Here is a 576,716-nt window from a genome sequence, read left to right on the forward strand (position 1 = left end):
TATATATATATATATATATATATATATATATATATATATATATATATATATATATACGCCTTTTGCTCTTTGCAAAGCCAAACATTTTGACTATCTTTTTATTCCAGTGTGAGCCCACTGTGGCTCTGACGTCTGACCTCATTTTGCTTCACTGCTTGACCTTTGACCTTGTCAGACAGTGATGCAAGTAATACAAATGTTTGCACATGCTATAAACACACCCAGCAGTCATCTTACTGCTCTGTCTCTGCTATGACTACAATATCTCTGTATTAAAGGATCATTGCGAGGCTTTATTTTGTTTTTGTTTGTATTTCATGTGCTCAAAGTGCTACTTGACATCAGCAGGTTAGCCTTTGATAAAGCGTCCTCTCAGACAAGTTATGGCTAGAACAATGGGCATGTCATCCAAGGAAGACTGCTCCAGATCTATTGGTATGCACTCAGGCAATTACTCTTTTATACATGAACTACTCCCTGTTTATAATGGGCAAGCCTGTACTTTCCCAATGAACAATTTCATTTCCATTGTTTTGACAGCATCAGTATTTTGCTGGAATATGGCTGCACATCATTTGGCTTTTTTTCCTGACAGCTCAGGCTGCAGCTTGTGCAAATAACTTCTGATGCTTGTAGGGAGGTTTGAAGTAAAAATCACTGTGACACACAAAATTAAAAGTTTGTCCTTATCTTCAAAATTCAAGGACGTAGGTGGGAAGGTTAAAAATGTGTGGAAACAGTTCGATCAGGGTGTCATTTAGAAGGCTTCTATAGAGTACTACAAAACACTCTCGCAAATGTGGGCCATTGATGTAAAATGACCAAATATGAACACCCCAAAATCTAATATTTTGCATACAATAGTTTGATGGTATGTTAATATTTTAAAAAACAACACCCAATTAATCAAACTTTGATTTATTTGGCTTCATTCAAAAAGCAACAGAAAGTGCATCACAAAACAAATTAAAAGACTCAAAGATTTGCCTCCCATCCAACTACAGTCTGTGAACTCTAAAGATCCTTCACCTATGAGTTATAATAGGTGAAGTTTAAAAGATAGTTCAACTCATAGCATAGCAGCCGAGGCAGACTATAGATCAATGAACATCTAGAAAGAATAATTCACAAGAATTCAGCCACAGTTGAGTCTAATCATCATCAAAACTGTGAAGTGTTCTTGTGTTCCCTCAGAGCAGACACCGACATTACGTTTTTGGTGCTCACTGAATGACCGAACGGCATTTTTGAAGAACACTGAGTTTCCAAACAGTCAAGACTGTGCGCTCGGAGCATTTTTTCAAACGTGCCGTATTTTAACGCCATGCAGGCTAGATTTTATGGAGTTCCTCTGGTGCCAGTATATGAGAAAATTTATATTAATTGATAATCCATACCTTCAATTTACTAATTTGTACCCTCAATTTAATAATCTCTCACCCTACTTTAGTAATCTGTACATTAAAAACAAATCTTGATATCTGCTATTATGCAGTTATTAAGTAAAAAAAAATGGATTGTGATTGTTTTTTTCCTTAAAGGTGAACAAATTAAATCGGAAGAAAATGTAGAAGAACGTGAAAGGTTCTTCTTTATATAAAGTAAAATAGTCTACCCAATAAAATGGCATGTTTTCTCTCTTGCTATAATTTATAAACACACATCATTCCTGTGGTTGTCTTCTCGGAATATTCTATTAGTCAGAAAGTAATTACTTTAGCATTTATTTAGTGTTCATTAAACACCCTTCGGAGAAATATGTACTTCGTATTTCTAAACAGCAGCAATTTGGTGGAACTGGCTTGTCAGCAAACAATGAAACTGTGGCCACAAGGCCATGCAGCTCAGCAGGTTCCTGAAAAAGAAAAATAACTCCTGGTTAAACGGAAAGTGAACGGAAGCTGACATTGAACAAACACTGCAGCACCACTTAAAATGAAATACATGTCTTTCTATAAGCAGTCCTCCAGTTGAATTATGAGAAATTCCCTATCTTTTTTGCAATTCAACTTTTTGTCTTTTGTCAGTTCTTGATTGAAGATGTATGTCTGCATAAGTGTAAAAAAAATGTTGATTAAACCTGTTGCATCATGTACAATGTCCTAGTTCAGTGTCTCGGCCTGGTAATACCAACTAAACGCTATTTTGCGCGTGCTTATGTTTGCAATTATACCCATTAATGTGTGCGTGTGTCTTTAGTAGGTTTCAAATTCAGCATCAGTAGTACATGGACCAGACAATTGGCCATTGTTAATGCAGGACCAAGGGGAACAAAGGCGCCTGCTGGCTCCCACCCTCTTGCAACTTCTTCCGGTCACCACTAGACGACTCTTCTGCTCGTGATGTTCAAGTCCGGATCTCAAGTCCCACCTCCTGCAGGTTAGGAGGCGGGTCTTGTCCCGGCAAAGGAGAGTCAGCACAGTACCGCACAGCGATTCCTCTCACAGCTGAGCAAGAGTTCCTGTCCTTGTGCTTTCTGATCTCTTTGATATGCCTAAACGGCTCAAAGGTACAAAGAGACGGAGAGACATGCGGTAGATAGAGGCAGAGCATGAGAGCGGCGGGGGCAGTGGAGAGACACGACGAGGTTTACCCGGACTACCGTTTCATCCGCGCACAGATATTGTGGAGCTCACCGACCGGGCTCCGCCGATGTGCTCGTCGGTTGTAACCTACCAAAGACCACCGAGACCCGAGTGACTTTGTCGCACAGGTAGGGGTGAGAGAGAGAGAGAGAGGGGGGGGGGGGTATTTTTCTTTCTTTTTCTCGGGGTGGGGGGTGGACCCAGGACGTTGAAGGTCTTAGACGTGATGCCGATGTTATTTAGGAATATACGTAGGCCGTAAAGAAGCCTCGTTCCAAACGAAGAAACGTTTCTTAAAAGATGCGGGCAAGCTAACGAGCAAGGTGGGTGAAAGAAGGCACCCAGCGGTTGGTGCTCTGGTGTGGAGTGGTCTTTGTCGCTGTTCCGCCGCAGTGGATATGGTCCCTGTGTGCGTGCGTGTGTGCGTGTGCGCGGTGCGCTACGTGCAAAGTTGCTCGGGGGCAACGGTGTGTGCACGGCACGGCACGTAGCCGACCCGGAGCTGCGTATCGGACTCTCGTGATCAAAAATACCACGTCCCGGGAGGGAGAAAGAAAAGGGGGGTTGGGGGTAGTTCAGTGCCACAGTTGTGATTTTATCTTTCTTGGAGCAATACCGATTTTTCTAAGTCACCTAGAACGTTCCAATAAAAGCGGCTTTAGACAATTATCACAAGATAAGGGAAAGAAGACGAAACGAAGTGAATTGTCTCCCCCCCCCCCCCCCCTCCACCACTTGGATGAAGTCATATATTTTCCGCTTCACGTGCTGCTTGCAAATAGCTCGTTTTTTTCCCCCAATTTATTGCTCGTACGTGCCCGACGCAGTTGTATTGACGTTCTTGTCCAAGTGCGATCCAATCTGTTATTTCATCGTCGGGTCGCAGCCGCAGGTGTTAAATGCAGTTCATGTTTCGTTTCAGCGCACAGACGGTGCGGGCTCTCTTTCCAGGAAAGGAAAGGAAAGGCGAGTTTTGAGTTAACAGCGAAGAAAACTATTCATCACTGACTTCACATTGGAAAAAAGACTTCAAACGTTATAGACATGAATGACCTTTGATGACTACCTTATTTATCTTCTGTTTCCACCCAGGACAGCCGAGGTGTGCAACATGGATAAAACTTTGCACATTCTCCAGAAATCCGCAGAGGGTGTACCGACTGGGATCTCGCTGGATGTGAGCTTAAATGTGGACGAAGGGGAAGACTTTACGGAACAATCGATCGTGGGACTGGCGGACAAAATACCTTTGGTGAAACCTTATTTCAAAAAGAAGCAAAGGAAAATCGACACCAAATGCCTACACCGCGCCTTGGAAGAGCCCATTCTGACGTCTCTGCTCAGCGGCGACATGCCGGGGGATGGTGTTTTTGTGCCGCGGAGTCAGGCGGGGCGCACGCCGGGGAACCTTTGCGCGGCTGTCGCGGCCAAACAGAACTGCATCGGCCCAGTATGTGGCCTCAAAGACCCGCCGCCGGTCGCTGATGCCGCCGCAGCGGGGACTGGCGATGTGGAGATGGCCGATACTACTGCGGAGCTGGAGGAGACGGAGCGGCGGGGGGAGCGACCCAAGGCAGCCCTCAGGGCTGCGGGAAGCACAGGGACAATAACCTCAGCCAGCAGGGATGTGCCTCCCATAGTTGCACCCCAAGCTTCACACCAGGAGGGAGCCATCAAAAGTAAAGAGCGCTCAACTCACCCAAATCCCCCGCCTGTTAAAGACTACACTGCCCTCCAGGACTCCCACCCCCTACTCCTGCCAGCCCAACTACCTGACAAAGGAGTGCTTTTTCAGGATAAAAGTGAAGAGGCCTCCTTGGACCTGGTGTTTGAACTGCTCACTCAACTTCAGTATCACACACACCAGTCGGACTCGGTGGACATTTGTGTGGATTTTCTCCAAGGACAGTGCGTTTACGGCAGTGATTGCGCCCATCACCACACGGTCCTGCCCTACCACTGGCAGATCCGCAGGAGCGACACTCAGACGTGGCAAAGCATAGCCGATGAAGCCCAGGAACAGATGGAGAGACTCTACTGCAACCCGGACAATGACCAAGTCAGACTCAAGTATCAGTAAGTGTCCCACTTTCATTGTGATTTCCTCTAACTGCCCTTGCATTGCCCGTGCTTGTGTTGTCACTCGGTACAAGTCGTTGTGTTTTTGTTGTTTTACAATGCCTCTATATTCACTGAGAAGCTTTTGTTGACAACCCACAACTATTAGGAACAGACGATACCCTGTCTGAAAATATTGTTTCATCTCATTTTGATCCTTTTTTAAGTTCAAAAGCTGTAATATCAAACTTATGTTTTCTTCAGATCTCAACCGTAATTTATGACAATTTCGCTTCTTGTTGTTGGACTCTCATCTTAGTCCCTTTCAGTCCGGGTCGTCACACAGTGTTACTGGCATGATGTGTTTACTCCGGATGCTTGGGCATGTCAATGAAAATGAGAGTTGAAATACATTATGTTAGGCGCATATACAATTTTCATCCATGTCAAAACCTGGCAGCTCAAGTCATGGAATGTAAATGGTGCTTATTTCGAATCCAAATAGCTTAACGTTTAATCCGTATCCCGTTTCTTCTCAAGATAAAACAGAGTTTCCTCAACTTAGTTGTCAGAAAGAAATGCAGGTGCACACTCTCATGCCAAAAGGCTCTTTGGATTGTTTTTACAAATTAGTAATATCTTTTGTCTTCTAATAATTTATGTCGACGTTATGCCACTGAAACACGATATACTACTGCAGCTTCATAAGTTCGGGTAGATGCATCACAATAGAGGTCTATAACACATTTCGAGTGCCAGATACTGTCATGTTGCAAGTATTTCCAAAGGATACCGCATGGTAAATGGATAGGTGCCAATGTCATGGCGACAATGCTGCAGTAAGCCGATATGCTGCTTGTAGTTGATAAGCAACGTCTCATTCATTGTGTTGGAAACACTGCACGCTTTCCTCTTTGCTCTCACCAGTGCTGACAAACTGGGGGGGGGGCTGCTATGCACAAGTGCAAGTGGATGTAAATCTGGCTTTTATTTGATCCATGCATATGAAAAGAAAAAAAAAAGACTTCTTTTCTATCATTTTAAGCCTCTAATTATATGCACAGGGTTGTTTTTCTATTATTGTGTACAAAGGTAATCTATTGGCTCCTCACCATATGACTTCCCCTCTCCCTGCTGTGATATTTGTGATTCATTTCCTGTAAGTCAGCCCTCTGCTTGGCTGCAGCTCTGTCCTAAGCAGACTTTAGAGCACTCATGGCAGAGCGTGGTGAACTTCTATGACCCCCCTGTGCGGTCACTGACACAGCCGCACTTGGCAGCTTCTATCCCTCCCTCGGTCATAGACATGCACACAATGGAGCATGCACGCGCACATACGCATGCACACACACACACGAGCACACACACTCTCTCTCTCTCTCTCTCTCGCCCCCCCCCCCTCACTCTTTCTCCCTGCTCGGCACGCAGATGCTCACACGAACGAGAAGAGGGAAGCTCAGTGGTTCGCAGTGCTCGCACGCATACCGTTTAGCAGACAGAGATAAACCTCTCTTTCACTCTCCTCTCACACGCCCACAAAGTTAGGCGCACACATATACGAGCACTTAGCAAAGCAATGTTACGGTGACATAAAGGAGCATGCCGTTTACTGCGGAACTGTACAGTATGCATGCATAGTCACACACAATGAGAACATGCACGCTGACCTTGTTCTAAATGGAAAAAGTACTTCTAAGAAGCTGTTTACAAGAGTTTTGCCCGTTTAGTTAATATTCCTTTGTGTGCTGTATGCAGCAGGGACAGTACCAGATCTCTGACAACATGAATATTAAAAAATAATTATAATATTGTCAAACTAAATATGATGTTTTATCGGGATCTGGCTGATCCCCAGCCTAATTCAAGGTATCAGTGCAATGATGCAACAATAAATGCAAATCCACTGGTTTTCTTTCTTTGTTTATTTCTTCACTAAGGTCGAATGCCCCTTTAACCTTAGCGATTCACATTGCCAAGGCATTTCACTTTGTTATCATCGTACTCAGTTTGTCCTCTACATCACTTGGGACCAGTTTCACAAAGATGGATTTGAGGATTAAGGGAAGATCCTTAGGTTCAACCCTGGGTTTGCAGTATTAGGCAGAATGTGCAGTTGTGTGAAATTAGTTGTGAATATATAAACAGGTTACTGTACTCTCTCCACTATAGTCAATTTTACTCATCAATCACAATCCTTTGAAGATGTTAAGTGTCCTATAGAAATTCCAGATCCTTTTGGTCTCCCTACGGCCTGCCAAAGTGGCTAACTACAATTTAATTTGACAAAAAAATGACTTGGCATTTTTGATTGAATGTTACTTCTTAGACATTGCGACAGTTCACCAGCAATCAAGCCAGTGGCCCACTGTCGTCCATTGATGAAAACTAGTTGCCGAACTGCACACCCTGGCAGTTCAGTCGGATTTGGCCATGTCGATTGGTGCGCTATGAGCCAAAAGAGCTGTTCAAGAGTGCTTCATCATCTGAACCCCCTGAAACTTTGATCCATTGTGTTCATTTTTAGCTCTGCTTGTATGCACAAAGATTTATGTCAGAGTTGTTGGCTTCAACCAAAGCTTTATGCAAAGTGCTCTTCAAACAGGATACGCACCTGCTGATGTCAAACCGACTTGGGCTGTGAGTGTTTTCCGCCCTCATTCTCCCAGACAGGCTCAGCTGGCTCCTGTGACAGAAACTGCACATGACACAAAGATTGGAGCATGCAAGCTCGTTTAAATTTACACTTTTATATGGTTCACAGTCATCACAGTCTGGTTTGGGTTTTGTTCAGACGGGAAGTAGAAAAAATTACCTCACTTCATAAAGCAAGTTTGACTCTGTAGCGTGAAAACGGAACGCTCAGTCGAAACACATTCATTCCACATTCACGTGACCCCCTCACCTAAGCATGACAAATACCTCTTCCAAGTCCAACAATTGAGCAAGTCTGGCTTGTTTAGGCAGTTATTTTCAGGTAGTAAATTTGTGATTTTCAGGGGATAAAGGAAAGGTTGGTCGGAAAATAAAATTCCATCCCCCCCCCCACACACACACAAAGATCCCAATAATTAGGGATACATTAGATTTTTTTTTTTCTACCGATATTTGACAAGTAACTTCCTGCCTCTCCAAACTGATACCCATGACCAATATCAGTAAAAGAGACACACACAAGTAGAAACAGATGCACAGCTACACGTGAAAAATCAATTTTCCATGTAATAATCGATGGGGACACAGCTGTGCGACATCCGGCCATGGAAATGCCATCACTCTTCTTTTTTTGTTATCATTTTTATGTTAATGGAATGTCTGGAACACTGGCACTTAATATAAACATTTAAAAGTAAAAAAAGACAAAAAAGTGATTTCAACACATTGATGAATAAAATGATTTGCATCAAACGGGTACTACATCTTTAGTAATGTTCAGTGGGTTTGACTTTGTGTTTTTCTTCCACTTCTTCCTGTTCAATGCCAGCGTTTTAGTGAGCATATTATTGCTCCTCCGAGGACTTGCATGGCAAATGTCTTCGTTAATGTAGCTCAAATTGTGTTTTACACTTTGTAGCCAAGTATCACATTCAATTTTGCCTCATTTGCTTTAAGCTCATCAATTATCCACACAATCATCAAAACTGTGAACTGCCTAATTGAGTATTACTCATTTTGCCCATCCCTGGTTGGAGAGTTCAAGTGACCCTCGTTGTCATGATAAGCACATGTTCATGCAAGAACCAAGCTCATTCACAATGCCCGTTTGTTTGCCCACAGTAACTTCACACCCCCCAAAAAGCAAATTTCAGCCACTTTGGTGCACATGACTCAGGCGAGTGTATGCCTACACCATCAGCGAGTCTTCCTAAAAACAGATGGGTCGAAAATGGACCTACTTGGGTCAATTTGACCTGAAGTTATTGTTTGATTTATTGTATCTTAATTTAAAGTCTTTGTAATCAACTTGGGTCAATTTGACCCGGCTTTTGGGGTTGTTTGATAACCTAGATCGTAGAAAGTTAGATCAAGCTGCCCCAAGTAGCGGGTCGGTCAATTTTTGACCCAGATTATTGTTGCTGCTATTATTTTTAACCCAGCTGTTAAGATTTGCTGTGTAGGAGTATAAAGTTTAATTATGTGGTGTTTATTTTCTCAGTGGTCAATAAATTCTTATCGTCAGCTGTCAATAAATTCTTATTGTCCATTGTAGTAAAACAAGTCATTTGTTGTTCATCTCTATCATGCGGTTATAGCGACTTTTGACATTTGTTTGAAATGGATAAAAGTGTAGTATTTATTATCAGGACTGACCTTTGACTGGTGGTAAATTGCATCTTATGATCATGTGCTTATTGTGGCTTTGCGATTTTAAAAGTTGATCCTGTGACTTCATTAAAGTTCTGGTGAATTCAGCGCTTGGTTCTGTCAAAGCTTTATGCTGCGCTAGCCGGGTGCCGCATCTCTTTGATGATGTTCTATAAAGGCTCAATTTGACTGGTCTATTCATTAGACCATGCACGTATGCACGCCCTGGACGGTCACTGTGGTTACCTCAGTCAAATGATAAGACCAAGAGGCAGGTCAAGAGCACTAGTTGACTTAATAAGCTTGACCGTTGTTATAGCAACATCTTGTCAGCTGTACTTTTGTTTCGGATTCTTATTATGTGTCGCAAAGCGAGTCTGAGTTCTTTGCTACTCCGTTCCCATGTTTGAATTATCCGCAGGAAAGCTTAATCCCAGCCATATGACAAACAGGAAGGAAGGGTTTGCTTATTCCACCGTGAAGTCAGCAGTGAGCGGGAATGTTGACGTCATCACTTCTAGTTGGACAAGTTACACTGTAATAATCCCAGCAGGCCAGTTGTTAGTTAACAACACTATACTGCTGAACATGTGAATTTTTATACAGTCTGTACTTTCTGTAATTCTAGCCATGATTAGAACACAGCATGTGATGTTAGATCTAGAAAACAGAATGTCTCAAGACCATTTCCTGTAGTATGCGTGTGTGTAATAAGGGCATATTTTCAGACTTGAAAGACAGCCTGCTAATTCTCGCATGACCTCGTGACAAAGCGTGTGTGTGTCTGCGTGCGTGTGTGCGTTTGCCGGCGAATGAGAGCTCGAGATAGGGCTCTTTTGTTAGCCAGGTAATAAAAGGCTCGGTTGTCATTAACTGACATTAAGAGTCGCAGAGGACTAGGGGCAAAGTGACCTGACACCACACACTGTGCGTGCGTGTGTGTCCGAGTGCATGCGTGCAATTTTGATGTCAAGGCACATTGATTTATGTCATAAAGTTTCTATGAAACTAGATTGTTTTGTCTTTTGCGTTTATGCTGTTGCAAATGTGCAAACATGAGGTGTGTGTGCGTGTGTGTACATGCACACCGTGAATCAGCAGGGTGAGGTCAGGTGTAGCTCAGCCTCTCTGTTAGTCTTAATGTCCTTGATGGATATCCAAAAGACAACAATTATTTATTAATGTTAACTGAAACAAACTGTGATGTCCCATGTTTTGATTCTATCTGTCAGATAAACAATGTTTGGACTGAACAACAATGAAAACAGTCAGTATTAAAAATAATGACACATTTAAAAATGCGGGTCAGCTATGCTGAGTCAAAATTTCGTCGAAATATTATAGACACTTTGAACTAGTGTTAGTCAAAACATCCTCACTATATGAATAAAATGTCACCCTGAAAAAAAAGAGGCAGTTCTAACCATCAAAATCAACATGAAAACATTGCAGATTGTTGCTCATTGTCCAAGCCCTCTCAAAATTTTGTCGACAACTAGATGCCATTTACACACTCTGCCTTGTAGGTAGAGGTTCTAAAAATGTGTCCCATTTTAAAATTGAAAAGCATGACATAAGTCTGTGTGTGTGTGTGTGCGCGTGTACTTATGTGTCACAGGCGTATTGTGTGTATATTTGTGTGAAAGAAGCATTTGTCAGCAGATCTTAACTGTTTTATCGGGGCATGTCAGGATGAAGACTTGCATGTGTGTACATGAATCTGTCTAAAGAATGCATGTGAGTGAATGCTTTTTTTTTGCTTGTCTGTGACGTTCACACTGGCATGACTGATGCTGGTATGCAGGTTCTTGTGTGGGTTTGGTTGTCTGTGTGAGTAGCTGTGAGAAAATTAGAAAGCATATATGCTCATGCAGGGGTGGGAATGGGGATTAACAGCTCCCCCACCCCAATACTGTCATTTTGCTTGAATTTTTTATTTTTCACACGGGGAGAAGGCTTGTTCTTTTTCCAGCAACAGTATCGCCTCGCCCGTCGCAGTACAAACTATTAACATTCAGCTGCTTGGGAAGAGAGCAGGTTTGGCCGTTTTTTTTGTTGTTGTTCTTCAAAGCTTGCCTCCACACCTTTAGCACACCTCGCTTCAAGTCAGCAGATGTTTTATTTGGTGTAACTCATCAAGCTGCTCTTGCCAGAGTGAGTGCCAAAAAAAAGTCCCGCTCCAACATTAGATTAGCCTTCGTGTCCAAAGCACCTCGTTTGAGTGCACTTAATTTAACCGGCGGAATTTTATTTTTGGAACATTACAAAGCAGTTAGGAGCAAGGGAGGGCAGCTAGAGCTCAGCGAAACGTCGATGAAAATCACTGAGTGTCCTGACTGCTGTCCAAATATTTGTCTGTTAGGGCCACACGGTGGGAGACACAAAGGGAATGTGGGAGGCGGGAAGGCTGCCTGTAAAGTGCACTCTGTATACTGATAATAACATTTGAAAATATGGTTGTTCAACACAACAACTGTGCTGTGTGTATGTGTTCAGAGGTGGGAACGTGCAGCTGCATCCGGAGGGCTTCCATACAAAACAAAAGGAAAGAAGCAGTCAATCAAAACACAGAAACAATTACGAATGTGCTTTTATCTGAATCCACTCGCCTGTGCTGTGCATGTTCCCGCATTTCTTGTTTTTCACCCAGCTGCATCCTTCTTCTTCCTCTTTCTCAGTCCGCGATTACAGTCACAATTCACTTTCGATGTCATCGTCAAACATTTTGAAATTACTGGAACATAGTTTCAAAATTTGCATGAAGCTCTTCCTGACTGACACATTCTTAGTGTAATAATTCCAGTTTTACTTCCTCTTGCAAACATTGATTCAGTCACATGACGGCCAAGTAGAAACATTGAGAATATGCAGTTTTTGCAGTGCATACAGTCGATCGAGAAGTGTGTGGAGGCATGACTCGACAGCTTGTTTTGTCATGCTGTTGTGCAGTGGCTGCTAAATGAACCCATTGGACCACAACACTCATACATGCAATGTTATAAACAAGTCCTTGCTTCATAATTGATGATAATTGATTGGATGATTACATTTTACAGCTTATGAAAACCCTAAATTTACCTGCTCGAGAAATTTAAATAAGTCTGGTGTGAGGTTTACCTGTTTTGCTGAGTATGAGAATTGCTTGGGCAGATACCGCATTTACCAGGAATGCAGTTTGTGAAGTCGGCCCACTGGACACGATCCAGTGAATTTGCACATGAATGGAGAAGGTGTGTTGTTTGAAAAAGCTGTTTCAACTGTTTTTTAGTGAGAAGATGGCTGAGCGCCTTCATCCTCTCACATGCATTTAGAGTCGACCAGACAGTTTTTGCTTTTAACTTGACAGACCTACATCATTGTCAATCAATGGACATTTAGTGTGATTGTTTTCTTGATGCTTTCGTGTGTATGTCTGGGTTCGCACATGCGCACGTCATGACTGTCTGTGACTTAGCGTGCCAGTATGTACATACTGCCCATATTTATGCAAGTGTTATGTCTGACCCAGAAGCGCTGTTTGCCAGAGGCCATATGGCAGACTAGTGTAGATAGACTGCCCCCCCCCCCTCACACACACCCACCCAATATGAGGTGATGACCCGCACTTCGTGAGACAGAGCGAGCTTAAAAGAGGTTATGCGTAAGCTACAGTATTTTTTTTCCAATATCCACGAGGCTAAATGCATTTTTGAGCAACGACTCTATCGAACTGGAAATGACTTTTGTTTGTCGTTCCAAAAGCAACGCTGGATCCAATTAAGCCACATATTATACCGTTATCATACAACACATGTTAGCAATTAGGATGCATAGCTAAACAAATTACTAAAGAAAACGTTTGAGTCAATACAGAAGTGTTTTAAATTCCGAACACCTTTTTCTTCACCGAAATTAAGGCTAAAGAAAGATTATCAATCACACCATGTGATTCATTGTGTATAAACACTTTACATGCTGTGCATATTTTGTGTTTTATTTATGGCACTCATGAGTTTCTATTTGTTCACTCCCAGAGAATGCACGAGTCATGTTTGTTCAGACTGACTCACTGTCACAGTCATGTTGCTCTTAAACACCGTGTTAAGCCTACTTTGTGAATTGCGACCATGCCCCATGAATTCAAATGATCGAGATTTGTCTCCATGAACATCTTTCCTTTTTCTGTGTGTTTCAGGGGCTCTGTGTTTTCCCTGGACTTTGGAGCCATGCGGGTTTGTGACCTAAAGTTTGATCGCGTCCGCCGACTGTCCACTCCCGTCAATCCTCTCGCCATGCCCGCGACAAACCCAAGCCCCACCCCTAGCTGTCACACAGTGTGGAAGTACTACTGCAGAGACAACTTTGGCTGGAGGGAATACTCAGAGGTGAGGCACGCTCATGACCACGAGGGCAGACACATTAACTCTGCCTCGATCAATCAGTTCGCCAGCGGCCGTGGTGGAATCAATACATGCTGATCCCAATACATGACAATAAAACTTGTTACACAGCCATTATCAGCCATTTTTTCCCAACCAAATCAACCTCGTGTGAGGTTATAATGACTCCCCCCCACTCCTTTCCTCTATTGACTTGTGCAAAGAAAAACACTCTTACTGATCTTCTTTTCCATATCCATCTCGTCTTCCTTTCCAATAGCCTGTGGTGAAGCTTATAGAGAAGGCCACTCTAAGAGGTCTCAAGGAGGTGCGATTCATTACGCTCCAGAACCAGTATATCCTAAACATCAGGGAGGGCTTCCAGCAGAACGCCATGTTTGGCTTCAGACGGCAGATCAAGAAGCGACCTATGTTCATGTCTTCAGTGATGCTCGCACCCCACCTAGAGTAAGTAAAAGATTGAACTTTTGTTGTGTTTACCATGCAAATAATGCCATGTCACAGACACCATATTGAGACTCAAAACGTACGCTGTTAAAAAATTTCTATTAAGGGTTTTTTATCAGGTCACCAAATTTTCTTGTGCAACGCTGTTTTCCGAGTGCAAAGGTGGAACTGACTGAGTGAGACGGGAACAGAAAAATATCTGAAACAAAATCTTCATTGGAAAAAAAACAAAACAGGAAACCAAGGATAGAAATAAGCTGATTTGAGAGCTCCCACTTCTCTTCGCAGCCATTTTCTCACGTAGCGGGATGACTCCCACCTCTCGCTGCAGTGATAGTCCAGAAGAATGTGATACCAAATTCAAAACAAGTGTCATCTCACCTCATTTGCAGAGTTTTTCACGTCCTCGGCAGCACGCCAGTCATCTGTTCTCGTCCCACACTGAGCGAATTAGAACGAGCTGTTCGTTCAGGACCTGGCAGCTATGAAAAGGGAAAATGTAGGAGTGTCAGAGATGGAGGAAAGAAGATGAGATGGTGGGTGCAGAAGACGCGCAGAGGCAGCAAGTGAGAAAGCGAGGCGTACGGCCAAGAAAGTGAAAGATGGAGGGCGCTAAATGGTTTCCAGACCGGTTGAATGGAGTGTGAAACGTGACTGTGAGCTGGAATTTGGACTGAGGGATTTTGTTCCTGAGACTTTCCAGTGAATGCAGTGTCCCAAGGGTTTAGTGTCCAAAACAAGTTTGTGTGTGTTTGTTTGTGTGTGTGAGTGCGCATGCGTATTAGTCTGTGTAAGGCTTAAAGGTTGAGGTCATTTGTTTGAGTGACACTCTCCCTCCTTTCCACTCGACCGGTCCCTTGTTATTGTTTCATTTCACAATGGCTTCGTGTCTATTCTTCAAAGCCCCGTGGGGATCGAGACGTCGATCGCGGCGCGAGATCGAGACCAGACAGACAGGACGAAGAAAACTGTCAGTGTGATTTAGAGTCAAATTGATCAAAATCTTTTGACAGCACAACCCAGCTCACGTTCTTATGGCTGATGGCTCCGGCTGCATTTTCAGTGGTTGAGCAGAAAGTTGACAGACAAATCGGCGATAGTGACCCACATGACAGACAAAATGTTTTTTTTTCTGACTCCATGACCGTGCCGCAATCTGTAATTTGTGTCGCTTTCTCGTCTGCCGTTTGGCTTTCTCGGCTCAGTTCCACACTGGCGTCGGTGTTGACAGCCGGAGGGATATTGCGGAAGGCCGAGGCTTGAATGATCGTTTGTAAACATAAGCAGCATGGCGTCGATGACGCTTTCAATTCGTATATAGAAGGTCATAAAATATACCCTAGTCGTTATGATGTACGTAATATAATTAAATACAAAACAAACTATATCTTCTGTTTTAGGACTTTGGGTGGCATCTCTTCATCTCCACTGTCTAGTTCTTCCTCCTCTTCTTCATTCGCCTCAATAATGGATCTCCCGGCGTCGCAGCCACTCTCCCCGACGACCACCAACCCGCCAAGCCTTTTCCCTGAGACGTGGTTGCCCATGGCAGTGAGCCAAGACTTCCTACAGGTGCCCGTGTCCCGCGACGACCGCAGCTATAGGACCGTGTACAGCTTGTTCCACAAAACGGTGGCGGAGACCAAGTTCAGGATCATTAAGATACTCCGGGTACAAAACCCCTTCCTCTGGGAGAAGTACAAAAGGTGAGTTGTGGATTTCGCCATCAGTCCTTTTCACTCTGCTGTTCCCATTTAATTTCTTGCCGGGTTAAGGATGAATATAAATGTGTTTCACTGCTGAACTCTTATCAATCAAGCAAAGCGAAAAATATGACATTATGGTTTCTCAAATTTAAGTTTGAGACCATGAATGGGCATTTTTATTGGGTAGCTGAAGCACTATGTTGTTGATTTATTTGCAGTATATATCAGTGAATTATGAGTTGCGAAAGTTTGGATTGAAAGAAAGACTTGAATTGAGAGCAATTTAGAAAATGCTGCAACAATATACAGATCCAACAAAATGCTTTGTCATTGACCTGTGCAGGATGATAATGACGCAGTCTTGAATTTAATTCCATCTTTTGCTGCGACCAGAAAAATCAAATGCGTCAGCCCTTTCATCCACATATTTGTTGCTGTGCTCAACGAGCGTTTCACACTCAACTGGATTCTCACAGAGACGTGATTACATAGCGCGGGCTTTGAAACGCTGCAAAGGGGGGAAGAGGAAGAATTGCGCCGGTTGGGCTTCGTGAGAGCAAGCTGGAGTTGCGAATAAAGCGGATGGGGTGATGTTTGGGTGACTGTGATGTTCCGTTTGTGAGCGCAGTGGGCAAGTCGCTGCGGTGGTAGGGCGGGTCCTATCAACGGTGACACACACACTCAGACTGGTACTGCGAGGGTTTCATAATAACTGACGTTGTGTCATTCTGAGAGTGAGGCCCCATTCTGAACATGGCTTGATTACATCCCCTGTTTTGTTTTGACAGAAAAATCCTTCATGGCGTGTGTGTTTAATTGTATGTGCATTTGCAGTCGGGTAGGCGTGAAGGCTCAATCTGGAATGCACAGTGCGCTATAAAATTTAATGGTAGCAAACTATAGGGTGTGTGTGTGTGTGTGTGTTTTGTGTGAGTGTGCACGCCCGGCTGTTTGGATGCATGCCGTGGCCATCTGTGTCAGGTCCCAAGCTGCGGGATCACAGCAGGTCATGCCAGGGTCACCGCCGAGCTGGCTTTCCCCTGCGCATGCCCGATTGATCCCCTTGCATCAAACGAGTTGTGTGCGTGTGTTGCTCAAGAAACGGATTAGGCCGAATGTTCTTACTAGTTTTAGAGCAAACACGGTGGTGATGACAACTTTGGGATTCAAGCTTTATCACCTGCTTTTGTCTATCAGCATGTGACGTTTAACACAAATGATTTAATGTCAGTGTGTGACCCAGATTCTTTGTCCACTCCAACAGGAAGAAGGAGTATATGTCCAGGCGTATGTCCGAGATGGACCGGCTGCTGAGCGAGCGTCACCTCTTCCACGGCACCTCGACAGACGTGGTGGAAGGCATCTGCAAGCACAACTTTGACCCTCGGGTCTGCGGCAAACACGCCACCATGTTCGGTCAGGGCTCCTACTTCGCCCGGAAGGCCGTTTACTCGCACAACTTCTCCAAGCGCTCTGCCAAAGGAGTCCACTGCATGTTCCTGGCCAAAGTGCTCACTGGCAGGTGTGTGTTGGACCATCAAATCCAAATCGTGGATTTTTTTTTTTCTTTGGTGTTAGGTGTAGGGGACAATCACCTATAACTTAATTTAAAAATGCAAACTATATTTGTAGTATAACGTAATGCATATCAATGCCGTCGTGCGGAATTCTCATATCGCCGTCACATTTTCCACACTTTAGATTGATCAGTAATTTAAAGAATTGCAGATGCACATGGAGACTGACCCAAAACTATCAATAAGTAGAAAATATTAAATTGACATATTGTTGACATAGGAGGTTTCCTGCCTGTGAAAAGAACCACCACCAACCACAAAGTCAAGTCATTCAAGTCAAGTGAACTGTACACTGACATTCTCTCTAATGCTTTGAAGGTGCACGGCGGTAAATATCCTCAATGTAATCTATTTTATTTATAACCCCAGAGAGCGCCGCCAAGATTTCTGGTTTACGGCTCCTTAGGGCCTACACAAACAAATAGTGTAGTAGCATGGACTCAATTCATATACGTTCACCGCATAAGATTCATGCTCTGATGCTTGTATTATTCAAGCTTCCTTAGGCACACAAAAGAGCGGCAGCCGTGTCGTCATTAAATTTAGACGAATCTCCTTCTAGATGTTGAATTATTCCGCAACTCTCCAGACAGCGGTTCGTCTGAAAACCACGTAATGCTCTTAATTGTCGACATGCACTCCACATGCCCTCGTCTCTGTGCAGGTTCATTGTAGGAAATCCTTCGATGCGGCGACCGCCGCCCATCAACCCCCGCGACGCCTCCAGTGACTTGTACGACTCCTGCGTGGACAACTGGGTTGACCCTCAGATCTATGTCATCTTCAACGACGACCAGAGCTACCCGTACTTCATCATTCATTATGAGGAGGTACCCAGCACGGTAGCCCTCTAAGGATACTTTCTTTTCGGCCGCTCAGGTGGTTAGCCTCCTTTAACTTCACCTAACGGCTTAAAGCAAAAACACTTTCAAGCTAAGTTCTCAAGTGGATTCAACGGGACTGGGCTCTGTTGTCAAGAACCACAGGCAAGTCAAAACCGGACTTAACTGGATACAACTGGACCGTTGAGGAGCAACAGTTTGTCATTCACTCAGTGCGTTGTCACATTGACATATACGAGATAACACCCTTATTAATTACAAGTAAACATTGGATTTGGATTGAAACCCCTATAACTCCTTTTCCAATTCACTCTACCCAAAACTGGATCACATCAAATTCACAAGAGTCTACATCCAGTACACGGAGAGCAGAACTTACTACTTGATGAATGTGTGCATGTAAACGTACTGAGCATTCAAAGGTGGATGGCAGCTGGCAACAGCCGTGCTTGGGCTGAAGTCTTAAACCACGTAAACTTAACTAGATCATTCAAGAAAATCAAATGTTATCCCCCTTAATCTTTTATCCCTTAGTCGTTTGGCTGTAAATGAACACAATTGCATCGCAAGTCACACCGTAGTAGACGGTTGGCATTTTTGAGTTGAGTATTTCAAGGGAGCAGCAAGCAACCAACTCAAGCTTCCAATAACTCGGACCACACCGTTTGTTCAAACAAAACAAATTAAAAAACAAAAAAACCAAGAAAAAAAAAACCTTGTGTGTTTTCCCAGAAGCTGGCCTCTACGTTTTTGTTTTTTTTCAAGTTTCAAGTCGACGTGTTGCGTGTTTCTATTTAGTGGACATAAATCTCGGGGCCTGTTCAACCCGGTCAGTGGACGAGTGTTTTGAGAATGACTTTTTCCAAATGGACATCGACGTACTGTAAACCTCCAGGCGGAGGACTCATACGAAGTTGCAACTGTTCCTGGTTGGCGTTGTTGCCTTGGCGCCCACCGCTTTAGTTTCCGAAAGGGGGAATTGAAGTGTAAAGTTTTCATGCTGAGGCCGCAGCAATGAAACCTCTCTCTCTCTCTCTCTCTCTCTCTCTCTCTCTCTCTCTCTCTCTCTCTCTCTCTCTCTCTCTCTCTCTCTCTCTCTCTCTCTCTCTCTCTCTCTCTCTCTCTCTCTCTCTCTTTCTCTTTCTCTTTCTCTTTCTCTTTCTCTTTCTCTTTCCCTTTCTCTCTCTCTCTCTCTCCCACACACACTATCTCTCTTTCTCACTCTCTTTCGCTCTCTCCTTCTCTGTCTCTCTCTCACTCTTTCCCACTTTCTCTCACACACACACTATCGTGTGTTCAGAGACTGTAGACAAGTTTGATTGAGACAAATTGTACAAACGTTCTTTGTTTATATTTGAACTTGTGTGCCTTTTGTTCATAAAAAATGTTTATTTATGTTAGTTTAATGTAACATTGATTGAATAAAAAATGTAAAAGCAATTATGCTGTCATGTGTGTCATTTTAATGTGACATGTTGGTGATGAAAATCTTATTCATTTTTTTTTTTTTAGATATTCTACTGAACACACAATGTTTTGGCAGATTCATATAAACCACCTTAATTCAAGCCTACCAGTAAACCCCAAAACTTTTTTTTTCTGATAAGAAATTGAAGTATACAACTAGAATTTGATTTCTCAAAAAGGTTTTCTTTTTTTAACAAATATTTAGCTGTCGCTAAACTTTATGTTTCCAACAGAACATGAACTTGATTGCATCAAGAATGCCTCAAAGAAATTACCACTCAACATATTGCGTGCCTTTGCACATTGACAAACAAACTAAGAAAGTATTTGGATATTTTTGGAGGCAAACACACGAACTTCCCATCCTGTTCCTCTTCACGGTCCTATATTATTTATGATAAGCTATGCAGCTGTCATGTTAACTATTTAAAATCCTTTCAAATATTCTCACCGTGACACTACTCCCAGAGCTTGCCGAGAGAATTCATGGTGTGATTATTGGGTCCTTTCTGTCAGTAGAGAACCCTTCTCCACCCCATCACACACCCTTTTAGGCTACCCACCCAAAGCCGTACCCAGTGGGGTATGACGTGAGTGCCGTGTCTAATGCGGTTGGGCGGGGGGGTTGGGGGGGGCTTTGCCGTCTGTCCCAACACAACAGTACATCTTGTTGACGTGGTGGACTTTTGCGGACTTGCAAAAAGTCAAAACCAATCAAGAGAATATAAAATGTAGAAAATGGAATATAGAATGATTTTGTACAGACCCTGGGGTAGCATTCCCAGTGTTTTGGTTATTTAATGGAATTAGAACTGGTACTTTATCTAAATGTTTCTTTATTTATTTTCTAACTCAATATTTAATGGAATATTTTGACAATTTCAATTAGCGACTGTATTAAAAATCTACTCACAATTTATGCTATATTGGAGGTTTTCACTGACATTATGTTTGTCATTTTATATATATATATATATATATATATATATATATATATATATATATATATATATATATATATATATATATATATATATATATATATATATATATATATATATATATATATATATATATATATATATGAATGAGGGAATGAAGTGGTGGGGGTTATGTTGCTCTCTTCGTGCCTCCTCGCAGGGCTGCGTGCTTGTCTGCTCCTCTCGTGTGCATGCAAGCTTGCGCAGGTTGCCCTCTGTTTGCCCCCATCTCCTTCTCTCCTTTGCTCTCTCATCCCCTAGTCTCTCTTGCCTCACCCCTCCCTCTGTTAATCTCTTATCCCGCCCTTCCTTCTCTTCACCCTTCGAACTCCCTACCCAACCTGCCCCCTCTCATCGGCTCTTAACGGCTTAAAACTCCGCTTTGCCCTCGTATTAAAAATTCTACCCCCTTCCCTCTCTCTCTCTCTCTCTCTCTCTCTGCCTCTCTGTGTCTCTCTCTCGCTTGCTGTCTTAGTAGCTGCCTCTCATGAGTCATACAGCGGGCACTGGCTGGGTTTGTTTGCCTGAATGCCCTCCAGGAATTGCTGGCGGCGCACAGAAAGCACTTCTTTGTAAACCTGCTGGTTGAGGTTAGCAGAGCAAAGCAGGAGACGATGTGCAAGAAGCGAAGGAGGGATACGTGCGCTGAGAAGTGTGTATGTGTGTGTTCCACGTTATCTTCCATGTTCAGTTGCTGCCGACCAGATGTCTCAATACTTTTGGCCAAAGTGTGATTTTGACATCTGCCATTGTGCCATACTCATCTTAAATGAATGAAGACTGCTAATCCAAATCATTTCAGGTGGATTTAGAATGGATTTCCATCTCACTCTGTGACTCCGCTTATCACTCTCTTCAATCTAAATGATTCCATGTTCTTTTTCGTGGAAATGAGAACGACAAACACTTTTAGTGATTACAGACTGCAGAAAAGGCTTCCGCTGACCCAATCAGAATAACAACGTTCGTTGGCCTTTCTAGTTTTGCCACTATTTTCCCAGATTGTACATTTGACCCTGAGTCTGCTGCACATATGAGATCAAATGCACTGGTTTTTTTTAAGGTTTTAATATGTTTTCTGAAAACAATTATTTTATACTAACGCAATAGAAATAACCTTTCGTAATGTATCACAATCGAGTGTTCCTGTATTCGATGGACTCTGTTTTGTCGTAATTGTACTTTGATTAGAGTCTACAAAGTACATTTGTGAGTGTGGATGGTTGTTTGTCTATGATCTTTAGACACTTGGACAATATCCAACAGTACTTCTGTATTTAGTGGCCTTGTAAATGCCTCGTGACAAACTGACAACATAGGAAATGTGTTAAAATACTCAATATAGGGGCAAACCGCCGTATTGACTGGAGGAGCCATTTCCTCGTCTTTCTAAAGTACGGTAAAAAACTTTTGATGCCACCTCAATAAGTATCAGAACCAAACTATTGAAAACTATTGAATAGACAACCTCTGGTTTTCAAATATTTAGCAACTGAGGTTATTTTTCAATCAGATGGCGCCCCAGTAGCTTGTCACATATTGATACTAGCAAACACAATAAAGTGGTCCCAATGTCAAGTTCCTGTTTCCTCATACGCATCCATATTTCACACACATGCGAGCCCAGGTCCTCCACACTGCTCCAACAATGCCCAGCTGCAACCAATGAACATTCCAGATGCTGTTTTTTCTTCTTTCTCCTTTCCCTCTATCATTTCAAATTTCAGCTCTAAGCCTTTAAGAGAAGCAGCAGCAGCCAAGTATGGTCAGGCCCGTGTCATGAACTTTGAGCGACCTTCAAAAGCGACATAGATTGTGACCTTGAAGACCCAGCTTGGGGGCTGAGCTTTAGGCCCCATTCTGAACGAGCCCGGAAAAAAGGATCTCGGTACGATGTGTGAGCCTTATGTTGTACTCGTACGAGAGCCAGGGAACCGTCCGCTCTGACCATTACATTCATTTTACGATTTGGACATCCTCAAAAGAACTTCCTAATTATTTCCAACACATTTTTTTTATGTTTTCAGTTTGCCCTGTGCTCTTTTAATACTTCCTCTAAGTACAATAAAGGAAACCATAGGAAAGTGAGTACTTGGGCATCCAGTTTGTTCCCTCCAGTCAGCTGTTTTTTAATCTCCAAACAGGTGCAACCTGACAGTTAACAGTGAACAGACATGGACATTGCAGACAAAGTATTGGGACATTAGGCTATTAAACAAAAGTGAAGAGAATCTCTAAGGTCGTATATAATCTGTTCTGGGATGATTGGATTCGGAAGCAATTTATCCCACAGGAAATAACGGAAAGTAAATGAATCAGTTCCATCAAAAAATAAACTGTACATGTAGGTACAATCCTTAATGAGGAGACATATTGTGGCATTTTATCACAAATGAAAACAGTTCCCAGAAGTCTTGTGTGTGTGTGTGACATGATTTGCTTGAAAATACCCCATTTATCAAGAATTAAAGCAAAGTTAACACCAACAGCCGTGTTTAGAGCAGCAATTTTTGGAGCGTTGGTGGGAGGGTATGGAATTGCTGTCTACTGTGGGCTGTGTCAACACAAATGAGACTGAGGGAACTTTTTTGCATAGCGGCGTAAGACTTGGGCTCATGGGGCATAATACGTCTTTCACACGGTTTCAGGATTTACATTTGGTTCCCGATGTGCTTGTTTTACATTTACACGTCAAGGCGACTCATTGTGCTTCACATGAGCAAAGACAACATCTATAGGCATAGCAGTTTCATTAGGACTTTGCGTAGGACATTCAAAAGGAAATCAGAAAAAAGTATCTTACAAAATATTCTAAAATGTACTTTGACAGCATTAAACATCAACAGAAAAATTTGAAAACATTTTAAAGTAAAGTAAAACGTATAAGTGGGTTTCTAAAATAATAAATTGTGGATATGAATCATAAGTATGGGGGAAAAAAAATTCTGATTTTGTATGACGCATTTCCAAAAAGCTTTAAGTTTGACTAGGAACGACCATGTCTTGCTTTTGTCCCTTGCGACATCTTCTAATCAAAGTCAAAGCTAACCTGAGCTGGATAGACACTTGCGTCCTGTACGTTCACTGTGCCACACTTGAGAACTCCCAATGATGATCAAATGACTCATTCACTTGTTCACACAAACACTTATCTGTGCAGATACAAACGCAGGCCTATCTAATTCTTCCACAGTTTGTATGGCTCCTCTCACCGTCACCTCTCTGCTCCACCGGCCCTACTGTCATCTCCGGTTTCCATAATTGGAGTTCACGGGATGCGGAGGAGGCAGGGAGAGCGACGTGAGTGACAAAGAGACTTGAGGAGCAGGGCTACTAGGAGGCCAACAGGCGGAAAGATTCTAATCAAATTGAGGTAATGTGTTTAGAGTGGTCTGCACTGTGGAGTTAGTCAAATAAACTCACGATGAGATTGTTTGTAAGATAATGTTTTGGTGAGGTTACTTTGGGACATAAGACCACTGGAAGACTGGTTAGGTGTCATCTGCAGGACAGAGTTTGATCAAACTAAGAGCTGGGATCAGATTTTTGTTTTATTGAAGCTGAAACAGTTGGGGAATAGTTTTTTGATATGTTTTGAAGATTGCTTATTTTTGAAGAAATTAACAATGCACATTTTATGTTTTTTTTTTTTCTGGTTTGTTGAAATAGACAGCATAGCAGTCAAAAATGCATCAAAACACAATGTGCAAGTTTTGAAATGTGCATTTCTCTGAGTAAAATGACTATTTGATCCCATAGATCATATTTTTCGCGGGCCGCATTGTAGTCATAGCTCCTTTCGGAGGGCCATGACGACTGTCAACCCAAATAAATATATGAGCACCTCATATTATATTGAGTAAAAGCAACAAAATAAACTGACAAATAACTCATTTTCAAATCAGACGAGTAAAAACTTGTCAAATATATATATAAAAAAAAAGACATTATTAAAAGTGAAGACAATTTGCAATTCTAGTAATGACACACGGATTTGATGCACAATTTGTCTTCGCGGGCCACATAAAATGATGTGGCGGGCCGTATCTGGCCCCCAGGCCTGGAGTTTGACACCTGTGCCATAGATGAACATACGTAAAATCTTGTTGGCAAGCAAAACAATGCAACTTTTTTAGTTGTTCACAGCTCAGGAAAGATTTTGGACAATTCCTCTTTACTGAAACTCAATCCTTCAAGATTATTTGCTGCTGATCGGTAACTTGAAGCTTTTCTCTTTGTTGAGGTCTGGAGTCTGACTAGGTCACACTCAATTTACTCAAAAACAACAACCTCATAGTCTTTCCACGACCAAGGTTGTCTTTGCAGATGCATTTTTTTGCGCTATCTTTAGATTTAATTATTTCCTTCAAACATGACAAGTCGAGTTGATGCCAAATAGGTCAATGTAGGTCAACTTTGGTTTTGTCTGACCATTGCACTTTTCCCCAAGCCGTCATTTGGATGGTAACTGGGAAATTTAAGACACTTTTGTACATGCCTTTTTGAACTGGGGGGACTTTGTGAGCACTGTGAGATTCCAGCCTGTTACAGCATAACGTACTACCACATTTTCTCGTAGTTTCTGAAGTGCCAGTTGATTTCAGATTAGTTCTTGCCGGTACCTTAGCTTCCTTGGAATCATTGTCACTCCACAAAGCAGATCTGGCGCTCCAGACTGAGGTCAGTTGATACTCATTTTGTGTTTTGGACTTTAGAATCACCAGGCAACTTGTCACCACTCCACCTCAAACATTTTTGCAGATGGTTTTATTACATCTACCCTGCTTGACATCTTGGGACAGCTCATGTGCATGGTGGTTTTGAGAAGCGAGGGGAACAAATGGATTCGTACAAGTGTGGTTTCTTCACATGACCGATTGATCTCAGCTCATTAGAAATCAGTATGCTGTATGGCACATGGGCACCAGCCAGCATGCGGATCCAATAAAATGCACAGCATACAACTTTTATATTGTGTGTTTTACATGCATTTTAAATAAATATATTTTTCTAATTAAGGACCATAAAAGTTAGAGGCTACAAATGCAAATCTACAGTCGTCAATGTTCTAATATGACAATTTTATTGCATTCTGCTCTTTGTTTGTCTTTGATGAAATAGTCCTAATCTTTAAAATATCCAGTTGGAGGCAATTGATCTTTTTCTTTTTTTTTGCCCCTCCCATGCTTGCAGCTGTTCTTTTTCGTGAGAGTCCCGACGCTTCCGCTCTCACCCATCAAAGCTTTTGTGTCATGTGGCGTTTTAAGGAGGTTTCCGATCAAGGGGTTATTTGACAGTCTTTAACATAAGCATGCAGCGTTGTATATTTAAGTCTAAGCATGTGCGTCTCTGTATGTTCATGCGTGCGCGCTTCAGACTGTGTGTCTGCCTGAAGTTCAAAAGGTTAATTGTGCCATATGGAGCGTGCGTGCATGCAGGCGCATGTATGCCAGTATGCATGCAAACCCTGCTCGTCTGTGCCGAGTTGAAAAGGTCAGTCGTGCTGCAGCGCTGTGTGGATCCTGACTCAATAATTGAGGCTTAACAAGCACATGTTAAAACATCATGATCCTCTCTCTCTCTCTCTCTCCGCCGCCGACGGGCTCAGTCATGAGAGCAGCAGAAACTGCCAAAGTAACTTTTTTCACTTAGTCATTCAAGTGCTTGACTTTATGCTGTCGTCCAAATTGGCAACAATATTGGGGAAATCTACACAATCTCTTTTAATCGCTGGAAGAAGAATTGTGTCTTCACAGAAAAAAAAATTGAGTTCAATTCTGATTGTCACTGTCACAATGTGTGTTGCCAACCCGAAAACTTAACAGAACATCTTAATAAAAACAAATCCTTTTATATAACTCATCGTAAACAAATTAATCTGACTCAACATAACATTTTGCAGTATTATTTCGGTTGTTTCATACAATTAAATTTCAAAGCATTTTAATGAAGTAGATAATCCAAATAATATTTTTGGTCCCAACCACAATGTTGTCGGTTTGATCCTATAAGTATTAAGTATATTAAGTATTAAGTATACATGTGTACTTAAGCAATGTCACAAGTTGATCATGTGTCATCAGTAAATCAATGAGAAGACGTTGTGAAAGCAGTACGTCAAAGGTAGAAACACGCTCTACAAAGTAATGTGAACTAATTTTCTTGTGTAACTAAAATGATAATCAGCACTTATTTGTTCACATAGTTGTTATCATCTTCAAATATTTTCTCGTGTAATTCCGACGTCATACTTGTAATGGTACAAGTTTGAGCTTGCAAAAATAATTTCTTTTTAATCAGGCCTTTTCTCATAAAATTGGTTGACTCAAAACATTGACTAAAATACTGCTTTGCTCTCGTAAAACTATATCCATCCATCCATCCATCCATATTCAGGCACGCTTCTCCTCATGAGGTGATATGTGATTTTTGTTTCTGCAAGTCACATCTTGATAAAGCTAACTTTGCATAACACTGAGTCATAACAAGAAAGACAAGGGTGGCATTCATGAGGATTTACAAGTGAGCAATGACATTAAAAATAAATGTTAAATATGAGCCTACTTCTTGAGCATGACCATTTTATCTTCTGTCTTTGCTGCTTGGTATTACCCGTAATACATTGAGGCTTTTCTGCATGACACATCTCTTAGAAGAATGCAATGGAAAACCAGTCGACTGATTTTGAAGTTATCGCACATGACTTCTTTGTTGTTGTTTCTTTGGGCTGACTTAGTATTTTATTATTATTAAGCTATCATTACTGCATGAGTCACTGATGGTGTAGGGGTTCATTTGCCTGACTTCCATGGAGGCAGCGTGGGCTCACTTGCCATTCAGTGATAATGAGAAGAAAAGTGCTTCCCATACGTTTCCATCCAGCCAGCCATTTTCCATAGTGCTTGACCTCATTAGCGTGATGGGTGAGCGGAGAGATAAGCATATGAACAGGATGAACACAATAGAAAATGTACAGATTTAATAAAGCACACCACATTTATTTTGTGCCAGTTAAATCATAAAAGGCAACACATTCCTTCAGAATATGAATTAATATGATGGATCTGGGTCAAAGGTCAGTCCCTTATCCCAAGACATGTCTGCTCCCACGTGATAGAGGAAGTAACTCTGTGGGAAAGAGAAAATAGGCGGCCATTTGAGTATCGCATTCAATTGTGGTCGTCAAGAAACGTTTGCGTGTACGACGGCTTCGTTTTATTCTCTGCAGAAAGAACAGCTTCCAGTTGTTGAAGTACGTCTGTGGGAAAACAACACATTTTTTTAATGTCACATGTGGAAAATGTATGACAGCTTGTAGTTGGTTTGTCTTTGACAGTTACAATTTGCCATGACATTGGACTTTGTATGCTCCAAAAGGCCTGCAATGGATGAGGAAAAGCTGAGTAAAGACAGATTTGTCCCCAGACCTCAACCTTGAGGGAGCACAAGAAGTGCTTGGAGCCTGTGATTATTATCAAAAGCCTCTTTAGTTGGACTATGTCCCTCCAAATTTGTACTGTGATCGTAGGGAGTGGTAAACATGTAAAGGTCGGACCCCTAACGTGGCTTATGTCACTTAAGGAGGAAAACACTTGGTCCATAAAAGTTCTACAATATATTGTTTTAGACTTTTAAAGGTGGCCGTGTAAATACAACTTTTCCTTTCCAAATATGTTGATATGTTTTATCATGAATGAGTTCAGAATGGCCAAAGTGATAAGAACACTCGTACTGGGCGGAGCAGAAAAAAAAATGGATCAAAGGAAGTACACCAGAGGAAAAGTGGGCACAGTTTTGGGCGGAGGGTTTGAGACGTGTGTACGTGCGGCATGATGTGTGAGCCTTGGAGGTTGGAAGGGGCTGAAAGAACAGGATGCACAGCCCCTGAGGAATGTGTAGAAGCTTATTGCACTGATGTGAAACTCATCCCACCCTCCCCTGTCTCACTTGCGTTTCTCGGTCTTTTCCTTCAGTGCCCTCTGCTCCTTTCCCCCCCAAACCGCTCGTGTGGTACGAGGCAGCGGTCACATAGGCAGCACGATGTTGATTTGTAAACTGAGATAGTGCAGCAAATAGTAGAATGAAAGCGACTGAAGCGGGTGCGAGAGGGAGCTTGCGGGATTTGGAGTATTCCATAAAATTCCATTTTTTTACACAACACATATATAGTATGTTGCGGTTCCTTTGCAGCAGGCACTATTTCTTTTCTAGCGACATGGCCTTGGGCATGTTCCTCGCCATTTATTTCAAACACATTCTTTTCTAAACTGGGCTTCCTATGTTTGACTTTAGACCCCAAACAGCTGCTCTCCATTCATTCTTATTATCGTAGAGAACAGAGCCTTTAAGAGAACAGCATGCAGCTTAGCCCAGCACTGCTAAACTAGCCTCAGCAGATATGCATTCCAGCCCCGTGCAGTCAGCCTGTAAACTTTTGTAGCATACTTGACAATTTGTGACTCACTTTTCATGCACTCCACCTTGTATTGGAGAGGATCAGGGATGATTTGCTTTTAGCTTATATGAATTCACAACCAAAAGTTCAACAAACACAAAGATTTAAACCTCTCGCTCTCTTTGGAGAAATATGGATTGCGTCATTTACACCTTTTTAAAATTAGCGATGCTCCCAATCCAGAAATTGGACTTTGGTGTCCTTAAAAGAATGTTTCTTATTCTTGAGATGCTAATGAGCAGCAGACTCTGAGCCTGAAGAAGCTGCTCACTGTTTGTCTGAGGGTGTTAGTGGGTTTGAAAGGGATCGGTTGGTTATGTTTGAAGAAAATCCTTCTGGGTTTCTCTGAAAAACCAATATCCTGTTTTTTGTCATCAGGTTTAGGAGAAACGTCTCATTTTTTGGCAGATTAAACAAAGCCCCACTTTGGATACCCACAATTAGTAGGATGATGTGAGTCTGCTCCTTGTCGGTGGAAGGGATGTTCTCTGCTTTGTCCTTTACGATTCTGTTCACCCTTAGCTTGTTTTCCAGTGTGTGATGGGAGTCTATACCGGTTTGGGTAGATTTTCAGAAGACCTCAACATTGACATCTGAACTGGTGAACCCATTGCACCGCCGTGTTTTTGCATGTAGAAAAAGTTTCTTGTATTGGAAGTAAGTAGTGCAATGGCTAAATTGAAGTCGATCACATACCTGACCTGGAATGAGCTTGGTCATTGGCCAGTCCAACTTGATTCAAATGAATGACTGAGAATGTACACTATACAAACCTTTTGTTGAACATTATTCTCTTATATAATATATATTGATTACTGATATATCATTCTTAACTTTGTATTGGGCAAAAATACCAGTTTCATTCATTCTTCAACTGTCTAAAAGTCCATAATCACCCTTTATCATCTGTCCTAACATCCCATTTCATGCCTCTGACATTGGAAACATTTATGCTCAATGATTTTAGCATAACAAATCAATGGAAAGAGGCTGATTTAGGGGACATTACACACAATGTAGGTCAACTCTCTCTGTTCAATCCAACGCTTGTTAACTCTCATGACGCATTGTGGATTTTTTATTTGTCTGAACTCAGTGTTTGTTGCCGTTATTGTTTCTCTCATATCCTTGGCAACTGGCCTTGGGGGCATGCGTGCACATGCTGTTCTTTTACAGGATGCAAAAGGTGCTGGGAGTGGGAGGGGGTTACAGGATATTGGTGGGCTCACCGCTGTGATGCCTACTAAATATCCTACACACACCCTAAACACGGGAGATGATGAAGGACAAAGAGAACTAGCAGAACTGAAGCAACAGACCCTTAAAATTAAGAGGGGGGGGGAGTACCTGCTCAGCTTGGAGCTGTTTGTATTGCAAACTGCTATGGAGGTCATATTTCCCGACACAGTCTGAAAAGCTTTTTGTACTTATCCACCAATTAATGTTTACTGCCAAACACAGCTGCTCACTAAGACGTTGTTTTTGTTTTTCTTTTTCTTTTTCTTTTTTTGTTCTTTGTTTTCAGGTCAGAAGAGATTTAAGCTAAGATAAACCACTTTTTTTTTCCCACATTACAGAACAAGGAGCAGCAAGAGTTGTCAAGAGAAGAAATCTGTACCAAGTAAAACAGTAAGCCATTTACACACACATATTAACATAAGCTGCCATTAGTGAGCTTGATTCCTCAGTCACTTAAATGCTTATTATCCTTTGTTGTGTGCTGAGTTAAGAATTATTTTATTTGTATTTCTCCCCCTTAATATGTTCCAATTTGGTTTGAGCCAATAATGAGGGTAAGTGTGAAACGCTTTCAAGAGTAACAATCACAAATCTTTTTATTCGTGTGGGAATTGGGGGGTTTGATCACCAAATGATTCCCGAGCCTGGCACCGCTGCTGCTCACTGCTTCCCTCTCCCCCAGGGGATGGATCGAAATCACACGGGGATGGGTTAAATGCAGAGGACAAATTTCACCTCATCCATCTAGATGTGTGTGTGACGATCATTCGGACTTTAACTTTTTTTTTTTTTTTTTTTTTTTTTTTTTAACACTCTGGATGGTTGAGCCACCCATGCTGTGATTGGGACGTGAAATGGAACGATAGCCATACCTGAAGCTAGCTGATAATGTTCAAGTGTGACTGACACCGTCAGATGTGTTTCTGACATTTTTTCATTGTGTAACTCGGTACAATTATTTCACTTCTGTTCACATAGTTTTGCTTGGTAAATACTGAAAGACTGTAAATCGGGACTGTAAATTAGGTAATTCTGCTATTTTTTTAGATTGGAACATACTCTTTTCACGACTGGACATATAGTCCTTATCTCACTGCGTGGAATTGAGGAAGGAACTGCCAACACTGATACAAAGGGTGGGCCTCACGAGGGTGAGCTCATGCCAGTTTCCATAAGCTGTAAAGTTTAGAAGCAAAGTTGCAGTTTTTTGCAAATACATACTGTACAAAGAAGCTGGCATGTGAAGGTTATTTTTAGTTTCCACAGTGTATTTGCAAAATTGGTTACATGTGCACAATCTAACAAGATGCAGGAAGGGAGTTACATAAATTTACACAATTTTGCTTGACACCAGCAGGTGTACACTACTCGACAATATACGTTCAGGTCTCGCTGAATGGCAAAGGTTTGCGAGTATTTGCGATGTTAGTGAACGTTGACAAAAAAAATAAAAATAACAACTATGACGAGTGTCTTTCGAACATTTCTGCGACTGTGTGCGACCTTGAAGAAACTTCAACAAAAAAAAAATCAAAGTTAATTAGATTTGCAAACAATAGAAAAGCAGATTAGGCAGGTGCAGCTACTACCTTATTGTGTGGAAAGTGAGCCTATTGTCAACAACACACCAAATGAAATAAAATAAAACTTTTTTGGAAGAATTCAGAGTAGGTAGTGGGCCACTGCTCCCCTTGGGTTCATACAAATTTATACAATTTCACAGATTAGATTCTTCCAACTTTACTGTTTTGCAACCACTTTTTGCTCTCTTCACTGCCATGATAGAAAAAAAACTGTATTTCACAAATCCTCTAAACACCAAACTATTAATATGACACTTGAGGAAACACTTGTATTTGCTTTCTGGCTGAGAGTGTATTTAGGGGGGGGTGGGGTGACACTACTGCCATGATTAAAGCGTAATTCAGCCAAGGGACAGTTTAGTTATCTTGGCATTGGTACAAAAGACAGCTGGTGAATCCAAATCAGTTTCTCAAGTAAAGCATCAAATCAAACTAATACTCTATACTTGAAAAGATAATACAGTTCACATGTGATTGACAGTGTTAGTTTTGAAATATGGTTATTATTGTAGTTATATTTGAAATGAAAATAGCCCAAAAAAAAAAACAAAGGTAAAAAATAAAACACGAAGATGATCATCAAGAGTACACTACATTGTACATAAGGGATGACGGCCAAATGAATGCTGATGAATGACAGATAAAACAAAGACATGAGTGAGTGTCGGCGGACATGCACTGCTGTGGTGCACTCCTTTGCTTCAGCCAGGGTGGTCCACTGGTGAGATAACCTCAGCCAGACAGCCCTGGGTGATAAAGATCAGATTGAGATGACAGACTGGAAGTGCTGCTTGCCCACACACGCATGCACACACACACACACGCATGCACACACACACACACGCACTCACGTACGCACAGAAGCACACACACTCTGGAAAATTCTGCAATATTTAAATTCCTCTGTCAAGACGTGGCTGCATTTTAAAGGTTGTTTTTTTAACAGTTCACTATACAAATATGTGCACTTTCGAATATAATATGTATTATTTAATTAATCAATATCATCTATTGCCACATCTGTACATGTTAAAAGTGGTTGGCACTCACAATTAAGCATCAATCAAATATCTATCTATCTACTGACCTACCTACTGACCTACCTACTGACCTACCTACCTACCTACCTACCTACCTACCTACCTACCTACCTACCTACCTACCTACCTACCTACCTACCTACCTACCTACCTACCTATCTACCTACCTATCTCTCCCTCTCTCTCATTCTATCTAATGCAAAACTCGGTTTATTAATCAACAGCTATAAGTCAAAGACGACTTTACTTATACCTACTACTTTATATTGCATTTAATGTATATCGCATCTGGTTCACTCAAGTGAATTGACAGCATTCTGGAAGCAGACCACCATCGATCTCCAGTTAATAACTAAGTGTGTCCATTCACATTGTGTTAACATCAACAAAAAAAGGATAAGGGTATTGATATATTAAGATCCGGTTACCTTGTATATCACATTTCTATCAAATTACCAAGTACTTTTGTTTATTGTGCTCCTGTGCAAACAAGGCCTTTATTCTTGCAGGCACCCACAGGAAGTGGTGCCCCTTCATTTCCTTTGTCTGCTTGAGCTCATGGCCATGGCTCCTGGATAGCTGTGTGTAGCTAGACTTGTTTAGCAGCACCAATAAATGTGCCCAGAGAGGAGAATTAAGAAAGCACCTAAGAGCATTGTTTAGTTTGCAGTACAAAAGGCCATTTCCTTGACTTGCACGCCTCAACACAGGTCCTGTTGCATCAAATAGGCAGGGCTGGTATTTAGATTTGACAAGGTTATGGTTGAGTTGATGTTGAGTTTAAACAAACATCATGCCAGTTGTTTTTAGATACAAGTTTACCACCAAAGCAGGCCTTCATCCTGTGTGGAATGTGACTGTCGATAACATAACTTTGATTACTGCGCCGGTCATTACGTCCTGTCATCGTTTCCTCTCGTCCATTCATCATATTGACGTTTCTGGTACCTCATGGGATTCATGGAGTGCTGACAGACTGAAAACATACTACTCATATTGGAATTTACGAGCAAAGGGTATGCAGTCACCGGATATGTATGTTTTTCCACTTCACCATGTCTCAGTGAATATTGTGTGTGTGTGAGTTGAGGTGTGATCCAAGAGATCATTGTCTGTGGGTCCAGACGGCACCGACTCAGGTTCTCAGTGTGGCTTCACTAATCTGCCATAATTATGTCTCACAGCCAGCTCACTCCCAGCCATGCACATACAACATGGTCTCTCTCTCGCTCTCTACAGTCTTCCCTCCCTCCCTCTCTCTGTCTGGCTGTGAGTTGTAGCTGCTTTGGGCGGCTAGCTTTGTGTCCGTGTGTCCGTGTGTGTGCATGCGTGCATGGGCAACATTGTATCATGCAAGTGACCTTGCCAAAAGAATACTTCCCCCCCACACCTCCAGGGTGGAAGACACGAGTCAAAAATACCTTGTGGGAGTCAACGTATAGTAAAATGTGTCCAGCGTAAGATTCATGCACGCGCCCATCGCATGCCACTTCCCTTGTCCCGCCTCTGTGACGCACATTTTGTTTGTTGTTTATCAGTCGTTGTGCCTCAGGCTGTATGGTGACTCACAGGCAATGTGGACTTCCTAATTCCAGACTACCTGACTGAGTTCACGGGAGCACCACTTTTACGGACCGCAATATTGTAAAACCTATAAAGATGATTATGCTGCATTACATTAATTCATTGGCAGAGAATTCTTGTTGCTTATGATGGAGAGTGGAAAATAACTTTTGTGAATAAATCACATAAGTTACTTTTATCTATCTGTTGTGTTTTTTCTTGTACTCATCATAGAGGGAGTACGCCCTCGATTTGTCACAGGTCAATCACAGGGCACATACAGCCAAAAAGACATTCACATCTACGGACAGATTAGAGTATTTAATAATTTCAAATACAAAAGAAGTACTTTATGAGAGAACGGGTGAACTCTGGGCCCAGATTGAAACCCAAAGGTAGGTTTGTAAACAAAACAAAAAAAAAGACTCTCCCACATTCTCATGAACCATTGTTCCTTTCAACTTTTAATGTCAACCACAACTATATGTGCTATGAACCCAACCCATGTGTCCTATTTGACAAGTACAGAGCCTAAAAATAGTCAACTCAATTATATTTGCAGAATGTTCTCTTAGTACATGTGTGAAAGACTTCCCAGGCAAGATAACCAAGCCAAAAGTGTCGGTCATTGTTGTGGTCTGTGCTCATTCATATTGCAGCGATGTGCAAGTGAACTCTGTTTAACCCCATGACAGCATTCATTTATTCAAAAGGCTGCTTGGTCTCACCGAGCAAACCTGTTCCTTCTGCTCTTTTGGATGCTTTAACTTGACTGACATTTTGCGTGTGTGTGTTTGGGTGTGCGTGTTGGGAGTCAATGTCGACGAGCTCATTAAACTGTTAATATCGCTCTCTTCCTCTTTACCAAACCTCCCAAAGATATTGCATGCTTACTGGTTGAACACACACAGAGGCACACTCAGGCACACACAAAGCCTCATAAAGCTTTTTGGACTAAATGCGTGCCTGACTGCTTGCTTTAACGCACTCACCAAAAACACACACACACACACGCGCACACACACACACACGGCTGCAGCACGGCACTCTTATTTAAACTGATGTGAGTGCTGTCACGACATCCGACTAGTCCTATTTGTTCCTCAGAAGCCTTGGCGTGAGAGAGCAGGGTCACCCCACTGGCTCTCATGCAAATTCATTCAGTGCGCGCACACACACACACACACACACACACACACACACACACACACACACACACACACACACACACACACACACGCACACTTAATAGTCCTGCAGATAAGCAAAAAGACAGAGAAAGACAGACAGGCAGTCATGCGGGCAGGAAGGCAGCCGTGTAGAGAGTCATGAAACCTGTCAGCAGTCAAGCAAATTGAGCAAACCAATCGAGTCAGACATGAAAATAGATTTTCATAAAGTGTATAAATGAAAAAAATCAGACCACAAGTCCTGATAGTCTCACGTGGCAGCATGAGGCAACTCGTGCTAAAATCTGTAATCACTATGCGGCTTTCGGTGAACCGTGCACGCCAATAATTGTCTTGTGCTTATTGGCAGGTTGGGTAAATGTTCAGCCAGTGATGATCAGCCCAAGTCCAGCTTGCTCCAACAATATGACCAGATCAGTATGTCTGGAGGTAAGTTACTTGTAAACTTCTTTTACTCTTCGTTGATATGTAGGTGTTCTAAAAATAGTTATATCAGCACAGGGCAATGGCTACATTTGTCTCATTGTGTTGTGAAATAGAATATCCCTCGAGACCACTCCAACTATTTTTTTGAAGTGGATAATGTTTCTAGATCAGAAAAGCATGCACTTGTATGAATCAGTATCGGTCCGTTGGAGAAACAAGGTTGTTGATCACTGAGCGAGGCGATGCCATATTGCGCAATAAAATTGTTTTCTGTACAGAGCATGGCAGCAAATTTCGGAGCGGATTATTTCCTATGGTAATAAAAAAAAAAAAAAAAAAAAAATTCGGATTAAGAAAAAAATGATTCCTCAACAGATTGTTGAAGATGAAAACAGAGAGAAGGGTCTGATGTGTAGCTTGCTGAACACTATGGAGGATTTAAACACAATGCCGAGTATAAAAGTGAAAAAGAAACCATTTTTGTTTGGATTTTGAACTGCACATCCTTCAGGGCATTCACATTTTTGGTCTCAGCTGTATTTCAAGGTCTTGCATCCTGAAATACATTGGCTTTGTATCTTTGATGATTTTTGTTTTTGAAAACAAACGTTGAATTTGAATTTCAAATTATTTGACCAGTGAGCTGTTCAAGTTTTGAGTAACCCATGTTTGATCAGTACATCATTTGACCAAATTTTAATGCTGGGATTTATTTATGGCAAAGATGTCAATGCATTTGGTCATTTTTATTGTGCCAAAACCCTATAAAGCCTACCCCTAAGAAGATTGCTGATTATGACATTCTGTAATATTTAATACAAAACAAAAACACATCTGTTGTCCACTAGAAAATCACAGATGGGTTGAGGCATTTTCATTGATGATGATTAAACATTTGGGAGATTTATTGTAGATTGGCTTTTGGTTCAATTGTGTCTTATGGATAAACCTTCAGTATTTATTGTTTGGCAGCGACACGCTAAATGATACTCTACTTAAAAAAAACATATATGATATATAATGCCATTTAAATTTTCTATCCATCCATTTGGTATACTGCTTCTCTTGTTGGGTCACAGTGGGTGAGGGATTCTCTGAGTTCACACAGGGTGAAACACCCTGGAGCTACCAGGCAATCCCAGGTCGATATTGAAGGTTCAGTATGCTAACTGCTACATATGGCCTCCTTCAACAAATCTGAACAGTTGAAAGCTCCTGAGGTCACCCAATCTGGAATTTCTAACAAAACTTGAGGGAAAATGTGCCTCAGAATGACATCATGCGTTACGCCTCACAAGTGTGCATTTGTATTACCAGTGGACTTTGCTACTTTTTTTTTTTTTTTGCAATAAAAGATAGACCACCCTCAGCAAGGGATGTTGAGCTACAACTCAAATGCTGTTAAACTGTATAGAAAAGACAATTTTTAGACTTTTATAGACTTCTATGACAATTCACAAACATTGCCTATACAGTTAATCGACTTTTAATGGTGTTTAAAATTTGACCCTGAATTGGTCAGTTTCCATTTTTTTCCTATGGGAAAAATAGTTTTGGATTCCAAAGAAGTCCCAAACCAGCTTGAGTTTGACCTCATGGGTTATATAAATTGTGGAACAGCAAGGATGAAAGCAGACCGCATGAGCTCTGCTGAGTCGCTGCTTAAACACAATCAAGTACAAAAACACAATGAGACAATGTAACAGGAAAGTCACTGTGTCACAGACAATGACGTAAAGTTGTATTTGGATCTCTGACAATGAGGGAGTTCTTATAGTAAATGTGCAGTCAAGTCAGTAAAATTATGAGTGGGGTTGCAGTTCATTTTGAATTTGCGGGTTTGAAGAACTTCAGGAGTCTGAGCCTTTGAGGGAACTGATCCCGCTACATACCCGTGATAGTTTGATGCCATCGACCTCTGATTTGTCCCACATACTGTCGCCTAGCCCCAGCACAAATATGTCAAGCGTGATAATATTAGGCATTTCATGCCAAAAAAAAAAGAATTAGAATTGTGGGTCATATTCACCCCCCCCATCATAAATCCATGCATGCACACAGATACTTTTCCCTGTCACCCCCTCCTCCTCCTCCTCCCCTCCCTCCCTACACACACACTCACACACACACACACGCTTCATTATACACTTGCCCACATAGCGTGCCGGAAACAGACTCAATAGATGCCAAGTCCCTGCAGGCACAGTGCCCCTAAAACACTGGATGCACCTTCCCTAAATTAGGTTAATTTGTTTTTGAGACTGATCAAAACAAAACACTGTCAAATATTTGTCATCATAAAACTTTATTATTCTAATTAAAATATAGAATTCAAATAAACATAGATGAACTAAATCGAAATAATGGTAACACCAATGGAAGATATGTACCAGGGCACGCCATACAACATTTAGTTAGAATAAACTAAAAAGGTTTTTTTGTTGTTGTACAAAATGGATACAGGATCCATTTTTAATGCCTTCTAAAACTACAGTAGCTTCTGTGTGCAACTCCTTGTGTGCCCTTGCTGCAGGGGCATTTGATGTTATTACAGTTTCCAAAGGGCCAAGAGAAACATAGAGAAAAAGAGTTCAAAGTCGTCCCCTTTAACCCTCTTTACCGTGGCAGGGTGTGAGGTCTGATTGCTGTCTGCCTGACTTGCAGCATTTCGCCCCCTCAGTCACATTCAGCTGTCCCTTCCTCCTGCGGGTGAAGATAAACAAGCACGGAAGGTAGGCTAGACTTGAGTGTGCGTGTGTGTGCGTGTGTGTGCAACATGCATCCCAGTCTGCACGATTCATTGGCGGCTCCATAAATAGCATGACATGCAACCCGAATGAAATCATTTCAAATGGCTCGCTCTTTCCCTTCTCTCGTTCTTCTGTTACAAAAGGTGACATTAACCCAGATTTGGACACAGGTTTGGGTTGGTCAGCCACAAAGAATTGAGGGCATTGATATCACAGCAAAAAGGCAGAAAAAAAAAAAAAAATCTGTCTGAAGACATTTGTAGTTCGTCTAATACCATGAGATGATTGGCCCTCTAAAAGCCCCCGCAGGAATGTCTGGCCGTAATTCCACATTACTTCTGAGACAATACATTAAATGCACACGACCCAAACAGTGCATGTAGCGAGCGACACATGCAAGCATAATCGGCGGATCTCAACAAATGAGATTGGAGCTGCTTCTAAACACTCATGTAGTTAATCGTCACACTATTGATTGTTTGTTAGTTACAAGGATTATCCATGACTATTCAAATAATTCAGATAAATCATGAAACGTCTGTTTTACACGACTGTATTCTGAAATCTGGATGCTAACTATCTATTTTGAATGTATTATAGGGTACAATATTTTATGACTGAAAGATGTAGGATATTTGAAATTTGATAATCCCTCATGCTCAAGACATAAATGATTGATTTGACAATTAATTCCATATGGATGGTCCCAGCGTGTGCGTGTTTGTGCTGAATGTTCTCATCCATGTTCATCGTGAAGTAATTACATTTACGACCATTTCTTAACAAGGCATAAAAGAGGCATCATTTTGTGTCAACATTTCTTTTTTTTTTGCCAAAACAAATGTGTCCTGAAGCTGTTGCATCTAAATTCAGTTTGTTCCGCACAGGTTATTCGATTGTGCTGACATGCTCTATGGTGTGCTCTCCTGTCACGACTCGGGCATGCGGCCCATGCAGAATAGATGAATTCATAAACAGCTTGCCATCTCTCACATTAGAGTGATTAATAGTTCAATCAGGGCTAAAACGGACAAAATGTCACGGGAGGGATAGTTGTCATGCAAAATCAGGCTTTTTATATCCACGTCCATCTAAAGGGATAGGCCTGCTTATCGTTGTCACAGAGAGTTACTAATTTATCTGTGGTGTGTGAGCCGCTGATTGAGGATCTCTGTTCTACTGTTTAAATGTAGAGCCCAGAGACAGTAGGGGGGCATTGGAGCTATTAGTGTGCGTGAGCATGAAACCTGCTTTTTGATTGAGCTGACTATATGTGTGAGTGCAAAAGCACACGTGGCTGTTGACATGACAAACTCTTTAATATCAAATAAATCCTTGCCGTGTCTGCGAGATGTCTTAGTCTTATTATCTCTGTGTGTTTTTGTCTCCTGCGTGTCCTCTCACTCCATTTCCCTCTGATGGCCTGAGAGGGCATTTCATGTCTGGCATACAGTCGGACCATCTGATAGGAGTGACCGCTGGCCCCAAGTTAGCCAGAGGTCTTTAATGTGGGGGTCAAGTGTTGGCTTGGCGTGATGCTTTCCCTTCACTAATGGTGAGCTGATAGATAAATACCCTGAAAGCGTGCACAGACACATACCAAACAGAAGCTGGGTTAGGCTTGTATTACTGCTCTTCTCACACAATCCTGCCACGTTTTCTGACTGATGCGACATAATGTCTTCAACCGATACAATGCAGGCGATTAACTGAGTGTAAACACTACTTGGCAACTTCATTATGGTATGGCTGCTAGTCAGAGGAAATCACCATCATGTATAGTCTATAGGCTTAATACCATAAGCTTGACTGATTAATCTATTGAACAGTGTCTCCATCAAATGGGTTTAATATGGTGCACATCACGCTAAGGGATTTAGCCTTACATTAACCTCCGAGGATAAGAGCTATTAATCAGTTTAACACCCACCTTAAATCCTGAAAAGTTTACTTGATATTTTGAGCCAATAGGACGGAGGACACGGCATCTAAAGACTTCAATCCGAGGACGTGAGTGTACAGCTTCAAAGGTCAAACACGTTTGTTTAGATTTCACAACAGTTCTTTTCTACAGGAAATAATAGAACAAAAAAAAAAGTCTCCAACTGTCACTATCATAGAACCTTTAATAAAGTCCAGGGAACACTCTTTCATACCGTTGTAATATTAATACTTTCTTAATACTTGATGACAGTTAACGAAAGTACAATGAGCTTTTTCGTCTCATTTTTATGATTTCTTACCCCCCCGGTGACACAAAAGTTAAAGGTTAATCACAACAAAACATCAAAAGTACAAAACAGTCTGATAAAAGTGACTATTCACATCGTGGCGTTGGTGTCTTGTCACTTTGAATCTAGTTGACTTACAGATGCTTTACTTTTTCTTCTCTTCTTCTGAGTCTTCTCTTAACAATGATGGCTGGTCGTTCTTATGGAACTGTGATCATTTGATTGACTGATAAAATGATATTTTGATCATTTACTCCAAGAAGTACAATACAGATAAGGCCAACTATATATAGACATCGAGAATACCTACCTGGCTACCTCAGAGTTGGGTTTCTTGTTTGATGTGTTGACAAAGAAGCCACTTTTTGTTTTCAACTGAACGGTTTACATTGTTGCTATTTCTACTTCTCTGCATGTTTCCAGGAGATCTGCATGGAGGCACAGGAGGAGATGAAGGTAGGGATGTTTTTGATATATCCTCATTGTTCTCCCATCCACCCACGGCCCCATTAGATAAAAGAGGTAGGCAGTCATTTCAGAATCATGGTTTGGAACTATATTTTTATTTGAAGGCTTTTTCTTTTTTTGTACACATACAAACAAACAAACTTTGCTAGATAGATAGACAGAGGTGGCATCCATTTAACAGCACACATTCTTTGTGACTACCTTTGAACACAACATAACTGAAGCAACACAAGCGATAGCACATACAATTACTCATTGAATCTGTTTCACTTTATTTCCTTCCTTATGCTGCACGGGTACACAAGACAATAAGTCAACGCTGTCAGGTTTACTATGCACCCATCTGTTTTAAGATAGAGTAGGCAGACGTAAAAGGGCAATGATGGTGTGCTGCTTTATATCCTTGTCAATGTCAGGTGGCACTCCCATGTCCCCATATGATGCACCATATGCTAAGAATATGAATTAGCGCCAGAGTTCTTACACAGGAAGAAGAGCTACCCCAGGAGATTGTGTGGGGAAAAAAAATTCACCCTCACTCATAACTTTTTTGACACCATGACATGATTATTTTAAATTATTCTACCTGCAGTGTTTGATTTTTATGTCTTTGCTCATGTCATCTGTTCCAAGTAAATGAGCATATGAAATATCCCCAAAACTATATATATGTACATACATCTATAGTGTGTAGTTTTAAAACAAAACTATTGGTCAGTGATATCAGTATGGAGAAGCAGGAGGGTATCGCTTATCATATCAGTGGACCAAAAAAACATTATCGAGCATCTCTGTTATTTATAGCTCTCCTAAGTCAACTTTGTTTATTCCCCTCCAACTTCTTTTGTCTTTTTCTTGAAATTGCTCTAATTTTGCATCGTGTCCTGTTGATGGATGGTGAACAACGCACGCCAACGTTATTCATTATGTGCCCGTACACAGACTGTCCCCACTTCCCTCCTCCCACAAGGTCTCACCATCCATTTATGTCTCACATTGAGCTAACTCGGATAGAACTCAATGTTATTTATTGATTTTTGAGATGGACATCTTTCGCTCTGCGGTGGTCTGTTTAAGCTTCACAAGAGCAAAATCAGTCAAATTTGAACCCCAGCCCAACCCCCGTTCATCTCTATTCTTCACTTGGCTTGGATTCCTATAGGTCAAAACAAAATAGAGGATGTTCTCTGCTAAATCTCTACTAAGAATACTTCAACGTCATTTATGGGAGGAGGTTTAGGGTGGGGGGTAGGGAAGGGGGGAGGTATGGTTGGAGAACAAAAAACAACAGAGCCAGTGTGCGATGCGAGTGTAAAGCTGTGGGCAGCTCCACATGCGCTAGTTGGTGTGGGAGGCAAAGACGAGGCGGCGTACTAACAGGCCCATTTAAGTGCTGTTCATCCCGGTGTGCTGGGAGATCACTGGCACCAAGGTTTAATGGTGGGCTGCTGAGATGGACACACACACAAAAAGCATAGTTCAAAGCAATATATCCCTTGTTTGCCTTTCACTTCTGCCATCATGTTTAGCACAACTTTCCATGATATCTCCAAAATTGGGCCAAAAGGAAACCAATAGATTGGTGTTGACCAGCAAGTATTTGCACCAACTAACTTGTGACCCTGGCATTTATCGTGTCTCCCCCATCAATCCAGTATTGACCCTTTAGGGTCACCAGTGTTCTATGATGTATGAACAGCTCAGACTAAGCCATTTGATCTGATAAAATGCCAAAGCGGGCAGCTCGGTGACGCATTGGTACAGTTCTGAGGGTGCGGGTTCGATTCCACCGCCGGCCCTCCCTGTGTGGAGTTTACATGTTCTCTCTGTGCTTGCGTGGGTTTCCTCCGGGAACTCTGGTTTTCTCCCACATCCCAAAAACATGCATGGTTGGCTGATTGAGCATTCCAAATTGCCCCTAGGTGTGAGTGCGAGTATGGATGGTTGATCGTCTCTGTGTGCCCTGCGATTGGCTGGCAACCAGTTCAGGGTGTCCCGCGTCTACTGCCCGATGATTGCTGGGATAGGCTTCAGCACGCCCATGACCCCCGTGGGGACAAGCGGTACAGAAGATAGATGGATGGATGGAAAATGCCAAAGCTTTTCACACAGAGTAAAGTGACAATTGCCCCGAACAGATGATTATATCCATGACATAGTCAGCGCCAACGTCTAATGTGCCATGTAAAATACGCTTTGGTTTCAGCAAAGTAGGGTCGTGTGCTGTCAGGATTGAGACTGAAACATCTGTTCCCGTATTGTAGGCACCCTTCGTCTTCGGGTTTCGATTCTACCTATGAAAGCGGATTATAGTCTGGACCGTTGCCATAATAGGCCAAAAAGTTGTTCACAATCAAGCATGGGTTGAGGTTCACCACTTGGTCAAGAACTGTGTGAACAAATGGTGCAACAGTTTCGGAACATTTCTCAAGATATATTTGCACGGCATTTAGGGATTTCTACGATCCATAAAGTCATCGAAAGATTCAAAGGATCTGGAGAAATCTCTGCATGTAGGCAACAAGGCCAAAAACCACCATTGCGATAACTTTTGATCCTTCCGGCAGTGCATTAAAAAAATGGTATCATTATGTCAAGGATATTTGTAAGGGCTATGTAGCAGATTTACATACAAAAGTGTTGATATGATTCACAGTGTTCTCTTATTGTATTGCGTCAAAACTTCAACCAAGTGGTACAAGTTGTTTTTTTTTTTTTACTATTGATCTCATGGTATAAACTTCCCCCCAAGTGCCTCCTTCAAAATTCCAAGCAAGGTGAGTTTGCTCTTATCATAGTGAATATTCAACTTTTGATATGTTCCCAGCTTGTTAGCATCGTGTTCCAGTGCAATTGTAGCTGAGGGATTAGTTGTTTTCAGCAGCGCCTGAGCACCTCTTGTTCTGCGCCAGGTGCTGATACTACCCCCATTCTCCTGTCAAGTGCCACAGAGGACCTGAAACACACACAGTAAGCGTAACAGAACAAGACGTCCACCTCCAGCTGAGAGAGAAATACAGTCAGAGGGTAGTCGGGCTAGAACCAACAGAGGAGAGACAAGAGGGGTATTACGCCTACCTCTTTTGCCGTGTGTGTGTGTGTGTGTGTGTGCGTGTTCGAGTAGACACAATGTAACGGGACAAGACGTATACTTTAAGGATGATTGGTGAGCATGTGGAGAGCAAAATGGAAGAGAATAAAGCACATCCTGCTGTGTGCAAAAATGAAGGGTTTTCCACACTGAGACGCTTTTCCCCTGTGTCACATAAATAGACACGCATGCAAGTCGCTTTTGTGTACTTAGCTCTTTCCTTTTTCAGACAGCTATCACTCCTGTTTGCTCACATCACAGCAAACATGCGCATGACAAATCCAAGAGGACAATTGAGACAATGACTTTAAATTGCCTGCGTTTACATGCACTTTTGTGTACACATGCTCAAAGGCTACAGCACGCCACAGCATGTATCCATATCCTTTCATTTCATTCATTAGTGAAGAGAAGCTGCATTTTGTTTGCCATAACATATTCACGCACTGTCTCCTGTATTCTGTCTTAGTTGTTTTCAATATACAATATATAAAATTTTTAGGCCTTTCTTTCTTTTATCGGAAATTGTTTTATTTATTATTCCTTCTTCCATACATTGATTCATTCATTGCCATTTTAATTACTATTTAATCATTCCCGCTGCCCCAGAAAATAAATAATAGAATTCTCTCCTTGGAATTAAAACATCCCAAGTCATTCTCATTAAATCGTAACCGAAGAGTAAAATTAATTCAAGGAAATAAATGTCTACAAAATCTGGGATTGGATAAATTACATGGATATTTATTTATTTATTTATTTATTTATTTATTTATTTATTATCTAAAAGTGGGGAAAAAAAACACACATTACATACGGGCAACCTTGTGTTGTATGTGCAATAGTACGTGTTCTTTTCAATGCCATTGAGCAGACAAGAGTTACGTTATTGACAGTCTTTGTTTGCAACAACTTTGTTTGCTCAGTTATTTCTCTGTAAGAGACCAGTGACGAGTGCTTCATTTACATATACAAATCCACCATTCTTATTTTCAGGAAGGATGATGAGCATCTGTTGGGAGGAGTCATTTGTTCTTCCAAACTTCTGACTACCCAACAATGGGGGCAAAACCACTTTTGACCTCCTTCTCCCTCCCTCCATGAATTCATTTTGAATTGGAGCATGGCAAAGTCTTCCAAGAGAGACCACATGTCCCATTGAGCACTACTCATTTTACTCTCGCTTTCACTCCCTCACTTCTCGCCTCCTTGAATAATGGATGGCTGCTAGCCAGACACACTCCTCCCTTTTTTATGATCCTCCTCCTCAGTAAAACCTCAGCAGGCCACTGAATGAGGCTGCCACATGTGTTGTCTCTTTTTACTCGAGTCAGTATTAATGGGAGTTGCTTCCTTCTTCATTCTACAGTTCCTCCTCCATGTTTCCTGCCTCTTTTCTAAAATGAAGGGCAGAGACAGATTATTTGAGGGAGATGGGTGGGGGGTGTTTCATCAGGTGAATGATAATCTGCAGTAATGACTGAAAGACCGCATAGGGATTACTGTGCAATATTGGCACGGGTGTTGTCTGGGGCCTGCTAAAGTGACGATATTACATTATAATGCAGAGGTCATTTCAAGGTCAGCGGCAGTTGCTTTCCCACGTGTGTCATATTTATGTGAAATATGTCAAGTAAAACAAAAACAAGCTTATCATTAAATGTTTGATAACATTGCAGCATTTGACGATCTACAATTTGTATGTTTTTCCAACAAAATAAAGTTGAATTATGTGAGCAGCTTTGACAATCTTGTTTTTGTTGTGTCTGACTCCAATTATACGGATCTAACGAGTTTTCATCCACGTACAAAGAGAAGTGCAGTTGAAAGATATTGTTGGGAAGCTTCAATTAATTGGCTGCAGTAAAAGTGAGTGAGTGTTGAGAAGAGAAATACAGCCTCTCATGTGTTCTGTATTTGTCTCCTAGATCTTTAGTTCATTTTCGGTAGGGTAGGTAGGTAGGTCAGTAGGTCAGTAGGTAAGTAGGTAGATATTGAAATATAGTTGTTCTGTCAAAAAGGGTCCACACAAAGATGTACCTTTGATTTAGTTTTACTTTAGAATTATTTGTGTGTGTGGGTGGGTGCGCGTGTGGGTGTCTGCACGTGCGTGCGTGTGTGTGTGTGTGTGTGTGTGTGTGACTATTTCAGGACGAGGAAGTGATGAGAACAAGCACAGAAAAAGCATTCCAGCTCCACAGCACACAAAAAGGCCTCTGCGTAGGACTGATGGTGTCAAGCGCTATCCTAGAGAGACCTTTCAATAAACTTGAAAGTTTGCTTGCAGATTAGATCCACCACAAAGTAAAAAAAAAAACTCCTCGTGAGAGCATTTGTTTTCTTCTCGTTCAAGAGCTCAAGTCAAATGAGGGCTGTTGTTTGCGATGCCTCGCCGGTTGCCATCTAGTCAGATATAATGACGTCTAATTCCAACTGGCTGCGGCGGCTGCAAATGAAGGTCACAAAAGCAGGATCACTTTTAAGAAGCGTATGGGCTCCTGCACAAATTGGACAGCGGCAGAGAAAGAGAACGTGCAGAGACAAGCAGGCACGCACAGTTGAGCCAGTGTTACCTCCTCTGGCCTCTCTTGGCTGACTGTGCCATGCCATGTCGTGCCGATCCGTGTGTTGTGATGCGTGCTCGAGTGGGGCTAACGGAAGCACATGTGCTGTCTGTTAACTCTGATTAATGTAACAGACTCTCCCCTTCACTCTCTACCTTTTTTTTTTTTTTTTTTTTTTTTTCTTAACTGGCTGCCCTGCTGTCCTGCCTTTACCCCGCCTGTCTACAAACAGTCTGCGGTACAGAGCTGCAGCAAAACCATTGGAGACTTTATTGTTTATTTTACTGAACTATTGTTCAGTTGTCAGTCTTTACTTGAGGAGAAAATCTCGTTTCTGGAAACATTGAATTTTATTAGTTTGAGTACGGACTGAACTTATTTTGGGAAAACATTTTTTCAGAATTTGAACCAGTATCATTTTTGTTGTTGTTGCTTGCATCTTAACATTCACCATTAGCGTCACATTGAGGTTGCACAAGTGTACTGTAGACCTCAGATTCTCTTGAACCCTTCTTCTCTTTTTCTTTGTACTTAACCAAAGTTTGCACTTTCCTCCTCATTGCAGCAAGCTGCAGTCAAGAAACTCACTCATCAATACTATAACTTACTGCACCCACATGTCATATGATGTGTATTGTGCTGTAGGATCCAGATGAGTGGAATCTCAGTGTTGGCTCTCGCTACACTGAGCACCACAGGAGGTCTTTATCGTTGCAAAAAAATCAACAAAGCCGCTGTCACGAAGTGCCATCTCGATCACACATACATGCACATCTAAGACCGCACATGCGCCCTGGCATCCAAGCACACACCCACCCCTACACGCAGAAAGGCGAAAAGGACAAAGAAAAAAAAATCCTAAAGTGGTGCTCAGGCGCGCACGCAAAGTGACAAAAATGCTCTAGTTTTGACACGCAAAGACAAGTGCACAGCTGGAAAACAAAGAGGACAAACTTGATAAGTACTTAGACGCAGCCATAGATCGAAAAGGAAAATGAGTTAAGAAAATTAGGGGAAAAAAACAAGGATAAGTCCCTTAACGACTTAATCCCATCTTAAACGCTCGCGTGATCTATCGTGTCTGTGATTTTGCCGACAGCGAGGAGAGGGATAAAGTGGCGGTTAAGCAGATAGAGAGAAATCATTTGATAGATTGAATCACGGGAGCACAGTTTGAAAGAGTTTCAAAGGATCCAGATATGATTTGTAGCTTTTTTTTTTTTTTTCTCCCAGATTTTTGTTTTTGTCCACATTCTCTAAATCCACCACCCGTCATTATTGATTAAATTTAATCCTAATGTCTGTAATTCTCCAGGCACAAAATGTGCCTTGTTTGCTTCCGTCACATCTCCAAACACATTTCATTGTACACTCAGTTTTGCTTCACTGGCTATGTGAGTCACTGTAGCTGTCGGCACGCCTTCTCTTCTTTATTAAAAGCCTTCATCTTTTACTTATCTGAAGCGTGCATTAAATAGATAACCACAAATGGTGTTTATTTACCGCACCAGGCGGTCGGTTATAAGCACTGGGAATTCAAGCAAAAGAAGCACAATGAAGGGAATTGATCATAATGCTGTTCATGAAAGTGAAAAACAATCATTTGTTGAGTGCTTGCAAATGATAAGCGACGGATAAAGACGATCACGTTTCCTCTTTGCCTCCATAAGTGGTGGTGGCATCCTAAAAAGACAAATAAAAGCAAAATGAAGTTGTTGATATTCACGCGCTGGAATTGAAACTGTTATTTGTATGCAGCCACTAAAACCAAATCTCAATTTGTCAGACTGACTTTGTTTGCGTGCGCTGAGCTTGATTGTGTGCGAGTGCTTGCACGCATATTTGGTCAGTTTTTGGTCAGACAGTTTGGTCACGGAATGCATGTTTGGGTGAACTGTATTTGGCTGGGGCGAGTGGGGGCGAGTGGGGGGGGGAATGTGTATTCATGTGTGTGTCTGGTGTCTGAGCATATATGTGCTCATGACAGTGACCCACTTCTGGTGTTTTGATGAACCAGATGGATCACGGCATCTGTAGGCAAGGAGGCGGAGGTGGACAACAACGGGGAAGCAGGAAGAAGAGGCGATAAGGGAATAGACAAAAGGAAGTGAAGAAGAGGACAAAGAGGGATGCAATGGGGAGATGAATGATTACGTGTGGAGAGTGCTATTCGCTTTTCTGTCGCGTGTTCTTTAAATTCGCTACATGAGACAATAAGCGCAGACTTTCCAGACAGACGCACACAGACAGTCAGGGAGTTAAAAAGGCATCATGTAAATTAATGATGTGTTTCATCCTGGCAATATAGCAACCGACGACAGAAAGCACCCATTCCGTGTCCCACGCCCATCTGCACCCCATGTGTGCCCCCACACACCCCGCCTAAATGTCTCACATCAGGCGAGAGGTAATATCAACATGTTTAATTGATGGAGCAAGGAGGCATTGTGGCGATAACATGGATTCAGGAATGGGTGCCAGCACCTAAGCACGCACATGTACAGTGCACACACGCATGCACAAACATAAGCACGCGTACAGCACGTACATACATGTCATAGATACAATCTCACAATTACAATATACCTTAAGGCTGTTATAAGATTTGACTTGTAGAATGGATGAGACACTTTGTCCAAATTTAAAATTGGATTAGCAAGCATGTTGAACAAGAACAAAAGTGCCTTTCAGTTTGCTTAAGGAAATGTTTGAAGCTTTCTTTGGTATAATATACATTTTTGCAAAACTGTGAATGTAGATCAAAGTTCAACTATTTTAGAATATGGTAACTGTCAAATCATTTGTAAAAATGTTCAACATGTGTGAGAGTGTAAGACCTCCATCAATCATTTCATTCATATCTGGGTCTTTGGTTACATATTTGCCACTTATAGTAAAACTGTGGATTCTCGAGTGTAAGTTAACCAAGTTCATTTTGGCTCGGACGCTTGAACAATGTGTTCCAATCTCACAGGGATGGACTTAAAACTTAAAATAGATTTATTGTAAAATTAGGGGCAAGACAATTTTGTGTAGATCTACTTATTATTTTTGTGCGCTAAACTGACTTACTCTACTTTTAAATCAGTCCACAGGTATGGTCCCTCTTTTGTTTGCTTGTCTGTTGCCTAGTTACCTGGACCTTTAGCATGTACTTTGAACTGTTTTTTTTTTCTCTCTCAGAGTTCATCTTTAAAAGTAAGCTCTGGACTACATTCAGAAATATCGATTGTAAAAAACACAATTTCAGCCATCTGTCAACAGGGAGTGAACCAGATTGTTAACCACAGTCAACTAATATGAAAAGCTGGCCATCAATATAGGTGACATGGGGTGTGATGCAGATTTCAATACTGTATGTGTTTTGACCTTCAGTTTTTGAGTGCTTTATGGCAACTCTCCAGCGTTTTAATGGAGTCTGTAAAAAGAGAGAATGATAGAGATAAGAGGAGAGCACAAGGGGGGCCATTGACGTAACGTGCAGGAGAGGACAAAGAGAAATAGTGTGCAGGTGTCATGCATCAATTGGCTGCTGCATGTGTCACTGAACAAGAGTTTTTTTTTTTTCCTCATTCCTTCCGAGTACTAATTTTGTTTTCTTTCACTTCCTTGATTACCTTATTGATGTTTCTTGCAGGTGTTTATGAAAGTGTGTGTGCATGCGCTCCATGTCGTGTGGAATGGTTAGATTAGTGGTTTGAGTGCTAAGTGACTGTGTCAGTGAACAGAGCAGGGGGTCTCCTTGTGGGGCCAAATTCAGTCACGGGAGCACACAACCTCCTGGTGGCACAGACATTTTGTCCTCAGGGTCCGGTGCACGAGTGCCTTTGTGTCGCATGCGAGTGACTGTGGAGCTCTCCTCATTCGTCCGCAGATGTTTATGTGATGAAAAGTTGTCTTTAGTTTGCATGTGTCTCTTGTTTGTGTCCTTCTGGTGCACTGCCAGTGTATGAGTGTGTTTGTGTCTGTGGCATATCCCTCAGGTCACTTGAATGTTGTCCCCTTCATAACGACATCACTTGCATGAAGCATCGTCCCACCACACGGATTTACGTGCATAAGCATTTTCAGAGGGCTTCATTCACCACTTATAAACACGGTTTATACATTAACACAAATAGACGCACAGTTTTTGCTGTATCTATGCCTGCAGGAACTGTGAGGACATCTGCACAATAAACACTAACCCCCCCGACGACTCTTAAATTTTCCTCGCGCTCGCACGTACTCACTCTCTTTCGCTGTTGCTCACTCTCTCGACCCATTACACACTTTCACTCAACCCATACAAATATTTTCTATTCTACAGCGTTTACTGGCAACAAATTGTTATACCTAGTGGCAAATTGGATTACCACAAACATTCTTTCTTCAAATGCTTGCTCTTCGTGGGACTGGCAGTCCATGATAAAAGATTTCATCCATTCAGCCATCCATCAATTTTCTATTGCTTGTCTTTCATAGCGTCACTGATGATCTGGAGCCTATCTCAGCTGAATCAAGAGGCAGCGTCCACCCTTTACTGTTCACAGGGTACATCTATACAAAGTTCAGTCAAGATTCAGGCCAATAATCTTTGACTGTCCAGAATACTTGTAAAGAAAGCGCACCTACATAGTGCTTCTTTAACATTCTGAACAGCCATACAAAAAGAAATGAATTATTGTTACATTTATTTTGTTATTAATTAACCAAGAATGCCTCTCAATAATTATTTTAGATTGAATCTTTGAATGAGTTATTTTTAACTTAACTTCTGGTTTATACTTTTGTGTTTTTCTCAATCCCTTTTGTTGAGGGGAAGTGATGCAAAAAAGACAAAGTCAAATGAAAACATATGATATTATTTGATGCTCATTTAAAGTTTTATGAGTTATACTGAAGTTTTGTGTGCTGTGTTGCATGTTTTACTCTTCAGCAATTGGTTAAGATCAGAATTTTCAACCCATTGTCTGTTTGTCATTAGAGATTCCACTGTATCTGCGGGGCAGTTAATCTTTCAAACAAACAAAACCAACCAGTGTTTTTATGTCTAAAAATCATTATGCAAAAAGATAGAAAGAGGAAGCAAAAATCTCTGTGGATAGTCTATTTTCAGTCAAATAGATTTGCTGCATCAAGTGTTCAAAAGTGTCTGCTACTATTTATTGATCCATCATTGTCACACAAGGCAGTCCGCTACTGTCTCAAATATGCGAGGCAGATGCGCTTTGCCACTTGACCTGATATGAAGAGACAAGATGCTAACACAAACTGGGCGACATGAATGCGTCTCCTGTCAATCATTTGTCAGGTTAATAAGACTTTGGAAAGATGCTTGTGTGTTTCTTCTGTCCTTACACTTCATTGTCTTGTCATTCATTTCTCTCTTGATTTTTTACCAATGAATTTTTAGAGCTATGCAAGAAGAGGGGATGAAGAGAGGAATATTTGAAATGATGGCTTGCTCTTTTTGCAAGCAATTTAATTTTTCATCGAGTGTAAAATTAGAGAAGTGCATAATCGAAGAGAAGTCAAGAACATTCAGTAAATGACTCTCCCCATCTTTTTATAGATAAATATTGACTCAATGTTAAATTCACAAATATTTGTTGAAGTACTAAAAATGCTTTGACTGGGACTTGTACTTTCTGTTTTCTATTTCCAAATAATAGTTCATTTTTTTCCCCTCAGATGGCACATCGTGAGACAGTGTGCAGTTAGTGTAAGTTACCTCATTTTCCACATGTTCCATCAGCTAGTAACACACTTTTCAAAACTAGAGGATGAGTTCAAAGAAATGGAAGAAATGGCTAGGAAAGAAAAGGCAATGGAAGTGGGCAGACTGGAGTGGGAACGAGACCCAGAAACAGACTAAAGCAGAGGAGAAAAGTCTTGTAGAGGAGTATTAACAGATAATAATAGGATGAAGAAGGAACTAGAAGTGGCATATCAGAAAATGTGTGAAGTGAAAGAGTAACAACTTAGAAATGAGCTTACTTGCAGATGAAGCATGTGAGGAAGCAGCACAAAGAGCTGCACAGGGAAAGCTAAAAAAAATGGGGAAGTTTTATGTGATAAGCTGAGAAATGCCTCAGCCAGCAGGAAGACAGGTGAGGTTTATGTGTTTGTCTTTATTTTCCATTCCTGGTGCGAAATAATCTCCAGTACCAGGCTTTTTGTGGGCAATTATGTAAGTCATGCTGTTATCAGGAAAACATGCAAACACCACCTCAAACTTATCAGATGCATGTGATGACAGCACTGACACACAATTAAACATCTTCAAGATAAAAACTTTTGCCCTTTTTTTCCATGCAGGCAGCATAGTATGTACGTACTTGTGTGCGGTATGATTCCAATGTTCTTTTTCTGTTTTTAAAACTTTATTTTTGTAACCTTGATTAGAAAGAAATCACTTACCAGTGAGCTTTCTCTGCTTTGTGTTTATTGATCTTTAAATTATCACAAAATCTGATGGAATACTTGATTAATGTCTTTTGTGATATTGAATATCAAAAAATTTAGAACTATGAAAAATTCATAGGATCATTTTGATTGTAAATCTTGTTAGTTTTTACCCATCAAATATGGAAATTGCAAGAAATGTCAATTTGTGTTATAAACAAGGAGGCTAAAATCTTTTTTGGAGACTGCTTTGATCACTTTGACACTGGATATTTTGAATTTGTACAATGAAATGTCAAAACTATCAAGGCATTTTGGGGCAAAATGTGCTGTACTGTGTCAGAAAGTTTTGTCTCAGCCGCAGGTAGGTCATGTCTCCGACAAGATAATGACCCAAATTGCACTTCTAAAATCACAGCAGAATGGCTTAGAATGCAACATTGGACTATTGTACCTCTGGCCTTTTGTTGAGCATCTGGAGAAGGCATTTTTTTTTTTTCCACAAATTTCATCGTTTTGCCGTCATTATAATTCTGCACCTCACACTTTGTTCGAAGGATTTTGAAATCTATTCATGTTGGATTCCCTTGCCTTCATTGTTCATATGGTCTGTAGTTAGAAAGCTTATGTGATTGTCTATTGTATATGTTTAGGCTGCTGTCGTGTGTATGCTAGTCTGTCTGAGCCAATCCACAATGTGCTGTAATGTAAGCTGATTACTTCTCTTGTACACTCGCTGACTCTTCATTGAGCCCAGAGCACATGCAAACGCCCAAACAAACACATGGTGTGTGCACTTGTGCTTTGGGGCCATGGGGCCAAGCACAGGTCAACATGTTAAAGTTCACGCAGAGATAATGATGCATGCCACAGTGATGTGTAGAAGAGCAGCATGGGGTGACTCTAGTAGTTGTTCTCTATATGATTTGTTCAAAGCCACAAATATAAACCAGTCCTGGGATACAGGGTGTCTAGGCTCTGAGATGTTATAGTTGTTAAAATATCATCATATCATATTGTGAATTACTCTGCAATGCCCATGCCAAGTGAAAAGATGCTGTCCCTATAAGTGTTGGGTGACAACGATTAATAGTAGCACCTCCTGGAGGCTAACAGCATGAACAGAGGGTGACGATGTGCTCTATACTGGGCGTGTGGCAAACGTAAGAGGCAATTTATTGGTGTGGTGGATACGGCAATATGAAATTGCCATGAATTGATGTTCCCTCTGACACCCACACCTCCACCTGTTTGCCGCTGAATGCCGTCAGTCATGTTGGTAGAAATAGACAATGAACAAAGTGACTAGCAAGCAAGGGAAGGGAAGGTGTCAGCGTGCATTTGGGTGATAATGAGGATGCTCCAAATAGCTGCCTGCAGAGCAGAAGCATGACTCTTGTTATGGGAGATGTGCTTATGGCAGTCCCTTTCCCCTTTTGAGATTACATTTTGAGAGGTGATGTCATTGCACGCCACCAAGGAAACCCGTTGACTATAGCCGTGCACCTCCATGGCAGTTTTATTTGGAGCATGTTTAATTTGATGTCTTTTGTAACAATACTTGAGCTGTCATCATGAGCTAAAAATGGCATCTCTTTATCTTTGGCCCTTTTTTCTACAAGAGGGGCATAATTTTACAGCACACAATAAAAGCATATTACTAAATGAATACCTCTATGGCAGTTAATTAAATCAAAATTGAGCATTATCATTGCCATTATCGTTCTAGTCTGCATTTAGTTCTTGGTTTATTATTATTGTAAACAAAAGCATGTTGTCCTTAGCAGCTAGGACATGGGCCCCTGTATCTGATTTCTTCGTTCTAAGTCCTTTCACGGTTGTAGGTGTCACGTGACAGGATGCATGAAGACACTTTGGACTGGAGTTTTTTTTTTTTTTTATCCTTTTATGTAGGTGTATCCCGTAAGTCTGCAATAAAACTGCAGGGTCAGTGTTATTGCCACTTTGCCGTGTTCCTGTGCCCTGCATGTCAATGTATGGGACAGAATATAGTGTGCTTTTTTTTTTTTTTTTTTTTAAATGTTTTTAATTTGATTTGTACATTAAGAAAAAAAAAGGAATTAGTGGGTATTTTGACCATTTCTACATGAACTCATCAATAGAAAACGGACAGCTAGACAGAGCTTATCTAACAGGAGATAGACATGTTGAAACATACTTAGTTTATGTGTGTGGTTTTTATGCTGAAGCAGTAATTCACCCTTCCAGTTTCCCTTTTGACGGTTGGTTTTTGTCTTTATCCAAACTGTTTGTCAAAGTGTGTTTCAGTTTGCGTTATTTGACTGCGATTGTCTGCGTGTGTTTGGGAAGGGTGTGTGTACTCCGCATGCTCCGCACACACGTACACCTGCCTCGGATAGATTAATCACTATCGCACACAACAAACATCGGACTTGGCAGTTATGAAGGATGAATCATAAAAATGTGTGAGAGCATGTACAAACACACATGCGCACACACACACACACACACACACACACATATGCATGAGCAAACACATGCACACACCTTGGGGTGGATTGATGACATGCTTGCAGGTGTGAGAGGCAGACAAGTGATGGATGACAAATAGAAAAGTATTTCTATGTAACCGCTAAGGACAGCAAATTATAAACACACTCGTTTGATTTCATTTTCTGGTTTCCACGAGCAACTGCAGAAACAGCACACAACTGTCAGTACAGTCTCCGCCTTTGTTTGAGAGCATGTTAGGTATTAGGTATCAAATACTCATGCCGGGAGTGTGTGTCTTGGATATTGGGCTTTAAACCAACATTGACACAGGGAAACCAAGTGAATCAATATGGTTGGATGGCCTTTATTTTCCATGCAGGTCGTCAACGTCCCTCAACAGCAAGCGAAGCAGCGGCTTGAGCACCCGCTTTTTTTATTGGACGGTGTCGTTTGTGGGGCTCTTGCTGCCTCCTCGGTAATGGTTGCTCAACGTTGCTGTGGGGAGCATGACAACAAGATAAACACAACAGTGTAATCTGTGTGTGCTGTTGACATACACACAATTGACAATATCACGTCGGAACATAGCAACGGATCCATACAAATGAAACACAGACTGATCACGTCTTTGGATTTTAATCCAAGTTGACCTTCTGTAGGACAAGCAGGTTACAAAATCACTGGCAATCAAAACATCCGACCTACATTTCAGCTCGAATGAAAATATTGAATCTGTTTGAAATTTTTACAGGAGTAACGTGGGTAAGCGTGGGTGTTAATTTGTGTGCTGCTGATCAAAACAGGCTTAAATCTTCTGCACATGCACATCTGCACTGGTGTAAAAGGGGACACTTTGATATGTGGAAGTGGGGATGTTTTTATCTCTCTTTTTAATGGCGCTAGAAAATGCCAACAGACACACACAGACATACTTTATCATCACTAAAGCAATACCCAAGAGATTTATTGGAACCATTGTCACCGTTTGGCCAATTCTCAACCATGCACTATACACGGCCCTCAACTTAGTCTGACCTAAAAACAAACAAAAGTTGAGTGCTCAATATTTGTTATTCTATAATGTGGCTCCATTTTTATTTTGTTGAGTATTGCTGTTTTGCATTGAAGCGGTTTGAACTTTTTTCTTTTAATCTAATTCACTATTGTATGGCCTTTCGAGTGTTTTGATTTATAGCTTCCATTATTGTAAAACAATAAATTCCTATATAATACTTCCCTAAACAAAGGTACTTTCAGAAACTGACACAAATGATGAGGAGAAGATTTACTGCTCAACAATGGCTTGTAGCAAATAGATTTTTTTATGATAAATGACACTAAGAAAATTTTTAGTCAAATGCAATTAGTGTTAACGGCTTTAAACTTTTCATTTAGCTGTTGATGTATTTGCCTAATCGGAAAAGGAGCAGATGGGTGCGCCAAAATTTCAGGGTTGACCAAATTACAATGACGTTTAGGGTTAGTGTAATTTAGCGCAGATGTAAAATGATAATAACCAGATGTCATGACACACATTTGGGCTTTGTGCTGTAGATAAGCCTTCCAAAGGATTTATTCTTTGTAGTTTTTTTACATTCAGCGCAAAACTTAAAACATACACACACACAAAACTTCCTGCACTCTCTCAAGAAAAACAAAAATGTCACTCGGCTGGCCGCATTAATTGTAAGACTTGTCATGCCGGCGTTGTTGTTGTGTAAGCATGACTTTGTGCGTGCACATGACATTTCTTGTCTAAGTGTGTGTGAGCGTGTTTGCGCTTGACATGTCCCGATGAGGCAGTTGATTTGGGCTGCTGGTAGGGGGTACTCTAATCCGGCACGCACTCACTGGCACTGTGCTACCTAGTTATTCCGCAGACTGCCACTGCCCTGGGAACAGGAGTTCAAACTCACAAAGCACACTGATTTTCTGACAAATACACGCACATGCATTCATGCAAATAGACACACACACACACACACACACACACACACACACACACACACACACACACACACACACACACTCTTCTCGAGGCAGTGTTCTTTCTGATCTTGCGTTTGGACTGGTGGGGACAGATGGGTGAACAGTGGGAGTCTAGGCAACCATCACTTGAAAAGCAAAGGCATGCACGCACAAATACACACGTTTTACACAATCACAGGGCAAACTTGGTCAGAAAGTGGCAACCATACAAATAGACAGGCTGCGATGCTCACGCAGAGTATAACTTGCTCAGCCTCGATGGTTTTTTCCACATATTCAACTCACATAGGGACACGGCATCAGTTAAGCCTTTGTTGCACGCATACTTATTTTGTTGTAAACACGCGCACAGACTCCAACATGGCCTCTAATTCACACGGCTTCACACACGCACACAAACACGGGATTACTAGAAACACGCACAAGCCATTCTCACCCCTTACTGCACCCTCGCGTGATGCATTCGCCTCTCCAACGTGTGGAGCTGGAACATTTGGTGACAGAATATACTTTGGTGATAACCTTCTCCAAATAAAAGGGGAGACAATTTAAATGATGACTTCACATTGATATCTAGATACTGACAAATGATAAAGACAGGAAAGGAAACGTCGACAAAGGTGGAGGTAATTTGCGAGATGGGGATCAAATTGTTGGCCCTTAAAACTACTAAATAGTTATAAACCATCAATTTTGCAAGCAGGTCAATTTTTTTTTTCCTCTGTCTGGGTTCCGGCCCATATTTGCTCCTCCATTTGGTACTGTCAAGCCTCGTGATTTATGTCGTCTGACATCATAAAACTGGCTCTCGTGATGAGATGTGCCCGTGTTCTCCTCCAGTCCACACGCACTCACACAAATTCATGCCCACTTTTGGTTTGATCTGAAACGGCCTTCATTTTTCATCACCTGAAACCACAAGCCCTGAATAAGAAAGAACCACTCAACCTTGCTGAGGTCTCCAAAACAGTTGCCTCACCTGGCACGTGAGACTCAGCCATGTTCCAAATATTCACGACTATAGAGCCCTCTGGGTATTTGAGCAAGTGTGTACACTTATGTGACTTGTGTGGGCGCTTCAACACATTAATGCCTGCGTGTGCGCGTGGGAGTGCATGTGAATGATCGAAACTGTGCAGTATGCTCTTAGCTGTGTGTTCCTTCAAATGGGACCTCAGAATAACTGAATGTTCTCTTCCAGTACGAGCTTTCGCAACCTTGACTTATGAATGTGAATGCATGCGTGCTCGTGTGTGCGCATGGGTGTCTGTGTGTCTAAAGTATGTGCGATCTTTCCTGTTTCACAGGCAGCATTTTGTCAGTCTAGTCATGAATAACAATGTGAGAAAATGTAAGTTTATTTGAAGAATATTCTTCATATTACATTAAATTGCTGGCTTCAAGCTGTCAGGATCCTGAATTCTCTCCACCCTCGACTGCATGACGTCCTGTTCGTCCATTTTGCGCTTTATTCTGGCTGTCTGCTGTATGCACGCTTGCTCCATTTTGCTCCTCTTATTTATCTATTTATTTATTTATTGTTTATTTATTTGGGTTATTTGCTTATTACTTATTCATCACTCTTGTCTATTCGTTTTTACTCTTTGTGCTATTTGCTTGTATGTGTTGTGTAATGTGTCTAGTCACCGTGGGACGGTGGGAAACGTAATTTCGATCTCTTTGTGTGTCTTAACGTGTGAAGAAATTGACAATAAAGCGGACTTTCACTTTGACTTTCAGTTTAAATGCAACCAGGAGATATTTTTGAGACATTCAATGTCTTTAAATTGTTTTATTTGCTAGTGAAGGGCTAAAACCTCCTATGTCACAGTTTGGTATTTTTTTCACAGATCTATACTAATGGTTAATTTTAAGTGTCGGAAATGGCTTTTTCTCTTGGTGTAATGTTATGTTAGTGGTTGAAGAAACATGCCAGTTCTGTGTGAAATCCCGCTATCTTCATCAGTGATGGATGACGGGGGTTCAATTAAAATATTTTTAAGATAATGATTATAATTTGTCAAATGAAATGATTTCTACAGTAATCCAGGGGGATTGTCCCACGTTGGTGTCGTAATTGAGAATGAAATCCGATGACATCCACCACAACTCCTTTGCATTTTGCCCATCACAGTTGCAGAGAGAGCACCTGTTAGTGGCACACACACATTAGAGCAAGAAAGTAAGTAAGTACCCAGAAAGCAGTTTGCAGTATTTTGCTGAAGTACACTACAGCCGTGGGTTCGGGGGATATTGTTATAATAATAATAATAAGAAGAAGAAGAAGAAGAAAGTTGCCACAACCTCTCAAGCTCAGTTTTTTTCATTTATTTTATTATTATTTTTTTTTATGACCACATTCTTCTTCCAGTCAGCAACTTGAACTGGGGAATCCACAGTGGCAGGCAATGATCTTAACCACTTGGCCAAAAATACTAACTAAATGACTTTAAATTAAAAATGTCGTTAACATATTAAGATAAAATATAAACACGACTAACAAGCAGGTGAGTCAGGAATTGTGGGCCACCCTGTATAATACATAACAAATGTGTCTTTGAACTATTTACTTAATTAAAAAAAAAAAAAAAAAGAACTTGGCATGAACAACATAAATGCACACTGTCTTTTTGTTGCTGACAGCTCAAAGTGGAGTTATCCTCTAGCTGACCTCATGGGTGTGTTTTTTTTCTCTGCTGCATGTTCTAAACAGCTGCCAAGTGTGTGTGTTTGCATGTGTGAGTGGGTTTGGCAGACCGAAAGAAAAGTTTGCTAGGGTAAGATTATGTTTTCTGTGGCATATCCTATTATGTAATTAAACATTCCTGTTGTAGCTTCCCACACAGTCAGCATAATTATGGTCCGTAAAGGCATTGTTGGGTGAGTTTGGTGTGGAAGAACTTGACTAGAACACACACACACACTTGATCTCATTCCCATCAAACACATTTGGGATCAACTAAAACAGAGGCTGTGGGCCAAGCCCTGTCATCCAACATCTAGAATCTCATAAATGTTCTTTCTGTGAATGGATAAGAATTTCCAAAGACTCTTTTGCTGTAGCAAGTCCATTGTGAAATATGGAAGCTCTTAAAACTGCATAATTGCCACCTACTTCATGTTTCTTTCATTTAGATATGTTATGACTGGGTTTCCTTTTGTTTATGTTGAATTGGTGCTAATTTTAAGCAGTAATTTATAGCAGTGTGGAGATTTTTTTTTCCCAACGATCAATTCGTGTTGCTATGTAATTTTTGTTTTCAATTCAAAAATATAATTCTGCAGTAGCTGTTTTTCACGAGTGTTAACCATTGGCTTGAATGGCCTGATGATAATCCATAATGCATACACCCTTGTCAGCCACACGTATATGGGTGTTTATTGCAACCATCAGCTTTGTGATGTGGCATCAGAAGAAAATGAGCTGAGACACTTCATAGGGTATGGAATTTAAAAAAAAAAAGTAATGCAAACATAATCTAATTTTAATCAACAGACGACTAGCACATCTCAAATTAAAAGTGATGAACGGAGTGTTCATACTGTCATTTTTGGCTTATTTTTGGAGCGAGGACAGATGGATGATGTTGAAAGCCCATGGCTGTAGCGTGACTAAGGGTGTATGAATCCATGCTTGTGTCTATCTGTGCGTGACCTATCCTTGAACTGTAGCCATCTGCCAACACTTTGGCATAACCTTAAACGACTGCATATATATGGTGTCTATGTTTGTGGGGTAATAGCGGCAACAGCATCTCAAAACATTTTTTATGTTGCCAGAAAACTTAAGGGAGCGTATCATATACTTTGACTTCCACCCTCACTGTTAGTCGGTTTCTGCTCATATTTTGTTGTCCATCTGGGTGGCTTGATAGCCCACAATAAAAACTTATGAAAGGAGCCAGCAATATTATATCTGACCATCAGTGGTCCTACTCCAGGTGTCTGAAATTTGTTTCTGCTGGGACTTCCCTGATGAGTCTGCAATTCAGGCGCTAACTGATGCCCAAATGCTATTTGTGATGACAATTTGCTGGTTTAATGGAAATTAACTGTAAAGATAAAAGTAGTGCAATCAAAATATAAACACCGATTTGTATAACGTTGGGCCGAGAGAAGCTCGTGATGTTTCTGAGTCATATTCATACAGTATTTGTACGTATATGTGAACATTGTTGTTGTTTTTTTTAGACTTTTTAAATCCAATGTTCTTGTTCGTGGTTTGACACATCATCGACGTATTAAGGAGAAAACCAGACTGGCTGGTTTGCTGTTAATGTAGCGCCTTAAAGCATTACACACTGAATTATGTTAGGAGTTGTCTGTTTCTGTGGGGATTAATGAGTATTTCTAAGGGTGTTTTGTCCTGCTTGTATGCGTGTGTGTGTATGTGTGTGTCAGTCAGTGCGTGTTTGTGTGTGTGTTGCTTTACCCTCAAGAACCCTGTCATGTCACAGTGACCAGAAAGCAATTATCATTGCTGCTGTGAGGAGGGCCTTGTTGGCTCTCTATTCCTGCAGGGAAGGTGAACAAGCCACAATGAAAGAAACAAGAGTTAAAAAAACAAAAAACTATGTTATGGTGATGTTTGAAAGGGAAGAGGGAAATAATTGCAAGACATGGTGAGATTAGGAACCATTGAGAGCAAAGGAGTAGAAGGGATGGCGGGGGGGAAACGCAATAGAAGAGAGAATGTCAGTCTGACATGAAGGGCTTTAAAAAGCCAATGTGCCCTTACCTCGTTGATGGACCCTCACACACAATGCTCAGAGTAGACACACACACTCACACTGGCTTGGGAAACAAATACACAGTGTCAAGTCAAGTCAACAACGTGGGTAGTCAAAAAAAGACTTGTTTGGATATATTTGTCTAAATGCAAAGTGGGCCAAGCCTTGAACCAAATTAATTGTTGGTATGACAAAGAATAAAAAAACCTAACTATAATCCACTGGCACAGTCACTTTCCAAGCTGGTTCTAAGCTCAACACGATTGAAAGCCAACTGTGATGCTGTGTTTGCAGCTCTATTGACATGCAACAAGATCGGAGTGAGAAGCAACACGATGTCTTTGCAATGTGACCGGACTCAGAACTGAATGTTCTGGTCCGGCTGGCTGAACACACAGTGTACTACTATGCAAGGACGAGGTTTTCCGGCATGTTGGCAGGGTTGAAGTTTCTCCCAAAAGTGCTGTTTTGAATGACACAAGAGTTTTTTTGTGGTAGCCTCCGAAAGAGTTCCACTTAATCCTCCTAAGGGAGGAGGGATCTTGATTTTGTCCATTTTCGCGAAATATCAAAATGTTCCTGAGGCAATGTTTATGTTTTTCATGCTGCTGCTAACATAACAACTGAAAAAACATCTTTTGCTGTGGAAATTATTATATAATCCCAGTGCCATTTATTTCGTAATGACAACTATTGCTTTTGTATAAAATGCACCCGCCTCCACACACTTGTGGGATAACTTCCAATTCAAACTAAAGTTGCAGTTTTACACCTCTGCAATCGCAATCAATCATTTGGACACTGCCAGTCAAAACTTTGTTTTAGTATCAGCAAAATGTTACAAAATGTTAGCTACAATTCACGAGTGATATCAGTATCAGAGTGAGAGAAGTGTTCTTGGCTTCAGGCTGTTCATTTATTCTCCCAGTTTGTTTAGTTCATCTTTATTTAATACCCAGAGGTATGTATTTTTTTCGACCATGCCAAAAACAGGATTAAAATTGCGCTTAAGTTGCAATGCTCTTTTTGTTTCATGATGAAATGTACTCTAATATTTGTAAAATTGACGGATGTACGTATTATACTGCCCCCTAACGGCCAAGTGCACCCACCAGAATGAGCAACACATGTCCATTGAATTCAAGCAAAAACTCATCTAAATTTTTTACAGTCTCTGTAAAATATTACTGTATGATTTTTTTATACGGTATAAAATGAAAAATGATCTATCAAGGCAAATGACTGAAAAGAAGAAAGAAAGTCACTTCTGGCAATGCTCTTCACTTGTACTTGAAGACAGAGAGCCCTGCCTGTATGCAAATATGTCTGTTTAGTGCAGGAAATATTGCCGTGCCTTGTTCACTGTTCAGACTTGGAATTTGAGTGCTTTCTGCTTATCCACTTCTGCCTGAAGCTGCAGTTAGTCCAGTGTAGGCTGACAAGTTGTTGGCCTCACACAAGGCCCAAATGTTCCCATAAAGCATTTCACTCAGATCTGCTTTTTAATAAATTTATTCAGTGGACTGGAAACCTGTTACATAAAATGCAATGTCAGAGAGGGGGGGGGGGGTAATTTACAACAGAAGATTAGCTTTTTAAAAATATTATAAACGGACCCCGTATAAGCATGACATTAATTCACTTGGCATCATGCCTATCAAACAGGTAGTTGCAGTATTTCTGTTTGCGGTGACAAATTGGGATGTCAGCAGCAGGAGGAAACAGTAGCAAGCACAGCAGCTACCCGACAACAAAGCTTGCCAGACTAGAGGTGTTGTGTTTCAGGTACTCCCTCACACTTCCCTGTTCTCTGGATGCTCTCTTACTTTCAGCAAGTTCTCCTCAGCCTCTTCTGCCCTGCTGCTTTCCTTTACTCCTCTTTCTCACCTTTTGTTTGCTGCGCTTTCATGTTCCTATCTGAAACCTCAGTCTGTCTATTGTATGCTGCCTTCCCCCACGCTTCATGTTTGTCTTCGCCTGCCGATTTCGTGCTTCTATTGCAAACGGTTTCTTTTGGTGTCGGCTTTCGCAAGTGTGAAGTAACAATGCTACTGAAAAATCTGCTCTCTGTACCTGTCAGTTTCCTTTTTTTTTTTTTTTTTTTTTATGCGGTCCTCTGTCATTTTGTAAATCATGTGGTATAACAGCCTCTGGTGACAAGTTTATTTTCCAGCCAGTGTAACTTATATGTGTGCGTGTGTTTGAAAACAGTGCTGAGAGATGAGTTGGAGCATTCCAGTTTTGAATTTCAGAAGAGAGAAAAGTAGGAGCACCTTACTAAGCAGCTGATGTACAAGAATGTGTTGACGCACACACTCTCATGCACATGAAAAAACATGCACACTTACACAGTTGGAAGCACAGGTGGATTGCGGTATGCGGAATGCTCCGGGTGAAAAGCAGGTCAGCCCTTTGTATACATGTCCTAAACCAATCACATTTTTTTGTACTGCCTCTCAACTTGCCCCGCCCAAGCAGGAAATATTCCCAGTACTGCAATGATGCAGCACCTTGGAGCCCTCACACAAAGATCTAACTGAGGTTTTGGTATCTTGTGAAAGTGGTCACTGTGTTGTGTTCAGTCCGTGTAGATCATATCTAGAAATTAATGGAAGCCCTCAATTTATAAATGTTCCCATTTGGTACAAAAACAAGCAACTCTTTCTACATGGAAAAAAAATGGCGTGTAAGGCCACAAAGCTCTTTGAAACAAGTTAACACTTTTTTTTTTAGTCTTTTAGGATAACATTCCATAGTTTCATATAAAATATTTGGCTGAAATTTGGAAACACCCTGATACATTAAAAAAAATGAAATAAATACTTAAAAAATTAACTTATTTGTGTATATGCCACATGGTAACCATTACTCCAACTAGTTTCAATCTTGTCGACCACTTCAAATGTGCACTCACTGGCCAACAGCCACGATGGGAGATACTCACTCACACAAACTTCCTCCTACGTATTAGGGGAGTAAATGTAAAACGTTACCTCTATCTGCTTATCAAAGCATTAAAGGACTACTTGACCTGACTGACTACAGATGAAGCACTCATTTGGTCACTAATGTTTCCTCCCTCTCCCACTTTAAGTTCACCATCACCTCCTTCTTCTCTCTTACAATTTGTGGATTGCCAGAAAGGTTTTCTGAATTTTTTTATCCTGTTTATTTTCAGTCATCAACAGGACATCAAACAGGATTTATGTTTGGAGTACTCGCATACAAGCTACATATTATTTACGTGTTGTATTGACTGTTAAAGTGAGAAATAGCCAATTACATTTATCGTTTAATTCAAAAACAATTTTGGGCTTGGATAATAGCACAACATTATTCTTGTTTCAGTGTACTATTAACTCTCTAACATCTAATACAAATGCACTATACAGTGGAACTAGATGTGTCTGTGTGTGGAATGTGCACACATGTACATCAAGAGAGGGATCAGAGTCCCAGACTGAGAGGATGGTGGGGAGGTTTGCAGCCACACGCGACCCACCCAGACATATGCTATAGGGAGAATCAGCCTTAAGGTCTTGTTACATCTTGCGGTCTATGTAGAGGAGGATAAGGACGAGTGGGTGTGCTCAAATCTGAGACTTAATTGCTTGATAAGAAATGCATGCGCATGAGAGTGTGAGGACAAGGCCAGCCGGGTTCGTCTCAGCAGCTCAGCAACCTAATCTCAACATAACAGCTCTGTGTATAATATTGAATTTGTGGATGTGTTGACTCCTATAGACCATATGTGGATTACATTAGAACAACACTACTGTTCTGAGATACTTTAAAGTCATATTTTAAAATATTGATATTGATTATAGGAGGTTTTCATTTTAGAGGTTCTACTTCATTGCAAGCTGGTAATGTTTTACTTTTAAGACTGGCAACACAATATGAACACTATCTCATATCGGGACGACAGCATCTGGAGCAAAATTATATTGATTGGTTCTTCTTTAGCTGACGCGCCACCACGACATGAAACATTGCAGATCCAAGTATGCAATTATTCCTTGATCAGACCCATGTGTGGCAGCCAGTCATGCGAAGCCTGAACTGAAGTCGAGATGGGATGACTGAGTCGATCGGCTCGCTTTTGCTTTCACTTCATTTAATAGTGATTGCATGCCTGTTTGCCCACCCATCAACCTATGACTGCGTGTGCGCGGTTTTGGAGCCTTCCAGCCACTAAAATCCATCATATCAGTCTCACAGACTCCGAAACCTTTGAATCACTGTCAAGATCTCAAAATGAGGGGCCAGATTGTTTGTGTGTAGGATGTGTTACCGCGACAACTGCCCGCCCTTTGACTGCCATCTCCATCAAACATGGGTTTTCCCCACCTGTTGTGTTTTTGTGGCGGCAGCCCATTGCCTTGGAAACGCATGCATACATATCTGAGGGGCAGTCTAAGGACAGCAAGCAGCAGCTGTGGAATCTCTCTGATCCTGCATGCAATCTGATCAGCGTGCCAGCGAGCCACTCAAGGGCAATTTGTTTTGTCGTGACCACATATACCGTGCTTCCTCTTCCCTCGCGCTCGGTGACTCTAATCTGTCAAACTCAGAGACACACGACCATCCTTTTCTTTAATTTTATTTTGGTTTGTATTTGCAGTATGCGTTCAGGTAGTGCTAGTCTAGACCTCATGTAATTTGATGATCATCTTCTAACGCAAGTAATACTACTCACCACAAAAGAGCTTTCAAAGGTAATGAATGGGTGCAAATCTTATTGATAAAGGGGATTTTATTTTCAAGCATTAGTCAACAGATGGGTGTGTCATTAGCAACGCTCTTCTAAGGCCTGGGTGACATTTTTGTTAGGGAACATATACATGATCGGCCGGAGACCATGAGCTCATTGTTTCATCAGAAGATGAAGAAAGATCATTCAACTTAGAAGAAGACCAGATTGAATTGATGGATTAGAGGGGGCAGAGGGATGGATTCTCATAGAGCAAGGCAGGAGATGAAAGAGGAGATGATGAATGAGGGAAGGTCAAGAGAGCAAGAGCAAAGGATTGAAGTGATTGATGTCATACAGCTTGTTTTCATAAGGACAATGCACACTGACTATCTGCTCTCTGCTTGGCCATGTGCATATAACACCTTAAGCGTCAGATGCACTACATGATTAAAGCAATATTACCTTCAAAGCTGAGCATCCGTCCATTTTCTCCTGTTTAGCCCATCCAGGGTAACAACTCACAAGGACAAAGAACCCCGCGACCCACATGGGGACAAGTGGTGCGGAAAATGAATGGATGGATGAAAGGACAAAGAAGCATTTACACACATTTTGGCAATGCTCCTGACATACATGTTTTTGTGATGTTGGAGGAAACTGTTAGACCCAGATAATACCCATAGGAGGGAAACTCTTCACTCGAAGACCAGAGTTGAGATTTTGGACTGAGGCAGATGGGCTAGTCATACACTCCAGCATGTCACCAACACAAAAAAATATTTTTCTTGTGGAACCTCTGAGGTCAAACTAAATCTGTTCCAAGGTGCTGGTGGTCCAGGAACAGTATTATATCAAAGAGAATACAGTAATGGAATTACAAATGATCCGATCCAATATGAAAATCGGCACCTCAACTTGTCGTACGATTGAAGTAAAACCTTGAGCTACTGATAATATTATGAGCTAAATACACAAACAATCCAAACCACATGCACTTGTCAACAACAGTCTGCACACCTGCATGTCTCATTTTTATGGGAAATTCTTCAACTGGATCTAATGACATGGATATTTTCTTCCTCTTCTCTGATTACTGCAAAGACGACAGTGTGAAGATGAATGTTTGATTCCTGCGTGCGTATGTCATCCACAACAGCTGATTAACTGTTTTTACAGACAGCTGACAGTTGCAGGTATGCACCCTTCTGCAGGCTATAATTTGAGTGATATGTGTTGTCGTGCTGCCATCGTGCATGTTAGATTTATTGTGGCCCTCGGTTCATTTTGGCACCACCATCAAATCTTTTTACTGAGACTGGTGGTTTCATTTTTTTTTTGGGACACAATCTATTCCGTGCAAGTCATCATGTGGACTACACAAGATGACTTCCACACTTGTGCGCTAGACAATATGATGTCCTAAGCAAAGGTGGGTAGTAATGAGATCCAAGGACCCAGGCTAAATTCTGAACAATGTTCCCTAGCGTGATCTTGAAAGATGCTTGCCTCCTCCTCAGGCAAGTCAGAAATGAACACACAGTGTACTCTGTACTGAACACCTACTAGGACTACCTTTTACTTTTAGTTTAGGAATAGTATTCTAAAGTAACAGTACTCATACTTGAGTGCCATTTTGGGCTACTCTACCAACCTATGGTCCGAAGACTAAGAATTCCGTTTAAAGTTTCTCTGATCATGAACGGGTATTTTTGTGAAGAACCAGTTTGGCCTCATTGTAATGCAGAGCAGACTTGAAGAATATTAATAGCCCTTTTTGTATTCACCTTGAATTTTCCCTTAAATGAATTTTCCTTTTTATTGCTCTCTCAGGACATTTGCTTTTCAAAACTAAAAGAGGTGAGCGTTGGAAAGGGGCCCAGATGTTTCTTGTCATTCATCAAAAGTAAAACACCTTGATTTTGACAGTCAAATAGAATTTGTTGTTATTGGAACAAATTTGGATATTGTGTTCCTTAGTTTAAGTCACTGCCAGGACATGTCCTGTTGGCTGAAGATGAGACATTGGAACAGGAAACTCATGTTTGTTTTCATTTGTTACTGAGGCAACCGAGTATTTCCCCCATTGCCTAATAAAAAATAAAAAATGAAGGAACAAATTAGCACTCTACCCTATGAGATTATATAGAAGTGTGTCATAAATATGTCGAACATTTGACTAATCTAAATAAACAGGAGCTGGATATGACAAATGAGAACTTTTTTCCAAGGGAGATGCAAATAGACACGAGAACAAAGCAAGGAAGAGGAAGACAGATAGCCGGTGCCAGGCAGCTGTGAGTATCTCTGTGATTGCCAATTGTCATACACCACGGGTGTCAAACTCAAGGCCCGGGGGCCAGATACGGCCCGCCACACCATTTTATGTGGCCCGCGAAGACAAAATATGCATCAAATTTGTGTCATTACTAGAATTGCAAATTGTCTTCACTTATAATAATATATATATATTTTTAAATATTTGATCAGTTTTTACTCGTGAAAACGAGTTGTCAGTTTGTTTTGTAGCTTTTACTGTGTATATGAGGTGCTCATACATTTATTTGGGTTGACAGTCAGAATGGCCCTCCGAAAGAAGCTATGACTACAATGCGGCCCGCGAAAAAAATGAGTTTGACACCCCTGTCATACACGATTACAACTCAAGCTACGTATATAAATTATAGAATGAAAAGAAATGACGCAACTTGAGCAGAGTAAAATGTACAAATCACTGCATGATGGACCGTTAAAAACAGGCTGTGTGTTTGTGACATCAGCCATGCAAGCGCTCTCACTTCGCATGCTCATTGCGTGTGCTTGCAAGGTCATAGGGCTAGACATCCAGCGACGCACTAACCCACCCACACAACAAACACATTAAGTGATCATGTCGCCCGAGAGGGGATTAAAGTGGGGAAGCCAACATTGTTAGAGGGTAAGGTTGAAGTCCCTCTACTCCACATATTGTCATGGCATGCAGAGTTTGAGTTAAAACCGATTTCCAATTTACTTTCTCAAGAGCGAGACAACAGCTGCACATAAAAGAAAAACGCGGGCCCGCACATGCGCGCAGCACATTCACTTTGCATTTTCACCACTAAGCGGATCTTAAAATCACTCACGTAAATTGCTTTGCACGGAACTCATCCATCATAGATGTTCATTGTAAAAACAGAAGAACTATTTTCATATGCAGAATGATTTTTGGAACTTTTTGTTGATCCCTGTAGGGGGATTCAAAGTGGCGTTTGATTTATTCCACACTGAAATATAGGAGTGGTTACAGAAAGTCTACCTCAAGTTTTTTTTCAATGACCCATACTAAATTCTGAACAATGTTCCCCTGCCAATCAGAGCCTGAAAGATACATGCCTCCTCTTCAGGCAAGTTGGAAATGAACAGACAGTGGAACTTGTCATTGTAAAAGAAATAGAAATGTTAACAAAATAAAATCAAGCTCAACCTCAACTTTAATGATGATACTCGATGTGTTCATGCTGGAGTTCTGCTTGCTGTGTATATTAAGTTTTGAAAGCCTTCTTTTACTCTCTCTTATGTTAAGAGGTGTTCCACATTTTTGGAACCAAATTCTGAATGATTTGACTTTGAAGATTATTTATATTGATGCAGACCCTTATCTTGCTGACTGAACTAACAAAAGGCTCAGATGAAAACAGTGAGGCTCAGACTGCGCAATATTGTGCACTGTTTCCCCAGGGGCAGACATGACAGCGAGAGGAGCAGCTGTAGCAGAAAAGGAGTCCAAGAGGGACTACAAAGAAAAGCTGATCAGGTACATATTTGTCTTCTCCTGTCTTATTTCTCCCCCCTAATTTCCTAAAAACTAATTAGATTCCTGTCATTTCCTTACAAATCATCCGCTTCCTTTACTCCACCACTCCTCTTCATCTCCTTCCTTCCCAGACTGATGGGGGGAGGAAGGATGGTGCTGGGTGCGGAGATAGGGGAGGGGTCGGTTAAAGTCAGCTGAGATCTGCTCTTGGATCACTGAAGGAGATCATAGTCTCTACGAAGTGCCAGTGAGAAGAGAGTCCGCTGTGAGGCGTGTGCAACAGATGGAAGCACTTCTTCGTTGGCGTAGAGTCATGTTTCTCACACTCCACTGTGCACAGATGCGTGCACGTCAATAAGCAGCGGAGAGCGCCACGCCGGTATGCGAGGAGACACACATCCACCCGCATGTGTGCACCCACTCTGAAGCTCTCATCTTTCCCTACAGGCGTTGGAGGGATGTGGGCTGTTGTATTTGTTCACATGGTATCTGCTGCTATTCTTTTTCTAAGCCACTGGAAGCCTGGTGTGTTCAATTATACTGATTTATATATCCACTCAGCGGTCCAGGATCTCCCGCCCTCTCTGGCATCCTATGCCGAGCAAGCACCATGTGATGATACTCTCGAGGGGTGGCACAAAGGCTTCGGAACAGTCCCCTATAGTTGAACTAATTTAAAGCTGCACTGTACTGTTCACCAAATGTAGATTAGAGAGTCTTAAATGATTTTGGGTACAAAACATCAGCATAATCAGTATGCCCTGATAAACCCACTTTTTTAAAGTGGCTAAATTAGATGTGAACATCTTCAAAGCAATAACCCACAATGTCCATTCATTTACCAAAACCAAACAAGTTTAGTTTCATGAAGATTGGGTGCTCCCCAGCCCAAAAATACACTAGTTTTTAGGAGTAGGCCTATTTGCTAGTTTTCAGCCCCTGAACAGGAATATTCTTTGCTTATGCTTGCTGTAATGATAAAACGTGATCATTTTGTGTTAAAGAAAAATTATATTTAAAATCTAAACTGTCTCGGTGTGTGTTTGTCAGGTTAATAGGGCAAGCACAGAGGAATCTCGGGAAGTGGTTGTCATGTCAACAAAGGTGTGACACTCTTCAGAAGCAGCTGTTGGCGTAGCAACACAAAGAGGCACAAATGAACCAGGAGAGAAGCGCTGATAAAGAGAGCGTGACAAGTCTGAGGAAGGCTCTGGAGCATCTGGTCGGTCTGACATGAAGCAGACGAGTTGAAGGTGAATTTTTTTTTTTTTGCTTTCATTCTCCTAAAAATGCTTTCAGTATCTTAATTTTCCTCCAATTATGTGTCTCACCTGTTTCGTGGCTTCACAGTAAAGAAGGGTCAAGGGTTTGACTATGTTGTCTTGGACCATTTTGTGTAGAATGCACATGTGCTCCCCCCCATTCCAGCCCTCAAATCTGCTATTTCAGTTTTCCAACTTCCTCCCCACCACTGGCAAAGTCAATTATCTGGTCTAAAACTTGGGGGGAAGCAATCCCCCATCTGGCGCCACCACTGCTCCCCATAGTCCAAAAACATGATTCACTGAAGATGCCATATTGTCTGTAAACGGGAATATTGTCCTAACCAGTTCTGTGATTGACAAGTGATTAAGCCATCATGTACCAAAGTCAACAGGGATCAGATTCAACTTCTCCACGTAGAAATGTCTTATCGTTTACTATTTTGAAGAACTGAAAATGTCATCCACACTCAGTTTACTGAAGCACAATTTGATTACTTTCATCATTTTATTTATGAAATATACTGTAAAACCACAAGCACAGATTAGTGGCAGCTGGAAATAGCTTGTTCTGATATAAAGTATTTTCAATGCTTTCATGTCTGAGAAGACATAAAAAGGAAAGCATAAGCAGTCACTCTTCAGACATACCATCTATGTGGATATAGAAGCTCTATAGTATCCTATGGCCACAAAATTCCATAATTGTTCCAACTCAACCAGATGCATATCTGGAAACTGGAAAGATCAAACGATTTGGTCAGAAAACCTGCTGCGATCAAAATAAATATTTATATCACAAACTGGTGCCATTAAATAAATGATAAAAAAAACACACCGATTAAAATAATGCATATTGAATTACATCACACGTGAGTTAATTAATATAATCATCGCGCTGTATCAAATTGCAGTATCCGAGGAATGGCTCCTAATTGGCTGGCTCATTTACACTCAATTTACACAACTTCTTTGTGCTCACCAGACCTTTAAGTGTGCTGCATCTCATTGTTAAATTGGTAATTTGCAACTGTTACCAGTTTATTTTATTCTCAGGGGTGAGAGGAAGAGGCGGACTGCCTGAAGACTGTTAGCGGTTGCTGCCTGTGACTGCACACGATCAATACACATTCATTTCCACACCATTCACTGATACGGTGCACATTGCACAAAAGCTGAAAACACACCGCATTGAAATGTGAAAGGACAAGAATAATGGAACATCAACGTTGACGTTTTTAAATGTGGGTAAGGAAAAGGTCAGGAATGTGCGCACTGATCCTTTGCTGCTCTGATGTGTTCTAATCATTGAAGACTCGCAAATGCTCAGAGGTACAATATGAATGTGTGTGAATGATTTTGTGTCAGTCACTTGATAGACTGCTTGAATAGACTTTGCCTTTCCCTTGACCCTTAACAGTTCGGTGGTGTCGAATGGAAATACAAACATGGTTTTATTTGGAGTGGTTTCAAGCAGTGGATGTTTTTCAAAATACTTTTCACACTTATTATTTGTTTATTCTACTGAAGGTGAATTTGTGTCCTAACTACCAAATCAGCAACTATGACACAACCACAAAGGAATTGCATGCCTAGTTTAAACTCAAATACTTTGCCAGTAATTACTCCATTTTGAGCAAAGTATACAAACCTTAGGAAATGAACAAGTAAATTGTCTGACATGTGGAGTTTTATTTTCATGCTCAGCATAAGTCTAGGGCAAAATGCAGTCTAATTGTGAGTGTGGGTGGAGTGACTCCACCCATGCTTACAATTAGATTCCACTGGAATCTTTGCTTTTGGAATTTTTGTGGACACGAGCAGTTAAAACCAGGAATGTGTGCTGTTGTAGGTGTGAACACAGGTGGCTAACCTACAGGCCAATGGAAGCAGTTCTTCTCATTCCCATTAAAATCTGGCACGGGCACAAAACAGTCTTTGACGTTGTGGAAGATCAAAGCATGCAAAGTACATTTACAAAGAATTGCAAGCAGATCTCCCTCGATGGATGGACAATAGAAAGTTGGCCCGTGCTAGATCATCGCTGAGTCGTAGGCACTTGGAGACCACCTTCCAACCTAATTGTTTTGATTTATGTGTACCCCCCCCCCCCCCCCATACACACACACAAAGCTGTGGAGAGGGTAATTTTAAACATAATAAAGATAATAATACATCCAATGAATTAATTTCTATAATGATTCAGGGGGGGTCGATGCATGCTCTTGTCATTCGAATGAAATACGACGGCATTCGCATACACTCACAATTTGTCTGCATGCGCCTCAGTCAGATTGACCAGAATTGCCTTACATCATCTACGCCACAACTTAGACCTGTTTACAGCTGGTCTAAAGTTGAGTCTATTTTCAGCCACCAAATCTTCAGGTGAGTAAAAGAAAACGCCCTCACTCTGCTGGAATTCCTAGCATGGCACAGCATGGTATATTAAATTCCCCAACATTCTAAACCAGGCTTGCACTGACATGAAAATCAAGATTTAGTCCAAGGAATGTCATATTATATCATTTCTGCTCAAAATGGAAGCTGGTAAGAGAATTTTGACTCAAATCTTAATTATCTTCCTTGTCTGCATCACGTCTGGATGGCAAGCCTTTGAGATGAGTCACAGAGTGTGAGATGATGTCAGTGGTAATTCTTGTTAATTGTTGATTCATAACCAATTAAAGCTATTCAGATTTGGCCTTTGGAGTTTTGTGGTTAAAGCATGGACATGGTTTTCATTGCAGTCATACCTCTTTGTTTGGCCGCATAACACAAAGATTGAATCAGCATAAAGCAGTAAAAAGGATTGTGCCTCTTGATGAGGTGGCCACCACACACACACTACACACTTGCCTGCCCTTAAAAGCAGCATGTCGTGTGAGCAAATGAGAGAGTGCTCCTAGATTTTCCCATCCTTCCTCCGTGTAATCCCCCCAGACCTCCTTCTGAGGGCTGAATTTGCACGATCGCACTCCTCGGGGGTCAAGTACACGCACAGACCCACATGCGAACACAAACACATGCATGCTTGCAGGCTTAATAGTTTGTTTTGTATATTGCTCTTCCTAAGGTCTACTATATAAAAAAAAAAACAGTTGTATCATTATGTATTATATCAATTCATGTTATGATGCACACAAAAATACACAACCATGGTGTGCAGCACTCACTTATGAGGATTTAACAGCAAAGGCCCTGAAACCTCGGCTTCCGTTGCATAGAAACAAGAGTGTGATGGTCTTAGTAATGTCGAAAAGAGTTTTACATTTACTTGAGTAATTTTTGGTATAAATTGTACTTCAAGTCCGTAGTTTTAATGCAGCATAAGTTTTACTTTGAGTATTTTGGCTAAGAAAAAATGCTTCTGTGAATGTGATAGATTGAGCTACATTCCACTAGTTACTTTATTTTGAATTTATTCTTGCTTGCTTGACGTATTTTTTTTTTTTTTTTCTCGAGAGACTTGTGCCACAAATGCTGTCACATGGCTGTTTCACCGATCCAATGTAGCCACCAGAGAGTTGACTCCATTTCGCCAATCAAACGGAGCCAGGCAAAAAAAAAAAAAGCTAGTAACATATACATTTTTTAAAAGTGAAGACAATTTGCAGTTGTAGTATTGACACGAAGTTGATGCACAATTTGTCTTTGCGGGCCAAACCTACTTATACAGTGGGGCAAATTTGGCCCACGAGCCAGAGTTTGACATCTGGTCAACATTTTAGGTCCACCTCGACTTTGAGAACATGAGTAGAAGTTTTCTGTTATATCTGCCTGGTGAGCCTTGTAGTGTTTCCTCGTGTATATATATATTTTTTTTAAACTTCATTGAAAGTTAAGTGTGCACACCACCTCATTAGCTCTCAGACACATCAACAACACATTTTGTGTCATCTATATAGATTCATTGGCTGCTCTTTTGAAAGAATCTTTTTTTAACTGCCACTTTCCTCATCTCTCAGCAAGTCTGGAAGACATTTAAATGAGCTTTAGGACTCAAAATTGCAACTCTTGCAAGTGCATTCATGCATATACGTATTTTATACACACTTAATACAAGTGTGTGTGTGTGTGTGTGTGTGTGTGTGTGTGTGTGTGTGTGTGTGTGTGTGTGTGTGTGTGTGTGTGTGTGTGTGTGTGTGTGTGTGTGTGTGTGTGTGTGTGTGTGTGTGTGTGTGTGTGTGTGCATGCGTAAGTGTGTGTGTGTGTGCGTGCGTCCGTGCAGTGAGTAGGCTGATGTGATTAGCCAGAGCCAGTAGAGTGAATAATATGTCTGGCCCGACTTGGATGCATACGAATGTTGCGCTTTGTTATGCTATGTTATGAAGTTTTCTACGAGACACACACACACTTTCACACGTTCACACACACGCATGCACACACACAATATCCAAATGTAATATAAACCAAATCAAGGCAATTGTATAATTATGACGCTGACATGCATTCACAGCACACGCCGACTTTACGCATCTCAAGTGAACTGAGATGTTCCTACCGTATAATAAATTTTTCGTTTAGACGTTTATGTGAATCAATCAGATTTATGTAACTTTATCTCATCCTCATCTGTGACTTTGTTTTTGATTTTCCCTCAGCTGTTTTGTTTTAAGATTCCACTTCTTTCCAAGACTAAGAGTTGGCTTTATTTTCCTATTGTTTTGTGCAAAATTGACTTTCTGAAAAGAACATCGAAAATAAGAGTTGCGGTATGTTTGAATATTCTCACGTTCGTGAAATGGCTTGCTGAAGCCCGTTGCAGTGAAGATGAATGTAGCTACATGTTGTTTGGTCTCATGTGGGTTTCTTAAGGCATTTCGTGTGGATCAGTGATGGTTTTAAAAACAGATGGAAGTCGTATCAAGCGAGGGAATTGGTTATTTACTCCTGGGGCAGTTGCTGTTTGAGCTTGTTTTCAAATGTTGTTCACCGACCTGATGGCGCGTTCGTCCATCACAGCACAAATGACCTCGTAAGGTTTCTCTTAGTTCAATTGTTATCTATGATTCATCAGTCGATTTTAAGTCAATAATTGACAGGACACAATGTTTTAAGAGTAGGACATGTTATATGTTATTTTCAGGAAATTATTGACAACATTGCCTTCCATTATTTGAACAGAGTAGCTGCTTTTCTTTCACTGCCAAAAATAGTTTTATACACCCACTTTGAGTGAAAATTTAACCCACATCGAAAACGAGAATAAACCCGAGCGGATCTGCGAGTCGCGGAACCGTAATTAGCGTGCTTCTGCATAAAATAGCAAAACGTGTGCTACTCTCACTTGACTTCCAAATGACCTTGATTCAGCTGCGCAAACACATTTCACTCCACAGACAGCTCTGTCATCAAATATTTCAATCAAGATGACCAAAGGGAAACTAAACTGAGTTGTCAGATAAATAACATTGGCACAGTCCTAGTATTTCATCATCTCTAACATCAATAGCACATAAAGTGTATGCCAGGGCGGGCCATTTATTGTGTCAAGTTATTGTTCAATTTGGGATTCCTGACCTACACCCGTCCAACAGGAAGTGGGTACCCTGTTTAAACACACCCAGCAGCTGTGCACACACACACGCACACACACACACACTTACAAGCGAGAGAGAGGGAGTGTATAAACACACAGCCCAACTGTGCTGCTCACACGCACATTCTCCCTATAAAGAGGAAGTGTTGTTTTCTCATTTGATGCGACTCACGCGAACGAGCCACTTTTAACGGTGGCACAAAACCGCAAGCATAACACACGCATATGCGCGTGCAAATACTCACACGCTAATTTGTCTTTTACTTTCTTGTTTGAAACCCACTCCTGCCATTCTTTTTGTCACACTTGCATGCATAGTGGAAATGTGCAAACGAAGGTGAACAAATGCATCAAGCATCCCCAGCTAAAACGAAAGCTCGGTTTTGCTTTTGACTCACTTTTTAAGAAGAGGGCTGTATTTTGATAATAATGCTCAATTTAGATTGGCACAGTCAAAAGTCACCCAATAAGTAGATGAAGATTGTTCTAAAACATTTTACCAAAGACAGTCCACTCAGTTTTTTTTTTATTAATTTTTTTATAAGAGACCATAAAAGTTTGGCCTCTGTCCTGCCTTGTTTGTTTATCCTGTTTTTACTCCCACAAAGCCAAGAGGGACAGTTGTAGCTGTGTCAAAGCTTCTTTTTTTTTGCTAAACACAATGAAAACATCTCAGCAAATGTGAATGCCCATAAAGTAAAACACACTGCCGGCTTGCCATTCATCTGTGTGGACACACCAATGCCAGCAGTTATGCTTTTATGATTGTGTATTCGACTGCAGCCCTGGAAAGGATGCCAGCCCAGAATGCACTACATCTGCAGGGAGATGGAGCAGCTTGACAAGAAGGCAGAGCTACAGCTGACAATCCACAAGGGGGGAAAAACAAAACAGCTGTTACTCAGACAGGACCAGCAGGACAGCAAACAACTTCAGGGCAAGATTAAATTCAATCAGTCAAAATCAATCTCATATCCCTGTAAATGGACGAATCTGAATCTAATATTGTCAGTTACTTTCTCATGTTAATCACCAATTACAACTTCATTTTGAGAGAGGAATCATTGTTATTTCTTTAACACATTTTGCAGTCAGATTACATTCAAACAGATAGTTCTCATGTTGTGGTCACAACTTCACTGATTAGTAATGTCCATGTGATGGACGTTTCTGCAATAAATGTTCCACTACGTCAATAGAATGCCCACATTAAAGGCACACCGCCATTGTGTTTGCACCGAGGGAGTAACCAAGAAGAATGATGCAGGAAAAAACAGAAGGTTGAGCCACAAACAGAAAACAAAATGAAACCTTGAACAGTGGAATGAAAGCTAAGAACAATGAAGCAAAACACGTAAAAAAAATGGCTGGGAAATATGTGGCTACCTTGGCATTCATTTGAAGTACATCGGAAATACTGACGTAAAATATTACACTGAATAGTCTCAACAGAGAAGGATTCCATTCTTGCGACAGTCTCGCACAAAACAGAATATATACGAGTCATTCTTTCTACGGGACATTTTGACTCTGTGTGTGATTTCGTCAACACATAACGTAAACATTCTTTCTATGTCCAGCTCGATGAGGAAGAGGGGGAAGTGCGTGCGTTGCAGATAGAGCTGCAGGAGGAAAAGCGCAAGGACACTTGGTGAGGAGAGGAGGAGGCGATGCATCAGGAGTTACAGCTTGCTTTACAAACAGCAGGTGGCACTACAGCTGCGTCACGCTCATACAGACTTGCGGCAGATGGCGGTGAGAAACGCCAAACTACTTGATGGGGTTGTGTTAAAAAGTCACTTAAAACAGAAACATTGACTCCGGTTGTCCAAAGTGTAGTCTGAGTGTCTGTAAATTGTCAATGACTCTCCTCCCCCATTGTCATATTTCTCAGTCTGGCTGCCCCAAAAGGTCAGTCCGTCTACCGAGACAATCCCTGACCTTTAACCTCATACTGAAGTCACATGACATGCTTTGGGTGTTCTGTGCGTGTATGATGTTAGCATCTGTACACGTGAGCTGATTAGGTTGTACGAAAGCGGTTTGACACGTGTTTGTGTATTGCCACTGGAATGTGTTTTACAGCATTGGATGAAAAACAGTCTGCGTGTGACTTCTATCTAATAGCCTTGTAATCCTGCTCTCACTGAGATGCCTATAATGATGGCTGTCTCTCCATACAGCTCGACTGGCGTGCACAAGATCACACGCACAACACATGCATGGCTCGCTATTCAACTCAGGCAGGAAGAAGCCGACGCCCCGCAGCCAAGTGTGCGAAATGACGCATGTGCACCTTTGCAATAACTCCCTGGAATGGTTTAAAAGAGTGACACGTGGCTTTTGTGGCATAAAAGCTTCACATAGCAACACATGCACATATGTGGAGAATTATAGGCCTATTAAATAAACCACGCAAAGAGAATGAGAGTCATATATACTACCGTATAGTGTTACAATGCATCATTGGGATTCCCCATAAACCAAGGAGCAGATGTCGACGGACAAATCCATATGCTTTATACACACCAACATACACAAACTGACTGATTGACAAGTAAGCCACATTGTCATGGGTGGATCATGTGAGGTCTGTGATTTATGTGAAAGTTTGTTTGAAAAAAAAAAAAAGATAGTTCTGAATCAGTCGGTAAAATTAGTACAACATGACATAGAGCAATTAGCAGTACTCAAAATAATAGTGTTACCAAAATTATTGACCACTCAATATGTTAACGTGCGGTTGCCATAGCAATAAGACCCTCTTCACCATATTACAAGCCAAAGCCAGTGTAAGGTACAATTATAAAATCCTTGACTTAAGCATATGTACAGTACATTGTACTTATTGTCAAGAGCATTCAAAAGTCACGTGTTTGTAATTAAATAAGCTAGTGAGCGAGCAGTGTTCATGGCTATGATCCATATTGGTTTGAAACAGGAGGCATTGCCAGAAAAAAAGAAGTGCCGTAAAACATTTTTATCTCTGACAAGCTGTCACATGATGAATTTTAGTTTGTAATCACACTTGATTTAGTGAGAGTGACTCCCACTTTTAAGATGTAAACAAAATGGTGTTTATTCCAACTTCATTCCTCGTTGCCAACCCACTGTAATTGTGGCAAGAGTTGGTTGTATACATAGACGCTTCGCTTGTGACCTTTTGAAAGGTTTCCACAAAATCATGGAGTGTGTTAACAATATGTTTGACAAACATTTTGAAGTGCCTCACATTGATGGTGTCTAATGTGCATAGTACATTTTTACAATAACTAGGCCAAAGTCTTTTTTTTTATCCAGTTAGATAATAACGCTCATTTTGAATTGATCGCAACTGGAAACTCGAGTGTAGTCTTGCTCTTAGGCACCCAGAAAACAAAAACATTCTCTTCTATCATGAATGACACATTTCTCTTACGACAAAGGCATTTCCTTTCCTTTGTGTCATTTATGTAGTTTCTTACATCAAAACATACACGGTTAAAAGAAACAGCTCCGTTCAGTGAGTGTTCATTTGAGAAATGCTCATTTCTAGACGCTACTTCAGGGATTTGCACGAATAAAGACACAGTACAGTTATATTTGAAATAAAAAAAAAATTTGACTGACATACGTCCAGCCTGTCTCCTTCATGCTGACAAAAGTTCAGTTCAAGGTTACTCAAAGTTATTTTTTGTTTCAGTGTATAATCTTTTGACACAAAAAAATCGAGATGTAATTTGTTTTTTGAGTTTTGTCAAATCGCATCTGATTTTGTTTTTAAATCTTTTGGCTAGTGATGGGTAAATGAACCTTCAAATTTGCTTTATGAAACAGTTGCATTTTTTGACCTCCGGCACTCTCCATTTCTAGACCACTTTCATTAAAACGATGCCATACAGAGAAATCTCAAAAATACAATTGTTTCATGAAGCAACTCTGAATCATCATTTTCCCATCACTAATATTAGGATCCTCAAATGCCTCTTTTATTTTCCAAATGACAAATATTTTCTTTCTTCCTCCCACTGGGTGATGATGCTCCAGGAAACACTCAGACGAGAATGTCAGGAGAGTGAAATTTGGACTGCTGCCTTCTCTTAAGCTCAGCAGGAACTTCTTGGGTTGCGGACACTTGCATCTCAACTCTCCATCTGGGTCTCCTCCTTCACAAACTGCTGCCCAGGCTGAAAGTGAGCACCACTGTAAGAGGCATCAAGCACAAGGTGCCTTTGGGAAAGGGCGAGTCACAATGCAGCATTGCGACTGATTGACATTTTCTTCGTGTTTGGCCCTTTCAGTCACACACATCCACAAAAAAACATCATTAGGGCTGGAGTGGAGGAGCATGATGTCCCTCACTGTCTGTGGGCACAAACAATGTCTGTTGTTGACATTGTATGTTGTTGACATCATTCACACTGAGAGACAGGCGTAAAGAAAGGAACTAATTTCCTTTCTGAAGGGCACACATGGAAGCCTTTTGGTTTTCACTCCCTGCGATCCCACTTTTCCACTCCAGCTGGGAGACAATGTATAGATGTACTGTCCTCACAGAGAGAAGGGACCATCATGATTTTGTCCACTCAATGCCTCCTCTGTGTGGTAGTGTATTGATCCACCCGCACCATATTGATGACAGGGTGGGGGAGGTTTTGTTCCATTTAAAATGGTTTTTAAGGTAGTGAAAAGAATCAAAGTATCAGTTTTTACACATGGAAATAGCTTTACAGTGTCCACTCTTGATTTATTATTTTATTTGGTTTGATTTTTTTACTTTGTACTATTTTGTTTATATTTTCATGATTACTACAGCTCTCCTCCACAATGCTGCATCGTTTCTAAAAAGCTACTTGAGGTTGCAAAGTTTGTTTTGATACATGACTTGGACTAGCTGTTAGCTGATAAAATTCTACTCAAAGTTTACACAGTCATTTCCGAGTTAGTTTTTAAAATAGGGTTTATGTACCTTAATAATAATTCCCAGCCTTTATGTTGACTGGGAATTTATAAAAGAGTGTTCAGCTGTTTTAAGGGATTCTGCAGTGTCATGGGAGAGCACAGAGGCTTCTATCTAAAAAAAACAACACCATTTTATTCTTGACACTCCCTGGAAATGGGTCAATATGTTTGGAATTTATTTGGTTCATCATTCCTCCGGTACTGTTGTTAAAAGGCATTTTCACTGGAAACACTTTTATGATCTGTTCTCGCTTAGCACTGAGTGGCTGAGTTGAAATTGCGTAAATTGCTTCTCCTAGCAGAAATATTTCTCTGCACTGCACCAGGCACAGTTTTCAAGTATTTATTAAGATTAGAAAAACGATTGCTCTTTGATAAAGAAGACTAGTGATTCCTAATCAATCTCAAATGGCTTTTTCCTTTTGGAATGGCCTTTTTTTTGTACCCTTGAACAATATATTTTGTAAAAATACACACTACATAAAGTTCCTCCTGCATTGCATGCAGTATGTTTGAATCACCTTGGAATTCATCTTTATCAATTTGAAGAAATCCTAAACGTTGAATATGATCTACTTGGTGTAATTACCATAGCAGGGCAAGCATGCACGCATGTCCCTGGAGAATTTGCGCAAGATGCTTGTAAACACACACACACCACAGGGAGTGGTGTGCGTGTGTATGTATAACTAAGCTCTTGTTCGTCACTGGGTATCCCTTAACGCTTTCCTCCTGCGTCGTTATGGTCATGCCGGAATTCTACCATCCCGTAAGTCCTCCCACACCCTATAATTAAAGTCACCCGGGCAACGGGAGAAAGAATGCCCAGTATTCTTGTTGTCGTGGTAACTGCTTGAGTGCGAGAGCGGGGAGGTGCTGGTCGTAGGTGTTGGTTAATGATGGAGACAATGAGGCCTCAGTCTGCCACCTCATGTGGTGTGCTAATGAAACAGATAAAACGTGTGCGGGTCTGAGTGTGCATTATTCCATGTTTTCCCTGTAGTGAGTGATTAGGGCTTATCTTACAATTGCCTCAAACAGACCGAATATTTTTCACATTACGATGAGGTCCAAATGGTAGTTCTATTAAAACTGCCCACCATGTTACCTCTATTGTCTACTGGTTGTTTTAAGCGTACACGGTCACATCACTGCGATTATATTTGGCAACATGCAAATAATAGCTTCAACTAGATGGTGTGATGTTTTATCTGGATTGTTTTGTTTAACAAGAAATGTGCACTGAATGTTTTGATTCAACTTGACATGGGGGGGAAAAAAAAGAATGTAACTGTATTTTCTATAGCATTTCTCCTCAATAGTGACTCGGGTGGGATAAAATCTAACCCAGTTGATTTTGGGCAAGAGACAGGGCCCACCCTGGACTGGTCGCCAGTCAATCACACAGGGATGCATGTAGACATTTCTGGACAAGATATGGGGTCTATGAATAACCACACGTGGAAAAACTGACCCCAACATAGTAAGCACAAAGGAAATCGAGATTCGAACACAGAACTGCCTGCTAACGGCCGAGCCGCGTCTGTATTCAATGTTGACAATTCAAAAGCTGTCCACTTTTGCAATATACGAAATGTCGGGTCGCTGGTTCCCTCTGCTGGCTGTTTAGAAGCACTGCATCACCTCGGGCCACACGGTGTTCAGTACATTTTGTACTGCATTGATCAGCTAAACTCATAATGGTTTAAATGTTATTAGATAATTAGTTAATACTAACAATAGTATAATACATTATGACGAAGATGCAATAATACAGGTATTAAATAACGCATTAAGCATAAAGTTATGAAATTAATGACGATTGTCACGGAGTAGAGCGGATGGATATATACCAGAGGTGAGAGTAAAAAGTCTTAAACTTCCCGTAACATACGTCATTTGAGCAATTGGGACTTCCGCTTCCCTCAAGTTAGTTAACTTTTTTAAATTGCGCAATTTCCCTGTACAAACATTTAAGGCAAACATTGTCATCGAACTTTTCTAGTGGAAACAAAGTTGAAACAGCAACAAGAAAGAAGAAACAAATATAACAAAAGAGAAAATAATATTATAGAAACTAAATAAAGAATTATATTGTGGGGATCTCATACAAAAAGAGTATAAAAATCCATTAAGGAAAGTAGTCTCTGGGCATTTTTGTCAGTCATGTAATTTTTGTATCATTGTTCCTACTGTTCATGTGGGGCTTTGTTTTGAGGTATTTTGCACGTGAATAAAATGTTTCACAATAAATTAAATTATTGACCAAAAAGACTAATTTCTCTTAGTTTAACTGAACTCCCAATTCAACAAACACCCGGGCAGTTTAAAGGGTGAAGAAGGGATGGGAGTAATTTAAAAATATTTTAAAAGTGTTTTTGGCTTTATGTTTGAATTGTCAAATAATGTTTCATGATTCATGCGTCAACAAGACTGTACGGAAGAGTACGGAGAATTCCCACTTTCGTCAGAATTCTGAGAAAAAAAAAGGCAAAATCCTGTTCCCACCCTTTTTTTTTTCCAGCACTGGCCCTAATCCTCTTCCGTAGTTCTGTAATCAGTAATCACGTAACAATATTTTATTTTAGTCGGGAAGGACAGTATAGTTTGATTAAAACACTCCTAATAAATTTACTAAAGAATTGATAACTATCAAAGTTGAATGCTTCCCCCACAGTGACCTCATTTCTAAAACAATAGAATGCCCCACCAATTGTTGTCATTGCCAAACATACAGACTAAAAAAAAAAAAATCAAAAATTATTTTTAGAAATTAAACACGTATACATTTACAAATTTGAGTCGCATTGGAAAATCCTTTATTCTACAATTAAACACAAGCTGCGTTTTATACTAACGTTGCGAAACTACTTTTCGCCTCGGATGTACACCAACGTCTGCGCCCCAGCAGCTTTGTGACGTCACCGTTCTAATTCGGCAGCCTGTTCCGTCTTGTGCCTGCCTGATCACCCCGGCTAAAGACGTTTTTTTCCCCCGAATGAACATGGCCGCAGGTCCACTTTCTGTGTCTTCAACCACGTCAACAAACAACGATGGCATCCTCATTGGTGATAAAGTTTATTCCGAAGTGTACCTTACGATCGACAACTCGCTCATTCCCGAGGAAAGGCTCTCTCCGACTCCGTCAATGCTTGACGGCCTCGACCTACACACGGAGACCGACCTTCGCATTTTGGGATGTGAGCTGATTCAATCGGCGGGCATTCTTCTCCGTTTACCACAGGTTAATCGCCTCAATTCTTTTGATAGCAGTCTTATGTTTTGAAGTCGCGGTGTCGAAAAAAAATCACGGCCTGTTAGCCGTTAGCTTGCTATGTCGCTGGCGTGGTGGAGTCAAAATGGCGTCTCTCCATTGTGCTATTTCGACGGAACCCCCTATAAAAAACTTGTTTGTCTTTATGTTTTTAACAGGTGGCGATGGCAACGGGGCAAGTGCTGTTTCATCGTTTCTTTTACTCCAAGTCTTTCGTCAAACATAGTTTTGAGGTAAGTCGTGTTGTTAGGCTGTCGGGCCGCTGGTGCCGTCTCATGCTAGCGTATCGTTGGTGTAACGTTGGCGGGCGCCATGTTGGACACGTTCAAACGCGGCTTAATTCTTCCTTGGGCTGTTTTCTAAATATTTCCGCAATGCGCTTGAACCGAAATATCAAAATAACTGTTTTTAAAAACAAACAACACTGTTGTGCTGTTTATACACGTGGTTATTTTTCCGATGTTATTGTCTGGTTCTCTACCACCCTTTTCTTGCAACCTTGTGCTTCATCTTGTATTTAGATTGTTGCAATGGCTTGTATTAACTTGGCCTCCAAGATTGAAGAAGCACCCAGGCGAATAAGAGACGTTATCAACGTTTTTCATCACTTGAAGCAGATTAGAGTAAAAAAGTAAGTATCAGATTTTTATACTGGGGGCATCCTGTAAAGATGTTCCATTGTATTAATTTTGCTTTTTTTTGTTAAAGTGCCCTTCTGTTTATCATTGGACTCTTAATCTATGTTTATACTTTGCAGTATTTCACCCCACAAGTGTACATTTGCAGATGTAACACTTACATTTTGAGTACCACTTAAATTTGTGTCTCCCCAAAACTCAAGAGCATCTTATAACTACTGCTTTTGCAGTATGAATGATTTGTTTGAATAAGAAGTGTGTTCTTGGCAGTACTGTAAGACCTCGGCATTAACTTGGCTTCTTTTTTCCCTTGCAACCAACTAACAGCGACCAGCTACATTTACCAAAGCCTGGGTGATGTGGAATGGTACGTAAGATGAAGCAGTCGGCATGACAACCATGATCCAAGGGGGCCTATCTCCTCGCCCAGGCCCCTTCCTGTGGGAGACGCCCGTGGTCTGCGCCACCTCGGGGCACTGGGATTGGGGATGACGGGCTGGCCGAAGGTCCTTGGCCCCCTGGGCACCTTGAAGACTTCTGTGGTTCAGTCTTAAGCTTTGGGTATCTGTGCATCAATCTCCAGACTGTTGGGTAATGTAGTTCTCTTTTGACTACTGCCTACCATACATTTATTTTATGTGCAATTAGCTCAAAATCCCTTTCACAAGCTGTCGTTTACGGCTATTTTTGGAATATCACCTTGTTCGTTGCCAAAATGAGCCAATTTCATGCAGATTAGCCACTAACTGATTGCATAAGTCATTGCGAATGCATTAGATTTAGCTTCATTGTGATGAGTTTGGTCGTCACAATTTTAGATGTGTAATTGGTGAATTTTAGTATGAGTTCTTTGAATGCCTGTAATTCACGCATCTCTTTCAGTTCATTAAGTAATTCATTCCTATTTTTAAGTCAGTTCATTCCTATTTTTGTTGCAAGTAATTAATATCACTAATAATTATACATTTTTTGCTTTAGTTGGAGTAGAAATACCAGTCTAATTGAGTGGTTACATACATACAGTATACTGTCTTGACTCAGTTTGCTTTTGAAATCACTCAGAAAACATTTCAATGGCTCATTGACTCATTTGTTATCTATCTAAATAAGCATATGTTGTATGCTTTGGCTCGCTCAAAAGTTAGGTAAATTAAATGAGGTGATTTTAAATTGTTAGCTATCAAGAGGACTGCATGTTTTAAGTGTTGTGTGCAACGACCATGGATGATATTTCAATGCTGTGACAGGCTGTGATTGAGGTCGACAGCGACAGATCCTAAAAGCTTTCAGAACCACAGGAGTCCTCAAACCCCAGCAGACTGTCAGGCATGCAGTTAACTAAACAAAACTGCTGAGAGTTGGTTGGAATTGGAAAAAAAAAAAAAAAAAAAGAAGAACCGAGAGTACTTTTAAACAGAAGGGCTTTTTCTTTTGGGTGGGTTTGAGATTCTCAATGGAAGGGGAAGCTTTTATTTTGATTCCATTTTAAACCAGGACTCCAAGTTCATTGATACTTGATCAGAACTACATAAACACCAAAAATCAAGTCATCAAGGCTGAACGGCGTATTCTCAAGGAACTGGGCTTCTGTGTGCATGTCAAGCATCCGCACAAGGTGAGGTTACACCCAACACAAGATAGCAAAACTTACCAGTCTAGTTTTGCAGGCATTATTTTCCCCATGACAGCAATTTATAAAACTTGTTTCTCTCCTTTTGTCTGTCTAGATAATTGTCATGTACCTGCAAGTCCTGGAGTGTGAAAAGAACCAAACGCTGGTCCAGACTGCCTGGTAAGTTTCATTTTTGTTTTCCACCTCACCTTAAGCTACTTCCTCTCTTGTATCAGAGACAAGTTTCAGCAGACTGACACAGACCTGGGCTAAAGATGAACCGTTGAAACGTTTAAAAGGCCACCTGATTTTGTCCTAGGACATCATTGTAAGCATATATTGGTGGAAAGTGCCATTTAGGAATCCTTGATGTTTTAAGGCACATTGAAACCTTTTGCCCAGGTTTACTCCCATTTGCTCCAGTTCACGTATTGCTGCAATTTGTATTTTTGCACCCCTGTGACGTTTCACACGTGCTGTAAATTGTTGATGGTGTCAGGGAGTGTGATTTAACTTTGTCCTTTCTCTCTACTCTTTGATTAAAGGGTAGTCCGTGCTGGTAAGTCACATAAAGAACCTCTGAACTCTGCCTCCTCCAACCACATGACCTCAGGAAGCCTCCCCCCTTTGGCTGGCTGCCCCTCTCCGCACAGCCAGTCCCAATGCTGAGACTCGTTGAAGGGGGCGTGCTCGCTGGGGCCTTTCCCAACAGCCTACATCGTCTTATTTTCTCTTGGCTCTCCACAAGGATTTGTATTTTTCTTTGTGCCAAGGCTCTTAGGATCACATTGTTACCATCTTTTTATTACATTCTAGTTTACTCTTACTGAGTATTGACCAAAGTTAGTTTTTGGAGCAGGTAAAAACTTAATAGTATAGCATGTCATGTCCCAAACTGACGTGTTGTCCAGACATGTCTGTTTTGCAGGCGGATCCAGTTCTCAGGTTTTGCCTCCGGGGACCCTTCTTGCTCTGCACCAGTCTTAATTCAACACAGTTAGCATGTTGTTGGCATAGTTTTAATGCTGAGCCATTGAAGTAGCTTATGGCTCCTTAATTGGACAGTAACATCTAAGTGTGCTGAACATCAGCGTCTTTTAGATGAAGGAAAACATGTTGAATGGAGGAGGAACATAGCAAAGATTTTTATTTTATTTTTTTGCCAGGCTAGTTATTACATTTTTGTGAGGGTCGGTTTTCAGGTTTGTTCAGTTGCATTTTACCATTTTGCTCCTCATAGACTGTTTGGTTTTAATCCTTTTTTGTCTGTCTCCCAATGACGTTGATTACTCATGTTTTTGCCCAATATACATCCCATTTTTTGAATGCCACCACTTTTTGTTTATCCTCTGAAATATCAAGTGTGCGTATTTTTTTTTATATTTTTTTGGCACAGCAATTTCATCCAAGACAGCAATCCTCTGATCATGGTCTTGTCTCCAAGTCTGATTTGGATAATGCATTACGATGACAAAGTTTAGCCTCGTAAGCTTGCACACCGCTGGCTTCCCCAGAACTAGCTTCTGTGCATGTCGACCGACCTTCAATGCTTTTGCTTCCTGGTCCCTTCAGATCTAACAATCTGAATGTGGCAACTGTGGCGTCGATACATTTGAGACATCTAAAACGTGTGCATGTTCCCATGGCATGTGTCATCGCCTCATCTGCTCATGGCAAGGTGTCGTGTAAGGCTGGCAGGTCTTCAGATGGAAGTTATGTGACAAACACCACTGCCGTGAACACCCCAGAGAGAAATGGGCAAAGTTAAACATTACAGACCCCAAGTTTAACTTAAACTCGAGCTATTCGGGGATCTTAGCAGCTCGACATTACAGCTACTGCTATACAGTGGTACAGCAAATTTGACATTCCAAGTTGTATTTCTAATCAAGATCTCGTATGGAATCAGTTATTCCAGAGTTACCACCATTAAAACCTTAACCAAAGTTAAATTGGTAAACTGATCTGATTCTGGTAAAAGTATAAAAAGTCACAGCACATGTTCCAATCACAAGTAACAAGTGTAGCTGGCATGAAAAAATTAAATATGGGTCATCCAAATCTGCAGTGGGCGCTTGTCACTATAGTCATAATATCCGAATTTATTATTTTTGTTTGGTAAAGTTTGATGATTTTAGGGAGCCAGTGGAAGCAAAACTCGGACGTAAAAAGATGAAAACAAGCAATCGTGCCAAACATTAACACAACTTATTTGTGATCAGTCGTCCATGGCTGATGGTGGTGGTCTCCAAATATGACACCTAACTACTAATTGACTCAATTTGAGTCTGCTGTAGATGTAGACAAATCCAGGAAAAAATCAAAAACTGCCAACAAAAGTCCAGTTCCTTGCTGCAAATCTGGAGTTAGTCCTTATTCATGCAAAATGAATGCCCTCAATTTCTAGTATTAAAAGTAAATTTTGCAAGGGCATGTAAACTGGCTTTAGTTCCCCTTTTGAGGTACCACTGCATTCTGCAATAGCTGGATTTATGTCGAGGGAGTGGCCATCTAGAAAATGACTAACATAGTGGCTTTGTTTAGAGAAGATGCTATGTTTTTGTTTGCTCTTCTTTGTCTTTAAAGGAATTACATGAATGACAGTTTGAGGACCAACGTCTTTGTAAGGTTCCAAGCAGAGACCATTGCATGTGCCTGCATATTCCTTGCTGCCCGAGCTCTGCAGGTGAGGATCAAAAAATCTATACAAAAATAATAAATAATGAGGTGTTTTGAAATTGTATGTGGCCCTTCTGGTAACACGAGAAAATATTCTTTGCTAATCTGTACTCTTGATTTACCTGTTAGTTCTGCTTAATCTCTACTTTGTTTACATGTCAGTGAATGAAAAACAGTACGCATGAGGAAGAAAATAACCAGACTGATGTCATGTTGGACTGGTTTCTCCAGGCCGTCGAAGCACAAAAGGAAGTTAAACAGACTACTGCACACTTTTGCAGGTCTGGCAGATTCTAAAGTACTATACTGCTCGCGTGCGAGATAAATTTGCAGCTGCCATAGAATTGTCACTGTGTCTGGGTTACCTTGGGGCTTCCTATTCCGAGTCTTCTGGTTTGGTCGGTGTGGCATACTTAAGAATTCACCTTTTTGTTTTTTTCACTTTTATTGACACTTTACCACAGAGATTTAACAGGGTCCAATCAGCATGGAATCACTCACCTTTTAGTCCATGTTAAGAGTACAGATAAGCAAAAGTATTTTTTCCCCCTCATACGCTGGCATGCATGGCTTCTGTAGAATTTGAGGTAACTCTATTTTCTCTCCAGATCCCCCTGCCCAACAAACCTCAATGGTACATGCTGTTTGGAGCAAGCGATGATGACATTAAGGAGGTCTGCATCACCACCCTTAAACTCTACACAAGGAAGAAGGTAAAATATTTGTCTCGCTTTCATGCATTAACGCCCCAAAAAAGTGACGCAGTAGAACATTTAGTGGGTCCAAAATGTACTGGTCCTATTCAATGCTCAGTGTGTTGACTGACAGACTAACTTGTTTCACAGCCCAACTATGAGCAGCTGGAAAAAGAGGTGGACCGCAGGAAGGTTTGCTTGGCTGAAGCCAAGTTGAAGGCCAAAGGGTTGAATCCAGATGGCACCCCAGCATTGACCACTCTTGGGAGTTTCTCGCCCTCCTCAAAACCTTGTTCTCCAGTGGTCAAAGTGGAAGAGAAGTCCCCCAACAGCCAAACAGTCAAAGCTGTTAAGAAGGAGACAGACAATCGCGCACAGACGACAAAAAGTCCGCACAATGGGTAAGAAATGCTGCTGTGACACAATGATAGTGATTTAATTTAATCCACTCCAAGATGAATGTCTCTAGTTAAAACACTTATTCCTTTCGTTACAAATCATCTGTGGTGTCTAGATTGAATTTCCCTGAATTCTTTTCCCCACCATCTTCATAGGATGCGGAAGGAGGCAAAGATTGGGAGGAACAGTCGGAGTGGCAGCCGTTCGCGATCCAGAACGCGTTCACGTTCCAGATCGCATTCTCCTCGCAGGCAGTAAGTTAAAACGCACGCACATACAGACACACGTCTTGTTGTGACACTCCATTCCCCTCTCGATTTCTTGCAGCTACAACAGCCGGCGCAGTCGCTCAGGGACGTACAGTTCTCGCTCACGCTCGCGATCCCACAGCCGGAGTCCCTCGCCCCGGAGACACCCCCCCTCGCCCTTCCTCCCCCACCTCAAAGCCAAGGCTGCCCACCATGGCAACAGTGACTCCGCGAAGAGCGGCGGCCGCCACAACGGCGGGGGCCACAAGAGGAAACGCTCGCGTTCTCGGTCCCGCTCCCGCACGCCCCTCAAAGCCGACAGGGAGCGGGATCGAGAGAGGGAAAGAGACCGGGACAGAGATCGCGGCGGTGCCTTCGACGCGTCTTCAAAGAAACACAAACACGAGCGCAGCGGCGGACATCGAGGAGACAGGAGAGACGGGGAGAGATCGCGCTCTTACGACAGGGACAGGGAGCGCGAGCGTGGTCACAAAGGCAAACATCACAGCAGTAGCGGTGGACATTCAGGACACGGACGACACAGACGCTGACACTCGCATCGGCAACTAAACTTTTCCAAATTGTAAATAATTTCAGCAGGAGTGTCAAAGCCAGCGTTGACGTTTGGGGTGTCTCAAACGCATTCTTTATTTGACTCAAAAGATGTCTTTCTTTGAATGGAATGTTCATTTTGATACATTTGTGTTGACATGTCGAAAATAGTCAAATTTGTTCCCAGAAGCCAACATGCTGTGTGTCGAGTCCTCTGTTCATGTCACACACCAGCTAACATTTAGCTTCAACGCCTGACTGGCCAGACAAAATGTCCCACATCAGATTCAATGTACAGTAGCAAAGCATCTATTTACAGTGTAAAGTTGGAGTGATGTCCACGGGCGGAATGTCAATGCTTTAATTTTTTAAAGCGATCTGCACAGTGGATAGCAAGGATGAATAATGTCAAATAAAACAATTCAGGAAAGCAAAATGCTGTAGGCAGGTCTTTGTCCCCAAGGTTTACATTTTTTTAAATAATTTCCAAAGAACAGTTTTGCTGTTGACCAGTTATTCATATTCTTTACGTTATGTAATTACATTTAATTTAAATGTTTTGGGCTGTCAACTGGTTTCACTGGTTTTAGTCTACACATATTGATGTCCTATTTTTATTCAATAAATGAGTTACAGCACTGTATTGTGTTTGGACTTTTTTTTTTTTCTCTACTACCTGAAAGTCTGAGTAAACATGTGCCGCTACTTGAAAGGCAAATAGTCTTTCTCTTTTCTAGTAAAATAGAAGAGTTTATATGCCAGTGTGGATAATTTTGTCACCTTGGAAAAATGGTTATGTAAGTACTCGCTAGAGGGCACTGTTGCTTCTTGTTTGTGATAGGGTGTCTATAGTTTGTTTCCCAAATGCTCAATTACTGGTTTATGCAAAAAATATATACATGGTCTGTATCTCCTGGTTTAGAACTACCTACATTAAAAAGTGACCACGATTGGATTGCATCTTTAAATTTATGTCTCAGCTTTGACGTAATGAGGGGGGACCCTAACCACATTCTTGCATCCTGAGTACATATTGTGCACTAATAAAATGCTTCATGCATCATTGATTGCACCATCACAGATTTATTGATGAACTCTGCTAAGAAAAGGCAACGTGCACACAATCCATGATAATTCACAATCCTCAAGATTCAAATCAAGAGAAGAACTGGAAGACAATTTCATTCAGTAGTCTTTATACACATGATTGATTCATTTATACAAAATAAATAGCACACTTTGACCTATTAAAATAACGTGTAGTGCCAAAAAAGACATTTGATGTTAAAATGGCAAAGGTGGTTAGGAAGTTTGCCTCACAGCTATAAAGCTTGGAGGTTTGAATGTCAGTTCAGACCTTCCTGTGTGGACTTGTTTAGGTTTCTTCTAACATGCATGTTGGGGTAACTGATCAATTTGGTGATGGGAAAATGAAGCTTCAAACTTGCTTTATGAAGCAACTGTATTTAAAAATTAAATATCTAGATGGCACTGTTGAGGTAAAGAAAGAAAGAAAAGGTAAATCAGTGCTTTTAGCCCAACATCTGGATTTTGGTTTGTATTATTGCCCCCCCCCCCCTGACACACCTGCTCTATGGAAAATTGATCAATCAGCCTATCTAAAGTGTTCCACAAAGTCATCCTTGAATGAGTTTGGTTGTTGTGGAAGAACTTGATGAAGCCCTTGGGATGAACTACAAGAGAACTTTTCCAACAACAGTGGAATCTGACATTACAAAATGTTTTTCTGATCCAAAAAATCCCAGTCCATTTCTTTTTTCATCCCACCTCCCACCCCCACCATCTCACTGAACTTAGATTGCATCTAAATGGTGTAACGTTTCTACCAAAATGATGGTACTGATTGAACACTGATTTTGATTTTAGGAGGTGATGAGGTGAAATGGGGAAACAGAATGCAACATGGGTAATTTGAGCCGACGTTATGTCTGCAGTTAGCTGGCTTCCAGATTTGAAGTGAAGATATTTAAGTGCAATGGAACCTAAATGCCCTAAAAGTGATCAAGTTCAATCTATCACGTAGAAGGAGGTCATATCAACTCCACACAAAAAGGCCAGCGGCAAGAGTCGAACCCAGAACCTCAGATATGTGAGACAGATGCGCAAACCACTAGGCGCCTAACCTAAAAAATATAAAACACAGTTGATCGGTTTTATGAAGGTGACAGTTTGAGATGTGTTATGTAAAAAAAAAAAAACTCTCGAAAGCTTGAAAATGTGAAGCAGGCACAAGGTAAAAAAAAACTCACGTGTGCTACAAGACAGGCCGAAACCTGGGAAATGTGAAGCAGGCACAATCTTAAAACAAGATTTTAACTTGACGTTAACACTTTTGAAGGTGATTGTTGCAATCAATCAATAGCACAATCAATAATCAATTTCTTGCAATTTTGTTTGCACATAGTCCCTCAACTATGAGGCAAGAGCTTTGAGTTTGCCGCAAAACATCAAGACGCCCCAAAATATCCCGCTCCAGACTTGACCACTGCACCGACCCTCGTGGGAATTTTCAAAATAGATGACTATTTATGAGAAAGTAATATGAACTGCTCTCTTTGAAACAAATAGAAATATCAAATGTGTCACTTGCACACCTCATATTACATACACATTTTTGACATTTGAAATAATCGCTTTGCCTTCCAAGAATATGAAATAAAACTCAAACTATGGGGTTTTACAAGTCCACATCAGGGGTTTGCAAAGTACGGCCCTTGGGCCACATACAGTCATCTCTGCTTTGAATCTGGCTCATCAAGAATCCTATAATATTTCATCCATTCATTTTGTTGTTTGTCCCTAAAATTGGTAAGTTAAACTTAATCATAAATCATCTTATTAAATAATTGGTTAATTGACAACTATTAAAATGCAAGGAATTTTACATGTAGGGTTCACACACACACACACACACACACACACACACACACACACACACACACACACACACACACACACACACACACACACACACACACACACACACACACACACACACACACACACACACTTGCACTTATTTTGGTTATTACTACAGGACACTATCATATCAGCTCATTTGGTTTGCTTCGTTTCAATCAAGATCGATTTGAAAATAGAGACATGATTAAAAAGAAAACAATTCTGGTATATTATCAATATCATGGATTTCTAGAATGTAATACTGCATACTTAATGAAAGTGTCAGTTGGCCAGCCCTGTTTCCAAAATGAGTAATCCTGTTTTTTTTATTATTATTTTTTTTTATACTGAGCGCTGCTTTCTGTTGCACTTTGCTTCCATTAACTATAGATTGCTTCTGATGAGTTTGTGCTCTTAAACAACATGAACACATTTCAACATATTGAATAATATGCTTCCATAAAAGCTCAGGTGAGTTGTGAAAGCTGGTCAGGTCACAGGTAGGTTGTGGCCTCTCTGTTTTCCCGCTCTCTGGCCTGAGCCACGGCCACGTTGATGCACTGCAGCCATTCCTCAGCGTGCTTCTCATCCTGGGCCTTCAGCACATAGGTTTTATTGTCTGTGAAGATCTCAAAAGCTCGCGGTAGACCCCGATCCCGCCGCTTCTTGGCCACCACCTGACAAACAAATGAGTCAGTCTAAAGAGAACCGGATTTGAGGCGTACCCTGATTTAACAGAAGAGCGCCGGGTATTGCTCAGGCTTACCTTGACGCTTTGTACTTTGCTCAGTTCGATGGGAATGTCATCCAGCTCATCCTTCTGCAGGGAGTGGGAGTTAAAAAAATAAAAAAAAAAGTCTTTGTGTGTCACCAACAATGGCATGTGCGTCATTTCCTTGTAACACTGATGCATCACTGACTGCTTCCAGTATGTTTAACCGCAAAATGATTTTACAGATTGAATGTTGAAATTTGTTGTTTTGCAGAGTCTCTGGGGCTCTAAACACAATGTCACAAATGGTTGTCTGTAATTGTTGAGGGTGAGGCAGGGATATTGCGCACTCACTTTATTCAAGTAGCCCAAAGTTATGTGGTGGTAACCACATAACTAGAGAATGTGTTTGATGATGAGTACTGTTGTTACCACACTGGTGGTCTTGTTGCTATTTACGAAAAGGGCACACTCATGTCCGTATTTATTATTGACTTCATGGAACATACAGTACAGTGAATCATCAACAATTACTCATTGGCCACATCATTAGGTACATCAACTCACGGAACGAACGTGTGCCCAAATTAAGCTTCAGTTATGCAAAATTGGTGGATTTTTAGATTAACAAATGTCTTGAATGGTTAAAATGACATAATGACAAAATGACATGAGGGCTATAATTTTGTCTGCTGTTGAAAGTCAATAAAATGTCAGAAGTGGGTTTTATATTTTCTGAGGTGAGCATGTTTCTTGCTGGAAAAATAAAACCTGACATTTAAAAAAAACAAAAAAAAGCTTTTCTGTAACCAACGAGACCCCCCTGAGCCACTGTGGACCTTACTGTGGAAAGATGCCGATGGAAATGAAGCATCATAAAATAACACTTTGTGGAATCTTATTCTTCGTGTGGGAATAGGTTTCTCAACATACCAGCAAGCGCTGACAACGAGAACAAAGACCAAAAACCTATTCCCATTTATGGCTGTTGAAAAACAAAGATGGTGTTGCTGATTTGGAATCAAAACAAAAAAGCTTCACTCTTGGATATTTTTAGAGAATGGGACAGAAATTCCAACTCAGCGTGAGGAACGAAGACATTCCCTCTCAACTAGGATAACAATTGTGTTCTATTTAATTCATCTTAAAACACACCAGTATGAATCAATGAAAAATGAAATGAAAAAGTAAAACCAAAGGTCAAGAACAGGCTGAAGGAACTTGCCATCAGGTGATTAGCTCCCAGTGGTTTTCCATGCAAAATTGTTACTTAAAACGTGACCTATTTGGTCGTGATGGCAAAACAAAGCTTCAACTAAGCTTCATGAACCAGTTGTTGTATTTTTTGACTCATCTAGATGGCAGTTTCTGTTCAACATTGGGCTGAAAGCACAGTGACTTACCATTTCATAAATTAGTTTCTTTAACCAACAGTGCCACCTGGACGAGTAAAAAATAAAATAAAATAAAACACACCAAGTGGTTTTAGAAACAAATGTGAAGCTTTATTTTCCCATCACTATGAATGGCTAAGACCACACCAGCGGGCGCTGTTGAAATTCAGCTTACAATCCAGTAAGGCTCTGTAACTAAAATAAATCATGACATTAAAAGGGATGCTTATTTTCCTTCCGATAAAAACTATTCTGGCTCTTCGCTACTTGGTCATGATGATATCTGCTTGCAGTTACACTGGATGTGAGTGACTCACATTGTTGCATCATTGCACCTTGGCTGCTGGAGTTCCCCCAGGAGCGAGTCCCAAGGCCAAGATGTGCTACAGTTGACTTCAGCAGCCTTCCCCAAGAGGATAGCTAAGCTGATCACAAACTGAAATTTCCACTCTTGCATACAATTTGGCTATGAATCATATGGATTGAGAACACTGAACAGTGTGTGTTTGCGTGCCCGCGTCATTTTCATCATGAGGGTACCGATTTGCCTCTCCGGAAGAGGAGCTGGTTTCCTGCCAAGGTGAAGTATCGAGTCTTCCAGCGCTTGATAAACCTCCAGCGGACCTGCTTCTCCTTCAGCTTTCCTTCAATGAGAGGCTGACCTTCCTGGTTCACACCTGCGGAAGACACAAAACACGACAGGAAGACACGAGCTTGCGGTCGTGGCATGATTTACTAGGAACAAAGAACATAAAAAGAGAATTAAGTACTACATTCAAAGCTAAAGACGTCAATGTTATTATCACTTTTTATTTAAAAAAAGTAAAAGCTTGTTTTCATTAGGGTCACACTTTTGTGCCCCCTGGACTCCCCTTCACCTTGGCTTGATACTCAGCATGAGACTTTGCCCTTGTTTGACTTGGATTGTCGTATTGTTATTCTCTCAATCTTTTTCAAAAGACGAATTGTTTCTTTTTATATGTTCAAATTTTATTTACTTACAGCACTGTGTTGAGGTGTTTTTTTATGAAGTGCTCTATAAATAAAGAAACCCAAATTGCATAAAAACAAGCAACAATTCACACTGATGAAGGATTTACTGTCTCCAATTAAACTAATGAGCATGTTTTGGGGATGTGGGAGGAAGCCAGTGTACGCTGAGAAGATCCACACCCAAACCTAAGGAGGACATGCAGACCCCAAAGAAGAAGGCTAGAGCTGAAATTTAAACAGCAAACCTCAGAGCTCTGAGGCAAACATATGAATCACTTTCTCTTCTTTTTCTCCTCAGGTTTTGAACTGGATCAATATTGTCTAGGGATTGGACATAACTGATGTTCTTTGTGGCAAAAATATAGATGACAATCACGTTGGCGGTCATTTTTCCTGTCAGGCCGCTAGACAAGAACAGCGTTTTGTAGGACAGGACATGCTGCAACACTCTGCTTCATCCGAGAAAGTTCCATCCAAGTTCTTGTGCAAAGAAATAAACGTCCCTGACACATAAATCTTTGGTGCTATGTCTATCCCTTGCTTTGAAGGAGATACCTGGAAAATGGTCCCAGGATTAGTTGTGAGCCTCAGGCTAGGATTGCGCTTCACATCCTCTTGTATAAGACACACTGACATCAAATGATGAGACAAAAAAGACAGTTCATCTTGAGTCACAAATGATGTGCATTCAAGTTATCTTATCACCATCAGTCAAATCCGTCAGGTCAGCAAATGAATCACTTCCAGAGGTGTCTAAATCAATCAGCAGGTAAGCAAGCTTGCAGGAGCTCGTTTACCTGCTGGCTCTGTTGTGTAGAAGCACTTCAAGCCAAACTGTGGCTGGGTTTCTACTTATTGGGCCTGAATTTGACAATTCATGACTAAAAACACATTTAGCATGATAATATGGTGTATATGTGGTCACGTGTAGCGTTATGTTAGTTTAGGGAGTTGATAATTATAAAATCTACTTTTACTATATAAACTTAAATACATGAAAAAATTGGTAGAAACAGAACTATAAAAGAAGGACAGTGATGACATTCTTTTGCTGTACCGTACTTTTGATGTTAAAGCTGGCAAGATGTATAAGAAACCTTGTCTGATTTTATAACCCGTGGTGCAGCCTTAAATGTTGTCCATGACATGCAAAGGTCTCATTTGAACTTTGTCATGCGGTCATAAATTGCTTTGACTTAAGTTGTCACATCTATCCATCCATCTATTCATCCATCCATCTGTCTGTCATCCATCCATCCTCCATACTGCTTAGCCTGTTCAAGGTCACAGGGAGCTAGAGCTGCGCCCTTCTGACTTTATGAAAGACAAAGAAAAATGAATGATTTCACAAATTTATCAGTTTTGCACTAGGGCTGTGTGGAAAAAAAAAGGTAAGCATCAACACATTGTCATAAGTTGTGTGGCAGATAAAATTTGACAGCCAATCTGTATTTTCAACAGGCATGTGGAACTGATAATAAAGGCGTGACGAAAGTAGCTGACCCTTCTGGAGTAAATTTGGCTACATTTTAGATTTGTCAAGTAAACAATAAAAAGAAAAAAAATTATGATGATGCTTACTAGACATATTTTGGCACTTTTGGCTCCTGCTTTTTATTATTATAACATCTGTTGAGGCTTATGTGTTGCAAAAAAGCAAAACAAGTTCATCCTTTGATGTTCATTGACAGCACTTGATAAGCAGGCGTTTTTAGCAACTGATTCATATTTTTCACTTTTTTTTCTGTTGATAGGAACTTCATTTATGCTGCTTCATGAGTCATAATTAAAAATACATCAGAGAGAGAGAGAGAGAGAGAGAGAGAGAGAGAGAGAGAGAGAGAGAGAGAGAGAGAGAGAGAGAGAGAGAGAGAGAAAGACTGATGGTGTCAACACAGCTAATGAAATAAAACAAGGTTTACTTTACTGCAATATTTACTGCATGTGTCTTTATTGGAAGCCAGAAGACTTCACCAAACCACAGACTTTACCTCTCATTCTGGCTGGAGGAGGAACAAAAAAAACAAAAACTGACCATAACATCAACAGAGACACCCCATTTCTTCTAAACTGCCTCAAACCTTCTAATGAGAAGATGCTTTTAGGTGATGATCTATTTTTCCACTAAACCGAGTCAAGCCAAAAGCTGAGTTGGTCAATTAGTCATCAGCCTACCAATGAGCCTGGTTGCTAAGGTAAAATAGCAGCACTAAAAATAACTGTATACAAAGGACTAGGACTACAACTGTCTTTTTCTACTGTTACACGCACAAAGTCCACATTACGTGTATTTCCTTAGAAGCTTTAATTAAAACAAACGTCCACTGATAACTGAAAGATACATTTGCATTCCTAATTCTGTCAAATAACAGTCTTTAATGTTAAGTTTTAAAAAGAATCCATGGAAGACTGTCCTTTGTATGGTCGGAGATGGGAATGTGGTTTTTTTTTTTCATTTTGTATTGATCCTTTACCGACCAAGTCTTCCTTTTTTGGTAATGCCCAACTCCCACTGTAAAAACTATCATTTGAATACAAAAATGAGTAAAAGCTGTTGACAGAACCACCACTGCTTGAAACATGTCACAAACTTATACGGGAAGACAAGAAATATGAAAAATCATCTCCAATATAAGCATCCTGGTAACAATGCTTCGCAGACATGAGTTGAGATATTTGAAAAGTGTCTATTCAGCAGACCTTTCAACAGACCTACTGTGCCAGTTCCCATAAACAAGAAAATCACCCACCCACCCACGGGAAGCATTTATTGGCAAATATTTCAAGAGTCAGAAATGTGACGTTTGTTCACTAACTGAAAACACACAAGACTTGTGCCCTGTACTCAACATTTCATCAACATTGTCATTTCCAAACTTTGATGGTGAAATTCCACAGGAAGATTTTCCAATGGATTGGTAATTTACTGTGAAATGTCAAAGTAACCATTTCTTGATTGCATTTAATCAAACTGTAGCTTTTTTTATCTTTTTGCATTTGATTGACTACAACAGTGGTCAATAGAGACAACTGTTATGTAGCATGTCATTTTGTTTTATAGTATTAGCGCAATTCATGCCAAAGCCGTTTAGGAACAAAATGCCTCAAACAATCTTCCTCATGTGCGGCATCGTGCGAGACTTAAACTTCACTTCAAAAGTCTTGTCTTTATTTGTTATTGCAACATATAGCAAAGCAGTGCATATTTCTCAATGTAAGTTGGCAGCATTATACAAATGCGTCAATGTTATTCTTAAAAGAAGTCAGTTGTTTATCCAGAGAACCGTAACAAAAAGTCATCTCAGGGACACACAAATGATCTCCATTTACTTAATTGTATTATACAGTGATTGTATTCTTTTTTTTTTTTTTTTACTTGCTTGACACTCAATGATCTTTAAAGATGTTGAACGGTTTACTGCTAAATTGATTATTTGACTCCAGTTTGACAAAAATGTTTTTAAAAATACATCATCAATTGAGGATTTTTATCAAATTGATTTGACGCTTAGTGTTATGCTTTTCTGTGATCCTCCAGATGGATTTCTGTGGAACAGAATAAGAAAGAAAGATGTTTTAAAATTTCTTTTTGAATCATGATTTGACATAAGTAAGCTCTGTCTAGCAATAATATGAATACGCCACCGTCACGTAGAAAGTTGGACACAGTTCACTTGGATCAATGTTTCCGCTTTTCCAGAATGACGAGACTTATTTTACGGACATGTTGATGTTTCACATATTTATAAGATGGACTTTTGGTTATGGTTAAATTGTGAATCGACTCCAGTATCTTCTGGCATGAAAAGAGGTGCTTTAAGTTTGCATCAGCATTAAAAAAAGAAATCATCATTATCATTAAATATACTTGTTTTGGGGACAGAATTTAGAAGTTACTGTTTGTTGGGGACTAGCAAAAAGAGAATGTTTGAAGGCCAATCATTGAGTCATCAAGATCCATCTGAAATTTGACTGAAATGAAAATGCCCAGCCTGAGGTTGGGGACAAATGTCATGGAGGGGCAACAAAACACTGATTGCATACTACGACTGCTGCTCCAAGTACTCCCAAAATTCACCTTCCAAATGAAAACATGAATAAATCTCAGTGAAACTCAATCATCTCCTGCCTGTTTGCAACATTCCCCCAGCCAAGATCACATGGAGTACTTCCAGATTGGAAATTTGACATGAATACAATCTGTATGTGAAAAACATTTATGACTTTGACATTGCTTGCATGTGTACCATCTGCTCTCACTTTTCATACAAAGGCCTTTTGGTTAGACTGAGTCAATCGAGGACACCATTTGTACACGCATGTGCACGCATGTGCACGCACACACCGGCAGATAAACTATTGCAGAAGCTCCTCTAAGCCTCACTAATGTAGAGATAGAAACATTAAACTATCAATGAGTCTTTAGATTTAGACAATGTTGCATAAGACTTATATTTGCCCAGCAAGACTTAATTGCAACCCCACTTGCCGAGTTATTGTACTTCTCGCCTGGATCTTCCTTTTATTTCAACCAAATGTTCTGATTTGGAAAAATAGCGCATATGGCACGCTACTGGAAAGCAATTCACAGCACTTGAATTTCTCCATTTCTACATTATGAACCATAAAACCTTTTCACCATCCAGTTCCAAAAATAAGCTCATCTCATTTGGAAAGATACTTTTAAATGACAGTAAATCTAGGAGAAAAAAAAATGTCATAAGTACTAAAATACAAAATGTGAATATGTTACAAATTTGACTCTAACCTTGGTCTCATATACACTCTCACACTTGCACCGATCCTAATGCGATTCAGGGACGGAGACACTCATACAAACATGACATCATCGGGGCTACATGCTCTTCGAAAATGGGTCACTGGTCCAATGTCACCTAATCAGAGCTGATTGACCTACTACAAAGAACATTCCCAGTGAACGCTCCAAGCGGTTTTGTTACCTGGAGTAGTCAGGGAATACATTATTATCCCTCAAGAGATTCAGGGTCACCACCACATGGATCATTGGAATAGTTTCAATGGTGCATTCCAAAGAAACTAACTGCAACTGAGATGGCGAGGAGAGATCTCTGCAGGAAATTACCTGTATGTGTGTGTGTGTGTGTGTGTGTGTGTGTGTGTGTGTGTGTGTGTGTGTGTGTGTGTGTATACCTGTGGCCTTCTCAGGGTTGTTGCACATGAAGCATAACCACCCTCCCTCTTCTTCACTGTAGCCAAACAGGTCAAAGAAGCGAACCTCCTCTAGTTGCATCTGGAGACTCTCCAGATCCTGAAGAAACACGGAAGCGCAAATTGACATCTAAATTGAGATCGAAATTGACACCAACTCTATTTTAATTCCAACATCCTATTCAGTGAAATACTTCATTTAATGGAGGCAAGCTTCTGAAATCTAAAGTAAATATATTACTGGAGTGAAGCCTTCTATTTGAGGTAAGGATGTATTCTGAATGTCATTCGAAAATGCGGCCATGTCCAAAGACAATAAAAATTCAAGAAAACAAATGCGGGAACCAAGAACTTACTTTGCATAATGAGAACTAAATAGTCACCAATTAACCACATGTGTTTTTGTTTCAACATTGCATTGATGTCAGTGTGTGTGTGTGTGTGTGTGTGTGTGTGCCACACACAGTGAGATGGCCTTGAGAAAGGTCCTCTAAGCAGACTTGAATGACGATTTCAGACGAGAGAATCATATTTACAATTAGACAACAGGATGTGGCCAAGAAGATTGTTTGGCTGCTGGATATTCTCACTTCACCCTATTTGGCATCTCAAGATCACTCCTGCTTTTTGCTGCACCTCCGCCCTGTTTTACTAGTTTTTGCTTTCGCGTTCTATATAGACTACGTATATGCACTCACATTCACATGGGAAATTTCAAGTCTTCAATTAACCCGGCAATTTGGAATGCGGGTGGAAACCGGAGCGCTCACAAGCACAGAGAAAACATGCAAACTTCATGCAGTAAGATGAGAGGCATGACTTGAACCTAAGACCTTTGGCTACAAGGCAGACATGCAAAGCACTCTCTTTTTTTTTTTTTTTTTTGACAAAACATTGTTATCTCAAGTGTGGCTCCATTCTTCCTTGTGTTCCATCCTGTCTCCTGTCTTCAGTCTTCCTCGCACCTCCTCCTCCTCCGTCAAACTTTATCAACCGAGCAGCTATATCAACAAAAGTTTCCACTCAGGACACAAGAAGGGGAAAGGTGAAACAATAATCATTAATTATCTCTTCCATCCCAGACTTCCACTCACTTTAACTTCCCTTCATATCTGCCGTCATGCCTCTTTTCCTCTTCTTCAACTCTCCCTTTGAAAAGTTTTAAGGGCCTGTTTTGGAAAATAACCTCCACTCGCTCAGACCGTTTCCTCATTTGGAATAACCATGTATCCCCTTTTGCTTTCCCTGACAAGTTTCTATTTTTGGCACAAGTTATTCCTTTATTTGTCACACACCGGGAAACTTCTGAGCTGAGTCATAAAAGGTGGAACTCTAATTTCAATTGAAATGTTTTAAACATCCCAAAAGTCGCTGCTTTAAATCTTGCTATTAGTAATAATATTATTCTGGCCTCACAGGATGCTGCTCCACCCTCTCCTCCCTCTCTCTCGTAATATGTTATTATTATTTTTTTTAAACATCTTAAGATCTATTTTTCACACCCTACACACAGATAGGAACACTTCCCACCACACATGCAACAAACATCCAAGTTCCCCACTCGCTTTTTTGGACACACAGTACTTTCCTTGAGTACATGAAGAAAAACAATGTGTTGTATCATGAACATTTGGAAGGAAATTGGACAAAAGGTTCAGGAAAAATGAGCATCACAAGTCGCATATGGGAAAATCCCCGTGGCACAATCCAAAACGAATTCAAGTCTTCCTTTCATACACTTCAAATATAATAAAAACAAAAATATGTTGGACTTGGTAATAAGCAAAAAATAAATGCAAATAACCACATACCAAATGGGCGGAATAAAAACTATTCTCATTTTATCTGGATTTGCACTCAAATTCGAATGGATTCTTCTTTTGACAAATTTCCCAAGCCCTCTAATTTTGCATAAATTAGCTGTGTAGCTTTTGTGCAATCATGGGAATGAACAAGCAAACCAACTGACCAAAAAAATAAAATAAAAAATAGACTACTCCCAGCACATGCTTGCTTCGGCATGCAAAAATTAATTTGATGGTGTTCTGAGCGTCTTATTAAACTGAGAGCCTTAAATATAATCCGTCCACCTCAATGGAAGATCCTCTTTGGTATGAGAATAAAAGACTAGACACAAGTCAGTTGTTTCTATAAAGTTAAAATAAGAACCGTACAAAAGTCATTTTTTGCTCATCCAATTGAATTAAGGCAAATGCTAAGTGAATAAATCATGTTATGTTTAGAAGTATGTACTGTCCATGACTTGTTGACATTATCCCCAATATTTTGGCTGATATATGTGTTTATATGTGAGTGGATACATGGAATTGAATTTTTGCGGTAGTATACGAGCATGTTTAGGCTCCATATGGTAACCACAGCAGCCAAGAAGAAAATAACCGCTGTAATCTTTTCCGATGAACCGCTCGTCACTTCAGGAGGGCACAGGACGGCGCCTACACACTTGAAACTTGTGTCCACACTTGCAAGACACGTGTTGAATGATGAATGGGAATTTTGCAACTGACCTCATCACCGCTGTTGGGACCACCAGAATTGAGCATGATTTATTACAACGAAAAACTATAAATAGCATAAAACTCACCCTCAAAAAAGTGTTGTTGTTTTTTTAATTGCAAAAAAGTCTTTCCAAAGAGGAATTTGTGCAAATTGGGGAGTAATTGTGGTTTGTGTTGCAGCCAGACTTCCCATAAATCGTACTGAATTACCTTTCTGTGTGGAGTGGCGTGTTGTGTCATTGCCATGTGGAAGCTGTGAGCTCCTTTAAGTTGAGTCTTCCCCCAAAGAGAAGCTAACCTCTGAACACACTCATCTCCAGAACATAGTGGAACTTTGGACTTACTCTACAAAAGAGAAAAATGACAACAAATAAAGTGAAGCATTGTCTCGGGAGGAGGATTTGCGACCAAACTGAGGACGCATGTGGAGATTTGTAGTTTGAAGAACGCGTTGTTATTGATAGCCAAGTGATTGTGTGCACCTGAAGATGGAGCAGCATAATGTGTATCCAAAGATGAGGCCGGCGACTGCTCAGGTTGAAAGTAGACTTTGCGTACAGGCAGTAATGACCCTTCAGGGGACACGAGAAGGACAGCTTAGCCACGCAGCCTCTGTTTGATTCTGTAATGGAATACGATGACATTATTTTGTGTCTTACTGATGCTTGTACATAAAAAGTGCATTATTGTTAAATTGTTGAATCAAACTACCTTTACCAGGCTTTTTTTATGCACTTCACTTTAGTTCAGAGTCTGAGTACTATTGACAACATTTTTTTTTATTGAGCGATAGGATTGTTTTTCAAGACTAGTATACGTATGCTTTATGATGCATTTCCATTATGAAAGAATATTAACTGTGACTGGGGCATCTGAGAGAACAAAAACATGGATATGATATAATGCTCAACAAGGCTGCCAAAAAAGGCTGTGGAGCTAATACTGCTGAAAATTGCACTAAATCCTTTGAAACGGGGGGGAAAAAAAAGATGACTCTAAAGAACAGACAAAGAAAAGACGTTGCATCTGACCTAACTGGAAGACACCAAAAGCGAATCAAGATAGTTTTTCATCTCAGCATTTTTTCACATGAACTGTTGACCGCTTGCTTCTAAACAAGTTAACCTGCCAGGATCAGTTTAAAGGCCCACTCACATATCCTTTTTATTGTAACATTGAGTCATGTCAACTTTTCTTATACACACGCAACACAATTTTTTTTCTGCCCGTTGTTTATTACTTAACAGCGACAATTTGATATAACACAAGAGATAAACCTGTGAATTTAACTGTGGATTTTTTTGTGAATTTAAGTCCCATTAGAATGAAATCTATGCTTCAAATAAAACTTTATTTTACCTCACATTTCTCACATGGGAGCTTGTCATAAAAACTGGGCCATTAATCAGGCATGAAAACATGACCTTTGCTGGTTCACTGCTTAGATTGGAGGCCAGTAATTTAATATTTACTGAGTGCAAGTGTCTCAGACCCCTAGTTAAACGCACACATGTTTAAATTAAATTAAATCTAAAATGGGATGAAATCACACATTTATGTCCTCTTGATGGGATTAACATTACTTTGAAATAATTTATTCTTTGGATTAGTCCTAAATCCATGTCTGCTTGAATCTTAAAATCCAAGAATGGATTGCTGAGTCCTAAATACTGCTGTGTTTTTAAAGTGAGCATGGCGCATGTATTCCATTTTGGGGACAAATGCAGTAGGCAAACATGGTCAAACCAAAATAGAGACCTCGGCCAAATCTTAAGAAACCGGTGAATTGCTCTGAATGAGTTATTAAAATTTCCTGCATAGGGCTTAATGGGTGAAAGTCAATGAATGAACTCCAAAGTGATGCATGTGTATGCTAATGTTAACTCATTGATCATCTTACCTTCTATTACACATTGTTCCGGTATGGGGATCTGTTGTACCATGCCCTTACAAAATTCTCGGATCATTTCCAGATTGTCTCTTAAGTGGATGAAGAGTCTGTCTGCTACCTCAGCCTCTTCCTCTTTGTTCTTCTGCTCGATGTGTGCTCTCTCTTCCTCTTTGACCCCAATGTCTGGGGCAGGGGCAGCGGTGGATGTAGACGCATTGTCTGTCAGTTTTTTGGCTGGAGGTTTCTCTTCCTGGTGTTCTGCTGAATGCCGGCAAGGCAAAGTGCTGGTGAATGTGATGTTGTCTGGACTCAGCTCCACTCCTCCGTCATCCCCGCCGTCTGAGTTGATGGAACGCAAGCGCACAACGTGAAGAGCCAGGCTTTTGGATCTAAGAGAGACACCACAGTGTCACCATGGTAAAATGCAAGTTTGATTCCAAAACATCTATCAACAATCTTCCAGTTGATGCCTGCTGCAAATAAATAAGACACCACTGTATTATGCTGTATAGTTCTGCTCTTGTTCAATGGATGCTAACAATCGGTGGGTGCAAGGCGGTCTCCAACTGCCTGTTACGAGCGCCACCAACTACATCAAGAGAACTTGAGGTTCCTCTCTCGAGTGAATTGAACTGCATTAAGGAGTGGAGGATCTCCCATTGGTCGGGAGTCAAGCGAAATACCAAAAAAAACAAAAAAAAACACCCTTGCGGACAGTTAAACTGCTGTGGGACAGGTAACTTCAATCATGGCGGCCTTCTTTATTCCCATTAAATGCAGCATTCTCGTCAGGCGCCGACAGTCTTAATGTGGCAGATAATCAGGTTTTAACATGGGCAAGCACATGAACATCCAAAACATCTACACAGTGAGGTGGGCACTTGGAAACCACCTTCCTAACCTCTATTGTTCCAATTCCACACAGGAAGGCTTCATCATGGAACCTTGTGGCCGTGATGCAGGTGTAACCATGTGATGTCCTTTGAATCAAAACTAAAACACTTTCAAAGTCAATGTGTGCTGATAACAATTCCCCTTACCTGTTGAATCTCATCTCTCGTTGCTCCTCCCTCACTGCTTGGTTTAGGCTGTATCGCCGCTGGGGGGCGGGAGAGTCCTCTTGTACCTCCGGCTCACCCCCTACCTTCACCAACTTCCTCGATTCAGAAATCTCACCTCCAACTCCTTCGCATTGAAGCGATGTGCAGGGAGATGGCGAACAATGCCCATTCTCGCTGTAACACACACGCATAAATTTAGGAAACAAGATGAAACTGTTTGCATGTTCTTCCTGTGCTTGCGGTGGTTTTCTCAGAGCTCCCCGGCTTCCTTCCAAATCCTCAAAATGCAATGCACGTTAGGTTAATCAAAGACAAAATTGTCCACAGATGTACATGAATGGTAGACAAATACTCTATATGTGCCCTGCAATTGGTTGGCAACCAGTCGAGGTTGTCTCACCTAACGTCAACGGTAATAATACATCAAACAATGCCATCGTGCTTTCATATTTGACAGAGGTACGAATAACACGTTTTTCTTTGCTTTTTCTTACCACCCAGTTTCACTATCGTGAGAGGACAGGACCCCAAGCAAAGCCCTCAATCCTGCACAAAATGCTTTTTATCCTCCCACACGCACAAACACATGCTGACCTGTCATGCATCCATGCTTTTATTATGTAACCCTGTGTGTGTGTGTTTGGCGCTGGGGGGGGGGCTAACATTCAGATCTGAATGTTTTCAATAATTCCGAAATTTTCCCTCGATACAAATAAACAATTGATAAACACAAACACACAAAAGATATTGTCCTCAGTATTGTTAGGGAGGAGGCTTAACTATTTTGTCTAAACTACAAACAGACGCAAATGTTTAGTCATCGTAAACAGATAAGTGACTAAAACCAGATCACTAGTATTAGAAAATCAACAGTAGAAACTGACCTAAAAAGTCTCATGGAACAGATATCATTCAAGGGCTTATGGTTTTTGCTAAAATTACGAAAGAAAATTGCAATGGACAAACAGGTCACTAAGATTCCAGAATGACTTAATATGTCATCAGCAGATTGTATGATGATTTGGCTGTAGAATAACTATTCAGCTCTCTTGCACTTATCTTGTTCAGGGTGATGGGTGAGTTGGAGCCTATCCCATCTGACTTTGACCAAGAATCAGCATATATGCTAAACTGACAATTAAATGCAGTACACATCACTCATTCTCACCTGCTGACAATTTAAACATAATCCACACAGACACTGATTTGTAACATATCAAATGATTTTTGAATCAAGATGACCGAAATTGCACATTAGACACATAAAGTTATCTATCCACCATAAATTATGATTCCTCTCCCCAGACTAGTCTGTCATAGTACCATGACATCCAGACTGTGGTGAATACAAATAATAAGAAAGAGTAGTACAAAACATCAATTGAAGATAGAATAATAATGGTTCGGCCAGGCTAACTAGATCTCAGTGGCAATCGTTTTCTTTCGTCATTTTTATTGTGATAAATGTCATAATGTCTTATTAGCACATCCCGCACAAGAAGGTAATTGCTCGGGTGAAGTCAAGTCATTGAATTTTTTTTCATTTATTTTGTTCTATGTAGTCACACTTGTCTAAACACGGTTTTTCCAATAATTACATTTGTAGAATGTGAAAAAGAATATATAATTGCACAGAAAATGTTTGCAATTGACTTCTTCTTCAAAGACAACTGAATATCTGGTTAAGAAGATCAAAGGATGACCTCTGACCTGCAGCGTGCGGTGGCACTCTCTTCCAGCCGTCTCCCGAGCATTCTGGCTATGGCTGTGAATGAGTTGCTCAGCCTGTAGAGATCTTTACCGAGGCCTCCCAGCACAGACGGGTAACGGTCCGTCAGGGCTCGGATCTCCAGCAGCAGCGTGTGGTGAAAAGTGTGCTCCATGTCACCCAGAAGAGACACCAGGTAAACCAACGAATTGCGTGCGTGCACCTGAGGAAAATAAAGAAAACATTGACGATTATAGAATTATTTTCTTCAAATTCAAATTACATTGTGAAACCTTTGAGCACAGAGTCAACTTTTTCTCAGCAGACACAAAGTCTGCATGGATGATCCTGGTATTGAAGCAGAGGGGAATCTTTAATGATGACTTTAGATTTGAACAATTACATGTCTATTTTTTATTATTTTTTTAGGGGGGATATAGTATTTGAGGGGTGTCAAGCATTTTTGTTACGGGTCACGTTGTGCTTTCCCTCAGAGGGCCACTGTGCTGTATGATCACCTATTCTGGCAGTAGGAAAATCTCATGTGTGCTGGCAGTCACGCAGCATGATTACCCCCCTGGGCTGGATCTAATAACATGATGTGAGTAGAGCAAAGGTGATAGGATTGAATATCAGCTCTTTTGCAATTTTGAATCCAAATAACCCCCCCCACCCCATTTATTGATAAAAAGCTAACCAAAGACCAAAAACCACAGACGTTTTTAAGATTGCTCCCTGGGAGTATAAATTGTTTCATAAAGCATCATCAGTCTTCACAAGAAAATATTTTAATATACTGACAATAAAAAATGGGACATCATTTCACAGCAGTGGAGAAAATTGGTACTTGTACATTGCTGGCAACATTGACTGATATGACCTTTGAATCCAGCTGGTGCAAACATCTTGTGTTGGAAATCTTCAGTATGAGACACAAAAATGTGATTGATGGGGAAAATGCTCTTTCTGTATAGTTTGGGCATGTTTTACAAGCTCATTCTGTTGGATAATAACCTCTTGTGTGGATACTAAACCCAACTGTAAGACTAGAAGTCAGCGGGTTTTCACACAACGGGCCAAGGAGGTATTTAGCAGTCTCGAAGGTGCAGTTCAAGAATGGAACAGAAGCTTGTTGGGGTGCAGATTACAGATGTGGTATGTTATTATTACACCTCAGTGCTGGCTTTATTGATTTAATATTTTGTATTCTAAAAGGCTATGGCGCTTACAAGCATTACACCCAAAGCAGGTCTTATGATGTTCATTACAGAACAAGAATGTGAACCCTTTTCAGATCATGCAAAAATCATGGGAATAGTTCCTGGAGAAAAGAAAATCCAAAGGAATGAACTTTAGAACTTTCTTTATTTTTCAAGTTGAAAGGAAAAGTAACTGAATTTAATTATTCGTTTCATCCATTCATTTTCTATACCGCTCTTTGGTCTTGCAGCAAAACTGGAGCTTATCCCAGATGACTTTGGCAAGAGCTGTGGTTCACCCTGCGTTGGTTGCTAGCCAATCGCACTATTAGTTTTATGTTCTCCCCAAAAATTATCCTGGACTGATAAAAGATAAAGTTCTGATTCCATGGAGAGATTCAGACTGTGCCTAAAAGCACAAAATAACATTGCAACTAATAAATAACACACAGTCACATAGTCAATAACAAACTCTTTTTTGTAACTAGTGAAAAGTCCACGTGTTAGTAATTTTGCATACTTATGCAAGTAGAGGTATTTAAAAAAAAAAGGTGGTTTGCACCATGATCAGAGCCAACTTGATTTAAAACCTTTCAGAAGTGGTAGACTGACAGTGTCAGATTTAGAAATGAGATATGATGACATGTTCTCGCAGGTCAGAATATATTTCTCTATGCGTAGTGTAGTAAACTTTCATCCACCACGTTGTCAGGTGCAATGACACACCTTCGCTATGCTCGAACACCCAGCATGGCCCACAACGGTCTCCCTAATTTCCAAACTCACACAGCGAGACTTGCTCCTTCACAAAAACACTGGATACGGGTATGCGATAAAAGGTTACTCCAGAATTTCTACATGCACAATCTAAAAAAAAAAAATAGAGCCCCAGGACACTTGTGCTTTCTTCTGTACAATGCAGTGTTTTATATTTTTGAGGTCTCACTGAGATAATTGATTATTTTGATATGTTTGGACCAAACAAAACAATAAAGACAATCAATACAAATGAAGTCCTTCTGGAGCTAAAGGAAGAAAGAGAAGGTTGTGCAACCAGTAAGTTTGTGCGTGGGGGGCAACACTAACTTACAGGAGGCACTGCCATCACTAGGAGGTCTCTGCTGCATCATTTCCCAGAAAACCAGGCCTTAGTTTCCAAATAGTTCCAATGTTGAAGATATACAGGACATTAACAAATGATCACAAACTACGTGTTTGTGTGTACTAAAATTGGGTTTTGTTTTGAAAAGTGGTGCTGCCATCTATCTTTATAAAGTATCAATTATTTCCATTTGCTACAGTGAGAATGAAAAGTGGTGCTTCCATCTATCTTTATAAGGGTGTCAGTCATTTCCATTTGCTACAGTGAGATTAATAAAACAAAACAAATTAAATGCACATATATTGTACATTTTTTGTTCTGAGTCTTTATTCTTTCTTTCATCTTGATTATTGTTTATTCTTCACTCAGTCATTGTCTGCAACTACTGGCGATCAGTCCAGAATGTAGTTTGCCTTTCAGTCAGTCAGTTGGGCTAGGCACCAGCTCTCTGCGACCTCAGCAAAGAAGATGGATGGATGGACAGATGGCCGGAGAGATGAACGAATGGACGGATGGATGGGATTCTTTGTTGACTTATTTAGTCTAGTCACGATTTTTAATGAGTTGGTTAAATTGAATCATTGCAACTCACTATGCAAGAATGCAGCCAGGCCTTCAACTCAGTTCACTAGTTGGTACCTCCAAACACTTTCCCCATGAATCAGTTGTTTATTGTGTGTGCTACAAGTATAATTGCGTGCGTGTGTATTCGTACCTCATTGATGATGCCCACAGCACCGTGGATTTTGGCCACGTGCCCCAAAAGAGCAGGCCATTGTTGTCCCACAGTCCTGAGCTTTGGCAGACAGCTGACCAACGAGGAGGGGCTGGCTTGAGCCACATCCACCAGAGTGCCTAGAATGGCCTCAATTAGAGACTGGTTGCCTAGGTAACTGACAAGGGCAGGCACCTGGGGGCTCAACATCTGAAAACAAAGTTGGATTCGTACTTTTACCATGAGTCGAGGAACACAAGGTATCGGTAGTGTGCAGATTGAGCAAGCAGAAGGGTGAATATGTTTCTTTCAGAGGTGAGCAGAATGAGATGAACAGTATGGTGACTGATGATAAACAAAGACATGACTGTAGGACCGTCTGGAAACACTCTGGCAGTGAACTGTTCCTCCTCATTATCCACAATGAGACAGCACTGGATCAGACGATTGCAGAACACTCCTGCTGCTTCAGTTTAAGTCACTTCAACTGAATAATCACATTTGCGTCACATTGAAACTCAGAACATTCTAAACGGTCGTTTTAAGATGGCAGTGATGAATGAGACATTCTTTAGGGACAATTCATTCAGTCAACCATGTGGACACGGCTGGCATATGAATTTTTTTTTACTATTATTAACAGATGGCATAGTTTTGGTTGAGAACTGAACAATTAGTCACCTAAAAATATGACATGACCTACTCTTTAACATTGCAAGATCTGCTAGGTAGCAAACATTTTATTTTGATCATAAAGTGTTGAGTGGTGTTGTTGTCTGTGCTTTAGAGCACTGTTGAAGTTCTTTTTTTTCTTCCACACCCTCTTTAGACCTGACATTCCGTCAAGCAACACACACAAGATAAATACAACCTCACCAGCGGATGCTGCTCAGCCACCATTTGAAGCAGTTTGATCAGGTGTTGCTGTTCTGCGGAATCCAGCTGTGACATTATAGCAGTGAGCTTGCCAAGGTGACGGTGTATGACATTAGGTTGTCTGGGGTAGACTGAGGGGAGCACACGGAGGAGCATGTGGTTGCCTGCCGACAGACAGGAAGAGACACTGAACACGGGTCATATTTTTATTTGGATCATGTTCAGCAAAAAAAGAAAAAGAAACCACAGGTCATATTTTTATTTGGATAATGTTCAGCTGTTCTACATCTGTAGCATATAGTACATATCCATCCATCCATTTTCAAAAACCGCTTTGTCCCCACAGGGGTCATGGGCTTCCTGGAGCCTATCCCCAGCCGTCATCGGGCAGTAGGTGAGAGACACCCTGAACTGGTTGCCAGCCAATCGCAAGGCACACAGAGACGAACAACCATCCACACCAGCACTCATACCTAGGGGCAATTTAGAGTCTTCAATCGGGCTACCAAGGTTGTTTTTGGGATGTGGGAGGAAACCGTAGTGCCCGGAGAGAACCCACGCGGGCTCGGGGAGAACATGCAAACTCCACACAGGGAGGGCCGGAGGTGGAATCGAACCCGCACCCGCCTAACTGTGAGGCGGACGTGCTACCCAGTGCACCACCGAACCACCATATATATATATATATATATATATATATATATATATATATATATATATATATATATATATATATATATATATATATATATATATATATATATATATATATATATATATATATATATATATATATATATATATATATATATATATATATATATATATATATATATATATATATATATATATATATATACACACATGCACACACACGCAGACACGCACAGACCAAAAATATATATAGTAATATATTGCCCACTTGCTTCAGGTTTTACAACAAGATGATCCATAGTTATAACTCATCTTAACGAACTGCTTTTGTCAGATGTATAAAAGCTGTGGGAAGGTCACCAATAAATATCGAAAAGATGCATCAATCATCAATCTTGTTATGTCCACTTCCTGTTGCAGCACACTTAAGACTTGGCTCTTCATAAAACTAGACACATACTGTCGAGGGCATGTATAAAAACAAAGCTTTTTAAAGACTGAAGCTGAGCTTTTATGGGATTCTTCTGAGGAATTTCAAGGGTCCGCATAGGAATACTCTGTGGGGGATTTCGGAGTTATACTATAGGACCCTCAGGCATGTGCATGTCTAAACACATGGAGCGCATGTGGGAAAATAATATATACAGTGTGAAAACTTCCAGCATTTCCTTTTAAGCTCTGCATACACTGGTTGATTTCTGCCGTGTTGTTTTTAAATCCCAACTCACCCCGAAAGACTAAATCTCCTGTGATGGGAAATCTTTAAGACCGCATTGTATGCTGCACCTGGTGCTGGTCTATTTATTTCCTACATAAGATGCTAGTGTGCTGTTTCATGCAAGAATCATATCGGGGCTAAACCGGTATAGTTAAATCATGTCTCCCGACTACAATCATCTAATATTTGTCTGCCGATGACAAAAGGGTCCCCAAAAGACGGACAGAGGACAAATGTCGGAGAGGGAAAATTTGCTGAATTGCTTACTTTTGATAACAAGTAACAAAATGTTACTCATCATTTGCAGTGAAAATGAATAAAAACACAAATGTTCATCCTTCATGCCAAAGCTGGATTGATTGGATGTTCATTTATTTAGCTCAAGTACACTGAAGGGAAATGTGAAATCATTAAACTCCATCTGGACAAGATCTTGGTTGAACACAATTTTGACACACTCAAAATTCACCAAATAATACTTCCAGTCACTTGTTCCCAATTCCTTCTTGCTCCCTTAGATATTGATCAGCTAACAGTCACTCACAGCACCTGAAATGGGTACTGATTCACAAGTGAGTCAACCCAAAGTGTGGAATTTGACCTTCCCAGCCCCAACTGACACGACACAACCCAGCATCTTGAAAGACCAACATCATTTCTATAAGGCTTGTTGTCATTAGGGTGCCTTAGGGACCCAGGTGAACTGGAGCGTATTCCAGTTGACTTTGGGTGAGATGTAGGATACACCCTAGGCTGGTTGCCGGCCAAACTCAAACAAAGGTGACATATTTAGGTAATTACATAATGGGAAGGAAAACACTGAAAATTACTGTGGTAACAGAACTTCTAAAATGACATAATCATTAAGTTAAAATTGTGCATACAAACCATTACAGCTACCTCAAAAGTTGGATTTATGAAGACATGCGCTGTACGTGAACACCACAGCTGTTCTTCACTCCAACCACAGCTGTATTTTTGCTCTCGCTGCATACTTTTGAAATATTAAAAAGAAACACTGTCTGGCATTTAATATATGACCCCTTTTCCAGCGTGTCTCGAGATTGCTTGACATGGGGTATAAATTACGATCGTTTGCTCTTTCTCTGCCATTCCGCAGAAATGTCTTACGTGATATATCACCTTTAAATTTGACCCGTCCTCGTTGGTTAGTTGTGCAAGACAAACTAAGTTATGTAACAAAGTTGTATTTGTTCCAATGTTAAGTATGGCGAAACTTTGTAAACATCAAAATGACATCACATCAACACCGCAAATTGAAGTGGAACTTCTTAGTCCAATTCGCATTTCCAGCCAATAAGGATGTCTCCTTATTAATCATACAATATCATAACCTGTCATCTGTGCGCAGTTCATGTAGCACACAGAATTAACTGTTTAGTTTTCTTTCTAAACTTTTCTTGGATTGATTCACTGTTTATCTACCGGGGTCAATTAGCTCAATAAATCTTGGTGGTAGGTGTTACATGAGTACACAAAAGAGATCTGTGAGCAAGTGTTTGTTAGCTTGTATCTCACGTGGGTATGCTTTACCTGTCTATTCCTAAAGTCACACTTGAACATCTCAAATATGTGAAGGGGGAAGTGACGGTCACATTAAGGCACAGGAAAAAACTTCTCTCAGGGAGACCATCATTTTTGAAATACTGGTCAAGAGTTCATTATATCCATTTAAATGTATTGCTCCATCAAAATAAGTGGACACACATTACGGTCTAAACCACTGGCAACAAAAGTGAATGCACCCCAAAGTGAAAATGTTCAAACTGTCAACATTTTATGTGACCACCAATTTTTTCCAGGAGAGTTTTTTTCAAACCAAGGATTCCCAGGTTGACCCTGGAATCCTCTTCCACTCCAAGACAACATTACAGAGTTGGTGGGTTTGAGTTTATGTCTGTGGTGACTGTTTGTGGGGTCGTTATATTGTTGGAAGAGCGCCTCGTGGTCCGGTTTCCCAAGGAAGGGGGATCGTGCTCTGCATCAGTATCTCGCAGTAAATTCTGGCATTCATAATTACTTCTGTAGCTTCAATGCCAAGAGCTTCCACCTACCATGCTTGGCTATGGGCAATACTTCTTGTTTTTAAGTTCTTATTAAGAAGTTACCTCTTCCGTATGAAGTTATGGAACAATCTGCGATATAGCACAATGAGTCGAACACGGTCAGCATTTCATACTGCTGAGTCAGTAGTGACTGAACATGAAAACAGTTTTTCTATTTGAATGCCACTTTACATGATTTAAGTGTGAGTCAGGATTGTCAGGAAGTAAATGGTATTTCTCAAGCTTGAGTTAGGTTTCCAACATCTAATTTACACATTCGTAAAAAGGGTGACATGCTGTGACTTGTTTCTATTACTGTTTATGAGGGTGCAACAGTGCTACGGCCACAAAATATGCACAAGAAAAATAAAGTCAAGAATCTTAACTTTCTGGGAGTATAAATTCAAGTCATAAATTTTGGATCAACTACATTTTAAATACCCAAACCTGTCAATCATTGCTTCCAAGAAATGGGATTATGCGATGGGATTATATTTTGTTGGATATCATACTAGATTACATTAGATTAGATTCAGTTTTTATGTAAATTCTAAAGTAACACAACACTAAAATTGAACAGCAATAATTTCAACAAAATTAAAATGTACCACACAAAACCACACGTCTACCCATTTAACAACCAGGTAAAATACACGACAAAGCAAAAAGATACAAAAAAGACACACAACAAAGAGTAGCCAAATCCTCAAATACCATGAGGAAGGGATTAGATCCATCGGCATAACCAAACAGACAAAAGCACACATAGTCCCACACAAGGAAACATATGTGTGATCTTCACACATAACCCCACAGCATCAAAAGATTTTCTGAGTCACAAATAATAGTGTAGAAAACAGTGAAGCCATTTAAAAATCTTTTCGAAAACTGCCTCTTATTCACACAGGCACATGCAAACTCTGCATGGGGCAAAAATCAATCTCTCTGTTTCTTCTTCCATTACCTGTATCTCCCTCTCCCTGTGTGAGTCGCTGCAGCGGCAGTAAAGTCTGATTACGACATACAGGCTACCTCCGACGACGCATTACTCATTGCTTTGCCGTATTCGCTCTCAGGCTGAGGCTCGGCTCAAATTTCATTGGCACAAAGAGCGCTTTCAAAACGTTTGGAAGTAAGGACGATGGTCTGGTTTTATTTGAATGTGACCATTATAAAATGCAGCATCACCATATAGTCACAGAAGAATATTTCGAAGCAGGCTAAACAAGAGGAGGTTAAAAGATGATTGGAAGATTTATCACAAATTGTGTAACATTGGGGTAAAAATATTACACAATAGAAACTTAACAGAAAATTACCTTTGACCCAGAGTACACCGTGCAAAACCTGCAGAACATTTAACTCATGAATTCCAATATTGAATAATACATATTTGTAAAATGCTTACATCATATTTTTTTATATAAAATTTCTATGGCCGTTGCATGACTTTATAAAAAGTTCTCTACCCCTTCTGCATGACCAGACGAGAGAAAAAATAGCTGACTTCAAACATTGCTCTGTGGGACGCTCATTGACTTTCAGTTTGTTTGTAATATAGCCAGTTTTCTAATGTGGACGTGAATATACAAATATAGTAAAATTAAACGAGTGTCTCCCCTGAAAATGTGCTGTTAACTAATGGGAAACATGAATTGAATCCACCAAGCCCCCTTCTGTATCTCCATATCTGGCTGGGATAGACAACACCGCTCGGCTTGGTGCCGAGGATTGCTCAGCATTTAACAAGAAAGAATGGGAGCGTTAGAGAGGAAGAAGGGGAGGATGTGGAGGGGGAGGAACAAATGTTGCATGAGGTATCAGGGAGGGAGAGCTTGAAAAAGAGAGCCGTGGAGCGGAGAAAGTGAGAGACCAGAGGGGACCACGGTGACTGATAGAGAATTTCCAAACACAGAGGAGGCCAGCCATTTTCCTCACACATCTGTTTTGTTCTGCCACCTGTGAACACTCACTCACACATAGGCATACGCACACAGAAGATCATCATGTTGTACTGGAAGCTCCCCCTGGCAGTGGGTGCGTGGTCAATATGTATATGTCTGACTCTGAACTATGAGGACGATATCGAAGTCAACTATGCCGACACCTACTACAACGAAATCACAGAAGATGAAACGCCAGAACGTAAGTGTTACACTTGACCAATTCACTCCAGATTTGAATGCTTCACTTTTCTTGGCAGTTAGGAGTGGTAAAATTTTACTTGAAAAAAAAAAAAAGTCTAAACATTTAAACAAACTAACAAGATAAAAACTAACTAAACATAGGCTGTAAATAAGAATAACTTGGAAGTCTAACAAATATTTCACAACTTTGGGGCTTCTACTGTAATGTGTCAGGCGTGACAAAGCTGGAAATTATATTTGTTGGAAGCTTATGGACATTTCATCATCTCAGGCCAAACTAAATGAACAAAGTGCACGCCTAACAGCACACAGCTTGCATTTTACAAGTTTGTTGATTTAAACCTAGCAGGAGGTCTCTTAAACAGCAGCAAATGTCGCTCGGGCAACATCCCAGTTTTTATAAAGCTGACTGAGCATCCTTTAGACGACTAGTACTGTGTGTAATGACAACAACATTGGTCACACTAATAGAAAAGAGTGACATAAAGAAATGAAAGTGAAGAAAGTGAGGTAGCCCAAATGAAGACACTGACAGTTTAACCCTTAACGGAATTTGAATATGTGTCGATGAATTTGAGAGAGGGTCCATGGCACAGTTTATTTAACTTTTTGTAGTCCTTCCAACATTTTTTTCCCATAATAAATAATGGAAAAAATTCTTTTTAGGGTTAACTTGAATTTGATGCTCACTGAATTGAGGTCACATGACAAGGTTGACCCGTAAGAATATCCATATATATATTTTTCCCTGATTGGTTGGGGGAAATTTTACCGTCACATCATGAGAGAGGATTTCTATCAAAAAGAAAAAAAATCAAACATTTAATGTTGAAGTTACTCTTGTTTCTGATTGTTTAAATCAGTTTGCATTAAGTCTCCAGATTGTGTTTTTTTGATTTGGAAATTCTAACCAAAAACACGAAAGCCACTCTGGGGAACATGAAGTGTTTAAAACACACCCAGCAAGGTTTACTGTCTCATCCCCATGATTCTAAGTCATGTAATGAGGTGAAGATCAAAATTATGCAAGTTCATTTACAGACCCACTGAAATCCCCTAGAAATGTTTCTCTGACCTACTTTTGTGAGTCATTGGCAGGGCAAAAAGCCTCACAGTATTTTTTCTTGTAGGAATTCACCAACCTGAACCTTTGTCTCAGGGACCAAATTCTTTCATGGTTGATCTGGCACTAGTAATGAATGGTGCTTTTAGAGTGGGCCCCGCCAAATGGCACGATGTTAATTAGCTGCAACTCCCAAAAGGTTACCATGGGGGTGTAGTTTTACACTTGACAGTTGGGCAGACACCTCTGTGACTGTTACAGCTGTGTGGCTTCCAAATGCTTTCCGTAATCATGTTGACACTGCTCCATGTAGCGCTCATAGTTCTGCTCAATGGTCCTGAACCACACCAGAGTTTGTTTGCAAGACCACCTCTTAAAGCTGCCTGGGTCCATTTGTTTGGTGTGCCCCAGGGTTTGGATGATCAAGAGAATATCCAAACAAATCTCGTCGACGGTTAATGGACAATGTACTTGTCATTCTCAACATTAGAGTGCTTGCTTTGGTACCCTGCAGTAGAAAAATGATTCACACTTTTATTCCACTTTACAAGCCATATTTGTATTTCACACTTGATGTTGAACAAAGACAAAATAAACTTCAATTGAAAACTAGCAGGAGGAATTTGTCATGTTAACTAAGTTGTTCTTTCTCCTTTTTCCATCTGTAGCCACACCGAGTGCAACTCCCTGTAATTCTCCAGACCTCACAAAGTGGGACAAAATTTTCTCAATGCTGGAGAATAGCCAGATGCGGGAGAACATGCTTCTGCAGTATGCTGATGACATTGTCAAAGTGGAGATGGGGTCTCTACGTGGGGAAATCCTCAGGTCAGTTGGACCACTGAATGGGATGTTTATGCAAAAATGACAAAAAGCATCTGGGTCCCGTTGAGTAACATTTGATATTTTACAATTACCAAAAACGGATGATCACAAGTCACAGTATTTAGTCATAATAGATTGCAGTAACTCCGTTTTAATCATTGATGTTGCTTCCGTTGGCTAGATTTGTGGCCCAGTATGGTGGTTCATGTGGGGTTGCAGTGGAGACAGCGGGAAAGAGGTTGGCCTTGCAGTTGGAAGGCCGACTAAGAGAATCCCTTGAACGATTAAAATTTGGAGATTACATTACCACCGCTGATGGAAATTCTGTTGGGAATTCAAAGCACCTGGAGGCAATGATGCAACAGCTTCTCTCTGCCACACGGAGTCAGACGACCCGACTTGGTAAGCTAGAAACCAGCTGCTTCAGCCACCAGGGAGGTGCGAAAGAAACATCGCAACTTCCACAGGGTGGAAGAGTTGGCCACAGAGAGCAGGAAGTTACAACACAGGAAGTAGCTTTGGAGGCAGCCTTGGCTATGCTGCAGCAGACGAGAATGGAGATCCAGGAGGTACTAAGTTCATCACGGCGCAGACACCTGCCTGCAGGTAAACTGTGGACTCTCTTTGGATTTGTCTTCATTTTTTCCCAACGTGTCATCCTAATTGAAATCAACTTTGTTAATTGTCAAAAAGTACATGACTCAATCTTTGGTGAACTTTCTTTTCACACAGGTAATGAGATGGCCATCCTCTTCCCCATGCGTTCACGTCGCATCTACACTTCAGTTATACCCGATATCCCTCTTTCACTGTCCTCCTTCACTGTCTGCCTGTGGGTGAAGCCAGTCACAGTCTCCAACAAGACTGTTCTGTTCTCTTATGGCAACCGTCGCAACCCATATGAGATCCAACTCTTGCTCAGCCAAACATCAGCCCTATTCACAATTGGAGGAGAGACTCATCTGGTGGAGGCACGAGGTGTAGTCAAGGGAAAAGAGTGGCTTCACCTATGCGGGTCTTGGTCCTCTGAGCAGGGCCTGGCAACCTTGTGGGCAGGTGGGGAAAAGGTTGCTTCCACATCGGGAGTGGCAGAAGGACACATCCTGCCAGATGGAGGTTCACTCCAGTTGGGTCAGGAAAGGAACGGTTGCTGCCTTCTGACCCCAAGCAGCAGTGGGAACGGGGTGCCAGGCTTTGAGGCAGGGTTCGATCCCAAGCTGGCATTTGCGGGCAAAATGACGGGAGTGAACATGTGGGACAAAGTGCTGCCGGAGGAGAAGATTTCCCAGATGGCTTTGAAAGAGGGCCAGGGCTGGGAGGAAAGAGGGAACATAGTGGCATGGGGTGTGACAGAAATGGTGCCACATGGAGGCGCTCTATTTATCAACTAAAATAAATTCCCAGATATTCATAAGCCTCGACCTTACCTATCACAAACATTTAAATCACTTTCATACTAAAACTGAGGAAATATCATCTTTATGAAAAGATTTCAAGGTTTATTTTTGCACCACAATCACTTTTACTGAGGCTACATGTCACACTCGTTCCTCATTGCAACACACAAACATTGTCAAGCATTCATCTCGGAAAGCGTGTGTTGTAGCGGGAAGCGTGCTGCGAGCGATGTTTACCAAAGACCTAATTAGGGTGAAAGAAAGAGTCCATTGTGAAAGTGAGCAACTTCTGAGCCAATAAATAAAAACTCAGTAGACACAAGAGGGGAACCAGAGGACAAAAATAATAAAAATGTTTTAGTTGTAGCGCCATTTTTCAACTTTTATTGATACATTTAAGTCATTATTATATGTCTAGTTTTGTCATACACGGCTAAAATCCATCTTTTGGCATGTCCAACTTGGTCTTTGCTTTTCTAAACTAAGGACCATCCACAGTTTAGTCTCCTGTTGGACTAAATAAAAAAGGTACCATGTAAAAAAACTTTGCAGTGTAATGACCCATGCATCATGTGATCCAGGCAATACTTGTGACTAAAACCTGCTGTGCATATTTCCTGCTAAGCTCAGCCGACTCTAGAAATAACTTTTAACATTGCAGCTGTACGCAATGTCGTATTTTTTTTTCCACTTTTAGCCTCATCAAGTTAAGTTCGTTGCATTGCTTTGTACTCATCATGTTTACATTTACGTATATTAGTCATTCTATGTCTGCGTAGTCAGCTGTTCAGTACTTTTTACACATAGTGTAATATATATTTTTTTGCATTACAGTTACATTGTAAATTTGTTATATTTGAGTTTCATTGTTTTTATATACGTGAGGGGAATGTTTACAAGGTCTGTTTTTTTGTGAGTTAAATTGTTTTGTAGAATACTGTACAGAGGTATTAACTGAATTTGGTTTCCCTGGTAATGTCAACGGGTGAAAATGAATGTATTTGCACAGAAATATATTTTGAACGAAGAATGTGGGATGAATAAACATATAATAGTGTATTTTTTTTGCCAAAGTTTTTGATTTCTGAGAGAACCATTTCCCATTGTGGCTAAAGGATGGTTATATTTATTGTATACCTTACATATACAAATACAATAACATAATATGAGAATAATTACTGCAAAAAAATTCAAGCAGTGGGGATGGGCAGTATTCAAATTATGACACCAATTTGTCAGCTCCTTGTTACACCAGGGTGTACAATAATACTAATTTCATACATATTTTGTAGCTCGTGCTGACAACCTTGAGTCCGTCTAATATAGGCTGGGCTTGCAGACCAAATCCGTAATTTATGTTTGCTTACGTTTTCACCGAATGGAATGGGTTACAAATTGCACTTTTGCCCAAAAAAATAAAAATAAAACCCACATCATGGTCTGAAAAATATGAAACATCCAATTTTGTCATGACAGTACATTTTCTCGACACCATATATTGTTAATTTTAATGTGCTAATGGCAAAGCAGCATCAACGTTTACAGTAGTTTGTACACTGTTGAATAGGAGGGAGTTCTTCCAACTATCCATTCATTTATTTTCTGAGCCGCTTATCCCTTTTGTGAATTGCTTCTTTTAGCGTGATGTGTTGGTCGTGGCACGGTTCAACTGGCTTCAATATTAGCTAGCTCCTGATTCCAACATTTTCTGTTAGGGTAATGTCAGTCCATTAATTTTGTGTTTCCTGGCTGCACAAGCAACTTACACGCACATGCACACACTGACTCACACTCTTCTCATATTTAAACTACAGTATGTATGCATACTGAAAGGAATCTTACTATCACCAATTTGGACTGAGCAAACATTTGATACTTTCTTTAAATAATTTAAGTGAAGACAGTATGAACATTCACCAAAGAAAAGAACATTGAAAAGTTAAATACATTAATATTATTAGCATTATTAATAATAATAATAAAGATGAGATGACGTAATAGAACAGTTTAAAGCAGAGTTGCTGAGTTGCTGTTCTCTGATCTACAGGAAGACTAATCCTAAAAGTTTCATAAAAGCTGTTCATTCAATTTGAACTTCAATTTTAGGAATTAATAAAGGACCTCTATCACAAGAGCTAAGAATTCTGGGTGACTCATAAGTTCAAAGCAAATAGGATGGATAAAGACCATTAGGAGCTTTATAGCCAATAAAAAATACAATAAAATGAACACTCCAATGGCTTTCGGCCCCTCAAGACAAAGTAGAATAGATCTATGCTGCTCAGTGGAAGATGTACTGCTTGATAGCTCACATTTTAAAATCTTGAACTTGAGTGTCAGTCATGCTCATATAACCACAATATCAGCAACTTATCACATTATTCACCTCACCCATGCATTACATCAGCGTAGTTTCCTTCACACAGCGACACATGAGTGAAGAGGTCATCTGTTTTTGTTTATATGAGCTGCATGTGTTGGCGCATGTTTTCCGTGTTTACGTTACACTGTTTACATTCACATCCACCCATGGTTGGCAGGAGTGAAATATCAGAGCTCGGTTTTATGTGCCGAAACACCACAAAAAGAAAAATATAATTGGGAGTTGTTACTTTCGAGGCCTCAAACTTCATCATCCGTCTACTGTTTGGTTGTGTCATCGTCTGGCTTTAAAAAGGACCACCGACAGTTTGTCATCCCCGGCGAGCTGCACCAGCGGGTTTTGTGCAATTGTAACGATAAGATCTTTTTGGCATCGTTATCGGTTTCCTCGCTTTCTCGCAGCTTCAAGTGTTATCACGGAGTCAACAATTTCTGCAGTGCCACATCGCAGCTGACAATGCATGCTATATCAGTATAATTCTGTGAGTATTGTCCAACCTGCAAGCACGCTGAGCGTTATGGCCTCCGTATGCTCAGCCAGTAGATCGATCTCAACTATAGCAGCCAGCGAGAGATAACTGGACATGTTCCTGCTCAGCTCTCTGTTCCCTGTATCCAAGAAGCGCACCGCCACCGGGACAGCCAACACCATGACTGACGGACAACTGTAATTCTGTGAAAAAAGAATGAGAAGGATAAGGGAACAAGCAACAAGATGATCACCATTGAGAACAGTAGAAAACTTTGCCAAAACATTATTTCAACTGTGGAAAAAAACGACAGGTATTTTTACAGGTATTAGTTGTGAGCAAGATCTGTTTGACAGTAATGTAATGCACTAATTACAGGAATCTGAGGAAATAGTAATAATACAAGATATACAGAAAGGGGGAGCACAACTCCCACAAAAGCAAGCAGCAGGTGGACAGAGACGCACTAGCGCCCTCAATTGGTGAATGGCTATATGAGTGCATGGAGTATGTGAAGATGAGGACAGCAAAGGGAGATTTCTGCTAATCTGCCACTTAATGGCATGATGTAAAAAATTGTATATGTGACAACTATTCTTGCATGTTGGTGCTATGCTATTATTCCCTGACTAAATGTTCACTCCATACTTGTTTGCCTCTTAGCGGACTAAACAGTTGGAGCATCTGTGGATCAAACAACAGGAAGTCAAAGTGAGAACAGAAGCACAAAGCAGACATATGGCTAGAGGGTAAAGGAAATGAAAGGGCAGCTGGAGTTGAAAAGAGACCGTCATAACTGCTGGGAGTTTGAGCAACAAAACCGGGTGCTTTTGTCAAATGTGTGTGCGTATGCGTGTGTGGCGGTGTGTGCATGCGTGCGCTAAGACACCACATGATTACAGGGGTATTAAGCACATTCCTATTTCCACAGCGAGTACGTGGAGGAAGAACAGAGGAGAAATAATCTGACATTATTTACATCATGTAGCTGTGGAGATCTGCTGTGGGAATACACAGGCCCAGCAGTAACTCTATTTTGGTATAGCCCACAAGATGGCGCTATTTATTCTATCTCTCATTCTATGAGTAGTTTCTCAAACCAACTCCTCCATACTACTTTCCTGTTCAATACTGATTAAACCCTTGACTTATAGTTCTGGACTTAAAAATGATGACTGTAGAAAACAAAAATCCTCCCCAGTAGTGATTTTAGGCTTGTTTTCTGATCTTTTTTTAAAGATCCCTAAAGAAATGCCCACTTTTACATTCAAAATTTGCGGGCTTGATATTTAGACTGGAGTTTGGAATGAAACTCTAACCAAGATGGATGGCAATCACCCAAGGGACCAATGACTTCTTTCCTAATTTAATTCTGGTGCTACCTTGACAATCCATGCGGCTATTCAGGCTCGGCTATTGGACGACCAATAAGGCACCTGCTAACTGACCACAGGTGTCAAAAAGTTGGATATTACCTAATGTCCCCAAAACGTGACCAATCATCCCCATAATTAATGTGCACATCACTACTAATGCCAACTTCAATCGCTGAAGATATCAAAACAATCTGTGGCTACTGCAGTTTTCTGTTAAGTATGCCTAAGGAGCAATGGACGATGCATGCTTAATCTCAGATAATTACTGATGAAAGCACATCATTTTATCCTGTCAGCAAGAATACGCTAAACTGATTTTGTTGAGCGAGCAAGATTGAACACATTGCATAGTTAACTGTGCAGGTGCATGACTGTGTGTGTGTGTGTGTGTGTGCATGTGTGTACCTGCAGGATGCAGCTGGTAATGTCGGAGGCTATCTTGGTGTGCGGCGTGTCCTCGGAATTGTCACCTTGAGGCGTGAGGTTGTGTTCTAGACACGACTCCCAAAGCCCTACCAGGGCTGTGCTGTGCCTCTCGATGGAGCTCGTCTCCCTGATGGCAGTGGTGATGCGAGTGATACAAATCTCTACAACCGCCTGGTCATTGTCGTTGGTCAAATAATCCTGCGTGAAACACATACTGTATTTAAATTACGAGGGCCATTTTAAAGACAGGAATATACCGTATTTTCCAGACTATAAGTCATTGTTTTTTTCATAGATTGGGTTGGGACTTATATGTGAAATTATTAACACATTATTTCTTCATTAAGAAATTACTTACTCACAAGTATATCATTTCACATGTTATTTTCACACTAAACCGCATAAGGGCGCTCTAGGCCTGTGGAATAATTGAAACCGCAACTGACGACGAGTCTGATGTTTAATTCCGGAGTCAGCGGAGTTGTTTATGAGTGACACAGTGGACAAAGATTTCGATGGATTTAAGGATTTGGAGTGACACAGATGGCTCGATAAACTTATTTATGCTATAGTTATTTGAATAACTCTTATTATGTTACGTCAGGCACATTTTCAGTTCCTCTTTTATGTGTTTATATAACATTAGCATATCCTACCGTTCAGCCTGTTGCCTATTAATGTCTGTTCTTGGTGTTGGATTTTGTCAAATAAATTGTGACTTCTACTCAGGTGCGATTTAGATATCTTTTTGCCCCCTTTATTATGCATTTTATGGCTGGTGTGACTTATTCTCCGGTACGACTTATACTCCGGAAAATACGGTATATTAAAAACAGGCGACAAAAGTCACTATGAGGAGAGCTTTGTAATTAATACGTTTCCATGATGTCACAGGACCAGAGACTATCCATGGATGTTCTTTGGATCAGTGAATTTTACTTAGACTAGCAATATCTGAGACATCTTTTGGTCATGTTCCCAACGTCTACTATTTGGCCTACTAACTGGTGAGCAGGAGATGGACTTGATCTGGTTCAGAGCCTGTGACAAGCAGTCTTCGATCGCAGCATCCTCCAGTGAAAACAGATCGCCCGCTCTGGACAAATCCCTCTGGCCCAGCACCTGACTGAAGAGTTGGTGCATCCTGGTCCTGGTAGACAATGCTTTTGTGACCCAATGGTCAGCAAAATTTTAAAATCCCCTACAATATAATGAGTATAACTCCAACATGATGGTTGAGAGTTGACTCAATTCTGATGAAATTCTATTCTGCAGCTTTTTTAAACTCTTGGTTTCAAGGGACCATTGAAACAGTTCCAGCAAGATCCCAAGACAAAAGAGTACATCCACTTTGAAAAGTCACTTTTGTGTTTTTGCCATTATTCAGGCTAGTGGAAACCTCAGCGATATTTAGTTGTTTCCATTCAAATTTTCATCCCCTGTGTCCCAGATCAAGGTATGTTGGAAAAAGGATCAACTTGGCCCGATGTTTTTCTGGGTCTGCACGAAGCCTGTTACCATGGAGACAGCATATTCCAGAGAATGTAGTCGTGTCACACCCGAATCCTGATAGACAAAGAGAGAGAGGGAGGAGGGGGGGAGCAATCACTAGCTGCAAATTCTGGGACGTTAAGTTTGTATGTTTTCTTGTAGGCATTCATTTGCATAAAAAAAGCATGCTATAATAAGACAAACTGGGTCACTCACTTCAGTTAGGAGCAGAACAATGCTGTATTAAATACCGACCACATCAAATGACATGCAGAAACTACAGTGGTGATGGGAAAACGAAGCTCCAAATTTGCTTCATGAATCAGTTCCTGTATTTTTGATGACACTGTTCAACATTGGGAAACTGAAACAAGACTGACGTGCCCTTTCTTCAAGCTAATATTGCCATTGAGGTGTCAAAAAATACAACTGATTTATGAAGACAAATTTTCAACTTCATGATGGAAATCAGTGTACACCATGTTGACAAATGTTCTCTTGGATTCCAATGACTAAATATTAAGAAAAAAACTCCTCGGCTGTCACTTTTGCTCATTCTTCATCACTGATCATCGGATTCAATCATCAAGTTCAAGTCGGAAGGCTATCTGGTGTTACTACAATCCTCCTCCAATATGCTACAAAGCCACAGTATTTAAGACTTTTGCAGACTTTGCAAATCTCCACCAAGTCAAAGCAATTTCATTTGTGTCAAAACCACAAGACACACCCTCATTGATTGTTGCACTGCGGACCTGTGGGGGTAGGGACCGGGCCGGCCTACGAATCTGAAAGTCCATATCCATTGATGCCCATTGAAATGCTTTCATGGGCTATTTTTTAAAATATTAAAAAAGTCCATAAAGAGGTAAATCCAAAGGTGCCAGACTACAGTATGCAGGATCCACTTTGTATGTCTTCATTTGTCAAAATGTTACAAATATGAAAAACAAATTCTGTATCAGCAGCACCCACATTTAATACATTTAACTTTATCCACCTATTGAGGAAATATGTATATTATAATGGTACAATTTACAAGCAAACAATAACATGCCAAAGGACACACTAATTTCTTATTGCTGATACTAAACAGACTATATTTTGCAGAGTCTTGTGATGGAGAGATGGAATCGCGCTCGCACACAAACACTTTGACTCTTTCTTAAAACAAGCAATCCAGTGTGTTTGCTGTTTTTTCATAAATTAGTTTGCTTAGAACACAACTCCACAGCCATAAGCATATGTATCTGTGTCACAGCCAGCAATCTTCACTTGGTTCCCTCTACAGCAGAACCAACTCATACCCTTCATCCAGTCATGTTGGCAAAAGACCAAATAGACCAAAGAAAGGCACAAAGAAGAGCACTTTGGATAACTTTGGCTGTGGAAACCCGCCCATGTTTCCTGGGTAACCACATCAGGAATCCTTGCTGGTCAGAACACTTACACAGAAGTAGTCTAACCATGTAAGGAGAGTTATCTATCACTAAAAGATATGTGAGTGAGTGAGTGAGTGAGTGAGTGAGTGAGTGAGTGAGTGAGTGAGTGAGTGAGTGAGTGAGTGAGTGAGTGAGTGAGTGAGTGAGTGAGTGAGTGAGTGAGTGAGTGAGTGAGTGAGTGAGTGAGTGAGTGAGTGAGTGAGTGAGTGGATGTGTATATAGTTTACTCGCCAGCTCATCACTTCCTGTCTCATCTGTGAGCTTTGATGGGTTTCAAGTTGGAAAGTAATTACAGTAAGAAAACTATATGATCTGGCTTAAGGATAGAATCTCATTCAATTGTGCAAGCCAAGTGGTCAGTGAGTGCGCATTTAAAAAAAACATGTGGAAAAGTGTTCATTTTAAAACTATTTAACCTATCTGCTTGGTACTACTAATCACCCAGCTCCAGCTGAGCGAGCGCAGGAATGCAACCTTTAAACACACACTTAAATTCCAGTTGGACACTCACCATTTGAGTTCACAAATAACTTGACTACTACCTTACATTTGTTGTATTTTCTGTGGTAGGTGGAGGATGTTACAACTGGTCATGTTTTAGCATTGGATGAATGAATGTTAAACTGAGAAGCAATGAATGGGGCACTAGTTGAGGGGTGACTGTGATGGGTGGTACACGCTGGGGGGGCCTTGGAAAAGTGCCGGGGTATATGGGGACAATTCCACTTGAGGGTCTGCTCTCTTTCTGTTCATGTGGCCCACTGGCTTTCCTACTGTCTTCACTTAGCACACAGCGAGACGGAGAACACTGGCTCTTTTGTACCACCTATAAGACAGACCCCTCCCTCCTTCACCACTGCATGTCTGCACGTCCCTCTATTCATTCAGCCTTATCCAACTGTATAATGTGCACCTGCGTTGCATGTGAGACGTACATACAAAATATTTTAAGAGTGAGGTGTGTACAAATAATGATCATGTTAGACAAACAACTCCATTCATATCACATTTACAAAGAAGTAAACAGTTCACATTTTCATGACACATTCAATCTCTGGGTGGATGAGTTTGCAGTTCGTCTAACCTTGTTGAAATGGCTCTTTATATAAAATCATTCCAACCAGTTTATACTGTCCCAGGTCACGTAAGACACATGTAAGGAGAGACAACCATTAACTCACTCACTGAACAAGGCAGGCAATTTCATCACTACAACATCAATGTCTTCATCTGTAAGCAGATAATGGCGTCGCAGTGGATGACTGATAAATACGTTGCACATTTTTGCTATGCCTGTTTGGGTACGTCAATTCATCCCACATTCCAAAACATGCTTGGTAAATTAAAGACTCCGAATTCTAGGTGTGAATGTTTATCTATATGTGCCCTGGCGTCAAGTTCTAGGTGTACACTGTTTCTTGTCTGCCCAATGTCAACTGGGATAGGCTCCAGCACACCCTTGACCCACGTCAGGATAAGCTGCATAGAGAACGGATGGATATGGCACATTGTTTTTTCACACTGGCGCTCTGCCAAATGTACATACTGAAGTATGGTCACCTGAAGTCAAACATTATAACACTTGTTGTTGATTATTGGAAAGTTGGAGGCCAACTTGAGAAATATGCAGCAACCCTGGTTAATAAAAACGTGAATCTGTTAAAGGGCCACTTCCTTTGCTTCTTGTGCAATTTTCCACAAAAGCATGTATTTTTAACACAAGTCACAACATGGAAAAAAAACTGTTTCCAACAGAAGTGTAAAGGCAAAAGTAATACTACAAATCCTATATATTCTTGTTGAAACATTCAAATGTCAAGCATGTTTAACACTACACTGCCACTTTTTCATTGCTAAGCCCACTTAGGTCCTTTATAACCAGAACATACAGTGCATATTTTATTCCATGACATCCCAAAGACACTTTTTATAATTCCAGCTCTATAGTAAATAATACGACCATGGGCTAGTGCTAAAATGTTCCCTAACTGAGACTGATGCAATAGATTACAAGAAGAGACACAAGGAAAAATTGTACGCCTACAACAGCTGCAGAAAAACTGCTTTAATAAAACTAGGCTGAGCATAAGGGATGTAAATTGGTGAATAATTATCTTTCTCGCCTAAAACCACAATAAAGACTTGTTCTAACAGTCCAACAATTACTAGTAACAATAATACTATGTTCTATGCATGCTTACCTGACATTTTACAAATGCAACAGCTCAATTTCGAATTTTCAAAAATAAAATTATAATAAAAATAAAAATACTGGTTACTAGGCTGACATTGTACCCCAAATTATTACAGAAAGCATTTGCTGTTTTTTTCTTTCTAGTTAATGCATTGCTTGTATTTATTTTGCACATTTTTGGGTGATCGTCCTTAAATTTGGGCTAACCTGAGAAAATAATTACAGGGCAGTCTATGTGGCTGGCTGCTGTCCAGTTTGGTTGTGTTCCCCACCTTCCACTAAAAAGACTGCTGGGATAGGCTCCAGCATGTTTGCGGCCCTCGTGAGGATAGAGCGCTTCGGAAAATGGATGGATGGATGTAGAAGAGGCTGTATCAGAGAATGTCCCCTTGGTCCTTGGAGTCCATGGAGAACATGTTATATCATTTCCTTGACATTTAATATACATTACTAATCAAAAAGTCAAGTTTTATTAGCTGCACTTCTATTTTTAAGTTCTTACCTGCCAGCTATAACAAAGTGAGCCTAATCATCTAATGGATTTAAGTCACCTGACTTGCTCTGCACACTATATCCAGTATATGGCCTTTGGCTTCATTGTCTTCATATTCGGTTTGATATCTGGCCTTTAATGCACCACTGGGCTCAATTCAATCATGCATATTCAATTCAAATGTGGCCGTGCATGAATCAAAGTGTGGGATTGGAGTTTCTCCTTGTACATTTCACACTGAGAGGATTTCCACAGTAGAGAGGGAAAGCTCTGGTGGAACAGTGTCTCACGTTCACATGCATTTCTGAAACATTCATTATTCATCAGCTCCCAGCTTACTTTCACAGCCAAAACTCACAGTCTCGCACTGTGGAGCGCAACATAAGCATGTTCACAGTTCATCAAAGTTTGAGTAGGCAAAAGTAAAGTAAAGCTATTTTCAAGTATATAACAATATATATTTTATGTGTTTGTAAGATAACCAACATTTACATAATATATGTATGAACGTTCTTCTTTCTGTGATACTCTGATGGCTTATAGCTCAAACTTGGTACGAGTTATTCAGTGCATCGTAGCAAAATGACTGCAGGCATTCAGTAGAGCTACATAGTGTGTATGTATTAAGGGCAGATCAGTTAAGCAGTAGAACGGTTGTTTGACCAAAACATCATTGACACTTGTTAACACAAACAAATAATAATATCCAACACAATTACACATAACTCAGACAGAGCGGGATCTGAACAACTGACTCTTTAGTTAATGATCGACCCACTCTATCACCTGAGCTACGTACGCCACAAGATTGGTATACCCGAAAAAATGTATGCCAATGTGAGTGCAACGGAAACTACACGCAATACAAACCTCATCAAAATACATTGATTGGTGATGAATACACACGCGTGGCGAAATAACTCAAATAAGAATAATTGTAGAATGCAGCCAGAGATGTATTGCCCAGGTTAACTACATGTGATGTTATGTTTTACATTTGTATCATTTATGCACTATTGTTGACATTTGTATTGTCACTGACCACTGTTGTCGCTTGTGGATGTAAATAGACAATTTGAGCAAAATTGGGCACAAATTAGGCATTCAATCAGAATTGGGCTCCTGAAAGTGATAATAGAGAGAAATCTACCATCTGCATGATAGTCGGGCCGATACTCCAGTCTATTGTCGTATCTTGATCCTGCTCTTGTATTGTATCTTATTTGGTCATGCTGGTGTATCTAATAAGGTGAATGATGTGAGAAGTCAATGAAGGATTTTACTCCGAATTGCAAGTTGAGGCTGAAGAAGGATTTGTAGTACAGGCATTGCATCGGAGTGGTGAATTACTCTACGAGATAGAAAGGCAACAAAACAAGTAAAGTTGTTTACAGGTGAAGGTGCTTGACAAGTCTTTGACCTTGAAAAATGTCCCCCTCTATTCCTTGTTACCTCCACACAATATTATTATTGTCATTAGCACGGGAGGCAAATCTAAAAAATGTGAGTAATGCGACTCAACTCGCCTCTAAACTCAAAACACATTCCAATGGATTTAGGCGCCAAGGGGGAGACAACTGGATGGAGGCAAAGCAGGTGTAGCACAGCAAAATACAGTCGGGTTTTTTTTTTTTATCAGCACAGATTAATAATTAAATTACTCTCATTGCCTCTTGACTATGTAGGAATTCTTCAAATTGCATGATGCGCCGCTGCCAACAAATACCTCCGTCTGCAGTCAACTTTCAAGGAATGTAGGCGACGTTTACGCATTTGCACCGAATGACTCGAATGACAGCAAGCTGCGTAACGTGACAACCCGATTCCCCCTTTACTAACCCCAACAGCGTCGTGCCGCTTACCTGGGAAGAAAAAACAGCCCGTGGATGAAAAAGCAATTGAGCGCAGCAGCTTCCAAGCGAGATAGAAAGCAACACACACACAAAAAAAACATTTATATCCCGATGAGCCTCCGTACAAGCTTCAAGTTCCTCTATAGAGAAGCCCATTCTGTGCGTCTCCACCGGGTACTACTGGAAAGTGCGCCATCATGTGGTGAAGATATGTGCAGCCAGCAACAGGTGGGCCAATGGAGGGGGGGGGGGGGGGGGCGGTTTTGGTTGCTTAAAGAGCGCCATGTATTTGTATTTAAACAATTCAAAAGTCCCTTTTCCATGCTGCAGGCATGTTCCTTTTAAGAGATACATTGCGTGTTGATGGACAGGTTTGGGTATAGTGCCTTCAATTGTTATAACAAATCTGAGTGACAGGCACACAAAAAACAACAACAGTGATTCATGTCACAGTAAACCCAACATTTATTTGAGAATCACACTTACATATAAGCCACTGGACCATTTGTTACCACATAACAACATACGTATATGTATATAGCTGCTCTATTTCTTAGATAAATAATTTATGCTCGACACCAGTGGATGGCAGTGTTTCCCCAAGTATTTTTGTTTCACACTACTGACGCTGATATATCATAAGTAGTCAGTTTCTGATTTCAAATTAAGACAATTAATGGCACTTTCTAAAAAATAAAAAAAATAAACTTAAAAAAAACTTTACTTGCTCTAACGATAAATGAATACGTCAACAAAAACAGTATATTTAGTTGGTAAAATAAACCTAATCCAAACACGGTTTTTTTAAGAATAGGCATTATGACACCGTGTAAAAAAAGAGTACATTGATTTTTTTTCAATATAATCTTCATCATCATGCGAATTTTGTTCACTTTGTTCTGAAAATGTAACCGGATGTTGTTCTGGCTATGTTAAGCTCCTTGACGCATTTTGGTACCCACCAGTGATGGACGCCAGCAGAAATGCTGCTGCTGACGGGACGAGATGATCATTTCACTGTTTGTTCAACATTGGCGAGTATTTCTTAGAAAATCGTGCAAGTATGTAGGGGAAGTTAGTAAATGACAGTAAACAATCTGTAGTCTCCATCGTGTTTATTTGGTTCTGGTGAGTGGAATTCTCTCTATCTTGGCTAGGAAGCGGTATTTAATCAGTAAACAGTAAGCCTCTCAAAACAATAAGCATATGGCCAACCGGGATTCGAAATAGAATTTGCAAAAGCAGGTAGCCCCCCCACCCCATGACTGACCTATAAAGCGCACTTTTTAGGGACATCAGTGGTGAAACAAGAAGGTAAGGTAGCTGCAAACCCGCACAAATCAAGATCAAGTCAGTTGCACCTTTAATTTCCTCTCATTTCAAATTTTTGTTTTTGCATATATGATTTCATTTTGTGGGCAAAGGACAGCAGGTTGAGGGGATCTCATGGCCACTGCACGTTTTCCCGGCAAGAGCGTAAACGCTAGCTGGAACTCCCCGACGCTGGACAGACTTGTGTGCGTAAACGGAACCCCGTGGATCTTTTACCTGCTGGAGGAGTGTGTGGATAACATGTGGCAGTACAGCAGCGTGGTGATCGGCCTTCTTTCCATGTTTTGCTTTCTGCTGTCCACTCTTCCGTGAGTAGATTATCTATCCATCTCAATAGTGTATGGTTCTCAAACACGCTATTTTTTGTAGAAAGTGATAAACGTTTTTTTGGTTGTTGTTGTAAGTACAGTGGAGCCTCGGTTTTCGAACACAATCCGTTCCAAAAGGCTGTTCGAGAAGTGAATCGTACGAATTCCGAATCATGTTTTCCCATTACAAATAAGCCCAAAAAAAAAAGTCATTTTTTTCATTTGCGCATTTTTGTCCGATCGCGCGACTGCAGCGCACCGCCGAACGCGCAACCTTAGCGGGTCACCGACCGCGCAACTGTGTCGCGCTAGTTGCATTATTGTGACAGAGCGGCCGCTGACATTTAGAAAATATTTTTAAAGTTCTGATGTACTTTCCCAAATTTAAGTGGACCTCAGTGCGCAGGAAGTTTAATTTTGTCCGATTGCGCAACTGCAGCTCACTGCCGAACGCGCAACCGTAGTGCCGTCACCGACCGGACCGCGCAACTGGACCGCGCTGGTCGCATTATTGTGACAGAGCCGTCGCTGAAATTTAGAAAATATTTTTAAAGTCCTGATGTACTTTCTGAAATTTAAGTGGACCTCAGTGCGCAGGGAGCTTAATTTTTTTCCGATCGTGCAACTGCAGCGCACCACCCAACGCGCAACCGTAGCGCGCCGCCGACCGCGCAACTGCACCGCGCTGGTCGCATTATTGTGACAGAGCGGTCCCTAAAATTTAGAAAATATTTTGAAAGTCCTCATGGACTTTACGAAATTTAAGTGGACCTCAGTGCCCAGGGAGCTTAATTTGGTCCGATCGCACAACCGCAGCGCGCCGGCTGGGCGCTCACTGTCGCATTGCTTTTGGAGCGTCTTTGTGTTTTAGGATGTTTTTACTGCTCCCACTTGCTTCATTTGGAGGCATGATTAGAGTTGATGCAATCCTCAGAGTAACGAGAATGTAATAACGAACGGAGTCAGTTGGCATGCGGGTCCTTTCGGCTCATGTCGCAAGGTTCGACAACCGAATTTCGTCCAACATCCGAAGCAAAATAATGTCGAATTTGTTGTTCTAATACCGAATTGTTCAAGAACCAGGACGTTCGAAAACCGAGGCTCCACTGTATTACATTTTAAACATTTTAAATTGATTTGCCTTCAACACGTTCCCTAAAAAGCTGTGGTCAGGGACAAGAAACTTGATGAATGTGAAAAAAAATAAAAAATAAATACAACTTAGCTGTACTCGGTGATTCTTTACATTCCACTAAACGGAGCCTGATCTTCAGTATATTATCTATTTAGATTTACAATGCTAAAGTATTTGTCTGCCTAGCCTGGTTTCCATATCAGCTTGTCTCTTTACTACTAGTCAGGTCCATGAATCCTATAAGAATGGTAAAGTGGATGAGGCCATGTCCTTTGGCTTCCTCCTCTTCCTGTTCAGCGGTGATGTCACCAGCTTTGTGGGCTGCTACCTCACCAGACAGTTGCCAATTCAGGTCAACACGCACACGCACACGCACACACACGGTGCATCCGTCGTTTTTTTATTTTATTTCCCATACTTTTGTTCGTACCACACTTTAAATGGCGCAGGTGACAAGTTGGAACGAAGCAGAAGCTTTTCCTTTCAATTTCCACATTTGACCGAACATGGTTTCTTATGGTGTCTTCACAGGTGGTCACAGTGGTTTTCTACATCTTTACAGACCTTATTCTCATCTCACAGTTTATTTACTACAAGATAAAGAACAACTTGAGCAGAAGTAAGTGTGCTGTTGTTTGGATTGAAATTGAGCTGGTAAGTAATCAATTGGAAGACCTTAAAAATAATAGGGCAAGTTACAGCCCATTTGATACACAAGTTAGCACAATATGCTTTAAATAACCTGACTCTACTATCTTGGACATTATTTGAGTATTTGCACGTAACCGAACTATACTTCGAATTTCTACAAGCATTTGCAGGTTTACTACTGATGGCATCTGCCTCAATCTTATTCAAATGTGACAGTAAATAACTTCACTGATTAAGTCTCAATTAATAGTAATGTACTGTTTACGGTTTGTTCCTCATTTACCTTTTATGTATTTTTCTACTCTCTGATATGTGCATTGTATTTTTGTGTGTCTATGTTGTAGAAAGCCCTGTGTTGAAATGGCTGTGCTTCCTCTGGTGTTTCACTGCAACACTTCTCCTGTTGGTTTTACCCAAACTCATCATAGACAATTTAAAAAACAAAGAATCTCTCGTAGGTTCATATTTCAGGAAATGGTTTAAAATTGTTGCTGTCCAATAAAACTCTTTCATTAATCAATAGTTGGATTTGTTTATAGTGATCATCAGCTAAAAACCATCTGATTCATAATCTAATGTTGTTGGCACTTTATTAGAACAAGTTTATGGCTATTATTCTAAATCTTGACCATTTTGTTAAATTCTCCTTAAAACAAAGTAACCGATAATAGGAAGATCTATAGAAAAAAAAGTGTTTGATTAACACTTCTACCAACGAAATTAAAATAATAGAAAATGTTTTATTTGTTGAGATTTGATGGTATGGATATGAACACAGATTCCACAAAGAAGAGCTGCAACGAATGATTATTTTGATGATTGTTCAATTAATGGATTAACTGGATTCACAAAAACAACATTTTCCATCCGTTTAGTCAAAAAATGTGATTTCAAATTGGCAGTGCATTGAAACAAATTAATGAAGGTTCACTTACTGTTTTGGACTTCAACGTGTCAGCAAAAGGGCAAAAACAATGTTTTTCTCAAAGTAAAAGCAGATGTTAGTTCACTTTTTTTTTTTTAATTAAACACAAAAGTAACATTCTACTTTCATTAAGGACTACAAATATCCATTTAGGGGAAGAAATTCCAAGAATTAATAGGTCAAATTTAAGGTCTCAAAAAGATTAATCAATTCACAAAATAGTTGGCAATGAAATAGGAAATACAGTCATCCCTCCTACTTCGCGGCTTCAACTATCGCGGCTTCGCTGTATCGCGGGTTTTCAAAAATAAATTAATGATTTTATCGCAGAAATTTCATCATTTCACGAGGTTTCGCGGCCACTTGAGTTTCTTCATTTTCCTTTAATAATGATAGCTTATGTTTAAAAGTCGTTTTCTTGTTTTGAAATGAATAAATTAAAGAGTCAGTACAGTATACTTTATCGTCACATGTGACTTCAGGGCGTTCTCTCTGTTGTATATTTTGGACTAACTCATGTTCCGTAGTGGGAAAACCCCGGATGTGGGAGGGGGAGCTTCGGGGACGTTCAGTGTTGCGATGTACGGCCAGTGAACTGACTGTGATGAAAGGAATAAAGCAGTATCCATCACGTCGTTGTCCGAACCATGCTTGCTACATCAGAACCTGGAAAATAGTAAAGATATAACACTCTCCACCGGCGGTGGCCTTCATCTGGACATAGCAATACACTGTTAGTCTCGTCGCTAAGGCATGAATGCGGAGCGCACAGTCCATTGATATGAAAGTCCCCTAGCAGCGAGCTGGTTGATGTCAGCGATAAAAATAGAATATCTTCCAAGAATAGCTCAAAAAAATCTAGTTTCTATTTCGCGGAAATTCCTATTTCGCGGGTGGGTCTGGAACGTAACCCCCGCGAAGTAGGAGGGATTACTGTAGATTTTTTCCCAATTAATTGTTGCACTTCTTGTCCAGTTAAACATCATCAAACCTGTCATAGGGGACTGACAGAGTTTTCATTGGACAGCATTATTATGCTGTTTTTGTCAACTAATATAAGTGAAATATATGACACAGTGACAGGTGTGAGAGGAGTTTGTACAATAAATTCCCCCCTTTTCTGTTTCATCTCAGGGACCAAGTTCATCTAAAACATTGGAAGTTTCAGGCTATGTATGTGGATACCTGGCCACCGTCTTTTACCTCTCATCGCGCTTCCCACAGCTCTTTAAAAATGTAAGTGACATTTTCTTGGCGTCAGCAATCTGGGTGTGTTTTCCACGAGAGACCTTGGTTTAGCCAACTCTCCCCAGATGTATTCTCCAGACTTGCCTATTCATACATGTGACCAATGAGTAAGAATTTGTGTCCAATTGAGAAGCAGTCATTGGGAGACAATACTGTTGTTGTTCTGAAGAATCATGCCGACTTAACCCCGTGCGTCTGCTAATAATTTGAGTCATCATCGTGCAATTCCAGAATAACCTTGATCCCTGCAAGTTGATATATACTTTATGGACAAAGGTATCGGGTCACACTGGATTTCTTTGCATAAACCACTTCTGTTCTAGTTCCAAAGGAAGTCGACCGAGGGCACCTCTTACCTGCTTTTTGCGCTGGCCATGATGGGCAATGGGACGTATGGGTTGAGCGTCATAATGGTTCTACCAACGCTAAAGGATTCCAAACAGAAGTTCATCATAAAACATCTGGCCTGGCTCATCGGCAGTCAGGGAGTCCTGGTTCTAGACTTTTTCGTATCCTTAGAATCTCAAATTGCAGTTTGTGTCATCTGTTGACATTCTAATCTTGTTAAGCCCATCTTCCATCTGTCAGGCAGTCATTGACACAGCATGATGTCGGAATGATTAACTTAGAGAGGGGTAAATGTGTTGTTTGTTCCTAAATTGAACATTGAATGCATCTTAATAAATTACTGAAAGGACCTTGACCTTGATGACCAGGTAACGATCCAGTTTGTTTTGTACAGGAAGAATAAATCAACCAAAAGGTATACAACACTTGTTTCACTGGAAGTGGAGCCTCTCCTGTGTGAGGAAGAAGAAATTTCAGTCTTATAGCACACCTGAGCTTACCCACCACCTTTCGTCTGCACTTTTGTTGTAGTATCTTGTTAGCCACAATTCTAATAGTACAGCACTAAACAAATCTTGTTTGAGTTCTGGCTGCACATCAACATTGGAAGACAACATTTTCATTTTCAACCAGCTTTGTCATTTCTCAATTGAGTTTATTATTATTGAAAGTGGCTCCTTATGTTCACAGCCTGCCAAAACATGAGCAGAGGAAATATTAATATTCAGATTTCATCATTCACAGATGCATTTTCGGCAGATCGCAGATTTATTTGCTCGATTCATTTCAAATTTAAAGCAGGGGCTCTACAGACATAGCTATACAAGCAGTTTTTCATATGTCCCCTTTAATTGTCCAATCACTGCCCTACAGAGACAATGTTGCATAATGATGTGATGTTGTTCTCAATGTATTCTAGCATCAACTTTTAGGAGAATTGAAATACCTATTTTCCATTATTATTATTATTATTATCATTATTATTATTATTATTATTATTATTATTATTACAGTGCAGTGTTCCTTCAGTGACATTATACCCAATATCTCTTCATAGTTTTTAAGTTGTGCCCTGAAATACAAGACTTACAAACACAAGTTGACCAGGATGTCATGCTGCCCCATCATGGATATTTAATATAAGTATTACTTATATACTTATTGCTATTAAAAACTAACACACATATTGTCATTGGTAATAGGTTTATGATGCTACTGTGTGGAGTTAATTTAGATGGGAAGTATATTTTCAGTTTATTTCCCATGTGCACAGTACAAACAACTACAGCCCCGTGTAATGAAATTCTTACTTTGGTCATTTATGCAATCATAATTAATATAATTTATACTTTACACAAGTGTTTTCATAAGTATTGTATGCTTTTACTATTTTTTTGTGTATTTTGTAAAACTGTAAAAAGTATTTTGTGCACTGTACTTACACTACCCTCAGCGTCTGGCTGATATTGACTGAATAAGCAATAAAATCATCTGTTAAAATATTTGCTTTAGCTGCTCCTTGTGACTTTATCAAAACATGTCTAACTTGTCTAATTTGTACAAGAGTGAAAGTCTTTACACCTACCACTCTCATCATTAATTATGATAGCGATGAAAGTCAGTAAACAGATGGTCAAGCTTTTGATATCACTGATTTAACTACTTACTACTACTACAAGTACTACTTCAGGTATTGCTTTCAAGTACTACCACCGTGTATGTTATTTTATGCACGATTGAATCGACATCTCTTACGACCAATAGATGAACGGTATATCTCTAGGGGCGGGAGTATGTAAATCTTGTTTCCTCGGGGGGCGGGACTTCCTCTTGATTTGCGGTTGGATGTCAGGGATCTATCGAGGTGACACGTAACGCAAGTTAAAGGTGCTATGCAGGCCTCTTTGGCCATTTCGGTCCAAACTTTTTCGCACAACTTTTGTAGGATTGCATCGGAGAAAAGCCACGGCGTAACAAAGAGGACGGGCTGACTTTAGTTTTTCGCTCCTCTGCAGACTCAGAACCTCGAGTTGTTTGGTAAAAATCTGCGCGATCACTTTTGAAGCGAAAACGACTGCGGCGGGTGTTAGCGTATGAAAGTAATGTTTACCTTAACCCGTCTGACCTGCGTGGAAATGTCTCTTGACTTGGAGTGACAGCTGAGGTTGGAAGTCGAGTCTGGAAGTTTCCAGCAGTAAAAACGGCGCTTACCCGCTCAAGCGGCGGGGAGGGGCGCGGGTCCAACATGGGAAACGGTGTGTGCTCGCGGAGGCAACGGAGGATTTTTCAGGTTCTCCTACTCGTCACCGTGGTCTGCGGAATGATGTACGGCGGCATGGTGTCGTACGAGATGCACAAGGAGCTAAAGCGGACGCAAGCCATGGCACTAAAGTACCAGCAGCACCAAGAGTCTCTGTCGGCTCAGCTCCAAGGTAAACACAGTGACTATGTCCTGATTGACTCCACTTTGCGCGTGACATGTTGCATGCACTGCGCTCGTTTCAACACACTTTTCGATTTTGTTGTTTGGAACTTTGTAAGACCAAACTCCAGTTCAATTCGGCGTGAAGCATGACAAAACTCCAAAAAGCAGTAGTAGGTGTTGGGAAGTTGCAGCAACTCAATTGTGAGTACAGTAAACTGATGGTCGTTCTCTGAAAGACAGGTCATGACCTTTATCCCAGGGTGCTGTTTAATCTTCTGACCAGGTTACGTTTTAGCAAAGAGCTCAACTCCCAGCTAAGTGGATTCTCTGTCTTTTTGCCCTCAGAGGTGGTGGGGTCTAATGCTTAATACAGGACCCCCCCCCCCCCCCCCCCCTCCACATACACGCACACACCCAAATATACTTGGGTGTAGTCTGTAGTCCTCAGACTACAGTTGCTACCAAAACAATCTCTACTATTTGCCTTAAAGCACTAGGAGAGCATGGATTAATGGCGACATTGTGCATTTTTTTTTTACATTTCTAAACAGTTTCCAGGCGTCTTGCATATATGCCTTCGTTCATCGATTGTAAATAATAATTATTGTAAACTTTGTATTCCACATAACTTGTCTTGATGTAATTAACTCGTTTTAGATACCTTCTTTTTCACTGAAATCGGCCAATCACGACTGGTGACAATCAATTGATGTTTTACCCGTGCAGGCACTCAGACTACTTGTAGACAGACATTAAAAAGTCTGTTTTCCTTACTATGGAGGCCTGTACCTTTAAAGCCGATGGTTGTTTTGGTAAATGTCCAACTTTTTTTTTTTTTTTTAAACATCAAACCCTGGATCAACTCATTCATGCTGCCTTGATCCTCTATGACTAGACCTGTTCATAACATTTGTCAACAATAGAAGCCAGGGTAATTCCAGTGACGTAAAATAATTAATGAATATGGTTGACTTGAACAAAAACCGATGACTAAAGCTTAAAGTTGCATTGGAAAATACTGATCATTTCATGTTGAAAAGAAAAAAAAAACCAGTATGCCAAATAATGGTTGGTAATCAGACTTTCCTAGCCTGTATTTAGCAATTCTGAATTGTTTTGCACTTCATACATCTGGAACTGAAGTGTTTGAGTTTAATTATTTGCCAACAGTATTTTCTTCACCTGACCCATAACATTGAAACACGTACCCAAAATGTTTCCCTTAATGTGTATGCAATGAAAATATTACTACTATGTTTCTTTTCTTCTATATATATTTTTTAAAACAACAGCCTTGTTTTTGTCAGTTTCCATTTCAAGACAAAAGCCCATTTCATAGACTCTTTATGTTCTGGCACTGTGCCACAAGTTCTCCAAGTCAGGAAGGGCCTAATAGAACGCTATGCCCATTAGACCAACTCCAACGGCAGCACCATTTCATTGATGGTGTGTGTGTAAATGGGGCAGCTGGAGCTAAGGGGCACTATTCACTATTATTGACACTTGTGTTCCATTACAGAATGCTGAAGGGCTTTAAAGAAAACGTGCAAGTCATTTTAAAATGTTGGTATGATGACAAACCTATTTTGCAAAGATGTGTTTTGAAGTGATGAGGTGAGAATCTGACTTTATTGTCCAAATATTTAACAAGATACTTCATACCTGTGTTTCATGTTTGCTTCCCGAGTACACGTCAGTACAAGATGGCACTTTAAATAGGCCCTTTTCCTGTGTAACTAGTTTGACTTCACATTGTGGTGTTGGACACTCAGCATTTATACAGTTGGTGTAACTTGATACCAATGGATGAGTGTTGATTGTTTCCTGTTCCTTCTATTCTACATTTCTGAATGAGGGTAATCATTATAGACCAGGGGTGTCAAACTCCTTTTTTTCGCAGGCCGCGTTGTAGTCATAGCTTCTTTCGGAGGGCCATGACGACTGTCAACCCAAATAAATGTATGAGCACCTCATATTATATACAGTAAAAGCGACTAAACAAAGTGACAAATAACTCGTTTTCAAATCAGATGAGTAAGAACTGGTCAAATAAAATAAATAAATAAATAAATAAATAAATAAATAGATAAATAAATAAATAAATAAATACATTTGCAATTTTAGTCATGACACACGAATTTGATGCACAATTTGTCTTCGCGGGCCACATAAAATGATGTGGCGGGCCGTATCTGGCCCCGAGGCCTTGACTTTGACACATGACAATAGGAGGAGTTTCAAAACATTACAAAAATGGGCCCATTTCGTGTTTATGAACATGCTAACCTCAAATTATACTCACACAATTAACCAGTGCTGCCCTCTTTATATATATATATATATATATATATATATATATATATATATATATATATATATATATATATATATATATATATATATATATATATATATATTTTTTTTTTTTTTTTTTTTTTTTATGCGCTGCCGTGAGCGTCTGTTGTTATTTGGACCTTTTCTCAGCAAGCATTTCTTTTCAGTTATTTGTTTCCTTTGTTTTGGCATTTTGTCTTATTGCTTTGCTGACTTATAGCTTGTCGCATTTACTGGTTTCCTGTGATGGCGCCATTGTGAGCGGCAGCGTTTTCTTGGGGCCTATTAAGTTTCCGCTCATGTCATCTGTGTGTCTTTATATACCCACTCTGCGGTATGAATGCTGCTGGACCAGAATTTCTAAGGGAGCAATCCAAGGGATGAATAAAGTTAAGTCTCTGTCATCAGGCTGTATTGGAAATTGGCTTGAAACCGAGACAATGGTTGCTAATTCTTCCACAACAGAGAAAAAGACTGCTGTGTACTGCGCACGTTTTAGAAGACCTTTTATTATCGTAATGTGTCACTCAATGTCAAAATCTTATAGCGTAACGGTGATAAGGCCACAGTAGGCATGGTAATATTGTGATAATATTGAGAGAAACAAAAAAAAATACTTTAGGAACAATGTTACACTGTGAAAAATTAAGTGTCAGGAACGATAACTTTTTTAAAAAGAAGGCAAATAAACAGTCATGACATGACACATGATTGGCTTATTCAAACTATGGATAAGATGATCTCTTTAACACTTTAGTTTGTACTGACATTGATCAGTCAAAAATGCTCATTTCAAATTAAACTCCTGCCTTGTCGCCATATCACAATGTTTCCCCTCCTTTCTTCATCTTCACATTTGCAGTGGTGTATGAGCATCGATCAAGACTAGAGAAGTCGCTTCAGAAGGAGAGGTTAGAGCACAAAAAGGCCAAAGAAGGTGAGATGATAAATAGGAACATTCAGATGCTTCGTGCAAAATGACCAATGCTGATGTTAAAATTTACACATTTTAAACAAGTTTAATGTTTTTTTTTTTTGTTTTTTTTTTTTAAACCAACCTTTTTTTTATTCTTTTCCAGATTACCTGGTGTATAAACTGGAATCACAACAGTCACTGAATAAAGAAAAGGTACTTTATTTCTCATTAAGCATCTTAACCTTATCTTTTATTTGAAATGATCATTCAAATATTCAATTTTATTTCGATTTTGTCTTTGTCAGCTTTCCATTGTTCAATGTGTGTGGTGTGTCTCCCACGAGCTGTTTGACTAGTAAGACTGAACATTAAAGAGAAGTGTGTTTTTACAACATTTTGTTTGTGCTCTCACACAGCAAGAGTCCAGCAGCAAACTGAGCTCGCTACACGTGCAACATCAGATGCTCAAGGTTCGGAGTCGCTTTGTCCCAGCAAATATAAATACCGTAATGTTCGTCTTGTAAAATGACGACCGCAATGACCTCCGAGTTGTCTCTCAGAACCAACACGAGGATCTGAAGAAGCAGTTTTTTGATATGCAAGAGCAGCATCAGATGCAGGGAAATGATCACAACCGGCTGCTAGAAGAGCACAGAGAGCGCTATGAAAAACTGCAGCAAGTCAAAGAAAGTGAGGTGGCCCATCTGAAAGGTGCTGATTTCATTTTATTGAATAATTATGAGTATGTCTAGTTCTATTTGCCATATGCTGTTGTTGAGCCACAACCATCACACTTTCAATATTCCTGCTTTGTCGCCACCTTGTGACATAACTAGTAACTACATGTTATCTGTGGTTAGCACATCTGTCTCACAGTTTGACATTCCGGGTCAGAACATTTCTATGTGGATTTTGGATTTTCTCTCCATATTTGTGTGTGTTTACTCCTGGTACGCTGGTTTCCTCCCTCACGCCCAAAGCATGCATGTTGAGTTAATCAAAGAATTGACATTTCTTGACCTTAGATAGGTGTGTGTGTGTGCTTGTGTATGATTGTTTGCGTCTGTGCTCTGCTATTGACTGCACAGTGCAGACCAGAGGCCTCTCACTCAATGTCAGCTATGATACATTTCACTTACCCACAGTGTAGATGGAAGGTTCTACATAAAGGGTATTACTTTTTTTTTCAGGATAAGATTGTAATGTAGATAATGGAATTTTCAAGCCTCCCTTTTCTATCTGCAGACAATGTATTTAACCTCAGAGAAGAAAATAAGCAGCTAAGAAAAGCCCATCATGACATTCACCTCCAACTACAGGATACTCAGGTGAGACTTTTTAATCTACTTAACAGACTTGTTGCTTCCTTCTTTGTAATCAGTTGCTGGCCTGTTAAGGTGTATGTTCTGTTGTATAATAGGTTTTAGGCACTGGGATCTCCAAAGAATTGAGGGGAAAATGCAGAGAATGAGTCCTATTTCATGTTGCTTTGAATAATGTTGTTATCTTTGTGTTCAGTTGAGGCATCAAGACCTGAAGAAGACACACGATCAGATCACGCTGTCACTAGAAGACCACAAGAATGCGCTAGCGGCAGCTCAGGTAGGCAAACAGTTCATACAAACAGTATGGTATGAAAATAAGACTTAAGAAGACTCTCAGAAGACTTAAGATCTAGCCACTGTGTTGATATTAATATAACAATATAACACTATTGTTAATATTAAATACTAGTCTAAGTCAAATAACAGAAGAGCAGATTTGTCTGGCTCTCCTTAATAGTATTTATATATTTATAAATAGTGACAAACTGACTAAAAGGAAACGTTAGTATGACTTAATACTTAAAAGTTTAATCTCACTGCGATGTACTGAAGCCGCATTTATCGAACCACGATGTAGCAAGGGATTACTGTCATGCATTTTACAGTTCAGAGACATTTCTAAGATCACATCAAGTTCTTCTCTCCTGATATGTTTGTTTAAACCCTGTGGTGCTGCTATTGTAGGTACAAGTTAATGAATACAAAGAGCTGAAGGAGTCCCTTAACAAGGCACCAAACTTGAGACAGCCTGAGCAAAACTCTGTGCTCCAGCAACCAGATCCAAAGTCTCAGCAGGCCTTTGTATTGAGGCAGCCAAATGAGGAGGTGCCTGTACTGAAAGAGGATCACCATGATACTGCGTCCAGGGTAATGTGATAGTATTCCCCCCCCCCCCCCCTAGACTTAACCAACAAGATATTTGTGTTCACATCAAAATTTTGTTTCAGTTGGATCAGCAAGAGCCCAAAGTCCAATCTCACCCCACCACGTCAGAGAAAGACGAGGAGGGAGATGCAGAGAGGAAGAGGGAGCTGGCTGAGGAAGAAATGGCCCAAGCAGGACAGCCTCAAAAGCTAGAGGAGGATCAACAGCGGGAGGAGCAACAGGAAGAGGATGAAAGCGAGCAAGAACTGGAACAGCCAGATGAGAACGCCTTGGACAGCCAGAAACATCCGCTACTTGTCAGAATCTGTTTATTTATCTGAACTTCATAATTCTGAGCATGTTTCACAGTCAATAACTGCATTTTTTTTTTAAAGACAAACCCACCACGCAACTCAATTAGCTTCTACCCCCAAAATAAGTTGTTAAAAAGTAATTTCCTCCACTTGTTGTTTCATTTTAAAATTTCCCTTAGGAGGTATGATGCACCTTTGTCTCACATAATTATAAGATGAAAATAAATCTGTATTTCAGAAGCCACAGCAAGGGGCGCACAGTCAGGTGAAGGGCGCCAAATCCGCTTACGAGCAGCAGCAGGAGCAGCAGCGCCTGGAAGCTCAGAAGGCCGAAGAGCGCCGCTTGATCCAAATGCGACAGGACTCCCTGCAGGCCCAGAGAGAGAAGGTGTTGAGGGAGAGGGAGGAAAAGCTGAAGGAAGAACAGGAGAGGGAGAAGCAGCAACATCAGGAGGCTGACCGACAGGAGCAGCTGCTAAGAGAGGAGCAACAAAGGTCAGATGAACTCACAGACAGCTGCATGCAGCGAGTGACAATGTGATCAATACAAGCATGTTTGGACCGAAAATGAACACATTTGAAGTCAAAAAGTGCCATTCCTAAGACATTTTAGGAGTTCTGGGATGAGCTGTGTATTATGTTTTTGTTCTCAGGAAGAAGGCCGAGTACGAAGACATGGACCATGATCTAGACCAACGAGAAATGCATCACACTGACAGTAAAGAAGGTAAAACGTAATATTCACATCTAGTATGTTTTTGAAACCTTGTCAGAGGAGTTTATTTATTTTTTATTTTTTTGTTTTTCCCCCACAGAGAAACATTCTGTCTTGTTACACGGTGGAATGAAGGTGCCACATCAGCAGGTGATTTCTTTGTCCTTGTTATATCAAGCTCGTCAGGCCTAACTTTGTTTTACATGCACACACCAGGTTGAAAGTTTCCAACAAGAAATTGGAAAACCAAAACAGATTCCAACAGCAAAAGTGAAACAATTGTTTTGTGTGTTTAGTTCCCCTCTGCCTTTTACTCTACCTCAGGGTGCCATCGTCGGCGGTGAACTAGACCCCGAGGATGATCCTAACAACCAGGGAGAGGATGAATTTGAAGAAGCAGAGGAAGACCAGTCACATCATCGTGTTAAGAAGGATGACGTTCTGAAGGAAGAAGAAGAGGAGGAGGAGCCGGCAAAAGCCAAGCACGTAGACTCACATGAAGGCCCCGAGAATCCTGCTATGGAGGATGAGCTGGTGGTGAGTGGATGCGCTGAGAAGAATTGGAATATAGCCAAAGGGAGATGGTATCGCTTGAAAGGGTAACAATCCAAGCGGACATATGACATCATGTGAGCCCACGTGCGTGTCTCTCTCCAGATTGCCGGAAACCCGGATCAGCAGGAGGACAATCCAGATGACCAGTATCAGGAGGATGCTGAGGAGGAGGTGATAACTAACACCATTTGTTAGTTATGGTTATATGAGACTGGCATAATAGGATTTTTTTTTTTTCTTCTAAAGAACATTACTATTTACTAGTTGAGTGAGTGGTGGGCCATCAGTTAATTAAACAATAAAACTTTAATTGTACTTGATCCGATAGTTTGAATGCTCATATGAACCTGACCAAATTTGCACGCCATTTATCTGATAGTACATTTTCTGTTTAGGCAAATGTCCTCCGCCCTTTATAGTGTCAAGAAAGGCATCCCCCCCCATATCTTACTTCCAATGTATTTTTTGTAAAATGGTTGATCTTTTTTTTTAATTGCCACTACATGAGTCACTTATGTCATGCCTCTGATCTAAAAGGCTCAGGAGGACATTGCTGGTGAGAAGGAGAGGGAGGACAAACTGGAGGAGGATGAGGAGGAGACATACATTGAGGAGAACACAGAACAGGTCTGTTACTTGGTATATCATTTTTCTATGTTGTTGGTTGGGTAGTCTCGTTTGAACATCACAGCCTGCAAAAGGTTATGTCGTATTTGCTCTGTACATCCAAATACTTATTGAAATCCACAGAGGATTGTATTTTGCAGCGGACTCAATCAAAATCAATCAATTCCTTTAACTGGAAAATAAAAATCCACTAAGACAAAGGTCTCTTTTTCAAGTCTGATCTGGCCAAGTTAAAGAGTTTATGGATTTTGCTGTGTGCACTGAGAAAGTCATGCACCTCTGTGCCCCTAATTAATTGCTGGATATATCATCTGCTTGAATAAGCAAGTACTTGACCTCAAGGTGCTTCCATTTTTTCCTCATAAGGATAAAAAAAAAATACAGGTGATGAAACTAGGTGTTGTGATTTCCCTTGCTTGTCTCACACCACATGCAGAGCAGCCATGATATAACCAAGGTGTAGAGTAGAAAATCATAGGGGGGGGGGAAACTGCAGAACGTTTTTTTGTGGATGATAAGAATATGTTACAAAAAGTTGTATGTTGACATTGTCAGCCTCAGTTTTATGCCAAATGGTTTTAAAATGTCATTTGCTTGTTATGACATAAGTGGCAGTGAGATGCACTCGTATGCAGGGAGCACACAAGAGAGAGCCTCACGGCAAAGACCCTGAGGAAGAGAATTACGAGGAAGAGGAAGCTGAGGAAGAGGGACCCGGTCGAGACAAGGGAACCGTTCGACGGGCGGAAATGTAAATCTGAAAGAAACACTGAGAAGTTCGTCGTCCTCATTCCCAAAAATGAAGCTAACAGCCATTCACTCAAGACTCCAAGAAGGACGATTGGGATCGAACTCCTGGAGATGGCCAAGGCTTTTGTTGGAACCGATCCGCTTTCACTGTGCAATTGAACGGAATGTAATTGGCGAGGATGGTTTTACATGCTGTACAATGTGGTTTTTTTTTGTTTTTGTTTTTTATATTCATACTTTCTACACATGCAAAGAATGTACTTTCAGCAAGATTGCTGTAAAGTCAAAAAGATAAGTTAATCTTTGTTTAAAAAGGTCACAGTAAAATGTTCATCTGGTATTCCAATCAATCACTTGTTCTTTTATTTATTGATTGATTGTGACGCCTTTGACAATCAAGCAAGGTGCAATTTCAAGCCAAGTTTGTCACACGGACATGTGCCTTTCCATTCAGATTTCTCATTTTGCATTTTCAAACGTATAGTATATGGAAAGATGGCATGCGAACAAGAAATTTCTGCCTTATCATGTCCACTTTTTTAAAAGTTTTTCGTTAACAAATCCGATGCAATTTTCATTACAATGTACAATGAAATAATGCTGTCTTTTTGTATATTTTTCAACTGTATTTGAAGCAAAAGTGGCATTTTAATGACCGATATTTTATCAACTGAATGTTTTGTGTGGAATAAAGATTTCAATTGTATTTTGTTTGCCCTGGTTATTGATTTCACTACTTGTTAATGTTATTTTGAAACTTCATTATATTGAATGTTAGTATTTTGTCTGACAATATCTTAATATTGTCACATAACTATTCACAACATAATGTATATAAGACAGTGTCATGACATTTCAAAGGGTCAGAGGATGAGGTTTATGATATATTGCCTAATATAAGAGTTAAGCAATGCAAAACATGCCAATTTCCTTTTTATTACTCACTGTACAAAATATTAATTCGGTTGTGACGAGACTGCAGCTCTAAGTGGTGATATTTTGCCTGCCCATAATACTAGGGGGGAAATGATCATAAAACAACTTCCGATGATTACATTTTAACACTACTCCCTGCTGGTCGCAAAGCCCCTGACTTAAACCTTGTCTTCTGCATTTAATTTCCCCACTGCAGTGTTAATGAGCTCTCCCATACCACATGAAGATTTCATTGAAATACAGTACAGTCCACTACAGGTTTAGATGAAAATCTGGTTCTGAAGCCCAAAGTTGGGTCGACCATGACCCTAAATAGGATGAGCAGTGGAAAACTGAGGTTCGGATGAAACAATTCCAAAACACATTTTTATCAAATCACTTTTGTTTTTGTTTATTCCTGTCATCATCCTAAAACGTTTACATATCTATGTTAAAACAACCATGTAAACAGGCATAGCTAATGACAGGTAATGTAGTCGATTAGCCTTGTTATCTCCTGAAGGCCTATCAACATGTTTCAATTGCTCGAACCTCCAACAAAAATGCCTGCACGTGTATTCTAGTTATGTTGGTTTTGGCAACAGTTGTGGCATACTTAAGGTAAAAAACGTTTTTTTCCCCCTCTTCTGAGTAAATGTAAAGTCTGCAGAGCACAAATGTCACAAAATGTTGCACATCCTCGTGATTTGTGGGAAGTGATATCCAGTGTGCAGCTGGTCTTCTGGCAGCATCGGAACTCCATCCAGGATTTCAAGATTTGGCAAGAAGGAGAACACTCTGGAGGCAGAAAACTGAGTAGGAGAGGGCCTGATTGGAGCATGCAGCTCCTTTACATCAAAAAGCAGGACAGTAGATTCACTGTAATAAATGTGCCCAAATTTTCATTTTATATTGAAATTTTGGGGGTATTTATTTCAGTAACTTCTGCTAAAAATGTGTTTAATGAGCTGTCCTACAGTATTTGATTTGGAATTGACTGGCAACCAATTATGTAAAGTTCCTCACCGTGCACGGTAGTCCTGAAAGAAGGTCACTGGATTGAGGGTCAAGTTTAGAGATCGCAGAGGACTGTTTCTCAATGCATTCAATCCTTCCAGGGAGCTGATGGCATTCTCGGACAAGCAAAGTTGCTCCACGGCCGGAAGCTTTGGCAACTGGTGTAAAGACACCAGATGGTTCCGGTGCAGATTGAGTATCCTGCACCTGAAAATAGCCGAAAGGAAAGTGTATTTGTTTTATTTTGCACGAGGTTATTACTGAGGAAGGAAGTGATGCTCCTCTTTGCTGTACCTTGGCAGACAGACAGAACTCAGGTTGCTGAGAGAGTTGTTAACCAGCTGTAGTTGCTCCACCCGTATCAACCTACGCAGAATGCGGAGGAAGTTTTGCTCCTGGAAATCGTCGCCCAAATCCTGGTAGGAGAGATTCAGCTCCTTTGGAGAGGAGACAGCAATTAGAGGGGTAGAATTTATCTTTAGTCATGTCACACAGGACACAAAATGTCATGACTCACCAGACAGTTTTCCCAGTTTTCTTGTCTTCTTTCTTCCCAACTCTGCCCTTCTTCCTCTCTCCTCCGCTTCCTCCTCCTTCTATCCACACAGGCCTCTCTTTGGATGAGCTCGTCATCGGATGGCCCTTTGGGTGACAGCAAAATAACTTTTTATATGCCAACCTGATTCTAAAACGGTGATGCCATGTCAGCGTCTAACTAAGCTAACTTTGATGATATTTAATGAGCGTTAGATGACAAAATATAACCCTCCCTGGTCACATGTATGCACAACATTTGAAGTATTTTTATTTGATAAAGACACATAGGAACTATTACACAAAAATTGCATATTTATATTATCTTATTATTTTTATTTTATTTTGGCCACTGTTCAAAAGGGGACTGTGACAAAAATATTTACCAGCCACAAATGATACACCTTTAAAATAATAATGATTTCAATATCATGCAATCCACTGTTATGTCATATTGAGGCACACCTTCTCGAACCCTGGGGCAGGTCAGCTGATCTCCGGTGAGGTCACACTGCGGCAGGTGATGCCACGAGGCAAACCGGAAGCGGTTGGCTGGAAGCTTTGTGCAAAAAAAAAAAAAAGAAACTCGGGTTGGGGTTGAGGCATGAAATCACTCAACATAACTGTCCTCAAATTGCAGATTGTGATTCCTCATCAAACTGTATATTTTTTTGTGTGTGGTTTAATGCAGCCTTATTATATATAAAGCTTCCACCTAAAACAAACATGTACTGTATGCTAATGAAATAATGTAGAGACCCAATCATTGGTAACGAAGCAAATAATGAACAAAGACTAAAAGGAATGAAAAACTGCCAAGTATCAGAAGTATGTATATCCCCCAGAAAGAAGGTCGATTCACATTTGATAAGAAAATATAATCAAAGCCCATTCATTGTTTTGATGTCATTTCAGCTGGGACGGAATGGTGGAAAGAAGGCCGAGCAGTAAGAAAATGGCGGGACTGATGGCACCAAGCAGTTTAATGAACCATAAAGGCCTATTAGAGCAGCAATGTGCTTGTTACCTGATGTTACCTCAGTAGAAATGTTCACTCAGAGTGACTTTATGCACAAGACTACCAATTTAAGTGCATAATAGACCCTTTTTAGGCATTCTCAACTGGGCAGCACAGTGATTCAGTGGTTAGCACACATGCCTCACTGCGGAGCGATCCCAAGTTCACATATCAACTGCCTCAGCACCCCTGAAATATAACTGGCCCTCATGATGAATATATATATATATATATTTTTATTAACAATGGGAGTCGAATAAAATGTTATTCCCTCAATGTCAACACTGGCCAGTGAGTGTGAACCGATGCATGTTTTAGAATTTGTTGGTTCCCACATAGGTACTCCACTCTCTTCATTTGCAATCCAAATGAGTTTGGGTTAAGATTCCCAGAGGCCCTGGAGTAAGGAGGCCTTTAACACTTTTGACCAAACTCTTTCTTGTAAAAGTTATTATGAGGCTGTAAACCCTCAGTAATTGTGCTATCATGTCTAGTAAATATTAATATAGTAGTTCTATTCATGCAGTGCTATAAAATATGGGATTATTTGGCTTGGTGGTTAATGGAGTGCTTTGTCACTCCCTCGCTGACCTTTTCAACCTCCTCATGTAACTCTAGACTATCCTCTATCGCTGCCCACACAAGAATAGGACTGCTCCCTTTTGACGCTGCTTCACACCAAGATGAGGCATGACAAAATATTGCAGATGTAGAATAAACACACTCCATTTTTAAAACACAGCATACAAAATTTGTGATTCATAAAGGAGTCATACTGTAATGCATTTTTCCGCGATGTGAAACAGTTCTTGGTTGTTTTAACATGTCAGTGACACTCTTATCAAAATACCCCAACGTTCAAGAAGCATAAACATTCATTACATTTACTGAGTATATCTTGCCATGATGAAATTAAAGCAAGTTGGTGCCTGCTCCAGACTCTTTCTGCTCGACATATCACATATTTTCAACAAGGGTGGGGATTAATAATTATTAAATAATTCCTAATTACATTTTATTTCAACAAAATTAACAATTATCTACTTTTGAGCTTCTTCAAAATGGAGTGGACCAGTCATCATGACAAAAAAAAAAAAAAACATCAAACAAAACATAAATTACTGTATTGAGAATACTTTTTTGGATGAAAGAGCAAATAGAAGGCCGGAAGAAAAGGGGATCTGTAAATAGTAAATATTGTCAAATAAATATCGTATATGGGAAGGAAGTATATCAGAAAATATTGACAATTCCCATATCTGTGTTTCTGTCAGTGACTCACAGGTGTGGATCCAAGTCCAGAATCAGGACTCCGGTGCACGGAGGCGGGCAAGTGTGCCACACCGAGCTCAGAGTAATGGGACAAGTGAGATTTGGGGAGGCTGTCGCTGAGAGTGTTCACACCAGAAGAACTGAAAGGAGAAGGAGAAGTGCATGTGCTGTCATGGAAGCTCTGGAGTCAGAACCTGACCACCAGGCGGGTGGTTGAGTTACAGCCTGCGATACCTGAGGAGGTCTGTCACTGGTTTATAATAGTCTGTGTGCCCTTTTATAATTTATTACATTGATTTCAAAGTGCAAAATAAACTAGTTTGAGCCTTAGTTATCTACTGACTTTATGCCCTCCTCAAATATTTGATGAGGCTTAATTAATCAGGCAGGTTTACTCATTTAAATAAATCAATACTTTAAAATTTGTAGTTTTTTTTAAAAGAAATAAACAAAACTGGTATTGTTATAAATTCTACATTACAAACTACATTACAAATTCCAAACTTAATTTGTGGTTTAATTGCGTTGTTTAAATGCCTGGTTCCAATCTTAAACTTGTTTCAATGCCAAAATATAAAATCATAACTTTGCTATTATGCAGACTTATAGTAAATAATATAAAAAGAAAACGATTAAAAGTTTAAGTATTAACAGAATTTTGGCGTCAAACAATATTAGCGTGGGCTTACCTTTCCGACATGTCCCAATCGTGTGCTGGTGAACTCTGCCAGCCTTTAACAACACATTGCGAGTCATACCATTGGGCCGTGCGAAGGTGCAGTCGTGACCCATGAAGGCAAAATCTTGTGTTGGCGTTCTCTGCCACTAACTTTCCTCCTACTCCTGAAGTGCCTCGGTCAGGTGAGACGGCGCTCCTGGTGCTACAGGACTGGTGCTCCTGTGTTGCCTAGCAACCGTGCTCAAGTGAGGAAGGTGGAAAATATTACAAGGTTGCTATAACAGATTGTCAAAGTGAAAAATAATCAAATTTGACATTTTGATTACCTTAACTAGCAAGAGATGAGAGGAAGTTATTAGACGTGAGAAATGTTTTCTTTGCCCTGAGTTGCCTTCTTTGTTATATAATGGCTGCTGCTGCTACCTCATATCTCATGTTACTGGAGGCTTCCTTAGCTCGGAATTTGTGTCATCAATACTGTTTCAACATTTTAATGTGTTTTGAGACCCTCATTTATTGGGCGTTTGCATAATAGTTAAAATGTATAACAAGATCTTCATCCACCCTTTATGGTCATGTCTGCTTCACACCTACCATCCTTCATGTGTGGAGTTTGCATGTTCGTCCCGTGTGGGTACACCAGCTTCTAACACATTCCAAAAACCTAAAAATTAGCTCAACTGAAGACATGAACTGTCCATCGGTGCCAATGTGAATGCTTCCTTGTCCATATCAGATGTGCCTTACAACTGACTGGTGAGCAGTCCAAGGTCCAGCCAGCCAGCTGACATATGACCCTTTTGGGGAAAAGTGCTATCAAAAAAAAAAAATTTGGATTGACACAAGGTAAGAAAGATAAAATCAGAAATATTATATCAGATTATCATTTTATTGTGTGCATTTCCACTACACTACTTAGAATGCGTACTCGAGCAGTGAAAATAGATCACGAAAGGTGTTATTCTTTTATATTATACATAAAACCGTACATCACAAAAAGACAAAGTTAAGCATAATATCATTCATCTTTTTTATTGATTATAAGAGTGTATACAGCTGGTGTTATTGTCTCCTTAAATATGTACAGCCCAAAAATTGGTGCAGTGGACTTTTTTTGCAGTGTGCTAAGCAAGCCGCAGTTGGTCTCTATGGCAACTCTGCAGTCTCCTCAGCTTACCTGTGAGATGCCCAGCAAGGCTTGATTAACCACTTGCATGTGATAAGGCATATTATAGGCATTTTAATCGTGTGTGCCTACAGTGTATAAAACAATACGATCATGTTCTGCTGGATGTTCATTACTAAAACTGAAGATTGCGTGTTTTGGCCACAATAAATACGGAGCATATTCAAATACATTAAAGGGTAACACAAGGTACAGATGTTATCGTTTTAATATGTTTGAAAAGAAGAGAATCAAACGTTCTTTGTGGATTGTGCGTGCGTGAGAATAAAGCGGATAAACTAAAACGTGATTGTGCATGAATATCATGTGTACTCGTATACGATACTCTCCATGACTTAACTAGAGAATATTTACAATTTAACCCTCTGTGTGTCTACATCCCTTGAGGTTTCTGTATCAAAACACACTCATGTCTTTTTGCAATATACGAATAACATAATCAATACTTGATACATTTTGATAAAATACAGGTGATGCAGGTGTCGATAGAAGAGGTGGGATTAATCTGATTGGCTGAGAATGAGTGACACCAGAGATTACATGGAGTCAAAGTCATGGTCATTAGGATCGATGACTTCAGGGGTCAGGACCCTGCCCATGAAGAGGATAGACCCTGAAGGGACACAAATGCGTTTTTACACAAAGCAACACGATGTGTCCAGTTACAAACTTACACAGGCACGCAGGCGTACTCAAGTACCTGTTCTCCGATTTCTGATGATGAAAAAGAATGGGTGATCAGCCATGACTTGGGGGTACAGCACTAGAGCCTTGGTCTGGGCAATAATTCCTGTGTGATAGACAATGAGCGAAAACATCATTTACCACCAGAAGAGGGCAGTGTTTACAGTTCAACATTTTGGGAAACCAGCAATTGTTTGTTTCATTTAAAATCTCAGACTGAATTACGTATGCATACTGATGAACAATTTGATGAACCGATGAATAAAAAAACATAAACAATCCAAATGGCTCAACACTGGATTTTAGAATCCGGGGTCCGACTCGTCATACTTAGACGACGCAGTTATCACCTTGCTCATAAATACAAACCAGATCAGCATGTACCATTCTTAATCGTACCAGTGTGGCCTGAACTGGAATATCAAAATCTACCTGATACGACAGCTCCCTCGGCTCCTTCCTCAGTCACCTTCAGGTAGGCTTTCTGCACTGCCCTGCCAATATAAAGCTCCTTCCGGCCTGAAACAATCGCACAGAGAAAAAGCGAAGATCGTTACTTGGATTTGGATTTGCATCCATCAGAGACGTTAAAATAATGTGTGCTACGGGTGAGTGGCACTATAGGGATCTACCCCCCCCCCCCAATTCGCATGTGATAATTTCCCCATATATAGCTAGCTACATGCTGTACTTGTGTTTCTCTCACTGAATCTATTTTTGCAAAGGCATGCGACAGTTTCAACCTGCCCACTCAATGGCAGTTACCTTGGTTACCTCAGCAAGTACTGGAGGCTACTTCATTGCAGCAAATCAACACAAATAATGAACCAAGTTTGAATCCAGACTTACTTTGCAGCTCTAGCAACCAGACTGATTTGATTTAAAGATCATTATATTGGTCCGACATGGCTGATGATTCATAAAGCCAAGTGCCTCACCGGTCATTCCAGAGAGATCAGCGTCCTTAGAGAAGATGCTCTTTATTCCGAGCTCTTGCAGAGTTTCTTTCAGGTCCATTTTCTGCTCAACTTTGAACCTAGATGAAGTTAGTCACAAGGTAAGGAAAAGGGAACCCCTCAGTTCAATGCATTGCAGTTCTACGTAACTGTAAACTACCACTAGCACAGTAATGTATGCATTCTTGAAACCAGTGGCGGGTGGTGCATTTCATTCTTGGGCTTTAAATGGGGATTTACTCGATTTAATCCAACTCTTAATACCACACCTATCATGTGGCAAGTATAGAAATCATTAATAATTCACAAAACCAAAATATATGTACAGTAACAGCTTGCAGCTGTGCTATGAACATTGACTGGAGTAGTTTAGAGGCAATATTTGGCACATAACATGACAAAAATGTAAAACATTCTTATAAAATAGTAGATCACATCACCAATGATCCAAATTATGAAATTTATGAATTTGTGCAAATTGCTACATATGCATTTTGTTAGTCCAACTTGCTGTAAAAGTGTGGAAAGAAAATTCTGAGATCAACGAGGGACAGTTCACTGGCCTTGGCAGGATGAATTGGGACATTTATAATATGATTGGTTAAAGAAACACTCCAACAGCGTGAATTCCAGCCGCTATCTTTTTCACACATTTGAATGCTGGATTTTTTTTTAATAAGCATTATTAAACAATAACCAGTTACATGTTTGGTAAAAGAGCTTCTTACCGAGGCAGATAGACTTCCACCTTCTGTCGTTTAACATTATTGGCCCACTCCTCCAGCAGTGGTGCCTTAATGATAGGCTCCAGAGTAGCCAATGGCACTTCCTGCCGAGGCAGGACGATCAACATGGACATGTCCTCCCCCTCGTACGGCATCTCTAAGACCTGATAAACACCGCCAGCTTCCTGGGAGCCATCGCTGAACTCACCTGGGAGGAGAATAGGTGTTTAAATAAACAAGCTTAGACACACACACTCAAAGTTATGCTCACTGTGTGTCCCGCTTAATTCGGCTTGCGAGTTCCCCGAGGAGAAACTCGCGCAGATGAACACCTCTCTGGGCACATTGAATGACACTATTGATTAAAGCTTGTGAGGATGCTTAAACCCTAATTAAAAACCATTCATGCGGCACTTTTAGGAGTCAAACTGAATTTGCTCTTAAAAAGTGCTTCCAGCATGAGTTGCTTACCCTCAGCGAATGAGTAAACAGATGCACCAAGTTTGTATCCTGTAAAGTTATTCATTTACCTTTAACAAACAAACATAACTCATACACAAATAAATACCAAATTAACATTATGCTTAAATGTGTCACATTAAAAGATGTTCAATTATGTGGGAACGCTTACTGGTGAGATAAGATTTCACCAGAGGGAGAAATAAATAAAAAAGAATCAAAACTAAAATGAAGTTTTGTCTTTGAACGCCCACGCTTCATTCAACTTGCTGAGATGAGGCAACATCTCTGCAGAGATTAGGGGGGGGGGGGGTGTTTGACTTTGCCACACCACAATCTTCCTACAAATAATGAAAATGAAAGCACAGCCTTTTCTCCATGGACCTGTCCCTCTATTCTTCAAATCTCACACACATTCACAGTCAACTCTCTACAAACAAACAGGCACGTACGCATATATCAGTATGTGAGCAGCCTGCGAACGTTGGCGTTCACAAGTGTGCAAGCTCACTGCACCAAAATAGCGCAGATGCGACAACTTTAGAAGCCATGCGGTGAAAGGTTGATGATTTCCTTTGGGCGGCACATCAGATTACAAAATAATAGGCTGGAGGCGCATACTCGCCGTTTCACTCAAACACATTCACCCAATAGTAAAGATTGGCAAATATCATTTTAAAAAAGACCCAAAATACGTTGCACTTTCATAAATATTATTTATATAATTTTTTTTGCCTTCCTTGAGTCACAAACTTATTAAAAATGTGCAGTACCATTTTCGATTCTATGGTTCCGTGTAAAAAAATTAAAAAAAAAGAATAAATAAATCTTTGTGTTTGTTTAATTATTTTAGATTACTTAAATTGGTTCTTTCTCCACAAACTGTTGTCGTTTCTTGTTCAGCTAACTAACAAAGCAAACAGACATCAAAACACTTTCTCTTGTGCTTGGCTGGAGGTGACGAGCACAACATCTAACATAGAAATGTATCTTCAGTCACATAGGTCAGGAGTGATGATCAGCTAATGTTCTTACCATAGTAGAAGTCACTCAGTTGGTACATCATCAGCGTCAGGACTTCGGAACCATCATCTCTGCTGAAGGAGAAGGTTCTGGTGTTTTCTGGTCTGAACTGATTTTTCCAGGAGCCTCTAAAGTAGATGGCGTTGACCATGGTCAGACGAGTCACCTGGCTAAAATCCTCGGCAGATAGAAGGTTTCGGATCTTACCTGCAAAAAAGTTGATTGTGGCGCGCATGCTAAGTCAAATGAAACAAGTCTAATGGTTTGTTTTTCTTACTCACTCTCGGTATGATTCTCCACCCAGCTGTTGATCTGTTCGGCGACAGCTGCTGATTCGCTGAAGTCAACTGACTGAATATTGGCTCCCAAAAATTTCTTCATCAGGTGTAGGAACTCGGGGTTGAAGGCGATACCTTCTTGTACGAAGAGACCGTTGGCTAAGCGGACTGTATACTGGTTGACGTCCTCGGATAACGCTGCTGTTAGGTTCTGGAGCAAAGAGAATTCCACACCTGGAGGGCACGAGCAAGTTCATATCGTAAAGGAATGAGGATGCAAAGAGAAAAATGAAAAATTTGTTCGAGAATTATCGGTTCGTCTCGCTATGCCAGCACCGTATCGTGACAGGCAGAAAATGATTCAATGTTCCAACAGAGTTGAACTGCCTTATAGGAAGGACTTTCAATCCTAGTAAGGATAAGTGGTATAGAAAATGGATGGATGGATGAGTTAAAGCAGCCTTGTCTCCTGACATAAAACTGTCAAGTTGTATAAATGTGTTTGTTACCTGGCAGCAGGTTGTCAAATCCTATGGCCTGTCGGATTTCCTCCAGCGACTCCCCCCTGGCTCCGAGTTCCACCATTCCCAAGGCGAAGGCTACGCTCAAGGGGGAGAAAACAATGTTGTCTTGACCCCCTGTCGCCTGCAGCTGATGGTACAGTCTGACAGAGAATTCGGATGTCGTGTCCTCTGGAATGTCCGCCGCTCGGCAACTGTAGCCCAGCAACAGGATGGAGAGGATCAGGAGGAGAGGGGATGAAGAGTCCGGGATCCACATTGCTGCAATGACAGCTGAAGGGGAAGAAGGATGCCATGTGAAATGAAGGTCCAGAAGAGAGAAAGGGATCCAAAAATAAAGACCAAACACCAAATGGGGGAAGATAGGAGAAAGGAGAACGATAACGGGATACATGACGAGTGGATTAGAGAGATAATGGGATTGGGAGGCCAAAGAGGTGGGGACAGAAGGATGGAGTGATGACAAGATTATTTATTAAAAAGGTAGGAATTACAAAATTGTGAGATGGTGAGAGATAAATGTGGGAAGAAGGATATTGTACATAATAACCAGGAAGGCCAGGGAGAGGATGGATGAGAGGAGACAGCAATGAAGAAAGAGAGCCAGCAAAAGAGGTTACACTAGACTTTTTATGGCCAATTTGGCAGTTAATCTCCCAGCATGCCGGCTGTGTAGGACAACTACCGCCAATTTGTTGTAAGTAGCAGTAAACTAGCCCAAATTAAAGCAGGAATAAAACACAGTTTATTGGAACAGATGCATTTTTATCTGTAAAATCTTTGTAGGTCTTCTGCAGTGAGAAACAAAATAAAACCATAAAACAAATTGCTCAATGCTCATGAGTGATTAGCCCACATTAGCCATGTCATGTTTATCACATTTTAAGTCGGTAACACTCAATATGCATACAATAAAAATATCAAAAAACAGTTCACTGGCCAAAATGCACTTCTGTGATCATTTGTGGGATGATTAATCAACCGTGCATAGATTTATAGCATCTCTAATGACACAAGAGGTTGCCATACATATTTATGACAATAGAAATGGTAAGTCTTGGTAGAGGATGTGAAAAGTCCAGGCAATGTTTTGGACACTGACGCACAGTCATGCTGCGACGGAAAAAGGCTTTCCCAAAATGTTCCCACAAAGGTGGGCGCTAACCATTTGCCAGACTGGAATCTGCTGGCTGTTACTATATGTGCAGGCGACAAACAAAGCATCAGCAACAACAATCGGCAGCATCTACACGAGCGCCCCTGCCAGTTTTTTTCCTTACTTTCCTTTCCTTTCATGCCCATTAGATGGTCAGAATTGGGCCAGCTCTTTTTGCATCCAATCACTGACAAACAACTGACTGACTAGAGAGTAGTGCTTGCCAAAGGCAAATATTTAATTTTCAATCTGGAATGATACCACAGTCTTCAGAGATTCAAACAGGGAATGGGGTGGAGTTGGGGGCGTCACAAACTGTGGGCAGTGGGTGGATAGATTCATAACAGTGATTTGTGCCAAGATTTAGTAGAGTTGACAGAGGAAACAAACTACTGATAATAATAGACCCCGATCTATGAAAAAAAAGCAACAGAATTGTTTTTTTCTTTGGATTAAGTAGCGCAATTTATCTGAAGTCATCAGGGGCAGGACAAACTATCAACATTGTGATGTCTGGTTTCCTCTTACAGTCCAAACTAATACACAGGCATCAAATATCACTATCTTGCTTGTTTGATGTCCAAGTATGCACACTTTAATGATTTTGACCTTTCTTACTATGATGTAATCACAAATGTCCTAGTTAAAAGCTCATTAACATTTGGATTTATCAAGGTGGTGAGCTCCAGGGGCAGATTGACCTTTAAGCAAAAACAAGCCATTTTCTGTGGTAGCCTAGAAATTGAGAGTTGCATTTGTGAAGATTTTTAATCACAAATGAAATGGTTAGCAATATTAAATGTTGATTAATACAGTACAGTAAAAGTGTCCAGATGAGTCACCTAGATTTGATTGACTATCTTGAGAAATAACAAAATTTTCTCAAATTCACAATTGGTGTCAGATAAAAGATTTGAAAAGACCCTGGCCTGTACTAAGGTGAAAATAAAACTTGTCAGTATTGTAGAGAGATGTGGAGGGCTGGCATATGACTCAACCAGACGGCTGCCAGAACAGGATTAGAGTCAAAAAGACAACCTTAAATTCTTGACCTTATGAGAGGAGAGATGAGCGATTGTGTGTAGCGCAATTTATCTGAAGTCATCAGGGGCAGGACAAACTATCAACATTGTGATGTCTGGTTTCCTCTTACAGTCCAAACTAATACACAGGCATCAAATATCACAATCTTGCTTGTTTGATGTCCAAGTATGCACACTTTAATGATTTTGACCTTTCTTACTATGATGTAATCACAAATGTCCTAGTTAAAAGCTCATTAACATTTGGATTTATCAAGGTGGTGAGCTCCAGGGGCAGATTGACCTTTAAGCAAAAACAAGCAATTTTCTGTGGTAGCCTAGAAATTGAGAGTTGCATTTGTGAAGATTTTTAATCACAAATGAAATGGTTATCAATATTAAATGTTGATTAATACAGTACAGTAAAAGTGTCCAGATGAGTCACCTAGATTTGATTGACTATCTTGAGAAATAACAAAATTTTCTCAAATTCACAATTGGTGTCAGATAAAAGATTTGAAAAGACCCTTGCCTGTACTAAGGTGAAAATAAAACTTGTCAGTATTGTAGAGAGATGTGGAGGGCTGGCATATGACTCAACCAGACGGCTGCCAGAACAGGATTAGAGTCAAAAAGACAACCTTAAATTCTTGACCTTATGAAAGGAGAGATGAGCGATTGTGTGTGGCTCCTTTAGCACATTCTGACCTTTTGAGTTGCGGCACATTGTCTCCCAAAAAATTCCTTCCGACAATTAGTTGAGCTTTTTCTTTACGGGAGCTACTCGTGTAGGGTTCCCCGCAGATCTTGTAGATAAGGAAGAAAACCAAACACCCCATCTGTTAAACGTCTCTCACTCTCGTGACTAAATCAACAAAATCACCATGAAAATCCCCTAATCTTGACCATTTGGTTCATGCCATGCAATTAAACTGACTGGCATTTAAAAGTAGTTCCTAATCCCTCCTATGTAATCCGATGGTTGACATTTACGCAATTAAAAAGTGACGTCAGCCAGCAGCGTAATCCTTCCTGCCATTTAAACACGACACCTTGAGAGGCCATGGAACTTACTTTAAGGATGAACATGGTTACGACTGAATCATACCTGCAGATGCATACACATTTACTATGACCTACACGTTTGCTTCAGAATCTAAGGTTACCTAGGCAACAGCGAGTGATGGATGGAGATGTACTGAGGTGTCAACTTCACCAGCACAAGACCTCTCTCTCCTTTCTAACACATCTCAGTTGCGCATCTTTTAAAAAAGATAAAATGAACGACAATACCCAGACATACATTTTTTTTTTGTATCAACAGCAGCAAAGTCAAGCACCTTACACTTTGGTCATGCAAGCCTTTTTCCCGCCGTTCTACTAGCTCACTAACCGGTGTGCAAATTACTTATAGGAGATGGCAATTTGCATTGAAAGCAGTTGTCGTGCTGAAGTCACCACACTATTATATTGACATGTGAATACATAAAGGCAGAGCACACAGTTCTACGTGAAAGAAAGAAGTAAATAAATCTGCTATTATGCCTCTCGTGTGCCGATTCACTGGGAAGGCAGTGCAAACATGCCTTAAATTGATTTAAATGCCTCGCGCTATCTACTGGTTACTATCAACTGCCTCCAAAGTGGAAAAGTAGCGTCAAACCACAGTTTTGGGACCAATATATCCCAGTACTGTATGTTTGAACCACAGCCATGCATGACAATATGCAGTATTTGGGCATTAAAAACAAATATTATAACAATAGCAATGCTATGACTCAAAGACGCACACAAAAATTAAACAGTATTAAAACAGAAAGTGCTTTTTTTTGGTAGTGGTTAGCACATTTGTCTCACAACCATGAGGTCCTTAACTTCAAAAACAGCAAAGACACACAACACCTCTGCTCCTAAGCAGTTAGCACAGTGTTTCATTAAAAAACTCAATTTCAGTCATGCTGTAGGACTGTCTACTTCAATTATCTCTGTACGTGGAGCAGGTGATTGCTGCTGCAACATCAGAGTAATTTCCCCATCCGCAGCCCATCCTCATTACAGTGACTTGACTGATTGCCTCCCTTGTTAGAAAATGACATAATGGCCGGCGGAATCTACCTTAAGTCCCGGGATACTCACTGTACGCTTAACAGAGGGTGAAGAGAGAGGTTAACAACCCTTTATTAATCCCCACTAACAGAAGCCAGCAGAGAGAGGAAGAGGCAGGATATTCGATGGAGCGACATCGATTTGGGGGAAGGATGAGCAAATTCATGGGGGGAAAAAAAAAAAGCACAAACATTTTGACTGACAGGAGGAAAATACAGCAAGAGAAGCTCAAGGAATGAAACATCAGTCAGCCAGATTTAAAGATTTTGGACGTCGTTCACAATTTGAAATGTCAAATTTAATTGAGCCTCAAATGTCAAACGCAATCTGTTCTAAAACACCAATGGACTATGCATATTGCCTTGTCTCCGCCCAGAATATGTATGAAGTGAGGGTATACGATGAGCATGACGATGAGAAAGATATAAGACAGCATGATGCATGTTGATGAGGAAGAATTAACGGATGAAAAAGAATCTACCAAAGAGGACCCACTGAACAGAACACTTTCAATTAAAAGAACTGGTCTTCACAAATTGAGGAAGTTCAAAGAAAGTTTGTTTCCCAAGCAAACCCTCCAAAGCACAGTAAAATGTATCTATGGATCTCTTAAATCTCAGTGTGTTTACTTTTGTCAGGGGCGGAGACAGGGTGACCAAATGCGGCTTGGATCAAAAAAGCGGTTTATTGGAGGGAAAGGGGTAGTGGAGAACAGGGTGACAGGGGGCGACAAGGATATCAACAGACATGCAGAGTAACGGGCAGAGTAACGGGCAGAGTAACGGGCAGAGTAACAGACCAGGCTGCGAAGGCTCCAGATAGGGCTACAGATAAGGCGACGGAACGGGCGACAGAATAGGCGACGGAATGGGCGACAGAACGGGCGACGGGACGGGCGATGGAACGGGCGACGGAACGGGCGACCGACAGGTAGAACAGTAGAACAAACTGACACAGAGGGGCAGGTGCGGAAAAGGCCGCAGGTACGGGAAACCAGCGTAAATGCTGCTGTCAGGACAAGAGGGGGCAGGAGGGATGAGCTGTCCAGAGTCCGGGTCACGTAGATGCGTGACAACTTCGTTTTATGATACAAAAGAATATCTATGTCATTGTGTTTGGATTCCATTGTGTTTTTCATGCAAATTCCCACGGGCCCAAGTTCTACGTTTTTAGAACAATGCAAATTCAGCAGCTGCCAGAATGAAGGTAATTGAGGACAAACCTAGATTTAAAAGCTTGTTTTATTTTATGCAGCGATGCACAGAGGATTTGGTAACAGCATGAGAAGATATGTGGTATGTTTGTGACAATGTGGCTTTGAAGCAAAGCGTGTTGGACGCACGCACGCCATACGCACACACACACGCACGCACGCACACACTTGGTAGCTGATGGTTGCTGTGTGCACTGAGCAAGCAACCCTGCATCGCTTGTCTGTTTTGGTTTTGCAAGGCTGATTTGAAAGACATTTAATTATTGAAATGCAATTAGAGCAGTGCTTGGAAGAAATAGGCAGGACACACATAAACACACACACACGCACACACTTACGCACGCACGCACGCACAGGCACAGATGGGCAACGTATATAACGTATATGTTATATACGTACTAAAGGAGGGCAGAAGGGGGCAGACAACATATCAAGAGATTAACATAAATTGCAATGCATTTCGGATTTTTAAAAACTGAGATTATGACTGAAATAAATGTAGTTTGTTTGAATGTGATGAGAATTTTGTCAACATTACACAACATATCAAAATATAACATGGTGTATGTCAAATGCAGAATATAAAGCCGACTGAATTTAAATATGTATCTTTTGTGACAAACAATTTATATAAATCACAAATAGATGTATGATTTTTAATCCCCTCATAATACTGGATGGATTGTATGAATAGCATTGAATCTAATGTTCATGTTTTGAGTTGTAAATCTTAAATTAGGAAAACAAGAAAATGTTAGATTTATACCTGCAGAAAGAATTAACACATTATGCATGTGTATCAGTGTGCGTGTGTGCGCGCGTGCGTGTGAGGGGTGGGGACAGGATAGGACTAGGCAATTCCAACCTGTTTCGTAAATTCACATTTACAATGTCTTTGCCATATAATTCAAGGACAAGAATCTTCACGAATGCAATGACTAAAATATACATAAGGGAAAGCACGGTAGGGAATAAAGGCAATTGTAGCCCATAACAACAACTAACAAGGCAAACAGCTATATAAAATGAATTTTAAAAAAAAATAATTCACTTCGTCTCCACCTGCTCCCTTATCGAACTTCCACATATGACCAATATAAAATCAACCCCTTCAGAAATTCCCATAATCACAGGAGCACAGTCACATCCTAACAAATTCAGATTGTATCGTAAAAGCAGCTTCCTAATGATTTGACGAGTTCATCTTTTATTCTAAGAATTTTTCCAGGTTGATCATTACTGAGATTGTTTGTTAATTAGTGTCTAAAACTGCTTACCGATGTACAGCGATCAAGGGAAATTGCTGAGATGATGCGTTGACTGGGCAAGATCTCTGCTACTCCTCTCCTTTTCAACGCCGCAGATCACTGCACGCTGCTCTGCCGCAGGCCCCGCCTTCCTGCACGCCAATTGGTCCAAAGAACGAGAACAAAGAGTATCAAATTGGACAAAAAATAAATGCATTTCTGCAACATGTTGGTTGTGTGCGCTCAGTTTTTGTATTTTTTTCACGTTTCATTGAGAGGTATATTGTTAATCTGTGCTTGATTTTGATTAGTAAAGAGGAGGGTGAGGATGGGAGGAATTTAACTGTGGAATTTCACAGTAATAGACAAAAAGTTACAAATTATGTTTCACCCTTGTACCTTACAGTGGATGACTGCCGGGATAGGCTCCCGCACGGCCGCGACTCCCGTCTTTATTTATTTATTTATTTATTTATTTATTTATTTATTTATTTATTTATGTATGTATTTATGTATTTTTTTATTTTTTTATTTATTTTTTTATTTTTTTATTTATTGACTTTGAGAACGTAGATATTTTAGCTGTTAAAGCGCAGCCTGACAGAGTGAGGATATATATATAGTCACTACTGGGCAGGTTTCGGCGACAGCAATAGTTAGGAGGAGCGGGAACTGTCTTGACCTAATAGTGCGACCTACGAATATCTTCGGTGCTAATAAATAGCCTGTTATAACCGAGTTTATTGTTACTTGTTTTCATTTTTTCTCTTTTTTACCATAAACCACTAAAAAAAAGTGTCTTTGCGTTTATGTTCTTGAATATACGGTTACCACTCTCACTCGGCAGTATAGCATTTCCGCTTTTAGCCACTATCTGGGACTTGTAGTCCTAATGACGGTTGTGCTGAAGAGGCGACGCCGACTTAGAAAACTACAACTAGTCGCACTTTCGATTAGCACAACCCTAACCCTCACCAGCTCTTCAGATTTCGGAACAAGCAAACTTTCCGACCAAGAAGACAGCAAGGAGGTGCGGCATAGTTGGTTAGAGCTTCCAAAGGTTTGAGTCTTGTCTGATTGTCCCGGTTCCTGTCAAGTTTGCCTGTTACTCGTTGGTGGAGCCTAAGCCGTCATAGTACTGACTTTAAATCACCTTCTAAATAGCTAATGTTTTGACAGCAGACCAAATGTTATACAACGTTGTTATTAATCCCCCCTTTTGGTCTTCTAATCTTAAGTGTTAATTAAACATGTAGAGACGTGTAATACTTTATTTGAAAAAGTACTGAATGTTTCTCAATGGACAAACCAGACGTCAAACCAGAGTCCAAAAGTAAACAATGGAAACTGGTTTTATGACAACACGAACGAGCAATTTTTCACTTGTTTTTGTGAACACTTCATTATTTCTCCATATGATTTCATCTTTGGCTGTGCTCCCAAGTCATGTGTCACTCTAGGTGTGCCGTTTTGTCCTCAACCACACCCAAGTGAAACGTTTCAGGCTATATACTTTGATGACCAGCCAATAACGTAGAGAACGTATACGATGTGCTCCCCACAGTATTAGAAAGTGTGCATTTTGAAGACGAAACAACCCACATCATAAAAAGTGTTGTTAATTTGAATCACTGCTAACTAGAGAGGCTTAATTCATTTTTTGGTCATTTTTGCACGAGAATGCTTTAAAATTTTATGGTTGCAATAATGTCTGGGTGGATTGATATCATTATTTCTTGTGGGAAATTATGGTTTTCCCCATATTTTAGTTCACTCTAAACATCAATAAAATCTAATAATATTTTAAGAAAGATTTTAAAATTCATTTAGAGTAAGATGCCCTGGCATCCAATCTAAATCACTTTCTGAGATGTTTTTGTTTGCTTTCATGGGCGCTGCCATCATGGAAATAGCAGTTATTGCACTGATGAATCAGGATAAGTGCCGAGTGGAATTATGGACTGCAACCAATAAGTTGAAACTGGAGCTAAACCTTGCTTTACACTCGTAATCATCTGCAAGATATGCCCTGTCTCTCTTCAGTTCTGCAATGAACTAAAAATGACGGCTGAGGCTTTCTGATTTGATCACACCCAGGGTGTAGCTTGCTTCTCGCTCCAAGTCAGCTAGAATACCAGCTCACCTGCAATCTTTAGGACAGTCAATGCTTAAAACTGCATTCTGTTTCTCATATTTTCTTTACATTATGTTGCAGCATGAGAAAGAAAATAATCTTAAAGACGTGTCATCATTTACAGCAGTTATACTTTGCCGCAGACTACTGTTCTAACATGTATCCATCCGTTTTCTACTTTTCAGTGTTGCCAACGATTTGAAACTACCTCAGCTGACATCAGGTTGAAAAGCTGATAATACACCCCAGACTGGCCATGCAGTCAATTATGAGCCACATATAGAGGTAGACAATCATTCACATTCTACCACTGCTACACAGCTCAACCCACACCGCCTGCACAGATGTCAGATGAGAACACTATTAAGCGTCAACACAAAATGTTTTCTTAAATGACCACTTCTCATTAATTCCCTCCACTTTGAGCTAAAGGTGTGAGCCTAGAGACTTAGGAGCGGTTTGTCAAGAAGTAGTACATAATCATTTTGAATAAAACAAACGGGCATGGAAGCATCAGGTATTGCAAAGTACAAAAAAAAAATTCCAGTCAAAAGGCTGAAGTCTTTCCTCCACTGAGTACTTTACAAGTCAACTATTGCAAGACAACTTTTCAGATTAGTCTTTTACTCTGAGACTATACAACTAACACAATCAATTGACATCTCTCCCTTCTTGTTTTTCTTTTTTTTTTTTACTTCTTTACTTTTGGATGTTTTTCTGTTCCCATGCTATCAGTCAGTGGAAGGGATTGAACACGGGGAAGGTGGCAGTGGTGGCTTGGCACGTACCCGAAGGTCCATTAATTAGTCCACAATGACCATGGAGGACTTCAGGAAAGAAACGAGTCCCACTTCAGTCATGGCTTTGTACACAGTGATGTACCCTGTCTTTGACCAGGTATGGAGGGACAGAACCTCTTTTCATGATTGATAGAAAGTCTACATAGAAAAACTAAAGGAATAGAAAGTAATAAGAAAATAATAACAAAGGCAGAGATATGACCTTCCACTTGAGTCGGATAAAATTGTCAAATTACACAAGACCAAAATATTCAAATGTCTGGTTATTGTGGTTATAGAGGAAGGACACCAAGTCCAGTATTGTTACAGCCTGAACTAGTGCTAAACCTAATTGTGACCCTTTGATCTAATCTAATTTATGAAATTAAATTTCAACTTTAAATAGCAAAGTCAAATGTGCATTTTTTGTGATGTATTGCAGTTGGAGAAAGTCACCCTGTCAGCAGCACAGATACTGCGTGCAGCCTTTATAAAGGTGATCTTCAAACATGTTGTTACAATCGTCACATTTGATGGTCTTGATTGACATACCTAAGGTACAATGCTTTTCTTTACAATCAACGTCTTAAGGCAGAGGAGGAGAACCCTGGCGTGACCGAGGAATTTGTGCTGAAACTACTTGAAAAGAAGAACCTGAAAATCAATTATAATGAGTGTCTACTTCGCATGGCCGCTGCCGATGTGAAAGGTAAGCGAAAGTCTGTGCATCACGAACACCACAAGCAGGGAATACTTGCTCAGCGTCCAAATTGCCTGTTGGAGAGTACGGAGACTAGTACTTAAAATGTCCACTGGGGAGCGCTGTTTCTCCACAAATCAACTCCAACACACCTTCCTTCCCTTCTTGCCTGTAATTCAGTCCTTTGTGTAAATTCACAGTGATTGATTTTTGCAATGCATACACTCACATACACACACTTATTATTCATTTAAAAAAGGCTCTTTTATTAGTCTTTTCAAGGTATATATGTTTTTATTATTTAACCACTATTATTTTTTTTATGTGGCTGTTTTGTACATGCCAACACTCAAAACTTGAACATGTGCTACTAAGCCCATCATCGTGCAATCGAGGGGAGTAATTTGTTGTTTTTATACCAATGTGTTTTGGCAGAGTTTCGAATTGAGAGGAAGGACCTGGGGTTCCAGGAGCTAAATGAGAGGGCCCATGCTCTGAAACACACCCTCAGCACCATACCTGATGCGATTAATGACAGAGTGGGCTTCTTGCAGATCATCAAGTGAGAGAGATAAATGCTTGTCTGTTACTTTGTGATTAACTGTAGAACTTTTAAGTCCACATGTTTCTTTCTAATTGATTTTTTTTTCCCCATACGAATTTGAAACTGATAAGTCCAGATGCCTGTATCAATAGTTTCAATTTGAAAATTTACCACAAACCTTGATTCTAAAACAGTTTATCATTTTAAACTCATCTTTCAATGTGACCACTACACCGGAGCTCTAATGTACTACGTACGTTCATGTCAGCTAGGCCAATTTGGAGCATCTTGGTACATTTCAGAAAGAGCACAAAACATGAACAGGTATTTTTTGTGTGCGGTTTTAGTGTCATCTGACACAGTATTGTCAAAAACTAATTTAGAGTGGAATAGCAAGTATTGTCAAAAACTAATTTAGAGTGGAATAGCAAATATCCCTGTCCAAATTAGTTTTGAAGTAATTAAACTTTTTTTGGTCATAAATGCATCTGTGAAGTAGCACAAATTTTTTTGCTGCTTTTTTCATCCATGGTGTCTTCAGTTTATGAGAGAGCTCTCTAGTGATGCCCGTGTGTGCCGCAGGAAATTACCCATTTAGCTTAATTGTCAGAAAATTATCACGCGCTGTCACTTCTTGTCAAAGGATTCATCACAGTTTACTCTGGTTAACGTCTTTATCATCTGTACAGATAATACAGAGTCCATGAACATGACAGTTTGGAATGAATGAATTCTAATTCTTTCCTATTGAATAAAAACATTTGAAGAAATAGGAGGTCTACCAGGATCATGAAAGAGAATTTTTTCAAACCGTTCCATCTCAGAGGTTTCCACTAGTAGTTGTATCTTTTGTTCTCATATGCAAGAGGCAATATCGTTTCAATTTGGTCAGAACCACTTTGTCTCTCCACAAAATTTACAATTCATGTGTGCATTCAGCTTTGTTTCAGCAAGTCAATGTGTATATTTTTTTATGCAAATTAGCTCATTGCACATTCTAATTCTAATTCCAAAAGCAACGTATCCAGAGGGCGTTTGTCACACAGCATCATTATTTTCCCTCCTGCAGGTTGGATGGTTGAGTAAAATTATTATTTATTTCAGAGTTTGACATTGGATGCAGACATTTTCCTGTTAAAATGATCTATGCACCATATTACACATACGTTTGCAGTGTTTTTTAGGACCTGTTATTTTGATGGAATTGAACACTTACTGACTCATTTCTTAACTTACTTACCCATTAAAGGGCTTAAGAGTAAAATCAATTCAAAGCTAGTGGTTGTTAAAAAAAAAAAAAAATCATAGTTCTGGGTTCAGTTTTATGTGTGTGTGTGTGTGGGGAGGCGAGAGGCAAGAAAACCAAACAGTGATCTGGATGAAAGAAGAGTAATTTTGGCTTGAGAACAAAGAGATTTTTAAATGTATTGTTATCACTTCTTTACATGCGGGTGTTTGTGTGTCCTCCAGAGACATTGCCAGTGCCATAAAAGAGTTGCTAGACATCGTTAATACCATCTTCAGAAGGTACCACTATCAAAACAGACAGGTAAGTATAGATAAAATGATGGAGCGGGTTGGGGGGGGGGGGGGATTTTTCCCAGTTGCCTCCTTTGAGACAAGTAGAGCTGAAAAGGTTGTGTGTGTTAGGTTCTGGAACAGCGGAAGAAAGACTTTGTGAAATACTCCAAGAGTTTCAGCGACGCTCTCAAAACCTTCTTCAAAGATGGAAAGTAAGACGGCGCTTCGTGTCTATTTGCTGTGTTAGGACTTTTAACAATTGTTCTTTCTCATTGGGCCTCCTCGATCCTCACCGTCCGAGCGTGCCCCCCCCCCACGTCATTTAAGAGTTGCATTTGTCAGTACGTACACGCAAGCTGTCGCCGCCGCGCAAAATGCTTGTCGTTTGATCGCAGTCTCGCTTTCTATTCAACCCGCCCTTCTTGAATAATTCCTTTGACCCATTTCCAGTGGATTCACGCTGGCTTGTTTTCTCTGATGCCTGACATTCTCCCTTCCAGGCAGATCAAAGTGTTTCTTGGATCAATATTGTTGCCATGGTTTCTTTGCACGTTGACAGACACGCGTGTCCTTGTCTTTCTGTCATGGTCGCTCCCAGAGTGCTCAACGTATTTGTCAGCGCCAACCGGCTCACCCACCAAACCAACATGATACTCGAGGCCTTCAAGACGGCATCATAGAAGACCGAGACGAAGCAGCCACAACATAGCCCCGCTATTGCGAGATAGTTTGAAGCAAAACATCGCTGATACCACAATTTTATTTAGGTCTTTTTATTGTTATTGTACTTCGCTGCTTAGCATTTTATACCTCCTGCAATCTTGAGGGCTCTTTTCTCTTGATGGGTTTCTTGCAAAGAACAATGCAAAAAAAAAAAAAAGTGATAGTCAATTGAGTTGGAGCCAAGAAAAAGTCAAGAACACATCCCTTGGATGTTATTCCCTCACACCTACATAAAGTGCTGGACACTGCTGGGCCTTGTCTTTCATCTATAATTCATAGCGCCGTGGTAACTGGTTTTGACCACACAGACATTTCCTATTAAGGACCAAATCTCAAAGCTCCGCTCTCGTTGCCTGAAAGAGAAATTCTCTCGTCGCCTTTTTTGAAGGAAATTCTGCACACTGGATTCATTTTTTAAAGATGGTATATGATTTGTCTGCTTCCTCAGTTTTGTTATTGTGATTCATAGCCTTGTATTATATATATATATTTTTTTTTTCATTCATTCACTGTCTGATCATGTTAAAAGTACTCTGATTGAATCTCTCTCAAAAGCACTTTGGTCATATTCTTTTCTTCAATGAATAAAATGACTTGACCTTGACCTTTGCTGTCGCATCCTAATTGGAGCACCGTGTTGTTGTGAAATGAGATCTTGAATGATGCAATAATGAATGATAAATGATGCCCGTGATACAGTACTGAACTAGTCTATGGCCACTGTTGTTATAATGGTTATAATATGTTTTATGTTACTGTCACACAAAAACAGTAGGTGCAACCAAAACCTTTGTTTACAGTGATGCATTGCATGCCCTAACCAAGCAACGGCTGCTGCAATAAGAAGCAAGGTTAAATTTAATACTGTACTATACTCAACATTCGATTATTTAGTCATTGTGGAGTAGTACATATCAATATCTGACATGGGGCACGATGATTTTTCTCTAGAATTTTAACTATGTATAGATAAAGAGCACAGACTAATGACAAGTTAACAGAAAAAAGTGCTTATTATTAGCTTTTGGCCAGGGTGAATAAATGTATGCTAAAAATATTTCTTTAGGAACCTTCTATATTAGTGACACAAACCTTAGAAGCACAACTATTCTACAAACTGTCATTTAAGAGTTCAAAGAGTCGGAGAAAGATTTTCCAAAGTAAATCTTTGTGTGTCATGAAAGTACTCGACTTCCTCTCCGCTGCCCTTCCGTTCTCCTTTCCACCGTACAGTAGCAGGATCTGAACGTATTTTCCCCTATTGCTACACCTTCATTCTTCTCCCAGTATAATAGTGGATTTTCCATGGTGGATTTGTGCGGGGCTATTTTGAGCCGTACGCTGGCTCCTACATGCAGTGCTGTAATCCAATTGTGATAGCGTTAATTTTGAAAGCTTTTTTTTTATTGAAATTGCTGAGACCTAATTTTCTGATCCTGTCACCGTTGACGACCGCTGTAATCGGCTAATTCAAGTTATTCTAGGCCATTAAGTTGCAGAGAGGAACTGATTGTGGTTACTGAGGCAGAAGGGAAGGAGGGACGAGATCATATCGGTGTTGAATGAGCCGTTACTGGTGTTCTGGAAATAAGTTTTTTCCTTTACCAGTCCCCAAAAAACGTTCTCGCTCTTGACCGCAGAAAGTCTCCTGCAGGCATTCGAATGGCACCAATAAAACTCTTAACTATTTACGTGTGTGTGTGTGTGAGAGGCCCGGTGATGCCCGTGTTCTTGCTATTATTTTCAATATTCGAAATATGTTGAGACCATGTTTTGTGCTGTAACTACTGTACACTTGGTGTGTGTGTTGATGTTGCTCTGTACTGCCTAATCCGTGAATGAACACTCATTGTCTTGAAACTAAATGGACTAACAAATGCAATTCTTTTTGACTCCTTGGTTGCCAGGAAACTTGCATGGGTCTTTGGCAAGAAGGCCTAATAAAAGAACAGAGTTGTGTGTGTGTGTGTGTGTGTGTGTGTGTGTGTGTGTGTGTGTGTGTGTGTGTGTGTGTGTGTGTGTCGCCATGTCTGCCCAGTTAACACTTTGTGAGTGTGTTTGTGCCACATTCTGGGTTGATGGTGTTGATTCTCGCTAGGGTCCAAGCACGTACTTCTGGAATAGGAACTGAACTCTCGGGCGTTTGATGATTTGGTAAGTCGGAATTAGTCCCATCTTTTCCTTTTAAATGTAACGAGTAAAAACAACTTGGCTGATTTTGGTTTAGTTAGGTTACTGTTGACTTGCCAGGGCCTGTTCAAAGTTTTACAAACTAAACTGTGTTTCAAATAGTTATGCAAATGAGGGGCTTTTCTGATTTTCATAACTTGTTCATTTAAACGGAATGCTAGAATTTTCAAGTCATCAACTGTTACAGAATAATTGGAATGTTTCATACAACCTCTTTGTGATAACAGTTTTTTGTTTCCCAAAAATAAAAATTGACTTTTTGTTAATGCACTATTCCAAATGATTGTGCTCAACAGTGTTTTGAGACATTTTAAAGGTTGTAAAGAACTGTAAAGAATTATTGTTGCATTTGGAGTCCAGTTTCCTTGATTCAATCTTTGCTTATTAATGACTGAGAATATACACAGACATAAATAGGAACATATTTTTTAGCAAACACATTTCCAATATGCAAACTAGAAACTTGTGACTTTTTTTTTTTACATTGTGACAGTAATTAGTTCGTTTTTCTCTTGGGCCAGTGCCTCTTAGTTATTCTATTTTATTCTCCCCCAGGAAGAAGAAAATATTTTACTCAATCTCAACTCTACTCTTGTGAGTAAATCATATGATTTGAATATAAAATTGTCATAAGTACACTTCAGCATTGTATCTTAACATGCTCCCTGAGGTCACACGCCTCTTCCCTACCTTTAAAATATCAAGAAATGGCTTTCATTGTAATGAAGTGCAATTTTGATCTGCATACCCCCCCCCCCACCCACACACACAGACACACACATGCAGCGTTTTCCTCCTCCAGTAGCTAGCAAAGTTATTGCACCTACTGTATAGCCACAATATTAGCAACTGTGCCTTTCTAATCTCTTATTGATGAATGTGAGTCGCTTCCCACAAAACAGCATAATATCATGCAGTAGTTTATGCATGCTTCAGCAAGGGATCGCTTTAGCTTTCATTACAAGGCCTGTCATCTAAATCTCTGCTCAGTTTGATGCCACTTGTGCTGAATTTGCCTCGTAAAATGTTTCTGTCAACCTGTTTTTACCACCCTTTGAAGAGCTTATTAGATAAAGGAATATTTCCATCATGTCTCCTATGCTTCAGGCTCCAGCAGTGCTTTTAAATCATTACACAGGCAAACCATTATATGTTGTGTAATTCCTGCTGCTTATCTATTCTGCTTCAATTCCACATACCTGCTATTCAAGCAACGTGAACAGCAAGCCTCAGCTGCTTCAAGAAAAGGGACCCAAGCGTTGACACCGAGCAGCTATTCAACATAGACCGCGAGAGCAGCTAACAAAGGTGCTCCTCTGTGATGCTTCTCTTTCCCGTCATTATGTTGACGTGACAACCAACTGTGGAGCATGGGAATAGTTATTATTGTCTGACTCTGAAACTATGTAATTGTCTTCGTCGAGTTCACCGGGCCTTTTATGACTTGTCTCCAGTGTTGAAACACGTGTCAGTATGCTGTTGATGGAATGACAGGGCTTATGCGTAACCATGGCAGCCAGGATGGAGGTGACACTGCACGAGAGCAGGATGAGCATGGAAGACTACAAGAAGCTACAGAATCTGTTCTTTGTGAGTCTTTTTCAATGTACTAATAGTCTCTCATTACTGCGCCAAAGGAGGCGAAAAAAGGAATTGATGCCCTACTGTGGCATCCCATAGTAACCCTTTGAGCTTTTCTAAGAAATGCCTTAAAATCCAAAGCACAGTCTACTACAGGACTTGGAAAGTGAGAACGCAGGCATCACACAACACTGTTACAAGTTTTTCCTTTTTCGATTAATTGATTACCGCTGTCTATTAAATATCATATATAATCCTCGAGGTGATATTTGGCTTTTGGGTGATATATTAGGCATAAACTCAAACATTTAAAAAGTATAATAATAATAATAATAATAATAATGTGTTGGAAGAAACAAAACCAGGTACTCGGTTGGATAAGAATTTCCAATTGGTTACCATTACTTGCTTAAAATTGGATCGATCTCAAATACAAAATACAGAAAACACTTTGACAGAATTATGCAAAGTAGACAGTATTGATATCCGTGTTGTTTCTGATCAACCAGATGTAAAGTGTTTAATGTCTTACAATGCTGTTGATTTTAAACCAGGTCTCCCCGGGGGTGTCTCGCTCTTTGTCCAGAAGTGAATTCATCCGTCTGGCCTGCTCAACAGTTGGCCATGGTTCCAAAGAGGAGTACGGCCTGTTGTTTGACCGCGTTGCTGTCAGTCAGGGGCACCACGACCTTTTCCCTGACAGCGATTCTGAGAAGGAAGGAGGTCGGATGAACTCGGATGGGCTATGCTCTTTTCTTCAGCAGGATCTATCTGAAAAGCTGAAGCACAGCAGAGTGAAACGCGTGCCTTACTGGAAGCCGCCTCGCACTCTGACCTGTCCCCATAGAGACCCGGTCCAAAAGGTAAAAGGCGGCTGTCCTCCTGGATGCCCTGAAGGCAGTTTGGTGTGAGTGAGCCAGCATGTTCATTTGCAGACCCGATGCTTTGCAGCTGTTATGTGCAGCACTTTGACATTGACATGATGGAGATTCCAGTCTGCTGACTGAATAGCATTTTTAAGAATTAGTGTCTCTCATCTAAATGTCTCTGCTCATTTAAGATAAGTGGCTTTGGACTCCCAAAAGTTTAACATCTATCAATTAGTATGCAAATGAACCGGCCGCTCCAAAGTGCCGACAGCTGTGAATAAAGCCATGGTTCGCTGCTTCAGTGTTTTGAACCTGAGAATGTCAAAATGTTACTTGGTTTTCACCAAATGGCTGATTCGGTCTGACTTAAAGGGTCAAACACAGTCATTGTGTAACTAAGTGTGATTCCCAGTTCCCCAGAGTGGGTCTCAGAAAGCTAGTAAAAAATATTACAGCAGGTCTTCTGTTCACGCAACATGACAAGGTTTACAAATGGTATCCAATGAACTACTTTGCGCAACCTCCGTAAAAATACTTCACGTGGCACAAAGCAGGAAACCTCGCTCACCACATTGTTTTTCATTTGATTGTTTTATATTAATGGCCCTAACCTGCTTTTCATACAAAGATTTACAGTAATCCTAATTTTACCACTGCTTTAGAGCTGCTTCGGGGTAGACCATGACACGTTCAAATTTTTGGGTATGACTGTAGGTATGGAACTTAGATGCAAAATGAGTCAAATATGGTGTTTAAGACACATCCCAGGTTAGACTTGCTTTTTTTTGGAAAATAAGATGGTAAAACAAGCATGCATGGTAAAAGTTATTATGGTATGTCGTGTACAGTATCCATATTCGCTATAAATCAGTTCCCAAGACAATTTACAGGAGTAATTGCTCTGTACTCAAACCATATGAAAACTCATTAAACAAAGACAGTAATGCTCAGTCTCTGATATGAAAGTCCTTGCCAGCAATATGCTTTTGGCACTACGTCAAACTCATTTGATTATTAGTGCAGATTAAACACAAACTAACGCCGTGTAATCACAAATTTCAGCAGCATTTAAACATAACAAATGCCATTGGTGTTTTTATAGCATCATTCTTCCATCTATTAATCATGCCCCTGTACCGATATTGCATTTCCCGAAATGGAAGAGATAAGTGTTTGGTTCTAAATGAAAATCTGTGGCCTGTTTGAATCCAAGGGCAATATTTAATTCCATTATATACAATTCCTGAATACGGTTGTCATGCTCATCCTCAGTTTTTATTCACATGCTTTGAAAGGCACTTGGATCATATAAGCGTGTGTAGTAAGATAAGTTTGAACAATATATTGTCTTTTGTTCTTTATTTCTATAAAAGTCAGCGGAGACTTAAAAGGCAGATCCCTGGGTGTCAACAGTTGAGAACCACCAATATAATTCACTTTGGGGTGCTACCATGTTTGCCCAGAACAACATTTTTTTGCACAGCTCACTATTTACATATACATTTTTTCTTTCTTGTCCCAAAATACAAGTTAAAAGAAAAAATAAATAAATAAATAAATAAATAAATAAATAAATAAATAAATAAATGACTAATGGAAATGATGCCATCTGCACTACTCAGGTGTTGTACCTGCCAAGTTGGGGTCAGTACATGACTGTGAGTAAAAGAGGATCTGTGGGGCTGCGGGACCGCAGAGACATGTCTCTTCTGAGTACCCAACGACTGCCTAACTGTACAGTCCGACCCAAAGACCTGTGGGTGACGGACATGGTGCTGTTGCAAAACATACACAAGGTGATCGCACAACAACCACTCGAGCGTTCACTGAAGTCAGTCACCTTCGGTATTTGAAATGAAACAATTAGGCAGAATGTTCTGGATGTGACTGCGCTATTGTTGTACATTCAAATCCCATATATATATTTTGGGCCACTGATGTGATCAACCTTTTTATTCCCAATGACAAGACAAGCACATAATTTACATTACTTAGATTGTTAACGAGTTTTTTTTTATATCAAGTGATTTAATTCAGCACCATCTCAGAAAATTCAAGCTGATCCCCTATGGATAATTGTATTATTATGTTTAGTGATATTTTGGATACAGTATTAATAGATTTTCCGGAAATTAATTATTGTTTTTTTTTTTGGGCCATGATCTTTTATTATTCATTTTGATTGTATAAGCAATAATATATCAAATTATAATAATTCCTATAAATAATTTCTTTCATTCCCATTACTCGTAAAGCTTTGTCTGTGTTCAAGATTTTGGTGCCTTGGAAAGCATGGCATAAAAATATGTATAATTTTTATTATTCTATCGTGATTATTTATTTCATTCCCTTTCCTTGCCCCACAGATAGCTGTGTCATATACAAGTAAGGAGGTATGCTTTTATGACATATTATTGAAAAACAACTTCAGCTGCCAATATAAAGTCCAGGTAAAAAGCACAAATAATTTATCTGAAGACATTGTGTCATCACAAATTGATAGAATTAAAAATGCGGTTGAAAACACTTAAACTTTTGTGTTCTAAAATGTATCCCGTCCCAAAATCTTCAAATATGCAAATTGTTTGTTTTTCTCTTTTTTCTAGGGTTTAAGGTTTACCCCATGGTGTCTGGACTATTGGTCCAATGCCGCCAAGCCAGATCAGGCTATCCTCGCTATAGGTGACATTGGTGGACAGGTGACACACTGTGCACAAAACTGGATAACACGATTCACCTTATTCTTACGCCCCATGATTCTTTTGCATGAACTTTAGCCAAACTAGCATTATATTTCTGAGAACTCTTGGTTCTTCTCTGGTTTTGCAAGCGCCAAGTTCAAAGCGAGTGTTAAGTCGTGCTGCGTCTATTCAATAAAAAGCAGCAAATTGATCACGTCATGGTGGTATTTAACAACTCAGACTAATTTGTCTGCGTTCCTCATTCTCCGGTAGAAGCTGGAATATCTGGAGGCTCTAAGCAGCATGCTTTCCTCGTTCGGCAAGGCCAGTTAAAAACAATGTTCATGACGTCCCACTTCTTCCATTTGTCAATACAACTGCCAGCAGCGCAACAAGGCATTCAAGACATTGTTTGATGTAATGACGACTAATGATCGATTAGAAAAGGGGTTTGTCTCCTCACAAAAGAAATAAGGTGGATAAAACATGTAGGGTCTAAGGATGAATGCCAAAATGTCATTGTTACATGGCTCACACAATGGGCACTAGGGTTGGGAAGATTCACCGATATGCATCGGAAAATCGATACGACCTGTAAGATGCAGTTGCATCGTATCGTATCGCACTGGATCGCATTGTTTTAAAATTAAATTGTACTCTATCGCACTGTATCGCAGGAGATGGGAGAATCGTATTGCATCTTATCATTGCCATGAATCGTGAATGCATCGAATCGTTGGCAGTGTATCGAGATGTGTATCGTATCGCTCTGATGGTAAAGATTCCCATCCCTAATGGGCACGTGTGTGTCTTTTCTCCAGGTCAGCATTTTACATTTTACATCAGTCCAGATGTATTTGTTTGAGCGACGTAGTCTGTGGACAGACTCGGATTCTGCCGTCATCGTCCAATGGGATGATGTGCTCAAAGGAAAGCATCACTGCTGTCACATTGTCCAACATCAGGCACACAAGCCAGCCTGGGTGAGGAAAGGTACTGTACAAGCAAACACATTATAGCTTTAATAATGATCACATTGTCAAAAATAATGACTCGTGTTAATATTTTGGTACATTGTCATGATGTCAGCACTATACGTAGTAAGTAACCCAAAAAGTTCCAAATGTTACATTATTCATTCCACATTCACCAATAGCCTGAACTGTTCATACGAGGGATGTAAATCCATCAGTTTTCTATTTTACAGTTTTAGTGAGTCCTTGGAAAATTATTCTTATTGATATGACAACCAACTGAAGAAATAAACCCTTTTTACTGATCAATGACATGCAGGTAAATATGGAATAAAATGCATGACAAATTTAAGTCCAGTATATCGGGTCTTTGCCTGATCTATATGTTTGAGACCTTTTTGTTTTTACACCACATGTTGGGTCAACACTCAGTCAAAGATCTAAGTATAAGTTCCTGTTAACACAATGTTATTCAGACTGTAGCCCTTTTGAAATTGTATTTCATACAGCACAGCTGAAATTCGATAACAATTGATTCCAACAGCTCCCAACATCTCACAAACGCACGGAAATAGCGAAATTGTAGCATGGCGGTATTGGAACCCTTGCTAACACGGCATTGATATTTTGGTATCGATCCTCAACATCACTACCGAGCAATCAGTTTGGCACCCTGTGTGGTCTTCTGTTGGTCCAGGCAAGCTGCATTTTCATTTTGTGTACTCAGACATGTTGTGCAACATAACTGAAATTTCAGTTGCTATTACCTGTTGATGAACTTGTATCATCTGCCCTTTGCACCCACAATGTATATTTGCTTTGAGAAAAATGCCGTCCACCAATTATTGAAATATTTTCCCTGTGACCGCTAATGACTTTTAAATTCATTGGTGGCAGATGACAAGATCAAGAAGTCAGTAATTATGTATGCAAATAAGGCTAGGCAAGAAGACTAAGAAAGCAACCCTTACTTCCTCTTAGGGTAGTCTTAAGCATTATGCATGAATACTAGTCAGTTCCTGTTAGTGAACTGTTTGTGGATTGATGTGTGGAACTTTCAATTTGCTGGCTCTAGAGTGGCTGTTTTGTACTTTTAGGTTAGATTAAAAGATTCTGCCTCAGTCTTGACATTTACATTCACTCTGTAACACATGCACATACTGCATCACCAGGCATCTCTCCAGTATCCCTACAGATGGCCGCTCAACAAAGGAGGGGGCAAGTTCATCATGCAAAGCGGCAATGATTAACAGGTCGAGCGGCAATAGAAAAACAATTCACGCACATGCCACAAATTCCAACTGGCTACAAAGTTTCATATCATTACATAATCACCTAGTCACCGTGGGACGGTGGGAAAAGTAATTTTGATCTCTTTGTGTGTCTTACCGTGAAGAAATTGACAATAAAGCAGACTTTGACCTTTGACTTCATTGACATGATGGAGAGCGGTGAAGTAACACAACCATGCAACATGCAACAAAAGTTGCATCATTTTATGCTACAACTTTGTATGGTGCACAGTCGGAAATGATAATGTATTTGTTATTCTTCTGTTGCAGCACATATTTGTGAATCATTAAAATTTTTGTTTCCCTTCCAAAGAAATTCACATTTTGTGCCACATATAAAAAACGAAGAATCATTTACATTCTTGCAAACGTCTGAGAAAAAATGCAAATGAAATAAAATAAAAAAACAAAATATGGCAAGGACATAGTAAGTATTCGGAATCTGTTGTGATGTCTCACCTTGACACAAGCACACCAGTGTCAACACTGACACTTATTCAGTATTACTACAATAACAGTAAATGCAGCAGGGGTTGTGGGGTTGTGTGTGTGTGTGTGTGGGGGGGGGGGGGTGAGTCATGAGTCATCTAATTCCTCAGCCAGACTTTTGACTGCTGGCATGAAGTTTGAGCTGGAGGTCTGTCCTCATGGGACTCTTCAGCTCATCCCGGGTGACAAAGAGGTCGCTTTATTGTATCATTGATCGCTTGCATCATTCAGCTCCATCTCTCCTTTCGAGTCATTGGGCTGTTTAATGATGAGTCAGCAGTTGCATCGTTCTGAGACCAACTTGGGAGAGAGAGATGGATCCCAATGAGGGGGGAGAAAGAAGAATAAACTCATAAATAAGCACAACCAATGGGAAAACAAAGGCGACAAAGCCGACGCATTGAAAGTGGTTGCTAATTGCGATTTTTCAGGCAGTGTGTGTGGATTGAGAGTGTGAAAAACCATGGGGGAGTTTTGTTTGTGTGTGCCTCAGTGGAGTGTGTGTGTTTGCATACCTCTGGGTGCTGGTTCTGTTCTTTTTGAAGTTGCACACCCTGCGGTACCAGTGGGAGTCTTACCATTAGCTATGGTTGGGCCACTAGAGTGAGTTGGGTGGGATATGTTGGGGCTCAATTGTGAGGGAATTAGGAAGAAATTGGGATTGTCACACACCCAGGGGGGCATGGAAGCTGTCTCGGAGGAAGTATCGCGTTTGCGGTTGAGAGATGCCCCAATGCACTCTGATGAATGTTGAGACCCGAGTGTTCGTTATAATTTGCCCTCAGAACAAGAGGGTTGATTTAATCCCTTGCGCTTCCTCATTCGATTCCAAATTCCGAGAAATGAAAGTAAAATGACATGTGCTTATTAATCAGGCTGAAGCAGATGTTGTGGGTCACAAAGACCATGATTTGTATGTCAGTCAAAGAGGGAAGAAGTCATTAATCAGTGATGAGTCACACGTCTCACTGAGAAATCTACCCATATTTTGACTCACAAAGTAGAAAAGAAATGTTAAGATGAATAGAAAATAATCAGACGTAAATCATTTTGGCGGTAACCTTTGACCCGTGACTGTCACATGCAATCTCGGCACGTCAATGTTATTTGTCAGCCGAGCTGTCTCTGATGGAGGTGTTTGCATTCCAATTCAGATGTTCTCAATCAACGTGTTTATTGAGATGGATGATGACGCAAGGTCCATTAGTTTTTCTGTAATACCAACGAGCAAATGAAAGCCGCTAATTTTCCTCTGTGGATGTTGTTTTTCTCTATGGTAGATTTGTGGTCAACACATTAAGTAGAGTGGATGTATTTTTAAAATATAGCAACTAAACCATCTGGGGGGGCGGGGGGGGATATCTAATCCGAATAAAAGCAATGGCCACAATGTCATCATCATGAACTATAGCAGAGATGTTTTATATTTAGTTTTTGGCTGGGTTTCTACTTTCTGGATCTGGATTTGACACCTCTTGTTTGTTGCAGTGAAAATAATTCGCTGAGCCTCGGTTGAAGCAACTTCCATCTCAATCGATTGAAAATTTGTCTTTAGTCTCAATGGCAAATAATAAATACATGGAACCCATTAGCCACTGCACAAGTCTTGTAGCCATTGTAATATTCAGTGTCATAAACTAAGTATACGTAAAAGGGAGGTGAGGGGCGTGTCAGGGGAGCAGTGGCCCATAAAATGCCAATGTTTTTCTATCTAATATTCTGTACTTAATATAAGGCAATATTTCAGTTTGTTCCTTACATTTGACCTCATCCTTCTGTCCTGCTGGCGTCAGTCCGCTGACCTTCTTTATCATAGTAATTTGGCATTGTCTAAGACATTTGATTTATTGTTGTAGTCTAAGTCACACAGCATTGGACTACATAACTGCACATGACCTTTTTGTGGTATAACCAGCACATCACTGGTTCAATACCAGTCTCCTCTCTATGAAAATGTCTTTTTTCTGAGAGTTATCTGGCATTGATCTTCATCATACTTACTCTGTTATATCCCACAGTGCTTTACTTGGACTCACTGGAAGCCGTTGTGTCGTGTAGCACCGAGCCGCAAAGCAGCATAGTGATTGGCTGGAAGGCAAAGGACAGCAAGCGCCTACAAGTGACCTCTTTGTTTACAAAGAGCGGAGTCTGGGACATAGACTACCACCATGAACTTAAGATGATTGGTAAGTAAATTAATACAGTTATGAGGGGCTGTAGTTATGAGCCCATCTGCAACTTGGGATTTATTTACAATTTCTACTTAAACTACAAAACATAATGCAATCATTTGTGCTTATCTATCACCATCTGTTCCACTACTAAAACTTAAGCATAGAAAATAATGTTGAATTTATTGCATATGATGTTTGTGTACTGGCTTGCCATATGGTTTGGCTCACAAATCTGTCTCTCAAAGGTATGCTTTAATAGTGCAAGTGGAAAAAGACATTGGACGAATGCTTTGTCGTCAAACCCATGAGGGGACAACTGCCGAGATCAACATCGAATACAGTTATACTATTTGGCAAAGATAAAAAAAATGTTTTCTCTGTCCAGTTCTGATCAAATTACTGCTATCACACCATCCATGCCCATCATCTTTTTGTTTGGTTTCCCCTTTTGCCCCTTTGAGATCCCCATTTACATATAACAGACTATCTCAATTTTTGCCCAATCAGCTATTTTGAAACTTGACAGAAATTGTTACATATTCCACAAACCACCGCCTTAAAGGGAAACATTATGTTGTCACATGACAACATTCCAGTGAAACTTTCTATTGCTTCCATAAACTCGTGTGTGTGTGTGTGTGTGTGTGTGTGTGTGTGTATGTGTGTGTGTGTGTGTGTGTGTGTGTAGGGAAAACATTTGAAGATAATCTTTACATTCTCTCATTGGTATTGCATGTAGCCACTGCAGGTTTGGATCATCAGGTTCTGTTGTGGAACTCCTACATGAGCGCCAAGCCAGTGTACATACTCAATGGACACGTAGCCCCAGTTACGGCGGTTTGCTTCCTGCAGAAGAAAAAACATCTACTAAGCTACTCCCGAGATAAGGTATAAGTATGTGTATTTGTGTGTGTGTGTGTGTGTGTGTTGCGCACAGTAAAGAAAAATGGCTACTGAGAATCCTTGTATTATTAATTTTGATACCTTACTGCAGAGGAATAAGAAGATTTGTTTCACACTGCTGCCTCCATTTATTAAAATTATGACCACATTTTCTTCTCAGTCTGCTTTCTTTCTGTTGCACAAATGATGATGTTGCCACTCTTTCTCCCTCCTGTTGCAACACTGTGCATGTTTGCCTGCTCTTTTGGATTTTCTGAGGGGAATAAATATTTTAGAGGTGATTTATGTTCCATCTGCCTTCTTCTTAAACACCATCTGCCACTGCAAGAAGCTTTGAAAGCTTTACCACACTTTCCTCTGGAAGTGTTCCTGCACCAGAGACATTCATCTTGTTTGGTGCCGTAAACCAATATGGCAGACTTCTCATTAAGAGGCACTCTGAGGCATGCAGTGCAGAAACTGGGGTTGAGCGGTCATCCATCTTTGGCCATTTTCCATTACACTGATCATTTGGAGATTAGTGTCAAAATATTATTGCAGTTTATTTGTGTAAATGTAGTCAAATTTGCACAGTAGTATAAACCCCCAGCCTCCATTTTGTGTGTTTTCAGGTTCTGTGTTTATGGGATGTTTCAAGTCAGCTCTGTATTCATCGCCTGGATGGCGTTTTCCCAGCGACGCAGGACGACACGCGCACACTCCTGCTCCTGATCGAAGAGCGCCAACTCCTGCTGCTCACCTTCAATAGCGTGCTTGTCTTGCTGGAGAGCACGAAGGAAGAGATGAGGCCTGGCAGTCATGAGCACCCTGTCACCTGTGTGCTTTACAACAGCCTTTTCAGACATGTACGGGTTTGGTGTGCAGTGAAAAGGAAGAACGTGTGGATGAATGGTTGGACTTCAAATTGATGAAGAAAATGTAGTAACTGAGCATTAACTAGGTTAGTACAGTAGAAACTGTACAGTATCCCGCAGAAGCAGATCAATCATTTGAAGCAGAACTCAGGACTGTAGACAGACAGGCTGCCGAGATGGAGTCACTGACAGACAGTTGGGGTGAGAACTTTATGAACTGACTGTTGGACTGATTGGCTGACAGAATAATCGACTCCCAGATAGATTGCCTGACGGACAGATTTACAGGAGAAAGGACAGTTGAATAGACTGATGGACTGAAACAACTGATAAATAAAATCCCAAATGGATGATTGTAGATTATGTACAGAATTCCATAATAGGCATTTAATAATGTGAAGCAGAATATAGTTCAATGGAGTTGACAAACTGATTGACAAGTTGAATTACTAACCAATTGAATGATGGACTGACAAGCTTGATTGACGGACTGACAGATTGATGGATACGTGGGTGGATGGATTACCTGACAGACTGATGGACGGACGGAAGGAGGGACTGCTTAGTAGACCGATGTATCAGCTTACGTAGCAACGTTCAAATGATTGACTGACTGGTGAACTGACAGATGCATTGATGACTGGACCGATGCATGGACTGATAAACTGAAAAATTTATGACTAATCAATGGATGGACAGACTAACTGACAGACAGACTGTTGCGTTGACTGATAGCCTTACCGGCTTACATGCTGATCGTCGGACCGATGGACGGCTTGATTGACAATCTGACGCATGGATGGACTGACTTACTGACTGACAGATGTTTCAGTGAATCGACTGATAAACCGAACAACTGACCGACTGACCAATGCTAGCCGACGGACTAATTGCAAACAAAACACGATGATTTTTGTGCTTCACCAAGGCCAACTTGACAATATAAGGTTAGGTGTAAGTTGGAAATATTTAAAAAATATAGACTGATTATGTCTTAAATGCAACGAAGATAAAAGGTACAAAATGCCATTTTGATCCATTGGCATTTGACAGCAGCAACATTACTTTATAATTTACCTCTGATTTAGCATGGCAGAAGATGTGATGCATGCATGATGCATCAAAATCATTAAAAATCCTCATTTCTCAGCACCGAGCACAATCATTAATAGTCATCATTTTTCACCACATAGCACAGAGCAAACTGCTTTCAATGATTGATATCCTCTGACTTTCTCTCTCTCGCTGCAGGTAATAAGCAGCGACACTGGCTCCTCTGTGATCTGCTGGCTGGCTGACACGGGCCAAAAGGTTAAGCAAATCCACCGTTGCCATGGCAATGCCGACATCTCCACCATGGCTTTGGATGGCACACAGACACGGCTGTTCACTGCAGGCAGTGATGGAGAGGTTAAAGTTAGTGAACATGCACACACTTTATCACAGTGTCTCGAACTTAGTTATGTATTTGATGTACTCCCCTCCATAAAAATCTATTTTTAGCTCTATCATGCAGATCCGATCCATAATGCACTTGGCTCTTCCAAATAACCCAACAGTGGGAAAACACAAACAATTCATTGATGGGAGTGATAATTATGCATGTACGAAGTAACTAATAATAATCTGCCATGTCAGCTGTGCACTTTAAATCACCCGCCTGACAAGTAGATTTCATCAACATGCATCCTGTGGTTATAGGGTCCGATTACCGTATTTTCCGGACTATAAGGCGCACCGCACTGTAAGGCGCACCTTCAATGAATGGCCCATTTTAAAACTTTGTCCGAATATAAGGCGCACCATTAATGCATCATGTCAGATTTTTAATCCAAATCAAACCATTCTCCATTTTATCTTTTTCAGATGCAACAAATTACTTTAGAATCACAAAATAATGATCCATAGTCTTTTTGAGTCATGATTCATAGTCTTCAGCGGGCCACTTATGATTGATTTCATTACACAATGCTTCAGGCCAGTTTAAATTTAGGAATTTGGTCCATATATAAGGAGTATAAGGCGCACTGTCGGCTTTTGAGAACATTTTGGGTTTTTAGGCGCGCCTTATAGTCCGGAAAATACGGTATTATTAAAGGCAAAACAGATTCAAAAGTGTGTTTCCACTTTACTCAACTTTCTCTTGTCTCTCGCAGGTGTGGGATTTCAATGGCTGCTGCCTCCACAGAATGAACGTTGCCCTGGGCAAGGCTGCGGCCATCTCGCAAATGCTGCTGCTGAGGACAAGCCTCCTGGTCATGGGTTGGGAGAGGTATTTCAGAAGTGCCATTCTGAGCAGTTGTTTACACAGCAATAGTGTCTCAGAGCCTGAAAACATTTGAAAAGTGTCTGAAGTTATCAACAACAACAAAAAGGACGGTTTCTGTCTCAAAGAAGAAAATGGGAGACAGGGACATGCGTTTTATTTTTCAGCATGTTTAAGTCACATGATGAGTTTGTTCATCTAATCCAGACACATTATTAAGTAGATGTATAGTCAATTTAAAAAAAGTATCTGATCCATCTGATTTTTTCTGTGCTATCGCTTGACAAAATAAAATTGAGTAAATTCAACAAAAACATTAAGTGCAGCGTGGATAAATATAATTTATTGTTCAGAAAAACATAATTAAAGATCATTTGAGCGTTGAATGTTATATATTTGTTGTATCAAATTGGCATTCCTTTCGAATAATCAGTACCCAGGCAGTAGGTAACTTTCAAAACCTTGTTTTCAATGAATGTGCTTTCTGCAATCTGAGCGTGGTTTTCCTTGTCTAACATCCACATCCCACCGGAGCGTGGTTTTCCTTGTGTAACATCCACATCCCACCCATCCACATTTCATCCGTTATCAGTCTTTTGAGTGTGTTGTTTTTCCACGCCTCACTGGCCCTCTTGCCGTTTCCTGCTGTAGGATGCTGACAGTATTCCGCCGGCATTCCTTCTCCAAGTCTCACGTTGACCCATCGGAGTGGAAGGGCGGTGTTCATCATCACGCTGAAGTGCTCTGTGCTGCCTTCCAACCTCCACAGACTCTAGTCACAGGTGTGTTTTTTTGTTTGTTAAAAAAACAACAAACCTAAAGTGTATTTATTTGATCAGTTTTTTTTTCAAACAATGTATCACATTTATTTTTGTCAACTCACAAGATGTTTTATGTCAATAATAAACTGACTTTCTTGTGTGAATATGTGATTTGTCAGCCAAAACTAGTTAATACATATTTTTTGTTAATTAATCTTTCACATGACACATCGAAGGTATTATATCTTGACATTCTACTTCCGATTCTAAAGGTGAGATCCGAGAATCGCCATGGTCTGTTGCATATGATGAATTTGAATGCCACAATCTATTGGCACTAATCTAATAAAGTACTTTCATAACTTCCTCCCAAGTTACTTGCCCAAAGTAGACTTTCATTTAAAAGTATGCATATGCATTGTCATAAAAGTGCTTGTCTAACTATGTATCATCCTTCTCTTTTCTTTGTAAGTTAAACTTTAATGACTTGAATTAATAATGGGTCTGTGGGGGTGGGCATTATGGAGAGGAATGTGGAGATGAAAAGAGAAGGAGAAGATTTAGAAATGAAAATAATTCAGCGAAAAGCACTTAAGTGAAATAACAAGGAGCAATTATGCGCTGATGAAATGAAGTGTGGTTTGTTATGAAAGGAGTCATTCTCTACATACAGTTGCTTTCATGAGTGACTCCATGCATGATTAAACAGACAGACATTATTTTGGGTGCCTGATGGGCGCATACTGTGACACAATAACTTGCATTAAAGGATAAGATTAGGAGTCAAAGTGAACATGTTATGCCACTGTTGCCTTAAACGAAATCACAAAAATGAAGTGAAGATGACTCCATAGAGACACTGGTGCTGCATATTGCGCAACATTTACATCATTTCCAAACATGAATTCATTTTTATGTACATCTCACGCAAATATCAATGCTTGACTTAATGACGGTCGTACATATGCTGCACAGTGGAATGAAATTCTGCCAATGATGTGTATTTTAATATCAATTGTAGTATAAGATGCAAAAAGAACCAAACCCCTTTTGTGTTTGTTAACAAGATTTTGAGTTTGCTTTTAAAAAATGAATGTTTGGGAACATTACTTTAGGCTTCAGTTCCCGTGTCGCAGAGTGCAGGCATACGTTGCACACCTGCTTCATTCGGCCTTAGACACAACAGCTCTTGAGATAAGTAAGGAGAAAGATAAAGTTAGGGCTGCAGGGGGAAACTAAGATAAGAATGGGTGTTCTCAGCGCTGCAGGGAAAGGGCTTTGGAAGTAATTAATGGTTTGTGCTGGAACAAAAGCTCGATTCAGGAGATTCTTAAGTAAGTTTGGAAACTTTGCCCCCCAAATTCCTTTTGGTTTTCCTCAGAGTTTTCTTATTATCAGATTTATGTCATGATTGAAAAATATCATTGGATCTATTAATTAATGTTAAGTTTGAGTTTTTGTTTGATTTTTACATTGAATCTGTGGTTAAGTCGGGGTTCTTATTTTCTTATTTCTTTCCATTCATAACCTGCTCTCACTCAGCCAAGAAGCCTCACTATATTGATAGCTCTTGAGAACTTAATAGCTTGTCAGATGAATGCAAATAATCTATTTCAGGAATACTATTTTCTAAAGTATAAACTCAATTTCCTCACCTTTCTTGACCATTTCTTTGATGTGGCAACTTGGGATGGCCTTTACTGTTGTGGCATAATTATACTGCAGTCCTTTTGGCACAAAGGTAGCGTTTAAGAGCATGCCATTTTGGTTGGCTCCATTACCCTTGAGGGTGAGGAGACATATTTGGTGATTTACAGCCATCAATAGTTAAAATCTATTACCAGTCTATAGAACCCCCTAAAAACGTTCATAATTGCCCAATCGATGCACAAGATAGGTAGTTAATTAAGGAACTACATTTGTCTTCATGAAGCTCATCAACTAACTTTAAAGTAGTTCCTTGGCACTAGCCTACCCCAAGACTGTTGCAATAGGAGGTGGGATTGTAATGTTTCTTTTGAATTATATAATTGAAAAAAAAGTAGACAATCCTTCAAGTAATCACTCAGTAGAAACCAACGATTCAAGTACTGAGTATTTGGTGAGTTAACTTCTGTCATTTTGTAACCACAGCATGATCATCAACCGCACTTAAAAAAACATGTACCTTCCTCTGTCTCCCGACACAATTGTTATGGTAATGCAGCAAATGGATTTGGGCTGTCTGAATAATGCAGGTGAACTGTTGTTTTTGACAATCCCTCTCACCTCCATTAACCACCTGTAAAATAATTATATTGTTGCTTTATTTATGAGCACACATGATGGAGCGTTTGTAGTTGGAGACACATGTCATGTTGTATTTTTAAAGTCATGTTCTTTAAAGTTGTCTTCATACTCAGTTTAATGAATATTTTTCACATGATGATGATGATTGTAGAAAGGCTATTAGGCTGTCTATTTTTGTGCAGGAAGCCGCGATGGAGAGATTATAGTGTGGAACAACAACACAGAAAAAGCTCTGAGGAAACTACAGCTGCCGGCTAAACATGAAGAATTTAGTAAGCAGCTAAGTCTCATGTGCACTCACACACACACATACGCACACACACACACACACACACACACACACACACACACACACACACACACACACACACACACACACACACACACACACACACACACACACACACACACACACACACACACACTCACTCACTCACTCACACACACACACACACACACACACACACACACACACACACACACACACACACACACACACACACACACACACCACTCCCACTACTTGCACTTGTTCAGGTGTTGGTACAAAAGTGTGAGATATATTAGATTTGTAGTGAGACAGCATGGTGGCCTAGAAAACTGATGGATAAATGTGTAGCATTTGTTTAAATAAGAGCCACCTTTGTTGCACGTGTTCCCCAAAATACTCTTGTGTCTTCTACATTCATTTTTTTTCTCTCCCAGAGCAAATGAAGCATTCCCTTGACACCATCTCCACGTTGTCGTTTTTACAAGGTCGTACATCTGCACAAATAGCAAAAGGTAGACTGTGCAAAATGTACTCTGTTATTATTAGTATTTTTGCATGGGTTGTCAATGTACATTTCTTCATTGTGTATACATGTGTTGTAGCAAAGTGCCTGAAACAGATGCAGCTTTAGCATTTATATCAATAATAATAATAATAATAATAATAATAATGTTGTAATATTGAGTGCATGAAATTGAAACTTAAAAAAAGGACATTAGAGCTGCAATTTCTTGTGTTAAAATGAGAAGCGTTGAGGAAATTATTTGAAGTGAACACGGATTGTGCCTCTTTTGTTGCTGTTTTGTTGTTCCTGCCATTAACTAGTAATGTTTTAACAAATATTTAATGACAGTGGCTGCGGAATTTATGGTCTATCTCCAAAGACGGAGGAGGGCGGTTACTGGGCTCAATCTGCTGCATTGCGTTCATATTCATGCATTCACAACTTTATTTTCAAAATAATGACTTTATTGTCATGTTATGACTTTAAGTTATAGCCAAAATAAAATACTTCTCTATTTTTAGATTAAAAAGCATGCAGTGCACAACAACTATAGTCTTTTTCCCCCCAAAAAAGGTTTGTATAAGTTTTTTCTGATATTTGTATTCCCCTAAGGTGGTGCCGACTTGGTGTCATGTGGCAGTTCTAGTCTGGTCAGGCTCTGGAACACCGTCCACGGCCGTCTACTGGGACACTTCATGGCTCACGAGGCACAGCTGGGTTCTGTTGTCATGAATGTCAGTCCCTGTGGAAAGATTTTAGTCACAGCAGATCGGATGGGCACAATTAAGACATGGGACATAGAGGTACAAAACAGAGAATTGTTTCTGATTCTTTAATTAATTAAAAACTGATATGTATCAGCTTTGGGTTACAAGCAGAACAAATTACAAATGGATCTGATAGATTTGATGGAAATCGAAGCATCTGAACTGGAACATTATTTTTCATGTTACATTTAAATTTCTACTAAATGCACAAATCTGGTGCGGGTTCGATTCCACCTCCGGCCTTCCCTGTGTGGAGTTTGCATATTCTCCCCGAGCCCGCGTGGGTTTTCTCCGGGCACTCTGGTTTCCTCCCTCATCCCAAAAACATGCTTGATAGGCCGATTGAGCACTCCAAATTGTCCCTAGGTGTGAGTGCGAATGGTTGTTCGTCTCTGTGTGCCCTTTGATTGGCTGGCAACCAGTTCAGGGTGTCCCCCGCCTACTGCCCGATGACGGCTGGGATAGGCTCCAGCACGCCCGCGACCCCCGTGGGGACTAAGCGGTTCAGAAAATGGATGGATGGATGGATGGATGCACAAATCTGGTTGGACCTTAAACCTGCTGTTTCTGATGCAATTGGCACTTAGTATATTTTGTTCTATCACAAAAGCTACAAGTCGATAACTCACAAAGTGTAGGCAAGTAGGCAAACCATTGTGGAGTAGTGCATGACAAGACCCAAGCAAATTGAATACTAATAGGAGACAATTTGCAAATACAAAAAGTACTGACGAATATTTTGATGGCAGATATAAACATGGGACGAATGTAAGGAGAAAATGGACATGACAGTAAAACTAATCAGTCCAAACTGGAAGGAGAAGACTAAAAAAAACAACATTAAAAACTGAACACTGCCCAACACTCTGAACAGTAGTTTAGTAGTAACGTGAACAGTTGATTAGTAGTAATACTCAAGGGTTAACCTTTGGTTCCAAAAGAATTAGTGTCTGACATGTCAGACAATATTACTGTAAAATGACAGCCTCTCGATTATTATGAATAATTTAGACAATATTCTTGAGTATTTATTAAATATTTGGACCTCAAGTCTTTGAATTCAGATGTCTGAAACTCATTTTAGTCTAAGTTTAATTTATGAAAATGAATGTGTGGAGCAGTGCTGAAGAACTTTGGCAAGCTCAGCTCTCTCCGGTTCAAATCCTGTCCCACGGCAAGTGTGCTTTGGGATCAGCTGGGTGCCTTGAACGTTTGCACGGTGTTGTGCACTCAAGACGCAATGCAGTGCAGTGCAGTTCGCTATTGCCTCTCATTAAAATAACACACAGGTTTTTTTGTCTTATGACATTTTACTTCAATAAATTGATAACCTTAAGCACTCAAACAACCAATTACAATTCATATGTTTGCTTTTCTAAAATAAAACAAGTATTTCCAATAGCCATAGAGGAGCAGTTTACCAGATCTGCTCAGCCAATTTATAGATGGTGCCAATGATTTTTTCCCCTTTTGCCTTAAACCTATACTGAGGGTCTTTGTCGAATACTGCATAGTATATTGATATTGACATTGATATAAATGCTAATTTACATTCCAACCTGTTAGTGCTGCGTGTTATGCCTGACAGGTGGACGGCCGAGTGATTGACACTTCAATCAGACTCAAATTTTAACGCAGGTAACAGCACAGAAGATGACATGCAAACTTAATATTTCAAAATCCCAGATGAACATTTTATTTGTAGGCCCACCCAAAATTGATTCGCAGGCATGTCACGTTTTTTCATTTTCTACAGAAATGAATAATCTTCTTGAGAAGAATCCGAGTGGCTCAGTCCACCAACAAGATAATATTAAGAGGGGGACCCCATGAAAATGAGACATTACACCTCAAGGGGTCTATCCATATTTCAACCTCATCAACTTCTAAGCCAGCTGCACACCAAGCATAGAACGTGCTTGGTTCTGTCCTTCATAGTACCTGGTCGAACCAAAATACATATCTTTATAGATACAAATTGAACAGAATTGTCATTGGAAAATATGAGCATGCAGATGGTAAACTTTAGCAAAGTAATTTCAAAGATGCACATACATGCACGCACCTCCAAAATTTACATTGAACTAACTGACTTCCTCAGTATTACTGCCTGGAGTCAAACGAAGAAATGGTTAGTGAACCTCCACAATTGCTGCGCAGTTTCCGCCCACACCATGATGGGGTCACGCACCTGCATACAAGTTTCCACGGCAATCATTTGCTCCTTCTGTCGGCATCTTCAGACTGTAGTGTGGCCCTCAGCTATCTGCCAGGAGACATCATTGGCTTTTTTGGACAGGTAACACACATATGCACAGGAAAGTAAAGTAGTGCTGCCAAGTATTATTGGTATTTTTTAAATAAATGGACTTAGTGGCAAAGCCATCGACTGTTTAGCACGTTGCCCCCGGGCGAGTGGTGAGTAGTAAGATCCAGATGACATTCTAAGAGGTATTTCTTGTTTTATTCTTATTTATCTAAACGAGGTAAACAAAATATTTTAAATAGTCAAGGAAATTGTACATCACTTTTGCTTGGTAGTTAGAACTCAGTCACTTTCTAGCTGCATTTTTTTTTTTTAAACAAAATCTAGCTTACCGTTGCTGTTTGAATGATGGTATGCAATTCTAAAATTGACTTTTTGCTTCTCCACTGATGTTCTATTAGGAGGAGCAGTGGAGCATCATGAGGTCTGCATGTGTTCACCCACAGCAGGAACCCTGTAATGATAGGCACTCTGACAACACAGCAGAATGCAAGGAGGTGGAAACAGACAAGAAGCACGATTGTGGAACAGAGCACAGCAATTGTCTGGGTGAATTATTTCTAACTTAACTGTGTTTGCGCTTGAAGTTGTTTTTTTGTTGATATTATGGCCTTTTAATTTCACAAGTCTTTGTGATATTTTATAGTGACAGAACACAAGTGAGGTTGCAAAGCGGTGCACAATTTTTTAGGAATTTTTGATTTGATTCAGTAAATGTCACAAACTTTGCACATTATAATTTGAACCAACAATAAAATAAAACATTACCTTTTTATTTTTGGGACTCATCTGGAACTCCCCCAATTTTTGCTTACCATCAAGTAGCGTAAGTGAGATGAATTCCAAGAGAAAATGTCAAACTTCCAAATGTATAATTGTAATTTCCTCTGCTAAAATTATCATGCAAAGGCTCTGGAAATTAGTAGAACTTTTATAGTTTTAATAATGCTTTTATTTTTGTTTTATTCTCATCAATTACCGTTTCAATTACTCGAAAGTACAAACTGTACCAAGCTCATCAGAAATTGACTTTGGGTGTTTGCGTTGTGACACATTGACCCGAAACAACATAAGAGGGATGAAGCTGAAAAAAAAAAAAAAAATCAAGTGCGCACCAGTAAATGATGTGAACTAGGATGTGTTGCTATAATTCCGGAAGGTAAAATTTTGACATTAGTTGGGCACTCAACATAAATGATGGCATCTTAAAGTCAAGTGAAAAGATGTACTCAACTTGCGTCAGCAGTAGCAGTCTGGAGACAGGATAAATCTTGGTACAGGTCACTGTTACTGTACCATTTATCAACTGGAGGTGTAATATTAGATCCTAATGAGATGTAAAATCAAAACTATATGATAGACTTGCTGGGATACTAAAGTACTGGAGAAAATATATTTCATCCTCGATGCTATAAAACACACCCTCCTAAACGATCGGGCCTTGACCATATAACAACCCAGTCATTCGAAGCAATAATTTAATACTTGTACTGCAATATGGAACAAGGTTTAAACTTAGTGGGTAATGATTACTGTAATGAATATTTTGTTTTATGAATGATCAGATACCAATTAACTAATTACAAGACAAGAGTTTTTTTTAACCCTATAAAATTATTATATTTTTGTTTACTACAGTGGCTTTCAATACAATGTAGAATTTTTCTCAATTATATACCTGTAGATATGTTTATTTTATTGCATTTAAATGTTTTTCTTCATGCTGCACGCAAGCATAGCACATAACAAAGCACATCCCTTCTCCCAAAAATATGACATGCATGTCACATTCTGAAAACATACGGTACTCTAATAGGCAATGACAGTGACAGCCCCTTGTGTGTAGTTTTAAGTTGTAATATCACCATTTACCACTAGATCGCAGACATGGCTTAATTGCATTTACACCAAGTCTTATACTGTCCTATAATACAACAAAAGTAAACCTAAAAAATTGTTGCGGAATAGGACTGAAAGGCAGGACCTCAATAAAGTGAGTTAATTTTTGAGAACAATTGACAAAATGAGTTGGTTTGCGCTTCAGCAGTTTTGTGCCATCATAAAATAGTATCGTTTTCAAGCAGCATTGGGGAGGGGTGCGATTTGTGCTTATTTTATAGCTGGCTTCAAACCCTTTGTTGTTGGTTTAGGATTGATTTGTATGATTTTTGTTGTTGTTGTTGATTGGTTGTGAGAAATCATGAGGTAAATCTGGAATGATCAAATATCATTGCTTACAATTTAAATGTAACCTATACTCTTCCTTAAAATGAATTTTGTTTTGTTTGGAGTGTGGTGCTCAGTGAGCTATTCATCATGGGAATGATTGTGAGCACAACAAAGGTTAATTTAGTAGAAATATAAAATATAGTTTGTAGTGGAGTTGAAGGTTTTATTACTTTGGATGTTGTGGAGTCAGTGGTGTGTCTGAAAGTAGCAGTTAATGAATAGATGTACCAGGCGGAATATATTGGCCTGTGTGCAGTTGATTTAATGACATTATTAAGTTGTTGCATTGCTTTAAAATTGGCCTGTTGCATATATTTGTCGCTAGTGCAACTGTAGCTCTTCTTATCGACGCCTTGAAATACAACTTTTCTAAATATTACACAAATGCACACACGGGGAAAATGAAGATTAAATATTTAAATTGCAGTCTTTGCTTTCACATTCCATCTTTATGATCAGAATTTAATTTCCTGTCACTTTAAAGGAAACAGTGTTAATGCTGAGATGTTTTATTTTTATCTTTTTTACTGAGATGTTTCAGTCACTGTTTATGTTCATCACATAAACCAATCAGCCAAAGAAAAAGAAAGAAATCCTAGCACACTTCATCACTGTGTGTGTGTGTGTGTGTGTGTGTGTGTGTGTGTGTGTGTGTGTGTGTGTGTGTCCAATGCACGACTGATATTGATGTGTCTGAGTGGTCAGTGTAGTCCGAACAAGTGCTCTTGTGACCATGAGAGATGAAACTGTGGGTCTCTGTTTCTCCAGAGGCCACTTTTTTGTGTTGCCTGTTAGATCACTTCTAAAACTAGAAAGTGGGAAAGTTGCAAAATTGGGTGCATGAGACATCAGTATATCATGCAAAATTTCAATGTACCTCACAAGGTAATGCTTTTTCTAATACCTTTTACTGGATTAACTGTTGAGTTTTTGACCACTATTTGCATTCCACTGTGGACAGCGGAGACGAAATTATTTTTGTGCTTATCTTATTTGAATTGTCTTCTGTCCTTTCCTTAGTAGTTTAGCAATGAGGCTGAACAATGATCATGTAAATTAGTGAGCTTTTTGGAGGAAGCTAATCTTCCTCATCTGGCTCATCAAGTGGACCATGAATGAAAGCGAATTGAAATGAAGGCGCAGTACAATACAAAACTTTTGGCTAGGTTGTTGTACTATCGATCATCTTAATCTGGAATTTTTTATTTTTTTTTTTCAAAAGTTTTACTCCTCAGTGGGATACAAATATATTTTGGATTGGTGTTGATTTGATTTGCTTGGAGGCTACAGGAAGTGTGCTCACAGAGTAAATGACATTCAACAATTTAACAGACATAAATCTCTATGCACACCCTATTTCCTATATGCACTGTAATAATGTGTGTCTATATTCTATAAGTTATTGTAATTCTAGGTGTTAGATGTAGTGTTTGCAAAAAAATTCGGTTCACTCATTGATGATTTTAATTCATAATAGAGGTGGTAGTTATTAGGTGGTAACAAGGGTTTGCACGTTCCATACATTAAGGGGCTCAGCTTTGTAATATTGCCTCAACCGGTAAAAGGACACATAGATCTCTATTTGTATAGTCTATTTTAAAGATAGCTTCATTTATATGTATGAGTTTTGTAGCAGGTGATTTAGTTGAAGTCTTGAGTTGGCAGCTCAGACTGCCAGGCTGCATCATAATTAACATACATCAAGTTGTCATGTAATTTACTCCTCATCCTGATGTTGATGCATGGTTAATTTTAGCATTCCCAAGATGTAATATTGTGCAAATAAATGAATACACCACTGTAACAAGAGCATGGTTATACAGCATACGAAGAGCTGGTACACTATAACTTATTAAATTCCTTCATTAAAAAAAATAAATGCTGTTCAGAAACACATGAGCTAATGTAATGTTTTTTTGACATTAAAGTTCTTTCACGCAGAGACAACAATTTGAACAGAAAAATGACTAAAATGCTGCAATAGGTGTGCTTGAAGACCAATGAGGAAGGATGACCTGAACCGAAGCACGTTATAGCAAGAATTTAGTTACATAATTTTTGGCAGTCGTAACTGGCATACAACCCTGCTTCCTCCGGTCCATTGAGCATCTCAGTAAAGCTCTCGCATCCTCTGCCAATCTGCACATTCATTACCAAGATGGCACATGACAGAGAATGTTGCTTCAGGGGATATTTGAGTCAAACTGGTGTGCCAACTGAAAAATATACAGACAAATCAGAGATGTTTTCACACATCCTTCAAATCACAAAGTAATCATTAATATGCAAAAAAGGAAGTTTAGTGAAAGCCGGTAGTTTGGCACTGGGTTAATGTATATTTACATATGCATTGCTTTGGTGAGTTTTAATTAGTTCTTTTTTCTTCTTCTTCAATGTTCCAAAGCTGATTGCACAATATACAATAGAGGAAAATTATTTGCGCTCGGCAATGTATTCAAAAAACACAATCTTCTTTCCATTGCATTGACCTGCAACCACCTAGGTTACTTAATTCTATCTTTTATGTGCACATGTGTGTCTGCGTCCCTTTATTTACCGTTTAGCATCGTGAATTAGAGCAGAACCGTGTGAATGATGGCAACACAAAACAACACTGAGATGAAAACCATCCATCAGAAAGAAATGAGAATACTTGCAGCCCAAGTATGGTAGGATGAATATGAGCTGAGGCAGAGTCAGGTAAAGAGGAAGGAGATGCCAATAAGAAAATGAGCAATTGCGAGGTTAGATGAGCGGAGTCAGGATGCTGTGAAGATAAATGAAGAGGTGAATTAGAGTATACACAGACTGTGGAAAGATGGAGACTTGCGTCAGAAAATTGACGGAAAAGAGGCACTGGGATTACTAAAGGACAGTCTAAACAAAGATGATGGCATGCGGCTGTGCGTAATACCTCACCTTATACTCCCTCAAGACTCTGATGACTATAATTTTACATCACAATATCCTTCAATGCTTCCTCTAGAGAAGCAGACCTCACAGCCCACTGACAGTAGAAGCTCTGAAGCCATAGATAGACACACATTATCAACATGGTTTGACCTTTCTAGTCTTAAAAGCTGACAGTCTACAACAAGACTAGACCTTTACATTGACTCAAAGCTTGACTCAAGACACAACACACTATGGATGTGGTAAAAATCACCCAGAAACTCTTTAATACTTTTTCCTGTTGTATTTGTTTGGCCCCTTGCTGCTATACTAAGTTCAAATGGCTCAAGGTATGTTTTTTACATATAGATGAAAACCACACTGACTAGATGAAGGCACTTTGATTTTGAAATCACATGCTTGCACATAAGCTAATGCTCCACACACTGTTTATTTCTCCTACGTCAAAATACTGTCATATCTTTGAAGCAAATTTTGCATTCCGATGCAAATGAGCCTAAATGATTCCTGAAGCCGATGGATTAAAGACAACTTGACTGAACTCTTTTCAGATTGATCTCACAAACATGCTATTGAGTAAGATTAAAATCTGCTCAGAGTTTAAAGGTAAGATGTCGCGTTCACGTACGCAGGCTCCAATATCCTCATTCAGGTCATACTTAAACATTCAAGATTAAAGGTCCCATCTCTTAGAGGGCACGGCATTAAAATTCATGTATTGTTATTATCATTCCAATACCGTAGCGAGCAAGTGCACAGTTCCCCTCAAGGCCACAGAGTTCTCTTTAAAGCAAATGAATAGCTGACTACTTTACCATGTATTGTAAAGCCCTGTATTAAAAAAAAAAAACGTTATGAAAGATTGTCTGTGCACCGATTTAGTGTCTCCTATAGTCCACAATGTCTTTTCTGTATGCTAAAAAGATCTTCAACTGAACCACTTTAGAAGGGAAATATATAATATGTATGCCTGAGACATACACACACACACACACACACACACACACACACACACACACACACACACACACACACACACACACACACACACACACACACACACACACACACACACACGCACTTAAATTGCTCCAGTTAGGTGGCTTTACTCCTTTTTATTTGCAGTTGATGCACACACGCATTCACTTTGTGTTTTCACTTGGAACACATTGTGACAGTTTGCCCCCATGGTCTCATCACCATGGTTGATATCTTCAATAATCTCCCCTTTCAATTCAAGTGCTAACTAAAAAGCCGTCTGTGTGTGCGCGTGTGTCTCTGTGTGTGTGCCTGTGTGCGTGCATGTGTTTCTGTGTGTGTGTCTGTCATTGTGTGTGTGTTTTTGTGCATATGCGCGTGTGTGAGTAGGGATGAGAAGGGAAAGACAGAGACAAATTACGAATACAGCATTCACAGATTTTTAGCTTGAATTTAAATTATTTATGTTTTTGAAATATTGAAGGCCTGCACCTGCTGGCAAGCGTATCCATCTTTTTTTTCCCTCTCCCCTAACCTCCTCTTCAAGGTTTTCTAAATTTCCCACGTCTTCAAATCTTTTTGGCTCTCACCTTTATCTCATCGCCGTCATCTGTGCCCATCACCCGAAATGCTTGTCTATCATCAACACCTTTCGGCATAATTAATATCCCGCCAAACTTGTGTGTTTCATTCTTTTTTTTTTTAAACTATCGAGTCACTGCCCTCCTTCCTTTTTTGCCTCTCCTGTCCATGCATCCGTTACGCTCTCCCCTGCCTCACCTCCCATTTTTTTCTCTGGGCCTCCATAACTCACTGTCTGTTCTTCCATGAAATTAAAAGCACTCTAAGCTGCTGTTTAATCAGAGTCAGTTTGAGAAAGTGCTGTGGTGACAGAAATTGTCCATCTCAAGTGTGTCTATGTAGTGTACAGTATGTATGGAAGTGTGTGCTGAAGAGTAGTTGGGGCGAAAGCTGGAGAATGCGCACTATCTGGGCTACTTCTTAAGGGAGTCTTCATTTGCATTTCTTTGATTTCGACATGTATGTTTATTAAAGTGCAGCAAGTATTTACCAATTTTGTAGCATGTACGTACAGTTGTGCTTTGCCCTTCAACATGCGCATTATTGATTGCAGATCAACACGTAGGCTTGAATATTTGTCAATCGACCATTGGCCCCGCCCTCTGAATGTGCCTGGCTTACAGACAATATTTTTGTAGGTTGCGAGAGACATCGGTGAAATAGAAGGCAGCGGCATGCGATGAACCTATACAAAGTAAAAACCAGACAGCAAGCTCTGATTCACTCATCGAGTGGTATCCACAAATAATTGTGTGTTGTTTAGTCAAACTCAGGCAAAAGTACGAAAAATCATACATACTGGTTTGTGGACTTATAGTGATGTGTTGGATTTGTGAAGCTGTGTAGTCTAGGTTAGATTGTTGTCTCGCCCGGTTCATACTTGATACATACCAGCAATATCTTCCCATCTAGCTGTTGGCACAAAAGCAAATAAGCTTATACACTGATAAAATTGCCCATTTTAAAGAATAATAGCAAGGTATTATCTTACATCTGGCCAGTATGTAGGTCTACTCTGTGCAATGCCTGTGAGGCTTTCTATTTATTTCTTTTTTGTTTGTGTTCATAAATATCCTCCATTGTGCGATATGTACTTTAGCATCTTTGCAAAGTTTTGTTTATAATAAAGCCACGCATTTTCTTCATAGCAGTGAAGCAAATGGCACAGTTCCTACAGTGTCAACACAAAAATAACAGACAGATACTGAACACAATGTCAGATAAGAGACTTATCTAATATTGTACCACATTGCCATTGCTGACACGTGGCAGAATTAAGAGCTCACACACACATTGAAGCTGTATAGCCGTGTCGACATGATATCACAAAAATATCATGCTTCTCATGGCCACATAGCGTAAATCGTTTTTCAAAATGACAACACATGACCACTCCCCCTGTGTCACTTTGGATTTGTTGACGCGTAAATATGACAAATTACATGTCATTTGTGATATATGCTGCATGTCACATTTTCTGAACGGTCTGGCCATGGAGACCCCCCCCCCCCACACACACACACACACACACACACATACGCACACACACACTATCCTTCAACCCATCTGTCTGTGAAAGGGATCATGTTGAAAGCGTTGGAAAGGCAACTGTTATTGTGACGCACGTCATCACTATGATACGTGATCCTGCACAGGGGTCACCCGAAAACTCTAGATGGCAGTAGAGTAGAGCACAACACACATCACTGACAGACTTCATTGTGCGTGTGTGCCTTAGTGTGTGTTCTGTTTCCTTTTCTCCCATGCATTCTTTAACAAAGATTAGAAAGAAGATTGTTGACTTCAAATCATATTTGTGCCGCTTTTTGCCTCCATAGTGCTAGGCAGAATAGTGCCGTTATACACTTTCACCTCTTCTCTTTTATTAAATACCATGTTTGACCTGGAACCCAGCACATGTTTTATGTTCCATTTGCAAACTTTCCTTCAATTACATGGAGTAAAGCAAAAAGTGTCAAGTTCTAACAAAGCAATTAGTGCTAGCCAAATTTGGGATATTAGAGTTTACTTGATTTACTTCATTTGTATGCTTTTTTTTACTAGTTCTGTCACTGCCCTGACCCACCTCATGACTTTTTGCTGCACCGCATGTGTTTTGGGCTTTCTTCCAAGCCCATTTGAAGATTAATCTTTAAACCAATTAAAATATATTTTAATCCAATTGACAGATCCTCTTCTGTGGAACTACGCCACTGTGCTCTTAACAATGTTTGACAATGGAAATGTAAAAGATTACCACTCTGTTTCATATCCCACAAAAGAAGTGTGCCAGGCGGAATGGTACCGATCAATTTAACTTTTATAATGGAAATCTTGTTTGAGAAAAGGAAGAGGTCTTCCCATTTTTTTCTCACCGACTGATGTTTTCTTTGCAGCTTTTTAAACTCTTCGGCAGTGACGTAAAAATGGGCAAGATAATTTACTCAGTTTTGATCTTTAACATTTTTTATTGACTTCTCCATGAAATTACATCAAAAAGCATTTCTCAAAATCCACCATCTGTGGTGCCTTCATCAGGTTTCTTATTTTTCCCTCGATATTTTTTTTTCCCTTGCCCTCCTGGGGTTAAGATCAGGGTATGTTGTCAATATTGTCAATTGTGAGCACGTGAAGCCCTTTGACACATTTTGTGATTGATAAATTTGACTTGATATATAGTAGAAGCACCACTGCACATAAATTATGGCAGGGTTGCTACTTTTTGGACCGGGTTTTGACACCTTTGTTGAGGACAGAGGAGGTTGCAAATGATACATGTTTTTCTCTGGTTTTCCCTTTTTATATCCTCAGGTCAGTTCCTATTTATATATATATACATGTGTGTGTTTGTGTGTGTGTGTGTGTGTGTGTGTGTGTATGTGAAATTGCAGGTTTGGACACATGCATGTTGGAGCCAGCCAGCAGTTGCATCTCATCCAACTAACGCAGCTGTCTCGCCACACAGCCAGAGCGTTAACAGCCTCTGTTGAGTTTGTTGCATCCTGCCATTAAGAATATTTGAGTTTGGGTTCTGAAATCATTTCTCTTCCCTGTTCTACATTCTGTTCCTGCCTTCTTGCATCTCGCTCTTCCCTTGCCCAGCTACTTCAGATCCTGATGCGCCTGCACCCCAATTTTTCTCAACCCTGTCTGACAATGAGCATTTTTCTCCAACCACAGCCATACAATAATTTTTCCTGCTCCTATCCCGATGTTTTACTTGTATTTGCACCTGGGCCCACGTCACAATCAGCACCCTGAATAACGTGCAGAAAAACATTTATTATGTGCTTTCTGATGCCATTGGAAAAGTTTCTTTCTTTCTTTCTTTTTTGGCTTTTATTTCACTTCTCCCTGTGTCCTTCTGTCTATTTTCTTTTTGCAGGTGGTTGTGTGTCATCAGTGCAATCATTGTCTAGCACAAGCTAGTCATCAGCAATCATAGCAGCCTTGACGTATGTACATCTTTACGCCATGTGTCTGTGCGCGTCACGTAGGCCGCCAACTCATACTACTTCACAATGAAGAATGGCTGATGTGTCTTTCCTGCTGCTACTTCCTTTCCTCTTTCACTTCTTGCACTCATCTCCTGCCCCACTTCACCCACACTCAGACCCTTCATTTTTCACTTGGCCTTTTTCATCCAGCTCATTGATCCCCCTTCACCCATAACCAGACCAGAGCTCTTATTACATGTCTGTCTCTTTGTCTCAGTGATGAAGAAGGGATAGTCTTCCCCTCAGATCATGCACCTTCATACCATCAGTCACATTTAATTGGCCTTTCTTTTTCAGGCTACTTATCACGCATTTAATCACATTGAATTTTTCTTAGTTTTTTTCCTTGCAGTCTACTCAGTGTCTCTGTCAGTTCCCATTGTTGACGAAAACAAGTGTTTTGTGTTTTAGTGCTCTCATTGATAATAAAAGTTAAGAAAATGCCTGGACATGCAAGTCGGAGCGCTCTTCACAGGCCATCTTTTTATATATAACTCCATGATTCAATATTATTATCATAACTACTGTATCACAACACATAATAATATGAACTTTTTAAAGTGTTTTTGTTTTTTTTGTGAAATTTAGAGACTGAGATGTAATTTTTGACAAATATTTCCTTTAGCCAAAGGCATCTTTATGGCTGATTTTGTTGTTGTTTATCCTGAAAGTTGATAATAATTCTCATAAAATCTCCCCTCTTTGTGACCTCAAGTCTGAAGTGTTCTTGCCTGTGGCTAATAATGAGATATCATTGATTCTCTTTTTAACTTCTCATCTGCAGTAGCCACCATCACAACTTTTGGTTTCTTTTTCCCTCCAGTATTTCTTCAAAATGGAATATCATTATTTTCAAAAGAAAGGTGCTGGTGTTTGATGAGGCGCAACACTGCAGGAGGTAATTTAAAAACATCTATTAGCATTATTTTATAAGTTAACAACAAATCACTTATAGTTGACTGCAGGCATTCAGTTGACTGCAACGATAAATGTTTCTTTGGAAAAACAGATAAGCCTGAATGTTAAAACAGCTGAAGAAATTGATGTACAATATAACCCAGGAGTGTCAAACCTTTTTTTTTTTTTTTTTGCAAAACAAAGTTGGGTCACATTGTTCCAACTTCCAGGGTTAGTCCAATTTTCAACCCAGCAGTTCTAATGGAGAATGGAAAGCATGACATTGTTAACAATTCCTACCTGATGTGTAGTCTGAGTCTTCTATACTGATGTATTCCTACACATGCTTTCGTTTTCTCCATACAGTCCAAAACATGCAGGTCAGATGAGGTGAAGGATTACCAGAGTGTCCATCCACTTCAACATTCTTGCTTGCTCTTAATCCTGTGATAGACTGCAGCACAAGTGCTTTCATCTAGCGCAGCGCTTTATCATTTTCCTTTAGTGAGCCAAGGCAAATTTTAAAAAAAAATCTCACAATACTTGATTCCACCAAACAAAAACATGACAAAAGGTAAATAAAATGACATCAAATTGAAAATATCAACTTGGTTGTATGAATAGCAACAGGGTTAATGGCACTTTCTGCCATTTATGGAAACTCATTTGTGCTGACTTTCATGATACATTGCTGGCAAAGTATTCGTCATGCATGTAGCATAACGCAGCCAAATGAGGTTAAACCCAGCAGATGACATTCATTACCAACCCATTGTCATTGCCTCCTAATGACACAAATGGCCTTGACATTTCACAGCGGATTGCATGTCCTTTTATGGCAACTGCTCGGCTTTTATAGGCTCGTTGAGCATTCTGTTGCACACTTGTACCTCTTCTTTTGTGTCTATCACTATTTTGTTTGCTGCCAGATTCATAACTGCTTCTTTTCCTGACCACGTATTCTTCATTTTAGTATCGTCCTTCCTTTTCTTTTCCTACACCTTCTCTTCTTCACATATCGGTATGCCTGTGCACGCGCGTCATCCATTACAGGCCAGTCTGAGAGTGAGAGGGAGCAAAAACGAGTGGTGGAGAGTCACTGCTCAGCAATCGAAACAGAATGCAGCAGAAGGGTCACGACCCTAAATGACCATCCACCTACAGCTACGCTCAATAAGTCACACGTGCACACATCCATTGTGGCAAGGGCAAGAGTTCTTACTCCAGCATGTAGAGCAATAGAAAGCTAGAAATAGGTAGACTGACAAAAGGTGGGAAAGAGCAGGGTCTAGTCATGAAGTGAAAGTACTTGAGGATAATGCATTACGTTGACAATAGTAACAGCAAGAGCCTTGACATAATTTTTTTGTCATGATTTGGATGCTGGCAAAATAACTGAACTTTATTTATAGAACACTTCACCAACAATAACAGTAGCTGTAACATAATGCCAGTAAATAAAACACACACAAAGACAATAAATACAATATTAATCCAATAATTTAAAGAAAAATATTATTTTCCACTTAAAATAAACATGAGTTCCATTGCATTAGCATACAGGAGCTGCATAGTTTCATTTCCGCTTGTTATATGTTTTGTTACTGTTACTGTGTAAAGTCTTAATATATTGAAGCAATGAATGAGAGAAGATTTTAAGTGTTCATTTAGTAATTCTGGGACGATCTTGATCATTTAATCGGGTTATTGCATGTTCTGATTGCATTATTAACATAAAAAGGGCATTATAAGAGGATGAAGCTCCATACAGTAAATTTCGTAGAGTATATTTTACTCTAAAATTAGCCCATTATTTTATTTAACAAAACTAATATTTTGTTAGTACCCAAGTAAAACTCAAGGAAAAATTACCTACAATTTCTGAGTGAAAAACATTATTATTTTATAAAGTAAATTTCACTCCAGATACTTAAAATGAGGAAAAGTCAATTAGCACAAAGATTTATTTTCATAAAACTAGAATTTGTAATCTCGTCAATTGCGCAGCAATCTCGTCAATTGCGCAGCAATCGTGGGAAGAAGCGTCGGATCACGTGCTCTGGTAGTCATGGAAACACAAAACAACATTTCTACCTGGACGCGTGCATCCAGTAAACGACAAGTTTATATGACAACGTGAATAAAACGTTTTAATATTGAAGGAGGACTACATCAGTTCTCAACACGTCAGGTGAGTTTAATCCATGTAGTTACCATGACGTTTTTTTTAATCGTTGTATGCACGAAGAAACTTTGTGTGCCATTAGGTTACAATATGTTATAGAGTTACTTAATATTCGTGTGCCAATGATGTAATAATTTATCCTAGCGACTCGGCAGCTTTACTATACCTGTTTGTTTTAATGTAACATTCGGTTTGTTTACTTGGCGTATCTCGGTTTTCCTTCTACAGTTCCGCGCACACTAATAGCCAAGTTATTTATTTAAAGGAGTATTTCAAATTTACAATTTCAGCCCAAGTGAACTATTAGCAATGTGAATATCACAACAAACCAGGGCAATCCAGTTTACAAAGAGTGACAGGTATTATTTTTCTTGATATTTTTCTCTGCTTTTTCTATCAATAGGTGTGTTTTTTTTTTTTTTTTTTGGTATGTTGGATAATCGAGGGATTTAAATCAATCCCGATCAATTGAAATGCACACCTGCAAAGAAATGTTCTTGTGCAATAGAATTTACTGAGCATACTACTGATCCACATGTTTGCATGGAAAGTGGTCCGTCTCCCTCACAGTCTTTGTTCTCGTTTTAGCTTGGACCAACTTTGGTTTCCTCCCATAATCACATTAGGTTTATAGAAGACTTTCTAAATAGTACCCCAACTGACCTCGTACAGTCAGCTGGGATAGGCTCCACTTTACCCACCCCACTCCAATGAAGAAAAGCAATATAGAATATAGGTCAACTGATGTTTTTTTTTTGGTAAGAATAATGTTGGAGAATCAAGGGCGGCTTGGTGACGCACTGGTTAGCACATCCGCCTCACAGTTAGGAGGGTGCCGGTTCGATTCCACCTCCGATCCTCCCTGTGTGGAGTTTGCATGATATCCTCATGCCTGCGTGGGTTTTCTCCAGGCACCACGGTTTCCACCCACATCCCAAAAACATGCTTGGTAGGCCAATTGAGCACTCAAAATTGCCCTTAGGTGTGAGTGCGAGTGCGGATGGTTGCTCGTCTCTGTGTGCACTGCGATTGGCTGGCACCCAGTTCGTGGTGTCCCCCGCCTACTGCCTGATGACTGTTGGGATAGGCTCCAGCACGCCCGCGACCCCCGTGGGGACAAGCGGTATAGAAGATGGATGGATGTTGTAGAATCAGAGGTGAACATTAACTAGTTGCTTTTTTTTTTTTCAATTCCTCGTCCCTTTGAGTGAAACTTAACAACCCTCATTCCAAAGCCATTATGTTTTAGATAGTGTTTTAGATCTATGTTGTTGGCAATTTCCCTGCTCTCGTTATAACAATATACCTAATATGTCTCACTTAACTAATTTCTCAATAGCCCTTTAAACAGTTACTGCCAGTTGTTTTAACTACCTTGCATAGCTTTTGCCAAATCTGTCTGCTCTGGTCACGCTTCCTCAGCAGCATCCGTTTAGTAGTCACTGACAGTGGTGCTGTAGTGAATGTGAGCTAGTTCGAAGTGAGCGTGTTCATATATATATGTTTGATCTTATTGCAGATGTAATCTCCTGGTAAAAAGACGAAGGCCTCCCAGCCCACGAGGAGACATGAATTTAAAAGACTTTGCGATGCTTTCCAAAACAAAATCTTTACAATTCAGTGCGAGGTAAGCTGAGATAACATCAATGTCACAGCAGATGTGACTTTAAAAAATATACATCTGAGTCACTTGTTTGCCATTCTTTACTTGCTTACGTGGATGTACAATTCATTTTGTGGGCATCATTGTAAAAGTTTGCAGTTCAGCGTGTTTGGTCGCTCCATAGTACTTACTTACTGTGAAATGTAGTCCAACGTCCATGTATACTTTTTCATTTGCCAGCCAGTAATTGAGTGAATTGATGCTTGCTACACTCATCCTGTGACTAACTGATGAAAATATTGATCAGCCGTGGCAACAGGGATCTGCGCAGTGGATGGATTGAACATATTGATGAGAGCCTGGTTTGCTAATCTGATTGAGTGCATCATTTGTATGATTGACTATCATTGACTGGCTTCATAAACGCGGGTGTGTGTGTGCGTGTGTGTGTGTATGTGTGTGTGTGTGTTACCCTAGGAACCCACACGGTCTGCAGTTGGAGACAGTGATTCTGGCCCAGCAGAGCAATGAGCTGGAAGAGAAACTGCAAAAGCTGAAAGACAGTATGAGAAGAGAGAAAGGCGAGAGAGGGTGAGTATCATTGGTTCAGCTTTTGCGGTGGAGATGAAAGCGACCTGTAAAAGTCAAGAGAAGTGGGAAAGGACAGTTGGAAATGCAACCAGAGACAAAGAGCAGAAAAATATCGAAAAAAAACCCCAATTGAATTTTCATCAAAGTCTTAGAAATAGCTGTATTTCCTCAAACAGTGGCAGTGTTTGTTTACTTACATAGCATGGGATATCAGATGTCTGGCCAAGCATAGATCCAGACCCCAACCCCATTGAGAATCTGTGGAGTATTTAAAACTAAGGTGAAGCACAAAGTATGTAACATCCACCAGCTCTGGAATATCCTAAAGGAGTGGAGGAGGATTTCAGTGGCAGCCTGTGAAGCTCTAGTGAGCTCTATGCCCAAGCGTGTAAATGCAGTGATGAAAAATAATGGTGGCCAGAGAAAATATTGACACTTTGGGCACAATTCAGTCATTTAGACTCAATATTCTTGCCAGTGTTTTAGACATTAATGCCTGTACACAGAGTGATTTTGACGAGACGATGAATTCCCACTGTTGCACAAGCTGTTTACGTGTTGTTTCTAATACAAAGATAGAAAATATTTTTCTACTCTATATAGATTGGAACTAAGTGAATCATGGCCACCATTTGAGACTACATTCGTTTTTTTCTTCCTGTAATAGGAAAATAACATTATACTGAATCTGACATGTTGATGGGCTATAATTAGAGGGGCTAAAGAGAGGGATCAGAGACTTAAGAGGCTTAAAGTTAAGTGCAGAGAAATTTCCCATTTCACCAGTTGTAACACAAAACAGTCAGTAATGGTTGCAGAGAAAAAAAATCAAGCAGAGGAAGACACATTTGAAGATTGATAGTATAGTGGTTCACGTCACTGACTGTGCCATTGACCTTGAGATCAATTCCCACCCAATGATTTTTTTCCCCCTTCGAAATCTTCTTATTATTGACCGTGACCAGTCTGCTTTTAAACGTAAGTCAGCTGAACGAGGCGGCATAACTGGAGGTCCAACATCCAATTCTAATAAATGAGCTATAAATCAATATGGGGAGAGTGCTGTGTTGCAGCTAAACAGATAACACATGAACATAGCGCTCCATGTCATGTTGAAATACTGCAACATTTACAGCTTCACTGGCTTCATGATGCATGGTGTGGGCACAGCTGCCTGTGTGATTTTGATACAGCACTCCATAAATCACAACATTTAATTTTGGCCTTATGTTCTGTGGTAACTTTGCCGCACTGCCTTGTTCTTCAAATGTAGTGGTTGGCTTATGTTAGCTATATTGTAAACTACTAACACACTGATATAAAGTACCAAACATTTTGGTAAAGAATTTAAATTTCATGAAACGAGACAGCAACATAAAAAAATTCTAGTATTGTGTTTATAATTCACTTGAATAATAGCACCGAGGTTAGCAACTCGTACCTGTTGGGTATAACGTTTCTATGATGACATGCACTGTTGTTCCTGTGCCAACCATCCAGTTTTGAATTAAGATTACCGACTTGATTTCACCAGACCATAACACATTTCACGCACATGCTTTTGGAAATGTCATGTAGTTTCGCACTGTGCCCCAATCATCTCATCTGTCCTTTTCTGATTGGCAATGTATAACTTCGTTTTCTGCTTTATGACATGCAGGCTTCTTAGAATTAAATCCTTTCAGTTCCCTCTCTAAATTGTCCTCAGTACAACCGGAGTGCATCTTTGACAAGCCTTCCCTGCAACTCTTCAAGCTGTGATTTATCCTCAAGCTGTGCGTGTTGTTGTGTATCTGTTATGCACCGCTTTGTTTTTCTCTTTGCTTGTCCCCAAGATCACACTGCTCCCAGAGTAGATGGATGCCTTATCCTTGTATTAGAGGCGGATTCAGTTATTGGGCCCCAACGAATAGATGTACAAATTTAGTTTGCTGAGAGGAGATGTGGTGTAATCGTTTTGTGACGACGACAAAGGCAATAATAAAGTCAGTCCGATGGCTTGGGGCAAATGTAGTACATCCTTCTATGATTGGGCCGCCCGACTTCCAGCTTTAATGTGGCTTTGACTTTCGGCTTCAGATTGTAGATACTATTGGCTCTCTTATCCCTTGTCTTAAACAAAAATCCTATATTATTTAAGGGCACCTTTTTCGGTGCGATCGATATGGTACCAGACTGAACGTTGGTTGGAGATCAAGTCAGAGGCAGCATTGGAAAGTTGAAGAGTGGGCATGTTTTATCATGTAGGAAATGCGGCCTTCTTTGATATTATTTAATCAAACGTAGAAAGCACTGTGATATTTTGAGCCTGAACATCTCTGTATAACTATGCGTTTGTAAGGTAGATAAACAATGAATGTGTCCTTGTTGAATCTGTGAAAGCGACCTACTTGTGCACCTAGATGTAAGTGAATCTGTCTGTGGATTAGATAATGAGATATTTGCTAATGCAAAGTCCACCACGATTCCCAACACCTTATTTCTTTCTCACATGTCCTGAAGCGACAACTTGTCACCCTACCCCAGCATAGGTGTGCCTCAGCTGTCTCCCTTGGCGACAGTCAGTTGCCAGGGAGATGGCGCTGAGGTGATTACCTGACGCCCACCCTCAGTGTCAGCATAACACACCAACAGAGTTCAGGGAGTTGGCAAGTCTGTCGTCACATTTAAACGCACATTCTTTTACACACGTATATTGTTTGACTTTCTGTGACAGGTTGCCAACTCAACCAAAAATAAACAGCCTTCACAGTAGCATAAATAATTCAATACAATGAGCATGAATAACTCCCATCTAAAAGAAAAATCCATTTTTGCATCTTCACAAAACTCTTTATTCGAATTTAGAAGTCCTGCTGCATTATGTTTTTGCCACAGAAACATACTTCTCTGTGGTTTTGAGCAGTTAGTGTTCAATTCAGCTAGTCAAAAAAAATGATACGTTTTAAAGTAATCCAATTCTTTTTCTTAGCAGTAGTTACAAATTCGCAAAAAGGCCAGATGTGCTGAAGGAGAAAAGAGGAATACTGTAGCTACATTACGTTTCCCTTGACGATACTTAATCAAGTACATACATTAATGTACTAATTAATATATTCATATAATTCATACATTGAATATGCTGTTTTCTAGGATTACGTTTTTATTTACGATAACTCTCAAGTCATTTCATTTGTTGTGAACCTTTGTCTTTGAGTGCAATACCTTTCGAATTTCTTTTGAAATTAATCGAATTGAGAATTGAGTTGTGAGGATGTTTCCTCCTTTGACTATATTGCCTTTTGGTACTTTATCTGTCCCTGAAATAACATCACCGACTCTGTGTACTGATGGCAAATGGATCAAATCACAGCATGAAGTTAGAGATCAAAAGAACAAGCACACTTTATTTGTCCAACAATATGCTTCCACCATATGTCCAACTTCAGTGAATTTAACAGTGACAAAAGTGAGATAAAAAATGAACAAGTCTATCTGTGAGTAAATTATACAACTGTAAATACGGAACAAAACTGAGAGACATACATAGGTTGGGAACACAGACTGTGATAGAGTTTCAGTTGGCTAAGATATTGAACAGGAAAAGGCTACCTGAGATGTGATTAAACCAATGAGTAAAGCTAATTTGGGACACGTGAGGGAGTGTTTCAAAAAGGAAGAATTCAAGAATCAAAAATCTTTATAAAAGGATACAGCTCTGATAAAGTACTATTAAATAAATTTAGGTTTGTATGATTGATTATCTAAGCTAAACTACCAAATACCCTCTTGTTGCTTCTCTCCGTTTAGGCAATCAGGAACCTTTTATCGGAAATCAGAACGATTAGCATCAATAAGCAGCAGTGCTGTGACGCAAGGCGCCAAGAAAAACCAAAAGGTACTAATTTTGTTTGCTTGTTGAATCTATGCTCACAAGAATTTAGTCGCTGTATCTATTTAGACACATGAGACTAATGCCACCTGGTAAAAGTACTCATTTTGATTCTGTGGTGACATGCTATTGGGTCAAACCTTAATGCAATATATCTTTGATGGATTTCCAAGATGTTCACTTTTGATTGCTTTAAAGTAACTGACGAATATGCACTCAATTGACCTTGGTTACAATTAACCTATTCTGACGTTTGGAAATGAATGATGAATACGTTTTTTGTTTAAATCCGACTTATATATCTTGACAGGGGAGCCTTTTGTTGCAAGCTTAAACTGTTTGTTCCCTTTTTCCAGCCATTGTCAGCAGGCAAGCTGAAGATCCGAGTGCTGAAGGATGAACCTGTAACTGGTAAGTCATCAGTCATGGCACTGTCTTTCAAAGTGATACTATTTCTTTTTTTTTTCTGAAATTGTAGTTTAGTTTCCAGGCAGTTAAATCCTCTATTGCATACTTAAAAGTTAATATATAAGAACCTCGCAAAAAAAGGAGTACAATTGGCTTCCAAGGAGTACAGTAATCACTCATTTATCGCGGATAATTGGTACCAAGACCACCCCACCTGCGATATGTGAAGTAGTGTCACCCTTTTTTTTTTTTTAACATACACACATTGTTTGTGTATCAATAAGTGTATATTGGACCATATAAGTGCATATGTTATCATTAGAACATTAAATAAGTTTCAAACATGTAAATACTATAATACGTAGTACAAATGACATACAGAAAATATTGTATCAATCATATAAATATAAAATGTGTATTTGTCTGTGTGAGTCCGTAACATGTAGATATAGCCAAAGTATACATACTGTAAATATGTATTTAGAACTCCTTTATTATTGAAACATCTTTTTTTTATAACAAGGTACAAGTGTACATATTGTAAATATGTTTTTAGAACTCTATTATAACAACTTTCCTTTAAAAAAAGGTACAAGTGTATGTACTGCAAATTTCGTGCCATAATTCCTCAATTTAGAAGTTTTATTTTGAATTTTTGATGTTTCTTTAATTTGGGAAAAAATCTGCGATGTACTGAAGCCACAATAAATGAACCGCGATGTAGCGAGGGATTACTGTATACATACAAACTCTGCTCAGAATGTCAGTACTCACCAGAAAGGCTACATTTAATTTTTTTGCCATATACGTTGTTGTTGCATGGATATCCACACATACAAGCAATCCTTTCATTTTGTCTGCTGTACTCAGGGAATTCCTTTTTCGATTAGCTGACCAGGTTCAGCTAAAAATATCCTCAAACAACCTTGTATAGGTCAAAATTCCAAGATGTTTTCCAATTTGACACCTCAAAATTGCAGTGACATTTGTAACTGCACGACATGCCCTTAAAATCCCAACTGTGATAAATATTGACACATGGAGGTACACTATGCACTTAAACATGAAGAATCATCAGATTGAAGGTAACGTGCTATGTTATTTTAGGTGCCTATCTGTTTTGCTATATTACCAAAGTATTCATTAACTAGCATTGACGTGTACCCCATTCTTAATTTGTAGGGTTTAATATGACGGGAGCCCATCCTCTGTAAAAAACAAAGAGGATGGCCTTTTTCTTTTTCAACATGTTTGTGGCCATGTATCACATTTTTAACTCCTGGCCCCAACCCAATAGAAAACCTCTGGGATGCATTAGAGCTAAAACTGAGAACAAGGCCTTTTCTTCCAACCTGTGCAGTACCTCATAAATGGAAGAATGAAAAATAAAAATAAAAAAAATCCCATAAACACACTCCTTAAGTATGTGGAAAGTCTTACCTGGAAAGTCGATGCTGTTATAGCTGCAAAGGGAGGGCCAATGTCATAAAACCCCTACTGATTAAGAATGAGATGAACAGCATTAACTTTACAAACTTGGTAGAAAGGCGCTTTATAAAGTCAAGTCCACTGACTTGATTTATTTTACAGGGCACAAATTACACATTAAAATATGGTGGACATATATCAGCAACGATCGCTAGGCTGTGTGTGCTATATTTGACGATAATGTCTCTGTCTCGCTAGCGCCACCTCATCTCCCTCTGTGTGATACATGCTGTTGTGCCCAGACAACACGGCAAAGTACGACGACAGGGTCAGTTTGTGGACCGAGAGATGTCAGGTCTCATCAGCAGGTATGCAGAAATCCCCAATGTTTTTGGCGGGATTTAAGTTTTTGTATACATTACATAGTTGACGAAAAAACTTGATAGAATGTTTCAAAAACATCTTGAGTACAGGTCACTAAAAATCACCCACAGCCGTCATTTCCATTATCACTGTTCTTTGTGGATTGGTTGAAGTTTTTTTTTTTTTTTTTAAACATTAAACATTTCCCAACATTTTCTGAAGAATTTTTGGGGTTAGGAAAAAAAACCCGAGTGGATTGTAAACACATTTAGAATACAATTGCCCCCCCTCAAATGCCCTCAGCCCCCAAGGAAACATTATAGCTGCGGCTGTGCCGCATCTACATGGAGCATACCCACTATGGTCACTTTCCACTTTAAAGTTTGAGGCCATTGTACCACCAAAACATTTCAGCTCAAGAATTTTCCATAAGGAATACAGAATATTGTTGTTACAACAAAGATTAATAAGAAACCCAACTTGACAAAAAAATATGTGCCTGCATGATGGTCTATGAAATATCTTCTAGGTTTTTTATCTTTGACAAAAGATGGCAGGAACCGTGACCCTTTGTTTGGGAAACCCTGCTATAACTTAATGCTCTCAGTTATATCCTCACACAGACTTTTGGGAGTGTCAGAAGCAAAAAGAGAAATGTGCCCACTTTCCAAATAGTTTTTTACATTCTTTACACACACACACACACGCACGCACGCACGCACGCACGCACGCACGCACACACACACACACACACACACTTTTGCATTTCTTTAATACTGTAGGAACATCGTTCCACCTCATGACCTCTGCCTCTTTTAATTCTAGTTGTTTGTCACTCTCATTCCTATATCACATCTCCCTCCTGTCAAATAAATGTCCCCTCTCTCACATATTTTTTGATATAGGTACTTCACTGTGCCAGATATTAATACCTTTTTTCCCCTCCATCCTCCTCATGCAAAATTGGATTCTATTCCTCCTTCATGTCCCTTGGTGTTTTTCTTACACCGTTTACAGTTTTTAATCTCATTAAATTAATGTTTATGCATAACGTACACATACATTACTCAATATCAAACACATGAAAACCCTTGTGCTAGATTTACCAGAAAGCTAATTTTCCCTGTGACCTCTGTGAACTTTTATTTATAACTCGGTCTCAATTCACAATTGCAGAGGGGATGGTGCTGTTGACTCATCCTCTTGTGTCAACCACAGTGACTTTAAATGTCGCTTGATGTTGTTACCAAATGGCACCTTTATGGGTTATCTATCTGTAATACCCTTTGTGATGGTCACAATGGCAAACATCATAGTCACCAGGAAGAACATAGTTCAAGAAAACACATGGGATTGCCTGTGAATGACACACATGGGACTCACATACTAATTTAACCAATAATGATATCCTTTAGAACTATACTTAATTATTATGGCAAAATGCTTTCCAATTAGTTTCCAACTTCATTTAGTTAAGTTAAATGTAAAAACACCATAAGACAAGTGATTCTTAGGAAAGTACAACCAGACTATTGACCACTCCTCAATTATGTCACAAGAGATAAGAAAGCCGGAAGCCACATATCAGTACTAGCAAGCATTTCAATATTCAATAAATTAATAAACATTCATTCATTCATTCATTCATTCATTCATTCATTCATTCTTTCATTCATTGCTCGACTCAATTGCAGTGAATCACCCGATAATACCAAGGCACTTCTTGCAACACAGAGAAATAAAAATGAAAACATAAATAATTTGTATAATTATGACTACTACTTTGCGCCGTCCGGAATTATGTGCCTAGGGTAACCGGCTCATTGTCATTACCACTTCCCCACAGCCCCACTCCTCATTACTCATGGACTACACTTGAGAAACAACACACACACACACACACACATGCCCATGCATAGGCACACACACTATGCTTAACACTGTGCAGTATTCTAGACCTATTCAGGCAAAAAAAAAAAAAAAAGGAACTAATTTCCTCCAGCATAGCACAGAAGAGTGTCGTGATATGCTGCTTGTTGCCTGATAGTATGCCTGGTCCCAGGAGTGTGGCTCTAATTTATCCCTAGGCGAAAGAAGGGGGATAAGGACCAGCTTTATGGCACCATTAGAAGGCAATGCACACTTGTGTAGTCCAATTTTCTACTTGGTTTTGAAAAAGAAAAAAAAATCCCACACACGCACAGAGGTATGTAAGATAGTTGGTACGTTTACTTGATCTTTAAAAATGTGTTTAATTTGTAATTAAATCTTATGCAACCCTCCCACCCTCAATTTGAGAGTTCTACAAAGAACAGAAGTGTCAATCCTCCTCGCAATCTGCAATGCAAACATGCAAGAATGTACGCATTGCTCTTGACCTTGCGTCTGGGCTCCATCACTGTGGATGCTGATGTAAAAATCTTTCGCTGTTTAAGGAAAGCAGATTTTAAACAGAAGTAATGATCTCAAGATGCACAGACACATGCCAATTAACCCCTGCCTTCTTTGTCTACCTCACACGCAACCTGCTTGACTCGTTTAGCTGAACCTTCTGTCAGTTCATTTAAGTTTACTTTAAAAAGAGAAATCTAGTATTTTCTTTTCCCCTGAGACACTGTAGATTGTTTAACCCTTTCTCACACATTCTCTGAAAATGAAAATAATCCCTCTGTATGCGTGTGTGCTTTTTCTTCTCTGTGTATTTTGTTGGCAACCCTTCATGCAAGCTAATTTTACAAGGTTCGCTTCTGATAGTGAGATCTTGTGTGGAGTCATTTGGATGAGCGATTCCTGAGAAACTAATCAAAAGATCCATTTTTACAAAGCAAACATTTACAGGACTGTGACTGAGGTAGTAATAATGCATTTTGGAAGATAAACTAACATGATAGATTTGTTCAAAGTCCGATTTTATGAATTCAAGAATGATTGATTTTAAAACCATATGACATTCAAACCACCTTCATCGACTCAATTATTACAAAACAGGCTTGTGCCCTATGACCTAAAGCCTGATCATCTGCAACCCTGAATTTTGTATAAACAATTTGAGGACAGGAAAATGACTACAGATATAAAGATGAATCAGTCTTCAAAAGTAGAAGAAAGGCTGATGTTGTAGTCGCGTTGTGTTGCAGAGGTAACCTTGAAAACAGTCCAAATCACGATGAGCTCTTGCAAGATAGCTACTACAAATCGGGTGGCAATCGAGAATTGAATGAGGGGATGTTTTGCTGTGAGACAACAATACTAACCACTCACCCATCTTGATTCAGCATTCTTTTTTTTTCTTTTTAACTCTTGATAAAGGTATTTGAAACATAAGGCATTGTTCTTCTGCATATGCATTACATTCACATCATCATGCTAAGAATTCATACTTGTGAGCGCAGAATAAACATCAGTGTGTAGTACAAATGTGATTTGCAAGAGTTCAACTAAGGGGGGCACTACTGTTCCATATCATTGTTGGCGTTCAGGGTTCCTCTCTGTTCTGATTAGGCAAAACAAGAATAATCACTCCTGCTCAGACTCACACTTAAATGATGGATTGCATTTATAAAAGATAGCCCCTAAATAATATTTGCCTGAAAAGCACTTTGGCAGTTACACTCTTCTGTTTATTACAAAGCTCTTTAACCCAAATTATATTTTTTAATGTTTAAATGTTATCCACACATTTTCAGATTTATTGCTCTGCAAAAAACATTTGTAAACCAATTATTCAGAATGTCAAATATTGCCAAACAAATCTTGATATTTTTGGGCTGATGGGCATGTTTCAGTTTTTTATTGAATACATGTCCAGAAAATCATCTTTATATAGTTTAATGTTCAAATACATACAACTCAACTACAAAGGCTTAGAAGCAATCATAAAATAAGCACATTATATATATTTTTCCTCTTACATAAATATTCCTACTCAAATACTGCAGAAAACAGCAAAGCAGCATTAAGTGCCAGAACTTGTTTTTCATGTTTTCACAAAAATCAACTCACTCAGAGAGCGTTTAATATTACACTACGGTACATTTGTCCTGCATATCATTAAAAATCCCCAAACAAATAGGGTGGCTAACTCAGCTGTGTAAACGCTGCAACATAGGACAGTCAAGTTGGCCCCCTCTGCATTATCGGTGGTGTGCCATTTATCATCAAAGCCGCTTGTCCAATTAAGCCACAATAGGCACTTGTAATACTCCTAACAGTTGACTGTATCCATCTGTTTAGACGACACAAATTGAGTAACTCCCGGTGCACTTCAAAAGAACTGACAACAGTTCTTGTGGGGAAAAACTGTTGTAGTGCTCTAACACAGGGGTTGTCAACCGGTGGTCTGCGGCCCTTTAGTTGCAGGTGGTCCGAAAAATCGGAAATAGAAAATAGCGGTAACATATTTAAAAATGAAGGATTTATTATTTAGACTTGATTTATTTTCCAGCTAATTTTGTGAATCATTTACCCATCAAATCTATGTCAAATGTAGCTGAGCTTCCCAAAATAGACATACAGATGCAAATAAATAACCTGTATAGGTCTATCCTCCTTCAGTGCAAAATAAAGTAGTTTACCAAAGCAGTGGACCACGAGTTGCTTCTTGGTTATAATGTACAAAACAAGTTGAAAACCCCTGCTCTAATTCATCAACTGTAGATGTAAATACCATGGCATAAAAGATGGAATTCTGGAATTATCTTTATAGCTGAAATCCAAATGTATTCAGTACACAACAAAAACAACGGAATTGACGTTGCCGTTCTAATAATTTTGGAGGATTCTCCGTATTTGTTTTCTATTGGCATCACAGTCTGTCTTCCCAGTTTGGCTTGAACCTTTCTTTGGATACTTAAGTATCTGGTGAGCAGTCCGAGGCATAACTGGTTTCTCTCAGAAAGTCATCTGGGAAAGTTTAGCTCACCCATGAATCTGAACACAATCATCTGTAGAAAATCGTTGAATTTTGTGCATATTATATGTAAGTTACCTGCTGCCTAGGTCAACCCATGCTGTTAGTCAGGTCACGTTACAATATGTGACTTGGGCTTCTCATTTGAGTTGGGTTGTTTTGTTGGGTTGGATGCCCATTGCAGTTGGAAGCGCATGAACAAAACAAATTCAGTCACTCTCAGCTGTGTATTTTGGCAGGATGCAAAGACTAGGGGATTAAACACATGCAGCTGATGCATGTATCTCTCGCTTCTCAGCTAATCCTGTGTCATTTGTGTTGGAAAGCATGCAGGAAAAGATGACAGAGAATAGGAGACGGGGTGACAAATTGAATATTAATTTCATTAGAATTGTCTACGAGGCCTCTCTAGTTTTCCACAAACTTGGTTATCTTGTAAAGCTCACACGTGAACATTTAAAGCGTTAATTGATGGATGGACATTTTGTGGGGTTCCATATAACTGCCATCTAGTGGTGAATGGGGATGATACAACTTAAAACTGTACAGTGAACCTCAACTATTTGCAATAAGGACTGAGCAACCCAATAAATAGCGAAAATATCCATATAATTTACACTCTAACTTTTTGGGCAATTTTTCAACTAGGAATCGGTGCACTCCAGTCACTCACCTTGTCCTTTTAAATATTCTGTCCACAAAGGGAGAATCAACCACATTAATTAAAAGAAGCTCATTGATCTTCCTTAAACTGTGGTGGTGCCCGGGACAACCCTTTCAACTGTGCTGCCAGGAGTCGGCTTTCCATATTTAAATTCTCGTGTCCATGGTCTGGGGGGGTTCTTCTTGACACTTTCAAGGACAGGATAACAGTCTTAATATTGGTTAACCTTAGCAGCGCAAGTGGTCAGTTGTTATTAAAGGAAAAGAAAAATGAGTTTAGCCTGTGGTACAGAGAAGTTCAATCAGCATTCATGCAGCGCACGTCCTACTTTTTGACCTCTAAGTATGGCGCTATCTGAGCTGGGTGCAGTAGGCGTAAAAAATGTTTTGTATTTATATTTGTTGCTTTGTAATTACCACGATAGGCAACGTAAAATTCATATTTACATGTTTCATGTTTAATATAATGTGTATTAGCTTTCTAATACTGAATAATGAACTCAAATTAACCAATGTAGCTCCACCATGATATATCAACACTTTGGAGACCTGTCATTGTTTTTAATTTTACATAATGAGACTCCGTTCTGTACGGTTAAACGTCAGAACTGTCATTGAGTTCTGAAAAGCTATGTCACCGTTTGCTTTGTTTAAAAAAAAAAAAAGCAGACTCAAGAAGCTCTTACTGACTTTCTTTCCATAAACCAAGCTGAGACAACGTTGGCCTATGAATATATTGTGTTTAAATGGACAGCAGTTCAATGGATTTTATGCAGACTGGACTGAACTGTCAATCAAATCGAACAGATCAAATAGACTTTAAGCAGACTTATTGATTAATAATAACTGATACACAATACACCATATAATAGGCCTTATATTTTGAAAGTGAACAGTTATTGCAATTACAGTATGTCTACTTCAATGAGGATCTGCCTGATTAATTTCTGATCAAATTATTCTCACCGAAGTTCATTGAGTTTTGAGAAAGTTTTTACTTGTTTTGCCTACACAAATTGGCAATTACATATCCACGGCCTTGAAGAATCTCATTATCTGTCTTTTCCATTTTTCCTTTCAATGTATAATTACTCAGTTATGAAAGGCAATACACAGTATACACACTAGAATAGGTGGATTTTTCATTAGGAAACATGATTTTTGAGACAAATTCAATTTCTATTCATGTTTTACAGTACTTTTATAGTGGGAGATTAAAGAAGATTAGCATGAATTATATATCGACATCCTTCTAATTCAGCGCTTCTCCCCCTTTTTTATTGCAGAGGTTTATTGGGAATTATGGAGAAAAGACAAGAGCAGAAATTACTAAAAAGGAACACTATATGGTTGTTAAAAAGGATTTTGCCAATTCTCTTCTTGGTGGAAAGTTTGATGAAGAAGAGTCAGCGAGATCTTTCCAGGAGGCTCTCAACGACTGGAGAAACCGAAGATGTGATGGTCCTGCCGAACCAGTCACAATTTGGACTCAAACAGGTGTGAAATATTGCAAAATCATCTGCATCAATCACATTTTTTTTTTTATTAACTTCATTGAGGTAATGTGCATTTCCGGCAACCCCCTATCTATCCCTTGCGGCTTTGATATTATGGCAAAACATTTTCAGCAGTCCTCTCATGCCCGTGCTCACGTGACAACCCCCCTCTCCTCCTCCTCTGCCATTTTCACAAATTCCCGAGCGTTCCTGCTTCCCCTTTCCTTGCCTTTACGCTTGTGTGTTAAGGCCTTCCAGAAAGTGCTTACCGCTGCAGTAAGAAAATAATCCATGGTGGTTGCATATTGCGATAATTAGAGAAGTGCTATGGGTGGTTGTACGCCACTCTCCAGCACTCATTTCCCTCAGCCATGCGCATGTGTATGTATTTGTACAAGATGCCTTCCATCTCATATTGGGTCTGCATCTGCAGCAGAGCATATGGCTATGTCTTTATGTATGTGCTATTAGTGGTGTTATTATTATGTTTCTGTGTGTGCTTCCCTCCCCTTGTTTTCTCTGCCTTACCACTTGGACAGACCCCCCCCCCTCCCTCCTCTTCTCTCTCTCTCCGCTCTACTCTGCAAATTACTGCCAGGCCCTTCAGCCCTAATTATTTCTGTCAAGCCACTGGCACACAGGTCCACTTTAAAACTGCCACTGTGGACTTCTAAAGTGTTGAGAGCAATCATAACATTTTTCTTTCTTTCCTCGATCTGTGTTTTTTTCATGTTGTTGCAATGTTCCTGTTCTATTGCATACATTGATTTGTGAGTCTATATGGGCTTCACTGCTGCTGCCTGCTTGTGTTTTCTCACTTATTGTCAGGAGCAATGAAATTTTATTTTCTCATTTCTAGAGAAGTTGTTGTTGCACATCCTACTTTTGTCTGACACATTTTGGGTTTTGTTTTCATCTCTATAATCCAAAATATATTTTTTTATATTCTCCCCCTGTATCAGTGTCAGGTACAGCAACCCAAGCTGACTTCCCTCCAGAAGAAGGCCATAAAGGAAGAAACAGCAACATAGCCGTCGAAGTGGCGTTCCCTGAAAGTAGTCGCTCCTATTTGGACAGATTGCTCCTCATGAAGTGTCGCAGGTACAGATTCGGTCACATCACACGCGACACTTTAGATTGAGATTCAGTATCTTAGTATTCTAGTGTTTGCGATTCATTACATTTTTACTTTAAATTCTACAATCAATATAATGCATAGAAAGGGTGCTTACCTACCTACAAAAAATTAAATACATATATTGGTAATAATGGTGCGATTTGATTCAAGTACGGTTATTTTTAGTCATTCACTCGGTTTGATTCATTAGGATGACGATTCAATTTATTGAGGTATGATTAGTTTAAAGGGGCATGATGGGATACGTTTTTGTTGTCATTTTACAATATAAATGAATTTGTCATACTGTAAATGTGGCCTTCAAAGATATATCTCCCCAATAAAAGATGATTGGATACATATTTCTGTAAGGAGAACGTTTGTATCTTTTAAATCAAAACTGATTTTTCAATTGAGATGGAAATTCTTTTTTTTTTTACACCAAAACAGTGGAGGGTGAGACAACAAGAGCAACAATCTGAATAGTGTTTTCATTGAATGCTTTCCACTTTCCTCCTGTTGTGTTTTGGTTTTATAACCATCAACATTCAAACCTTTGGACACACTTCCTCATGCTATTTAAAATGTTGACTCGTAGTGCTCATTGTTCAATATAAACTTACTTTAATACGTATAGGGTACTGACCATTCGGTTGTGTGCCACTATAAACAGGTAAACTGCATGATCAATGACGTCATCCAAACTGAATTGAGGGATCAATCAAGCAGATAAACGGTTCTGTGCAAGAATAAAGAGGTCATGGAATTCAAGAGGGTTTTCAAAGTCCCAGCTGAAAGCTTTCAATACATCTCAATATGTTCAGTGAAAAGACGACCTCTGATTAGCCAGCATCAACAATGTCATCTGACAAATGAATGTGATTGTATTGTGAAACAAAAATATCTGTTTCGTTATGCAAAATAAATATTACAACAGTTGACTTATTGAATGTCTATGCCTTTATTTTATGTCCCAACCCCTTTTTTCAAGCCCAGCTCTTCATTATATTGTCACTGATCTGTCTCCTTAAAAAGGAGTTTATATCCGATTCGTCTCATTATTTTTTAATGTCTTCTGACAAGTATATTTTAGGTGTGTACTGACTTATCCGAGCTGTTGATTTAGAGGCTGCTGTTTCAATATTGTTGCACTCATGCAGACACATTCACTTTAAAAAAAAAATAAAAAATAATACGCTCTCCTGCCAGTGCCTCCTGCCTACTTTCTGCCTCTTGGTGTACAGATTCTGTGGGTTCACAAAAGAATTCTCTCAGCATAGAATGTGCTGGTGTCTTTCTGAGATCTTGGCTTCAGCAGGTCCCATAATTACATCCCTTTATTTAAGCGGCACCTCTCGGACTGAGTAGCCCACCGGAGACCGGGCCAGAGGGGGATGAGAGGTAGAATGCACTTTTAGGGCCCACTGACCGCCTGAACAGGACCGCTTTAAGTCCCCTGCTGCTGCAGCCTTTAAGTGAGGAACAAAGCAGGGAGCCAATCTAAGTGCAATAAGCCTGCAGCCATGATGGTGGCAGAGCTTAATGAAGAGACAGAGGGACTGGCTGGCTGGCTGGCAGAAAGAGTGAGAGGCTGAATTTTAACAAGTTTCTGAGAGTGAAGGGAGGATGGAGCTGTTTTATAGAACTCACTAAGGGGAGAGGTGTATTAGAGTCGTAAACATCAGCAGCCCTGTGACTTGGGGGGGGGGGGAGGTTGTCAGGCTGATTACCTGAATTCTCAGGGTGTGGTGAGTGAGCGCCTCTTTCCATCAATGCCAAAGTCAAAGTATCTGTGATTAAGGCACTGAACCCCTTGAGAAAATCTGTAAAGCTAAAGGTCTACACTTTTACCTCATTGCAACTATCTTATATTATTATATAAGTAATTTCAAACATACATTCACCAATGACTCATGCCAATGAGGCTATGAATCATCACCTTTTCTTTGTTAGCATATTAAAATGAAATTGTGAAGTCAATTTCTACAGAATACTGTGCTGAACTGGTTCAGGGAAAAGAAAAACGTCAGTAAACCTGCAATCATATATGTTTGTTATTCAGTGCATTATGCACCTCACACAGGTATATAGTACAATGCCACTCTTACAAAGTTTGTTTTGATACAAGCCATTTATCCCAGCTTTCAACTTGTCCCGAGCCAATGATCACCAGATTTTTGTATCCAGTAGACTTGATGAAGAAATGAATCAGACAGTCTCATGTATAATTCTACAATTTAACTGGATCATAAATCAGAGATGACCTTGGAAGGATCCAATTTTTACATGTCCTTCTCTCCCACTGCTGCTTCTTGAAGCTAAGTGCTCTCTCTATATTGCAATTGCAAATGTGCTTCAGTATAAAACCTGGCACATCTTGATCTTCAAAGCTGCATTGTGTAGAAAAGTGATGATCAAAAGTAAATATAACTTTTTTGATTGATTTGGTAATTACATATTTAGAAGGAAAAATTATAGATGTGTTGAGATTTTGCAGAAAAGTGTAAATGCTTAGCAAAATGATTAACATTCCCTGTAGTAGTCAGTTGGTGAACATTTCTTTCTCACTGGCCTTGCACTTTACCCTTCTTAGAGAAATGAAGTTACCTTGGACTTTGAAGAACAGAGCCAAGGAAATTGTCTATCTAGTGAAGGGGAGCAGTACATCTGAATAGAACAGTTTTGTGTGTGTTCATGCATGCATTTGAATGAGGCGGTGAAATAATCAGCTAAAAGACTAAAATTAAAAAAATAAAATCAACTAGTCATTCACCTGTTGTATAATTTTCAGGTAATGACACCTATGTTTTCAGCCCTTTAATGTACAGTAATGACAGTTATGCACTCTTGATACATAAACTGCAGATATGCACATAAATAAACAGTAGAGTTAAATCACAAAGAAGCTTCTCTCTTGTATCGGTTGTATCCATTATGCCTACCTGTCCATTTTGAGTACACTAATGGGTCATCAACGACTTTGTGTGGTAAGAGCGATGTTCAGAGATGACTCATACCTGATAGGTTGCACTCTGGCTGGGTATGGAGATGGACAAGGGCGAGAGAGGCAAGAGAGGCTTTGGATCAGTTCTTCCTGTCCTTAGCTTATGACCTGTCACTCATCAGTCAGGGGAGTGTCTTAGGTGTTTAGCCCTCACCGGTGATTTGGAGACATTTCAATCAAGGTTATCTCAGTGCCTTCGAAACCCATGAACCTTGAAGCTGTCAACTCTCACATATCTGACCCATCAAAATTTGCAGCAATCAGCCAGTCCTCATATACTTTGAGTGTCCATTTCTGAGAGATACAATTGAATTTTTTTTAAGTACTTCATGAAAGTCAAGCAAAGGAATATTTTATATTAACACATTTTAATTCACAAGAATTCAATCACAAGTAAGTCTAATAATCTACCCTCTATTTAGTGATTTGTTTTATACAAAATTATTAATTGTAGTTGTTTTCCAAAATTGACCCATTGGACATTGGGTCCATTTTTGGCCCAATGTTTTTAGAACATAGCTTGTGTTAGAACAAAGCACCCCTAAGAATTAATGTGAGAGAAGTGAAGCTGTGGGTTGTTTCTTCTTTTTTTTTTTCATTCTCCAAATTGCACCCTTTGCAATTTAAAAATTGCATTGTACTGCAAGGAATAACTTTTAGTGTCGACCACTAAGGGAAAATAACACATTGTATGTCATATGATAGATAATACCTCTTTGCTTATTCACATGCACAAATTATGCCTGTGAATTACTGTCTGAGAGGAAGAGATGCTGAATGAGAGGTTCAATTCTTGTAGACCTCATGTTTATGCCTTCCAACTACAAACACATGACAAGGCAACCGGATCACATTTGCCTCAGAATGAGCCATGTCATTATCGTTGTTGTCCACATAGTTAATTATAGTCCATAAATAAGGCTCTATCAATAATAGCAGAGCTAATACTATGTACACTTTGAATCAACTTTTGTCTACTGGGTTTTCTTGTCATACGTCCATAACCCACCACCTCCAATCAAGCATTTTTTGGGGTCAGTGATCATAATTGAACGAGAGTTAATACCAAAGTTCTTTTCCTGGGTTGAGGTCATGGCCATTTCTTTCCCCTAAACATTTCTATCAGAATGTTGCAATTCTCTTGCTGTAGCTCGCCGTTACAAAACTACAGTATTCATAGACGGTTTAAAAAAAAATAAAAATTAAAATGTGAAATTATCAGTGCTTTATTTAAAACTGCAGCACTGTTAATGTCAATGTGATGTTTTGAATTCAAATATCTAGTCTGTGTGAGAGTTTTGGGAAAACAGTTACAACTACAGTCAATAAGCGCACACTAGATTCAGAATTCCACTTACCTTGGAGGCATTAAATGTTTCCCTATTAGTGTTTATTACATTTGGAATGAGCTGCAGTCAATGAGCAGAAGTTATTATAAATACTCCCCAGGGAAGTTTTGCTGTAAACAAACAGACATGTAGTGAAACACATTCTGAATGTCAAATGAGTATTACCCAACACAGAAAATTAAAATTTTCAAATGATTCATATAGAAACAAAATATTGAAAAAGTACAGTCTGTAGAGCCTTTTTATCAGGCACTATTTATCAGGCACTACTATCAGGCTAATAATTGATATAACATTGCTTGGTTGATAATTACAAGACTCCTATGACTTTTATCAGTGTCTCATCTCTTTTCTTGTTTTGAAAGAGTGTGTGGCCATGAATAAATTCAATGTGTTGCCATGACATCCTGTGGGGAACGCTTATTTTTCATTGTCATTTTCCTGAGCTGTCAGGTGGTCCCACACGGTGATGTGATGGAGGGATTGTTAGCAGCAGTCTTTAGTCAATGTCAGCAATGAGGGGTGTGGGACTGATGGGGAAACATGCAGTGACTAAAAAATATAGCTAACATTGTTAGATTTGTACTTCTAGTACACAGTTTAGGTCGGGGTTGTGGTGGCTATCAGGAGTTTGGGAGAACTCCCCTATGGCTGCTGCATTCCAGCCCCGAATTCTCCCGCATCAGTGCCAGTAAATTAGTGGTGTAGCTTCAAGAACCACACCAAAATGCTTAGGTGTACCCCTAAGGATAATAATTATTTGCTTCTAAAATTAGAATGAAATCACCAAAGTCAAACAGAATTTCAACAATTTACATACCTTGTTAAAAGATGTTATGTAGCCTTGTGGACGTTATTCTTATATTCATACAATAATCAAGTTATCATACCTGTAACTAGCAAATTTTCTCAACTTGACACACAGTGGTGGCTAATCAGACACTCCATTGCTGTAAGTCCAAACATTTCAAAATCAGCCTCAAAGCCGCAGCGGTCCTCTTCCTCTCCTGCAATCCACAAATCAAAACCCCACTGTGGTTCCCCACGCATTTTGCACTTGCCATCCTTTCCACATCATCAAACTGAGATCCCAAACATTTCCCAAACTCCTCTTTCATTGTCTCTTCATCTCTCTACTTAAACTGTCAGATCACCATTCCCAGATGTTCATTTCGCAGCCTTTCCACCATCCTCCTCTTTAAGGTCGACTTTCACAGTTTTACTATCAAGTTAAGCCTCACTGCCCAAACACCGCCAATCGAACCCACCTCTCCTATTATAACAGTTGCAATCATCCCAGTTACTCCCAGAACCAATCTCGTCACTGAAGCTTTCAATTTCCCAATCACCACCTAACAATCTACAATCCCCAAACCAATCCCCCCAACAGTCTCTCCTAGTCGATAATTTACTCCAATCTTCTTTATCACTGCTATCTTGCTGTAAAAATCCACCTCCAGGGGCCTTAAAACTGTTACTGTCGAGCTCACCTCAAGAGTGACTTCCCATTAAATAAATGTGTAACAAGCTCATTTATAAAATATGAGCACAATATAGTTTTGATAAGTGTTCCGTCACCTTCACATCTGATAAATATCGAAGATGCTGTGATTGCTGTCAAGATAGAAGACGTATCAGCAGATATGTCAATTGTTTGATATCCTTGCCGCTCATACACATATTTCTACTGTAAATGAAAAAAATAAATAAATAAATAAATAAATAAATAAATAAAGAGTTAAATGTCACGATAGGTCGGATTTGCCCGCATTTGACTAACACTGCTGCCCACCCGAATTCGTTGCTCAACACTAATTACTTGCATTATTCATCAAAAGCTGAGTTACCCAAGGCAGAGGTGTAGAAGGTGCAAGTGCAGTAAGGGAAGAAAAACAAAGTACTTATAGAAAAATTGCTTTCATTTATCCCAAATGACCTATAATGCTTCCTCAGCGCTCAGATCCTCTCAAATTTGTTTATAGAGTACTAACAACAACCACAGGTCGAACAAAGTGCTCTACATGCAAATAACATCAAACAAAACACAAGCTAAAAAATAAATAAACAAATAAACAAATAAACAAATAAACAAATAAATAAATAAATAAATAAATAAATAAATACATAAATACATAAATAAATAAATAAATGAACGAATAAATAAAAATCTGAACATTATGGTTGGTTTAAAAAAAAAAAGGGGTTTAAATGAATTGGAAATTCAGCCTTATGGTGAACAGTCATGAGTGTTTATGAATGGCCGTCAGGGCTGGGTCAAACTGCTGTGTTTGAGGACTACATTTTGTTCCTTTTGGAGTATAAAAACATGAAATACACAACAGAAGGCAAAGTATTCGATGACCAGACCAACTTTGACCAGACAGTTCAGTATAATATTAAAAATAAAAAAATAAAAATGCACAATTGACGCATCTGCTAGCACCATGATGTAACATTTTTCGTCTTTTTTTTCCCCCACTTATGTTGTGTTATTAACCACATCCAAAATGTGCTGTTGGTGTTTTTGTGCTTCGAGAGATTAGATTTTGAAGATTGCCTCCCGTGTCCAACATTCGCCTGAAGATGGTTTCCAATTTGCAAGCATTTCTCATATCACAAAGGCCTCCTAATAGGATTTAGAACAAATATGTAAGAACGCAGAGCTTACAACAGAGATGAAAATGAGTTTTAAACCCAGAGGAGTGCTGCTTGTGTGCTAGAAAATGAGAGAAGAGGGACAATGCTTCTGGATCCTGGGGGATTCTGCAATGGTTTTTATTTTGTCTCTTTTATTCTGAGTATATTTTTGCTTTTCTTCAACTATGTATTGGAAGGTTTTCATCTTGTGGTTGGATGCAAAAATACATAGACCATTGTGTTTAGCAGTGTTCAGTTTATCTACGCATGCTCTTTCCGGCATTTCTATAAATACATCTCATGTACTAAAACACATTTGCCATCGAGTGTTCTAATCAGTTATACCAGGACGGACTTTGTAAGGTAATTTAAACACATGGCGGCACAGGGCATTTTGCTATATGTGACAATGTCCTTCCACTCCTGCATTTCTGGATACAGCTTTATTGCTGTTTAAGAAATTTGATCTTTTATTCAGTGGAGCGATGTGATTCTTAGATATGATTTGAATAAATGAGCTGTCGATTGAAAGTATGCATACGTTACGTGGGCGGTCGGTTATAAGTGATTGCTCTGAACGGCTGTTAGTTTGCCACTCAATGCATGAGAAAGAGGTATGAGATGAATCAAAAAAGGATTTTTTTTCAAACCCATTTAAATGGGTTCTATAGTACGTTAGTCGTACACAAATTCTCGCTATTGGCAGGCAAGCACTGAAGAGTGGGGTTCCACTGTATATTTTTTTACTGGTGTAGACAGGCTTTAAAAATTTACAAGCGCTGAAGCAGGCTTCCCCACAATAAAGAAAAAAACAAAACAAAAACGGGGGAATTGCTGGTGGAATCGGGCTTCCTGCCCAGTAGTTTTTTTTTTTTATTAGCGTATATGGGCCTGCATGGATAATGCTTTTCAATTCACAAGGGGAGAATTTTATTTATATACTTTATTATGCCTATACGGTCTCAATTGTACGTATATGTGCATGTTTTTGTTTTTAGTTGGATACTACTACTGTTATTTGTGGATTACAATTAACTCATAATATTCCGATTAAATCAGGCCATGCATAAACCTTTATTGAGCCACATGATACTCATTATGGTTAATTCGCCTGCTCGAGGCTGTGATATTACCAACATTTTTTTAAATGTGCATACTGTTGCAATTCAATTTTTTTATTAGACTATTTTTTAGTTTCTTACTTAGCTTCCACAGCAAATGTCCTTGTGTGTAAATCATCCCATCAACATTCTGCCATTAAGCTTTTTATTATAAGTGTGTCTGTGTCCAGCTTGTGACATCGGCAGTGAGTTAACCCACAACTAACCGTGTCACAGCGGGAAGTTAGCACTTTGTCAAATATAGCACTGTCTATGTCACAATTGTTAAAGCTCCGAATTTAATGAGAGGTGGAGGGCTCAAGATGGGTAGGAGTGGGGGTTGTGAGGGAGCAGAAGGTTGAAGATGGGATCACCTTGACAACACTTCACACTCATTTAAGTCCTTCTATCCCTCCATCTGCCCTCTTGCTCATTTTTTTTCACGACAAGGCTGTGATCCAACAGGTTTTATGTTCCACCAGGCAGTCAGTCAGAAAATGAGGCTGTTAGTGTGCACTTCATGTCAGCCGTACGTCCACACAGGCACAAAACATCACTTTAAATTTTCCATTTGCTGTCACCTATTTTAAGTGGTGATTGATTTGAACAAATTATTCAAACAGTTAATTAAAATAGAACCACTTGGAAGAAACCAGTATGGTGTGCAACACATGGCTGATGTCCTTGATATGGTACACATACTCTGTGATGATCATTGAAATTCAGTTTTTAGAAATTCAAAGACTAGTCAATTATTTTACCACTTTTGGAACTGTCAGCGATAGAAGAGAAAATATCATTTCAGTATAACATTTAGGTCATGTCCAAATCACACAATACAACGCTGTAAGTATAAAAGTATAAATGTTGACTCATAGGTATTGAGCATATTAAAATGATTGTGTGGGACTATTTCAAATGTTTTCATTCCTCAGGATGATCCACTTTTTTCACTACCCACTTTTGAAAACTTTATAAATAAGACATAGTTCTCTGCGGTTGTCCTTGAAACCTGTTATTTCCACTTTTGAAATTTATGTTCATCTTCCAAATCACACAGGGATGTGCCTAGTTTCTTCCTAATGGAGTCCATCTTAACTCAATTAATAAGCTACTATGAATTCTGCCAACAGCGGGTACCAGAGAGCACATTTTGCAGCCACTGTTGGAATTTCATGAGCCCTGGCGGGCTGTCAGATCACTGAAACCTATTTAAGAAGCAGGTGGGACCAATAACACTTAGCCTGACAAATGTAAACATGAAGTATGCAAGTGACTTTAACTTCTCACTGGCTTAGGCGATAAAAACTGGAGGCCTTTTGGAAAGGTACGATTTGTATCTGGTTTTACACTCTAAATGTGTCACTGAGCTAAATTAGTGGCCAATATCTAGCTCGCCGTGTCCGCTTTGCAACTGATTGAATCTATCTGTATGTGCCAGTGCATTTCCCCATCCCCTGCGTCACTTAGTTTGACTGTGAAAGGTGGTGCTGAAGCACTAAGTGGAGTTTTTTTTTTTTTTTGCCAGTTGACAGGCAGAAACAGGTTCTGGAGGGAATAAAAAGCAGGAAGAATGAACACTGATCTCAATCATCGCAACTACACACCGGCACACACCATTTATTAGAGATAGCCATTTGTGCATTTACAATGGATGTTCAATCTGATACAATGCAATCAGAGGTTTGACAAGATATACTGTCATTGGGATCATTTCTCTAATTCATGTTCTTTCTTTGAACCCCCTTCCCATTTCGACCCTTTTTTTCACACACTGACTCACAGAGAATGATCTACTGCACTGGTGTCAAACTCAAGGCCCGGGAGCCAGATACGGCCCGGCACATCATTTTATGTGGCCCAGCGAAGACAAATTGTGCGTCAAATTCGTGTGTCATTACTAGAATTGCAAATTGTCTTCACTTTTAAAAATATCATTTTTTTTTTAATATTTGACCAGTTTTTACTCGCCTAATTTGAAAACGAATTATTCGTCAGTTTGTTTTGTAGTTTATACTGTATATAATATGAGGTGCTCATACATTTATTTGGGTTGACAGTCATAATGGCCCTCCGAAAGAAACTATGACTACAGTGTGACCCGCAAAAAAAAAAAAGAGTTTGACACCTCCGATCTACTGCTATCGTAAGTACATGAGTGTTGCTGTGCTACCATCGATAATGTTGAACAGAGACTGTGATGTACCGAAGTCAAATTCCTTGTTTGGCATGCTCAAACATGGCGAATAAAAATTCTTGAATCTTGAATAAGAGGAGTATGCCTGCAATTTGGATCACAGTAACTTTTCGGCACATGTTCACAGGCCAATCAGAACCCATGAGATGACAACTGTACAGTATGTTATGAATTTGTACTGCAATTTGTTAATTGTTTCAAACCCCCGTGTGGACTCATTGGGCAAAGTGAAATTAGCGTAAATAAGGTGCTAACAGTATAACAGATGTTCTACAGTTGAATGTTCATTGTTAAATGGCTCAAAAGTGTATTTCTGTAGTAAAGTAAAAATATGTCATCCTTATCTACATGCAGACGCTAACAATATAGTCTGTTGGAGTCATTGTTCTTCAGAAGTTTTATTTTCATCTGCACAAACTATTTTCTATGGACAGCAGACCATATGCATATGAAAGTGGTGATGCTTCATCACAGAGGTGAAGGTTCAAGTTTGCTTCATAAACCGGTGATTTTTTTTTGACTCACTCAGATGGCTCTACTGATTTGAAGAAAATGGGTTTAAGAAATGGCAAGTCAGTGTGCTTTTAGCCCAATGTTGAACAAAGAGTGCTATCTCGAGGTGTCAATAAAACTAATTCATGAAGCAAATTTGAAGCTTCATCTCTCCAGGAATGCACATGTTCATGTGCGCTTTGCCAGAATGTTACAATACAGGTACATCATTGTTACTTGGTGTGCCACCATTTTAGGGTTAGGGGTTAGGGTTAGGGTCAACATACTATCTGTAACTGTGTTTTTTGCCGCACTGCATAGTACGTACATTTACGCCTAGCATAGTTTTCCAATAGCAAAGCGACAAACAAATGTTTGTATTTCAATGTCTTTAAAATTACTGCACAATCCCCACATTTTCTTGAACTTGCTTTCCTCAGTCTGCACTTAAATAACATTTTTCCTTGCTGTGGCCAAGAGCCCCATGCCGTCATGTGATTGCTTTTTATTGTTGTTGTTAGTATTCAGTAAATAGGCAGAGTATGTGTCTCCCTCATGGGGATATAACTGCCACTTTGTTGACGAAATATCCACAACAAAAGCATTTGCTTTGCTCTGACATTTTGTTGCACTTTTATTTTCAGCTTGTTCCTATTTTTCTAACCACAATGAGCGTGTAATCCATTACATCGTCACCCTCACCCATCTCCACACTTCTTTACCATCACAGAAGTCAAGTTTGTGAGGGGAAGGGGGTAACCCTGCTTTGTTGTGCATCATCAATCTCGCTCTTGGTCTGCGCTGTTGATTGTGTAATGGATCATTAGCCACTTGAAGGACGTTTGCTTTGACAGCTTGCTGTTGGCGAGGAGGCCTTAATGTGCTGCTTAAGGTACGTGTATGTGTGTCTGCGTGTTTGTGTGTCTGTGTGGCAGTTGTTGATGTTTTGTGTGCATGCATGCAGCAGGCATAATCCGCGCTGGAGGCCTTAAAATGAGCAGAGTACTGTGAATATCACACTGAGACGTGTAATACCAGATTAACACACACCACACTGAGGGATTCCTAAATAGCTCCTGACATCTTTCAAACACACACACACCCACACGCACGCACACACGCAGGCGCACACACACCCACATACGCACGCACCCACCCACCCACACACCCGCACGCAAAAACACATACACACACTGACACACGTACACACACACTGACACTTATACACACACACTAGATGGCACTCTCTGTTCAGCATAGATGATAACATGATAGCCCACTGGCTTGAGATTTCATAAACCCCTTTCTCTAACAGTGCTGTCAAGAGGAGTCAAAAATTCAACTGGTTCATGAAGCAAATTTGAAGATTCGTTTTTGCATCACCACTGAGACCATGAAACAATATTCTCTTCTTGGCCTCGAACTTGCTAATAGGTATGTCGATTCTGGTCTTTCTGAGAAGTTGCCTTTCTTACTTTGCATTTTACTCATCGCCATGATTTACTCTTCTTTTATATTCACGAGGTGCTTTGCATTGACCACTTATAGTTAAATTTGAGCATACACAGTAGAAGGGAGGACCCATGCAGGCTATTGTCGAGGAAAACTGACTTATGAAGGTAAGATTTAATACACCTGTGCATAGGCATGGTTTGACAGGTCTGTTTTGTCGAACATCATTTTTGGCTTTTGTGCATACTTACACTTTTAGTGAGAATCGTGCACACTCTGATTATTGAGGTGGCTAGTATCCATGCTTTCATCCATACATCATTTCTCTTGCATTTGAATATGAAGAAATTTGATGAACTACCAACTAAGGTGTGACATGAAACGTGTGCAGCGGACAGAAAGATAAAAGCTATACTCCTGGAGACATACATTTTTTTCACATCAATATGAACATTACAACTCATATTTTTTTACTCAAATCTCTTATCCTCTTTCGTGTGATTACTTAGCCACTGCAGCCTGGATGCTCAGGTTGCACTCATCTGATGTGTTAAACATCCCAATTGTCTGTCAAAACACACACAAGATCCTCGAAAATGCCACAAAGGACTGAGACGTACACCGGAAGCCATATTTACTTCTTTATGGTACTGTGTTTTGTGCTCATTCACGGGTGCATTCCATTCACATGAAAACAGATTTTTATAATGGGACCAATTTAAATAAAACTCAAGATTAGGCATCATGTCCTGCAATGTGACAGTAGCTTAAAGTTTAATGCTGTGCGTGTGTGTGTACTGAAATCCAAGTGTGGTGACTTTTGGCTTTGATGCCAATGTCGCAGGAAGAGGGCACTTCTGTCATCAGTTTGTTCGTAATAAGGTTAGGGTAGTACTGGATCAGGACACATTGCTCATCCACACAAATATCCAAAGTGTCACACACATAACACACACACACGTCCCAGAACCGAGGTTACCTTTGCAGATGATAAATTAGTTTAGAGGATAGAAAAAAAGTGCTCGTGCCAATAGCAGCTGCTGCCCCCTCTGTGTAGGTACTTGCAAGAGTGCAGAAAGATAAAGACTAGGAACTGAAACCAGTTTGTCATCTCAGTAGCGAATTATTCATGCACTCTTCTCTTGCTCTTTTTTTTTTTTGATCTCGCTATGTCTGTCTGCGCGTGTTCAAGCATACTTGTGTGTGTGACTTTTTCTCTGCTGTTGAGCATTAGTCCTACAAGTCATTGCTTGTAGGATCTTGGCTATCCCCATGTCCTCAGTTGAGTTCATCATTTACCACCTAATCTCTCACCCATGGTGCATTTGAAAATCACAAAGCAACAAAGCAATTGCCAGGTTGATAAATTATGCTTGCATTTACGTTCACATTTACTTTCACAGCCAAAAGTCAATTGATTTTGAAGATATGATGAAATTCCTCCCTGAATGAAATGCGGGTATCATTGCCAGTTTTAATCACTTACGGCCACTGGAAGTCTTGTAAATCAGCTGCAATCACCACAAATCTGACTGTGAAAAGCCGTCCTCAGACAGACAATAAGGGAGAGATAGCAAAGGAAGATCTTTGTCAGCGCCTACTGAGTTTATGACTTGCAAAGAAAAGCGCAAATATACGAGACATCCATTTTGAAACACTGCTTGGGATGTCAGCATGCACTCCTGTCCACTCATTCACAGCATTTGTGTGTAATTTCATTCAATATGTACTATCAATCAAAAGTTTGGACACACTTTCTCATGCTATTGAATCTGTTCAAACTATGGAGCCATGGTGCATGCATAGATACAAATCAAGAGAGCAAAGATGTCCCGATGTAGGATGAAAAAAGGAATTTTCTATTGGTAAACATTATTTTCTCATGACAAATAGCTTAATACAGTATTTTGCATATTTTTTGGAATGTTTGGTAGCGGGAGCAATCATACAGCTTCCTTTTTGCCTGGACTTGGTCCACTTTGGAGTGTAGTCTGCCTCACACCAACTGATATAGACTTCTTTTTTCCCAGCTTCATGACCTCACACGTCCCGTGCTTGGGAGCTGCACTGAGCTGAGCTGCCTTACTTTGTAGATATATATTCCATTTATCCATCCATTTTCTATATCACTTATTGTCATCCGTGTCACGGCTGGAAACAGAAGAGTGAAAGGCAGATGACTGGACTGGTTAGAAATAGATTGCACACCATCTATGGAAAATCATTTGTGTAAAGTGGCAGCTCTATAATTACATATTAATACAATAACAAAACATTATGCTAATAATAATATGATTTCAGAGGTTGAAAATAATAATTGGATGCAAGTTTGACATAGTATTAGTCCCATCTTTTGTGTGCTGGTATTCTGTCTGTGTTTGTGCATGAGTCAGCAAGAATATTTATGTCCATGCTCTGCCCAGTTTAATTTGTAGAACCTTTAAGCACAGTTTGAGGGAGTCAGGCAAACACCATAAGGTACATAAGGTGCATGCTTTCAACATCACTGAAATGAGAGAAATCCAAATTTGGATGCCACGTTATATGCACACTTCATCGTATTCATATTCAGCAGTCTGTTCCAGGACCAATGCCTCATTACCAGAGGCAGAGAATTTGTTTGCCTCAACTTTGAATGAATATCACCAAGGAAGTTGCAAATAGTAAAAAAACGATAATGAGATGTTGTCTGCCTGCCACATTCTTGAATACAGTACAACACTTAAGACAGGTAGACAGAGCAGACAGAAAAGGACATTATAGTAATATGTCGGTCTGACCGACACAAAATGTTGAACACATCTAACGATGGAGGGGGGAAAATTCTCAAAAAAGGTGACAAGAGGGTGTAAATGCCATTTTATGTACAGCTACAGCAGCAGGTGAGAATGTGATCCAGTTCCAGTGATTTTTTCCCTCTCTGCCTTGTACGTGTACACATTTCTATACATGGCTATCCAGTTCCTCAGCATTTACTGCACTGATTAGCAACTACCGAATTAAATTTCTTTCATCCTCCTTAGTCCTGTGTTTTTTTTTAATGCTCACTCTCCTTATAGTCTCCCCCGTGTTCCCCACTCATTCCTCATTTAATCCCTTCCATGTCCACCCCAGTTTCACGGCACGTCCCAGTGCCCTGGGTAAGCAACCCTGCACAGACTGACAAATCAATACATCACTGTAATCGATTCTGTCGGGTGCTTGAGGTGTTTAATGAAAGCCCCGCCCGCCTCCTGTTTCGCCTTTTCACACTTAGGCTTTAGCAAAGTCCAGTTTAATGCTAATGGAGCAAAGGCATCCATGTGCAACAAAGCGCTACCTTTGGATGGGGCAGGGTTGGGTGGCTAGCTATTGAGGTGAGGTTGATGTGATGAGTGAGAGGACTTTTGGGGAGGGCACGGGTTGAGGTGTTAAGGGTTAATCAGCACAGTTCCCATGGTGATGGATTGCTCCAGCTGGTTAATTTGAAACGGTAAACTTTCAGCGTAAAAATGTATAACCTTGGGTGAAAGAACATCAGCCAGGTGCGACTTAAAATTGTGCGTGTGTGCACTCACAGCTTCTCTTTGACAACATCAGTCTAGTCCTGCTGCTTGCAGTTTGATCAATTGCAATATGTTCCAGGTATGACCCACTCCTGCTGTGGGAGAAGAGGGACACAGAAGGACATCAAAAGAAAGTGAATCATGAATGAAATAGAAATGTTTTGAGGAAACAATGGTTGGCAAAAAGGACAACAAAATGCATCTGCAAGTTGGCTTTTCAACCGAGTGAACCTTCTTTTCAGGTTTGGGTCGCATGAGCAGCAGGCTTGGCAGAGAGCACACATACACACATGATAAAAATCAGGCCACCTGTAAAAAATAGTCCCTCTGTGTATTGTTAGTGTATCCATTAGCTTGAAACAAGCACACAGTGATGCTTTTTGATGAACTGTGAAGAACTGCACAAAGCACCCATAGAGAGGATAGAATAATATGGGATACCGTATTTACCGGACTATAAGGCGCACCCAAAAACCTGAAATTTTCTCAAAAGCCGACAGTGCGCCTTATATATGGACCAAATTCCTAAATTTAAACTGGCTCGAAGCATTGTGTCATGAAATCAATCATAAGTGGCCCGCTGAAGACTATGAATCATGAATCAAAAAGACTATGGATCATTATTTTGTGATTATAAAGTAATTTGTTGTGTCTGAAGTTGAAATAAAAACGATAAAATGGAGAATGATTTGATTTGGATTAAAAATCTGACATGATGCATTATAGTCCGGTGCGCCTTATATAAGGACAGCGTTTTAAAATGGGCCATTTGTTGAAGGTGCGCCTTATAATCCGGTGCGCCTTATAGTCCGTGATATACGGTACTTTATGACAGGCAACAATGTTCCCAAGCAATTTAATACATCAAACTCAGATCAGAACATTACCCTAAATTAAAAATGACTAATACATTTTTGGATTGTGGAAAAAACATTTAGCAGATATAGAATGTAAAAGCAAAAAGTGAATGCAAAATGTTGAGTCATTATGTCCAGCAGCCTGTAAGACATTAATGAATAACATGGGAATATTTGAGCTCATCCCTTTCCTCCCTTTTACTTTTCACTCTCTTCTCACAAGATTCGCTTCGTCCACTTTAATGAGAAACACCTGTTAGAGTTCCTCATTAGGCATCCCTTGTCGAGGCCCCTTTAGTTTCGTGATGCCTTTCACCTGAAAAGTGTGTGTGTGTGTGTGTGTCTGCATCTTAGGTTCAGTAATGAACATGTGAAATTTTTTTTTTTGCAAATTTGAATGCATGTGGATGCCGCTAAATGTTTCACCTACTGCATTATCTGTCCTGCAGGAATGCAAGGAACGAAGCCCATCTGAGCTAAAGTGCCACCATACATCACCCCCAATTTGGAGTCGTATCGTACATAAACATAAAATGCATAAAATGCATTGCTAAAGGGGACTATGTTGTATTCCACGGGGTGCCTTCCTAAGACAGTATGTACGTAACTTTTTGATGTTGATTGATTGAAATATCTTTATTTCAAACATATTTAAAACATGAAAATAGGAAAAACTAAATAAATCAAATAACACTTTCAAGTGCCATATCTAAGTAACTGAAACAAACAAACAAACAAACAAACAAACAAACAAACAAACAAACAAACTGAAAATAAACCAACAACAAAGAATGCTCAATAGACATATATCGATATATATATTTTGCTATACACATATATATATATATATATAATCTATATATGTGTGAATTGTGTAATGTGTATATATATATGTGTATATATATATATATGTATATATATATATATATATAAACTTTTACGTTGTCCAAGTAATGCTGTGTAAGATGACACACTGGCATCTTTTGACATAATTATTGTAATTGTAGAAGTTTAAAAAAATACATGTTCTGTTATTACATCTGATGTTGCCTTATCACACTTCATAGCATTGTGACTGTGTACAGTACTGTTTCCTCTTGCAAAAAAAAAACATTACATATTTTGAGCAGTCCATACACGAGTACCATATTATATTCCATAATCTATCTTCGAAGTGTAATTTTAGGTCAATTTTGTCGAGTTGGTGGACTTCTGAACTACAGTTATTGCCGTCTGACCTCACCAGGACGAAATCACTAGTCACCCGTCACAAAATGAGATACTCTGACAAAAATCCAGTTCACGACTTAAAATGTATGAACATATGAGGCCCAATGAAAGATCTATCGATTTGGCCTTGTTCCACCTGTGTAGCAATCCGAGTGTTTATTACAATGGATTGTCATTGCTGAGGTTTCTTCTTATGCCAATGCATTGGAACAGTTGAATTCATGTCTTTAAATGCCCGTTTGATGATTGTTTTGGGGAAATGTAATAATGAAGCTAACAAACATTCCTGTGAATGTTGGTGAAAAGTATTTTCTAGCTCATGTTTGTGTTTTGAACTACTTGTCCTAATTATCATGCCTGTAATTTGTTCTATCTTTTGTTGTTGTTGTTGCATAATGATTTTCTCTGTAGATTTATTTTGGTTTACATTACCCCCACTGTTCCCAAAACACTACGCAAGCTGCTGTATTTTCGAAATCCACAGCCAACATTTTTGTTTTACTTCCCCCAAACCTATTCACTTTCCCTCTATTTCTCCTGCTTCGGGGGCATCCCTTAGCTGGAGGCATGTTGCTCACAGGACATATTAGTTATTTAACTTTTTGATTTTGTAGTATAAAGTTCTACTCTTTTTTTATATAGTCCCATAACAATGCTGGAAATGGAATGCATCTTGTAAAGCTTCAAGATTAAACAGTCGTGGCCAATAATAGCATGAGCTGAGGTGATACTGTAGGGAAGGCTGCAATTGAGAGCGATTCGCAACAGATTAATCCAAACATAAACTTTCCTCATCTATTTAATAGAACATTACTGGACTTCTGGAGGTTACTTTACTTCTGGAGATTGTGGTGTCAACTTGCTGGTCCAAACCTCTTCATCAGGAGCAAGTGGCACACGCAGGAGAGGAACGTCGTCATTTGGGATGTCATCTAGCTCTGCGACCAGAATGCCCTGCGAGGTCAGTTTTGACTGGGAAGAGTTGTTGCGGTCAAACTGGATCGCAAATTTGTCGTAAGAGATGTGGGTGTACTTGTTGACCAGCATCTTTCCTCATCGCAGCCTGGAAATCCACCGGAATACCAGAAGGCAAGGTGCAGTGGTACGGTAGGGATGTGAGGCAGCTTGTCGTTCTGCTGCCTAACGAGGAACAAGGACTATAACATTGACCTTTGTGCGACCTTCGTTGTGGACTGTGCAATGGAATGCGCAAAGTTCGAGTGGGAGGTGTCGTGCTGATTCTCTGGTCGTTGTCTGTGTAGATTAGGGTGGAACAGTCGGTCAGTTGGCGCACGCCCAAAGCCCTTAAAGTGGCGGACTTCATTCATGTCAAGAAGTATTGAGGAAGCAAGTAATGGTTGCAGAGTGAGTTTGACGCAACGCTCGCCTCAATCGACTTAAAACATCTCCTTCAAGCGTGGGGCGTAGTGAAGATTAGGATATAACACTTGACAATTACTGACAATTACTGTCTTTCCGAGCATTTTATTTTACCTGACAATCCATCTGACGAAGATCCTGAATCTTTTTTAAAGGTTCATGCATTTGTGTCAAATGTGGAACGTGTCCCTCACTATTGGAATTCTTAATAACCAACGTTTATTCATTTTAGGGTGCCTCTGTGCACTAATGGATTATTTTAATCAAGTCCCACCACTACTACTACTTGATGACTGGTTCTGATAATAATAATAATAATAATAATAATAAGGTGCCTCTGTGCACTAATAGAGTATTGTAATCAAGTCCCACTACTACTACTTGACGACTGGTTCTGATAATAATAATAATAATAATAATAATAATAATAATAGGGACATAAATTCACGGGTCAAATTTCTTGTATAAAACCTTTTATTTACAATACAGGCTGTCACTGGTGGTGTAAGGTTCACTTACTTGACTTCTCTGCTGGCAGCGTGGGCTCATTTCCCACTACGTGACATTTTGAATGTGAATGTGCATATGAAAAGTCTGTCTCTACCTTACATATCTGTGTTTGGGCAGTCCGACCATTTGCCCCGAATAAACCACTGAATTATGAAACATAATAATTATTGCATTCAGGTGTGCCTCAACTAATCACAAAGTAACTTTTGTGCAATTTTGAAAGCATATTTTTCCTAAATTCTTCGGACTCTTCCACGGCTGTCTGTTAGTGTGCTTGTGAGTATTTTCTTTCTTTTACTGCACTGTGTTCAGGCTGAGCACACAGCTAGGCAATTGGTGGGTAAAGTTTTATTAAAGCTCCATATAAAAGCTTAAGCTACTTTTATCCTTCAGAGGAAAAAAGGGAGAATGTCAGCACGTAATTAAATTAGATGAAAGGCGAGGAATGAGCGACTTCCTCCTCTTTAAACACAAACGACTTAATCAGAACCTTGGGCTAAATACAAGACAGACGTCTACAAGATCACGGGGAGGATAAACATCCCTTTTGGTGCATCTCTCCATTTTGCCGTTCATCTCTTCACGTCTTCATTATCTGTCTGAACTGGCTGAATATGTCTTATCATATTTTATGTATCCTTTCATCCACCCTTGACTCACATGCTTGTACAACCTATGGACATGATTACTTGTTGGTCTTTGTGATCTCTTCTCCTTTCCTTGCGCCCTTGTTTCCTGATTTCACTGGCCCAGGTCTTCGTAGACCTTGAACGCACCTCCGGCAGCACACGCCTTTGTCAGATAGTCGGCCTCGAATGCATCATTCTGGAATATTAATACATGCTTAATGAGAAGCATGCAGTCATCTCAATATTGCCTGAACTAAAAGGCTGCTACATTCATATTTATAAAATTAGCCAACAACAATTCTTGACCTGAAGTTTTAACTTGTAACAATGCGTTATTGTTTGTGGTAATAATTTCTTGCTATACTTCTGACTGCTTTTTGTCAGGTGGTGTATATGAACAAAACTTGCCTCATAAAGAGTTAATTCACTCGTTCAAGACACGACTTTATTGCACATGGTGTTTCCCGGATGTTGCCTTTGCGTTGTCAATAAAACCTGCTTGCTGAAATAAACGGCTTGTTTTCTGTGAAACTCTGTCGTAAAATACAACAGATCCAATTCGAATCTTGAGTCGCACATTTTAGCTTTTGTGTCGGCCCTATATCACAACTTTTAATAATTGCAGCGCTGTATACTCTTTGTTTGGTTCAATCATGATCAAAATGTGTTAAAATTTAAAACTAATTAAAAACATTTGATCATTTTTGAGGAAACGAGTTGAAAATGACATTTGTTTACCACATTTTATTCATGAAAAACCAGAAATGAAGTAGTCGGTGCTCATTCTTGGGTTGTTCCCCGGTGCCAAACTGATACAATACTGAGCAAAGCTCTGCAAACATCACAAAGACCAGATTTAAAAAAAAAACGAGGCCTAATATAGCTGATAATATTTTTGTTATACTAATAGTCAATGCAGTGGGAGTTCTGTTTGTCTGAATTTTGTGTTGTTTCCACTCTGATTATGTCCCTACATGAGGCAGAGCAAGAACACAGAAATGTCTGCGGCACTCACAAGCAACACACCACAAAATAGCGTGTGTGGGTCACAGTGGGTGATGTATTTTGTATGGAGGTGTCGCTATGTGCAATGCTTGTTCTGTATGTGCATGCCAGCATGGAAACCTGTTGTCCCACCAACTTTGCTACAGACCTGAGGGAAGCCACACGATTGCTAATTAGCAGCACAGAGGGAAGTAACCCCAGCGGGCAATCAAATCTGCTTTTGAAATCGTTTCTCCCCTGAGATGCCATGGAAACAAGGCAGCTGAACTACTAAGGCGATGGGGTATATATGATCCAACCGATCACCAAATTAGAAGGAAAAAGCTACAGGAAATGTCTGACTGTCTCACTCACTTCGTTTTTTCTTTGTTCTGGTTGTACTCGGTGGTAGAGCAGTCGTCTTGTTTGCCTATGTAGTTTTTTCTCCAAGGGTAAATGATGAAGTAGTTCAGAAACAGGCCAGTTCACTTAGAGTACAGGCACGAGAGGCTTTATTGGCGTCACACTGCATTGAAATCTACAGTTCTGCACATGCATCCGTGACGAGCCCACACATACTGTACTGTATATGTTAAGGCAGTTCCTTCCAATCATAACACACTAATGTGACGAAAGAAAAAACACGGGGTGATATTTGATGCACCATTATAAATAAAGGCCCAGATAGATAGCTGGACACGATGGCACACATTAGGATGATGATATGATGCATTGCAATGAATTCACAATGAGCTCAGATAAAAAGGGGCTCATAAAAAAGCAATATAACAATGCAATGAAATACATCAGTGCGGCCTATAACTCTGAAGGGGATCCTATTCATCTCCAAACTGAATCAGAGGGCCCATACGATGCACATACTTTTAAAGTGTGTGCGTGTGTGATGGCAAATTAGCATTTACTTAATGAGAAGAGGCTATAGATTACTTTGAAACATGATTTGAAGGACCACTTCGATCTGCACTCGTATCTATTAGTCATCTCCCTGTCCATCTGTCCCTCACCATAATTATAAAGGTCAAACTGTCCTTTGAGCCGTATTCATGCTGACATACATCTTTGCAATAGGATCAATAAGCATGCATTTATTGCACTGGTTGTTTGTCAAAATTATCTTATATGAATCCAAAATGGGACGGCATGACCCCTCCAATAGTAACAGTGTAAATTCCAACACTCTTCGGGGGTGCGCACCAACCGCTTATCCAGTTCAGGCCCAAGCAATTACCATCTTTGAAAATGTATTAACTAAAACAGTCAATGTTAACATTCTTAGATGTCTTATAAGTTAACCACCAGAAATGTAAAAACAAACAAAAATAAAGTGACAACGTTTGTAACTTAGTGTGTACTGTTGTAAAAAATAAATAAATAAAATAAACATCAAAAAGTCAATGGAAAGCGAAGCACAAGTAGTTAATCCTCTGGTACTCGCTGAACTGAGCCTCATATATGATGCGAGTGTTAAAAAGCTTATTGCTCCCCTTGCACTTTGGTTGATTTGTTGGACCTGTGTGGCTCCAGTATACGACATAGTATTAAGCTGGGTGTGGTGGAGGATAGTAGAACTCATTGCAAGTACAGCAGCGGCTCACCACAGACACAACGGCATTTCCTGGGGCAAGAACTATAAGTATGAAGAGCTATGAATTTTACTTCTAATAACAATGGTACATAAACCTGGTCATTTAACACATTCAGGCTAATCGGAAAGGTGAAACACAGTGGTGTAGAACACAAGGGTAGGCAAGGAGCTAATTGGCTGACCTTAGGTAAAGTTTATTGGCTGACACAGAAGGAAGGCAGGCTTATGTGACCAAATGAAACCGGTGATCGACTGAAAGTGAAGGGTGTTAACGTTCATGGTCGTTGCTATGGAAAAAGTTTATAGGGTCGTAAGCTCAAACTTCTTCAACTACTGAAAATGTCTTCCATACGTTGAAATTTATACACCTTATCATGGAACACTTTATTGTTATTAGTTGCAATGTCCTTGCAGTTACTGCAGCCAGTGCTGTGTCTCATAATAGCACCCATTCAGTAATAAATAGTTTCAGAATTTATTTCAACCTCTGCAAGATGTGCACTTGAGTTACCTTCAGTTTTATTAGTTTAAATGACTGAAGAAATCAGATTACACCAGTTGTTTATCACTTTCGGTACACCTGTCATCTTAATATTTGTGCAAATCTTATATGAGCGATTAATGTCACATCTAATGGGATTACTTGCATCCCTTGTCAGATTTTTTTTTCACATAATTACAGCTGTGATTACAAGCATTTCTTTCTTTCTTTCTTTCTTTCTTTCTTTCTTTCTTTCTTTCTTTCTTTCTTTCTTTCTTTCTTTCTTTCTTTCTTTCTTCCTTTTTTCCTTTTTTCCTTTCTTTCTTCCTTTCTTTCTTTGCAAATGCTTTTGGCGATATACACTTTGAAATTCAATTTAGATTTATTTACCAGGTAGGTCAGTATGTTACTGGATCGAGCATATTTAAACATTTGCTGCTGTGAAGGACATAGTAGGCTTGCTTTTTTGCTTTCTACATTGCAAATTATGGCCCTTCTAAATCATTCAAGGAGAAACACATAAGACGTTAAAACACATAAAACAGGCACTGAGGGTACATACTTGTATACTAATCATCACACATACAGTGATGCCCTCCATGAAAGCTGGGCATTTCTGACATACTATAGGCGTATTAATCACCAAGCCATTTTCTAGAATGTGGGATCCAACATTATGCCTTTCAAGCACATTAAAAACATATATTATAATGGCAGGAATGTCCTTTAGTGGGACGTAAAATAACGAGGGAACAAATCAAAGAGGTTGAAGAAATATGAAATAATAGAACTATTCAAGACGTGAGAAAATTGGAAAACTGTGAACAAATCAAAGAGGTTGGGGAAATATGAAATAATAGATATATTTAAGACGACAACATTGGAAAACTATGTGAAATTTTGACGAGCATTGCATTTTAGCAAGAGGACAAGGAAATAGTAAGATGAAGTGGGAAGAATTAAAGTAATGATATGTAGATTTTACTGAGAAGACGAAGCCTTATGCAGAGAGACCATGATGTACTGTATGGCATGTTATCTCAATTGAATATGTTTCAAATCACTGTGCTACAGTACGTGCAAAAAATATACACTCACTTGTCACATTTTCTGTAGGATGGGCTACACCCAAACTAATGAAATATACATTTGAATTGCACGAGCGTTCTCAAAGCGTCAACCATATCAAAGATAATGATACGCAATCTTGACTGACACAGAGATCATTTGACTGTATCTTTTCGATGAATTGATGGAACATATTTAAATATATAACTGCTTACAAACACAAAAGATCGTGAACTCTGGCAGCATTATGCTGTGAGTCACAAGTAGAAATTGGTAGACAACTCAGGATTGGTAAAAAGATGAATTTTTGCGATGTAAAGGTACACCCTGGAAGAATTGCACAGAGACACCCTTGGAAGAAAACGTTCAGAGTGCTCAGGCTGGAGTGAAGATTCACCTTCCAGCAGAAGGTCGTTGTCCCAAGCACATGCAGCCAAGACAATAAAGTAGTGGCTTCCGGACAACTTTGTGAATATCCTCGAGTGACCCAGCCAGACCCCAGACTTGAATTACATCAAACATCTCTGGAGAGATCTAAAAATGGCTGTGCACCGACACTCCCCTACCAACCTGAATAAGCTTGAGAGGTGATGCAAAGAGGAATGTGGGAAATTGCCCAAAGACAGGTGTGCCAAGCTTGTGCTATCATATTTAAAAAGACTTTAGGCTGTAATTACTGACACAGGTGCATCAACAAAGTATTGCGCAAAGGCAGTAAATATTTATGTACATGATTTGAATTTATTCCATTCTGGGATGAGCCTGTAACATAAATTGTGTAAAATGATGTGACTATTTTCTGCATGCACTGTAAACATCCCAGTAATCTCAGTATGATGCAGTGTAATTCTACACCACAGCAAACCTCAGTATAATATATTTAATAACAACCTTACCCACATGTCAGTCAAAACAAGCTATATAACTCCCCAATTGGATTGTGTTTAATTGTGCAGGTGTACCTTATGGAATGCCTTTTAAATCATATGCCTTAAAATAATAAAAAGGTTGCTTCTTATGGGAATGACAGCGGAGTGTGTTGCTTCAAATGCATGCGTGGATATTTTGCCTCCGTTTGCAGTTGAGAAAGTAACAGTCAACTTTCTGTGACAACTTTCTTAGACTGCCCAGTTTTAGAAGTGTGTGCAGTGAGGGCTTCTAAATGTTCACTAAATGTCCCGATGGGGTGCTTTAATCCTGTGCTTAATTTTAAGAGGCATTTCCCTGTTACTGACTAGTGCACAATCCATGCATTTGTCGCCCTAATCCTTATTTATCCTTCTGTCTTTAATTTACATCAAGGCACCTGAAAGCCAAAGCAAGTCACTTGGGTTCAGAAAGTCACTCTATTCTTCACAAAACAAAATAAATAACACACATTCGATCATGATTTAGTGCAGCCAGTGTGAAACAACAATGGAATAGCTATTAGCAATAACTAGACATGCTGTATCCTCTTTGGAAATGAAAACGATGGAGTGTTTGAACATTGGAGAATAAAACTGATCACTTTCATTCTCATTTAAAAGACGTCAGGCTTTGTTTGAGCCACAGTGATAACACACAAAACTTTGCATTTTCACGTAAAACATTCCTGCCCATGCCAGTGGAGGTGCTCAATTTAATGTGTTTGTGAGCATATGCAAATTTGTGCTGTTGTATATACAGTAGGCCAAGTACAAAAGTACGCAGGTTTATATGAGGCTGAGAATCAGACAACCTACACAGTATGTGCATGATTTTGATACAAAGCATACCTTGTATTGAGAAAAACACAATGCCGGAAAGCATCTTTCTTTAATAATATTACAATTGAGTCCAGTTTGACTTAAGCTTGAAAGGCTAAAATTGATTCGTGTAAAAAAATAAAACCGTCGATGAGTATCACTGCCTCTGAAATTTTATCAGCACACATGTGTGTAAGCAATCTTCTTTCGATTAAACTCATTAAACATACTCACCTTGTACTACACCATAGAGGATATCGACTACATCTCGGTGGATATTTATCAATTTAAATGGGATTGTTGCTCTTCAGACGTCAATACTGGATTAAAAAAAAATTACAATTCAGATTGAATTCAATAGATGCATTGCTTTCAATTTGAAAATAGTTGTCATGCAGTCATCGATGGTGTGGTAGTTTACTTGCCTGACTTCTGTGTAATCACGGAGGGTTCGATTGGTAATCTGTTAGTCTGTGTCAGTGGTTGCTAATCACTATAAATCTCTCCCATGAAGTCGGCAGACTCAGACAAGCTGACAGTGCTGTTACCAAAACATTACATTCTTTGCAGAAGACAGGTTATTTAAGTGGCGTATTTTCCTAGCTAAGAATAAGTGGGACACTGAGAGGACTGATGAGAGGAGAGATTCAACATAAAAGGTAGAAGCAACAAAGGCCAAAAAGGCATACAATGATATGTATGCCTAGCTGGACAGTAGAGAAAGTGAGAAATCCTATTGGCAATAGTAAAGAATAGGCTTAAAGATAAGGTGACACTGAAATCCCCATGGATCATGATGTTGTCAGACGACATTGTCCTATGCAGTGTGAGTCAACAGTCCAGAGGAACAGTGAGTGTGCTAAGGTGAAGAAATGCATCCAAGCAGGTTGACAGGTGGAGAGCAGTGTCAAGTTTGTCCAAGCTGAATACTTGATCACGACATTAAACATTTATGTAGTTTGATTTGAGTGCACGGAGCGATAAACTTTAGAATGGCATATTAAACTTTGTGCTGATTGTAATGTGACTTAATGTATGATATGTAAACAAAGTCTAAAAATCACATTTTTGGTAGATCTTGAAGACATCGTGTGGAACAAAAAAAAAACAATGTAGAACCTGTGTTGTTCCTACGGTTGTCTTGTCCTAGCCGCCTGCCATAGGAATTGAATCGAAACTTCTAGCGTGCAAAATGTCTGAGCTATTTGCATAAACAAAATGTATTCCCTAACTGAAACAGGATTGTCTCTTGACACTTGGCGCTCTTTAATGTTCTGCTGCATTCTTCCATTTCATATGCTGAAATCATACCCAATCTGTTTCTATTTCCCGCATCCAGCCACTATGGCAAATGCTCTGTTGCTTTTCAAAGCACTGAAGAACGGCACCCCTCCTGCCTAATGAATATGGCTTTATGCATGTGTGCTACACCAGAGATTGCTTGGATGGGTACCTGCATATGTCTCAAAGAAACAATGGCAAATACTACGTATATGCACGCACACACATGCACACAAACACACAGGCACGCACAGTTGGTATCCTCTCAAAAGAAACATCCAAAATAATGAAGGCCCTCTCTTTTAATGGCAGTTCAATGAGCCATCTAAGCTGAAGTCACTGAGAGATTCATGAGTGTGAACTTGTTGTGCAAGGATGTGTTTGTTGCAGATGGAAACAGACAGTTTTCCGGCTCTGAGTCTAAGTATCATGAAGGAAATGACTATCGATTACTTAAAGGGTACAGTACAACACCGTCACAGTTCATCCGTAAGACTAATCATGCATCTCATGTAACGTATTAAAAAAAAAAAAAACAGTGTGACAGGTGATCATGCACTTTGCTGGCGGAACACAATAGCATTCATCAGCATTGACTAACCACAGAACACTGGCACTAAGCAACATCTGGCACAACTGTACAGCCCACACTGATCAGGTATAAGAATTTGAGTAGCAAAACAGACAAAATAAAGTTAATAATGGTCAGCTTGTCAAAGAGGCACCGACATCACTTTGGCATATGCATAAATTGGAATCAACATCCGCATAATTGTTTTCACTAATATTCTACCCTTCTACTAATTATTCTGATGGACTCTTAATTGATGTTCAGAAATGTTCATCAAACAGTTACTTTTCGAGCCATTTTCAAACTGCATGTCAGGTTTATCCCAGTTACAAACGTTCATTTGTGAAATTTAAACTACCGCATTGTTTAAGACAGAAAATCTCTTTGCCAGACTCGTATCTCTGCCAAGAGGTTGTGTGTTTCAGTGATTGACCATCCATCAATTTTCTCCAGCATTTATATTGTAATATATTGTACTGCAATATTACATGATATAATATTTCCTATTTTACTACATCCCGGGCTGGATGTCTGCACTCGACTGATTGCTAGTCAATGAACTACATCTTCAAACAGATCACCCAAGAAAAAGAAGACGAAGAAGAACAGCTGTGAGAGCTCCGTGTGATTTAGGGCTGTTGTTCAAGCTTGGTCTTCGCTGTCCTGCTCGTAAAGCAAGCTGCCTGTGAATCCTGATGATTCTCTATTTAAACAACAGCCATCTCCTCTTGAATTAACCGCCGCCTGTCAGCCTTAATGTGCTCTGTAACTTACGGTGCTATTATCAGTCTGGATCACAGCTCACAACCTTTTCTACCACCATGACACACAATTACAACACATTCAATCTACCCTGCAAGTATAGAAAAGGCAAGGAGCATACCCATGTTATCCCTGGACACTAATTGGCACTTTTTACAGTAATGAAGAAATTAAAATCACTGACTTGGCAAACTTGTATACTCAAGGCGATCTGCCTTTTGCTTTCAGTGAAAGTTGTAGTCAGCAGGGCCTAATTTGGACTCAAATAAACAAGGTCCGCATTTTGATTTGGTGTTGATAGAGCAATTAAGTTTAAAATCTGAAAAAAATGTGAATTTTCCTATATATATATATATATATATATATATATATATATATATATATATATATATATATATATATATATGAATAAATATGGTATACACATATTTGTATCCTGTTCTTTCTGCAACCTTCTGTCTTATGAAACAAACCATTGATATAGGCACATTCCCAAGGATGCACAATGCAAATGAAATCCAATTCTCTCTCATTTCGCAAATTTGATACTTGTCATGTATTAGACATGATTAGCTTGTCCGAGTGGTCATAATCCTAAGAAGATAAAACAATTTCATTTTTGTCTTTGGAATCCTGCCTCTTTTATTCAGACAACTGAAGGTTAAACAACCAACTCTTACTCAGTACTATAATCTGGTGTGTGTGATGAATATTTTATGTTTAGAGACTCACTACATCCTCATTTCTCAGATCCCAGTATTATGTCGGGACCAGAGATAGTTTCTACATAATACATGAGGTCAGTTGTTTGTCACATCAAACAAATGCTAATTTTGTTTCTTTGTCATTGTTGTCATGCCATTCTTTATTTTGTCTGCTTTTAATAGTCAGTTTTGGGTTTAGACCGTTTGTCAATTATTGATTAACAATAAATACCACTTTATTGTGTTTTCACACTGGTAGGAATTATATTGGTCACAGATTGTGTCGTGATTTAGATGCCTGCTTAAAGTGATGTGTAAAAGTGACTGTTCTGTCTCCACAAGTGTCCCGTGATTGACTGACCAATTTAGGGTATAGTTTGGCTTTCACCCAAAGTCAGCTGGGATTGACTCCAGCTGCCCGTGACCCTGAACAGGATAAGCGGTTTAGAAAATGGATGCATGGATTTTACTTCAGGACTAATTAAATGGAGGGATAAATGTGAAATTTACGATTGTGAAATGACCAAGATTACGATGATTGCCAAGTGTGGCAGTATACTTAAAAAGAATAAGCTCCTTCTGAAAAAAACGTTCAATACATATTTTTAAACATTTTTAGTATTCTTTGCATCATAAAGATGAGATGTTTTTAGACCTCAGAAAAAAAGAACAATAAGAGCAACATTGATTGCTAGAACCAGTCTGAGTCAAGACACCTAACTGCAACACGGAAATAAACTTGGAATACTAATTATATAAAACATGCTCTGCATGTTCCTGCGTGTGTGCGAGGCACACTGGTTAAAATGACTCCTAATGGGAGCACTTTTCAAAATGGCCCTCCGTACCCAGATCCACTCTCAACAATGTGCAGACAAAGTGCAACAGTGTGCGGAAGAACGAAAAAAGAGAGAGAGAGTGAGGAGGGAGCAATCCAAAGATAGCACGAGTGAGCATCAAACAGTTTGTAGTAACTGGCCCTAATTAAGACCAGAGGGAGAAAATGAGTTATTATCTGTCAAGTTGATCAGACCCAAAGAGGGCATATAGAACTGTGTGTTTGCATGTTTATATACTTGTATATGGGAGTACTGTATTGCATCTTTATGGGGTTGCATGTGAAAGAGGTCTGCAATGATATGGGCAATAAACAGCTATTTCTTCACACGTGTGTGTGTGTTTGTGCATGCGTGCATGTAGCACAACATGGCTTTCACACTCAGACATGTCAACTGTGCTTTCCAAGACTATATGTTGACTCATTTCCTTGAATCACCACCTGCTTGACGCCTCACTTTAACCTTTTTCCACCGTAACCATATCAATGAGTCTTGATCCTAATATGAGTTATAGCTGGGATAGGCTCCAGCACACAGACGGCCTTTCTGATGATGAAGTGGTTTGGATATTGGATGGATGGATGGATGGATGGATGGATGGATGGATGGATGGATGGATGGATGGATGGATGGATGGATGGATCAATCCTAGTGATGGAAAAATTAAGCTTCAAATTTGCTTCATAACTGTAACTGTTGGATTCAAGAAAATGTTTAAGAAAACTGTGTTTCAGGCCAATGTTGAACAGATGCCATGTCGGGAAGGTTCATGGAGCAAATCTGAAGCTACATTTTCCCATCACAACAATATACTGCATCTGCTCAAGTACACACACTGTAAGTCAGGACAAGTGTTATGAGAAGTTCGTGAGAGTTTAAGTGAGGCATAAAAATATTTTAGCTTAACCAAGACAAGGCATTTAGACAGCATAACGACGACATTATTCGGACAGCACTGGAGGCTTCATGGTTAGGCCTGCTGCACTGAACTATTCCAAAATGTGATGAGTTCTGCCATTACTTTTCATGAATGGCCGAGCGCCTGTCACTAGTTGGCTGTCCGCTGGTCACTAGTTTGACTGAAAACGCCTTATCAAATGGCATAGGTTTTTTTGTACAGAATTAATTGTTTAAAAGTAAAAGTATCAAATGAGATCCAAGCCATTCCTGTACAGTAGATAAAACATATAGATTTTAATTTACAATAAACCTTAATTATAGATTACCCCCCATGTTGTTTTTTGTGATTTTATGTCTTTATTGCTGATTTTCATCTCACTGGAGAAAAATTCTTATATTCCTCGCTTTAAGCCTCATGGGGGGTTAAACAGGCTCACTAAGACAACACAATTATGCAGAAATTTGCCTACCCTGACAAATGCCTTGCTGTTTTTCAGCACATCACTCCCACAGTGACTCTTTCCCCCTTGATGTTCTTCTGTTTTTGTGCTGTTTATCTCACCTCTTTAACTCAGTTAATATTTTCCCATTCCTCACATTCACCTCTTGTCTTTTTTTTTTGTCTTCTTCCCATTAGACACATTCGCTTTGCATCTCACTGGCTCATGCACTCCATTGCAGTTCAGCCCCTATTGACTTCCTCTCAGGCTCAAGTGTTATTGATTGCAATACATGCTCAGGCATTAACACTGCAAAAATATAAATGCGCACACATGCACATCAGCTCTTTGTCTTGGTTCTGTTTTCTCTGTGTGTGTTGGAAAATTTTGCAATACTGTATTCCTTTTCTTCAACTTCACTGATGTAGCAGTGTTTGTCAGCAAATTGATTGGCTCAGCGTTCTTTTTCTGCTATTCCTCAACCCTTGATGTGTAAGCAGAGTTTCTACGAAAAGGAGAAAGTCAATTGAAAGCGAGCTGCGAATTAAAGCAGTTTATGTATTGATGCTGACTGCTGGGTGCATTTTTTAATCGAGGCAGGATGATGCATTGTGGAATGTGAAAACTGAAGCGCTAGAAATTGTGTAGCCTGATAGTTAATGAATTTTGCTGATATGAAAAACAGGTGACACGTTTCAAAACGTTTTGCTGTGTATGGCGATTATTGTAATTTTGCAAGATACAATGCTTCCACCTACGGCTCTAGAGTGGAACAGTATCGCCAGGCAGATAATGAGTTTACGATTAAACGTGTTAGATGGACATACTTACAAATCATTGACCGTAGTCTCACTCTTGAACAAAACAAATAGACATGAATTAAGACAAACACATCCTACATTGTACATTGATTTTTAAATGTTATTCTGTGTTAAAATATGAGCCTGTTTAATTTTGATTTTGTTTCTCATGAGTGAGTGACACTCAAGGGTCAAGTGTGGGAACAATGCAGATAGTAGCATGTCAGACCAGGCGGATTAAGAGAAATGACTCAAGACAATAGCCTTGCCAGTGAAGCTCAAAACACTAGCCAACCACTGAATGTGACACATTGGTATCCACGCCGCATCGGTGCATGTAGATGTTGGTTTAAACTGGCAGGAAGATTAATTTGTAATACAGCAAGATATCTACCTTGAATAAGGATGACAAATGTCTAATGGCTTATCATAAAAATGGCAGCTGCACGCTCTGATGAATTCGGATGACACCAATTCTAAAGTTGAGTCACCAAGGACATATCCACACAAGTACAACATGTATTTAGGGTGCTAAAATGGACTAGTGTTACTTTCCCCCTTAATAATACATACCTTCAGGCTTTATTTGCTTACTGCTTATCATGAACTGAATTAAAACAGTAGTTCCCTCTGTCTTTTAGGACATGAATGTTAATATATGGCAAATATAAAGAATGATTGTCAAGCATTAGCACAAATGCTTTAATGATGTGGTGAACACGGATCTGCTCTTTATGAGTAAATCCCGGTCAACGTAATTTTGAGCCCAATTTCCCATTAATTCAGAAAAGGCTTAAGAAGTTAAACAATTATCCTGTTGCGTGTCAAATGATTTTTCAAGTGATACCCCCCCCCCCCCCCATCGACTTGGAAAGGTCAAGAGTTGTAGATGGTAAACCTATTTAATATTTACAATGAAAAATGGTTTTGTGTGGGGGTCAACACTGATTTTGTTGAGTGTTTGCATAACGTGTCTCATAAACCAGTTATCACAGGACAATTTATAAGGAACAGCTCTACAACGACTACAGTGATGTAATGATATTCAAACATCCCAATACAATAATATAACAATATGAACCTCACAATAAAATATTGTATGGGGGTTAGAGAAAAATAAGATATAGATTTTACGCATAGGTGATGATGTGGTGCGAGTACAGCCCACACCAAAGTAAGCACACATATGCCAATCATTTCCTTATAATTTGTTGTTTTTCTTAAACTTTCAAGGTCAGTTAATATTTTAAAAATATTTGTGTGTTTTATGCACCCAGCTTGACCAGCAGCGGTTTTAATACAGCTCCCAGCTGATAAGATCTTACAAATTGGACCTCGTATTACCTCGCTTCTTGTTTTCTTTAAGAGTACTTCTTCTGTTTGTTTTTAAACTGAATGGTTGGTGCCTCTCAAGTGAATGATATGACTCACAGGGCAGCACAATGAATACCTGCGGTGATGGATGCTGTATGCTGATGTGTGTGCTGCCCTCTGACCTGTAATTGAACATACAGGGATCCAACACTTTATCATGATAGGGCCATTTTCTCCACAGGTCATCGGCTGCTAAATGGCTGATAAGTCGCTGCACTTCACACCTGCTGCTCATATGGCTGCTGTCAAATCGCCGCACGGTGCTGACTGATGCATGAGAAGGAAAGAGCATCAGTGTGTGTGTGTGTGTGTGTGTGTGTGTGTGTGTGTGTGTGTGTGTGTGTGTGTGTGTGTGTGTGTGTGTGTGTGTGTGTGTGTGTGTGTGTTGGGGTGGGGGAGTTGAATGAGGTGTGGCTGTGCGAAAACAAGCCCTGTGTCAATGTCACTGTCATCTGCAGAGAGCAAAATCTGATGGTTCTGGGAACAAATGAGTTGGAATGGTGCATCAGCCGTCAGTCTAGTGATTCCTGTCCGGTCCGTGAACCTCTTCACTCCCCTCCAAGATCAGGAATAAGACATGATCTCTCAAATGTAACTTTTTGTTAAGACAAGTGCCACTAGGATGTCTAATTAAAAAGCTGCTTTCAGCTTGCTTTTTGTTGTGTGTTAGTTTTCTAACCGCCAAAAGGCACAGATCCTTTGAAAACTTCACCTAATTCACACAATGTATTCACAGAGGGATACAAATCATAAACATAAAGCACATGGGGATTGAACTCATTAAAGTCCAATTTCATGTTTTGAGTCACATTTCCTGCTTCACTTGTGGGCTCCTATTGAGGAAACTCACAATGCTGCAATAACTTTGGAAATGGGTAATGAGTCCCTATATTAGAGGTATTTCAGACAATAACATCACTCAGCAGGAAGATATGAGAATGCAAACAGGAGGTGTGATAAAAAAAAAAAAAGGAAATTAGGAGCTAAGGAAAACAAATCATGTACATACCCTGACTTTATTTTGCTGCAGTAATTGAATGTTATGCTTCCGATTATGAAAGTCAGCTTTATTGTCAGGTCTTTTCCTCAAGGCAACTGTTCATTCTAGTGTAAAGTAATAGTCAAGAGGGAAATCGTTTTTTTTTTCTGTGTAATTGGGTGGTAATGGTAGTCACCATCATTTTTTAAATGTGTGGGAAAGTGCTTTTTCCAAGATGTCAAGGCTCTAAAGATTTCGCTGATGTTCTAACAGGGGAAAAAAAATCTATATCAATCAATCAATCAATCAATCAATCAATCAATCAATCAATCAATCAATCAATCAATCAATCAATCAATCAATCAATCTATCTGTTTAATCCTTAAATGTGGAATTTGTACAAATTGTAATTTGTATTTTATCTTATACACTTATACGCTAACCTATACACTTTCAATCCTAAAATCTAAAATAAAAATTATACTTTTTAATTGCTCCCCCCGTGTGACATGCCGTTATGGGCCACTTATTATTACTGACTAAACGTAATATTGTGTTTTATTCTTTTTTGTAACTTTCGCAGCAAAGACATATTTCTCCTGAATATTTGAGTGGTTATGGCACCACAGAGGTGAGCGCCCCTTCAGACAAACAACCATTTTGTGTAAGGACATTTGAAATATTCTATGAAATAAGTAAATGTCGATTAAATTTGTGGATCGAAACAACTTGGTTGTCATAAGCATTGTAGCTAGCTAGGAAATGCCATCAGGAGCTGACCAAATGTCCAGTCTTACAGGCTGTTGGTAATTTTCATGGCTAATTAACAAATGTGAATGAACTCAACATTCCAAATGTCATATGCTTGCACGATTACTACAAACGTCGCCTATGTGTCAAAAGACTTTGCCTTTTGCCAATGTTGACAGCTTGTTTCGCAATCAAAATGTCCCTCTCAAGACTCATCCAGAAATTCAATGAATTTTCACCTTTGGATAAGGCAAAAATCACCCATCTTAATCTCTAAAAAGTGCCAACTGAATGAGCCTGTGGCTTTGGGCCATCCCTATTATTGATTTGCCACTAATTGATGCAACATCATTAAATATATCTTCACAAGCTTCCAGAACCAGAGTGAAAATGTATACTAACTAATCGGAGGTGTTGATTTGCATTTTGAATGAGGCAATTTTCTCCATATGTCCGACATAAAAAAGAAAAAAACTTATCTGAGATGGGTAGCTTTGAAGTAACCTTAAGTACTGATTAAGCAGACAGTTTGCTGTGCACAGTGCCCCCCTCCCCTCCAATGTACTGTATTATTCTGAAATATGAAATCTCAGACAGCCCTGGTGACTCCATGAAGGAACATGCCCTTGAGTTTGTATTTATGAGCAAAATAGTCAATAGTATGGATGATCATGTTAGCTAGTGTCCTCTCTGTGGGCTTGTTTGATTATGTGTTAGCCGAAATTGTGCTCTGCTGCCTTCACTGTGGTGTGTTATTTGTGGACACACACCTCATGCACATAACCCCACATGCAAGAATTAGCAGGACATTTGGAGGAGGGTAAACACTGACTATTTCATCAGCTGTGTGAGCAGGCAATATTTGTTCCTGTGGTAACAGCATTACAGTCTATTTGATTCTGTCCGGATGTGTATTTGTATTGTGTCCATTTGAGTCTGTCCCTGGTGATATGGGATGGGGGGCTAATCTGAGTTGGTTTGTTTGGAATAATAAACCTGCGTTCTGCATCTCACATGTAGACAAATACAGTGTGCAGAAACAACTATGGAGGCACATCGGTTTATTATTGTTATGGACCACACCAAACAAATGCTGTTCACTGTATTGTATGTATTTAAAAAGGTGCAGTTTCAGATTGTTCATGTCAAAGTAAAGAAGGGCAATGGGTACCTTATGCTACGTAATGTACTTATGCATTTTTTATTTTTATAATATTTTTAACATTCTGTTAAAGTCCACTGTTATGCAGATTAAACACAACTTCTACATTTATCAATGAGAATTGATTAAGCTAATAAATCCAATCAATCCAATTCAACCCCCAAGATATTGAGGCCAAGTTTCATTTCTTACACTTAACGCTAAATCTTTGTCTCAGCCCCTGTCAAAAATCTTCTTTGAAGTGATGCAGACAAATGGTTAAAAAAAAAAATCCCCCTGGGAATTAGGAACGTACCATCATCACTTCAGACACTGGCTCTGTCATACGTAGACTATTTTACTCTGACACTATTTAAGATAACTTTATTGCGAGCGTTTGCTGCCAACAACTCAGAGCACGTAAGAACCAAATATGGAATGTATAATCCAATCACAGCCATCATTATACTGAGCCAACAAATGTGAAAGCGTACCCTTGGCCAGTATCTTTCATAAGTGACAATTAAATACTCAGTGACTTCCTATTCATTGTTCATCAACACCTCACTGGCTTTACTTGCTCTCACCTTACTCCTTGCATCTCCTTACGAGGGTGCGTAACTGGGTCCCTTGACACATCTCATTGTGTGCGTATGTGTGTTCATATCCTTGTGCTGGTGATGGCCATTAGCAGGACGCACTCCATTTTTAACATCAGCAGTATGGGTCTCTACAGAATTGAGTTTAAGTGTTCGTTTGGTGTTAAGTGTATTCTTCACCATACCTGTGTGTGTTGCCCCCAGCCCGAAGTGTGTGCGAGTAGTTTAGCATGTACATGAGATAATGTGGGGAAAGAGTTGAAGGACAGTGCATGTTCTTGGAACTAAAAAAAAGAAATGAATAAATCCCACACAAGGTTTACAAAGATTAGTCTCCTTATATGTCGCATCATTCACTAACTGTGGAGGGCAGTGTGAGTCTAATAATTTTGTGGAAATGTCCTTCTAAAAAGGCATACCAGGCCTGGATCTAGAATACCATGTTTGTAGGGGGCAATCTGAAAGCTTGGATGAGCATGACCAACGTCTATTGTGGCTAAATCAAAATATCATAGAACTATCACTGCATGCCATGCCTATTTATTTAGCTTTCTAGCACAAAATGAAAACAGGGATTTACATAACAGTGCAGGTAAAAAAAAAAAATTGTTGCAAACCGCCCCATGCCATACCTACAATGCCCAACCAGAATGAACATTTTCAAATGATTGTGAGAGAAGGAATAATATTTAGTAACCTTAATTATTTCATATATCCACAGTGCACGAATACATTTCAATAGTTCCACATTTTATTTATTAGAGGTTATAGAATGGGGAAAAAAAAGATTATGTCTCTGTTTGGGTGATAAAAGGAAGTGATGATCTGCCAGAGGTACAGAACACCAGATTGGTGAACACAGCCTGCGATTCTGGATTGTCAACATTACTTCAATACCTGTGCAGGTTATCAGTGTTCAAGCCTTGTTGGTCATATGTGCTCCGATTGCTTTGGGTTGTTTTGTGACACTGCTGACTCTTACCATAATAGCTCACATGAAGCTGTCCTGGATGTGTCAAACTGGATCCATAGCGAAGACCCCTTATTTACCCCTCAGGTTAAGATCTGTTGTTATTCTCTTAAACTGCAGCTATCCGACCGATCAGGACCTCAGGGCGGAAAAAAAAAAAAAAGAAGACTCTGAGACAACTCTAAGCTTACGTTTGCTATGTTACAGGCAGCAGAAAGAAATAAGCTCATCGTAATTGAACACCCGATAAAGCCGGTAGTGAGCAAAGACTGTCACCCGCTGTTCAAAATGAATTGCTTTGAGAAGATATGTGTGCATAAGTGACCAGACAATGAGACTGAGAAACATTGACAGGCCAATATCATTTTAGCTCTCTCTCTCTGTCATTTGGGGTCCATAGGACAGAGTCATGTGATTGCACAGTTGCTTTAAATCCCCTCTATTAGTGCGTCTGCATTTCAAATGCCAGTCAACAAAGTACACCACTCCTGCAAGCCCTCAAGCCTCGGGGCTAGAAGTATTGCTCGCTAACAGGGGATTATTGGCTTGTAGTTGTCATTTCCACCTTGTTATCGGCCTTCAAGTGAATATCTCCATCGCAATGCATGAGAGCTCACTGAGTGTGTAGGATTGAGCCAAAATAACCCTATGAACAGTGATTTGTTGGGCAGCATACTGAATTATTGATCGGATCCCATGGAAGATGATGACGATGATTAGACTTTGTAGTGCGCTGGGTTAGCTAAGGGGCAGGAGCTGTGATTAACAAGAGTGCCCCTCTTATCTGAGCAAAAGGGAAGAGAGACGTGTGAGATAAGAGATGAGGAAATACAAAATATGATGCATTTATTGGTGCACAACATTTAAGTCATTGCCATACAAAGTGAGAGACAAATAAAAAAAAATGCTAGACAAGTACGCACAAATTGGTGATGTTTTAAGATGAAAAAAAATAAATAAAAGAAAAAGGAAGCGCACAAACAGGATCACCAACTGTCAAAACAGTGAATGTTTTACACACCATGGGCAACTGCTCTGGGCTCAGAGCCCAGACTTAGCTGATTTTTCTTCTCTTTTACTGAAGTAACTATACTGGGTACATGTCATGCAGAATGTTGTCCAATTTTCCATACTTTCTTCCAGGACTAAAACTTGGAATTAAAAGTTTGTGTGTGTGAAGAAGATAAATCTTGGGTGCATCTTTTGTGTGACTCCAGTTTGTTTTCAATGTTGATACGAGAAACAGTATACTGTGCTTTTCTTTGAACTTTATTATTTATACAGCGGTGTGCAAGTAAGGTGCAGCTGCTGCATAAAATCATTTTCCTCTGTGTTGCCAATGTATTGTTAATAGTAAAATAAAATGCAGTCAAAGAACCTTTTCGGCTGGATCCCTCTCTCTTTTTCCTTTGTCTCCACTCTTTTAAATCAGTTGCTTTGTTTTCTTCTACTCAAGTGTCCTCTACAGCTTTACATGCTCTTGTTGTCTCACTCTCTCTGTTCGCTACTCTTTCATACCTTACATTGTCTTAAAGACACTGGGGGCTTCTATCTAAATTGGAGCCCGTCAATAGCAGGAGTGTGCCTTGAGGCAATAAAAGCTGTTGCTGTGTGAATATATGTATATCAGGACAGATTATAAAAAAGAAGTGTGCTTATGCGAATGCCTGACTTTGTGGGCCCATGATTTCATGTTCAGTGTGCAATCAAATTAAACACGCTTGTTAACATAAACCAGCGGTGTGAGCTTTCTGATTATGACTCGACTTTTTTTTGTTGAACACATTTTATGACAAATGACATCATCTCATTTGATGCAACCTGGAAAGACAGCCAAAATAATCTAGTATACCTAACAGTATAGTCGAACAGGAGGAGCTGGTGCGCGCCTCAATAATGCAGTTACATCAGCTCACCTATAAATGCTCCAGACAGTTTAATGGGCCAAAGTTACAAAGACGAAATGTGAACATAAAGCATCCCAAATGTGCTCCCAAAGGCAAGTCATTTTCAACACTACGTGGGGCCACACGTAGTGCCGCATAAAGGGTTTCAATTTGTTATATGCAATGTGATATAACAAATAAAGTATCACAGGAGCCACCCATGCAGCCCAGTACTGTCAAATCTTTGCAAATCCAGGGACTCACCTCTTTCAAAGACCTCTAGGTATAGTATGTGTATTTTGTACACATGTGTATGGTTTTTCCACCATGTAAACAAGTCTGTATCCATGATTTACGGTGCATTCTAAAAGACCTTAATGAATGTGTGACAATCCGTAAAGTATGTATTGGTTTATTGACAGTGTGACCAGGCAAGTTAGTTTACTTTACATTGCTGCCAGAAGACCTAAGGTGGTTGGTGTGGAGGATGCATGGATAGACCCCCAAGGTTGAGTAGACATAGGGGCTGATGAATGGAGGTGCAATGGGGAACAATGCTGACACAGACTAAAATAAGAGGAACTGCCCTTGTGTGAGTTTCAAGTAGGAGCAGTTCTGTAGGGCAGCGACAATGTCAGTGAAAAAGTACTGGCCCCTACGGAAAATAAGGCAGGTATGTATTGGCGCGAAGGAGAAAGGTGTGGATGGATGGCTGTAGGTCAAGGCCATGTTACCATGACTTGGCCAGCATGGCCAATGGGCATCTGTGCAAAGCACCACATGCTTGGAAAACAGTAAAAGCAAGGGCATGACTACAGGACTGTCTGTTTGATCTAACGCCATTTAAAAGTTCTGTGACGGTAAATGTATGCTGTGCCAGCATACTATCAAGGGAAGAAGCTCTATGTGCAATTTTATTGTGTCAGGGACAACTGGAAGAATGCCTCAAATCTAGTGGCTAAAAACTGTCAAGAACAAGTTGCTCAGTTGGATATGACATTGATCTCGTCAAAATTTCTGGAAAACAGAAAGAACAATTTAGATTTTCCAGTTGCGAGTTTGAAAGTCTTTGGCTCAAGTACAAGAGACTCAAATTGAAAATAGGGACTTGTCGGTGACAGTGGAGAAAAGGCAGTGTCCTTCCACCAAGGTAAAATATACGCTACCATAAAAGTGGGTAAGGGTTTAAGAATTAGCCAATCCAACCTCTGAACCTTGTTTGTCTTGTGTACCCCTGAACCTTTTTATCTTCTTATGATTAACCCCCTCACTCATTTGTGTTGATGAATTTCCAAAAGTAAAATGTCATGTGATCAATTATGAAATATATTCTTGTTAAGTCAAATTAAATATAAAAATAAACACGTTGCCTTAAAAAATGAGTACTGAAACCTTTTTACGTGTAGCTGAAAAAAAGAAACTACGGTGCAGTAAGGACAAACCAGACAGAGAAGTCCTCACCATCAAACGAGGAAGAGAAGATTTTATAAATATCATCTTTATAGCTGATGTTATCTGTAGCCATTTCACTCTGTCTTAAAAGTCACCTTTGAAGGCTCGGGCCTTGGGTCACGCTACATGCTTGAACGTGATGGCAATAAAGAGTGAGAGATTCACTGAAGCATGCCCCTCCTGCTTACCCAGACTCCATATTTGAAAAAGGTCTATTACATTACTGCTGAAACTACAGTAAACACATTTTCTGTATCGGCATAATTAACATTATACTGTGCCGTATTTCTTTGTTGTTGCTGACTAATGTTGTCACTTCTGTTTCTAAACTGGCGCATATTTGTTTACCGGCCATTTGGGCACGTGCGCATTACAAGCTGCTTTATGTGTTCAGTAAATATAAGCACAATGATTTCAAAATGGGTCACTTGACAGTAGATATTAATGATTCAGTCATAAAAGTGGTCATAGGCACTAAATCGGAATTGGGCACTAAGGCTCGCAATAGAAATGCAGCCATAAAAGTGTGGTAAATAAAAATGGTAAAATAGCATTACAACAGACCTACATTTAACTATGGGAACAAAAATAATTCCACACTACATGGGAGGAGAATTAAATGATGCTGACGAGAAAACCATTTGGCAATAAGGCTAAGTCAAGAGTAACCCCAAAGAACACATAGGTAAAAAGCCGTTCTCATGAATCATGTAACTACTGTATACATATAGTTACAGTGCATAAACTGAAAATACAAAATTAGCAACCCTGACAATTTTCCTTTTTGACAGAAGTCTTGTAACTCTGCTCTCACACTTTCATAATGTTTCACTTCCTTTAACTTCAGTAAAAACAAACAAGTCCATGCCTAAACATTACATTTGGCACCTTTGTTGCTTACTGATGCATTAAATGCAGTGCCACGATCGTGCTGTCAGAGCAGCTTCAAGTGTTATTTTGCAGAGCCGGCAACTGCAAACAAAGACAAGTATGGTAGATCTGAGCATGTCTGGTACTGGGCAGTGAAATAGGAAAATAACTCAATTTCCTTGAGTTCTGGACTCTGTTGTGACATCAGGACAAAACAATAAATAAATACATGAAAATAAAATAAAATAAATAAATTAATTAATTAAAAAAAATGGAAAGATGTTTGGATTGGTGTTTGGTACAGTGAAGTATGATGCAATACGGATGGAATACACTATACTGCAGATTCATAAAAACCAAACTGATATCAAGATGTAAGTTACATTTACACATAATTTAGGTTAGAAATAAATAATAGTACTACTAATATGATTTGTTTTGGATTGAATCAGCCTTAAATTCATGATCACCTGAGGGCTTCTTCCTACTCCCTAAGAATGTCAACGAGATACGTTGGCACTCTGGAGGAGAAACCTGAGAAAATCATGTTAATTCAGGTGTTCTGCTGGTGTCAATTTGGTGTAGGCTCATTTTTAAAAAGTGAGCAGGCATGAGCCAATATCTATTGTAACAGAGAGACATAACATTGTCAAGGCGAGATGCTCGTTAGGTTCTTCCCTCAAGAGCCGCGAGAGAACACATGCACTGAAATATTGAGAGGAAATGAGAAGAATATTAAACATCTTCACAAAAAGACTGGCATTTTTCAGAGCGTGCGTAAGAGTGTGAAAATCGGCGAGCGTGGATGAATCAGTGGTATTAGCCTCAGCACAAAAAAACGAATAAATGAAAGAAAAAGTTGAGAGAAAAGGCCATGAAACAGAGTGTGTCGTGGTGAATGGACTTAATTACATCTATTGCTCAGCTTGGAAAAGATCTAATTCATGTTTCAAACATGAGGCAGATTAATTAGAAGCAATATCTGAGCTATTGTGCCCTTCCACGGCGTCATTCAGCCTTCATTACAGCCAGTTTGATACAGAAATGAAACCGCCTTCAGTCAGATTGTTGCCATTATACCACTGAGGCTTGCTTCCTTTCAGCCAGAATTACACAGTCAAGTTCCCTTTGGGTTTAGCTTGCCCTGTCTGGAAGCAAGATAGGTTATTGGTCTGCCTATCTGTGTATGTGTGTGGGTGCATACATGCAAGGCAATGTATAAGCTCTTTCTGTGTGCTCAAATGTGCATATTTGTCTAAAGGGAGCCAGAGCCAGACATTTGCCGACTTAAAAGTGTGGAGGGAATGGTGCTCCAAGCAAAGAGAAATTTAAAAAAGCCTAGAAATGACAAAAGCTGTAAAATATGCACTTTGTAGATGGGAAATTCCTACTTATTGACAAATGAAAGAGGATAAACATGCACCATTACATTCTTTTCTAAGGAGCAAATACACAGAAATGACCACCTGCCTCATTGCACCCCCACTGCTTGGATCTTACTCACATCCAAGCGTTCTTTAAATGGACAACTCTTCACAACAATGTACACACGATACACAAAGCATTCAAAATGATGTACAGCATTTACTATACAGGACTGCCATTGTTGTCCACAGTCTCTTTTCCGTTCACTCATAAGTGGTGCTGATGTTTTGTGTGCAAATTTCAAAGATGCCAAAGTAAATTTCAATCATAAATAAAAATGTAATATTGAATTATATGCAGAGGAACAAGTCCTGCACTTCAGTCTTCATTGATGTCCTACGCCCAACGTCACCAATCTTTTTGAAACCGTGAGGTACCTCTTTGGTAATGATTTGTGCAAAGCGTCAATAGATTCATACATACTTCAAAAATAACACATTTACTTAAGGGACTGTATGTGTAGACACTGGCTACGTTTACATTGACAAGGTTTCTTTAATCCGTTTAGAGTTTGGATTAAAATTATGATTGGATGCACTGTTTTCATGGACACAAAACATTGTGTGTTTATGCATTACACTTTCGATTGGAGCAAATTATTTTAACATGTGCGGACTGACCTAATATACTGGAAATAATAAAGGAAGAAGAAACCATAACGACTTGTTGATTCCGTCATTGCAGCTTTAATCAGACTCGGAATAATGAACAGTCTGTATGATACGACTTAAAGAAACAGAACATGTGACATTTCCATTACACAACATAATAAAAAGTAACGTGCAGAATAGTGACACTAATGCTTCTCATTTGGAGATACACAACAGTCTAGCCCTGTGCAACTGCTGCATGTGAGTCATCATTCATGCATCCCAGGCTTTTATTGCTGTTATAAAACGGTTTGTCAAAGTCATCACCGTCAACAGGAGTGCGTATTTCCTAATTGGTAGACTCGAAGCGCGGAACCATTTCTACAGGACTGACAATGTTCATTTACTTTCTTTATCTTTTACACATTATCATTTTCAGACACCTTTACAATTATTCTTCGCTGGCACCATTCATCCTGAAGCCTTCAAGAGAGCAGCAGAGTTTAGTTCCACTCACCATAAAACTGATGGGAATTTTCTATACTAAAGGAAAACATAGAACAACTATGGATTACATTACCATCTTTATGTTCTCCCCATTCTATTGCCAGATGATGCAAAATGTTAATGAACAAAGGATCTCAATGGCACAGCTGGCATAACACCCTTGTCTGCACAATTGTACACATTTTATGTCCAATGTCTTTTACTTTCTTTCCCTTGATCTTAGCCAGGCACAGCAGCAATCATGTTTTGAATATTTCGCACGATGTGATGCAAGGCAGCCTGGGACTTGCCACAAAACTGAACCAATCTTGCAAAGCTAAAGGTAGGAAAAATAATGCATAGCCGTTAAAGGTCCAGCGAAATATGATATGACACAGTAAAATGTATCTGACTGAGACTGAAAAGAACATGAATTAGTTGCACATTGTCCATCCTTTATTCCCAAGCATGTCCCACCACTAGCAATGTATCAATATTCACACTCTCAAATGAAAAGAACGGCATGGTTTAAATTTACAAGCCACATGCTTTTTAAGTTTGAATGGCTGTTGCCTGAAATGGCAGAGGCACATCAAATTCATTACAAGGCCGTAAATCATTCTGAGCTGCCAGCGAAGGGCTTCGTGTTGGCTTAGTTTGGTGGAAATACTGAGCAGAAAGAATCATGCGCTCTGTTTGCTAGTCATTGTTCGTTTATTGGTCTGTGCAATATGAGCGCCAGGTTAGTGCTGTTAGCAGAGGCTTATAAATATATTCAGGCCGTGCCTCGAGAAACAAAGCCACTTTCTGCAGCTCATTAAAACATATTGCTTTTCTTGCCTGTTGCATATTTTGGATCTTGACCTGAAGTTGCGGGCAGCTCCAATACTGACTGAATGTTCAATGAGAGGCAATCTGGGATTAGAGTCTCCTATCTCTTGCTTTCTCATGGTTGTAATGAGGAGTTACACACAGTATTTGGCCAGAGAGATGAATCTCAATATATTCAACACTATCTGCTCCTTGTCCACCATGTTAAGCATGCCTCGAACAACAAGACACAATGTGTTGTTGTTAGCAGCATTGATGATCCTGAAAATGAAAGCAATAACATTGGAAATTCGTACATGTTTTTGAGAAAGACGTACAGTGACTGTCTTCCCTGAACCATTTTTGATCTGACGCTTTCCCAGCCTTGCTTGTTCGACTAGGGTTTTTAACGATTTAAGGTTTATCAATCAGTGATGGATGGGAATATCTGTTTTAAAATAGGAACAAATCAGAGGTCAATCAGTGTCCTGGTTGTGGTCGACTTCAGAGATTCTACTGTATGTGATGAAGGTATTACGTATAATAAAAAAAAAAAAAATTTCCATGCTTAGATAAGGTTATTGTCAGTGGGAGAAACTTTCTAAAAACACAAAAGTAAAACTTTCCTGTTTTTCATGGATCGATGTCATGTAAACGTACTATTAAGCCTCTATCCCCTCTCCTGCTGCGTAATCCCCATCTTTCTTTTCTCTCCCTGCTCTTCAATATGTTTGATTCACACGGCAAACTGTGCAAAATGGGATTATGGTTCCTGACAGTTTCACTGAGAAAAAAAAAAAAAGATGCTCTTCCTCTGCCCTCTGCTTCCGTTCTTTTTTTTACCTTCCGGCTTTTTTTTTTTTCTTCCTCTCTCCACTAACCCCTCTTTTTTCCATTCTCACAAATCTCCCTCCATCCTCCCACTACAAAAGTGACAACAGTGAGAGATTGCATTTTTTTTTGCTCAGCTGTCAGTGCTTGAAAACGATGTCATATGTTCAAGTAGGGGACATTAAACGTCAAAACTGTGTAACAATTCAGTGGGTTTCCTGTTTCCCTCCACCACATCTCGTCAAACTTCATCTCGTTATAAACAGATTGGGGATTGGGCAGGTGGCGAGGTTATCTGTACCTCCTGCTGTATGCAGCATGGAGCGCTATGGGACAAACGCTTGAGGTGGCAATCAGATTGGCTTTGCTCTGATGGTGTTGTGTAAATAATGTCAGGCTGTTGTGGAGTGTGACAGGACAAGACATGTGGTACAGGATGAAATGTGGGAAAACAGTTTAATGACCAAATCTGTTAACTAATAGTCAAACAGATGAGGAGGAGGGAGAAAAAACATTCTCTCTGGGCCGCACTAGAGAATTAAAATCATAACGAAAAGAATATGATAAAAAATGAAAAGTGATCTTGGAATAAATTTCTAAATACATTCTATATCGTTTATCAAATGTATTGCATGTACAAATACACTGCAACTGACGAATGCAGTTTTCAATTTTAATTTTCTGATAGTCCTGTCATTTCAAATATTCTAGAATCTGTAAAATAAGAGTATTCTTTCCAATGGCTACAGTGACATTCTTGTCTCCTCTCCCCATCAAAAGTTCCAGTAAGGTCAAATCCCTGGGTGCTTTTTAATTAAATTAGTCCATATTGTAAAGAGCTGTGGACCTGAATTCACTCGCAAAGAGACTGACAAAGTCACTAAGTAGAATAATGAGAAATGGTTCTTTATCTTTGCGGAATACCCGCAATGGCTATTGTCCTCTAAGTTTAAGTGCAGCTCTGGGATGTTAGAAATCACTGCTGAGCTTCTCGAGAGGGGTCATGGGAATAATTCAATGAAACATCTGTGAAGAGAGGTGCCAACTTGATAACCCCATCAAGCTTGAGCTCCAGTGTGTGACTTGCACACTCAACCCTGTCGGATTCAGATAAGGTGTGTGGTTGAATTGTGCTGCCTGTCTGATGACCTTGTGGGCTTGCGTGTGCCTTGTGTGACATCCTCGAGCATCTCCAGTTGGGAGCCAGGACATATTTCCTTGGACCTGTGTTACGTTTGTACGCCTAAATGATTCATGGATGGTTGTATAAATTTAAGGCCTGTACCAAATACATTTTGGATTTAAATTGCATAACGAACAGAAGGTAAAGATTCCAAAGTTGTTGTGTTTCTAGTACAGTTTATACGAGCAATGTGTCAGTAATAGTACGTCGATTAATCAAACCACCGTGTGTCATTATGCACAAAAAAAAAAATGAATGGGAAGGACATGGGAGCCCCCGAAATAACCCTCTGCCCTCTCCTTAACCCAACTGTTCCTTTATCCCATCTTCTTTGATTCCATGAAAGGTTATCTCTTCTAATTTTTTTTTCATCCTCCGGGCCTACCGCCTCACTTGGGGGTGGTAATATGAGTCACTGCGGGAATGACTACAAGCGCTGTCAGAATCGGAGAGAGATTAGAAAGAAAGCTGTTATGCAGGCGTTGTGAATGACCTTCAATTGCTCTGTTCAAAAATAAATAGATCATGGTAAGCAACGTGCAGTGTGTGACACACATATGCCTAAACTCATCTTGTGATTTTTTTAACACAATCACAGCAGTACCATTGTTCTACCTCAACAGATGGCTGTTAACACGACATCTTACTCTTTGCTAGTGAGCGTGTGTGTATGTGAGTCTCGGGGGGGTGGTGGTCGGGTCATGTGTGGGTGGAGGCATGCTTTTTCTATTTCTTTATTTCCCAGTCATAGATTGTATGGAGTGTATGCTCTAGAGGCCTGTCATCTTCAACATGTCTCATGCCAAGACCTAAAAAAAGAAACTAATGACATCAACAGCCCCTAAGTCCAATACAATCAAGAGATGAGTTCAAAAGTTCAAGGTTAAAAGATTCATGCATTGGTCAAAGCAGATGGGGGTGGGATTGAAAGACCAGAGTGAGTCTTACTGTAGAGAATTTGTTATATAAGATATGTATTAATCCATATTGCGGAATCTATGTGTGCACGCACGAGCGTGTGTGTGAGTGTGAGTATTCTTTAGTCTTTGAATTTTAATTTTTGAAATTGCTGAGGGATTTTAAATGTGCCACTCAACATGACTTTAACTGATCATCAATCTTATTTGTGGAAACGATTTACCTGTGATTATGATGATTTGCATGCTGGTCCATTTGTGTGTTAGTGGGTGTGCAGGCAAGGCTTTTTAGCAGGTAAACAAATCAGGGCAGACTCTGGTCTTTCGTTCGTCGTAAATCATATCCAAAGTGCTTTGTCACACACAAGGGAAAAAAAAAAAAAAAAAAGAAAAACACACACGCAAACACATGCACACACACACACATCTGCTACTCACTAATTGTGATACAAACAAGATGTTTGCCCGTGTTTCCAAATCAACAATCATTTGATGATTTGTGAAATATTAAAATTGTGGGGGGTGACAGTTGTAGAGTGGTTTGCAGGTAGGTATTTTGATAATAGACTGCCAAATGAGGAAAATAGCATCAGTGGCTACCATTTTGACCTACAAAAAACTTCTTTACAGTTGATAGACCATTGAAATACAGTCATCCTCCCTATATCACAGTTTACCTTTCACGGCCTCGCTTCTTATTCTTTTTTTTAAGAAATCAATCATTATTGTCTACTGTTTCAAGAGTGAATTAAATTTAAGGTGAGGTGAATGTAAAAGAAGAGCAAAATATTTCAGCATACAGTTTTACAAACCGTCATTGTATGGAAGTGTTTACCTCTGCGTTTTGCTTCTCTCTAACTTCTCAAAGGTTTGTCAAAAAGCATAAACGGTGCAGGTAAAGATTCAGAAAAATGCAATCATGTAAGTCCTTATACATGAATGTATAATGTATATGTATACTGGTGTATATACTATAACATGTTGGCAAATTAATTGACTAATTGCTCATGAAGTCTAGAAAAGTCTGTCTTGAAATTTGCTTCTGACTCACTTTGAGAATTTGCAATCAAAACTGATGATGATCAAATTGAAACATATGATATTGAAAAGTATTTGTACATACATTATCCCAATTCCTTCAATAGCTAATGTGTTTTTAAGGCCACTAAAAATGATAGTGTTTAACCTCATTCCTAAAAAAACAGCTAACTGCAAACAAAATCCACATCTAAAGAGTTTTCTGCTGGGGATTAAACGGACATTTAAATCGCCTCCCTGTTTTGTTACATTATAATCTGGCTTTTTTACTCCGAGTTACTTTTCCCTAATGAAATCCCCATGGAGAGGTCACTGTATTGCAATGCAATTAGAACACTCCATTTCACTGAATCTTTTGACACTGAGGATTTCTTGACATGACCTATGTATCAGTCAACTCAACTCTGGGCAGCTTTAAAGTTGTTGTCCTAAATGCTCCTCCGCTCATTATAACAGTTTATTGGTACAAAAATCCTGCAAGAATATTTTATTTGACAGGGCTTTGTCTTGAGCACAAAACTGAATCTTTCAGCAAATAATGGAAGCCCCACAGTAACAGAAAAAATTATAAATCTATAAGCAGGCAAATCTGCAGGTATCAAATTCAGAAGATCAACATTTGCTCAAAAATGCTAACTGCCATACATTCTATCCATCTAACCATCCATCCATTCTCTGTAATGAATATACAAAAAAAAGTTCATTTCAAAATTATCTTATTAAAGTTCTGGGTCTGTATGGTAAGAGGTTTTGGTTGGTAGCAGAGTGTACCTTTGAGGTGGCGCTACAGATTTAAATATCAGTATCGTATTGCAGCTGCAAAACATATTATAGCTGTCAACGACATTTGTTTTATCCTGTGAAAAGTGGCACGTAAGTGTTGTCAAGTATGTGCAGAGCGGAACATTAGAAATGATGACAACATGCTGTCAATTTATACCGCACGCTTTGAAATGTTCCACTAAGGACTCTTTGCGGCTCACAGAATCAACTGTTGCAATGATGACTAGATGATGGCAATATGTTCAAGAGGAGCACTTGTGCTGTGAACCTGGAAAAGCGTTGAGATAGATGAGGTTACATGTCAGCAATCATGAGTGTAAGTTAGAGCAAAGCATCTACTCAGGTATAGAAAAGCATGAATAACCGTCAGATGATAAGTAAAGAGGAAGACAAAATATATATGCAAGCGAGAGATGAAGAGGTGAAAAATGAGGACGTGTCAGGGTCTGTGGAGCAGGAAGAGTGGCTCTTGGGCTTTATATGTCAATCAATCCTACATGGAAATCTTCCTAGTCTAGAAGGTGGAAAAACACAGACTACGCCAAATTTACCTGGAAACACCTTGTTGGCTCTATCTTTATGTGAAAATGGTGGCCTGATGAAAGTAATACTGCAGTGTTGGTCTTTGAGTTTTTAATAAGGATGAAGGTGGTAAACACTTTTTAAAACTGACAAAGTGACTTAATTAGCAATATTAGAGGTGCAAAATGTACAAGTTGTGAACACCAGGCTACATTGCACAGTTACAATAATAAGCATATTTTTCAAATTACCGCCAATTTAAAAGTGACAATTCCAATGCTAATTTCATATTCAAGGCGTATTTTTGATAAAAACTAATCTGATCTCATTATAGCCTGTCACAGCGGTAAACTTTTTATACTATGTATGATTTGTCGCTTTGGACTTCCTAAAGTTGATGAGAGTTTATTCTTTCATCATGCAGTGTTTTGATTTATTAGATACTTAAAGTTAGTATTCCCTCTTTTGTGGTCATCTCTTGGTAACACAAACAATGTTGGAATACTCTGATGTATTAATTAAAATTAAAGGGATGGCATATTGCTATGGATTGCACAAGATACAACATTAGAGATTGGAATTCCTCCGTGTGTGTGCTGTGTGTCTATACAAATCGACTTGGCTAATAGGCTAGTTGGCATGGTGCTTATTCATATGAAGCTGCATTTTGGGATTTATAAATATTTGTGGCAGAATAAGACAGGTCTGGGCGTGTGTGTGCATGCATACCGGTGTGTCTGTGTGTGAAAGTACACAGCAGACGCAGTATGATGAGGCTGCCACTCCTACTGTTTATCCCCATTACTGCTACCAAGGAGCTTACCAGCTAAATTGGGCAAATTCTGGGTCCCCAAAAACAATTACCCACTTTATTTGAAAATGGAAAAAACTTTTTAAAACGAATGAGAAGGACTGGTTTTATTGTGTTTCTAGTTCAACAATTAGCAATTTAAAATTAGCTTAGATTTCATCACTGTTCCTGTCAACCAAGTAAACTTGCTTGAATCCTGGCGCAGTTAAATAACATTGCGAAATATACCTCTTGTTCTTGCTTTGGATAACCCGGATCATTAAATTTGCACACAGGGTAAATACGCCTTTGAACATTGAGCAAGTGGCGCAATGACGATGTTTGGAGTTTTTCAACTGACTTTAAACTACACCCTTAAAAAAGCTAAGTTAAAAACAACCAAATTCAAGTTAAAAATTGGACCATCCCAAAACAACCCTTTTTTTTCATACAAAAGAACCCAACAATTTGGTCAAATAGAAATAACTTCCTGGGTTAGTTTAATTTTCAAACCAGCAGTTATAAGGGTGTACATTAACATAAATTTGCTCCCTAACTGGAATTCAAGAATGTTGAACTTTCAGAAAATAACCCCGCAACTTACAAAAATATTTTGGATATTAAAATAAAAGAAGAAAAGGGGATCATTTTAATATACTAAAGGGAAGAAGGTGATGATGGGCATCATTAAAATTGCACACTGGGTGATAGGCCTTAGGATATGGAGCAAATGGAATGCAGAAAAACATTGCCAGAGGATGTGATGAGCAGGGTAAACAAAGAAATGCATAAAAAGCTAAAATGATGGTAAAGTGTTTTTTTTGGGTGATTAATCTGGTGAAAAACTGATCGGATGAAATTGAAGGTATAATTCTTATAAGAAACAATTAGATTACTCCGCTCCATCCATCCTCCAGGCGCGCTACGGTCGGATGCGCGATCGGACCAAATTAAGCTCCCTGCGCACTGAGGTCCACTTAGATTTTGGAAAGTCCGTTAGGACTTTAAAAAATATTTTCTATATTTTAGCGACCGCTCTGTCACAATAATGCGACCAGCGCGGTGCAGTTGCGCGATCGGCGGCGCGCTACAGTTGCGCGTTCAGCGGTGCGCTACAGTTGCGCGATCGGACAAGATTAAGCTCCCTGCGCACTGAGGTCCACTTACATTTTTGAAAGTACATCAGGACTTTAAAAATATTTTCTAAATTTCAGCGACGGCTCTGTCACAATAATGTGACCAGCGCAGTGCAGTTGCGCGGTCGGTGACGCGCCACGGTTGCGCGTTCGGACAAAATTAAACTTCCTGCGCACTCAGGTCCACTATAATTTTGGAAAGTTCATCAGGATTTTAAAAATATTTTCTAAATTTCAGCGGCCGCTCTCTCACGATAATGTGACCAGCGCGGTGCAGTTGCACGGTCGGCGACGCCCTACAAGTTGCGCATTCGGTGGTCTGCTGCAGTTGCGCAATCGGACAAAAATGCGCAAATGAAAAAAATGATTATTTGTAATGGGAAAACATGATACGGAATTCGAACAATTCACTTCTCGAACAGCCTTCTAGAACGGATTGTGTTCGAAAACCGAGGCTCCACTGTATATAAAAAAACACTGGATCACAATGCGAGATTAGATGATTCGAGGATTTGGGAATGGATTCTGAAAGCAAGACAGACAAACAGGAAGAATCAATGGCCCGATGTCATGCATCCTCTCTTTTTTACCCGTTTACATTTAAGCTAACATCTCCAGCTATATCTCTCCCTCCTGTGGCCTCCCATGTTTCCCCCAATGCACTCTCACCTGAGCAAGATTAATCGTTCCAGTCGAATCACATTACCTCCCGGCTGAGTTTGGAGCTGCCTGTGTGCACACATGGAGTGTGGCGAGTAGGGCATTGGGGAGCCTGAATGCATAGATGTTCCGCTCATTAAACTCATCACATTATTTTAGTTCTGTGCTTTACTACCCTTAACTGTGACACCAGACGCTCTGCTAGTCATATAAACACACATATACGGTTATATTTTTCTTCAGCTATGCTGAAATGCAGGCTTGCCGTAATGTGTTTATGACACACTGGATTTAATTTGAAGAAGCAGATGATTCATGGCCCCAGGTAACAATGTTTCAACATCCCACAGCACCTACTGCACAAAGAGCAGGTGTGCAGGGTAGCAACACTGTTGTTCATAGTACTCTATAATCATCTCATAACCAAGAAAATAGGAAACGAGGTAAAACCTTTCACGCGAGTTTATATGTCTCTTAACGTGCATGCTTATCATTCAGTGCATGCAGCTACTACTGTATTGGTATCATGTCAATATTTGTGTGTCCTAGGGAATGTGCATGTAGGTTGACCACTATATTGATCCAGCACTGTGTGCTCCATCACCCCGACAAGCATAATAAGGAAATATGGGGCACTAACTTCCCCCACCTTACCGCGCCTGTTAATTTATAAAACATATGCACTAGAATATACACCTCAATAAATGCATGGGGTTGGGGGAAGAGAGGAAGTTTATCATTTTATAACATTTACGTGATAAAAGAGCAATGCTTTTTTTCAGTTGGTTTTTTTTGTATGTATTCAAACTCATGTTTTTGATTCCCTTCTACATCCGAATTGGGTATATTGCATTATGTAAACTTGCTATTCCTAGCATTCAGCCGTACAAGTCAATAAAACATAAGTGCGATTAGTACCCTATCCTGAGACATGTAACATCTTCGCATTGCACTTTCATCACAAAAACATCTTTGAAAAATATATCATATATCAAGATATATCGATATTAACTAATTTATTTTACTATTTGCATGAGTTGAAATTGTTACATTTCAATGTAAATCAGTGTCAATATTTATAACAAGAGGCTTTTGAATGTGATTGAACAAGTTCTTGCTGTTTTATACGATACTAAACCCGAACAAATTAGAGGTTCACCCTTGGACACATTAACAAACATCAAAGTTGGAATCCCACTGAGTTTGATGGTGTTCTGATCCAAGATGCTTGCATTACCTGAAGTCCCTCTCATCTCACATGATTATCATGTTGTTTGATCAAAGGTAAATCAATTACAAGCCTCCAAACAAAAGATTATTCTTTAACGGCATAAAACCAACCACATCTGAAAAATGATTAAACAAATCAAGAAGGATTTTCACAGTGACTTCAAGAAACACTACTACGCTCTCCGCTAAGTTAAAGCTATCATGCATCAAATTTGAATCGCTTTCTCGACTGTTGTGGCAATGACAGTTGTTGACATTTCCCGTTACAGCAGGAGATAAAAAGGAAATGGTTGAGTCCTAACATGTCACTCACAAGTTTTGTGGAAGAGTTTACGTGTTGAAAAACTTGACTGGAGGTGAGGCTCTCATAGTCCTGGGGCCCAACCATAAATCAGTTTAACATCAGGTCAGATATGAACTGCAAAAGAAGCACCATTGCTGTTGAAGCAGTCCGCAGTACTTGTCTTTAATGCACCTTTGGCCTCTCCGATCCCTCACTTCAGGTTGGCTCTGACAGTGAGGTTGAGCTCCTCTTAACCAGACCTTAAGGTTCTTTTCCCCTGAGAAGGTACTAAACTAGTTTTGGCATCCAGTGGTTTTTGCGGAAATAAAGCTCGATGAGTCTGTCTTGTGTGATGATACCTGTGCAAAAATGTATACAATCCAAAACAGTTGTTGCTACTGCTGCTCCAGATCCTGATGTTCTAAAGCATCCCAATTTGTTGTTTTGAAACAGTCCCAAAGTTGCTAAATCCAACAAGTCAGCCAATTCTTGACAGTTCTGCCCTTTTCCTGAATAAAGCATACCGTCTGCTATTAAGAGGAGCAGCAGTTCAAATGATATAGACATGGTAATGGCTTTTCCCGGTAGCCAGCTACTAGATATTAGAATAAAATGTGTCCAGTGTATTTCCTTTTTAATAAGTGTCATATATAATCCGAACGCTGTGTGCATTAGCATCCTGTTATATGATGATAGTGGCAAACTCCTGAGGAAGATAAAAGGGTCTGCATTTAACAGATATGAAGTGAATATTACCACACTGTAGTTGTTTGCAGAAACCAGCAGTCTCAATCCACCTATTTTGTTAGAGAGGGCTCTCATGTTTGCAAGGCAATCACTGGAAAGCAGTGAGTTGTGTGGGCTGCCACGTAATGTAGCCTCTCAAGCGTGCCGGTTTGGCGTCCACCTCTCCTTGTCTGGTCACTGCAAAACCCGCTGGGGTTATAATCCAGGGAGTGCCGGGGGCTCCTGGTGTCTGCCAGGATGTTATGTGTGATGATATAATCTGTTGTAGCAGCTCGCTTGCTTGCTGGTAGTAGTATTTGTTTTCAAACCAATGCACACATAGCTCACATATAAACAGCCACACAAAACACACAAAAACAAAGCACTTAGTGCACAAGAGCAGTAAAACTGTTTTCTCATGCATAGACATGTCACCAGTCATTAATATAGGACACCTTATTCACGGCAACTCTTCAGGATCAAAGTCAAAGGAGACCTATGGTAAGAAGCCCCCCCCCCCCTTTTTTTTTTTTTTTACACAGAATAGATTTAATATAAATACAGTGGAGCCTCGGTTTTCGAACACAATCAGTTCCAGAAGGCTGTTCGAGAAGTGAATCATTCGAATTCCGAATCATGTTTTCCCAATGCAAATAATGGAAATTTTGTATTAATCCGTTCCGAGCAAAAAAACAACAAAAAAAACGTCATTTCATCATTTGCGCATTTTTGTTCGATCGCGCAACTGCAGCGCACCGCCGAACGCGCAACCGTAGCGCGTCGCCGACCGCACAACTGCACTGCTCTGGTCGCATTATTGTGACAGAGCTGAAATTTAGAAAATATTTTTAAAGTCCTAATGGACTTTCCAAAATTTAAGTGGACCTCAGTCCCCAGGGATCTTAATTTAGTCCGATCGCGCAACCGCAGCGCGCCGGGCGCTCACTGTCGCATCGCTTTAGGAGCGTCTTTGTGTTTTAGAATGGCTTTACTGCTCCCACTCGCTTCATTTGGAGGCATGATTAGAGTTGATGCAATCCTCAGAGTAGCGAGAATGTAATAAACGGAGTCAGTTGGCATGCGGGTCCTCTCGGCTCATCTCGTGAGGTTCGACAACCGAATTTCGTCCGATATCCGAAGCAAAAAAAATCTCGATTTTTTTGTTTGAATATCGAATTGTTCGAGAACCGGGACGTTCAAAAACCGAGGCTCCACTGTATTAAATAAATAAACATTTATTGCAACAGTTCACTATAATTAGATTTTTGAGTCTTTGGTATTACGTTCTGCTACTGTCAATTCTTCTACTGTGAAACAATATTCCCATTGTGGTAGTTAAAAGAAAGGGGAAAAAAACCATTATTCTATTCTTTTGTATTACAAACACGGCCTTCCAACCTCTGAATATCACAGGCGTTCATCTAAAAAAATCTACCAGCATGCAGCAGCAGCTCCTGAGCTGAAGAAAAAACACAGGGAAACAAGACATATCCACAAGTAGGATGAAAGACTGTCTTTTTATGAGAGAAAGGATCTAACGGCCTGATTCAATGAAGCTTTCTGTGCGCAAAAACAGGCAAAGACTTGCTTGCTTATTCAAATGATTGAAATCTTGAGTTTTGCGTTTGTGGTGGTGCTTCCAAATGTTAAGTGGTAAAAAAACAACAACAATCAGATCTATTTCTCTAAAGCACAGAACTCTCTTTAAAAAACAACATGCACTTCCACCTTTAAAGCTTTTGCCATCAATACAATCTGTTAGATTAATTTCGTGCCTGGTATTTGAGATCTTTCAATTGAATTTCATTCTGAGTCAATTATGCTCAACACGTAAAAAAAAAAAAAAATCAACAAACCAAGACACCATGTGTGCAGTCACATGCAATTTAGCACCACTATCTGCTATTTTAGTCAATCAGACCCTAAATTATTATTACACAACTGAACTGTCAGATTATTTCCCCTTTATGCTGACTCGTTCTTCTTGCCAATCAATGGTGTGAATCTTCATTCTCCTCCCTTCAGTAGATGTCACTGCAGTTCTATCGAAAGCAGTTGAAGCTGATTGTGTTGCATCGTCACTCACTACAGGTGATGGTAGGGGTGATGAAAGAAATTGGATGACATGGGAGAGGATTGGGCAAGCTATAACAAGCCAAAAAAAATGAATGGGCATGACCAGAAAGACATTTTAATATAGCTCTGGTGAGTGAATGTGTGTTGAGATTACTAGCTTACACGTGCAAATGCATATCCGCCTGAAACGCAGATATCTGTAAAATTACATGCATACCTATTTTAGACTTGTGGTAAACCACCATGACCCACTCAGAAATTCAGAGATGAACATGTTTCAGGCACCATGAGAAAGAAGTCAGATTCCAGACGGAAGTGACTTAACTAACGGATGAGCAATCATCAAGCTCTCAAATCTCCTACAGCTGCCTCATGAGGACCAAGGGCAATTATCTTCTCTTTGAGAAGGGAACAATATTTCTGCTCATCTACTGATATTTAAGTTTATGAATAGAACTTGGAACTCTTGGCAGGTTTATCTATTCAAGATTCAATAAGCCACTTTGGAGAGCAGGGACCTTCCTCGTGTGACTGAATCATGTAGGAGAATAATGGTCCGCAGTAAAGTGCAAGGAGTAGCCAGGGAATAGGGTGAAGCACCACTAGATCCAGCGGATCTTAGCGGTTCCAAAGACTATTAGATCAGAAGACTGATGCCATAAAATGGCGCCGTGGATGGCCGCATCCGTGACTCGCTCTCTGCTACTTTGTGATATTTTGTGTGTTTTTTCCGTCTTCTATTGCCCATCCCGGATCCCTTTTAGCAGAGAAGAACTGTTAAACATCGGACAGTCTTCTCCTGGCACTTTCTCTCCGATTTTCACTGATCCAGGCAGTTTGACAGAGACTTTAGCCAGAGTGGCGGCGCTCGACAAGTTCTGCCAGAGACGACGGTGTGGCAAGCCCGCTGGAGCCCTCGTGAAGTTGAGGCAGAGAGGGTTCCGTGCTCCCCTACCATCAATTGATCTGGCGAATGTCCGCTCCCTGGCGAACAACATGGACTAACTGCTGCTTCTCATTCCAGGGAACCTGGACGTTAGCAGATCCGCCGGCATGTGCTTCACCAAAACGTGGCTCACTGAACACATCCTCCACCACGCCGTAGAGCTGCCTGGGTTTCAGCTACTACGCGCAGATTGCAGGACGGAGCTCACAGGAAAAACAAAGGGAGGTGGTCTATGTTTCTACATTAATGAAGGTTGGTGTACTGATGTCACAGTGTTGAAAGAGATTTGCAGCCCTCTCCTAGAGACACTTTTCATAAACTGCCGGCCATCTTATTCACCACGGGAGTTCTCCTCTATCGTAATGGCGGCTGTTCCACCACACGCAGGTGCGATCGAAGCCACACAGCTGCTGGCTGACCAGGTAACAGACATGGAGAAAAACCAACATACTGATCACTGATCATTGTTTTAGGTGATTTTAACAGAGCGAACCACACACACGAACTCCCCAAATACAGACAGTACATACCCACTAGAGGGACACAAACACTGGACCACTGCTATGCCGTAATAAAGGACGCATATTGCTCTGTGCCCCGTGCTGCTTTAGGACTCTCAGACCACTGTGTAGTTCATGTGATCCCAACGTACAGGCAGAAATTAAAAACTTCTAAGCCTGTGGTGAGGACTGTGAGGAAATGGACTGTGGAGTCAAAGCAGGACCTCCAAGCCTGCTTTGACTGCACCTATCGTTTTTTTTTTTTTAAGCTGCAACTTCAGACCTGCATGAACTCACTGATACTGTGACACCATACATCAGCTTTTGTGAGGACTAAGACAGGAGCTGCTGGAAACCTACACTGCCATCATCCAGTCTATCCTCTGTACCTCGATCATTGTCTGGTTTGGATCGACCATCAAACAAGATAAGCACAGACTGCAACGGACAATCAGGTCTGCGGAAAAGATAATCGGGACCAACCTCCCATCTATCCAAGACTTGTACCTGTCCAGGACCAGGAAAAGTGCAAGTAACATCTCTGCAGACCCTTCTCACCCAGGTCACAGTCTGTTCAAACTACTCCCCTCTGGACGGCGTTACAGAGCGCTGTACGGCAAAACCAGCAGACACAGACACAGCTTCTTCCCCGAGGCTGTCGCTCTGATGAACTCACACCACTCATAGAGACTCAGAGACATCACTGTGCAACATCCTGCTCTCACCACTTAAATGTTTTTAGTTGCCTGAATGTTGTCAGTCACTTAAATGTTATACAGAGGCTGAGATCAACCAGAGTCAAATTTCCTTTTTGGCATGCACAAACTTGGTCACTAAAGCTGATTCCGATTCTGATGGGTGTAGATGAGAAATGACTACTAGGCCAACAGCTTGCAGTGTTACCTTGGTAAAGCAGTGAAACCACGAAACAGTAGAAACAGAATGGAAACTCGCATGCCAGTTGCTCTGATTGTTCTTTTACGATACTAATTGCAGTGGAGAAATTCTGGATGCAATCAATCAATCAATTGAAAATCAATTTTCTTGCATATCAACACTGTAATAGCATAAATGTGTGTGTGGACAGTGCTTCTTTGTTGATTAGTTAAGAAGCAGACACATTAATTTATCATCCAACATTTGTAAATCGGAACATAAACATCTCTCTACTCAGAAACTATATGCCAGCTAATAAAAAGAGAGAACTATAAGACATACAGGAGAACGGTAAGAGATGACAATGTTGTCAGGACATTGCAAACTGTGACAAAAAGAAATTGCGTGGCAGAGGATAAAAGTATGAAAAGTGGTTCCAAGAAATACTCTTAAGATGTTCGAAACTGTAATAATGATGGGAGATGGAATAGATCCACAAGAGGACATGAAAGAAAAAGATGGATAAAGACAATCATACAGAAACAGAAGGAAAGAGCTCAGAGAAGATTGGATACGTTGATGTATTTTATTTTTTCTGACATATTTGTTTGTTTGGAAGAAAACTGCATAGATGAGTCAGAATTGATCTATCGTCAAAGTCAAAGCCGTATTAGGTAGCATGCCAGTCCTATACACCCACCCAATTTTTTGTGTTTCCTCTGTTCCGACTATAGGGTACTATTATTTTGATTTTTGCGCAGCACTATTATTTCTTGGAACAAAAGAAAAGAAAACAAAGCACTCCGGTTAAGGTAGTGTAAAGAACAAAATTACACAATTACCAAGAAATATACTCATGACAACATTTTTAACGACAGTAGTCAGTAGTCCCTGACTCATGTTCCGTGTGACCTTACAACTTTTGTTATTTACCAAAAAATTGTTGCAGATTTATAAGAGAAATATTATAATTGTTTCTTTTTTGGTGTTTAAATAATTTTCAAACATATGGTACCAGTCATCACTGTTCAGCATTTCACATGTATGGTATATTTCTTTAAAGACACAATTTGTGCAGTGTCATGATGTAGCTCATGTCGGGAAAAAATATTAGACGTGGTGCAGCTAAAAGTCACAAAGGGTTATGTTAGGTCGCAAGGAAATTAATGCAAGTCAATACAATGTGAGACAAACAGTGGATGTGTGTCATCCAGCCATAAATCCTCAGTGTGAGCCGTCAGTCCACAGTGGTATGTGGAGGCTGTTATTTTTCAAATATCCCTCTGACCCCAGCCACTCCATCAAAATGACTGTCTCCATTATACAGTATCTGTCATGGTGTGTGTGTCTCGATGGGAACTTTCATTGCAACAAGGTAAAGTATCAAAAACAGGTTGTCCCCGCTGAACACACAGCCTCGCAACTGCCATAAATCAGTACATGTTGGAGAATTCTTTGCAAACATGTGAAGGGATTGTCGTGTTGATGAGTCGCAATACTATGAAGCATTATACATTCATTTTCTATACTTTCCCTTGTTATGGTCAATATTCTATGAAAATGACAAAAGAAAAGGTGAGTACAAAGCACCTGATCTCCCTTACATAACTTTTCTCTAAAGTCTTATCCACACAGCGTGTAGGTGGTACAAAGTACAAGATTGCTGATTAAATCGTACAAGCAGTCCATACCAGAGGCTTTGTAAGTCATAAAAGAACAATTCACTAACAATTAATGACACCACCCAGGCAGTAAAAGCTTCACATCTTCAAGAGATGAAAGAAACGGCAGCCAATTAGGGAAAGTATGCATAGTGGGTGTTTCGAGGTCATTGTAGGGAGGTTGACGTGTTTGATGGTATGTTGATGTATAATTTGATGTTTTGGATTTGGTAGTTTAAGAACAATTGGCAATCGTGTTTAGTAGGAGGACATATGGGGACATATCGGTCAATGGAGGACATGACTTTTGGAAACTAAGGATCAGGGTTTCGTAATCTATGTTTCCTTGAATAGTGGCGTGGTCATGCCTTCATCATTTTTCCCTGTTGTTTTAATCTACATTAGTGATTTTTGAAGTTATGTGCTGCAGATTGGAATGTGAGAATTTTACACTTACCCATCCCTACTCATTTGACATGCAATGCCCGAGGAACAATGGCTTTCGATTAGAACTGCTTGTGAAGAAGCAGGAATGACATTGATTGGCCAAGGGAATGGGGATTGACATTGATTGGTCCCGGCTTGTTTGTGCAGCCAGGAAGTGATTTGCATAATGCAGACATTCACAGTCTGCTGAGGGTCTGTTCATGGTAAAACCAGGCTTGAATATAAAACTCGAAATCTAACAGTAAAATGGGCATGAAATTGTTTGCATACTCTTTCTAATGCATAAGATCTATATTTCTTTGAATTTGACATTTGCTGCTTCATGCTAAAATGTAAACTTTTCACATACATTTTATGATATACTATAGTATGTAACTAACTTTTATTATTACATCCATTTTCTATACTCCTTGCCCTCACGGGGGTCCCGGGTGTGCTGGAGCCTATCCCAGCAGTTATCGGGCACTTCAGCACAATTGTAAGTCAAACACAGAACTACAATTATTCCAATGTTACTTTACATTTGTTCTAAGTTAAAGACCCAGTCTAAGAGTCCTCATCGAAGCAGTAGTTGCTTGGCGTCTCTGGGGGTCTATGGGGCAGTGGGCTGATAATCGGGCTGAGGCGGAATCCCTCTTTAATTAACAGTAAAATAAGTGAATCAGCAATCTTCAAGTATAAAGTTTTACCGGTGCAAGTTTTTTATTTTGTTGTTTCTGTTGCTTATTTTCTTGAAAAGAAGAAAGAGTAGAATTAACATATAAATCAAAATGAAAAACATTTATGATGTAGGCTGGAAAATATTATTTTCCCCTTCTTGAATGACCAGCAGCCGCCACTGCACTCCACCCCACCAGTCATGCTGAAGCACTCAATGAAAGTCCAATAACAGCATGAAGAAGAAATGCTAGTAGACAGGTTGTGACCAGGAACTAAGATGAGACGCAATGAAATAAAATAAGAAATAATACTATAATGCAGTGGGGAAGACATAAAACAGACACACAAGAAAACGTGAAGGGTGCTGTTTCTCCAAGTTGTCTTTCTTTATTGTGACAGTGGAGCCTGACAGCTGGACCTTTACAGAGTGCCAGTTAAATAAAGAGGGTACCGCAGGATAGAAATGAGCAAAAATAAGAACAAAAGAAAGAGCAAGATTCCAGAGACTAAATGCCAGTCCTCATATGGTTGCCAAAACCTTCTCTTCCCTACATTAATGTCTGTATCCTTTCCCTCTTGCAGATAACCAATAATATTTATAAAAAATAAAAAAAAACAATAGTAGCTTGCGTGATAATCCTGTGACACTGAAAAATGGTAAAGTTGAGAGGAGACAATCCCAATCCTGGCAAAGCCGATTATAAGCTAAAAGAACAAACCAAAGCAACCGGAGAAGCACAAAAAGAAACACGTAATAAAGCAGCAACGCTAAGTCAACCCTGACACAGGTTGCTCGTTATGCCCTATAGACCAAGAAAACAGGAGGGTCGGAGCTGTCGAAAAAAAGATTGCTGCAGGTAGAAGCACCACAGAGACAGGTAGACAGGCGATAAGCAAAGAGGAGTGAGCAAGAGCTTGATAAATCGAGACGAAGGACTGAGGCAAAGAGAAAAAAGAAGATATACAATAAAATGAATACAAGAGAAAAGCAAAGACATGGAAATCCTCATGAAAAATGGAAGCAGGAGATGATGAGAGAAAGACTCACATCACAAGCTGTTGTAAATTCAAGACAAAAAAAGAGAGTCATTGTCATTCTAGATTGCAGTGAAGTAGCTTTCTCAACATTTCTGACTCCGATTTCTGAAAGCCTCATTATATCAGTGTTATAACTAACTCAATAGCCACTATATAGACACAAGCAATGCAACAGATATTGAGGACAAAGGCGGAATTGGGAATGAGAGTTAGAATAGACTCCACTGTGACCCTGCATTGTTTTTCCTGTGAATAAAAAGAACAGCTGGGCTTGATGTTTATTTGCCCAGACCCATCAATTCTCCCCACATCCTTTTTTCTCTCACATCATATTCCTTCACTCAAATGTTTCTCGCTCCTCATCAAAGTCTTTTTTCTGCACCCTCTATTAATCTATCAATCAAATGTGGTCATGGCGGTGCTATTTGCAGAGTTAAGTGATTAGGGCCTTTACTGAATGAGTCTGATGCAGGAGTTGACAATGTGTTGGAATTAAACGTGGAAGAAATACAAATGTGTTGGAATTAAACGTGGAAGAAATACAAATGTGCAACATTGACGGCATATGCTGACAAGTATATATCGTTTTTTGATTAAGTAAAAGATGATGGATTGAAAAAGCTGATAAAAGCTAAAAATGGGGCATGATACAGAAATTGACTTTTTTCAAAGAACATTGCCTCCAGCTTGTTCACTATTGGAATCACCACAAAGTCAGGTGATAACTGGAAAGAAAGTGGCAAGACTGGCTCAGAACTGATCATAGGATCTTGTTTGTTAAGCCAAAACAATTTGCTGATATTTTCCAGTGAAACTTCATGTTCTTAACTGGTTTCAATTGATCTGAGTGTGTACAGGGGTAGAAATAAGTCGGAGAACGCAAGGCCTTGGTAAGGAAAAGGTCACAGCAGTAAACAAATATAGTAGGTCAAGTCACAACATCTATTTATGTGTGCCAAACAGGCTTAAATCTAGCACCTCACTTGTGAACAAGATATTTGACTTCTCCACCCGATTGCAACTGAGGACCATTGCCACATATTTTGATGCGCTTATCCCAAATGGTTTATACTCTCAGTGACCCGGCGGTGAAAACACTGAAGATCATACCTTGAAAAAATATTACAACAGAAGCCAACGTTTACGAAAGTACTTCTTTCCACGGCTGTGACTTATTTGTGTAAGCACTGTAAGGACAGAGAGTTACATGTTAAAACAGCTACTTGAATAAAATCACAGCCTTACAGTACCGATGTGGTTTAGTTGTTCTCGTAGGCTACTAAGTGCGTAGTTGTCAGGGTGAATGTGTCTGTACATGTGCAAAGTGTCTTTTACGAGACAAATGTAGCAGATACAAGCCATTTAATATTGAAAGAGTAGGCCTGTGGGCTCCTACTAAAAAATACGACTTTCATTTGTGTTTTCGAAAGCATAAGGGAGGCGTAAAGGTGTAGGGGCACCATTCCAAACCAATTTTAATTGGCTTTTCTCCTCGGCACATTGAGGCAGGATTATCTTTACAAACTGGGGAAATATAAATGTTAAGTTACTGTCTAATATTGTTTGCCTGTGAAAAGAACACATTTTAGGGGAGATTGAAAAGCTGATCTTTATTGAAGTCTCTTTTCTGCAGCAGGCCCAAAGTGTTTCATTATGTGAATTTATTTTGCGTTGTTTATTATATGAACAGTATGTATTTAGCCAACATCGACTGAGTTAAAAGCTCTTTAAAACCAGCTCAAATAAAGGGAGAAAGGAAAAATAATTGAGATTGGATAGGCCACCAATACAATAACAGTAGCAACATAGTACACAAGGGAAAACGCAAAGCCAGCTGGTGCAAAACATGTTGACCTCATGAAAAAGATAGATTGACAACAGCTGTTGGGAAACAACCCAACTAATAACAATGCCACACACTGCGATTGAATTATTATTTCTATATTTCTGCTTTTAGTATTTCAACTTTTGGATGAACACAGTTACTATGTTATATTGATCAATTTTTGCTCACAATTAGGCTTACTATGAGGTTATTCACACGGACCAGATAAGAAGAAAATGGGGAAATTTGGATTGTGCTGTTCTGGAGGAAAAAAGTTTTAGATTGGCATTATGGAGAAAATAAAACCACAGTCGCGAGAGACAGACACGTCAAAATATTTCTGATAAAAACTGTGATCCCAAAGAGCCCAGAGAGGAAGTTTCAGCTCAATCAGAGGACAGAATTGTTACCAGATGTATGGATTGAGAACATAGCTCTCACCTGCTGTGGGGAAGGAATGGAAGGGATGGAATGATAAAGGGAGGAGATTAGGAGAGGAGCTGACACAGTGGGGCTACAGGAGGAGAGCTGATACTGAATTGTAATGTATAAAATGTATTTTTCATGAGAGCAGAATCAATAGTGATTTGGAGTTTTCTCTTTGTTTCCAGATTGGGTTGAGTCCGGGCGAAAAAAAGGGAGGCTTATCTGAGAATAAGATAAGAGAAAGGGAATAGGGAATTAATGGATAAATGGGCAGATGGATAGATAACTACAAAGATGGATGAATGCAAGTTATTGGAAGAATGGAGATAGATGAGAGTATATGATGAAACAATACTTGAAAAGGAAACTTTTGTAGGCAGATATTTGTAGGTGAGCAGTTTGTGCTTAAAGGTTGCTGACAAATAACTATACAGTATTTTTACCATCGTAAAACATTTATGTGCGGTGTGAAGTCATTTTTCATTTTGTGTACAATCCCGTACTGTCATGTTCAAGTTAGTGGTTCAAGATGTCCTCAGCAACTCATCATATGATTTACACTCAGTACATTCAATCAGAAATCCTGGCATTGCTTTTCCAATTCAATTCAGACGCCAACCTTCTTCAAAATCTTGGCTTTTATTCTCTTTTGAAAGCAAACACACTGTTTATATACAACACAAGGCCAAGGTGCACGGCGTCAAGGGACAAAATCGATCAATGTTTTTCCTTCAGAGATTTTTGTTTTTACAACTGTCAATCAATCTTCAACCTTGTTTTCTTATTTAATGTTCAGTGTCAAATGATTTATAACTCAATAGCTGGATCAAAACTTGATCAGAGCTTAACGGATCGGTTTTCAATTTTGTTGTGACCGCACACAGTGACAAATTTCCATACATTTCAGTATAACGTGGTTATGCAGTCCACTACAATAATCAGAAAACCTGATTCACATATGCTGGCATAAAATTGTTGTAATGCTCCCTGAAGCAGCACATTAGCATTTTCTCCATTACACTGCACTTCACAGGAAAATGTGTGTACACGGAGGAAGACACAGGCAAACCAGCCTGTCTCCTATTCTTTTTATGACAGCACCTGAACTTGGCTTTCAGTCCATATTTCATGGCACATTAGCCCCCGTGGCAGGAAAGAGGAGAAGAAAGCAGGGATCGACAGAGGCTGAGAGATGAAGCGAGGCCATCAAATGCACGCTCCTTCCTCTGCTGACTACTTGTCTGCCTCAACAGCCCCTCCTACCCTTCAGTCTTTACCGCTCGTCACTTATCTTTATCCCCTTGCTTCTACTGGTTTAATATTTTTAATGTTTGGGAATGAGAATAGGTCACAGACACATTTCTGCTGAGTCCCCCCATGACGTGACTGGTGATATGTTTTAATGAACCTGGGACTCAGAGCAAGAAATGAAATTCCTCATTTGGGTCTTACAAGAAAGAGTCTACATCTATCTAGAGGAGTCCAATTCTCCACTCTGTCATTTCAGCACTTCATTTAATGTCCTTCAATTCATTTTCTCCATCTTGCCCTGTTTCAGTTTTTAACTTGTGATTTTTGTCATGCCTAATGAGTACATCTCCTCAGACTAATTAAATGACTGCTTTCACAGTTGTCTCATAGGGAAGATGTTGATTTACAGTGCTTGTGCATTCTGATGGACGACCCAATTTCTAACCATCAACACTACAACTGGACAATACAATGTAGTAGATCCTGGAGAAAATAGAATGTTTTCATGCCATTTAAGGCTACAGATTTTTGGATCTTTTTTTTTTAATGTTGATAGGTCTACAATGTTTAAGCGGTTATTTAAACTGCTGTTGATCTACTGTTCCACCACAAGGCATATAAGAAACTTGAAACTGCACTTTGAAAAATAGTTTTTATTGCTTATATTTTAATTCTTGAAAAACTGCTCCTTATTTAGATTGTACTTTTGTGCAAAGAATAGCTACAGTGCCGTTTTTATTTAGGTTTAATCATTTTACATAGCAGCTCTATTAGATGCGGTTGTCATTTGATACAGGTCTGTTTATGTCACTTCATATCAAAAAGATATAGGTCAAACTAATAATAAAAAAAATAACTGAAAATATAAACATCGTGGAATATTTCTTCCATTTCTAATCAACATCATGCTGGAAAACATCTGTTTCGGTTTGCACCAAAACATACGATTTTAATTATGTTTTTAACACTCACTCTAATGCAGTAATAAAGCTCTTCATAAAAAATATTCCCAACAGTGGTTAAACTAAATTCAAAACATCTTACGGGTGATCTAATACTATGGTGTTAAACTTGATTGATGATAATATGAAACTGCAAATAATTTTACAAAATGTGCAGATGTATATTGTCTTTTACCACCTACAGTAATTTATTACAGCAGATGCAGCACACATTCAATTGCATTAATCATCATGATTAAATAAGATTGAAGGCAAGTAAACTAGTTTGGCAATATTGTGCAATGATCCTTCGTGATGAAGTATCTAGGGCGTCTAGGCTGTAACTCTCTTTTAGCTGGATGGACTGCTTGGGTCTGACTTATTGAAGGGATTGGGAACTGATATGCATGACTGCTCAGGCTTTCTCATAAAACATATAATGAGGCTATAAGCTCGAACCTCGGTAACCTTTACAGTGACCTCGCTCTGTCTGATGAAGCTCATAAAAAGGACCATACGAATCTCCACTGGCCCACAAATATGTGAGCAAGAGAGAGGATGAAACATCCACCACAACTGTGCTTTTACCCCAAAGGTCATTGCAAGAATGCATCATAATTCTCAAAGAAAATGCCATAAGAAGGAGCCATGATGCATTTACCTCCTGTAACTAAATACCATTATGGATTTCAATGTGAAAAAGGCCAAACGTATGGTCATCAGTATTGATTAAGTCATTTTGTCCTGACCTCTAAAGGTGTCTGGTAACTTCAATTAATACTAATGTGTTGCCAGCAAAAATGACAAATGCAGCTGTTGAATAGATAATTCAGTACAGAGAGCACTTCCTAGTAACATTAAATAGTTCAAGAGCTGTCATAAAAAATCTCACACACACACACACACACACACACACACACACACACACACACACACACACACACACACACACACACACACACACACACACGCACAGACACAAATATATATATTCATATATTTGCATCATATATATATATTGATCAAATAACAAATTGGAAGTGCAAGTGGTTTCATCCCAAGTCGACTCAGACTGATTTCCCCATGTGCAAATATATTCATATATTTGCATCATATATATATTTGTGTGTGTGTGTGTGTGTGTATGTATGTATGTATGTATGTATGTATGTATGTATGTATGTATGTATGTATGTATGTATGTATGTATGTATGTATGTATGTATGTATGTATGTATGTATGTATGTATGTATGTATGTATGTATGTATGTATGTATGTATGTATGTATGTATGTATGTATGTATGTATGTATGTATGTATGTATGTATGTATGTATGTATGTATGTATGTATGTATGTATGTAGGTAGGTAGGTAGGTAGGTAGGTAGGTAGGTAGGTAGGTAGGTAGGTAGGTAGGTAGGTAGGTAGGTAGGTAGGTAGGTAGGTAGGTAGGTAGGTAGGTAGGTAGGTAGGTAGGTAGGTAGGTAGGTAGGTAGGTAGGTAGATAGATAGATAGATAGATAGATAGATAGATAGATAGATAGATAGATAGATAGATAGATAGATAGATAGATAGATAGATAGATAGATAGATAGATAGATAGATAGATAGATACGCACGCACGCACGCACGCACGCACGCACGCACGCACGCACGCACGCACGCACGCACGCACACACACACACACACACACACACACACACACACACACACACACACACACACACCACAGGAGACGTCAACATATCACATGGAACGTTATGTTCAGCTCAGTAGACAGTTGATGTTACTTTTACACCATATCATGCACCGTGGGACTTTGAACAGCACATATGGACTCATCTCAACAGACTGGTCACCAGCCAACCGAGGGAACACCAGACAAACAACGATCCACTATCACACTCTTCTATTAAGAAGTGAATGAAGTGTCTGGTCAAAACTGACAAAAGCACAAGGAATACAAAAATGCCACACAGGAGTAAAGATTAAAACCAGATCACCTTGCTGCTTGAACCTGGAACAAATTATTTTAATGAACCTTCTGAGTTATGGAAAATCAAATTACAGGTTCATTAGTGTTTGATCTTGTAGCTTTCACAGTTTAGCGGTTATGCAGAAATACAAGAGCCCACACTCACCATGCACTGACCTTGAACGCATGACACGTCTCTCAACTGCTGCTGCAGGATAAATATGCTGTCTTGTTTGTTATTAGTGTGAGCAGGTTGATGCCATTTAATTTGGCAGCTAGTATGGTCTTGATGATGTTATGGGAGTCTAAATTCCATAAACAATCACTTAATAAACAAGTGGCAGCCTCTGTATGACCTATGCCCTAAAAATTCAGGCGATTATATGTAACGCAGGTTGAATCGAGGACAACATACAGTGGAGCCTCGGTTTTCGAACGTCCCGGTTCTCGAACAATTCGGTATTCGAACAAAAAATTCGGATGTCGGACGATATTCGGTTGTCGAACTTCGCGAGATGAACCGAGAGGACCCGCATGCCAACTGACTCCGTTTGTTATTACATTCTCGTTACTTTGAGGATTGCATCAACTCTAATAACGCTTCCAAATGAAGCAAGTGGGAGTAGTAAAGCCATCCTAAAACACAAAGACGCTCCTAAAGCAATGCGACAGTGAGCGCCCTGCGCGCTGCGGTCGGATGCGCAATCGGACCAAATTAAGCTCTCTGCGCACTGAGGTCCACTTAAATTTTGGAAACCCCATTCGGACATTCTAAATATGTTCTATATTTTAGTGACCACACTGTCAAAATAATGCGACCAGCGCAGTGCAGTTGCGCGGTCGGCGGCGCGCTACGGTTGCGCGGTCCGCTGCGCGCTGCAGTTGCGCGATCGGAGAAGATTAAGTTCTCTGCGCACTAAGGTCCACTTAAATTTTGGAAAGTACATCAGGACTTTAAAAATATTTACTAAATTTCAGCGACGGCTCTGTCACAATAATGCGACCAGCGCGGTGCAGTAGCGCGATCGGTGACGCGCTACGGTTGCGCATTCAGCTGTGCGCTGCAGTTGTGCGATCGGACAAAATTAAACTTCCTGAGCATTGAGGTCCATTTAAATTTTGGAAAGTACATCAGGACTTGAAAAATATTTTCAAAATTTCCTGCCTCGATTCAAAATTTGTGCATTCATAGTATTTTAAAGTGCAGTTTAACTCACTTGTCATGAAGTGTAATGACACTGGTTTTATAAAATGATTCAAAAATCTGAAAGTGTACAGTTTAATGTGGTGGATCTATCTTATCTACCATTAGTTGATAGATATACAGTGTGGATATAACCTTTTATACTATGCTCTGGCTAATTCTGACTGGTTTTACACTGGGATGTTTTTATATATGCCTATATCTTGAGTGTTCATCAAACTGGTGCTGTCCTGTCTAAATAATGAAGAAAAAAAAAGTACACAGGAAATTCCTGCCACAAAACATTATTGCCGGCTGTCTTTACAACACAACATTTTAATATCACCCGGTTATAGTTTTTTTTTTATTTTTTTTTTTAATCATCACAGTTTTTTTTCCCACCATCTGGTCGATACAAATGTTAACAAAGCTGTGGAAGGACTGTTGTCAAGTGGTTCTTCTAGTAGGGTCAAACAATTTGATCATCTCATCTCCCCTTCCTTTTGAATGCAGTGTTGCAAAACAAAAACTAACGAAATAATAAAATAAAATTTAATGTTTAATGTTTTGTATGAACTCTCGCTTTGAATTGCAATAAAGTGCGCAAGTCTATGAAGGGAGTGAATCAATCAAAATATGAACAGGTTCTTTGTGCAAATTTGTCTTATGAAGAGGTTCTTTGTGCAAATGTGTCTTATGAGTGATACTTTGAATATATTTTGGGGATAATGGAAGAAGACAGAAACTGTCTTCTTGTTAAACAAGTTGATTTTATTCCTGCAATTGGCGCATTGCTCAGTTTTCTCATCTTCCGTCATAAATTGACACCCATTTCACAATTTAGTAACAGCTACACATGCCAATCCCATCGTCTTTCCCCATCCCTGCGTCCATGAATATTAGACTCACGGATGTGTCCTGAATTAGATTTCTCAGCGAACACGATTTCGTGACTCATCTGAGAAGAAAAAAAGAAGCAGAATGCTGGTTAATCTGCGCAGATGCCAGGGTAATGATTTTACAGCCTGGATAAAATTTAATAGTGATATGTTGAAATATTATTTCTTGATGTGATGTTCAAAGTCCTCTACAAATATGTCTTATCTAATTTAGTATAATCACGTTGTTTTAACATTCACATAAAAACATTACACGTAGTTATCATGGACACAATGTTAAATTACACCAGGGCAGCTTGGTGGGACATCTACATGATAGTTGTGAGGTTTTAGGTCCCAACTCTTACCCAGAACCAGCTGGTAAAGGGTCCCTCTCAGCCTCAATAATGAGGGCAAGTTGTATGGAAACGATTTGGAGATTATACCAGAGAGGGAGCTCAAAAGCCATATGTAGCGCTTTGAGTGCCTCTGTGCAGCCTGCTGCTCATATATCAGTCAATGTACTGCATATCAAATTTGAACTCCTCAATATACCTCTACTTCGACAAGATTCGCCTTAGAGCATTTGAAATGTCAAAACATTTACATTGTTTTTTTTGTGAAAAAATAATTAAGGTGAAAAAATATGTGGCTGTGGCTAGGTAGCTTGTGTGGGAATCATAATATCGAAGTAAACAGTGTAAAAAACATACCTACTCTAAAAAAATAAAAAGGCAAGCATTTATGATGTTTTATTTTTTACAGTGACATCACAGCTGTACACTTTGGATTTTTGATTTTATAAAAGTACATCTCATCTCTACCTCAGCTTTACACTTTTAAATGTGTATATTTATGACAAATTTCAGGTTTGTAAAAGATTGAAATAGTGCACAAGATGGAAAAGTAAATATGACATAAATAATCAATTTAAGGTTGACTGTTTTGAGAAGCTATTACCATTTGTTTTGATATTTTTCTGATTAATTCACAAGGCAGTCACTCTTAATATTCTCCAGAAAGTACATGAAAGTGTTTCACACTCATACAGGCATGCTTGCGCTAACTTGCTGCTCTTGAGTAACAACAGCAGACCTCGTCTGTTTCATTTATTATTGGCTAGTCTGACTTGCCCTGTATTCTACGAATCCTTGCTCTTGTCTATTCAACTGGGTCTTAATTATGTTTGCTGTTGTGCAGTCTGTCTATCCACTTAAGAATCCTGGCTTTGAGGCATGGTAATACGTTCCTCAAGTCCATTCAGCTGAGACTGCACAAGCCAAAGCCTCACTTCTCTTTCACCTATTTTTATTCTGCACATCTTTAATTAGAACCAGAGAAGACTGTGCTGGATTTTCAAATCTTAACTGTCAGCATGTAAGACTCAAACTGCAGCTGCTCACTTTGGCTAACTTAGATTTCTACCATTAAAACTTACTGATCATATCAATCCCTGTTGTACATATCCGGTGCAGGTTATAAGATGAAACTGAACTGATCAGACTCATTGAGTCACTTTCACTTTTTCTTGTTCTTTCTTCCCTTTTGAAAAAGTGGAATTGGTTCTTTGCAGTAGAAACAATGAGACTGGCTCTTGTTCCTCTCAGTTTCTCGTCTTACCATCAAATAACTCACTTTGCTGCACAGCACAATTATGATTATGCGCCTTTCAGATGGATTCAATACAGAAGTCAGCCTATGTCACTTGCAAGACCGTGTAAAAATTCTAGGAACTCGGAATGTCACATTTACTTTTCAATACTGACAATAAAAGGGTATAAAAAAAGACAAGAGCAGAACCACGTTGAGCAGAAACAGCCAATATACTGCATATAGTAAAAAAAGCTGTTGAGCAGGATGAATAATGCTGAAAGGTGGGATTATTTTACTGCTGTCTGGCGTAATTCTTGTACCCCCAGATAGCGTCACTTTTTAGGAGACTAAAAAAAGGCATGTTTGTTCAACCGATAAAATCACATCGCCAAAGAGCGCTAATGTGAGCGGCAGTAGTAGCTCACTGACAGTACATGAGATACACCACCTCATAACAAGAAGATAATTCAAAAAGACAAATAATTATTTGGACTGTTGACTAAGATACTCTCAAAATAGTCTTGTTTGTTTGGAATGTCTTCCGTACCCGATTTTGATTACCGTGTTCACACCTGACCAAACCTAGGGGGAAGCGCCATTTGATTAAAGCAAACTAAAGGTGGGTATTGTGAAAAAACCCAAAGGGGATAGTTCATTTAGAACAAGTCCCATAGTGGTAACATAATTTGGGCTTGAAAACAATGACATCCTCAGAAGAGATCAGAGTTGAAGCTCCCATAGCAACAGTTTTGTTGGAATTCGCCAACATTTTCTAACTAAAGAGCTGAGAAATGCAGTTTTGTGAAATTATGATATTGGATGCTTGTCAAGATAACACTACCTCATTTGCTTGTTAATCTGGCCTGCATATGGCAGACACCCAACCACTTTTAATACCTCTTCCCAAAAGGCTTCAATTAGATCATTCCGAGATTGACGAGCTCGGGCTTTTGAGAGCAACTGGAATGAAGATTCACCATAGGTTTAAACCATCACTGTACCTAATGAAAGAACAGTTTAGCCAAATGCTCAGTAGGCTGCTGTAGTGTAGTTGATCAGGAAACAGAATATGACCAATTGAGTTTTATTTTTGACAGATGATACTAATGTTAGAATAGGCCGGTTTGGCACATGTGATTTGCTAGGTTGCTTGAGCTATGTTGTTATATCGCTGTAACCCTTCTCTTGCTTCATTACCTTACTCTTCTCTATGACATTCTTTGCACATATGTAGAAGTCGCTCTCAGTTAAGACTACAAGGTCACACATTATCACACAGGCTGGACAGAGTCACCTCCTTGCAGGAAGGCAGCCCAGAGTAGTATAAGAGCAGGAACCTTGGCGGTGGGAGTTAGACATTCTTCCGCATCTCGCATAAAAGGCTCCACAGTTGTGTATCGATCATTCTGGTATCCATTAAATAGTTAAACTGTGAAGGCTGTCTCTTGGTAATTACAGATAGCATAGCGAGCATTAAATATAAAGAACTGGAAACGAACCTTACACTAATAAAACCTGAAACTATGCACAGGTGAATAGCAGAAACATAGATATAAACATGCTCAAGCATGCATGTGTTTATTGGTGACTTATAGCGTGAGCCATTTCATTTGAGTGATAGCCTGCTTATCGTTGTCTCATCTCTTCAACACTTATTTGGCCCATTTTTATTCCCAGCATGAATGACAATCACTTCTTCTTGTAGTGTAGAATACACGAGTTATTTACATGACTCTGAACCGGATCAGCGTTAAAAAAGTGGAACCGATGGAGGGAATGCTGCTACAAGTTAAAGACAGTCTGTTTTTTTGTTGTTTGATATGCGAAAATTTAATTTCCCTGTAATGAAAGGTGGAGATAGAATACATTCATTTTCTTCACATCAGACTCAGTCATATTTTGGATTCATGAAATGTAATTTAAGTGCAAAAATAGCTGTTAATATTAAAATCTCCCACTGATAAAAATGACTGTTTTGGTTCCAATCTTATACTCTCTCTTTGCCTGACCTATTATCATCATTTGATACTGATTTTGAACTATACAAACAAAGCCATAGGACATTTTAAAAAACACTACCCAGTTTTCTACTGTGCTTGGTCTTCATTACAAGTTCTGCTTTGGCACATTTTTTTTTTACTATTGTGAAGACTCACACCAGTTTGTTTTTGACATGTCACTATTGTCCTAAGACCCTCTGCATCCTGAACTAATGAGGAATATTTTTTCATTTTAAATTTGCACACAAAAAAAGCACCACTTTTGCCACGTCTATTGCAAAAAAACATCCATGGTCCTGCACCAAATACTTTTAAACAAGGACTATAACATTATATTGATAGTGATTTTGTCAGAGTTTATTGGTCATTTTAAAAGCCTGGATGAAATGTTGTTCAATTACTGAAAACTCCCTTTTTTTTGGAAACAAAATAGGTATGAAACCACAGTTATAATAAAGGCAATACTGGCATAGAACGTTTTCATTATACAACAAAGAGAATAACAAATGCCTATAATGAGTTGACAAAATTAATTTGGGAGAAAAATGCAATCAAATTGCTTGAGTGCAAATGTGGCATTTAAAAGTGTTTTCTTAGTATAGTAGTGCATTGGGAATATTAGATTGGAGACAGTGGGCCCTATTTTCATGCCTAGCACAAGTACAAAGTGCTGTCTAACTGTGTGCAAGGGTGGAGTTTTCTTTCTTTCTATATTTTGGGAGATTTGTGGAAGTGGACATAGCTAACTTACTTCCCGACCAATAGCCTTTGATTCCTTTAAAATGATCACAGAAGAGGCATACTGTCTTTAACAATGCTGAAGCAGAAATGGACTGCTGCTACGCAGAAGATGGAATCACACACAATACATTTAAAAGAAGTGCAAGCAGAACCTCCATGGGTGGATGATGTAAAATTGGCCAAGGCAATCAGACCACCACTGTGAAGTGTACCCTTGGAGAACACATTCCAACATGATTGTTCATGTCCGTGTTTGACTCCCCCCCCCCTCCACACACACACACATCTACAACTGTGCCATAGCCAAAGAAGAGGGTTTAAAAATATAAGAAATATGATAGTAGTAATAATAATGCATAAATGAATTGAGTTGTACAATGATTCAGAGGTTTCACTGCACACTGTAGTTATATTTATAACCGCAGCACAATGATATCCACGACCCCATTAGCTCCAACCTCAGGATCCAAGGTGAGTTATGGTCACTTGTTGTTTTGCAAGCTATGAGTCATTTAAATCACCTATCCTGTTTGTTCTGGATGATCCTACAAGGGGCAAAAAGGCCCAGATAATAAGTTCAGAACTTTTGCGGTCTTGTTCACAAATAAAGTAAGGGTGGCCAATGATTTTGAGAGATAAATCAGTGAAGCATTCATACTAATGTGGTTGCTTCACTTGTGGTGAAAAGAGCAGAGCAAAAAGGCAAATATCTCAGGTGACCTTTTGATGCACTGCTGGTCGGGATTCTTAAACCTTATGGTTTCAAGCACAGTTATGAATTTCATGGCACACGGATGTTGAAATGTGATAATTAAAGGACTTGAAAAGGAATGTTAGGATTAAAATGTGATTAAGGTTCAAATGTAATTCATGTTAAAACACAGAACACATACAGAAATATGCTGGTGCCTCGTGTTCTGTCTTCTTGCAGAAAAATACAGTCAGACATGACCATGTTTCAGGATTAGTGAGTATGGTTAACAAGGAAACATTCTGGACATTAACATCACTGAACAGGATGAAGCATTTTTGTATTTGTGTGAAAATCTGATTCAAGTGCAATACATTAGTTATGCCGATTTGCGGTGCAAGCCTTTGTTATATAATGACTCAAATCCAATTACATTAGTCATTTACATCTAATCCATCCCATCCTTTTGTGTACGTGTATTAAAACTCCTCCCCATTAGCCAATGCCAAATATTTGTAGAAAATTTTACATACTGCAGAAATTGACTGATAAAAGCATCAAGGCAGGCATGAAGAGAATATCCATTTTGGCCTGTTGATGAGATAATGATCCAGCAGTAAAAAAGTCACCTTACTTTAAGAAATATTTCTTAGACGAAAGGAGATTGTCCATGGATTACAGTGATTGGGTTAAAGTGTTAAAAAAAAGGACAGAGTACAGTCTGACAGAGCAAGAAAGATATGCTTTGGAGTGTAATTGTATGATAAGGATACCACTAGTATTCTTTATCACTTACTCAATTATGTTGGATTGAAAAACTAATCAACTACCCTATTAAAATAAGGGACCCTACAGCGCAAGGTTAAACAAAAGCAAAGTAATTTACCTCATTTTGCACACTTAGATATACACACATCTTTTCCTGGACTTCCTCCCATTCATCTTGATCTCCAAAGAGGTTTTCCAAGGAAGGAGCAAGAGTTTTGCAGCTTTTTTTTCTTGCTCCTTTTGGAACATGCTGTTTTTATTAAAAGTTGGTTGACATGATGTGCAGGTCTGTATTTCATTGTGACTTTTTAATCACCAAGCTTTTGCTGCTCTCATACGTTGGGGGCATTGTACTGTCAGATTCATTCACAAATGTATCTTTCACTTTACCTGTGTCCACAAAGAAGGCTCACAAGCGCCACAACTGCTTGTGGAGATTTGATCACAACATATTTGTTTTCATTTGCATTTAAAGGTGACGCTATTTTGTTATCTACACAACAACTCAAAATCAATTATTGCTATAATTTGTAGTCCAGGTCACAGTCTTTATGGTGAAGTGGTAAGTCTTCCTTTTCAGAGGTCAACATGGACTCTCGGTTTACTCTAAAAATTCATTTCAGCACCTTTTAACATCGTCATCTACCTTAACCTCAGCAACTGTCTCTTCTTTTCTCATCCAACCCCTCTCTGTGACCACTGACCCGATCCTTTGAAAAGTTTTTTTGAGGCTGTGACTCTGCTTCCAATGTCTTGCCCAAGAGAGATGCTTGGTAGAATTTTCTTTTTATCTCTTCATCTCACCCTCTCAGGAAGTACGGTCTATTACCTCCTGACGGATGGGGAGAAGGGTTGGAGAAGTGATTGCGAGAGAAAAGAATTAAGAGCAGTGTGGCTGCACCCAATCAGGCCTCCAGTTTTGTTAACTCTCTCTTAATCTTGTTTGTTGCTCCTATTCAACAAACGAGAGATAGCAGGCAGTTAATTAGACTCCAATTAAACATTTTGTATTTTCTTGACTTATTTTTAGTTTATATTTGCATAACAACGAGGGCTGAAAGGTATGAAAAAAATGATCTGACAGCAAGTAGGAGAGAAAGCGGTGGACGTGATGGACATTCGCTAAGGAACCTGGCCTTTCGGTAATTGTGCTTGCCGTGGAGCAGAGGTCAGAGGTAAATGCCACATGTAGATATGTCCTTCTCTAATGAGTGGGAGGAGCAATGACATATTCCCAAATACACCTTCCTGGATGCATATTGTCACATATACCTACAACAGTTGCATCAATAATGTTCATGTGAAATCTAAGCCTTGTTTTAACACACATACCTTCTTCCATTTGCCTATCACAAATGTAATCATTAATTTCCTCCGACATTGGTTATGTATCTTGATATATATGAAATTACTTTGGGAAATTTCATATTGAACGGCGCAAACTCTAATATGTTGCAGATACTGACTTTAGTATTAAGAAACACCAGTCCAAGAACATAAGTAGATAGATATGTTTCACATAATGTCAGCACACTTGAAGATATACGTACGAATGAATTGATATACTGTGTAATATGATCTTGAAGTCATTAAGAACTGCAGTAAATAATACTTATTCATGCATAAGCAGTTAGCACGTTTACCTCACAGTTGTAAAGTTTGTGTATGAATGTCAACTCTGGCCTTCTTGTCTGGCCTACTTGTTAAGCCCAGTGTCTAAAAAAGTGCACAAAAGCCTCCATTAAGACTGTGGGGATTCTACTTTCACTCGTGGAGTCAGCACTTCATGACCAAGCTGCCAAATTAATGGCAGAGTGGAGCAGTCGAGAGAGGAATGAAAAAGTCAAACATTTCAACAACAATGAAGCCAAATTGTGACACTGTCTACATTGAAGAGAGACCCTCTCGTCAAAAAGCTAAACAGCATCACATTTGGTCCCAGAGGACTGCTGGGTCAGTGTACCCGATTTCCAGTCCAGCCGGGTACATTTGTCACACCTAGTCATAGTCAGGCTACTACTTACACCAAGTCCATAACTAACTAGTTCAAATTGTATGACAATTCCTTTTAATGTGGTGACTTTATTCTTTTTTACCTTTTATCACTGACAGTTGAGTGAGACCAAAAAAATAAAGACAGAGTGATAGGAGAGCAGAGGCATGAAAAAAATTAATGGAAGAAAAATTCCAAAGGGTATAAAGTAATTTCAGCCATTTTTTTCTCCTCCTTTTGTTTTTTTCACTCACATACTGATATGTTGACCACTCGGCAGGCCTATATGGAATTATGGGCAGTTGCGTTCCGATATACGTTTTTAATGTGTCGGTCACCACAACCCACAAAAAAGAATAAAAGAACCATTGTTGCTCAAGGTGCCTCAGTACAGTAGATATTAAATTTACATCAGCTGAAAGAAATTGAAACTCTAATAACAATGTGACCTAGCAGGCCATGCCTCATATTGCTGTGCCAGAATGAATCAAACAAAGAAAACTGAAGGCTATCTCGCACAAAAAGGCTGATGTAAAGGACGAGGCCAGGGTCAAGGAATCTGACCCACTGATTTGGAAGACGAGATTGATTAGGAGAAATTCATTTTGTGCATTGCAAAGAAAAGGCATTCCTGGAATCACTCTGCAGAGATAGTGATAAAGTGTGGATAGTGACTTGTAGAGGATAAACATGCTTGTACAATACTTCTGAGTAGATTACAAAGGATAGTCCAAAAATGTTTTGCTCACAATACTATAAAAAAAAAGTACGGTCCACATTTTAACCATATTGCATGGAACCCCATGTACAATTGGATTTTGAACGCAGTCTTGAAATATCCTTCACTATGTGCAAATCTTGGACCAGCATCAATACGCATTTCGGAGGAGCCTGACAAAAATTATACATCACAAATACATGAACAGTCGTACCTCATATGCCTTGTGTGACATTTGCATTAGTCTATTATTCCGAACTATTCGAGTGTTACTAGCAACATCAGCTAAGACTTCATTTTGCACAGTTTAAACAAATGAAATCTTAAGCGGTTTATCAAATATTATAGTACATAATAAAGAAACTCATAAACTCGAACTGTCGACATGGCCAGAATCTAGGCAGTTTCGGTTGCTGTGAGTATTCAGACGTTATATAGGCTGTTGTGAAAACGCCATATAAATAAAGATGTATTTTATCGTATGTGTAACATTTCGTTCTCACACTGTGACCTTGTGACTATGAGGAGTACATGTTTGCCCTCATCTCACCCAGGGAAATGCATCATTAATACTATTATAACAGCTGCTTCTTGCTCTTAATCCAACATCTCTCCTTGCGCTTGTTGCTCGATTTCTACCTCACACAGAGAGGCGTCCTTGTGTGAGCTTATTTATGGCACAGAGGCTTAACTTTTCCCTTTTTGTCATATCACATTGGGGCATAATTTTTCTCTCTGTGAAACCTCATCCCGAAAAATACATACACTGTTTATCTGGAAATGTAACATTTTAGTTGTGCCTGCATGACAACGCATGATAAGGCTGAAATGATGGTTTGGATATTAACATTTTCTATTCACATTCATCTCGTCATATATACCGGGTGCCTTTAGTCTTTAGAAAGGGTTTCACATTTATTTAAAAAACTAAAACACTCCCTAAATTAATGTAAGGTCACAATGAATGATGAGAGTACACAAGAATAGATGCTAGCATTGGACAATTTAAGTGCTTCACTAAGTCCAGTCAGAATTCTTTTTTATTTTTTATTTTTTTTTATGGCCGCAATCTCACAAGGAAGGGTCTATAAAGCCTTATCTAAGTGTTGTTTATGGCACTGGTGAGACATTGACATACAAGAAGACAATTTTCAGTCATGAAACTGTGACTTTGAAAGATCACCAACACGTCTGGCTCTGGAAAGCATTTAAAGCAGCGTTTGTTTTATGCTCAGTCAACATGATTGACAGCTACCGTATTTTCTGGACTATAAGTCACAGTTTTTTTCAGTTTGGCCAGGTGTGCGACCTATACTGAGGAGCGACTTATGTGTGAAATTATTAACACATAATATCATTTCACATGTTATTTTCACACTAAACCACAAGAGGGTGCGCTAGGCCTGTGAAATAATTGGAATTGCAACTAACTATGAGTCTGACGTAAGCGACGTAAAAGAGGAAGCGCCACATCTTCTATTTCCGGAGTTAGCGGAGTTTAACAGTGACACAGAGGATGAAGATTTCATTGGATTTAGTGATTTTGAGTGACACAGATCGTTTGGTAACCTTATCAGGATGTCATTTATGCTATAGTTATTTGAATAACTCTTAATACGCTATGCTAACGTACCAGGCACATTCTCAGTTCATTGTTTGTGTCATGTGACGTTAGCATCCCGTACAATTATTCAGCCTGTTGTTGCCTCTATTCTATTTTTATTTTAAATTGCCTTTCAAGATGACATTTTATCAAATAAATTTCCCCCAAAATGTGACTTATACTCCATTGCGACTTATATATGTATTTTTCTTTTTTATTATGAATTATATGGCTGGTCTGACTTGTACTCCGGAGCGACTTATAGGCTGAAAAATACGGTACTCGTCATAGAGTTAATACGCAAGAATGTGAAACAGAACACTAAAGATTAATTTTAGCTTGTTGCTCGTCATTCAAAATGATTCTTTTTTTGTGTCAGACTAATTGGACAGAAATTTAAGTGACTGCACAGGATACTGTGCACATGCTGTGCCTTGCCAGTCTAAAGAAAATCCACAAATTCCCTTGGAGGCAGATCAATTAAATACACACTGACCATAGTGCAATTATGACTTCTTGTTTGAGAATAGTGATGTGTGAATTGAAATGTATTTCCCACAATGTTTTTGTCAACTTCAGAGTTATTTGACATTAACAACCAACAAAATAAGTTATTATTTCACTGTGTGTACTTGATGTGAGTGTGTACAATATTAGTACTTCATTTTTTTCTTACTTTATTTCTTTCGGCAATTAGTGAACATGAATTCACGCAAAAACAAGAACAGATATGTCTGAATGTATGTATGAATTTTGGTTTCGAATGTCCAAATCGCCAAAGCAAAAGCCACATATCAATTTTGCCTTGGGAAAATGAACTTTGTTAAGGAGGCATCTCAAGAAGTTTGAAAGAGGCTTTTTCATGCATAATTCATCAAACTGGTGCCGCTGTTCTCTTATCATTACCCTGCAACCTAATGTTATGTGATGTCATTCATAATGCAAAAAGAGCTGAGACAGAGGGCTTTCATTTATTGATATGTATATGTTTCACAACATTGAAATATGCTCAGATATGCCTGACCAAACCCTTAATCAAAACATGAAATATTCATGAAAACATTTATAAAGGCTTTGCAAGTCTGTTTGCAGGCAAATGTTTGGGAACGCATATGAGAGGTGTCTTTGCAAATTTGAAGGTCTACATAACTTAGGACTTGACAAAGAACAATATGGCAAAGAGGTGTTCTGAACGAAAAAGGGATTTCAATGTGGACTGGTAGCTTAGTTGAGTTGAGTTGCATGCGGTTGTGAAAAAATGTGTGTCTAACTGCAGATTGGATACATGCACATATTATACATGTATATACTTTATATACATCTGTGGATTTGTATTTTGATCTTGGATGTGTGTAAACTACAATGAAGATTGCCAGAAGGAATGAAGAGCATGTGATAAAGAACTAAAGTCATTATTATCCTTCCGGAGGGTGAAGAAAATAGTGTGCAGCAGCCTCACTCATTAGCAATCTTCCAAATATTACAAATTGTTCTGGCACTTACAAGATACGACTGTACTTTGACTTGCTGTTTACAAGTCTTTGCATGTGAGTGTGTGTGTGCGTATGTGCTTGTGTGCGTATGTGCCTGCGTGTGAGTGTGTATGTGTCTATATGTGTGGAGTTTGTGCTCTAAGGTCTGGAGATCATGGAAAGGCAATTACAAAAAGAGACATTCGGTTAGAGTCCAGCATCAGAAATCAATCTAATTTTCTGCTCTTTATAAGGCATCTTATACATTACAATATGCATTTTCTTTGTCTAGACAACGAGTAAATAATGGCATGTCTGCTCCCAGGGTTTCAAAGCAATCAAGAAGATTCAGGAGTGTGTAGACATGCTTGATGCCCAGGGGCAGGCGAATTGATGGAAATGACAGACAGCCACTAACCTTTTCACAACGTGATCCTGTGATTGACATATCCGTGGTGAGAAAGTGGCCTGCAGAAGGAGCAGATATCACTGCAGAGGTCAGGGTTGAATGGAGTGTGTAATCATTTCAATCTATATGTGTGTGTGTGTGTGTGTGTGTGTGTGTGTGTGTGTGTGTGTGTGTGTGTGTGTGTGTGTGTGTTTGTGTGTGTGTGTGTGTGTGTGAGAGAGAGAGATAGTGGGAACCGTTAAGCATATTTGTTTGCCCACATCTTACCTTCCCATTGCAATTTCCCTCTTGCGATGATATCAATTTAGGTGAATGATAGTACTTGGTTTTGGGCTGTAGGATAATCATTTGATGCTGTTTGGTACTGGTTTTATCACCCTGTAATTGAAAAACAACATACACAGATTGAATGATAGATAAAAAAGGGAAAAGGTGATGATGATAATTAATTCTTTACAATGTTGACACTTTTGAACAAGTAGATGGAGTGGGGCAATGGTGTTCCACATATTTTGTGATTACGGGCATTGCAACCCCGTTTATGGGAAAACTTGACAGGCCGTGATTGCTGTGGATTTCCGAACAGAATTTTTGAACTCGAAAAATGGCCACGTCAGTCATGGTGTCGATGACTGTCAATGAGAAATTCTCTCGGGCCAAAGTATAATGGGGGAAAGCTAAAAAATCTGACAGTACAGTAATAACCTAAAACGTAGTGAGGGGGGCGTCTCACGTATCTTACGGTTCTTTCAAGTTTTATCACGTGCACATTTTATCTTGTTTTGTCAAGGTTCTCACCGCAAGCTTAGGTGGATAGAAGCTATTTCATCGTATTTAATCATGGTGTCTGAGCATTTACGGGCCTTCACCTTTGAGCCCCCGGCAATCAGCAGCCTTTTCCCCTCAGTGCCTGTCACGGATACCATGATAAACTGTCAGAAGACTTAACAAGACCTAAATATGGAGGAAAAAAATCCCAAAATCCTGTGTTGTACTGCATATCGGGCAAACGGGGCTGCCATGGACAAGTCCAGTTTCCTGTGTGAATGTGTGCGGTTTGGGAATGTGACAATTGCCCGGTGCTTTACGCAATTCACTTTGCTGTCAGCTCATTTGTCTTTATCAGGATGGCCCCACAAGGAGAGACACATTATGGTTATAGCCAGGTTCACTTTCACAAAGACACTCATGCACACACGCACGCACGCACACACGCACGCACGCACGCACGCACGCACGCACACACACACACACACACACACACACACATATACACAGTTAGATTCCTTTTCCAAGCATATTCAGAGAAATACAGACAGCAAAGCTACAAACAGATACACCTTCACTAACTTAAAATAACTCATTATGTAGAAAATTGTGTGCACGCCCAATGTGCAGAAACCCAAGCACAATTTATTTCCAGCAGGTACTAGACAGTCAGTTATAAAGCTGATTCATAATTTATCAGGACTAATAGCCACCTGCCTGTGCCACGAGCTGTTATCTACCACAAATTATAGGCTCAGAAAAGCCTGTTTTGACAGTATGTGTACCTGTAGAGTGACGGGCTGAAAAAGTATGAATTCAAAATGAGAGCTTCTGATTTATGTGCTGCATATTTAGTATGATCTGCATGTGGCTTCATTGACCATCTCCCGGGCTCCATAAGGTGCCCTAAATGTAAACATTGTTTTGTGTGTCTTGATTTTTACCAGGCTTTAAATTTGGATGAAATGTATCTTTCACAGTTATAAAATATGGAAATTGAATTATACATTGTATATGAAATTACAAGAATGATGATTGATGTGGGGTGGACTGTGGGGTGGGGTCTAACATGCTGCTGAGACAAGATTCAGTCACACGACAGGTTAAAAAAACAATTGCCTTTGTGGAGGAAAATATGCACTATGATTATTGTAATTTTAGCAGCAGAAACAGCAGTGGCGAAAGTCACTAGCGGACAGGTTATTCAGGGACTCGGTCACTAAGTCATGGTAGTGGCAGTGAGGAGGTGGTGCTGGTCCTGAAGGAGGAAGATATGGTGGTGGATGGAGAATGGAGCAAGACGAGTGGGTTTTACTTTCTAGACATGAATTTGACACCTCTGGAATGCAGAGTACAGAGTAATGCCATTATTCTTTAGGGTGTTGACTTTAATTTATGTGCAAACTGTTAGAAACTGTTAAGCGGAGCCAAGAGTTTTTGCATGTTTTATACACGTTTCATACAGGATATTTGAAAGTGCTTGACATGACAATAACAATGGCAAAAGATACTTTTGAGAAATATTGAATATTATCATGACTTGACGTGAGAGTGGAGACTTCAGTGCTGAACTGTTCAACTTAGCATAGGTGCTTGAGTTGTAGAAATCTTGACTATAGAATCAGGATTAAAATCAGTCTTGCAGAAGGGATTGAGCTGATAAAGTAAGGAGCGAGGGAAAAACAATACACTTGTGATTTGTTCGCAACAGAACTACCAGGACAAGGTGATGTGATTGTGTGTTGTTTTTAATATCAATGAGTATCTTCCCATGGGACCAACCTACGAGCGATGTCCCCATTAACTTATGTCTCGAACATGAGTCAGCGCCGATTTTGCCAGTGCATGTGTGTTTATTTGTGTTTGGGCAGTGAGTCGAGGTGTATTTCCATTTGGTTGTGTGTGCCTCCATTTACGTGTTTATGCATAAAACATAGCGTGTCTGATTCTCAAGCTTCAAAATAACTTTGTGGCTAGACTCCCATCAGATACTGTAGGTCCCAAGCCTGAGCGGGGTAAATAAGAAACAAGGTGCCAAGACTAAATTCTCAAGTGGCCTCACAGCTTTGGCCTGAGCTGAAACATCTTGCCAGACAACATATCCACAGCATAATGAGTTCGAGTCCCTCAGGTATTGGGATAACTCTAAACACTCACTCGAACCTATCAGCATGTGTACCTTTGTGCGGTTGCGTACGTGTTTGTGAATGAGGTTCCTCTCCCAAGAGCATTCGGATAAATTTAAACGAAGCTCATTGGCATAAGAGGATTTGACTTTTTCCTTGTTGTGGTAATGAGCTGTGATAAACACCAGCGGGTGAGTTTCATGTTTCATACATGCTTGCGATTAATACAAAACACAAGATTTACATTGCCTTGTTCCCATGGAGATTTCCCATGAGTCTTGGTGACACAAAATGTGAAACCTTGTTGACACTAATTCCACGGTCATTGAAAAAAAAGATTTCTTAGGCCAACAGCTCACACAGATCATTACCGCCTATAAGTAAAATATTGTCCTCATCCTTTTATTTGATTCCCTAGAAGGAGCATTTCTTGCCACATAGCCACCGCCGCGATTGTGTTGTTAGTGCTATTCAATTTGCTTTTGTTTAACAAAGCTCAAAGCTTTTGACATTCTAGCTGGTGGCAAGAGGTGCCTGCTGAGTATCAAGTGTGGTTTCAACTGTGACTTGACATTTTGTGAAAAGTCTGAAAAGTTTAGTTGATACAGTTAATATCTTTGTTTTTGGCCAGTGAGAAGAAAATGCAATTTTAAATAAGGACCCATGAAGATGATGTGATAACCACTTGATCCTTTCCCTCTACAACACATTTTTAGGGATGGGCAAGTGCTGATACAAGGTAATGGTAAAAGTGTCAGTATCAGCCTTACTTCAAAGTATCGATATTCGTGGCAGTGGCCGATATTGGTGTCAGGTGTCTCTTGTAGGCGTTTTATGATCGGGTACTAGAAATATGGAAAATTGCCATTAATTTAATGTAATCTTAAATAAAAATGCTAAATTGCTAATTTTGGATGTACACTTTTTTTAAAGTGGATATATGTCTTTTTTAAAGTGAGTCGTCATTGTTTTTGTTTTTTTCTCACAATTTTATGCATCCAAAGTACAAGTGATATTGGTCTTGGTATGAGTGAATACTCAAGAATTGAGGACTTGTTCTGGTATCTATCTGAAAAAAGTGGCATAGATTATTTTTACTATTATACCTTGGCCAAATTTTGAGTAAGTATTATATTTCAAATATTTCAAAGTGGTTACTGTAACTATAATGGGGTTTGGTCTTCATTCGTCACCTTCATCAAATTAATTCGTCATCTTCATTAAATTAATTTGGGGGTAAATCATATAATGTCATCTTAATGCTTCATACAGCATAGTACATGTACGTACACTGTGACGAAATTTTCATTATTTTTTGCCTCTTGAATCCGCTAATTTAGTGAGCAAAACCATATCTACCAAATGACATTTACTTATCTTGGTGAGTGTGTCCGTACGTGTGTGTGCGGAAGTGCAACACATACTGAAAAGAAATGTAACGATACTCAATATTTATGTAGTAAACTCCCAACATTTCTGAATAACCATGTGGTGTAGAATGTGTGTAACGTTGTGATATGTAAAATCTGATCTTAAAAAAAAAACAGCTGCTCAGAAATCCCTAATAGTAGCTACAGTAGCTGCTCGATAAATTTCAGCCCCAAACATTAGGTGAGGCTCAGCAGCAAATTATTATGTAATGTAATGTCCATCCATTTTCTGTACCGCTTTGTCCCCAAGGGGGTTGCAGGCGTGCCTATCCCAGCAGTCATCAAGCAGTAGGCGGGGGACACCCTGAACCGGTTGCCAGCCAATCACGGGGCACACGGAGACGGACAAACATCCGTGCTTGCACTCACACCTATGGACAATTTGGAGTGCTCAATCAATTTACCATGCATGTTTTGGGGATGTGGGAGGAAACCGGAGTGCCCGGAGAAAACCCACACGGGCACGGGGAGAACATGCAAACTCCCCACAGGGAGGTGGAATCGAACCTGCCCCCTTTGAACTGCGGACATGCTAACCTGTACTACACCGAGCCGCCACAATAATATAATATAATAAATATAATATAATATTTAAGAGCTCACTCACACCCTCAATATGCTCCATCTATTTATCTAATTTGATCAACTGAGAATAAGAGTACATTTTTGCACTAGATTTCTTTAATCCACGTGACACTCCCACTGTCACGACATGTGCTGTGTTTGAGAGCTTCCATCAAAGCTTACTCCAAGCATGTAGAATTTACAGATGGCTTTTCTGATGTTTCCCCCATCTTCGTCACCCTTCGCTTGCTATTTGTTCCAGACGAATGGCCTTAGCGGATCTGGGATTAAAATGGCGGATTTCCATGGCAAAGTAATGTGCACTTGAATCAAAGCGATGACATTACCTTGCTACATTGCAACGTTATTGCTGTCTTCATTTCCTATTTTCATGTTCTTTTGTACGTGGGTTATTCTGTAAACTGACAACTTTTGCACAGATCCACACTGTGATTTAAAGCAGACGTTGCTTAATATTGATCATTCAAAAGTATCAGTTAATTCAGCACGACTATTAAGTCGGTGGTTGAATCACATGTCCCAAATTTAGCTCAGGGACTGTGTGCATCTCGTTCTTGACTGGGGTACTCTGGATTCCTTCTGAGTGACTTTAGAGATGAATTGCTATTGATAATGAGTGAGAATGAAACTGATCAAGGATGCGGCACACCAGCAGGATGAAGAGTAAATGAAATGATTTGATCGTTCAATGTGTATTGGCACTTTCATATGGCAACCCTCCCCAAGTAGTTAGTTGTTTAATTTCAAGTCACAATGCTTGAATTTCCTCCTGGCAGAAAAAAAAGGCAGTGTTTGTGATATGTGGTAGTTAGGCTGATGCCAGCAAGAGAGAATGGGTTCCAAAAGCTCACTTGCTGATCGCAGAGTGACTGTCCATTGTGCATGCATGTGTGCATGCACACAAGGCTGTGTGTGCGCTTGTGTAGTCATCCATGGCTTAAATTAAAATACACTGAGCAGTGAGAGGCTGTTTGCAGGCGATTAGTCTGACCACCAGTATTCACTTTTTATTTCCCTTGGTAGCTAAACATATTAGACAACCCTCCAGCCTTTCAGCTACCCCCCCCCCCCCCCACACACACACACACACATTGAAATGCAAAGAAAATGACAGATCGATAGTTCGATAGATACATAGATTGATAGATCTATAAACAACTGAAAAGCTTGCTGGGCACAAGTGTGTTATTTTCGTTCCCAAATGTGCACCCCCTTGGGCATTATGCATAGACCAACTAAAGCAATATTTTATGATGAAGTAATCTCTAGTGACTTGTTGACGGTCATATACTGTACGACTCCAAAGTTTTAATTTGAACTGCTCCCTCCACTTATTTGTGTGTGTTTTGCCTTGTTTTCCAAGGCAGCTGCTTGTGTAGATGCGTGGCATTCCAGTTCACCTGCACTTCTTCGTTTGAAGTCAATAAGCTATGAAGGATGACTCATTTGAAGTACGTGTTGTTGTAATGCATCCCATTTGAATCGAATGGCTTTCAAAGTGTGTGTCCTTTGAAGTAAGTATTTACCCCCCTTGGTGGCCACACTTTTTAAAGGCAGTCTTCTGAAGTCTGAGCATATGCCAATTGGAAGGTAATGCTTTTTAATAGAGAGCAAAGAAGCAATGAATGCATGGATGAATAATAGTATTTTGGTTGCATGCTTATTAAATCGTGATTTGTGAATGTACTTTGCTTTATTAATCTTAAAGGTAAATGACCATAATTATAATGTAATAATTAGACAGGATGAACTATTTAAATTGGTGTTCGGGAAAATATATGAAATTCAAATTTTTAAGCATGTATTTGTATCCTTTTTAATATAATATAACTTGATTCAATATAGTTTCCATGCTTGTAACAAAGTATGTTATCAATTTTATGTAACCTGATTTGACACAGTCTCCATTTCCTCCCAACTGACGCGGTATCAGTGAATATGTCTCATCCAGGTAAGGTGCTGCCTTGAGATATGAATTTAACTTGTTCCCTAATCACATCTTTCTGAAATGAATGGAAATGCTATTCATCGCTTCTGTGATTATCGATCCTAAGTGTTAGCCTACTAATAGCATTTTCCATCAAATCTAGGCTCCATCCTTCTTGTGTGGAGTTTGCCTAGTCTCCCCATGCCTGCGTGGGTTTCCTACAAATACACAGGTTTCCTTCCACATTCCAAAAACATGCATGGTTATTGAATTGAGCACTCTAAGTTACTCTTATGACTGTGAATGTTTGTTTCTGTGTGCCCTGCAATTGGCTGGCAACCAGTTTAAGGTGTACCCACATCTGCACTAGATATAGACATTCTTGTGAGTGATATAATAGCAGTGCAATTTTTTTCCTTATTCAGAATGTTTTGGGTTGGAAAATGTTTTTCACTAGACTGTCAGTACATTTTATCAATTCCCACTTACCATAGTCATTAAATAATTGTGGAACATTCAGTAAAATTTTTTCAGTCATGACACCTTTCTGATAAGCCTAAGACTAGCTTTCTAGAGGAGATAAAATGGAGAAAATAGTCTAATTCTTCCGTCCAGATTTCACTGCACTTGAGTCCGATGACTAACTCAGTCATGGGGGAATCCAAGAACAGATGAATTAAAAGGTAAATACTGCTTTAAATCTTTGGGCTTTTGAAGAATTAATGCAGTTAATTGCTGGTATCTTCAAAATCCTCAAATCTATTTCCACAGTAGTCTAAAAATAAATTATTATTATCAAAATCCTCAAATCTATTTCCACAGTAGTCTAAAAATAGGTTATTACTCTAGCAATAAATCCAATATTTATTTTTACATTTAACAACTCTGCCACATACTGACTACACAAACCAACTTCTTTTAGGATCAGCATTTCATCACACTTCTATTCCTGCACTGTATGTGACAAAGGTCTTAGTGCTTTAATTCGACTGTTGGAATGTGTAGCAGCATTTCTGGAGGTGAGCGTGAGAGCAAATGAGCAGTATGGGTAGCATTGGGTCCAATTGTCCCGCTGAAGGGATGTATCTTTAAATTGCCCATAATTGCATGGCGAAGAGCTTGGTTGTGTGCAAATTGTACAACAAAGGTTTTGCGCTTCACCAAAGCACTTCAAGCATTCACTATCACCTTAATGCAAATACATTGCAGCTATCACAAACACCAAAGGCAATATCAGTGTGAGCCTTTTTTGTACAAGCAAGGCGAGTTTGTCTGGCCAAAAAAGAAGTACTACTCTAGTGCATTGGGAGGTCATTGGGTTTGGACTGCATCTAAACACCATCTGCTTAGAGTGATACCAAGGACCAATTGGGCATGGTATGAAGAAATTCAAAGGCAGATAAAATGTGAAGATGATATATATATATATATATATATATATATATATATATATATATATATATATATATATATATATATATATATATATATATATATATATATATATATATATATATATATATACGATGACTTGGCCCATTTCTCACCAGTGTGTAAGAATGGAAAGGCAGTGTGAGAATCTTAGTCACTGTGAGTAGAGATAGATGTCTTTATCTAAATAGACTTGAGTCGATTGATGCCAGTTGAAAAAAAAGTCGTAGTCCAGTTGGATCACAGTTATCTGATGTTTAAGATGAACTTGCGTCTCCTACGCTGTACTCATTTAAATGTTAGCTGTTATCGACAAGCACACATGATTGGAAAGAAAACAGTTTCCATTAAATCATAGTTTTTCCAAATACAGCACTCTTTCTCTTCTGAAATGTGTAAACTTGAAAACTCATTGTTTCTATCGTGTGTGAATTTGAATGTGTTTGTTTGTATCTGTGTGTTCTGTCTGGTCAGCCAACCAGCAGTTGTTATGCGTAATCCCCATTGTTACTGAAATGCCACTCCTGTTGTTATGGAAGATTTATGTGCTGCGCCCAGGGATGGAGTCCATTTTTTTTGTTGGGTTTGTGTGTGTTTGTGCATGATTAATAAATTATACAAGGGAGTAGAATTCCGATACCAGAATATATCCTTATTTAGGAGTTACTGTCAGACAGAACAAACTTTGTTCTGGTAGTCATTGATAAATAACACTGTATATAGTATCTGGTCAATGTATTCTATATTCTGAGACAACTATCAACAGTCAATAAAGAATATAATTTGAATTTAAGAACCCTCTGAGCCTGAGAAATAATAAGCATCCTTTCAAGTCGAAACGCAATTCACCAATAATTTGTTTGGATTTTAAATACGTTCCAATAGTAGAAGGATTTTTCAACATTATCTAAGATAATAATAATTATTATTATGATGATGATCATATTCATAATAATACCATTCTGCCCTTGGGCCGGAATGCTCAACTCTACGCATTCAAGATTCCAGATTCAAGAAGTTTATTGGCCATGTTTGGGCATGCCAAACAAGGAATTTGACTCCGGTAGATCTCAGCCTCTGTTCAACATTTAAGTGACTAACAACATTCTGGACATGTGCAAAAATTGACACTGGTATGTCATTGGCACAATATCCTTCGTGAATAGGACGTTAAGAAGGAGAAAATTACAGGTGCAAATGGAGAGCAAACCACAAAGGTACTATCAGTGGCCGCAGTTCCTTTTTGTGGATTCGGCCCTCGTTGCGTTATTTTCCCTTCATTTACCAGAAAGTACCTCATGTTCTCAGTCATAAAGTGTTTGTTCCTGGTTTAGGGCCAAGAACAAGACAGAGGTGGGACCCTTCAGATAGTGGTGGTTATCGAAATCACGTCATATCAGGTGAGTCAATAATTTAATCATGTCAACGGGAGATGAAACAAGAGACCATCAAAAGAATCAAGATCTACAAAATAAAGGAAAAGGAGTGCCACTGATGAGAAAGGGCAGGATGGGAAGATGATAAGAAACTGGGAAGAAATCAAATGTAGCAGAAGAGCTGCCAGTGGAAATGCGGAAACAATGATCTCTACGAACAACTGTCCAGAAAGAACACTTCTTTTAGTAGACTCATCTTTGTGTTATGCAGCTGGTTTACCCAAGTGTGGGGAAGCACCGAAGACAAGCCAGGACTGCAGAAGAAACTCAACATATCTAACGGGTAAAAATAAGGGCCTAACCACACAGGAAAAAAAAAAAAAAGAAAAACATCCACAAATATTCTAATTGGAAAAAAAAAAAACCTTGACAATCGACTCAAACTTATCTGTGGGGAAAAAAATATGAAAAAATGTCAAAGCAGTTTATTTAATAATTTGTTATGTTTTAAAATGTTGTCAATCAAAGGTGAAAAAAAATGAATATCCTGGACGACTTGACTACTTGGTGGGGTTGTAGGTTTTTAGAGACTAATGTTTATACTATGTATCCATTTGTCTGGTGATAAGGCACTCGGGAGATGGATTCATATGCCAAAAGGGAGGTCAAGGCACCAGCTCATTTCTCTTTGTAGACACTTGCATTTATCAGTCTCGAGTGCATGCCTCACACAACCTCAAAGTAGAATGCTGTGAGCATGTGTGTTTCTGAATTGGATGGATGAGTTACCAAAAAGGTTGAAGAACATGAATAGATTCAAGCTCATTTTACATTTTTATATCTAATTCTAATTCAAAAAAGGTACCAACTTATACACCCTCTTATCTGATGTAACTTGTTATGATTAAAAGTGGTTTAGATGCCTGACTTTCATGGTCAGAAGCCCAGTTGCAGCATTTTGAATAAGCCGCAGGTGTTTGATTCTCTTTAGAGGGAGTCCAGTCAAAAGCATTCTCTACAAAGTTCAAAACGATTGCATTTAGATGAAATATTCATCACAGAAGTGGGATCTTTAGGGTTATACTGCAGGTCATGCTCAATTCGGATTTTTAGTGGGATCAGGTTTTTTTGGGTAAGCGTTCACAATACATATTAAATGCGACCTCATTTTGTCTGGTGTGTGAACAAAGCCATCCTCAATGTGACCTGCATGCACAGAAGAGACAACATCACTCACAGCATAGTGTTGACAGAAGTAAATGTGGTCTAGTGTGCAGGGGCTCATCTTTTTTTACCATCTCAGATCTACAGAGAAGTGGTTTGGGAGAAGGTAAAACATTTGCTGGAAATGAGGTGAGGAATTTTGAGCTCCGGAGAAGTCTACCAAAGATGACGTCATGTCATTGCGACATTTAATAAAGGAAGCGTCTGTGTGGCTGAATTACTGCTATCATCATACACTTTATGCTTCATGTTTCCAGTAGGATTCAATTAAAGTCAACAAGTAGGATTTAATTAAAGTCCAAACTGTTCCTCAAAACAACCTTATAGATTCATAAACAATTGGCGATCTACCAGCACTCTGTCCTCACCCACGTTGGGCAACTATTGTACATTTGATGACGTATGAGTTGGGTATATGTGACCTGATCATTCAGATTGAGGTTGCACTGCAAAAAAATTGGATACATATCTGAATTATGACCACCTATGAATGTGACGAAAGTCTGATGAGATAGAAATTGGGATTAAACCGTCTAGACGGTCATAAAAAAATCGGATACAGGTCACATATGGGGCAAATTTTGGTTTGGGTTGCCTTTGTCTGCACAATGAATTTTGCCTTAACAATTGCATTCTCCTATACTGGAACAGATGAAAATTGCCTAAAGTAAAAGATGCCAATGGATATATTAAAAGCTTTTAAATCCTTTGAGAAGACATCGGGAGATCCGAAAACAGATCAGCAAGAGATTGCATGTGTGTGCATGTGTGGGGTGTATACCATTTATTTATTTATTTATTTATTTATTTATTTATTTATTTCACATCAGAGTGTGTATGCCACATCAAGGCAGCTGGGCCTGAACCTGTGACAACAGCACAGTTGGTTGAGCACATAAAGCTGCCGAGCTGTCAGTTTGATGTCTGAATTACAGAGCGTGCACATCTGCACAAGTCAACCTGCAGTTAATCTCAACATCTGTACATGAAGCCTCTCCATTGTTGACGGGATAGAAAGACATAATGCTTATGAAGTCCCTGATATTCTGGAAGATTTATTCCAAGACGAGTAAGAATTTAGACTCCATTGCACTGTGGGTAATTGTTATATTATTATCTCCATTCAGACTGACAACTCAAAAGAAGCGCTGTCAGAAACAAATATGTGCAGGGGAACAATGGGCAGCCACAGATACTTAGCACAAATACTCCCACTAAGAGTTTTTTTTTTCTTTTTAATGGCATTATGAAAGGCCGATTGAGCACTTCAAATTGTCCCTAGGTGTGAGTGCGAGTGCAAATGGTTGTTTGTCTCTGTGTGCCCTGCGATTGGCTGGCAACCAGTTCAGGGTGTGCCCCACCTACTGCCCGATGACGGCTGGGATAGGCTCCAGCACACCCGTGACCCCCGTGGGGACTAAGCAGTTCGGAAAATGGATGGATGGATGGATGGATGGATGGATGGATGGATGGATGGATGGATGGATTATGGTAATTTTAAAATAGTGTCTGTCAATGAATTATATAAACTATCAGCAATAACTAAAACTCAATAAATCTGAAGTAGAGCTATCTGTTGTGCACTTTTGAGTATTTGAGGGCTCATCTACACAAGAGACTTTTCAAGAGTGGTAGTGCTCTTCTGGCCACCGGTTAGGATGTATCTGCTCAAAATTCATCATTTGCAATAACACACGGCCATTCTGTTTGATCTGTCAATTTATCTCAGCTTGCTGTCAATCTGGGGCAGCTGTCTTAGTTCCCAGTATACAGAATGACATTCAATACGAGATCATTATGGATGGTACTCAATGCTACTCTATTTTTAAAGTATCCATACCATGATGCTGAATAACTGTTTGAGCTTCTGTCAAACCCCGATATCCACACCATGATGCTGAATAACAGTTTGAGCTTCACTCAAACTCTGATACAACAAAACAACCGAGTTCTTACATTGTGACATCACACTGCCTCTGCAGACTAAACACACATGCAATTTCTCAGAGCAGCTGTCTCTGCAACTTGAGTTGACATGCAGCTCTCCTGATTTTGGTGGATCAAACAAATTATAAAATGTTTCCACATACCCCAGCAGTGTGCTCAAGTACTAGTCATTGCTGTTGGGTGCATTGAATGAATTTTTCCTATGAAGCTATGAGATGCCCTACTTTGTGAGTGGTTGCTAAATTATCATGGTTAAGCGCTCAACTAAGCTAATGGGTGAACTTGTAAATATAGAATCGCAGGTACTCGCCATTTTGCACTGTCAAATGCACACATACCTGTACTGGCAATTGAATGTCAGCCCAAAAGACTCATGTGTCACGTGCCCGTGCCACGCTCCTTCCAGCCGTTAGCCTTCCACTCATTCACAGCCACACCCCTCCTATCAAGACAATCACCTGCCCCTGTCAATACTAGTTAGCCAGTCCCTATTTAAACACCACACAACAGGTAGTCGTTGTCAGTACGTCCCCCTCATGCTGTGATTGGGTGCTAATCCAAGTTGCCGATCTACTGACTGACTGACTGACTGACTGACTACGCCTGGTCGCCGCCTGTCCCAAGCAAATGTCCATTACCGACTACACCCGCTGGCCGCCTACCCCGATCGATCACAACCACGTTCTCGTCTCGCACCTCGAACCACACCGTGCTTTGCTCTCCACCTTCCTCATTCCCCAAAGAGATCTAATAAACACAGTGTTTTGCTTTTGATTGGGGACAAGCAGGACGGACGGACGGATGGATGTCCTGCTCGCTCCTTGTGACATCATGTGAATGCAAACGCACATACTTCACTGACAAGTGCATGTTTACATACTTAATTCTTCTTCCTTTATTTGACATTTTAACAGCTGGGCAACTGTCCCTAGAATGATTTCAATGAGAATACTCATTCTTATGATGTGAGCCCAATAGAGCAGCCTCCTTTGGCCTTCAATTATTGTGGATGGAATATTAACTTAAAAAGGGAGAGTAATAGTAAGACTACCCGAGGACAAGATGCAACTGATATGATAAAACAAGGAGAGATTAAATCTAACCAGAGGATCTGCCAGATAGATATAAACCTTCCTCTGTGAGTCTCTGAACGGAATAGTCACCATCTAAACATTTACCATTCTCAACTGCATCAAATTTGGAAAGCGGTGTGCTTGTAAAGACTCATTTCTGCCTTTTGTCAAACAGCTATAAATTGCCGTGAGATTTTCGTAAATCCATGAAAACATCACGCGGAGGAGAATTGTTTTCTGTTTGTTTTCTCTAGCTATACACTGTAACTTCGCGGAAATTGGTTTGAAAGCAAAACCATGCATCACAAATATCTCTAAAATCGGAAGGAGAGTTTTTTTTTTTTTTTTTAAATACAGACAACAGCATTCTAAAGTAACAAACGTTATATGACCCTGCCTGAAATGCATTGCAATGTGACCCCAATCTTGCGTACGGTGGCAGATTACATTCACTTGGATAAAAAATAATCATAATCATGGATAATCATAACCACAAACATCTACATCACTGCAAGAAAGAGCCTGTTCGACTCAATTTAATTGGGCGGTTTCCGATAGCTATGGGATAGTTGTGTAGTTGAGAGAAGAAATGGCTGTAGCTCAAGCTCACACTGAAAATACCCCAAAGATATTTATAGTCTTATGCATACTAAATGTCCATCCCCTTTCTATGCAGACAATAAAGTTGTCTGTTGCTATTCTTCCTTAATTGTAAAACTTATGAGGTAACTGCCCTTTTCGGAGACCCTGATTATTGGAGCATTTTAGCTTTCTTCTTTTCTTGAGTGGAGGCAGAATCAGTGGTGAAGTGCAGAATAAATGTCACAATTTTTGTAATTTTAATTTTACATCTTTAATTGGATATTGTCACCCCTGGTCCGCCAGAACTCCCAGCGAGCCCTAATCCGGTATGCCAGATTTCTAAACACATTAAGCTAGATCTGCCTTGAGTCGAAAATGAAGATTGCCACAGTTTTTACGCCGAGTGCACGTGCGTCTATCTACAAACATCTTTTTGTTGTTAGACAATATCTATGTTGAGCTTTGCTCTCATTATGTGTTCCATTTGGATAAGTAAGTAATTTTTTTTAGTGTGAAGACAGATACAAATCCATACATTACATCTGCATAATTGAGAGAGAATATACTTCCGTCGTGTTATAACTTCTGCTTCACTTCTTTATGACATTGTCTTAGAAGCAGTTTTCCCAAGTCCTTAAATCCACTTTGACTTTACTTTGAAGGAGAACACATTCACAAAAGTGAATATATTTTGAGTAATCAAAAGCATTCTCATTTTACATGATTTTTTTAAGATCCTTTTGTGTTTTTTTCCCTCCTGTCTTACATTAAATGCCTTTTATTTGTCTTTTCTTTCTTTTACTGTGAATGCTGACATTGCCAAGTTCTCATTGGAGGCACTGTGAAGAAGTTATGGAGCTCTATGGGAGCTCTAAGAGAGTTCATGAAAGTACAACTACAAAGAGAACTTTTATGAAGATAGAAGCTATAACTTTCATAATGTGTTAAGAGAAGCCTTTGCAACAAAAACATTTTGCTTGCTCAGTTTACCTTTTGATGAATAACCACAATGGTGAAGTACACTTAAACGGCAGGTTGACAATTATTTTATTTAATTAAATGATAGTCTTACTGCACTCACTGATCAAACCCTAATACTTTATGGAATTTCATTTAATACATATTAAGTTGAAACGAGAACTTCTGCTATAATCACTATTATGTGAGCGCATGTAGTTTTCAGGTCACAAAAGATTTGGATTTAATACTTTATGTCTGCTGTACGGTGACACACTGGTTAGCACGTCCGCCTCACAGTTAGGAGGGTGCCAATTTGATTCCACCTCTGACGCTCCCTGTGTGGAGTTTGCATGTTCTCCCCGTGCCCGCGTGGGTTTTCTCCGGGCACTCCGGTTTCCTCCCGCATTCCAAAACGATGCTTGGCAGACTGATTAAGCACTCCAAATTGCCCCTAGGTGTGAGTGTGAGTGCGGACGGTTGTTCGTCTCTGTGTTCACTGCGATTGGCTGGCAACCGTTTCAGGGTGTCCCCCGCCTACTGTCCGATGACTGCTGGGATAGGCTCTAGCATGCCCGCGACCCCCGTGGGGAAAAGTGGTATAGAAAATGGATGGATGGATGTTATTCTTTTCATTTTCGGCTATATCTTATTTCCTTTGTACTTCAAGTAATCCGTGGGGTAACTGTCTCCATCTTTTTGTAGGGACACCAGACTGTCAAGAATCAAAGTGGGCAAAGGAGGAAGGACACAGATGTCACATCTGTAATAACCTACATGCATACTTATCATCTTATGTTTAGCCTACTGACCGTGTGTGTCTGTCATTATCAAATTTAATCCTGTCTACCTCTTTTTGTACTTCAAAGAGAGCATTGAGCTTTGAATTTGATTAATCCCAAATGAAGAATGCATGATTAAGAGAAGAAAATGACATTATAATGACCACAGGAATGCTTTGAAAAGTATCATGAATGAAATGGATGAAGAAAGAAATATACCATGATTACCGAGCGTGACCTGGCAGAGAAACATAATAACAATATCGTGATTACCAAGCAGTCCACAAGATTACCGCCCCCTTGAGGACTAGTGGTCTGATTGTGATGGCATGATTATGACTTCAGGGGCTAGTCATGTCCCATCACAGTCATGCAGGAACTGTCTGCAGCGTTTATTATTGCTGCTTCTGACTCTGACTCGCTCTAGAGAGTAATTAAACTAAGGTTTGTCAAATGAGGAGAGCTCATAGTAGCCTGTGCTCCAGTGTTATCGTTACTTTACACGTGATGTTTATGAACATCTGTCTCTAGAGATGTGTGATGAGATGTTATATTAAGAGAAAGTTCATGGCAAAGTCATTTCTTGCCAAAGTTTAGGCATGGTTTTTCAGATCACCAACATATTTTGGATTACAACACTGGACAGCAAAGCCATTATACATAACTGTACTTCGAATAAGCAGCAAGATATGCTGATTTTCTATTACACAGTACAAGCTCGGCTCCTCACTCCTATAGAGACCGATACAGAACGCGGCCTCAAATATATTTTGTTGATATGTTTACAGGGCGGCTCGGTGGAGAACTGGTTATAGGATGTCCGCCTCACAGTTCAAAAACATGCATGGTAGGCTAAGTGAGCACTCCAAACTGCCCGTAGGTGTGAGTGTGAGTGCGGATGGTTGTTCGTCTCTGTGTGCCCTGCGATTGGCTGGCAACCAGTTCAGGGTGTCCCCTGCCTACTGCCTGATGACTGCTGGGATAGGCTCCAGCATGCCTGTGACCCCCGTGGGGACAAGTGGTACAGAAGATGTATGGATGGATATGTTAATATTCAACAAGGGACTTTTTTTTGACACAATTGCCACTGGGAGTTGCCACAAATCCATTTCTACACATCTATTAAACATACATACTTAAACCCTCTATGGCAGGAAAATGTGTGATAGATTTTGTTTGGCAGGTATTCAGTGACCTTGTCATGACCGCAAAAGCCCAGTTGTTTGCCTCTTGAGTCGAATTTGGAAGATATTGCTTTTCCCTCTGCTCCTTCTCAGGTCTGAGAGCAGGGAGTTGAGTCCAGAGGATTGTCAAGGTAGCTACCGAGGCAACAACTGGGTATGCGCATGGATGACATTTGGTCAACACAGATAAAGCCCTGTTTGTGGTGTAGAAAAAAAATGTGCATCACGTCTTCATACTTCTTGATATAATATCGATATGTGTGTGCAACTGTTTCTTTGTAAAAGGCTCCAACTTCAAGCTGCCTATTCCCCAGCCAACTTCGACAAATGGAAATTTAAACCGCCAAGCTAACAAGGCAGTTGACAGGGTTATATGAGGTCTATTTTCATTCTGGCATTTCCTAATGTTAAACACCAGTGTAATCAACAAGCTGCCTGGCTTCCTGTCTGTGTTGCTCGCAAAACCCTTGCTCTTTCTGTCTCTGCTAGAATTCATTTAACACATCCATATTGGATTTCCTAATGTGTGGCCCAACAAGTGGCTTGTACAACTTGCATCTGGGCTGCCTTTCTTATAGACAAGCCCACTTTGTGTTTGTGTCCAAGGCACCTGCCTGCTGGAAGGCAGAAAAGTGTGTGCCTATGTCTTGCGTTTTCAATTCAGAATGTGTCCTTGCCACTGTGTTACATAGAAAGGTTCAATCTGTGGCACAGGGATGAAATTAATTTCAGAGGAAATGGCCTTCAGAAGCAATACAAAAATGTATATGGAAATTTCAGCTGGAATCATTCAGAAGACTGTAAGAAAGCACAGAGATGGAGTCAAAAAATCTGACCGAGGGCGGTGCAATAGACCAATTTTGTGTTGACGTCACACACATATCTGTGATTGTGCACTTATCGAGGTGTGACTAAACTTACAAAAAAAACTGGAAGAAATTTACTTCCCTGATTTTTACTTTAATCTGATCGTGTGCAAATGTGTCATATTATTTTGCCGGACCCTGTATATACTTGTTGCTGGTTCATTTTTGTTGGTTCTATATTCCATCAAAACCAGGAAGAGTGGGCCTTATTTACTTTTGTATTTTTTTTTTCCTTTGGTGCTGTGAAATGTAAAACAAATGTTTATCTGTGTTTTTGAAAAGCAGTGACCTCTGACCTTATATTGATATGCGGTGAGCTCAGTCATTGACAGTTACTAATGTGTTCAAGTTTGTTTTCCTTCACAGCAGAAATTCCAATAATAGTCTCAAAGGCTGAGCTGGAGAGTCTCCCTTGTTACTTGTACTAAAATTAACTTTCTAACTTTCTCTGAAATACTCAACACTTTGACACACATTCAAGCAGAGATGAGCATCAGATATAAAAAGGCATTAAATTAAAACTATGATTACTTCCACATTCAATTTTTTTTTGTATGAGGTCCTTCCGTTGATTGAATGAAGCTGTAATCTATCATTTAGATTTTGTGTGAATGCCTGACGTGATGCACGCAGGTGAATTTTTTGTCCCAGGGTTAATCGTGCAAAAGGCAGACGACAAAAGATGCCGGCATACCATCTATCATGAGCGACACTTTTCCTGCGGCTACCATCGTGATTTGAATTCATACTTTACATTAATGTACTGCCTTGATTGGAAGATAATTGTCAAATTACTTCACCATTGCAAATTTGTGGCACATTTTAACAATATACACATGTGACAAACTTATCAGATTTTAAAGAAGTATGGGTTGTATATGAAAAAAATGCTTGGACCCCATGGAGGATTTTGTGTGTTTTGGGATGTTCTAGGTCTTGAGGGGGGCTGTTATGCGAACCTCGGGATCATTTACAATATTTAGGCCTCTCATCAGCTGGCCTGCTGTTACCTTTTTTTCATTGTTTTTGTCTTTTTTGCTTTGGTGACTTTTAACTTTCATACTTATTGGGTTTCTTTGTGGCGCCGTTTTGACAGTGGCATCTTTTCTAGAAGCCTATTGAGTTGCCCTCATGTCATCGTATGTCTTGTATACCCACTCTGTCTTGAAAAAGACTGAACAAGACCATAAAATGTGATCTCAAACTTAAAATAGGTTTCAAAAAGTACAAGCGTAATAGCTTGATGTCAAAACGTGTGTCCATGGAGCATGTGTGACCACACGTCTTTGTCAAATGTAACTCATTCACAAGCATGACTGCATTTCCGCCTTGATTTCCCTTCTTTCCCGCTCTCCATCATCATCTTATCTCGAGATGTTATCCCATGAAGAGTGAAATCTCCAGTAGTGCAAATCTACCCCAAGGGAGTTACGATATCTCGTTACCATAGCGCACATACAGCAGCCCCATGTAGCATCCTCTCTGTATGACATCCTTTTCCAGAGAGGAAACTGACAAATAGAATACAGAGACAAGAGAATAGGACAAGTGGGAAGACAACATTGTTTAGCGAGATGAAAAGAGAAGAGAAGGTGCTTCAAGCATGTATTTATCACATACACATTTGGACCCTAGAGGGATTTGAAGACCGGGCTTTGCTTTTCTTCTATTTTTATTCAGTGTCTTGTTGTCTTTGTTCATTTAATTTACCAAAATGATTCAACTGTAATTAAATACATAAACATTCATTCATCTTCTGTATCGCAAATCCTGCACCACCATGTCAGTATGTACAAAAATATATAAAAAATATTTAGACTCTCGCTCCCTTTCTATACTACATCCTCATGAGGGTTACCAGTAACTGAAGCATCCCCCAGCGGACTTTTTGTCTGAGAGATGAAGTAAAACCTGGATGAACTGGTCACCAGTCGATTGCATTATTGTCGCATTGGCATGTCAGATTAGTAGCCTTACAATACCTTCAAAAAGTAGATACACAAAATACATTGCATTAAAAAAACCACCTTTCAACATCATTCTAGCATTCAATGTAGTGGATTTTCTTTTCAATATGTTTTCCAATGTAATTACAGTATATTTATTTTCATGCAGATATGATTGCCCATCGATATGTTCATTTTCTATACTGCTGACTTTGGTTGAGAGCCGGGATAAAGCTTGGAGAGAGTCAATCACTCACTTATAGGAAACAACCATTTACATTCACGGTTAAAGACAAGTTAGAATCTTCATTTAATCTTCATTGACATTTCTCAGATGTGATATTAAATTGGAGGATCCAGAGAATAAAATATGCAAGCATGGAAAGAGCCTACAACCTCCACAGATATTTAACTAACTCTGTTAACTGCTCAGGCTAGAATGTGAAGGAGTGCAGAATTAAATGTCTGGTCAAGGACCCAAAATCAAAACAAAGCATTCATTAAATTCACAGAGAAGGAAGAAGATTGTTGTCAAAAGGGTCAAAAGGTGAAAAGCAAGAATCAAATGGGAGAATTATAATGACATTGCAGTCTTCCAAAGGTTTTACTGAGACTGGTTTCGACAAGCCCTGGGCCAAACACGCCTCCCCCCCACTGTTTAAACCGATCATGGATTCTCATAAGCACGGTTTGGGGAGTAAAAAGTGGGAAAGAGGCATGTCAGGGAAAGCAGAGATAAGCAGGCATAGACACACAGTGAAGAAAAAGAGCAGCAGAGCTACAAGATGAGACGAAGGGGAGGTGGGAGCAGGCGAGGGTAAAAGCAGGAAAATAGAAAGGGCATCCCCAATTAATGGCAAAGGCAGTATGCTCCGAATAGACTCAAGTATTGTTTCCATCTCCACTCTGTCATTTTCTGTCTCTTTTCACAGTGCCTGTCATTCTGTCTTTGAGTCACATTCCTTTTAATGTCATCTCCCTTCATTTAATTTCTGCCGAATCGTCGAAGCAAGAGTCCTCTCCCTCCACCAACTACAAAGGCTGTTAGGAACAATCTCCTCATTCCTTGCTACTTTGGTGTTTTCACTGGCTTTCTGTCTGGCTTTTAATGGGGTCAATCAGTAACTCAAAGTAATATCCCAGCAAGAAGTAATTAAGTTGTCAAAATAGGGTTCTTTAAACCTCTGCCCACATCTGATGGTGCAATTCAGTCACTGCCTCCTGCTGACTCATTAGCATATTTTTTATTATCCATCATTAACTCAGAGTTGACACTATGCTCGCTTGGCAGACAGTTGTGTACGAGAGTGTGTGAGTTTGGGTATGTCTGCATAGAAACGTGTCTATCATGATGTTATGTTTTCGTTTTGATTTGTGTATTTGTATTGTTTAAAGTAAAATATTTACCTAGACATGATGCAAACAATGACTGTAGTAATATATATATTTTTTTTTTTTAACTTTTATTAACAGAATTATGTACTTGAAAGTTTCTTGCACATGCACCATTACCATAAGCACAAATTAGGTACTGAAGGGTATTGGGATCTACCAATTGACCTTGTAATGTTTTTTAACACTAACATTTTTTCGCTAAAATGTCTGACTGCAGGGTCGTCAGGCAATATGAGAGTAGGGGGAGGGCGAACAAATGAAGAGAAAATATAGAGTCGACGAGAAAAGATGAGCAGCATTAAACAGTAATCTGGTTAGCTACAGATGGATATAATCTTTCATTATTACATATTCCCAGTCTAATCTACAAACTATCAAAGCAAGTGTGGGGGAATTTTCTACTCCACTGGTTCCGTTTTGCACATTTATGAGCACTGAAGTGTCATTATTGCAGCCATCAAATATCAGACAGTTTGACAGTTTGTCAGACGATGAAGGGGGGGAAAAAAATAAACACATTGGAATTATAATTACAAATACTACAAACCCTCAGATTTCCAAGTGATTAGTTGGGATAAACAAACCGTAGTGGGATGTGTTCTAAGAAATACATCATTTAAAATTGATGCATGCTTGTCACAAAGGACTTCCAAAAAACACATAGAGTGGCTTAGTTAGTTATCTTTAAATCATATTGACCAAAAAATCAGTACAGCCTCTTTTAAACAATGTTTATTTTTCCATTTCAAGTTGCCAACATTTCTCTCTGTATTTGAGTGTAAGTGTATATGATTGGCAGTAGAGAGAGCACTGACATCTTATGTTACATGTTCTCGTGATTATTTAGATACCCATGTGTCCCAAGTGTTGAACCCAAAAAGAAAAGACCCCAAGCCAATAAATTCAAACGGATTCTGTTAGGCTTCAAGGATTCCATCATTGGATATTGAGGCACCTCACATTCATTCACACATTGCACGTTAGCACTCGGTGTCAGGTATAATGTTGATTTTAAGTCAGACCAATGGAAGTCTACACCCCAGTGTACTCCAATGCTCTTTGCAGTGATTCCATGTGCTCCGGAAATGGGCTGTATGACTGTATGAATAAATCCCACTCTATTAGTTCTTCAGGAATAATTCAGTGTGGTAGCTATCGCACAATATAATGTAATGTAATGTATCATATATAAGTATCATATATAAGGATATAGAGTTTATCAGTGGGAATTTGCATCCATTTATCCATTGTTAGTTCAGAAGTCACTGATGTTGGACAAGAGGGACAGTTTTTGTTCGAGTTCATCCCAAAGGTTTTTGATGGGGTTGAGGTTAGTGCTTAAACGTTTTACTACACCATAAATCCAAGCCTTTACAGAGCTTGCTTTGAACACTCAGCCATTCTCTCAGAGGAACAGAAAAGGTCCTCAAATTTAGATGCATAAATTCAACTATATGTCTTGGTAGTATAAATATTTATATTCAGGGGATTTGAAGCAGTCTAATACAATATGTAATTGAGTCATTTTGTCTTTCTGGCCAGCAGAGTAGTCCACAATTCCAACAACGGGATAACCAGAAGAGAAAATGGATGGAAGGGGAGGGGGGTGTCTCAATACTTTTGCTCCTGAAGAAAGATGTGTATGATGCAATATACATCACCATTGGAGAGGGCGCACAAGAACTACCTATATCTGTACTCACTTGTATGTACCTTGCTGGCATTTTTCTGTTCCTCACAGAGACCAAGGTGATTGAAAATAACATGGCAACGGGAAGTTATGAACAGAGAAAAATGAATTGTTAAGATATAACATCATCTCATTGATGTGATTACTTATTTCAGGGCCCATTTTCTGTATAGAAATTGAACAGAGCTTTTGTTCAGATATGCCAATTCTTCAAGCTCAGCCTTACTTACCACCTGCTAAGAAGAATAGAGACCAAGTCAGCCCACATCATCTTGTTGACCCACTTACAGACTTTCCATACCTTGATTTGCCTCAGCTGATTCCCTTCCAAGCAGTCAGCTGGCAAATCTCGCACAGAAAGGGAACAGTTATTTAAGCTGCTTTAGTCTGCCCGAGACTTCCTCCTGCTTCGCCTGGATGTCACTTTGCAGCTCGCCATCACCCTCGCTCCTCGTTTGCATGCTGCGTCTGACTGCATCAGTGTCACTTGTATTGTCATTGGTGCTGACTGCTGTGTAACCTACGGGGTCTTTGCCTGTTTGTCTGCGTGCCAGTGGCTCCCGTTGCATGTACATGGAAGGGCAAACATAGAAGTCCCAGAACAGCGTTTTACAATTATTTACCACACAGTAAGTTGTAGCACAGCTTTCTATCCTCATTTACATATTTACTTTTAATTAAGTTTTAATAGTGATGTTGGAGTCGTGGAATAGCCTGTTCTGTCCTGGGGGAGATATACCGTATTTTCCGGACTATAAGGCGTACTTAGAAACCTAAAAGCCGACAGTGCGCCTTATAGTCTGGTGCGCCTGATATATGGACCAGATTTCTAAATTTAAACTGGCCTGAAGCATTGTGTCGTGAAATCAATCATAAGTGGCCCGCTGAAGACTATGAATCATGAATCAAAAAGACTATGGATCATTATTTTGTGATTATAAAGTAATTTATTGCATCTGAAGTTGGAATAAAAAATAGAGAATGAGAATTTGGATTAAAAATCTGACATGATGCATTAATGGTGCACCTCATAGTCTGGTGCACCTTGTATAAGGACAACATTTTAAAATGGGCCATTCATTTAAGGTGCGCCTTATAGTCTGGTGCGCCTTATAGTCCGGAAAATGCGGTATTAGAAAACTGTTCTCACACCTTTTTTCTAGGTGGCCAGTATAACCACAATGATTCAAAAGAGAATGCAGCCAAAACGTAAATATAAGTGATAAACACAGTATCAATGTATCATTTTCCAAGGTACTTGAAAATATGGTAATGATTTATTTGACATGTGCCCACAAAGGAGGTTTGTCTGTGTTAGTTTGCTCCTAACTGTCATTGTAATGCATTTGCTTGCCTGCATCCTTGCAGTGTGAGTATGTGTCCTGACAGAAGGAACAACAGACACTCCTCATTCATTCAATGTCTTTACAGCACTGAGGGACCTATCCATATTTAATATTGAGTCTTTCATAATTAACAGACCCAATCTCGGTGCTGTACTAGTAAAGCTAGGACATCTCTTTCATTTTTGCACTCGTACTTGCCTGATCAGTCACTGTCATTGCTGGTCTCATTCATACTTGCTATGACATGCTGAATCTAGCTTTTATATTTATTTTAATGCTTTGGGAATTGGTGGTTTCTTAGATTTAGGCTTGGTAAATATTCAATGACGAAGAACAAATTACTCAATTTACACTCAACATGGACAATTTAGATTCTACAGGTAACATACTATTTTGCATGGCTTGGAATGTCAGAGGATGCCAGAATACGTGGAGCAAGACCAAGTGAGCACAGGTAAAACATGCATACTCCAATAAAAAAGGCCCTAGACAGAATCCAAACCCAAAACCTGTCCATCAAACCATAGATTTTGTATTCTGCTTATCCTTAATAGGCACCGGTTGGGGGCCATCAACTTTTTTATGACTAATTTTCCTTGTTATTGTGTACTATTATAAGTGTTATGACACTGTTGCAATTCTTTGATTAATATGACATGTAGCAGGAATGGGCAACTTAAACGATGGAGGGTACCGCAACTACTGATGGGCCACACACTTTCTGACAAGATTTGACAAAAACAATGTTTTGAATATGAACAAAATGGTTTAAACAATCAAAATATAAGCACAGACTTATCTTTTTAGTGCACAAAGACTGTCTTGCATACATACCGTTCAATGATGTCACCAAATTGCTGAACAGTAAATCTACATTAAGTGCAAGAACTCCCTTTTTAAGAGTTCATTAAGTAGAAGAAATCTTTTTTTCACAAATATCAACTCATATTTTAATATTATTCAGGTACAGTTTGATCCTGCATGCCTTTCCCCAAATTATTTCGCCAAATCCTTTAGTGGAAGGAAGTTTAAGACTCGATGCAAGAGCAATTAAAGCAATGTGTGCAGTAGACCCCCAGTCCATGTATGATTGATGACCATTGAAATGCAATAGGATATCTTTTTTTTTTTTGTAAAGCCAAAAAAATATTTAAAATCTCTGATAAATCTCCACTGTTTTTTTTTTTTTCATGAACAGCTGTGGATGCTAAACTTAAAAGAATGATTTCAGAAGGAATTTCAGTTTTTCTGACCATTGTCATATGTTAGGCCTTGGCATGATGGCTCCATCTAAATGCCACCAAATATTCCATGTGGGAATCATGAGGAATTGTCAGTTGCTTGTAGGAATGCTTCGTTGCCCTCCAGCAAGTCGAATGGTAAAAGTTTGCCGTGATTTGATGTATCAAGGGAGATGTCAAAGTCATAACACACAATCCTAATGCATTATAGAGTCATCAACATTAATCAGTGTACTAATTATCTGGTTAAATTATAATTTAAGTAGTACATCTATTGAAGTTTTCCAAGCATATCAGATTGGAAATTGTGTTGCCTTCCCTTCCTCCCTCCTCATTTGCCTCAATCAAGTGATATGCAGCCATTATCTTCCAACATTTTTTTTTAATTTCTGCCCCCACACCTTTAATCTCATCATTATGTCCTACCAATATAGCAAATATCCTATTATGACGAACGATCCTCAAGCTTCCGCCCTCACCTCGTTCTTTGTTCATATCTTTTCCAGCCCACTCTGCCCCCTGGGATTTTGGTTAGTAATTACGGTGGATACGGGACACACTTTCACAACCCTTTTGCCAAGGATGCCTTTACAGAGATGTCAGCAATAGACTGCAAACTAAGTGTGAGACTAAGCAGTAGTTTACTCTGTAAAAAGAAAAAAAACCCACTGAAAACTCAAAAAGGTGCATGCAATTTTCCTGTCATCAGTAAATTCATAATAAATTGTAAAAAATGCTAGCGGACCAAGACATTGAGTGTTGAATTTGGTATTAGGCAAGCTCACAAACTCTCTGATATAAGCACATTTTATTCAATTTAACAAGTTCCCAAATTACTGCATATAATTAGATGCTTAGAGGGATTATCTAATTATTTTTAGTTGAGTACATAGTGTAGTGGAAGCTAAAATGCTATGAATGAGAATGAGTCCAGAATTTACACATTATTATTATCATCATCATCATCATCATCATAATTTGTTGACATATAAGCCGAATGTACTGGACGATAAGACGCAGGTGTTTTAAATGAAATGTCCTATATTACCAAAACAAAATATTTTTACAATCTCATCAAAATCATAAAAAAAAATCATAGATAAGACGCAGGTAGCGGCTTATCGTCCGGAAATAATAATTATTATTGATGCAATAATAATAATATTTCTTATTTCTTTATTGATTTGAACGTTTTTAAATTTATTGGCAATTTTAAATGGCTAAATAGGCTAGTGACCAAGGTGTACACCTCTACCCCAAAGTCAGATACTAGCTAGGATAGGCTCCAGTACACTTGTAACCCTATTGGATAAGTGCTACAGACAATAGATGGATGGCTGGATGGATGATGCCACACACTTGAAGTCAGCCTCACAACAGAATGATTAAATTTTGACCTTGAGCTCCTGAACTTCTATCTACCCGCTAAACTTACAGTATAGGTCTGAACATTATAAAGGTAATGTTTAAAAATAGGTATTTTTGTGATTCACATTTGATTTGACCTTGATAATGTCCTTCAAAATTCTAACAGCAAACAGCTCTTAACTTACTGTGGATCTTGTAAGACAAAAAGATTTTGACAACAAATATCTGGCTGCTTACAAATTGTTTTTCCAGGTTTTTGTTGCAGGGGAACACTGACCATGGAGTATTTGAACATAAAGGTTAACCAGCATTTAAAAGTAATTAGGGGAAAAATTACCAGTGGGTAATGGAGTTAGAAATTGCTCTAATGTACTAGACAGGTATACCTACTAATGACATTCAGTAAGCAAAATGGTAAACACCGTGTGAACGGATTTAAAGCTAATGCACTGAGAAGGCACATAAATGAAATAAGCATGCATATAAATTAAAAATATGCATCAAAAATAAACTGTGAAATTCAAGGCACCAGTCCCCTCACATAAACAGTGTGCACACAATCTAATGGTATCCTCTGACATTCAAATGAGGAGCTTCAAAGGGTTTAGCTCAAAATACTTCTGTTTCTGATACCTTAAACAACTCCCCGAAGCATTGAAATGCTGATGTACACGTACTCATATATTTATGCATGCACGCACACTTGCTTGAACACCTCGCACCTCAGCAAAAACACACTGATTGGTCCCAATGCAGAGACATTGAAACTGAGATTTTTTTTTTTTCCTCCTTGGAGATTCTGCATAATGGCACATTTATTATATTTTTCCCGGTGTGCTTAAGTTGTAAGCCTTGTTTTCATACTGCAGGTGTCCCATGATTTATATATAAGCTCACCAGTTTATGAGCATCACACCTATTCCTCGTGGTAGGTATAAAAGGCATTTGGCATCAGCTGTATATATACGAGTGAAAGAGTGACAGCTTTCAGAGTTTTAAAATGTTCGCCGTTCTAAGGGTGACAATATGTAGCCTCAGTTCAATTTCACACATGCTTTGCCCTAGAGCAAAGCCATCGGGGTTGAAGCCAGATGCTGACACCTCCCAGGCTGCTCTCACTCACCTTCTTTGATTTCACACAATACCGCGCAGAGTCCAACACAAAAACTCACCTCTGATCACATCTGAAAGGCAAGGAGTGTGTTGGTTCCTGGAAAAGAGGATTAAAGTACCCAGCAGGCCTATGTTTGTGCATAGACAGCGTGAGCACACACTTGCATCAATGCGAGAAAAGCAATCTCAGGACACTTACAATGCTTACAATGCCACTTTTGGCAGCACAGATATGCGTGCTGATGAGCAGTTCCAACATGCCCTTCTGCAAACAGCCCAGCTTGAGATGGAGCAATAAAAGTGCACTAGTGCTGGTGATGCCCGTTCAATGCTGGAGCTTCTGCTCTGTTGACCTTGCCGCATTTGAGGTTCAGCTAGTTAAACAAAGGGTGAGATCTGAAAATAAATGCCTTGACCATACCATTATCCAGGTCTACAACAAAGAATATTTTATTTAATGTGTCACCCCTTCCATATTACTTTTCACGTATTTTAAGTTCTTGTTTCTCCAAGGTGACACTCAGTGGCTTCAGATTCCACAAACACATTTTCTTCAAATGACACTCAATATGTCACTTGTTAACCGCCCTCTTCCCGCTGCATATTCTCCATGTCTTGTTCTTTTAGCTGCGGGTCTCTTTTTTTTTTTTTTTTTATCTTTCTCTCAGTCTGCTTCTTGCTCTCCTCTCATTCCTTCTTGGAGACACTGCTTGTGAATTATGTATGAACTGGGCTCTGCTCAATTCTTTGGTGAGGGGATTGTCAATACATGCATCCGAATTGTCACTATTGGGTTTTGACCCAAATTATGATAATATCGCCAACACATCACAATGTTATCCTGGGAGAATCCTAGATGTCTGTGTGTGTTTGTGCACAGAAAATGAACATATTTCTATACAATTCTATTTTATGTATTAAAAAAATTCATGTCAGACTACAAGGGCAGTTGGGGAAGTAATCAGGGTCAGCAGAATCTAAACTGCTGCCTCCACAGTTTGTTGTTTGCTTCCCTTGGCCAGTGTAGCAGTGTGATTGACAGGTGGGCTTATGATGAACCTCATGTCTTGCATAAAAAAGATTGATCATGTTACTGCTCTGCAGAGATAAAATGTGTGTGCTCTGTCGATGAGAGAAAAATAAGAACTGTTACACTGTCTACATGGCATGCTGTTACATTGCATTATACATAACAAATAATGAAAAACATTTTTATGTGTTATGTTATATTGACTCAGTTGTTGTTAAAAAATACCACAAAACAGTTTCAACTATTTCCCTAAATAGAGTTTTCAATAAATTTAACTAAAAACGAGAGTTACATTTACTATAAATGTGATTATATTTTTAACACTTTTGAGTTTAACTTTTAGAAAGAGTGAAAAGGTCAACTATAGGAAATTACACACTTTAAAATATAGAGGTAGGATGTGCACTCAAAAAGAGTTCATTTGCGGTTTTAGAGAGGTTATTCCCAATACTCAAATTTGCAGTTTGTGGTTTAATGCAGTTTTTTCCAACCAGAACGGATACAAATTGAAAACTAAAGTCTCATGACTGGACAATATCGAATGAGATTCTTGCTTCGTCCTGCAGACATATTAGTCATTACCATATTTTATACTGAAGGTGATTTTTTTGTCAGATTCATTTCAGTCGTCTGGCATAGCACACCATGTCTTTCACAGCTCCTGCATATTTAAGTTAAGCTGAAGTACATTTCGTCTCATTTCAAGTCATGTAATTGCCCTCAAAGTTAAAATATTCATCAGACTCAGCACAGTTTTAGCTACGAGTAGTGCAAAAGCCTCCTGCCATTCTTGAAATAGTGCATCTTTAATGGCTTGAATTCACTCTCTGTGACACTTAGTGACTTTTCATGTTTTTGGTAAAACTGTCAAATCATGTCATAAAATTGTGTCTCAAATGTATTTTGTTTTTTATATGAGAGACGAGTTGTACAACTAGTTGACCTAGTCAACTAAAAGTTGTTAGAAAATGTTTGACTTTCAATTAAATTAAAATTTCAGGCAAATATTTATTATGACAAAATATAATTTTACATACCATCATTTCCGGACTATAAACCGCACCGGACTGTAAACTGCACCAGCTAAAATCAGGGGAATATATATATTTTTTCCATATATAAGCCGCACCGGACTTTCAGGCACACGTGCACGCGAGTTATTTATGAAGAATGACAGTACATAACATCACATTTGTGTGGATGCCCTCGCGCTGGGCTGTTGGGGTACATCAGCCGGTCAGCATCGCAAGAGCAAAGTGGAGCCAATACACATTTACACTTTAAAATGTTTAAAAAATACAATGAAGTGTTTAAAAAGTAAAATTATAAAAAAAGTCCAGTGTGGATGCGCTCGCGCTGGGCCACGGGGGCACGTCAATCGGCCAGCACGCACGAGCAGAGAGGGGCCAGACACGTTTACACTTCAAAAAAGGTTCATAAAGGTTTTGTGTGTATATTGTAACAATATATTTACTCATATTTATGTTCTTATTTGTTTAAATAAATAAGAATGTTTCTGCAAGTCAGTCTGACTTTAATTTTTTTTTTAAGTGTTTAAAAACACAACAATTATTTTAAAAAAAATATAGTGTATAGAACTACAATAAAGGTTCATAAAAGTCTTGTGTGGATGTTGTATATATTTACTCTTATTTATTTTCATTATTTCCCTATTTATTTAAATAAAAAATGTTTATGAAAATCAGTTTGACTTTAAAATGTTTACTAAAGTGTTTAAGAATACAAAAAACATTTAAAAGTACAATATACAGTGTTTAAAAATACAATAAAATACAATAAAGGTTCATAAAAGTCTTTTATGGATATTGGAACACTATATTTTCTCTACATTGTGGATTTTCACCTATCGCGGGTGGTCCTGGAACCAATTATCCGTGATAAACGAGGGATTGCTGTCATTTGTTTCGCAGTCTAACTAGATTACAATTTATTGAATTAATTATTCATTATTAATTAATTATTCAAATTCCATAACATGAATCTTTACTTTTCAGAGTGTTATGTTATGGGATGCAGTACCATTGACCATGCTTGTACTTGACTGCACTGTGGCATGCTATGATGGATGACAACTCATAAGTGCACATGGCATTAACATTTTAAGTTGAACTGTAACAGCTAATGCTAAACATTGTCATTCAATAATGTAATGTGTCAAATGGAAAGTGCAAAACCTGGTTGTGTCGAAATCTGATTGTCAGTTTATGTCATGATAGGCATGCATGACTGAAAAGTAGCGATAATGCAAATTGTATATTTTTGTGGAAATATGATATAGAAAAACAAAATCTTAATACATTCTATTATGTACATTCATATAAATGTGTTACTGATCCATTTTTGAAGAAACCTTTCCTATGACGTATTTTTCACATAAATCAAACAAACCGATTTACAACCCAGGTATGTTTGTTGAATAATGAATGTTTAATTGCTGTAGTACACAAAACTTAAGAAATACTACTTTTTAATTTTATTAAAAATTTTCTTTTTATGTGTAAATTGCTATTTCGGAATTGTATTTCTATGAGCAACAAAAGATGTCCTCATTTTTGGTCCAGTAAAAGTGAGAGTATAAAGTATGAAAATAGCTTCATTTATTTTCATACTTTGAAATATATACTTACATGCAACAGAAGTATGGCCACAGAGAAAGAGCGTGTCCCTGCCCTGTCTGTACACTACATGCACATTGGTATATTTTACATGCTTTTAGTTTGGTATTCATCAAATATGTTTGTTTCCATGTATAGCAATGACACAATCTGCTATACTACATTTGTCCAGACAATGCATAAGCGCATGTCAGTCATCCATTGGGTTTTGTGCAGAGTGACAGTCTAATATTGAGCTCAAATTTGCTTGAGGCTCCAAACCAGGCAAGGGTAGACATAAACACATAAATACACACAGCCACACCAACCATCTGCCACCCCCACCCCCAGTGGTGCTGAAACACAGCCATTTTTCAGCAGGGACTCGAATGCAAATAACTGACATCATCTACAGATCTCAGGGATGACACTCTTTCCTCAAACTTCCACAGACGGTGGTGAGCTAAATAATCTGTGCTGATTTCAAACATCTCACAATTTCTATCTGTGCTTTTGGAGAATAATAGGCTGATAGGCAGCTCATGTATACAACATCTAAGTGCAAATCCAGAAGTTATTTTCATCAAGTTGTAAAATCAAACTGTGCATTTAAAATATATATATATATATATATATATATATATATATATATATATATATATATATATATATATATATATATTTTTTTTTTTTTTTTTTTTTTTTGAAAAGTCACACAGTCACAACAAATTCCAGTAATTTAGAAAGGGAACACATATATTATATAATATAATTCTCCTTAGATGAATGCTGCATGAAGTAGGGAACTAAGAAAAGTTGTTTACAATATTTATATGGTGAAGTAATTTTGACTTGAGTCGTCAATAATGTAGTGTCTTGGATTGAGCCTCCAAACTGTCCTTGTCCATATTTAACTACCTCATTGGAGCCAATAAACTGCTCCTGCTAAGACCTTGGTTTGCCTTTAAGGGACCCACATGAATTATAAACCATCCGAAGGGACAAGGTAAGAGTTTCCATCAAGAGAGGGACATGAGGCAAAGTGATTTGAGCCATCATCCAACAATAAAACTAAAGTGGCTATGATGTCTCAAGAGACAAAAATTGCAGCCATGTACCTTTCGTGGGCAATATCTTCAAACTCTGGCCTTTTCTGTTGCACTTAGCTACAGGTCTGTACAGTTTCTGTATATTTACGTTATGAAGGAAAGTGATGTCAGTTCTGCAGTACATTATCAAGAAATTAAGGAAACCTGACCGAACTTTCAATTGTCTGTTTATACTGTACCAACTATTTTGTAAACATTTAAGAGACATCCAGCAGGCCGTAGAAATTTTGCGTTGTGTGTGCTTCTGCTTGTGCATACTACGTGCATGTGTGTGAGAATGAGAAAGAACGAAAAAAGTGATGATAACCACAGAAACCCCATTTGAACAAATTAGAAAGCATCTGGATAACTTATTACAGAATTAGAAATGTACTAATAAAGATTAATTACATGCACAAGCTAAATTTTATATCAAGCAGACGCTAAAATAACCAGTAAAAAACATAATTGTTACTGACTACCATTAATCAGATCTGAAGCGGGCTATCAAATGGCACATTTTTATTGGACTACAAAACATGAAGCTTTGGTATTTCTTACAACCAAACAAGTATAAAACATATTTAGCGCCAAAACAGTAATAAAAAAAGCCCTATAATACCGTAAACTAACAGCCCACTGACAGCTATCTCCTCTCGTAACGCTGTGATATTTAGTTTTGGGCTGGAAAACGAATGACAGCGTGCTAGACATGCAAGCCATACATGAGACTACTTTAGTTTGGAGTTGGTGATCAGCATACAGAAATGAGAAGATGCCAAATTATGAGATACGTATGAGGTTTCTGAGGAGGACGATGATGTTGAGTTTCAACTAGAACACACAGACAAATATTCACTTCTCTCCTGAGTCCAGCTGCTAATGCTCTTTCCCGTATCATATTTTTAAAGATAAAAATGGGAGTTAAGACCAGGGGATCTTGAGAATAATTGTCCCGCTGACATAATCTGCCCCCCAAAAAATATCAAGTATAAGAAACCCATCTCTGCTGAAAATACCTTCAATACAGTATATTGTAAACAACAATAGAAAAATGCATGCGACAACCATAGGAAATGGGGAGGAACAGTGTCATAAGGAGAGCAGGATGGCTTGATCTGTTGAACCTCATCCTTTAAATTAAAGGAGCCACTGAATCCAGTATTGTATGGCAGCGTGAGTGCTACCAAAAGCTGTTCCCAAACCTGTCATTTTTCATAAATATTACTAAATATAATACATAAATAAAGAAAACTGTTATTATAAAAATGTTGTTGCATAAATACCTTTGAGAAATCTCAAGTGGTTAAAGATTACAGAGAATACTAGTACGTCAAATAAAACAATGAGCTGTTTTCACCACTCAATGTTAAAACATTTTGTGTGTAACAGATTATGACTCCAATGTACTATTTCCCAGTTCCCTCAGGTGGAAAAGAATATAACTACTATTTCATGCTGTATTTTTATTGTAATATTGAAAATGTCAGTCATCTTGAACCTTTTTGTGATGGTGGTATATTATTACTTTTGGGCATAATACTCTTCAATAAAAAAATATATCGTATAAGTCGATTATGTCTGGGTCGTCACTATCTACAATGTTAGAGCATCTATCTGAAATGCATCTGAAAGTGTGACTTTTTTTCTGATTACATTTATGTTTTTTGTGAACATGCACTATTGTGTGTGTGTGTGTTTTGTTCAGTAGAAGGTGTATAAATGTCAGCCTGTCACAGTAGACGCATCAGTGAGAGCAGGTGTGTTGTGACAGACAGGACTGACATTTAACTGTAGTTTTTACGCCAGAAACTCCATCCATCTCTGTCTTACACACAAGCACATACCTCTAGGCATTTATCAATACACACATACCTTCAAGTCCTGTCTGTATACTGTCTTAGTCTTCTAGATTAATCGGCGGAATAAGTTGGTGAATAAGTTTCGAACACTTTTTCTTCTCCTGGGTGAGGGCTGAGCTAGTGACGACCACAATATATGCTGGGCTGGGCGAACAGTCAATCAGAGAGCAAACATAGATACGCCATTTCATCTGCCGTGTGTGTCGGAAGAAACTCTGCCATGCGGAAATGATAGATATGCTATAATCTGCGCACTTTGTCTAGATCATTTTAACAAGTCTTGTACATTGGCATGGTACCTTTTTTCTAACGGCCTATACCCAGTAAAATTTTACACAGTGGAACTGAGGAGACGATGTTGTAGAGTAAATGTGATTCTGCAGTGTTTCGTGGTTATTGCTGTTGTTTTTGCAGTTTGAGATATAGTAAATTTAGGTTTTGTGGAACTACACTGGGTTCTAAATTATTAGGCCAGTGCTCATTTCTAAATATGCAGTTTTTATTACTTTATTTAATTTGCCATTTACAGTAAAAATAATTAAAATGTTTAGTTTTATAAGATTGGCAAATCCTCTCATTATCCATACCAATCTGAATTTCGGCTATGTTACATATGCCTACAGAATATTAACATTTGGCTGTTTTTTTTCTCCTCACACACATTGGCAGCACAATGGCAGTGAGTGGTAGTCCCAGCAGCTAAAGCCTCAGCTTGGAACAGGACTACCCTGGGAGAGGAACAGTAAAACAGATTTGGAATGCTGCCATGATGACAGGCTAAGCCATTGAGATCCTTCGTGAACAAACCTGACATGGCCATAAAAGGAATTAAGCGGATACCACACAAAACTTGGCTGCAAAGAAAAGAAAGAGGGAACAGGAAGACAGAGGGTTTGCTACAGCATGCATTTAAATTATTGGAACTGCAACGATTCGGTGATTGATGATTACAACTTGAACCTGCAAGTGAGTCCAGGGTTTAACCTGTCCCCAAAGGTCAGCTGAAACAAGCCTGGGCTCACTCATGCCCGATGAAAGGGAGAAAAATAGGAGTGATAAATGGATTAGATTGAAATTCAAAGCAAAATATGGTTTATGGAATGAGTCGAGACGACAAAACAAAGCAGATTGGCATTTTTTCTTTTAAAATTTCTTTTATGTACAGTAAAAGGTTAATGCACTAGAGTATGAATGATAACTAGACTATGAATTTAGGGATTGGAAGGGGTCGTTTTTTATTAAAGCGCAGAGACGCACCCAGAATACGCATTTGTTCAATCCATGGAAAGATTTACATTTTTGTAAATAAAATGTAAATCTCATTTAGAAACTTAGATTCACTGTGCAATATACAGTACACATAACTCTGCATATTTGTAACTGTTGTTTTCAAATGTGAGACTCAGGGTGGATGCAGTGTTGTAGCGCCAACAATATCAACACTTTTATGGAAATAATCAGTCGAATTGGTTAGTGTGACTAAATGGGAAGAGATGGAGCAGCAGCAGACACAGAGAGGTCAGAAAAAGAGGTAGAAGAAATTATTGTGTGTGTTGAGGTGTGACTGCACTTCACTATTTGACTAATGAGCTGCCGTTAACTCCAATGAAGTCAGTCCTCATTGTAACAACAACTGACCCCAGTGCGAACACTAATGTTGTGTGACAAGTACATATACACTTCAAGCAAAACTTTGGTCACCAACTCTCTTTTTTGTGTTAGTGCACGAGTGTACAGACTTTTAACAATGTCTGCTAGGATGTCTTTATAAATGACTTAACTTTAAAATACAGTACACAAAGAACTTTTATGTATATGAATTCAGAAAAGGGGACAAGCGGTATAGAAAATGGATGGATGGAAATATTTTTGTTCAAAATACCCAAGTGAGCTTTTTTATTCAGTCAATACAGACAGAGACACCACCTGGATATAGGGACTGTTTGAATAGCTGGCTAAAAGGCCCAGCGCCAGGGGCAAACTGCCATCATCGGTGTTAGGAAACCTTCAATCAAATAACCATAGACCAGGTTGACTTAAAGCCCTTTTTCACACTATCTATTAAAACCCTGAAATGTCCACCTGTCACAGTTGTATGTGAAGAGCACAGAGGCATCAGCATACTATCAGAGACTGTGTGAAAAAAAGGAAAAGAGGAAATCCAGGGCCAGGGTGTGAAGTTTAACACAGCCTCACTTCTGCCGCTGACACTTACAAAAGGTAAGTGAAAAAGCAACAACACCAACATACAGTAAGAGCAGTCATGACATTGCTTTCTGTCAAAGGCAAATGGTAGCCTAGTGTGAGTATGACATTCTAAAAGGCACACTTCTAAAACTGTCTATGTACTCTTTAGTGAGTGGCTATTTTAGAGGCATATCTCCAACTCCACTTTCAAGCAATCTAGTGGCCGTGAAAGGTGTTGTAAAGTAGATGCACATGTTTTTTTTTTTTTCTTGAGGCAGTTACCATTGATCTCGTCTTTCATGATATAGGAAGGGTTACCAAAGGCCAGATCAAGTATTTGCTTGCATTTTTTTTTTTTAAAACTGTGATTCTATCTGGAAGACTACAGACAGCCACCATCATAACAATTTAGTCAACTCATACGTTGGCAAGGTGGTCTTACCAGCTTCAGAATCATCTGTATTTGCCAATTATGAAAAAAATAAACCATCTCCAGTAGTTGCAGCCACTCACTAAAATAAAATTAACACATAAACACAAATTACAGAGAGTCATTAGGCAGCAGTCAATAATTGACCCATAGTGAGGTAATACTAATAAAGCAAGTGTGCAAATTATGCAAGGAGTAATTAAGCAATATAAAGGGACCATGTGTGGTCATACTGATGCAATAACAAATAGGGCAATTGTAATATGATGAGGAAAGTATTCTTAGTGGGATGTCTATTAAGAAATAAAAAAAAAAAAATATGGCAGTCTCAATCATGATATTAACAGGTTGTTTGCACAAATGAAGCATGATCATGAAAAGAATCAGATCAATGCTCACTAGACAGAGTTTTATTTCTGTTCTAGTGTTATTCGTTTGGGGTAAAAACTGAGTCAGCAAGGTGGCAGACCAGTTACCACAAATGCCTTAGAGTTCAGAGGTGACGGTTTTGTGTTCGGGCGCCAGCTGTCCTGTGTGGATTTAGTATATTTTCACCGGCAGATTCCCCTTATGAGGATATGCAGTATAGAAAGTGGATAGATGAAAAAAAAGTGACATTGAAAACGTCATTTTTCTTGAATGCAGCCTAAGTTGTTGTTGACCTGCCACATTATACTGCTTATATGATCCATCCCTTTAGCCACATCATCTTATGTAACAGTACTGACAAGCTTAAATTGTTTGACCTCATAAGCTGCATGCAATTGTCCATATGGCAGCTCTTCATTTGCTCTCGCGGGCCGCAAGCATTTTGAGTTGTTGCTTTTCTTCCAGCATTCATGCTAGAATCAGAGTCATGCTGTGGTCTGTCGTGCTGTGCCTCAAATGTATTTGTCATCATACACAGTGTACGGAAGCTCACTGCAGGCGGTAAAATGTTTAAGGGTGAAGAAGACAGAGGAGGACAGAACGTTTGATGGGTTTGCAGAGACGCTTTCATAGATCCGATTAGTTGTTTGATGAGTTGAGTTGTAACTTTTACCATCTGGTATGTTTTGTCTTATTTGAACAGGGGGACAGCTGGAAGGATGCGCTCATGCATACATTTAGACGTTGTTTCTTTTGGATTCCCTCTGTGATATCTAAGCAAATGTTGTAAATGATAATGTCGAAAGATTACCATGGATAAAGGCACAGAAGCAGTTTTATCCAAACATTTTGTCATTTAAATAAACCAAAAAACAAACATGAAAAGCAGCACTGGAGTCTTTCCATGTCAGAAATTATGACTTCAGTCTTCTTTTGAATGTTGAAAGTCACCCTCACCTGTCAATTGTCAACTAAACATTTTTTTTTTTTTTACAAACATGCATTTTTATGAACCTGTAACTCCACATACTTGTAGCCGCACATGACACCAAGTATAAGTGCTGTAGCACAAAGATTACGTTTAACAATGAAAAGCTTCAGTTTTTGTGCCATCGTGATCTTACTTAATGTGTATCTTAGCACAGAAGTGTTCATGTACAGAAGTCTCAATCAATATTTATCATTTCCAACATGGAACAGCATTTGGGAGGAATTAGTAAGTAAAAAGTAGTTTCTAACAAATGGACCATCTGATTTACATCCCTTTACCATTGGATCATACTCATTTAAATAGTACATCAAATTGATGGTATTCAGTTAACTGTAGTTAGCGTCATTTAAGTGATGCCTCTGACTATCGCTCCAACCGCTCACGTATTCACAACTGTTTATCCATGTGTGTTTGATGGAGGGCTGAATCCATCCTTGCATCTGCCACTCGGCGCTCCTTTGTCCCCAAAGCTTCAGTCCTCCTCTCTTACCTGCCCTCACCAGATGGCTCACCACCTGCCTCGACAATCTACAAAAGCTGCAATTACGCTTCATGTCCAACAAAAGGAAACTCATTCTTCAACAAATACGAGATGCCTCAACAAGATTGCTCATACACATGACATACCCAATTAAACAAACAAGGAAACTAGTAATCTGGTATGTATGCACATCTTTACATACAGACCTTTGTAAACGACACAGGTAAAATCTTAAATGTATGCCGCAAATGTCTTGAACATATTCCTCACCTTGGTAAAGCTAGCCTGGAATTATACAACAAAAAACAGAGCTGTTATGATATGCCTTTAGACAAACAATATACAGTTCTTTTATCTGGATCATTTCTTGTCTTGAACACATTATCCAAATTACTTTGTGACTCATAATCTCACATTTGTACTCAAACGAGTGCACAGACACTGGGGTATGTCATCATTTGGATACACATCTAGGAGATAATGATAGGTAGAGAATGTGAGATTTGTTAGATCTCCAAGCCTTTGCACCTTGATGATGCCTATTATCCTGTCAAACTGTGACTCTCCCTGTGTAGAGTTGTTAGTGACTGCAAGATAGTTTTCTTATAACACATTTGATTATATGTATATGTGTGTGTGTGTGTGTGTGTGTGTGTGCAGCCATTTCCTTGTTGCTGTTGCTAATTATAGCTTCTGACTGACAGCTGTAAAATACATAGCCATAGGTGCACCTAACACACAGCAAGGGAAGGGAATCAAGGGGGGGGGGGCTACCTAAATGAGAGACCTCTAAAAATGCCAAGATCATATTTGTTTTCTTTGTAATATCCGCAAGTGATTTTGACTTGAATTCTTAAAAGACCCATCCGTCCATATTCCTTACTGCTCTTTGTAGTCATGGGTGAACTGGAGTCAAGCTGACTCTACTCACACAAAAGGACAATTTGCAGTGTGGACAATTTAACATGCATGTTTATGGCATATGGAGGAAAGCGTTGAAAATCCACACAAGCATCAGAGCCCAAGCAAAATTCACACTGGACGGAGAACGGATTTGACCCTTTGACCACAAATCTGTGAGGCACATGTGCACTGTGCCAACGCTCTTTAGAGGCCCCTCTTAATTTAATAGCCAATTAGTTGATGATCTCTTGGGGGCATATATTTTCCCATGTGCTAAAAACAGAAAAGGCGTGCTGCTGCACACTTTGTTGGTTGTTCAGATTTTCCCATCAAATGAAGTGTGCCACGTACACACTTTCATGACCTTGGAATCAGCGTATGACCCTGAAAAATCTCAGTCCGCACACTCTTCCATAGACTTACGAATCTTTTGCCTTCAGTGCTCCAGACTCCGCACTAACAACTAGCGCCTCTTGGAGGCAGAGCATCATATTGCATGTCATTTCACCTGCCGACTCGACGGCAGGTGCGTGCGGATCGGCACACATATCCCAATATATACTCATCGACTGCTCAATAATTGTATTTCCCAATGATGGCCAAACTTTGATATCCAGGTGAACTTTCACTTGCTTTGCTCAGTCATGAGCACCACCATGAGCACAATATTCAGATTAAATTGCTTGTATTGGATTGATTAAAAAAATGAATCCTCACCACTAGCGAGAATCAGTTTAACTTTTGGATCCATCCACTAGTTAATACCACTTGTGACATATTTTCCAAAAAGATCTTGATAGAATTCACCTGTCTCAGGAAAACGCCACTATGTGGAAAGTACAACCAACTTCCGACTTCATTGATTGACACCTCTTTGGTGGTACTGCACAAATTTGGCAGGTGTGTCATGCCAAGACTGGAGAATCACCATACTTAAAGTCATGTAAGAAACTGACTAAACCACGAATGGGAGAGAATATGCCGCTTAGTCCCTGTTGTGTGTAAAGTATGGATGGATGAATTTGGTGTGAAAGAACTTGAGAGCTCAGACTTCAACCCTCATCAAACACATATGGGATGTATGAGAAGATGGGAACAAAGATTCTTCAACATCAGTGATAACTGGCCTCACAAATATTATTTTTGACTTGCCAAAAGAATGGAAGTTTTACGGCTGCAGAGGACAAACTATATTTTCTCCCATTTTGATTTCTTGTGTGAACATAGTCAATATTTCCATTTAGTCCATTTCAAGTCATAAAAGAAGCTCATCATCCTTCAATAGGGCCTCAAGCACATTGGCGTGTGCACATGTGATGCGATAATTAAACATTAGATGTTTCCCTTAAGTATATTGCCTGAAAGTTATTATGGTGGAAAAGCTTTCAAAAGCTCATACTCCTTTCTCCTTTGTTCATTTCATTTCTAGGTTGACCAGATTTATTTTCTGTAGGCCACGCACCAGCGCTTTTCAATAAGCTTGCTTCTTTAAATTCATACCCAAGAGAACATTGATTTGGTTTTATTGAAAAGAGCATTCCTCATTTGATGCATAGCCTGACGATAGCTTGAGCTGTCAGTGAAATGTCCATAAAAGCCAAGGCAAAGAGGGCAGCAAAAAAAATCTCTTACAAGCAATTCATCACACTGCCATCCAACTATGTAATTATTTAGTTCATGCGTATGATTGATAGATTAAAGATAATGCATTTGCTTTTTACTGTTTACGTTTACTGTTAGGCAATGAATGTGACTACAGGTTATTGTTTTTTGTTGCTTTTAGACTTAGTAGAGTATGCACGCATTTATTTTCTGATTGGAAGAGAACGATCAAAATGAGTGCTATGCAGCTGTGCTTGTATAATAATAAACAAGAACCGACAGACTACTATTACTTGTAATGCGATTTATTCCACACCGATGATGATAAATTAACCCTCCACTTTGAATCCACAGGCATATTTTAACAAATATATATATATATATATATATATATATATATATATATATATATATTACCTTATATTACCTTCATTACCTAATAAACACACACACACACACACACACACACACACACACACACACACACACACACACACACACACACACACACACACACACACACACACACACACACACACACACACACACACACACACACACACACACACACACACAGGTGTTTATTAGGTAATGAAGGTAATTAAGTATAATGCAGTAATTTTTGAGTTTATATATTTTATTTATATATTTTATATTTATTATTGTTATTCCCTATTTAAGTTCACTGTTAGTTCCTAAATACCATTATCCATTGATTTTTTTAAAATCAGTTTCCTGTTGGTCACAGAGCACATCATTGTACATTCCAATACCCATCTTATATATTTGCATTAAGAAATATCACATATCAATCACGTTCTTCGGTTAAAAAGATATTGCTTCATGATATGATCTTTCAGACACCTCAATCATTTCCTCATTGAAAGACTACTAAAAGCCTATTGTCAAGATAATTGTCTTTATCATCTCCAGAGCGCAGAGAACTGCAGGAAGATTAACTGCCCAGTTGCCGCATAACCTGTACCATGGCGTTATTCTTCAATTGTATTCTTTATTCTTAAAAAAATTATAATTTTCCAATTTTACATGACTGATATGTCGATGTGGTTCTTGATACTATTCAAACAAACATTGTGGATTTTGCCATCCCCAGAAGTGTCACTTTAGTTTCTATTATATTCTTACTTCTTAATTTGGTTTATTTTATTTTTAAGAGTTCCATTTTGAAGTAATAAGGGTTCCCATGTTTAAAATCATGTGCACGCATCGGTGCTCAGATCTGCTTTGATGCTGAAAACACAGCATTACTTTAGTTTGCAAGTTGTTAATCCTGGCATTATGACACTATGAGCTCTGTTTTGGCAGACAGGCATCAGTGCGCCCTCCGTAAAAACGGCGCAACTTCATTTTGGTGCTTGGGCAAGTGTTCAGGGCCGCAATGAGCCTCATTGGGCATTCCGCCGCATGGAGCTGCCTCGCCCCCAACAGTTACTAAAGAGACCTCTGTACAAGTCGATGAAATAGATTCAAAGTCACAGTGATCGGATAATGATATTGAAAATATGTTCATGTAAATTTTTGTGACAGGATACTTGAGTGTGTTCCATATATATTCAACTTCGCTGTGGTGTGCGTGTGTCGACTATGTAAGATTAGGTAGTCATCAATCTAAATCAGCTCCAGTTGTTCATCATGTATGTCTGGCATCTATTGTAATGTGAGCGGACGTGTGCATTTCGACGTGCTCCTGTGTATCAGATGCCGAGATGAAAAGATGCCCTGAGAAATCGTGACTCACTGCAGGAGACAACAATGTTTAATGAACCATTTGACAGGACTATATATGCATGTAGGCACGCACACACACACGCATACACACACACACCACCTTCACAATTGTTTACAAAGGAATATAAGGAATATGAAAATGGGTTGATGTGCGCTGCCAGTTAACTTGCGACACACGACAAAAATTTGTTTCCTCCCTGTGGCCAAGACCTTAATGATCTCACAAAACGTAAGACTTCCACAGTGAACAATAATAATTAGGAGTGTGAGGCAGATTGATAAAGGCTTTGTGCGAGTGTGTGTTTTGGAGTTTGCGAGTCAGCTTGTTGCTCGTGCTTTTGTAGGATGCCTTGCCTCTAGGGATATAAATCAATGTGTCACGTAATTGCTTGAGTGACCTTTGCTGATAAGAAACGGTAGCCTTTTGAAATCTCTATCTGTCTCTGTCACTTTGGCCATCTTCACCTCTCAACCGATGTGTTTGCTCTGTCACATGCGCTCACATCATCATACTCGCACACAAACTTTTGACTCACATGCGTCTTCATTAGCAGTCAGTCCACTTAATCTCAAATTTACCTTAGCTGTCTTTGGCAAGGCCAGAAGAGTTTTCTGTGACCTTTAAAATGGTAAGGTACCAAATCTGATGATGCTGTGATATTGTACAAGAATACATTGTATATTCCTGTACGTGATCATTTTATCGTTAGTTTCTTTATGCTGTGTCAGTTACTTGCCACAAACACTGGAAACACCAAATATCACTACTGTGTGTGTGAGTTTTTGAATGTTAAACATCTTCATTTGAAAAGTTAATTCAATATATTAGTCTTGTGGGGTGGCTCGGTGGTGCACATCCCAAAAACATGCTTGGTAGGACAATTGAGCACTCCAAAATTGCCCCTAGGTGTGAGTGCGAGTGTGAATGGTTGTTCCTCTCTGTGTGGCCTGCGATTGGCTGGCAAGCATTTCAGAGTGTCCCCCACCTACTGCCCGATGACTGCAGGCCCGCGACCCCCTGCGGGGACAAGCGGTATAGAAAACGGATGGATGGATCGTCTTGTGGTAATATTTTGTACTGGTTTAGAAGAACAATGTTAAAGTATGCAGTATTAAGTGTATATTTATTGCAAAACATTCATCCTTCCTACTTGAAATAAATACAAATCTAAATATTATGTATTGGAATAACTCATCTGAGATATGTTACATAAGATGATTCGTTTTTCATTGAATGATTCTAAATATAAGTCGATTACACGTGGACACTTTTCATACTTTTGGGAATTGAAAGTCAGTGCACTGCGAATTAAGATTACACCCATTCAGCGGGTGATCAGGATAAAACTCTGTGCACATGTCGGTGACATTGAGACGGTGGGGTAAAGGTAAAAATAAAAGGTCGTGTCATGGTCACAACTGTGTGATCATCTCTGAGCTGTGTTTCTCTCATCATCCATTTTGTTAAACCTCCCTTCCCATCTGTTCTTTCTCCAAGTTTTTGTTCATGCGGCGCTACTTGCGCCATTTTCAGCAGTGTCTCTTGTTGAACCTTTCCCCTGTTGTGTCTGGTCAGTGCCTAAGAAGGAAAATTGGAGGATGTGATAAAAAGGTTGATTTGTCATTGTGGGTACGTGCTCCACTGAGAAATGTAATAGGCAAAGGATCACCAAACGGTCCCCTATCGGCTCTAAGTGCAGATGAACATGAATGAATGTTCAGCACCTGGCCAGAAGCAGATGTGGCAAAGGCGCTGTGAATAATGATTGTTATGTGCACAGCAGCTTGAGTGTGTGATTGTGAGGCCTCAAATTTGAATAGCTTTAAAGGCAAATTGTTAGAAACCATTGGTAGTTTTTGAAGCAACATTTAGTCTAGTCTAGTGTTCGTGGTGGGAATTGTGTCGAAGCCATTACAATAGGATACCGAAGGGAAGTCCAGCATAGAATCACAGAAATACAAATCCATGCAAGTTAGAACCATCTCACACTCACAGTGGGACTCCTGATGGGCAAAGCCGAAAATAATCAACCTGGAACGCATATCCTCTTGTGACACTGTGTTGCTTTCCTCTCTCCAGCTAAAAATAACGTGCAGGAGCTGTCATATCATTTGTTTAATTTTGACAGAAGTGATATATAGAGCCATGTAACTTGAAAGAAAATATCAAGGTGTCAGATTTGATCGTGATTTGAGACTGAATCAAACCCCAGTCTGTCTCTTTCTTGGTAGTATTACACCCGAGGCTGATTTTTGCTACCCCAAAATCAATTTAGCAACAACTTCCTCAGCTGGTCTTTTATGATGAGAATATCTCAAAGGTGGTCTTTTCACTTTTGAATGGCGAGTGACAGTGTGGGTCTTTGGAATAGACTGAATTACAAAACATCCCAAAATAACATCTTATCTTGTACTACCTAGTTCCATCTTTGGAAACCCTTTCGGCATATATGTTTAAATGACTATATACATAAAAAAAAAAAATCTGAATTCAGGGGTTTTGAAATTTGACAGACAAAATATCCCCTCATTCCGCAGTTTTTATTCACAGCTGCATTTGTCCCTTATTATTCCTCCACAGCCCCATTGGTATTCCAAGTGTCTCCTTGTCTTACATTCTTCCGATTTCAATCATTTTATTTTCATACGACTTGCCGTGCAATGTTCTGTACTCTGATTGTACTGTTTCTTGGATAAGAACATTTGCCTTATGCATTTCACTGTTCAACTAGCACTGAAGTAAGAATGCAGCCACACATGACGAACAATTATATGCATAGAAAGATGAGCGAAAACAATCTGTTTTCATCATAGGAGATCATTTGTTTTTAGGCATCTTTTATGAGAAAAATAGATTAAAGAAAAGGTAATGTTTGCTTTGGCTGGAATGGTCTCAATGACGTTTACCCAGATTAAATGTATTTTCACACAATAAAAAACAACTGTGTGGATAGGTTTAATTCATGCATTTTGAGAAAATTAAAGTTGTTCCACTTATTATGGTCCCAATATGGAGTGGTTTTCCTCAAACCTTTGCATACTTAAAAGGAATTAAACCATTAAAGAACATAAAACGCAAACCGACTTACAGTGCAAAAATAATTCATTATAATTCCTGCTGGGTTTTGAGTTGTTTAAACATTAAACGAGTATAATTCCACACTATTACAGCAGTTAACCAATGCAGAGATAAACGTATGGGTAAAGGATTTACTGTAACATACTGTATATAGTAAATACTGCATACATTTTACAAATACTGTACTGGCATTTTATCAACAATACAGTTACAGTTGCACTGTATTCTACTTATATTTTTTGTTTGAATGGTATCCACCGGTCTCTATTACAAAATATTATTGAGTACAACCCAATGCCAAATAGTGGCATAAATATTCTGTAATACAACTTCAATCCTCTGTCTGAATATGTGTGAATACAATAGCTAACATGGATTCTGCAAATCCATCAGAAAAGACTAAAATTCACACATGGTTGCAGACACATCCACAAACATACAAGAGGGCCCCAAGTGCAGGGAAAACACACAACGTCCATTTTGACCAAAAGCCCGCGCACTGGTGGCTTTGTTCTGAGCGACTGCTTTAATCTTTAATGTGTTTTGGTAGCTATTGGCTGCTGATGTTTCGTCCTCTAGATTGCCTCAGACTCTACTGTTGTCACACTACAGAGGTCAGTCCAATAACTTACCTCCCTCGGGCAGAAATACCACATCTGGTTAGTTACACGCACACAAACACATAGAGAAGACACATGAAGGTGCACAGACATGGACATAGCTTAGCAGACACATCCAAGAAATGTCTTCCAATGACATACGTACATTCCACTTGGCGCAATCTCCAATGCAATGTCAATTAGCAATACTTTGTGCAAATATCCTTAACGTTCGAGGAAAAACAAAATGTAATGAACAAATATCAGTGAGGGTTGTCACTGCAACCTAGCTCACACTCTTAAGTGGAACAGAGCCTTTGAAACCAAATTCTGCACATTGCAGCTCTGTAGACATTTTGCCCCCACTGCCCAGATGAGTTTCATTTAGATGAGACATTAGACTAATCAAATGGTGGTGTTGTCAGTGTGCCAACATTCTAAAATAGGACACATCACTATCATTCCATTATAAGGGGAAATTCAAATTTTCTGTCCCACAACATTTAAGTGCAAGAATATTTAACGCCCAAAAGCCACGACTGCGCATATGAAGATTCTATAGACCCGAATGGAGAGTTTCAGGTTCTGTAGCTCATGTTAACACGGCAACTACTTTGGAGAGATACCGTTCAGCTTACGGGCTACTGTCGAGGTACCCTTGAGCAATGCATCATGCCCACCCCCAGCGATGTGCAGGAGTGTGTGGGCACCTCCTTCACTCCTTGCATGCCTGCATGTATGGAAATTGTGTGTGGTGTGCAATGCAAAATATATCCAGCAGAGCATAAATATGATAAACATTTTTTAAGTCTTTCTCTAGGTTATTTGGGAAAAAAGTCTTCATCGACAAAATCAGAAAAAGGATGGACCAAAAGAAAATCATCTATTTGTATTCTTTTTTTAGGGGGGGGGGGGGGGGGGGTTATTCTTTATAGTGTTGACATAGTGCCCGAAAATGTGCCTGGATCAAAAAGCTATCGGCAGGGAAATCCCCTCAACATACTGTGGCCTTTTATAAAAACAGAGTTTAGATTTTATAACCAAAGATATCTGAAACCGTGAAAATGAGTTGCAAAAGTCTGAGCTCTATTATTCTCATAAGTAGACAATGTTTTAACAAAGACAAAAAGCTATATAATGTAATTTTCATTCATCTCATAAATACTGATACACAAGGGTTTTGTAAATAAAAGATGGTGCCCAGCCTCTCATCTTATTCTATGGGGTTTGGTACCTTCCTAAATGCACCTTGACATTAGGATCAAATCATGACCCTATGGCTTGAAAAGCTCAAGCCGTTACGGATGAGCTACACAAACCGTGACAAGGATGCTAAATTTCAAAGTGACTAGAAGATTCTCATGGCGTAAATCATGAGTCTGGTGGTGCAGCGACAGGGAAAGACTGGAAGTACAGTTTGGCCTATGAAGAAAACTTGGACATTTTTAAAAATGTATCAGACAATAACCATTTTGAGTCATACCTCCATTTTATGTTCCTGTTGAAAAGTGGATGAGGACAGATCAAAAAATAAAAAGTAATAAAAACACATTGATGCAAAAACAACCTAATCACTGGACAGGCTGCCTTAAAATCGCAACAAATCTCTACATGATATAATTTTTATTTATGTATTACTATTTTACATTCTACCTCAATCCAAACCTGCTTGTAATAATTGAATGCCAACATGCTCTCACATTTGCAATAAAATGTATAATAAAGGCTGACTGCAGCTCTGGGCCAAATGCACAGCTGTGAGTAAAGTCAGAATTCGTACTACACACAGGACTACAGACACATAAAAGCAGAGACAAGACAATGCTCCAAATCTGAAAGAATGCTCCAACAGTGCATGTGCCGCTCTGTGATGCCTTTCAAACCTCAACATTCAGTTCATGCATGCAATGAACACTTCATGTGGCATATTGATGACATATTGTGCAGTGGTGGTGAAAACAGAGCTTGAAAAGAGTGCCGGACACTAATTTTAAGTCAAGTGTCCTCTTTTCACTTTTCAAGACACACTTTAATTCATAAAGTGAAAGGACAAAGCATTCCCAGAGAACAGAATTCCTATGATGAGCTCTCTTATTGCTAACATCAGCAAGCCTACAGGGAATGACCAAGGGAGAGGAAGTGCAGGAGGTTGAAGGATGGGAAATTAACTAACATATCATGAACTTAATAAAGCTAATGGCAGCTTCATGATGAATACTTGCCAACAGGCAGTGTCTTCACTTAGAACTGGCAGTCTTTTCTCAAAGACTAATTTACTAAGATCCCAGATGCTGTAAGTGTGTTTCTGTACTCAAACATTTTATAGGTGTGTTGCACATGACCTATAATGATGCAATCTGCAAATGTACAATTATAGGTCTGCATTGTTTCAGTATTGTCCATAAAATGAGCTTGACACATTCAAAGGTTCATATACAGCTCTGCCGTGCTCGGGCCAGGTGATTATGGAAAAAATATGATATAATAATCATTATATTTTAAATACATTGAAATCACGAGCAATGAAAACAAATTTACATTTATATTAAGATGTATTTATTCTTCCAAAAGTCAACAATTCATAACTACCATCACTGATACTTCAAACACAAAGTATGTAAAGTATCACACTAACAGTTTGCATGCAGACTGTGTGTATTTATTTCAGCCTGAGACAAAGCTCACTTCTTTCTTAAATATTTTATTCTTAATTTCCCATATCCCAAACATGGAAATTCCGATAGATTTATGTGCATGTTTTTCCCTTGTCTTGTTACCAGCTCTCAATACTTCTCACAGCAAAAGTGTGATTTTTTTTTTTTTGCATGGTGCTTTAGCACTGTAAGATCAGTTAAAAATAGTGCACGTCAACAAACGAAAAGGTTAGCCAATTAAAAGTAATTGCCTGAGCAAGGAGTTGGATGTGATGGCTGTTCTTCTAGGAAAATAAAATAAAGAAATAAATGACATGTTTGCCACTGTCTGATATTGTAATTCATTTTCCCCTGAATTTGAACTCTCTTTTTATCTTGTCATCCATACTTTTTACTGTATGCTTAGCATGAAAATTAATCATTAGAATGTTTTCCCTTTTTAATTAGTTAAATCTTTGGGGTTGTGCACAAGTTAAGTGAAGCATCAATTGTCTTTACACTTGATTTTAGTTCCACTTGACATGGCACTGTGTTTTCTTTCAAATGATGTATTGTAATTTAATCACACACCTGCTGGATTATTTATCTGGTAAATCTGTTACCTACATCAATTTGGCCTTTATTTGAGAACCATAATTACAGAATCCTTGACTTATTTACTCTTAGTGAGTGTCAAAATATTAGATAACACAGAGTCCCACTTCAGCAGTGCAAACAAGTACAAGTAGATCGCTGAAAGTGTTGTAAATTCGTAACTGCATGATTGTTTTAATCTTCATAACGACAGTTTAGACAGTTACTGCACCTCATTACATGTTGCAAGTCGACCTAGTAAATTAAGTCCCATCACATTTACTGTTGGGTTTTATTAGCTCAAAATATTGACTCTTCACTCAAATACAGAGAAGCAGAAAAACAAATGACTGTAGTTATAGTATACAAAATTGTTTTCATCATATACGCAAGTTCGAAAAAAACATAATTGAGAATTGTGCATGTAAGGTGCATGCATTGTAAGGACAACAAAAAAAAGCAATTTATTTTATTAAAATGATCTGGGTTCTGGTCATCAGCAAATTTCAATCGGAATGTGTCGCTGAACCTATTTTTGACACTGATTTCAAATATATTTTTACTTGTAGTAAATCAGATTGTTGGGATATTCTCATCTTTTTGTTGTTTGACATATAAAAGCTTACACAATGTTTTTTATCATGCAATGTAATTTCTAGCAATGTCCAACTGTTGCTGAACAAAATTACACATGCACTAGGGTTTACCCCTAATAAAAAAATATTACAAAATATATTGTATATTATTATTCTGAATATTTGATGTGCTGAAAAAAGGGCAGAGTCACATCAGTACGGAAAAGGATGAGTGCTAGTGAAGAAAAAAATGGGGGGGTGACAGGATTCTGACTTTTTTCTCAGAATTCTGACTTTAAAGTGAGACTTCCTGCTTTCCGACTTTAAAGTCAGAATTCTGACTTAAAAGTCTGAATTTTAAAGTGAGAAATTGGCCTTTTTTCTAAGAATTCTGACTTTTTTTCTCAGAATTCTGACAAAAGTGAAAATTCTGAGGAAAAATAGTCAGAATCCTGTCACCCCCCCTTTTTTTTTTATTTTAATTCTTCACTGGCCCTAATGCTCTTCCCTACATCAGCGCAAAAATTGTTGAGTAGCGTAATCACAACACGCACACACACTACACAGACTACACACACTACACACACCACACACACACACACACCACACGCACACACTACACACACCACACAGACACTACATACACACTACACACACACAGAGTGACAAGATGAGACACACTTCCATATACGTATGTATCACAGGTTGGTTTTGCTTCCCTTGTACTTTTATTTTGCACTTTTTTATTTTGAATTTATCTTTTCTATTTTCCTGGCTTTAATAGACAAAATGAAAGTCTGTGAGCCCAGCTTGGCCACCATCTCACAATCCTGCTCTCTTCCAATTTGCTCACATCTCTATTTCACCTTTTTCTGATTGTCCTTTTTGCATTTTCTTCTGTGCGCATCTCCTAGACTCTCACATTGTTTGCAGCTCTCTTACTCTGGCTCAATCTGTCACTCATCTTTCTGTCTCCACCTGTTTTTACCCACTTCCAGTGGCCTAATACATTATTCACATCCTTTTCTTTCCTTATCCCCGTTTCCTTCAAATTTTGGGTGGCCGCGAGGAAATAATTTGACAGTCCAAGTCTGCCATTTATCCTCATTTGCTGTCAACCATCTGAGTGATTCCTATTGAGAATGATGGAGTGGGGTGGATGGTTTGGAAGGAAGGGGGATGTGTTGGGTCAGAGAGCCGGAGGACACCTCATCTTTATCACTCTCCACCAGATGCCTTTTCACTGGTCTTTCTTTTAAACAGGTGAAATGAAGTGCCATCAACACACCTAAAAAATAAGACTTGCTATGTATTTACAGAGGTGGATAGACGACTTTAAATCCAGCATGAGTTTTTTTCCTTCCGTCTTCCTTCACGTTATAAAGAGCAGAACTCTACCTTGAGTGATTATTTGCATGGCAAACGTGTTTGTGGCTGTTCAAATCGGAATTACGTGTTTGTGGCTGTTCAAGTTGGAATTAACGAACAAACGAACGAGCCAACACACGCACAAACACAAGCTCACACAGCTTGCCTCTTCATCACCATGACCAGTGGCAGCCTCAGCTACACGCCAATGCCAGAGCAGGAGCTTAATTTTCAGCGCCTTGGACAACAACATGTTCAAGGAGACTTTAAGTGTAAATGTTTGTCTATGGGTGTATGAAAACCAACATCCAAAGTTAGTTCTGTACTGCGATTTATGCTGCATTTCACTAAAAACAATTTAGTCAGAGCAAACACATATTTATTTTCTTTTTTTTGTTATTTGCATGCTTCATTTGCACTATAACATCTAGAATGCCCGGGCAGATGGTGGAACATGATGGGTAATATGAAATAGGCTCTGTTGTTGTAAATATGTCACATGTGCTTAACTCTAAGTTGACAAACAGCCTTCATTAAATGTACATTACCCAACTCAATATATGCCTGATGTTCATACATAAGATGTGAAAAGGTCAAATAAAAACGGTTTTATATAAATACCTGGATTGTATTTACAAATGATTGGTTTCTGTTTAAAAAGATGAAATTCTTTTCATCTTGCCTTGCAATGTTTATCAGACCTGTTAGACATTTTCAATCTGTGTTTTCTATGGGAAAACTTACATCTGAGGTTAATTGAAGACTGAACTTTCTACAAGTATGAATGTGAGCGTGAATGTACCCCGCACCTTATGTTTGGAAAAACTATTAATACTCAAAGTCTCACTGTTGAGTGTCGCTAGCTGGTATATTTTGTCCTGGTTCTTTAGCTATAATGCCCGCTATGCAAATAGTAATTACCAGGAAGTTGCCTTCTCAGTTTAACTATTTAATGTATGCCAGAAAAATCGATGCACAGCTGTGGAGCCTTCTCTAACCCTCTTATTGTACTCTGGGCCGCCTTCCTGCAAGGAGGCAACTCTGCCTAGCCTGTGTGATAATGTGTGACCTTGCAGTCTTAACTGAGATCAACTCCTACATATGTGCAAAGTACGTCATAGAGAAGGGAAAGCAAGTGAAAGTAAGCAAAAGGTCACAGCAAGATAAAGGCGTAGCTCAAGCTACCTAGGTAATCACATGTGGCAAAAAGGCCTATTCTAACATCACCACCAAAGTCATGTTTTTTTAAAATATGGGACAGAAAGTTGTGTAACGTATACTATTTGAATAAATGAATGAGACTGAGCAGTAGTGTGTCTACCATAGGTTCATCAGACAAAGAACCAGAGTTCAAGAATCTAAATAAACATGCAATCCTGTGAAATTGGCCTTTTTCCTGTTGGTTTGTGCTCAGTGAAGACCACCATTACATTTAACAGGCGTTTAACTGCGAGAGTGACTTTTTCCCCTCGCCGACACACTCTTGCTTTTATGCAATATGCTCTGCATCGCCACACAAAATTCCTGTTTGCAAGAAAAAATTATGTGCAAAGCAAATTTTGCACCGATGTCAGCATATTTGCCTGGTGGGTAAGATTTGAGATACTATATGGCCACAGAATGTTTTTTAAGATACAATGTTTGTTGAAAAGTGATAGCGTTTGAACAGAATATCATCTTTGGATGCCAGCGTATCATTTTAGATTTTGTCGTGCCTCAAGGTTTATAAAATTGTGGAGAAAACGAGAAGCCATATTTGCTTCAGGTAAGAGACCAATAGAGCATACAAGACCTGAAGGTGAGCTGTTTAACTTCACTGTGTTATTGGGGTGAGATTCTCTTACCCAATTTGTTACAAGTACAGTTGTCGTTCCATGGTCGAAGTTGCAGTCCCCCTCGGTCAGGGCCTTTCGTCCATTGCCAAAGATGGTGGGATAGCCAAACAAACAAAGAGACTGGGGTCACACTGCAGAGACAACTGTAGTCAAGGCACTCATTCCCTGCGCTCATTAAACTCAACTCAAGATGCTTCTCTTTGCTCTCAATTGCTCCTACACAGCCATGCACCACTTCACAAACACACACTTGTGCACTTATCTCCCAGGCAGCCTGTCACTTCCTCATACGTGCACACTCCAACCACAATTGACTGATAAGAAAATTCTGGATGTGAGAGGCCTCCGTGCATTTCATTGGTCCATTGTGATGTGTTTGGTAATTTCATTGGTCGGATGAGACAAGAGTATGGGTAAATCTACTGGTAGGTTGGAATGACCCTCATTAGTAAAGATTCAGAAATAAACCTTGTTATAATAAAAGCCACAGGCTTCAAAATGTGATAAAAATAAGTAGGATTTATAATACGGAAAGTACAGGAAACAGATTTGAAAAATAATCTCATGCAATTTTTCTCTTGAGCAAATTGTTGAGAATTACAGACAGAAGGTGGAATTTTTAAATTGAGTTCTGAGGAAGGCTTACCCATTCATAGAATATGAGAACTGCTTAAGATATCAGTGTTAAAATATCTTGTGGTACAATAACTTACAAACTTCCCACATGGCCACACATATCATGGGTATTTGTGTTCTCATTCCATGGTCATTATGATAAAAAACTAACTTAAGTCTTACCCTAACACATTTAAATACAACCTTCGACTGTGCAAAGCAAACCCTTAGTAAAGCAACATTTCGTCAACATATCTACGATGGCGCCCATCTCAAGGTTAAAACAGGGTCGGCTGCACTCAGTTTAACCCAATGTGATGACTAAAAAAGAATAATTGCAATCAGTAAACAAGAAGCATCCTGTCATTTTCCACAAACGCATGCACACACGCACACACAAATAAAGATGTTTCTGCTTCTGCTCACATGAACAGCCATGCATGAAATCAACCACAAATCTGCAAGTCATCCATTAGATTAGAAAAGGTGACTTTTGTCACAATGTGACATCTAATTACTCAAAAGACCCTTCAAGTGTCTGGGTGAAAAAGTTTTCACAAGTATATATTTCTTTCTATCTATCTGTCTGTCTGTCCGTCTCTGTCCGTCTCCTTCTCACTCTCTTGCTCTCTCTCTCTCTCTCTCTCTCTCTCTCTCTCTCTCTCTCTCTCTCTCTCTCTCTCTCTCTCTTTCTCTCTCTCTCTCTCTCTCTCTCTCTCTCTCTCTCTCTCTCTTTCTATCTCTATCTCTATCTATCTGTCTATCTATCTGTCTATCTATCTATCTATCTATCTAATCTACCAAATAGAGTACAAGTACAATTTGTTAGCTACTACACACAGCACTGTTCTGAGATGTTACAATTGCATTCAAAAAAAGAAGAGCTTGTCGTAGCCCCTTTTCTTCCAGACATTGCTTTCATCAGGGACTGCGACAGAGAGAGTAGATGTGATGAGGATGTTATTAGATGCTTTGTTGGAGGAAATGGTGGTGCAGGACAGAAAATCCCAGAGGGATTGAATCCTGATCATTGCACCGAAGGTAAAGCTAGGTTCTAATACACGGGCAATAAAGAGTGCAAGTGCAATCAGCAGCAAGCTAGCTTTGTTATTGTATTGAAAATGCAATAAAGATTATGTTAATGTTGCACTAATTAACTTATTTTACTGACTAACAGATGATGATTTCTTATATCAATCTAGAAGAAGCAGTAAGGAAGAATAACAGAATATCATTAGAATGAGTTTAATAATCCTGATCTTCGTAGTTATACTTGAGAAATTTGCATCTGCCTACCTATTTTTTTCAAACTCAATAAACTGAGTTTTGAAATAGACTGAATAGGCTAAATGATTATAAATCCAGCTCAGCAATAATTAGGCTGTATGTCTTTTATCACTCATTTAGCAGACTTTTGTTTTCCATTTTTAGTATAATCCACATTGCATACTACAGGAACATGTAAACAAAAACTACTGATTTAAAAAGAGCATTAACCAGTGTGTATTTCATGTGTTTAGTTTTTAGGCACAGAACTTAAGGTGGGATCTTTACTTTTTACATATCGACAACCTCTTCTCCTGAAATGTATTGTTCTTTCTCTTCTTCACTGGTTACGTTTTTTCAACAGGATGCATCTAAAACAAAAACTATTCATAACCAACAGAGACAATGTGATTTATAACAGGATTGAACAGGTCTGTCTGAACGCAGCCTGAGGCAAAATTAGATCTTTAGTGCATCCAGATTCAAACACTATGGCTCTTGTGTAGTCTGAATATTCACAAACCACATGAAATCAGGTTTTTGCGAGAGGGATTGAAACCACATTCGGAAGGAAGTTTCATATCCAATTGGGACACAAAACCCAATGCGCCATTCAAAGTGCGGAGCATGTTAAAAGAAATTGAAAACAGCAATCCCCGAACAGTAGAGGAACGGCATTGCCTTATCGCTATGTAAGAAGTGTTATACAAGTGAAGCTCCATAATATGTATCGCAGCAAGTCCATTAATGAAAACATTTCACGTGTTGCCGGCTTGCCTCTGTTGCAAATATTTGACGTTGATCATTTTGCATGCTGGACGACGCTTCCGTTCTGAAGTTGTTGCTACAGCAACCTGTCAAATGGGTCACTGATGTGGCCCAATCTGAAAAGGGCCAAATCCAATTTGGACACTTGCTAAAAACTGTTCGTCCTAAAAATCAGATTTGAGGAGGAATCTGATTTGAACCACATATGCCTGCAGTCTGAGTGTGAGAAAATGACTGGTAGGCACGACAACATCCCCTCCCTAAGTGTTGTATCATATCTCTTTCCCGTCCTGTTATAATTCTTCCTCTTTTCACACTGTCCCTTCTCTGTGTGATGAGGCCAGCCCTTCCATGGTGATGAGGCAGACAGAGAGTGATTAAAGTGGAAGCTCAACCGGTGGGAAAACTGACCTCAATCAGAGCCATTCTACCAAGAGGACATACGCCTTCTTTTTTTGTCCCTTCATCCATTGCTCCAACTCACTATATCCCGAACTATCATCCTCATTCCTTTATTCTTCCTGACCCGCTCCGTCACCATGTCAGCGCTCCCCATCTCTCATCTCCCCTGTTTCGGTTTCCGCTCTCATTTCTCATCTTTCCATATCCACTCTTGGTGATCACTGGCAATTCATCATCATTGCCTCTATTGTTGTGTGATGCTAATCTGCGCTTCTCTGGAGCTTTTCAGTTTGCTATCAGCTGTGTTACAAATCTTGCACGAGGAAGAAGAAAAGAAAATCAACTTATAAGGAAATGGCACTAACAAGGTCGACTCTGATTCCTAAAATGCTAGCACTTGGAGATAGTAAGAGTAAGGGTGCAAAAGGCAGTTTTAGAGTTTTACATTTTATTTTGTGCTTGTTTTGTTTGTTTTATATATGTTCAATTGCTACGCTCTAATACTTTCCTTCCAATTGGTGCAACCCAAAGGACTGCTGCTTTGTTGTCGATGTAACCAGTTATTTTTTATAGCGCTTACTCTGGTCAAGGTCACGGGGTGCTTCTGGCAAAAACATGACTACAACCTGAATTAATCGCCAGTCACTCACAGAGAGAACATATGTAGACAGAAATAATCAGTTGTGTTGCTTTTCTTGCTTTGTCTTGCAGTTGTTTAGGAAACTGGAAGAGAAATTCCATCAGACAGTACAAACGGTAAGTGGAAATCATGTCATTTTGTAGTCTAGTTTCAAAACACCGGGATGATGATAGGAGACTGGCCGTGAAAATATATTAAATCTTAGTGCATGTCCATGTTTTTTTCTCATAATTAGTCTACTTCTAACTCTTTTGGAGATCAGGCATTTAGTATGAAATACTCTCCGATTGAGGCAATTTATCAGATGCAATAGACTTTGATGATGATGAAGATTAAAATATGAAAAGCAGTCCTACCATGTCCTTAAGATAAATGTCACCCATACCAGGATGTGTTGTAATAACAATGTTAAATGATCATAATTCTGTTTCTGTTTTGCAAATATCGGCGTGTATGACCACTGTCAGCTTTTGCTTTGTTTCTGCAACAGCAATGTGACATATATGTTTTCATTTTATTTTATTCACCAGCCACCACTGTCTATATGAGCCTTTGAGATGTGCAGTTGTGTCTTTTCTGATTGTAATTTCCAATGAAGTTACAAGTGGATAATTAGGCCTCGATTTTTCCATTTAAAATATATTAAACAATAAAGATATATTCAACACTGTTATTTCCCTGGGCCTGTGAATATCCTGACGGGGAATTATTCTTTTGTTTACTGTTATCTTTTGCACTACACTATTTTGTCAGACTGCAATAATCACAAGTCTTTTCTCACAGTGGACAGAGGAGGTGCGATAAAGCTGACCTTCCTTCTACATTATATTTCACTTCATAATTAAGCAGATATGCATAATATAATTATTATGACTGTAAATGCTGTTATGGTCCCACGAGAGCTCTCAATTTCCTGGTGATAACCAGTGCAATGCAATCTTATTATATTTATGCTCATTAGATTATATGAAATATTGAATTACTCAGGCACCAGAGGCATTTTAGTATCTCTGCTGAGCCGGAAGTGATGCAATCACACTGGCCCCATTTCCAATGATATTTAAATCCTTTTCTGCGTGGATGGTCTAGCCAATTGGCAAGAAACTCTTTCTCCATGCGTGATTTTTTTTTTTTTGTTAAGTATGTTTGTGTGAGTGTATAAATAGGTAGGAGATGCCGTTGAGCTATTTGATGTGATTTGAGAAGATGTGTACTGTGTATGTGTGTGGCAACCCTGCAGTGTTTAATCCACAGTCTGCACAGTCTACTGGGTGCCAATAATCTTATTTTCCTCAAACAATCAAGCTATTTTTCTTCCCCAACAATTTCATATGATTGCAGCAAGTTCAAAATACTGACACATAAGTCAATAAAAATATTCCCTAATTTTCATGAATGATAATTGCATTTAACCCTTCGACTTTCACTCATTAACTTATTTTACACAAATTTGCACCTACAAATAATTTCAATGGCTGACTTTATATGAATTATGTGGAGTACACTGCATCTACCTTTTGTTGAGAATGTCCACATGTTTTTCAAATCATACTCTAATGCCTTCAAACCAGGCCAACTATATTCCGTTGCATTGCTGTCAAAAAAGAATCAATTGCTTTTGCAGTGTGTTGTATTTATCTGCATAGTTTCGGGCTCAGCTATCAGTTATGTAGATATGTAGCATCTGTCTGAATCTGAGCAGGGAGTAGATTTTTGGTAGAGATTAAATGGGAGCAGCCCTTGGGCACAGCGGCCACGCCACCATCCCTAAAGGAGGCCAGGCACCACAGGCATGTCAACCCTAATTTAGTGACAAGATCCGCCACGGGTGTAACATGTACTTTCCACGTGGTCACATTTACCATGTGCCAGCTCAACCTTTTGAAAGTGATTCTAGTCTTCTGTTTGTTTCCTGTGGTGCATATGCTAGAGTGCACCTCCAATTTATTTTGAATTGTCTTTCTCCCCACCATGATCCTGTCATGCTTGCTGCCATGATACACCTCTTCAAACCATTGATTCGTCAAAGGGCAGCTTTTGTTTCCTAACACAGCAGACGCAAAGCAGCCACTTAACTGTATCTGATACATCAATCTCTCGGTGAATGCTTTCATTGACTCAATGCTCACACTGCCAAATGCCGAAAATCATTCATTCACTGTACTCTCCACACTATGATCTTCCGCTTGTCGCATTCTCTCAACATCCATGTTGCAATGTGATCCTAAGGAGATTGACTTTGCTCCTTTTGTCTGACTAAACATTTGTCATGCTGCCCAGGGCATTCAAGCACATGGCCATTGTGCATCTGATTTCCTTGCTGTTGGCCCTGTCTTTCGCCAGACATTTCACACTATCCACTCCCTTCGGTGGTGTTCCTCTAACAATAATTTGGTTTTCTTTGTCGTTCGTGGAAACAGTCATGATGTGGTGGTGTGAATACAAGACCATAAACATGCTGTTACTATACAAATATTTCTAGACATAGTAGTGGTGGAAAAAGTACTTGGATAGGAATTTTGTGCATTCTTGTTATACTCTGTTATTAGTTTGAATAGTAATTGAACATATTTTAAAATGGAAATGTCAGGCCTTGATTTTTTTTCCCTTTCTCTATTATGTATTTTTAGCTACACAATTGATCAGTGCATCTAGACACTACAGTTAAAAGTAAAGATTCCTGTCCATTGTCTCACTGAAGGGCTGATCAGAGTGCCAATCAATGGGATGGGCCTACAGCTAAATTTATCTTTCAGCATTTATTGTGAATAATGGATGACCAAATGCAATTGGAAAGGACAAAGCTTACATAGGAAGCTATAATTAACACTCGGATCCTGGCATACATGCTCCCCAAACCCTCCTCCTCATACGCATATACTGGATCAGTGGAAGACCACAGATGCCAGAGCACACTCAGACAACACCCCATAATTCAGAGTTTTTAATGTTTATTATATTATTGTGTTTATGACAATTCCGCTTACGGGGATCAGTTACTGCAGCAGGACTTTCCTAAATCAAAGCTTTTCCACTTATCAAATGCATACCTCTTGAGATATTTTTTCCACAGAGCATTGCTTCCTATTATAATTTTATCATGAACATCTGCTTCCTTGCTTGGCACAGATGAAGATGGTTTTTAAGCATTTCTTTGTGGTGAAAGAAATGTAATTTCAGAGTATTACTCATACATGCAGGTCATGTATTTTTTAATTACTTTTAACTAGATTCACTCTCCTATGCACTATTACACTTATATATTGGAATATTATTTTTTCCTAATCACTCAACCAATCATTACCACCGCTAATCAGAGCATACAAATGGGCACATGTTAATTAATCCACTTGAAGGTAATCATTGTTAATGAGAAAATGTGCCCATTGAAGACCTTTTTTCCCAAAGTCTTGAGCTACATTAGTTTTATTTTAAGTCAAAATTATAAAAGAAAAACAGTACAAACATTGTTTTCATTCAAATACATGTCCAAACACCAAACGTCAAAAGGCAGAAAATTCATTACACATTGAAACTGTAGCATGTACAAAAGTAGAATACTGTGTGCATTAACTTGAATTTTCATTGATATCACTTCGTACCAAACTGTGTGTCTTCCTTGACTTTCCTCTATTGACAGACTTGTTCCTACTCAGTTTAATTTGAGATTTGAAGTAGATACAACGACAGATTGTAATTGTAACTGCTAGTTAGAAACAAATGATACGTTTTAAATTTTAAATTCAGACATTTTGGTAAAATGTGAAACTACATTTCAGCTCTATCGTGTGTGTTAATTTGTTCAAATGATGTCTTTGTCAAGATTTACATGAATCACCTAAGAAGGGAAATTAGATTTCCTAAAAATGTCTAATTGTATAAATTGACATATGTACAGTATGCTAAATATTCACCAACTGCAAAAACAAAACAAAAAGCATACTTAGACACCGGCCCTCCATGTAATGGTAAATCCTTGATCCACACGGACTGAAATTGCAGTTGCATCTACAATCAGCTCCTGTAGATGAAGGACAATTAAAAAACGTGTGTAATTTGACAATAATGGTGCAATTTTAGTTGGTGTAAACCACGTGCTGCAAAACACATGATATTGTTATAACTCACTGTTAAGCATGAATATACTAACATAAAATATAAATTTTGCTGTCATATATCATATTCCATTGACAGCTTGTTTTTTGAACAAATTCCCCTGAAATGCCCTAAACTCATTTGGTAGGAATTCTGATGGTTACTTCATTGACATAAAGCTTAATTGTTCTTTGTCCTTGGAACAAGTTCAAACCCTGTTTTTGGTAAACAAGTGTGCTGGAGCCAAACATTGACCTTGACTTGACACTGGCTGGAACTAACTGGGGGGGGGGGGGGGGGCATGAAAAAACACAGAGCAAAACTGCAGTTCTTATTCACAGTGACTTTGAAAACAAATGCCACCTCCTTCGCGAGTCATGCCTCATGTTTGTCATGTTTGCGCAGATATCAGTAAGCTACTTCCTCTCAAACCAGAGACATGTAAAAGGCTGCAGTGAATGTCTCCCCTTGTGGGTCACTATCTGCACGTCATAACTACGCCAAAAAAAGACAAAAGCAGATTGACGTATTGACAGAAGCATCAGTAACATGCTTATTTGGGTGTCATTGGAAACAGATATTGCTTTTGTGATTTTCCAGCACCATGTGGCATCATGTGTGTGCCCATAAATATTTTAGTTTGAACTGTTCCAACCTCTTCCCAAAGTTGTCCATCCTCGGAAGTAGATGTTTGATTTTTTTCCCTCAGAGTTGCAACTCTGTGGGCTTTCATTTCATATTGAATTTCAAAATGAATGCTTGATGTCCTTCACTGGGTTTGCAGTTCATTTAGCGATATATTCAACACAATCAAAAAAAATCAAGCATAGGAGAGCAATAATGAAATACAAATAACAAGTATAATTATGCACTATGTTCACATAGCTTGCTGTATTGTGTTTGTATAATTCGTAAATATAGTGACTTGGAGGAGAAAAATATGAAACCCTAACAAATTTTTCTTTGCGATGCTAACTTCCTAGAAAAGCCGAATCTTGTGTATGTATGGCTTAATCTGAATTTCTCTTGTAGTCCATTGATGTCAGGAATGACTGGTATTTGCAACTGTCCGATTGGGCAGATGTTGGCGCCCTATCAACACTCACTACATATGAGCTACATCATTTGAACAGCTTGTTATTTTTTTTTTCAAAATTAGATGACTTAAATATTATAATACAAATCTTGCTATGTTTTTTGTCAGAATAATCTAACTGGATTGATGTTTATATTCAGTCAGTCATGACGTTTTTATCCCAATCTGTGCTGTTAGTGTTTTTCCTTTTTATTTCTCTTTGTATTCAATACAATACATTTGGAATGTTACTAAAATATAATATATATAACTAAAAGTGTATTTTAGAAAAATACTCACCTGAGCATCAGCATTATATTGAGGTGTCAGAGGATGTACTGTTTCAGTCACGTCCGTAAGAGTCACCTCCGTGATAGTCGTGCTGATCCCCCAGACTTTCACTATGCCAAGGATCAAATGGTCGGCTTCAAACAAGCCGTTGTGGAGAGTTCTAGCTGACAAAGTGTTCTAAAGTGATAAATAATAACAAAGAAAAAATGAGTATTGTATGTTGTTTAGATGTTAATTAAGAGTTAACCAAGGTTGTTGGAAAGCGTGATTTGCCATTGGACACAAAGTCTGCATGTAGTTCGTTTGTTCAAGTTGTTTGATGGGGTAACACCTGGGACTTTACAGAAGGACAAGACTGATCTTGGCATGCTTGAACATGGCCAATAAAAATTCCTGAATCTTGAAATGAACTCAATTTTTTGTCTATAAAATGCTGCCATTACAAGTGATAATGCAACATAATCATTATGGGCACTTTTTGTAGTGGCTTTTTGCTACAAATAATTGTTAGACAATACTCATTGATATGCTTTGAATCTGATGAACTTTTGAGACTTCCAGTGCACATTCGCACTACTCACAAAATGCTCGTGTCATTCTTTGATCCTTCGGCTATTTGTTACAAGAAACAATTGTGAACTAACTATCTAGTGTGAAAAAAAATGCATGATACTTTTCATTTAAATTATAATTCAATGTTCTATAATCATAAAACATCTGAGGCCAAAACGTATAAAACTATAGGCCAGAGCACAGACGTATAAATGTGGGAATACACACTCACAAACACACAAATGGCATGTGATGTGCTAATCTGCAAGGCAGCTTTGGCCTTGTTGCCCAACTTTCCTCATCTCCTCACATCTGCCCGTTCATGCTCACATGCGCACAAACACATACACACACTCATTCTTTCTTTCGCTTCCTCCTCCCCTTGGCTGACAGTGTGCCTGCTTTATCGCTGTGTGAAATTGCTTTGGAATGAGCCTGATGGTAGGCAGAGGACAGCCACAGATGTTTGGCTCCGGTCGCTGTATGTGAGTGTGTATTCGGTGCGTGCGGGTCTGTATGTTTGTGTACGTCGAGCAGTGAATGTTTGAGATTAAATGTATGCTCATTAATGTGTGTCCGTGTGTGATAGTGTGTCTTTGCTTAGATGAAAAGAGGATGGGGCTGGGTTAGTTGCATAAATCCAAGTGATCAGTGGGTTTGTGACACTTCAAACTTAAAAGGGGTGTGGTGAACACACTTGTATTCATCTAAGCAAGAACATGCACTTCCAACTCACAAAACAAATGTAGGGGGCAAATTTATATCGAACAATACTGGCTTTAATATTTTTTATTCGATGATGATTTATTGCTGTTTTTGCCATGCTGCCTAAAGTAAAGAATAAGTTAATAGAGTCCTGGGGTCATTTTGGTACCAAATTGCTGTCTGCTTCAATAGATTCCCTAAATTAAGAAAGGAGGCAGCAAACATATTTCAGTAACCAATGCAAATAAAACAAAAAAAATATTGTTATGAATGTTAATAAATTAAAATCCCACTAGAGTGGTACCATGACCTATGAGTTTACTGTGTTCCATAACCAAGCTTGTAACCCAATTTATTTTTATTTTAAATCAATACTCCCAATAGAAACAAAGTGAAATATTGTTAACCCCCAAAACTCCAAATTGTATTTTGCTACATGTTTTACTGAAGAAAAAATGAACTGATGAATAAAAGAAAAATCATAGTAATGACAAAAGAGAACGGAGTTACGAAAGTGTTTTTATGAGTGTGGTATGTTGCCTCTTATCACAATCAACCCCATTCAGGACAAGCAGCACACACAACAGATAGGTGAATTTCCTTATAGTAGAAACGAAATCTGACTCCCTATCCCTCTAAAATTGAAAATAATGAACAAATATGCTTTCTAATTTCTTCAGTGGAAAGCAGAACAAACACACGATGGAACTGTTTTTAACATTTTGTTCCCATGATCCTAAATGACTTCTCCGCCAGTACTTTTGGACTGTATACACAGAAAAACATTTTATCCCTGCATCATCATCATTATGTACCACTGCAGTGGTGACAAGTTAATGTAATAAAAGGATCATAACTCAATGCCCATTATAAACAGGCAGCATAAATAAGTTATCCTTCCTGGCATTGGTGCTTCGCAGTATTTTTTAAAGAGGTAAATTATGATAACCTTCAAAGAAATTACACAAATTCTATTCAACTGTTTGGACAAATTATTACCTGCAAAGGTGACCTGAAAACTTTCACATTCACCATCCACTGTTTTCTGGTAAATCAATAATTTTAAAGTATTGCTGCATTAATAACAATAGTGACGATAAAGGAATGAAAAGACGTGGCATTTAGTCAGAGTCTGAACTCACCGATTCCACAGCATATGAGGCCAGTAGATATTGTCTTTTTTCAATCGTGTCTGAGGGGAGAAAAATAATTAAGTATGAATTATTGAAATACAAACCACCCCAAACAAAAGCATGATCCAAAAACATTATAAATGTACTACACATACAGCACTTAATCAGATTCTGAAAAGTTCATTTATTCCCGTGAGACAATTACAGTAAGGGGGGAGATTTACACCTTAAATTGGCCCAAGTTTAAAATATAAATACATAAATAAAGAGTATTAATTGAGTATTAATTACAATTGCTGACCATGATAAACATTTGTGAGTCCATCTGAATGTCAGTTAAATGCATTGCTAATATTGAAACTCAAACAAAACACAGGTAATATGTCACTTCAGTGAGCGGAAAAGCAAACAAGATAAATGATGCCGGACATTGAATGAGGAGAGAGGAAGGAGAGGAACAGACACGGGAAATGAATTCATTATTATCTATTACTCCCCTTTTTTGCAAACCATCTTTTGTCACAGTGTTGTAAAGGCATCGCCTATTTATATATCTGGGAGTGTTCCAGTTCGTGGGAACCATACGCAGCGAAACAACTTGTGGAGTGGCGGGCACTTCCAACAAAGAGGGCTGTTTTATAGTGTGTATTTTTTTCTTCCTCTGTTCCTGGATACAAGGAGTTTATTGAATACCCCAAAATGTATTGTTTTTCAAAATATCTACAGCCTTTAGTATTTGTCAGAACTAAACAGAAAAGTAACTCTAAATGTCATTTGATATACCCCCATTGTAGCTGCCTGTAATTGAACATTTGGAAACAGCAATGTTCTCATAGGTGACCTTTTACTCACCTATTCCATCACCGTCATCCCAGAAGAACAATCCTTGAGCAGTCCCATTGTCACTTAGGGCAACGATCAGTCCCAAAGGATTCTTTCGGCTAAAAGAAAAGTGCTGGTAAGGGTTGCAGCAGTGAAGGGCACCTGCTATATTTATATCATTGCTGGCAGGGACCCACCTGATCTTTACTGCGCTCAATCACACAACACCCTCTCTCTATCTAACTTATTGCATTTCTCAAGCTTGCTTTAACCATACAAGCCGTTCACCCCACCCTGAGTTGGGAATAAGTTGTCAACTATTTTATTGATCATAAAGCAAGCAAGCAATTTCTTGGAAAGGCCTTATTTTATTCTGAATTCTGTGTTCTTGATAACATGCATTCTGATTAATCTATTGTGCATTTTATAGTGTAATCTTGCTATTAACAAAATATCCAGTGGTGATTGACAAAAACGCCTTCACGCTTGCCTGAGGCGTATTGGTGAGCTGTCATTTGTTTTTACCTGTAGTATGTTGTGTTCTCTGGTTTTTGCCAAGGTAAGATGTATCCTCCTCTGATGTGTAGATTGATATGATCCATTGGTGTGTTCATCCAGACCTTTTTGCCACGCACTTTGACATCTTTGGCCTAAATCAAAGGGTGATCATGACAGCTCATTAACTTTGTCAGCTTGACACGTTGTAAAATAATAACTCATAAGACCAAAAAGGCATTGCAACGGAGGTGGCGTCCATATCAGTTTTAGTGGCTAGCAGCAGGAGGAAAACCGGATTTCTTGACTCTTCAGTCTAATATTTTGCACCATACTGTTAAGTGAGCATTACACCTGACCATTAAAGCCGGTTATTCGATTGTTTAGCTGCTTTTGTTTAGTTGCATTCTTTGGCTTCAACTTTTATGGTGTCACTTATTGATGGCGCTTTCTGATAATTATAGCCATGGAATAAATTTGATGATAAAATGATTTCAGTAACAGGCATGTTGAATTGAAGTTGTAATCTGCTGATACCAACAGCTCATAAAAATCAAAATAACACTGAAAGATTTAATTTAAAAGTGCTTTGCTAGAAATGTGTTTTGATTTGTATTTCTGATTAGCTATTATAGTATACTACATATATTTTGCTATTCAGTAACAAATGCTGTAATGTCAATGTGTGATGTCCAAGTGGCTAACTCTGGACTCACCGTATGATAATCATACCAGCGTGCATCCGGAAGATAGGCTTCGACTTGTGTAGCTCCCTGCCAATCACAAAGCCTGGTAAGTATTTGAGAAAATTACACAATAATATCAATGTATGTGCATGCGCACCGGATCAAGGGCCGGAGTGATAAGAAGAGCAGGTCCCCAGAGAAATTGTTTATGAATGTCCCATGTAGTTCTCTCATTCGTAAACCTGTGACAGATCGGCACATTTTGTTAAATAGACAAAAGAAATGACTGTTAAAAATGTCACATCTCTAGGTTCTTTTAGAGTTGAGTAACCAACCGGTTTAACAATGCAAGTGCAGCAGTTGTCTGAGATTTAGAATTCAGATTCATCAATATAAAAGTAATTCAGTTCAAATGTATCCTAGTCATTCATCAGTTTTTATTTTATTTTACTTACTCATGCAAAAGTGGTCTGACAACCGTGTTTCCTTCTGTGTGAGCCTCATACATGAGTGTGTACAGGTATGGCAGAAGTGTGTAACGAATATTCAGGACTTTCCGAGATGCCTCTGCAAAAGTGGAGTTCCAGGAAACAGGATCTTGTCTCTGAAAACAATACGTGCTCAAGAAATAATCATTCACTAACACATTTATGCATGCTCTATTTTTTTCCTTCCATTTTGTACTATGAAAAGAAGAAAGTGAACTAGTATTATCAAAATTCAAATAGTTCAATTAAAACCATCAGAAAAGGGATGTCTGCATGAGAAACCTTAATCCCAGTAAAAAGTTGTGACCTACAGATGAAAAAACTGTCAAGGCACATGACGGATTGTTGAATTCCTAAATTCCCACCGCATAAAAAAAAGCTGTGCCTGATGTTCCTTTTCTCCCTGCCTCTTTTCTAGATGGTGCATAGCCATCTTGGTCTTCTTCCTTAAGTTTTTTATTCCAAGCTAAAAAACACAGACCTGGGTAATCATCCTCTAGATGTTATCCCATTTGCAAGCCATTACAAAACCACTGGAATAATGGGGTTCGTGTTGGGGGAGTAGGTGATGTGCAGTGGTGCTCAGATCACCTTGAGAATTCAATTAAGTCCCCACCCACAATACATACGCACACACACACACACAAACTGTCCCGTCGAGTACTTCAGACTCCATTGCAGAGAAATTTTGTCTCATGGGATCGATCCCTGGACGGGCCTTATTGGATTTCTTAGATGTGTTCCAAAGCTCTTAAAGGTCACTGCAAGAATGACTGCCACCAACACAACACCAAACCAGTGTATCTCTTTGGAGATTTATGTGTGTGTGTGTGTATATGTGTGTGTGTGTGTGTGTGTGTGTGTGTGTGTGTGTGTGTGTGTGTGTGTGTGTGTGTGCGCGTGAATGTGTGCATGTGTACACCTTTGTATTTTTTGCAAAGATTTGCCTCACTCCCAGAGAACAAGTACCTACTACATGCTCTGTGAAGATATTCAGGTACTTGAAGCGATTACAGTATTCAAATTCAGTGGAACGCATATGGTGCACCGCAAACCAGTCAGGGGAGCTGTTCGACTTACAATTTGTTCAGATTTTGAAACACATTATACACAGCAAAACAAACAAATGCTGTGAATTTCGTTCTGAACATAAAGGCGTATTCTTTCATTTCATCATCGAAAATAATTATTACAACCTGAACCTAAGATAGCTCCTCATGTAATATTCCAAAATATGGATGATCCATGTCAAAAAAATGCAAGTTGTGGTTTGAAAGTGGAGTGATATTTCTCCGTCATAGTAAACTAAGCTTTAATCATTCCACTCGAAGTTTACTCACCGGGTTGCCCTTGCCGTTATGGTTTCGTGAATATGGATAGAAAGCACCCAGCTGCATCCAGCGAAGGCACATCTCATATTTAGCTGTATTGAAGAACCCGCATATATCTGCCCCAGTCTGAAAGTGAAGTCCAATGAAAGAAAAGAAGAGACAACAGTGAAAATAGGGTTGCTGGATTAAAATCTCGGCTCAGGCTAAATTTCATTGTTCTCCCAGTGCTTGTGTGAATTTCTTTGGGTATTTTGGCTTCCTTTCACAATTCAAATGTATGCATATTATGCTGCGTTTACACTAAACTCCTGGCGGCCATGACAGCCCACAAAAAGATGAAAATAAGAGAATAGAAGAGGATGGGCAAATGTGATTAATATGGTTGGAAGTGAGACAGTGGACATTCATCGTGCAGATGATGAGTTGGTCCTAATAAGGCACATTTTTCATTTAACAGTTGGATAGAAATTCATCAGATGTTCACAAAAGTTTGCAACCTTTAACAAACCTAGACAAAAAAAAATTTGCTTTAATGCATGTCTTTAGCAGCCTGCTGATGGAAATTACTTTTTGTTTGAAGAATTGACCCATTTTTTTAATGTTGACTGACAGCAACAAGATTCCCGCCTCCTGTTCTAACAGCATGCTGTACAAGATGTCCTCTGATCAAACGGTCCAAAAAAAAATGAAATAACATCACTGTGGCCATGTAATCTACTTAGAGCAGACAAGGTCACATCAATAAGATTATCCTATAAAAAAAAAAAGATTAGATGATGATACTTACATAAGGGATGCCAAACAGACTGAACTCCATCATACCTGTAAGAGAGGAAAATCTTGTGTGACTTCCCGCTTTTCACAAAAGGTATGGGTGTGCAAGCTCATGTTTTTAGAACGTTAAATGTTACGAGTGTGTACAGTACAGTACCTATTATGGATTTATACAACTGGTCCCAACTAGCATTGTTGTCACCCAGCCAATGCCCAGCCCATTTTCCACTGGAGGGATAAGTGGACCTGGTCACCACAATACCTCGTCTACCAGTGACATTCAACAAGGCACTGTATGAAGACAAAATGATGCAGTTATGAATGAAAAACATTATCTGACATGGTAAGTTTTTGGGCTTTCATGCACTATTTCAGTCTAATTGTGAAAAAATACTCAGCTAAATTCTGACAGAAATACATCATGTAGGATCTCACTCATAAGTAGGCTTTGTGTGGGACCAGCCGTAGAGGCTGTGAACATCATAGTGCCTGACTGGTGTTCCGTCACTGAGAATCTGTTCGCTGTTCATGCACAGAGTCTTATGATTTAATCCAAGATGTTTAGATTCCAAGGCTATTTGGACAAAGACACAAAACACATCCAGAGAGAAGAGTTATTGTTGCTTGACAACAAAATGTTAGGCGAAGATGCATAACATGATGTTGTGTAAGTCCTACATGGCATATATAGAGGTTTCTCAAGCAGAGGGTCACCCAGACATTTCCCCCCCACTGTGCCATGCACAAAACTGGCAGGTTCATTCATGTCCTGTGGGTAAGCACAGAGATACATTTGAGTGTAAAAGTCCAAAAGAAAATTGGACACAATTAGGCAGTATCAAAACAAGGTCAATGTTCTGTTCTGTTCATGGTTACTCACAATCCACAGCCCATCAAATTTCATAGTTGTCTGATAGAAATCCATGATCTCTTGATGCCACCACTTTGCCGTTGCATTACGGAAGAAGTCAGGGAAGGCAGTGTAAGCCCTGTAGATCTGAGAAGATGTGATCAGGGAAATAATTGGTGAATGTAAACTGGGTTTATTGCGTCATTGTAACTTTTACAAATGTGCAAATTTTCCATACAAGATCCTGTATATTCATACATCAAAGTAGGACCTCCAAAGTTGAAAACTTCCAAAGTTAAATGATTTGGAATTCAGCCAATGTTTCCTTGAAAAACCTGACTTTTTAAAAAAACAAACATTCATAATTGATATTATTTCCTCTGCGAAACAATGTTTGGGCAATGATATCGAGCATGGGGAGGATTGTGTTTGACTTTGGATGCTTCATTATAAAATATCACATATCTTTATAATTATCTTAAAACTATACCTCTACTTGAGTGTCCCAGTCCAGAGACTCATTTACTGTGACATTTGGGTAATCAGGCCAAACCTGCAAGGCAATAATGCCAATGACATCATTTCATACATTCTGTGTACTGGATAAAAAGTATTCTTGCATTTAATTTTTGTATGGCTATTCAGGCCATCTTACCTTTCCCCACACGATGTCATCGCTAAGTTTTTTCGGCCATTTAATGAAGACATCTAAGGCCTTACCCCTCTCATAGGCAGGATAATGGGTCTCATTGCCTGAAATGGCTGGGTCCTGGTATTAAAAAAAAAAGGCAACAGCATAAATTAAAAAAGCAACACTTTCTAGTTGGTAACATCTATCTGTTGGTAACATTTAGCCGATCAAGCCTGGTATGTTTCCCGTTAGTCTATTTGGCTGTGTTATTCAGAATTCTAGGTTTGTTGATTACCAGAATGAAGATGAACCTCATGCCCTCTTTTCTCATGTCATTAACCAGAGAAGGTAGTCCAGCAAACTCTGGGTCCAGGACAAAGTCAAGCTGCTGTTTCATGTAATCAATATCTGCATACTGCACGTCCTGAAGATTCCATTTAAAAAAACAATTAAACATCATCCACTGTAATATATACTGTATTGGCCTGAATATGAGACGGTGTTTTTTGCATTGAAATAAGACTGAAAAAGTGGCGGTCGTCTTACATTCGGGGTCTAGACATTCTACCCATTCACAAAGCTAGATGGCGCCATTTTTTTCAGATGTACTGTAATTATTTTCTGTATAAAGATTCAATTTGGTGTTAAAAAATTATTTTTTCAAGCTTGAGTCTTAAAAAAGAGGGGGTCGTCTTATAATCAGGGTCGTCTTATATTTGGGCCAATACGGTAACTATTCCATCAATGTCAATGTTAATGGTATCATCTGCAATTATGAAAAACAACTCTAAGAGTCTCACAGAACTTACGTAGGGAATACCTGCTGCTCTCATTTGTGTGTATAGATCTGCTATCTCCTTGTCATTAGCATATCCATAGCGACATAGCTGAAATCCGAGGGACCAATAAGCAGGTAGAACAGGTCTTCCAATCAGCTATTAAGACAAAAAACAAACGAGGGAGTCAAAACACTTCAGCAGAAAAAAAGTTTTGGATATAAATGTGTGTCTATGTGTTTGAGAGTAACATTTTGAATTGTGAGCCTGATGGTGCGCGTGTGTGTTGTGTCTGGCCCTGGGCCTTCGTTGATGGACTGCAGCAGCTGGGAGTTTTTCACTTCATTGCATTCTCTCATTTGGACAGTCTAAACACACTCTCTCTCTCTCTCTCTCTCTCTCTCTCTCTCTCTCTCTCTCTCTCTCTCTCTCTCTCTCTCTCTCTCTCTCTCTCTCTTCACTCACTCACTCACTCACTCACTCACTCACTCACTCACTCACTCACTCACTCACTCACTCACTCACTCACTCACTGACACACACACTCACATTCACACTTATGCATATATACGTAAAAGAAATCATGAAACTAAGAAGACTTACAGCAGTGTACTGCTGTACAACATTCTCAGGTGTAGGTCCTAGGACCATGTAGAAATCTAGGATGCCTCCCACAGTTCGGTAGGTTAAAGCTGGCATAGGCTGAAAAGTCACATCTGTGTACACACGCATAAAAACACGTTTATTTTAACCTATTTAATCATTTTGCTCTGTGTGCAAGTCATGGTTTTCATGGAGAAACGTGGGGAAAGGCAAGAATAAAATAGTACAAGATTTGTATACATTTGCATAGTTCTATTTTATGCATAATTTATGAGTGTGCGTACTCATTAATGTGCCATGTGTATGTACTCATTCTTGTTGTGGGTCGATTTGCTAAAAGACCAGTTGCATTCCAAACATAAAATGTAATGGATTGTTCTGCATTTTTGTAGAAAAACAAGCCTTATTGTTTTATCCAATTTGGAATTGGAGTGTGTATATTATATATCCATCCATTTTCTACACTCCATGTCCAACTGTTGGGTAATGAGTGAACTGGTCTTACATGACTTTGTGTTAGAAGTGGAGTACGCACTGGGCTGGTCGCCAGCCAGTTGAGGGTAGATAGACAAACACTCAGATTCAAAACTTTAGGGCAATTTACTGTGAAATTAAAATACCATGCATGTTATTGGAATATGATAGGGCGCCACATAGACTAAAGGAAACCCCAGTGGGCACAGTCAGAATATGTACACTTCATACAGGCTTGAGTGTTTTGATTTCCTCTCACCCATTGCATTGCTGTTTAGCAGCAGCACACCATGAGCATCAGTAGTGGTCTCGAGGCCCATATAGAATGGGTGAACTCCATAGCAGTTCATCTTGTACTGTAATAAAGAGAGCATGGTCAAGTTTGGGACATTCATTTTTGGTTGCTACGTTTCTTGTATGTTTGCAGAAGAGTGCAAATTATAGTGTGGAGCTTTGAGATTCGCTTACCCAACTGAACATTACAATGAGACTATAAAACAAGATGGACTGGGCAACAGGGGATACAGTGATGTGCTAGAGACAGGAAATCTGCCACTTTGAGATGTCAACATCTATGACGAAAGCTCACGGGCATGTCAGGCTTCATCAGCTTCCTAGTCTACTGGTACCTGAGGAGCTGTTAAAATTGTGTGTGCGCGTGTTTCCGTGCATGTGTGTACGTGGTTGTGTGGGTGCCTACGTGTAGTCCATTGCCTTGCTAACTGTTTGAAATAACTCCAAGGGGAAGACAGGGGTTATGATGTAGTGATGTCAATGTAAGGTACTGGTGCTGACTCATTGTATCCCATGTTGTTATTAGAGGGCAACCTCTTTAGTTGAAAATTATGTAGGAAAAATACTTTGTATTTAAATGACCTAAGTCAACCCCTCTATAAACACATTTGGTGACATGTATAAAAATGTAGAAAATGTTATCATCTTAAAATGATAAATTGCAGGTTCTAAGCACTCCCCAAATATGATTTTATTTGATCAAATAATTAAGCAGAGAAGAAAAACAACTCTTCGTTTTGAAATGTTGCGTTTCAGTAAGATACTTACACCAGGAGGCTGGTCTTTGGCGAACATACCCCAGGTGTGATAGTTCAGGTCATGTTTGTATGTTGAATGTTCTGTCTCACCAAAGCCGTAAACATACTCGGATGAGAGACGTGTTGATACTTGAATAAACATGTCTGTGAAGGTAAAACCTGGCAACGCTGAGTCCCAACTGAGAAAAAAGTGAGAGACTCAGAATCAATCAGAGTAATGATTGTAAAGGGAGTTATCCACGTTACAAAGTTTAACAAGTTTAATTCCAAAGGGAGTAATGGCTCATTTTCAGGGAGACGAATCAGCCACATTTCAAATGATGTAGTCACTCTTCCTCAGAGAGGTCCCAAAGTATGCATATAAGTGCTATTTATTTTTTAGCATTGTAAACATGACTTCAATGTTCTTAGCTGCAAGTTACTGCCATTTCTTTAGCTCATATGTTGTGCAGGTGGTCACACTCATTGACTGAAAGCAAATAACCTCAGCAACTAATTAATTATCTGTTACGCTCAAGGAGAGTTCATATTGACAAATGTGTTGATCACACATAAGGAAATTGATCTAGCTAGAATTGATTTATTATGAATTATATGTGTGTACCTTTACTAAATGGGTTTATTGTGTGTTTGCTAAACCTGCACTAATACAGTATGTTAATTATTGCAATTGTAGAGTGGAGGGGTGTAGAACAGCAGTATGTACCGTACATCATACTGAGAGGAGTTAATGACAAGGCTAAAACTTAGAAATGGCTCTCAGTTTGATGGCATGCAGTTTTACAACACTGTGGTAATATAGTTGGTTAACTGTAACAATTTAGTTTGGATCAAAACTGACCATAAGCATCTTTGTAAAGACATTCATTTTTTCTAATGTCTATATTAGATGTCCTTAAATTGTCTAGAGGCACCCTATTTTGTTGCCAGGAATTGTGTGCAGCAATGTTTTCAAATAACACATAGTGTCCAATTGTAACTTTAACTTCTTGCATGAGTCAAATGTTATATCAACAGCAAACAAAAATGTGACTCAGTCTAATTTTGAAAACATGCAGTCGTTGGTAGCATTCAATGTGAATGCACTGAGCAGATCAGAAAACCAAAATCCAACTATAGTGTCCGTTAACATTTGCACTCACATTGTGGTCCCAGTGCTTTTCCGTATGACTTGGATGCCAAATGGATCACTTTTATAAAGGACTTTGTAAAGCCGTTCGTCCTCATTAGTATCCGGAACAGTTGGGACAGAGAGCGGAACTGGAACCTCATAACGATCACTGGCTGGGTCCCAGATCTGGACAGAAGGGCATATTAGTACTTGCGTGGTGAACACACATGATGGAAACAGCTGGTGGAAACAACAATTCAGCATATGCTATTGACTGATTTACTATATGGGCAAAAATACTGGGACACGAGGGCCTTTTCAAGGAAATTAAGGGATCTACGTATAATCCACAAGGTGATTCTACTCGGCTGTGTTTACAATTTTGTTTGTTTGTTCACAATGAGATATCATGATACGTGGACAAATAAACATACCTTCAACTGCAGCATGCTACTGCTGTGGTAGGTGATTTGAACACGGAGGATGTCAATGTCACGAGACTCCGAGTGGCCCCTGCTCTGGTACCTTTTGTTCCGAATGATTTCCAACCAAAAGCCAGACATGGTTATTTCACTTAATCTGACATGATATCCATAGTCTTTTGGATAGTAGCACCATGGAACCCGTTCAATGTTGCTTGGCTGATAAAGATGTTGCAAGAATAAAGAAGATTTTAGACTAAGAATGAAAAATTTAGTTCTGATAATGTATTTTCTCCTAACCTTCCAGATGCAGCCTCGGTCCTTGCAGTTTGCCTCAGTTGCATGCTCCTCAGGGTAGCAGTCAACGCGCTGGTACTCCTCTTGCATCACCTCCCAACGCACAAGATACGTCTCCCCCAGAGTTAAAGACAACCGTCGTATGAACAGAACCTGCAAGTAGCAATATTGTGCAAAACGTTGCCATTATCTACCCTGGGTTTAGATGGCTACCAGCCAACACTCTCGTCTGCCTTTCAATCACAGTCAGAGGAGATACAGACTCCAGTATTCCCACAAACCTGAAATGGGTAAGTACGGTAATTTCGGGACGACAGGATTATATACTCTTTTCCCAGATGCTCTGAACTCAGTGGCTATAAATGTGACACTGTTCAAATTTATGGATTTTTACTAACGAGGCTCATGCCACCAATAGTCTCGTCACACCTGACCACTGCAATTGACCAACACATCACAGTGGACCAATTAAACTGTCTGAGGTCGGGCTCATACTGAATCTTTGTACTATCATGATGGTGTACATGTTTTTGTATTCCAATTACAATAAAAACTGATGACCAAATAGAAAAAAAAAACACTGTTTACATGTGATTTTTTTTCTATCAGCAAATACATTGATCATACCTGGAGTTGTACAATTGGAGATCAATGTAAAAGATTTATCAGAGTTGATTTGTCTATTTAACACAGCAGTTGATTATTTTAACACTTTTTAAATTAAATCAAATGATTGATAGAAACATGTTAAAAAGTTGTTTAAAACAGATAAAGGACTTTCCTGGAAGGTTTATTTTTGTAAAAATGGTGACAAGGACAATAAAGTAAGTGCATATTCAATTTTTATGGCTAAAATGTAGCTGTTTTGGCTTCAAATTGGGTATCCTCTCTAGCACTGGTTTTACTTTAAAAACCACACCAGACAGGAAAAATATTCAAGTGTTCCTGTTTTTTAGCACACCAAAGGGATTGGTGCATCACATTTCTTTTGTTTTATATACACTGTACAGTAAAACACCACTGAGAACAAATGTGGAGTGGAATGAGGCCAATTCTCCTGCATGGGGAAGCTTTGTACAGACAGGTTTCCTTGAGACTGACTAATGGGTGATGTTTGTACTACCAATTAAGACACATCTGTTAATTTTCAAAGCAGCTTCAACAGCCTCTATGGGGAACTATGACTCACACAATCTTGAGGGAGCTCCACAGTCATAGTACCACCCTAAAGTTTCTGGATCTGTTTGCTAGACATTAGTGATGTTCATCAAAACGTGTCCCTTTCTTTTGAACTCATATTACCGTTATTACAATAAAATAAAATGTCTGATGGGGAACTTCAAAGTGCAGATGTTTAGCTGGGGATTCCTGTGAAGGCATGATTCAAAATTTAAAGCAAGAAACTAGAGCCAAAGACATAAATTGCAGTGAAGGTTCCAAGAGTTGAGTGCAGAGTTATATCATAAGCAAACTAGATAAATACAACAATAAATTACGCTGTCAATTAGTGACTGACAATCATAGAATTAAGCTTTATTCAACTAATGTTGAATGTGTAGGAGCTTGGCTCAGTCCGATGAGAAATGTGGAGAAAGTTAAGAGTGCTTTGTCCTTCACCTTCAGACAATGATGGTGTAAAATTTGATAAATGTACCCTTCTGTGTTTGACCAGAAAAACCTTGAGCATGAAGGAACACTTTTCTATACGAGGAAACAATCTACAATATTGCTTAAATGGATGTTTTCTCATTTTATAGACTCTTGTCTTATAGGCTTTTAACTCATAACCCTGTTTGCACATGAAAGGGTTGTTACCCTTAGTCATTTTTTTTCCTGTCTCTTTTTATATAAATACCCACCCACAGTAAATTGTAACCATTTCTCACACTTAGTGGCTAACCTTGAAATGGTACAGCCAAGACTGTACAGTCATCCTCCTTGCACCTGTCCTGCATAGTTGCAACATGTAGTCAACCAATGAATCATAATTATTTGTATGAAATTGAAAATACTTAACTAAAATCTCAGACAAATATTGTTTTTGCAAAGTACTTAAGTAATTATAGAATGCAGTACCATTTTAATATTTCACTACCATGCAACATTCGTCAGTATCATATGGCTGCTTGAGCGCAAAAAAAACACCTCTATGAAAGTTAATAATAGGATGCAAAACTGTGTGAATGAGGTTGAATATGACTAAACAGTACCTCCTTGGTTGCATCATGCTCTATGCTGGAAGATGGAACAATGGTCGTAGAATTTCCATGTGACCCAGAGCCCACGTGTGTCACAGAGGCAGACACAGGAGGATGGGGAACGCCCAAGATTGTGATGTCTTCAAAATGTAGGTTGTTGGGATCCCTGTAGCCAGCATGCATCACCTGCATGGTGAGTACCCCCTGTGACGCAGAAAAAGCAGTTTGATATTCAATCCAAGTCGGACAGCCATGAACCTGACAGTTTTTAACTACTAGATAAAATCCCACTATAATAACTAACTGACTCAATTATTTTTGCCTTTATGTATTTGTATTTATGTATTATTTATGGAAATTTGACACATTTCCTTTTTTTAACTTTGAAACTGAGCCAAGATCAGATAGAAAGATAGTGCTGAATTTGCAAAAAAAAAGATGTATTTGAGGGAGACTTACATGGAGAACAGTAAATTTGTAGTGGATGTAGTTTCCTTTTTTAACAGTGTCTGCGAAAAAAAAAAAAAGAAAACAGATTTGTCACAGTGATTTGACATAGCCGGTGTACTGTCACACTGTGTGACTGACCTTCATTTGTTCAGCTGTGTGAGCAGAATGTTTAAACAATTTGGTACAAGCATTTTCATTTTGTAAGTTGCGCATTCCTAATGGAAACGCTGTATACGTGCCTCAATCAAAGTTAAATAAAAAAAGTGTACCTGAAAGAGTCATTGTCTCTCATATGCTTTCACATCGATACACGTTGTGTCATCTAGAATTCCTCCACTACTAATAGTATGGTTAATTTGAATAGAAATGATGAACAATGTGATAAAAATGCTCAAATCTGTCAGAAAATGCCTTCCAAAACACAGAACATTTCATGGCTTGCTGTGCTCTTATTTGGAACAACATAAACACTATTTGTGAAACATTACCTCTGGAATCTCCATCATCCCAGAAAAGCTCCCCTGCAGCCTGGGCTTTGTCATCAAGAGCAATAATCAGACCCATTGGATTGCGTCGACTGTAGAGCAAAATAGGACGGAGAAAACGTTCACAAAAATTACTCAAAACAGTCTGGGGATGTCTGGCCATTACATCTACAGTAGCTAAAAATAGAGACATATTTCCCCTTTTGTTGTTTGCATACATGCATGTGACATGCATCCATCCATCCATTTTCTGTCCCACTTTGTCCCCACGGGGGTCGCAGGCGTGCTGGAGCCTATCCCAGCCGTCATCGGGCAGTAGGTGGGGGACACCCTGAACTGGTTGCCAGCCAATCGCAGGGCACACAGAGACGAACAAACATTTGCACTCGCACTCACACCTAGGGGCAATTTGGAGTGCTCAATCGGCCTTCCAAGCATGTTTTGGGGATGTGGGAGGAAACCGGAGAGCCCGGAGAAAACCCACGCGGGCTCGGGGAGAACATGCAAACTCCACACAGGGATGGTCGGAGGTGGAATCGAACCGACACCCTCCTAACTGTGAGGCGGGCGTGCGAACCAGTGCTCCGGCGGGCGTGCGAACCAGTGCTCCACCGAGCCGCCAATGTGACATGCAAGTTGAATAATGAAGATATGTGGCGTACTAATGGGTCATGCAAATCCTTCAGATGATTAAAGTTTGATTCAAATATTATGATTAAGATATTATCCATATTACTAATACATACAGTATTATGTATGTATGATCATGTTTCCAATTTTAACCATCAAGGATACATCTTTATGCCATTGTCACCAAGTGAACAGGCTGATTAGTGCAAAAGCTAGATCCCCCTCTCCCTACTTGGGGACCTCTAGGATCAAGCCGCCCCTCCAGGCATTAGATGATATAAATATGCTGCCTGTTGTATACGCTGTTCAGGGTTGCCAAAGGTATTCTTATACCTGGACATCATCAAGCGCTCATGCTCACAACTGACAATTAATCCTATGGAAATTCCATCTCCAGATTTCAAAGTGTTTGGGAAAACTTCAGTGGTCATTCCAAGATTCTCAAAAGCTAGCCAACCATCATATAAAAATGTCCAATGCTCGAGCAATCTCTAATTATACTATGGTCAACCATCTTTTCCACCTTCAGATAAAATTTACAGTCTAATAGCGATCTCTTAGAGTAAAGAATGGAACCCCAATTGCTCTTATTGGGTACAGATGCATGCAAACCCGCCAACAGTCCAACCATGTTTTTTTTTGTTTGTTTTTTTACTTCAGTTCAAAGTGTTTTTGTAAGTCTGTACCTGTATGTGGTGGTGACAGCTGCTTTCTGCGTGGGGAGAACAGCACCGCCTCTTATGTGTAAACCAAGCTTGTCACCCGGTAGATGTAGCTTAATTTTTTGTCTGCGCTCTGCCAATGGTTTCATCTGATTGGTAAGACAAGAGAATCTGTTTTACAAATTGTCTTAATGCAGGTCTGAGTTTTCATACTACCAGTACACTAGGTTATTTTGCTTAGTATACCAACCCAGCCACCTCTTATTAAAACGCCTTCTGAAGAGTCCTCTACGGTTTCTCTAAATCTCATTGCTGCATTGCTGCTGAGCCCTAGATAGTGCACACTTAATTTCTGATCTCCTGAGGCCTGAACTTTTATGGCAGGCCAAAACAATTTAAAAAAATCTTCTCTCAATCTCATCTAATTCGCCATCCTATTCTAGGTCCTGTTATCCTCTCATGTGATGCTCTAATTTTCTTTTCTCTGCGTTTCCATCGAAGTCTGTGCCATTTTTTTTTTGTAAGTGCAGTGCTATGGGTGTGTGGTATGGTTGTATTTCTTTATTTCTTATGTATTTTCTTGTTTATTTTCACCCTTGAGAGACATTCCATCCTTGTGGTAAAGCTACAATTTGAAAAACTTGAATTTTGTATGATTAAACTGAAAAACGGGAATATAAAATGCTTTTTGTTTTGGTTGTTTAAAGGTTAAAGTGTCTTTTGTTCTTCTAGTTCTAGTTATTCCACTTTTCTTTCTTGCTGTTCCTCCGACATGTTCTTTTTCACTCATATTGATGCTTCTCTTTTCATTCCATATTGACCTTTGCTGTTAGTCCTGCACTTTTTGCTGCAGATCAATAGCCCCAGTTCTCCCGTCCTCCACCCTAGATAACCACTAAGAACCAACCCGGACATAGGAACCAACAGCAACGAGAAATCTAATCGTCCATCTGATCTGCGACCGCTTTACAATGCCACTGTGATGTTCAAACTAAGATCCCAGAGGGACTCAACACCTCTTTTATCCTTTCATATGGGAGATGGTTTCTCGGTTCTCGTCTGCACTCCCGATTTCACTCTATCTTTGTCTCCAGTTGCACTCTGTCTTATCTGCTCTCCCAGTCCCCTACATAGAGGTTCATGCAGAGACTTCCACATGAAACTGTGTTCTTTGTGTGCTAATGCCTCTTAATACTGATAAACCGCCTCTGCAGTCATTCTCTTGAGCATTACATTCACCATTTGATTGCACCTGTAGAACTGAAGGATTGTAGTGCGATAAATTAACCCAGCAGTGATGCAGCAGCAAAGAATACAGTTTAGCCTAATCATGATCTTCTTCCCCGTTGAGCCAGCTTATGATATTTACTTTTTGTTAAGGCTGCATGGAGGAGATGCTAATTTGGTGTTGTTGACATTTGTGAATCACTTGTTTTTGAATTGGATTACCCCATATGTCCGCACAGAGACGTAAATCATGTAATTGGGGTGCCCATGTTCTTAACTAAATGCTGAATAAACATTTTAATATGGCTATGTGTTTGTCTCCTGTCCCTTTGCATCGCTGATATCAATCTCAGACAGGTTTGATTATTAGTCTCCAAGATATAGTTTAAGTAAAACTTATTTTTGCAAAATGATAAAAAAATAATGACTAAGGAGAGTTTATGGGAGGTAAATGAATAAAAACAATCTTTAATACAGCATGTTGCATGTGTATGTTCTTAATAAATAATCCCTGCAAAAATATGTTGAATTGATTTGATCTAAGAAAACTCAAAGTAGTGTAGAATAGAAAATGTGATTCACAATGTCTTACCGTCTCATAGTCATACCACAAAGCGTCTGGGATATATGCATCCAACATAACCACGCCCTGCAAAAAAAAGAAGTGTCAAGACTTGTCATGCATAAGCAGATTTCATTTTCAACGTTCCAACCATATTTTTTTTTCTTCCAGTCACATTTTTTGTGAGTCTGAATCACAGACAACAAAGAGTAATGCCTTAATCTTAAACTTTCAGCACATCAACTCTCAATATATTTAAAATCTGTGATGGTAGAAGCTGAAGTACACCACAAACAAAACATTTTAAAAATATTAACATAATGAGACAATTACCTCAGATTAAGTCATTTTAAAGTATATTGAGTGATCTGAGACTTTTACACAGCTTTTTGCGACATTTAAGTCTGCAGTACTATGATGTAACTGATGGAAAAGACCATATCAAGTGACAACTGGCAACAATTTTTGATGGCTCAAGGTGGCAGACAGACAAGCGCAATCAATAGAAGAGCACCAGCCTTTTGATAGCGCTGTCAGATTATGGCTCTTTCTGACAGGGAGGAAGGCAGCAAAGATAGAGCATTGAATCAAGGAGCCACCCTAACCCTCCTTCTCAAAAAGCACCAATTCTTTCATAACAGTATGTCAGTGGTGTCGAGCCATGGTGCCTATCAAAAGCATGTCACGTGTCATCTCTTTAACAGCATGTTTTTTAAAAGACCAGACAACAACAAAAATATTGTTATATGTGTTTATATATTTATAAAGATGTCTATGTTTGAATTTCAAACGATGAGTGCATGAGCTTTTGGTTTTTGAAGGGTGACATTTAATCCAGAGCACAGGGTTGGGGGATTAATTTACCTTACTGTTACTATTTACTTTACTACTATTGTATGCAGAGCAGTCACCATATTGTCCAATGCGACAAAAAGAGAAAGGGTAAGTATTGCTGCTAGCATTGCGGCTAGCTGTGATTCGGAGACATAGGGCACGAGTCCCGTCTCCATGGTGACATTACCAAAGCAAGCACTTTAAACCACAATGTAGATCAGTTTGATATGCATGCGGCACTATGATCAATAGATAGAGGTGAGATGATAGCAAGTAACAGGGAAAGTGAGCAAGAGTAAGGTGAAAGAGATCCTGCATGAAATGGAAAAAGGATCAGACAAAAGATTTGACAGCAGCTGATTAGGAGGATCAAGATAAGAAACGGAGCTCACATTTGATGTAAGCAAGAAAAAAAATTACTGGAAAAATTGGGTAAAAAGATGGTGTGGATGATGACCAGAGGGGATGAGGTGAAGCAAGTCAATAGATCTACCCTGTTTTCCACAAAGATCAAGGTTAGTGCAGCTACTTGATCTGAAAGGTGGAGCTTGAGCATCATTAAAGCAATGGGTAGGTGAATGGATGGAACGCTGAATCAAGAAAGACAGTGAATTAAAGTTAAAGGTAATACTGTATGGATGAAAATGAAGGGTTAACAGAAAAACATGTGGGATTTAGCATTGAGCAAAGTATTCACATTTGATTGAAAGTCAGAGGTTTAAGACGCTTTAAAGTTACATTTGAAGAATTGGTAAATTTTTTTTATTCCTTTTTGTTTTGTGTGCAAACATTTTGATGGAAAAAAATGTTTCATTGATTTTTTTCGACACCGAGCATTACATTATCTTCAATTATGCTTCACTGTCATTGTGTTTTACCTTGGCATGTTTTTTTTCCTGTTTGAGGAATGCATATTCCCGTATACGAGAATGTTGAAGTAAAATAAGCCCCTGGTCCAGAGGTGGTGATGGAATTATTTGACTGCCACCACCAATGTTGATGTTGGTCAGTACATCTGTCCTGTTCATGACCTTTGAAAACTTGAACTAACAAACCTTTGTTTTTATTCTCATTAGGTTTTAGTGCAAACTTTTATGCTTTTGCCATAATCCCTTGAGAGCAGCACCTTGAAGTATTTTCAACTTTTCCACAATCACACCACTTGAAGTAACTTGATACAGCCTATGAATCCAATTTACTCTCCCCCTGCATAATTAACAAGGGGCCATGCTAAATTGCTCATTAATCAGGCCACTTTGACACGACCGCAATCGTTGAATCTGTGCACATACAGAGATCCATGTACACTCCGGCGCAGTACAGAAAACTTAGCACTTGCACATTAATACGCGCACTCGCACACACACTTCCATCTACACTTCTAATCTGCTTGTAATGAGGTCAGTGCTCTCATTAGAGCTGAGAGAAAAGAGGGTGGGTATGGAAGAGGAAGAAAGAGGGATGAGAGGAGGGGAGGGCAACAAAGCAAATCCCATGTCATGTTTTCCCAGTGGAGGTCAATGTGTGTGTGTGTCAGATGAGCTGGTCTTCCAATCTGTACGGCACATACGGCCTTAAAAATGTCCTAATTCAAATGTCCTGGTCTCGAGGGGTCAGTAGTTTTAGTGAATGGTCCTACGATCCGTGTGGTTGCGCAAATATTGACTAACCGGGTCCAGTACAGGTGTGATGAGCAGGTGTTTCCCCCAGAGAAACTGGCGATCCACATCCCAGGTGGCATCATCAGAGTAAAACCTTAAGAGCAAAAGTAAACAATAAAATACCGTTCATTAACATCCGGAAAAAAAATGCATCATAAATTAAACAGAGTAACTGAGAAAAAAAGTTCATTTCCTGGAAGTAACACTCATGTTGTGGGATCCATAATATTCAAAATGACTTACTCATGCATGAGGGGACGTACTACGGTCTCCCCTGTGGTGCTGGCTTTGAAGAAGAGTGTGTAGAGATACGGAAGCAGTGTGTATCGAATCCTCAGGTAGTGTTTGGAGCTCTCCACCAGAAGTGAGCCTGCCCCATATGCTGCTGGATCCTGAGGCTGCAGACAACATCTATTACTGAGATGGGTTTTGATGAGCAAGAACCTCACTTCCCCTCTGATTTGTTTTAGGGGGAAGCACATTCATGTACTTACAAGTCAGCCTTGCAAGCTGCACTAAATTTCTCACATTTAAATATGAAATGGCTGATTTTCATTTCTTGGCAACATGGGGAGAAAAATAAAAAAATAAAATCTTTCTAAATGATTTGTTTTGACAATCTGAAAACATAATATGATAATGACTGATTATTGGTAATTTTTCTAGGTCATGAGACACTCATCACATTTAGACCTGTTCTATTTTTGTGGCCCTGATAAACATGGAAATGTCACGTCTGCTGCAAGAGCCTTTATTTTCTTGTTGTTCATCAGTAATGGTCTGATCTTTCTACCCAGTCCTTTGTGCTCATCTGCAATAAATAATCAGTGTTGGATGTCAATATGAACACTGCTCTTGGCTCATTGAGTGGCTTCTCTCTCACTGTTAAGTCTCATCTTATTTGCGGCATTCAAGTCACAGGGAGTCAAGTCTCAATCCCTAACTTATTTGTCAAAAGAATGTCATAAATTCTGCATCCACATTGCAATGGTGTGGCACAGGGTGAGGCCAATCTACACTAATGGTTACAAAGTACAAGATCTGTATATTACCTTGCTGTAAAAAACAAGTCAAAGGGTATAACCAAAGCAAATTTATGATGTAGACAATGGTAACTTTCCTTTCTATAAGAGATACGTTTTCAGAATCAATCAATATACTTTATCTGACAGTTTGCAACCAGTTGGTTAGGTCTTTATCAGAGCCAGCATCTTTTGAAATGTACTTGCACTGATTGCATTTGCCATCCTTTGTGATTACTACTGATGTTACATAACATTGTTGACCAACCAATTGAGATGACAACAGCTTCTCTAGAATTGGTTATTTCCAAATTCAATTGTCTACTCGGGTAAAAATAGTTTGAGCTTGTCTGAGTGCAATAAGTTGATTGCTTTTAGGCATAAATGCAATTGTCAGTGAATTACCGACCCCTTCCATTATGCATGTCTCTTGTACTTAATTCTCTTCTACACCAATTTATTTAAGATGGATGGTTTAATACCGCATCGAAAATGCAACATGACCTAAGAGCACACTACCTTGTAGCCCTGAGCATTGTGGTTGCGGCTGAAAGGATAGAAAGCTCCCACTTGCATCCAGCGACGACATAATTCTTCACCTGAGTCGTCAAAAAATCCACAGATGTCAGCTCCAATCTGGAATGCATGAAAGCATTGTATATTTATTATACTTGCTGTCCTCCTGCGAGAAAATGGCATCCGTACAGTAAGGTCTAGAAGTATTTGGACACAGTCCACAACATATGTTTCGCAAACATTAGCAACCTTGAAAGAAACCGGATGAACTATGATGTGGACGCAGTATTCACTGCCTTCAAAAACATTCGCAATTGTTCGCCGCTCAGTGGGAAGGTTTCGCACCTTAAGAAAGAGACTTTATATGTATTCAAGACTGCTTGAGCTCTATTGTTTACTATTGGCCATGGTTTACAACAAACTCAGTTGGTGGAAATCGATCAAAGTCCCATTTGTCTGTCTTATTTTTCTCCCTGTCAATGTTAGAAATGTGTATTGTGTGTGTGAATACAGAAGAACCTTAAAGTCACACCTTGTCGTCAGTGGCATATCAAGACCACACAAATGTTTATTTTGTGTGTATTGTGTGTGTGTGTGTGTGTGTGTGTGTGTGTGTGTGTGTGTGTGTGTGTGTGTGTGTGTGTGTGTGTGTGTGTGTGTGCGTGCGCGTGTGTCTTCAACTCAGCAGTGTGCTTAACACAGTGCATGTGTGAGGTGTGTCAGATGTGCTAATGCTGCAGGAAAATAAATGTTTTTTCATATTCTTTACGGATGTCATTTGAGGTAGACTTGCCCTCTCTGTCTCAGCATTGGGATCAATTAGCAACTAAAAGTGTTCCGAATGCCAGAATTGCATGATAATTAAGAGGAAACTTGAAGGAAGTGTTTTATTGCCTCTGAGTTAACATTCTGACTAACCTTGGCTGCAATTCTGAATTGTGACTTCACAAAACCCTGAGAATTCATCTTGTCCCAAGCTCACTGATTTTCTCCAAGCCAAGTGTGTTTGGGGAAGGGTATGCGTTTGATGTGACAAAAACAAGAAGCGCCGAGGCCAAGAGAAACAAACAAAGCATATACAGTGACACCAGTCAATGAATGCATGGACTGCGAATAATTCTGTTTTCACAGAACTATTCAAAGTTTCCTTTTTGAAAAAACAGTGAGAGGTGTTCTGTTCATTTTTAGCTAGTAAAGATGCTGGTATTGATAGTGTTATCCTGTTTATCATCAAAATGAATGTCTATGTTGGATGTCAAGTGTACTTTATGGGCCAGTGGGTCCCATTGCCCCCCATGTAAGTCCAGCACTGACAAATAAACGTTGATGAGTGTAATTGGTTAATTAAAGTTTTCAAGGAGAGGAAATTGTGGTTGCTGAGATCTGCCATATTGAGGCAGATATTGTGGAAAATAGGGGAATGCTAATGAAGATGAGTGAGAATTGTGAGAGGGAGAGCAATACAACAGCATCGATGTCAAACATTTTTGTAGCTCCTTCATGGCAACTAGTGGTTTCTAGTCATTGTATCCGAGGCCAATGAACAGATCGTAAGAGCAGTTTGATCTTAAATGAAAGTTCAGAACTCACATATGGAATTCCAAACAGACCAAACTCTAGCATGCCGGGGATGGCCCATTTTATGTCATTCCAGTTGGCAGCATTGTCCCCCAGCCAATGACCTGAATATTTCCCTACACCCGGAAAGGAGGAGCGGGTCAGCATCAGAGTACGGTTCCCACCAAACACACGCTGCAGAGCTCTGAGGAACAGAGAGAAAAAGCAAAGTGGTCAAAGATGATTTATATAAATATAGACCCTCAGGACACGTGGTTTGGTTGAATACACAGACAGAGTTTGTGATTATTTATATCTACATACGTAATGCTTTTCCTTGAAGGAAATCTAAGCCGAATTGATTTTCTCAAATATTCAGAACCCACTTATGTTTACACTTCATTAGGTAGCCACTTTAAACATCTATTGCTTTCTCTGAGGCAAACGTGAAAAAAATAGTGATAATAATAAATAAAATGAGAAATTAAAGGTGAACTAGAGTCAAAAAATGATTGTTGTGCCCTCAATAGTCTAAACACAATGTTCTCGTCAATATTGTGGTGATGGAATAAGAATTTAGCAGATTGATCCACCTGCTTAAAACATTCTATCACTTCTGGAGTTTGTGATAACATCAGAGCTCACCTTTTTTCTGGGGTTTGGTTAGAAGTTTAGAGAAAAAAAGCTTGAGAGGGCAGACTTGGACGGTTAGGGACGTGTCTAGAGATAGTAAGCATAATGGTAGCAGGGTGAGAGAAAGAGAATGTTGATAGTTGTAGTTAGGAATGACACGAGGGAAGTTGGTGTTAGGGAGGAAGATGCAGAAGTGCAGTGCATTTTTGTCTCATTAATTCTGGACTATTGTTTGTAACCCACTGAAATTACATAGATTCAGATGCAACTATATTTATAACTCCACTATGTATTTTGTTCTAAATGGTCCTCATTGGTCTAAATGGATTTCAGCCAGTTGGCTTCCAAAGCACAAGTTGGCAAAACACTAATATTGATTTTGCACTCACTTTTCAGTAGCCAGCACCATGGAGTAGCCATAGAGACTGTGAACATCATAGTGGTTCCCCCAGGCCTGCTTGGCATCCATACACAGAGTCTTACTATACATCACCTCATCCAAAATCTCTGTTGGAAAGAAAAATGATGGCAGTGATGGTGAGCCTGTTTACACGATCATACTGATCTGATAACTGTGGGTGATGACAATATGTTATAATCAAGAAACCTTCATTTGTGGTATATGGTCTCAGTCCATTATTAGAGATACGTATTTGCCCGAGTACATACAGGTGTCATGACGTACAACTCAAATTTCCCGTTATTTTCTGTGCGTTTTCTTGTCTCGTTGAATTTCGGATATCAAGAGTCACCCATTAAAATAATACGTTTCACTCAAGTCACTTGTTCCTATTCCACCCAGCCGGAATAGGAACAAATTTTTGCCAGATGTTTTTTTTTTGTCTTTTGCAGCTCAGGCTGTTTGTACAACATTTCCACTTTACCCGTGCAACTGTAAAGAATGAAATCAATCAGATTAACGGGTCCACATGGCAGAAGAAAAAAGCCAGTGCATTGGAAAGTAATGTAGGTGTGTTTGTCCAATTTTGCAAAATTAGATAATGGTGGTTATTTTATAAAGCATACCAGATTACGTTGTTTACATAATGTGATAACTCCAGAAATTGGACAGTGATGGGTAAAGAGTAAAAATGACTCAGGAGACAGGCCTTTGAAATGCTGCGACAGACTGCTGTAGAGAAACTGGATGGGATGGTTGATGGGAGAATGTCTCTTACTTGGAGTGTAAGGAGGATAGTTCAAGTTATTATCGTCACAGCCCTTAGTTGATCCTTTCTTGAAGTTAGCCACTTCATTCATGTCCTGCAACAGGATAAGCCATAATTAGGAACAACATCAACATTGTGTGGATTCTCATACTTGGAAAATATACCTTCCATTATACTTTGTACAAATACTTGCTGATGTTGGACATAAACATTTGGCAAACCCATGCTAAAAAAGACAATCTAATTAGCAGATTGACTTTTTGAGCTCTCATTTTGGAGCTCATTTGACTTATGAATGTCTGGCTTGTTCAAAAAAACAAATCTGAAATTAACTTTGGTAATACAATGTTCAAATCAGACTCACTATCCAGAGGGCATCATGTTTGATCTCCCGGGAGAATCTTTCATACTCATCAACCCACCAGTCGATGCAATTTTGGCTGGTGTAGTCTGGAAACACAGTCACTCCTGGCCACACCTGGAAGGTACGAAGAGCGTTTGGAGTAAACACCAACAGTAGTATTGTATCTCAAACAAAAGGGGAAAATAGTATACAAAGTGTCAAAATGTTTTTAAAAAATGGTAGTCTAGAAACTACCCAAGTGTTAGAATCCGAGAAAGAACGCTGCTGAGAGAGGAAATCGATAAAGTATTAGAGCTCTAGATGTGACCATGTGATCAGAGGCATCCTGTATATCATGCTCAAAGGAAGATGATTGATCCACTAAGAATGAAAGTGATTTCACTTCTTGGTCTCTGTACGCAATTATGGCGTGTGAGGAATAGCCTTGTGGACAGAGTCAATCTCAAGGTCGGTCTACTTTTTTCAGACTTCCTGCAACAATAAAGTAGTTAGAAGCCTTGGCGCATGAATCACGCCATTGCATGAGCTTGGTAAATACACGCACAGAGACACACATATACAAACACAGTTTACTTTTTTTTACTTTCAGGCAGATGTTTCTGGCAGGTGGCGAGAATGCCAGGGTTCTTTGATGCTAGCAACTTTTTCAATTCTGTGCTTTCTCTCTTTTGCTGGATTTTTTTTCCCCCCTTCCAAATCTGTTACCTTTTGTAGCTGTATACTGCCCAGCTGCCTGCTTTCATACTCCTTGTGTATAGTTCAGTACGGTAAAGTACTTCAAAGTATAAATCCCAAGAATAAAGGGTGGATTTATTTTTTAGAAATCAATAGGATGAAGTTTTACGTCTCTCTCTCTCTCTCTCTCTCTCTCTCTCTCTCTCTCTCTCTCTCTCTCTCTCTCTCTCTCTCTCTCTCTCTCTCTCTCTCTCTCTCTCTCTCTCTCTCTCTCTCTCTGTGTGTCTCTCCCTCGCTCTCCATGCTTAATCTGCGATGTGGTGATGTAGAACATTTTAAGATTAAATACTAATGTGGAATCAATGCATATGTTTGACCTGTTATAAGCAGCATGAAAAGGCGATTAGCACTGGGACTGAACCTAATCGTGTGCATAATCAAAACAAGGCTGTAAAAGCATAAGAGCAACGGTAGTTTATCCCTCACACATCCACCCTTCACAGTGGGTATGAGCCTTTTAAAAACAAGCTGTGCATGTGAATGGGCAGAAAATAGCACACTAGGGGTTTGAACTTCCATTAGGGTGTGTTATGGTTTGATGGAAATTAGGACAAACTAGTCACCCAGACATCAGTGTGCACTCAAATACACTTGCTTCATAGATGACCTACTCTATATTACAGAGGATCAAAACAAATTGCTACCGTGGTCCATCTATCCATCTCCTATAGTACTTGGATTACAACATGGACATGGAGCGACCAGTTTAAACTTGCTAGAGGCCAACAGACGCACTTTTTAGATGACTTCCGACTAAATCCTCCAGCGAACTCAGCTACAATCAACAGAGATTCCTTATTTGTTATGCTGATTGCAATGTTAAATGGAAGATTAAGCATAATTACAATTTTGTAATGATCATGTACAGTGTGATACTCATCTTACTCATGTCTAATCTTGTTTAACTTGTGTTTGTGTACAGAACATAGATTACACATTTATTTCATTTGGACAAATGACTTGCTAATTATAAGACATCATTAAAAGAACTAAGCAGTCCATATTAAATGGAGATAAGAACACAATTACTGTCACATAACCAGTATTATTTAATCCCTGTGTATTTTTATCTCACCTCTCCCAATAAAGGTGTATTGCCATCTTTTTCAGTGACCCAGGCTTTCTTTTCAGTCCCACGGTCAAAAGACTCGTATGGCGCACCCCCAACTCTTGTGCTGGTGGCAATAGCGGGATCCTGACAAACACAAATATATAAAGGATACCCGTAAGGGGAAACATGCCATTAAACTGCATGAATTAACTCACAATGAATATAAACAAGGTAATGATGTGAATGAATGTTGGCATATGACACTGGATCATTGGGTAATCAAGTCAGGACTCTGCAGTCAAAATACTTCAATGTTATTATAATTGATATTTAATAGCTAAAACTATTACTACCTTTTCTCAAGGTAATTTGGCCTCTAAAAATAATTGAGTCAACAAAAGGGAACAACATATTTGTTGTGTTAGAAAACTACTATGTGGTGATTTCATGAAACGGCTGTTTACTTCTTTTCAAAGTTTTTTGTTAGATGAAATTGAAAATACGCTTCATTGATGCTGGGGTGTTTCCTACCAGGATGAGGATGTATTTCTGTCCCTTCTCGTGAAGGTAGTCAGCAAACCGAGGCAGCTCACTAAACTTGACTTTATCATAAGTGAAGTCTTTTTTATCCTCCATGTAGTCAATGTCAGTATACTGGATTTCCTGCATAAGGTTGTTTCAGACAAAATGACATACATAAACACAATTTTCCTGTGAGATAAACAGCAAAATAGTATGTAAAAGAAAAGCCTTCAAAAATAATCTAGTATGCATGGAATTATGAAACCATAAACACAAATTAAATACCCAATTGTATCACTGTTCAAAGACAAGAATGTACTGTGTGATTTTTATTTTTGTCTGAAAACCAAATAGCCATTTTTTAAATAAAAACACATTTTTCATTGAACAGTGACACTGGGTATTGCGCTTCAAAAGGCTTGGACTGCTGCATGATGAAGAGGACTTCACATGCTGATCCGCAAGTTGACCTCATGCAAAAACAAGAGAGACTGAGTAAGCGTGGAAAGAAGGGGGGGCTCTTCTGTTCCGACACTGAAGAAGAGGGGCTTTGGTTGGTTTAGTGCGTAGGTGGAGTAAGATGAAGTTGCGATCAATGACTTTGCTGGAAGGCTACTTTGTAACTAGCCATAAAAGAAAAACATTTACTGGTGTTTGAATGAATTAAAATCTATATGTGCGATGTCTGTCTTTGCAAATATCCTATGATGTGATGTGGAGACCCACAGACACTAAAACTAAGTCACTTCGTTCAACCAGACTCTTCTATCAATTGACTTCAGGAGTTCGTTGCATTGGCATCCTGCAATCTTTGGATACACAGTAGATGAAAGATTGAACGACATCAGTGATCTATTTTATTGTATTTAGTCATCAGTTAAGGTGGGGCGCTTTTGATTAGGCGGTGATACTGTGAAATACAACACTGATTTTGTGATAACATTGTCTTAGAATATGAACTATGGAGATTAAGATAAGGAGTTTATTTTGGCAATTAATTTAAAAACAAGTGTCATGCCTCAGTTCTCGTGTCCAGAGTGACTTTTGCCCCATCCAGAAAAAGCCTTTGAGACTCTTCACTCAAAAAAGGTATATATCAATCATCACCGATAGAAGAGAGCACAAGTAGGTTTCATATTTTGATCAGGGTGAATAAGATGATGAAAGGAACCTGTCCGATTGATCTTTGATCAGCATTAACATTCACTTGCACTTGAAAAATAGTGCGCTCACGTTTGAACCTGAATTGAGCCCAGCAGAAGCCCATTATTTCGCAGAAAGCCGAATAACCCCGTCCAAGGTAAAGGCTGTTGCAATCGCTCACACTTTCTATCCAACTGCTGCTTTCACCTCCATATCACGCCTCCGCGGATTGCCTAACATGTCAGGTGTATGGAACCATACACTGACATATAAACTGTTAAAGAATAACACAGGTCAGGTTGCAAAGGTGAGGAATTTATATTATTCACTGAGAGGATTTTACCTGTGCTCCTAAAGAAACCACTGGAAGCACAAATTCTTACTTATGTTTGTTTTTGCATTATTTGACAAAATAACAGGCTACACATTTTATTGTGCTGCTCCTATTTTTGTCCTTTTCTTTGTAAAGAAGGTCAGGGGGAAAAGTTAAATCAGTGAAAGAAGATTCGTGCCATCACAGAGACAACATGCAAATCTACCAGGCCGAAGTACAGATTTGAACGCTCAAATTTATGTATTACATACAGTATTGCAGGGGTCTGAAAATAATATAATCAGAGCAAACAAAATCTTACATATGGAAGGTTCACTTCACGATTCCTTTCCACTGTTTTCTTGACCTCACTCAAACTACCATAGTCCCACCTAGATAGCTGGAATCCCAGTGACCAGTAGGGTGGGATGACAGGCCGGCCAATAAGCTGAAAGCACAGTAGGTCAGGAAAACTCAGCATAAAAATTGTCTGTACCAATATCATGATCATGTAGGTAATCCCAGGTTATCATGAAATTTAGATTACGTCCGTCATTACAGGCAAATGTTTAAGTAAACATTGCTTGAAGTTATCTCATTTATTATACTTACTAGTGGTTGGCAAAACTATGAACTACATTTGAACAAATTGCCCAATACAGCACATTTCTTGAATTGATTTTATTAATTTTCTAGGTGTGTATCACCTCGAGAAACTCCTGCACCACTTGTTCTGGTGTATCTCCAAAAAGAACATAGAAGTCAAGAATTCCTCCAATTGTTCTGTATGTCACTGCAGGTGCAGGTTGCAAAGTCACCTCTGAAAATAGACAGTAATGAAAAGCATTAATGACACTTTAAAAATAACCTTAAATAGTCAGATAAAAACGTTTGATGTGTGCAACATGCTGGACTCAGAAATACGCATGTTGTTTTTTTTGTTTAATATTGTTCTGTTTTTCACCCATCGCATTGCTGTTCATCAGGAAGACCCCAAATGATTTTCCACTCGTGTCTTCCAGACAGAGGAAGAAGGGATAGTGTCCGTAGAGGTTGTGCATTCCCTAGAGAAAGAGGTAATTATGTTTGGTAAACGCGGCAGAACAAGATTGCTTTGTAAACATTACTTGTAACACATACTCAATTGAATTCATTAATCATTAATCAAAATGAGAATCTATTGGGTTCACACCATTGTGTATGTTGGTTGGTTGTAGTGACAGATTACAGTTAAGGAGTAATGAAGATTGAGTTATGAGCCTAATCTAAACTCCTCTCCACATTTGCAGGTGGAATGCGGAACGTTGAAACAAATGGGAAGCAGATGGTTTCCTGCTCTAAAGTCTCTCATGAAAATGTTTTTACTCACAGCTGGAACACCAGATCATACATCAGTTTTCTTTGTTCCACTCTATAGATGTTTTATCAATGAATGAAAGTTCCTAATGCAACACTTGAAATATATATATATATATATATATATATGCTATTTTTTTTCTTGTTTGTTTTTTATTTGCAGTTGCGTTTCATAAAGTGTAACATGTTTTTGTTTGTGACTTTTTTGTTTGTGATGTAATGTGCACTTTAACACTACCGTACATTTACCTTATGTATGTGTTTGTGTACATAAAGGCAAAAGACAAAATAGCATTTACACACTCACTCAATTATGGGATTACTTACCCCATTAGGAAAAGCATCTCTGGTGAAGATGGGCCACGTCTTCCAGTTGATATCATGGCGAAACTGTCTGTGTACATGCTCTCCCAGACCATAAATATTGTCAGATGGAAGTTTAGCAGACAGCTGAAGAAACTGGTCTGCAAAAACCAGTGGTCCCATTCTTGTGTCAAACCTGAATGTAATTTGTGACCAAAATATAAGAAAATTGAAAATTGGAGGTAATGCAAGGTTGTCAGAGAATACAATAGCATTTTTAGTAAACAATTGAGTCTAATCAAATATCAATGCACTGGAAATTGTAAACATCTTGAGATTATTCTGAATGTTAGTAATGCTGAAGATTTTACAGGATAGATTAGACACAAACTGTCATCCAAAACTGAGTCATTGCGGATGTGTCCTAGTGTAGGTGCAATTTAGGGCAGGGAAATCCCAGATAATGGTCAGGGCAAGGTTCTGTGTGCGATTTTATGATCTACTACAGTTTTTACTATGTGAAAGATAAATAATAGTTGATAATAATATGTACGTTGATTTGGTCTGCTGGGACCTTGATTTGCTCTTGACTATGTGAAAGGTAAACAGAGTTAGAACTACAGTAGCTAGATGTAAAGAACTCGAGCAAAACTTGAGTATTCCACATGCACATTGTACTATTGTATACAATACAATACAATACAGTATACGTACTGCATATGCCTGCATTTAGTGTAATGTTTTTTTCTTTGTAATCCGCACTGTGTGACTGAAACAATAGTACATTGTTATATTTACAGAAGAAAATAGTCAATCAGCAGTATAAGAACTTACAGGACTTTTTTGTTCTCCTTCCTGCGCACAACCAGCCCAAAAGGTTTGTGTGTGATCTCCAGAGTGTTGTTAATGGGAGTGCTCGGGTGCTTGCTGAGGCTGTTAACATGTTCATGGGGCACCTCAAACCTTTGCATGTGGGCATCAGATATCTAAATACACAACAACCACGAGGTGAGTAAATCTGAGATTATGTAGAATATTCATGTGACAGTTTGTCTGGTTTTAAGTGTGTGTGTGTGTGTGGGGGGGGGGGGGTTATAGTGTCAACCTTAAAACGAAGTCGATTGCTTGATTGCATTTCAGCTTGAAATGACAGTTCCTGTATATCTGCTCCAAACAAGGAAGGGGATGGCATTCTCTTCAAATGTGCCTTCATTACTGCCATAAAAAATACAATAAAAACAAGGTCCAGGTCATAAAACAGAGGAGATAAAAAAGTAAAGACAAGGTGTAATTTAGAATAACAAAAATAAATAAATACCTTTAAAAGAACTGATATTAATTATTGTACCGCTCCTCTGTCAGTGCCATGTGGCTTTTTATAATGACATTTAATGGTCTACCAACACATAGTGGCCTTTGACAATCAAAATTGATATAGCATTATTTTAAACTACGACAAAAGAATGCAATGTTTAATTCAATAGGTGTGATTTTTTTTACACAGTAGTTTCTTTCATTGTGAATTGAAACATTAAATTTGAATAATAATGCAAATACCAAAATCTACTGTCTGTCTAAGTGTTCGATCCTCATCGTCTTCATTTGCATAGTATTTCAGGAGCAGCACATTGAATGAGCGGTCGGCATATTTTCATGGGTTCTGCGGGTTCTCCAGCCCAAATGATAAATTTTACTTTGACTACCGACTCAAAATTGTCTGAATGTGTGGACAATGTTGTGGGTGCAAAAAGCCTGTTGGGAGAAGTTTCAGCTCATTTGTGGCCCAAATTATTATGGAATTAGTAGTAAATAGTAAAGTCCTGTTTAAAAAGTGCAGCCATACATTTAGCTGTAAGGTCCAGTGGTGTCAATGATATTTTCCAGATGAACTGTGTAAGTCCTTTTAAAGACAATACATTTGCTAGATGATTGCAACAGTAGCATTGAGCAATATCGTAGCATATTTTATCCACATTTGACATCTCATACAGGAAAAAAAAAAAGATTTTTGTCATCAACAATCTTATTCGTTGATCCCTGGCAAAGACTTTACACATTGGATTTGATTAAATTACATCTTGGTCAAAGAGAGGTGCACCAGATGACTTCCCTTGTTCGGCAATGTCAAAGTTACGCAATGGCAAAGATGACCTATCATATTTTGCCCTGTATTTAGTCTTTCACAGTATCAAATATCTCAATACAGCTGAGAAGCTGTATTATGATGATAAACCATCAGTAACAAACTTAAATTAAAGCAAAATGATTCCAAGCAGGAAATTTGTATTTTGCAAATTCAATCAACCTCTCTGAGAGGCTGCACATTATGTTTCACTGACAGACATGCTTGAGGCAAAGTGAGTGATAGAGAGAAAAACAAGATGAGGGCAAGACAGACAGATAGTAGTTATATGCCCACAGTTGGACTCCAAACTAAACTGAAGAGAAAAATAAATAAGGTCAGTCAGTGAGCAAAAGATGAAACACAGGTGAAAGTAGAAATGATTTCCATATTATGTCCACCAACCACACTAAGATTCGCAAGAAATGAAGAGGTATGTCCATCAGTATAGCAAATTCAATTAATCTGTCAAATTTGTGTTTTTGCTACCTTGATAAATAAAAATACTATAATAATGGGAATCGAAAAAATAATATGGAAATAATGATGGAAAGGAAAATAATATAATAATATCAGTTTCAAGTATACAAGGTTGTCATTGGTTTTAAAATTAAAAACGAAAAAATGAACAGCAAGGTCTTATCTGAGATGGTTTAACATAGTAATTGGGAACCAAATTAAAAGTACCGTATTTTACGGACTATAAGTCACAGAGTTTTTCATAGTTAGGCCAGGGGTGCAACTTATACTCAGGAGCGACTTATGTTTGAAATTATTAACACATTATTATATCATTTCAGGTCGGCTCGGCGGTGCAGTGGTTAGCACATCCGCCTCACAATTTTTATTTTAAATTGCCTTTCAAGATGACATGTCTGTTTTTGGTGTTGGATTTAATCAAATAAATTCTCCCCCAAAATACGACTTATACTCCAGGGCAATTTATGTGTATTTTTCTTCTTTATTATGCATTTTATGGTTTGTGCGACTTGTACTCCGGAGCGATCTATAGTCCGGAAAATACGGTAGATTTTCACCCTTCACAATTTAGAGGTTAAGAAATTACGTATTTACCATAAGGATCCGGTTGCTCTACTGATTCAACAATGTATCCATGGTTGGTGGAAAAGAAGCACCAAGGTACGTTTCGCTCATCTAGAGGCTGCCAACAACATCCACGCTGCTGGCATCTTCTCTGTGAGAGCCACATAAAGTTAGTTTTTTCTGGAATTGTATACAGACAGTAACCTGGCCTTGGTATTATTGCAACAATATATAATTTATCCAAATAAAGAGATGGTGCATATTGAACTAAATCTAACACACAGATGGCCTTTAACAAGGCGACAAAGCCCAAACAGCACAATGCTATGATAATAATTTTAATAGGCCTATTGTATATTGAACATTTGTATGAAAACAAACATAAATCAAAACAGAGCAAATCTGATTACCCCCTTAAAACTCCAACATATGAATGCTGTTACTATCACAAGTAATGTTTGCATTCACATAATCATTGTAATTTAGTTGATATGTAAAAAATCTTGATTAGCTGCAATGGCTGTCGAAATATCAAAGAGAACCATGAAGGCACTAAAGTATGTAGAGGAGTCCAAAGTCTATAAATATGTAAACCCTCACATATTGACTGACACACATACCTTGGAGGCTCCAGCGTCAGGGAAACAGTCTACCCTTTCTGCAAGCGCAATATTTGGGCACTGTGGAACAAACACCTCTGTTGTCTCTGCCAAAAGATATGATATTTCCTCATGACAAACACATAAATAACAGTTGTAAATACTAAACGGGATGACCGTATTTTGTGACTTATTCAATAGTCAACTATAAAAACATAATTAGCAAAGTTTAATCAGTCAAAGCGTCTTCTGTGTTCAGTATTTGATTTTGTTTTATTAACAAACTAATTATCTATTCTATCAATAAACATTTGAATGATTAATCACATTTGGTAATCTAATGCAATGCATTTTATTCCAAAGGTTTATGAATTGTAATACTCAGATCCCACAATACACAGAGCACTTGTTCAATCAAATAAGATTCCCTAGCGGTATTGAGCATTAGTGTTGAGTTGTACTGCACCATGCTAAGAGATGATTTGAATATTTTGGTTACCTCATTAGCTGCATAATAAATGGTCAGTAGTCAGTATGATTTAGTTGACTTTTCTCAAATAGAGGGGTGGCATATTTTAATCAGTGTACCTAGTTCACAGGTGTCAAACTCAAGGCCCAGGGGACAGATACGGCCCGCCATATCATTTTATGTGGCCCGCGAAGACAAATTGTGCATCAAATTTGTGTGTCATTACTTTTAATATCTTTTTTTTTTATATTTGACCAGTTTTTATTCGTCTGGTTTGAAAATGAGTTATTTGTCAGTTTGTTTTGTAGCTTTTACTGTATATAATATGAGGTGCTCATACATTTATTTGGGTTGACAGTCATAATGGCCCTCCGAAAGAAGCTATGACTACAATGCGGCCCGCGAAAGAAATGAGTTTGACACCCCTGTTGTAGTCCATGAAAATGAACTGAAGTTGGATTTTCATGCACATGTAGATTCACTCACCATCCTTGATGGTCCCAGGTACGCCGGTAACAAAAAGAACTAATAGAGCAATGGCTATTATCAACATCAATGCGAAAATGACCATTAAGATCACCTCCAAACCCGAGAACCGCCTTCCCCCCATCTGAAAGACACAAAACCAAAGGCATACAAAGATCAACAACTTTAGAACCAATTAATGACACCATGATTCCAAAGGCAAAGTCTCAAAGGTCAATTATAATTTGATGCTTAATGAGGCCCACCAGCACCACACACACTAAAACAAATCATCAACATTCACTCAACTGACATATGACGTGTGCACATTTACCTTCGGAACAATCAGCAACCTTTAACAAAGCCATTTCAGCCACGGACGAATTTACCCAGCTCTATTCTACCCTACTCGCATTTATTAGTACCTAAATAAATAAATAAATAAATAAATAAATAAATAAATAAATAAATAAATAGGAGCCCGGTTCCAAAACGTGACGTTTTTATTTTGGATGCCAGTAATTGGTCCAAGACAATGCTTTACTTGCATTTTGCTTGCAGACACAAACACATACTTTTAAGTTACAGTCTGCAAAGTAAAAGCTACGTAAACTTACACGCTTGCGGCGGATGTCCCATATTTTCAAAAACAAAAAGTCGACCGTGCATCTTCACCATGTTTGCTTTCGCTTTCACAACCGTGCACGCCAGCGACGGTCTGCTGTAACGTGACGTCACCAGTAAGGTGAAGCGGGGCTTCCAGGTTATTGCAGTGGCCGACTGTGAAGTGGAACTGTTTTAGGGTGTCGATCCGAGCAGACCTATGCTCCCACCGTCATTTTCCATTTAACCCGTTCAAACTAATAGCGGCGGCAGGTCACCACGCATTCACAAATGAATAGTGAAAAGAGAATTGAGTGGGAATTACCTCCATGCCAGCAGCGGTAAAATCAGCTGTGTGAACAACTATAGTTACCATACCATCAATAGAAATGCTACTGAAAATGTTTAATCTATTTTCTGTTTCCTGTAATAATCAAATATCCACATATTGTTGCAAAATCTACAGACAGGTAAGAGAAAGTCATTTCAAAGACATTCATCATGTCACTCCATTAAGCTTCAAAGACAGAAACAAGTTGAATGTCAAGCTGCTTGTCTGGGTTTGTGTCTGTTTGGGCGAATTAGACATTTATTGGCATGCTGTTTAATGTGCTGTGAAGATCAAGCGAGGCCATAGAAAGAGACAAATGTGCCCATGGCCCTGTGTGATTCTGAGTCATATGCACATGACAATGAAAAGGGCCTGAAAACATTCAATTTAACAAAGAGACAAGAAAATAATGCAAAACATAAGTGAATATGATTTCAAGCATTGGTTCTCTGCCATTGTCTCACAGGGCCCCAAATTTTCCAGTTGTAACTAAGACGCCAGCTTTAATAGACGTGAAGAACAATTCAGAAAACCCACTGGTCAAAAATAAACTTTAAAAACGAATGTGTATCATATTTTAACTACACATGCTCAGGCTACATATTCAAAATGCCTTTCAGAGGGCCTTATTTAGTACCTTAAAATTAACATGTCAACAATCAATGCAAAATATATTTTACATCTGTAACAATGAAATGTCCTATGTCTGTACCTCTACAACCCGAGGAGCCCCCTGCAAATTTTTACTCCATCCATGACCCACCAGATGACAATCACCTGTATAAACCATACTTAGATCAACTTCCCATTAGCTCATGGTAGAAGCAGAAACAGCCTCCACCCACTGAGTTTTGGTTCACATGCACTCCCCTCCAAAAGTATTGAAATAGTGAAGCCAATCACAAGGCTAATTATTTTGCTGTAGACTGTTTGTTGGGAACAAACATATTAAAGAGTAACAAACGTTAAAAGAAAGTAGAAGAAGAAATGGATGCAGAAGAATTAGTAAATAAAAACTGCAGTAAATGGCAACTCATGTATGACACAGCACTGCTGCAGCTGCTAAAATGCAGCATCCGCCACATCAAGGATTTGACTGGAACGACTTATACTCTGAAGCGATGTATAGTCCGAAGATGCAGAATTTGTGGTTTCTGTGATTGAAAAGTAGTAATTTTTGTAAACTTCAAACAAATTGTTACTCTACAGAGAGCTGTCCATAATAGGCCGCATAATGAAATGTGAATTTCTGCGGCTGCAACAGGTTTGGAAGTGCAGTTGTATTATTCATTTTGTGGTTGCACCTAAAACGACTCCCATGAGCACTTTGTTGTTTGCTGTGAATCATTTAGCAGTCTGACTATAATGAACACAGTTCATTTGTTGTACAAACTAATAATGTAGATTCAGTATAAATGATTAATTCCTTGTTTTAAAGAGGTAGAACTGCTGTTGCTGTTGTCTTACCTTGGCTCTCTCCAATGTGTCCTGGGCAAAGTTCTCTTCGAAGTGCCTGAGCCGAAGCCAGATAGCACCTTATAATACACATGAGCTTTTAGGGCCCAAACACACACACATACACATGCACACACACACACGCACACAAACATGCACATGCACTCACACTCCAGTTGTTTAACACCGTGCTATTTCGGGAAGATGATGCATGACTTGCTCAGTAGAATAATGTACCAGGATGAATGACATAGGCACAATGATTGTTTATCAGAAATGCATTAACAAAATTTTGAAATCAGGGACCATTTTGTCAAAACACTACACACATTTCTCACAACCACACACGAGTAGCAGAACGCCGACAAATCCTTTGCAAAATCAAACCCATATAAAAATAAATGTATTTTTCCATATGAAACACCCACGACTGAATTTTGTTTCAATCATCCACATTATGATGTTGATAACCGTTCAGCGTTTCTATTTCTCAGTGATTATTGTAAGTGAAGTATTTAATTATTCATTTAAATCATTCATTTTATATACAGTGAAGCCTCGGTTTTTGAACGTCCCGGTTCTCAAACAATTCGGTATTCGAACAAAACATTCGAGATTTTTTTGCTTTGGATGTCGGACGAAATTCGGTTGTCGAACCTTGCGAGATGAGCCGAGAGGACCCGCATGCCAACTGACTCATTACACTCTTGTTACTCTGAGGATTGCATCAACTCTAATCATGCCTCCAAATGAAGCAAGTAGGAGCAGTAAAGCCATCCTAAAACACAAAGACGCTCCTAAAGCGATGCGACAGTGAGCGCCCGGCGCGCTGCGGTTGCGCGATCGGACAAAATTAAGATCCCTGGGGACTGAGGTCCACTTAAATTAACGAAAGTCCATTAGGACTTTAAAAATATTTTAGCTCTGTCACAATAATGCGACCAGCGCAGTGCAGTTGCTTGGAACAGATTAAAAATTGGCTCCCATTATTTTGAATGGGAATACATTACTGTATTTTTATTTCTCTCAAAATACTCAATCTAGTCAATATGTCAACAGAATCCCAACAAAAAATGTCCCAGCTTTCATACAACCACATTGTACGTGACACAGTTGAAACTTGTGAAAATCTTTTCCCATTTCTATTCTATTTGCTCGACCTCTGTGCATTCTATATTCAGTCCATGTGTTACAATTACTCTACTGATACTGAGCAGAAACTTCAGAAGGCAGAAGTGTTTCTAATATTATTTACTGAACCGCACGAGAATAGCCATATTATAAGTGGCTCTCACTCTGATGCAGTCTAAATTTAAGCTCTGACTGCTTATGCAAAAATATAACACTTATCAAATATCTTCCTGACCTTGAGTTGAGCTTTCCCCAACAGTGAAGTATTTTGGATGGCAACTGTTTTATACATTAAGGTGTGCTTTTTATTGAAATAAGATGGTGCACAGGGATTTGTTAGCTTTTTTTTTTTAATGAACTACCAGTCTCCATAGAGCTATAGTTTTGTTCATCTCTACACTGCCTTTGTTTCCTGGCTTCTATCTTTGTGCAGGAAAAAAAAAAAAGATTACTGACACTGTTGTTACACAAAAACGCCAAGATTTAGTATGCTCGCTACAAATATACAAAATATTCATCTCCCTTGTTTGCATTGTATATGTTTAGGCAGTTGAGATTTGTTTGTGTCCATGGTTTCCCAAGACTATCCATCCGTCCATCCGTCCGTCCGTCCGTCCGTCCGTCCGTCCGTCCATCCATCCATCCATCCATCCATCCATCCATCCATCCATCTATCCACTTTCTGAACCGTTTAGTCCCCACGGGGGTCGCGGGCGTGCTGGAGCCTATCCCAGCAGTCATCGGGCAGGCGGGGGACACCCTCAACGGGTTGCCAGGGCACAAAGAGACAAACAACCATCTGCACCCCCACTCATACCTACGGGCAATTTGGAGCGCTCAATCAGTCGACCATGCATGTTTTTGGGATGTAGGAGGAAACCAGAGTGCTCGGAAAAAACCCATGCAGGCACAGGGAGCACACGCAAACTCCACACAGGGAGGGACGGAGGAGAATCGAACCCGCACCCTCTGAACTGTGAGGCAGACGTGCAGTAGTGGTTGCTTTTGCCGTAAGATACTGCAAATCCTAAAATGGTTTCAAATGGTAGTGTTCCTTTCATTTTGTTCTAGTTGGTAAGGCACCACCGAGTGATGTAAAAATGAAGCTTCATGACAATACCTCTAAAAGCACACTCACCTATTTTTAAACACTTTTCTTGAAACCAACAGTACCATATAGAGGTGTCAAAAAATACAACTGGTTCATGAAACAAATTTGAAGCTTCATTTTCCCATCACTAGTGGAAATATTTTTCGGTGTTAACCAACACCATGATGCTTATGTTGTGATTTTAGAAAACAAAAAAGAGGCTTAACATTCATCTGCTATTGTACCCGCTTGGTCTATTCAAGTTGTAAAAAAAAAGACACTTAGTGCAAGTGACTGAAATACTCTTCCAATGGTGTTTAAATATATGTACAATGCTTATGTGAGTACAACAAGAACATTAGTACCTCTTGAATAGCGCAATTTTCCTAATCCTTCACTGATCATTCTGCTCACTCATCAGAGCTTCTCTTTTTACAAATCCAATTCCACTCTGCCAGTGCCAATTTCAGGTGCTCTCCCTCTGGATTGCAGCACCGCGCCGATTTCAATAGAACAAACTGAAATTGGCTATTCAGTCCCCTGTATCGATCCTGTCTTGTTAAAAGTAAGCACTCAAGGTTGAGAGCTGCCAACACAGTCAGCCATAGTTTAGGGCTGACTCCGTGATCAAATGTGTGTGGTGTGTGTGTGTGTGTGTGTGTGTGTGCGTGTTGTTTGTTTTGTCAAAAAGCAATGTCAAAGTACTTGATCCGAATGTTAAAGAATCATTAAACACCTATTTATGTATCCATTTAAACTCCAATTTTCATTGATTCAAGTGCAGAAGAAAAAAGCAGTTAAGAAGCACACCAATGAAACGGTACAGGTCAAGGTCGGTCAAGGTTGATTTCTGGGCACCAGATGGCCTCCTTAGTCTTGTAGCATGTCTCATTTCAGTTGTTGATGAGACCCACCACAATCATGTTATCCTTAAACCTGATGAAAATGTTGGAGCTGTGCGTGGATGTGTAGTCATGAGTCAGCAGTGTGAAGAGAAGGGGCCTCAACACATATCCATGGGGTATTCTGTGTTCTAGAAGATGGTGCTGGATGCTTTGATGCCAACCTGTACTGCCCATTAGATCTCCAGCAACCACTTGTACAATGAGATGTTGCGTCTCAGTTTGTAGAACAGCTGTTGGTGTTGAATGCTGAGCTGAGGTTTATCAACAGCTTTCTAAAGTAGGAGAGCTTAGTACTGCCTGGATGAGTTACACCATACCATGAAGCGTGACAACACATTGTTCTTCTCCATGTTGGATATAGAGTATTGTTTGTTGTGAATGAATCAACAGTGCTTAGACAGTAGTGGTTGCAGCCCTGTAGTTCACTTCATTATCTGAGTTATGTCCATTCTCAAATACTGTAATAAACACTCATTAATACAAAAGAGCTCTCTCTACTATATCAGCAAGGATGTGAATATATATAACTGGGCAGTGACCTTGTGAATTGTGCTCATGTATTCATTTGAGTTATAGAACAGATGTGAGAGATAGATACAATGTTCTCCACAAACCTTATGATTTGTTTTGGGATCATTTTAGTATTCCACAATGTATTTAGCATTAAATGCCTGATAGTAAGTTTATTCCTCTTGCTCTCATCATATTGTGCAAGTGGATGCTGTGCCGGTAGCAACAAGGAATTTCCTCGTTGCTATGGTAACTGTGCGCTGAACTTTTGTCAGGTGTCAAGAGCTCACTTGCAGTAGAATTGTGTTGGTTATGTGAGTGTGCATGCGGGCGCATGTGTCTGTGCATGCTACCTCGCTGAGTTTTTCAAGGGTAGAAAGGAAACAGTGTGTATACTTATCTTTGTGAAAGACTGCAATTCCCCTTTTGCTCTCTCATTCTCACTCTGGCAGCAGTCGTCTCTCTCTCTCTCTCTCTCTCTCTCTCTCTCTCTCTCTCTCTCTCTCTCTCTCTCTCTCTCTCTCTCTCTCTCTCTCTCTTTGTTTCTCTGTTTTTCTGTCTCTCTCTCACCTCCTTTCTCTTTCTCTAGTTTGTTTCTGTCTGTCTCTTAATCTGTCTCGCTCTCTACCTCTCTCTCTTAACTATATTTCCTACACTGCTGTTGCATGCTTCACCTTTTCATTAAAAATGACTTAAAGGGACTTCTCATCTTCATCACCTTTCTTCTCCCTTTTCCCCTCATCTCATTTTACCTCCTGCACAAAAAAAAAAAAAGTAAATGAACGTGCACATTGCGTTTACCCTTGCTTTCAGCAACCTTCACCATGAGCTACACATTCTGTGTGTACACTCTGTCTTGATGTTTTAACTGGCTATCAAACGCTGCTCTCTCACTTGATTCTACTTCCATTTCATCTTTTTCTTTCTATCTTTCTTCCTTCACCTGATGATCTTCACAATACATTTGAGGAAATACGTCCTTGAGTGAAAGTGTATTTCTGTTACAATCTAAGTCTGGATCCAAAGAAACAAGTTAAACATTGCAGAAACAGATGAAAATGTTCTTTATTTGACACGTTAGATGGACCCAATGGACTTTTGTGCATGTGTGTGTGTCTGTTATATGGGGTGAATGGCTTGTTGTTAGACTGCGGCTGAGCCTGCCAACACAAAGGCCTTCTCTTAGACTTCAGTTAATCAATATGCAGCTCTTCCCCGCATCACTGTCCTTGTGTTATAAATACGTGTACACACACACGCACACGCTCTAAAGGGAAATGGACACACACACTTCATCAAAATTCTGGTCCAACGTCACTACTGCCCTTGTATAAATAAAACGTACAGAAAGAGTTACCGGATCTTGAACTGGTCTACAATTCCAAACACAGGTGGATATGTTGATATCCACCTCACAAACACATCAGAAAGCAGAAGATACCTCATTAAATGATGTTCCATAGAGCAATACAATCTGCTCGCACCAACTTATAGGGCATTGTATGTATACATACTATATTTTATTTGAACTGGCCTATTTTCATGCAAAATTAGTGCCACTGTGCCTGTATGAGCTCCCTGGGCACAGCCCTGCTGTAATGAGCTTCCCTAAAGTGGCTGCAATACACTTTGTAAAAGTGGCTGACATGCTGCGCCGAAAATCTTGTGTTCAAAATGACTACGACTTGTGATAAGGCTTAAGGCAATTGGTAAGAATTGTAACAGAAGGAGCTAATGTATCAATATCAAATATATATATTTTTAGCTATAGTTGGAATCAGTGAGGACATAATGGAAAGAGCGCAGATATACAAAATATTCTAAATTTGCAGAGTATCCGTGCAGAAACAAAATGGTGCAATAATTAACACCGATACATTGACAAATATTAGCAGAACGTTTTAAGTGTTGCCATCAGTTGAGGTAAGCAATGCATTAAAACAATAAAATAATTAACGCATTTGACGTGACATTGGATGGTCAATTAAAAGGCTTAGTGAAGTTGAAGAGATCCATCTCGTTGAAGATCAAAACAAAAGTATCCTCTAGCTACTTGTAATTTTCTGCTCCTGCTTTGACTCATCGCAGGAACACTGCACCGAGGATGTACTATCAGGTAACTTTTGTGTTTAGGCCTACAGTCAAATTTCCACTTAATGTACATCTCATGCATGAGATTGTGTGTCAGTGGGTTAATTGTTCAAAGTGGAATGCTTTAGGTAAATATTAAAAGGTATATTCCTTAAAAGTAAGGCAGCATAATGCGATTAGGTAATGTACCTTGCATTTAAAAGAGTATGATGTCAAATAGGTTGTATTTCACAATTTAAATGGGCTATTCATAAAAGTATTACAAAGTCCTATGCCAATTAAAATGGAACATTGTGTTCCAAATATAATGATTTTCAAATCCTTTTCAATCTATATTCATGTGAATACACTGAAAAGATAACAATTAACCTTAAGAGTTGCCTTTGTGATCATTTTTAGCTTGGTAGATTTCAATTACTTTTTTTCTTATCTGTTATTTGAATTCTTTGGATTGTGGAATTTCTTTTTTAGGTTAGGGATTCCTTTTCCTTTCCTTTTGTTGGACAGGCTATCAGAAGGACTATATTTAAGTAATTCTTTGTTCGAAGACGTCTGGAGGTAACTGCGCTTGGATGTGGTCAGTGAAATGGAACACCTTTCCAAAAATGTGATTAGCTGCGGGGGGCATTACCTTTTCCTCATAACAAGGTTTAAATACCATTTATGTCATTTAAAATATGAAGTTAATTAAAACTAAACTAACCTTAAAATGTTTGTTGATTTTGTCTAATATTTACTTAGTGTGATGGGCTTTACATACATTTTTTTGCAAATTTAACAAAGAAAAAGAATTCAAGAACGAGATGGTTTTAACGGTACTCTTTTCCCTCGTTACAGGTTGCGATAAAGACAACCTACACTCAACCTGGACAAATAGATGTTTAGATGACCAGGGCAAGCACGAAGAACTAAAGGATTACGGTGGTGTGAGGAAAAGGTGGAAATACAGGAGATGCATGGAGCAGAAGACGAGAATAGCCCTCCATGTCCACGAACTGGCCATGTCTTTCACTTGGTCTGTCTCTTACATCACTTGGCCTGTCAACCCTGCTGACCTGAACAATCCATCAAGTGCTGCTACTGCTGCTCCAAGGGATGGGGAGGAAGATAAGGTTGTAAGGTGAAGGAGAGAAAGAAAAGACTGATTGAGAGACTCCAGTCAGAAAGAGATGACACCCACCCCAGGTTAGCTCAGAACAGCACCGGAACAACGTTCCTGGCTAAAGTTGTGACACTGGACCTCATTCACCAAACATTGGGTAGAACGACATCAATAGCATTGTTACTAATAGGTCTGAAATAATAAAATTAAAACATCAGCAGTGCCACTGTGTTAATTTGGCCATAGTCTCAACAAGTACCACCACCATCCTATAGCATCACTTGCTATTATCTTGAGTGAAAATATGAGGCGTCCATGTAAAGTGCAACGTTTATCTGTTTAAGTGGTTAACACGGCCAATAATTAATTGAGGCTCTGCATCACTGAGATTGGGGGCCACTGTTTGAGGACATAAAGTGTGCCAATTAGGATAAGATGACAAGTGCTAAAACAAAGAATGCACTTCATTTCGAGCAAGCTTTTTATACAATTCCTTTTTTGAATCTCAAGGGGCCCTGCACCCCGAGTTGTTTCTCTGATGGTAAAGTGTTTGCCAATTAAATGAAGCAGCAATCTTTCCTTGTGAATGCTGTGTAACGTGTTTTATTAATATGAAAATAATTTGGAGTAATGACCAGTGAAATTTTTTGATAAATCACTCTGACATTGCTTCGAGTGGCTCAAACGTATTACCCATTTTTGCTTTAATAGGCAAGCAAAGCTATTTGAGGTTTACATTAGGTTCTTCTCATCCACCTGCCCAGTTCCTCCTATCACTGCACAGCCAAAATGGAATCCAAACTCATCACGAACAAGACAAAACATTTACTCAGGTGAATCGGTGGAGCATGCTAGATAGCTATACAGTGCTTGACTTCTTTTTGTCCATTACTTCACTTGATTATGGTGTGTCTCCTCGCCCCTCCATCGAATCTTATCACACCTTTACTTCTCATTGCCTTGCAGGATGGAAAGTGCAAGAGGGGAGAAGACCAGCGGGGATGAGGAGATAGTAGACAGAAGAGTGACAGCAGCTCATAGCTGTAGAGGCTGTGTGTATGCGTGAATGTGTGTGTGTGCTCAGTCTTTTTCTTTTTTTTCGTCTCAATCCAACTGTCTCCCCATCATGCGTTCTCTCTCAAACACACACACAGCAGGGGGCTGTGTTCCTCTCTGTCTAGTTCTGTTTCCCTAAGGGTTCTCCTCACCACTCATACATATTTGAGATCTGGTGCTGCCCTCAGTGCCTGACAACAGAATTCCTTCAAGCACATGCATATGAATAGACATATTTGGACTAATTGTTTGCACGCCAATCAAGTGGAATACCCAGAACATCAGGAATAGTCGGAGGGAACACTATTGCTCACAACTTCATAAGGCACCAGAGACTTAACGACAAAAACAAACGGGTTAAGAGAGAAAATAACACAGTGTAGTCTGTACAAGCAGGCACGAGAATGAATTGATGGATGGATGGATCTTGGTGACCAGCAGTGTTTGTTAATACGGCCGCTGGTTGCCATGGAAAGCCGGTGGCACCGTCCCAGCACGGCATCTGAAAGATACAAAGTGGAGTCGTTAAATTGACGAGTGTGCCGTAGTTAAAGGAGTATAACTATTGTGTGTATTATGTTTACTCCAAAATAATTTCACCGTGGGAATGAAAGCTACTTAATGATGAAAACTCAATTATGAAACTATCAAAATGACAGCTCGGTAGTTCTAGTGTTAAAGCTTGTCGCAAAAGGTCTGGGCCCAGATGTAAATGTATGACTCATACCTTGAGAAAATCGGGAAATGCCAAGCAACACTTTATTACCATGGTAACTATGCACCAAATTCATTTTACATTAGGTCAATCTATCACAGCACTGGCCTCATGCACTCAATCGGGCAGTGTTGAAACAGGTGTTTTGCATGGCCGCTTTCAATATTAATATTACCGCTTACAAGCCATCTTTAAACCCCTCGAGCTTCTTCTAACTAACAACACCAGCATCTATATGAAGAGGCATGTGAGTTGGGGGATGCACGCAAGTGTGGGTGGTTGTGTGCTGATCTTCTAAAAGCAGTCAGGCCTTAATTAAACCGACGCTTGTATTGTTGAGCTAATACTAATGATGCAAGTGATTCACAATCATTAGGCAAAAATCTCCATAAATCTCTCCCTCTCTGCTGCAGTTGCTGGACCAGCAAAATATACACACACACACACACACACACACACACACACACACACACACACACACACACACACACACACACACACACATATATTATATTCATGTACACAGTTCAGAGGTGCAGACTTTGATTCCAGCTCCTTCCACGGTAGGCTGATTGACCTCTCCAAATTGTCCGTAGGTGTGATATTGTGAGTGTGGGTGGTTGTTTGTCTGTGTGCCCTGCAATTGGCTGATGACCAGTTCAGTGTGTACCCCGCCTACCACCCAAACACTACTGGGATAGGCTCCAGCACATCTGCGACCCTTGTGAGGATAAAGAGGTTCAGAAAATGGATGGATGGATAATAATAATAACGTGTTTTATGTTGGATTTTGTACAGCATTCTGTCACAGTTCAAGCAACACATTTATTGAAAAAGGAAAATGCTAAAAGTACTCCATGCTTTTCCTCCAATGAGGAATATTTGAGTGCATGCTCACATGTGCATTATTATATACAGTATACCCTATTTGCATTATACATGAGCAGGGTACAATGTGCTATTTGAACCCAATTGACCTGATAAATTTGATGTTTGCTTCATGCTGACCTTCTAACATGCATAATTTAGTTCTTGTGTAAGTAGCCTCGGCTTTGCTTCAGTATATTGTACTCTGTGTTTGCAGCATCAGTGTGTGTTTCCAACTTGTTTGTATTGATCACACAGCATCCTTTTGACCTCCGCTTTCTTTGCTCACCAGTTTTCATTTATCACCTCTGCTCTGCTTCATTAGATGTATCCATTATTCTTTAGCGCTTATTACCCGATGAATGGTCAAGGGGAACCCAGCCCGATCCCAGCTGACAGTGGGTGTACACCATGGACCGATTGCCAGCCAGTTGCATGGGTGATGCAGTGAAACATGTTGTAGTCACCCAAATGACAAATTGGAGGCTCCAGTGAAGCTGACTTACTTAATTTTTGTCTATGAAAAGATGTCAATGAAAACGGTAAGAGGAAGAACACATTGACAAGATTCTGCTTTCCTCATTTGGCAACATTTTACACTGGATGTTCTTGTGTAAAGTTAATATATTTCTAAATAAACAATACACTTTAGCCACATCAACAAAACTTGAAACGAAATACTCCACAAACTAGCGATACCCTATATGTGTATGTTTTTTAACTCTCAATCCATACCGTTCACACGATTGACTGATTATCCGTCTACTTATGTCTATCAATTCATATTGTTGACAACAATTCAGTATTGCCTTATTTGCCAGCACACAACAATGTGCAAAGCCTTTTAACACAATACTCATTTTAGGAAACACACACATATTGTTATGTAAACAGATTCTTTTGTTCAGACAATAAAAATTTAAGTTGTTACCTGCTGACAGTTTCGACTAATGCTCCAGTCTTCTTCAGAGCCGTCATCCAACGCGCTGCTGACGTGTCATTTATCCATTTATACTGATTGTTATACATCGATCAAAATTTAAAGTAGTCTGGTCTGGCGGTTTGTACAGTGGAACAATAAACAAAAATGGAATAAAAATAATTAAGGATTGAAAAATCCCCTTCCATGTGAATAATGGGGACAAAATGAATTGAAAAAAAATGTAAAACCACATTTGTTGTCAAGTGTCACCTCATTTGTAATAACTGCATGAAAAAATATGCCAATTAAAAATATGCTGCGGTAAGAAATTCAAAACAGGTCATTCTGAAATGTAAAGTAGGCCTCCAACTGTGGAACAAAGACTTATGTATATGGGCTGTTCACAACTAAAGTGAGGGAAATTATGCCACATATTTAAGTCTCCTAAAGAATCCCTTCCCCATTTTCTGAAATAGTGATAACGTTTCACTTTGTGTCCTTAGATATACAAGACTGAAGCAAACTGCTTGCTGTACAAATTTAACAGTTTTTTTTATGTCCAAAATCTCGAAAGTGCCAAAATCTCAGGTGACTCAAATCATTTGGCAAACAAAACCACTTTACAGCTCAAACAAAATTATCTCTTTCTCTGTTCCAACATAGCACGTCAGTAAGTATTGTACTTCAGGCACTGCTGAATTTATGTTTTCATTTTTTAAGGACTGACTTGTCTCTTCATTTTGGTTTTGGTTGATTATTTCCAAGCAGAAGTGATTGAAGGGACAATATTGCCACAATTCTGTTCATAGCAGTGAGGCATTGACAATCTAGAAATGCATAGTCCTATAGATGTTCCAATTCTTTACCATCTGTGCGGCCCAAAGGTTGATCAACACATCCATCCATCCATCCATCCATCCATCCATCCATCCATCCATCCATCCATCCATCCATCCATTTTCTCTACCACTTTGTCTTTTAATACCATGGAACACTAAAGACATCATAACGTCATTCCAACTCAAGAGAGACATATTTGCCCCATTTCCTCCCCAAACCTACAAAATTTAATTGTGATGCAATTTAAATTTATACCATAGATTAAACAACCCATAGAAATATCAAACTTCTAATACACCCAAAGACACATAGAGGCAACACACACACACACGCACGCAGGCACACACGCACACACACACATACACAAATGAGGATTTGGCACATTTGTATGCACCACCTGCACTAAAGTGCAACTTCAGCATTACGTTCAGACAGATTGGCTTCTTCAGCAAACTGGAGCTAATTCCCTGTTTACCCAACAGCATATCACATATCTCACCAACAAACATGCATGCAATGCGTTGCAATGTAAAGATTTTTTTTTACCCTGAAGTCACCGCTTTTTTACACTGCCTGCATGACACGAACGCTCTACTTTGGACTTTTGCTTTACTTAGTAATTGGATGATTTCCACTTTTCTCATTGACAAAAAAGCAGAAGATCACCACTTTCACGACAATGTTGAATGTAGGAGGACTAGTCTGTGTCAGCCACTTTCTGTATGTAGTTCAAGATGTATCCAAATGCGTCACATCAGGGTGAACAGCATCGACGCCAAACAGACTTTATGCACAGGGACTAAAAACTGGGTCCACTGCCACAGGAGAAAAACATAAAATGTTACATTAATCTCTAAATTATTGCAAACAGGAAGAACAAAGCAGACAAAAGGAGCAACACTTTTAGGATAGAAAGAGAAGACCACTAGCAACCGATATACGTACGTACATGCACCATACAAATGTGCACACACAAAATAAGCCTTCAACTTAACTATAGATGACAACAGTTGAAATTACAAGACTGCACCATCAAACTAAACATCAATTCAACACAAGAATGAAAAAGAAATGCAAAACCTAAACTATAACACCAATCCCAAGGGCACGCCTGCAAACATGTTTCAATATTTTAACAATAGTGGCAGTCCAAAAAAAAACCTTTTTATTTTTTTATACTCCAGCTTAATTCCCTATGTATTATGTTGGGAATCCTAAAGTTAACGTGATTGATAGAAACCAGCAAGCCGATCAACAGAAATGGAGCAAGTATTACATGCTCTCACAGGTGCACACTTTTGCTGTTTACCATTCTTCACATAAATAAAAACTACGAGAAAAATCCAAAGACAAGGTTAACTCCCCTCCAAAATTCAATCATGTCTGACAGCACAGGGAACAATTCAAACATATAAAATCTATGCATGTCATTGTTTACATTTTACACAAGAGAACCCATCAGGCAGTCTTAAATGAATCCCTCTGGCTGCTATTATGTAATATTCCAGCATAGTATGAAATCCCTTGGAGATATTAGTGCAGGATAACAAGAGGATTTATATAAAACGACTCAGTATGGTGCAGTGGGCCAAAACAGCAGAGTGTGAAACGTAATAGTGAGTTGCGGTCATGTGGTTGAGAATGGAAGCTTGCCAAGATGTATAGAACCTAGCAACTTCCTCACCCTCAATGAGCCCCAATTCATATGATATTTATTTATTTATTTATTTATTTATTTATTTATTTATTTATTTATTCATAGAGGGGCTGACATTGAAGGTTGGGGTTAACTGATGCAAGATGATGGTTTTAATCAAAGTGAGTGCAGAGCAAAATTGCTGACTGATATTCATGGGAAAGGCGAGGCTGCTCGGCTTTGGGTGTGTCCCTGGAAAAGATCATAAACAGCATTAAACAGTTGCTTTCTTGGTGAAATTGAAACGTTTGATACTAACGGCATTATACAAGCTTGATATTGTAGACAAGCTAATGTCCTTCAAGCCCAAGGGAAAACTTTGCTTGAGGTTCCTTTTTATGTAACATTGAAGTTGTAAAATAATATTATTTTATTGTGGAGCGAAGTCACATGACTGTTTTTATGTGAAAGAAAAATGGTTATCTTCCCTTTGCAAAACAACTCATTTCTGCAAGGAAGAATCAAAATATTAATCAAATATCATTCCCAAATTTTAGAGCATACACTGCAAAATTATTTTAGTCAACGGCAAGTGGTTTTCTTTGATTTTAGCCTGTTAGACATTTTCATTACATTTGGCAGCATTCCAACACATACATAATAGACGAAACAACTTCAACTTGTTTATTCTGCCAATTTTGACCTTACCGGAACATTTTGAATAGACAATATAACAAGCAGGTTTTTTTGGGGGGTTGAAATTTATTATATACTAAAATAACAAGAAAGTAAATAGAATTCGTAATTCTGAATCTGCTCTCGGAGAGACGGAGGGACGGAGGGACGGAGGGACGGAGGGACGGAGGGACAGACAGACAGACAGACAGACAGACAGACAGATAGACAGATAGATAGATAGATAGATAGATAGATAGATAGATAGATAGATAGATAGATAGATAGATAGATAGATAGATAGATAGATAGATAGATAGATAGATAGATAGATAGATAGATAGATAGATAGATAGATAGATAGATAGATAGATAGATAGATAGATAGATAGATAGATAGATAGATAGATAGATAGATAGATAGATAGATAGATAGATAGATAGATAGATAGATAGATAGATAGATAGATAGATAGATAGATAGATAGATAGATAGATAGATAGATAGATAGATAGATAGATAGATAGATAGATAGATAGATAGATAGATAGATAGATAGATAGATAGATAGATAGATAGATAGATAGATAGATTGCATCTTAATACTCCAGCTCACTCATTCTTTGACAGGTTACATCATTAAAAACTGAACACTGCCAATTGCCACGCGTACGTATATTTAGTTTAGTTTAGGCATCATTTTGCTTTTTCCCCAAGAAGATTAAACACGTAGAAAGACCAGTGTAGTATTGAAATAAATGTGATCAACCAACCCCAAAAATATGAAACATTTTTTTCTCCTTCAGTATCTCAGGAGCCTGAATTCTGTAGTATTTTGTGCAAAAATAAACAAGAAGAAAAGTAAAGGTGACTCAGTAATATATTTTTTAAAGATTGTGCATTGACTACCGTTTTGCTAGAAAAGAATCCAATTCAAGTGTAAATTAATTTCTAGTAAATTCTCCTGAACCCAAATCTAGTTTAAGATTCTACTTTGACCACAGGCATGCTTCGTGAACAATAACACAGACCAGTATTCCCCAACGCCCCTCAATGTCTCCTGACATCTGTTTGAAGTTTCTTTTTATTAAGAAGGCTATACCAGACGCATAATCACTGTACATTGATTTAACATTACCTTTACAATTAAAGTCTTCACTGAAATTACAGAATAAATATATGCACATTTTTTTCTTCAAATCTTCGTGTGAGAGAGAAAACATTAAAAGTGCCTCCTACAAAGCTGTTAGTGGGTGATGATGGGGCAAGGACAAGGGGGGGGGGCAAGGGCAGGATCCAGAGACACTTGTGTGGAGAGTGGAGGTTTAACAAAGTGCATGGAAATATCCAGAAAACCTTGAGCGTATTCTGATAATAATATTCACAAATGTTTTACCATCCGAGCCTCATTGGCGCATCCTTTATGAGAAGCACCCTGATAGAGACAGAAGTCATAATTAATGGTAACAACCATAGTCATAAGATATAAAAATTAAATAGAACACTGAACTGTTAATACGTTGCAGTATCTTTGTTCACAATGTGATGAATTGCAACCGCCTCAACGCCACCCCCCACCCCTCATCTTCCTGTACTGCAGCGAGTGCATGCAGCAAACTGCAGTTCGTATTCATATTTGTTTTATCCATCTTCCACTGATTTCCCATAGCCTTAATGTGCATGGCCTCCGGGTCTTTGTACATCCTAGTGAGGGGGTAAAAGAAGCAGAGAATAACCCTTCAATTCAGGGAGACGTCCTGCTCCCGTGTGTCGAGGGAATTCCATAAACAAAGGATTTCAGGATTGTGGTGTATATTTTTTTATTCCCCAGTGCCTCTCTTAGTCCTCTAATGCACTCCTCTCAGCAAGTAGATATATTTATATTATAAAAATAACAGATGCTGACATTGCTGGCTACTCTGAAAAAAAAGGCACTTGATTGAAACATCTGAGAACAACCTCTCCTCTGTAAAGATTTGGGCGGCACTGTAATATGTTTTATTTCATATCATGCTGCCTTGTTCAGATTGACTTTCTTCTAATATTCGTTTTGGGTGGTTGTGTTTTAAGGATAACAAAGTGATCATGTCAGGCCTTTCTCCTCTGAGCTACAAATGTTAAAACCGATACGATTTTTCCAACACTTCGAGGTAATCCGGCTTGGTTTGGAGTTTGGCCCTTAACTCCAGGTAATCGCTTTGGGACGGTTCGGGGTAGCAGCCTTTCCCCGCCGTGAAAAGCAAAGTCTCCTTCAGCCGAGCGTCCTGTTGCAAATCTGGGTACTGCATGCCAGGTGGGTGTGCATGTGCCACGTGCATGTCCTTGATTTTGGAAGCAGTCCCGTAAAGGCAGTCCACAAAACCGACAGTAGGCGTGGGCCTTTGACTGTCAATGACCGTAGGGCAGAGTCCACCGTTCTCATGAAGTCCTGCAAAGTCGGCTGTGGTGTGGTTGACACCGACGATGGTGTTGAGTTGAGAGTTGGAAACAGCCAGGCTCCACTCTCTTTCTTTCTCTAACAAGGTTCGATAGTTGTTGCTGCTACTGCTGCTGCCGTTGCCTTTCTTGGCTGAAAACTGCCCTCTGTCTTCATCTGATGGTGCTGGTATCTCCCCCTCTCGGGGCTTATAGATGGGGTTGTTACACATCTGAGTCACAGGGTGTGGGATGTAATCATAAACATGGCCATGGGAATGTGAGTGACTGGGATGAGTGTGCGTGTGCAAGCTGGAGGTTGGCTTCTCCAGTGTACTCGAGTTGCCGGCGCTGCTCTGCCTTGGCGCGTCCTCAAAAATCCTGCATTGCATCTGAATCCCTGTCAGATCCACCTCAGAACGCTTCCTGAAGGGCAGCTTCTTCCTTCGACGAAGAACAAAGGCAAACAGCCCGGCTGCTACAAACACAGCAGAGATGAAGAGGATGAGGAGGCTGAGGATGAGGACGGAGAGCGGAACTGCGTCTCTTCCACCTGCCTCCTCCATTCCAGTACTCCTGGTGGTGAGGTCATCGCCACCAGGCTGAGCAGGTAAGGAGCCTGAGGAATATTTAAGTTCAGGACAAAGTACCTCAACCTCTAATGAACGCAAATCCTTCCCAAAGGCAAACTCTGGCGTCTTGCAGATGACATCTCCAACCACAATGACAGAGGAGAGTTTTTCCAGCCATTGTTTGAGAGGGATGATATCGCAGGAGCACTCCCAGGGGTTTTGATGAAGGTCAACCTGGACAATAGAGGTCAGGTGCTCCAGGACTCCACGCACAGGCAGGGAAAAGAAATAATTGTTGCGGAGGTTGAGGCGAGCGAGGTTGGTGCCAGCGAAGACGTCATCGGGGAGGGAGCGCAGCAAGTTGTCATTGAGAAAAACCAGCTGCAGGTTGGGCATCAGGGAAAAGGCGTTTGGTTGTATCTCTCGTATAACATTATACTCAAAGTAGAGTAGGCTCAGCATCTGGAGTCCTCGAAACATCCCGGGGGTGAGCCTTTCGATGTCATTGCCATTCAGGTATAAACTTTTTAAGTTTGGCAGGTTGATGAAAGCGCCCTCCTGCACATAAGATATCCGGTTGTTGCCTAAATGCAATAAATCCAAACTCGAGAAGTTCCAGAAATCAGAACGGTAAATTTTCTGTATTAGGTTCCCGCTGAGATATAATTTCTTGGCATTGAGAGGCCTTGGCAAAAGGTCAGAGATGTTGTGAAAGCCTTTCTCTTTACAGTTCACTGTTAGGCCCAAGTCAGTGATGTGAAGGTTGCAAATACATCCGGCGGGACAAATTATCGGGATTGGAGGTCTTGTCTGATAGCCAGCAATGGGGGGCTGGTTGATGCCTGGGTAAATACTACGTGGTGTTGGGGGGTTCTTGGTGGGACGAGGTCGTTTTGTGGGCTTTATTGCAGAGGAAGCGGTGTTGTGAAAGGAGGAGAGCATGGAAGATGGTTTGGTAGGCCACGTGTTGTCATTGTTGAATGGGATGCGTGGAATTCCCAGTTTGGCCTCAATCTCAGAATCGGAGAGCAAAGGGCACAGCTCATTGCGCTTGATTTCCCGAAGGTCTTTTCCATGTAAATGGAACGGGTACTCGCATGTTATTTCGCCTACCAGAGCAGTATAAGGAATTCTCTCCAGCCAAGTCTTTAGCTGGACAATCTCACACACACAGTTCCAAGGATTCTCCTCCAGCTGAATTTCCATCAAGCTCCGCCCAACGTACTCCAACGTCCCTTTATAGGGCAACGTCTTTAGTCTGTTCCCCCTAAGGTCCAAATGTGTAAGCGAAACAGACCGGAAGAGATAATTGGGGAGCAGTGGAATCAGATTGTCATTTAGTATAAGTACTCTCAATTTGTGCAGGTGCCTGAATGCACCACTTTCAATCCTTTTGATAACATTGTAGTCTGCTTGGAGATACTCTAAACTCTCCAGTCCGAGGAATGTGTCATTCCGGAAAATCTCTAGTTTGTTCTCGTGCAAGAAAAGCCGTTTGAGTATTCCCAAGCCGTTGAATGCTCCAGGGTGGATATCTTGCAAGGCGTTATTACCGAGATTTATGGATATGGCGTTGTTTAGATGGAGAAAGCTGTTAAAGTAGAGCTTCCTCATAGAGTTTCTCTGCAGGTTGAGTTTGAATGGCCGGCTCCATATCTGAGCAATCTGGCTAACATTTGTAAATCCTTTGCTGTCACAGTGCACATGGAAGATGCCCTCTTTGACCTCGCAGTAGCAAGGCTCGAAGCACGGCTCATCGATCTCCTCCGAGTCCTCTAGTAATGGGATCGGGGTGGTCCATCCTAAGGCTATGGTGCTCAGCAAGGTAACCCACAGCATCCTCGCTGACACCAGATGGGTGAAGTCTGGACTCCAGGAAGAGAGCCACTTCACAGCACTGCAACAGAGAGAATGAGGGAGAATGAAAAGGCGGGTAGAAAGTAATACACAAACGCACACAAATCTGAAGAAATAAAGTTCGAGGTGAGGGACGTGGCAAGAATAGATTCGTCATGGTGAAATGGAAAAGCACTTGCAAATGAACTCCACCGAATGATACACTAACACAGGAGACTTCTTGATATGTTGCCACGGTACTTCAAACAAAGTGAGCTGAGTAGACTTGGAACGGGGATGCGATATCCATGCGAGAGAAACAAATCTCCCAAGCGTTAGCATCACCGAGCAGACCCAGGTCCATTTATAATACAGAAGATATGCTGCTAAGGTTGTAATAAATCACCTCAGAGATGCTTATCGCTATGAATAAACAATGGCAACAGCAGGTGGGTGAGGTTAGCAGCAAGAGGAGACACCGTCCCCCTGGTGTATTTATTACATAACAGGAGACTCAGTCACCTTCTTAAGTAATGAGAGCAGTGAAAGCTACACTGCAAACCCAAAGTGCTGAACGAACTTAAATAGTCAGAATCAAAAACAGAATAAATCCCAGATATCGTATGACGATCCATGAGTATATAGGAGACATGCATAAAGGCGTAATAATTCAATAAGAAAAATAAAACTAATCTAACAAATAGAATAAAAAAAAATAGAAAATGTAGGATTAAAATTAAGACAAAACTGGAAACAAATAAAAAAATATAATAGAAAAATAAAATGGTTTCACCGTGAATGATCACACTAGAAAATGAATGTGAAATTAACTACATCAATTTGGAGGTTAAAATATAACCTTTCATTGGTTGTTAATGCAAATAATGCCGCGTGCACACGCACACGAACCCACACACGCACACACATACACGCACATGTCCATGCGCGCAGTTTTTCTCTGCCCTCACTGACGGCATTTTCGTTTAGGTGAGAAGTCTTTTCAGGACGACTCATGTTTGAGGAAACAAAAAGATTGGGGGTACATACTGATAATTTGTTCATTATCCAAAATAAAAAGATTATTAATATTTTAATCTGTCGTCTTGGTAACTGGTTTAAAAATCAAAATTCAGCACATAAGTAATGTTCCATTCAATGACGCACACACCGACTCGGGGAACTGTCCGTTCAACCGTGGGTGCTGAAATCCAGTGAAGTCTTTGGCGGAACAAATCCGCTGTCCGCGGTTCTGATTTAAAGAGCAAAAATAAAGAAAAAAGAACGAATGAAGGCAAACGAGGGGAACCTTCAGTGAAAGCAGCGATTGAAGAGAAAATTGTTAGGACGTATTCCGTGGAAAAGCCACCCAAAAATAACCAAATAAAAGTAATCCAATATCATCATTGTGTAATATCTTGTGATTCCTCGATTTCCTTCCTTTTTTAAAAATATTTTTATGTTTATGAAATAAAATTCAATTTATTTATTTGTTAATTTTAAATAATTAAAGTCAATTGGAATTGGTATACATACTTAGTTTAGAGGGATTGCCACTTCTTCATTCTCCTGTGGGGTGTTCTGTTGTGTCCCGCAATGTCCTGCTCACTGTCCGATGCCGGGCTGCGGGGGAAAAAAGAAACAGAACCAGAAGTGGAGGTGAGAAAAGCGTTGGAGAGCAAATAGACGGAGCAGATATGGAATGCAGAGTAGGGATCGACTTGGAGTAGAAGAGAATGTGGCATTGATTGAAAGTAAAACAACACGCACTTCAGTTGAAAATGCTGAATACTTTATATTAGAATGCAACAAAAGGTATTTGCATTAGCCCTGCCAAATCTTCTCTTTAACTGAAAGCACTGAGTTCAATCTAGCAGAGAGCATCGCGCTCGTGGAAAGAGATGCCAAGCATAATGCAGCAACATTTGGCCGTGGTTGACGTGCTGAAAAGAACACAACTATTCCACCATCATGTTAAAGTTAACACAGATGCATGCATGACAAAGACAACTGCAAACACATTTACAGCATACGATCAGCAAACTCACCTTAGGTTTGTGCTGCAGCTGGGAAGCATTGGGGGATATAATAGCAGTACTAATACAAAAAGAAAAAAACGGAGGAACAATACTTTGATTGTTAGTTTTCGCTCTCTTTCTTCCCCATCTCCCACTTTCTATCTCCTTACCCTCTCCCCGTGGCTGAGGCTAAAGGAGACGAGGAAGAGGAAAGATGAAGACGTGAGAGGAATGTGAAATCTCTCCCTCGCTCTCCGATGACTCTGACTCTCTCCCCTTCTTCTTCCCACTCTCCTGTGTGTGCTTAAAATGCAAGTCCTCGAGTCCAGCCCGTCCTGACTCTTCCTCCTCCTCCTCCTCCGCCGCCTCCCGGGTGAGCGCGCTCGACGACTGCGCAGCCGGGTGACAATACTCTCCTCAGGACCGTGCCCTCGTTACGGTTGGAGCAATACGCAGCAGGAATGTGGACGGATTGCTCGGCTGCCTTTATTTAGTTTCATTTGCCCCCCGCAAGCTGCCTCGCTTTCTTTTCCACGCATCCAAAAAATGCCTGCTGTCGTGCGTCACAGGAGTGATGAAGAGGGACTGAGCGAGCCGGAGAGGTGGAGGGAGGGAAAGGGTGAGAGACGCAGAGAAGAGAGATAGGGAGTGAAAGAGAGGAGGAGGAAGAGGAGAAGGTGGGGGAAAGAATGATGGAGACCATTTGGAATCTTGGGTGAGAAGATGTTTTTGTGCGCCACGCCAAAGAAATAAAGATAATGTGATATAGGTGTGAGTGAGACTGGCAGAGCTGTGTATGACATTTGAAGTGCAAAAAGACATTGTTCTGTTTATTTCACTACTGAGAATAGATATTTACTAGTTTGGCATTCCATCCAAAATCGCCCAACTCCTCTGTGATGACGACAGCAGGTGATCACGACTATTTAAAGCAAGAAGGGAGAGGCGTATTCACACTCTGTGCTTCCCCCCTCCTTTCTCGATCTGCTTGCCTTCCCGCGTCTCGCCTGCAGCGGGCAACACGCGTCCGTTCTTTGGTAGCAGCAGCAGCAGCACCAACGGGAGCCAAAGCACAGACTGAGACAACGTCACCTCAACCAGCTCTGCAAAGACAAACGTGGTATCACGTATCCCTCGACATGCAAATTGTGGCGGTCCTCACATTTGTGCTGATGTAGGATTACAGATATTTTGTTTGACAATATAAAAAGACCCTGGTAAAAGTAGAAGTGGTTAGGTTACTGAGTCAACTCATTGACTTTCAGTAAAAAAGATGAGATGCATTAAAGTACAAAAGCAAAAAGTAGAAATTATGTTTTATTGTCAGTTGTATACATTGTCAATATCAATTTTGATAACCTGGCACAACAAAATACAAAACTTATCTGCACACAAAATAGTTTCCCTCTTGTATCATTAAGAAAAAATAAAATCACGATCAAAACTTATATTCATAGCTTGGCAAGTATGTGAACTGAGCAATAAAAAATGTTGAGTTTGTTTATGATACCTACAAAATTACAAATTACCTGATGATCTGTTCTTTCAGACTAGATGGATATTTTTGACCACCAAGAGCTGGTGGCTTTTAGGCTGGCACAGCACAAATCATTGTGTTGCCATAATATCAAAGAATTCTCTCAAACAAGGCCATGGATATGAAATATCTCTCCAATTGTTTTGCCATTGTCATTAATGCTTCCCCTACTCCATATCACTGCTGTTCCGCTTATTTTGCTGTCGTATAAGGTCTCAATCAATCAATATCTAACTGCAAGTAACTCTCTCTCAAGTTACGTCTTTTTTTATGTTGTGTCATTGTCCAAAAAGAGACTGCTCTTTTCCACCTAAGAGCTGGGAAAATCTCTGAAGTCCTTGGAACGAAAAGAGCATAAAATTATATGATCATTGAGGTCAAACATCCAATGAATTTTGGGGCAACACCCAGCTGGTTTGATGGTTCCCTTTAGCCCACCCGAGAAGACGGGCAGCGGACGTGATATTTCAGAGAAGCATTTGTGAGCAGCTGCTGGTCGACAAAAACTGACATTCTTTCTTTATGAAAAGCCATCGTTCACTCCCTCAGTCTGACAGCTAATGTCACACAGAATGACATGGGGTCACTCAAAAGCATTCATTCAACACAGAGAACATGCTGTATATACTGTAGGTTGGCATTTGTCACAATGAAGAACTTGTGACCCGAAATGTTAAAGCTAATTATAAAGACTGGCATTTTGTGATTTTGGCAGCCGTTGCGGAAAATGGACATACGAGTATCAGTTCAAAATGCCAGAAGAAAACAAAATTAAGCAGTTGGACTGTCACAGCCGTTTTGTGATGATATTGTGATGAAAATTAATAACCTGAATGGGCTCTGATGAGCAACCTTCATTGTTGCATCCTTTATCTCATCTTGTTTTTTGATTCCACTTTGATGCTCAGTGGGCTCCACAAAGTGAAAAAATACTGGCTGGAACACTGTTGCGATTTCAGCATGAAACAAGGATCCCACAGAGTACAACTTTTTCAAAACACTGATCTCATTCTTTCACTCACTCCAGCAAACATTTGACCTCATGTAAGCGTTGGAATGTAAATCGACTGGGTTCTTTGCGGGTTTTATCCTTTTTTTCTTCCAGTAGGCATACGCACCCTAACTCCCTATTGAGTGTGTTATGTGTGAAATATTAAGTGTCGACTTGAACAAAGCAGGTGTTAATTGAGCTTTTCAGGGCATCTTAGGTGCAGCAATGTGAAGGCTCATGTTTGTCACCATGGCGACCAAAATACATTGAAAACAACATGGATGGAACCCTAACATGAAATGTAGCACGGTAAAATGTTAACTGTGCTGAAAATCGTCCCTCTGTTATTTCTATGGCAGAGATTGTATTTGTTTGATACAGAGACAGATGTAGAAATTACTGCTAGTTGCAATGCTTGCATAGTTTTGGACTAATAATGAAATTGCTAGAGGAGATAGACTAAAAACCCTTCCATTTAAACTTGTAATGGTCTCCATTAAAAGTTTTCCACTTCTTGTTATCAAGCGGACAGTTAGCTTGACTATATCAGAGTCACAATGTCTGAATGTTCTTGTTTACTTCCTGGTCTGGCTGCCACTCCACAGAAGCAGCTGTCTGCTCTCTCTACCTGATGATCGCCTTACTTTCCTACCTGTCGATGTCGTCAATTCTAACTGAATTTGTTGAAGAAAACCAGGATAATCAGAAGACGATGCTAAAAAGAGTGGAACAGGGAGTGGATTTGTGCACGTCAGTTTCATCGCTGCTTAGTCTGTGGCTAGTCGCTATCTGTTATGAGTCATTAAAAAGCATGACATAATTTCATTAATGAGAAGCATGTGCTTTTTCATTATTCAGTTTGTTATTCAAAGCAAAGAATGTCTGACATTATGACTGACAGCTGCAAGACATGGAAAGCCAGGCCTTCTGGAGCATTGGAAGAAAGCCGAGAATTGTATTTGTTGCTGCATGATCTTTCTAAACCGTCTTTGCATGGCCTGGCCTTGAATTTCTAGCCTGGATCACAATGAAAATACCGATATGCTCTGTGTGAAAAGAACACGAAGGAGAGGGAAAATGTGACAACTAAAGGTAGGACAATAGGGTAAGTCACGATTCAATATTGTGACGATTGTGGCCCACAAACAATTTCATGATACACAATATCTACGATATTGGCAATATTCCGTCAGAATTTTTTGACAAAAATATATCATGACATATGTAACTCAAAGAGAAAAAAAATTAGCCATGAAAATGAAATACCAAACGTTTTCACAATGTACTAAGAAACATGCATCGTGTGTCACTTTGTTTGAGCCTCGTGAATATAAACGCTGCACAGCTGGGAAAATTAAACATTAATTACATGTTTTATGTTCACCAGGACAGTCCAGTGCATTCCGATATTAAAGTCAATAGCAATTTAATTTTGCATAGTACATCACTGGCGTCTTGTAAATGTAAATTTTATGTGCAGGAAAAGAAGTGTTAAGCCAGTTGGTGAATGGGGTCTTGGACAAAAGAGCAACCAAAGATAAGAAATGAGCGAGACGGCACTTTCTTTTATCTATTGACCTCCTGAAAATACACACTGGCATTGAAAATTTGAAAGCCAGATCATTGTCTCAGTAGCACTGCTCTATCACAGTATATTTCCTCTATACCTCAGGAGTGGTCTTTGAGTTAAAAGTATGGAATATGAAAGCAGCTGAAAAAAAAAAAGTTTGCTTTGAGTGTCTTGCATTATTCGAAGCTCGAGTTTAATGATTGAGTTGACACCGGCACAGACAGACACACTTATTATGTTCAAGCAATGTTTTTCATTTAAATAGATATCTTATGTATTAGTTTAATAAGGTCAAAGTCATACAGCAACATTTCAAATGTGTATCATGAGTTCTTTGAACACTGTGCCAGGTCTGATTTTTTTTTTTAGTAGCATAGTAGTTTAGCGTACTTTGCTATGTAGGTAGCGACACTTTAAAACAATAAATTCACACATTTACTCAAACATGTCAGTGCAAACAGTCATTGTTTGCACTGGAGGTATTGCAGCTTGAAATGGTTTCCAATTGATTTGAACAATTGGAAAGGGCCACGGACACTGAACTGCAAAATAAATTAACTTGGACCTTTTTTTTCTATAGTTAATTGAATGGATGAGGACATTAATCTTATATGATTTGTATGTCCTAACCACAAGGACTGTCCTGTTAATACATCATAGTCAATGTGTCTGCACCCTGCATGTGTCCAAGCTTTGTTTATCTCCGGGGCAATCTTGCTGCCAGCGATGATGATCTTGCCAATAGCCCATGTGGAACATGCTCACACACACATGGTCATGTCTATGATTCTAGCCTAAAGCCATTTCTGCTTTCCTAGCCTCAAACTGTCTGAGCAAAAATACCCATGCCACGACTGCTCGGGAACCTCATTTCAACAGACTGTTTTCTTCCCAGGAGACATATGTATGTGTGGCAAGCAGGAACTATAGGTTGCTGGCTCATCTGTTTTTTTTTTTTCATGGCAAAGACGCAACAGAATAAATAGAAAGATGAGGATGACAGGATAAGTATCATGGTGAGGTCTGGAAAACATCAAATATGCTCACATGCACTTACGAGAAGAAAAGAATCGTAATGCTTTGGAAATTTAAAGTGATGTTGTCAACTAATGTCAAAGTGAGACATCTGAGGTTAATGGAGCAATTTTTGTACCGGATAAATAATTTGAAAATGTTTTCGGGGCTTCATATTATATTATTAACTATTTTCAGAACTTTTTCTTTCACTTTTTGCAGCGTTGACAGTTAATCCCCTGAGCTCTAAAATGCAAACAAAAGGCAAGGCACGTGACAAACCTCAAAATATTGCAGTGCAAGTACAGCCTTGATGCATTACAGTTATCTAGGTGAAGTTAGTCACGGACTCTTAAAAACATCATTAATTATCTTTTCCTTAGCTATGAATATAGTTTACAATTTAATGGGGTGATCCTTCAAAGTAACATTAAAAAAAAAAAAACTTGCTTTCTTCTTTTTGAGGGACATTGCCAAACCGCAATAACCAAAAAGTTGCATCCTCAATAGATTGCGGTTAAAGCTTGAATTGATCACACTGGAAGCAGAGGTGTCGAATACAGGTCCAGAAACAGAAACCCTCCACAATTTCAGTTTACTAATAGTGGCAACTGAAGAGTAAATATCAAGGTGAAGGTGAACAAGCTAAATAGAGGTTCCCAAAGTGAACATGATAGTGATATAGCAAAAGGAGCATGAAATAGGCGAGTAATAAGATGAGGGAGAAATGATAAAAAAGACTCTGTTAGGTATAATGATTAACCAGACTTGTCCTGTTCCCACAACATTGTAAACAGAGTGCTAAAGACCCCCTGCTCTGATTTGACCAGATACCTGGGGTTCACCAAACCTGTCCACGCCCACCTCCACTCTGCTTTCTCTCAATAAATATGCCCTTGCAAGAAGTCTGTCAGACTGCTTTCAAGCATCTCTGTACCACACAGGGAGCTGATGGCATCTTCACTTGCAAGCGTAAAATGGCCAAACTGTCTCACGTGTGGTTCTTGCAAAGGACTCCTATCATGAACAGTGAATTCTATGAGTGTGTTAGTGGTGTCTTTTTTAGTCCCTTTATTGTAAAATTCCACTTGGATTCCAGTTTTTCATAAAGGGGAATGAACAGGAAGAACTGGGTCAACTATATGACCTCTATGAGGCAAAAGTAGTTTAGGCTTTGGACATTTTTGGACTGATCTACAAGGATAAAAATAACTCCGTTATAAACATACCAGCAGCAAAATAAACATAAAAAAGCAAACATATCAAATGTCAGTTTGTTTTGAGCTCTGCAAAGAAAAGCCAAACAAGTCCATTGAACAATGCTTCACCCTTAGGACTAATTAAATGTTGCCTACAGTAAATTGTGTCAGGTGTCATTATCCAACAACAGTGACCTCTGACCTCTGACAAACATTTGGAAATATTTTAGAAACGTTTCCCATAAAAATGGAAGTGATTATAACTGTATGGGGCATTGCTATACACGTTCTCTTTCTTTGTCCCAATATTTTGGTTCATGTGGTTTCGTACCGCAGCCCTTCATTTGGCAAGAAGCTGTATATGGAAACTTAATTGGTGTTTTTAAAGAATATTGTCCCTTGAAGTGTGTAATTTCTCTCCAGAACCAACAAACAATTCTCATGTTGAAGTTATATGTCAGCGACTTACATTTGGATTGAATGTGACATTAGTATCAGCAGAATATTGTATAAAAGACTGTATATCAGGGATCAATCAAGCTCACTTGAGGGTTTTGTTGCAAACACTGGATCATCAATACAAGTGAAAAATTATTTGTTGGCTTCACCGACCAGTCATTTTTTTTGGCAGCGAAAATGTGATAGATTTTTGTTGTCACTTTGTAAGATGAGTTGGACGGCCATGTATGATGGACTGACTGGGATGCCTGACGATGCTTACGATAACTTTTGAATTTGTTTTCTGCCTTGCTCAGACAGTAAATAAGAAAGAGACAAGGACTTTTGCTTTATCGAGCATCCCAACGTTTTACAATATTTCACAGTCAACAAACCTTGTAGAGTTTGAATAAGGTCATGGATTGTTGTTTAATTCCAAAGTACAACCACACAGACGTCATAAAGACAACAATTTTCACTTGTGTGCTTGTTGGAGGCAGTGATGTTACATTTCCACTGACGTAGGTAAATCTCTCCATTTGTGCTTTAGTTTAGTGGTAATATGTATTCAAAACCATATTGCAGCTACATCGTAGCACAAATTTTGGCTTTTTGGTGGAAAACAGCCTTCAGTACTCCCTGACCAAACAAAAGTGTTTGGTTTTCTTTCATACACTGACCAGCATGTCCTCTTTATCATCCAGGAAATATGGCTTCCTTAGATACATCATATTAATTTTATTACTTTTTTACCATATATTGGCGAAGCATTACCTACATTTGTGATACACATTTATGACAGAAACTAATTGTTGAAGACTCACATTTCTCTTTTACCGAAATACCTTGAAACATGAATTCAGTCAGAAACACTGTGTTCAGATTAAAATAATTCTAATGGATTTATTTTACATAGAATAGAAAACAATCTATCCTTCAAAGTGTAAGGCATTTTCAAACTGGAAAATGGGCTTTATCTTTTTCAAAGATTGTGATGACATTCACAAGTTATGAGAAAACTCCATGTTCAATGATTTCCACATTTTTTTGACTAGTATAACTTCATGAATAGTTTACATACTATAGGTGTGTCAGGCAGAATTTGTGTGAATGAAAACTTGTCCAGGTGCTTAAAAAAACACTTCTGCACAAACAGGAGAAACAAGCCTTTTCAGAACTTCAACGTTAACACACTGAGCATTTCCAATAGAGTTCAGATGGCAAAACACTTCACCATTCACCGTGTTCACAGTACCATTCACCTTGTTTCTAGCAACTACTGGGACAATATAACTGAGTTCAGTGTGAACTCCACATTTTGCCCAAAGCCAGCCAGTGATAGGCTTCGGCTCAACTCATACTCAAATGAGGACACAATAGCCTTTAGAAATGGATGAAATTGCATCAGTGAATTACTGCTCTCTGCATTCAATATAAAAAAACAAAATACAAAAAAAACAGCCCAAAATGTTCAATTTGACTTGGCACAGTCACATTGCCAGGTTTGACCAGGCTTGGATGGAGTATTACTGCAATGATGTTGAACAAATTGTACAGTTTGTGCAGATCACATGTCAGTTTGTCCCATGGTCGCTGTATGACTCCATATTTGAATTTAACTTAGTAAATTTGCTCTACAAGAACCAGTAGTTGCTTTTCTATTCAAAGCACTCTTCCTGCTCTTGCACTCTTGAACATGAGGCTAAGAATCCAATCTCCAGGGACGAGGAGAGTAAATGGCAATTTGAGCTGCAGCACTTTGCCAGTAGATTGTGTGGATTATGTGTGCTCTTTCGGCTTTGTTGCAGGTCTGCAACAAAGTCAAACAGACAGCGTGATGGACAGAGAAAATAACAAAAATGACACGACGGACAGCAGACTGACAACCCAGAATCGTGGCTTTAAAGGATCTGACGAGGTGCTGGGAGAACTTGTCTAAGACTATACTAAACTTTATTAAGTTGACCAGCAGAGACACTACTGTGTAAGTGTAGAATGACCCGAGTGTTAAACACAGCTTTCATGTAAATATTGCTGGCAGGCTAAAACCTCATCAGTCACATCTTGGTGAAGTTCAAGAGACAGATTTGAAGAATATGCATGTGTTGGAATGGCCCAGTTAAAGTCCATACCTAAATTCTATTGCGGATCTGCGGCACAACTTGAACATTGATCGAAACATCTTCTCAGAAGATAAAAAAAAGTCACATTTTTGTGGTCCAGCTAGCTGGACCTTTGAAAGCTTTGAAACACTCCCATTGCTGATCAAATTTAACATTGACCAGAATTTCTGATTCTGTAGGGTCTAAGCAAATAATATTAATATGATAAATGTAATCGAACAAAAAGATCTACATACCTGAAGTAGAAGCAATGCAGCGAAGAGAAAAGTCACAAAATGAAGCAACTTGATTGTTGAGGATAAATGAATACCATTTCATGGAGCAAATTTTACAATTTAACTTGTCAGTGTTTCTTGTAGTGTTTACCAGAAAAAAAAGCCTTGCTGGCCTTGACCCCACCACTGATAACTGTAAACTGGTTCCCTGTTACTCTTTGTTCTGCCTCAACCAATAACCTGTGGCAGCCGCACAAAATGATCAAGAGGGGTCTGGTTGGTGTTAGACTTGTAGGCTTGGCGACTCACCCGATTCAAGACAGAACAAATTTATTCAGCAAGCTGACAAAGCCTGTAAATTGTGTACTTTGAGCTCAGCTTTCTATTGGCATTGGCACTGATGTCACTTTCAAGCCAGTTTGTTCCCCTACATCCCAAATTATATCATTTATGGTAGCGGGGCGTACCCCCAACTTGGAGCATAAATAGTTGGGTTTTCCACACCAGCTCAGTTTGATCTGTCCTAAACCAAGCCTTGTTATATGAAGTGAAATATGAGTGATTCTCAAACAACCAGAACTAATGTCCTGAGGAAAATAAAACTCTGTTAAAAATGGGCTGCATGCATGCAAATAAACAATGGCACACTCCATGAAAATCTTTTTGAGGCATTGTCATCCTGCAAACTGACTTCACCTGTTGAGAGGCGTGATTAGCACTTGTAGGGGTCTTGTAATTGGACACTGCAGTATCCAGTGCAGAACGGCCATTAGAGCTCCAAGCAGGATTTAGCCATGATGATCCACACAAATCTAATCCGTTATTACACAGACACAGTTTTACACATCAAAAGCCCAGCGTGGCAAAACGTGATCAAAAAGTTATGTCATCGATGGTCACAATCGGATTTTAGGAGTAAATTCAGCCTGAAAATCCCACATATTTTATTTAAGTAGAATCACTTTATTTCAAAGTGTTCACTATTGTTTTATTTTTCCTGTTAAATTTATTATTCCCCCTCCCCCTCATCACCACCCTGACACTTGAGGAGACGCTATCAAGCAAGATGAGTAAGGTATGCAGATGAGAAGAATCATTTTTATATTGTGCTTTTGTGAGTTGTCACCTCAAACTGACTATGTGGGGTGGTGATGTATTTTTCTTTTATATATATTTTTTAAATAATCCTAATTTAGAGAGAGAGGAGGGGTGACATTCAAGTTTGTCATTCACTTTGCTTTGATTCTGCCACACAATAGACATGCCGGTACAAGGACAAAGAGAAAGCAGGGTGAATTCTGTATAGGTGAGCTTGCTGTGTGACATGATAATCAGTATGTCTCATGTTCTTCAAAAGAATGAGAAAATCCCTCTGGGGAAGGGGCTGTACAGCCATGCATGTGTGAGTTCAAGGGTATGACTTTATTAGGGAAATTCATCTGTTCGGGTTATCGCTCTCTTTCATTAAGCCTCTATCATATCAACTTCTGACATCTGCTGACGTGAGTGATGGGAATCCTCGGCATGGCATTGTACAGCAGCACTTTAACGTGTGCATTAACTTTGGTTGAGGCTGAATGTAATCTAATACCATGTAGATTGTTAATTGTTAACTCACCAGATATTTTATTGGATCACCGCTAAGATTGAGTACAAGCTTACAACCTCAACCCAGTTTAAGAACTGTAAAAAAACGTGCTGCATTTACAAAGTTTTAGTAATAATACTTCATTATGCCACATTAGCTGTGTATTCATTTATATACTGAGCAACATGTCTGTTAATTTTGGAATCAAGTTACATGAATACCCATTTCATGTCATTATAATCATTATTAGTCTTAATGAGGCAGGCCAATAGCTAAGGCGTGTAGTGTGCTTTCACTTTTTCACTTCCCAGTTTATTCAGATGTCTCATTCTACATTTAGATAATAATTTGCCTCAATTAGGCTAGTATTTTGAGTTTGTGTGACATAAGACTAATGCAGGAGATTTTTTTTTTCTTGTTAAAGTGTGAAAACACGGTACTGTTCTGTCAGTTTTTATTCAGGGCTTTGTCTTGTCAAAACATTTGCCTAAAAAGTCACTGGTCTTGCAAAGAGGATGAGACACTATCTGGCAGAAAGTGAAAGGGGTTCATTGTCTGCACCATCATTCTGCAGCAGAATAATCCTGTCGTGGTAAAGTCAGTCTCTGACCCATACAAGCACGGGGCAGCTCAGAAACAAGTTCATGATCTGTTTTTCAGTTCAGTTTTCAGTTCATGCATGCCAACCACAGGCCTACTCTATTAGAAACTTCCCCGCTTAAAAAAACAGCTCATATCCTAAGGCTCATTGCAATGTCCAAGAATTAATGGAGCTCAAACCAACAAAAATGTACAGATTGATCAGTATAGGGCGTGTGATACGATTTTCTGCATACAAGAATGTTGGAAATCAATATAGTCTCACAACACTAAATACTGAGCATTCAGACTAATCTCTTTCGTCAAGATTCCTCTCGAGACCGCAGTTATTGGTACTTAGTGAGTCACATGGGTACTACATGTTAAAATAAAATGAATATCCAGCAGTATGATTCATAGAATTTATTCATAAATTGTATCCTACATGGGTGGCTCGGTGGGGCACTGGATAGCACGTCCGCCTCACAGTTAGGAGAGCGTGTGTTCGATTCCACCTCCGGCCCTCCGTGTGTGGAGTTTGAATGTTCTCCCTGTGTCCATGTCTCCGGGGACTCCGGTTTTCTCCCACATCCCCAAAAATCATGCTTGGTAGGCCGATTGAGCACTCCAAATTACCCCGAGGTGTGAGTGCGAGTGCGGATGGTTGTTCGTCTCTGTGTGCACTGCGATTGGCTGGCAATCGGTTCAGGGTGTCCCCTGCCTACTGCCCGTTGACAGCTGGGATAGGCTCCAGCACACCCGCGACCCCCGTGGGGATAAAGTGGTACAGCAAATGGATGGAGGGATGTATCCTACATTGTATGCAAAGAGGTATTTAATGTATTATTATTTTTTTTTTTTACAAGGTTCACAATTGGATAATGTGTCATGGTAGCATAAAGAAAAAAAATGCCAATACATACCTTTCCTCATTAGGATCATGGGTAAGCTGGAGCAGGTCCCAGATGACTTTAGGTGAGAGTTGAGGAACACCCTGAAGTAGTTGCCACTCAATTGCAGGGCAATTATAAACAACAATAATATGCCACAATGTATCACATTAGGATGGAACAATTTGGGAAAATAATCTCATATGTTAACATTTTACTGAGCTCACTGCATCTACAGTATATCATCAACATGACAAATTTCGGCGACTTCCAAAGGTCTGAATATGAATTAATACTGGATTTGTTTTAACAACACATTGGTACAGGACAAAAACAACAACAAATTAACAGCACCTACCACTTGGATTTTGTGTGTCGGTTTACAAACTTTTTCATTCAGTAAAGTGATTCAGAATGACTGAGAAAAATGTAAACAGAAACATATACTAGACAACTAAAAGTGACATACTACAGTTGAATTGGTCCTATATGTGCTCTAATATTGCTCACTTTTTTCCCTAGTAGAAACCTTTGCTTCGGGAAACTAAATCTGTAATCTGCTTAGTCGTGTTGATGCATCCGACATTTTTAATCAGCGGTATTGAAAGGAGAGCAGCTCAACGCTAAGGCGCTTGGCAAAAGCACTGCATTGAGAGGAGTAATGGAGAGTGGGGGTGCTTGGATGTGGGAATGAAAGCAGGAGCGTGCGTTGTATGAATAAGCAACATCCTTTTTCCCCAAGCAGGGTTGTATGTAGTTGCTGACTCTTAAATTAAGATTTTAACAACATCTGAAAACCCGAATAAGATCAACAGTTCACTGTATTTCGTGATCAGAAAACATGGAAGAAGCCATTTGTTGGCACTTTAATTGCTGTAAAAAAAAAAAAATGTTATCGTGAACTGCATTGTATGTGAATTTAAAATGATATGCCAAGATAAAAATGAGAAAGGCATAGTTTGTGTTCTACCAAGAGATAAAGCTCTTCTTTGGGTGAAATAAATTGGTTTTGTACTTGCCATGGAATTCACATTTTGGGTCAGTTAAAGCACTCTCGTAAATCGAATTGTACTTTTCTTTGTTGGGTCATTGTCATTTTTCCTCTGTCCGATGTGCTGCCTGGTCCAAGTCCTGTCCAAATTTATTTTTCTAGTTATTTTGGTACTTTGATGCTCTTAGTTTTGACTTTTTGTTCCTTTAATTTTTCCTAGTGATCACATCCATAGTCCTCAAATACTTGCCTTGCCCTGCTTTGTTGCCACAGCTCATTGTTAGAATCCTTTTTGTTGTTACTTTTTATCACAGTCATCTTTTGTTTGAACTTTGTCAAGAACTCTCCCTTTTGGAGCACTTCATGTTGGAGTTTTGGTTTCATTTAAATTCAATATTTTTGATCGTACAACAGCCCCACTTCCTTGCTTCACCGCATTTGGGTCATCAATCCCCCGTACCAGCTGCACTGCACCATAGACCTCTGCTTAGCGAGTCTAAAATTGAGTCTACTTTTTGTAACAAAATTAGCAAATGCTTCAGAGGAATGGCCACTGAGTGCTCCAAAATAGGGCCCTCTGTCTCCCAGCTGGACTGAGAACACCTCGGGATCTCAGGAAAAAGGCCACACTGTATTTGGTAGCTGACACCTTCCTACTGTATTTAGTCCTCGATGGAAAGAGAAGCTGCTTCAGTGTAAACTATTCTTCTGTGTATTTTATTATGACGTGTCTCAAGGGTGAACATTGATTCTGCTTAAATGTTAAACGACCTCATCCAGTCAGTGGCAGACACCAAATTATATAGTTGCGAAATGGTAATGTGATTGATGAATCAGTAATTCTAAAATGCACTGGCTGTATACATATTTAAAAGGTTAGGGTTAGTTAAATTGATAGTACATCATTGTAAATGGTTTTCACATTCCAGCTCCTTCCAATTGAGATGATGTGAGTGAGAGACAAGGGCATTCATCTTACGACAAGGTCAAAAAACAATGACCTTGAATGGTTATGCTTTACAGCTATCTTGTTAATTAGAAGATATTACTGGAATGGAGCCATAAGTGTGACAAAGATACAGAAGATAGGACCTTGGCATGGGGGACAGTTTTGTTGTTGAGGAGTAATTGGGAAAAACAGATTTGATAACAATGACTTATCGACCTTTGCTCTATACCGTGTCTCCATTAGGCTACCCCATGTAAATTGTAAAGTATATGCAAGGAGATGTTAAATGTTAGCGTGCACCAAACAACCATTCACACTCACAATCAAACCGACAAACAATTTAGGAGTGGTCAATTGCCCTACCGTGCATGTTTTTGGAATGTGGGCAGAAACCGGAGTACCGTATTTTCCGGACTATAAGGCGCATCGGACTACAAGGCGCACCTTCAATGAATGGCCCATTTTAAAACTTGGTCCTTATATAAGGTGCACCAGACTATAAAGCACACCATTAATGCATCATGTCAGATTTTTAATCCAAATCAAACCAGTCTCTATTTTATTATTTTTTATTTAAACTTCAGACGCAACAAATTACATTAAAATCACAAAATAATGATCCATAGTTTTATTGATTCATGATTCATAGTCTTCAGTGGGCCATTTATGATTGATTTCATGACACAAGGCTTCGGTCCAGTTTAAATTTAGAAATTTGGTCCATATATAAGGCGCACCGGACTATGAGGCGCACTGTCGGCTTTTGAGAAAATTTTAGGTTTTTAGGTGCGCCTTGTAGTCCGGAAAACACAGTACTCGGAGGAAACCCGCGCAGGCACGGGAGAACGTGCAGACTCCACAAAGAAAGGCTGGAGCCGGAATCAAAGCCTTGTGAACTGTAAGGCAAACGTGCTAACAGTGCTCCACTGTGTCGGCGTGGAATATTCCTCAACTTGAAAATTGGAATGCCTTCTGCTGTACTAACTGCCGCTGGTCCTAGTTTGACTATTCCATGCACTCCGTCCACTGAACCATTCAATTTGCCCTGTGGAATACTATGATCTTGAAGTTGTGTTTAGTAAAGATGAGGTCCAGTCACTCTCTCCGCACCACCCATATGACTGCGCCATTGAATTAGTTCCCAATGCTCCATTGCTAAATGTGAAACTGTTCAGTGTCGAGACCTGAACAGGAAGCCTGGAGACAGTCTCGTCTCTTATTGGTGCTGGATTCTTCGTCACTGACAAGGAGAAATCTTTTCACCGGTGCGTTGAATACGGTGAACTGAATGACATTATGGCGGCACAGTAGAACACTGGTTAGCACGTCGGTGGGTTTTCTCTGGATACTCCAGTTTTCTCCCACATACCAAAATCATGCATGGTAGGCGGACTGAACTCTCCACATTGCCGGTAGGTGTGAGTGTGAATGGTTGCTCGTCTCTGTGTGCTCTGCGATTGGCTCGCAACCAATTCAGGGTGTCCCCTGCCTACTGCCCAAAGTCAGCTGGGATGGGCTCCAGCATTCCCCCGACCCTCGTGAGGATAAGCGGCATGGATAATGGGTGGAAGGATGAATGACATTACCATTAAGAAAAAGTTTCCACTCCCCCTCATGGACTCAGCATTTGTTCCTTTCTGCTCATCAACTATTTTTACCAAATTCGACTTGCACAACACATACCATTTGGAAGGAATTAAAGAAGATGACGAGTGGGAAATGACGTTCAGGGGCTCTCTGAGTATTTCTCTCTATTTCTGTCTGCTATGTGGTCCATTCTTTGTCTGTTAACAGACCATTATGAGTTTTTTTTAAATTTGCTTTTATATAATGCCATTGTGGAAGCAGCCTTGTTATTGCAATCATCTCAAATTCGTTAAGCATGACATTTGTACTTTCAGATTCAACATTTATCAACAGTGGAGCAGGGCTGGGCATATGGATAATTTTCATAAAATAACATTACAAAAAATAAAAATCAACTAAATAAATTTGCATTTTTGACAGGTCATGTCAAGAATTTTCTGATTAAATGTAAGGTTTAGATGTACTTATGCCAGCAACTACCACATGAGATGTGAGCATGAGTTGGTTTACCAAAATGAAATAAAAGGACACAAAATTCATTGATAACGGGTGTTTTTCCCTTTATTATAGGCTGATTGTACTGAAATGAAAGAGGAAGAAAGCGTGTATTTTGACAGAAAAGCATCGATTCAGTCGCACTGTAATTTCACTTAGTTATAATCCTAACTATAAGAGTATCAACTGGTATTGATGATTGGCAAATTAATGCTGCATTTTATTTGACAATCACACATTTATAACGAACAGAGGAAATTAGCCCTTATCACTCAAGTCAATAATGTAATTGGTGTTATTGCAAGTGCTTAAACATGAGAATAATGAATGGCACTTGCTTTTTGTGAATACTTCTCATTTATCTGCTTGAATGGAACAATGATCTTGGCAATCACTGTTAAAGTCCACTGTCAAGCCGTTGACAACACATCCCACCTTAACTATGCCTCTGTGTTGAAAATGCTCATTTCTGTAGACGTGTGGGAGTGGACTGTAATTAATGAATGTGTCAGAAATGTTGATCACGACTCAGTCTTGACATCTGTCCCCCAGCAGCTGTTTTTTTTACTCAATAGAAATCTCTCTTTCCTTGTTTGGGCATGAAACAAAAGTGTCCATTTTAATTGTTGTATTCAGTTGTCATGCCTGCAGTTTTTCTACGCATGGCCATTCCTTCTTTCTTTAATTAGTCTGTGATGTGGTGTTTTTAAAAAAAAAATATATATATATATATATATATGTTAATGAATATGTTCGTAAATACAATTTTAGCGTGTCCTGTGTGCTGACTTATTCTTTCACGCACAAAAAAATACCTACACCTCATAATTCAAAAATAATTTATTTGACTGTTAACATGGTATGAATAAAACAAAACTCTTAACTCTTATAAAATAAACTTAAATTTTAGGCTAATTTCATACTATAAAACATGTTTCACATGGATTAAGGCTTCTCTTGTAATACAATTTATGCACGTATTGCCAATACTTTATTAATATGCATAGAAACAAATATATTGGTAGAAATACAGACAATCCCTGATGTTAAAAGTAAAATAAAAAACACTTTGGCCAAATGAAACGTAACACAACTTGCTCTATTCCTGTTCCTGGTGCAAGTCTAGCATGAGAGGCAGTGTGTCTGCGCACGGTTGAGCTCGAGTTTTGGTATTTTTGGAGACACACAAAGCCTGGCACGGTTAGAAATGTGCATTTTGCGCCAATGTGGGCATGAATACATCTGATTTAAAATGGCACTCAAGTCCAGTTCTTTGATTTCAGGTCCAGTTCTTTGATTGTTGTCGAAGTATGGTATACACAATTCATTTATTTCAGTCGGGTCTAAACTGTAATAAGAACCTTAGCTATTGTCGCCAAGAAAAGAAAAAGATTTTCCTCCTGTGTACTTTACAAAGAGACTAACATGATGAACAATGAAATCATAAGAAACGTAAAATTGTAGTTGAGCATTATTCCATTTGCAGTCATACAAGCGTCTCGCTCATCTGTGGACAAAGAGACATACTCGTAGGATTTTTTTTTAAAGTAAAGAAGTATATTTTATATATACTGTACATTAACTATAAATATTAACTACTGTGGAATATAACCTGTTTTGTAAACCTAAGTGAGAAAATGTGTAGCCTGATTGATAAATTATCTGTGTTGTAGTTGAACATGTTTTTGTTTTCGCATAAAATTGGAGAAACCTACCTGAAATCTTCTGTATTCCCGGCATCACTTTATTCCACAAGTAACAGTCTTTGGCTCTCATCATACTTAGTTTTTCTGGAAGATTAGAGTTTAGCGTGAAATACTCTTGGCCATCAGGGGTGAACAAGGGCCATTCAACCCCATCAATTCCTGGATTTCTAAATAGAAATGGATACAAAAAGATTTGAGACGCATCCACACAATACCAGAAAAAAAATATTTACATAGACTTTCAGGGCACTTCATTCTAAATATCAATACCCAGTAAAAGTTTAATGAAGAAAGTCAAAGTTCATGCCCCTTGTTGCAGTATAATTTTATGTTGTCTGAATTAGTGCTCTCTCTTGATGATTAGGCAATAACTAAGAAGGAACACATTTTTGAAATCCACCTGTTGCATTGCTGGTGTTGTGTATATTTTTTTGAAAAACCTAATCTTTCACAAATAATTGAATAAAGCAGATGCATGATTAGGGGAATGAAACACTCAGTGATTGATGAATGCCGATAATTTTGCCCATATGTATTTATTATACATACCCCGTCCTTGCAAAGTTGCCCCAGTGTTTCAGAAACTTCATGCTCATGTTCACTTCAGTCTTTGTGTATCCCCATGTTGCGTTCAGTGGCATTCCGAACACAAACTCGATCTCGTAACCATGTAAAACACCCATCCATGCTGGCCAAGGATTTAAGGAAGATTGGTGGTCAAAAAAATATTGGAAAATTTTACCGCCCTGTTGTGAGTACCTGAGGGGAACAGAGAAACTGAATTTGTAGGTCATTAAAGAAATACCATTGCAATATAACAGAGTAATGCTTGCCAGTATTACCAAGGGTAATTTCTTTCTTTTACATCCTTCTCATCAACCAAGCTGGCAGGTAAATGAGCTTCAAGATGGTAGTTCATTTACATACCGGTTGATCAAACTGCCATAAGTAAACCAACATTACTATAATACTATCAACACTCGTGAATTTACCTGTGAGCAAACTCTAACAAAGGACAAACAAAAAATCGGTCTCCAACCAGATCCCCCAGGGAATCACGGTTTTTCATCCTATTATGCTCATCCGTCCAATCGGTGTAGTGGAAAATCGCTCCTGTTTCTGCAACACCGTCTAAGCCTGCCATAGCAAGCCGCACTCCTTCCATGAACTCCATCCTGGTGATGAGACTCTGACTGGTGATGTTAAATCCTGGCATCCCATAAACTAAAAAGTAGGTCCCTTCATTCTTGTTTAATCCAAATAACACTTCTTTCTTTGGAAGTGTATTACTCTGCAGCAACACCTGTAGAAAAAAATGTTTTTTGAGTTATTATTTAGACTTTAAGTCATTTTTATCTTCCATTCATATTATTCTTCTGTGAAGCAGATCGCTGTACACACAGAGTTTACTGAATTATACATTATTATAATATTATGTATTATGTTTGACCTGTCACGCACAAAATAGAGTACACCATTTGCCTGGGAGACCAGACAGCCAATGATCCCGAGAAGGAGCACCTGCGCAACTTTTCAAACTATAATTCAGTGTAAAACTCACAGGCTTAATGGCTATTACACAATATGTATTGTATTGCAGGCGGAATATTTTTTGAGCTATCAGCCATCTGAGTCGCACCAGGTACTCACATTCTCAAATTCCCAAGCTGAATTTGTGTACAAAGGTCAATTTTGGTTAGCTAGTAACTTTGAAGATGAATCCTGTGAGTTTGGTTTACAGATGAAAAGCGAAAGTGGCTGTTTGTGGTTTGTCCGTTTTCTACAGATCATTTATGCAGAAAGTCATTCCACTTCATATGACTATTGTTCATTAATGAGTGTTTTTGTAGCTCCAAATACTTCAAAGCATGAAATCCCTTTTCCCTAGTGGCGCATACGTGCTAGTTTCAGAAGATAAATTCTCCATTTTTTTTAATACTATGCTCATTATTAAATAGCATCAACAGACTCAAATCAAGATATGAGCCTAAAATCGTACAGTCGAAAGTGTAAATCCTGAATCTTAAAGGGGATATGTGCTGATAGACTGATGATGTCTGATAGAGACCTACTTCAATTTCATCAGGTAGGAAGTCCCCATCCACAGTAGGTACAAAGGGAAAGGGCATTACTGTAGGTTCTGTGAGAACATCATATTGCCGTGAGGTTATCACCCAAGGATCAGTCGTTTGTAAACAGATGTCCAGTTGAGCTGGAGAAGATGTGGGGCAGCCGATTAAAGTTGCCAGCATCATGGACCTGGATGATAAAGTAACAATGTGGCTGTTTAACCTTTAAGACACCAGGTTCAAATAGTCACAATGGTATGCTGGCCTGTAAAAATAAGAGTAGTACTTAGGGCCGTGATATATTACTTTAAAAATGAGCAAGGGGTGAAGTCTGTCACAATATATTTGAAAATCAATGTTGGGTTTACAGTTTAAAAAACAAAACACCAGAGATAGAAAAACTTTTCACTACCTTTTATAGGCATCAGTCTTGCCGACTGAGGCCCATGGTGCAGTTGGAGAACCACTCTGCATGACAGCTCTTTGAAAAAGGTCATGACTACCTGGGGAGAGCAGGTGGTAGCCGACAGATGCAGACCCAGCACTTTCCCCAAAAATTGTGACCTGGCCAGAACAGCAAATCAAGAAGAAACAGTGTGTTACCTTGCAAGTTAATTACTGTTACAATCTGAAGAAGAACATTTCAAAATTCTTACCTGTGACGGATCACCCCCAAAAGCAACAATATTATTGGCTACCCATTGGAGAGCGAACCGCTGGTCCAGGAGACCTGCATTGCCCCGGATGTTGTTGTCAGGCAACGCCAAGAAACCAAGTGCACCAAGTCTTAAATACATGAAATCCGGCAAGAAAATTGTGATTGTCAGAGTTTGTTCTGTAGTGATGCACCCAAAAAAAATAATAATTACATAACGTTTAGTTCAGTTGTATTCAACGTTTGAGTGCAATACATTTCAGTTTCACTTTGATTTCATCTTTTTTAATTCAGTGTAATTGATTTAAATAGAATTGTTTTTAAGTGCATGTTTCCCTATATTGGCACTGTTAAAATTCAAACTCAGCATAATGTTACAGTGACTTTCAAGGATACTAAATGTACTTTGTAGAGAATATAAATTTGTCTCAATTTTTTTTATGCCTTCTCTACACTATGGGTACTTTAATGTTGGTCATGGTACTTGGAGAGCTTAGAAATTTTTTGGTGCATGGTGATTGGTGTAAAAACTTAGATTTCTACTGCTCTTGTTAATAACCATTCAACGGTAGATCAATGTTGAATGTCATGGAGAATGATTTGATCCCACACCAGCTGCAACAAAGTCCACTAGTTTGCTAGAAATCGGTCACCAGTACATCATTATCATATCATTGGATTTACACTCAAAGTTCTCACCTATAATTCATTGATACCACAACAACACCTTCAACTTTACTTAGGTAGCGGCCATCATAAATGTCCAGAGAGGATGTCCCTGACTGAAACCCCCCTCCGTAGATCCAGACAAGGACAGGAGCCAGTGGACTCTGACTATCTTGGTTGAAAGGGGTCCAGACATTAAGATATAGACAGTCCTCGCTCAGCTTAGTGTTTGGGTTCCACATCTCGGCACCCATAAAACCTAAAAAAAGAAAAAAAACAAGTTCATCGAGTGAAATGTGAGAGTGAATCAAAGACTGCTACAGGGACTCACACTCTTCTCTTAGATATACGGAGGTGAACTTTATTGTTAGTCATCGGTCCAAGCGCCTCATTTTATGAGCATGGATTATAAAAAGATGGCAAGCGTGGGTTCTGCCAACTGAGTATCTAATTTTGGTTTTCAAATCTATATTTGGAGAATTTCGGGTGGCATTTGTAGTGTACATATGGATAGCAAGATCTGGTTTCCAAACAACCATCCCTGACAGGTGGTTGTGTCTATAAATAGCAATGTATCTGTGACCCAAGCTTGCTCCATCTACAGTAGGCGGGTTGGCTTGTCGATCTAGACACGTACAACAGATATATAAGGGAGAGAGAGAAAAAAAAAAAGTAATTTCAGTTTTTTTTTGTTTTTGTTTTTTTTTACATGTTCCATTGGTCATTTTTTTTAGGTGCGATTTGTTTTACAATATGAAAGGACTTCTTGAGATGTCTTGGTGGGGCTTGTAGTATTACTTTCCAAATCTATTCCAAATGACTTCTACGTTTTGAAATATTAGTACAAACAGTATTTGTCAAAATCCCAGCATGAGCCAAAAAACACATTGGTGGCAAACGATGCAATTCCCACCCATCACATACTCTCCCGCCAAATTTATTTTTGCAGTCTTTCGTTTTGTCCAGTGCAATAGACCAACAAAAGAAGTGACTAAATGAAAAAACTTGAAATGAAAAACTATGACTGTCTGTGTGTCAAGATGTCATACCTGGATAGAATGTATCCGGAACCTGGTAGCAAGAATTTGCATAGTTGGTGGCATCTAACACCCCCTCCCATCTTTCTGCAGGCTCTGGAGCTCTGAATCTCAGTTCGCCAAGAGGTGGTTTTGCATAAGGAATTCCAAGAAAGGTTCGGATACTACCACTGAGCACGGGAAGATATTTTCCTCTAACTTTCCCATTACTAGTATTAACTACAAGGTCATTCTGTGTGGTGAATGACAGGATCGAAAGCAGCACGAGAAGAGCAAAGTTCTTGTGTCCTGAATGTGTCGCCATTGACAATCCTAGCAGAAACAAATACATAGGTGCATAAGGTTTCATATTAGATTCCAGACTAAAATAATCAGAAAAAGTTGCTGCCAAGCCTGATGTGGCATGGACGACGCAATCTTTTAAAAGCTGTCTCTGAAGACAGGGTTACTTCTTTTCTACAGTTGCACTGTAGAATATCAAGTATGCAATTATGGTGTAACATATTTTTGATATGTAGTTGCATTTGATTTATGTTATGTTATTTTCAGTACAATTAATGTAGTTTCTTAAAGTTTATTTCTTTTTTTTAACAAGACATAGATTGATTTTCCCGTGTAAACCAATTTATGAAAATAAACATGTTGAAGTGAATGATTGTAGTCTAAAACAGGCAAATAATAATTCAGACAAATAGTAAAGCATACTTCTGTAAATTGTTAGTAAAACACTCCGAATGCGCGCCAAGAAGCGCACTAACAATAACAAGATTGCGTGCGTGCGCGTGCGTGCAAAGTGAAAGCATCTCACATTGCACTTTGAAACACGTTGTGATAATCCCAATTATCCGGTCACATTCCGCACGCACAAATCTGAACGCAAAAGGTGCAAATGCCGTCCAACAATGACGCGCGTCACTGAGCGCCGGATTTAATAGTTAGTTATCCGCTGCAAGTTATCCTATGACATCTTACCTTGTCAGATGCAGTTTTCATTTAGCGTGGAGTGGACGCTGTGTTTGACATTGGGAAGGCGTGGAATCACGCTTTCTGTCCCGCGTCCGTGGATTTATCCCCTCCCAGCGTTATACAATAGCGGCTCCCCACACTCTAATGTTATTGTATGAATAGAACTACCAGTGATATTGAGAGCAAACTAAAGAGTTGAACCATGTGACCAAGCTTTCCCAAGGCCAATCTGCAGAACACACACCTGAGAGACTGTCCTTTTTCCATTTTATTTATTTATTTTCATTGGTGGCTGTCTACTCTATTCAAGAGAACATGCAGAAGTACTCTATTCATCTTTACCGCAATTGTTTTACAATATAATACATCCTTTTTACTGTAGCTCTTTCACAACTTTTTTTTTATAAGTTTAAAGGTCAGCTACGAAGATCAAACAGACTTGTATGTCTTTCATCCATTGCATTCATTTTGATTCATTTTATTACAGTGTTAGAGCCCTTTATCTAAATTTAGAAACTGCAATACAGAATTTAATAACAAACCAATCAAATCATGAAAAGAAATATGTGGTTTTGAATTAAATACAAATATTCATTTTTTTTTATCTGTTTTAAACTTCGTATTCTAAATAACGTCTTTTTATCTCATGGCCTCATCGATGCACTTCTTTAAGAGCTGTGTTGAGTGAGAAATCATACCGAGTTCCACTTTATTTTCATTACAAGAAATTCCTACTTGTTGATTGCTTCAGTGAACATTCCAAGAATTAACAAACATTTTTTATGGCATCCTTAAGCGGTGATGTATTTTTCTGTCTGTGTGCCAGTCTCACATCTGTGCCGCACTATTTCAACACAGCAGTCCTTTAGAGTGGGATTAAGCATTGTGGCTAGCCTGTGAACAGCAGCGATACAAAAATTTGTTGAATGGGTGTACAAACACAATACAGATAATATGATGATTAATAGCATTGATTGGACCCAGATTTTTTTTTTCCACCCAAATTTTGCTAACTGGGCTCTGGAACATTGCAAAGACAGCTTGACAGGGAGTGACTTGTAGCTGGGCTTAGAAACAATAGGGAGAGCCCAACAATAGGATCCTCCTTCCAGTAACTCACCACCTGTTGGAGGGCTCTTCTAGGAAAAGCACTCCTGGTGGGGATTCCCTGATCAGCTGGGGGATTCAACTGGGGACAGTGAGAGCGTGGAGCTTTTTTTTTTTTTTACTCAGAATGAATGCCTTGTCCTTATGTGCACCACTGGTCATAGTTCAATGAGCAACTTTGTTACAACTGTAACAAAAAACATGTTCATAAAGATATATTAACTTCCCCAAAACAAAGTGACAGCAAAAAAATATGCAAAGACCACTACTGACAATTAAGGAAAAAGCTAAATTTAAAGTATCAACTGAACACAAAGCAAAACTAATACGTAGAAAATCCAGTGCAATAAACAACTATATTTTGTGGACGAGAGACATCAAGCCGTGCCACAAATAATGGCAAAAGGAGTGTGTCCTACTCTAAAAGATGTATGATTGTTGAAAGATGACACAAGGTGGAGTGAGCGAAAAACAAGGTTGTGCAATGATAGACAGTTTTTAGGAAGAACTATTGCAGCTGCGTGTAGAAGACAGAAAACAGCTGCCGAATTACTTCCTCGACTGAGTTTTACTGTATGTGAAATCATGTATTTATGCACACGCACGCACAAACACACACACAGACACACACACACACACACACACACACACACACACACACACACACACACACACACACACACACACACACACACATAATTCGAAATTAACCCATGAGTGGGTCATCTCCATAGGTAATAGAGCACTTGTCCTCCTGTGACAGGAAGTTCCCTAATTGGTGTAAGAGCTAGATTTAGAACAAGGAGGGAGCGAGAGGTTGGAAGATGTTACTTTCAAGCCGGTGAACTGAGAAAAAGGGAGAATGAATGCAAGACAGAGGGTTAAGTGTTTTCAGAATACCGCTTTAATGAGATAAGACGATAAAATAAGTCGTAGATGGAGCTTGACAAGGTTACGTCAAGTGAGGTGAACAAAGAAGTCATATTTGCGATTAATTTGTATGCAGCTTGGATGTTGGTTTTGGCTGGATGTTGACAATGCATAAATACAATGACTAGAGTTTAACTTAAAATTGAAGGTCATACAATTTAGAATGCACCAACATTTGGGGAGAAAAATACATAATGCCTCTAAAGTTCCACAGACACTGGCATCAGCTCGGTCTACTTGTATACAAGCTGTTTGAAAATAAATGTCCTCTATTACATACTTAAAACATTGTTTTGATGCTTTATGATAATTATGATACAAAGATGCCCAAATGATCAATTTTTAATTTAATTTTTAATTTATTTTCTAAACTCCTAAAAACTTGAAGAATAGAATATTTAGGGCAGCCCGTCAGATATAGTTCGCTCTACAGGCGAGGTAGCAGTCCGAGTCCATGGTGACAAGTTTATTTGTTTTGTCTTTTTGCCAGCGCACTTGTGGACCTCATCTTTATTTAGGTCAAGCTTCATTCTCCAGGCAACATGTTCCACATGCAGTCAGTACATGTCACAAACAGATTACAAGGGATTTAATCTTTATGGGTCTGTCTGATGTTGCCTAAAGGTTACAGTACTCTCTGTGAGGGAAGTGTAACTGCAGCAATGCAAGAGTTTTTCTGTGTAGGTTGTGTGTGGGCATGCCGTGCATGAGAGGGATAGCAAAAGGAAGGAACATGACAGATTATATAACTATTCCAGTGGTGTAAAATTTCATTTAAGATCCTACTTTCCATTCAATCTTAATAAAACAATTGCCTTGCGACCCATATAACGCTCTGTTGCACCCACACCTTTCTCAAACTCAATTGTCTTCCTCACTTGCTCATGTGTGCACTTGCACACACAAAAGGTTACCACGTTATATGGCTGCTGTGTGTCTGAAGTGTTGTTTTTATATTGCGGCCATATTTCATTTTGGCCTACTTTCTTTAAATTGCCTGTGGGGTTTTGTATGGGGAGAAGAGCCATCACATTTATATACGAGATTGAAGGAAGGAAAGGTAGCTTGGAGACTTATGTTCTTCTTCATTTTCCATACCTTTTTGCCTGTCTTCAAACTACCATTCCACTATTAGGTTTCATTCCTCTACTCTCACTTTTTTCAACTTCACAAGAGTCGTCGGCATCTATTACCCCCTCCCTGCGTAATTCTGTTCTCCCCAAATACACATTGCACATGCAAGTGGTTCTGATTGCTGTTAGGACTAAAGCTACTGTTGCAGCATGACCTCACCACAATTCAGTATTGCGAAACTTGATATCTGTTCAGCTTGAACAAATCTTAAATTGTTTTGATGCATTTGACACTCTGTACATAATTATAACATTTGGTCTTTCCATTTGACCCTTCTAAAAAGAGAACACAGCACGCCCACATTGGTGCAGTGGCTTAGTTCAGGACACGGAAAACAGGTTTTAGGTTTCTGTGTCTTATCAGAGGTTACGCCAGCTATGAGTGTGAACTGGGATCCCTACCCAATATTTCATATCACATTCAAGCAGATCTGTCCAGAATGCAAGTAATATCACTGTTCTCAGGAAAAAATGCTTTATTGTTGTTTAAGCACAGATTTATAATAGTTCAATATGATTTTTTTTCTCATTCACTGGGACAAAGTCCTATGGAACATGAGGCATATAGTTTACCTCTACGCATGAACGGGCAATATTTCTAAAGTAACAATTGACATTAGTACACACGGACACAACAGGCCCTTACAATGTGTTTGCCCTTTAAGACAGTCGAATCTCATTTACATACAGACTTTCTTGTCTGATGTTTTGTAGTGTTTGCGCTTGTGCATCCTTTCTATGTGTAGAGCAAAATAAAGGTATGTTGAGTCAAATGATGAAACCAATTTAAAACAACATGCATCTCTACTGTATTTGAATAGCTATTAGCAAAATCAGACAGGGGTGAATGGAATTCACAGCGCATGCAGCTACCGTGTATATGCCTATGTGATTTAAATGAAGCTGTACCCATTTTAAATCTTATCAACTACTAATGGAAACCAGCGAAGCCACAAATTGTCCTATGCTCCTAACATACCAAGCATAGTTAGCTTTGTATACGTGTGCAGGCGCAGGAAAGGCAAACACTGTTTGCCTGACAAGATTTTATTCTGCGCAACTCTGCAACTCACTAATGAAAACAACTCATAACTCAAAAGGCTTTTCTATTGTTTAATAGAATTTTAATGTATGGATTTCATGTGTATTGTGGATATTTAGCTGTGTACAGTACTGTATATCATTTTTGTTCAACACAAATATATTTGGAATACCTAATGGCATGATTGTAATTGTTTTTCACCTTTTTGGCACTCGAGTGAGGGCTAATTGAGATACTTGCAATATTTGATGATGTTTATGCAGCGTGAGAAAAAGCATAACAGAGCTTTCTGCAGCCAGACTGTTCCCTGGCCGCTCCCTCAGATGGTGAGCCTATGGGAAGCGGGGTGCACCCGCATCCAGGCATGGGAAAAATGTTGTCCATATATTCGAATTGTCATAAGGGGACTTGAGCTGCAATTTTTCTGGCATAAAGTTCCAGACAATTTAGCTGCAAGGATCATTGCAACTAGCCCTCCTCCAGGATAAGGTGATGGCTCAAGGAGGAGCATGATGCTACTATTTTACGCGCACACACACACACACACACACACACACACACACACACACATTGAATATATATATTGCTTTTAAACTGTACTATTTATGTTGAAACATTATTTGGTCATACATTTTTCAGGCTCAAGATTCATTTGTCATTTATTTTTCTTGTAGGTAAATTGAATGGTTCTGAAACCGGGCCATATGTAATCGGGGATCTCAATAGCAAACCACTCTTCATCATACAACAAGATTTTCTTTTTTGTTTTATTTTGGAATATATTGAACATAGTGTCCAATTTCATTTACAGGGTAGCCTTTGGATCAAAGAACACACATAAAAATGGCATTTTCAGGAAAAGACCATGGGTGGGAGGCAAGAAACAGATAACAGAACACAAAGGGCAAAAATAGAAGAAAGTGGGTGGATCGGCATTTGGTGTTGACGGTGTTAAGCCTTTCAAGTCATTCAAAGTAAAAACAATTCCAATCACATTGAGATGTACAGTACAGTGAGTTATTTAAAGATCAAGCCTACCTAATTGTTGTTTGGATGTTGCCTAGTGTGTCTCCATCGTCTGGTTCTATTAATGCTAACTATTAGTGCCTCACAGAGGAACATTTTTGAATCGGCTCAATGAAACTGCCAGAATTCGTAGCTGTATATCATGTCTTTATTTAAGAGCGAGAACATTTGAAGGATGGAAATACTGTAAGTGATTTGTATAAAAGGCTCCCTTTTGTCTCATTCTGAAAGGAGTGTCCTGTGCATCTGTTTACCATGATTTATGTTTGCATGTATAAATGTCTCATAATCCAAATATAAAACTTTTATTGACTTGTATTTGTGTCAAGGTCAAGCATGAGTTTATTATTTGTACTCAAGCAGATTAATAATTTGAAAATTATATTTGCATCTTTGTGAATCATCACTTCATTTTGGCAAATGGATGTGCAGTGGAATGAGGAAGGAGCAAAGATAAATTCAGATGATGGGCAATAATCCCTAGAAGGCACTCTGAAGGGCAAAGTGGGTAATGTGATGCCAGAAGAACTTGCAAAAATGACAATGCTAATTAGTATATCAATGTTTAAGTCTACACATGGAAGGATGTATTGCATGTCAAATGAAAAATAACGAAGTAATGCAGATCTTAATGCTCAATTCAAAATTATGGTTTATAAAGGAGTGGTATTTTTGGGAATGTCCGACCCTCGCTTTTTATCTTTAAGCACATGTTTTTACACCCTATCTTTAAGATTTCATGCACTCAAGTCAGCTTTTGGTTTCCCTGTCTGCAGTTTTAGCCAGCCAGCACATCACTCATCTCTCTGTCTTCCTTTGTGTATATGGATGAGGGCATTGCCATGCTGAAAGTGACCGCTACCTTTCCAGTATAAATGTTTCATTGTAGGACAGAGGTTATAAATCAGAACGGTTTTGCATTTTTCGCAGTGACTGTTTCCTCTAAGGGGACAAACGAACCAAGCTATATTACCCACCAGAGCATAACAGAGGCACAGTATCTCCTTAAGTCGGGGTCAAGTGTTCAGATGTTTAATGTCCACTTGAAGCGTACCATCCAGTCTGACTCATCCAACTCTACCAGTTATGTAAAAATAGCTTTTGACTTTGTTTCTTCGTGTGTATCTTTTGTGTTTTGATGTAAATGAATGTTAATCAAGATCTGTCACTCTCTGGGTGGGACTACAATGCAGTTGTTTAAACCTTTATTTTACATCTCAATTCACCCCCAAAAAAGAAAAGTTAAAAAAACCCAAACAAACAGTGCCACATTGATAAAGCTAGTATTCAAATCATTCAAATACCAACAGTGACATGATTTAGTTGTGGAACTGCGCAGAGTGATGATGTATTCTTTCAACCACCGGCTTTCTCAATCACTTAGAATGACATTTCTAGAATGAATTTCGTCTCTGACAGTGACACCCAAAAATTACTAGCATCTGTTTTAATTTTGTTTTCACCCCCTTGGCACATTTCATTGGATCAGGTGCAAAAATAGTAATCCAAATTGGCCGTGGACCAAACTAAACTGTGAGACTTTGCGAGCTAGCCATGGTCCCAAATGAAATGCTGTTTGACCTTTGTGGTTCTATCTGTCTGTCTTACCATTGCGATAGAATTAGAATTAAGTTTGAAGCAGTATTATGGACTTCAAATTTGTGTCCTGTTATACTATTTGAATTGTGTATTGGCCGGAATTTTAATATTGCATATTTAACTGATTACAATTAGAAGTAACCACATTGAACCAACAACCTTTTCACGCTCAGAAGAACTGCAATTTGCAGCTCAAAATCACATTGAGTCATAACCTTCAAATCGCAAGCAAGGCCCTAGTTGGTGTGAGAAAAACAATCAAGCATGTCAAGTCGAGTCGCCACTAAATGTCAAGCAAGGCAACTCATTACTTGGCTCAAGTTTGTCGGTGTTGCATGACCGTGCGAACCAAACCGCAACAATGGAAACAAAGGGTTTGGAGACATTTCACAAATCATCACTCCTAGTTACGTTACTTAGCTATATTTAAAAAAATTACAATCACATATTTTTTTTTACCCATCCCAAATTGCTAGCTAAACTGTTACGTAAAAAGGCCAACTTTATTAACATGCAGATTTCAAACTATTAACAAGATGACTGTCGAGTTATAGTGTTCAAGTTCATATCAAGTCGAATGGTTGCACTGTGAACTTTAAAGTGTAAAAGTGAGTTTTCACTTAATTTATCTTATATATCAGAGAAATTCAGAGTGCAAATCACTATCACTGTGCTGCCTTTACTGAAATCTCATTTCAGAGACAATTGAACTGACTGTGTCACCTCCAATGCACACCTATAAAGTTGACTGCATTACCTAGACTACCTGTCCATTTACTGATTAAGACGATGCTATCGTCTAAATAAAACATCCGTTTCATATATATTTGACTTTCTTTTTAACCTCAGCAGCACTTTTGCATCCTTACTCTGTGGACGGAATACGGAATGTCATATCATACCATAGCCTGGAGACTTTCCATTTCTTCATCACAACTTTTTAAAATGTTGACTAACTTGTTCTTATGTGTGTCAATATTCCTACTCTGCCTTCACCTTTCTGTGCCCTCTGACACTTATCTTTGCCTTGGCCTGGCCTCATTGTAACCCCATGGCATGATCCTGTCACTGTAGAAATTATCACAATGCTAAATGGATATTACCCCAAATAAAATCTCATTTCAAAGAGTACAACTATTTTCAGAGCTCTCTGTGGCACTACATTTTTAAAGGGGTGCCCAAGATGTCACATTTAGAGAAAAGTCAATTATTCTAGTGTGGTTGGGATTACAAGAAGGAAAAAAATGGGTACCATCAGTTTGCTCCTGAAGTGAATGTGATGTACAGTAGCTTACTATTTATTTGTGAAGTGTAAAGACATGCAATCTCAAGCATCTACAGCATCAAGCTGCTGCTGTGAGTGAGCAGTCATCACTCGATTCCCTCAACAGATTGGTCAAAGAGTAGTGGGTGAACACCCACATGGTGGGCTAACCCACAGCTTGGCACATACTGTGGGGAACACAGAGATACTCTCTGCTCTCTAATTCTGTCACTGAATCGTGCTTTGGAACATCGAGGTCACATACTCTGCCCTCGTAATCCACATCAGTAGACCAGCTGAGGGGCGTGCCAACATACCTTCAAATAGCACTTGTATAAATACTATACATAAAATAGGTTTTATGATATGAATAAACAACACTGAGTAACCATGGAGGGGGAACATGCACTCTGGGTGTGAACCTCAGCAACCAATTATATCAACTACCAAGAGTCTCTGTCTCTTTGCAATGCAATGCACAAATACAGTATCAGACTTTTTTCTTTTTTGAGAGAATTTGTGATTTTTATTTTTTTGGGGAGGGAAAAATCTGCGATGAACTGAAGCCGTGATAATCGAACCGCGATGTAGCGAGGGATTACTATATATATAGATATACATATAGATATATCTATATATATCTATATATACTACGATTGGCTGGCAACTAGTTCGAGGTGTGCCCCGCCTGCTGCCCGATGACGGCTGGGATAGGCTCTAGCACGCCCGCGACCCCCGTGAGGACAAAGCGGTTCAGAAAATGGATGGATGGATATATCTATATCTATTTATCTATCTATCTATCTATCTATCTATCTATCTATCTATCTATCTATCTATCTATCTATCTATCTATCTATCTATCTATCTATCTATCTACCTATCTACCTATCTACCTATCTACCTATCTACCTACCTACCTACCTACCTACCTACCTACCTACCTACCTACACACACACACACACACACACACACACACACACACACAAAAATACTCACATTTAACATCTGTACATTTATCAAACAAATGGCTTTTGTAAGTTCCTTCTCTCTCACACACGTACTAACACGCACACACACACACGCATGCGCACACGCACGCACACACACACACACACACACACACACACTAAAATGCCGCAATCAGCACACCCCTACCATCTAAATAAACAGACTGCCTAAGCATATGTGCAGCACTGAGCTGATACTATAATTAGCTGCCTAATCATAATCGTTGTTACATTTCTCCCCTTCACTTCCTGTGCAGAGGGAAATCTCAGTCCAATTTACATCATTAAAGTAATTGCCCAACCCTTGCTAATGCACCAGTTAATGCCAACTCACGCCAATCTAGCCTCCCTGCTAGCACTCATTTGCCATGATAAGCCACTGACGCTAACCAAGCCCAACAGTAGAAGACCCATCAAGAGATATATGCTGTCACATACACACAAAATGACACACAAATGCTGTGATTGGCTGGCGACCAGTCCAGGGTGCAGCCTGACTTTTGCCCCAAAGTGAGCTGGGATAGGACACCTGCAACCATAGTGAGGACAAAAGGTATAGATGAGGGACAGAAGGATAGACTGGCATTTTATAGTATAATACTTACAAGGAGGGTTAGTGTGAAGTTTAGTTTTATAGCAGCATTGAGTCACTGAAAACATTTTATTTTCAGTCATCCTGCTTTGAAACACAAAGTTCTAAGTTTTTACATCTTTCTATTTAACTTTTGGCCATGAAAAACTGCAGAAATAATTGTAGTTGCTACATGTAGTGTATACTATCCAATAATTGCATATACTCATGACCCATTACTAATGTGGTGTATATTGACTGACTGACATGTAGACTAGCTGTTGAGAGTTTTTGAAATAAATAACTAGCTCTTTAAATCCATATCTACAGCAGATGATTGTATGCAAACACTTAGGGTCTGATTTAATAAAAAGGTTTGCGTGTGCATAAATGGGTGCAAAATTGATTGTGCATTCAAAATAATGTCAAAGCTGATCTACATACCAGGCGCACCCACGATCGCGACTGCAAATTACTTGAGTTGTTCAATTGGCATGTTGTAGTGAATTATATATATAAAAAAAAAAAACATGAAAATTAAGTACGCACAATCTGATGTATCAAATCCGAGACGGATTGAGCTGCCATGTTTTGCATCATTAGAATACCATCGATTTGAAAGGCAGGTGCACAGTCACAATGCCAACAAAATTTGCTCGCCAATGATGGGACATTGTGAGTTCCGAAGTGTGTGTGAAGTGGTCATTTGAAAATACAACACAATTTTTTATTGTTAAAACTCTTTTGTTCAAGCGTTTACATTTCCAAATGTTCTGCTCTACAACATTCCTTGAAAATCAGAAAGTTGAACTGCACACAAAACAGTGCATATAAGAGATAATAGTTCATATTTGAAATATGTTAAGAAAACACAAGCATGCAATTAACCATCACTACTCAAAATTAAGATAGACGTAGCAAGAAATATACTCAACGTAGACATGTCACATAGCCACTGGCCTTGTGGGACGTTTAGGCACGCCCTTGAAAGAAAAAATCAAGTAATAGCACAATGCAAGCATTCATTCCATTCTTAATAAACTCATCCAGGCGCTTATGTTTGGTAACAAAAAGTGGATGTCTCAAGAAAAAATGATGATTCATAGCACTGGACTAAAAAAATGTCACGCAGGCGATTACAGATTGTACATCACTCTGTCGGAAGAACAAGTTTTTGAGTCAATTGGAGGGCATTGAAGATAGTCGTTTTCTGTTTGAAAAGTCACATGGGATGAGAATGACAGAGAGAACTGATAATGATATCGTGCGTAGGTCAGAGTAGATGGTGCCGTGGGAGACCCAAACTCTGAATGTCAATTTTGGGGAACAAGTGCACTGCTTGTGGTCAATTAACCCTGAGGGCTATTACTGTGTGTGGTTGGTGTGGTCAAACATACATACTCAAGGGAGGTTGAAGGCCCTTGGTACTCAGAAGAGAGCAATTTACAGAAGACGGACATGACCCTTTAGCACTCTTACTGCCATTCACTTTAACTGCAGCAGACTGCAACACAAATGTTCACACACTAATACAAAATCGCTCGCTCATCCTTTTTCTTTTTTGTCCTGTTTGGGAAGTCCCAATTGTTAGTATGAAATAAATTTATCGGGAAAATCCAATGATATAGTCAGTTTCAACAAATTGATCTGGGTCGCTAGGAAATGAGTTGCATAAGAGCTTCTGAATTTTGAATATGAATTCAAACCAATCAGTCTTTCTTCATTTTTTATATTCGTTGGACAAGTGTACCATAGTCCCCCCACCCAACCTCTATCATGATGCTCAAGCTGCCAACATACATACATATCAGAATATCAAAACAGATAAGCATAATAATCATGTAAACCACGATTTCTCAAACTTAGGTCTCAATAAAAAATGAGTCAATGGTCAATATTTATGGTGCTGCTCATTGCTGAGGAAAATGCTGTATTATTGATTAGCAGTCAACATTTCTTGGCAAAAGGCTTTTTGATTCATGTTAGTAGTCTCTTGTGTTACAAATCTCCCACAAATGTTCAGATAAAGCAACACAGAAAATTTATTTGTTTTTCAAGTTTGGGTCACCAGAAGAAACCACGTTTAAAATAGTGTTTCTTGAACTGAAACCATATTCTTAACTACTGAGAAGCATGGTTTGCTGACAACAAATGCCCTCGTCATTCATAACTATATCCCCTGCTGATCTCTGGAGATGTAATTATCATGAAGACTGCATATATTTACCTATACTGCATGTATAGGGCTTATGTTGGTGATAGTCACGTGTTTGTATAAGGTGTAACCTTAAAACTGCAGCGCATCATTGATAAGCATGAATGGCCAATGTGCCACAAGCTACGTACATCCTAACCCCACGTGTGGTCAATTAGAGAGGCCTGCATTGGATATTCAATACAGTAATACCAAGCAAAGCTGTCTTTCACTGATGTGATCTAGTATTGCTATATTTGGTCAACATGTGTTTCCTGGCAACAGATGTCTCCATTAAAAACATCCCTATCTTCCTCTACTGAGTAATTGACTCTTAGGTGATTACAGTCTGCACTAATGAAACAAATACAACAAATTAATCTCCAAACAACTCTCTCGATTCTCTGTGATTGCTTTAAATTGCTTACCAACAAAAAAAAGATAAATAAAATAATACATGTAAAAAAAGGCAGGTATTTATCTGCAGGAGGGTGAAATCTTTTAGGGGCGTAAGATGAATGTCAATTACAATTCTGAGCCTTGGCAAAAAAAATACACAATTTACAGCAAAACAGGTATTATATTCTCAGGTGTCATGGAGAATTTAAACCCACACCAATAAATAGACTTCTTATCAACACTGACACCGATAACCATGCTGCTTGATACAAAACATCTTGGACTGTAACAGAAAACTGTTACAGAAAAAACTAGAAATGATCTATCAAATATAGTATAATGGAATCACAGCTGGTGTTTAGGCTGTCTTTGTTTACGTATATTTGTGTAATCAAATGATGTACATGCATTTAACTTTTGTTAGTCATATATTTTTTTTAAAAGCCAGCTAACCTGATTTTGTGTTTGTCATGTGATCTTTTGCAAATAATGGATATTTTTAACCACTTTTGTTGTCAAGGTTTGACAAATTGTCAAATTTGTGAAAATGTTTTTTTCACACAAACCGACTTTCTACTTTGATGAGCGAAAGCACGGAAGACGCATCGAAGGGACTTTCTTTGTTGACATGGTAATGAGGAAGTTTACATTCATTAGATACAGGACCCCATTTTGGGACAAGGAAATTGTAGGTCATATTTGTTGACATCATTCGGGAACGTCAATGTTGCTGATTTATGAATGTGATCCTGCCAGAATTTGCATATAACATTCATCCAGATCAGACTTAGTGTAGTGAAAATGATTTATTTCTACTACCTCCTCGATGGAGCTCATTTAAAGCAAATTTTAGTGTGAGACTCTTCTACTTTAATCATCACTTGCTCTCTTTTATAGCATTTCTCTTTTCCGCAAGTACATGAAAAATATGATTTAGAATGATCTATTCATTTTTACAGTCCAAATTTTGCCTCGATACTCTTATTCCCTTAATTTGTATTTGTTCATGTTACTATAATTAAACAGATTAACATAATATTATTTGTCATTCTGATCAAATCGTCACAGATTATTGTGTACATTGTTGTAAGTAATGCCTTCACTCTTGCTTGACACTTTGTGGGGCTCCAATTTGACTTTCTTGATTCCCCTAGAGGAATTTAGGATTTGCTTGAAACTTGTAAATTAAGACTTGAGACTTACTTGCAATTTGCACAAATGTGACTTAGTTTTTCTTCTGGGATTAATTAAACAAATCAATTACCTGGTGTGGGCGAGAGAAAGCAAAATATTGGTGTAAAAACAGAGCGAGACCAAGACGTCAATTCTTAGAAATAAAAATCTTTCAATGCAGGGACCAAGGACTTGCATTGTCACTGTCACTAATGACCAAGGAGAGAAATGAATCGTTGGCACGGCATCCTCATCAAAACACATCAATATAACTATCTCATAATACCAAGAGATGAAGCAAAAGTTGCTTATTATAGTCCACATGGACATCCTTTTGTAAAGTAATGAAGGGAGCAGCCTGGGTGAAAGGATAGTATGCAAGGGTACAAAGGATAAAAATCACTGAGCTGTTTGATCCCAACCACATCAAGATTTGTTAAATTGGGCATAGAATGGTGCCAGATTATTATCCTAATTACTAAAGGCTTTGGGGTTAAAGTTATGCAGGAAATGAATGTTTTCAAATGTTTCTAACACAAGCAAAGAAATAGTTTTATCTACTCTCAAGAGACTGCACAGACAAACTGCAACAGAATACAACAGCTACTGTTTTGCAATAACCCAAAGGACACAGGAAGTGCCGCTCATATTTCATGACTAGAGAATTTGAAGGTTCATGGAACAAAAAAACCTCTTCGATATGCCGATTGTCCCAATGGTTGCTCGTTTGGGTTTCTCCAATAAAAGCAACAACAACAATCCGATTTATACGATCGCAGTTTATCATCAGGGTCCAGAATTTTTTTTGCCAAAGGTTTCTCTCATTTGCCTTTACACCAGAATTTCAAACATCCAAAAATATTTGATTATGTTTGTCTATATGTGTCGTGTGATTGGTTCACACCTACTCTGAGGTTTACCGTAGCTCCCACCCAAAGTCACGTAAAATAAGATTCAGCACACTTGCGACCCAAATAAAGAATAAGCGGCAGAGAACATTAGTGGATGGATGATTTAACGATAGCGCTTTACCTGCACTTGGAAATATTTTATTGAAGTGTACATTGAAGGTTGACTTTAAGTTTACACAAATAGTTAATTTACTACTTTTGACTTGGACATTTTACATTTGGTAAGTACATACATTTTCAGAGGTAGGCCTATACCTCTCGTATTTGGATAATTGACTTACAGGAGGTTAATTGGATAGTTCCACTTCATTACCTTGTTGCTTCAAGATAAATGAAGGAGATAAAAGTCAGGAGTTCATATCATATTATATCTGACTTGGCATTGGTAGCTGTTTAATTGGTTCACCAAACTGTTGTTCAAGGAGATCTCAAGTGAAGGACGCAAAAATCATTCTAAATCTATAAAACAGCATTTATGCGGGAAGAACTTCAACTAATAAGTACTGGTAAACTCAATAATCTCAATAGTCTAGAACACCCTCAAAAAAAAAATCTGAAAAAATAAATTATATATATATATTATATATATATATATATATATATATATATATATATATATATATATATATATATATATATATATATATAAAAACACGCACACACACGCACACACACAATAACAACTAAAGCAGAAGATCAGCAGATTACGAGAATTCTCTGAAATAGGTAGCCGTAACATTTTGATGACTAAGACATACAGAGGTTGAAGCCACTGGTGACAGTGAACAACGTGAAGTCCAGAAAACATCTATGAGAGCCCAAATAATAAACATGCCCCACTAGCATCAGAGTTATGGAACAACATAACTTGCACGTCTCTACATTTATTACATTCTTTACAGCGCAGACTTGCCATTTTCGTTCTCAGCAGACGTTTTGCCATATACTGCAGATTGTTATCAGCTACATTATTGTTACGTGTCATGAGTATGGGATTTGGCACAATAACTGAAAAGATCTTTGATGAATGGAAATGTAAGTATAAAAATGGTTATATAAGATGGGGGCAAAAAGGTGAAACCAACTATAATACAAATGTGACTAAATGTGACTTTGCGGTAAGAATTATGTAAGAATTATAATTGCTAAAAGCTGGCATCGGCTGGAGATAGTGAAAATTGTCAATATCCATAAACATGAATATGTTCACTAATCCCACTTGCATACTTTGCGTTATATGTATTTATCCCTAAAATGCTGTCAGATCTTTAAGAAGAGATCTCCATATAGTGCACATGTCCAAGCACACGGAACATAAAAGCTCAGGCTTCTAATATACTGTAAGCATCTGTGTAATTCGGACAATTCTTCTCACTCGCTCCTCACATTAGTTCCCTCCCGCCTGCTTTGTCCTGTCTCGCTTCACAAGCACCTATCACTGCAACTGAGCGACAACAGCAGGCAATTACAACCAGGTGAGAATGTGACACTTCTCACAAATCACTTAGCAGAGAGATTGCTTTTCTACAGCCTGCTTGAGATGGTGTCTAGATGGGGGGGGGAAACACTGCACTCACACACAAGGGGCCCAGCATGTCTGCAAGGTTGAAATGAGGCATATGCTGGCACACACACGTAAACAAACACACACACACACACACACACTCATATGTATATATGCACACACACGTCTGTCGATAATTTAAATATTTATATACTGTTATTAAATGATATGAAGTGGTAAACATCAGCCGTTTCCCTCTTAAACGCAATAAGTTTGGTTAATTGTTGTGTAGATTCCAGACAGCATGAGTAGGATCAGCTACAGATTTCAAAATAATGAGTCACAGTTGTGAATTTCATGCTTGCGTTATTTCATGGTGACATTGGAAAGTTCCCCTTTCATAAACAACATTAACAAAACAGCATCCTTATTCAACTGTTATTGTTCTGCTACTGTAAATTAATGTGTTTCCATTTAATATTTTCACCATCGTTGTTGTTTTCCCATTACAATATGTGAAGGGCTTTGTTAAGGCTGCAGCTGTTGTAATATTCACTGTATAAATAAAAATGTATTGTGTTGTATTTTGCTTTGCTTTGCTTTGCTTTGCTTTGCTTTGCTTTGTTTTGTTTTGTTTTGCACTGCATTGCATTGTATAGAAACATATTATCTTTATGTGTGTATCAGGCTCAACCTTATTTTGTCAAATATCAAAATATATCATCAATATTTAGTGTCTAATAGTAATCTGAGTACAGTTTGTGGAAAAAAAAAAGGGAAAAACAGCATTTTCTGTTAAGAAACAAGTGTACGTTTACTTCATCAGTACTGTTGCAAGCGGACTTACTTTTGCTACCAAATTATTCCTTTGGTATTATTTGTTTTTTAAGATCTATGTGGCTGAGGAACATTTTGACAACAATATCCTTTGTATGCAACGATAATGGAACTAAAGAAAAAACTAAGAGCCTGTTATTGGGTTGTTGCTGTGTAAAGCTACACTTAAATTGCCAGTTCAATGCTGCTCACAAGCCTGTTTGCCAGCCATCCCTTGGCTATCCTTTTCTGACTTTATTGGCTATGCACTTATAATTTCCCTTACCCGCAGTCTAGGCACATTTTACCATGTAGGTCTGAATACAAATGAACTCTAAAATTCCAGGGGCAGTTGCTGTGGCAATATTCCCACCCTTCATGCTTCAATTTTAATTTCACAAACCTTTCACGTGTTGCAAAGCTTTAATGTGTATGAAAATAGGGACCTTCCCGTTTGTGTACCTTAAATATACATTGCCGATAAATATTGAATTATATTGATTAATGCCACAAGAGAACTCTGATCTCATCCCCTTCCAACATCTATCCATCTATTTTCCAATCCACTTCTCCTCACATTTGGGATGAAATAGTTAAAAAAAATCCTGCAGCTTGATTTTTTAATTGTTTTTTTTTTCTATAATGTTTTTGACTCTCAGTTTAAATGACAAGCTCCACTTTTTTGTGTTAGTCCAAGTTATTTTGATTGCCAGTGGCTACAATACTGTTGTCGACATGTTGTAAGAATGGGCTTTGCTACAGTTGTAATGATTAAGACTTTTCTTTTGTTATTATATTATATGATGGCAGTATCCATCTCTATAATCTTTTTGTTCAGAATGATCCACCCACCCCCTTGGTCCATCTCACCCACTTGCAGCTCTGTCCGTTCACCTATTTTTGGCCATGGCTTCATGTTGAAGGTTCCCTGAGGAGCCTTTGCCGAATTTTGGTTGCGACATTTAATCTGAATCAGGGCTCTGAATTACTATCTCTTTCTGTGTAATTTATTCCATCACAATTGAGAAGAATTTTGACATTATCATTCTAGCAGCTTTTTATTCATCATTTGATAGTGTACTGAAGCTGATGTAAACTCGAGACATAGTGGTCCAAGCCAAGGTTTGGACCCACGACTCTGAACTATGAGACAGCCCTGCTAACCACATGCTTCATCATGCTTTCATTTAACATCATACTTGTGGTTCTGGAGATGGGAAACTGTGGTATTCATCAATGATCGAGCATTACACATCCACTGTTTAAACCCCATGTGTAAATGAATCAGACTATATGATGATATAAATAAATAATTTGTTCACGACTTTGCTGATATTTTTGGTTCGATACAAGAACATTCAAAATGATTCAATCTCTGTACCTATGTGGTCGAGTGCGTGCGAGTGTCCGTGCACGCCTATGCATTTGTGTATGTATGTGTGTGTGTGTGTGTGTGTGTGTGTGTGTGTGTGTGTGTGTGTGTGTGTGTGTGTGTGTGTGTGTGTGTGTGTGTGTGTGTGTGTGTGTGTGTGCGCGCGCGCGCGCGAGCGAGTGTGTCTGCGTATGTATGTCTAAGCGTGTGACTCAGCAGGAAGTGGAGGTTATTTCAATGAGTGCTGTTCATTTTTTTTTTTCTACACCACCTCGAGCATATCTGCCCATATTGACTTCACAGATTCATCTATTTTCATTACTGAAATGATGTCAAAACTCCATGGCAACCACTCAGCCAGCAGCCGCGGGCTTGCTAACCAGAAAGACTCTCTCTCTGTCTCTCTCTCTCTCTCTCTCTGTCTCTCTGTCTCTCTGTCTCTCTGTCTCTGTCTGTCTCTCTCTCTCTTTCTCTTTCTCTTTCTCTTTTCTCTCTCTCACTCACTCACTCACTCACTCACTCACTCACTCACTCACTCACTCACTCACTCACTCACTCACTCATCCGCTCACTCACTCATTGGTCAGATAGATTTGCCAGCAATTTATCAACAATGTAACATATGACCATGCACAAACTGACAAAATAAATAAATATATATACTCCTATGGATCTGGCATTCTATCTTTCTGTATCATCAGCAGACCAGCGAGCCATAGGGCCCACCTACCAAGACGCTTGTGCCCCCCCCAAACAAACACACTGGCGGCTCGGATCTCTAAATATAAACCGTGTGTGCGCGCGTGTATGTGTGCATGTGTGTGTGCATGTGTGCGTGCGTGTGTGTGTGTATCACAATGTTAAAAAAAACATGCATAATTTGGAAGTAATGAATCCAAAATATGAACAAATACAAGTGCAATTTAAAATGTAAAAGAGCAACATACGTTTCCGTATATCACCGATCAGATAGCGTAGTTCATTCATATTGTCGGGTGCTGATAGCAGTTAGATATCTGGGGAGGGCGTCAAACAAAACAAGATGAAAATAAAATTAAGGCAATGATACGTTTCCACCTTCCTTTGTCATCCATATAATTAATTCAGCTCCATGCTCTGACCCCTGCCCACTCACCCATAGAGAGTGTTATCGCAGCAGCGCTATGTTCTCACAATTTATTTTACTCTCGTTCAAAGAGAATTGAAAATTAACTGCGGAACACCATTCAAAGAACATCAGACATTCTGCAAAGGATTGACTTTCAATTCTTAACTTCACTTGAGCAAATTTATCTCTTCAGTATATTATATTCACTTTATATGGACCTTTATGCTGCCATTGTTGGATAAGCAAACTCCTTTTTGGGCGGTCAAAGAAGTACTGTACAATCATTTCCCATTAAAATGATTTCCGCTGTAATCGCTCTTGTATTGCTGCATTGGCGAGTTCATCTTGCATTTGTGTAATTTAGTGGAGTACAGAATAGAGAAAATATGAGCATTTTTAATAATTTCATATTTATTTCTGTCGTATTTGTTGAGGATAATATAATATAAATTGGTCATTTTCTGCTGTGAAAGCATTTTTTTGTGTTAATTGACTGGCATCGCAAGCGGATATTGTTGCCAGCAAAGCACCTTGAAATTGAAAAGTGAATTGGAAGAGAATAGAAGGGAGGAATTCTCACACACACTCTTATTCTGCAACTGGTAAAGCAGGATTAGGGTTGGCAGGAAAAGAGACAAAAGGGACCTCGCGCATTTGTGTTGATGTCTGCATATGTTGCTCTGTGTGTATTAGTGTGCCAGCTCCGAGCTGAAGTCAGGGCAGCAAGGTTTTTAGGGGACTCAATTAGTTCAGCCCGGACACAAATCCGGAATCTGTCACATTCAAGGTCTATCTTGGATATGGCAGCGGAAAAAAAAAACAACAACATTAAAGCTTTGCCTGCAATTCACCAAAGCCCAAAGTCCCTCTGCTGCCCCGCTTATCCCTGAGAATCCCTGCACACCGCGGGACTAGTGGGGAGCCGATCACAGCTGGAATCCCACGATCAGCCCCTGCTCTGGGTTTTCGCATGTTACTCTGGCTTGTTTCGGCTTGAAAGACGATTTGGCCTCATGTCTGCCGGTGCCAGTTTTATTTTCAATTATGTTTGCAAAACTGGCTGTTTCTGTTTAACACACATGGCGTGTAGAACACGCGGAAGAGCGACGCTTGACTGGATAGCTGGATGGAACACAAACAAAAACAGATTGCAATGACATAATGGCAATCCCATTTTGACCTATATTCAGAAAATATTCATGACTGGATTCAAAAAGAGCAAACCGCGGCTGCTGATAGCACCTTTAATTGCACTTGATTTGCACACGCAGTTTGCTCAGTCTGAACTTTGCTTTCCACGAAGAACAACATCGCTGAACAATGGCAGGAAGCAATTAGAGAAAGTCGAAATTATCAGAATGCGAGCTTGGGGTCATGAGCAATGTGGTGTGAACGAGAATGTCAGAAAACTGTCAACAGTGGACTGGTTGCGTTGAATTGTGTTTTTATGACATTTCTTCAATCATTGAATTTCATGTCTGATTTTTAATGACAAAATTCAGCCATATGATGGCATGGAGAAAAGTTGTATGAGTCCGTAGCTTCAATGAGTAAACAGCTCAGTGGAATGGGGTCTGCCTGTCTGCATCAGTTTTTTTATTTTTATTTTATTTTTTTTTAGTTTGTGGGCTCAAGAGTTGAGAGAGGAGAAATAGAAAGAGCTAGTGCTGGCTTCGGGTCTTACCTTAATCCTTTCCACACATTTTTCAAAGCATTTCTCTGAGACATCCAAAGAAGCAGAGGGGCATCCTTTTGTCAAAGGCAGATTAACCTTATATAAACAGGTTTCAGAAAGGGAAAAAAGGCCGAAGTGATTTGGAGGGGTTGGGTGATGTTTCCAAGTTACTTTGAAAATAGACTAGAGTGAAATGAAAGAAGTGCAAAATGAATGGGGGTAAAAAAAGCGAAATGATATACAGAGTTTCAAAGCTGGCTGGAGAGGGAAGATTGAAAAGATGGGCCAATTTTGATTGGTGGCATGGAGGAGAGCTTTGGTTTGCTTGGGATTGCAGCCAGTGGAGCAGCTCAGTGGAGTAAGCTGCTTCCAGATGAGTGAAAGGAGTGACACACAAGCCCTCCCATATGCAGGCACAGGCCAGGAGGAGCAGTGAAAGGCCACAATAGCGCCATGTTCCCGTCACACTGCAAATCAAATGTCCAACAGATGACTGAAAGGCACACCAACTACGAGCGTCATGTAACCGAAATAATATGCTGAGTATGACAACAAATGCTGTTGATAAACTTTATATGTACTATTATTAGTAAGCATCTCAGTAAAGAAGTGGTTAGTACGTCTGAGGAGTGGTTTGCACATATGGCAATCACATTGTCAGGAAATGCGGATTAAAATCTTTGCTGGAGCATTTGCATGTCTCCCTCACTTGAGCTCAGTGCGAATATGAATGGTTACTGACTGACCACCATGTAGTCTGCCTTTTGCCCAAGAGAGAAAGAATGGGTGGATGGATGCCAGCACACTTGCTGTAGCCTATACTCCAGGGATTGTCAATGGGTGGTCCGCAGCCCTCCAGTGGTCCGTGGCAGTATTACAGCTGGTCTGTGAAATTTCCATCCATCCATCCATCCATCCATCCATCCATCCATTATACCGCTTGTCCCCAAGGGGGTCGCGGGTGTACTGGATCCTATCCCAGCAGTCATCGGTCAGTTGGCCGGGGACACCCTGAACCGGTTGCCAGCAAATTGCAGGGCACACAGAAACGAACAACCATCCGCACCCGCGCTCACACCTCAATTGGCCTACCAAGCATGTTCTCTGTCTCTCTGTCTCTCTGTCTCTCTGTCTGTCTCTCTCTCTCTCTCTCTCTCTGTCTCTCTGTCGCTCTCTCTCATTCTTATTCTCTCTCTCTGGGATATGCATATTTCTGTCTGATCCCAGAAGGCATTGGCTTTTTTAAAAACGTCTGAACTGAATTTAAGCCGGATGCAGGTAAAGTGAACTGTGGCGAGAGTTTGTTAAGCACTGTTCAATTTCAGTGGGAAAAAAAAGTAACTAAAAGTGAACAGTCCAGTGATCAAAAAGAGAAACCCTAACTAAAGCTATTGCTTTAAAAAATTGCCACGCTGCACTGTGAAGAATGACCAAAACATTTCAAAGATTCTGTTCTAGCATTCTATTTTTTTTATTTTTTTTATACCATTTATCCAACTGGTAGACAAGCAAGTGTGCATGACTCTGTGCCGCTGTCCTCACAAGGGTCTTGATCTCTGGACACACCAAATGTGAGAGTCACTGAACTGGACAAAAGAAGACAATGCTGTTCCCAAGCAGGAACACGCTCACACGTCGCAATGTACACAAAAATGTGTCAGCAATACCACATTTTAAGTCTGTGGAGGGAACGTCAGCATTGAAGTGGAATGAATGGAGATGATATTTTCAAGGAAAAGGTCATGCGCTCATGGATTACAGGAAAATGTGGGAAATGACAGTACACACGCTTGCACATGGACACATACACACAGACACAAAACCACAAACAGTTGTGAAGTCACATACAGGAAAGAAAAATGTGAAGATTGGCATTGCAATCTGTCACGACTCCACATTGTTTTGTTCCATAATTAATTTGAATTGACAAAGGCAATTACTTTAATTCCATCCTTCATGTGCAATGAGAGCTCCAAATACACATTAGTGTTGTCATATATTTACTCTTTAATGACATGTTCATGAAAACAAAGGCGTACATTAATTTTGTGGTGACTAAGTCCCTCACATTTGCACATTATCTTGCACTTGATAATGACACTGCTGTCTTGAACAGACTTCCTCAAGTTCTTATAAGATGAACTCGCTTTTACAGCAGTGATGAATATAGTGTCATTCCACTTGTGTCTTTCATACAGATTTTTTCCAAATGAATTCATACTCACATACATACGCCTATCCTCACATTTCTCTGTAGTATGTCCTACCATGATACAAATGATTCAATTACTGAATGTCTCCTCAAACAATGCCAACAATCTCTAGTACTGTTCCACAGATAAACAAATCCATGTTTGATCCACAAATCATTTCCGGCATCTCGCAACTGCTATTTATTTATTTATTCATTTATTTAGTAAGACAGTTCTCCGTAGTTGGGCAGATTTTAATCAGTTGGATCTTGCACTGTAATTATGCAACAAGATATAGTAAGTGTTTGACCATCCATCTGAGGATATCGGTGTAAAAAGGAAGGATGTGTGTGCTGGGGGTGCATAAATCAAAAGAAACACCTAAAAGCAAAGTCATGACCACCAATTGTTTGTTGTAAAACAAGGACGAGGACAGCATGTCCAATCCCCTGAAGTAAAGCAAAGGGCAATGAGTGTGAGAGGTCTTTGTCCCTTCCTGAAGTATTAATGAAAGCAGCAGATGGTTGAAACTAGAGCAGAAATTCTATTGTGTTGCTTCTCAATAGTAGAACGAACCATTTTTATTTGCCTTTCACATTATTATTAAGGTACAGTTGTAATTTTCGCCATGTCGATCCATGCCAAAATCAAAATCTCAGTAGCATCAACTGTTTCATTGTAGGTGTGTGTGTTTTCGGCACAACTCCCAAGAACGCCTTAGAATTTCGAGCATCCTGCTAATGCTGTTCAGATTATATCCTGAAAAGAAGGTTTATTGAATTGACGAAAAACACAAATAAGACAATGCACACACAATCGTAACATTTAAATGTAATTGAGGTTCTCAATACTTTAATGATGTATTAACCAGAATTTAAAATGACTTTACATAATATACACAAATAGATACCATAAGCAAGAGGGAAGTTCTTAGCAGCACACAGAAATTGAGAAATCAAAATGATTTAGATTTCCTTTGGCACAGGCCAAAATTCTCTCTCATTGGAATTCCAATCACATTTCACACTAAAATGAGAAAATAGGAATTAATTCTTTCCAGGTTGTGATGTCTAGTATTGTAAAACAATGTGTATTGTCGTTGCGATAATTACTGGTTAGCACATCTGGCACACAGAGGAAAATCATTTTGTGTTTTGGTTTGTCTTCCTTATGGTTGCAAGGGTTTTCTCAGAATACTCCCACTTCCTCCCCCCCTAAATATGTGAATGTGAGTGTATATTTAAATTTGAATAGTGGTTCGACCTACTCACCCGCGACCATAATGAGGACAAGTGCTATTGAAAAAAAAAATTATATATATATATATATATATATATATATATATATATATATATATATATATATATATAAAACTGAATTTTATGACTAGATAAATAACCCAAAGATAATAAATACTGGCACTAATGTTTGATAGGTACAGTAGATAAATGTGTCACTTTCTGATTGTTTTCTCCACACTTCTTCATGGTCACAGTTGGTGGGAGGCCTCGTGATTACTTCTGCTGTCCTTACCGGCCACTGCAATCTGTTTTTGGGCCTTGTTTCTGATCACTGGGTCAGCCCTCATGGATGAACACAGAAGTGATTAATGGCTGAATCCGCAGCTCTTATAGCTATCGTACAGTCTCTGCTGGGTCGTTTTGAGGATGGGGTTGACGTTTAGCAGGGAAGAGCAGTCTTTGAAAATTCACCATCATCGCTAGTATCTTGTGAATGTTGAGCTTCATTTTTAAAGGTTGCAAAATGGATTTGACAGCGGTTTTGTCTGCAAATGTTAGCATCTTGTCTTGAGTTGTTACTCATTGGTATGTGTACAACACGTGTTTAATATTCTATTATCAATTGTCCTATTTGATAATTTCTCACTTTGTGACACCTCATCTTCTGTCCTTTTAAATCCCCCCACCCTATTACTTCTCTCAGATCAGCAGTTGTGCAACCCACCTCTGCTTCCTGCCAGCCACTCTCCATTTGGTTCCTGATATCCTTGGAGATCCATTCACACAAGCCACCGCCTCCTCATCACCATCTGTTAGCCTGGTTGTTTCGTATGACCCATCCAGGGGGTTCCATCTGTACCTACTGGCTTTGCTCCACTTGTGTCGCTGTCCCTCTTGCTTAAAACATAATCTGAGAATACTCAAACATTGAAATTGATCAATGAAATTAATGTAATCCAATGATTGTAAAGTTATTCTTTAATTGGCATGATTTGAAAGTGAGACTTGTAGTAAGATTCAAGATTCCGTTCCAATTAATTCCAAACAGTATTTTGTTTCCTGCTGCCTTCAAGGTTGACCTAAACAATCACAACATATGGCATGTTGCAAAATAGAAATGTGAGTGAATGAGTGAGTGAGAGCCTTGCATAGAATCCACACTGCAGTCTGCTATACACAATGAACATTCTTTTGATATGAAAAGATGATGTGCTAAAGAATACATTGCCAGGAAAAACAAGTCATAGATATGTGTGCATGCATGCAAAATGAACATACTAAGTTTTGACAAACAGAGCTACAGGGATCAACAGTAGCAAGCCCGCATTCTTTTTCAAACAAATATTGGAGTAAGGTAGTCATATTTTAACAAGGTAATATGTTTCTCTTTGCTAAAATGCAAATATTACTCTAGCTACAGGTTCACTGAATAAAACAAGCCCCATAAATCCCACCTAATAGGCAATTTTTGTAATACTGTCTTGCCTAAAGTTATTAAAATAATTATTTTAGTGGGGATTAGACAGGAGAACTTCTTGGTTTTGGTAGGGATAAATTTGATGAAAAACAGAAGCAATAGCCAATAGTAGTGTAGAGCAGTAATATGAGATGCAGTCGGGGAAATGTTCTACCCCTACTAACAGATTGACAACAGAGAATGGCTGAGTGCCACTGCCTCTGTCATTTTCACAGGCAGCTTGAGGAAAAAAAAAATATGATGAATATTATATTATTATAATTGCTAAGCAGTCAGAGAAATTCAAGAAAAGATTTGTATTCCTTTAGTGCTCTATATTTGTAGACGGCGGCACAGCTGTGCTCGAGTATAAAAACTGGCATATCTTGATTCTGGTGCCAGTGCAAGACTTTTTTTAAAAGCCTGTTTGGTAATTTGACAGACTGCTCAGAGCCATAGAGTGTGTTCTAGCCCATGGAGGGTGTTTCCTTTGACATGTCCCCAACACTTCTGAAATTTGGAACGCACAAATTCGTCTGGATTTTACGCGTTGCTGGAACCACTGACTTACTTGTCTAACATGATTTGGGTAAATTTGTTGGGGGCAAAGTCAGTTATCCGAACATACGTATTTGGGTTTCGTTACTTTTTTTGTCTGGTTGTACACGAAGAGCTCTTTTCAATATCCATCCTGATTATTCTAAGAAAATGACAATTTTGATATAAAAACAATCCCAAAGCTGCATGTAACAAATATTCATTTCATAATATTTAAGCAATATATTGGCTCACTTCACAATGAACATGTTCAACAAAATATAACAGTCTCGTCACATCAAAATAGCATGACAATATATTTATTTATTTATTTATTTTCACACTTGAAAAGACTTTGAAAAGTAATTTAAATAAAGAAATGATGTGAGCATGTTCTGTTGGTAATGAAAAATATTGTTCGGAATTGTACATGGATTCAGAATTAAATCTCTCTTGGTCGTTTTTAACATCCTCAACATCAGGCATTTTTTTGCAGATGTTGACTTTATATATCCATTTACATTCCACTGCTGTAATCAATGATAACATTGACAATACTGTGAAAAAGAAGGATTCATTTTTTGAAAGAATGATTAAGCAATGGTAAATCTCATTTTTGTGTGTAGAAATCGTGCATGAATCTACACACAAGAAACAAAAAAGTTTTTCTGTCCCTCAAGAAAACTTTCCCAGACCAACGCAGCTTTCCTGACCAGCATGGGAATGTTTCTGATGATGTGTTGAGAGAATTGCTTGTCTTCGCTGACTCATTCAGCCAAATGCACTGACTGATTAAAACAATAATGCTTTTTGACCTCCAAAGATTTGCATATGTGGGTATGGCTTGGATTATGTTTCACATTCAGTCATCACTTCATCCAACTCGTTCTTAACGGCCTGATTTTAAATTATAGTTTGAGCCCTTCCTGTGAATGAAAGGTACATATTATATCACTTTAGGGCATGAAATATACTGCAAGGTTCTGGAGGATAATGCTTATTATGTGGGACAGTTGGAACTGACTTTTTGGTGCAAATAACTGCCACCGACAGGATTGACGACATTGAGATCATTGAACAAACAGATTTAGACCCTCAAAAACGTCTTCCTTTTTCTTTGATGACAGCATGCCACAAAATAAAAAGCTTAACTCTTGATCACCTTTTCATCTAAAAGATCTTTAGATGACTCAAGCCAACGTTTTGATTTTTCTCTTAAATTTTCAAGTGTCCACGCATGACTGCCTCTTGCCTGTAGTGTATGAACAACTTTGAGTTGGGGGCAACTCATCCCTCGACTCAATTTACACTGTTAAGAGTCAAACTGAGTAGAATAATTATGACATAGGCCTGCACCCACACATGCTCTCAACTGCTTCACACACTCACGTAGAGTCGAGGAAACTTCTATTTGAGGTGAAGTAGAGTCTTGTTTCCATAGTAACATCTCAGCAGCAAATCAAGGAGGTGGGCCGTCATATCAAATGAGAACATAGCCCCCCCTTGACAAGAAATAGAAGAATAGTTGGAGCACATGTAATTAATGAAAGACAAATGAGAAGGTGAAACTGTGATGTTTGAGACAATTGGGATGCGGCAGAAAGGGGGTGGGGGAGAGTCATAGCTTGTGAGTTCAGATTTCTCTCTAGTCTCAAGCGCAATTGACAGAAAATATACTAGCCTAGCCTGGATTTGTTGACATCAGAATAAATATTTATCCAGCATTGCAGGAATATTGTGAGGTAGGAACACGTCAAATATAAATGACAGATTTAGATCTAGTGATTTCATAGATATGAAAACATTCAGTTTAAACTACACAAATGTAAACCACTTTGTAGCAAACCCTGTAAAGATTAAAATAATAGTATAAAATATTATCAAATGTTTTGCAATAAAAAAAAGCAAGTAACACTTCAGAGTAGCACCTTTTAAAGCAACATGGAAAGCATATTTCTCAAGGTGTGACAAATGCCGCAGTGTTATGTTAGTGAACTGTCAAACATGCAAGACGGTGTTAACTCTCGAGTCCTCTGTTTTCATTCCCTTGCTATAAATATTCTGCGGAATTAACACGGCACGTTCTATAAATACAGGAGTGAACAACAACTATAAACATATTTGTCTTAAAACACACACACGCAAGCACACACACAACGGGACACTCTAGGAATATGAATAGGCCAAGGATTCTCTTTCAAATAAAGGATATAAAATGTTTTGTTCAGGTCATTGTATTGACTATAATTATTAAAATAGTATCATGAATTTAATGTCCAGATGGATTTTGCATTTATCCACAAAATATGGGAAATATTTTATTGCCTGGTTGAAGTATGTCTATCTTTAGCCTTTTGATATCATTTGTATCCAAACAGGAAGTGACATAGTATACAGTAACAGTACAATAACAGTATCACTCTGTTTTGGTTGTTCACAATATAAAAAAACAGAAAAAGTGCAGACAGTCTCCGTATATCTCAGTGACTGTTTAGAATCTGAATACTGAAAAAATACTGTATTTTTTGGACTATAAGGCGCACCTAAAAACCCAAAATTTTCTCAAAAGCCGACAGTGCACCTTATAGTCCGGTGCGCCTTATATATGGACCAAATTCCTAAATTTAAGGGTAGCCCGAAGCATTGTGTCATGAAATCAATCATAAGTGGCCCGCTGAAGACTATGAATCATGAATCAAAAAGACTATGGATCATTATTTTGTGATTATAAAGTAATTTGTTGCATCTGAAGTTGAAATAAAAAAAGATAAAATGGAGAATGATTTGATTTGGATGAAAAATCTGACATGATGCATTAATGGTGTGCCTTATAGTCCATTGTGCCTTATATAAGGACACAGTTTTAAAATGGGCCGTTCATTGAAGGTGCGCCTCATAGTCCAGTGTGCCTTATAGTCCAGAAAATACGGTATGTTATTTTCCTGTTTCTTACCTAGTCACATGTGATGATGGAAAGCTAGCAAAACAAAGTGGACATAATGCAAAGGCTGCCATAGCTTAATTGTGATAGATGATGCTGCTTGTGATCAAGGGATACATGTCCTATTTTGTTGCTCCAATGAAAAGAGACAAAAACTGATAGACATCATGTCATAGCCAGGCAACACAATATATGACACACACTCAACGTCAGAAAATTGACATTTAGTTTTCCATGAAGAAACCTGCTATGGCAGCCCGGCAACTGTACAAAAACTGTTGGTTAGGATTGTCTGTGCAGAGATTGCTGATGAGCTGGTAAATTGTATCAGGTGTGTTGGAACAGGGTAGCACATAAAAGAAACTGGATAAGGTCTGATGAGGACTGGGCTGGGAGACCCTGCTCTAATATGAGTTTGTCTCACCTGCATCAACAAAAATTCAAAGGAATTATGATCATAGGGCTCATAAAAAGCCACTGTTCTGTAGGAGGACCGATGACCTGCAGCGTGCAACTCAGAGCAAGCTTTCTGATGCTGGGCATTGCATTTCACTTTAAAATGCCTTGACAGTCTTCAGAATACTTAGCACAGACTAAAGACCCCATGTGCCGGATGCAACAAAGATTCCCCAACACCATAACTGAGCAACCTCCGTAATGAAGTAGGTGCAGCTTTTTAAATTCATTTATTTAGTTCAATGTTCACAGACAGGTTTTCTTACCAAAGCCTAATGACACTAATCTAGACTCACATTTATAAAAACAATTAACATTGATAATCAGAATTCAAACATACACAAAAGAACCCATACATACAAAACCAAATAATAAATGGACAAATAAATAAGCCAATCATCAATAAATCCATACAAAACTCTAGAACCTAAATTGAACCTTAATCGATTTGCTGTTTCCATATTAGTTGAATGAAATGCGAAGATTCACTCTTGAAAACAGGAAATACTAAATGAATGATGAGAGACACGGTAAACATGGCCTCGGAGGCAGGGTGGGACAGGAGAGTAATTAGCTGTAGTGATCACTCTTTGGCCTTAATCTCCTTAATTGCTCTGTGCTTAAAGGGGTAGGATATTAATGAGATGTCCTGCTACACAATAACTAATGCATTTTGCTCTTCTGGTCAATAGCCATATGTTAGACTGAAGTCTTTGCAAGACTCTAATTAGGCTTCGGCACGATCCCAACAGGCACAGCTAGCGATATTATCACAAAGTAGAGAATAGCGTAAAGGGGGAGTGTGGCTTATATTGGACAAGAAAGGTAAGAATGCAATTTTAAACTGGGACCCACCTGGATAAATTGGCCATGGATTCATGGCGCAGTTTTATCTTCACTAGTAAAATCATGTCGTAATAATAACAGTAAAGAAGAACAAAATGTAGATGTTGGCTGTATAAAGCAAGAGAATTGAGGCAACCATATAAAGGATAAAAAAAAAAAATAACTTTCATTATTTGGAAGTAGATTAGACGGAAGATGACGCTTCAAATGAAGGTAATGTTGAAATGTATTGCAGTCATCGAATGTCTTTTTGCTTTTCATCAGTCTCTTTTTTTCTCACCTCTAATGTGCAAGAAAATTTCATCATCGTCATTGTGCAATGTATTATACATGCTGGTGTCACGCAAACAACGAAAGTTGAAATTCAATCAAAAGAGACCTAATTTACCAACAATAATGTGTTGGTTGTTTTTGGGGTGCATGATAAACAAAGATATTGACTGACATGGCTGCTGTTGTATGACTGACATAAGGTGAAAATTGATTTTTATGGTAATTTCAGTAGGTTTACATGTGCCTGTGCACTCGCATTTAAATATTGCATGTCACCGCCTCCGCTTTATGAATAACAGTCTCTTGGCCGTGACTGAAAAATGGCCTCAAGACAATGTAAGAAGGTGGCATAGAATTGTGTTAAAAGTTTGGTTTCAGCGTCTTGGCTGCACAGTGTGGATAGCATTGAAATGAATTTGCGTTGAATTTGTCTCAGAACTTTTTTCTTACCCTTGAAACAATTCCAGAGAATCAGGGGCAGAGCAACATGCTGGCCAAGTGTGGCTATGGCAACCGCTTGTCATTCTCTGGCCACCACCAACATTAGTGGACTGAGTCATAATATCTGTACTTTTTTGTCACTTTTACATGGATGCAGTAATTTCAGACCCAATTTTTCTTATATAAACTATAAACTATTTAAACAGTGCAGTTGGTGTGAAAGCAAATTTTAAAAGCATGTCTTGAGTGAAGGACATGCAATTTGTACACTTACCATCAATCAAAATAATTTCTTTCACACGAAAGCAGGGGAAAAGATGTCCGAGAAGTCACTTTAGCATATCATCCGCAGTCATGGTTTTAAGGTAGAAAATGCACACGCATACCGATCTTGTGCAGTACACTCGTAATACAAGCTGGAAGGAACATAAGGAAAACTCAACATGTGATAAAAGAAGCAACAGATAAAGGAGTGAGAAGTTATGTTAGATGAGAACTCAAAGTTGGTGCTGCTGAGAAGTACAAAGTGCAGTGGAGTTGTGCTATTTTATTCAACAGCAACTTTCCAGCTTCACATTTGATGTTTTCAGAGAGGATTTCCTCTTCAAGCATTGCCCGGTTGACAAACTACATTCAGACGTTCTCTTTCTCATTGAAAATATCCTCTTGCCTCTATTGCTCGACATATATCCACTAAAATCAGACCTTGATGTTCCCATGTCCTTTTTAATCAAACTAAGCTACTTTAATAAGTCAGAGACTCTGCAAGCCACGACTATCATACATTATCAGGCAAATTAAATCAGCAATAACAAACACTTGTATATCAGGCAAAGTGGGCACTTGGAGACCTCCTTCAACCTCCGTTTGTGCATCGTGTCTGTGCATGCACGTATTGGAACAAACTAACTCTTCACATAAGACAAACCACAACAGGGAGGATCAAGAGCCACGCATAGGGAGGGCACAAAAAGAATAAAACAAATATTAGCTTCTCAATTCCTGCTACTTTTTTATTTTATTTTTTTAAACAATTGGTGTGGTGACCGCACATTTCAAACGTCTGGCAGAACTCATTCACTTGTTTTTTGTGCTGTTTTGTCACTGAAAACTTGCAAGACGTCTCATCATGATTTATAGTCATCAGCCATGTTGTCCTCATCACTGTCATGTTATTGTGGAAAATAGGGAGATTGACAAAAATGATATTGTCGTTGCCAAAAACAACATTGCTGAGCAGCCTGGGTGCTTGACGTGCATCTCAGATTTCCATTTGAATGAGCGACAATAAATCTCAAAGCTGACTTCATTTCTGATACTCTTAGCTCAGCTTTCTCTTTGGTTGGTGTCCCCTACCCGACCTTGTCATCTCCATCTTGTCACTCCCTTCATGTCTTTTCTTTCTTTTCAGTGCTCCCCTGCTCCATCCTTATCTAGTCAACCTTCTCTTCCCTACCTTCTTCCCCCTCTCACTCCATCAAGCTAGCCTTCCTTCCATTCAGTGCACAGGCAGCAGCAGTCAAATTGATTTAGCCTCTGTGCTTAGGAGCACAATCAAGTCACAGATTGGGTTTCCCGGTTACACACTTCCTCTGGCCCTGTGCATTGCTATATATTTCTTTCACTGTTACTTCCACTTTTTTTTTTAACCATCTTTGTTAGTCACACACACACACACACACACACATAAACACATGCACACACAAACGCAGGCGCGCAGGCACTGTTTTGTTCACCACCATTCTCTTTCGTTTCCTCTTACACTGTATCAATAGCTTATACGACACAGCAAAATTGGAGTAAAGTTGTTCCCAAAGACACATTATTTTAAAGAAAAAACAAACAAACAAAAAAAAAAACATCCAAAGTCACACAAAGCCTTAAACCACAACCATTCATGAGATGTTTGGCAAACCTGGGTATTTGCTACCGTCGACAGTATTGTGAATTATAAGAATAAAAAAACGACACCTTGTTTAAGTTCGAAGTACTTTAATCCAAAATCAAAGTACTTTCAAAGATTAACACATTTTTAGGAGTTCTATGTTCTTACCAACACAGATGGTTTCCAGAAAATATAGCCTCATAACTCTATTACTTAATGAGCACCAGACCTCTTTGCTGCAACCACCTCAACAAAAAACTGAAGGCATTATCACCAGAGGTGTACTAATTTACTGGACGTTTGGCTGACCTCACTGTGTGTGTTGCTGAAAATGTTTGTGGACAAGCGTCTCATCAACTGTTTTGTTTTAATGCAGTAGATCACTGCAAATTATCTTGGTTAATCTTGTAATGTACTAACGGGACAGATTGCTCCAATAACATCCCGTTGCTGCTCCATTATCTACTTTTTGGCTCATATTTCTGTGTGAATCAAAATAAGTCATTTGGACTCAAACAAATCTTGTTTGAGTTTGGTTTAAAATTATAGTTGTCCTTGCATACATACAGTATATCCAGAGTGAAAAAAATAATAATATAATTATCTATTTATACTCCTTGCAGATCAAATGTAGGTAAACAGCTACAGAAAGCTTACAAAAATATAATCTGAGGTTTAAATATCAGTCGGAGTATCTATTAAGAAATATTCACACCTTAAAAAAGTCCTAATTGACAAAATAAGAAGGAGTCTGTTTTAAGACAAATATAACATCATATCTGTCAATTTGGTATTGTTTATTTGATATTGTTTCTTTTTGTATCCAGAATGCTTTGAAATCGACTGGCACCCAATATACCCATATTCTCCCACACTCAGTTAACAATTAACATCCTGCTTACCCGTAATATACTGTATTTTTTTCAACGGCTTGGGTCATAAATAGTAAAGAATAACTCAAACAAAATAGAAATTAAAATTAAATCAACTGATCTTGTTTTGTTATATGTATCTGATATTGATTTGAGCCTCGAGCGTGGTTGCTTCAAGTTATTACAACAGTGTGACTGTAGCAAAACCAATTTTATGTATATTATGTATTTGTGCATCTCTGTGTGAATGTAATAGAGGTACTGTATACAGAATATGGGTGCTTTTGCTTTATTGAATTACTTCTTGCGTCACACTACTATCTGAATACCTGCTCAAAAAACTGTTGGGTGAGGTGCATGTGTCAAGGGAGTTCAAGTAAAGGAAGTCAGAAAACGGACAAATAATGGATTTGGAGGTCAAGGTGATTCTTGCTGAAGATGTAATTTAAATAATTCATTTATTGCTATTTTTTATAATAGACGGTGTATGTAAAAACCTCAGTTTTTCAAAAAGGCAATGCAATGGTATAATGAATACAAACCTATAAATGACCTTTTGAGCGTCATTTCAAGATATAGCCCTCCAGTATGAAATAAATGATAAATATATATAGTATAAATATAGATAGTATAAATGAAAACATCATGCATTCACGTCAGAGATAATAATATGGAGATGAGAAATGAATTTCATACCTCCTTTGTTAGACTCAATAATAGAACTCAATTAGGTTAATGGACAATAGAAACGGATGTGTGATTACATGAATAAACTCAACCCATAATTACCAAAGACTAAAACACGCATGTGGGAAATGTATACTGAATCAATACAGTGTAAAGCTATAATTATGAAAGTAGTTTCAGTTATTCATTTGGGAAGCCATTGTTTTCCCATGTAGACACATTAAGGTTTAAATTGGAGTAATATATAAATTGTATGCAATATACAGTACTTTACCATGTAAAGTGAATTCAGAAATTTATTTCTGAGTACATGATCCAAAGGTAACTGCTGAAAATGTGCACTTACTGCACACTGTGTAGTACTTGTCCTGTTTTTTTGGTGGTCCAACATGAGCATAAAGGAAAAAAAAAAATCACACCACCACTTTCAACGCACCAAAAGTTGTAGTGGAGAAAGCTCATGTATTAAGTGAAAATGTGAACAAAGGTCATTTTTGCAATAATTATAGTTCTAGTTAGTCCTATAAATATTATATATATAAAAAAAATCTTCTTTTCATTCATGTAGACGTTTTTCCATGGGTTATTGCTAACGATAATAACTTTGATTTTCAGTAGACACAGGTGCCTACCCCAGACGCCACCAATATTTGCAGTGAGGTGGCAGCACAAGCACAATGAATGTATTGGGCGACAGCAGGCTGTGCTGTGTTAAGTGTAGTGTGAAAGGGCCTTTGACTCAGTCCATTTGCTGTCATTTGATCATTTCTATTGCAAACAGAATGACATTGGCTCCGTCGCATATGTTCACATATGCAACTAGACAAAGAGAAAGGCGTGAGGAAAACATAATAAAGACCACTTATGTGGCATCAAACCACAAAGATGACCTTTCGTGCAATGGCTGACTCTTTGAAGATTGATGTCTTGTAAAAGACTGAGACAACCATTGATCTTTTAAACACTCAGCAGACAACAGTGTAATCCGCAGGTAGTGGAACCACAGGCAGGGACCATTGATCGGAAGCAAAGAAGGAAAAAACAAACACATACACATAAAAAGACAAGTGAAATACACCAGTCGATAGCTCGTTCAAAAAGAAGCATTTAACCTCAGAATTTTTCTTGCGACATTATACAACAATAATGTGCCAGTAGTTCTTCACCTTCCTTAGGACGTTCAAAGTCTTGTTTTTATGTGTTAATAGAAATACACATTATTACAAATATTAGAACACCTTCCTAAATAAATAAAATTACAATTTAACATGATCTAACTTGACATTCATTTTACTGAAGTGGTTACACAACAAAAAATATATTTGTTGTAAGGACCACGTCCCCTGAACCAAGAAACTTTCCATCAGGCACATTGAGTTTGGGGTCATTCATCAAGAGTTGCAAAAATAAACACAACAGTTTTGTCTTTTAATTAATTCTGCATCACGACCATAGTGTTAGTACATTATTGTAGGTTATGAAACAAACATGTGTTTAAGCAAAACTTCTAATAGTCCCTACTGATAGTGGGCACAGCAGGCTTTCTTTCTTTAATACATCTTTGTCAAATGTTTGAGAGCCTTAGAAACATGTGCAGAGGGTGATAAAACCACTGGAATTAGAAATTCTTCAGATTTAAGACTCTGTAATGACATTGATTAATTTGGATTATTTTAAACCTGTATCGCGGGCACAAACATACACACACACACTCTAAGAAACACAGCGAACAGCAGCATGTGGAGGAATTCGTTGGAGGTCATAAAGTTAAGTTGGAGTCAAAAACTAAGTCAGTACTTAATAATAGTGCCAACACGTTTTCAAATGCGATAAGCGTTGTGCTGGGTAGTACTGTTCCCTTTGAGAAATATTTTTATGAATGAGTTGACACTTGTCAGAGATGTGTGACCTCTACCACCAAATACTCGGAATGAATTTGATGAACATTGATTTACTGACCAAAAAAAATCTGGTTTTGATCCTTCTTTGTGTCCTTTTGTATGTGTTCTCTGGCTTCTTCACTGTCCAAAAACATGTACCTGTACATTGACACTGGATAAACAGCTGTAAATGGAATAGGTGAAAGAACTGTTTATATGCATCTTGAGTTCTGTTTTTTTTTCCCCCCTGCAAAACGTGGCATGTATTGTCACACAGTATTCAGTATTGGTCTTATCTTAAAGGCACATTCCAGAACCGGTGTCACATTATAGTAAATGCATATACTAGAAAATCAGTTTAGGTCAGATAGTATAATCTCCATATTATTTTATTTTTCTTTCCAACAGTTGAAAGCATTTACACAGTTGTCAGAGTTGACCTCAGTTGTCATTTTAACAAAGCAAGCCATAAACTCTTTAAGACTCAGATTTGGCTTTGGGTGTACTGGTGTCTGCTGATGTCACGGGTGTTTCTGGGGGCAAGATTGTGCATTTCCAAATCACTGATTGGACTGCCAGTCACTTTCTAAGGTGCACATTTGACCTTATAAAGGTTTTTTTTTTCTGACAAGCAATGTAATGCATTGGATTTCCTTCTCAGAAAAGTCAAGATTTTTGTTGATTCGAATGACACATACGGTTTGACGTGCCATGTTTCCAGTCCCCTGACGTTTTCTTCTTTTTCTTCTCTGAAGAGTACCGACATTTTCCAATTTTGTTTTTCAGCTCTTCCCTACTGTGATTGTGAAAACAAAAATTGACTGACTTCACAAATCGTCTGAAATAAATCCACCCATTGTTTCCCATCATTCTTTCCATTACGCAAAACTGTCTTGAAACCAGTTTAGATATTGAAGACGCTTTATCGTGGTTTGAAAGTGAGCAAAGATGCAATGCAACACAGGTGTGGCTGAATTAAAATGCAGTAAGCTTGACATGCCCATGATATCGACAAGGTCATTTCGTCCTTTCTAAGAGTGTACTGAATAGTGTTCGTGTGAAGGTGCATGGTATGTGGGGGCTAATGTCAGGGCAACAGAGCACTCTGACTTTAACAGTGTAACAGCTTGCGGAAAGAAGCTGTTTCTCAGCCTGATGGTATTGCTCAAGTTGCTCAGGGCACCATGGTATCTCTCAAGATGTGTTTGCAGAATGTGCCACGGCAACTCCCCTTTAGCCTGAACATGTCATGCACAGTGGGAATTTAGCCCTATTTGCTAGGACTAGAAATTCTGTCTATAAAGGTTACAGACGCAATCTGGGTTGCCTTGGTGGAGTCAAAGCCTCATCTAAAACAAATATGAACTACTGATGGCCATGTGGAGCAAAGTATGGAAATGGTTGAACTATCACAAAAATCCCGTATATCATCCCACAGGATTACGTACATACCTGAACGCCTTCTCAAAGTCCAAAGAGCACACAACAAAAATTACACCGATCCTCCTTTAAACCAAGCCAAGTTTTGGTTTTCTCTATTTTGATGATCTTAATGTATCAGTTTAGAAAATTCATAAAGCGTCAGGAAAAAATCTTTTTACTGAGGAATTCAACAACTTTCAAGGAGTGTGTGATAGCTTTTGTGCTTATTGATATAACTGAAAAGCTCTGACTTTTCACCTCCCTCTTGTTCTTGTGCTGCAATATTTTTGTTTCTCTTCTAGGTTTGTAAAGTTTTGTGTTGAGGGAAAAAAAAGTCCTTGATCTGAAAGTGCACAAATTGCACATGGCACGAACAGAGGGCACACGGATGATATGATTCAGGACGGTGCTATTTTATACAGAACGAAGGCTACTTTTAAGAGGGCCCCTTGCACAAATAGAATGTCAGTAAAAGAGAGCCCAAGGCTGAAGAAATGTGGTTGAATTCATGAGGCCTTGTTAGATTCCACCCTGCGGGGCTGGCCCTTTTTCTAACAGGGAGCGCTTAAGATGGAGAGTCAAACAATTCAAAAACGAGGAAGAGAAGTGTGGAAATTAATGCAAAATTAATTACAGCGGTGTGGACTTAACTACAGAAAGTAGACTCACCACAGTGGCACTTTTTCCAGGCAAATGTACGTATTATTCTCATTATGAAATATTGAATTATTCAGTGACACTTCCATTTAATTTCATGACATTGGAAATAATTTTTTTTTGATAAAACCTTTGTATTGAGGATCTATCTAAATTCTACTTTTCAGTGGCAGTATGACTGTCAGACATGTTGCATTTTAGACCATTTTTAGCCATTTTTACACTCCTAGGATGAACTTCAATATATGCTGTTAGGGTTTACAAATTTGTGAACCCTAACATGTGCTGCAGCAGTGGTCATCAAATAAAATCCCATTTTAACAGTTGCCCCTCGATGGTCTACAGTTTGTTATATAAATTGATTAAAAATGCACCAGTGACTATGTCTAAAAATGGCACTTTGTGACTTGGTGATGGTGATTCAAGAGCTCTTTAAACCTGCAGAATGGCGTGAAAAGCGTCCAGGTAATGTCATTATACACAAATCATGGATATATTTTTTTAAACTCTCTGTTATAGTTTGTGTCATGTTTTTGGTATAAACATGCTTCTCTTTGAATGAAATGTCATCACGACCACATTATCTTTAATATTTTGTTCTCTTGAGTTCATAAACAAGTGTGATGTCGGTGCTTATGAGAACTACGATCTTCCATTTCCTCCCTCGCAATGGTCTGTTGCCCAAAAAGCACCATGCAATTATTGATGAGGTTCATTATCAATAATTCAGCCATACTGTGATTAGCCAAAGGGATTGATGATGGGGCTTTGCGCCGAATCCTCATGTACACATCAATCCTCGACAAAGCCCGAGGCTTGCTGTCTCCCCTCATGTGTTTATTATTTTGTCGTCTGTCTCGTTGTCTGTTCCGTTGCCTTTCTTTCTATCACGCCTTTCTCCTCTATACATCCTGCTGTACCTGACCTTCTCTCCTTATTCATGCAATTTATCTGCATTCCAGACATGTCTTTGTCCTTTGAAATACAACACTTGCATCAACAGGTGGCAAATGTCACACTGCCTGCCAGGAATGAGTGTGTGTCACAGAGAAAACTGGAGGCATGGGATTGACTAATGTAAGCGTATAAATGAATCTTGGAGGGGTTTTCTTCTAGCAATGTTAGGGATAAATAGACCAGCTGACCAAGCTCACAAACTCCATAAGGGCAACTGAGTGCAGACATTATGTGTGAGCGTTTGGATCGGGGCCCAGCCAAATCTTGTCTCGCACGCTTCTGTCAGTCCTGTTGTGTATTTGAGTTGTTGTGCATCCTAGTTATGTTGGCCCCTATTGCGTTTTACAAGGTAACACAAAGACTCACAGCAGCAGAGAAAAGGGGAAGGAAAACTTGCCAGAATAGAGCCAAAGCGTTAATTACTTATCGATTCAATTTGGCAGATGTAGAAGGCAGAGGGCACCTCAGCTCATTTCTAAAGTGGAGGGGAGGGAGAGACAATCTACTGTTCAAAAGTACCACAGTGTCTCATCTCTGCTTGACTAAATGTTTACTACTAATTTTACCTTGAAGCCATGCCTGGCCGCACTGCCTAGTGACTTTTTTTTTTAATCACTTTTCAGCTTGGCGGCTCCCCTGCGACTCTTGTTTTTAACCCTCGTTCCACATTGTCTACTTTCATTCGAACATTCACATCTCAACTTGGCCCTCTTTTCTTTTCTGTGCTAAGGTTTGTTGTCTGCTTGTTTCTAAATATAAAATGCACTTCTGAACTAGAGTATATGTGTAATACGCTGGTAACAATATGAGCAATTAATAAAATCACTGGTAATATTACAGGCTACCCATTAGAAAAACAAGCTTGTACATACTGTATACGCTTCATTTGACACTTCAGACCAAATGACCTCCTTTCTCCAGGCATGTCTTTTATTATGACGTGTAAACGTGGGGAAAGATGTTGGAAAACAGAATGACAACTATTTTATCAAAATGCATGCTTTTGGAGTTGTCCATGACAAATCAATGGGAAGGAAAGTCTTTTTATTTTTAGCGAATGCCTTTCGAGTTTTGTTCATGGTCATTAATCCAGATGGGTATATATTTAGTTTTGTGAAAAAAATCAATGAAGTATACCTTTTCAGATGGTATTTAAAAGAATTTCAGCAGTAAAAAGTTTATATCTTGTCGGTAATTAAATCGATAACGTTTTTTTTTTAATGTGCAATCACCACTTATTAAAAATTGTATGCTGCCACTTGTCGATTGAGAACTACATAAATTGTTCATGACTCTGATTTGTCTTGGAGTACATCTGCTCTATTTTATTCAATTGCCACTGTTTTTCAGTTGTTTCAATATAGTACATTAAATGGCAAAAAACAAAATATGTCGTCCTAGCTAGTATTTGGAGCACATAAAATGAGCACCTAGCAGGTCCAATATATATCCATGACATGCCACCCGCCACTGCTGGTCGTGCTAATTTAGGGAATGTTCAGTGATATGAGAGGTTCAGAACTGAATTGTGAGATTACCTCTGCCAAGCATTGGCCTTTCTTTTGTCCATCTGTCACTTGGTGTGTCTGCTAGTTTTTAAAACTCAGGGGGGCTCAAATTTGTAGGGGGTGTAACACGGCATAAAACTGCACATGGCGCAGTGAGGTTCGCATACTGTGCAGTATTCAAGCTGTTTTATGAAAGCAACCTCTTCGAAGCTCTCTCTCCACTCAATTGTTGGTACAACAATATATGACAAACCGCATACTGGTTCTAACTTAACCTTTTAGCTCATAAAACCTTCTTTTATATGTTTTCTTCCTTTGTATTTGTGCTGATGCTGTGTATTTGTTTGGCTTTTTACTCACCTGTTATTCACGTGCAGCTGTGTGTTTGTGTGCGTGTGTTCTTTGCCAAGTGCATTAACCTGTCAACGTGCAAAGCCGCCTCATATCTTACCTCGAACGGCAAGATAGGAAAACCACTCCGCTTTTGATTTGAGGCGAGAAAAGTGGCTTAGCACACCTCTTTGATATATCTCACCTCCTCCTCCCCCATATTTGTCAATTTCATTTTTATCCCGGTTGGTCTGACAGCCGGACTGGCGCCTGACTTACCTGTAGATGTAGCTTCATTTGGACTTTTATTTGTTTACAAACAAAATATCAAGAACAGATTATTGCTTTTTGCTGTTCTGCTGAAAGTGAAGCATTGTGACAGGTTTTTGGGTCCAGTACTTTGAAAATGTTTTTATTTTTTGCATAAATATTCTATACATCCATTTTCTATACCGCTTGTCCCCACGGGGGTCACGGGCGTGCTGGAGTCTATCCCATTTGTCATCGGGCAGGAGGCGGGGGGGCACCCTGAACCGGTTGCCAGCCAATCACAGGGCACACGGACACGAACAACCATCCGCACTCACACCTAGGGGAAGTTTGGAGTTTTCAATCTGCCTATTAAGCATGTTTTAGGGACATGCGAGGAAATCGGAGTGACCGGAGAAAATCCACGCAGGCACGGGGAGAACATGCAAACTCAACACAGGGAAGACGGGAGGTGGGATCAAACCCACACGCTCTTAACTGTGGGGTGGATGTGCTAACCCAGGGGTGTCCAAAACTTTTGCAAGGAGGGCTAGATTTGATAAAGTGAAGGGGCCCAGGGGCCAATAGTTTTGTCGGACATTTTTTAACTATAAAAATTTCATGCAAATACACACTGTTATAGAACATTGTCACAATTGTTTTTATTTTTCAAATGACAAAATAACCAAATATAAGCCACTCAGGCAGATGTGAACAACTCTAAAAATACAAATTATTCCTTTCATTCATATCTGAAGAGTCAGATAACATTGAACAAACAGTATGAATTTTGCTCGTCATTTATGATATCGCTCAGAAAGTAATAGTTTGTGTCACGTCTACAGGTTCATAACATTAACAATGTTAAGATGGCCACTTCGTAGCTTGCATGGGTCACACTGCAGCCCTAAATTATTTCCCACTCATTTCCCTTTTGCTTCTTTGACTTGACTCAATATTCTCTCCTACATTCTTATCAGCCTTGGAGTCCTAGGACATTATTCATGTCTGGAAACAGAACTATTTTATTAACAATAATCAACGCAAGAGCAAATTGCAGGATTTTGACTCTGGGTGGGGGCGTACATATGACAAACATTGTAGTTGAGCATGTTTTTTATTCTTTGTTTACAAAACTATTTTTGTGCTTTCAAAGTTTATGATTGGTGTCAGTGTGACCTCTGTGATCCAAGCTTTAAAGCAACAAAAAAAGCTATTCTTGATAAATATGTCCCCATTTCCGTTTACCAAAATGCAACTCATCCTGTGCTCATCTTTGTATTGCTTTCTTCTTTCACAATTTGTTTTGATTCCCAGTGTTGAGCAGTTGGCTAATAGCTAGCGGTTACGTGGGGATATTTGAGAAATAAATAAGTTTGTTTTGCTTGGCTAAGTTCTACTAAAATGGCTTTAAAAAAAAAAAATATATATATATATATATATATATATATATATATATATATATATATATATAATAAATAATAAAAAGTAATGGCACCCGCCCCCCCCCCCCCCCCCCAAAGACACACATTTGGCTCAGAGTCCGACTACCTCAGGTGTGTCAGACTTCCGTTCTATAAACTCCGTTCATATCCAGGCAAATAGAAAATAATTTGAAAAGAAATATAACATTGGCTTCTTTTCTTCTTCTCAAGGATGTCAAAGGCTTTGTAGGATCATAGTTGCTCTCACACCCTCTCCCCACTTCTGAAAATACCATATACATATTTCAGTATTATCAGATAATGAAACATCTGTTAACACTCAATCAGCTTGTTTTTTTAGGGTACAAAACGATCCATGCCGGCCAACAGTGGTCACAATAGTGCAACCTTGAGACATTTGATTCTGAATACAATGTGTGTGACGTATGCGACAGACTTGTTATGCGATTGCTATGAATCACTTCCCTGCTTTTGACTCCATCATCAATATAAATATTCATTTTTGCAGTGAATCTGTTCAACTTAAATGGTGCACTGGACTCAAATAGGCATCTTCATTTGTGTTATCAGGGCTTGCCTCCACAAGTCACCTCCTCCCACTACTCTGTGACTCCCATCTCCTGTCACTCAGTGTAAGTTGAAGGACCCAGAAAGAAATGCTTTAATAAAACGTATTATTGAAGAGGTCCCCATGTCTTGGAATATTACAGTGGGATATTTTTCAAAGAAATAATCTATTATTCCCCCGCATTTTTCCTTGGGTTTATACTCTCTCTCTTTTTGTCTCTCTATTTGCCAACTTACATTTTGACATTCAACATTCAAGACTGGAGCAGAGGGCTAAAAGTAAGAAGAACTGGCAAGGAAGAGGATGGAGGGATGGATGGTGGGTGGGGGAATGGGTTGAGATTTGCAAACAAATTTAATAACTGCCCCTGCAGAATCGAATCATTTTGCAGAGTTTGAAATTGCTCACCTCGAAAAAGAATGAGGGGGATGAGAGAAGGGCAAATTGAATACAGAGAGGGTGTGATGGGTCGACGAGAGGGGCTGGTATTTGACACGTTACATCAATTTCAGACACTGCAACTATGTGAACATTTGGCTGCCATCTGAACACTTTGATGATAGGGGCGCGGAAAGCATGAGTGCAAAGACGGGTTGGATGTTAAAGTTTCAACAGGGGAGATGTTAGATATTTTGCAAGGAAGAAATTACTGTAATAGTGGTGTTTATGCCCTTGTTCTGATTATATTTTATTATTTTGGGACAAATAACAAATAATGGATAGATGGATGGTCTTGAAATGGTCTTATTTCAGCTGAACTGAACAAACCATGGTATCTTTGCATTTGCGAAGGACCTCTTGATGGCATTAACTGCTCATCAAACAAACCACATTATAAATACATGAAGAAAAATGATTTAACTAAGCATGTCAAGTGTGAACAAGTCTTTAAACAATACTCTATTAGCCTTGTAAAGTAGCTACATATGTGTGAATGATTATAATATGAACACAAAAACTCGCTGACAAAGATGATTATTGAATATAAGCAAGGCTCCACCACTGAAGTCAAAGTGACAGTCTGCCAGTCTGCCAACCTGTTCTGTTTCCCCATCACTGCTTTCCATAAATTAAGCGTGGTGTAAAATCATCAATCATGTCTCTTCTTTTTGAGTGGGAGCACATTAATTAGTTTTTGTTTTTAAAAACCTGCATAATGTGTTGACGGGGATAAACAAGCTTCTTTGTGTATTTATAGCACACCTACTTCATACTGTAGTTATTTCACTCCATTACGTTGACTTTACCTGATTGAAATTGTTTGTTGTAGCATGCATTGATTTTGTTTCATGAATCGTCTCTATGAATGCAAAATGATCGCCGAGTGCTTAGCACATTGACTTCGTTCTGCAGTTAGTGGTTCGATTCTAGCGCCGATCTTTCCGTGTAACATGTACTTGCATGCTTTCTCCTACAATCAATAATCATGCATGGTAGGTTGAAGAATGAAGGTTTTCCTCACGCTGTGAATGAATGGTTGTATATACCACCACGATCTTGGTTGACTTCAGTTATCAAACACTGCATCATCACTGAAGCTGGTATTATACCTTATATTGCAATCATATGAAACATCACCCAAAACTCACTCATTTAATTTCCTTGAAATATTATTCATTTATTGTACTGCCATTGAGTAAAATGGTACAAACACATTATAGGCGCCAGCTGTCCAAATTGAAGTTGTTGCTTGGAAATACAATACAGGGCAACAAGAAATAAAAGCTTTAATAGTTCACAAATGCTATGCAGATAAACCAGTTATAATGGGAAATGATCTCAATCTGGAATATCGACCTGACTCTTTGAATTATATGTGCATTTACTTTAACTGTATTTGGTTGAAAATGATACAAATTGGGCCTTTAATGATTCTGGAGGATGTGACCATAATGACCTAAAACCCCCACTAATTATTTCCTGGCCAACTTAATAACTCCTCTTTTGTGTAGTGGCCCGGAAAAGTGCTCATTTGATTGGTTAGGGATGGTTTTAGTGTCATCAGTGTGTTTAATTGCTGTTCTGAAAATCATTTTAATAAGAACAAATGGGCTCAAGGATCTCTCTCTGGCTTTCTTTATTGAGGGGGGAAAAAGATCGGAATGATCTCTTAATGAGGTATAAATTATCCCCTTTTTCTAATTATCGTCACTGATTACATGTTACAATCACAGAATTCGAGGGCTAACAAAAAGCTATTTACACGTTAACATATAGAAAAGAGAAAGGCAAAGCGATTGAGAATGCTCAATCTTTTCCTCTGGGGTTTTTGCCAAAGCTTCTGTCACTTTAATGAACAGATAATCCATGGTTGATAAATACATTAAAGATTTAACTGGCAATTTCAGATACACATTAGTTTTTGTAATTAATGACCAATCGATAGCTAGTTTGCAAGACAGATTTTTTTTTGTTTTATAGCCCTCCTGGGATAGAGAAATAGCAGGTGTGTAAGGTTTGTAGAATGCAGGATTTGAAAGCCGATTGTATTTCTCCGATTTAATACGCTTTTTTCAATTCAAATGTTAATTCGTTATTATATTTGAATGAACTAAGTCATCTTTTCAAACCCAAATCCGATATTGTAGGTACACTCGTATAGCCCTAGATCATTTTCTAATAGATTCTTTGCCTAGAGGAAATTTGCTCCAAAGTGCAATGTAAAGCTTCAGGTGAAGGAGCTGATGGTTCAATTCCTGTTTAGTAGTAGATTTTTCTGGTCAGCCGACTAGATGGGGTGCAATGTAGAATCAGAACTGAATGGTCAGACTGGCAAGCACAGTGTGACAGAGTAACGCAAATCTTAAATTGAAAACAGTCTGTGCTTATCTGCTCATTGTCAGAGAACTTTACCCACAGATGAGTGCCTCAAAAAGATTTATATACCATAGCAATGGGTTCTTCAGTGGAATTGGAAACAGCTTCAACCACATTCAATATTTCATGGTTTGGGACGCCATATCCCCAGTTGCAATTTGGTCCAGATTTGGCCTTGGCAGTGGGCAGCATTAACCAGGTGTTCCATTACTTGCATCTTTCTTGCACACTGCCAATAGGACAATCTATGCAATCCATTTTAAAAAATATACGAATACATGTGACAACAATGGCTTTGAAATTTAATTTCAAATAGACAATCATACTATAATATTCCTATACTATTACCCAATGTTTTGAAAAGACTAGATTAGTGCTGTTAATGAAAATATTTATTGTATATATAGATAGATGAACATACTCGCCAAATATTGGTTTAGTTGACACTGGTTGTTCAAATATCAATACAAGTCCAAATCCTTGCGATTTTACAGAGGTAGGAACAAAACAGTTTACTAAATCACTCCTCAGTTATGCGAAATCTGAAATTGTGACTAAAAAAAACAACCTAAAAATGAGAAGGTCCACAAAAAGCCAAAACAGTTAGATTGGAAAGGGAAAAAAAAACTTATAAACAGCAGCGTGGAAAAATGTGAGTCCACAACAAGCATGTGAAACACCTAGACAGCGAAAATGGAATCTATTCACAATACGTAAAAGAGGACATGACAGGCTAGATTGCTAGCCTATTGTCAAGATGTATAGCCGATGACATCTGTAATTTGAAAATTGAAAAATTTAAGGAGAATAAGTAGCTAGTGGTAGAGTGTCCGCCCTGACACTGGAAGGTTGTGCGTTCAAACCTCGGCCGGGTCATACCAAAGACTATAAAAATGGGACCCATTGCCTCCCTGCTTGGCACTCAGCATTAAGGGTTGGATTTGGGGGGTTAGATCACCAAATGGTTCCCGAGCACGGCACCGCTGCTGCTCACTGCTCCCCTCTCCCCCAGGGGATGGATCAAAATCACATGGGGATGGGTTAAATGCAGAGGACAAATTTCACCACACCCAGATGAGTGTGTGACGATCATTGGGACTTTAACTTAACTTTAAATAAATAAAAAAATGACTGACTCATATCCTTGAAGCAAACACAACCCAGTTCCCTGAGGAAGGTTTTTAAAAATGTGAATTTTAATATCTGATTTATGACAAAAAAATTGTTCAAATTGCTGGAGTGACGTCAGTTACTTGTCATGTTAATTAAGTCCTTCTGCATCATCAATGAATATTTCTTTTAACATCCTTGTCGAAACTAGATGAGATAGGTGTGGAGGACAGGAACCAGTTTCCTTTCAGTCACGCTCCCCAGCATTCTGGAGATTGATCGGTTATCAGGCATCCGCCTGACAGCTCGAAGATTAAATCTCATTCAGTAAGCATGGAAATTTGGGACAGATTGAACAAGTAGGGAGAGACGGAAGAGAATGTAAAAAGGTGATGGATGGAGAATGGAGACACTTGAGAATTTTGGATAAAATATCTATTAATTATCAATGATTTTAGTAAAAAAACAGAGTTTAAAAAATGAACAAAAATTTGGGAATTTATGGATTGTTGAATTCTGGTAGAGTTCAATGCTCCTTGGCTTTCCACACTCCCAGGTAACTTGAACATAACCCAGTTAGTGGTTCTCCAAACCTAGTTCTTGACTATTTATGGATCAATCACCTTATCTTTAAACATATGCATGCAGGCAGAGAGAAGAGACTCCTAGTGAGAGGATCTTTCTTACTCTCGGCTATTGTTTCAGTTGACCTTCATTGCAAATGCATGATTGTCATGCACAAATTAATCTACAGTATGCTTTGTGCATTTACGGAGTAAGGGAGATACAATCATATGTTTTAATCAAGCCATTTATTGTTCTTCAAGATAGTCCTTACAAATGGAGCTGCTGGTAATGACACCATAAATAGAATGGAAAGTTGGATTCACCCTTTCTGGTCAATTAGAAACTACATTAATGGAGTGTTTTACAGCATTCACTTAAATACGTACCTACAGCAAATAAACCGCAAATCCTAATGAAATAAAATGCAGCTGAATACATACATATGTTATATACACACTGAGACATTAATAATCCTTTTGGCGAAGTAACTTTTTAATTATGCAACATGTGATCCCATTCCCATACATGTATCATTTAATCCACTGCACACCATTAGAAAATGGAGATAAATATATGAATGAGACTAGTATAGCGCCCCAGAGCAGTTTAGGGTTTGGATGCCTTGCTCAAGAGCACCTTGGCAGTGTTTATAAAAAAAAAAAAAAAGCAAAAATTAAGAACTGATTAAATGGGTCTTTCCTGTTTTATTTTTGGTTTGCTCAAAGTACCCTTAGCACATGATCGCTCTTGGTCAGTTTTCTCTCCACATCCTACCTAAGCTTCCCACCTACCAACCATGAAACGCAACAAAAGTCAAGGTATAGAGACTATAGCTAATGGCAGAGAGAGTTAATCAATGCACTGCACGATGCCTGTTAAGCCCCTCTATCCTATTCTCATGCATTACCGGCACTTCTCCTTCATTACCTATTCAACCTCTCTGGTTCGCCGCATGGCTAATCCTTTCTTTAGCTTGCCGTTCCTCTTTCACTATTCACACTCCACATTAGCTTTCTATCCATTTCACAAATCCTACACTACTATTTTACTGGAATATCCCATTTTACTTAACTGGCTCCCAAAGCCATAGCGACACTGTAATTTGTGTGTGTGTGTGTGCGTGTGTGCGTGCGTGTGTGCGCGTGTATGTTTGTGTGTGTGTGTGTGTGGGGGGGGGGGGGGTAAATTTACAAAATGATGACTGTGGGACCATCAGGTCCTGATTAGAGTTGGAAGCTGAGCTGAAATGCAAAATGTTAAGCTGTTGAATAGAAAAAATCAGCTTCTTATCTTGAAGTCGGTATCGCATGTCTGTGTCTGGCGGCGTATAAGAAGTAATTGATAACACTGGCAGGTGGCTCCGTCGGCAGGAGAGGAACGCTGGAGATTTGTACAGATCTTGACAATCTGACAGAAGCTGGCAACCGAACAGCCTTCTTTTAGCACTTGTGATTACTTTATTCCAGGCATGTGTGGAGAATCCTGATAAGCAACACTGGGAATTTCATCACTTTTATTAGAAAAATAAAGACAACAAATTAACTTAGTTTTTATAGAGTACATTTTGCTAAAGAATGAATTCAATAGCCTATAACTGTTAATATGTAGGACATTTTTTTCCTCCTTTTTATAAATCAGGATGTTTGGCGACCTGTCAGGTTTCTCCATGATGTCTCCCACTATTGGTCTTTTGTTGTCTCTGGTAACGCCATCCATCCATTCATCCATTCATCCATTCATCTTCTTCCACTTATACGGGGTTGGGTAGCGGGGGCAGCAGCTTTAAGAGGGACTCCCAGACTTCCCTCTCCCCAGCCATTTCGTCCAGCTCATCCCGGGGTATCCCAAGGCGCTCCCAGGGCAGCTAAGAGACATAGTCTCTCCAGTGCGTCCTGGCTCGTCCACGGGGCCTCCTGCCGGTGCGACATGCCCGGAACACCTCCCCGGGGAGGCGTCCAGGAGGCATCCTGATGAGATGCCCGAGCCACCTCATCTGGCTCCTCTCAACGTGGAGGAGCAGCGGCTCTACTCCGAGTCTCTCCTGGATGACCAAGCTTCTCACCCTATCTCAAAGGGAGAGCCCGGGCACCCTGTGGAGGAAACTCATTTTGGCCGCTTGTATCCGGGATCTTGTTATTTTGGTAATGACCCATAGCTTGTGACCATAGGTGAGGGTAGAAGCGTAGATCGACCAGTAAATTGAAAGCTTTGCCTTTTGGCTCAGCTCTCTCTTCACCACGATGGACCGGTACAGAGTCCGCATTACAGCCAACGCTGCACCGATCCGCCTGTTGATCTCACGCTCCATCCTGCCCTCGCTCATGAACAAAACCCCAAGATACTTGAACTCCTCCACTTGGGGCAGGATCTCATCCCCGATCTGGAGAGGGCCTTCCACCCTTTTCCGACTGAGAACCATGGCCTCAGATTTGGAGGTGCTGACCCTCATCCCAACCGCTTCACACTCGACTGCGAACCACTCAGTGAGAGCTGGAGATCACGGCTTGAAGAAGCCACCACCACCACGCCGTCTGCAAAAAGCAGAGATGCAATGCTGAGGTCCCCAAACCGGGCCCCCTCAGCCTCGGCTGTGCCTAGAAATTCTGTCCATAAAAGTTATGAACAGAATCGGTGTCAAAGGGCAGCCTTGCCGGAGTCCAACCCTCACTGGGAACAAATCCGACTTACTGCCATTAATGCAGACCAAAGCTTTGTCCAGTCCCCCACCTAGGACCCTTTTGCCATGGGTGACCCTGCCAGGGGCATGAAGCCCCAGACAACATGGCTCTTAGGATCATTGGGACACGCAAACCCCTCCACCACAATATGGTGACGACTCACTGGTAACTGTTAAGTGGATTTTGTTGTGGGTTAGATGTCTGAGAGCCTCATACTGTTTGGAATAAATTAAATCGAAGCAATAACATACATATAATCAATTTCTAATAAATGCTTCATAAAAGTGTCTCACATAAAATTCTGAAAAGGGTCAAACTTCTGCCATATAGTCCAACTGGTGAAACTGAGAGTTTTGCATAAATAATGAGAAAATAATTCAATTAATTTGACTTTTGAAACTGAAATGAAAAATATTTGGAAACAGGACAATGCAAATTTGCATAATAACCTAAATCTATTAGTAGATATCACAAAGAATAAATTATCAATATTCATGACTGATTCAGTTCATACGGAATGACCCATGTGTAATGTCCTCATCTGAGTTTTCACAGGTTTTAACTTGTTCAACTAACCACACAGTATCTGATTCCAGGAGGCCTACTCTGTGAATCAGTAAAAATTAACCAGTCGGCTTAAGAAATAATGTTTATTATTTGAGAAGTGCACTTAAGTGTATGATCAATCGCAAATGATAAATATATATATATATATATATATAATATAGATACCGTACAATGTACTGCATTAAATAGTGCTGAAGAGAATGTGTGTTTTGTACGTCCAATTGCATAACCGTCAAATAGGCAACCATTATGAAGACTCGTTTAGATAGATTAGCCACTGCTCTGCCTTTATACGTTAATGTGATTGCCTGCGTGGGGGGTCTGTTTGTTTCTTAGGGCCTTCATTAAGCTGTCATGACAAAAAGAATAGTTTCAAATAGATATTTAGGCTAAAGACCATCATGATTGTGTGTAGGTTTGTACTATGTATTCAGATATATTATGTGCATCCTGCAGTGCAGGGGGTTGCCCTTTTCAAACCAGATGATCAAATCCTTCCAAAACATGTACATCTTGTGGCAACGATAAGGGCAAAATATGAAAAAAAGATTAAGATTAGTCTCAGTGGCTTTTCTATGTGACAATTACTGTAAAATACAATGCGCTATAGAAGCCCTCAACCACATGCATGTGAAGATATAATATTTTTGGAATATTTATCACATAAAGCTCATACATTGATAATTCCAAAGAAACTTGTGGTTCTCTAATGGTGATGACAATATGCAAAAATAGTCTGCATGTACTATTGACCGTAAAAGTTTAAGAATAATAGTAATGATGATAATAGTAAAAGTATTGATGACAGATTGTCATACGGTCTTAATACAGCTATAGCCCACAGTGTACAAAATACATAAAGGTACATGAGACCTTCCAGAAAAACAAGCAGACAACCAATACGCAAATGTCACGTACTACGTGCTATTTAGGAGGTTTAAGAAAACCTGTTTTTTTTTTATTTAAAAGATGAGTGAATCCAATCAAACTGTTTCATTCCACTTTGAAATATGTCGAGATTCGTAAGATTTTTTTTTCTTTTTACAAGGCAGATGTATTTTTTGAAGGAAATGCCACATTTGCAATAGTATTTGAGAACAATATACATTTACCAACATGAATAAATGGTATTGGGAACTCAAGCATGATTGTGGGTTTTTGCTGTTGTTTGTTTTGTTTTCTAACCCTGGAAACTAAATGTGTTTTGTTTTCTAACCCTGAAAACTAAATGCAGCCGTTTTGTTAGAAGGATTATGCCCGTCAGCGACAATGTAATATAGCAGACATGACCATAAGACCAAACTCAGAGTTTTTACTAAACAGGCCTTGGATGAACACGACTTCCTTTTATTATTAGAGAATACAAAACAAGGGGGCAGAGTGGTATTACTCTGGGTCTTATACTGTAAATGTCTCTAGACACAAGGAATGTATTATCATTTCCATTTTCTGTCATCATCCATTTTATACCCTCGATCTCCTTGTTTCCTTGCCTCATATATTACATAGCTATATGGTTTTATGTTTGTCCCCATGGCCACAAGCATGGATTTCTCCTTTCTTTTCAAGCAGCACACTGTAAGTCCTATTAGATATTTGCGTGGCTCGGCTACCCTTTTCCCCATCTCGGGAGGCACAACCGAGGTGCGGCACTTGGCCTCATGTGAATCCCTATGGTCTTGCAATAATACTGTATATACTGTACCTCCACTCCATCAGCCTAATGCCAGGTTATTATTGAGCACCTGAGAGACGAGAGCTGCTAGATAATTATCTGCATGTATCATAAGCGTGAGTATTTCACTGGCCAAAGGAGAGCTCACAGTACTCCGATAATGAACGAACAAACGATCTGCCAGCAAAAGGCCTTTAATGATACCAGAAATGTAAAGCCAAGTCTGAGGCACAAAGCAGAACATTAAACACGGCCACAATGGGAGAAATACAAAGAGAGATGTGGTCGTTGTTCAAAACAGCAGATGGATAGATTGTGGAAATGAGTCACATTGGCCGGTAGACTGAAGCATCAGAGCCATGATTAGGGTGGCTATTGTTTGCGAAGGCAAGCAAATTGCATCGTACTTCTTCAGCCACTGACAGGTGCAAAGGTGCATACAATAACACACGAATGAGGCAAAAGACAGAGTCGCGGTAAGGCAGACGGATGGGTGGCAAGACACAACGATTCACAAGCCGCCGACATGCCAGCCAGACAGGCGGAGAAAGAGAGAGAGAGAGAAGTATTACTGAGTTTGAGTGGGGTGGATGTAGACAGCGCATCACACGCAGTAAAGCAGCGTTTGTTGTCATGTCCGTAAGTCACAGTCCCTTGAGTTTTTTTTTTTTTTTTTCTCTAAAATGAAAATCGGACGATGTTGTTCCTCCTCCAAGGTGTTGGAGGACAGGGAAAAAAATCCATTCCTCCTCCTACCTCTTCTCAGTCTTTAAATCGTGTCTGGTGTCATCACCGGAAAAAAAAACATGAGCTTGTCACAGGAAAGCATCAGTTTTGTAAAAGAATTGGGAAAAATACAGGGCTCCTGTAACAATTAGTTATTCGTACTCCGTCAAAAGATCAATTGTGAAGTTATCCCGGCTAGCTATCTGGCTGTGTGATTTCATATACCGCATTTTCCAAACTTTCAGGCCCACCGGACTATAAGGCGCATCTTCAATGAATGGCCCATTTTAAAACTTTGTCCTCATATAAGGCGCACTGTTGGCTTTTGAGAAAATTTTAGGTTTTTAGGTGTGCCTTATAGTCCGGAAAATACGCTAGTTGACTAAATATTCTCACGTTGTGTAGGCAGTGAAATTACACTCCTATTCAGACATGACAGTTGTTATACTTAATGTCGATTATGTATCCTTAATGGATACTGGAATTGCCTTGATGGCATATTAGGATACATCACGTTTGAAAGAATGCTCTTTGCCTCTTTGTCTTTATTGCTATCTGTTGTTGCTCCATCATTTGTGGAAAAAAAGTTATCTTCTTCACACATAGTATTCTTTTCTTAACATGAGAAATTAAGTCAAGTCAAGTCAAGTCAAGTTTATTTGTATAGCCCTAAATCACAAGCAGTCTCAAAGGGCTTCACATAGACAATCAATTGACAATAATTCTCAAAGCATCCCCTGATCTTAGGCTCCCAAAAGGGCAAGGAAAAACTCAAAAAACCCCTACAAGGGGAAAAATGAGAAACCTTGAGAAGGGACCACAGCAATGGGTAACGTTCGACTCCATCAATTATGCTCAGTTGGGCTTCTACTTATTTGAATAGTCAGAAATCGAGCCATTTTATGATACATCACCTTTCGCAAATCCTACCTTGTCATCTTTGTAAATGGAGAACTGAGAATGTCCACAGCTGTAATAGCTCTCATGAGGAGTCTGGAAAATGTGGGTGCGAGTCACCCTTGGCCCTTGTAAGATTTTGACAGTTAAGTTCAACTTATTTTTCACAATCTACTTTTCTTCTGCCCACATTACTCTGTATCAAATCCACTCAAATATGACATTTGAAATATAGCTGTTTGCATTTCCATGAAGCTCAATCGTTGCATTAAAGCCTCTCTATCTACCTGTAATGAGTTTACCATGGCGCAAGAATAAGCTCCAAATGCTGTGAGAGTTATTGTCAGTTTTTTACTTGCATCCTATATAGATGCTTTCTTACCATGTAGCTGTCCTTTGCCATATATTTTCAAGTTGCTAAGGGAACATATAGACATTGCAGCTAAAATATAACTAAATGACAGACTCTTTGAGTCCCCATTTATTGACGGTGGCTCAATGCAAATTTTACTCACAGGCCAACACAAATGTGTTTACATATATCAACAATTCAGTGAAGCACCTTGCGTAACTGATCAGTAGTCATATTATTTTATTTTTAATGTCATGGACACCCTCTCTAAAAATCAACATTGGTGATCGGGTTGATTAAAAAATAAATGTCAAAGGCTGGTTGTGCAAGGTTGCCTGTTATTTTTACTGGAGCTAATTTGATCAGTGTTGCAGGACAGTTACAACTACTGGAAAAGACAACTGGATTCTAATGTGACATGCTAATAACATTAAAGGTTATCCTCCGAGCAGCATTCAATTAAGATGCATCACATAAGAGGAAGTGCTCTTACAGTGATTATTTGTACAGCTGTGTATTTTCTTGATTTATTTATCCATCTATTTAGCTTAATTGAGTTGCCAAAAAGTGAAGACACAGAAAACAACCTCCTTAGCTTATTTATTTGGGTCTACATTTTGGCAATGCCAACAGGTGCTTTGTTTGCATAACAAATTGTTAATATGTAGTGACCCTTTAAAAACCTTCCATTTGTTTCAAAGTCCTCTAACGTTTTCATTTTCTGTGATTTGTAACTTGCATCTAGACTGGCTGTTCGCTTACGCTTTGAGAAACTGTGTGTGTGTAGCACTGAACAAAGCACAAATCCCAATCTCTAATGCAGGTCCATAAATCCATGTGCATACAAATATGTAGGCCTGACCTCTATGTAGCATGCGGGGGAAACTTCTCTTGGGAACAAATAAAGGGATTGCGAGTTTTTACATCGAGGTTGCGATTGGTGTAGTGTGCTGTGCGAGTCAGTGACTCTTTGTACTGACTGGAAAATATGTGACAGCTTTGGGAGATCACACTCTCAGGGAGAAGGAGGTTCACCAAATATCTGTCCCTGCTATTAACCTGCTGTTACTCAAGTATTCCTGGGGCAATTGGAACTGGCAAAGAGAGTCTCTCTGGTTTGCACTCGTGCCAGCACAACAGCACAAGATTTCCCACAATTTGGATGAATGATTTATGTTAGAGGCTCTTATTTCAAATTTACCAACTTGGTGTTCACCTTAAGGTGTTGCACTATCTTAAGGTTTTCTTCCACTTGGTGAATTACCCTAATGTACACATCCAATTTAGTACTCTATAAATTGTGTGTAGATGCTCAGAGACACTGGCGCTGAGCTGAAAATGAAAAAAAAGAAAGAAAATGTTTATTACACAGCACATCATAGCAATTCCACATAATATTCATGTTCCATCAGGAAAGGTCTCTTGAAGCTCCAATTTAATAATAAGGACTACCCCTTGAATATGACACACATACTACATGAGTTCAAATGATTGTCTCTCACTATTCAGCGAATTAAGACCTGGCAAATGGAGTGTCCAGGTATTCTAAGCTCTCGAGGAGCACTTGTCTAGTCAGATTACTGTTTAATAATTGATGAGAGAGAGCGAAGGTGAAGCTGAATGATTGCTAATGCCAAGTGTGTTTCTGGCCAATTTCACAGCGCAGTCTTTCTGATTATGGAATATATTTGTTTATTTTGTCGAATGACATATCCGATGATTGTATTAGACTGACTGTCCGACATTTCCACATGCAACTTTTTGATTTTCTTTGTCTTGTCTGTGCATTTGTGTAAAACAAGCCAGTTAGATTCAATAGTCACTTCATAGCCAGATCATATTCACTTGTTAGACAGTCCTGCATCAGCTCAATTGTCCTGTGTGTTCTTGTATTTAATGCTCACATTGATTTTGTCCCCCTTTACATCATGCAGGGATGTGTGCTCAGGGAAGGTGGATCCTCCATGTCCCCTCCCTTGCATTTTTTAATTTTTATTTTTTCCATTTCTACTGAAGACTATAAATAAATCATTCAGATTTTTATGGCACAGGTAATATGTAATAAAACCTCGGAAAACCACAACGCTACAAAATGTTGCACTCCTGACTCTTAATTGATAGTAAAGTGAAATATGATAACCCTAACTATTACTATCAGTTCTACAGATGGTATTTTTTGTACAAGTGTGTTTAAACTGAGCTAAACTGAATTAAAGCTTGATACATTCAAACTGAAAGTCTATTGCATTATAGTTGTATTGCAGCCAGTTTAAGGTAAATAACAATTATAAATAACATATTCGTACTATTAAAAATATAATTTAATAATTAACATTTAATACATTTAACATTTAATAAATGTTTCTTATAATTTGGTCTGGGGGTCACTAGATTTCACGGGCCTCTGCTCCTTATCAAGATCAATTCCATTCAACTTGATACAACTTGAGCCTTTTTATTACCTCAATGAATTTGGATGGCTAATGAGCTGGAAAAAAAAGCAATGCTCTCGCACCTGTGGTTTGCAGTGACCTGAAGCAGGTGCAAAAGTGACAAAATGAAGCAGAGGAAGTGCTCTTCTGGAAACATCTGAGGTTAAAATAACTGACTATGGTTTAGAAAATATTATGTTTGAGAAACATTTGCACTTAAGAGCTGAATATGTATTTCTCATTTTAAATTGTGACTTTGTCATGCTCATACAGGTTTGTGGCATGTTTTTAATCATAGATCGCAATTTCTGCCAAGTATTTTTGCTCACAATGTTTCAGCAATGTGAATATATATAACATTCAGGACCCTACTTTTGTGTGTGGTGTGGTGTTTGGACTTTTTATGGCCACTTTATCTTGGTTAGGTTAGGTGCATAACAGGGGCATGCAAAATTTCAGTCATTGATGATTCTCATGTTTGGTAATACTCTATCCACTTTGCATAAAATGAAATGAAGTTTCCCACTTAACATCCTTGTCAGGTTCAGGGAACCTTCAGGATTAAATGGTTGACATTTGTGTACTTTTTTGTGGTGCTGGCCTGACTTCCTCCTGCCTCAAGTAACTCTGACTGTTGCTTTGGCTTGTCTGCTTTCATGGAGAGCGAAGCACATCACAGGTGAGAAAAAGTTCAACCTGTCACTGAGTCGTAGAGCGCAAGTAGAATTTATTTCTCTCATTTCTCTTTCAATTTCTTCCATCTTTCATTCACTTTCTATAGTTCTCTCATATGCACACGCAGACCAGGGTTAACACTCAGATGCGGTGCAATTCAGAGATCAGGAAGTGGGTTTTCCATGTCTCGTAACTTTTAAAAAATTCAACAACTTGAACATCTGAGAATTGTATTTGAATTTGGCACAGAGGCCTCAGTGTGAGCATGTTAACCTGGGAAAAGACGTTTGCATATTTCAGAAGCAAAATGCTTTCATGCCATTCATGTTCAGCTATAATAAGTGAGAAACAAGATGAGTGTTGATGTTTTTTTAAAAAAAAAATATTTTTAAGCAGAACTAGGAGGAGCCTTGAGGGCAGAAAAACTGTTTTTCAAAACCGTTTCATAGAGAGAACCCTTATTTGATTAGGGTATGCTTAGAGGTGTCAAAATTAATTGACAATGTAGTCATGATAAAACAAATCTCCTTGTATTTGAATAATCATTCTTTCAGAGACATTAGAGACATCTTCTGATTTCAGGCTCTCAAAAGTAATAATTCTCCAATTTCTCTAGTCCTTCATGAAAGCAGACTGATTTAGCTTTTGCATTTAATCAAAAGAAGATATTCACAAACATCTGCTTTTACTTTGGAAAACAATGACCGTCAATCATTTTTTGCTATTGCTTAACTGTTGTTTTGTTGTTGTTTTTTCGTCAATAAATTATACCATCCATCCATTTTACATACTACGTTTCCCCACGGGGGTCGCGAGCTTGCTGGAGCCTATCCCAGCAGTCATCGGGCAGCAGGCGAGCGACTAGTTGCAGCCAATGGCGGGGCACGCAGGCAACCATGTATGGACAATTTGGAGTGCTCAATCGGCCTACCCTGCATGTTTCTGGAATGTGGGAGGAAGAAGAAATACCATGAGAAACCCAACGCAAGCACAGGGAAAAAATGAAAATTTCAGACAGGGAGGACCTTGAACTGTGAGGCGAACGTGCAAACCAGTGATCCACCGCACCACAAAATGAACAAAGATAATTGTAAAAAAAATAGGGGGGAATGAATAAATAAATAAATAAATAAATAAATAATTCACTTAAATGCAAATAAGATTCGATCAGAATTTCCGAATAATCAATAGAATATTCATTGCTTAAGATTTCCGATAGTGACCTAGATAGGGATAGAGCCCTAGTTCAAATGTGTAATTTTAAATATAAAATATAGAACCTGTGTCACAGCATAGGTGTAAGCAATATTCTTAAGTGTTTGATGTAATGAAACACGTAAAAATCATTCCAAATCATTGCAGTTCCTCATTGAATCAGTATGTACCAATATGAGGATTAATGCAGGAAAACCCGCATGGAGAATTCTTCTAGTGAGAGTGTGTTAGTGCATGACTTTCCTTCATGTCGCAGAATAAAAGTTGCCTGCGTTAAATAAGACCTCGAGCAGCACTCCTGAATAAAAATGCAAGACTTCATTAATTAGAACTGCAAAATTGTCACTCTCGTTCCTACACAGGGGGTTAAACCGAAGTGAAGCCAATTGTGGTGCTCATAATGGCAGGGAAATAGCATTTTGGTCAAGGACTCTTCAGAAACATGGTTGTTGTTCGGCTTTGACAAGGTCTTCTGGAATTGTGCTTTGTAAGAACACTTGGGATATGTTTGCGACTGGAGCTTTTTGTTAAGGATTCTTTCTGCTTTCACTCAGGACTTTTTCACCTATCAAGAAAAATGAGTCATCATTCAAGTGTTGTCAATTTATTGTTGAGTTTTACACAGCCAAGCAAAAAAGAAAGTTTATCTTGGTTTCCAAAGTTTCACAATTCCAGTAACTTTTCTAAATGAAAACATTTTAGTTGATCCTTGCAATAAAGACACAAATATACAAGGTAAACAATTGTAATGCCGAATTGGAGATGCCCATTACAAAAACGTATCAGCCTTTTCCAGAGTTACCGTAGTAGTGCAATAGCCAACCCCACGGTGCATTGTTTATATTTGAAGCATTTAAAATTGTCCGTGCGCATGGCATGGATATTAAAGTGGTCTTGGCCTCAAGTAACAGTGGTCGGTTCGAATCTGAAATGATTCTGACCACATCAAAGTATCCTTTAGCAAGATAATGAACTCTCAGTTGCAACATCAGTATGTGAATGAAGAAAGTGTTAAAATGCTTTGCATACCTTGTCAGTGCAAAAGCATGAGACAATGTTCAACTGGGAAAATATTTGATGTGACTTAGGGATAATACGCAAAAATAAAGTAGTGAACAGACGGGGCTTTGTGAAGAATTCAGGTTATTTGGTATGTAAGAAGCAAGTATACATGATGCAAACTCAATACTTTTTTTCTGGGTTGATCTCAGAGTCTGTTTGTGTGTGACCGTGTCCTGAGTAGCGGCTCTTCACATCTGTACACATATGAAGCGGTGCAAATCACAGCTTAACTATGTATGGTCCCTCCTGTGGGAGTCCATGTTTAATTTTGCATGCTGCTAGAGTGTCATAACATATTCACAACTCAACAAGCTCACTGGGTCAGAATAAAGAAGTGCAAAATGTGCATTACTCTGCTGAGCTTGTGAATTTCTGCACAGTTGCTCATTTGCATGTGGAGATAGTATATGTGGACACTCAACTTTTATGAAGTTGCATGGCTAGATTATTCACAAAAATTATTTTCAATAGATATATACACTAACTAATATACAAATCATTGTAATAGATTTAATGAAGGCTTTGTCAAGACCTGCGTTTGCAAAAATCTGAAAAGTTATAAACAATAACACCAGTAAGGATAAACACAAAGCATATTTGAAGTATTTAACACATCAAGGAGAGTTTTTCACATCTGCTTTGTATAATTTATTGGCCTGAACACATCCACCCTGAATGTACAGTGTGTGTAATAGCACACGGAAGCACATACTTTCCATGGCGCAGCACATTAACACCCATACATATGACAGATTGAGGTCACTCTCGTTAAAATTGCTGGAAGATAGTTAACATGTTTTGTTCACACCCTGCATTTACCATGTTGCCGTTGCTTTACTTGGATAGTGATTTGCTTTTAGTGCCGTTAAAAAACGATGATACATAATAACTGACTCATTTGCCTGCTTGACTGGTATACTCTGTGATTTCATCATGTTTTGTCATGCAGTAGAATTTGTTGCAAAATGTCCAGAGAGGCCTCCAAACTTGTTCTTTCTGTCTCCACTTATGATCTTCCCTGCTCTTCAATTCTCCAGCACAACAAAGTCAGCATCAGTTTACTTGACCTAAAATTCTTACCTTCATGATCACAAGTCAACGTTTTACTCTGCGGTGGTTAGGAGGCACTTTATATATGAAAGGCACAAGTAAAAAATACATGATATTTACAGAGACCACTTTCCTTCAAGGTTTTCTCAGGAAAAAATATTCCTATATATCAAAAATACTTCAACACACACAACCAAAAGTGGAAAAAAACATTAAAGACACTAGAGGTCTCACAGGCACACTATTAAATTAGTCAAGGAAACATGCGCCCAGTGCCTCAAAGACTAGAGGCTTTCTCTTTTCAGCTAATCCCAACAAAGGGACACTTTCTCCTTTGTTAGACTCTCCCTCTTGTTTCAATTTGACCAAGCAACAAGGGATCCAGGAAGGGGAGGATTCTTTTCCAAGTCTAGAAAGAACAATCATTCTTTTTTTTTTAGGGGAGGGGGGGTTCCTTGGAGTTAATCTCAACTCTGCTGATTAGCAACTGGCATTGTGCACGATTGGCTTCTCCAAGAGAAAGGGAAGCAGAGGGAAAAAAGGTACAGAATAAAAGAAACAAACAACTTAGATATCCACCAAGAGAGAGAGCGAGACGCACACATCTTACAAACAGACAAATCCAGTTTGCCCGGGAGAATAGATTAAAAAAAAAAAAAAAAAAGGAAAATTAAATGCACGAAGATGAGCAAATATTCAACACCTCAGGAATTTCCTTCACAGCAATCATAATAAAAGTTTAATTAACTTTATCAAGGATGTTTCAGTGAAAACAATGTTTAATGTTGAATAATCTGTAACAAACAAATTTCCCAAAGTAAACTGCTATGCTACAAGAAAATTAGACCCATTGGTGGTGTTTCCATGGTCATGAATGATCATTGATTGTGGATTCGCCATTTGAACTCAATGCAATGTGATTTTGCCATTAGAAGCACTTTAATTTTTGTATATTTTTAGAATTAATTTCCCAACCACTTGCTCGCACCTTAAGCAAATAAGAAGTCTATATTGGTCACATGTCCATCAAGCAGAAAGGTTCAATTCACATCACCATGATTATATTGTCTTCCTATGGGATATTTAGGCAAATTGAACACAAAAGTGATGAGAAGAATCTTGCTGAAGGCAGTTGGCTTTCCGCTCGAAGCTTATTGTGCTTTTTAACATTCCTTATCAGTGCTGGTGCATGCTTCTACTGGGCCCAAAGCAAAATGTATCTGCCAAATGATATTGAACATCAAGATGTTATTCTGAGATGTTTCTTTGAAGGATGGTCATAAGTATAACAAATAAATTAAATCATTGGATAGTGAAAGTGAACAAATAGCATGCACTACTTAGCTTTAACCCATTGAGGGATGAGCCAAGAGAGAATTATTTAGTCTTCTCACTTTTTGTTGTGAATTCCCATTTACTTTATCGATGGTGTCAAATGTATTATCAATTTGTATTGCATTTTTTAAACAAGCTATCTGCATTGTCAGCTTATGTGAAATTTAAAACGACTAAAACTTTAGAACTACAGTGCATTTCAGTACTTTGTATGCAAATGAGTTGCCGGCTCATCAGATTCAGTCAGCAAAAGGATGAGCTCATTGATTGTATTTTTAAATTCATTATCTAACTCTCTGAAAAAAAAAAAAATACCACAAAGATATCCTAGGTAATACAACCACTGTGGGGAGCAATTTATGTTGTTTCAATTTGTGCTGCCTCTCTATGTTCTCAACAGTAACAGTATCAAGAGATTTATGTCCCCACAATGTAGAGATATACCTGCAAAACACACACACACACACACACACACGGGCCTCCAGTCACTTCCACTTCAAAGACCCACTGCTTGATTGGGCCACAAGAGGTTTGGGGTAGAGACGGGACAAAGTTGGTCCTCAGAGGAAAGATTTGCTTGTCTGCGTCGGTACAACCAATCTGTAGAGTAGAGCATGAGGCTTTAGCGATAAATAACAGAAATAATGAGTGAATTAAATCATAAATCTCTAGTTTTTAGTGTAAATGTTAGTCATAGCATTAGACCGTTTGAAATCTTTTTCAACATAGAAAATCTTTGAGATTAATTGATTAATTAATTCATTTATGATAATTAACAAACGTATCCGGGTAACTTGACCTTGTGCAGTTTGAATGTATAATTTTAATGGATGTTTTACTATTTTAAATAATTCTGTCAAAGAGATGTGAGTGAGTGTAATTTGTTTCTAGTAATTTGATGGCAGTCCTCATGAGAACAGAAATGACTTTGTCACAGTCATGCTCCTCATCATTATTGGGACTTTAGACTGCTACAAATAGTCACGGTAGTTGCAGAGGAATTTTGGTGAACTTATGACATCATTGAGAAGCAATTTACTAATTTTGTTGTGCTTTTTTTATTGCATTTAAGTGTTTTATTAAACAAGAAAAATACAACAATATATTTGATGACTAATTGCTTTTATTTTTATAGAATTTCATACAATTTCACATTGTGTTTTGCAGCAAACTCCATTTTATTGTCAAGAATTGATTAAAGAAAACTACTGGAACTTTAAAAGATGTTAAAATTCAAAATCAAAACTGGATCCAAACTAATAACATTAAAGATGAATTAAAAATAGTTCATACTGTATACATACATTTAATCTTAGTGAATATTATTTTCTCTCCAGATTCCAGTCATTTTTTTAATTGTCCTGCTATTTTGCTGTTCAAAGATGGATGTTCTCTGCTTTAATCCAGTTCTAGCCAGACATCTTTGAAAAGTGTAATCAATCACCCAAGCACGTACTTGCGGGTGCCCCTGTCAATTTCAGGTTTATCATAGCATTTAGCATTTTCCATCTTTTTTCATCATCCCTTCTTGAGTATGATTCTTGTCAGAAATGTAACTTATTCACTACTATGCTGACAATGATTTCTCGGGAGCGAGTCCGCTATGTGTTTAGGTGCAATCGTAGCCAGCCAAAGCTGTTGCTGGCTTGCTGCTTTTACATAAATATCACAGGGCTTCCCCTGAAAATCAGACTGAAGCTTCTGAGTGAAGCTTTTTAGGACCATCCCAGTGGTTTTCGCTTTTCATACTCTTACTCGGTGGTTTGTTTTGCGATTTATTTTAATGAGGTGCAAAATGCAAATTTTACCTCAAACAGTGATGTGAAACCTCATCTTTTGAGCCTTGTTATTATAGATTATCATCAGTGTCAGTGAGTGCACAGTAGAGATGAATCCTATGGTTTATTTAGTAGATTTGTGGAATGTGTTAATTTGATCGGGCATGTGCAACTTGATTATCTTCAAATTCAGATGCCCATATCATATGTAAGTTAGATTTCAATCAACATTTTCTGGAAAGGTATGGCCCAAATGGGGGTGGGTGCAAAAGGGGTAATGGTGGCAATATTTTCTTCTTCACACATAAAACAGAGCAAGACTTTTACAGCAAAGTCTGTCTCATTGCAACGGATCACATAAAGGAAGGCTTTTTTTTATTGATTATGGTAGTCACCTCAGTTATTTCATTCTACATGGAAAGGACTGAGTTATATTAGATGTCTTCTTGTTATGTGTTCTTTTCTGCTTGGATACCAGTGGTGCTCTCCAAAGACACTTTTTTTGATTAAGGATCCACTTTGCTGCCTTGCAATGGCACCGGATCCACTTTAACTTTATATTACCTACACACTTAAACACTTGTCCCCCAGTGAATGAACCCTTGTGACCTAAAGAATCATTACAGTCGTAAGTCAGCCAATACGTGTTCTTTTATGTTATTTCTTGAGGTTATTAAAGTAAATGATTTTGAGTATTAAAGCAATGAACGTCCCCCCCCCCTTACTTCTACATTTAATGACATATTGTGTACTACGTGTATACTTGTGAAAACAAAATGATAATGGATTGTTTTTGCATGTAATTCGTTTTTTTTTTCCATAATGGAGATAATTCAAGAAGGGTTTTGTTTTTTGCCCATTATGGGCAAAATGAATCAGAAATCAAATCCGAAAACCACAAAAACTAAACAAATGGCAGTAATATTTTTTTTCTTACTGGCCATTGTAATGTAAAATACTATATAAGCTGTTCAAAAACACTTTACACTGTACAGTACCTTTATAGTGTACACGTTGAAGCCACTAATGCTATGGTACCCAAAGGCTGTATAGAAAGTACTGTAAGTTGCTGAGTGTGTTTTTGTCCACCTTGCTGTGCAGTGGGTTTTAATAGATCCAATATCCCTCTGCATGTTTATTGGCTGATTATGAAAAATGCACTCGCTAAAATTCCCCTAAAGCGACCATTATGGGCAAAGTCCTATACTGTATATGCATACAAATCACCGGTTCTCCTATCCACACTAAAAGTTTAATTTATATGGTTGCTTCCAGACTACGGCAGACCATTTAAATTCAATTTAAACAAGGCCCCAAACTTACTTTTATATTTCCTTGCGCACACACCCTCCCCCTTTTATTTATTTTTTGCTTTATAGTCAATGCCTTCTTCTTTTTTATTTCTCTCTCTAACAATCAGTCAGTTCAATTTACTCTGGGACAGACTGCAGGGTTGAAGCAGCTGAGCTGTCACAATGAATTTGTGTGCTCGAAACAAGATTAACGACTGCTATTTGTATCCCCATATCTCTGAAAGGGTAATCAACGAAGCCGGTTTAGCTTGCTAATTTTCACCATGGTAACCACTTAAAAAAAAGCCCATCATGGCAAATAGATTGGCTTCAAATAGCATTGCTATTATATGCGGGTGTGTTTCACAGAGGTGTGTGTTTCGAGGTGATGCAAGGTTTTTCATGGCTTAGCCTGTATTTATGACGTATTTATGATGAATTCCTATTCACAGGATTGATCAGACAACGAAACATATGTTTGGTTATGAGACTTGACCGGCATTGATTTCAGCACAGTAAGGAGGGAAGGTGTGTGTGTGGGGAATGTGTGCACTGAGATCGCCAACTTTTCTGGGTTGCTCCACCCATAGTGCATAATTAGTGGAACAGACAGAGCTAAATGGATGGGAGAATAGGTACAGCCAAAAAAGTAACACCTTTGTGCCTTTTTAAACTCACTGAAACGAGTGAAAGGAAAAGTGCTATTTGGCTAAGGTTAGGTGACAGGGGGTCGGTTCGGTGGCACACGGGTTAGGACATCCGCCTTACAGTTCGGTTCGATTCCACTTCCGACCCTGGCTGTGTGGAGTTTGCATGTTCTCCCCGTGCCCGCGTGGGTTTTCTCCGGGCACTCCGGTTTCCTCCCACATCCCAAAAACATGCTTGGTAGGCGGATTGAGCACTCCAAATTGTCCCTAGGTGTGAGTGCGAGTGCGGATGGTTGTCTCTGTGTGCCCTGCGATTGGCTGGCAACCAGTTCAGGGCGTCCCCCGCCTACTGCCCGATGACTGCTGGGATAGGCTCCAGCACACCCGTAACCCCCGTGGGGACAAGCGGTATAGAAAATGAATGGTGGGATGGAGGGACGGATAGAAGTATGACAGGAAATGCCTAGATTTCAAGGGAGCTCCACTCAAGAGTGCCTATCTGGCAGGAAGATAGGGAAATTCAAGATTTGAATCAACTCCAAGACAGGAATCTCATTCTGCACTTATCAAAGTTGATGGAGAGTACATAATGTTTTGATAATGTTTTACAGTGACAGTTAACATCGCTTGTATGGCAGTTAAGGATGCTTAAAGCGAATATGCATGAGGTCTTTATTTCACATTTGTCTTGGATCCAACTGTAACAACTATCTTGGGGATATTTTTGTTTCAAATTCAACCACATGGTTGGATTTGGATAAGATAATGATAATTATATTTATAATAATAATGCATTGGATTTATATTGCACTTTTCTATAGAATTCCAACTCCAAGCGTTCAATACTTTAGAGTAAACTAACTTTTTTTTTTTTGAATTATTTACTTCCGCAAGTATACAACACATTTGTTACAGTAATACGAAAGAGGATAAGGGGCAGTGAAGAAAAAAAAAGGGGGGGGGGGGGGGGTGAAAGGATTCTGACTTTTTTTTTCCCTCAGAATTCTGACTTTAAAGTAAGCATTCTCTGGGGATATTTCGTTTCAAATTCAACCACATGGTTGGATTCTGATAAAATAATCCACCCATCCATTTTCTAGACCACTTGTCCCCACGGGGGCCCCAGGCTAGCTGGAGCCTATCCCAGCAGTCATCGGGCAGTAGGCGGGGGACACTCTGAACCGGTTGCCAGAGTCGAGCGACCGTCCGCACTTGCACTCAGACCTAGGGACTTTAAAGTCAAAATTCTAACATAAAAGTGGGAATTCTCACTTTAAAGACGGAATTCTGAGAAAAAAAAAGTCAGAATCCTGTCACCCCGCTTTTTTTTCTTCACTGGCCCTAATCCTCGTCCATACAGTTCCAGTTCACATTTGAAAATGTGGGGGATTTTTTTAACTCAACCACATGTTTGGATTTGGATAAAATACTTTACGCTTTAGGGAGCTGCAGTGTCATTAAAATCAGGCTGTATTGTTTATTTTTGGAAAAGCACATTTGATTTCCCGTTTTGAACTGTTTTGTTTGGCAGGTAAACATGACTACTGTCCCTTTATTTCTCTTTCTCATTGAATTGTTGGTTTTTATAATTAGAAATTCTGATTCTTGCACACGTGAGTTGCACACTGGTATTTAGTCTGTACTAACCATTGGTGCATGAGTAAACACATTTCACATCACATTAGCTCCTTCCAGGTGTTTACAGCAGCAGCACGAAGCTCATGAATATGTTTTACATTTATCATCCTTAAATGATGGGTGGCCCCGAATACAATCAAAGACGATTACTTCGGGGTATTTGTCTCCGATCAGCTGCTGCGTATTTGGGCTTTTCCCTCATTTGCATAGCAACACAGTATGTGTAGCTTGTCGTTGAGGAGGATTAGTCAAATAATGTTGACCTAATGAGCCAATTATGGTATGCATGACCGTGTTTAACTCGTAAATACTCTTGAAGATAGAGTAAACAATTTCATTTTGCTTGTAGGACTGCACAAATGTATCCAAAGATTATTAGTGACTTACTGATGTGAATGGGGGGGGGGGGGGGGGTCATGGAACCCCCACACCCCAAAATATGCTTCAACGCCCCAGGTGCCAGGCCAGGTAACTGACTTTGGGTACAGTATTTTCCAATTTTCTTCTAGGATTTTTTTCCCCCATATCTCCCTTGTCCTCTGTAGGGTACATATATAATGAGTGTTTATCTGCATTTTCTGAGGAATTTATGGGGTTTGTGCTTAAAAAGATTGTGCAGACCCCAAATCCTTGGCCAACCCATGCAATGTAAAAACAATCCGCCAGTGACTAAATTATGTTTGTCCTCTGTGAATACAAAATCTTCACAAATCCTCAGGCATGACACAATAAAGGTGGGCAGTTTGCTTAAATTGTCAAAAGGAAATCTCTGGATTCTCGCACCAATAAGAAGAGATTTGGTGGATTCACAGATTTCAGTCATTGCCTTTTCATATTAGTTTATTTCAAAGCTGCATTGAAGTGCTAACACCAAAGGTCTTCACATATGTCGCCGTCTCTCCAACTGTGATCCTTTTATCCATTTATTTTTAGAAGGATGTTGGATAGGTGACAATGAAAACTACAATCGAATCAGAAGGAAGGGAGACTCACTTTATTGCAGGAAAATAGCAGCCGTCCTTTTTGACCCTTCTATTTAGGCTTGAAGTTCTCACCTTTTCTCACCATCTTTGATCAGCATGCAACACAGAGGCTAAGAAGGAAGAGGTGCGAGAAAGTGAGATACCCCCAAGCGCAACACTTTCAGAGCCTGGATACAGAAATCTATTCATTGACATTTTTTTCAGGGATTTTTTTTCAGGGACTGTCGATTGATTACCTGATAAGGGTTGGACAAGCAGGAGGAAGGTGCGATACCAATTAGGAAGAGTGAAGTGCTTCTAAAAACTCGTCGTACTGACACAGTTGACTGACTTTCATGCTGGTGTCTTGCTGCTTGGAATGAAATAGCACTGCAGATTTTCCCACTGATAAAAATAACCTCTATATCAGGTGTGAGTTGAGCTCATTGTACGGAAGCTAAAACACAGCTGAAAAAAAAATTATGCCTTGTGTTCCTCTGCCACAAAAATATCATTTTGCAAAGCATTACATTTTTTTCATCTGTATGCAAAGTGGAAATTACTGCGCAGTTATGTTTTGTGAGGGGAATCAATAAAACATGGCTCAAGTCCAATTGGAAAATATTAAATGTACAGTGAGTCCTCAGTCTCGGTTTATTCTTTCATGAAAGGTCTTCTGGTTGATTGTGTTTTAACATTCTGTTTGGAGTTTGCACTTTGTAAAACAATATCATATTCACTATTAACTTGTCGAGGCAGAGTTCACAATGGCCCTAAGAGTGTGTTATGGCTTGCACAAGGCAAACGGACTAAAGGAGATAGCTAGCTTGGCTGTCCAGTAAAGAGACGAGATGGGGCTGTGTGAAGAAGAGGTGTGAAAAGAAAGAGCAAAAATGGCATGAGGCTGGTGAAACGAACAGTCAGAGATCATAAGAGCCCCCAGGGTAGAGACAATGGAGGCATAAAAGAGCTTTGGAGATAGGGGGAGTTGATACAAACTTCACATCCACTTTATCCACCTCACAATTTTTTTCTGAACTTGTTAGCTGTCTGCAACGCCCTTCTTTCTCCATTTGACTTAACTTTTCTTTTCTGCTTGTCATTTTGCCACTCATGGATTCTCTTTTGGTTCTGGTGAAGAAAAAAAAAATGACAGCTGACATTTACGTTAATGGACTCTAAAGGTTCCATTGTATTCAGTTCTGAAGTTGAACTTCTCTGAGGTTGTGCAATTATGGATTTGATCGAGATTTCTGCATAACTACATCTCTATTCCTAACATTAAACTGTGCAGGTTTAATGTTAGGAAAATTAAAAAACTTTAAATTATTTAACTTTATTTTGAAATGTAAAAGTACATTTGATCATTTTAAGTCTTCTTTCAGCTGAATCTGAGAATCTATACTGTGACAAAATATAGAATTTTGGTCCATTTTAATCAGCTTCATGACATTGAAAATGTTGTCCTTTTTATTATGATTTTAGGAAGCAATTATTTTGTAAATTGTCCGCAGTAGCTGTATATCTGTTTGGAATAGCAAAGTCAGATGAAAAAAGGCTCCAGCTATTGGTCAAGCATAAACCATTTTATTTGGCTGATTTATTTTTTTGTTAAGTGTTTGGGCTGTCACGCAGCTCTTTGTATATTTGTGGATGTTTGCCTGCTGTTCATTTTTCTGTCTGGACCGGGCATCTTTAATGGTGCGTGATACCAAATAAGCAAATACACTATTCAAATGTATTTGAAGAGAATTTGAGCACACTGTCTTAAATAAGAGTTTGCTTTAATGACCCATGATCATTTACTTACATTTATGAAATTGTGCACTAGCCTAGAAAGTGTTTTTTTTAGCAATAGGATGATGTGTAAACTTCTAATAAAGTCAAGAATGATTTGAATTTTTTTTCTGTGTACACTGAAAACACCTTACCCTCTATATTCATGAGGAATGCAGGTCTCAAATGTTCACCTTTCTTCACTCCTTTTTTACTCTAACGATTCAAGGACATCCTTGAGTTGAGTTGAGAAGCCAGTGGTGAATAAAGCGGGGAAATACGTCATTAGTCTACCTTGCCAGAAAGAGTTTAATGTTTGGGAAAAGCTTCTCTTGCTCTTTTCTTCTCTGACTCTTTTCAATCCTGCCCTCCATCTCTTTCTCGCCATCTTTCCCAAACAACTCAGCTGTCCTCTGGCTGAACCATCGCTGTGTAATACGGGTGCACATGCGTGTGAGTTCGTGCTTCTCTGTGTGAGAGCAGAGTGTGCGCAGCTAATGTGTGTTTGCGTGTGTGTTCATGCTAAGCCATCAATCAATTCTCAGAGTGTAGCTGAGCCTTCTGCCTTGACTCTGCAGCCTCAAAAGTTGATTTACTTCAAACCTCAGACACAATGTGACTGGATAAATGCAACTTTTGCAGACAATTTGATTTTCAGAAAGTACTCTTAAACTAAGTTTATCTAATAACTGCACATTTGATTCTATTTCAGTTTTGAAACATTAGTTATTAAATATAACTGATCACATCAAATGTTCTGCAAAGGAGTGAACGTAGGAGACGAGGAGTATTTGTGTGTTTGCTGCATTGCATGCACAACAGACACAGATCGGCACACAAATTGAAAAGTGTTATTCGTCCGCTTGGTGATAAAGTCCTTTCTCAATCAGTATAGAAAGTACAAACAATGTTAATCCTTGTGTTTTTTTTGTTTTTTTTTTAAATCTCAGGGCTTGTGCGCTAAACCTTTATCTTTTGTGTGTTATCATTAATGAAGACTTGAAACTGATAAGACTGGCTAAAATGAAGCAAAATTAGAGGTTTAACTGCCGCGTGTTTGTATCCATTCAAAACAACTGTGTCCCTCTGTCCATCTAATACCAAGGATTTAATAAGAACTTTCTGCCAATTAAAACCTGATTAAATAATGCTCCTAATAGCTTCCCTGGATTTTGTAATGAACGTATCCTTGTCAGTTTCAATATCGGTGAAACAAAGCAAAATATTCTAAGATAAATCAACAAATTGAGGAAAAGTTACAGAAATTATGTTTATTGGAAGAGCTGGTAAAGAGTTCATTCATTTTACCTATTCATCTCTGTTGTATAATCACCATCGCTACTGACTCTATATACGTTAAATGACTAATAACACACACCAAAAACAAAGTGGTTTTAATTCCAGGAAGGTACCATAAAATGTAGTTTAATGAGTGTGTATATACCACACTACAACACAACACACACACACACACACACACTAAAAATGAACAAAAACTGTGAGACTTAATTGCTCACACTAGCACAAACGCTAGTGTCACAACAACAAATACACAAAACAAATCAGGTCCTGGATTTTGGTATCCCAATTTATTCAGTGATGCCACTAAACTCTTCATTCACCTCAGAGTGAAAAAAAGCAGTGGCATATATGGCATTATGGTATATACTCAGACTTTCACCATATGTACATGGAAGCTCATTGGAGATTGCTGCTTGTTCATCACTTGAATTGTTCTCTGCCCTAGAGCACAGTACAGCCTTGTCAAATCTATTGATCAATTACCAGGGTCGTCATCTTTTAACTTGAAGGCTGCATCATAGACGTGAAGGGTTCCATTTTTGTGGTCAATGTAAGTCAGATGCAAAGCATGCAGTAGAGCTGTACAGGAGCCGGTTAAACTAAGTTTGCTGTTTTTGCAGACCCGTGCAGCGTGACATGGTTTAAAAGGGTAGTTTGCGCCATCATGGGTGTGAACGCAACCACCTTGTTTAGCCACCAATCACTGCTCAATACTTGCCGTGCCTGGAAGCACACTAATAGTTCTTCCCATGGAGGAGAAAGACGCTGAATTGAAGTGCACTACTTGCTATGTTACTGGGTTGAATGTGATATACCAAGCAACATCCTTCATGTCCTTCCGTAGTTTTAGAAACCACTGTGATGTTTTTAGCTGCTGACTGGAAATTCTAATCTTTTCTACTATTTACAAGAGACACACTGATAAATATATTTTATGAATCCCAAAGGGGAAATAAAGTTCTCGTGTTCCTGCCAGAGTGTCAGTTGTATAAGAATCAGCCGGTTAAATGTCCCCGATGATGTTGGACATACTTGGGGATATTTCTGATGTGGGGAAAGCTAGTAATAGATTGTTGAAGTTATATGTGGATGCAGGAATGAATGAAATACTGCCATTTATGGATTGAATTAGACAAAAGGAGTATGCTTCTTCTAAGCAGCAGTCCCATGGAGCACTATTTTAGCCTTCAATGAAGCGATTCACATTCTTGTTTAGGGAACAATTTTGTTCATTTTGTATTTTGCAGATGTACCAGTTGGTCGCCAGCTTTGCCAATGTGCTATTATTAATGTAGATGTACCACTATAACCATCAGGACTTCTGTTTTGGGTTTGACTTTCCCTTATAGTGTACATGTGTCACTTTAGGAAGTTGAACCCTCAAAAAGTAGAAAAATGACACAGAACATTGTGGAATGGTTTTATGAGATATAGATGGACTTGTAAACCTTCAAATATACAATGTACATCTGCTCATACCAAATAGTTCAGTTCAAGATAGAGTATGGAAATTGTCTGTTTAACTAGCTTTTTACACAAGACCAGATGGGCTTTTAGGTCATTCATACGCCTGCAGCAGAGCAAGGGGAATGACGTCACCTCAACCTGTTGGTATCGTCCCCCAGGGTTCTTGAAAAACCTGTTGATTGACCTTTAGAGTAACTACCCACTGTTTTTAAAGGACGCTCATTAAATTGGGGTTATTATTATTAATAATATGACATCTTTTAAATTGCCCCTCAGAGTGTAGAGGTTCACTAGGCTAATTTTATGTCTAAGCAGCAGGAGTTCAGTACACACTTAGTGGCGATGAGAAAGTGAATCTGTTTATAATAGGCCACAGGGACAAAGAATTGCTTCTGGCGCCCTGATGTTAAAACAGAATAATTATTGGAAAATGAAGCTTCAAAATTGCTACATAAACCAGTTGATGTATTTTTTTTTACTCCTCTAGATGGTGGTCTCTGTTCAAGATTGGGCTAAAACGTTATAGTGATGGAAAATCCATAAAACTGTTTCATGAAGCAAATTTGAAGCTTCACTTTCACGTTTGAAAGCAAACTGACTTGCTGTTTCTTAACCCCCTTTCTTTGAACAAATAGTGCATCAAAGACCCGTTATCACACTGCGCCTAGCACAGTGTAAATAGGGTATTTAGTAATCATTGGATTTTCAAATGTGTTAACATTATGCATTTAGATGAAAAAGATCTTTAGTGTAAGTACAGCTATACATAGTCAATGTATGTTGGTCACAAATTCAAACTACAACCTTTGTGGGAATTTTATGTAAGAAGAAACTTGAATTTCTTCCATTGTTAGAAGAAACTTTGAAAGCAAAATATTCAATGTCGCTCAACCATCTGTTGGCATGGCAGTGGGACAGATGTTTTCAGTGAGCTGTTAAAAATAACTGGTTTTCAGTGATCATCGTAATTGGTTTTGAACAAATGCTAATTAGAAAAAAATGAAATATAATGTCACTAAAAGAGATTGAGCAAGCAAACAATATTAATTATCAAAGAAATGAGATTAGGATACAAATGAACAAAACGCTGTCTTAAGTCATTAAAAAGACATTGAGAAAATAAGCTTGTGTTACTTCATGTCTTGTCTCTATCTTAAGACGTCTTAAAGGCCTTCCATAAATAATGTTTATGGCCATCTGTCCTTCAGTGGGTAAGGAACTATTACCTTCATGCTGAGTTGCAGAGCTGTCAACTTGAAATGAAACAGACTGATTTGAAGGTGAGTTGACCTGAGCTGCCCTTGTAAAGGCCCTGCACTTCATGACCTCAACTCATAGAAAATGCATGGAAACTTGCCGAATGACCTTTGACATTTGATTATATCCATCACGTCACTGGCAATAGAATTGATTTGTTTGAAAAATAACAAGATCTGACAATTGACATGACTCAAAATACAAAATCCTGCTTTGTAAAGACAACTCTAAGGGAATATGTAAATTTAGTAGAATCGGGGAGAATATAGTTCAATTCTCCTTTTTAGTAGATAACAGTCAATAGAGGTGAAGACTCTGGACAAATGGTTGCTCTGAAAGAGATTCGAAGAAGCATATGCACAATAAACCATGTGCTGAACCTTTGTTAAAATTTCAAAGGTCTACATGGCGCAAGCCGAAACAGAATGCAGAAGATTGACTCGCAAAGTATTGTACAAGTGATAAGATCGCCACTTCCAAATGATTTGCAGGGTTTGATGTACGCTGGTATTATATTTATGATATAATAGAAGACATCAGCCATACATGTCCCTGGAGCACAGAATCTTTCTGCGTGCACCTTGATCAAAATCACCAAGATCCTGTTTTACCCTCTGCACCACAACATAGACCTTCCTCCCTAGCTATAAAGTATTTTAAATTTTCAGCACTGAAATATTGCACCCAAAGGTGAAATATTTATTAATTTTTGCAGCGCCACAAATCCTTGGATGTCATATTTTAGAATGCTTCCTTCAACAACTTATGAGATCCTTACGATGATCGCAATGTTTGCAGATTTTTTTTTTCACTGTTAATTTCAACCACAGACAAAACCAGTCAGAAAAGCAGAGCAACAAAGTCTCATAAATCGTATAAGTTCATGTATCTATTAAAATATTATATATAAATGTTAAAATATGATGCTTTCGATGTTTACAATTTTTATACAGCATTTATAACACTAACAATTTTAAAGAATAAATTGAACATAACAAATAGCCAAGAATCTTCTGATTGCCCTCTAAACTGAGCACTATTCCAGCAGTTAAAGCACTGCATCAGTATCCTGATTCTCCCACTCGCTCCACTTGTCTCTTTTTGCATAGCACCAGTGCCACCTTCTGTTTGCACATCCTGTCTAACAGAATAGGTTCTTGCAAGCTTTTATTTGAAATGTCAACTTTTAAAAAAAATCTGATTTACACACCTTACATCTCACACCCCCATCCTGTTACCAATCACTCCCCATAAAGTGTGAAGATGTGATCAGCAGAAAAGATGTTCCTTATTTAATTCTAATTATTTATATCTACCCTTAATTACAATTGAATTAATATATTAGTAAATCTTGACGACACAATCTCCTAATACATTTTGAGAATGTATTACCATACTATAACTCAAAATAGGCATACTATATCAAATTTTGACCAAAAAAAAGCAAGTTTTGGTATAAAGATCATGATCTGAAAAGATAAATCCAAGAGCATTCATTTTCTTCTGCAATATTGCATTCAGGGTGTTGCTACACTGTGATACTGGTGTTAAATCTCACAAGTCACAAGATTCACACGGCTCTCTCATCAAAATTTAATAGGTTCGTTGCGATCATAAGTCACTATCAGCTTGTGAGGCCAAAGGCAGAACAACTGTATGAGCTCTCTCCTGTGGATTTTGTAGAGATTTCAAACGGCGAGTAATGGGTTGTAATTAGTCGCTATTACATGGGGGGGGGGGGGGGGTAACTTCAAAAGCTTCCAGAAAAAAATATTATAAAAAGCTATATTAAATATACAAGTGCATTGGTGAAGGTATGGTGATACGCATGTTGTTGGAAAATAGTCCAAGTCATTATGCTATTCATAATACAGTTCTTCTTGGTGCTTGTTTGGCCATGGTGTCTCTAAATCTGTGTGCTGATCAAAAATGGTCTGTTTTCTTGTTCTCATACAACACCAAAATAGAAAACGAAAATAAAAATACAGCTTCCATAAGCTAAGCTGCAAGTAGTTTGTGTGACACTGCTTGTATGTGTGCACGTTCATGAACGATTTGCTATGGTCATGGAAGCAAGGGGGTTGCTGAGAGTCATAAAATGATGATGAATTCAAATCTTTCTAGCAGTTTGCATGCAAACTGGACCTTTAAGCAATTCTGTAGCAGGAACATGCCTCTCTTTTAAAGAAATAGAGCCATACTTAATGTCATTGCTCAACCATGTGTACAGTAGCTCCTACTATTTACTATTATCCCCAAATGACTATAAGTATCTCAATACACAACAACACTGCAGGAGGCCTACAGAACCTTAGCACAGTATTTTTTTTCTTCTTCTTCTATTTCAGTACATTAGATGTTTTAAACCCCCAGAGACATACAGTACTCTGCCTCAAGATACTGGCTACAGCCTTCTTCTATAATGCATTATGTCCACATGCGGCCAAAGATGCACAACTGCAAATGCGTAGGAATCTGCAGACGGAAAATGCATTCATAATGCTTTTCAAATTATCTTCATCAAAACAAAACAAAAACTACCCTGGAGACAATTATGTTCTCCAATTTTGGACAAGACAGGGAGGTGAAAATGCGGCTTCATTTCCACATGGATGTCAGAGTGAAAGTGCAGTTAAATGCAAGGTGAATGGGGAAGAGGGAAGAGAAAGAATTGGATTTTTACGGAGATGGCAGCTAAATGAAGCTGTGGAGTGTGGTACAGATGGAGAATGGCTTCAGACACAAGGTAATTATTTTGTGGCTGGTGGAATGGAAGGAGCAAGGGCTCCATCATTAACTGGCTGTTCATTACTGATGGATCGAGGGACCGACACATTCATATGGGCACACATGCGTGTGCACACACATTTTCAACACAGTGTCACCTAACAGTCTTTAGCAAGAGGTTTAGAATTATGACTATTCTATACTGGGAAAATGCTAAGGCCAGAATGTTAAGTAATTTTCTTTTTCAAAGGTGGACTTTTTTGCCTTGGACTACGTAGAAGTCAAACGAGTATATTTATTGAGTTTCTGAGAAATTCCAGCATTCAACCAATTAGTCGGTTGACTGATGAAATCTGCCAATTTTGGCTCTTCAAACCAATAAATCTATAGCACAACTTTTAATACTTATATATATATATATATCTTGAAATTTGCTGATAAGTTTGTGCTATGGATAAGTCATTCAAAACAAAGCAGATCTTAATTTTTATAATGCTTGGTTGAGCAATGCAAGTCGTGTAAAGAATTGACCCAGATATCATTATTTTACGCCCAAGTTAGTCACACTTTTTAAACTTAAAATAAAAACAGTGCATCAAGAACCAAAGATAAATGTGTTACATACGACTCACACAAACTACTGATAACACTAACACACATATGAGAAGGATTAATATTCTTATAACAACATTAATTAATTGAATTGTGAAGTGCAATGCACACTGGGAAATGAAAGGGGGAGTTTTTTTTTAACTATAACAGCTGGAATAAGCAGCAAGCTTATTGTGAATAGTGAAGATCCACCTATAAATAAATGAAATGCAAACAATGCATATGGTACCTCGCAGGCATTTAGAAAACCGTTGTCACTTGATAATTCAATGTGTTGCGTCATCACCACCAGTATCTCAAATAGCAACAATTAGTTTCAACACAAAGCTTCTTCATGGTGATTCGAAGTTCAGAGTTTCATGATCACTCAGCAGGGTAGAGTAACATTACTGTAAGTTAATTATTTTTAAAAGGAAGTTTTTAGCTTTATGTTGAAAGACTAGTGAAAGAGTTGGGAGGGGCAGTGGTTGCCTTGTTTATGCCTCTCATAAAGAGCTTGTCAGCTCTGTCAGCCCAAAGGAGACAAACCAATTTGCAAGCTGACACCATGTGACGCGTGTGTGTGTATATATACGTGTATGTGTTTGTGATTTGTGTGTGTGTGTGCATTGCAAATGCCCAAAACTATTCAAGCAATATTATTTAAATCACCACCATATATGTTTATACTTACCTAATACGAGATACAAAATGACATACCAACCGCATACCGTTTATACAGCGCAATATATATATATATGCAAGCCTTTCCGCACACAAACACACAAAAAGAGAAGTTATGAGCCTGAATGCAAATGAGTGTCAGGATGAAAGATGCTGCAGGCTGTCCATTTAGGCGAGTCATCACCTCTTTCCCATCTGTAATACCTGGAGACAACAGTCAGTTCTCATCTATTTCATACAAACAGAGGTACATAAATAAACAAGACAAAACAATAATAATCAGAGAAAGCTGATTTGATTTGCATATACAAGCCTGTTTAAAATCTTTTTTAAAATATCAAGAAAAACATTGGAGAATGGTCATCTTGTTTTCTAATTTAATTGTATTTGATCTCTTTTCTACGGAAGCACGGAAAATTTGCCAATGAGTTAAAGTATTTGCAAATATGTTCTAATATACGTACTTTAGATACTTACAAGTATGACTTGTAAAACGCTTGAGCAATATACAATGTCGATAAAAGTACTGTTGCACTCCATTTGCCGTTTGCCATTCCCACACTGTAAAAGAATAAATACATTTTTAAAAAAGAATAATACACTGGCATCTAAAAGAAAAAAATCCGCAAAACATTGAGGTCGCAAAGGGTGAACCTCATAAACAGCAAAGAATGAGTCTTGAAGGGGATCCTTTTTTTTTTTTTTTTTCTCCGGGGCAGCACAGAATGTGCCACGGGCGTTGTGTTGTGGTGTGCATGTTGTCGTCCAATCTCGACAGCATTTTAAGACCTGGCTAGTGAGCATTTGTCTCAAGAGGTTCACTGTCACAGTTCACAGCAATGTCTGCAGTCTGCGCTGATTATTCCAAATGCCGAAAGCCCTTGCGGGAAAAAGAGACTGCAGAAAGGTTCTATCCGTTATTGTTTCAGTGGAATGATTATTCTATTCAACCACCAAAGGTATTTGGGACAATAACCTGACCTGGTCACTGGATATGAGCAACCTGTGAGGTCCTGAAACAAGATACATTGATCTGTCATAAGGACAATGGAATAATGAGCAATGTGACTGTTGAAGTTCACCTTGGTTTGACTTAAAATATTGTCAACAATGTCTGCTCCCCTCACATATTTATTCGCTCTAATATTCTCTTACATCTCCCTCCAGTCCATCGTAGTGTTCTTACCGTCTTCTCCTCTCCAAAATGTTGCAGTTCCACCCTCAGGATGGTGTTCATTAGTATGATAAATCACTCTGGCGCTCCTTAAGATTGCAGTCCCTTTCAAATGAGACAAACATGCAGACCAGAACAAATCTTAAGGCGATGGTGTAATGATCAAAGTTTGGCATCAGCCAGAAAATGCAAGGTACTGAGTACACCCTAAGGACTTGTCATTAAAAAAACATCTACCTTTTAGTCCATCTCAGAAGTTGTCCAATTTGGAGTTCGACCAATAATCAAGTATGAGGCAGACCTACAGTATCTACCTGTTTGTTCGGTTGTGCAAGAAGTTTGTATGAGACTTTCCACTTCTGTGCCCCTCGACAGTCTGCGAAGTGTGACACTTCTTCAAGGGTCATTTCTAATAAAGAAAAGAATCAGAATACCTCTTTCTTCCCCTCCTCCCTTGCCTTCCCTCTATTGCCTCTTTCGACTAGGAGCTTGACCCTTCCCTTCCGGGCCGCACGTATTCACATAACTCTTTATACTGTACGTTACTTCCCTGCCACACACTTTCGCACTCGAAGCGAAGCATCCTTTCCCCCAACTGACCTAGCGCTAAGGGACAGATTATCTGTGACTTTGTGTTGCCCTTTCACAAACTTCTAAAAGTGCAGACACTTAACTGTCTATTTAAATCCAGTTACAAGAAGAGAAGGGGAAAGTGATGGAAGTGTGGAGGCATTGTTTCTTTATGGTGTATATTTTTATCCATAAGCGTGTGTGTGTACAAACTAAAAGCTTGTGATGCTGTGGCTCTGAAAAATTATGATCCATTTTTATCCCTCCCATCACATTGTTATACTCCCTGGTTGTTTCCTTAGCCAATATTTACCATCCATTTCTGTCAGTGTGTGTTTGATTTATAATGCCTGCAGCAAAAGACAAGACCAAGAAAAGTTAAACAGAGTCAACTAATGAGCTTTGAGATTTTTGGTTTCATTTTCCTGATCGCTAGCACCAAATTTAGTGTTTCTGTGAGTTTCAGTGAACTTTAAAAACTTTTCATTACATATTCATGAATATCATGATTGCTTCTTTAATCTGTCTTTTGAAAGTCGTAAAAATCCCTTTTTATCTTATCTTTACACATCTATATCGATTAGTGAATCATAGTTCAGGTATCTTTTATCAAAGGTGTGCAGAGACTTAGATGTAAGCCTTGATGTCACATTTTTCTCCCCAAGGGCCCACAGCAGCCTGATAATCAGCACTATCAGCAATAAGATGACTTTGCCTGGGATATGGTATCACCTTTAATGCTGTTCACATTAAATGAGAATCTTTTGATCTTACAGTTTGTGTAAATTAATATAGGGCAGCCGAGCAAGTTTACGAATACACAGGTTTAAAAGTCCTATACAGAAAATAAAAATGTCTTTCCAAAGAAAATAATGCTCAGTTTTGATTTACACTGAAACCTAAGGATTTAATGTGTTAATATCTTCCATATTTGTTGATTTCGAAAAAATACAAAATGACATCAAAATATAAGATTGTTTTCCCTTTCCGATTTCTTCAATTGACATCAGCATACAACCTTATAATCATTTTGCTCTTCCCCAAGCAGTCAAGTATAAGTTATGTGCAGACAAACACTACCGCTTTTAGAAAAAAGTCTCGTTCTTGCTTTCACAGAGGCAAAAGCATCTTGTAATTCCTCTTATGGATTAAGCCATGCTTGTTGCGCCTGTCTGTCAAGACTAGCAATGTTTGTGTGCAAGTGCAAGCACATTAGCAGATACAGGTCATACAACCAAGACAGGTTTTGTATCCTGGGGACATAATCTGACTTTAATTCCAATCACTCACATGAATAGTCAAACACGCACACGAGCACAGGCAGATCAATTAGGATTTGCTTTTTTCAATTTCCTTTGCCATTCTGTATGGCTTTATTTGAGTTCCTGTATGTTTCTCTTTGTTTTGGTCCAGGATAATGAATTGCTTGTGATAAAATTGTTTAGTAAAAGCCACTCTGGAGAAAATATTTGTTCCAGGTTTGATGCTGAGCTAGGAATTTTGGGTTAGGGTCATGCATACTTCTGTTGTTTATGTACTTCTAAATTCAAGTTGAATACAATGCATTAAAATCACAATTTCATGGCTGAAACTAACATTAAATTGCTCCTCAGTATGTGCCAAACTTTTGAGCAAAATTTGGTGGTTGTCCATTTTGACGTATTGGTTGCTAAGGACAAATGAAAGGTTGTTGTAAAAATGATTTTATTTTCTCCTAATTGTGAATTTCTGAGATGCCTAGACAACTTCAAATGGTATTATTTCTGAGATGAAACAACACAATGGTTGATATATCACATAGCTTAGATCACGGGTATCAAACTCAAGGCCCGTGGGCCAGATACGGCCCGCCACATCATTTTATGTGGCCCGCGAAGACAAATTGTGCATCAAATTCGTGTGGCTTTACTAGAATTGCAAATTGTCTTCACTTTTAATATCTTTGTTTTAAATATTTGACAAGTTTTTACTCGTCTGATTTGAAAAAGAGTTATTTATCAGTTGTTTTGTAGCTTCTACTGTATATAATATGAGGTGCTCATACATTTATTTGGGTTGACAGTTATAATGACGCTCCAAAAGAAGCTATGACTACAATGCGGCCCACGAAAAAAATGAGTTTGACACCCCAGGCTTAGATTGTCAACTTTTTTATTATGCCAAAATATATTTTCTTTAAATTTGAGTCACTGTGACTCATTGTGGCAGGTCAAATGTATGACACCTCGATTATTAAACATCTCGCCAACCTCACCAACACGTTGAGCACAAAGTAATCCAACTTTTTTAATTATCTCAGCAATAGAAGTCACTTAGACAAAATACATCAACAGCTAGGCTCATTAACGACAATTACATTTCAATAAACTCTGATTTACTTTTGTTTTAATTAGCTGGTGGCATGTGTGAACAGCAGCGACCATGTCCTTGTTGCTGACGTTTGTTGTCATCGCTAATGCCGTTGATATTGTTTGTTGGGTTATTGTACTTGGCTGTGGATGGTGTTGTGAAGAGGCCATCAATCTCATCCTCCTCCTCGCCTTAGTGTTGACTCTCAAAGTCCCACAACAGTCATTCATAACAACCCTGACTTTTGAACAACAAGTCGAGTCTTTATTTATGATACTTTGTCCTACAGAGTTGGTGGGTTTTTTCCTTTAGATTTGTGATTGTTAGAAAGTTCTGTAGAAAAACAAGAAAGAATAATTTCTGCCTTGATTGTGAGCAACACAGGTTAAGAGCAGATTCACTGGATTGCACAGTAGCTTTTTCTGTTCTGGACTTTTAGATGGAAAAAGTTAAAGGAACAGGAATTGGATATGTTCAGAAAAGTTGAAATATGGTATGGAGGAATGGACCGTTATAGAAGGCAAGAGTTGAGAAACGGGTATGCTTCTGATCACTTCTCTGTACATTTATAGCCTTACTCATGTCTTCGCTTCGATAACAATTCCAAATTTATCACATGCTTTCCTTGAAAAGACAATCTGTAAAGGTCTCTCAGTTTGATTAAATGTAAAGCTTCTGTGCTCATTTTTACACAGTTTCTTCCATTTTCTGACTTTTTTTTAATAGTACTGTGAAAGTTGTTGAGAATAAATGCTTAAGTACTTTAGGCTATTTTGCACAATTCCTCTATTCCTGCTTGTGCATTCACTTGCCAAGTCTATTAAAATTAAACCAAGCTACCATAATTGGCAGATTAGCTTGTTTTTCACTTTGGTTTCTGGTCTAGACTTGGGTACTTTAAAACTGAAACTGGGAAGTATTTTCTTAAATATATTTTTTTGTATATTGCAATATAAAATTAAATAAATGTAAAACATTATGATTGGTCGCCGACCCAATCATGGTGTACCATGGCTGTGAGCCTAGTGAGGACAAGTGGAATGGATGGATGAATAATACTGTGCAAAATTCATTTTTAAGAAGCTGTTTTTGACATTCTGTTCTGCCCATTTACATATTCCCTCATTCAAATGCAACCGTTTAGACATTGTTTAAATTTTACAAACTTGTTAAGGATGTTTAAATATTTTAAATGTATGTGTAGATTAGTGGAACAATAAGCGTTCGTGTAAATGGGCTGTACTTGTATAGCGTTTTTCTACTTTTGGTATTCAAAATGTTTCACACCACTTCCTCATTCACCTAGTAATGACATACCATCAGGAGTAACTGGGGGTTCCGTGTCTTGTTCAAGGACACTTTGACACAGGCTGGGGATCGAACGCCCACTTTACCATTGAGCCATGCCGCCCCATGGAGGCTGACACATCTCTGTTTCTCAAGATTAATCTAATGAGCTGTGGTGGGATCAGAACATAGAGGGCATTTATTGGAGAGAATCATTAAGTCAATTATGAACAGTACCAATGAGACAGACAAAGACAGAGAAATATGAACTGTTAAATCACAGCAGCTTTATTATTGAATAACTGTCTTACCCACCTCACCTTTATATGTGTTTTTCTTTCCTTGTGTTATTGTATCTGTCCTACAATTTGAAAAGATGAACCCGATGCATAGTTCATGGAGTGTCAAACAGACATAATTGATAACAAATGGGGGGGGAAGGGATAACAAAAAAATAATCTGAAGCTAGCCAATATAACGATGTCATTCTCTCAATGTCATTTATTTATTTAGTTCGAGGGTCACGGGTGTGTTTATTTATTTATTTATTATTATTATTATTATTATTATTATTATTATTTAACTTTTCCTCATTTACAATGACCATGGCATCAAACCGGCCTAAAGACTGCGAGGTTACCAGTCAGTTAAATATTAAGTACAGGTGTGAAACACACATTTATAGCTTGTATAATCTGTGTAGTTTAATTTCAGAGTCGTTTTCTAATATTGATCAAATGTTAAAATTGGTAGCATAGTATGTATGTACTTCAAATGCATTGCGCGTTCTAGTGAAGGAGGAACAAAGGAGACAATTATGCCTGACAACAAATCCAACTCTGAAGTATGGCCTTGTTAATTAATTGCAACTGGTGGACTCTTGAGAAAACTGATCAATGCAATTATCAGCATAATGAAGTGAATTGTGCCAGTATATACATACGGCAGTATAGTCACCGTTCCATCAAGCAGAACAGTTCAGCTCAGTAGAAAATATTTATTATGAATCCTAATCTAGTTTGGGATGTCCACTGTGGCTGTAGGTAGGAGGGCATTCTTTTTCACACACACACACACACACACACACACACACACACACACACACACACACACACACACACACGTGATGATTTTCCAATGATTCTCACAAAATCCACACGAAACTGAGTGGTCTTGAAAATAGAACTCAAAGCTAGCAGACCTCATAAAACGATGAGCCTTTGTCTGGTTTAACATGTTTCACACATTGGACCATAGTTTGTTTCTCAGTCGTCAAACTTAATTGTCTGCCTTTGGGTCTTTCCCCTTGTTACTCCATGCCTACACTAATAATAGTCACGCTACTTGAGGAGAAACAAAATCCCGGAGTGGTACAACACTCTGAGCTCAGTGTGACTAATGATGAATGTCCTGTCAGGTTGAATTAAAATTTAAGTCTTTAACAGCACCACAAAGTATCTGCCTGGAGTACCGCCCAATATGACTAGTCCTGAGAGAGGGGGGTGCGGGATAAAAAAAAAATTGAAAGGACTAAAATAGACAAAGGTTTAATAATCATTCATTTTGTGACACATTTTCTGTATGTGGTCTGTTTCAAAATATCTCACAAGGAAATCTGTAGTCAAACAAAAATATAGCACTTTTTAAACTAAATAGCAAAATCCAATATTGTTATTTTAGCATATAGAGTCTATATTATAGACTGTGGGGGGCACGGTGATTGACTGGTTAGCACGTCTGCCTCACAGTGCAGAGGTTGTGGATTCATTTCCGGGCCCTGGCCTTACCGTGCCTGCATGGGTTTTCTCCATATATTCCGGTTCTTCTCAGGTTTCCCCCAATAAATAAATAATTAAACAAATAAATAAAGAGTGGAAAATTGTTCTTTGTCTATATGCGTCCTGCAATGCTGGCAACCAGTTCAGGGTGTGCTTCACCTACTGCACAGTCATCTGGGGTAGGCTTCAGCATGCCCACGACTCTCATGAGGAAAAGCAGTTCAGAAAATGGGTGGATGGATATATGGAATGAATACGTCTTACTTAGTACTAGTGCATGTGCGAGTGTGTGTGTGCGTCCGTGTGTGTGTGTCTCATTAATGATTGAATGCTTCTTCGATAAAAAATGTAGCTGAATCAACAACTTCAGTGCACAGCTCACATATAGTCCATACAAATACTCGCGTACGTGCACACGCAGAGGCCCGTGTGATGTATAAACTCCTTTCATGTCCATCCCCCAGCAAAACCCAAGACCACTTTTAATGCCACAGTCCAACAGGAAGCACTGATTCAGGAAGCAACTGGTTCAGGGTGTCCCCCGCCTACAGCTGGGAAAGGCTCCAGCACGCCTGTTGTCCCCATGGGGACAAGCGGTACACAAAATGGATGGATAGATTTTATTCTTCTCTAAAATGACTTCATTACAGAAAACGTGCACTATTTGTTGGTGTGATTGATATGTTATGAATGACAGGAAAAAATCAATCTCCTGTTGAGAGAAAGCACCTACTATACTGTTGTTCATAGAATACAAGCATGAAGATAAGCTTAATCTTGTGTGAGGGGGCTCCTCTGTAAAGACTAGGGCTTTGGAGTTCAAGAGTCATGTAGACTAAAGTGTAAAAAAGGCAAGACGTTGTTTGGGATATCCACATCTGCTTACTCGCAACTTCAGCAAAGCATGGTCCCCCACCTCTTTGCAGCACAAGTGGCATATCACTTTCACGCTGATGTCTTTCCTATACATCGGAGTGTTGGGTGACTCCTCCTTGAGAAATTTAATGAGCAAGAAAAGAAAATGACAGCTCGCTCATTTGTCAAAGGTGAAAGAAATGACCTTAAGAACCTCGAACATGAGTTGCGGTAACGGCACAATCAATCGGACTGTTTGAAATACCAAGTGTGACATGTCTACATTGATATGTACGTGTGAGCTGAGTGAGACACAAATGGACTTTGAATTTGTCACAGTTATTGACTCTACATGAGCAGCAGAAAAAAACAGACGAGTAGGCTTATTATTTTGACAGTTACAGAGTGCCCCTTGAGTACACTCCTTTACACACACAAATACTAGACACATGGAAAATGAGCTTCAAAAACAACTTTCCACAATTACGCACCGTGACCTTGATGTAAGATCAACCCCCTTATGACAGCGCAAATAAGTGCACACTAGCATAATTAGCTTCCCAGTTGCCAACTTGAGCTTTATTCAAGACACGAGCATTCTTACACTATTGGGATGTGTACTGCTGTATATTTGTGATGTATTTTGAGACAACGGAATTGGATTTCATTTGCTTGTGACAAACAGAAGTTATGGAGATAAATAGTGAGTGAAGTGAGGAAAACAATCAAGAGGGTTCACAGGGTTCAGATGACAGGGGTAACTGATTTAATAAAAGGGGGGGGAAGATTATCCATAAATGCCAAGAAGGAAATCGGATAAAGAAATATTAAGATGGGCATTTCAGAAGATAAGCAAACGGCAGCATGCAAATGCACAAAGCTGTAGCTACAAATGGTGCAGTATGGGAGCGGAAGGGAGACGACGTGAGATAAATTGTCTCTACAGTCACAAATGATTGCATTCTTAAATTAGATTATCATTATCAACCTCATGAAAGTGTCATAATGGAATACATGCCAGTTGTCTCGTAGCGTGCCGCTTTTGGAATTGTTACCAGATCATATTCTATTTGTAATCAATCTAACCTAATGTTGGGATTCAAAGCATAGAAATGAAAGAAATCGGGCCAGATCAAGTAAAGACACAAATGACCGCAGGACCCATGAAACTTGCTTGAATAGTGAGTCAAAAGCTATCAATCAATCAGCGACTTCTATTTTAGGTTCAGCTCGAGAACCTTAAAGGATTATGAGTTGCCTGGAGTTCTCTGTCTCTAGGCAACAATTCTTTGGAGCCATTATACCATTAAAAAGCTTTTGCGCTCATCACATACCGTGGCTGTGGGAGAATAAATAACAAATAGTGGATAAAGTTCATGCTTTGTTTGTGAAACACAAACGCAACACTTTTCAAAAAATACACTTTACAAAAATATTGAGTCCACCCAAATTCCCTGACGTGATGTTTTATTAATTCAAACTTTTTATTCAGCGTCTATAAATCAAAAAGATGACAAATTTCATTTGTTCATTTGAATTTTATGGCATTTTAGCAATCAAATAGACACAGCAATCTAATGAACTTAATTTTTTGGGTTTTTTAGAAACAAATGGGTGTCACCCATTTGTTTCTATGCATAATATTATTTGTATTCATTTTATGCATTCATTTTAAGTCTATTCATCATTGATCATTCTCTGTATTAAAAATAAAATAGGTGAAAAGCAAGTATGCCCCTCATTTTACATCAATGGGCTTATTACATCATTTTCCATCAATCGGGCTAAAGCTTATTATTGGTGAATGTACATTTTATACAACAAAAAAGGTCTCCATGCTGGAAACAAAAAGTCCATTGTCAAGGGTACAAAAGCAGTACCATTAAAAGCATTAAACTGGCAAAGCATTGAACTACGAAAGAAATTTCCAATAGTACACATACAATACAAGACACAAGCAAGTGCTCTTTATTTCATGCCTGTGGATAATGAGAAAAGAATGAGCAATGCTGTCTAATCTTGCAAGTCACCCCCCACACACACACACACACACACACGCACACAGCCACTTAGCTTTCTCAAACAGAGCAAAAATACTAACTTTGACAGTACAAGCCCAGTAGGATTGTGTTTCGTCACTCCACTGCGTTGGATAGATTGTAGATGAGGAGTTTGAGTCACTTCACATTTGTATGAAGAAGTCCACAGGGAAGCAGCATTGTAAAATGATCCCACTGGCAGTAGATTAGTTCCTGCTTGAGCGATGGGCCCAGCTTCTGCTCGCTCTGCTGTTCTAAATCAATTATACTACCTGCTAAATCAGGCTCAAACGCCACAACGCGCAGGTTTTCAAAGCCATCGTCTTACCCTCAGTCTTTCTCTGTGTCTTTGCTGCTTTCTTTCCGACTGTTTGAAAAGAAAGGATCAAAATAGCAATGGACCAAAGTCTAGCTGTTGTTGCAGTGCCATCCATTGGCGCGCGACCAAGGTTGCTCTCGTGTCAGAGGCGATGAAAAGTTGTCTCCTTAGCTCAAGAGCAGATGTAAGAGGGTGATCATTCACCAACCTGCTTGCAACATGACATTTTTACATTTCTCTGTTTATATTAGTTTCTCCCCAGAGACGGCTCAGGCAAACTTTTCATTCTGTTTGTGCAAAGAACTACATTATGATTGGTGTTCATCCTCTTCTGCAGGTACACTCAGTCATTTATACTCAGTCTAGACTCGCTGTCCCTTTTTTTTTTTTTTTTTTTTTCTCTTCCTCTCACACTGGTTTCATTTTGTGCAATAGAAAAAAAAAAAACAATTCTGTGAATTGGAATCAATTTAACATTTGGCCCTTTCTTAAATATTTTAATGCCATGTTGCCTAATCGCTTGTCTCGGATGCCTTTTAATATACGCATCTACTCCCAAAGCTACCGCATAATGGGTGAAGTAGGGATATTAATGCTAATAGTGTATTAGAAAGTTTAGCATTCCGATCCATCCTATGGCCACTAGTGCGGGTAATTGAGATTGTGTTGTGATGTGTGAACACAACAGTTGCCCGTTTTTGGATCAGTGATCTATATTCAGAGAAAGTGCTGAGATGGTATTCATTTGCTTAACAAATGCAGAAAAGCATGCTCAAACCAAAAGGAAATGTATGCAAGCAAAGATGAAATGATTCTTTTGTTCTTATGATTTAATCACACGTCAACATATTTTGCGCCATTTTGTGTTCATTTATAATTTTACTCATCAGTGTATCTTCTATCAGATAATAATGGCAATTCAAAGAACAAGACAAAGGCAACCAATCAGCCATGCCTATCTGACACACAAGTATAAAGAGAAGTTAACAGTGGCAATCAAATTAAATAACAGTATAAGAAAGTGAAATTACTCATCATTACAATGTTGAGATATGGTTGTAGACATCCCATTAGAAAAAAAAATTGACTGTTCTGAAAGACGATAAAGCCCCGACAAGCTAAAGGTACTGAATTCCCTGGTTGCAATGCCAAGGTCTCAAATGATAATACACAAATCAATCCTGTGATTCACAATGAACACTTTATTTCAAACGGATCCTTTTTTGATACCCCCCCCCAAAAGAATCATCACGGTACTATCAGTCAGTTTACCTTGAGGCCAGTCACTGCGACTGAGGTGCGTAAGGCCCTCAAACTTTTAGATTCCAGGAGATTGGGAGGCTTAGATAACACCAAGACCAATTTTTTTAAAGATAGTCTCTTATTTTATTGCTTTAACCTTCACATATTTTTTTTGTCTTCTGTAGATATCCCCCCTGTGTACTCCCCTAGTTAAAATGGATGGAAAATCTCAGCTTTTTTGGAGTAAAAATAGGAACTTAATGGCATTACTGACTCAAATAGAATATGTGCTCTAATATGTTAACACAATTGTGTGCATCTCATGTAAACACTATGATGTAAAAATGAGAAGTTGATTGTTGTGACATCCCAAGAATTGTATTCTATTCAAAATGACTCACTTGGGTCCCTTAATGGGTGGTTTGACCCTGAAAACACACACACACATGATACACACACACACACACACACACATTTGACACCAACAAGTGTTGAGCTTAACCTTACGAATCAAGTAGCAAAGAATCAATCGTTTAACTCAATTGCACTTCCCCATTTGGATCCACACCACCCTGAGGGTCAGTAGTGACAATAAGACTTGGGCATTAGTGGTTTCCTACATGTAAATTGTCACACGGAAACAAACGTACACACTTTAATGGTGTGAAAATGAGCACACTTAGGCATAAACTGTTAAATACACAACTGTGTCAATTTCACTTTAGTTGCAACAATTGAATTACTCCAACTGTAGGTTATAATTTGTTGTGGTGCTGTTGTACCTACAAAGCACTTTCAGTTTCTCCCTTGTTTTCCAAAACTTCTCACGCCCATAAGCATTTGTGAGCACAAGCATTAACTGACAGGAAAATAGCACCCTGACAACAAACAGAGTTGGCTTCATCAGTTTTGGCCAGTAATCGTGTAAAATCATGGCGAGAGACTGAGCTTCAGGGTTTAGGCAGTGAGAAGGAGCCACTGATAAAGTGTAACACTTAATTGAGTCAAAAGAAAAATGACCTCTTTACTTTTGTGTGTCTCCCTGTCTTTTGTTTATCTCGCTTATTGAGGACTACAGGGTAACATTTTAACCAAATCCCACATAAATAGGTAATGTTTTATCGATTTTTTTTTTATTTTTTTTTTTAGGTCTTTTTGGTGTGGTTTTGGCATTGATTGTCAATACAATAAACAGAATTGAACATTTGCGTTTAGTTTAAAAGTTGGGTTTTGTCTGATGCAAACCAGCAAGAGGAGAAAAGCTATGCTGGAATTTGCCCATCAAAAAATAAAGAAAGGGACGAGCAGGGACAAACATTTCATGGACTGATGAGTCACATATTTACCAAAATACACAACAGAGTTCAAGACGTAGAAGCCTTTAGACTGACTAAGTCAATCAACCCAAACAACAAACAGCAGAAAGAGGCTGCAATTGAATCCTGGAAAATTATCACCAAAGAAGAAAACAAAATTTGGTGCTGAATGGTTTGCAGGCATTATGTAAATATTGCAATCAAACAATTTTTGACTAAATAATGCATGTTTACTTTGTTGTATTGTAAATATATTTGGTCCAACTCGGCTAAAATTTTGTTTGTTTGTCTTGTTACTAATAACGCTATCTTCATTTTCTGTGTCACATTCAGATGGCCTGTAGGTCTTTGTGTCAATTTCCTCGTTTGACGTCATACCCAAATATTTTCAGTCTCCAATAAATATTCAGAAATTCACCTCAGTGTTCCAATACTTTTGAAGGAGTAAAGTAATGTAAACATCTATAACAGCAGGAACAAGAGACTTCATAGCCATCTTTACAGACACTACCCAGACTTTTCTTTTTCGTATTCTTTGCTCCTATTCTTTGAATTTTTATATCCGTGCCTGTCCCGAATTTAATAACCGAGCCAAAGATTTCACAACAAAAAAAAAATGTTTCTCCTAAAGCCACTTGATGTGGGTATTTGTGCGGTTGTATCTGAGAGGGAATGCAGAAGGTAGTATATTATTGGGTTTGGCTCAGCTGTATTGTTTTGCTTTAGAGAGCAGAGTTGTGAGTCAAGCACATCAAGGCTCAAACATGAGCATGCAAAAAAAAAAAAAATAAACACTGAGACCAGCCAGAGTGAAAGAGAAAAATGTAGTTTAGAAAGTCATGTTTCTTGCCTTGGCTTTAGCCTCTATTCCTACTCACTCACTCACACACACACACACACACACGTACGCCACCTGATTCCATTAATGCTTTTGGACCTCAGTCATTGTCCCCCTTTACCGAGCTGCGAGCCAGCAGCTAGAATCGCCAGAGGAAGGCAGCCAGTGCACAGCACGTCTCAGACAGATTGTTAATCAGGATGTGCTACGTGATGTTTTCCACACTGATACAGCTCCCTCCCTCGTGGAGTAATCACCCTAACACTGTTATGCTGATGACGCACAGGGTCAAAGAGACAATCTTCTCAGGGGACGAGACGGACAGAACCATGTGCTTCAATGTAAATTAGGCAGAGTAAAAATTGGTGCAGGAAGGAGTGTTGTGAATGAGAACTATAATGTGATTTTCCTTCATTTGATAATTAAGAACACATCTTATTAAGTAATATTAAGCCACTCAATTACATTATGTTGCTTCACTTCACTTTTCTTTCTTCACAGAAAAAAACGTGATTGCACAAGGCACATGTTTTTTACAGTATCAAGGGGCAGGCAGCAGCAATTAACACCTCACCTTGCTTGTTGAAAGGAATATAGCAAAGGTGTGAAATTTTCAAACATGCAGTTCATCCACGTGCTTCACACCAAACTAGTTTTAGTGTGTGCATCCAGGCTCTGAGCTCTAAATGATATTTAATGTTTTCTCTGTAACAAAAATAGAATGGCATTGTTGTCTTTTGAAAGGCCACCACTGTATTAAAGTTAAATGTCATACTTGTAGAGAAAGTAATAGAAATGCAGAGGCAGAAAGCAATATTGAAACGAACTCCGTTGCTTTTCAATGACAGAAACTATCCATACATCCATTTTAAGAAGTGAGGTCAGGCACAGAATTGAAGTTAGAATAAGGAAAATACTTATTTATTTGTATTCCTTTTTCTTAACAAATAAATAACGAGCATATTCTGGTGTGCGTGTGTGTGTGTGTGTGTGTGTGTGTCCAGCCTGAACATGTTCTTTCACATTGCACCTGCCGCCACTTTAAGTGTCGTGGGAATACGGTAGTCCTTCGAAAACCAAGCCACAAGCAAAGGAGGTCTCACCCTCAAGTTCATGCACAGTTCACCCCGACTCAATAGAGTCGTTTACAATTTTTAACCTTGTCATTCTGGTAGAAATGTGCAGTATGTATTGCTCACTCCAGCACCGTCTTTCAACATGTCTGTGGTGTGTCTAGCATGACAAGCACGTCACCAGATATTCCCATTACATTTTAAACTACAACACATCATACGAGCAAAATCATGACAATGCATCTTTATTAGATGTATTATATTTGAAAATATATCAGTGGAGCGGATAAAGCTTCCTCAGCACAATCACGAGTAAATTGCTTAGCTGTAGCATTTGGAGAGAAAAACTGCACCACTGCATAATACAGTTTCATAAATGGATGCAGCTTACATTTCAATCATTTCCAGTTATTGGATGGTCAGAGAAGACATCTGAGCTTCTCAACAAACTGGACGATGCAGCACCACTGTGTGACTTTGACGCTCCTACATCTGACAAACAGAATGTAGCTTAATTAAATCCTGTGGACATTTGGGACCTCATACTTGCATATGCAAACTTCAAAAAGGATAAGGCTGCAGTCAAACAGTGATAGTACGCACTCAGGGAGAATTGAATCACATTTGGTTTCTTGCTGACTGCCTGGAGTATAATCTGTACAAAAGCACATGGGTGTTGCCTAATAGCTTCTCTGTATGAGAACTCAAAGTAGAGATGACACAAAGTGAAAAGGCCGACTGGGTGAGTGATGCAGGCAAGGGGAAGACTGACAAACTCTAAGAATGACTAAAAAGGGAAGTAGCTACTGATAATGGCTTACTTGGCGATCACACAACTGACTTTGTCCTCTCCACTCAATGTCAGAGGCCCCCGATGACCAGATCCACATGTCAGCCATTAGACGCATTCCCTCGCCTGATTCCTCCCATCCATTGCGTGCCCTTGCATGCAATATTCAGAGCTCTGTCATCATGTCAACCTCTGATATCAAGTCAATATCATACACTTCCTAGAATTTTCCAGTCCTGTGACTACGGTAGACAAACAAAAAAAAAAGATGCATTCATTACAATATAAACTCAGGTCAAACAAAATCCGCCCACAATGGCGCAAACGCCCGATTCAAACTGCATGGCTGCGATTTCACAAGTGACAAGTGACGAATATAATTCTGAATATATTTACATAAATATCTGCACAAACCAAGTGTTTCCTGATCCAACTATATAATTGGATGTATTTTAAAGTAGTTTTAATAGCTGCTATTATTTCTAGACTTTGAGACAATAATTTGAGAGATAAGGGTTTAATCCTTAACCACTAAACTATTTATACATTAATTTGCTATTAAAAATAGATGTGCAGAGGCAATAATAAAATCATAAAATGGCAAAACGCACATTTAGGGAAGACTTATAACGAACCCATTAAAATGAGCTTGACACCACTGTCCTAAAGCGTGTTCTGAGCTGTCTTGTAGAACAGCTCAACTGACTCCAGTCTGCAAATACTGTAGTTTGAACTGACTTGTAAATGGAGGCACAGCAACAGTGTACTCAAGAGATGAGCATGAAGACGATTGCTCCTCCACTTTATTTATCTCTGTAAAACCCCTGGCACTCATTCAAAAGCAGTGCATTTTCAGGGTCACACTCCATGGAGCATGTTCACACACAGGCAAGCACAAGGATGCATTTTCTTAGCCTCCTCATACTTTGTCAAAATTATGGAAGCATGTTAAGGCTAGCATGTCTTTTCTGAATGAATTAAACTACGCCGAAGAGCAATATGACAGCCCATTTATTTTCATTAAAAACTGCTCAAATCCCCCAAGCTTTTATGTGTGTCGCATGCAAGATTAGCATAGTGTTGAGAGACTTCTTATTGACATGTTGCTTGGACAAACCTGCATATAAATGCCAAAGAAAGAAAAAAAAATGTTCTAATCATAACACCTCAGGGTGCTTTTGAACAATTTATAGCTTATTTTGTGCCTTAAGTGTGCAGGGGTGTATAAGGTTTTGGGGGCCTGTGTAAACTGGAGTGAGACAAATGTTTTGTATGTAAAGTTACAATAAGAGTCGGCTTTGGAGTAATATTTCAATATATTTATTTATCCATCACATTGCATATTTTTTGCGTATTTAACTTAATTTGTGCACAACATTGACAATGTACTGTAAATTCCCCTTAAATCCCTTCTCAGGTCTTCCTCCCATTGTATGCTTCCAAAATTGTGGGAACAATTAGCGGAGGGCCATTTTACAAGAACCTAGGTAATTAAAGACTTGCTTGGCTCTGTATCCAAATTGTAACGTCACAATTTCAAAGCAGCAAAGGACATCCATGCTCTTTCTCAAATTCTAACATTTTCCATGTGAACAAATGTATTTTGCAATTAACCATTTAAGAGTCAATAAGTTTGACCTTTAGACCAGAGAAGCAAGAAAAGTCAAACGCATCCTACACCCACCGCTACAAGAAGCATCACCACAAGTACGGTACAACAGCGACCTCTACAGGTCATTTGCGTTAACGATACTGTACTACCAGCTCACACTGCTCCCAAACGCTCAAAGACATCCCCCACTCTGTCATTGTCTCTTTGAGTTTGCCAGGCTGCTTCTTGCTTACTGTTTGTTTTGGGTTGCAAGAATGTGAAAGTCTAGCTGCCATAAAAACAATCACACAATCTAGACTCACAAATAAATGGAAGTCGAGTTTTATATCCATATGAATGCATTTAAGATTGGGGCTAGACTGCAATTGCCCCCTTAAATATCAAAGGTTTAACCTTGCAGAGAGAAGAAATCAATCAAGGACTGTCTGTGTGTAGACAGTTTAAAGGGTTCACATGCTGCTTCCAAGAGTAATCAATGATCTATTAACGTGGAATAGTGCAGACACACTTGTATGCCAAGTCGAATTAGTTGAACCTCTTCCACATCGCCCCAGGCAGCAATAATCGATAAAAGTTATGTTGATTATACCCCTTTGGGGAAAAACTGTACAGTTTAAGGACTTTGTGGCGGCTTCTCGGAATTATGATTCATTGCTTCCAGTCTTTGAGTAGTATTCATGCTATTATTACGTTCATCAGTATAATTCACATGCCACCTGCGAACCTCAAACTGCTCCCAATGAAGTTGTAATAAAGTGCACGATAACTCAAAGTGTCTTTTTTTCAAGGTGTCACGTAAGAGAAGTGACGCATTACAGTCTACATGGATGCATTACCTTTATGTCTAACATTAAATTTGTGCAAATTAATATTTATATGTCTCAACACTGAACATGCTTACATGGAAAACAAAATAGAGGTATCAAAATAGAACCTGCTAGGACCATTTTCAATGTAATAACCGATTATGTTTATGACTCAATTAAGCAGGATAGAAGATATATATATATATATATATATATATATATATATATATATATATATATATATATATATATATATATATATATATATATATATATATATATATATATATATATATAATACTGCTCTATTATTAGTAGCATAGTATCTCACCAGACTTTGAGTGTGTCAAATGCGTTGGTGTCGGTTTTACACAAAGGATGTGTTCTAAAAAAAAAGCTCATGTTGTGCAGAGTTTTTGTTTTTGGCGCTTTTGTTTGTTAGTGTGTTTGTAAGTTAGTTTGTTTCACGTTTTGAAAATGACTCATTGGTAGAGGTAAGGTGAGCTATTAATCTGCATTATTGCAAACCAAAATATTCCCTATGATAGCAATAATTTCAGGCAACTCGTCACCAAGAGGTCATAGCAATTACTCAGTCACATTTGCTAAAAACGTTTTTTAGTATTCATATGCAGTTTTTGAGAGGAATCACAATTTGGACAAAGCTACTCCAGGTCAACAAGATGAATCTATTTTCTTGACCTGGATTTGCCTTCTCTGTTAGGAAATGGCCAGATTTAATGTAGTGCAATCTTATCCAAATACTGCAACAACATTCTGTATATGAAAGAATATGAACTATACATTCAAAAGGAAACAGCATTACCATAATAGGCTACTGTCTGAGATTTGAACAACTTCTAACATTTTCAGTTACTGAAGATCAATTGTAGAATCCCCAAGGTTGTGCAGGTGGAACATGTTGATTTAGATGTATGGAAATTATATTAGCATATGTAAAATTGCACCCACAAAACTGTTTTCTTCTCTTCAATACTTGTTAAGTGATGGTTGTCGCAAAGCATTTTGTGACGGCAAAGCTGTGAAAAGATCTTTCAAGTGTTTGTGAGGAAGAACGCATTACAAAGTCTTGCATCAGTTGTGATGACTTTGTGGAAAAACAAAACAGACCACTTTGATTTGACTCGCCTGTTTTTGCCGTTAACGCTGATTTCATTATTTGTAAAACTGGCAACATCTTACTAGTACAGTATTTATTATCATAATTATTAGTTTGATGAAACTTTTTAAACAATTCATAATACACAAGTGCTATAATTTACTTAATAAGGACAAAAATGTCCATCATTCCAAGCCAGGCTGAATTTGTCATTACAATTTGCATTTGCTTTTGAGCCACTGATGTTGTAGCAGTTTACTTACCTAACTTTGGCACAGGTAGCACTTGTTTAATTCCCTCTCAGTGATGATGTGAATGTGACTTTGACTGACTTTCTAATGCTCTGTACCCTGTCATGGATTGACTAAGTCAGCAAGGATAGGCTATCTTTCCGCAACCCTGAGCAGGATATGGAGGAGGAAAAAACAAATAGCTGAATCTATTTGTTGGCATAGCGTCAAAACCTTGCAAATGTTCATATACTGTATTTTAACAATTGCTCTCTCCACATGAGGGTATGCTATCTTGACAAATTATTGAGAAAATAAGGTTCAGAATTTATTTTACATTGTCCTGCACCCCGGATCCATTAAAGTCTTGGTTTTTAGTGTCTGAGTTGAGGAGAAACAAGCGAAACTTTCTCCCTCATCTCACCAATGACTTCCGTTAACACAGTTAGTTTTAAGATGGTTACAGAAACAACTCATCTGAGAAGCTAAGGAAGACATCAAGGAAGGCTTCTTGAGTCAAATCCATATGACCTATTTAAAATGTTTTTTCTTGGCATTCACAATCAGAATTAACCTTGCAGTAAGTGCCTGACCTCATGTGAAATCTTTTCTTCTTCTTTACTATTTCCACTTATTATGCATTCCTGCCTCTGTGTTCTGAGCCAAGTCGATTCATTGTGATCAAGCAGACCCTCAATCATTTAGCATTAATGAATGGTTTCAATTATCATTTGGGATTATCAGGTACTGTATGCTCCCGTCCCGCTATCAATGGTGTCTGCGAGGATTAGGGAGCCAGGGTTTTCCAATTCTCTTGTCATTCTTCATGCAGAGGAATCCAATTGTGCTTTCCTTCTCAGCGAGCAGCATGTTATGGATCAATATGCAATACAGCACAGTCCACAACCCAGTTAGGAAGTGTTGTATTGATACTGCTATTATCTTTCAGTTCTCCAGTAATGTCTGTGAATGGGTTACTACAGTATGTTTACTAGCGTGTCCAATGTTTTACTATTTTAATCATTTATTACGTTATGATGCAATTTGTGCAGTCTAGCGGAATGTGAAGATTTTATTCGATAGCTAAACAAAAAGGATCATCTTTGATTTATTTAGTCACATCATGTTTTTTCTTCAAATGTCTGACATTGGTGTAGGAGTGATTGCAGTGTTTTCTGATTGCTTCCAGGCTGTTTCAAAATGTATCGCTGATGTGCCACTTATCCTCACTCCAGGTACCGTTGATTATCTCATTCTGAGCACAAATAATAGTTCTTCCCAGTAGGAAGAGTGTTTGTGAATTTGTCTTGATTGGTCTCCTCCTTCCACTCGTGTCTACTATTAAATGCGTCTTTATGGCTCTATTGTTTGAATGCTGTTGTTTTTTTTTTTTTTCCTGCCTAGTTGTCCCCGCAGGCGCAGGGAGAAGATGCAAATCCCACACCTCTGAACTATGGGGCGGATGTTCTAACCAATGCGTCACCGTGGTACTAACAAAGTTTTGGTTATTTGAAAGAATAATTATAAAAAGAGAAAACCTAAAAGGTGGCTGTTCAGAAAGCCATTTTTGAGGTATCAGTATTTTGAAAAGTATTTAGTAAAGTAAATTTGTGATGTGACTAATCAATATGTTTGCCTCATTTGGGACAGGACTCATCTTTCCTCCGACCCTGAATGAGGGAAGCAGTTCAAATAAATGTAATGAAAAACATGGGATTTCATAATGTTTCAACTCTCATAACCAAAGCCTAAAAGACAATGAACAGACACTGATTGAGTCAAAGTTCCTTCGTCTTTTTAATGTGGCTGGGTGAATATATAAAATACTATAATGTAGACATTAACCCCAGATGAAAAGCACATCTCGAGGTGTCAATATCACTTTAACTCTTCACTCTCTTTAACTAACGCAGTCATGAACACACGCTTCGTCTCCTTGTCTAATCACCAAACAAAGCTTTGAATGTTGCCTTCTGAAATCCTTTCCCTTTGAATTTTGTTGAGGGGAGATAAATCCCGGGAGAATAAAAGAAGGACAAAAGAAATGAAGATGAACGCTGGCCAATTCCTGCTGAGACCTCAAGAGTTTTTTAAAAAAAGAAAAGGAGGGAAAGAGTTCAGTTGATTAGCAAGTCTCCACTGATGTGCTATAGGCACTTGGTGTGTATGTATAGATGCTTGCTTTGTTTTTAGCACCATAACTGCAATGTACACAGCGTGCATTTCTTTGTGTAATATGGATCTTCCTGACAATCTTTTGTTCAATTTATTTCAATTGCTTATTTTAGGATACTCCTTATGATCTTATTCCTGGTGTCCTCACTGCATAATCTTGCACGTATTTTTTAAATAGCAGCAGGATTTTCTGCACGTTTTACATTACAGTAAATTAGGCTTAGTGGAATCCAACCACTAATAAGATTAAGATACCCTTTTCATAGTTAAATTGTAAAAAAAAAAAAATTTGATTGCGTCATAAAAAATCTGAAGACTGAATTGAGGATTGGGGTGAATTTCAGCTGTAGTGAGTCTAGTGCCACTAGACACATTTTTCTTCATCCTTCTTTCCTCATTGCATTCCACATTGACATACAACATTCACTACAATGCAATATGAAAAAGAGAGATGAAATAAATATATTTCAAATATAAGATGAGAGTAGAAGTGTCTCACAGTGAGTTCAGAAGGTGGATATTAAACACTGAAGTCCGATAGTATCTCACTGGATTCCTATCAGTTTTCTTACGATACTTGTATCTGCTTTGTGTGCTCAGGTGCCTTCATCGTTGTGTGCAGGTGACTTTCTGATAAAATAAAATTGAAAATCTATTGACAATAGTGAAGAGGTCAATTTGAGTTAGTGCCTGAAAATCAATGAAGTCATTTAGCAATAAATAGTGACATCCAAAATAATGTAGTCATACATTGGGAAAATACAAGTATGTCATAAATAATATAAATACTTGGTATTTTTATATAATTGAAAAGGAGGAGGACTGTTTGTTTCCATGTTGTGTCACTGAAAAGATTAACAAAGGCTATTTCTGCTTGGAAAAGTGGTCGAGAATAAATTTAACAACAACATATGTAGCTATACTTACTTATCTAGACAGCATATATTCTTTGAATGTTGATCGTGAATTTAATGGTGAAGTGACAAATATTTTTTGAGAGTTAAACACTAAAAGATTGTGGTGTTGTGATCGTAGAGGCACAGCGTCATCTTTTGGCTGCACAAAGAACAACAATAAACTGAAGCATGGCACATGCAATACTTTCTCAAAACACAGAATATAATACAGTACCTGTAATATGAAAGAGGACAACTATCGTTCCACCCTCTTTTTTTTGTAGTGCATTTCATCACAAGGTTTGTGGATGAGCTGGAGCCTCTTCCAGCTGACCATGGATGAGAGGCCCGTTGCAGAGCATATGCAGACAAGCAACCATTCACACCTCAATAGCACGTACGAAAAGGTCAGAGTCTTCAATTAACCTGAAAAATATGTTTATATGGAAGACAGCCGGACTAGCAGGAGAAACAGGACATAGGTTACCTCGGCCTACATACAAAGGCCGAGTATTTGAACCAACGATGTTAATATGAATAACCTGTTGCAAACCATCAAGGGATATAAGCATACTGCATCCATTTGAAATTGGCAGAAAAGTCGCAAATTCCCCTGGGTGGCCAAAGGAAGGCCATGGCCCAATGCTGCCCACCATGTGGCTCCACCCCTGTGTTTACCTAGTAGGTGTGTTCGGACTGGTGAATGACAGGCTCCTCCGTGTCATTTTATTCCCTGTTAAATTACTGCAGTCTGATGACAGCCTAATAGCCCACTCATAGTCCATCAAAACACAGATGAGTAAGGTATCTCTGCATTTTCCATCCATTGCAGATAGGAATGAGGAGATGGATTGGGATGGGTTAATTATTTGTTTGGTGTGCACGACTACTTCATTTCTTACAAGCAATTACCAGCAGGTGTCTTTTCCCTTACTATTGTGTTTGTATACCTTCAATTCATTGCCAGTATGAACAACGCTTTTCTAGATGCACACATACAATATCATTTCATCTCATCTGATTCAGGCTACTAAACTGGTCATTGTGGTTGTATTTTCATTTTTTAAATATTGATATTAATTTATCATGTGGCTTAAGCAATATCCTTTTTATTATAATAATAATAATAATAATAATAATAATGGGCCGTGATTCATTTAATTTCTTGGGAATCTGCTTGCGCCCTCCCGCCTCTGTTGCAAACATTACGGCAACCATAAGACCAACCGTTATAAGGCTAAAGACACTGCCAGCCATGTCCTGCCTCTAAACATATGCTGTTTTAACCTTTTTATTCACCCTAAATCATATGTATATATTTTGATCCTTTTTGTATTTATATTATTCTTTTCTAAAGGTGTAAAAACGTGCGTGTTTCCCAAAGCAGCGGTCATGTGTCTCAGTGCGCTGGAAGAAAGAAGATCTGACGTTCGGCTACTGCTGTTGTCGGTGATGATGATGCTCTCGGTCTCCGGTAAGAAGCACGCTGCATTACATTGACAGGAAGGCTTCACTGAAACAAGCACATTGTTGCAACTTGGCACTATATTAATTTGACGTGTCTATGAATTGCAATAATAAATGATGTCGCTCAACATCTTTCATAAACACATGTCTTCGCCATTTTTTTTCTTATTTCTAAGGCCAAATAGAAATACTCATGTCGCTCCCTTTTACGCTATTCCCCATAAAACCAATAATGGAGCCTACAGGGTTCTCTGGTGCCCGAATTACCCTTTGATACCTACCAAGCCACTTAGGTATACCTCAAATCCACAACCTCATCATTGTGGATGGAATGCCTATGGCCTATAAAGATGAAGCAACTATTAAAGCCACATAGTACATTATCTGATGGTGCTGTCAAAATACCATAGTACCACTGTGAATGTACAGTATACATAGTGTTGCTTCAAGCTGCCTTCTTGTCTTTATAAATGAAGCCTTTAACAGCTTTTCAGGCTATACAACACCTCAAAAAGTCAATTTCCTGATATTTATACTTGAATTATTGAGAATCTGTTTCTGAAGATCCCCATTCAAACAAATCTTGCATATGCAAAGCAATAGATGATACACATTTTAATGTTCACGTACAAAAAAGGCCCTTCATTCAAAACAAGAATAGGCCTATACGTTGAAAGTGATCAGATTTAGAATAGAATGCCCCAAATTGAGCAAAATGGTCAATTATCTATAGGACTAGATTTTGCTAAGTCAGTGATGTTTTGGATCAAGTGGTGTGCCACACCCTTTTGTGTCTCCATGACAACAACTCGGAATGTACATTGGTTATGTGGGGATGCTTGTGGTGTAATAGGTTTTGTTTTATGAGATAATCAAATATTTCAGCAACTATTTTATTTTCTCTGTGTTAGCTCAATGTAGATTTTCTTTTCTTTTCTATCCATTTGTATGCGCTACTTAACAGCAGGTCTAAAAATTCAGTTACCAATTGTTGTCACTAGAGGGCAGCATCAGGCCGCTGAATTTAATGAACCCCATCTTCAAGGTCAGTATGCCTATGTTTCAATAGTTAATAATGGACAGTCTTTTGTCATTGCAAGTCCTGATTTGTCATGCATTTATGCCAGCCAATCGCAGGGCACATACAAACAAACATGTACTCACAATCCCAACTGTGGAATTCATCCATCCATTTTCCGAACCTATCCCAGCCGTCATCGGGCAGTAGGCAGGGGACACCCTGAACCGGTTGCCAGCCAATCGCAAGGCACACAGAGACAAACAACCATCCGCATTCGCACTCATACCTAGGGACAATTTAGAGTCTTCAATCGGCCTACCAAGCATGTTTTTGGAATGTGGGAGGAAACCGGAGTGCCCGGAGAAAGCCCACGTGGACACGGGGAGAACATGCAAACTCCACACAGGGAGGGGCGGAGGTGGAATCGAACCCGCACCCTCCTCACTGTGAGGCGGACGTGCTAGCCAGTGCGTCACCTAGCCACCCCAAACTGTGGAATATTTAATGAAATTAGGATGCAGGTTTTTGGAATGTGGGAAGAAGCTGGAGTTCCCTGACGCAAATCCACATAAGCAAGGGGAGAACATACTGTTCAAAATAAGATTTTACCCCCAACCCTTGGAATTGTGAGCCAACATGTTAACCTCTCAACCACCAAGCTGAAAATCAACACCTTATATATTTCTATCAAAATCTGTGTTTTACTGGCCTATAATAAGGCATGTGGCATCCATTTCAATTTTCAAAAGATGATGGTGTAGCAACACTGAATATAAATTCATATTGCATATAATTCAGAATTCATTCTTCTTACATTGAATGTACTGTACATTCATCTTCACTTTTCCTGACTGTGTAACATACACTTGCCACACAAACACAGAAGCGGCATGTACATGCAGTCATAATAAGGGTGGGCCGATAATGTAAGACTAATATTTTGGGTATCGGGAGTTAGTATGAGGTAAGAAGCGGAGGCAAGTGAGGCAGATGGGAGGGGCAAAAGGACTGAGGTATGCATGAGACTGCCTCACTGCAGTATTTCATGTCTTTGCGGGCGCCTCTGTCTTGTAGTGTATCAGCCCGTCTTTCCCGTACAGGACTGCTGACTCATTTATAGCCTTTGTACAGTGGATATAAAAAGTCTACACTCCACTGTTTTTTGTGACATCAAAAATGAGACCAAATAACTTACAAAGCCTTTTCCACCGTGAATGTGACCTGCACAAGATAATAGCGAGGGGAAATAAAAATAAACACCTGAGATCATCAGTATCTGTGGATGTGGTTGTGTTTAGAATGAACCATTCACATTCAAACAAAGACAATAAATAAGAGACAAAAGCATTGTTTTGATTGATGGGCGTGAGCGACAACCTAAAATGTTTTAAGTTGTCATATTTAAACAATAAGGATGTGCAAAGATTTTATTGTGAGCAGTTCCAAATAGCAGTCAGTGTTAATACTTGAAATCTAAATAAAATTGTTTGCAGCCAAACTTCATTTGGGGTTAATGAATAATTAATTGGCTACAATATTAGCCAATTTACATTGGCTCCCGGTCCATTTAAGATGTGACTTCAAAGTTCTTTTGTTAACCTATAAATCATTGCATGGCTTAGCGCCTTCATATCTCGTCGACTTAGTTGTTCCTTATGTTCCGTCTCGTAACCTTCGTTCGCAAAACGCTAGTTTTTTAGTGACACAGAGGGCCAAGAAAATGTCTGCAGGGGCTAGAGCATTTTCCATTCGGGCTCCAGAGCTCTGGAATGCCCTGCCAATGGATATTAGAACTGCTACCTCAGTAGAAACATTTAAGACACGTTTAAAGACGTATTTCTATGATGTGGCCTTTAACCTCTCCCCGACCCCACTCCCCCACCCCTCCCCGGCTGGGGAGGTGGTTAGGTGACACCCATGCTGACGATGGCTATCTAGATTCTCGTGGACCAATTCACCATGAGGGAACTGCAGTGGAATACCCTCCTGGAGGACACTGCCAGGACAATCGAAGGCACCTCCGACAGCTCTTGGCTTTGGCCTGGGCATCCACTTTTTGGTTTCCATATGATGTATTTTATGTGCCCTCTTTGCATCCATTGCAGCCTGGTGATCCTGAAAGGGGGATCCTTCCATCTGTGGTCCCTTCTCAAGGTTTCTCATTTTTCCCCTTGTAGGGGTTTTTTGAGTTTTTCCTTGCCCTTTTGGGAGCCTAAGATCAGGGGATGCTTTGAGAATTATTGTCAATTGATTGTCTATGTGAAGCCCTTTGAGACTGCTTGTGATTTAGGGCTATACAAATAAACTTGACTTGACTTGAGTTAATCAGATCAACAACCGAGTTTTACAGGTTATATTGGTCACATCGATGATGGAAAAGGTTTGAAATAATTTATTTTGGTCTTGATTTCTCTTTACAAAATCTTGATTTTTAACAAGGATGTGCAGACTTTTCTTTATAGCCACTCATTACAGTATTGGTAAATGTGTAAATGAGTTTTGGGCGTGTGTGTGTGTGTCTGCCCACCAGCGTCTGTGTGTCAATCTTGTAGCAACAAAAGAAATGTGCAAAAAATGTGGGTTAATTGTTGTTGGGTCTGGCTGTGTAAATATTTTGGTGCTGGCTGTGTAAGCAGTTACTGTCGGTCAGTATTTGGGAATGACATTGAAATAGCATGCTTAGCTTAGCATGCTCACAGCTGCTGACAAAACATAGTTTCTGAAGATGTGGGTGCATGTGTTTGTGTGTTGGGGGAGGCGCACATTTTGTGCAGCCTCAAAACAGAACTTACTTAGCTGGATGATGTACATTTGTGTGTGTTTGCGTGTGCGTGCTGCAGAGAGGCAGTGGTGCAGCAGCAGTTGGACCGCAGCCAGAAACACCCGACTGCAGTAGAGAATGGTGCAGAGTCCCATCCCTCTTACTCATATAAACTCACAATATGAGCTTGTCCTGAAAAAAAAAAACCACCATGTTCGACGTACCATTCAGTGTGGCTGCCCACCCAGAGAGTCTTTCATGCCAGAACCACGACTGATCAAAAAACATCAATGTTAGGTTGATTTAAGACTCACAGGTGTCAAAGTCAAGGCTCTGGGGCCACATTCGGCCCACCACATCACTTTATGTTTGTTTCACTTGTCCCAAAATAGTCTTGTGAATTCATTCAGTCAGTTTGAGAGGTTGTCTACAGCGTGTAAGATACAGTGTGTAACCATTAATCAAATGCTGTATCGTGTGGTACAGTTTCGTTCAGATGACGATACTATTATTTGGAATTGTATCAGATCAAACTTGTTTCTTACGTAAACTATGTAAATAGTGTGATATCAAACGAGTGCAATACAATGGAACATGCCATCAAAACCAACATTACACAAAGGACAGCAATGGGGGGCATCCAGGATTTTGTCTTGTTTCTGTTTTTCTCACAACTTTTGACATTGAAAATGCTAAATCAAATTCTACGAATGCAATCCCATACTAATGTGCTACAAGTAATGAAATGTTTTTGTTATCTTTCAGGTTGTTCAAGCATGGACGTTATTGTGACCAGTAAAATCAACGTGATGAATGGGTCGGATATCAAAATCCCATGCACATTCACTTCCTGTTATAAAATAGACACAAACAAGTTTGTCATGAACTGGACTTACCATGAATCAATCAATGATACGGAACAAATGGTAAGAAAGATAGCAAAATATGAATTGTGCACTTTTCAAAATAAAATTAACTAAATAGTTTGTCTGTTTCCATAGTTTATGGCATACTACCGGAAGAAAGGAATGGTGGCTTTGCTTCCAGAGCGGTTTGGAGAAAGGGTGCTGTTTGCAGGAAACCTGGAAAAAAATGACCTGTCAATCACCCTATTAGACGTCCAGGAGGAAGATGAAGGGATTTACAACTGTTATGTGATAAATCCTCCGGACCGCATACATGGACATGGGGTCATAAGACTTAAGGTTTTTACTGAACGTAAGATACTAACCTTACCTCATGGAGAAACTGACAGTCGAAGGGCTCTATTTTCATAGATCGTTGCACATGTATTCAGCATAAAAATTTCATTTTCATGCTGAGCATGTCTAGTTTACCTCTTTTTTGCATCCAGGACATTTTCTATCACACGCCTCTGGTCCAATCAGAAAGTAGACTAGATCTAAACCAACTAAAAGAAGGTCTAAGTTGTGGCTCAGCTGGTGTTACAAGATTTATGAGTTCAGATATGTGTGATGGATCTCATTTTATTTCATTCATAAATATGACAATAGTGTTTACTAAACCCTCTTGTATTAAAAATGAATTTATTGAAGGCAAGTGAGCTACTTAAATGGACAGCAAAGATAATTTTTGCCATTAATGCCAATAACTATACACAACATGATGTGCATGTTTCTTTGATGCTGTGGATCCTGTGCTCCTGAGTCAGCTTTTTATTTATTAATGGCCGACGAGAGGTTGAACTTAGTCCTTCAGCATCTTTCTCCCACTTACACACTAGCCAGGCTCACTCAGCAGCACTTTCTCTCCACTCTGTTTAATCAGCCTTGTAGAGCTCTTAGCCACCACTGCATCTCTTGTCTATAGGACATACTTAACTCGTTTCTTTGCTTCCCACAGTTCCCCCACCGAGAGACTCAACGATCGCCGTTGCCATCGGTGCATCAGTGGGCGGAGCACTTGCTCTCCTTATCCTTTCCATGGTGGTTGTGAAATTTCTTCGTCATCATCTCAAACAGGACCTGACCACAGAAGAGAAGATGGAGGAGGAGGGAAAATTAGAGGCTGAAGGTGCCACAGAGGAAGGAACAAAGTAAGAAATCACAAATTAAAATTCAAACTTTTGCCAGCAGTGCTTGTAATTTTATTTAAAAGTACACCCACACGTCACATCCTCTTTGAGCAAACTCTTACCTCCATGTACATCTATCTTCTGACATTTACAGACAACCTTAAATGGGCCGCCAGAACAAACTAGTAGCCTGCAGAGCTGTCGACCCAGCACCTCCACTGGTAAACTCCTTTTCCCTACCGATTGCCTTTGTCATTGAAAACACAAGATGTGACTGTTATCATAATGTGTTGGTAGGAATGTTTTTCCATTGTTTAACCGAGTTAATTGACTATTTATGAATGAAAGAATTGGAAAATTTTAGGAAAAGCTCGACACATACATTTACTACATTTAAATGTTTCCTTTTTTTAATATGCCCCAGTACATTATACAAACTTTATCTTTTGTAGAGATTCTGGGATTCTTTCGATTTTGCTTTCTCCTTAGTTACTCTTACACATACAAGAAGATAATGTAATATTCATACCAGAACTGTCTTCAAAACATTTACTATAACAATGTGGATTATACGTATAGACTTTATACATTATATCCAGATGTTTCTGGTGGTTTTCTTTTTTTAATTGGATAACATCCAATATTACACTTTGTTTATTTGTGTGACTGTCTACCTGACATTTGCATTTATTCTTTGAATGTAACACTTTTTCCAGGGTCAATGTTTAAACTTGGCGGAGTTTCGATATACAGGGAGATAATTCACTGCATCTGTACATGCTTGTTTTGAAGAGAATTTTAAAGTTTGTCTTCTGTTTTCTTTCAGAAGATATGCTTCATCTTTCTTCTGTCCGTAAGAACCACACTGAATCATTGACCACCAAGTGCATCTGTTCCCTCTGCATGTTTGTGTGTTTCGGTGGACAAGAGTGTGTTTTTAACGTATGTCTTTAAGAAAGAGAAAGAGATGTGTGTTTGTCTCTTTACAGACAGCAATTATATCTCCGCATATCTTAACTACTGCTATATCATTCATGTCAATCTATCAAAGGAACAAATTTGTTATTGAGCAACTATGACAGGTTATATGATATGACCTCACAGGTAAGATCTAAAAAACTGCAAGAAAATGTGTCTTCTAAAATATTGTACTGTATGGACCAAAGTATTGAGATATCAGAAAGGAAATATGGATTTTTCTGCCTCTGTGTTTTGCATAAATATACCTTTCTATGAGATGTTTGAGTTCCCTGATGTTGCAAAATTTCCATTCCAGGTGTTTGATAGGGTGAAAGTCAGGGCTGTCACGTTCTCCCACACCAAAATAATCCAATAGATTTTTTATGAACCACATGCAGTTCTTTCCTCCTTCAGTTACGGCTTTGTAATGTTGGAAAATAGATCATTAGTATTTGTTTCAATTGGTTTCTTTGTTTTTCTATTTCTAAATGTTCTGATTATGATATAACACACTGCTGGAAATATTCATCAAAAACGCTGATATTGTGTTGATACCATGTATTTGAATACAATACTGTCAGATTCAGAATGGCATTCTTAATTAATGGCATAGAATATGTAACATTTGCAAACCACATTCTAAAGCACTGAACCAAAAGCCATTTTATTGCATCAAGCATAACCAAATTAAAATCGTATATCAAATAAATAATTGACGAATTAAATGTGTAAAATAAGAAGCTTATACTAATAGCGCATCACAGTGCTCGCAGGTGGAGTTTTTGTCCTTTTGACATTTTTGTAGAGGAGAAGAGTGATTGCACCTTTGTGGCAGTGAACAACCGCTGACTTGATTCCCAGCTAATCGAAGCGGCTCCTCGTATTTTCCGTTAAATTCGGCCCAGGTGAGGCGCGCAGTCTACATACCTGTTTTTAGCTGCCAGATGGCGTGTAATAGAAAACACCCTAAGTCCACCAATATGAAGCGCAATCTGCCAAATTCATAAACACAAACTAAACTTAATTGCCCCAGCACAAACATCAAAATGTGCCATTTTTTATGCCGAGCGCACTTGCACTTGTCTATGAAAATAGAGCCCTGTGTCTTTAAATACATGCACAGTATACATTTGGACAGAATGTAATCTTAGTTGGTTTTCACTATAATAAAGACTAAATCTGTCACTAACTTTGCAAAATGTTTCTCAGAATATTCCCATGATGTTTATCTCCAGACACAGTCGCTTTTTCATTGGGTCAAAGGTTTATTTGTTTTCAAAGGAGGTTACGAAATGCCCGTTGTGATGAATGCACAAGTTTATGTTTTTGTTGTTCTAGTGCACGTTGTCTGATTTGACCTTTGCATCAGATACAAATATACTCTCATATTGTGCTGGTTATACCATCGCATTCATGCTTCTGTGATTTAAGGAAATTGCTACATCAGACACATGTTCAGCTTGTAATAGTGAAAAAAATCATCACATCAGAGTAGGACGTAACAACCTCAGAAACATTAATTGTAACGTATCCAATCCCAGAAGTTAAACAGATGCCAGACTTTGTTTAGTTGAGTTTTGCATTCTAACCACGTCATTATCTTAATGCATGGACACTGTAGTAGACTTATTGCATGTTAGACAACACATTTCAACATGTACCAATGTAAGTTATGTCAGACCGAGAGACAAAGATGAGTTCATCTGAGCATGCTTACCTAATCGTTTACACTGGGCACCTTTCTTCATATTGCACTTATTTTATTGGGCTAAAAGGAACTTGTTTTTAAAAACGAAAAAATGCTGCCTAGATGTTTCATATCATTTTCTATAGGTCAGAGATTAATACTAATGTGTGGTATAAAAGCATAGATCCAAATGAAGTCCAACCAGAATCGTCTTTTATAAAGAGTTACATTCCAAATGCAGCAAAGCAAAAGTCTTTGTCTGTGTGTGTGTGTGTGTGTGTGTGTGTGTGTGTGTGTGTGTGTGTGTGTGTGTGTGTGTGTGTGTGTGTGTGTGTGTGTGTGTGTGTGTGTGTGTGTGTGTGTGTGTGTGTGCGTGCGTGCGTGCGTGCGTGCGTGCGTGCGTGCGTGCGTGCGTGCGTGCGTGCGTGCGTGCGTGCGTGCGTGCGTGCGTGCGTGCGTACGGGTGTGTTTGTTTTAAAAGACTTTCTTTTATTTCCTGCCTCAAAGGTCAGGTCACTACATTGTCACATAATTTACATCAGTGATTCTCAACTGGTGGGTCGGGGCCCAAAAGTGTGTCGGCATTCCATTTTGGGAGGGTCACATTTGAGTGAAAAATGGCATGTATTTGTTCGCTGATATTTTACAGAACAGTACTGAGGTATATCAAGTCCCCTGATAAAACATACAATTTGGATGATTGTCGGAAAATGTTGCTCATGTGTGCTCAATTTACTCCCGGCTTTGAAAACAATTACAGTTTACAGCTGTTTGGCTAACAGGTTTCTGTTAACAATATGCCCTGCCGGTACTATGTCAAACTCATTTGAAATTGAATTTGAACAAATAAAATACTCTTAGACTTTTAAACAAAAAAAAATATGCTTCATTCATCTTAACTTGTTAAAGTGGGTCGGGACTTTGCAGTGATAGAAACATGCCAACCAGAGTATCATCAATTGAGAACCACTTTTTTTGTGTTATATCATATTGTATTTGAGAGCATGTAAAACAAGATATAAAGGAGAAAAGCATATAAAGAGATACGTAAATTGTTTACTGGAACGTGTAGATTTGATTAGAACATGGCATGGTGATTGTATGCTGAGGATGTATCCTTAATTTAAGCACCATGAATGTTGAAAAAAGTCACCAATAAAGTATTTCATCATATTTGTCTGATGTAAAGATTTCATTCCAATCAGAACCTTACAGATACATTTTTAATTACTTTAATGAAAGGATATTGTTTGAGTTAAAGCTGCTGAATTACACATGGGGCATGCAGGAGACACATGAATGGTGATATTGTAATTAGAAAAAAAAAATTGAATTGCTCATTTGCACATTTTGAGAACAAGGTATCTAATAGAAAATCTACTTAATTATTTCATTTCACATTTTATGGTTGGAAATAGCACCGCAATTTGTAGAAGAACAATTAACAAGTCAAAATAAGGAGAGGTAGAAAAGACTCACCAGTCGCAAAGCTCTAGCGCCACCCCATCGTCATGGTAATGAAATCCAAGCTAGACATTGGCTCAGCAGTATGGCTTGGTCACATGCTAAAAACAGACAATACTGTAGGGTGTATAAAGTGTGCTACAATTCTGATTCTTGGAGTGTTTTGCACAGATGTCATAATGACAACTAGTAGCTGTCATAGATTGTTAGAATAGATTTAAATAAAAATAAATAAACAGCATAACTCTCAGAAATGTAATATTTGTATGACTGTGAGAAAATGGTGCTCTCAAATCCCTTCAGAGCTGCATTATGGTTTCATAAAACTGCACGGCATCTTCTTTCAAAGTACTCCATTTAGTCTTATATAGCCTGATATTGTCTGACGGTGACTTAAATCTGGGCCTCCTTCATCCACACATTGCATAGGTTGATAAAGGAGAAAAAATATTATTGTAAAATATAAATAAGACACAGTTTGGGACTTCATGTGCATCTTGTGTGCTGCAATGCATCTAAGCCACGAGAGTCAAAGCCCAGCTGAGCTAAGCTGCATTCAGAGGTCAGCTGGGACAACCTGCATTACTTTGCATTTTTGCACATATGCGTTTTTTTTTCCGTTTTCATCACTTTCTCTGCCAAATCTGCCTGACTTCAGTGTGAAACAAACTATTAATTTTGTGTCATGTTTGATGTCAGTCACGTGAGATTGGCTTTTTTCCTCATATGCACGTAGAAGTGTTTAGATAACATATTACGCTGAAGGACAGAGGGGAAAAAAAAATCTGTGCCCCTGAAAACTACAGCATATATTTAAAAGGCTATGTGTGTATAAGCTACGTAAAACATGAATACAGGACATTTTTCCTACTCTGACTAAATTTAAATTCAAAAGTGAATATTTTTGATGAATTGTTTTCGAAATGGAAAAGATGCAGTGAAGTGTTGAATCATAGTCAAAAGTTCTGTTGATAAGAAAAATTATAAGCCATTGTTTTTGGGTGCGATTTGAAAAAAAAAATACAACTGATATTATCAGACAATTTTGAAGAAAGGTTACACACAATTGTTAAGGATGACATTCATCTAAGTTACTCTACAGCACCTGTCCTGATTTAGCTCACGGCGTCTATCTCTTCTCGGCGGACACAGATTGGACAAATGACAACCAACCGTTCACACTCAGATCCACACAATTTAGTGTCTTGAATTAACATAAATTACATTCAAAATGTATTTTGGGGTATGTGAGAGAAAGTTGAAGGAGCCGGAGAGAACACACAAGCAGAAGAACATGCACTCAGGAGGGCCCCAGCCAAGATTATCAGAACTCTAACAACTGTGAGGCAGACTTGATAAACACCAATAAATCCCAAAAGATCTCCGAAAGCATTTGAAACAACTTGAAATTTAGAACATTTATATAATGTGCCCATATTAATTCATCAATTTTCAAACGACTGTCTTTCATTTTAAGGCCAACCACACAAAGTCTGCACAAAAAAATCTCTGTACACATATTTGATATATATAGTCTGCAACTTAGAGATAACTTTAAGTTCAAATGCGTGCGTGACTCTCAATTTTAAACTAGACTCACCTTCGTATTTTATCTTGTTCCAGACCAAACGTCAGATGGGACGGCCAGCGCGATTAGAGAAGACGTGGAAACCACAGAAAGACAACACAGTTGACATGGTGAACCCAATACAAGGGTTAAAAAAAGAGTCATGGTGAGAAGAGTAAAATAGAGAGAAGATGCTCGGATGGTGACACATCTGAAGATGAGCCTGAGACAGGGCCACTCAGGATGTTCTCTGAAATGTGCTCACTCACCGGCTGCTGCAAAGAGAGAGAGGATGAAAGGGGGAGAGGGAGGGAGAGAAAGGAGAGGATGGAGCGGGCTGAAACGTTGGGTGATAGGAAGGTTAATCAGACTGGGTGTGTGTGTGTGTGCGTGTGTGTGTGTGTGTGGTGGGGTGTGGGGTGGGGGGGGGGGGGGGGGGGCGTGTCCCATACAGGAAGATGATGTTGGTATGGTAGAGGAAAGGTTACGACCTTGTGTGTGTGCGAATGTGTCCGCATGCGTGGCAGTGATCTTAGCCATGTGGCTTCACTGCAGCATTTCAGTGCCTCGGCCGTCCCAGAAAGAAATCCTCCCTCCCTCCCTCTCTCTCATGTTACTCCCTTTCGCCTCCTGTCACATCTACTCCCCTCAGACCTTTTCTGCCTTTCCGCA

General features: G+C 39.2%; 16 protein-coding genes and 2 long non-coding RNA genes across 47 annotated transcripts; 10 read left to right on the forward strand and 8 right to left on the reverse strand.

Annotated features, from left to right (window-relative positions):
- The first annotated feature begins 2,282 nt into the window (after positions 1 to 2,282).
- tiparp (TCDD-inducible poly(ADP-ribose) polymerase) lies at positions 2,283 to 19,354 on the forward strand. Of its 4 annotated transcripts, none has more exons than XM_085916594.1 (7): positions 2,283 to 2,509; positions 3,678 to 4,661; positions 13,120 to 13,309; positions 13,584 to 13,771; positions 15,172 to 15,477; positions 16,742 to 16,999; positions 17,719 to 19,354. In XM_085916594.1, the coding sequence occupies exons 2-7, from the start codon at positions 3,697 to 3,699 to the stop codon at positions 17,906 to 17,908; spliced, it is 2,097 nt and encodes a 698-aa protein (XP_085772720.1). In that variant the 5' UTR covers positions 2,283 to 2,509; positions 3,678 to 3,696; the 3' UTR covers positions 17,909 to 19,354. The 4 variants fall into 4 exon arrangements, with proteins under 4 accessions (XP_085772720.1, XP_085772719.1, XP_085772718.1 ...); XM_085916593.1 differs by having other exon boundaries at positions 2,284 to 2,713; XM_085916596.1 differs by lacking the exon at positions 2,283 to 2,509 and adding an exon at positions 2,783 to 2,908.
- Positions 19,355 to 33,221: 13,867 nt separating this feature from the next.
- LOC147054688 (uncharacterized) lies at positions 33,222 to 79,477 on the forward strand. Of its 7 annotated transcripts, none has more exons than XR_015066678.1 (8): positions 33,222 to 33,676; positions 35,763 to 35,842; positions 38,468 to 38,571; positions 41,244 to 41,276; positions 69,449 to 69,514; positions 70,938 to 71,013; positions 72,064 to 72,266; positions 79,398 to 79,477. XR_015066678.1 is itself a non-coding variant. In XM_085916425.1 (5 exons), exons 1-4 carry the CDS (start codon positions 33,454 to 33,456, stop codon positions 41,272 to 41,274), a joined length of 438 nt encoding a protein of 145 aa, XP_085772551.1. In that variant the 5' UTR covers positions 33,222 to 33,453; the 3' UTR covers positions 41,275 to 41,276; positions 45,376 to 46,064. The 7 variants fall into 7 exon arrangements, 2 of the variants coding, with proteins under 2 accessions (XP_085772551.1, XP_085772550.1); XR_015066681.1 differs by lacking the exon at positions 79,398 to 79,477 and adding an exon at positions 78,601 to 78,678; XR_015066677.1 differs by lacking the exon at positions 79,398 to 79,477 and adding an exon at positions 73,332 to 73,463.
- Positions 79,478 to 85,669: 6,192 nt separating this feature from the next.
- On the forward strand, positions 85,670 to 93,494 carry ccnl1a (cyclin L1a). The gene is made up of 10 exons (XM_085916319.1): positions 85,670 to 86,002; positions 86,191 to 86,265; positions 86,554 to 86,663; positions 88,165 to 88,285; positions 88,398 to 88,462; positions 90,869 to 90,968; positions 91,570 to 91,674; positions 91,807 to 92,057; positions 92,211 to 92,309; positions 92,383 to 93,494. The coding sequence occupies exons 1-10, from the start codon at positions 85,757 to 85,759 to the stop codon at positions 92,852 to 92,854; spliced, it is 1,644 nt and encodes a 547-aa protein (XP_085772445.1). The 5' UTR covers positions 85,670 to 85,756; the 3' UTR covers positions 92,855 to 93,494.
- Positions 93,495 to 95,801: 2,307 nt separating this feature from the next.
- On the reverse strand, positions 95,802 to 136,294 carry veph1 (ventricular zone expressed PH domain-containing 1). 3 transcript variants are annotated; one of them, XM_085916310.1, is made up of 15 exons: positions 136,144 to 136,294; positions 130,180 to 130,227; positions 128,641 to 128,859; positions 126,888 to 127,062; positions 115,138 to 115,301; positions 114,262 to 114,471; positions 111,248 to 111,468; positions 109,517 to 109,711; positions 108,486 to 108,865; positions 107,068 to 107,207; positions 106,796 to 106,930; positions 104,049 to 104,166; positions 98,424 to 98,560; positions 96,544 to 96,597; positions 95,802 to 96,454 (listed from the first exon to the last, which is right to left on the reverse strand). In XM_085916310.1, exons 1-15 carry the CDS (start codon positions 136,288 to 136,290, stop codon positions 96,272 to 96,274), a joined length of 2,526 nt encoding a protein of 841 aa, XP_085772436.1. In that variant the 5' UTR covers positions 136,291 to 136,294; the 3' UTR covers positions 95,802 to 96,271. The 3 variants fall into 3 exon arrangements, with proteins under 3 accessions (XP_085772436.1, XP_085772437.1, XP_085772440.1); XM_085916311.1 differs by lacking the exons at positions 130,180 to 130,227; positions 136,144 to 136,294 and adding an exon at positions 129,667 to 130,112; XM_085916314.1 differs by lacking the exons at positions 130,180 to 130,227; positions 136,144 to 136,294 and adding an exon at positions 129,667 to 129,772 and having other exon boundaries at positions 128,641 to 128,875.
- Positions 120,488 to 124,340, forward strand: ptx3a (pentraxin 3, long a). The gene is made up of 4 exons (XM_085916660.1): positions 120,488 to 120,720; positions 122,454 to 122,613; positions 122,792 to 123,216; positions 123,343 to 124,340. The coding sequence occupies exons 1-4, from the start codon at positions 120,582 to 120,584 to the stop codon at positions 123,999 to 124,001; spliced, it is 1,383 nt and encodes a 460-aa protein (XP_085772786.1). The 5' UTR covers positions 120,488 to 120,581; the 3' UTR covers positions 124,002 to 124,340.
- An 893-nt stretch (positions 136,295 to 137,187) lies between the features above and the next one.
- LOC147054692 (lysosomal amino acid transporter 1 homolog) lies at positions 137,188 to 143,565 on the forward strand. Of its 2 annotated transcripts, XM_085916718.1 has the most exons (8): positions 137,188 to 137,448; positions 137,559 to 137,774; positions 139,132 to 139,261; positions 139,441 to 139,528; positions 139,905 to 140,014; positions 141,620 to 141,721; positions 142,057 to 142,242; positions 142,450 to 143,565. In XM_085916718.1, exons 2-8 carry the CDS (start codon positions 137,581 to 137,583, stop codon positions 142,564 to 142,566), a joined length of 927 nt encoding a protein of 308 aa, XP_085772844.1. In that variant the 5' UTR covers positions 137,188 to 137,448; positions 137,559 to 137,580; the 3' UTR covers positions 142,567 to 143,565. The 2 variants fall into 2 exon arrangements, with proteins under 2 accessions (XP_085772844.1, XP_085772845.1); XM_085916719.1 differs by lacking the exon at positions 137,188 to 137,448 and having other exon boundaries at positions 137,545 to 137,774.
- Positions 143,566 to 143,910: 345 nt separating this feature from the next.
- Positions 143,911 to 153,612, forward strand: golim4a (golgi integral membrane protein 4a). 2 transcript variants are annotated; one of them, XM_085916934.1, is made up of 16 exons: positions 143,911 to 144,513; positions 147,703 to 147,777; positions 147,920 to 147,969; positions 148,173 to 148,226; positions 148,317 to 148,467; positions 149,002 to 149,084; positions 149,275 to 149,358; positions 149,766 to 149,948; positions 150,029 to 150,262; positions 150,498 to 150,754; positions 150,913 to 150,986; positions 151,075 to 151,124; positions 151,299 to 151,511; positions 151,632 to 151,700; positions 152,067 to 152,156; positions 152,766 to 152,913. In XM_085916934.1, exons 1-16 carry the CDS (start codon positions 144,327 to 144,329, stop codon positions 152,772 to 152,774), a joined length of 1,863 nt encoding a protein of 620 aa, XP_085773060.1. In that variant the 5' UTR covers positions 143,911 to 144,326; the 3' UTR covers positions 152,775 to 152,913. The 2 variants fall into 2 exon arrangements, with proteins under 2 accessions (XP_085773060.1, XP_085773059.1); XM_085916933.1 differs by having other exon boundaries at positions 143,912 to 144,513; positions 152,792 to 153,612.
- A 770-nt stretch (positions 153,613 to 154,382) lies between these two features.
- LOC147054694 (acidic leucine-rich nuclear phosphoprotein 32 family member A) lies at positions 154,383 to 158,802 on the reverse strand. Its single transcript, XM_085916882.1, has 7 exons — positions 158,352 to 158,802; positions 157,673 to 157,802; positions 155,838 to 155,931; positions 155,356 to 155,480; positions 155,133 to 155,275; positions 154,848 to 155,045; positions 154,383 to 154,619 (listed from the first exon to the last, which is right to left on the reverse strand). Exons 1-7 carry the CDS (start codon positions 158,360 to 158,362, stop codon positions 154,502 to 154,504), a joined length of 819 nt encoding a protein of 272 aa, XP_085773008.1. The 5' UTR covers positions 158,363 to 158,802; the 3' UTR covers positions 154,383 to 154,501.
- Positions 158,803 to 159,357: 555 nt separating this feature from the next.
- Positions 159,358 to 171,084, reverse strand: serpini1 (serpin peptidase inhibitor, clade I (neuroserpin), member 1). Its single transcript, XM_085916887.1, has 9 exons — positions 170,948 to 171,084; positions 164,162 to 164,446; positions 163,656 to 163,886; positions 163,387 to 163,581; positions 161,896 to 162,100; positions 161,150 to 161,247; positions 160,644 to 160,730; positions 160,228 to 160,317; positions 159,358 to 160,140 (listed from the first exon to the last, which is right to left on the reverse strand). Exons 2-9 carry the CDS (start codon positions 164,430 to 164,432, stop codon positions 160,064 to 160,066), a joined length of 1,254 nt encoding a protein of 417 aa, XP_085773013.1. The 5' UTR covers positions 164,433 to 164,446; positions 170,948 to 171,084; the 3' UTR covers positions 159,358 to 160,063.
- Positions 171,085 to 171,650: 566 nt separating this feature from the next.
- pdcd10a (programmed cell death 10a) lies at positions 171,651 to 177,922 on the forward strand. The gene is made up of 9 exons (XM_085917211.1): positions 171,651 to 171,977; positions 173,237 to 173,336; positions 173,787 to 173,948; positions 174,273 to 174,326; positions 174,422 to 174,539; positions 174,966 to 175,092; positions 176,545 to 176,623; positions 176,725 to 176,807; positions 177,194 to 177,922. Exons 3-9 carry the CDS (start codon positions 173,865 to 173,867, stop codon positions 177,273 to 177,275), a joined length of 627 nt encoding a protein of 208 aa, XP_085773337.1. The 5' UTR covers positions 171,651 to 171,977; positions 173,237 to 173,336; positions 173,787 to 173,864; the 3' UTR covers positions 177,276 to 177,922.
- Positions 177,923 to 181,017: 3,095 nt separating this feature from the next.
- On the forward strand, positions 181,018 to 201,019 carry LOC147054697 (cilia- and flagella-associated protein 337-like). The gene is made up of 17 exons (XM_085916749.1): positions 181,018 to 181,098; positions 181,644 to 181,952; positions 183,581 to 183,754; positions 184,325 to 184,408; positions 184,565 to 184,657; positions 185,461 to 185,632; positions 189,413 to 189,580; positions 190,308 to 190,456; positions 191,083 to 191,316; positions 192,577 to 192,741; positions 193,482 to 193,597; positions 194,243 to 194,373; positions 196,824 to 196,913; positions 197,347 to 197,424; positions 198,030 to 198,220; positions 200,286 to 200,483; positions 200,852 to 201,019. The coding sequence occupies exons 1-17, from the start codon at positions 181,018 to 181,020 to the stop codon at positions 201,017 to 201,019; spliced, it is 2,601 nt and encodes an 866-aa protein (XP_085772875.1).
- Positions 197,963 to 201,006, reverse strand: LOC147054698 (uncharacterized). The gene is made up of 3 exons (XR_015066726.1): positions 200,783 to 201,006; positions 200,376 to 200,450; positions 197,963 to 198,159 (listed from the first exon to the last, which is right to left on the reverse strand). It is a non-coding gene; the product is annotated as an uncharacterized LOC147054698 (long non-coding RNA).
- A 12,617-nt stretch (positions 201,020 to 213,636) lies between the features above and the next one.
- On the forward strand, positions 213,637 to 231,137 carry zbbx (zinc finger, B-box domain containing). 4 transcript variants are annotated; one of them, XM_085917118.1, is made up of 9 exons: positions 213,637 to 213,737; positions 215,251 to 215,358; positions 215,812 to 215,925; positions 219,715 to 219,802; positions 220,153 to 220,207; positions 221,891 to 222,000; positions 228,854 to 229,064; positions 230,026 to 230,164; positions 230,854 to 231,137. In XM_085917118.1, the coding sequence occupies exons 2-9, from the start codon at positions 215,300 to 215,302 to the stop codon at positions 230,855 to 230,857; spliced, it is 780 nt and encodes a 259-aa protein (XP_085773244.1). In that variant the 5' UTR covers positions 213,637 to 213,737; positions 215,251 to 215,299; the 3' UTR covers positions 230,858 to 231,137. The 4 variants fall into 4 exon arrangements, with proteins under 4 accessions (XP_085773244.1, XP_085773246.1, XP_085773243.1 ...); XM_085917120.1 differs by lacking the exon at positions 213,637 to 213,737 and adding an exon at positions 213,828 to 214,090 and having other exon boundaries at positions 228,959 to 229,064; XM_085917117.1 differs by lacking the exon at positions 213,637 to 213,737 and adding an exon at positions 213,832 to 214,090 and having other exon boundaries at positions 230,854 to 231,136.
- A 13,292-nt stretch (positions 231,138 to 244,429) lies between these two features.
- On the reverse strand, positions 244,430 to 369,534 carry LOC147054700 (uncharacterized). Of its 2 annotated transcripts, XR_015066778.1 has the most exons (5): positions 369,187 to 369,534; positions 315,098 to 315,208; positions 314,840 to 314,889; positions 245,969 to 246,051; positions 244,430 to 244,562 (listed from the first exon to the last, which is right to left on the reverse strand). It is a non-coding gene; the product is annotated as an uncharacterized LOC147054700 (long non-coding RNA). The 2 variants fall into 2 exon arrangements; XR_015066777.1 differs by lacking the exons at positions 244,430 to 244,562; positions 245,969 to 246,051 and having other exon boundaries at positions 310,818 to 314,889.
- A 6,473-nt stretch (positions 369,535 to 376,007) lies between these two features.
- Positions 376,008 to 416,089, reverse strand: si (sucrase-isomaltase). Of its 2 annotated transcripts, XM_085915819.1 has the most exons (48): positions 415,958 to 416,089; positions 415,645 to 415,768; positions 414,711 to 414,796; positions 414,121 to 414,241; positions 412,030 to 412,139; positions 411,759 to 411,910; positions 410,949 to 411,120; positions 410,230 to 410,329; positions 409,973 to 410,085; positions 409,588 to 409,713; positions 407,819 to 407,950; positions 407,312 to 407,431; positions 405,502 to 405,615; positions 405,147 to 405,231; positions 404,358 to 404,475; positions 403,369 to 403,540; positions 401,782 to 401,898; positions 400,484 to 400,638; positions 400,250 to 400,334; positions 397,776 to 397,832; positions 395,981 to 396,105; positions 394,668 to 394,756; positions 394,189 to 394,238; positions 393,742 to 393,933; positions 391,535 to 391,684; positions 391,247 to 391,453; positions 390,844 to 390,998; positions 389,712 to 389,880; positions 388,909 to 389,005; positions 388,176 to 388,288; positions 387,606 to 387,731; positions 387,092 to 387,220; positions 386,821 to 386,934; positions 386,656 to 386,718; positions 386,196 to 386,312; positions 385,994 to 386,084; positions 385,751 to 385,889; positions 385,473 to 385,606; positions 385,329 to 385,363; positions 384,551 to 384,667; positions 383,178 to 383,326; positions 382,880 to 382,964; positions 382,753 to 382,809; positions 382,067 to 382,191; positions 381,572 to 381,660; positions 380,729 to 380,778; positions 378,339 to 378,506; positions 376,008 to 376,889 (listed from the first exon to the last, which is right to left on the reverse strand). In XM_085915819.1, the coding sequence occupies exons 2-48, from the start codon at positions 415,766 to 415,768 to the stop codon at positions 376,812 to 376,814; spliced, it is 5,472 nt and encodes a 1,823-aa protein (XP_085771945.1). In that variant the 5' UTR covers positions 415,958 to 416,089; the 3' UTR covers positions 376,008 to 376,811. The 2 variants fall into 2 exon arrangements, 1 of the variants encoding a protein (XP_085771945.1); XR_015066632.1 differs by lacking the exons at positions 376,008 to 376,889; positions 378,339 to 378,506; positions 380,729 to 380,778; ... (2 more) ...; positions 382,753 to 382,809; positions 415,958 to 416,089 and having other exon boundaries at positions 382,883 to 382,964; positions 383,178 to 383,289; positions 415,645 to 415,899.
- A 16,143-nt stretch (positions 416,090 to 432,232) lies between these two features.
- On the reverse strand, positions 432,233 to 448,089 carry slitrk3a (SLIT and NTRK-like family, member 3a). Of its 5 annotated transcripts, XM_085917219.1 has the most exons (4): positions 447,500 to 448,089; positions 439,251 to 439,494; positions 437,910 to 437,996; positions 432,233 to 436,437 (listed from the first exon to the last, which is right to left on the reverse strand). In XM_085917219.1, the coding sequence occupies exon 4, from the start codon at positions 436,377 to 436,379 to the stop codon at positions 433,671 to 433,673; it is 2,709 nt and encodes a 902-aa protein (XP_085773345.1). In that variant the 5' UTR covers positions 436,380 to 436,437; positions 437,910 to 437,996; positions 439,251 to 439,494; positions 447,500 to 448,089; the 3' UTR covers positions 432,233 to 433,670. The 5 variants fall into 5 exon arrangements, 4 of the variants coding, with proteins under 4 accessions (XP_085773345.1, XP_085773347.1, XP_085773349.1 ...); XM_085917221.1 differs by lacking the exon at positions 439,251 to 439,494; XM_085917223.1 differs by lacking the exons at positions 439,251 to 439,494; positions 447,500 to 448,089 and adding an exon at positions 438,422 to 439,001.
- A 6,604-nt stretch (positions 448,090 to 454,693) lies between these two features.
- On the reverse strand, positions 454,694 to 461,761 carry LOC147054703 (cholinesterase-like). Its single transcript, XM_085916195.1, has 10 exons — positions 461,663 to 461,761; positions 460,703 to 461,002; positions 459,687 to 459,912; positions 458,989 to 459,118; positions 458,745 to 458,896; positions 458,336 to 458,522; positions 457,256 to 457,566; positions 456,813 to 457,022; positions 456,273 to 456,430; positions 454,694 to 456,064 (listed from the first exon to the last, which is right to left on the reverse strand). Exons 2-10 carry the CDS (start codon positions 460,992 to 460,994, stop codon positions 455,967 to 455,969), a joined length of 1,764 nt encoding a protein of 587 aa, XP_085772321.1. The 5' UTR covers positions 460,995 to 461,002; positions 461,663 to 461,761; the 3' UTR covers positions 454,694 to 455,966.
- Positions 461,762 to 491,258: 29,497 nt separating this feature from the next.
- On the forward strand, positions 491,259 to 573,326 carry scn2b (sodium channel, voltage-gated, type II, beta). 8 transcript variants are annotated; one of them, XR_015066682.1, is made up of 10 exons: positions 491,259 to 491,520; positions 561,201 to 561,246; positions 561,416 to 561,498; positions 563,367 to 563,489; positions 564,440 to 564,556; positions 569,097 to 569,257; positions 569,333 to 569,549; positions 570,195 to 570,387; positions 570,521 to 570,587; positions 571,193 to 573,326. XR_015066682.1 is itself a non-coding variant. In XM_085916430.1 (8 exons), the coding sequence occupies exons 5-8, from the start codon at positions 564,475 to 564,477 to the stop codon at positions 570,389 to 570,391; spliced, it is 657 nt and encodes a 218-aa protein (XP_085772556.1). In that variant the 5' UTR covers positions 491,259 to 491,520; positions 561,201 to 561,246; positions 561,416 to 561,498; positions 563,367 to 563,489; positions 564,440 to 564,474. The 8 variants fall into 8 exon arrangements, 1 of the variants encoding a protein (XP_085772556.1); XR_015066687.1 differs by having other exon boundaries at positions 571,196 to 573,326; XR_015066688.1 differs by having other exon boundaries at positions 569,333 to 569,536.
- Positions 573,327 to 576,716: the final 3,390 nt, after the last annotated feature.

Source organism: Syngnathus leptorhynchus, chromosome 7, assembly GCF_054491065.1.
Source record: "Syngnathus leptorhynchus isolate UIUO chromosome 7, UIUO_Slep, whole genome shotgun sequence".
In the NCBI taxonomy this organism is placed as follows: Eukaryota; Metazoa; Chordata; class Actinopteri; order Syngnathiformes; family Syngnathidae; genus Syngnathus; species Syngnathus leptorhynchus.

Bases quoted from the DNA above. Each gene is read 5' to 3' on its own strand.
- veph1 (XM_085916310.1), bottom strand. From the start codon at position 136,290: ATGGGCTTCTCTATAGAGGAACTTGAAGCTTGTACGGAGGCTCATCGG. The intron at 127,063-128,640 runs GTACACACATGC...CTTTTTTCACAG, and splicing joins TTACCAGCTGCATCCTGCAG to AATTACAGTTGTCCGTCAGT. The intron at 114,472-115,137 runs GTGAGGTTGTAT...CTTTGTTTTCAG, and splicing joins TGGCTGAGCAGCATCCGCTG to ATGTTGAGCCCCCAGGTGCC.
- LOC147054692 (XM_085916718.1), top strand. From the start codon at position 137,581: ATGGCCACTGCACGTTTTCCCGGCAAGAGCGTAAACGCTAGCTGGAAC. The intron at 139,262-139,440 runs GTCAACACGCAC...GTGTCTTCACAG, and splicing joins CCAGACAGTTGCCAATTCAG to GTGGTCACAGTGGTTTTCTA. The intron at 139,529-139,904 runs GTAAGTGTGCTG...TCTATGTTGTAG, and splicing joins AAAGAACAACTTGAGCAGAA to AAAGCCCTGTGTTGAAATGG.
- pdcd10a (XM_085917211.1), top strand. From the start codon at position 173,865: ATGACCATGGAGGACTTCAGGAAAGAAACGAGTCCCACTTCAGTCATG. The intron at 176,624-176,724 runs GTAAGTATAGAT...TGTGTGTGTTAG, and splicing joins ACCACTATCAAAACAGACAG to GTTCTGGAACAGCGGAAGAA. The intron at 176,808-177,193 runs GTAAGACGGCGC...GGTCGCTCCCAG, and splicing joins ACCTTCTTCAAAGATGGAAA to AGTGCTCAACGTATTTGTCA.
- LOC147054688 (XM_085916425.1), top strand. From the start codon at position 33,454: ATGCCAGTTGTTTTTAGATACAAGTTTACCACCAAAGCAGGCCTTCAT. The intron at 35,843-38,467 runs GTAAGTTACTTG...TTACCGTGGCAG, and splicing joins CCAGATCAGTATGTCTGGAG to GGTGTGAGGTCTGATTGCTG. The intron at 38,572-41,243 runs GTAGGCTAGACT...GCATGTTTCCAG, and splicing joins AAGATAAACAAGCACGGAAG to GAGATCTGCATGGAGGCACA.
- LOC147054703 (XM_085916195.1), bottom strand. From the start codon at position 460,994: ATGGCGACACATTCAGGACACAAGAACTTTGCTCTTCTCGTGCTGCTT. The intron at 458,523-458,744 runs GTAGTGAAAAGT...TTTATCATCCAG, and splicing joins AAGACTGATGCCTATAAAAG to GTCCATGATGCTGGCAACTT. The intron at 457,023-457,255 runs GTAAATTCACGA...TGTTCCCCTCAG, and splicing joins TTGTTAGAGTTTGCTCACAG to GTACTCACAACAGGGCGGTA.
- ptx3a (XM_085916660.1), top strand. From the start codon at position 120,582: ATGTTGTACTGGAAGCTCCCCCTGGCAGTGGGTGCGTGGTCAATATGT. The intron at 120,721-122,453 runs GTAAGTGTTACA...TTCCATCTGTAG, and splicing joins AGAAGATGAAACGCCAGAAC to CCACACCGAGTGCAACTCCC. The intron at 123,217-123,342 runs GTAAACTGTGGA...CTTTTCACACAG, and splicing joins GCGCAGACACCTGCCTGCAG to GTAATGAGATGGCCATCCTC.
- LOC147054697 (XM_085916749.1), top strand. From the start codon at position 181,018: ATGGCAGCCAGGATGGAGGTGACACTGCACGAGAGCAGGATGAGCATG. The intron at 189,581-190,307 runs GTAAGTAAATTA...TATTGCATGTAG, and splicing joins CCATGAACTTAAGATGATTG to CCACTGCAGGTTTGGATCAT. The intron at 194,374-196,823 runs GTGTGTTTTTTT...ATTTTTGTGCAG, and splicing joins TCCACAGACTCTAGTCACAG to GAAGCCGCGATGGAGAGATT.
- si (XM_085915819.1), bottom strand. From the start codon at position 415,768: ATGGGGGGAAGGCGGTTCTCGGGTTTGGAGGTGATCTTAATGGTCATT. The intron at 387,732-388,175 runs GTAAGTCTTCTT...TTGTCTTAATAG, and splicing joins TTGTACAGCAGTACACTGCT to CTGATTGGAAGACCTGTTCT. The intron at 386,719-386,820 runs GTAAGATGGCCT...ATTGCCTTGCAG, and splicing joins ATGACATCGTGTGGGGAAAG to GTTTGGCCTGATTACCCAAA.
- LOC147054694 (XM_085916882.1), bottom strand. The intron at 155,481-155,837 runs GTGTGCCTCAAT...TGTCACCCAAAG, and splicing joins CTGCCCCAGGGTTCGAGAAG to GGCCATCCGATGACGAGCTC. The intron at 155,046-155,132 runs GTACAGCAAAGA...GGCTATTTTCAG, and splicing joins AGTTCTGTCTGTCTGCCAAG to GTGCAGGATACTCAATCTGC.
- ccnl1a (XM_085916319.1), top strand. From the start codon at position 85,757: ATGAACATGGCCGCAGGTCCACTTTCTGTGTCTTCAACCACGTCAACA. The intron at 90,969-91,569 runs GTGAGGATCAAA...TTTTCTCTCCAG, and splicing joins TTGCTGCCCGAGCTCTGCAG to ATCCCCCTGCCCAACAAACC. The intron at 91,675-91,806 runs GTAAAATATTTG...CTTGTTTCACAG, and splicing joins AACTCTACACAAGGAAGAAG to CCCAACTATGAGCAGCTGGA.
- scn2b (XM_085916430.1), top strand. From the start codon at position 564,475: ATGTGTCTCAGTGCGCTGGAAGAAAGAAGATCTGACGTTCGGCTACTG. The intron at 564,557-569,096 runs GTAAGAAGCACG...GTTATCTTTCAG, and splicing joins GATGATGCTCTCGGTCTCCG to GTTGTTCAAGCATGGACGTT. The intron at 569,550-570,194 runs GTAAGATACTAA...TGCTTCCCACAG, and splicing joins ACTTAAGGTTTTTACTGAAC to TTCCCCCACCGAGAGACTCA.
- zbbx (XM_085917118.1), top strand. From the start codon at position 215,300: ATGAATTTAAAAGACTTTGCGATGCTTTCCAAAACAAAATCTTTACAA. The intron at 215,926-219,714 runs GTGAGTATCATT...CTCTCCGTTTAG, and splicing joins AGAGAGAAAGGCGAGAGAGG to GCAATCAGGAACCTTTTATC. The intron at 222,001-228,853 runs GTATGCAGAAAT...TTTTTATTGCAG, and splicing joins ATGTCAGGTCTCATCAGCAG to AGGTTTATTGGGAATTATGG.
- serpini1 (XM_085916887.1), bottom strand. From the start codon at position 164,432: ATGTGGATCCCGGACTCTTCATCCCCTCTCCTCCTGATCCTCTCCATC. The intron at 161,248-161,895 runs GTAAGAAGCTCT...AACTTCATCTAG, and splicing joins GTGGAAGTCTATCTGCCTCG to GTTCAAAGTTGAGCAGAAAA. The intron at 160,318-160,643 runs GTAGATTTTGAT...TCTATCACACAG, and splicing joins CGAGGGAGCTGTCGTATCAG to GAATTATTGCCCAGACCAAG.
- slitrk3a (XM_085917221.1), bottom strand. From the start codon at position 436,379: ATGCTGTGGGTTACCTTGCTGAGCACCATAGCCTTAGGATGGACCACC.
- tiparp (XM_085916592.1), top strand. From the start codon at position 3,634: ATGACCTTTGATGACTACCTTATTTATCTTCTGTTTCCACCCAGGACA. The intron at 15,478-16,741 runs GTGAGTTGTGGA...CCACTCCAACAG, and splicing joins CTCTGGGAGAAGTACAAAAG to GAAGAAGGAGTATATGTCCA. The intron at 17,000-17,718 runs GTGTGTGTTGGA...GTCTCTGTGCAG, and splicing joins GCCAAAGTGCTCACTGGCAG to GTTCATTGTAGGAAATCCTT.
- golim4a (XM_085916933.1), top strand. From the start codon at position 144,327: ATGGGAAACGGTGTGTGCTCGCGGAGGCAACGGAGGATTTTTCAGGTT. The intron at 144,514-147,702 runs GTAAACACAGTG...TCACATTTGCAG, and splicing joins TCTGTCGGCTCAGCTCCAAG to TGGTGTATGAGCATCGATCA. The intron at 150,987-151,074 runs GTAAAACGTAAT...TTTCCCCCACAG, and splicing joins TCACACTGACAGTAAAGAAG to AGAAACATTCTGTCTTGTTA.